The 521,078-nt window shown below is 40.1% G+C and overlaps 5 protein-coding genes, 1 long non-coding RNA gene and 1 pseudogene across 10 annotated transcripts; 3 read left to right on the plus strand and 4 right to left on the minus strand.

The window, feature by feature from the left end:
- Positions 1–48,153: 48,153 nt before the first annotated feature.
- DCUN1D1 (defective in cullin neddylation 1 domain containing 1) lies at positions 48,154–80,129 on the minus strand. The gene is made up of 7 exons (XM_080811942.1): positions 80,015–80,129; positions 67,693–67,909; positions 65,780–65,948; positions 62,712–62,842; positions 51,989–52,071; positions 51,646–51,742; positions 48,154–50,319 (listed from the first exon to the last, which is right to left on the minus strand). Exons 1-7 carry the CDS (start codon positions 80,015–80,017, stop codon positions 50,240–50,242), a joined length of 780 nt encoding a protein of 259 aa, XP_080668068.1. The 5' UTR covers positions 80,018–80,129; the 3' UTR covers positions 48,154–50,239.
- Positions 56,225–57,221, plus strand: LOC308348085 (L-lactate dehydrogenase B chain-like; annotated as a pseudogene). Its single transcript has one exon. The product of its transcript is annotated as an L-lactate dehydrogenase B chain-like (transcript).
- Positions 80,130–105,718: 25,589 nt separating the features above from the next.
- Positions 105,719–165,580, minus strand: MCCC1 (methylcrotonyl-CoA carboxylase subunit 1). Its single transcript, XM_080799670.1, has 19 exons — positions 165,346–165,580; positions 161,762–161,808; positions 160,361–160,497; positions 156,669–156,764; positions 148,052–148,173; positions 147,480–147,627; positions 147,272–147,393; positions 140,902–141,013; positions 139,045–139,126; positions 131,439–131,566; positions 128,034–128,217; positions 125,599–125,708; positions 122,112–122,328; positions 120,340–120,426; positions 113,896–113,945; positions 110,826–110,963; positions 109,377–109,484; positions 107,709–107,780; positions 105,719–106,772 (listed from the first exon to the last, which is right to left on the minus strand). The coding sequence occupies exons 1-19, from the start codon at positions 165,432–165,434 to the stop codon at positions 106,644–106,646; spliced, it is 2,178 nt and encodes a 725-aa protein (XP_080655796.1). The 5' UTR covers positions 165,435–165,580; the 3' UTR covers positions 105,719–106,643.
- Positions 165,581–172,027: 6,447 nt separating this feature from the next.
- On the minus strand, positions 172,028–205,780 carry LAMP3 (lysosomal associated membrane protein 3). Of its 3 annotated transcripts, XM_080799681.1 has the most exons (7): positions 205,569–205,685; positions 198,127–198,872; positions 197,224–197,352; positions 187,433–187,490; positions 183,974–184,144; positions 181,980–182,146; positions 172,348–172,895 (listed from the first exon to the last, which is right to left on the minus strand). In XM_080799681.1, the coding sequence occupies exons 1-6, from the start codon at positions 205,615–205,617 to the stop codon at positions 182,007–182,009; spliced, it is 1,293 nt and encodes a 430-aa protein (XP_080655807.1). In that variant the 5' UTR covers positions 205,618–205,685; the 3' UTR covers positions 172,348–172,895; positions 181,980–182,006. The 3 variants fall into 3 exon arrangements, with proteins under 3 accessions (XP_080655808.1, XP_080655807.1, XP_080655806.1); XM_080799682.1 differs by lacking the exon at positions 181,980–182,146 and having other exon boundaries at positions 172,028–172,895; positions 205,569–205,780; XM_080799680.1 differs by lacking the exon at positions 172,348–172,895 and having other exon boundaries at positions 180,851–182,146; positions 205,569–205,780.
- Positions 205,781–221,227: 15,447 nt separating this feature from the next.
- On the minus strand, positions 221,228–475,150 carry MCF2L2 (MCF.2 cell line derived transforming sequence-like 2; the record flags this gene model as incomplete). Its single annotated transcript, XM_080804372.1, has 28 exons — positions 221,228–221,347; positions 221,743–221,831; positions 224,674–224,718; positions 253,690–253,768; positions 253,941–254,033; positions 254,965–255,180; positions 270,439–270,564; positions 273,191–273,262; positions 277,318–277,410; positions 278,092–278,184; positions 282,378–282,447; positions 283,622–283,737; positions 284,678–284,744; positions 321,735–321,820; positions 336,045–336,124; positions 341,318–341,495; positions 348,518–348,709; positions 351,115–351,306; positions 359,497–359,616; positions 360,103–360,217; positions 360,789–360,913; positions 368,250–368,399; positions 371,623–371,739; positions 392,968–393,087; positions 395,741–395,831; positions 431,469–431,583; positions 440,622–440,705; positions 475,075–475,150. 28 exons carry the CDS (start codon positions 475,148–475,150, stop codon positions 221,228–221,230), a joined length of 3,120 nt encoding a protein of 1,039 aa, XP_080660498.1.
- On the plus strand, positions 300,340–319,695 carry B3GNT5 (UDP-GlcNAc:betaGal beta-1,3-N-acetylglucosaminyltransferase 5). The gene is made up of 3 exons (XM_080820452.1): positions 300,340–300,697; positions 304,902–305,008; positions 315,795–319,695. Exon 3 carries the CDS (start codon positions 316,104–316,106, stop codon positions 317,247–317,249), a length of 1,146 nt encoding a protein of 381 aa, XP_080676578.1. The 5' UTR covers positions 300,340–300,697; positions 304,902–305,008; positions 315,795–316,103; the 3' UTR covers positions 317,250–319,695.
- A 10,411-nt stretch (positions 475,151–485,561) lies between the features above and the next one.
- Positions 485,562–497,339, plus strand: LOC308347497. Of its 2 annotated transcripts, XR_013967250.1 has the most exons (5): positions 485,568–485,732; positions 492,856–493,023; positions 493,651–493,747; positions 493,990–494,114; positions 496,726–497,339. It is a non-coding gene; the product is annotated as an uncharacterized lncRNA (long non-coding RNA). The 2 variants fall into 2 exon arrangements; XR_013967249.1 differs by lacking the exon at positions 493,651–493,747 and having other exon boundaries at positions 485,562–485,732.
- The last annotated feature ends 23,739 nt before the right edge of the window (positions 497,340–521,078 follow it).

Below are 521,078 nucleotides of genomic sequence, written 5' to 3' on the forward strand. Positions count from 1 at the left end.
GTGTTTATTTGCCATTAACCAAATTGACTACTGACACTAGAGAAGGACCACAAAACCATCAAGCAGTCTCTGACCAACTGCAGCAGAGGAGGTCAGCCAGTCTATATATGGTGCTGAAAGTGGGACTGATGTAATTGTCTGCATTGACTATTTAAAGTTATTTAAGAACTTTATGTCAAAAAAAAGTAGATGGCATGTACTATATGCTCATCCTACTCTGTTGAAACCTTTTTTTAAAGGAAAGTTATAAGAAAAGAGCTTTCTTCAGTTTATTTAAGAAAGTAACTATTGTCTATAAGCTTTAGGTAGTTTTCTAGTGCTAATACTCATATTTTAAAACTTCTTATTTAGCCAGTAATCACCAAAAAAGTCCCCTTCGCATATTTCTTTAAAATTCTTCGGAAAGTAAGATGTTGGGAATTAACTCTTAAACCTGCCAAAACCAGAGTAAGATGCTACGTGTGTTTTTACTAATTGATGGTCTCAAATCTATTTGCCTCACTTTCTTACCTTTATCTACCTAGTCTGAAGGCTGTAGCCCTGAGGATAGTAGCAAGCACCAAGATGGTTTTTGAAATTGCCCATCAGCTGCTTTAAAAGATAACTCAGTACCCTGCTTCAGCTTTAGCAAGCAGTAGGTTCACCTTAGGAGGATTATAGGATGGGCCAGGAGAACTACAGCTACCAGGCTTGCCATGGAGTTGAGAAGAAAGAAGGGGAGAATTTACAGTTTGAATCTCTCTTAACTACCTTCCTCCTTGGGTCTCAATCTCCATGATGTCCACAGGTTTCCCAGACCTAATCCAAACTCTGGCACTGTCCTGAGTAGGAGATTAAACTGAGGCAAATCAATGCATCTGGAAATTCCTTTACTCAGACCAGGCCGTTTCTGCTGTAAGACTGTGAATTGTGGAATTGGGCTTGTGTGGGAAGCTTGAGACTCCTATCTGATAGGCAGAAGTCAAAGCCACTAAAAAAATTTACAGTTAATACCAAAAACATTTTAAATATGCTACTCTGAGAAGTTATTGGGGTCAGGGAAACAGGGAAAATCATCTATGCTTGTGTTTTCCTGTAAAGATCACGTTGAAGTAGGATATAAGGAGGTATTCATAAAACAAACACACCAAAGAGTTATGTAAAACATGTTTTATTAATTTTGGTCCCGCTTCTGAGACATTTTTATTTCTATCTTGAAATGAGTCACCTATTTTCATAAAAATAGAACATTATTAAAGTGCTGTTTATGTGAGAACACTTGAATGATTTTCCTACAAAAAAAAAATAGATCACAACTAATGATATGTTTGTAGTAATGGTGATAGATTTTTATGGGGAATTAGTAGCTGGAAATACTGTAGCAACACTTGGTTTAAAATCGAGGACCTCAGACACTGTGGCTGTCTAATAAAATCCTTTAAAATTTCTCTGCATTGTCAGTAAGTGTAGTTACTTATTGTATAGCTCTCGGTAATTTTTTAAAGTTTATGAAATTATATTTATTGAATAAAAATTTTCCTACAAAATTAAAAGTGTTTTTTTTTTCATTTTTCATTCTTTAAGCATTTTGAGCCTCTCTTGTCACAGCTGCTTGTCTTGTTAGCTGCTTGTCACAGCTAACACTGCCAAAAACTTTTTTGATGAAATTTTATTACATTTACCCTCCATATGGTACAGGAATGCTATTACGCCATTCACTGACTCCAGTGTCAAAAATCTGTAAGTTTTTGGTTTACCCGGATTTTATAGATCAGTACAGCTCGTGAAAAGGGGCCTGATAGAAATGTCCCAGCTGTACAGACCAACATACTTCAACTCATCACTCATGAAAAACCAGCCAATATGAACTTGGAAATGAAAATATGTGCTTTTTAAAAAATACTGCTGATATAATGTCTATTTACATATAAAATATTCTGACCTCCTAATGACAATTATTTTTCCTTATGCTTCCTCGGTTGCCATTTAAAGCACACAAAACTGTTTAATATATGTTTATTATAAGGTAAGCTATTACATTTGCCCAAGTGTTATATATGCAAAGAGTGACAATGTATGATATATATATATTTTTTATTTCTGAAATGAAATCATATCCTGGTATATAAATAATACCCAGGCATCTGTTTTTATTTAAAAAGTAGCTGAGGGTTTGGACTATCTTTAGGGTAACTTCAAATCTTTAACTTCTATGATACAATGTGAGGAGTAATGTTCTTTGAATTAGAAATTTGGGACAAAAAATAAAGCTTTATGAGCAGCATTTCACCAGAAAATTTAGTGAATTCAGAAACAATTGAAGTTTTATTTTAAAGAGCTGACTCAAGGACAAACCTGTTGTAAACGGAGATAAGTAAACATGTCTCTGTGAACAACTCTTTGGAAGTGGTAGATAGCCCTCTGATAAATCAGGGGTAATGGTTTGTCTTCAAGTAAAATTTGTGGACAGTTGAATGCATAGATTTTAGAATTCTTTCATTTTTGACAAATCTATACATCTGTGTGATACTTACCTAATCCAGATAGAGAACTTAACACCATTTCAGAAAGTTCCCTTTAGCCACTTTCCAATGAATATATTTCTCCCTTTCTCCCTTGCAACCATTTTTCTATTTTTTATTGTCATAGAGTAGTTTTACCTGTTCTTGAATTTCATATAAGTAGAATTATACATGTTCACTTCTACATCTGGCTTCATTGCTCAAAATGACTGAGATACCTCAACATTGTTGAGGAATATATACTTGGTTTCTTTTGCTGCTCAGTAGTGTTGATTTCATGAACATCATACAATTTACCCATTCTCTTATTTATGGACCTTTGAGTTATTTACAGTTTGGTGTGATTATAAATAAAGTTATGAGCATTCTTTCTGAACATGTTTTCATTTCTCTTTTAAGATAACTGGAATTTCTGGGTCTCAAGTTCGGTTTATGTTCAATTTCATAAGAACCTGCTGAAAAGTTTTCCAAAGTTATTGTATATGCCATTTTATGTGCATTTGTATGCAGTTAAGAGAGTTCCAGTTCTATTATATCTGTAGTGTGATAACTACTGATGATTAACTCCTTTTCAAAATATGCTTATTGGCAGTTTCTTGTTTTGGGGTTTTTGTCTGAAATGCCTGTTCAAGTCTGACCATTTTTTCATTAGACTGCTTGTCTCGTTACAGAATGGCTGGAATCCTTTTTATAAGAATAAGTCCTTTGCCAGGTGACTGTATTGCTCACATTTACCCACCAGTCTGTAGCTTGCCTGTATACAGTTGACCCCTGAAAAACATGGGTTTGAACTGCATGAATCAACCATGTGGATATTTCACAGTACTATAAATGTATTTTCTATTAAAGTTTTCTTAACATTGTAAGAATACAATATATGTATACAAAATATGTGTTAATCTACTTTATGTTCTCAGTAAAGCTGTCCAATCCAACAGTCTGTTAATAGTTAAGTTTTGGGAAGTCAAGAGTTAGAAGTGGATATTCAAGTGCATCGGAGGTCAGTGCCCTTGACCCCTGTGGTGTTCATGGGGTATTTTCGTAATGGTGACTTTGGGTTGCAGAAGAAGTGTTGTATTTTGATGAAGTCTTTTTTTTTTTCTTTTTATGGTTATATGTTTTTTGTGTCTTGTCTAAAATACACTTGTCAAACACAAAGTAATGAAAATATTTTCCTCTGTTTTCTTCTGAAAACATTACAGTTTTCACTTTAGTTTTTATGTCTATGATCCATCTCCAGTTCACTTATATGTAGGATAGAAGCAAGGATTAAGGATCTTCCTTCCTCCTAACCCCCATAAGGCTGTGTTTGGTTTAGCTCCATTTGTTGATAATATTCTGTTTCCATTGAATTCATTGGGAGTCTCTTTTTAAAATTAACTGACTGTAGGGGTACTTGGGTGGCTCAGTTGGTTACCCTAAGGTCATGGTCTCAGGGTTGTGAGACTGAGCCCTCTGTGGGGTTCTGCGCTTAGCACCGAGTCTGCTTGAAATTCTTTCCTTCCCCCTCCCTCTGTACCCCTCCCCCTGCTCCTGCTCTCACTCTCTCTCTCTCTCTCTAAAATAAAATCTTTAAAATTAACTGACTATAAACATGGATCTATTTTGGGGCTCTCTGACCTATTCATTTGTTCTTGTACCAATAACACAATATCTTGATTACTAGAGGGTTTTTTTTTTTTTTAAGATTTTATTTATTTAGAGAGGGAGAGATAGAGCATGAGCAGGGTGAAGGGGCAGGGGGAGAGAGAAATGTAGAGACTCCCCACTGAGCAGGAAGTCCAACCAGGGCTCTATCCCCAGATGCTGGGATTATGACCTGAGCCCAGAAAAAGCAGACGTTACCTGACTAAGCCACTCAGGTGCCCCTTGATTACTATAATTTTATACTGAAATTTGAAATCAGGTAATCAAAGTTCTCCAACTTTGTTGTCAAGATTATTATGGCTATCCCAGGTCTTTTAATCTCCATGTAAATTTTGAAATCAGCTGAGGATCATTTCTAAAACAAAAAATCATATGATTTTGATTTGGATAGTTCAATTTGGAAACAAGTGACATCTTAACAATATTGAGCCTTCTCATCCATAAACATGTATCTCTGCATTTGTTTTCGGTCATCCCTAATTTAACTCAGGAATGTTTTATAGTCTTCAGTGTTGACATCTGGCAAACCTCTGTTAAACTAAAATTTGTTTTTTGATGCTATGGTAAGTGGAATTGTTCTTTCATTTATTTTCAAATTACTCATTACTAGAATATAGAAATGCAATTAATTTTTGTACTTTTGACTCTAACCTAAAACCTTGCTCTCAATTCATTCAATTCTAGATTTTTTTAATTTTGTGCAGAATCTTTTCAGTTTTCACAAAAACAGTCATGTCATTTGAAAATAGTGACAGTTTCGGGACACCTGGGTGGCTCAGTGAGTTAAGCCTCTGCCTTCAGCTCAGGTAATGGTCTCAGGGTCCTGGGATCAAGCCCCACATCGGGCTCTCTGCTCAGCAGAGAGCCTGCTTCCCCCTCTCTCTCTGCCTGCCTCTCTGCCTACTTGTGATCTCTGTCTGTCAAATAAATAAAAAATATTAAAAGAAAAAAAAAAGACAAGAAAATAGCGACAGTTTCAGTGTTTTTTTCCAATCTTCATGCTCTTTGTCTCTTGTTATTGCCTTATTGCTCTGGCTAGAACTTCCCTGGGGAATGTTAATTAAATAGATGTGATTGGAACTGTGAATAGGTGTTGAATTTTGAAAATGCTTTTTCTCCATTTATCAAGTGATCATATTTGTTTCTTTGTTAGTTCAGTATTATGGTAAATTACCTCAGTTTATTTCCAAATGTAAAGCTAACTTTATATCCCTAAAATAAATTTCAGTTTGTTATAAAATGTTATTCTTTTATATATTACTGTTTGGTATAGTAATATTGTGTTAGGAACTTTTGCATCTGTGCTTATGAAGGATATAGGGTCTGTAATTTCATTTTCTTTATAATGTCTTTATCAGGTTTTAGTATTAGGGTTATGCTGGCCTCATAAAACAATTTAGGGAGTATTCCTCCCTCCCCTCTTTTTTGAAAAGAGTTTATGTAAGGTTAATATTATTTCTTTTAATATTTTGAATTACCATTGAAGTCATGTGGGCCTAGAATTTTTTATTTATGGGAATATTTTTTAGTAGTTGTTACTTTTTATTGATGCTGCAACAGATTACCACAGATTTAATAGCTTTAAACAATACAGATTTATTATCCTAAATTCTGTAGGTTAGAAGTCTGACACAAGTCTCGCTGGAATAAAATTAAGATGTGAGAGCAGGACCATATTTGTCTTCTGAGGCTTACAGATTTTTTTTGTATGGTTGACACAGTACATTAGTTTCAGGTGTACAACTTAGTGATTTGATCAGTTTATACATTATACTATGTTCACAAGTGTAGCTACCATCTGTCCCATTACATCATATTCCTTATGCTGTGACTTTCATTCCCATAACTTATTCATTCCATACTTGGAAACCTGTTTTTCCCACTCCCCTTTACCCATTTTGCCCAAACCTCCCACACCCTTCCCTTCTGGCATCCATCAGTTGTTCATATTTATGGCCTGATTGTGCTGTTTATTTATTCCTTTTTCTTTAGTAGATTCCATGTATGGAGTAGAATCACATGGTATTTATCTTTCTCAGTCTGACTTACTTCACTTGGTATAATACCCTCTGGGTCCATCCATGTTGTCTCAAACAGCACTATCTCCTCTTCTATTTTTTTTTCTCTCTTCCCCTATGATCCTCTGTTTTGTTTCTTAAATTCCATATATAAGTGAGATCATATAATAATTGCCTTTCTCTGGTTGACTTATTTTGCTTAGAATAATACCCTCTAGTTACAACCAGGTCATTACAAATGGCAAGATTTCACTTTTTTCTGTCCATCCATCTATTGATGGACACTTATGTTGCTTCCATTTCTTGGCTATTGTAAATAATGTTGCAATAAACATAAGGTGCTTATTTTAAATTAGTTTTTCTTTAATTAGTGTTTTTGTTTTCTTTGGGAAGTACTCAGTAGTGGAATTATTGGATCATATATTTTTAATTTTGGAGGGAACCTCCATACTGTTTTCCACAGTGGATACACCAATTTTCATTTCCACCAACAATGCACAAGGGTTCCTTTTTCTCCCACATCCTTGCCAACACCTGTTATTTCCTGTCTTTATTTTAGCGGTTCTAACTAGTGTAAGGTAATCTTACACTTACACAAAAAACTGTAGTTTTTTGTTTGTTTCAAGTTGTTATTTAACTTGCAGTTAACATATTAGCATAATATTGGTTTCAGGAGTGGAATCTGGAATCTTCATCACAATCTTCATAGAATGCCCAGTGCTCATCACAACAAGGGCCCTCCTTAATGCACCATCACCCACTTAGGACATCCTCCCACCCGACTTCCCTCCCGCAACCCTCAGTGTGTTTTCTATGGTTAAGAGTCTGTTTTATGGTTTGTCTTCCTCACACACACACCCCCTTTTTTCTTTCCCCTATGTTCCTCTGTGTTGTTTCTTAAATCCCACATATGAGTGAAACCATGTGGTATGTGCTTTTTTCTGACTGACTTGTTTGGCATAGCATGCTACCCTCTAGCTTCATCCATGTCATTGCAAAGAGCAAGACTTCATTCATTTCTATGTCTGAGTACTATTCCATTGTATATATAGACATATCTTCTCCATCTATTCATCAGTAGGTGAGCATTTGGGCTCTTTCTATAATTTGGCTATTGTGGATAATGCTGCTATAAACATTGGAAGGCATGTGTCCCTTAGAATCAGTATTTTTGTGTCCTTCGGGTAAATCCCTAGTAATGTAATTGCTGAGTCATAGGGTAGCTCTGTTGTTAACTTTTTGAGGAAGCTCCATACTGTGTTCCACAGCGGCTGCACCAGTTTGCATTCCCTCCAACAGTGTAAGAGGGCTCCCCTTTCTCCACAGCCTCGCCAACATCTGCTGTTTCCTGGGTTGTTAATTTTACCCATTCTGACAGGTGTGAGGCGACATCTCATTGTAGTTCTGATTTGTATTTCCCTGGTGATGAGTGGTGCCGGGCATCTTTTCATGTGTCTGCTAGCCATCTGTATGTATGTCTTCTTTGGAAAAATGACTGTTTCTGTCTTCTGCCCATTTCTTAACTGGACTGTTTGGTTTTTGAAGGGTGTTGAGTTTGCTGATTTCTTTATAGATTTTGGATACCAGTCCTTTCTCAGACAGGTCATCTGCAAATATCTTCTCTCACTCCAAAGGTTGCCTTTTCGTTGCGTTAATTGTTTCCTTCACTGTGCAGAAGGTTTTATCTTGATGAAGTTCCAATAGTTCATTTTTGGGTTTGTTTCCCTTGCCTCCAGGGATGTATCTAGTAAGAAGTGCTATGGCCAATGTCAAACAGTTTCTGCCCGTGTTCTCTCTGACTCTGATGGTTTCCCGTCTCACATTTAGGTCTTTACATCCATTTTGAATTTATTTTTGTGTGTGGTGTAAGAAGGTGGTCCAGTTCCATTCTTCTGCATGTAGCTGTCCAGGTTTCCCAACATCATTTGTTGAAGAGACTGTCTTTTTTCCATTGGATATTCTTTCTGGCTTTGTCAAAGATCAGTTGACCATATAGTCGTGGGTTCCTTTCTGGGTTTTCTACTCTGTTCCATTGATCTGTGTGTCTGTTTTTGTGCCAGTACCATACTGTCTTGATGACTACAGCTTTGTAATATAGCTTGCAGTCTGGAATTGTGATGCCTCCAGCCTTGCTTTTCTTTTTCAAAATTGCTTTGGCTGTTTGGAGTCTGTCGTGGTTCCATACAAATTTTGCTTGTTCTAGGTGTGTGAAAAATGCTGGTGGTACTTTGATAGGGATTGCATTAGTTGTGGAGATTGCTTTGGGTAATGTCGACATTTTAACAGTGTCTTTTAATCCATGGCATGGAATATCTTTCCATTTGGGTCATCTTCAGTTCCCTTCACAAGTGTTCTATAGTTTTCAGAGTACAGGTCTTTTACCTCTTTGGCTAGGTTCATCCCTAAGTATCTTATGGTTTTGGGTGCTATTGTAAATGGGAGTGATTCCCTGATTTCTCTTTCTGTTGCTTCATTTTTGGAGTATAGAAATACATTGATTTTTTATCTTGCAACTTTACTGAATTTGTGTATCAGTTCTAGTAATTTTTTGGTGGAATCTTTTGTGTTTTCTAGGTAGAATATCATGCCATCTGTGAGTAGTGAAAGTTTGACTTCTTCTTTGCCAGTTGGATGCCTTCTATTTTCTTTTGTTGTCTGATTGCTGAGGCTAGAACTTCCAGTAATATGTTGAATAACAATGGTGAGAGTGGACATCCCTGTCTTTTTCCTGACCATAGAGGAAAAGCTCTCAGTTTTTACCCATTGAGGATGATATTAGCGATGGGTCTTTCATATATAGCCTTTATGATATTGAAGTATGTCTCCTCTGTCCCTACTTTGTTGAGAACTTTTATCAAGAATGGATGCTATACTTTATCAAATGCTTTTTCTGTATCTATTGAGAGGGTATATGGTTCTTATTCTTTTATTCATGTGATGTATTATGTTGATTGATTTGCAAATTTTGAACCACTCTGCCCAGTAATAAATCCCACTTGATTGTGGTGAATGATCAGTGTTTTGTTGGATTTGACTTGTGAGTATTTCGCTGAGAATTTTTGCATCCATGTTCATCAGGGATATTGGTTTGTAATTCTCTTTTTTCATGGGGTCTTTGTCTGGTTTTGGAATCAAGGTAATGCTGGCCTCAGAATGAGTTTGGAAATTTTCCTTCCATTTCTATTTTTGGAACAGTTTCAGAAGAATCAGTATTAACTCTTCTTTAAATGTTTGGTAGAATTCCCCTGGGAAGCCATCTGGCCCTGGACTTTCATTTGTTGGGAGATTTTTGATTACTGATTCAAAATCTTTGCTGGTAATGGGTCTCTTCAAATCTTCTATTCCTCCTATTTCAGTTTTGATAGTAATTTATCCCTTTCTTCTAGATTGCCCAGTTTGCTGGCATATAATTTTTCATAATATTCTTATAATTTTTTTTGTATTTCTGTGGTGTTGGTTGTGATCTCTCCTATTTCATTCATGATTTTATTTATTTGGGTCTTCTTTCTTTTTGATACATCTGGCTAGAGGTTTATCAATTTTATTAATTCTTTCAAAGAACCAGCTCCTGTTTTCATTGATCCATTCTGTTTTTTTGTTAGGGTTGTTTCTGTATCATTTATTGCTGCTCTAATGGCTGCTCTAATTTCTTCTGGCTTTAGACTTTATTTGCTGTTCCTTTCCTAGCTCCTGAAGGTGTAAGTTTAAGTTGTGTATTTGAGACTTTTCTTGCTTCTTGAGGTAGGCATGTATTACCATGTACTTCCTTCTTATGTCTGCTTCTGCTGCATCCCAGAGGTTTTGGAGTGTTGTGTTTTCATTTTCATTTGCTTCCATGTATTTTTTAATTTATTCTTTGAATTCCTGGTTAGCCCACTCTTTGGTAGGATGTTCTTTAACCTCCATATATTTGTGGTCTTTCCGAAGTGTTTCTTATGGTTGACTTCAAGTTTCATAGCATTGTGGTCTGAAAACATCTGTTAAGTACATCCCGTCCAATGTGTCATTCAAAACCATTGTTTCCTTATTGATTTTCTGCTTAGATGATCTGCCCATTCCTGTAAGTAGGGTGTTAAGGTTCTCTATTACTGTAATCATTAAGTTTCTTTATGTTTGTTATTAACTGATTTATGTATTTGGGTGCTCCCTAGTTGGGGACATAAATACACAATTGTTAGATCTTCTTGTTGGATAGCCCTTTTATTATGACATTGTCCCCTTCTTTGTCTCTTTCTACAGTCGTTGGTTTAAAATTCAGTTTGTCTGATATAAGTATGGCCACTCCAGCTTTCTTTTGATGTCCATTAGCATAATAAATGGTTCTCCATCCCCTCACTTTCAATCTGCAGGTGTCTTTAAGTCTAAAATGGGTATCTTGGGCACCTGGGTGGCTCAGTTGGTTAAGCGACTGCCTTCGGCTCAGGTCATGATCCTGGAGTCCCAGGATCGAGTCCCACATCGGGCTCCCAGCTTGGCAGGGAGTCTGCTTCTCCCACTGACCTCTCTCCTCTCATGCTCTCTCTCTCTCTCATGCTCTCTCTCTCTCTCAAATAAATAAATAAAATCTTTAAAAAAAAAAAAAAAAGATTTTAAAATGGGTATCTTATAGGCAGCTCATAGATGGGTGTTTTTTTTCCTTAATCATTCTAATACCCTATGTCTTTTGTGGTTTTTTTTTTATATTTATTTATTTATTTGACAGACAGAGAACACAAGTAGGCAGAGAGGCAGGCAGAGAGAGAGACAGGAGAAAGCAGGCTCCCCACTGAGCAGAGAGCCCGACGCGGGGCTCGATCCCAGGACCCTGGGATCATGACCTGAGCCGAAGGCAGAGGCCTTAACCCACTGAACCACCCAGGCACCCCTCTTTTGTGGTTTTTTTAGGATTTTTTGTTTATTTGAGAGAGAGATACAGAGAGGGAGGGAACACAAGGATGGGGAGTGGGAGAGGGAGAAGCAGGCTTCCCCGCTGAGCAGGGAGCCTGAGGTGGGCCTTGAGGTGGGCCTTGATCCCAGGACTCTGGAATCATGACCTGAGTTAAAATATAGACACGTAATGACTGAGCCACCCAGGCACCCCCCTATGTCTTTTGATCGGAACATTTAGTCTGCTTACATTCAGGGTGATTCTTGATAACGTCAGTGTTTATAGAACATTACATTCAACACCTGTAGAATACACAGTCTGTAGCTGGTACATTCTAAACATTCTATCGTGTACTTGGTGTGGTTCTGATTGGGACTGCACTGAATGTGTACATCAATTTGAGAGGAACTGACATCTTGACAATATTTATTATTCCTATTAATAAACATGGAATATGTCTCCAACCTATTTTTTCTTTGGTTTTGTTCATTAGAGTTTTATAGTTTCCTCATTCAGATCTTGTACGTATTTTGATAGATTTATACCTAAGTACTTCATTTCTGCTAATGTAAATGGTTTTGTGTTTTTAATTTCAAAATCCACTTGTTCATTGCTGGTAAGTAAGAAAGTAATTGACTTTTGTATATTAACCTTGTATCCTGCAAGTTTACTATAATCACTTATTAATTCCAGGGTTTTTTTTGTTTGATTCTTTGGATTTTCTTCATAAACAATAATGTCATCTGTGAACAAAGAGATTTTTATTTCTTTCTTCTCTTAATGCTTTAGCTGGAACCTCAGTAAAATGTTGAAAGTGGTGGTGAGGGGGACAGCTTTGTCTTCTACATGATCTTAGTGGGAAAACTTTCATTTCTTACCATTAAGTATGTTAGCTTTAGGTTTTTTGTAGATATTCCTTATCCAGTTGAGGAAGTTCCCCTCTATTCCTAGTTTACTGAGAGTTTTTACCGTGAATGGCTGTTGGATTTTGTCAAATGCTTTTTCTGCATCTGTTCAAAAGATCATGTGATTTTTCTTCTTTAGCCTGATGATATAATGGATTATGTTAAAACCAAAAGGAAAAAAAAATGGAAAATTATTAAGATATGACTGACATGTAGCACTGTATAAGTTTAAGGTATATAGCATAATGATTTAACTTCATTAATTGATTTTCAAATATTGATTTAGCTTTGATTCCTGGGATAAATATATTTGATTTACCCATTTTTTAACCACTTTTACAAACATCTTATTTGAATAAATTTGACATGTAACATTGTGTAAGTTTAAGGTGATACATTTATTTATATCTATTGTAATATAACTGCCACTGTAACAATATCACATTATATAATTATAGTATAATATTGTTCATATTCATTATACTGTGCATTAGGTCTCTATAGCTTATTTACTACTCATTTCAATTTTGTTCCCTTAAATACCATCAATCTTATCCCCATTTGTTTATTTTTGCTTTTGTTGCTTGTGTTTTTGGTGTGATTTCCAAAAAATCATTGCCAAGACCAGTATCGATGAGCTGCTTCCTTACATTTTCTTCTAGGAATTTTATGGTATCAGCTATGTTTAAGTCTTTGATTCATTTTAAGTTAACTTTTTTAAGATTTTATATATTTATTTAACAGAGATTACAAGTAGGTGGGGGGTGAGGGGAAGCAGGCTCTCTGCTGAGCAGAGCCCAATGTGGGGCTCGATCCAGGACCCTGGGACCATGACCTGAGCCTGATACCCTTAAAAATTTAGGATTGTTTCTTTTATTTCTATGAAGACTGCCTTTGATATTTTAATGGGAATTGCATTGAATCTGTAGATGACTTTGGGTAGAATAGACATTTTAACAATTCTGATCCCCGCACATGGAAACCTGTCCATTTGTTTGTGTCTTATTCCATTTCTTTCAGCAAAGTTTTGTAGTTTTCATTGTACAGATTTTTTACTTCCTTGGTTATTCTTAAGTATTTTATTGTTTTTGATGCCATGTGAATAAGATTGCTTTCTTTATTTCTTTTTCAGATGCTTCATCAATAGTTCAAAGGAATGCAACTGATTTCTATATGTTGATTTTGTATCCTGCCATTTTACTAAAATCATTGATTAATTCCAACAGTTTTTGGACTAAATTTTCGGGATTTTCTATATATAAGACCATATCAGCAAACAGTGACAATTTTATGGCTTTTTTATTTGGGTGTCTTTTCTTTTTTGTCTTGACTAATTGCTCTAGCTAGTACTTCAGTACTACATTGAATAGGAGTGATAAGAGTGGGCATCTTTGTCTTGTTCCTGATCCTAGAGGAAACACTTTTGATTTTTCTCCATTGAGTATATGTTAGCAGTAGTTTTGTTGTACATAATCTTTATTATGATGAGATAAGTTCTTTCTATACCCAATCTGCTATGAGTTTTCAATCATGAAAGTTATATTTTGTCAGATGCTTCTTCTGTACATATTGAGCATGTGATTTTTATCTTTCATTTTATATATGTGATACATTATATTTATTGATTTGCATATCTTGGACCATCCTTGCATCCCTAGAATAAATTCCACTCAGTCATGGTGTATATAATCCTTTTAATATGTTCTTCAATTTGGTTTTCTAATATTTGGTGAGAATTTTTGCATCTATATTCATCAGGGATTTGGTCTGGTTTTGGTATCAATATAATGCTGGCATTGTGGAATGAGTTTGAAAGGTTTCCCTCCTCCTCAATATTTTGGAAAAGTTCAAAAAGCATTGGTGTTATTTCTTTAAATGTTTTGTAGAATTCTCTAGTGAAGGCATCTGGTCCTGGAGTTTTCTGATTATAGATCCAATCTCTCTACTATTGGTCTGTTTGGTTTTTTTATTTCTTCCTGATTCAGTCTTGCTAGGCTGTATGTTTGTAGAACTATATCAGTTTCTTTGAGATTATGTAATTTGCTGGCATACAATTGTTCATGGTAATCTCATGATCCTTTGTATTTTTATAGCCCTAGATGTATTATCTCCTCTTTCATTTCTAATTTTGAGTCTTCTTTCTCTTTCTTAGTCTAGTAACAGTTTGTCAATTATTTATCTTTTCAAAGTACCAGCTCTTAGTTGCACTGATCCTTTTCCTTGTTTTTCTGGTCTTTCATTTATTGTAACCATCTCTCAAAACAAGGTACTACTTAAAATATAACCCATGAGAAATTGTACTAGCCCAGCAAGGATGCTTGAATGTTACCTTAAGAAAAACATGCATTAGCAACAGGTCTCTGGGGGAGAAGATGATTAATGTCTTGGAAGCAGAGCGGCCGGGATGCCTGGCCCGGCTCTGGGTGGAAAGCTGCCTGCTTCCATTTTTTGATGTTATCTCCCCTGCCTGGGAGACAGCCTACCGTTAATCAGTTAATCAAGATAATCCCCTTAAATGTGCTTGCTCAACTATAAATTCTATACTGCTTGACTGTATATATCCTACTCTCCTTGCTTATCTGTAAGATTTGTAATTGATGTATAATGCATATTCCTTCTTGTTTATCTACAAGGCATATGGTTAATGTATAACCCTCTTCTGCTCCTCTCTTAGTTGTTATCTTGTATCTAATAAATACGGGACTGAGGAGTTGTTTGGGGCGACAGTCTTTTCTACTGCCGACCCCCGTTCCCATTCTCTTGCAGCTGACTTGTTTGTGCCTCAGTCTTCTCCTGTGCGCCCTCGGGAAGCAGCAATTTATTTCTACTCTGATCTTTATTATTTCGTTCCTTCTGTTAACTTTGAACTTAATTTGTTCCTTTTGTAGTTCCTTGAGGTGTAAAGTTATGTTAAGATCTTTCTAATTCCTTAATATACATGTTTATTGCTCTGAAATTTTAGAATTATTTTTATTGTACTCCATATTTGATATGTTTTATTTCTATTTTCATATGTTTATAGTTTTTTTTTAAGATTTTATTTATTTACTTGACAGACAGAGATCACAAGGAGGCAGAGAGGCAGGCAGAGAGGGGGGAAGCAGGCTCCCTGCCGAGCAGAGAGCCTGATGCGGGGCTCGATCCTTGGACCCTGGGATCATGACCTGAGCCGAAGGCAGAGGCTTAACCCACTGAGCCACCCAGGTGCCCCTGTTTAGTTATAGTTTTTTACCTCTTTTCTCTTCTTTTTTAGTAGGCTCCATATCCAGTGTGGGGCTCGAACTCACTACTCTGAGATCAAGAGGCACATACACCACCAACTGGGCCAGCCAGGTGCCCCTTACTTCCCTTTTGATTACTTCTTTGACTCATTGACTATTTAGAAGTGTGTTGTTTAGTTTGTATATATTTGTAGATCTCACTTTTCTTAATTTCTAGTTTTATACCATTGTGGTCAGAAAAGATAGTTACTATGGTTTCAATCTTCTTAAATTTGTTAAGAAATGTTTTGTGTCCTGTCTAACCTGGAGAATATTCCATGTGCACTTGAGAAGAATGCATTCTGCTGCTGTTGGGTGTAATGTTATGTATGTATTTGTTAAGTCCATTTGTTTTAATATGTGGTTCAATTCTAACATTCTTATTGATTTTGTCTGCTTAATCTATCCATTGCTGATAGTGGGGTATTGAAGTCCCCTACCATTATTGTAATGTTATGTATTTCCTCTCTTAAGATCTGTTAGTATTTGCCCAATATATTTTGGTGCTTGGGTGTTGGGAATGTGTATATGTATGATTGTTATATCTTCTTGATATATTGATATATATCTTCTTGATATGTATTGACCCCTTTATCATTATCTAATGACTTTGTTTTTTGTTACCCTTTTTTGCCGGAAGCCTATTTTGTCAAATATAAGTAAGAGTATGCCCAGGTTCCTTTGGTTTCCATTTGCTTGGATTATCATCTTCATTTTGAGCCTGTGTGTTGTTTTAGAACTAAAATGAGTCTCCATTAGACAACATACAGTTGAGTCTTTTTTTTTTTAATCTGTCCAGCCACTCTGTTTTGATTGGTGAGTTCAATCCATTTACATTTAGGGCGATTATTGGTTGGTAAGGATTTACTTCTGCCATTTTATCTTTTGCCTTCTGGTTATTTCTCCATTTTTTCCCCCTTGTTTCTACCTTTGTTAAGTTTGTGGCTTTTTATGGTAATTTTCTCAGATTCCTTTTTTTTTTTTTTTTTGTATTTCTGCTCTAGAATTTTGCTTTGTGGTTATCATAAGGCTTACATACAACTTACCATAGCCCTTTTTCAGCTGATAGCAATTTATGTTCATTTGCCTTTTTCACCCTTTATTCCCAGTTTAGTAATGATATTTTAAATGTTCTTTTCCTTTTACCTTTGTGTTATAATTGTTTAATATACTATTCTAAAAAAGGACTATGGCTTTCTATCACCTTAATCGGCATTTTGTGTACTTCCTTCATTTCCCCTTGAAAAGCTCCCCTCAACATTTAAGACAGGTCTAGTCATTGTGAGCCCCATCAGCTTTTGTTTAGCTGCAAAAGCCTTTATTTCTCCTTCAGATTTGAAGGATAACTCACCAGGTAGAGTCTTCTTGGCTGGAAGTTTTTATTTTTTGGTACTTTGAATATATCATTTTACTCTCACCTGGCCTGTAGAGTTTCTGCTGAGAGATCTGTTGATAGCCCAGTGGGTTCCTTTGTAGGTTACTGTCTTTATCCCCCTCCCTTCTTTTAAAATACTTTATCATGGACTTTTGACAGTTTTAACTTAACGTGTCTTAAAGGTCTTTTTGCGTTGAGATAAGGTGTCCTGTTAGCTTCATGGGCTTGCATATCCAGTTCCATCCCTAGGTTTGAAAAAGTCTCAGGTATTATTTCTTTAAATATGATCTCTGCTCCTGTTTTCCTCTTTTCTTCTTATGGTGTACCATTAACCTTGCGTTGGCTCTCCTAATGCAGTTTGAAAGTTTTCCTAGGGTTTCTTCATTTAAAAAAAAAAAATCTTTCTCTTCCATCCGAAACATTTCTATATTCCTATCTTTGAGTTCACTTATTCTCTTTTCCAACTGATCTCCTCTATTTCTAATGCTTTCTAATGCATTCTTCATCTCATGTATTGAGTTCTTTAGCTCCAGGATTTGATTTTTGTTTTTAGAATTTCAGTCTCTTTGGTAAAGTACTCCTGTTCATTAATTTTATTCCTGAGATAATTATACTGCCCCCTGAAATTTCTTGTATGTTATTGAATTTCTTGATAATGGCTATTTTGAAGCCTTTATCAGATCACAGTATTCCATGTCTTTGGGTTCAGTTGCTGAAAAAATGTCATTTTCTTTTTATGATACCATATTTTTGTGATTTTTCATGGTGTTTGATGAAGAGTGCTCTATTACCACATCTGAAGTAGCACAAACACCATTCATATTTAGGTAAGCCTTTGTTTATTTTGGTTATAACCGCTCAATAGTTCTGCAATTAGGAGCCTTTCTTTTGTTTTCCACAAGGTGGCATGATAGCACAAGTTTTCAGTTTCTTTTACCAGCGCTGACTTGTTGCTAAGGTTGGGAGCATTTGAAAAAAGAAAGAGAGAGAGAGAACGAACGAAAGAAAGAAAGAAAAGGAAAGGGAGGGAAGAAAGAAGGAAAGGAAGGAAGGAAGGAAGGAAGGAAGGAAGGGTGGGTGGGTGGGTGGGTGGCAACAGCGTCAGGGAAGGTAGGAGGTGTGTGTTTGATGTTTGTGGCTTTGGGTGTACCCATAGCCCCTGGACGTTCTCAGAGGTTCACAGGCAGTCTTCTTGCCATAATCTCAGGGCAGACAGCAGAAATGCATTCCTTCAGTTCTCTTTACATTCTTCCTTTTCTCTACCCATCCGAGTCACTGTAAGCTGTCCTCAGAGCAACAGGTTTCTCTAGCTGCCCCATGTGTGGCCAAGTAGACCCCCACTCACCATTTCCACCCTCCACATCCACTGCCAGAAAGGTTGTGCTGGTCTGCTGCTGCCTACCACTCCCTGGATCCTCAGCCTCCTCTGAGGTGCACAGGCTCATGGATCTTTTAGGTGTGTCCCTTTTTTTTGTATGCAGAGGCCCTTTTTGGGGGGGTTATGGATGTGTGATTAGTTGTAAATTGGAGGGAAAAAAAAAAGACACATGCTGCTATGACACTGACATCACTCCTGATTTGCTAAAATTTTGATTTTTACATATAAGTTCATAACAAATATTCTGTAGTTTTTTGTTTTTGTCTTTCTGTGTCTTTGGTATGGTATTTGGGTAATGCTAGGTTCATAGTATGAGTTAGGAAGTATTCTGTCTGCTTCCATTCTCTGAAAGACATTGTAGAAAATTTGTATAATTTCTTCCTTAAATGTTCGTTAGAATTCAGTCACCTGGACCTATTGCTTTCTGTTTGGGAAGGTTATTGCTTAATCCCATTTCTTTTATGCATATAGGTCTGTTCAACTCTCTCTTGTATGAGTTTTGGCATATTGTGTCTTTTGTGGAATTGGTCCATTCATAAAGTCTATCAAATTTGTGGGCATATAATTGTTGATAATATTTCTTTATTATCCTTTTAATGTTCTTGGAAACTATAGTGATATATCCTCTTTCATTTCTGATATTAGTAATTTGTGTCCCCCTTTTTTCCCCCATTTAGTTAGCCAGGCTAGAAGCTTACCATTTTCATTGAACTTTTCAAAGAACCAAATTTTGGCATCATTGGTTTTCTCTATTGATTTCCTGTTTTTAATTTCATTGATTTCTCCTCTAATTCTTATTATTCCTTTTCTTCTGTTTACTTTGGATTTCGTTGTTCTTTTTCTAGTTTCCTAAAGTGGAAACTTAGATTATTGATTTAATTTTTTTTAATATTTTATTATTTATTCATGAGAGAGAGAGAGAGAGAAGCAGGCTCCCCATGGAGCAGGGAACCCGATGAGGGACTCACTCGCAAATCCCTGACCAAAGCTAAAGGCAGACACACAACAGATTGAGCCACCCGGGTACTCCGGATTATTGATTTTAGATATTTCTTTTCTAACATGCATTTAATGCTATAAATTTCCTTCTAAGCATCTTTTGCTGCATCTCACAAATTTGGCAAGTTGTTTTTCATTTAGCTCAAAATATTTTAAAATTTCTCTTGAGATTTCTTAAGCCATGTGTTATTTAGAAGTGTTGTTTAATCTCTGTGTATTTTAGGATTTTCCAGTTATCTGTTATTGATTTCTATATATATTGTGGTCCAAGAGCAGACTTGCATGTTCTTTATTTTTAAAAAATTTGTTAAGGTGCATTTTAGGGCCCAGAATGTGGTCTATCTTAGTGAATGAGCTAAGAGAGCTTGAGAAGAATTTGTATTCTGCTGTTGTTGGATAAAGCAGTCCATGTATGTCCAACTACATTCAGTTGATTGATGGTGTCGTTTAGTTCAATTATATCCTTACTGTTTTTCAACCCGCTGGATCTGTCTGTTTGATAGATTCATCTGTTTCTTTTTGCATCAATACTCTGTTATTAGATTGTTATATCTTCTTGGAGAATTGACCCCTTTGTCATTATGTAATGTCCTTATAGCTGATAACTTTCCTTGCTTTGAAGTCTGTTCCTTTTGAAAATTAGATAGCTACTCGTGTTTTCTTTTGATTAGAATGATATATTTTTCTCTATCTCTATCCATTTGCTCTTATTCTATATGTGTCCTTATATTTAAGGTGGATTTTTTTTTTTTTTTAACATTTATTTGACCGAAACACAGAGAGGGAACACAAGCTGAGAGAGTGGAAGAGAGAGAGAAGCAGGCTTCCCGCCAAGCAGGGAGCCCGGTGTGGGGCTCGATGCAGGACTCGATGCAAGGCTCAATCCCGGGACTCTGGGATCATGACCTGAGCCAAAGGCAGATGCTTAATGACTGAGCCACCCAGGCGCCTCTTAAGGTGGGTTTCTTGAACACAACATATAGTTAGGTCTTGTTTTTTGATCCACTTGGACAATCTTTTTTTTTTAAAGATTTTATTTATTTATTTGAGAGAGAGATCATCAGACAGTCTCTTAATTGGTATATTAAGACAGATATGCAGAGTGATTATTGATAGAATTGTATTATCTGTCATATTTGTTACTGTTTTCTATTTGTTGCACTTGTTCTTTTTTCCTATTTTTGTCTTCCATTCTTTCTCTGGTTTTGTGTTTTAATTGAGCATTTTCTCTAATTCCATTTGCTCTCCTCCCTTACATATTGGCTATATTTCTTTTACAAATTTGTTTTTTTAAGGGGCATCCTAGAATTTGCAATACACATTTGCAGTTAATCCAAGTCAACTTTCAAATAGCACTTCACAGGTAGTGTGAAGACCTTAGAATAACACAAAATCCTTTCTCCAGTCCCTTATGTCATTGCTGTCAGTCATTGCACTTATGTGTGTTTATATATAGCATACATAATCAAAGACATTGTTGGAATTTTGAATGAACTGTTATCTGTTAGATCAATTAAGAATAAAAGTTTTATTTTACCTTTACTTATTCCTTCTTCCTTGTTCTTCCTTACTTTATTTAGTTCTGAGTTTCTGACCTGTATTATTTTCCTTCTCTCTAAAGAAAAAAATTTAACTTTTTGCAAGGCAGGTCTACTGGCAACAAATTCTATTAATTTGTGTTTGTCTGAAAAAGTCCCCCTTCACTTTTAAAGGATAGTTTTGCAGAGTATAGAATTCCAGGTTGGTTACTTTTTCCTCTCGACACTAAACAGTTCATTTTCTGCTTGTTTACATGGTTTCTGAGCAGTTGGGTATAATCTTTATCTTTGGTCCTCTGTAGGTAAGATGTTATTCCCTTTGGCTTCTTTCAGATTTTATCTTTGATTTTCTATAATTTGAAAATTATATACCTAGGCATAGTTTTCTTTTGGCATTTTTCTTCTTTGGTATTCTGAGTTTCCTGAATCTGTGATGTGTTGTCTGACATTGATTTGGGGGAAACTCTTAGTCATTATTGTTTCAAATTTCTCTTCTTTTGGCATTCCAATTACACATATGTCATACCTCTTGCAGTTGTCCCACAGTCCTAGGATATTATTTTTTGTTTTGTTTTGCTTTTTAGTCTTTGTTCTCTTTATTTTTGAGTTGTCTGTTGATATGTCCTCTGGCTCAGAGATTCTTTCCTCAGCTGTATCTAGTCTAATACACTGACCAAAAGCATTCTCCATTTCCATTAGTGTTTTTTAACTCTAGAATTTCTTTTTTCTCTTCTAGGATCTCTCTCTGCTTCTGTTGCCTACATTTTCTTGCATGCTCTCTATCCATTAGAGCCCTTACCCTATTGATTATAGTTTAAAATTCCCAGTCTGATAATTCTAATACCCCTGCCATGTCTGGTTCTGATGGATGCTCTCTCTTCAAATTGTGTATTTTTTGCCTTTTAGTATGGCTTGTAATTTTTTGATAGCTGGAAATGATGTACTGACAAAAGAAACTGCTGTAAATAAGCATTTAGTAATGTGGCAGAAGGAGAAGTATTCTATAGTCTGATTATGTCTCAGTCTTCCAGTGAACCTCTATCACAAAACTATCAACTTTACAAGTGTTTCTCAGTAGCCCCCTATCTGCTTAGGTAAGGTAGGATGGCTAGAGTGAGTTAGAGTTGGGTATGTCTCTTCCTCCGTGACAGGTTCTGGTTAACTGGTTTCCTTTGAGGGTAGGCCTTCTTAAAAACAGAGTACTCTGGCATATTTCAAAGTTGTTCCATCCACCCCACTCCCAGCACACACATACCAGTTACTGGAAGCACAAAGGAGTTTTCCTCTTTTATTTACTGTGGGAACCTATCCAAGCTCCTGAAGGTAAATCTCACAATGTTTATGGATCCCCATTATGACTGGGTTCCTTGGAGTTTAATTCTCAGATTTGTCTATGCTGAACCTCCAGCAATTTGCCAATCACAGTTCAGGTTTTCTTACTTCAGCACTAATTCCTGTGTTGGCTTCTGCTCCTGCATTTTTGCTTTCAATCTGTTCAATTTTTTACTTGTTGATAGGATGCAGTGGTGACTTCTACGCTCTTTAAATAAATGTGGAACTAGAAACAAACTCTACAGTGCACTTGAAACACTCACCAAGAAAGATCAAATGCTGGGTTTTTATATATTCCCAAGGATTGAAATCATACAGAGGATGTTCCCTGACTATAAAAGAATTATAACAGGTTAAAAAAAAAAATCATTGACAAAGCTTAATTTAAATTTAAAGCATAATTAGCATAAAAATTAAAACTTACAGGGGCACCTGGGTGGCTCAGTGGGTTAGGCCTCTGCCTTCGGCTCAGGTCATGATCCCAGCGTCCTGGGATCAAGCCCCATATCAGGCTCTCTGCTCGCTCAGCGGGAAGCCTGCGTCTCCCTCTCCCACTCCCCCTGCTTGTATTCCCTCTCTCACTGTGTCTCTCTCTGTCAAATAAATAAAATCTTTAAGAAAAAAAACAACTTACAAAGCTAGTATGAAGGTTAAAAGACAAAAATAGTAAAAATGGATACACGAAAATTTACAAAAATTGACATCAAAAAGAGAACATGGTGGAAAAAGAGTAAAAATGTAGAGCTTTAATAATGTATTCGGGGTGCCTGATGGCTCAGTTGGTTAGGTGCCTACCTTCCCCTTGGGTCACGATCTCAGGGTCCTGGGATAGAGCCCCACGTTGGGCTCCCTGTTCTGCCAGGGGTCTACTTCTCCCTCTGCCCCTCCCCCTGCTTGTGCTCTCTCTCAAGTAAAATCTTTTTAAAAAGTACTTAAAGAGGGGCACCTGGGTGGCTCAGTGGGTTAAGCCTCTGCCTTCAGCTCAGGTCATGATCTCAGGGTCCTGGGATCGGGCCCCACATCAGGCTTTCTGCTCAGCAGGGAGCCTACTTCCCCCTCCCTCTCTGCCTACCTTTCTGCTTACTTGTGATCTCTGTCAAATAAATAAAATCTTTTTTAAAAAGTACTTAAAGAATGTATTCAAACTTAAGTTGTTATATGTAAGCCTTACAGTAACCACAAAACAAAAACCTATAGCAGATAAAAGAGAAAGGAATCTAAGTATACTACATACACACAAAATCATCAAATCACAAATGAGTGCAAGAAAAGAACAAAGTAACTACAAACAGCCAGGAAACAATTCACAAAATGACCATAAGGACATTATCAATAATTACTTTTAATGTAATTGGGCTAAATTTCCCAATCAAAAGATACAGTAGCTAAATGGATTTTAAAAAAACAAGGTCTATCTATATATGGCCCATAAGAAACTCACTTCAGATATAAGAACACACACAGACTGAAAGTGAAGGGACAGAAAAAACTATTCCATGCAAATGGAAACCAACTGAAAGCCAGAGTAGCTACACTTACTATATTAGACAAAATAAACTTTAAGACAAAGACTAATAAAAAAGAGCATTACAGGGCGCCTGAGTGGCTCAGTTGATTAAGCAACTGCCTTCGGCTCAGGTCATGATCCTGGAGTCCCGGGATCGAGTCCCATATCAGGCTCCCAGCTCCATGGGGAGTCTGTTTCTCCCACTGACCTCTCTCCTCTCATGCTCTCTCTCTCTCATTCTCTCTCTCTCTCTCTCTCTCTCAAATAAATAGATAAAATCTTAAAAAAAAAAGAGCATTACATAATGATAAAGGGGCCAATCCAATATGAGGATATAACATTTGTAAATATTTATAAATATGCACCCAATATAGGTACACTCAAATATATAAAGCAAATATTAACAGATTTAAAGGGAGCAATTTACAGTAGTACAATAATAGGGGACTTAAAACCCCACTTTCATCAATGGATAGATCATCTAGACAAAACCAATAAGGATGGGGTGCCTGGGTGGCTCAGTGGGTTAAAGCCACTGCCTTCGGCTCAGGTCATGATCCCAGCGTCCTGGGATCAAGCCCCGCATCAGGCTCTCTGCTCAGCAGGGAGCCTGCTTCCTCCCTTCTCTCTCTGCCTACTTGTGATCTGTCAAATAAATAAATAAAATCTTAAAAAAAAAAAATAGGAAACATTGGCTGTAAGTTACACATTAGAGATATACAGGACATTTCATCCAAAAGCAACAGAATACATATATTTTTTAAGTGCACATGGAACATTCTCCAGGATGGATCATGTTAGGCCACAAAACAGGTCTTAATAAATTTAAAATTGAAATCATATGGAGCAACTTTTTCAACCAGAATGGTATAAAACTAAAAATCAATTACAAAAAGATAACTAGGAAAATCAAAAATATGTGGAGATTAGACAACATGCTACTGAAGAACCAAAGGGTCAAAGAAATTGAGAAATCAAAAGTACCTTGAGATGGATGGAAATGGAAATACAACATAACCAAACTTTGGGAGGGAGCAAAACCAGCTGTAAGATGTAAGTTCATAGTGATAATTAACTATGTTAAGAAACAAGAAGAATTTCAAACAAGAAATCCAACTTAACACCTCCAGTAGAAAAAGAAGAAAAGAAATGAAGCCCCAATTTAGTTGAAGAAATGAAATAAAGATCAGAGAAGTAAGTGAAACAGACTAAGTAGTAGAAAAGATAAAAGAACAAAGAAAATAAGAGCAGCTTCTATGAAAAGATAAAATTGACAAAACTTTAGCTAGACTAAAAAAAATAAACCTTCAAAATCAGAAATGAAAGATATTACAGTTGATGATAAAACAAATACAAAGGATAAGATACTCTGAACAATTAAATGCCAACAAATTGGACAACCTAGAAGAAATAGGTAAATTCCTTGAAACATACAACCTACCAAGACTGAATCAAGAAGAAATAGAAAATCTAAACAGACCATCTATGGGTACTGATATTGAATCAGTAATCAAATATCTACCAACAAACAAAAAGTACAAGACCAGACAGCTTCACTGGTGAATTCTGCCAAACATTTAAAGAAGAATTAATACTAATCCCTCTCAAACTCTTCCAAAAAATATAAGAGGAGGAATACTCCCAAACTATTTTTATAAGGCCAGCATTACCCTGATACAAAAACCAGACAAGGACACCAGAGGAAAAATTAAGGCCAATATCCTTGATGAAAGTAGATGCAAAAATCCTTAACAAAATGTTATCAAATTAAATTCAAGAATATATTAAAAGCACCACACACCATGATCAAGTAGAATTTATTCCACAAATGCAAAGATAGTTCAACATTCAGAAATTAAACATGATACACCACACTAACAAAATAAAGGATAAAAATCATATCAATAGATATAGAAAAAATATTTGACAAAATTCAACATCTTTTTAAAATAAAAACTCTCAAAAAGTGGGTATAGAGGGAATGTACCTCAACATAATACAGGCCATATATGACAAGCCCACAGCTAATATCATATGCAATACTGAAATTCTGGAAGCTTTTCCTCTAAAATCAGGAAAAAGTCAAGGATGTCCACACTCACCATTTCTATTCAATAGAGTATTAGAAGTCCTCATTATAACAGGCACAAAAAAGAAAAGCCATCCAAGTCAGAAAAAAGAAGTAAAATAACTATCTGCAGATAACATATTATATATATAAAGTCCCAAAGACTCCACCCAAAAACTCTTACAACTAATATATTCAGTAAAGTTGCAGGATACAAAATCAATGTAAAAAAATCTGTTGTACTCCTATAAACTAATAACAAATCAAAAGAAAAAGGGAAATTAAGAAAACGATCCCATTTACAACTGCTTCAGAAAGAATAAAATATCTAGAAGTAAATTTAGCCATGAAAGTGAAAGACTGAAAACTATTACATTGATGAAAGAAACTGAAGACACAAATACATGGAAAGATATTCCATATTCATGGATTAGAAGAATTAATATTGTTAAAATGCCCATACTACCTAAAGCAATCTACAGTTTCAATGCAATCACTATCCAAATTCCAATGACATTTTAAATTCAATTAACATATAGTGTCTTGTTCATTTCAGAGGTAGAGTTCAGTGATTCATCAGTTGTATATAACACCCAGTGCTCATCACATCATGTGCCTCCTTAATGCCCGTCACCCAGTTACCCCATCTCTCCACCCCCTCCCCCGCCCCTCCAGCAACCCTATTTCTTTCCTGTGGCTAAGAATTTTTTATGGTTTGTCTCCCTCTCTGACTCCATCTTGCTTTATTTTACCTTCCCCTCTGTTTTGTTTCTTAAATTCATATGAGTGAAATAATATAATTGTCTTTCTCTGATTATTTTGCTTAGCATAATACCCTCTAGTTCCACCCAACCAAATTCCAATGACATTTTTCACAGAAGTAGAATAATCCTCAAATTTGTATGGAACCCACATAAGACCCTGAATAACAAAAGCAATCTTGACAAAGAAAAAAGCTAGAGGAATCACACAACCTGACTTAAAGGTATATTACAAAGCTATAGTAATCAAAACAGTATGGTACAAATGGGACATATTAGAGCACCCAGAAATAAACCCATGCATATATATGGTCAATTCATTTACAACAAAGGAGCCAAGAACATACAGTGGCGGAAGGACAGTCTCTAATGATGTTGGGAAACCTGAACCACTATCTTACACCATACACAAAATTAACCCAAAATGGATAAAATTCTTGAGTGTAAAACCTGAAATCACTATAAACCTCCTAGAAGGAAAAAAAGGAAGTTCCCTGACATCAGTTTTAGCACTGAATGTTTGAATTTGACCCCAAAACCAAAGGCAACAAAAGCAAAAATAAACAATGGGACTACATCAAACTAAAAAGCTTCTGCACAGCCAAGAAAATGAACAAAATGAAATCAACAAAATGAAAAAGTAACTTACTGAATGGGGAGAAAATATGTGCAAATCATATATATGATAAAGGGTTAATATCCAAAATAAACAAGGAACTCCTACAACTCAACAGCAAAGCAAACAATGTGATTAAAAAGGGGGCAGAGAATCTGAGTAGACATTTTTCCAAAGACACACACGGCCAACAGACACATTAAAAGATGCTCAGTATCGGGGCACCTGGGTGGCTCAGTGGGTTGGGCCTCTGCCTTCGGCTCAGGTCATGATCTCAGCGTCCTGGGATCGAGCCCCGCATCGGGCTCTCTGCTCAGCAGGGAGCCTGCTTCTCCCTCTCTCTCTGCCTGCTGCTCTGCCTACTTGTGATTCTATCTCTCTCTCTGTCAAATAAATAAAATTAAATTAAAAAAAAAAGATGCTCAGTATCACTATCAGGAAATGCAAGTCAAAACCACAATGAGGTGTCACTTCACATGTGTTAGAATGGCTTCTCTCAAAAAGACAAGAAATAACAAATGTTGGTAAGGATGTGTAGGAAAGGGAATGCTTGTGCCTTGTTGGTGAAAATATAAATTGGTGCAGCTACTGTGGAAAACAGTATACAGGTCCCTCAAAAAAATTAAAAACAGAACTACCGAACGATTAGGCAGTCACCTCAAGGTATCTATCAGATGAAAACAAAAACACTGACTTCTGGGGATGATGGCTGAGGAGGAGGACCCTAGGCTCACCTTGTCCCACAGATACAACTACATAACATTCCCGTCAGTGTAAATAACCCAGGAAATGGCTGGAAGACTGGCAGAACAAACTCTTCAAGCTACATATAGAGAAGAAGTCCCATGAAAGAGGGTAGGAAGAGCAGAGGTGAGGTTGGGAGCTAAAAGGACCTATGGGACTATCAGCAGGAGGGAGGGATGCTACGGGCTGGAAAAGGGGAGTGAAAAGGATTTACACCAGGAGACCCACATAGGAAAGATGAATCGTCATAACATCTGGGTTTGAAAACTAGAGAGGCTCGATTTCGTAAGTTCTTACAATCAGTGGGACTTAAAACCTGGAACTTTAAAAACCAGCGCCCTTGGCTCTAAGAAAGCTGGGAAGGCAGGAGGGAACTGGGTCCCTGCCCTTAAAGAGACAGCACAACAGCCTTGCAGAGGTGTGGCATAGAAGCAGCAGTTTGAAAAATGCCTGGAGTATACTGGAAGGAGATTTGTTTACTAATTTCAAAGCACGGCTAGAGGGGCAGGTCTCATTGGGAGACTTCTCCAGAACAAAGGAGCTGGCAGGCACCATTCCTGCCCACCTCCCTAGCCAGCATTAACACATAGCCACCTTGAGAACCAAGCAGTGCCAACACTCCCTACGGAACTTGCTAACCGTACACCCCATCCCACTCTCTTGTGGAAACGCCTCTTCCAGACTGGCCTCTGCTCCAGATCTCCTCCCACAGCGGACCCACACAAAGCTTGCTAACGCCGCCACACATCCCACCCCGGACACTTCTGATCTGCTTCCTCTAACGGGCTCTTGTCTGGAGCCCATCCACAGCAGTGCCACAAATATGCAAGCAGTCCTGATGGGGCCAGTACCACTCCAAAGTGACTCCTGCCCCAGAGAGTGGGAAAGATAACCACACACAACAATCAGACTGTGGCCCCAGCAGAGCACTGAAGGCAGACAGCTGGTCTGACTGCAAGGTCCGCCCACCAACAAAAGCTTCTCAGAGGACAAAACAGGGAGCGTGCCTTGTAGTTCATTGCTACTTCCATCTCTGACAAATGCCTGGTCTGACTCAAGAGAAGCCCATGGTGGCCCCAGACTGGCCCACTAACAGAGAAACCAAATCCTGCCCTCAACAGGCAAAGAGAGTCACTGCAGAAACCAGACCAAAGGAAAAAGTGGCTAAGCCACAACAAACTGGACAACCTAGAAGAAATGGGTAAATTCCTACAAACACACAATCTTGCCAAACAGAACCAGAAAGAAATAGAAAATCTGAACAGTTTATAAGTAACACATTTGAATTGGTAATTTTTAAAAACTACCAAAAAAAAAAAAAAAAGCCCAGAAGCACATGGATTCATAGGGGAGTTCTACCAGATGCTTAAAGAAGAGTTAGTACCTATTCTCCTCACGCCATTCCAAAAAATGCAAGAGGAAGGAAAGCTTCAAATACATCCTACCAGGCCAGCATTACCCTTATACCAAAACCAGACAAAGGTACCACAAAAAAGAACTACAGGCCAATATCCCTGAGAACATAGATGCAAAAATCAACAAAATATTAGCAAATTGAATCCAACAATATATTAAAAAGATCATTCACCATGATCACGTGGGATTTATTCTGGGGATACAAAGATGGTTCAATATTCACAAATCAATCACCATACTCCACATCAACAAATGAAGGATAAAATCATATGACCATCTCAATAGATACAGAAAGAGCATTTGACAAGATTCAACAGCCATTCATGATAAAAAACCTCACCAAAGTGGGGTCAGAGGGAACATACCTCAACATAATAAAGACCATAAGAAAAACCCACAGCTACCATCATATTCAATGGTTAAAAGCTGAGAGCTTTCCCTGGAAGGTCAGGAGCAAGACAAAGATGTGTGCACTCTTACCCCTTTTCTTCAACATTGTACTGAAAGTTCTAGCCACAGCAATTAGACAAGCAGAAACAAGAGACATCCATATTGGTAAAGAAGAAGTTAAATTGTCACTATTCAGACAACATAACACTATACACAGAAAATCCTAAGGACTCTCCCAAAAAACTACTACAAATAATAAATTCAGTGAGGTGATAGGATACAAAATTAATACCCAGAAATTGGTAGTATTTTCATATACTATTAATGTAGCAGAAACAGAAATTTCAAAAAATACCGTTTACAATTGCACAAAAAAGATTAAAATATCTAAGAATAAACTTAAAGAGGTGAAAGACCTGCACTCAAAAAACTATAGAACACCTGTGAAAGGAATAGAAGATGACCCAAATGGAAAGATATTCCATGCCATGGATTAAAAGACACTGTTAAAATGTCGACATTACCCAAAGCAATCTCCACAACTAATGCAATCCCTATCAAAGTACCACCAGCATTTTTCACACACCTAGAACAAGCAAAATTTGTATGGAACCACGACAGACTCCAAACAGCCAAAGCAATTTTGAAAAAGAAAAGCAAGGCTGGAGGCATCACAATTCCAGACTGCAAGCTATATTACAAAGCTGTAGTCATCAAGACAGTATGGTACTGGCACAAAAACAGACACACAGATCAATGGAACAGAGTAGAAAACCCAGAAAGGAACCCACGACTATATGGTCAACTGATCTTTGACAAAGCCAGAAAGAATATCCAATGGAAAAAAGACAGTCTCTTCAACAAATGATGTTGGGAAACCTGGACAGCTACATGCAGAAGAATGGAACTGGACCACCTTCTTACACCACACACAAAAATAAATTCAAAATGGATGTAAAGACCTAAATGTGAGACGGGAAACCATCAGAGTCAGAGAGAACACGGGCAGAAACTGTTTGACATTGGCCATAGCACTTCTTACTAGATACATCCCTGGAGGCAAGGGAAACAAACCCAAAAATGAACTATTGGAACTTCATCAAGATAAAACCTTCTGCACAGTGAAGGAAACAATTAACGCAACGAAAAGGCAACCTTTGGAGTGAGAGAAGATATTTGCAGATGACCTGTCTGAGAAAGGACTGGTATCCAAAATCTATAAAGAAATCAGCAAACTCAACACCCTTCAAAAACCAAACAGTCCAGTTAAGAAATGGGCAGAAGACAGAAACAGTCATTTTTCCAAAGAAGACATACATACAGATGGCTAGCAGACACATGAAAAGATGCCCGGCACCACTCATCACCAGGGAAATACAAATCAGAACTACAATGAGATGTCGCCTCACACCTGTCAGAATGGGTAAAATTAACAACCCAGGAAACAGCAGATGTTGGCGAGGCTGTGGAGAAAGGGGAGCCCTCTTACACTGTTGGAGGGAATGCAAACTGGTGCAGCCGCTGTGGAACACAGTATGGAGCTTCCTCAAAAAGTTAACAACAGAGCTACCCTATGACTCAGCAATTACATTACTAGGGATTTACCCGAAGGACACAAAAATACTGATTCTAAGGGACACATGCCTTCCAATGTTTATAGCAGCATTATCCACAATAGCCAAATTATAGAAAGAGCCCAAATGCTCACCTACTGATGAATAGATGGAGAAGATATGTCTATATATACAATGGAATAGTACTCAGACATAGAAATGAATGAAGTCTTGCTCTTTGCAATGACATGGATGAAGCTAGAGGGTAGCATGCTATGCCAAACAAGTCAGTCAGAAAAAAGCACATACCACATGGTTTCACTCATATGTGGGATTTAAGAAACAACACAGAGGAACATAGGGGAAAGAAAAAAGGGGGTGTGTGTGTGAGGAAGACAAACCATAAAACAGACTCTTAACCATAGAAAACACACTGAGGGTTGCGGGAGGGAAGTCGGGTGGGAGGATGTCCTAAGTGGGTGATGGTGCATTAAGGAGGGCCCTTGTTGTGATGAGCACTGGGCGTTCTATGAAGATTGTGATGAAGATTCCAGATTCCACTCCTGAAACCAATATTATGCTAATATGTTAACTGCAAGTTAAATAACAACTTGAAACATTAAAAAATTGATTTTGTTGATTAACAGTGATTTTCAGTTCTGTATTTATACTAGCTTTTTGTTATTGTTTTGGTGGTTTTATTTTTGTAATTTGTTTTTGGTTAATTCTACCAGTTACTGAATGATGAATGATAAGATCTCCAACTGTAATTGTGGATTTGTACATTTCTTTCTGTCAATTTTTGCTTCATACATTTTGAAGCTCTGTTATTAGGGCCGTACACATTTAGGATTGTTATGTTTTGGTGAATTATTCCTTTTATCCTAATGAAATGTCCTTTTTAAACTTTATTATTTAGTGATATTAATATAGCCACACAATTTTTCTTATGCTTATTCTTTACATGGTACATCTTTTTCTATCCTTTTAACCCATTTGTGTCTATTTAAAGCATGACTCTCATACAACAGCATTTACTTGGGTCTTGCTTTTTATCTACTCCAACATTCTCTCTCAGTTCGATGGTTAGCCCATTGATGTTCACTATGATTACTGTTATATTTGTCTTTAAACTTTCCATCTTGCTCTTTATTTTCTATTTATTCCAACTCTACTTTCTTATTCTTTTTCTACCTTCGTTTGGATTTATTAATTTTTAGCATTCAGTCTCCTCTTTTGGCTTCTTGGTTATACCTCTATTTTCAGAGGTTACTCCTAGAATTTAAATGCATCATCCTTACTATGAACCAGTATTTTGATTTACTATACCCCTCCATCTATGCTATAAGAATTTTACAACAATATAATTCCATTTACCCCTCTTATAATCCTTTTTACTATTGTCATATATATTAACTTTTACATTCTATAAGCCCAACAAAACATATTTTGCTTTTGAATAGTCAATTGAAGAAATTAATATTTTAAGAATCCTTTTATATTTATCCACATTTATCATTTCCAACAGTCTTCATTTTTTTCAGATTTATACTTTTCAAAAAGACTAACAAATGTCACTAGACTGTGATTTTTACATGGTTCCTTTTCTAATACTTTAAATTTCCTATTAGTAAAAATGAACAATTAGGGGCGCCTGGGTGGCTCAGTGGGTTAAGCCGCTGCCTTCGGCTCAGGTCATGATCTCAGGGTCCTGGGATCGAGTCCCGCATCGGGCTCTCTGCTCAGCAGGGAGCCTGCTTCCCTCTCTCCCTCTCTTTCTGCCTGCCTCTCTGTCTACTGTGATCTCTCTCTGTCAAATAAATAAATAAAATCTTTAAAAAAAAAAAATGAACAATTAATTGTGGTGGCATAAGACAGATAATTAAGGCCCTTAATGATGAATCACCAGATTCTACTCCTAAAACCAGTATTATGCTAATATGTTAACTGCAAGTTAAATAACAACTTGAAACAAACAAAAAACTGTTCCAATTAAAAACTGCTTTCCTGGGGCGCCTGGGTGGCTCAGTGGGTTAAAGCCTTTGCCTTCGGCTCAGGTCATGATCCCAGGGTCCTGGGATCGAGCCCTGCATCGGTCTCTCTGCTCCGTGGAGAGCCTGCTTTCTCCTCTCTCTCTGCCTGCCTCTCTGCCTACTTGTGATCTCTGTCAAATAAATAAATAAAATCTTTAAAAAAAAAAAAACTGCTTTCCTTCTCTCCCCTGACATACAATCCATCATTACATTCTTTGATCCCACCTTTAAAGTATAGTCTTACTCTGCCCACCTCTCTTCTACCATTGTCACCAGTTCAAACCAGCATCACCTCTAGTCTAGATGCCAATCTCTTTTCTACCTGGGAACTACTCTGTCCTTTTTAATTTTTACTTAAGTATTCTCAACACCCAATGTGGGGCTTGAACTCATGACCCTAAGGTCAAGAGTTGCACATTCTAGGGGAGCCAGCCAGGCCACCCCAAAGTCATCTTTTAAAAGCAAAATTCAAATATTTTGCTTATTTTAAAAATCCCAAAAGGTATCCCAATGCACTTAGAAATTCAGATTAAAAAAAATTTTTCAGATTTCTTGGTTCACAAAACCATAATCTATGATGTGGCCCCTGCCTGCCCCTGTTATTTGATCTCGTGCCACTCTCTCTCTCTCACCCACTGACCTGCCACCTCACTGCCTTCCCTTCTGTTCCTCAAACTTACCAAATCCATTCATTCCTCAGGGATTTTATAGTCCTGTTCTCTCTGCGTGGAATGTTCTCTGCTAGGTCTTCATGTGGCTGGGTCCTTTTCTTCTGGAGCTCCAACTCTGCTGAACCAATTCAGAATCTCTAGAAGTAGGACTAGGTGATTACATTAAAAATAAGTAAGCTAAAATATAACTCAAATACACCGAATTTTGTGAACAAGTGAGCTAAGCATTCTTTTCTTCATGTCTGTAGGCAAGTTACAGATTTGTTAATAAATCTGGAAATACAAAGTGTCTGAGTATCCAAAGTTTTGTTTCCCTTAGAAAAATTTCTTTCACATTCAGCATGCGTAGTGGTTATATAAGGCCATATTGCTGCAACAGACACCCAGCAACAATAAAGAGGATTCAAGAGAAGAGGTATAACATTTTGTGATTACAGTCTATGGAGACTTCCAGTCAGCAACTAGCCCTGTTCCATGAAGTCATTCAGGGACTTGCATTTTTCATCCTGATGATCTGCCATTCTAGGGCACTGTCCCCACCTGCATGGGTGGAGTTGAGCTGACATGGGTTCTAACTGACAGGAAGAGAATATGTGGAAAAATAACGATGGTTAAGGCACTAATCCAGAACTAAGACACATCAAATCTGATTGTTCTATGGTAATAACTTAGTCATATAACTACCACTTAACTATAGGCAGAAACCAAGCAATATCCCAGGCAGGTAACCATGTACCAACTACAAGAAACTATGGAAGTAGAGAAGAGCCAGTTTGGAGGGATTTTGTCAGCATTTGTGGAACTAGGTTTTATTCAACACTTCAGGTTACTCAATTACATCTGTTCCACCAGAGAATGAGCCAACAAATTGGAGACAGTCTGTTGCATGTGCCTTACATGAAGGCATTATGGAATCAGGGATTATTGATAGAGAAGGAACCCTTATTTGACAGATGTAAAAACAGATTCAGTTGAAACACCTTTATTCTCAAGTTCACAATGATCAGTAATGGAATCAGGGCCGTATCTATTTTTCTGATACTTGCCAGAATGTAACCATGGAAAAACAACCATTCCCAAGAGTTGCCACCTCTGCTAAGCTAATATCCAGATGTACACATTAAATAACTGTTCATTTATATAACCACCTCTAAAGCTACTTATGGGCAATAGTTGAAATCATCCCATGATATCTCTATTCCATATATCAGAAGCAATGTGTTCTCACTATGTTGAATTCATAAAAATCCTAATGATAAGGAGTAAATCCATCCATATCTTTAGAGTACTGAGTACTTTAGTAATCCAAAAATGGAAATGATTTATAAAATGCAATATGAAATAGTTACTTTGCAGTAGAGTTCCAGTTCTTCCAGAATTTTTAAGACTTCTCATTCATGTGTTGATTTTAAGGTAGAAATCAGGTTCTACAAACTGGAAAACTGTAATAATGTTTAAAGACTTTGGAATTAAGCCCAGGTTCAGATCTTGGTTCTGCCATTTAACAGCTAGTTATAAGTTACTTAACCTCTTGGAGCCTCCTCTTTCTTCTTGTAAAATGGAAGAAAGAACACCTGCACTTCAGAGTGTTATGAAGGTTGGGCAATATAGTGTCAGGAAAGCATTCAGCACAGTATGAAGCTTAGTGAGTGCTCAAAAAATGGAGGCAAAACACAAAAGGGGAGGGGCACTTCAGCAAAAATCTACATTTTTAATGCTGGGTATGTTTTTCAAAATCTCAACACTAATTCTCTTTTTATGTGAAAATAACTACCAATGTTATTCATTCATCAGGCATGTAACGACTCCAAATTTCTAGAGTCTGGGAAGCCAAAGATAACCATAGTCTCCGGGCAATTTTACCTGAGAATATCTTAGGCACTCTTGTTTGATCTACCTATCATAAGAGAACTTCACAGCTACCTTGCATATCTCCAAGATATTAGATCTTCCTGGAATTACTGCACTGCCTTTCCCCCTCAGACTGAGTGGGGCAGCTTCAGATCAGATTTTCATAATAGAAAGTTATGAATGAAAAGTCATTTTGATTAAGGTTACTTTACAAATGACTATTACCTCTGAAATTAAAAATACACTGTATGTTAATTGGTTGAATTTAAATTTTTTTAAAAATGACTATCTAAAAACTCACCTACTTTCCCATCTGTAGGGAGCAGCGGGAAGAAGGTGCCCTGCAACTTCAGAATGAGGCCAAACTGCAGTCGATTCTCACTCACAGTAGTTATGTTCTAAAGTTGTTGCAATTATTGAACAATTGCTCCTAGAGAAAACAGGGTGAGGGTCCTACAAACCTCTGGTCACATTTTCATCAACTAATCAATACATAATACACAACACAATACATACATACATACATACACAATACATACATACAATACATAACACAATACATTGTGTTTCTTTTTTTTTTTAAAGCTTTTATTTATTTGACAGACAGAGACCACAAGTAGGCAGAGAGGCAGGCAGAGAGAGAGAGGGAGGAAGCAGGCTCCCTGCTGAGCAGAGAGCCCGATGCGGGGCTCGATCCCAGGACCCTGAGATCATGACCCGAGCTGAAGGCAGAGACTTTAACCCACTGAGCCACCCAGGTGCCCCGTGTTTCTCTTTAAAGACACTTTAATATATGTTGTGTGTGTGTGTGTGTGTGTTTAAATGCAAGCTCTACGTCCAATCTAGGGCTTGAACTCACAACCCCGAGATAAGGGTTGCATGCTGTACTAAGCCAGCCAGGCAGCCCAATTTTTATTTTTAATGTAGATTGTTGACTCATTAACATTGAACTCACACCCAAGGGAATGATAACTCATGCCTGAACGCAGTTTGGCTAACGCATGTATTTTCTCCGTTTGGCACATCACAGCCCTTCTGCGCTAGGAGCACTAGGTAGCACTTCAGCATGACATCTGTGGCCATTTTAAACAGCAAAATCATCCCCTGAGAAAGCAAAAAATGTACAAAACATAGCACTATATATATCGAGAAAAGGACACTTGTTTACAGTATGAGAGCTAAAACATGAAAGCAGAGCATCACCTTGTTTGACCTCAACTAGGAATGCGCACAACAGGCAACGCCAAATTCTTGCCACTCTGGACATGGCTGCAAATGACGGCCTCACTACTACTGCAAGTACTGATTTGCGGGGGTTACAAATATGTAGTGAGTAGGCAAATTTACAAATAAAGAACCCACAGACAGTAAGAACAATTATATATTTTCTCCTTAATCAATACCATTTTCAAATCTAAAGTCAACTATCTTTCATTGCTAGGGCCTTCATCTACCACAAGAACTGAAGAAACTTAGAGGGTTCTTGAATTTCTTTTAAAGATTTAGTGTATATTCACCATGTGTGAAACACTGTATGTGCATGTGCCAAGGATTCAGAGTCAAATAAGCCATGGTCCTTTTTATCAATATTGCCTTCATGGTCTAATCAGAGACACACGAGTAGTCTCAGTGTGAGACTACTGTAAGAAGAATAAATACAGAGAAAGTGTACAGGAGCACAGAAGAAAACCATCTAAATCAGACTGAGGCATCAGGGAAAGCCTCCCAGGGTGAGGACACTCAAACTGTGTTATTTTAAAAATTAATATGAATCATTTAAAGGAAAAGGTATAGAAAGGGGAAACTGCACACTGGGGAAAGAACATGAAAGGCCTCCAAGATGCAAAACCCAACTACACAAATGGCACACATGGGCTGAGAGGCCAGCAGAGAGTAGTGTGCAGAGGGTGTTGGATGTTGAGTTGAACAGTCAGAATTTTATCTTGCTTACTCTAGGACAACTCACCAGCAAATCCCTCTCCTATAGCAACTAACTTTCTGCCTGGTGCATCTTTCTCATTAACATTTTGTTTTTCCTCCCATCTTTACAAATCTACTCTTCCTCTTCCAGCTACCATACTGTTTCTTTACTCCTCATTGCTACAGAACTACTTGAAAGTTATCTGTACTCCATATCCTAACTCCTCTTCTCCAGTTTTCTCTTGAACTGACTCCAATCAGGCATTCTCCTTCCATTACTCTACTGAAGCTATTCATCAAGGTCAAGAATGGCTTTCATGTTGCTAAATCCAATATCCAATTTGCAATCCTTATTTTTCTTGAGCTATCTGTAGTCTTTGACAGTTTATCACTCCTTCCTTAGAATAATCTCTTCACTTGGCTCCTACACCACGTTTCTTTCCTCCGACATCACTGGTACCTCATCCGTTTTCTTTGCTATTTCCTCCACTCTCACCCGATTTTTTTTTTTTTTTTTTAGATTTTTTTGAGAGTGTGTGCACATGGTGGGGGAGGGGCAGTGGGAGGGGGAGAGAATCTCAGACTCCCTGATGAGTGAGGAGCCAAACACAGGGCTCAACCTCACAACCCTGAAATCCTGACCTGAGCCGAAATCAAGAGTCAGTCACTTAACCGACCTACGCAGGCACCCCTCACCTGATCTCTTAATATTGGAGTGCCTCAGGACTCAGTCCTTTAACTTTTCTGTCCACTTTCATTCTTGGTGATCTCATCTACCTACTCAGAATTTCACTGGCTCATATAGGCATCATAATCATGTACCCTGAACCGAGCTCCTGATCTTTTCCTACAGAGCCTGTTTCTCCCATATCTTCTAAGTCTTTTTTTTTTTTTCTTCTTCTTCTTCTTCTAAGTCTTAATAGCAATTCCATCCTTCCAGTTTCTCAGGCCAAAAACCTTAGAACAATCTTTGAGTTCTTTCTTGCTACACAGTGACAACCTCTCCTCTTCTATGACATCACTCCTTCCCTCACTTACACCTCGTTCCTCAGAAAATCCAGGTAGGTCTACCTTTAAAATATATCCAGAATTCAGTTTTTTGAACAGGCCCACTGTTATCACCCTGTCCTAAGTCACCATCATCTCTCATCAGGGTAATTGCATTAACTTCTTAGTTGACATATTAATTATCTATTCCTGTGTAACAAATTATCCCAAACTTTAGCATCTTAAAACAACAGGCACTACCCACATTTTTTGTGGATCCAGAATCTGAGTGCAGAGTCAATGTGGGTACCTCACATTTAAGGTCCCTGACAAAGCCGAGGTCAAGCTGTTAGTCAGAACTGCAGTCCCATCTGAAAGTTCAGCTGAGAGAGGATCAACTTCCAAGCTTATTGATGCAGTTGTTGGCAAGATTTATTTCTCCTTGGGTTGTTGGGCCAAGAGCCTTGGGTCCTCACTGGCTGTTGGCCAGAGGCCGCTTTTAGTTTCTTGCCACATGGGTCTCTCTTAAAGGCAGGTCACAAAAGGTAGCTGGCTCCCAACAGTGAGCAAGTGAGAGAGTAAGAAAGAACATCCAAGATGGAGACCATAACCTAATCTCAGAAATGATAACCCATCACTTTACCATACCCTATTCATTAGAAGCAAATCACTAGGTCCAGCCCACACCCAAGTGGAAGGGATTACACATGGGTGTGAATCTCATGGGGCAGGGATCCTTGGGGATGTTTTAGAGGCTGCCCACTACAAATGGTCTATTGCTTTCCACCTTATCCCTCCCACACACAGTCTTTTCCCAACACACCAGCTAAGGCACTTTTGTTAAATCTCAAAGACTGACTTAATATATTACTCTGCTCAAACCCTCCAATGACTTCCCACCTCACTGTTAAAGGCACAGAACTAACAATGGCCCACACATGGTTTGCTACCTGTTATCTTTTGTAAAGATTTTATTTTTTAGGGCACCTAGGTGGCTCAGTCAGTTAAGCATCTGCCTTCAGCTCAAGTCATGATCCCAGAGTCCTGGGATCAAGTTCCGAATTGGGCTCCTTGCTCGGCAGGAAGCCTGCTTCTCTCTCCCCCTTTGCCTGCTGCTCCCCCTGCTTGTGCTCTGTCAAATAAATCTTTAAAAACATTTTTTTAACATAATTTCTACACCCAACATGGGGATCAAACTTAAAACCCCAAGATAAAGAACTGCATGATCTACTGACCAAGCCAGTCAGGCACCCCACTACTGTTATCTTTGATCTCATTTCCTGTTACTCTCCTCACTCCCTCCTCTCCAGCCTGCTAGCCTCCTTGATGTTCCTCAAATGTGCTGCCAACTTAGTCTTTATCATTGATATTTGTAATGACTGAAAGCTTTCATTGAATATATGCATGACTTATGACTTCATTTCTAAGGTATTCAGTTATCTCAGTGAAGTTCTCCCTGATTACCCTATTTAAAATCGCACATTCCACTGTCCCCTTCCCTTTTCCCCCCTCCACAGCACTTCTATTTATCACTGTATTTTATACTAGAATGTAAGCTCCATGAGGACAATTATTTTTCTTCTGTTCACTGATGTATTCTTAGGATAATGTCTGACACATTAAGGGATTAAAGACAATTACTTGACTTGAATGAGTGAATAAATTATGAAAGCTCTGAAGAGTCACTAAAAGATCATAATTAAGCCTCTTAGATAAGTCATGCTGATAATAGCAAGAATAAGTGATTGGAAAAAAAATATAAAAAATATAAAAAATAAAAGTATATAGGAAGCCTTAGGAACTTTGGCAATCCGGTGATGAAAATTTAAAAGACAGTGACACTGGGAATCAAGAACATCATATAGACACAAAACTTATAAATGCTCCAAAACTGTTCTACAAATTCTACACAACCATCAAAATCCCAGCTGCATTTTCTTGCAGAAATTGACAAGCTGATGTTAATATTTGTATGGAAATGCAAAGGACCCAAAATACCAAAAAAAAATTTTTTTTAAAGATTTTATTTATTTGTCAGAGATCACAAGTAGGCAGAGAGAGAGAGGAAGGGAAGCAGGCTCCCTGCTGAGCAGAGAGCCCGATGTGGGGCTCGATCCCAGGACCCTGGGATCATGACCTGAGCCAAAGGCAGAGGCTTTAACCCACTGAGCCACCCAGATGCCCCACCAAAAAATTTTTTTGAAAAACAAATTGTAAGAGTCCTGCTTCCTAATTTCAAAACTTAACTACAAAGTTACAGGAATTAAGATATGTGGTTCTGTCATAAGGAAGGGCATACAGACTGATAGGCATTAAGAATCCAGAAATACACCCATACATTTATGGGTAATTGGTTTTCAACAAGGGTGCTAAGACCATTCAATGGGGAAACAAAGGATAGTCTTTTCAACACGTGGTAAGGGAACAGCTGGATATTCACAGGCAAAAGAATTAATTTGCCCCCCTATTTTATGCAATATACAAAAATTAACTCAAAATAGGGCAAAGACAAAGATAAGAACTAAAACCATAAAACTTTTACAGGAAAACATAAGTGTAAATTTTTTGACATTGGATTAGGCAATGGTTTCTTAGATTTGATATCTAAAATGCGAGCAACCAAAGAAAAACATAAATTGGATTTTATTAAACTTTTGTGCCACCAAAGTAAAAAAAGAGGATCCACAGAATAGAAAATATATGTAGAGGGGCACCTGGGTGGCTAAGTCGGTTAAGCATCTGCCTTTGGTTCAGGTCATGATCTCAGGGTCTTAGGATCAAGCCCCGCATTGGGCTCCCTGCTTACCAGAGAGTCTGCTTCTCCTTCTCCCTCTGCCCCTCCCCCTGCTTATGCACTCACTCGCTCTCTCTCCCCCCAAAAAAACCCAAGAAAAATATTTGTAGATCATATATCTGGTAAAGATCTAGTATTCTGAATATATAAAGAACACTTACATGTCAATAATAAGTAACTCAATATAAAAATGGGCATATAACCTAACCAAATTAAATACTGAAGAAACAAAAACTGAGCAGACCAATAACTAGTGAGAAAACTGAATCTGTAATCAAAACCTCCCAACACAGAAAAGCCCAGTACCAGATGGCTTCACTGAAGAATTCCACCAAACATTTAAAGAATAATCCTCCTCAAACTTCCCAAAAATTGTAGAAAAGGAATCCTTCCAAACTCTTTCTGGGAGGCCAGCAATGCCAATACTAAAGCCAGACAAGGAAATACAAGGCAGCTACAGACCAATATCCTTGAAGAATATTGATACAGAAGTCCTCAACAAAATATTAGCAAACCAAATTCAACAGCACATCAAGGAATTATACACCACAAGTGGGAGTCAGTCCTGGAATGCAAGAATGGTTCAACAAACGAAACTCGGTGATTCTAATACGCCACATTAACTGAATTAAAAACAAAGCCACATGCAAAAAAGCAACTGACAAGACTCAACACCCTTTCCTGATTTAAAATGAACAAAAAAACTTTAACACACAAGAAATAGAAGCAAACTATCTCAACATAATAAACACCCTACATGAAAAACCCACAGCTAACATTAAATACAATGGTGAAAGATGTTAAAACTTTTCCTCTAAGAAAAGGAACAAGACAAAGATGCCTACAGCTCTTTTTAAAAGAGCAAATATTAACAGACTTAGAGGGAGAAATGGGTAGCAATATAATAATAGCAGGGAACTTCAATATCCCACTTTCATCAATGGATAGATCATCCAGGCGGGAAATCAATAAGGAAACATTGGACTTAACATGTTAGACCAGATGGTTAATATCCTGAATATCAAAAGAACACCTGTAACTCAACAAGAAAATCAAATAACCCAATTCAAAAATGGGCAAAGAACTTGAACAGACATTTCTCCAAAGATATACAAATGGCCAACAAGTATACAAAAAGATGTTCAACATCATTGATCGTCAGAGAAATGCAAAACAAAATCATAGATATCGCCTCACACCCATTAGGATGGCTAGTATTAAAAAAAAAAGGATGTGGAGAAATTGGAATCCTTGTGCATTGTCGGTAAGATTGTAAAATGGTATAATTGCTATGGAAAACAGTGGGGGGGTGCCTGCAAAAAATTAAAAACAAAACTACCATATGCTCCAGCAATCCCACTTCTGTATATATATCCTAAAGAATTGAAAGTAGGGTCTCAAAGAGATATGTATACACTTAATTGTATAGCAGCATTATTCACAATAGCCAAATGTTCATTGACAAAAATGTTGTATATACCTACAATGAAATATTCAGCTAAAAACAAAAGAATCCCTGTCATATGCTACAACACAGATGATACTTGAAGACATTATACTAAGTGAAGTAAGCCAATCACAAGACAAATACTGTGACTCCCTTATAGGAGGCATCTAAAATAATCAAATTCATAGACACGCAAAGTAGGTGTTTTCTAGGGGATGGAGTGTGAGTATGTATTTTCAATTCTCTTATATTCTTAGAAGTGGAGTTGCTGGATCATATGCTGTTTAACTTTTTGAGTTAACAGCCTGTGTTCCAAACCAGAAGCACGGCTTTACATTCCCACCAACGTACATTCCCACCCTTTACATTCCAGTTTGTCTACATCTTCATCAATGTTTGCTATTGTCTTTGTGATCAAAACAATCCTAGTAGGTGTGAAGTCCTTGTGGTTTTGATTTGCATTTCCCTAATGACTAATAATGTTGAACATCAGTTCATGTGTGCAATGGCCATTTGTGTATCTTTTTTGGAGAAATGTCTATTCAGATTCTTTGCTCATTTGCAAAACGGGTTGTCTTTTTGTTAAATCGTAAGAGGTTTTTATATATTCTGGATATAAGACCCATTATAATTTTAAATTAAGGAAACATCTGTTGATTTTTTATAGCTTTTTGGACCACTCTTCATTAACTTTCAAAATATTTTCAAGTTAGAATACATTCTTTAAGCACATGAAATTTCACCTTAAACATAAATTGCATATTTAAAAATTTAAAGCAACCACTGCTTGTTCAAACTTATGTACTCCAAGCCAAGGAGTTGGGGTGTACAGGAACCCACAGGTGAAAAGATTTAGAGATAAGTGCAATGTATGGACCTTATTTGAATTCTGACTTGAACTGGAAAAAAATTATAATAATGACTGGAAAATTACTAAGAAATTGTTGATATTTAAGTGTGTTATATTTAAGCATCCTTATCTTTTCAATATAAATACTGAAACACAAATGGAATTATCTGCTCTGTGGTACTTGCTTCAAAATAAATCAGGGTTGCAAAGATGGGTGGTCATAAATTGACCATGATGACCATGATGAAATTGACCATGAAATTATACTATTATACTTTCGTCTTTGTCTGAAATTTTCCATTAAAAATTTAAAAAGCACTACTCCAATGTCCACTATGTGTAAGAGCACGAGTAGCTGGCGGCAACTAAACAATACCAGCTAAATTTTTACAAATTTAAGAAATTCCCAGTTATCTTAAAGCAAAAGAGCTCTGGGAAACTTAAGAGAGACTGTGACATAGATGTGCAGTGCGAGGTCTGCACAATGTTTTAAATATTACCACCAGTCACAGGCAGCTTTATCAACTATGATCCACACAATAGCACCAAGTACCAGCCACGAGCACTACTCACCTACACACTTCCTCTCCTCAGCAGAGTCCTAAGGGACCAGCACACTCGCACTGGAAGGCGGTAACTTTTCTCGCTGGCTACAGAAAATACTACCTTTAACTAACTACATATCTATAGTAAGTAATTTTATAGTGATCCCTCAGACCATCTTATACTCACCCAAACTGCAAATCCAATCTATGGATACACGGGTTAGGATTGCAAGGCATAATTTGCACACTTAAAATACATACTCACCAGAATGACTATAATAAAAAAAGACAAGTATTCACAAGGATGTGAAGAAACTGCAATGCTTATGCATTGTGACAGGAATATTTTTTAAATAGTACAGCCACTCTGGAAAAGAGTTTAGCAGTTTTTTTAGAAAATTAAACAAAAACTTCCCAGCCAACCCAACAATTTCATTCTTAGGGATCTACCTAAGAGAAATGAAAACATACGTCCACATAAAGGCAAATATGTGAATGTTCACAGCATCGTTATTCATAATACCCCAAAAATATGAACAATCCAAATATTCATCAACTGGTAAATAAACAAAACGTAGTACAGCCATACACTGGAAGATTATGCAGCAATTAAATTAACGAAGTACAGGCATAGGCTAGAACATGAGAGAACCTCAAAAACATCATGCCAAGAAGCTGGCCACAAAAGACTTCAAATTGTGTGACTCCATGCATGTGTAATTTCCAGATAGGGAAAATTTATGAAACAGAGGAAAGTGCTGCCTGGGGCTGGGGGTAAGAGAGGGAATCAACTGCAAAGGACCACGAGGGGAACTTTTATGGGCTGATGGAAATGTTTTAAAACTGGATTGTGAGGATGGTTGCACAAGTCTATAAATTCACTACAACCATCAAATTGTATATTTACAATGGGTGAATTTTATCATGTGTAAGTTATACCTCAATAAAGTTTTGTTTGTTTGTTTAAAAGTACCATCACACCGAAGTCTTAGGAATGACTGCTTTAAAGCTCTGGCTGACAGCCTATTCTTTTAATTTCAATAGAATGACTTTAAACATATTCTCAGGATTAAAAATATTAGCATCTGCTTGAAACCTAAACATGCTATTTTTAAAGGATTCCAAGTACATACATCTCTAAACTTTACTGATCAACTACTACTCTTTTAGCTACATCATGTTAATTGTGAGACAAATCATTATCTACAGCCTACGCCAGCATTTTCTCTTAGCCACTTTTTCCCCTGAATGTATGCCCGACACTATTCCTTTTGGTAAAAATCTTGTTTGGTATTGCCCCAGTTTCCCATTAAATACAAAGTTTTCTTAGAGTATTTCATAACTTGAACTAGAATTTTAAGTAAATACTTATATTGAACATGCTTCTAAATATATACATTCTAAATACAAAATATCATCCTCTTTTTGTTTTGTTTCATCATTAAGCCATTCACGTATTGCCTCCGGCAAGTTTCAGACTTCATTGTTTCAAATCAAGCTTTGCTTTCACTATGGTTCAAAATTCTTCACTTTAAAATCATTTGATGGATTCTTCTTTCAAAGCAGTTGCGGTCTTCTATGGTCAGAACTGCTTTAATTTTGGTCTAACTCCATCTCTTTCCATTTCACTGAAAAATCGGCCAAAGTGGTTATGTTCCCGCTTAAACCAGACATTAAAAAAAAAAAAAAAATTAACCAAGCATTTTTCCCAAACCAAATTTCAAACAAAATGCCATTAATCTGTAAGAGATAAAGTAGATAGCTATGGATAAAGTGGACGAAGAGGCACCCTGGCTCCATGACCCAACCTCACAGAATATAGCAGACTCAAGGGATGGTTTAAAAACCAATGCTCTACGTTAGAAGTCAAATTTCAGCACAGCACAAATACAAAAAGATTAAACTCAAAATATTTAAGCACTACTCATATGAAAAACTTGCATATACTTAAATTAAAAATTGACTTTTTGGGACCTCAATTTTAAAAACAGATAATTCTAAAATAATCCCCAAAATAATGTCTTTGAAACTCCATAAATACATTATTTTTTAGGAATCCCATCTACTACAAAGACTGTGTACCTTTTATCATAATTTCCTTATTTATGACAGATTTTAAAAGTAGATTAAGTAAAGAAAAGCCAAAAGCCACAGTAAAACAGAACATTGAGCCGAGTAGAAAGTGGTTAAATAAACAAGTTGGTTAGCAGGAAATGCCAATTACCCAACAGGCAGTACAGGAAAGTAAGATGGCAAGAATGCTCTGGTAAAACCATTTATGTATCTGTATTATGAACTAAAAAAAACAAAAAAACCCCCACAGCACTATCTGCCTCCAGAATCAGATACAAATCAAGCAAATATTCAACCAAAATGGCAACAAATAGTAAGGATAAACCTGGAAAAGGGGATTTGTATTGATAAGAATTTTCAAGTTTATATTAACTACAAAATATAAACCCCTTCCCCTCAGAAATCAAAGGTATAGATACCATGACATATAACTTCACATTTCTATAAAATAAAAATAGAAATTATTGCTATATGACTGTAAAAATGGAGGCAAGTAAAGAGTTTAGAAATATACTCGTTTATAATCAATGAAATGATGAGCCATAATTTGAACCCTAATTATCACATTATGTAAAAATCACAATTCAGGTATTGTGTCCTCAGTTATTAAGATATATGTTAAATAGTTCACATTTTAAAAACATTTTATCATTACATAATCAAATTTGATAAAATTTTATCAAAACATCTATGTATTCAATATAAATTATACTGTTAAAAAGTTTTATAAAGTAACATTTAAAGAAAACTGCTGAGGTGCCAAATAATTATTTTCTATTAAATATACAACTTAACATTTAGAACTACATAAATTAATTCTTGCTAAAAGTTGATTCAGGTTTACAAAGGCATACTTTGTGAACTATAGTAAATTTCCCCAGCACCACTTTCCTTTTCCATTCCAATATTCTTTCATTAGGTTTAACTTTCTTCTGTCATTCATATGTAAAAGTTACAGGTTTACAATACGTAGTCTTCATAGTAACATGTTTTTTAAAAATCTAAGCAAAGTGCACATTAAACTAGCTGTAACTACCCAAATTCCTTATCATCAAATAAAAAATAGATGAACACTTCATTCACTTAAATCTTTCTGAGGAAAAAAAAATAGTATAGCCTTGCTTAAATAAGAATTCCCCAGTAAGGATATTATATAAAAGATTTCCCATGTTATTTACTTTCTCTCATTAAAACTTTTTAAAAGTCTAATGAAGAACACACACTTATAATGCCATATTACACAACTACAGTACTGTTAATTAAATAAAGCAGCCCAGTATAGTTGTAAACATTTTAGAAATGTAGTAAACAAGACTTGGCATGTCTTTTCTTCCCAAAACTTGCCATTACAATGCTCTTTCCATGAATTATTATTCTTCCTGGAAAAGTTTAAGGTATATTTTAGTCTTTAAAATATTACACTGAAATAATATGTGAAAAGATTTAGTCATGGCAATTTCACTGAAGCTTTTATTGCCTCTGTTGGTAATATGACAGGGATTGTAAGAAGCACAATTGAACTTACAGAGATATGCAGATGATAGTCACTAAAGATAATCTTGATCTCAAGTATTTTTTATGTGGGCACTTCTAATTTTATACACTTTACTATTTAAAAAGCATTACATTTTAAAATGTGTACCTGTTTTGACATTTGGCAAAAAGGAAACTGTACCTGTGGTTCAATTTGAAACAAAGAATCAGCCTGGGTAGTTTACCGAAATGAAGACTGAAACACTTAATGAATTAAAGCATTTCAAGTTGTGTGTGTTTGCACATGTGTGTGTATCTTTCAACCTCTCTCTCTGTCAAACTCTCCCACAGACACATTCACACACATACATGGCCATATGTATAAGCAATTTTTTAGTACAAAATATTCCCTGTAACCAGACATTTATCCTCAAAATAATCACACCACATTAAACCAGTCTTCTCTTTTCAGCCCTAGTAATAGTACTGTTTAATTCTAAGATGCCATCATAGAGTGAACAACCTTAACTTTTATGCTACATAATTATATTCAAAGCTTTATGTATTTTTTGTTTATAATTACACAGTAATTATAAATGTTTAGTACCAAAATGATGACAAACACTATTTTGTTGAAAAAGGTCTTGCATTTAAAAGGAAAAGTCTGTAAACCCAAGGCACTAAGCCATGAACCAATATCAGACTTCTAAGAAAAACCATTTATATTGAGGGAAGAAAAAAAAAAGCTAATGGGATCTCATTTTAAAACACAGCATACTCGAATTAATCAATCCGAAAACAATACCATAACTCAAAATCTTCAAGGCAAAAAAAACAAAATAGTACATATATATATATATCTTTTTAAATTTTTCATAATTGAAGTTCCTCTTTATATTTACAAATATGAAATCAGGAAATACTGAAAGCAGCAGGATTCTTCTCTTTTTCTTTTTCCTTTTTTAAAATAACCAATTCCAGTAACCCGAACAGAAGTTTTCAAAATATTCTTTTGGTAGAATTATATTCTTGAGTTAAAGTTATGATTGGAATATTAATATAGTATCTATGGGGAAAGCTCCATTTCAGAAACTGTGTAAATAAAAAGTAGTTGTAAGATGTCATTGTTTCTTAAAATCATTTCCACATCTACATAAAACGTACTGCTATTCTGAAGTACATTCCTTTGATAATTTTAACATTGGTATCTTAAGAGAGTTGCCTGGATATACCAAGCAAAACCTATTCCTGCTAAAAACCAAAGCCATTCAATATATGAAGTTTTACATTTTTTTTTTTTTACTTGCCTTACAAAAATGTTTAAGAAAGTAAGAAACCCTTCACATGTCAGGAAGTGAACAGAGAAATGAGGCATTTTCAGCATGAAAGCAGTTCATGAGTCTTGTAATGAAAAAAATACATACAAGATAGAATTCTGCTTTGATGTGAAAACTGAGCTAATGCGAACGAAACAAAAGAAGTGAAGAAACTAAATAATTTACAAGAATAAAAACCAGATTGGTATTTTGCATCAAGTACATGCTTGCTTGAAAATTTTTGCTCCTGAAGTAAGTATTTGGCAACCACAGTGATTAGCAGTTAAAGCAATTTCAACAAAATAAGAAGTCATCAAAAATGGACTATTTGTCTGAAAGCAGTACCTATAAGGATTGAACTTCATGGCTCATCATGACCATTTTCAAAATTTAATTCCTACTATCTTCTTATAAATTAAGAGAATTTCATTTGTGTTCCATAGTGTGCTGACAAAAACAAACAAAAAAAAAACCCAAAACAAAACAAAAATAAACCCTCATGCCTAAATTTAGAATATTGTATTGTGTAGCAATCTAAAACATTCAAAACAAATTAAATAGTTTAACTTATTCGACAGGCATATGAGCATTTCAAAATCATAATGAAATCCAATTATGTAGTGCATAATGTAGACAGGAGTAGAATCTAACATTATGCAGACATTTCCTAAATAAAAGTTCCCTGTAAGACAACTATATATAAACATGGGTAAGGTAAGTGCAGACTAGTTCTGTGGAACCTTTGAAATCGAGGGTCTGAAACACAATAAATTTTTCAGGTAGGCACACCAAGTTATCCTAAGAATTTCTCACGTTGGTTATTTTGACATCAGTTACTCTACTCACATCAACAATACATGTGATTTGCCAGGAAAAAAAAAAAATCCCCCCAAACCAAACACCATTCCAGATCTGGTACACTTAAATATATCACTCTTATTGGAAGTGCTATCAGCATAGTCTTTGCAACTAGCCCAAAGCATATATTTAAGAAGTTTTTATAAATTTTTTGTGATGTTCATATGTTTAATTCTTATGCCAAACTGTTTTCTGATGAAGACAGCATTGTGCTTTATGCAAGAATGGAAACCTCAAAATAATCACCATAAAGCTTCTAAGACTTATGGGAGAATAAACTAGGATGGTCCACAGATATAAGATGAAATCCACAATGTTGGAATTATAAATGTTTAGAGCGGCCCAGACTAGAAGACAAGCCCAAACCACCATTAGAAGAATGAAATACGATATGGTCCAAGATGTATCCTTAAAGTTTTGACACAACCCTCAGTCTGAATTGTGAGGATTGATCTTCAGTTCAGTCCAGCCAGCAGAAATTGACTGTGCAATTTTCCGTTGTATTTATTGTACAGACTATGTACATTCTAGAAGGTTCCTTTAGTGCTACACTGTTGTACTTTTTGTCCCAGCAATTTGAGGGCGTGCAAATTCCACAAAGTCATCAATAAGAACAGGCCATGCTCCTGGGAGGGGGAGGGGGAGTATGGGAACAAAGAAAGGAAGAAAAGCAGAAATAAAACATTTTAGAGAATCCTTTACTTCTTAAAATACCTTCGCCGTAACAGTTAGAGTATATCATTACAAATATTCCCACTGACAAGTCTTCCAAAATTCTGACTTTTTAGAGTTTCTACCTAAAATATTCCTGTATTCTCTCTGCTCTATTATTCTAAAACTTGATAATCACCTGAATAATAAATAATAACTCTTCTGGTAATCAATTAACAATATCATGGTTTTCTGAAGGCCACTGAACTGGCAGCTTAAATGGCCAGGCTATAGTGGCATGCCGTCAGCACTGAGAGCATAGGTAGGAGGAAAAAAGTTTCCAGGCATTTTGTGGCAAACTTACAACAGAAATCAACAGCAAGTATCAAACTCTATCTTACTTCATAATAATAAATTACTAAAAGATTTTGAATAGCATATATGCATGCCTCTAAACATCCACATGCGAACCTCCGAATCAGGAAGTTCTCCAGTTTTGTATTAAGGCCTTACAGAAAGCACAATTATCATCAGTCATACCCAGAATTAGGTATTTCTCACTTGTTACTGAAGACTGTACATCATATGAAAACAAAGAGGAAAAAAAATCATCTCTGATTAGATTAAATAGTTCCAGGACACTTTTAAGGAAGCCAAGGGCATTGGAGATTTTCCAAAGAGAACCTCTATCTATTCAACAATCTCAAAAATGCATCATATCCTGCTAATTCTCAAGGGAGGCTAGGTAAGAATGTGTGAAGAAATCAATGTAAACCACTGCCACTTCTCAAAAAATAAAAGCACAGGTCCCCATAGCGGATGGTAATATCATCTTTTTACATACATGAAAAAATATCAGAAAAGAATCCAACTGATGATCATTTATTGAATGCCAATAGTACTACAGTAGGCAGCTGAAGTACATTTCAAATTTAACAAAGTCACTAACCTTGAGTTTACAGTCAAGTTCACAGACAAGACAAACAGGTAACAATAAAAACACAAAATACAAAAGTATATTAAGACAAGTAGTATAAGTAAACTGAAAACCTAAAACATGGATGGAAACTACTCATGCCTTTCTGGAAGACAGGATGACTGAGGTGGTATTTAAAGAAACAGAACAACATAGACTAGTAAAGAGGACAAAAGCATTTTACACATTCAAAACAACACAAATAAAAGGTCAGAGGACAGAAATCCAACTCCACGAAAAGCAGTAGTAGATAAGAAGTTCAAAAGTATGCAATAAAGTAAAACAAAAACAAAACCAAAATTAGTAAGGCAAAAACATTCATTACCTTCTTCATCATAATTAGACATGTCATCTGCAATCATTGTACTGAAGTCTAAAAGAAGATTCCAAGTATCTTTTGGTATGGATCGTTTATGATGTTCCTATTTTTTAAAAATAAGCAAAAAACATCCAAATCACCAAAGACAGTTTCAAGATATCAGCCCAAATGATGCAAAATTCAAGAATGCAAAATAACTTGTGTAATGAAATTCTGGTAATCAAATTTCTCATTCTACGTCCACTACACACTCTGAAATGAGTTAGTCATGCTTTAAAAAATGTTAATTTATCTTCAAAGAAAGTAAAAATGTACAGAAAAGATGGAGCTGCAGAAAACATGAACTTACCAACAAAAATTTATTCCATAAGTCTAAGAATTTAAATCTTCCATTAAGCACTAAATTCCAGTAGGCAATGGCCATTTCTAGATCTGTAATATTAAAAATAAATTATGTATTTCAAATTCCATGAATATTTATCCCTAAAAAAAAAAAGGTAAGACCAAAGATAGCCCCTTAAAAAAATTAAAAAAATAAAAAAATAAAAAAGTTTTTTCCTGACTACTTACTCATAAAATTTTGAAATAGAGATAAGACCAAGGTTTGTATTCTGACTCCCTCACTAACGAACAGTCCCTTTAGGGCAGGGAGAATACCACTTACCTCATAGGGGGGTTCTGAAGCCTAAACTGCATAATGCAGAGAAGCATACTTGACCGAGATAAGTAGTAAAGATAAGTATTAAAATGTACATCACTGTTTCTCAAGTTCAGCAACTCTGACATTTGGGATCCAGTAATTTTTTGTTGTCTGCCCCCAGTTGAGACCCACTAATGTACAACTGCAGATTGTAATGCAAACGACTGCTTTCCACAATGACTGAACCTGACTTCAGAGACCACTAAGAATACTGATTTAAAAAATTAAAATTCATCAACTAAGATTTGCTTTTGGAAAAGTTTTGAAGATGATATAAATGGCTACTTAACTGGGTTTGGAGCAGAGTGAAACCATACCACTACATGACAAAGTACAATACCTGTCATGACAGAAAGAACTATGACCTCTTTCAAGGAACTAAAAATCTGTTAAGAAAGTATCAAGCTTTTATGAGTAAATTTACATCTCCAGGTCAGGAAAAATTATATCCCAAGTAACATAAAAGTCCTTTCAGATATGATCTCCGAACCACTCCTAAAGAATCCTGAGACCAGGAAAGAGGCCAAAAAGGCTCACATCCTACCTCAAAGAACAATATATAGGCCATAAGAAAAAAATCCCCTTCTGCACTGGAACTTCAGTTCTTCAAGGATAGGAACCGGATATCTCCAAATGAGCAGACCGAAACACACAGCATGCATTCAGAAACCACTGAATCAATGAACTTCCTACAGTTCCATGTGGAAATACACTACTTACCTTCAAATCCATTATTATGTCTTCCTTCAAACTCAGTGGAAAAGGTGTCACTTTTTCTCTTACCCAAAGATAAGCCCCTAACACCAAGCCAATACCATCCTTCAGGAATCTTACCTATTGGTTAATTTTCCTCTCTCCCTATCAACTTTGCCCTGTCTTCTGGCTTTTCCCCCTTCATAAAGAAATATGCTCAGGTTATAGAACTTACCTTTAAAAAAAAAAAACTTTCTTAGATCTCTCATCCCCTTAACTAGCTAACTAGCTACCTCTTTCTCCTTTGCTTCACAGATAATCTTAAAACAGCACATGAAGTCTTCTACTTTTATACATAATGTGCTCCTGAAATCAAATCTAAAAGTCAAATTCGGATCCCCAGGTTTTAAGAAAACTAGAAATATGATGCTAACTCCTAATTGTAATACCTTTATAATCTTTGCAGCCTTTAAGGCTCTACAGCCAATATTCCTCTAAGGTTCTTCAATTTTGTTCTTTTCTTTAACAATTAAACATACTAACTGTGTGGCTCAAGTGCAGCACAAAGGCTGTCATTTGCATGTTAATGATTTTCTTCTTCCTTTCAAATGCATGAAATGTATAACTAAGCTTATTGCTAGTGCTAGCATTTTTTCCCCTTTTCAACTAATTTTCACATAATAAGGATAAGAAACAACAGAGATATTCAAATAACTACAAACCAGGAGACACCTATAAATGCCCATTTGTCAGCTGATATATGAAAGAAAAGAATCTGACAAGGGCAGAAGTGTATGTGAATGATGTTTGAAGGTTTAGGTTGTTCAAGAAGAGAATTTTTTTTTGTAATCTACATTCATTGCCCCATTTCCTCACCTCCCACACACTCTTTAATTCTATAAACTAGCGTGTACCTCTGTCACTCTACTGAAAGTAATCTCTACCTATTAAACTTTTTTTATGTCCTTATTTTTGTTGCCAAATAAACACTCTGACGTCCTTAATTTACCTGGCTCTCTGTCATATTGGACAAAACTGAATACACCTTCTACATGGAACTGTCATTCAGCTTTAACTGACAGCACTCTATTACTTTCCTCTGTCCTCTCTGGCTTTCTCTTTTATTGGCTCCCCTTCCTCCATTCTTCCATTCGATGTTGGTGTTCTGTAATACTGTATGTCAGCAATAACCATTTCTACCCTCCGCAGATTTTTCAAACCCTTACACCTTTTCCCACGTCATATGCTCAAATGTCTTCAACAACTCCTAAATATGAATCCTATATCTCTATGTTCTAGATTCACGTATCAAATTGCCTAAGGACATCTTCAACTGGGTATCCATAAACAGCTCAAATTCAACAGAGCTCAAACTGGACTCATTATCCTCCTCTACAGACCTGCTATTCCTTCTCTCAGCGTCCTCACCGTAGAGTGTTTCTCAATGAAACACAATGTCACATTGTGAAGAACTGCCCTATACACTGTATGACATTCAGCACCCTCCTAATGCCAGAGGAAACCCTCAGTCATTATGACAACCAAAAAACACATGCATACATTTCCAAATGTTCCCTAAAGGTGTTCAGAATTGATAGAGAAACTCCTTTTTTCCTCATCACACACTTTCAGTTGAAGCACTTTCATTTTAGCTTCTAAGTATGTTTTTAAAAAATCTCTTCTCCATCCCTACTACAGGACCAATGCTAGGGTCCTCTTCCAGCTAAATCACTGCAAGAGCCTATAACAAATCACATTTCCTTTAGTTCTGACTCCACTCCTTTTAAAGAACCACAATGCTTTCACATGAACCTTTCAGGCATATATACTGTCACCTCCATGTTAAAATTCTTCAATGATTAAAACAATGAGATACCACTACACACCTTTTAAAACGGCCAAAATCCAAAACACTGACAACAACAAATGCTGGCGAGGATGTGAATCAACAGGAACTCTCATTCATTGCTAGTGGGAATGCAAAACAGTACAGCTACTTTGGAAGACAGTTTGGCAGTTTCAAAACTAAACATACTCTTACCATATGATTCAGCAATTGCAATCCTTGGTATTTACCCAAATGAACTCAAAACTTATGTCCATGTAAAAACCTGCACATGAATGTTTTTAGCAGCTTTATTCATAATGGCCAAAACTTTGAAGCAACCAAAATGTCCTTTAGTAGACAGATCATAAAAACTGTGGTATAACCAGACAAAGGAATATTATTCAGTGTTAAAAGAAAATGAGCTATAAAGCCATGAAAAGATATGCAGGAAAACAAATGCATATTAATATTACTAAGTGAAAGAAGCCAGTCAGAAAAGGCTAACTCTGAAAAAGGAAAACTATGGAGACAGTAAAAAAAATCAGCAGTCGCCAGGGGTTGGGAGGGAGGAAAGGATGAATAGGCAAAGCAGAGGACTTTAAGGGCAGTGAAAATTCTCTGTAGGATGCTATAATGATAGATAACATGTTGTTATTTGTGTGTCCAAGCCCACAGAATATACACCGAGTGAACCCTAATGTAAACCTGAACTCTGGGTGATAATGATGCATCAGTACACCTATATTGTACACCCAACTCTAAGAAATAGTACTACTTTCGTGAGGGATGCTGACAGTGGAAGGAACTATGTATGTGTGGGGGCAGAGGGTACATGGAAAATCTCTGTATCTTCTGCTCAATTTTGCTGTAAACCTAAAATAGCTCAAAAAAAATGTCTATTTTGTACACCCAACTCTAAGAAATAGTACTACTTTCGTGAGGGATGCTGACAGTGGAAGGAACTATGTATGTGTGGGGGCAGAGGGTACATGGAAAATCTCTGTATCTTCTGCTCAATTTTGCTGTAAACCTAAAATAGCTCAAAAAAAATGTCTACTAAATTTTTTTTTAATCTCCAATAATTTTCCTATTGCCTTCAGATAAAATCTACACTTCTAGTTAAATGAACTTATTTGTAGTTCCTCAAAGCTGCTAGGTCTCTCACCTCTGAACAACTGAACTTGCTAATCACTCCACAAAAGAGATGGCTTCTATTTTTTTTTTTTTTACCTCAAAAACATATACTCCTTCTTTGCAGCTCAAAAATTAATCATCTTCTCTTGCAGATCCTGCACTGGAGGAGACGCACGCAGCTAACATTGTCTTCCTTGCTCGACTCTTACAGCCAGTTCTCTCTGGGTACAATGGCAACTCTTAAGGAATAACCTGCTTGCACCAGTTGCAGAAGAAGAGGCAACCATTCCCAAACAAGATCACTGTAGTGGGTGTTAGACAAGTTGGTATGGCATGTGCCATCAGCATTCTAGGAAAGTATCTAGCTGATCGACTTGCCCGTGTGGATGTTTTGGAAGATAAACTCAAAGGAGAAATGATGGATCTGCAACATAGGAGCTCATTTCTTCAGACATCTAAAATTGTGGCAGATAAAGATTGCTCTGTGACTCTGTGATTGCCAATTCTAAGACTGTGGTGGTGACTGCAGGAGTCCACCAACAATGGAGAGAGCTGGCTCAATCTTCAAATTCATTATTCCACAGGTAGTCAAGTACAGTCCTGACTGTATCATAATTGTTGTTTCCAACCGAGAGGATATTCTCAAACATGTTACCTGGAAACTAAGTGGACCATGCAAGCACTCTGTCATTAGAAGTAGGGATAATCTGAATTCTGCTAGATTTTGCTATCCTGTGGCTGAAAAACTTGGCATTCATCCCAGCAGCTGCCATGGATGGATTCTGGGAGAATATGGTGACTCAAGGGTTGTGGGTGTGGACACAAGGTTGTGTGGAATGGACTGAATGTGGCAGACGTTTCTCTTCAGGAACTGAATCCAGAAATGGGAACAATGACAGTGAAAATTAGAACGAAGTGCCTAAGACGGTGGTTGAAAGTGCCTATGGAGTCATCAAGCTAAAAGGATATACCAACTGGGCTATTGGATTAAGTGTGGCTGATCTCACTGAATCCATGTTGAAAAATCTGTGCAGGATTCATCCAGAGTAAACTGTGGTAAGAGGATATGACACTGAGAATGAAGTCTTCCTGAGCTTTCCATGTATCCTGAGCGCTCAGGGCTTAACCAGTGTGATCAACCAGAAGCTGAAGGATGGTGAGGTTGCCCAGCTCAAAAAAAGTGTGGATAGCTTGTGGAACATCCAGAAAGACCTAAAAGATCTCTGACTTCTGGCTTCTAGGCTGCTGTGATTAACTTATGAGCCTTTAGTTTTTCATCCATATACATGATCACAGTGTGCTTTTATTTTCCTAAATATGTGAATCTGGGCTCACAGAATCAAAGCCCATGCTTGGTTTAATGCTTGCAATATGAGCCCTTGAACAAATAAAATTAACCACTGTTGTGTGAAAAAAAAATTAATCATCTTTGTGAAGACTTTGTAAACTCACTCAGACAAACTTAAGATGCTCCTGACTCTATGCTCAGAGAGTAAAGAGTCAATAAATATTTTTGAATGAAAAAAGTATACTCTAAAAGATTTAATAACTTATAATTAAGACCTGAAATGCAGGGGTGCCTGGCTGGCTCAGCTAGTTAAGTGTCCAACTTAGTTTCAGCTCAGGTCATGATCTCAGGGTTCTGAGATCGAGTCCCACATTGGGCTCCACATGCAGTAAGGAGTCTGCTTGAAGTTCTCTCCCTCTTCCCCCTTCCACGCCCCCCACCCTAGCTCACTTATGTTATGTGTGCATGCATGCCCTCTCTTTCTCCTTCCCTCCCTCTTTCCCTCAAATAAATAAATAAAATTTTTTAAAAAAAGAACTGAAATGCGTAAGACTGTACAGAGATAAAACAGCAATTGCCTTTTAGCAATTCAGAAAAACTGCCCTTTAGATAGAAATGTCTGCATGACAGAGAGAAGAGCCTAGCTAGAGAGAAGTGGTTTGAAATAGTATTTTAGCCTCTTAAATTCCAACTCTACCACTAGTTAAGGAAACTTGGGTAAGTGAATTCGCCTCTCTATAATTCTGTTTAAAATAAATTTAACAGTACCTACCCTCACAGGGTTGCTGTAAGGATTAAATGAGTTAATAGACATAAGACATTCAGAACAGTGCCTGGTAAATAATAAATGAGTCCTTACTATCACTATTATTTATATTTAATAATTTTTAAAATTATTATTAGAGATTCTGAAGCAGTACTGGAAAACAGAGTAAATTCAACAAGAAGGTAACAAGTGGCAACAATGGTTGGAGGAAAAAGAGGAAAAAGAGACAAGCACAAGCAAATAACAAAATTGCCTAAAACTGATACCTGCAGAATGAATTTTTAAGCCCTTATAGTAAAATTAAAAATCTGAGGTAATCCCAGTGTCAAACAAAATCAACAAGGCAACGTGGGATTTCATAAAAGGTGATAAACTGAGTGCTGAATGAACATGGAAATGAATTGAGACTGGATCCAAATACTGTCCCTAAGGGAAACAAAATGTTGCCAACTCACTAGGGAAGATGGAATGGTGATTAACAATCCTATTCACAATGTCTTCATTTACTTAGAAATATCCACAGTTAGCACAATGTAATATTTAAAAAAAAAAAAAAAAAAGAAAGAACAGGGAGCCAGAAAATCTGAGACTGAATCCCAGTTCTACCAACTCTAAAGTTAAATTACCTTAGTAGGTCAACCTCTCTATCCATGAATTTCTCCATCTTTACGACAAAGGGGATGATAGGTTTTTTACACAGCTCAAAGGGTTGTCAGAAGAACCAAATGGGATTACACAGATGAAAATATACCTTAAAAACACTCTATAAAATTATTTCTAAATATTAAATGTCTAACAAATAATCTTAAAATTTTTTTGGAAGATTTTATTTATTTATTTGACAGAGAGAGATCACAAGTAGGCAGAGAGGCAGGCAGAGAGAGAGGAGGAAGCAGGCTCCCTTGCGAGCAGAGAGCCCAATGTGGGGCTTGATCCCAGGATCCTGGAATCATGACCTGAGCCAAAGGTAAAGGCTTTAACCCACTGAGCCACCCAGGTGCCCCAATCTTAAAGTTTTTTTAAATCAACTGCACAGGTAAAGATTCTAGCTGAACCACAGTTCACAAGAAAATAACCTACAATCTTTAGTCTGATAAAAGTTGAGGATGGTCCTAAAAATGGCATGGTTGTTAAAGAACAAACGTAATTTTTGACCAAACAGAATGAACAGTCTCACAAAAAAATAACAGACTCATGGCGTTCTACATTAAACAGCCTCCTTCTGGAGTATTATGTTCAGCTTTAAGAGCTCTATTTTGAGAGAATCTGAGAAACTGGAAATGTGCCTGGTAGGGGACAGTAACAAGAATAACAAAGGTCTTCTCAAATGAAGAACAGTTAAAATAATTGGGATGCTGACCTGGAAAAAAAAAAAAGAAGGGGGTAAGTGACAGCAATCTTTAGATGGTCAGACTTCCTCTGTGCTCTGCTGAGGGTGGAGGACAAATAAGGGCAATGGTAGAAGTTAGCAAGACAAAGATGTTCATTTCATAAGAACTGTGTGATAAGAAGTAGGAGTATTCTGTGACAAGAACCGACCACTTCCTAAAACAACGTGTGTCCAATCCCTGGATGTTCCAAAGTAAAAACTACATAAGCATCAGCTATGGATGCTACTTTGCACAAGTTAGACAACTTATGAAATCTTTTTCAAATTTAAGATTCAGAAGACTATCAGAAATGCCAGATGCCTGAAGCAGACAGTGAGAGTGGAAGCACCCCATCCTGGTGTCAAAGGAAATCAAGTAATAAAAAATGGGAAAATATGGAAAACACCAGCTCTCATTATAACTAGCAGAGCTATTTATAAATAAACCACAGTGCTGTCACTGTCACTCTGCCAGTTTGTTTTGGGCCTCACCTCCTCTCCTATGATCTTCTAATTCTTCTCTGCCAAATACTGTAATTTAAGAGCCCTGTGAGCCCTCAGAAAGGCTGTCAAGAAAACGGTTTTCTTTTTAATTAAGTTCTTCAACCAAGCAAGTCATTACATTTCCTGATACTCAACACCAATGCAAAACAAAAGGAGAAACTAGGATTTGTATTCCTATTATGTTTTTTCCCTTTTTAAATTAAAAAAATTTTTTAGTTTCAGTCTTACAGAAAAACTGAGAAGAAAGTACAGACAGTTCCCATATACCTCCCCACCTCACCCCCCCCCCCGTTTCCACTATTTTTAACACCTTGCTTTAGTGTGGTATATTTCTTACAACTGATGAGCCAATATGGATGTACTATTACTAACTCAAGTCCATATTTTACATTAGGGCTCACTCTGGGCTATACAGTCTATGGGTTTTTTTTTTTTAATAATTTTAAAATTGTGGTTAAATATAACAAAATGTATCATCTTAACCATTTTTAATTGTGCAGTTCACTTAGTATTAGGTTCATTCACACTATTGTGCAACCAATTTCTAGAACTCTTTTTTCATCCTGTAAAACAGAAACTCTACATCCATCAAAAATACTACAATTTTCTTAAGTTCAGTACTCTACATTAGATAGTAAAATTTTTAAATCTAATTCTGTACCATCTTTTTTGCAGTTTTCCCTATAATCCAAAATTCCAATGTAATATATCCAATATCTAAAATTTTAATTTTGCTTTATTTTCACCACATATAATAAAAACTAAAATTCAATATCAAAACTATATATTAATCCCAAAATATCATTAGTTTTGTGCTCCAATAAAGGAAAGGGATATAACTAAAGAAATAGATTCAACCCATTTAAATCAACATTTTATATTCATAACATTTTATTTAATCTTACCAAAATATTGTGCTACATTTCTAAACACAACAAAAATAGTTACTGCAGTGTATACATACAAATTCAAAAATTTTAATCAGTTTTTACTTGTGGGAAGTAAGGAGGAAACTAGGAAAAAAGAGCCCAGTTAACTGATGGCCACAAATAGTAGAGAAACTAACCCAACATATCATCCATCCCAGCTTATTTTTGCCTGCAAAATGAGGAATTTTACTGCAAGAAGAAAATCCAAACTAAACTGAATAATCAGTTGGAAAGGAGGCTTCACTATTTGTAATTCTGCTTTACAGATATGTTGTCTATCTTCAATCAATTCAATCACATTCAGTCACTCATTAGGCCAAATTTCCAAAACAAATGTACACCTATCTCTTCCTCACTGGCTTTCACGCACTTCCTTGGTCTAATCCCTATTCACATAATCCTTTTCTCAATGCATTTTCCCTTCTAATTTAAAATATAAAGAAGGATTAGTACAAGAGGCCCCTATTAGTCTCTCTAACTACTATCTTCAAAATCAAAAACAAACTCACTGGGTAAGTTATTTAACCTTCCTGTAGGCATATGAAGGTTTCCTCATCTGCAAAATCAGGATAGAAAAATGGCCAGCACTCTATTACTATGTATACGGCACACAGCAGGTGACAAATTATTGAATGAAAAAATGAGTAACTCATAGAACTGTTAAACATGAAATGAAGCAGTTTATGTACTTAGCACACTGCCAGGCACACAGTAAACAGAAGATACTGATACCATCAAAATCTTCAGTGTATCCCTACTGCCCACAAATCCTAATTTAAACTTTTTCTGCCCTGTTTTTATTTTTATTATTATTTTTTTAATTTTTATTTTTTTTTCTGCCCTGTTTTTAAAAGAAGACTGTGGTTGTCAAGCCTTACAACGTCTCACCAACTTCATCTTCAAATAAGCAATCCCACTAAAATCACATTAATGTTTTCTCTCTCCTACAAAGAAGCCAAGCTTATCTCTGACATTTCAGATAGTCATTCATAACCATCTTCTCGAGCACCTTTTATCTTTCCTTATAGAGTTAAATACCACATCCTTTAGTTCATATCCCATCTTGCCCAGGAAGCATTTCCCGACCATTCCTGCTTTTACTCATTACTCCTTTTATCTAAAACCCTCACACACGTTTATTATTGTGTATTACCCGCTATCGTCAAATCTTTCTAGGTAAACTGTAAAATGACATTGTAGCTTTTACTTTCATATCCCTTAGCCATCCCCAAAGCAAGTGTATGGATATTACATACAGCACAAACTGACTGATCTAAATTGTTAAGAGTGGTGATTATAGATAGGATTTCTGCATAAGATTATACTCGATAATCTTCATTTTTATTCTTTCTTACAGCTTCCAAACAAATCATAAACAAAAAGAATAGATTTCTTTAGCATTCTATGACTCAGAAATCTTACGGTGCTATTTCTACAGATCCACAGTGAAATAATTTATGGTCCTATGAGCCTATAATATCTTCTAGATAATAAATGTTATTTTATATATATACACATACATATACACAAATATATATACACATAAATATACACAAGTAAATAAATGTATACATGTATGCCAGTGAAATTTTAACAACTATTTATTTTCTATATTACAGTTCTTAAAAAAAAAAAAAAATCAGTGGTTCAGATATGGTATCCAGGGTAAACTTATTATCTAACATGCATGGTATTTTCTGATTAATTAAAAGTTCATTGTTTCTTATTGTTTTTCAGTAACTGGTATTTTCATGATGACTTAATGCTCAAAACACAAAACTTTCTATTACAAAACAAAAGTGACACTGTCAACGTATTTTAATATATTTGAAGCACCAAATATAATTTAAAAAATTCTTACCTAATCCTTTTTGTCCTGGATTCTTTGCAAAATTAAAAGTAAACTGGTAAAAATCCTTAAATCGTCCTGGCTCTTTCAGTTCTTGTTCCATCTTGGGTATCTGGGCCTTTAGTTTTTCTATGCTGTCACATCTACATTATAAAATTAAGGTTTATAAAAGATAAACTTTTTCACTATAAAGGACTAACATATTCCTATGGTAGCTTTTATTTATTTCATAGAACTTTTTTAAAAAATCAGTTGAAATTTTACCTTTTTACATTACATAAACAAGTATGGGGTTGGCTGGAGGAAGTAAAGTTCTGGAGCGATTGTCAAAATTACCATTTTTAAAAGAAATGCAGTATTACTTTTAATTATGTAATTCACTGGACTATCAACGTGCCCAAATTATAGAAGTCAGCTACAGTGAATAGAATGTATAGTAATCACCATAACAATCACCAGTTTAAACAGTAGTAGATACTCCTTACCTGGTAACAAGTCACATGTCTAGCTCTCTAAATGAAAGCACAGTGTCTCTTCCTTAGATGAGGAAGCATTCTCCTTGAAAAGGTGTTGTTATACAAACTATAATAATAAATATCAGATGAACCCCCATCATCTCCAACTGCTTATCTCAAATCAGTATTAAGCTTTTTCTACATTTGCAAAGCATTCAACTCCAATTCAAGGAACTGAAAAGGTCTATGTACCCATCTTTTTCCACATAATAGCCTGAAGGCAGAAATCCTTTATCTTTTTTTTTCTTAAGATTTTATTTATTTATTGGGGCGCCTGGGTGGCTCAGTGAGTTAAAGCCTCTGCCTTGGGCTCAGGTCATGATCCCAGGGTCCTGGGATCAAGCCCTGCATCCATCCGGCTCTCTGCTCAGCAGGGAGCCTGCTTCCTCCTCTCTCTGTCTCTCTGCCTACCTGTGATCTGTGTCCGTCAAAGAAATAAATATATAAATATTTATATAATTATATAATTATATATTATATATAATTATATATTATATATAAATATATAAATATTTATATATTTATATAAATATTTATATTATTATATTATATTATATGTAAATATTTATATATAATATTTATATAAATATTTATAAATATATATAATTTATATAAATATTTATATTATTATATTATATTATATATAAATATTTATGTAGATATTTATATAAATATTTATTTCTCTGTAATATCTCACAGAGAGAGAGAGAGAGCGCGCGCGCACACGAGTGAGCGAGCAGGAACACAAGCAGGGGGAGTGGGAGAGGGAGAAGCAGGCTTCCCGCCAAGCAGGGAGCCCAGTGTGGGGCTCAAGCCCACAACCCTGGGATAATCCGAGATGAAAGCAGCCACTTAACGACTGAGCCACCCAGGTGCCCCAGAAATTCTTTTTATAGATTCTACAAACCATCATTGCATTTTTCCTTCTAATCATTTCTGCTTTTATTTCTCTTCTGTGTTCTTCATAACACCTTCTAGCTCATTAGTCTGTAGATTAAAATTTTGATTTGGAAGTTCATTACATTTTATATGAATTCAATTTCAAATGAAAAATAAGTAAGTTCTAGTGGAAACTGTCCTAGTACAGAAAATTCTAACAAGATCAGGACAGGTCAGGTATGGGAGGCAGAACACAGTGTCTAGGCCAGTTATTAATTTATTGCTCCTCAACTTTAAGCCTACCCTTCTTTGCCCTACTTTGTGACTATTTGCAGTCAACTACCAACTGTCAGGCTTTGTTTTTCTGACCAGTTAGCTCACTATTAGGTTCTACCAATAGAGGGCGACCAGTGGCTGGAAGAGGAAGAAGGAACTTTTTCTCTCCTAGTCTGTTTTCCGCAAAGAGCAAAGGGTTTCTGTGTGCCGGGAGCTCCCAGCAGTGTTCAGCAATGGTGGCAACTCACATGGCCCGGCCACAAGTGGACTGCAGCCAGTTTTTCTCGACTAGAGTGGCAGGCAAAGCAAGCACCACAGGCCTGGTGTTCCTGCAGCAGCCACACCCTCTCCTCGGAACTCTTCAATCTCAGCCTTGCAGGGATTTCTTTCCTTTGTAGTTTCCTTCTTTGCTCACTTCCCACCCCGTTAAGGGTGATGGTGGCTTCCTGCATCTGCCACTTCTGTTACACCTTAGAATTTTCTTTTACCTCTTTTACACAGTACTTTTTAATTTTTCCCTGTTTAAATTACTGACATAGTTTTTGTGTCTCTTCTGGACCCTGGCTGATTATAATGTTCCTAGGCTCGAGAATCAGAATGCCTGGGTTCAAATTCTGGCTCTAATCCTACCTAATTCCATAATTTCTCTTCCTCTACTCTAAAATGGGTAAACATTACTTCTCTCAGTAAAAGTTGTTGTGTAAGTGAAATACTTATTTACTTTTACTCAGTAAAAGTTGTTGTGTAAGTGAAATACTTATTTACTTAGCATAGTTCCTGAAATAAAAATGAATGTTCAACAAATGTTAGTAGCTATTATTACTCATCATCTACTGAACACAGAAGAGGGCAGCAACCCATTACCGCTCCATATACTGAATACTTTTTCATATTCTCATTTACTATGGACAATTAGATACCATAGTTAAAATCTCTACCCATGACTTTTTAATTTATTTATCCCAAGACATTTAGCTAATCAGCTGTTCAAGGTATAAGTGGAACAAAAAGCAATTAGTAACTTCTAAGATTTTACATTCTAGGAGTTTGTTTACAAATTCAGAGTTCACAACCTCACAATGAGAAATAAATTATAGCTTGCTCATTTCACTTATCCATGTTAAATATTAAAGCACAGTAATTTATTTTAATATAATGAACCTTCCTTAGAAACAAATGATAAAAGCGTAAGGCAAATGGGATAGGCTAAACTACACAGAAACCTTGACAAACCCAGGAAACTATACAACATGGGAAGAAGCTAGCAAACTACCCCATTTCTATTTATACCAATGTTTGTAGGCTGGTAAATTTAAAAACTGATATTTACAAATTCATAACACAATTCAGTTCCACAGTTAATTCTCATAGTAATGTACCTATAATTTCCTGTAGTGATTATAGACTCACCCTAACTCTGTCATTCCGTCCATGAACTCTTGTTTGGAGAACTCGCACTGTGTAGCTGCTCTGAACTTCCATGCAATGATCAACACACTGATGCTGGCGGGATCGAGTGCCAGGTCATCACAGAATTGCTGTATACCATCTATTCCAATTTTATTTTCATCTTGAGGATCTTTAAAAATAACAGTGCAATATTAAATTAGTGCCATACTTTATTATGCTATGCTTAAAACTGACAAAGTAATGCTCTATATTCCATTTTTTAAATGTTCATAATGGGTCAGAGATATGAAATGGTAATACTCTAACATATTTTCCCACTATAATTTTTTTAAAAATTGTTTTTACTAACATATAATGTATTATTTGCCCCCGGGGTACAGATCTGTGAATCATCAGGTTTACACATGTCACAGCACTCACCAAAGCACATACCCTCCCCAATGTCCATAACCCAACCATCCTCTCCCTACCCCTCCACCCCAGCAACCCTCAGTTTGTTTTTTGAGATTAGGAGTCTCTTATGGTCTCCCTCACGATCTCTTCTTGATTAATTTTTCCTTCCCTACCCCCACAACCCCGCCCTGCCTCTCAAATTCCTCATATCAGAGAGATCTTATGATAATTATCTTTCTCTGATTGACTTATTTCACTCAGCATAATACCCTCTAGTTCCATCCACATCGTTGCAAATGGCAAGATTTCATTTCTTTTGATGGTTGCATAGTGTTCCATTGTATATATATACCACATCTTTATCCATTCATCTGTTGATGGACATCTAGGTTCTTTCCATAGTTTGGCTATCGTGGACATTGCTATATAAACATTTGGGTGCACATGCCCCTTCGGATCACTACATTTGTATGTTTAGGGTAAATACCCAGTTCCCACTATAATATTTAAAGCCATTTTGTCCCTGAAATGGCATTCTTGAGATGAACAGGAAGATTGGGGGGCGGGGGGAGGTGGGCACTTGATTTTCAAGTTTTATTTATTCGTGTGAAAAATGTCCCATACTCGTACACACTCAGAAAATCAGATATTCCTATACCAAAAAAAGGATTTTTTTCTGAACATATGTATAGAATTTCTTGTTTTCTTACAGCAAAGTTCATTTTATAAAGGCAATCATTTCTTAATATCAGAAAAACTATAAACTCTGCAATTCAATCCCAATCTCAACAATATAAACATCTGCTGTTCAAATTAAAGAAAAAACCCAACTATCAATATATTTACTGATCAGATGGCAAAAATTTAAAGTAATGACAAATACAAGAAGAAAGAACCACTCATACAATGCACTGTTGTAGGTGATTTGCTAGTATCTCTAAAAATAAAAAACGTGTGTATCTTTTGGCTTCTGGGCATAAGTTAAGCATAAAATGTAATCCCACTTTAGGAAAATTTTTGAAAGAAAGTATGTATATTTCTGCATAAACATAAAAGATATGGAAGGATCCAGACCAGACTATCAAATATTGGTTCCCTCAGGAGAATAAAGAGGGAGAAGCTATCTACTTCTTCTTTATTCATCTGTTATATGTTGTTTAACTTCTTTAAAGTACTATTTCCTAATTCTTTAAAGGCTGTTAAAATTATTTCTTAAAATTGGTTCAGCAGAATTTTATGAAAATAAGGGGGAAAATCCAGGCCCCCAGTGACTATTCTGAAACTGGATCTTGGGGGAGAAAAGGGGGTGGGGAGGATAAGGGAGAAAGAAATAAAGAGGCTAAGAAGAAATTTTAGTGGAAAGAGGGAAAGAATTTCTCTCAGATCTCTTGAAGTAATTCTAAGATCTACAGAGCTCTGTTGGACACATTCACCCAATTTATGTTCTATGTATGCCTGATTTCTCATAAGCATGTAACTGGAAAACCTGGTTCAAAATATTTAAAGTCACAAGCACTCACCTTTGTATCTATTGTATAGTTGTTCTAACTTCTTCCTGTCCAATGATCCTTTTACACTCTCTCGTATATAAAGTTCAGGATTTTGGAAAAAATTGTCTGTTGCAACATCTAACTTCCAGTCATTTTGAGACAAACAACTTACTGCTGTTTTTTCACTAGATTGTGTGAAGATCATAAACTGACGAACTTTATCCTTCTGCGATGATTTCAACTTGTTCTATTGAAACCAAAAAATAAATTGAAACTCTACATAAAATCAGATGACTATATCTACATGGCTAACTAATCACTCTTAGCAATACTTTTTCCTCATAAAATATTAAAATATTTCAAGTCAAGCCTTATTTTTGATCTATTAACCAGATAGACAATTTTTTAATGTAAAGCACAAAGTTTGGTATTATTTTACAGAAGAAATTAAAAGACGAAGGAAATTCAACCACCCTGCACTTCTCTTAAAAGTGGATCCTGAGCGCATATATAAAGGTTCTAGAAAGGGAAATACAGATATTCTCAAAACCTTGACCAACCACAAAGCTCTATAGGGATGCATAAGGGGTGGTGGTGAAGAAGTGACATTATCTAGCCAGCCAGAGTCAATGACGCCAGAGAACAATGAAATTAACAGGTATTACTTGCAGTCTTAAAACCCTTTATAAAGGATATAGGGTACAATTCTCCCAACCCCACCCCTTGTTTTCTTGCTACTTTTATCAAATGTGAAAAAGAAATATGAGCACCCTACATTTCTCCTAATGGTGTTCAGAAACCAAGATAATTATCAGAAGAATTTCCCCATATTTGCATTCAAATAGAAAGCAGTGCAAATATGAACAAATACCCTGGATCCTTCCAACAAAGGTAATTTTAACAGATTTCTTCTTTCTTTCCCCTGAAAGAATCACCTCTTTCCCTTGGCCCAAGCCTAGCAGAGGCTCTCCCCAAACAGGCTCTCTGCTGTAATAACCTCTTCTTATTTGCCTTATGCTGACATGGATTCCTTTCTCATCTGACCTGAACCCCGTGCAAAATTAAGAAGGGCAAATAGGCCCTTTACTCTCCCAATATCAAGGACCATGTTTCTCCCCATCCTTCCACCCAAACTGATCTCCTGTGCAATTTTAACCTCCCCATTATTATTCTTCCCCCTACCAAGTCCTATCACCATCTCTCAGCAAAGTACGTGAGTTCTTGCTGAGCTGCTACTTCAAGGGGGAAAAAAGCACATAAGTAAGGCACACATTAATAGACAGAGTTCCGGGACACCTGGGTGGCTCAGTTGGTTAAGCAGCTGCCTTCGGCTCAGGTCATGATCCCGGCGTCCTGGGATCGAGTCCCACATCGGGCTCCTTGCTCGGCAAGGAGCCTGCTTCTCCCTCTCCCTCTGCCTGCCACTCTGTCTACTTGTGCTCACTCTCGCTCCTCTCTCTGACAAATAAATTAAAAATTAAAAAAAAAAATTTATAAAAAAAAATAAAAAAAAAAATAGACAGAGTTCCATGGATTAAGCAACACATCTGAGAATCCCAGCCTCTTTGATCTAGCCCAAACTGACAGATCACAAACCTCAATCCCGATTGTACAGATGAGAAAAGACCCAGAAAGTTAAGGAATTTGTTCAAAAATCACCCAGGTTATTATTAGTAGAAATGGGACAGGAAGAGAAAGATCTCATTAATCTGAGTCTTCGTAAACTTTCCACAAACCACACTACGTACTGTACACAGTTAAAAGCCTTTTGAGATTTTCAAGAAAAAGACTGCCAAAAATATAAATATTTCCACCTTACTGCAGAATAAAAATAAGAACATGCAAAATCAAATATGAAAACTAACCCTATCTCTTACAATATGAAAAATGTTTATGCCCTAGAGTCTGATTTGTCAGCCACACTCCTCTCTCTGTAAATATGCTATTGTTTAGGATAACAGATTAAAATCTCAACCTCCGTTCTCCATTAAAATAAAGAAACTACAAATTCACAAACCTCGTGCTACCTCACTAATAACTCTATCACCTCTGGAAACCAGATAACTCATACCACATTACACAACACATCTCTCAGACGTCTAGGATTCTTCCCTTTTGAAAAGTATCTTCTCATATGAATCACAATGAAATCAAATGCCAAGGAAGATACCCACCTTATTTTAATATACTGTTTAACTGAAAGGAAGCCACTTTGATTTCAATTTGTATTATGAAATATTATTTTTAAAATTAGTATACCTTTTTCCCTTGAGAGAGATAGTATACTGATACACATTTTAATTTTTCTTTGAAGAACAGAGAAGTATCTGATGGTCACTATGATCACCAGTGACCACTGTATAAGGCTGTAAAAGTGTTGGGAGATTAATCTGAAGTATACCAACTACAGGCTACATCCTGGAAATTACTTTTTTAATTAAGCCTGAATTAACTTCTTTGTATTAACTTCTTCCCATTCCCCTAAAGTTGGAGACAGAAAAACAATCAGCATTATTTGGAGTTTCACCATTTAATATTAAATCCAGTGCTCTGTTCCCTGAAACTTGAATCATTTTTGCTGAAAAGAGGAAGGAAAAATATAGCTTAAGTCACTTATGCAAGCCAAAAGAACAGTTCAGTCTATAATGACTTCTTGTCACAGTGCCAGATATAAGAAAACTGGGGAACAAAGATAAAAAATCATCCTACCCACACAAATTAGTAACAAAATTATACAAATGAATAATTTAACTCTATTATCTTATTTGAAAAAAAGTACATGTAATAAATAATGTCTTTGTATATATAAATTAAACTTTTAACTGGTTAAAATTTCCAGTATATAGGGCAATATCAATATATTTTAAGGAAAGGGCTGTAGCTACCCCACTTCCAACACCATAAAGGTTAATGAGTGAAACCTGGCACAGAACTGATAGGATGGGTTTCTGCTAGGCCAAGAAGTAATAAGCAATCCCATTCTTGAAGTCTGGTAAGTGCCCTCCCCTTTTTGTACTTATAATGCACTCTTACCATTTTTCTGTCAGCTCTCTGTCCCTAGAATCAATCTTAGCCATGTGCTCCCCTACTAGGGAGGATGCACTCAATTCCATAGTCTCAAAGTCTGTCCTAGAATAAAGCTGGAATGTACTACATAACAGTTTGTCCCTTCCCCAAGTTCTCTAGGAGACCTCTAACACTCCCACCCTCTTTTCCCAGGCTACATGGCGACATCAGGCAAGGTTTTCTGATTTTAAGAGCATAGCATTAAAGGTTTAAATTTCTATCAACTTAAGGAAGAGAAAAACGGTATCTAGCCAGCAAAAAATTATTTACAGGGGATGAGAGGGTGGATAGAAAACTAAAGTACAAGACAAAAACAGATGGATTTTCTCTATTTCTACTACAAACGCAGTGGGGATCTTCCTGAGAGCAAAAACATGTAACAACTACAATGATTCAGCACGCAAATAAGTATATGTCATTTACTTTGATTTTTTTAGTTTGTTCCTTTTAAATAAATCTTATTTAAATCAATCATTAAATAAATCATTAAATAAGATAATACAATCTTCAGTACTCAAACGTGCTATCAAATTTTCAAGGAAATTCGGTATTGAAATATGCAAAATGTATAAAATACAGAATATACTCTGGTTATTTTTAATTCTAGGAAAAAAGGGAGGGAACAAGAGGTAAGGGGAAAGAGGAAGAATAGGAGAGTGAGAGGAAGGGAAAAAAGGAGAGAAGTGTTATCTTTTGTAACATAAAGCTAATTAAAATTGTATGCGGTCACCAAAGTTAGAGATACTATTATAATTTTGGACAGTAAAAAACACTTATTTGTTCATCTGTCCAAAATAAAAAATCCAGTTAACAACATGTACTGTTCAATGCATAAGTCTAACATGTCTGCAACTTTTTTTCAGTCAAGAAATTCATGAATCACATTTAAAATAATAGTTTAAGGGGCTCCTGGGCGGCTTAGTCAGTTAAGCGTCGGCCTTTGGCTCAAATCATGATAAGGGTCCTGGGATTGGCTCCCAGCATCAGAGCCCAGCATCTCCCTCCCTGCTCAGTGGGGAGTCTGCTTCTCCCTCTGCCCCTCCCCCCACCAGTCCTTTCTCTCTCACTTTCTCTCTTTTTAAAAATTATAAAAAAGTAAAATAGTTTACCTGGGGAAAAAATGATTTGGATATAGCCAAGTATCATATAGCCAAGTACATTTTACCACTGAACCTATAAAGTCTGTGTGATAGAAGAACGGGGACTTAGAAAGGCTTGGGATGCCTGTGTGGCTCAGTTGGTTGGGTGTCTGCCTTGGGCTCTGGTCATGATCAGGGGGTCCTAGGATACAGTCCTGCATTTGGCTCCTTGCTCAGGCGGGAGCCTGTGTCTCCCCCTTCCTTTGCCTGCTGCTCCCCGTTTGTGTTTTCTGACAAATAAAATCTTAAAAAAAAAAAAAAAAAAGAACAGGGACTTAGACTCTATAATAATGATCATAATGTTAAGAAATTCCTTTTAAGTATTTCCTTCCAGAAAAATAATGAACATGGAAAATTATTTCCTAGTCAACTAAGTCCTAATAATTCCAAAATGGAAATAATTTTAAAGGGCATTTTGAAATGCAAAAAAATTGCATTTTTAAAACAAAAAATTAAAGATACATTATTTCTATTATTCTGAATTTTCATCTTCTCACCCTTAAGTTTCAAATACAGTGTGAACACAAAAAAAAAGAGAGAGAGAGAGAGATACTAAGGTCTTTACACTTTTAAAGGAATTAATTTTCTAACTTAATTCTAGTTCTCTCAGGATTTGATGAATCTAGTTCACAAAAGGCGTTTTAAAAATCAAAATACTGTAGCAATCACCCATAATACTCACTAAATGCTCTGTATATTGAATCTCCTGTGTTTACCATATGATTAACAGTTTAACTTTACCTGAAACTTAGAAGAGCTAGTTTAAGTCCAGAAAAATCACACTTTCCGTATATGATACATAGTATTCAGCAGCTATAACCAAATGTTACCAATATCCCAAGCCACTCATCCATAAAAGAGGTAGGATTACTGGTCTGAAGTCAAAGTGGGAAGAAAAATCAATTCAACTAATGAGACTACCGACTCCTAGAGAAGACTTTCACCTAAGGGCAAAGTTCTGCAGGAAAGCCAGACTAAGAATCTAGGTAGAAGTTAGAAATCCTCTTCTCTTCTACCTGTACAGAGAGGTAGTATATGATTAGTGTAGACTCTCAACCAGACTGGCAGGATTTTAATCCCACCTATGCCTCTTAATTGCTGTGTGACTTTGGGAAAATTACTTAATCTCTGTGTGCTTCAATTTCCTCATCCATAAACAGGGTGTGAGATTACACGAATTAATTCAGGTTAAACTCTTACTTAGAACTGTACCTAGCACACCGTAATGCCTCCTTTCAAGTTCATGAAGGAAAGAATACTCCAGAGGGAAAAAAAAATTATGCAAATGATAGAATAATCATAACCAGAAAACTAGCAGCTAACATTTGAGCTCCTACTGTGTGCCAGCACTACACTAGATATTTAATTATTAACAATCATGCAAGGTGGTTATCACTGATTCCACTTTACCAATGAGAAAACCAAGCCTCAGAGCTCAATTTATCTAAAGATAGACTCATACAAAAAGTAGCAGAGTTAGGAAAGAAACCCTGGTGCCTGGCTTCAGGGCATGCAGTCTTTCCATTTATTCCATATTGTCATCAAGTGAAAGAGAAAACAGAAAGGGCAAAAGTGCAACCACTGCCTAATTATGTGTGAACTGGAGGGAGGAGGGGAATTGTGAGGAATATTTCTTCACCTATTTTTACAGAAAAGTTAAGTGATCAATTGACTTTTCCCCAATCTCATGTAAACAATCTGCATTCTGACTAATAACTGCCCATTAAGCATTCCCTCACAACCTAAATAAAAGGCTAATTTAGGGATGGAACTTCCTTTTTAGGGTTTTTGGGAAGAAGAGGAGGGGAGAGGAGGGAGATGGGTCATTTTTTAAGAAAAGTAATTCAACAGGAAGAAAAGTGTGTTTATTGTCATGTCATCGTCTATTTTTAGAGCTGTCCACAATCTATATCTTTAAATGTAGACATGGAAAACTGTAGGGTACTGAAAGTCAGTATTTCCTTCTCCAGTGAGAAGGCTTGAAACCCAGAGAAAATACTAACACGTGTAGGTTATGCCCCCCAAAATATAAACATGTACAATTTCAAATATTAAGCAAAACAAAAACACTCAGTATTATTTTAAATTATAATCTGCAGGTTAGAATAATTATTTATGGTTAGGCCTGTGCCTCTTACCATTCTTCCATAAACTTCCCGTACTTTCAATGACCAACTCTTCTTTAAGATGTGTTGTACTAACACTAAATTGAATGTGCAATTATACTATACAATTATTGTAGTCAATGATGTTTTATATAATAGCAATTCATCTGAAAAAAAATATTACAGAAAGTATACTTGTAAGATTCAAACTGGTTTTGTATGTTTCTCAGTTTTGTTTGGTTCAGTATGATTTTCCTCATAGGTTTTAAAAAAGTATCCCGGGGGCGGGGGTGGGGGGTGGGGCGCCTGGGTGGCTCAGTGGGTTAAAGCCTCTGCCTCCAGCTTGGGTCGTGATCTCGGGGTCCTGGGATCAAGCCCCACATCGGGCTCTCTGCTCGGTGGGGAGCCTGCTTCCCCTCTGTCTCTGCCTGCTGTTCTGCCTACTTCTGATCTCTCTGTGTCAAATAAATACATAAAATCTTTAAAAAAAAAAAAAAAAAAAAAAGCATCCCAGGGTACCTGGTTGGCTCAATCAGTAGAGCAGGAGACTCTTGACCTCAGGGTTGTGAGTTCAAGTCCCACGGTGGGTATGGTGCCTACTTAAAATTTTTTATAAAGTGTTTTTAATATATTTTAAAAAGTACTCTGTTGACAGAAATTTAAAGGATTTTCTTCTCCTCACCCTAAGAATTACTAGATATCCAAAAGATGACTTCCGCTGTAAATAGAATATAATGTTTTGATTTCAGCAAGACTGTTCCATTAAAAAGTTATTTTTACTAAATCCTGATTATCTATAATAGAACAGAAATAACCTCCTTAAAATACTTGTGTTACCCATCATATTTCAATTGGCTCCCCCAAACTAATTTTTGAACTTCTAACAAGCAGTCAAGGTAGCTAATTTAAACTTGCTTCTCCTCTCCATAAACATCTTCTCTAAAGAAATCTAGAATTAACAAAAAGATTACTCAGGTGAAAACAAAACAAAAAGAATTAAATGAGACTTTAAGAGTTTCATAGTTAAATAACTTATAATGATGACTAATATTCAAGAGTCATGTGATATTTATTTCATAAATAAATGATCCTTGAAAAATGAAATCTCCTAACTCTAAGATCTGGTATCTATTCAAATCCTAATTCCAAAAATTTTAGAATCCTATGAATAATTAAATAAGCACTCTAAATGTTTACTGAAATGAAAATATCCTAATATAACAAAGATATGGGCCATGAACTTCAGCAATTTATCTCTGTTGCTGAACACAACGTTGTGTGGAAGGATTCACAAGTGTAATGCAAAAGAATTCTTTAGAGAAGAACTCTTTAAAAGTAAATCTCTCTTAAAATTTTACAATGCAAACAAGCAGCCTAATCACCATTCGTGATTAGGTACTAATTATATAAAAGGGATTCAACAAAGTGATGAAAAATGCTTTAGTGGCATTTTTCTCTTCTGTTTTTGCTTTTTCTTAGGTGGGGTATGTACACCTAAAATGACTAGGTAAACTAGTAAACTAGCAGGTTATTCAAGAGCTTATTTGTGTCCACAAAGCAACTGATCCTGTTTGGAACTATTTCTCTTCATCAAATGTCATGGTTCATACTATCATAACTTGAACAACACACGCTGAAATTCAAAAAGGAGGTTTCTTACAGATTTTCATTATGCTTGACCCAACCTGTAAGACCATAATGGAAACAGCAACTTGACTCAATGAGCTCGGCTGTTTTTAAGCTTAAAACAAAACAAACCACCACCACCAGGAGAGTTCATTTTACTTTCAACTTTTTTACTGTATGTACGGAGAGAGTTTAAAGTTTTTCAGTTACTTAAATGTTTACATCAGATCATTTCATTTGATACAGAAACAACTAGGTCACTAGGAAATATGATAACAAAGAAACAAGAGTGAAACTAATAAAAAATTCCACACCTATACTGAAAGAGCACTTGCTGGGTTTTAAAAAAAAAAGGGGGGGGGGAGATGGGGACGTAGATAAAGTGTGCTAATCAGAGACCAGGCTTCTAAGTCATGCTCTGCCACATACTAGCTCTTTAACCCTGGTCAAATCATTTAGAACTGCTAAATCCCCATTTCCAGAAATATGTTAAAAGGACGTAGCAATACCCATGTCAAGACTGAAGATTAATAGCAGTTGTAAATTGCCTGACTAGCAGACATGTATGTTCTCAATAAATGTTAATGTCCTTCTTTCTCTTCAGAGGCCCAACTTTCTGCATATAGCTATTAAACTACGTACAAACTACTAGAACATTTTCAAAAGCAATACATGGAAGAGGTTTTGTTGTTTTTATTAATTAGCACGGTTAGGTAAACTCAATGGTCAACTAGTTTTTAATGAATACTAGAAAGTCATCTTAAACAGAATTGAAAACCCTATACACAGAAGCTGCAAGGTAAAGAAAATTATACTAACGGTTTTGTTGTTTTTAAAAACTGCTTTAAAAAATGACTGCCTACAGAGGCACCTGGGTGGCTCAGTGGGTTAAGCCTCTGCCTTCGGCTCAGGTTGTGGTCTCAGGGTCCTGGGATGGAGCCCTGCATCGGGCTCTCTGCTCGCCAGAGACTCTGCTTTTCCCCCACCTACCCCCACCTGCCTCTGCCTACTTGCGCTCTCTCTGTCAAATAAATAATCTTTTAAAAAAAATTATTGCCTATAATATTGTAACTGGACGCTACAGGAGAACAGAAATAGTCTATCATACCACTCAGAATCCTTCAGTGGCTTCCCATTTCTCTTGAAGTAAAAACCCAGTATCCTTACAATGCCCACTCATACCCACCCATCTCTACTCCTTACCACTCAGATCTCATCGGCTCTAATGCCCAAAAACCCCTTGCCGCCATACACCATACACAGTGCTCCAGCCACACTGGTCTTACCACATTTCTGCATGGCTTAATGCTTCATCTCCTGGTCTGCTCAAAATTCACCTCATCACTGATGCAGACACCATTTTGCAAACCCACTACCACTGTGTCCCCACCCTTCCCCCAATACCCCTCCTTAACACTGTTTTCTCCCACAGCAGTTAATACCTTCTAACATAGTATAAGAAAAATATATACTATGTTTATTTGTGTCTCCCTACTAAAATGTAGTCCTCACAAGAGGAGGGATTTTCATTTTTTCTGTAAAACACAAAAAATACACACATACACACAACACATTCCCAATGCCCAGAACAATGCTTGACACAAAGTGTTTAATAAATAATTGCTGAAATGAATTAAGGCCCTCCTTTAATTTACTTGTGGATATGCAAAAGAATATGAAATAAGTTCTAAAGAGACAAACAGGACTACCTTCATTTGGACTTAGAAACTGTATTTGCTGAAGGTACAATCTTAAATTTCTAAGTCCACATTTTTAAAAAAGCCATTAAAGCATTATAATTAACATCATTAGTCATCCATTTGAAATTTGTTATTTAACATATTCATTAGTAACACACGGGTTTTCCTCTTATACAAATACTGTAATTTAATATCAAATCCAATTTTCAACAATTTCTCTAGATTCCATCTGAGTTAAGATAATAATACCACAAATACTGGCAGAAATAGTAAACCAGGAGAAAAAGTTTCAGTTCTGCAACAGTTTTGCAAATTTGAACCTCAAAACCTCCTTGATCCTCAATTTCTTCTTCTGTAAAAGGGAAGAGGAATAAAACAGATGATCTCTGGAACCATTTCTGGTCTAAAAATCCTACGCCATGAATATAAAAATTTAGTAGGTTACCTGGTACACACTCTTTACACTAGATGAAATTAAGAGTCAAAATTTTTATCTGAATAGAACTTTAGAAATCATCAAACTCGATCCTGTCATCTTACAAATAACAACCCAGAAATGTTGAATACTTTTTAAAAGATTTTCAGGAATAACAGAATATTGTCTAGTTTTGAAGTTATTTTTGGTCCATGTATGTGTCAGGTAGGGCTAACTGAACATTTTTTTATACAAAATATTTCAGATATCCTATCATTTAAGCTACCCTGGAATTAACAATAACATGTCTTCTAGAAATAGGCTGAGTTACACATACTGAGAAATACCAGCCCAAAAATTTTGTCAAGAAACAAATTTATGATAAGAAACTTAACTAGAAAAATCTATGGCCTAACTTCTATTAGAGTGCATGGTGACTGAGTTTCTAAACTAACAAGAGCATACCAAGACAATTCTAGTGACATGATCTGAGTTCAGCCACCGTAAGTGTTTTAAATTAGTGATATGTTGCCACTACGGGTATCATTAGATGAGTTATGGCTAAGTTCCAAAACTAGCTAATGTAATATTAACAAAAGGACAGAAGCTTACAAGCTCCAATCCAAGCTGAACTCTTGCATGAACCACATGAATCCTGAATTCCTGAGCAGGAGATGAGCATTATCAAGAGCCAGTTAGAGGATGCTTCTGATTTACAGACTATTATGAACAGAGCACATTTCAGTGCTCTCACAGAGTGTTTACCAGGGAATTACATTTCATTACTTCAAACTTCCTACTTAACTACATGCCAAGAGCCTAAAAAAACTCCAGGAGTAGTGTCTATGACCCTCAAAATACTTTAAAATTTAGAAAATGTTTAGATGCCCTCGTAGATCTTTGAACACTGCAATGTCAATCGAAACATTAACCTGTACTTTATGGCAAGTTTTCTTACAAATACAAATAGCAAATTTTCATGAAACTTACCATGGAATGTATGACAAACCAAACCACATATCCATACATGACACCGAAATTCTGCCAAGTTAGAGCTGGAGCTAGGTAAGTGTTATTCAGCAGAAATAAGCCCAACTACAAACAGAGATACTGGGGCATTCCCTTAACACACACACACACACACACACACACATATATATATACCGTTCTCAAAGAAGCCTTTATGTTCCCCATGAGCAAAAGGACAACAATATCATTTTTACTGTCTATTCATACAGTAACCTGCATGGAATTCAACTCATGCTCAAACTATAATGCAAACATCACTTCTGGAAAAAAGAGAACCCAAGAGAGTAAGGTACAAGTTTACCAAAATGTAAACAGATAACTTGACTACCACTTTTTCAAGCTACTAAGAAGACTGTTGTTTTTTGGGGGGGGTCCCCCAAAAGAAAAAGAAGAGGGGAAAACTTGACAAACTGTTTTTTAAAAATCACAAATGGTCTTTAACTGGCATAATAAAGCAATTACTCCTCCCATTCCAAGCAAATTAAACATGTGCTCAAAAGGTAGCAAGTCTGTTTCTCCTAATTTTATTAAAATGAGAACAGGTTGCACTTCCGTACTCCCTGCCCCCCCCCCAGTCCCCCAAGCTCAGCGGTTTCCCATGTTCTGAGCGGAGAGGCGACTATAACCTCCACCAACTGGCCAGTTAAACTCTCATTTTCCAAAAGCATGGGACGCATCAAGAGGTGATGGAGAAAGGAAAAGGGCTAATACCCCACCCCAAGCGAAACAGCCTGGAGACTTGAGGGGTGTTGGAACCGGAGCGGAGGAGGGAAAGGAGCACCGGGAAAGTCTTTCCTTCTCGCCTGCGGGGCGGAGGGGGAAGCCCCGGCTCCGGGGCGGGGGGAGGCTCCTCACCCGGAACCCCGGACCCCGGTTCCCGGCCAGACACAATGGAGCCGGCGAGGGGGCCCGGCAGGGGCAGGGCCGTTGCCCCATCCCCTCCCCCCGCCCCAACGCCTCCTCCCCCCGCGCCGGGTCCGGCGAGGGGCACCGGGGGCCGCGCCCCGCGCCCCAAACTCCCCGGGGCTCCCGACTAGGCCCAGCTCCGCTCCGCCTCCTCGGCTCTCGCGTAGCGGCGGCGCCCGGGCGGGAAGGGGTGAAGGAGGAAGGGAGAGGAGAGAAGGAGAGCCCCGCCGGGGAGCGGACGGAGGCCGCGGGCCGAGGCTCGGGGCGGCGGGGTCGCCACGGGGCGGAGGGCGGCGGGGCGGGGGTGCGCAGCTGCGCCGGCCCCCAGCCGGCGGGGCGGGCGGGCGGGCGGCCGCAGTGCCTCACCATGTTGGTGTCCTCCAGGCCTCTCCCCTCCTCCTCCGGCTCCGCAGCGAATGGACGGCGGCGGCGGCGGCGGCTCCTCTCACGGGCTTGCCGGGCTCCCGCTCATGCGCAGTGCGGGGCGGCCCCAGCGCGGCCCGAGGAGGCAGCCCCGGGCCTCGGGGAGGCGGAGGGACTGGGGCGGGCGTCCGGCACCCCGCGTGGGGCTTCCCCTGGGCGCGGGGTCCCCCAGGGCGGGGGGCGCGGGCGGGGGAGGGGGGGGCGACGCACGCCCTCCGCGCGCTGACATCCTCCCGTCGCGCCGGTTGGTCTCCGGCGGGGTGGGGGGCCGGGGGACACCCACCTCCGCTTCCTACGCGCTCCTTCCGCCGGAGGACGGTGCCGGCTGTGTCTACACGGTTTCGAGGAGGGGACGAGTGGTGGCCAATAACCTGAGCAGCCGAGGGAGATTGGAAGGGATAGGACCGAGGCGCTAGATCCATTCCAAGCCACCCCTCCCCATCAATACCATTAAAAAAAAAAAAAGTGAAAACACCTCCACCCTGTGTTTCCTTCTTGGCCTCCAGGTGCAATATCTGGACTGCATCAGGTCCCCTGTGTGGACATACCAGAGGAGACCTAGTCTAGCCACGTGGGATCCATAATGTCCTTTAGCGTGGCACAGGTTCTTCCCAGACCTAAGTGTCCACTGGGAGACCAGTGTGGTCGTGGAGTTCTTGGCCAGGAGTCCTGAGGGGTCAAGGCCCAGCGCATCCAAAAATTGCAGTATCAACACCTACTATTTGCTCTAAATATCCCCTCAGGTCAAGTCAACCTTACTAGGATAAGTTTTGGGAAGTACTGTGGAATTTCTTTTTATTTTTTATTTTTTATTTTTTTTTTTTGGCTGATGGTTGACGTCACGCCAGGTGCACCGTACAGGCTTGATCTATTCTTGGTTCTAAGTCCGGTGAGGCTGAGGATACCAGGATTCTGAGCTAGGGTTCAGTTGGACAGGAATGTGCTTACAGGGAGTTCAAAACAGTTTGGAGTACGGTCCCTATCCTTAAGAAATTGATTAACCAGTTGGAGAGATGAGACACGTACATACACGAAGGAATTAAGAAAACAGGTAATGAAGCAAACCTAATCAGAAAAATCACATCTAAGACTGAGCAAAGAGTTTGGATGTGTTCCAGAACAGAACCAACTTGAATCAATCTCTTAACCACTATCCTCACCAACACCTTTTTCCCTCCAACACGGGCATACGCTACCAGATCAACCCTGTATCTTCGGGGCTTTGAAGTTTTTATCAAAGCCACAGAACTTCTCTGGCAACTCCCCAGGGCCACTTAACACTTTCTGGAGCCAGCCATTTATCAGGAATTCCCAGACCTCTACTAAGACAGATCTCTGGCCACCACAGCCCCTTGCTAGGTTCTGGGTAAACAGCTCCTTGAGGGCAGGACAGATCTGCTTTGTGCAGCCAGCCTGAAGCTGGCCCACATCCCTGGAGGTTCTCCAGGAATTCCCCTAGAGTTGACCTGAAATATGAACTAACATCTAGGGTCTTAATGAAAAGGATTCACTGTATCTCTTTCTCCACAGTGTTGTATTTAACCAAGGTAGTAACTCACAGGTTTTCTTAAGCTCTTTTTCTAATTGCCAGATCCAAAGTACATTCCTCAGTTCTCATTCTACTTGACCTCTCTCCTGCATTTTAACACTTCCTCCTTAAATTTCCTCTCCATCATTTTCCATGATTCCACTTTCTTCTACATTTTCCTCCTTCTTCTATGAATACTCTCCTTTGCTGGCTCAGCTTTCTTTGGCTCTGAAATGGTCCTGAACCATCCCTGAATCTCCTGTATACAACCTGCACCGTGTTACACTCACATTCCCACAATGTCAGCTGCTACCTTGATCTTGAGGAATACTGAATCTTGACTTTCAGCTCCTGAGTGGCAGGCCTAAACACTAATTTGGTCCCATCACCATCACAGGCCCATCAATTTTGACAAATCCCAAACCTTATCCCAAGCCTACTTTTCCTCCAGTCTTTTTACCACATCACCCAAACCAGAAGTCCAAGAGTCATGCACAATTCCTTTTACCTCAACCCCTTAATCTAATCGGTCACCAGGTCTTACAAATTTTAACTTTGACTCTCCACCCTACCCTCCATCCCCCAGCGAGCTTTGATCATATCTCTTCTCATCAGTAACCTCCTAACTAATCTGGCCTTTACTAATTCCCCATTGTTCCAGACTTATCTTTCTATAATACAAACCCAAATTTGTTCCTTAAAATTCTCTACAGGCCCCATAAACATGAGCCTCATGGGTGTGGCATATGAGGCTCTCTCGCCATTATCTGTCCACCAACCTTGTCATTTCCCCCCACCTTCCACACAAATACACCTCAAATTTCAATTTTGATAAGCCAAGCCTGCAGTACTCATTTATGTCTCCTTGCTTTCTCTCCTCCTGCTATCCCTGGTATTGAAGCTAATACTGTTTGAGAGCTTTCCATGTGCCATGCACTATTCTGAGCCCATGGCACACACTAACTTACAAAATCCTCACTTCAGCCCTGTGAACTGTGCCCAGCGATTATGCCCATTCTACAGAGGAGGAAACAGAAGCACAGAAAAGTTAAATAACATGCTTAAGTTTCCTTGGCTGGTAAGCCGTAGATCTGGGATTTTTAAACCCATGTAGTCTGGCTACAGACAGTTCTTTTAACCACCTCACTATATTTCCAACCAAGACCTCATACTCAGTTCAAAGACCATCTTCTCTGCGGTCATCTCCTGACCTCATTCATTCCCGGATTCCAGCAGTTAGGCATTGTTTTTCTTTCTGCACTTGTGACACTTCGTATATACTTCTATTACACTTAGGACATCGTGACATCACAGGATAATCATGGCCTGCATGACACCTCCCCTGCCAGACTGTGTACTCCTCCAGGTCAGAGACCCAGCTGCACACATCTTGGAGTTTTCAGTGTCAAAACAAGTATCTGACATACATGACATAGAATGTGCTGCATGATAATAGATGGGAGATATCTGATGTCTGCCAATTTGCCTTAAGACTATGCCTATGTTTGTTATTGTAAAGGAATGTCTGTCCTCTTTGGCAGATGTATGTTACACCATATGGTCAGATGGTAAATGTAGTAGCAACTGTACCCATTACAGCGCTTACAAGCTACAGAACTGAATGTGAAATGGAGAATTATCACTCAGTCATCGTTATCGAGAGAAACATATTTGTTAAAATAGTCCCGATTATTTTTGAAATGGAAAAGTCCTAAAGATAAAGCACAAATTACAATATGTGATCAACTGAGGAATATTCCTTACCATGTTCATGATACTTTTTTGTCATGAGGTTTCAGATATTTAAGTTAAGACTTTGAGTTTTTTTTTTTTAAGAGCAGAATTTGCAAAGATTATTTCCTAAGTGACAATCTCAACACAAAATAAGAAATAAGGTGGAACCATTCAGCCGAAATCCACTATTCTCATTCCCTCTGTATCTATAGACACACACATCTCTATATATAACATGTGTGTGTGTGTATATACACACAGAGAAAGTACATGCATACATATATATATTCACTGTGCATTATAGCTACATAGACACATTAATATAGAGTATTTATAGATAGTGTAACTTTTCAAGATAAAACATGCAACTATTTGAAAATGCATATTGCCTCGGATGCTTAAAAATTCATGTCAAGATAAATATAATCACTGATAAAATTGTTACAGTTCTGTTTAAAGAAACATGTGAAACCAAGGATTCCATACTTTTAAAATCTGTCTTGTAGCAAAGGGAAAGAGCAAAAGTAATCTGAAGAGACAGATTGCTAACATTTCGGGTAGTTCATCTAGCTAAAATTAAGCCTGCAGGGAAACCATGTATACATAGTTACAGTTCAAAGGCACTAGTCTGGGATCCACAGCCACCACCCTCCCACACTTCACTTGGGTGGACTTGATTTTGTCCAACATTTACAAAATGTGCTTATTGAATTCAAGCCCGCCTAGTTATAAATACATAGGAGTAAATGAGACTGACCAATGCAACCTATTTTAGTTTGAGTAAAACATGGCATTTCAGTCTTGTTGATCCAGAATGATAATATTTTAAAGGGTGAAGCAGACAGGACGAGGCCTCAGAGGCAGGGACAGGCCCTAGTGCAGTTGCAAAGAATCTAATGTGAGAGCCAGAGCCCCAAATTAATGCCTAACTCACCAGGGCAGGGGAAGAAATGGAAGCCTTTTGGCTCTCCTTTCCCTAGTAAGAATGAACAGTGTAACCTGAAGAAATGAATGACTGCCTGGGACCCTTTCCCCCACATTCTGAACTATTTGAATAGGAATCCTTAATCAGGACAAAAGGATAAACCTTAAGGAATCCTTAGAAAAATGAGCACCATTGTCCTCTTCACACAAAAGAGCAAACAGAAGGGTCTCCTCTAAACAGGAAAAGGGAGTATTCACCAGAACCAGTCTGTCACCTCAAGGTACATGTGGATCTGTTGATTTTAGCTGCTCCACACTCATGGTAGAGGAATGGACTTGCAGTAACAGCTGAGACTGGAGGGCCAGCAATGGGAAACCATCTAAGACCATCACTGATGATGTCACAATGTCCCATTGTCTCCAGGTGTCAATCCTGGACCTCCCCGCCCAGTCCCGTTTGGCCTCTCCCACATGAGACTTCAGCTCAGCCTACGTGTCTGTCTTAGACAGCTCTGGTCAGTTGCAGAGAGTAAATTCATTGAAATTGTGAAGGCTGAAATAGTTCTACAGGTAGTACTGTTGATAGCCCTCTAGAATCCAGAGTGTTCGTCCCTGGATACTTTGGGTATCTTCACTAAGGCATTTGCCACTGATGATGACAGAGAAAATGCCAGTATTAAATCAACAACACCTTGCTTTCCTGTCTTTATTCAGCGCATAGTGCAGAAGGCATGCAGATTTCTCTGGGACTGGGTATTCTCAATTACAAAATGAGAAGATTGGGTTGAATTGTGGTAAGGTCCAATCAAACCCAGAGTTTGTTTGATTCCTTCCTGGTAGACAATTAGGAGCTGTCCTCAAAGATCAGGAAAGTAGAGCTTGTCTCATTCATTCGCTCATCCATTCATTTCTAAGTGTATGAAGTACCTAGACTAGCACTGTATGGCAAATATAATACATGCTACGAATGTGAGGCACATAGGAAATTTTAAATTTTCTAGTACTGACATTTAGAAGACTGGAAAGAAACAGGCTTACCCTGTTTCATTTTTAATATTTAACCTAAGAGATCCAAAATATCAACACGTACTCAACCTAAGATATTACTGAGATAGTTTACATTCTTTCTTTCAGAGCAAGTCTTGAAAATCTGATCTGTATTTTATACTTAAAGTACATCTTAATTTGGACTAGTCACATTTCAAGTGTTCTGTTGCCACATATGGTAATGACTACTACATTGGCCAGCACAGGTCCAGACAGTGTCTTGCCTGGAAATAGATAACAAGTGGGAGAAATAAGTACTCTTACTTCCAGGAAATAAATGAAAACCAAATAAATTGGTTATATCTATATATAACCAAGAGTAGGACAAAACTATTTAGAATTGGGGAAGCTAAGGTGGTTCAACTAGAAAAAAAATTGGGGTCAGATTAGCTTACAGCCCTAAGAAAGAGAAAAAAATGATAAAAATTACGAAGAAGCTCCTAATGTAAGGTTATCATTTTGAAAGCAAATCTACAGAAAGAAGCAGTCAGTGAAGGAATCTGCAAGTGAAGCCCAAATGGGTTAATATGTTGAGAGGACTCTTCAGGACATTTGGGAGAGGAGATGATTGGGCCAAGATCTTCAGAGAGAAAATGCGTGATGTGGCCACCCTCAGACAACTGGAAGGAAAATATTGTGGTTGCATATCACCACTTTGAAACAAAACAATGAATTTTAGAGAATTTGAAGCGGTCCCCTGATTTTATTGACAACCTGACCTGAAAGAGGGGTGTGGGGGATGAGGGTTGAGTGGGGAGGAAGCACGGTGGCCCAGGGTCAGGCCTGGTGGGTGAGCGCTGGTGACAGCACAATTGGCAGATCAGGTCTGGCTGGAAGAAACAGGCAGTGGGAGGGGTCAGGAGAGAGGAAGGGATTATTTTCATTCCTGACCTATAGGATCCAGCCCCACGGAGTAACAACAGAGCTGCGAAATGTATAAGCGAACACCTCACTCAGGCTGGGCACAGATGACAATCACACCCTGGGTGAAGTGTCTGGCTCAGAGCCCAAGTTCTTAGTCCAGTCTCCCAGGCCCAGGGGTTTGGTTGATGTTTCAGCTGAGAAAAGTCTTAAAATTTGATTCCAATCCTTCTGACGATTTCTCAAAAGAAGTAATGAATAGTCTTAAGTCCCTCATGAAGTCACTGTAGTTAGAATGTTTTTCATGCAGTGTTACCTCTACATGATTTAAAAGTCAGATCCCTTGTTATTATTTTTACATGTGCTTTAACTTTATATACCTTACAAACTGAAGAGCGGCATCAGCTTTGTAATGTCGGAAACTGGCCTACGGGTTCCCTGAGAGAGCCATGGACTAAGACAACCGTGTTCTCATTTGGCTATCTCCAGATGACTGGGCAAATCACAGCTCTCTTCTTGGAGACTCAACTCCACTGACTGGCAAGTCTGGGTTAGATAAATTCCTGATTTCCTTCCAACTTTAAATCTGAGCTTTCCTCAAAAGTCTAGGAGGCATAATTGTTCTCACTAGGTCATTATTTCGATGTTCGTTGACTACCTGCACATCAGCCACAGTATGAGGTACTAGACATACAAAGAAAGAACCAAACAGTCCTGGCATCCCTGCCCACCCACCCCAGGAACCCAGGTTCAGATGATGTGGAAACTCTGGGGGAGGGTGAGAAAAGGGTCTCTGAGACGCTTACAGGTACTGCATCCAAGAAGCCCAGCAGGACTCTGGGCAGGGCGGGGGTGGGGGACAGTGGCTGTGTGTAGCAGGAGAGGGTGGGCTTCAATTACCTAGATCTGCACTGGAACCAGACTCTACCATTTTATTATAAAGGTGATGCTGGCGGGGAGCCTGGGTCACTCACTCAGTTAAGCAGCTGCCTTTGGCTTGGGTCATGATACCCAGATCCTGGGATCCAGCCCCACTTCGGGCTCTCTGTGGGGAGACTGCTTCTCCTCTCCTCCCCGCTTGTGATCTCTGTCACTATCTCAGTCTCTCTTTCTCAAATAAATAAATAAATAAAATCTTTTAAAAAGGTGATGTTGGCATATTTCTTTTTTTTTTTTTAAATATTTTTAAAATTTATTTGCAGGAGAGAGAGATCACAAGTAGGCAGAGAGGCAGGCAGAGAGACAGGGGGAAGCAGGCTCCCCACTGAGCAGAGAGCCTGATGCGGGGCTCGATCCCAGGACCCTGAGATCATGACCTGAGCCGAAGGTAGAGTCTTAACCCACTGAGCCACCCAGGCGCCCCAAAGTTGGCATATTTCTTAATATGAGCCCCAGTTTCTTCATCTATAAAATACCTATACCTCCAAGTATTGTGTGGAGAATAACTGAGACAGCATAGGTAATGCTGTGGTGGGCACCTGCTCAATCTAGAAGAGGTAACACATGAGTGACCTTCTAAAGAATGAATAGCAGTGAGTCTCAGGCTGAGGTGACTTGGTTTATTTCAAGAAGAAAGGTGTTTAAAGTGATGTGGGGGGGGGAGCAGTTCTTTCCTATTATGTTTGGATGCCTCTTTAATCAAAAGGTACCCTCAAGTAGAGTATTGTGATTGTTCTTTATGTTTCACACACTGAAAAATAACCCAAATCAACCATGATCATAACAAATATTAAAGTTACATGAAGAGGGAAACACTGGCTAGATAGTCGATTCCTTCCAAACACTGTATCAACATAAAGATTCTTCTAACACTTGATATGGCTTTGGCATCTAGAAACACTTTGGGGGCGCCTGGGTGGCTCAGTCTGTTAGGCATCGGACTTCAGCTCAGGTCATGATCTCAGGGTCCTAGGATCGAGCCCTGTGTCGGGCTCCCCACTCAGCAGGGAGTCTGCTTGTCCTTGTCCTTCTCCCTCTCCTTCTGTCCCTCCCCCACTGTGCTCTGTCTCTCTCTCAATAAATGAAATCTTAAAAAAAAAAAAAAAAGGCACTTTGATCAACAGAGCAAGTTTGACCGGTTATATATATAATTATCACATTTCTTCCCCATAGCTTAAGGGTCTATGATAAGAAGTTACAACAATGGTAAATGACTACTCAAGAAACATTTTTCTATCCCTCTACACTCCAGAAGAGAAAAAGAAGGTGGCAGCTTTCTCTTCTGTCTGTGATCAGTTGGGAATTTTGACTTTGAGGTACTTAGGTCCTGGCATGCCATCTGTCTCTGCCCCTGTCTGTAATCAGCAGACAGATAGTGTGAAGAGAGGACCCTGCATGGGTTCTCAGATGAAACATCTATTAAATTTTGGTGATCAAACCAGTAGATAAGATCTAGTTTCTGTTTTAAAAATAACTTATAAAACTTGTTTCTCAAAAGGAAAAAGAAACAAATAAATGCAAGAATTACAATAATGCAAATTCTATTTACCTGTCTATAGAAGCAAGACAAATGTCAATCCCATGAAGTCAGTATTCTCCTGATGTGAAACCACAAAGAACAACAACAACAACAACAAAAAACCCTCACAAAACTACAGACTTAATACATAAATACAAAAACCCTCTAAAAAATATTAGCAAACCAAATTCAATGATGTATGAAAGAATTATATACCATGACCATGCGCACAGGAATGCAAGGTTGGTTTAATAGTTGAAAAGCAGTTAATGTAACATACTATATTAATAGGATTAAGACAAAAACAATACAATCAGGGACACCTGGGTGGCTCAATCATTAAGGGTCTGCCTTCACCTCAGGTCATGATCCCAGGGTCCTGGGATTGTGTTTCGCATCACACTCCTTGCTCAGTGGGGAGCCTGCTTCTCCCTCTGCCTGCTCCACCTGCTTGTGTTTTTTTCTCTCTCTGACAAATAAATAAATAAAATCTTTAAAAAGAAAAAAAGAAAAGTGATGGGAAAAAAAAAGGATTAAAAAAAAAACCCAATACAACCATCTCAATAGATGCAGAAAAACCATTTAACAAAACCTAACTCCATTCATGGTAAAAATGCTCAACAAACTAGGAATAAAAGGGAAGTTCCTTACCTGATAAAGAGCATCTACAAAAAACCGCAAAACAAACCAAACAAACCTAGTGTTATCATACTTGATTGTGAAAGACTGACTACTTCTCCCTATAATGGAAATAAGGTGAAGATACTTACTCTTTCCACCTCTAATCAACCTTGAACTGAGGTTCTAACCAGTTCAATAAGAAAAAAATGTTTAAGGTATCCAGATTAGAAAAAAGAAGTAAAACTATCTTTATTCTCAGATGATATTGTCCTATACATAGGAAACTCTAAGGAGTTCCCCAGCCCCTGCCCAAAGCAGCTAGAACAAAAAAATGAATTCAGCAAGGCCACTGGATACAAGATCAATATTTTAAAAATCAATAGTATTACTATATACTAGCAACAAACAATCTAAAATTAAGAAAACAATGTCACTCACAACAGGATCAAAAAATAATAATTGGGAATAAATTTAACAAAAGAAGTGAAAGATTTGTACACTGAAAATTATAAAACATCGCTGAGAGAAATTAAAGATCTAAATAAGTGAGAAATGTCCCGTGTTCATGGATTCAAAGACTCATGATTGATAGGGTGGCAAATCTCCCCTAAATAGTTGTATAGATTCAGTGCAATCCCTATCAAAACCCCAGTAGGCTTTGTAGAAGTTGATGAGTTGATCCCAAAATTTATATGGAAATTCAACATCATTGGTCATTGGGAAAATGCAAAGTAAAACCACAAGATAGCACTACACATCCACAAGAATGGCTATAATTAAAAAGATGGACCTTCCCAAGTTTGGATGAACATGTAGAGAAACCTGATCCTCATGCCCTGCTGATGGAAATGTATAATGGAAACCGGGGCAATATTTTGGCAATTTCTTACAAGTTAAAGTTACCATTTACCCAGCAATTGCACTATTAGATGTTTATCCAGAAGACAGGTACAAAAGTATTTACAGCAGTATTATATATAATAGGAAAAAACTGGAAAATATTCAAATGTTTATCAGTAGTGAATGGATAAAGCAAATGTGGAATATCCATACAACAGAATACTATTCAGTAATAAAAACGTGATTCTGTTTGGTGCTGCTTCTTCCTGTCTTCTTACAAATTGGAGTCTCCCTAGGTTAAAAGTAAGCTGAGACAGTGATGTACTGGCTTCCAGCAGGATTCTTAGTGAGAAAAATTCCCCAAACACAAAAAGGATTTTCAATTGCTATTGTTGGGTATCGTAAAACATGACAAACATCCACTGATCTTCTCTCTTTAGGACCACAAACTTCTAGGGTCACAAACTTGGGACTTTGACCCAGGCCACTGAAATTTTTAATGTTGAAGAAAATGGATGGACAAATGCACCAATGTCAAGGGCGGGCAGTGCTTTGTATGTAGTTCCGCTCTCTTCACCAAACATACAAAAGCAAGCTTTGTGCACTGGCCATAGCAGTGAAATTTCTAGGCATAGTTTTGCCACTTCCCTTTCTACTCCATCCTCCTGAATCCCCTTGCTACTACTCACCAGAGTTCCGAGCTTCCTAGTCAGGCCCTCCAATCTGTCCTGCTCACCACTTCGTTGTCCTTAAGGTCAACTTCACTGTTGGTCCTCTGGCTCAGAAAATTCCAATGGCTACTTATGTTGATACCATCTTAATTCTTTAGCTTAATTTTTAGAAGTTCCATACTCTGGATACACTTTGTGTTGGTGTGGAAAGCATCTGGTCTATATTTCCCTGAATTCCCTTTCTTATATGTTTTCTATTAGGGTGGGCCATAAGGGAGATTCTTGGAGATTTGGAGGGCAGAAGGGAAGTGGCCATTTTGTGGCTCACACACAATTTGCTGACGTGCTGATTCACCTCATTGGCGTGAAGCAGCAACTAAGCTTGCAGCTTCTCTTTGTCCTGGATTCTCCCTTCAGCTTCTCCAACTCCTGAGCCAGGTCTTTGTGTTCAGCTCTGTGACCTAGGGTCCTCCCTTCTGCAGAATAGCCTGGATGCCAAGGTCAGAGGTCACAAGAACTGACGCAGCTTTCAGTCCATCCTCATGAAATCCCACCTCATGCTTGTGACTTCCAGCCTTCTCCTGATCTCCCTTACTTTTAACATCCAACATCCATTCCTGACTTCCTGGATGGTGGCCTTCAAGTTCCAACGTTAGACATGGAGACAAAGGCTCAGAGAGCCTGCTTAACCAGCTCACACTGGTAATTACAATTACCAATTCCGTAGATAGACAAACAAGACAGATCTCTTGATGGTACTGCTTCTCTGTCAGCAACACCCTTGTCCCCTTCTCCCTATCTTTACCCTCCACAGGCTTCCTCTTCTTTCAATATCCAGTTCCTTCATCATGCTCCTCAGTCCCTATGGCTAGGAGTGACAACCCCCTACACACACACACACACACACACACACACACACACACACACACACACACCTGTTCAAGTCCAAGCAGGCTGTTTGAAATCTCTAGAGCTCTTGGCTCATTTTGCCTCTCAGCTTAGGTATTTCTGCCCATGTCCTTTTTCCTCTACTGATGACTAGACTTCACGTCTTCCAAAGAAGGGACCATGTGTCCTACATTTGTAGGTCTCCTAAAGTATTGTCTACTGCGCTACCACTCTGCCCAATGAACTGAATTGAACCAGGCTGAACACTCAAGGCGGAGAAGAGATGGTCAGTAGGGACATAAAGAGCTTCCAAATAAGCCCCTTGTTTTACCACCTGCCTGCCTGATGAGCCCATGTCCACGTGTCAGCCTCAAGATGCCTCTCCTCCCTGGCAATGGCCAGGGACATTGGTTTTACAGCAAGAAAACACAGAAGGAAAAGAATGTAAGAAAGTATATACCCAAAAGATTATTTACTAGTTCACACAATTTTATGTGTAGTAATGCCTATCAATGAGAAAGGGGAAAATCATCTTTAAGAAAACCTATTATTATTTTTTTTGCTACCAAGGCTCTTTTATAGGAGCTCTGAATGATATAATTTAATGAGTAGAGCTATTACCTCAACTACATTTTGCAAAGGTGGTAATATAGATCACAAACCATTTTCACTATGTAAAAAAAGTCTAACAGAAATGGCTTAGCTAAAGAAAAAAATAAAAGCTTTCACCTGCTAACAAATTGGAATTCTTTCCTTTTCGCTGGGGCCATTTTAGTTCAGGTTGATAATACATATTTTTCCAAGCTCGTTATGAACTACATGTGTTCTTTGATTACTTTGAAAAAATGGAGAAGTTACTTGATGACCTGTTAATATATGTTTTTTGTTAGGGGAAAAAAATTGTTTTAATGCCAAAAGTCCCTGTTTATGGAAATAATTAAAAAGAATCTAAAAGGCAAAGAGGTTGGGAACCATTAAACTGGTTATTTAAATTAGAATAGATTTTAGGCCTATAAATCTAAAATAAAAATGGTGGCACAAGATTTTCTATTTAATAACAGTGACTTGGGTAATTACAGTGATATAATTCAATGAGTTAAGGGGGAAGGGCTTCAACAAAGAGTGAATACAACAAAAGAAATGGTTTCTGAGAGTATCTCAGGTTTATACTATCCGTTTCAATTTTAATTCAAAACAATTCAAATCGAAAGGAAAATGAATCTCTTTTACCTGACTTGAAAAGCTGCAAAAAGTTAAGTTTTTATCTTGTAATTTTCCATTTGCTTTACTGGAAGATTTTCTATTTGGCTTTTTTGTGTGTTAGTTATATACTCTATTGATTAATTCAACCCAATGCCAAGGAAGCAGGAATTGAGATGCTGGCAGATGTTGTTGCTTCGAACAGATAGAATATATAAGAGAAGAGCCAACCGGTTTCCACATTGCGGTTTCAATTAGAGCTTAGAATGAATAAAGTCATCTAAGAGAATTCAGAATTCCACCGGCCCTGAGGAAATTCATAAGCTGAATCATTTCTATTTTATTCCCAAATAAACATAGATCTGAAAGTTCAAGCAGGGGTCAAAGGAAGCACGATTTCTCACTAACCAAGCTTCTTGGTCAACATCTCCCTTCCAGGTAGGGACCTCAAAGTAATGCAGGGCAGACACTGCGAGCTGACCAGGCTCATGGTGAGAGTTGGGGAGAGGCCCCAGGAGGAAAGGCCAGGCAGGCAGGCTGGGTAGGATATGAAGGTTGAGAGAGTACCATGTGCTGTTGGTGGATCATTGAGGCTCCAATCATAATTAGTGCTTTGATTTCATAGCCCAAGGAGAGCTAAATATGGTGTAGTAATTTATAAAATTTTTCAAATATATACAAAAGTAGACTAAATCCCCCAAATGTACCCATCCCCCAAATTCAACAGTTATCAACTCAAGGCCAACCTTGTCCCAACCATTCCCATGGCCCGCATAATTCTGATGCAAATCTCAGATATAATTCATTTTATTCTAATTCATTTCCATCTCTCTAAAAAAGGGGATTTTAGAAAAAAAAAATAGACCACCATTAACTCACCTAAAAAAGTCACCCCATCATTCCTTAAAATCTTCAACTGTCTGGTTTGTGTTTACATTCCTTGGAGTTTCATATATATATATATATATATATATATATATATATATATATATATGAACATAAACTTTACTTAGAAGGTTAATTGACTCACGTTTATGTTCCTTATTGCTTAAAATATAAGCTGCTTGAGCAGAAGGATTGTGTTTTGTTTATGCCTGTCTTTGAGTGTTTTGCCCATACTTATGCCCAGATTTCATAGACAAGGTAATTAAGTGTATAATAAAAAGCTTTTTATGACTCTTCACGCAATTACATTCACAAATCAGAAAAAAAAAAAATCACCACACTACTTGTCCAGATTTTTGATACAGAAAAGAGAAACAATATAGATGCTCAATTTCTTCAATTAAGTTGGAATGAAATGTCATCTAGAGCATAATCAGGCAATTGCAAATCTTCAACATTTGGCTACTAAAAATCTTTCTTGATAGCTATCATAGTTTCTGACAACCTGAGAAATGGATTCTCCAGAGAGGGACCTACCCTGCCAGTTTGGGCAGAACATCCACGGTGACCAACGGAATGTAGAAGAACATCCCTAATAGGAGAAAAATGTGTTCTATGAATTTTAATGCAATAAAATTGAAGTCCTGTCTTGGATTCAATCAAGGTGAACAATTTTGAATATCTCTGTGCAAGGATGTTCCCTTTCGTATCATCTCCCCACCTTTTTCCTTCTCTCACTTCCACTTTAATTCTGGTTCTTTTTCAGAGTGCGCAAATGAAATACATGCATTTATTAGAAAAAGAAAATTGAGGGATACGTATCCTGAGGCATATGACTGTAATATGAAAAGAAAGTGATGTACATCAAAATGTTAAGTGCTGCATTATTTTATAATAGCAAAAATTAAAAATAATCTGAATGTCTAAGATTAGAAGCATAGTTCTACAAATTATATTCTATCCATTAACTGGGAATAGCTAAGGAATAATTACGCAGTTTTTAAAACTGGAATTATGAAAACCATGTACCAACATAGAAAATGCTTATGATGTGTTAGGTACAGACAATCAGGATTGAAATTTTATAGACACTATGAATTTTTTAAAATATTTATTTATTTGTAGAGTGAGAACTAGATCGGAGGGGGTGGGCGGCAGGGAATAGAGGAAGAGAATCTCAGGCAGACTCTGCACCAAGCACAGCCCAACGCAGGGCTCGGATCTCACAACCCTGAGATCATGACCTAAGCCGAAACCAAAAATCGGACACTTAACCAACTGACCCACCCAGTCACCCACTGGACACTATGACTTTAACTATGTAAGAAGTGTACCTATAAATAAAAGATTGAAGGAAATAATTATAGTGGTTATGTTAGTGTGTGGAATTACACATGATTTTAAAATATTATTCATCTGGCCTTTAGAATATGTTAAATAAATACTAATTTCTTTTTTGTGTTCCTTCTACCTAACATTTTAAAAAATTGTATGATTGTAGATTAAAAAATTTTAAAGCTATAAATAATAGAACTTTGGTTAATGGTATTAATTTAAATCTTTGCTTTTTAAAGCCTGTATCCAGCTTATATATAAAATAATATATTTTTATATTTTTAGTTTTATATATAAAATAGTAAAAAAATAAGATTAACCTTTTAAAATGATGAAATAAAATAATTATTTTTTTAAGTAAGATCTACACCCAATGCGGGACTTAAACCCATCACCCCAAGATTAAGAGTCACATACTCCACTGACTGATCCAGCCAGGTACCCCTATTTTATTTCTTTCATTAAATTTTACTTAGGGGCACCTGGGTGGCTCAGTCAGTTAAGCATCTGACTCTTGATTTCAGCTCTCATCATGATTTCAGGGTCATGAGGTTGAGCCCCTGGGTGTGGAGCCTGCTCAAGATTCTCTCTCACCCTCCACTGCCACCCCCCCACCCCCACCCAACCATGGTGCATGTATGAGCTCTCTCTCTCTCTTTCTTTCTCAAAAAAAAAAAAAAATTCTTTTACTTCTCCTTCTACTTAAATAGCAAATACTATAATGTATTTTTTAAAAGATTTTATTTATTTATTTATTTTTGACAAAGAATGAGGGAGAGTGTGAGCAAGGGGAGCAGCAGGCACAGGGAAAGGGAGAAGGGAGCCTGAAGGGGGCTCTATCCCAGACCCTGGGATCCTGACCTGAGCAGAAGGCAGACGTTTGACTGACTAAGCCACCCAGATGCCCTACTATAATGTATTTAATAACAAAATACCTAGCAGGGACCCTTACACATTTAGGCCCTTGATATATAGTGGCTGAATAGATTTGAAGGTATTCATTTACTTGTGCGTTCATTCAACAAATGTTTATTGAAGAACTAGTTTACCCAATGAAATGTGTACTTTTGCTGACTTAGAAAAGGGCCAAATATTTCTTCAAGTTATGAAAGATACATAAAACTATAAAAAATGTAAGTGAACAGCTTAACAAATCATAAAATAAACCCCCCTGGTATCCACCTTCCCATGCAGGTCAAGAAATAGAACATCACCAGAACCCAGAACACCAACCCTTCCAGTCCCCTCCTAACCCCTGCCTGCATCCCAGTGGTCACCAGGACAGGACAGAGGCAGATGTGTGGGGACACCGATGCCCCAGGGCCCGAGCTTGTGTGGGCCCTTCGAAGCCAGAGGGCATTTGCTCTTTGTAAAATCTGCGAGGGTAAACATTTCCCACATTTGGTTAAGATTTCTTTGTACTTTCGTAAGTAACTTTGTATTCATGATTTCACATATTTTTCTTAAATAGGGTCCCTCCAAATTGTACAAGCCTCAGGACTCATGGAATCTGGATCTGGCCCGAGGCAGAGCTGTCCTGACTCTTAGATATTCTTTCTTCCAGATGGATCACACAAGGTGACACGGTCCATTTTCCAATTACAAATGTTCCACATGTTTCTATGAGCTCAAACCTGTGGCTGCTCCAGGAGCTGCTTAGAGGAAAGAATTGATGGGCTTTTCCCGGGAGCGTGATAAAAGGTTTGGGCTTGGGTTTCCCAGCCAGGACTGCCAGAGCCGGCTCTCTTCTCCAGGAGCCAGGCCAGCGAATCAACGGCCTCCCTGGCCAGTCCTTCCAACGTGCAGCCGCTAACAGAAGCCTCGCTGGTTAGGCACACAGAACAGTGACAACAAGTCTGAGTAGTTTGCCAACGTTTAAAAATCACAAGATTCCACGTGAAAAGTTGGTTTTCTGGCTTCTTGTAAGCAGTCAGAAAAGGTGACTCCTCTGAGCCCCCGTCCCCGCCTGGCCTGGCGCCTGCTTGGGGGAGCAGAGGCACAGCTGCTTTCTGAAGCCAGACCTCCCCCGTGAAACCCCGCCACTTTGCTTTAACCTCTTCTCTCTGAGCGTCTGGTCCCTTTACACATTTGCGGACCCTGCTCTGGCCAAGGAATAAGTCCCCTCTCCCCCAATACTCTAAGATGAGTTTTGTGCCAATATTTCCCAAACACTTGACAAAGGTGCTAATAAGGGATCATCCCAAATAGAGTGAAACTATCTGAAGGCAGACAAAGTGAATCAAATCAGAAATGTGCGCAGTTCATCTCCAATGAAATAACCTCCCAATCAGCAGCAGTAAGCAGCAGCGAAGCAGACCTATAGATAGGTGGTTCTTGAATTTTAGTATGCATCAACATCTCACCTGCAGGCCTTGTTAAAACAAATTGCTGGGTCACTCCCCAGTGTTTGATTCATTATGTGTAGACTGGGAATTGGCACTTCTAGGAGGTTCTGTGGTGCTGCCCAGGCTGCTGGCCCAGGAGCACCTTTTTGAAAAGCACCACTGCCTCTTACTCAAAATGCCGTCTGTCCCCTGGCCAGAGGCCTGGGGAGCTTGTTAGGAACGCAGAATCTAGGACCCTCTCCAGACCAATGGCATCAGGAACAGGGGATTGTAGGAACATTACATTTTGAGATACATTGAACTAAATGTTCCCAAGCCCTCCTGGTAAAAATCACCTGGGCGTTTGTTAAATATACAGAATGCCAGGCCTTTCCTTTAGAAATTCTATTCAGAAATCTTTTTTTGGTCAAGCACTCCAGGTGATTCCTATCATGAGGAAAGTTCAGGAAAAATAGGTTAACGGTGGTGTTAATAAATCTAAAGAAAGAATAGGCTAATAAAATGGGGGCAAGTAGATGAAACATGGGAAAGTAGGAAATCCCAGGAAAGCAAAGTGGTAGCAGGATTTCAACCATTTGGGGCTCCTTACCCCTGTATGCATTCCTTTTGTGGGAATCAAATTGTTAGATCCTATACCAGGCACCAAACTCCTCTTATCTGGGTCCCTGTCCATCAAGAACCTTGGTCATTATGATTGGCTTCCCTGTGCTTTTCACACCAGGAGAAACACACACAGTCAAATCAACAGGACTATCCGAATTGGAGTGATAGGTGCGTCTCTCAATGTGAATTAAGAATTCATCATTAAGGTGTTGATATATTTTTCTGTGGGTTCTATTAGTGTCTCTAAGAGATTAAACCACTTTTAATAACAAAATCTCATTTCTGGGCATGTGTGCATGTTATTTGAATTGAACTGTTTTGTCCACAAAGTTGTCTTATGTGGATTCCACTGTGTAGTTTTTAACTTTTTTATGCATTCATTTAAGTCAGATTTTTGGGGAAAGAATTGAATTAGCAAATAAAAAGTCTGCAAAATATATAAGAAATAAAATACTTAAAGCAGAGTTGGTGGGGAAATTGTCTTTTAAAAAAAATATTTAGTCTAGTTGACACATATTAGTTTTAGGCACAGTGATTGGACACCTTCATATATTATGTTGTGCTCACCTCAAGTGTAGCTACCATCTGTCACCATACAGTGCTACTACAATATCACTGACTCTATTCCCTATGCTGTACCTGTCATTCCTGTGACTCATTCACCCAAAACTAGATCTCCTACTCCCCTTCACCCATTTTGCTCCCCCACCTCCTGCAATCATCCATTTCTTCTCTGTGGATGTTGTCTTTATTTTTATTTTTATTTAAGCAGGCTCTAGGGCCCAGTGTGGGGCTTGAACTCAGGACCCTGAGATCAAGACCTGAGATGAGATCAAGAGTCGTCCACCCAACTGACTGAGCCACCCAGGTGCCCCTGGAAGTGGTCTTTAAATTAACAAAGTTTTTCAGTTTTCGTAATGAAATAATGGCCTTGATGAGTCATATATTTTCTCTTAATCTGTCTCCACAATTCTCCACAGGAAGGGCAAAATTTTACCCTTCCGCTTAAAAGACCTGAACTGTCACTGAATCTAAGTTTTTCCAAATTTCAGGTATATCCAAAGTCCTTTAGTGAAGTAAAAATCTCTGAAAGTTAGATCACATTGCCTACTCCCCCGTCTACCCCCAATTCTACAGTTTTTGTCTGGCAAATTAATAAATTCCTTTTCAATGTTGAGACACGGTATTTCTCTTAAGGTTTCAAGAGAATGATCTTACTCTGGAAATAAGACCACCAGACGATCAGTTTGTCTGGAGGGTATTTTTGTTTTGTTTTATTAAGTAGGCTCCATGCTGGGCCCAAACTTGCAACCCTGAGATCAAGACCTCAGCCGAAATCAAGCCGGACACCCAACTGAGCCACCCCGGAGTCTCTGGAGGGTGTTTTTTTTTCTTTTTTTTTAATTTCTTTTCAGCGTAACAGAATTCATTGTTTTTGCACCACACCCAGTGCTCCATGCAATACGTGCCCTCCCTAATACACACCACCAGGCTCACCCAACCTCCCACCCCCCGCCCCTTCAAAACCCTCAGGTTGTTTTTCAGACTCCATAGTCTCTCATGGTTCACCTCCCCTTCGAATTTCCCTCAACTCCCTTCTCCTCTCCATCTCCCTATGTCTTCCATGTTATTTGTTATGCTCCACAAATAAGTGAAACCATATGATAATTGACTCTCTCTGCTTGACTTATTTCACTCAGCATAATCTCTTCCAGTCCCGTCCATGTTGCTACAAAAGTTGGGTATTCATCCTTTCTGATGGAGGCATAATACTCCATAGTGTATATGGACCACATCTTCCTTATCCATTCATCCGTGGAAGGGCATCTTGGTTCTTTCCACAGTTTGGCGACCGTGGCCATTGCTGCTATAAACATTGGGGTACAGATGGCCCTTCTTTTCACTCCATCTGTATCTTTGGGGTAAACACCCAGTAGTGCAATTGCAGGGTCATAGGGAAGCTCTATTTTTAATTTCCTGAGGAATCTCCACACTGTTCTCCAAAGTGGCTGCACCAACTTGCATTCCCACCAACAGTGTAAGAGGGTTCCCCTTTCTCCACATCCTCTCCAACACACGTTGTTTCCTGTCTTGCTAATTTTGGCCATTCTAACTGGTGTAAGGTGGTATCTCAATGTGGTTTTGATTTGAATCTCCCTGATGGCTAGTGATGATGAACATTTTTTCATGTGTCTGGTAGCCATTTGTATGTCTTCATTGGAGAAGTGTCTGTTCATGTCTTCTGCCCATTTTTTTGATATGATTATCTGTTTTGTGTGTGTTGAGTTTGAGAAGTTCTTTATAGATCTAGAGGGTGTTTTAACATTAAACCCCATTCTGAACAAAACGGTTTTAACTTCCAGTTCCAATTCCACCTTAAGTTTTACTGACTTTTTAAGTAGGATGGTCTGGCAAGTAAGTAGCTTACCTGCGATTCTCTGGCCAAACAAGCATGGGGGCCAAAGATACAGATACATGATACCACTAAGTTCTCCAGGTGGAGATCTAAGAGAGTGAGGAGATATTCAGCCAAGGAGGGAACTGTTTTCAGAAAATGGTAAGTTCTGGATGAGTAAAATTGCCTTTCCCCCTCCCTTGCTAATTCAGAAGGCAGCATTATACATAGAAAACAGGGAATTTTGGAATGAAAAATCCCGGTTTCAGTTTTAGTCCCAACTACTACGAGAAGCTATGAGAAGTAGGATTGTGTGGAAATCTCTCTCATAGTCTCAATTCCCTCAAATTTCCATGAGGACAGTATTGGTGATTCCTCGCTTGGTGATAAAATATCAGCACATCATAAAATGCTTTATAAATGTGAGTTGTTACTGCGGGCACAGTAACACTAACCTCAAACGTTTAAGTGTTTTTAGCTTGATTTTTCAATATTTCGTTATTAGTCTCTGACCAAGGAATTTGCTTCTAGGAATTAATCCTAACAGAATTGCATATGTGCAAAATGAAATATTGTCAAGGTCTTCACTGCATTTGGGGGGGGGTGGGTCATAGCAAGGCTTTGAAAACAACCTAAATGTCCACCAGTGAGGGTCTGGTTGAATAAGTTATGTCCATTTAGTGGAACAAGTGGAATCCCATGCAGCTGTGAAACAGAATAAGGAAACTCCCGGTATGTTGTTATGGAAGGATCTCTAAGACACATGGTTAAATAAAAAAAGCAAAGCGCAGAACTTGACATTTATTGTCAAAGGTTGGAAATTAGATAATAGAGTTGTATTTGGTTTTGAGCACATAGACACTGGAAGGACACACAGGAAACAAATACAAGCAACTACATGTTGCCAGGGGCGAGGAGGCCGTGGGTAGAAGGGAGATTTTCACTGCAGGCCTTTTAGTATACATTTTTAGATTTTGAACCATGAGCACGTATCACCTATTCACAAATTAAATATTTATGGGAGAAGAGACCAATGGTATTTACATGGCCAAGGAAAGAAAGACCTGTGACTCATCTTGCACATAGACCCTCAGTAGCTGTTTGGTGTATTGGATTACTGTGGAATGACCAGGGGTTCAGGTGTGCGATGGGCCTGGCCTACAGAGGAAAAAGGAAGGTTGAGGACAAGCATTGCCCATGGCGGATGAGGCAGCCTGCTTAGCATGGCCCATCCAAAATGGGAGGTCTCAGTGGGGCCAGGTGAACAATGGAAGAACAAACTTAGGTGGGATGCCAGTCCGAATGACGACTAACATGACACATGACTTCAGGAATGGGAACAAAACCACAGGGCTTTCAGGACGTAGGTGGTAAGGATAAAGGAGTAAGAATAACCAAGAAGAGGGAGAGAAGCCCCAAGTTATCTTTTGTTGTTGTTCTTAGTGGTTTTAGGTGGTTTTTGTTTTGTTTTGCTTTTGTTTTTTTGGCGGGGGTGGGGGGAGGATGGATGTGGAATGAGGACTTATTTCTAATCTAAACAAAGCATTTAGCATCAAGCTAATGCAGAGTGGTCTGTATAGAGAATGACTTTGGCCATCTTAGCGGGGAGGGAGTTACATCAGGGCTGTGACTTGGAGGTTTAAGGGGCGAGTGTTCCCTGTACGTGACACCCACTGCAGGAGACTGAGCCAGTTAGAGGCACCAGGGCATTCTGATTCCCATGACCCAGCATGTGGGAGACAAATGTCAAGAGTGACAGGGTAATCTTTGGTATCAGCTCTGATCGCTAACAATCCAGGGACCCCCTGGTGCAGAAGGAATGGTGTCCTCAGGGTTATTCACAGGAGCTGGGGGCGGATGGCAAGACTGCTCCCACCCTGCATGCGACTTTGAGAGCCGTGGAGCATGGGCAGAGCCTCCTGGGATGCTGTATACGTCTGGTGGCGTAGAACCACTCCCCCAAAGCCACAGCTCCCTGGGGCCAGCGTTCAGGGAGCAATGTGTCAGTAGCGGGAAAGCACTAATGACCCAAGGCTCCCTGATCTGGGCACAGAGCAGAGCACTTGGGGACATCCACCTCCTTCCCTCTCACCACACAGTTAAATCACGTTTTCCTCTTTCTGGGTATCTTGAAGGTTGGTGTGAATATCCAGGAGTGCTTTTAGAAATCCTCTGATGAAAGGTACGACAGAAGTGCAAGGTCTTACTATCAACACTATAAAGTATCTTAACATGACAGAAGTGTTGTGTGTAGACAGAACATAGATGCACATTTCAATTTCTAATATTCCTCAGAGAACTATTTGAGGGTTAAGAACGGTAAGTGCAAAAAAAAAGAATGGTAAGTGCAAAGGTGAGAAAAGAAGACAGTCATGGGGAAAAAACAGAGAAGGAGTTCAGCTCACGGAAGAGAACTCCCTACTCGATTGCACCCCATGGGAGCTGTGACACCCACTCACATGGACCCTGAAGCCAAACAAGGAAGGTCCCCCCTCACAGTGCCATCTACATCCATGTGACAACTGGAAGATGGAGCAAGTCCAGCCCATCCTTCGTGCAAGAAGCAAGCTGCTTCTGGGAATGCTGCTGTCCCATCAGCACGCAGGCTCTAGGACATGCTAGCCTAGCAACCCACGTCGCAGAGGGAGGGGACTACAGAGCCTACCCCAGACGTTGCGGCAATCTGCCTGCGGTTGACAAGAGCCTGGGCGACTCTGGAGCAGGCTGGAGATGAGGGGAGGAATGAAGAGGGGCGACAGAGTGATGCATGTCCAGGTGGGGTTGCTCACCACCCCAGCACCTGGGAATTTTGCTGGCAAGAGTAAACAGCTGAGCTGAATTTAGAGTGGTTCCTTAATTGCTCTAACTGCATTTAAAAATTAATAACTATCAGTTGTGAATAAATGATGTTCCAGGCACAGTGCTAAAAGCAACCTATACATTTTCTCATTTAATCTCCCAAACAACCCTGTGATGTAGTGTTGACACCCACCATTTACAAATGATGCTCAGAGTGTAAGTGACTTTACCCAGGACACTCCAGTGAGTGGCAAGGCGAGGGTCTAAATGCCAGAATTTTAACTCCTATGGCTGTTTTCACTACAATGTTTTGTGGCCTCGCCAATTATTAAAAAGCAACCATCAGGGCTCTCAACTTTTGTTTTCTTCATTATTCTAGATGTGAACACAATGTATCCAGAATGCTTTTGTCAGAGCTAAGGGAGCAAACTGCTTTCTTCTAATCATACAGCTCAGGTTTTGACCCATGCTTGCAAATGGAGGTTACCCAAAAGAAAAGCTACGTGTGTGTCGTGGACAGGTGTACCGAGTTCTGTCTTCTCCGCCTGAGCCATCCATATTTGGTGGCTCTTTTGGACTTAGACTCACTGTCTCTGGTCTCACTCCACCTTCCAGTCTGTACTCCAGACTGTGGACAGAAACAACTTTGAAAAACGTTGTTTGAAAACCTCCAGGGCTCCCAACTGCCTCCAGAATCAAGTGCTTTCCCTGCTGGGCAGCCACTTCCCCAAGCCCCTCTCTGCTGCACCCGTGACCCAACCCAAGCTGGATGGCTCTGTGCCCCGAACGCCGTGTGCACTTTCACGCCTTACTGTTATTATTAGCCCTTGCCAGTCCCTCTCCCTGCGGCGGCCTTATCTTACCTTCTTTCTCTGCTGGCAAATGGCTGTACTCCAAAGCCCAGGTCGGATGTCACCGCCTCTCCCTCAGCCTCCCAGCCCCTTTAAAGTAGAAGTGATTACGCCACTCACCTGACCCCCACCATGGCACCCAGTGCACAGGTTTATCATACTATCAGTTAGAGGACATTCTTCTACATAGCTGGATCCTGTTTTCTGTTACTTAGGGCGGAAGCAAAAACCATTTCTTGCCATTTTGGTTTCCAGAGGTCCTGGTCTACGGCGGGACCGTAGACCTGTCTTTAGAAGGAACAGATGCAGTCACATGTAATCAGGAACCCTACTCTCACAGCACCACAGTTGGCGATGCTCTCAAAGGATTCCACGAATATGTGGGTAATTGGGCTGGCAGGCTTGAAATTCCTCCTATGCATGCTATTACCTATGACCAAGAGAGTCAAGTAACAAGGAAATTGAGAGCTCGATCTTGTTCCATGAAAGAGATGAAAGGGAGAAAATAGCAACCCCAAATTCCCACCAGGACACCTTTGCTTTTCCCTATGTAGACAGTTTTGCTTGGATCCGGGCAAAGCCTCTGTTGCTAAAAATAGATTTAAAAAGCTGTGTTTGAGATGGCCTTGTCCTTTATGACCCCATGCCTAAATATCTGTAAGAACTTCCTAACTGGTTTTCTAGGCTCTAGTCTTTTCCTCCTCTGACCACATGCATATTGCTGCCCGATGAAATTTTAAAAAATATTATTTGAATTATGAAAAGTTTCTATGTGATGTTATGAAACATAATTGCATGATAAATATAACCAACCAACCGTTCAGCCCTGGAACATTACCAGTACCTTGCATCTATCTCTATAGGCCTCACCTGTCTCAACCACTGGCCTGATTAATGCCCGAAGCTTATCCCTGTCTCTAAATTTATGATCCCAAAACCCATGCCTTGATGTTCTTAGCCTGTTTATTTTGTTGTTAGATAGTATTCCGCTGTGTGCGGAGTTATTTATCCCTTCCCCTGCCAACCAACCTCGATTGTTTCCAGTGTTATGGGTAATGTGGCTATGAACATTCTTGGTGCACAAGCACGTTTGTGCATTTCTAGAAGTTAGGTCATAGGGAATGCAAATGTTTAACCTTGTGAAATAATGTCAAAGTTTCTTAAAGGGGCTCTACTAGCCAAATTTTCTACAAATCACTGTTTTCCCTGCTAAGAAACAATTCAATGTAACTGCTACTTGCAAGGTAAAAATCCAAAAGGGCTCTTCCTTGCCAGTTAGTTTGGCCCCAAACTAAATTCCACACATCTTCTTTTATAGGCCCCAAGTACCCTCTATTTCAGTTGGGCACATCTGTTTTTGGATGTGGAACCCACCTTACTCATTTTTTTTTTAACTTATTTACAAGAGAGAGAGAGAGCACAAAAGCATGGGGAGCGGCATAGGGAGAGGGAGAAGCAGGCTCCCCGCTGAGAAGGGAGATTAATAGAGCTCGATTCCAGGACCCTGAGCTCGTAATCTGAGCCAAAGGCAGCCACTTAACCAGCTGAGCCACCCAGGCACCCCATTCCCCAGGCACCCCATTCATTTTCTTCCTTTCTTTAGAGCAGGAGAGAGGGGGTAGGGGCAAAAGGAGAGGGAGAGTGAGAATTTTTTAATTTTTTAAAGATTTTATTTATCTGACACACATACACACAGAGGAGGAGCAGCAAAGGGAGAGTGAGAAGCAGGGTCCCCACCAAGCAGGGAGCCAGATGTAGAGCTCGATCCCAGGACCCTGAGATCATGAACTGAACTGAAGGTGGACGTTTAACTGACTGAGCCACCCAGGTGCCCTGAGAATTTTTTTTTTTTTTTTTTTAGAGAGAGTGCACATGCACAAGTTGGGGGAGGGGCAGAGGAGGGGGAGAGAACAGACTGAGCTGAGTGCGAGCCAGATGCAGAGCCCGATCTCATGACGCTGAGATCATGACTTGAGCTGAAATCAAGAGTCAGACACCAAACCAACTGAGCCACCCAGGCACCCAGGAGAATCTGAAGCAGGCTCCACACTCAGCGTGGAGCCAGATGTGAGGCTTGAACTCACAAGCCTGAGATAACGACTTCAGCAGAAATCAAGAGTCCAACACATACCTGACTGAACCACCCAGGTGCCCCAGGAAAATTATGTTCAACTCAATCATGTTTTCAGACTTGCTTCTGTCTCTGAAATATGTCTATTTTCATCATGATTTTAGATGGGAAATAATTTAAACCACCTTTCTTCCTCCAGTCCTTCTCTTTTGATCAAACTGCTACTTGCCTTCCTAAAGGACATTACAGTGTATAATATTTGAGGCAGAAACAAACGATAATAGCTTCTAATAAAGTATAATTTGGTTTATTAGTATGAAATATTTTGAGATAATTTATTGTATTGGTGACCCAAGTACATGATTCTCAAAGATAAAAATGTGTTTTAGCTTAATAATAATCATTTAGTAAAACTGCTGCTTATTAGACTCCGAGAAAAGCAGGAAGGCACTTTCTCTTTTTGGCGTAGATAATATACTGAAGATACTGCTTAACAGGGCATTTCTTTGATGGAGTTTATTTTGCTTTTCTTTGGTCAGATGCCTCTTCCTCAAACTCGATTAAAGAAGCGTGTCTGTTGGCCTGAGAACCTTCTTTGTAGAACACGGTCTTGATCGTGCCATCCTTTGGAGCCTTTATGGTGTGCTGCAGGGACACAAGACAGGACAGTGACTGTAATACCAACGAAGACTGAGCACGTAGCAAGGAAAGAGAGATGAAAAGTAAAAAAGCCGGTTGTTTTGAAGTTTTTCCAGCTTTTAGATACCACAGCACCCAGAGAAAGTAACATTTTTAAAAAAATTTTAAAATAAACATATAACGTATTATTAGCCCCAGGGGTACAGGTCTGTGAATCGCCAGGTTTACACACTTGACAGCACTCACCATAGCACATACCCTCCACAATACCCATAACCCCAGAGAAAGCAACATTTTTATGGTGTGCTTTGGGGTTGTGAGGAGTCACTATTCTGACGCACCTGTATGACACTCAAGGTCACTGACCGGGATGCTCTGGCCTACCTGGTATTTTGCCACAAGCTTCACCGCAGAGTCTCACTTGAGAAGCTGTTAAATAAAACTATCAGTCCCTGGGCCCCAGTGCAGGAGATCCCAATTCAGCCATTCTGGGGAAGTAGTTTTGAAAAGCTCTCCCCATCAGGTGACTGTAATATATGGCCAGGCTGAGAACTACTGGCCTACAATTTCCAACCATCTACAAAGCTCAACAGCTCATCTAGTTTGACCAAGGTTTTCACCCCAATACTGATGCTTGGCATCCCAAGTTTGGCCTTAGAAAATACCAACAGCTTAACAATCAGCTGGGGTACTGCCTGAATTTAAGCTACAGATAATTTCTTTAATTTCAGTATCAGAACTGACAAATGGTGTTTCACAAAATTAAAATGAAAACCTATTTAAAAGAAGGGTGGTTTAGTTTTATGTCCTGCAGTTAATGGTTCATCAACCCATGGCTCTTACTATTTAAAATGGTACTAACTTATAAAATAAGGCAAAAAAGCCAATTAGGTCTGAAGGTTCCCAAAGTTTAATTGGCAAGTGAACTTGTGATTTCATTACCTCCATTTTCATGGCAATCATAACCATTAGAGAATCTCCAGCTTTTACTTTGTCTCCAGCTTTCACAAATATCTAGAAATTAAGAGTGACAGGTTAATACTGAAAAAGACAAGAGGTCCCTCATGATCTACAGAGTTGGCGTAAGGATGCATACAATGGAAATACGGATCTATGTGGTTGTCTCATCTGCCAAAGACAGAGGTGCTGGGGCAAATCAGAGACCTACTCGTCAATCTGGCATTGCTGGCCCTCATGTCTTTGGGGAGCACTGTTTAGCTCCTCACCTCCATCCTCAAACCATCTAGTTTTCCTGGAATTGGATGAATATGCTTTATATATCTTGAGATCCTTTTCTGTTTTCACATATGTACAGACAAGCTATACCACCAAGGAAGAACCAATATACTTCAATATTATAGGCATTGGAGGATCATGCCTGGTTTTCTACATTTTATAGGTGGTCTAGGATAGTGCTCCAAGCTTTGAGGCCCCTATGAGTAAATGAGTAAATTTTCATGTGAAAGAATTAAACTTATTGGCAACCATGGGAAAAAATCTCTATTTTCCTTTGTACATGTATAAATGAACTCATATCCCATGTCTCACTGTCTTCTTTTGGTTAACATGGTGACGAAGCAGTTTCTGGAAACATCACACAGTGGAGTTAGGTTCTAGAGTCAATGTATAGAACCCCAAGTGTGAAAAATAAGAAACACCTCTGAAAGCCCTCAAGTCACCCAACACTGGATGATGCTGTAATAGTGCTTGGTGGAATCCATGGTCTAGGGGGCAGCTATGGGGAAAATCTTTTCCCCACAGGTGTGCAAAGATGCCACATTATGGAATGTCCATGGGAATGGAGGCTGAGTGATCCAAGTCTCTGAGCTTATACTCCCTCTGGGGCAAACATCTGTAGAGGGGAATGGTGGGTGCAATCATTTTCACTACTTAAATGGTTATTTTCTTTTTCTTCTTTTTGGGTACCAAGAATATAGAGTTGAGTTTTTATGACTTAGATGCATTTACAGGGACTCTACTATATTCAAGTGTGTAACAAGAAGACTACCGATACATTTGAAGGATGATACATTTGAAGTTATTTCAGTATGGATTTTAACTCTGAATACATATAGCATTCAACACCAAAGCTCGTTGTTCACCAGTACCAGCCTTTCAAATTTTATTTTAACATACATGCAGTTAGGTACATTAGAAAAAATGTTATTTCATGATAAATTGTTTGCTGTTAACATTAAAAAACAGCCCTTTGGATAATGCTTGATGAATGATCCATTTTAATCATAAAAAGACAAATTTAGATTATTTGTACTTTGATGGAAATTGCCACTTTCAAAGATAACAGTATCATAAATTAGGTAAATGGGTATTTTCACTGAAGACTGAACAGAGAACTTGAATCTATCATAGTGTCTTGTTTTCTCTTTTTTAAAGATTTTATTTTTAAGTCATCTCTGCACAAAACATGGTGCTTGAATTTACAACTCCGAGACACATAACTTTTATCGACTGAGGAAACCAGGTGCCCCCGTCTCTTGTTTTCCGGAGTAGGGTGTTTCCCAATCGGAAAGATTTGGAGAGGGAAAAATGATGTATATGCCATTTACCAGGCCTTACTGAACATCCGTCTACACACGTTCACGAGATTACCTTTTCAATGGTACCCGTCATAGGAGCTATGGCTCCTTCCTGAGTTCCATCTGAGCTCACTGAAGACAAGTATTTGGGGACTGGAATGCCAATCTGAGTACTTCCTTCCTATAAAGAGAAAACAAACTAGAAATGAAATCAAGATCAAACCACTGCAGTTTTATTAATATACCTAAGATAATGACTATTTTCAAACTATTTGTTAACTATTAGTCATCTTTAATACGAGGGTTCTAATCTAGCTTGGTGACCTTAAGCAAATTATTAACCCCCTCTCAGTCTTGGTTTCCCATTATATAAAGGAAATGGCATCATGCCTCACAGGGAATTAAAGGATTTAATGTATTTAACTGTTTATAAAAAGATAGCCACCGTCTGTAAGTCATTTTGGGCAGCATCCCCACTTTAAGTGCTTGGTCAAAGCCAGGAACTGTTCTTAACTGCCATATATATATATATATATATATATATATATTCATTGATCATCACAGGAAGCTTATGAGGTAGGTAGGTACTGTTATTTTTCCTGTTTAGAGATGGGAGAACTGAAGCCATAGAGTTTAACTAGCCCTAGCTCACACAGCTATTCCAAGGTAAAGCCAGGATTTGAACCAAAGCAGCTTCACGTTCCAGAACTCCTACTCATCACCACTCCACCATACTGCCTCCACCACCATATTGTTATAGCAGAGTAACTGTGGAAAGGAATGCCTGATCATGTGAGATCATCCTTGACTCTGTATATGGTAAGTAGTCTAACTACTGGAATACTAAAGGCATCTGATCACAAAGGAGTATGATCTGTAAGCAGGTTCTCAAATGTGAGAAGACTCTGAAGAGGCCACAGTGTATTTGATAATACATTTTCTTTTCTGCCCATGTAGAAACTATGGGCTCATCAGGGAGCAGCCTCCTAAATGGGACCAATAAGACAGGAGACATGCTCTGATCCAAACCTGTGCCACGTCTGCCTCAGTCACCAACCATCCTTTGATTGCCAAGACATCACCATTAACCCCCACTACTTCCCTAATGCTCACCTTCCCCACAAGGAATATTAGGCCCACAGACTCTTTCCTCAACGGTCACCTCCTCCCAAATGCCCAGAATTCCAAGTGCCAGGAGGATGGTGGTTGGGAAAGTATTCAGGCACCAAATGCCTGACAAAATACTGCAGTGAGACACTCTCTGACAAGTAGGGTGTCAGGACTTGTTTTAGAATTAAAGGAAGAAAATGGATATGTGTCTATCAGTGAGGAGCTGTGTGGATAAAAGAACCAGGGAGGGCAGGAATGTGGCAAAGAAACAGGGTGGAGAGGGGGACACAGAGGAAAGGTCATGGCAGTGATGGAAGGAAGCAGGGTCTTCCTAATGTTTCAGTGGGGTGCCTCTGGTCAAGCAATGTTCTCTCAGACCTCAACAGTGTTATTATAAAAAAAGAGATGTTACCATGGAAAATAGGTAAATAGTATTTTCCAGGATAATTAGCTTAGTTTTACTAGCAACTCCATTAACAGAACATTTCAGGTAAGTGCAGTCTCCCTCAGTACAAAGATCACCAAGGACTTGGAAAGTTTCATCTTCAATCTGAAAAAAAAAAAAAAAAAAAAAAAATCCTTAAAATAAATAAACAACCCTATAGAATTAATAAAATCAGAATCAATTCTTTACTATTAATAGTTTCAAAACGTAACAGGTAAAATATATTTTTTTTAAAAAGCCATGTAGGAACTTAAGACTCATAAACAAAGTACTCTGAATAGAAACAACATATGATAATTAAAAGAAAAAAAAACAGATAACTTATCTATAGCACTGTTAATGCTACAGATAAATGTTAAGAATAACGATAAAAACAAGAAATAGAAATACAAATCAAATTAAGCAAGATTATTAAAATTCAGTTGACTATATTACACATTAGAATTCATATCTGAGTACCTGAAGTCAAATTTGGCTTTACTATGCCAATGTTAGTAAAGAAAAAAGCCAGAACCACCTAATTAGATGGTATGTCTTTTCTCTCTCCAATATGTAGCTAAAATTTATGGGTTTCAGTTTTGAGTTTAAGAAGATAAATTAGCTGGAGACTGGCCACAGTTTTCTCACTATAAGAGAAAATGCCAAAGAACAGATTTCACACTTGATCTTTCAGGGAAGCTGACAAAGGGATACGAAACCTTTCTGTTTTAAAAAATGTTTTCTCACATACACACCCAAGAAAAAAAAATTCCTTTACACACAGGAAATCCATTTAAATCTTCTCTATGTTTCATTTCAATTCCCATGGGGTTACTGTCAAAGTCCCATGGCTTTTTCTTTTCAATATTCTTTTCAAATATATTATATATTATATTCTTTTCAAATATATTATAGAGGCTGAGGTGAACCAGGTTACACTGTAGTATTTATACGCCGGTTCTCATCTATCCTAAGTTAAATATGACATTTACTGGGCTTTGTAACCTACTAAAACAGCCATTTGAATGTTTGTGAAATTCTCAGGACATAAAGGTTAGATCGGGAACAGTTTTGTTTAAAGGTTTACACAAGCTCATTCTAAATTTGTGAATATAGTTCAAAGAGCAGATTAGAACAAATCTGTAGTTGACTTTACCAAGGGAATAAGAAGGGGCCCCCAAACCAGAGGGACCAATATGAATTACAACCCTCATAGACTTCCCAGCTTTTCTGAATCTCAGTGAAATGAAAATGGTATCTTATGGCACTGGCAGATCTGCAGCATATCCTTAATCAATCCTTTTTGTAGGACTTAAAGTCTCTTGGCTCATATTAAAAGTGATTTATTCTGCTCTATGAATTTGTACCTTACTATATAGGAATTTGGTTGAGTTCTCACATTATTGTTGTTATTTTTTTAAATCCCTTGCAGCATTTTATTTTGTCAGTGTAAGGACTTCCTTTAATTGAGGACTACCATGAACACTTTGATAGGGATTCTCAAAGTATGACCTGCAGATCCCCTGGAGTCCCCAAACCACTTCATAATAATACTAATGTTACTTGCCTTTTTTAACCCTCATTCTCTCATGAATATACACTGGGATTTTCTAGAGACTGCAGGACATGTGATAATGTTACCCTGACAGCTAATGGAACATGTGCTTGTGTAATCTTAGGTTTTAAATTTTCTCAATTTATCCTACAACTCAACAACAACAACAACAAAAAAACCCAACCTGAGTTAAAAAAGAGGCAAAGGACTTGAATAGACATTTCTCCAAAGAAGATACACAAATGGCCAATTAGCATATGAAAAGATGCTCAACATCATTATTCATTATGGAAATGCAAATCAAAACCACAGTGAGATAACACTTCATACCCATTAGGATGGCTATTATGAAGAAGAAAAAAAGAAACAGAAAATCAATGTTGGCGAGGATGCAGAGAAAAGGGAACCCTTGTGCACTGTTGGTAGGAACATGAAATGGTGCAGCCACTGTGGAAAACAATTCCTCAAAAAATTAAAAATAGAACATGACCATATGATCCAGCAATTCTATTTATGAGTATATGCCCAAAAGGACTGAGAACAGGTTCTCACAGAGGTATTTGTCCCCCACGTACGTAGCACCATTATTCACAATCGGCAAAAGGTGGAAGCAACCCAAGTCTCCATCAAGAGATGAATGAATAAACAAAAGTGTGGTATAGAGAGGCAATGCAATATCACTCCACAGATGAACACTGAACATATGCTATAACACAGAAGAACCTTGAAGACATGCTAAGTGAAACAGCCAGTCGCAAAAGGACAAATATTGAATGATTTCATTTATATGAGGTACTTAAAGTAGTCAAATTCATAGACCCAGAAAAGTAGGATGGTGCTTGACAGGGGCTGGAAGGACAGGGAGGTGGAAAAGGGCAAGTGGAGTGTTATTGTTTAATGGGTACAAAGTGTCAATTCTGCAAGAGAAAAGAGGAGAGGGGTGGTGGTGATGCTTGTAAAACAATGTCTTTTCACTCCATAATGTTTAATATGATAAATTTAACATATAATTTTAAAAATATACATTAAAAAGAATAGTAAGAAATAAAAGTGTGTTTGGTTTAACTTTCTAAATGGTAAATATTAATACATGTAATTAACACAAAAGCTCCTTGGAGAGTCTTAATAATTTTGAAGGGCGTACACGGATTTTGAGACCAAAAAGTTTGAGAATGGCTGCTTTAGATGTAAATACATGCACATACTTTAGAGACTTGTCAGGAGTCTGATTCAAAGCTATTATTACTATTTATTTTTTCACAAGTTTTCATTCTTAAGGGAACCACAGCCAAATTGAGGAGACAATCAGAACTGGAGAAGGGGTAATTTCCCCAAATTGGTCTGAAATAAAAGCACATGGCATCCTCCAACTATAGTCATATTGGTCACTGGCTTAGGAGAAACCAGAGTGTAAAAAAAACAAAAACAAAAAACAAAACCCTTCTCTGTATGAGAGAGATCAGATTTAGCTCTAAACTGTAGAACAAAACCAGTAAGACTTACCCGCATGCTATACGACCCATCATGGTTATATGTTACAGCTATGGCTACATCTTTATGGAAAAGGGGAGAAAATTGAAGAAAAATTAGAAGACAATCATTTATTCAGTAACTGACATTCTACAAATCTCTTTCAGACTTCAAGATAACCACCTGTTAGGGATGTTAACACCTTTTAACTCTCGGACAATAAGGATTAAAGAAAAAAAATCTATAGGCAGGTTCCAATAAAGGTGAATTTCAAAGGTTTCTTAAAAACAAACAAACAAACAACAAAACATGGAGTTTTACCAGTCTCTTAACTATAGAAAATAAACTGGTGGTTACCAGAGGGGAGGCGGGTGGTGCGGGGATGGGGGGAAGGGGGGAATCACCTGAAACAGGTGATTGGAATTAAGAGTGCACTTATCATGATTAGCACTGAGTAATGTATAGAATTGATGAATTACTCTACTGTATACCTGAAGCTAATATAACACTGTATGTTAACTACACTGGAATTCAAATTTTTTAAAAAATGGAGTTTTAGCTCTTCTAATGTTGTAGGATATTTTAGATGTTTTTCCTTCAACAAGAAAAGTTGCAGTGTTAAAGCAGGAAATGCAATGGATTGGAAGAGAGTAATTCTGGTTTAAGACCCAAATCTGCCATCTGTGGCATGATCACTTCTGTGATCTTGACTAAATCATTTCAAATCTCAGAGTCCTGATTTCCTGGTCCATTCTGACCCATTAAATGGGTATGAGACTGTAACAATGATTTACTAAATGTGAAAGTGCTTTGCAAACTGTAACAGAGGATACAAATATAATATGTAATATATTTCATAGTATTATGTGAACACAGAATTGGTTAAGGATTTTCCTAGGAGATGGGGTTGGGGGTGGGTGGGTGGAGAAGACCTTTCTAGGAGATGGAAATCAAAAGTTTTGCAGCCAAGAAAATGCAGACCAAAGTCATTTCATCGACTCCTGATACTTTAACCACCATTTTGATGCTGCCAGCTCAAATCTATTTCCAGCCCTGACCTTCCTTCTCCAGAACTCTGATTAGTCATTCCCAGCTGGATGCTCTATCGCACCTTAAAGTGAATATGGAGGGCCCAATAAATCATCTCCCCGCTCTTCCTGCCTTCCCTCCCACCCTGTGAGCTCCAGGACTGGCACTACTACTTACTTTCCTTGTCATCCAGGTTGAAAACCTGTCATTCTTACTTTCTCCTTTGCTTTCCACATTTGATAGTCACTACAAAGTTGCCAGATTCTTCCCTATCTGTCCTACTCATGTCTTCCTCTCATTCCCCACTCAAACCGGAGTCAGGGGGAAGGCAGGCCTTGGTAACACTGAGGTCTTCTTGGGACTTCCTGCTTCCTGTCTCAGCCCTCCCAGCTGATGCTTCCTAATGTGTCTCCACGATATTCAGAATACTTGTGCTGGTATTGAAGGCCCTGAACTCTCAGTCTTACTTCCCACTCCTCTTCTATAGGGTCCTATATTACAACCAAATGGGAAAATGGGCGAATTAATGTTCTCCATATGTGCCTCCAGTCTTCCCCCTGCTGTGCTTCTTTGCTCATGCTCCCCTTCAACACGCTGTCAGTCCCCAGCCATACCAAACTGAAACCTCGCCCCGCAGTCATGTCATGCTCAGTCATGGTCCCTGGGAGAAGTCTGTCTAGCTGGAATGAATTTACTCTCCTCCGAACATTTCAATAAATATTTGCATATAAAACACCATTATGATTCTTTCCTCATCCAGTTTTATGACAGAATGATTTTTCTCTTTATCAGCTGTTTTTTAAAAGAGTACAAAAATAAAACTTCACAAAAGTCAAATACTGAAGTATATAAAGTAAAAAGGGAAAGTCCTCTCATTGCCTATTGTAACTACTGTTAAACTCTCTAATGTGAGTCCTTTCAGAATGCACAAACTTATATTTTTCTTTTATAAAAATAGTATATTCTTTAACATATTGTTCTGAAACCAACTTAAAAATTTTTATTTTTCCAACTTTTTTTTATTAACATGTGACATATATTTCTACTTTGTCTTTCAATAGTAGCAAGGGGGTAGTTTTTTCATGATGATGAGGAGGATGACAGCTAATGTTTACTGACTGCTTCCTATATGCTGCACAACGAGCTTTCTATTGTCTCATTTAATATCCACAACAACCCAAGGAAGAAGTAATTATTACTATCATTCCTATTTATGGCTGAGGACCTTGACCTTGACGCTTAGAGAGAGTATGTGTCTTGCCCAAGGGTCACAGACAACAGAGGAATCAGGATCACACTCATAACAGCCTAACTCCAAGGCCTGCATTATGTTTATTTTATTTTATTTTTTCAAAGATTTAGTTATTTATTTTAGAGACAGAGATAGAGCACAGTGGAACAGAGGGAGAGGGAGTCCCAAGCAGACCCTGTGCTGACTGTGAAGTCCAATGTGGGGTTCGATCCCATGACCCTTAGGGGCCTCAGGGCCTCAGCCCAAACCAAGAGTCGGATGCCTAACCAACACACCCCCAGGTTTCCCTAGGGTCTGCATTATTAACCACCACACCACCTATCTTCCCAACATACCCACTTCTCCTTTCTTTGCTACGTGGTGAATTCCTAAAGAGACAAAAGTAGGGACAAAGACATATTTTTTTCCTCTTCTTCACATTACTCAAAACATCTGTTTTTTTGAAAACTTTGTAATGAACATATGAGTAAATGAAACTTCTCCAACCTATACCTTGCCAATATCTTTCAACCCTTCTTAAGAGAAAATGCACCAATTAAACATTAGGGTTTTTTTCAATTTATGAAATATGAAATGTATTCAGATGACATGAATGCCAACAGAATCACAGTAAACACATTGCCAGGAAAATGAAATTCTTTAAAAAAATTTCTTAAAAATTTGTATTATAGTTGGTATATAATATTAAATTAGTTTCTTGTATACAACACAGTAAATTCAGCAATTATATACATTATGAAATGCTTACCCTGATGTGTATTATATTATTGACTATATTCCCTATGCTGTACTTTTCATTCCTAGGACTTACTTGTTGCATAACTAGAAGTTTGTACCTCTTAGTCCCCTTCACCATTTCATCCACTGCCTCCCCCTCCTTCTGCAACCACTAGTCTGTTTTGTGTTTGTTTCTTCATTGTTTGTTTGTTCACTTGTTTTGTTTTGTAGAATCCACACATAAGTGAAATTATATGATATTTGTCTTTCTCTGGCTTATTTCACTCATTTCACTGTCTAAGTCCATCTATGTTGTCACAAATGGCAAGATTTCATTCTTTCTTAAGGCTGAGTTGTATTCCATTGTGTATATATGCCACATCTTCTTTATCCATTCATCTATCGATAACCCACAGCTAACATCAGACTCAATGATAAAAAGCTGAAAGTTTTCCCACTGAGGTCAGGAAGAAGACAAGGATGTCCACTCTCACCACTTTTATTCAACATAGTACTGGAAGTCCTAGCCAGAGCAATCAGACAAGAAAATAAATAAATAAAAGGCACTCAATTGATAAAGAAGAAGTAATTATCTATTTCTAGATAATATGATACTATACAAAGAAAATCCTAAAGACTCTACCAAAAAAACTATTAGATCTAATAAATGAATTCAGTAAAGTTGCAGGATATGTAAACCAACATACAAAAATCTGTTGCATTTCTATTCACTATTAATGAAATAGCAGAAAGGGAAATAAAGAAAAAAATCCCATTTACATTTGCACCAAAGAGAATAAATTCTTTTATATGTTATGGGGTAACTGAATTTGTTCCTCCCTCCCCTAGTTATCTCTAGATCTCCACAAGAGAATGTTAAATATCCTCTTCTCTATTTTTAAAATTAATTAATTTTCTGTAATTAATCTATAATCCATATATATCTATAGAGAATATAATCTATATAATCTATAAATAATCATATTCTTTGCCCAATGTGGGGCTTGAACTCATGACCCTGGGATCAAGTTGCCTGCTCAACTGACTGAACCAGCCAGGCACCCCATCCTCTTACATACTTAATAAGGTATGGAAGTGTAGCATGGTGCAGTGTTAAGTTAGCACATATACCCTGGAGTGTGGGTTTGAATTCTGGCTCCACCAATTACTTCTGGAATGACTTTAAGAAAATTATTAATCTCTCTAAGTTGGTTCCCCATTTATAAAGTTGACACTAAAAATAACACCAATTTCATTGGCCTGTTCTGAAAATGGTAATTATTCATGGAAAGCACTTAATATCTGGCATATACAAAACACTCAATAAATCTTAGCTATTATTCTTATTCTTATTATTGAGGGCAGGGCAGGGTTTTGTGAAGCATGGTCACTAGCAACAAAGTAGGAATATTCTTCAAGCCTTAAGTATTTAAAATACTTGATCATTTGCACTGAGATCATTAAGAGTTGGTTCTACTTTAGATTCATAATTGCTTCTTGGCCCTTATGACTTCCTGTTTGGTGTATGCACTCATTCAATCATGGCTACTGTTACTTAGCATTTATCAGAGACCCATTGGAACATTTCTGAAAGCTGTTACATTCAGGCCTGGGTCATTGCTGAAAAAGACCACCAAAAGGATGTAGTGAACAGCAACCATGCTGGTTTTCAATCATGTATTCATTCTCTAATTAAAAATTTTAAAAATTTCCAAGAAATGCACCATAGTTCAAAACACTGCTAAGTGCCTTGGTAAAGATCCATACCAAATAACGCAGCTGGCTCATTTGAATTTTAATCACATATGCAATTTTTCTGTTTATTTAGGTTGAAGAGGCCACTGAAACTTTATTGCTACTGATACTTATATTCGGTATATAGGAGTCTAGAGTAAGATCACCCCTGATTTTGGAGGCGTTGTTTTTTAGAATGAAATGAATAAACACACCAGCATAAAATGGATAGGTTAACCATTTGTAGACCGCTACTCTATCAGGGATGTTTGCAAACATTTTTTTTCCATGTATGCAACACACTGAAGGTAATGACCATCTAGGTTCAGGATTAAAAAGATCTCAAGAGCTGTAACCCAATCAACTTCTGTGAAAAAGGAATTTGCTAAAAACCAAACAGATGTCTACAGAGAGTTGAGATAAAGAAGATCTTACTCTGTCTGGGAAGGAGGGTACTGCCATGAGCCAGCAGGAGGATTCTCTTCCACCTGGTAGGCACGTTTTTTTGTAATGGCGCCTTCACAGTTCAATGAAACCTCACATTCAAGGTTATGCAGCCCTCCCAGCTCTGACTCTGCACCAATGTCACTTCCCATGCAAACCGTCCTGCTGCAGAAGGGATACTGCTATCAAGGGACTCTGATCCCTCTAATACACTGTTCCAGCCACAAATATATAAGAAATTTTAAATTTTTGATGTCAGACTCTCCTGGCTTCAATTATAATAAATCAGTCCCACCCTCAACCTACTCAAATTAGCTTACAGTCAAAAATCAATTTTCCACTGGAAAAGTATAAACAGCATAGGAGTCAAGATCAGAAAGGCTGGATGTCAATGTCACTAACCTTCAATAAGTTACTTCACCTTCTCTACCTCAGTTTCATCAGCTGTACATGGGAATGGCAGGGATTAACCCTCATTCAATTATAGTGAAGACAGATTTTTTTTTTTAAGATTTTACTTATTTATTTGAGGGAGAGACAGAGAGAAAGAGAGCAAGAGAGCAAGAGTGGTGGGAAGGGGCAGAGGTATAGGGAGATACAGACTCCCTGCTGAGCAGAAAGCCAAACAGACACTGGGCTCGAGTCCAGGATCCTGGGATCATGACCTGAGCTGAAGGTGGACGTTTAACTGACTGAACCACCCAGGTGCCCCTATTCTGGTGAATATAAAAATTTACATGTGATCGGGCACTTAATAAATCATAGCTCCTTAATAACCCACTTCGACCTAAAACACTGCCTGACTGGTGGGTAATCCTTCTCCCTAGAGTAGTTTTGGATACTGTTCTTCTTATTTATTTATTTATTTATTTATTGTTCTTTTTTGTTGTTGTTGTTCTTCTTATTTAAAAACAGCACATTCTTGCTGAAAAAAAACTGCAAGGCAAAGGAAGTATAAAGTGGCCTGTGCAGGGTTGAGGTGGGGAACACCAACCACCTCAAATCCCGCTACCCAATGGTCACCTAACATCTTGGAATATTTCATTTTAGTCATTTTGCTAGGTATATTTTATGACATGTTTTTCAAATAATTACAAAATACAGAAAAAGGGAAAAAGAAGAAAGATACCACTAACTGTACCACCTGAGCCCATCAATCCTGGTATTCCTACCAATGGTTAGACTAGAAGAGCTTCAAAAATGTAACTGACCGCTCTGTGACTGGGGTGGGTCCTTTTATTCCAGGTGAATATGAGCTATTTCTCTGAAGCACATTCCTCTTTTAATAAAACATTACTTACTGTTTTTACCATCCCTCAGAGTTATGTTTCTCGTGTAAGAGATATTCAGTCTTCTTCCACTGCTGGATGCAAAAGGTGAGTACTGATCTAGAAAAAAATAAAAATTCAGCAAGAAATTTACAAACAACAGGCCTGACTTTATACTTTACAAAAGAAAATGTAAAACACCAGCCCTACGCTGGTAGCTCAAATGTGTCCTCTTTGTCCTTATTGCTTTAAATTTAAATTAGACACTTTCATTTACATCTCACGAAATGTCATGTGAAAAATTCCAGCTTCTCTGAAAAATCAGAGTGTGTGCAGCTGAAACGTTCTTCCTCTGGGGGCGTAAGCATCCCAGCGGTCTCCACTTCTTGGGTAAATGCATTCCAGGTCACCAAAATCTCCACCACTCACTACTTCTCTCTCGCCTCGCCTCTTTCTGCGTCACTCGTCCCTCCCACAGGCTTGTGTGTTCATCCTCTGTTGGACGATATCCAGGAGTTACAGCACAGCTGAACTGAAGCAATTTCTTCTGAGGCTCAAATGTGTGCTGGTTATAAATTGTAAAGAGGAAGGAGAGTAAGAAGACACTTGATTCTGGGGTGTCTGGGTGGGTGGCTGGTTGAGTGCCTGCCTTTGGCTCAGGTCATGATCCTGGAGACCCGGGATCGAGTCTGGTGTTTGTCTCTCTGCTCAGTGGGGAGCCTATTTCTCCCCCTGCACCTTCTCCCTCTCATGCTTGTTCTCTCTCTCTGTCTCTCAAATAAATAAATATAATCTTGAAAAAAAAAAGGACACTCGATTCTAACAATGCTATGTTCAGGCTTAGGAACAACTGAGTGGGCATATTTAGAGGCATTTCATGTAAAAGGACAAAATGAGTAGTTATATATTTTAAGATTTCAATATAACTTTCTTGAATGAATCTAGAAATTAAAGATCCTAATAATAAAATCCTATAATAATCCTAAAAATAATGAAGAGATAAATGGATTATTATTTTTTTTCTTATTGGCTCCAAAGATAGGAGTTAGCTTGAAGTAAATATTCTGAAGCAAGTTGGGAGGGTTCAGATTTTGCTCAATTTAGAGGGAAGAACTTTTAAATGAAGAGCTGACTGAAACCATAATAGGCTAATGAGTTCTTGTTACAAACTTCTAGCTTCCTGAGGTGTTAGGAAGAGGTTGAGCAACAACGCAGTGGGGGTGCTGAGGCAGAGATGTGTGCGTGAAGCAACTGGCAATCTCCGCCACAGTCCTTCCCATGCTCAGATCCTCTGATTCGAGGAAGTACCGAGGTCTCTGGTTTGCCAGAAACTGGAGCACGAAATAGGAAAGGAAAGGAGGAAATAACACAATGATAAATCTCAGGTAACCCAAGAGAATCTGAGTCTCCAGTGCTCTGTCTTTGGTCCCTAGGACCAAGGAAGTTGCCACAGTACAGAAAATACAAGAAAGTAGGTCCTCGAAAGGAGCGGCAAATTAAAAAAGCTTTGGAAGGAGTCAGCACAGGGTGTAGGAAGGAACTAGCATTTGGTTGAAAAAAGATCCATCTCAACACTGTTAGGCAAGTAGTTAAGTTATATTTAATGGGTTAAAAAGTCTTTAGGGGCATATGCATGATATTTGAATCCACTCTACTTCACATGAAAACCACACTGGCAGAAGACACTGTCAATCACCGAGAAAAGAAAAGGGACACAAGAGTGGCATAAAGGAAGAAAAGCACCTCCAGAAAAGCACCTTATTCACAGACTTAACAAGCAGAGGAAAGGGAAAAGCATTCCGTACCTTGTGACTGAATGTTGAAAATATCAGACACAGCTTTCTCCTTGAGGATGAGACCCAGAGCTGCCTGGCATAAAAACTCCTTAGCTGTGGTCTTCCTGCTGGGAAACAGTTCTTTGTGGTGCTGAGCGATGAAATCTGTGTGCACGTTCCCAGCCTCAAACTCTGGGTGGCCGGACAGGTTGAGGAGGAAGTCAATGTTGGTGTGCAGTCCGACAATCTAGGAAGAGAATAAAGCCCACATCCCCAGTGAGTGGGGAAAACAACACATTCAGAAAATCATTTCTATGGCATCTGCTCTTTGTATGAAGTATTTTCTACAATGGACAACTCTCAAGGAAAATAGAAAACCTACTAAGGTGCCACACGGTGGCAGTAGGACAACTTGTAGGAAAAACAAAACAAAACAAAAAACCCCACTTCACCATCACTATCTATCTCGACTTAACATTTAAAACTGTATTGTATGATACATTTTAAAATGTAGTAGACTACATTTTACTCTTTATGATAAAGAGGAAATAGGAAATGATGTTAGGGTAGGTAGTGTGGAGACATTTAATTGACTCATGCTAGGAAAGTGATAAATGTTAAGAAACTTAAATGAGATTTATTTGCACGATAATGAAGACATCCCACTCAGAATACTCCCACACAACAGGAAGATTAGAAACTGAGGATAGGATTGCTACACTGAAGAGGGGATAGGATTAAATGACCTCAAAGAAACTTCCAACACTAAAATCCAAACTTTGCACACTGGTATAAAAACGAAAAGGCATAAAATGAACCCACATATGCCCAATAAATGAGATCAAAGGTAAAACCAGCTATCTGGGCCTTGGGTTCATTCATTCATTCATTCAATCGTTCATTTAACAGCCATTTACTGAGCACCGTTAGGTGCCAGGCCCTGATCCAGGTACTGGGGACACAATGAGGAATGAAACCTCACAGAGCTTATATTCTAGGGACAGATAACATACAATATCTATAAACAAGTATCTAATATGATATCAGGCTATATGAAGAAAAATAAGGCTGGTTAAGGGGACAGAGAAGAGCAAAGGGCCTTATTTTAAATGTGGTGACCTGGTTTCAAGCTACACTACAGAGCTGTAGTAATAAAAACATTATGGTACTGGCACAAAAATAGACACAAAGATCAATGGAACAGATCTGACAGCCCAGAAATAAACCCATGCTTATATGGTCAATTAATCTATGACAAAGGAGGCAAGAACATACAATGGGAAAGGACCATCTTTTCAATAACCGGGGTGGGGAAAACAGGACAGCTACATGCAAAAGAATGAAACTAGACCATGTTCTCACACCATACACAAAAAATAAACTCAAAATGGATTACAGACCTAAATGTGAGACCTGAAACAATAAAATTCCTAAAAGAAAACATAGGCAGTGATCTCTTGGCTGTCAACTTAAGCAAAAATATTTATGGATATGTCTCCTCAGGCAAGGGAAACAAAAGCAAAAATAAACTACTGGGACTACACCAAACTAAAAAGCTTTTGCACAGGGGAAGAAACCATCAACAAAATGAAAAGGTAATGGGAGAAGAATGGGAGAAGATAGTTGGAAATGATATATCCTGATAAGGGACTAATATCCAAAATATATAAAGAACTTCTACAACTCAACACCAAAACACCTAATAATCCAATTGGAAAGTGGGCAGAGGAACTAAACAGACATTTTTTTTTTCCTCCAAAAAAGATATACAAATGACTAAAAGACACATGAAAAGATGCTCACCATCACTCATCATCAGGGAAACGCAAATCAAAACCACAATGAGATATCACCTCATACCACTCAGAATGGCTAATATCAAAAAGACAAAAATAACAAGTGTTGGTAAGGACATGGAGAAAAGGGAATCCTTGTGCCCTGTTGGCAGGAAGGTAAATGGGTACAGCTTCTGTGGAAAATAGTATGAAAGTTCTCCCCAAAATTAAAAATATAAATACCATATGATCCAGTAATTCCATTGCTGGCTATTTCCCCAAAATGAAATGAAAACACTAATTAGAAAAGATATATGTACCCCTATGTTTACTGCAACATGATTTCCAATAGTCGAGATATGGAAGCAACCTCAGACCATCCATAGATGAAGGATAAAGAAGATGTGGTGTATACACATAATGGCATACTATTCAGCCGTAAGAAAGAATGAAATCTTGCCATCTGTAACATGGATGGACCTAGAGGGTATTACACTAAGTGAAATAAGTCAGACAAAGATGAGTATCAGATGATTTCACTTACATGTGCAATCTAAAACACAAAGCAAACACACAACAGAAATAGACTCATAAATAGAGAACTGGTGGTTGCCGGAGGGGAAGGTGATGAGGGGATAAGTTAAGCAGTTGAATGGGATCTAGAGGTACAAATTTCCAGTTATAAAATACATAAGTCACAGGAATAAAAACAGCATATGGAATGTAGTCACTAATACTGTAATCACTTTGGTGACAGATGGTAGCTACACTTATTGTGGTGAGTCTTGTATAGAATTGAATCACTCTGTTGTACACCTGAACTAATATAATATTATATATCAACTATACTTCAATTAAAAAAAAATGAATGGGCCTGGGTGGCTCAGTTGGTTAAATGATTCTTGGTTTCAGCTCTGGTCATGATCTCAGGGTCGTAGGATTAAGCGCTGCATTGGGGCTCTGTGCTCAATGTGAGTCTACTGGGGATTCTTTCTCTTCCTTTCTCTCTGCCCTTCCCCCCACTTACGCATGCATGCGCACACCCTCTCTCTCTCAATAAATAAATAAAATCTTCAAAAAAAAATGGAGAAGCCTGGGAAGGATTCTGAAGTGAGCAGGAGCTGAGGATGGTGAGGAGGGAGGCCTATGATTATGTGTGGAAAGAACATTCTGGAAGACAGAATAGGAACACATGGGTTCCAAGGAATGGCAAGGAGACCTGTGTGGCTGGAGCCACAGAGATGAGAAGTTTGGTCAAATTAATGCCATATAACACTTTGGATGTCACGGGTTAATAAATCCTTTTATGAAGCTACATCGGTGTGGTCTGGGGCTTACTACACCAAGGAAACTAACGTGCTACAAAAAAGCAACAAACTCTGTCAAATGGATAAAAATGAACACAATTATTTTCCTTTGGGGAAAATAAAACCAGACTGCAGGCCACACTTGTGCAGCTGGCCTTATCTAACAGGATGAATATGAATTTAATATCAGATGTCACTGAAGTATAACACTGACATTAACAGTTTTAGCCCTGCAATTTTTCTTTTCTAGCTGAATCAAGAAGTCATTAAACTCTATTCTGACCCATGGGAATGTGAAATCAGTTTGTTCCTGCCATCTGGGTAACTGGTAGAAATAAGCTGACAAGGACAAAGGCTGCCCAATTGTGAGAGACATCCTTGGCTGTGGAAAGACACAGATCATCGGGGTCCCCAACATGACCCCAGGGCACTCACATTGTACTGACGAAGGCTGTACCTCAGTTTCGTCAAGGCTGCCTGGCGATCTGCACCCCATACAACCAGCTTCGCAATCATGGGGTCATAATGCACTGAAACTTCATCTCCTGAAATTGAAAAACCACAGTAACCACTCAAAGTCAAATCTCAAAGTGATAAAATATGACATGCAAGACATTCTGCTGGGGCTTTATGCTCATTTCACACTTAATCTTCAGGTGTTCTTGCATGATAGATATCGTTACCACTGTTTTATTCATGAGGAACTGAGGCTCGCAGGGGTTTAAAAACTTACCACAAGTCTTAGGAGATGATGGCTACCCAAGGGCACCAGTCCCGAAAAGAGTGATCGAATAACACACATGGTGGCTTTCCCCATCCTATCTTCTTCTGAACCTTCTCTTCCCTTCTCATTTTGGAAGTCAGTTCAAACTGCCTTCACCCTCTCCTGTAACAATCACTTCTGCCCTTAGCATTCCCTTCCCGCCACCCTTCAGCTTCCTCATCAGAAAAATACGGATCATAATCCTACTATCCTAGAGGGTTCTTGGAGGATTGACAATAAAAGGCCAAATGCCATACCTGGCAGAACCAATAAACAAATAGCAGCTATCATTGCTACAACAGAGTCTTAGAGAACAAGAATCCTAATAATGCAGCCCCATAGGTTCAGGGCCATGCACATGAAGACCCAGTCGTAATCCAGCCTGTGCCCCTCAAGCTGCTAACTGGAATAGTTAAAAAAAAAAACAAAACAAAACCTGAACCATGCACATCTCATGGTTCAAGGTTAAAAATGGTCCAAGTCAAAAGGATGTGGTATGTTATAAAGAATACTGTTCTAGGATCTTTGTGTGATTTTTGGCAGCTCACTTGACCCCTCTGAACCCCAAGGTCTCCATCTATAAAATCAAGGTGTTAGATTATACTCCCACATCCATCATCCCCCCACCTACCCACCCCACCACTCACCAACACATACAGAACACTTCTAGGCCCAGGCCTGAGCAAGGTGCTGCAAATATAACATGGAAGAAACTTACAATATAATGGGAAAGCTAGACAGGAAGTAAAAGCTTACTGTAAAAGAACATAAGGAAAGTGCCTGAGGAATACACAAGGGGCTCAGGGAAACGAAGAAGAGGAAGGTTGGGGAAGCTTCTTGGAGTAGACGACCCTCCCCATGCAGAGACATGAATCTGGGAGTCCTTCTTGGAATTACACCTCTGTTATCCTTTGAGCACCTTTGTTAAATTACATTGCAAGTTCAGCTTGCCCTGCAGATTCTTTCTTTTCCATTGCAATTGTTCTCTTTTCTCTCTAAAGTATTTTGCTGTTAAGTTCAAAAAAATGTACTGACAGTATACTAAGTCTTGCTGTGGTTTAGCCAGAGCTCTCAAAATTCTTCCAATTTGTCCTCAAGATGTCCTGACTCCTCATTCTGGCTTTCAAGACACTGTGTGACCTGCTCTCCACCTGTACCCCTAGCTACACCATCCTGCACCCTTTCCTCCAGCCACATGTTTTCTTACAGTTCCTCCACCACACCTGGAGTCAAGCTCTCCTTTCTTCACTGTTCTGTGTGCTGCTCAATCTGCCTACTCAGATCCACTCATAGTTCCTCTTCAAAATGTGTCCTGGCTGTACTGGCCTAATACAACCTCCAATCCTGAGAACTGCTCTTCATCACTCACCATCCGAGTAACTTCTCTGGCAACTAGAGTCAAGGTGGTAGGAGCTCAGGGCATGGACTCTGGAGCCAGAGAGACCGGGTCTGAATCTTGGCTCCAACAGGGACCTTGGGCAAATCACCTAACTTCTCTCTGCCCCAGTTTCCTCATCTGGAAAATGGGGGTGATAACAATACCTACTCACAGGGTAGTTCTCATGGTTAAAGCAGCCCATGTAAAAAAGTCACCTGGAATAGTGTACACAGTACACAGTAAATGTTAAATAACTGCTATGACCATCATTGTGAATCATATGCTGACTATGAGAGCTCTTGTGCAGTTATTGTTTTATTTCTATTTCTTTGATTATTGTTTAGCTTGCACTGAGTTTATATATTAATTCTATATATTAATTCTCCAGCTTGACTTTAAGTCCCTTGAAGGCAGAAGGCATTGGGCATAGTGGGGATCAGAGCCTTAAATCACTTTTAGAACTAGGCAGAGTAGAAATAGAAATGTGTGCTATTTAGGTTTGAAGAAGTACTGCTACATTTCAACAAAGGGCGTATTGTTTAAAAACACTAGCTATTTTTTTAATAACTATTGCAGAAAGCAAAATAAAGATTAATGAGAAATCAATTAAGTCTTTTATTCTAAAACATACTAGACATTTCCATAAGACACAGGGAAAAGATGCTGTCCGGAAATAATAACGCACCAAAAATTCAAAAAGACCGAGACTTTTCATTTATTTCACTTTACCTTGTCTCACTCCAGTTTCAATCCTAGTGCAAAGGTCTGCCTGAGGGGTGGAGAGATGCACTAATGGCCCAGCCCCCGGCATGAAGTTATTGTCAGGATCTTCTGCATATATTCTAGCTTCAAAGGAATGGCCCTGCAGAGTTATTTCTTCCTGGCTCAAAGGAATCTTCTCTCCTGCTGCAATCTGGTAAAAGAAGATGTGCTTCTATGAAAATCCCCTTAATAGCACCTATGAGACTTGGGAAGTTGATGGTCTTGCCTTTTTCCATGGAAAATGTACATTTGGGCTTTATAATGAAGCCAAATAAAAATTATTATTTTATCCACCTCCCCGAGTGTGGGGCAAAAACAAAAATAGGTTAAAAAACAGATGCAGCTTGGAAATAATGTATTAATTACAAGGGATTTCTAGAGTTTTTAAGTAGAAAAAACAGGTGAACTGATGACTAAATTATAAAGATCAATGTTTTTTCAATGTAATCACGTTAAAATTTCTTACTGGCAAGATAATCTGTTTTCATTTAAAACGTCAGTGCTCAGTTACTGAACCAATCTTTTTTTATAGTTAATTATTAATTGGTGTTTAGGACCACGCTTACAGCTATGGCAAAAGTATGGCATTTGTCATCTTTGTTAACCTTTTTTTTTTTTTTTAAGTTTATTTATTTAAGTAATCTCTACACTCAATGTGGGGCTCAAACTCACCACCCTGAAATCAAGAGTCACACGCCCTACCCACTGAGCCAGCCAGGCGCCCCCATCTTTGTCATCTTCATCACCAAGTGAGTGATAAAGCAAAACAGAAAGGGGAACACGATGGTTTTTTAATTTTATTATGTTAAACGCATATTGTGTGATACCAGATTATAAACAGAATTACCAACATTGCTTATCACTACTATAATTATGCTGACTGTTATGTACTAATACAACAACTCTCTCTCTTCAACTAGTATAATTTGGAAAAGGCTATTGGAGGATATGCTGTCACTTTCTCTACTCTCTCCTTAAGTTGTCCTTTAAGATGAGAAAAGGACAAACTGAGAAAGCAAAAGATAGAGGGGAAGAAATGAAGTAATTTAGCACCACTTGGAATTAAGCAGGAAAGCATGAAACAGAGGCAAAGATTTCATCTCTTTAAGTCTGTAGGTAGGAAAAATCAGGAACTACAGGAGTTAAGAATGAAAGGAAAATGGAGTACACTGAATGCCTTTTTGACACGGTCTTTCAAACCACAGATTCTGCAGCCCTATTGCCTGGGTTCCAATGCTGTTTTTATACTTTGTTCTGGGCTTGTTTCTTAATCTCTTGAAGCTTCAGAGGAAAGTACACATGGTAAGCACTATACAAGTGTTAGCTATTGTCATTTCATTCTTATCCTTTATGATGAAATACTTTTTAATGTTTTAATAAAGAATTCTATTTGTCTTATACAAACAAGGAGAAGAATGACCATGTGTCCGTATTTCACGATGTGATCTTATTTCTAACTATATAGCCCCATTTCAATTTGGCTTATCTTTGCTTATTTTCCTCTCAGGTTGGCTTCTATCTGGGTTCAGAAGAAACATGCCCCAACCAAGCCTCTGGATCTTTGGAAATCTGTGTCATGTTAGTTCGCTCAGGCTTAGACACTGACTCTTTCAAACTCCTGGACCTTGGCTATTTTCCCCAGCTTCCGTGGACAAGGTTACCCACCTGTGTCTGCAGCCCAGATGCTGACATCACTGCAGCCTCATTCTAGGGAGTCCTTGCCTCCAGAGGCTGGTCCCGGAGTTTGAACTCTTAACTCACTAAATGGCAAGACCCCTTGTTTTACCTCTGCCTGGAAGGTGGACTCCAAAGTGCCTTGAATGCTGTAACTGAGGTCTGGTGGTATCCATCAGTTCTAGAATCCCTCCCCTGATAAGAAAAGCCTGCGTCTCTTTTTAAAGGGCCTTCAAAGCTCTTGCAATTTCTTGAGAGGCAAAAATAAAAAGTCTGCTGGTTCCCCTTATTTCCAAAAGCTTTCTCTTCCTTTCCTTAGAAGCCTTTTATCCATCATGATTTCAAAATTGTAGACTCCTGGGGCACTGGAGTGGCATAGTCAGTTAAACGTCTGACTCTTGGTTTCAGCTCAAGTCGAGATCTCAGGGTGGTGAGATTGAGCTCTGCTTTGGGCTCTGCACTCAGTGCAGTCTGCCTGACTCTCCCTTTCCCTCCGCCCCTCCCACCACCTCTAAAAATCAATCAATCAATCAATCAATCAATCTAAAACAACCAAAAAAAAAAAATCTGGATTCTCTCAATTACTGCTTCAGAAAAAAAAAAAAATCCCCCTTTCCTTGAATTCTGGAAACAGAACCACTCTTTCCAAAACTTTCTAAATCTGCTATAATTTTTCCCTCACTTACTAACACTAGCCTGATGTGCCTGGTTTTCATTAGCTCCCAAGGATATAGAGGTCCCAAAGAATTTTATGGCTCAATTAAAACCACCAATCATCCCCAAGGAACCAGCAAAAGGAACATCATATTATTGTCCATAGATGTTCTGAAAAGACAAAATTATCAAAATAATCAAGACTTTAACATCACAACCATGCAAAAAAAAATTAGATTCAAATATATAAAGAACCAAGAATCCTACAGAGATCAAAAGTACTTATAGCGCTTAAATATTTTTTTGTATTAAAAAAGGCTGTAAAATCAAATGTTTTCAATAATGAGAGTAAAACAGACTAAGTTATTATTCTTATTTGAAGGAATATGCTTTGTGGAACTCTAGTTCAAACTGGCCAGTGTTTCTTGGAAACTATTTATAACAAAGGAATAATTATAGACTTACACTATTGTAACATACAGTAGACATATCATAGCAATGTCAAAAATGTTATAAAAATTTCTAAGCACTTATTCTGAGTGGGCTATAGTCATCCTACCAACAACAGTGTGCAAGTCAGCATTCGCATGTGGCTCACTCTATTTGTCTAGATCATTACCTTGATCTTGGTCGTTATCTTCATTTCCAGCTCTTCCTTAGTTCATTTCACTGGGGCTAGTATCTGTCCTGCCTCTAAAATCAAATGATGGCCCAGGCCAGAATACTGTGGCCTCAGGCAGAGCACAAGGCTTTGGTGTTAAGATAACGTGGTCCCAAGAAAGCCTCGGGGGCAGCAGCTCACCTGCCCGTTGCCTTAGGCTGCCCCATGCCGAAGAGATACGATGGTGACAGGTTAGAAATCTGAGTCCATAAAGTAACAATAACGTCACAGCAACAAATGAAATATCATCTTTAACTTCCCATTTCCCTGTCCTCATGACAACCTCCAAGAATTGAACCCTTGTCCAAAGTGACACCATCTTTTAAGAGGCTAGCAGGTAACATATTCTCAAGACTTATCTTTAACAGAAAAAACATTCCCACCCTAAGCTGCCACTCCACCAAGTCAGTTCCTGTGATCATCTCAGTAACAGGATGTTCCACTTGCAGCCTTGTATTCATTTCCATGAAGTAGAAATTGTGCTTTGAGTCCATAATAAACTCCACAGTTCCTAAAAGATAAAATACAACGGTCACATTTCAATAGCATATAATCAGTAGAAATCAAAACCTTCTATGATGTATCACATCAACTTTTTATTAATGTATTTTTTAAATTTTATTTTATTTAAAATCAGTTAATTAGCACAGAGTGTATTGCTAGTTTCAGAGGCAGAGTTCAGTGACTTATCAGTTGCATATAACACCCAAGGCTCATTATATCACATGCCCTCCCCAATGTCCATCACCCAGTTACCCCTACCCCACACCCTGCTCCACTCCAGCAACCCTCAGTTTCCTATAGTTAAGAGTCTCTTATGGTTTGTCTCGCAAAACCAGAAAGAGAAACGAATCACATCAACTTTTAATGCTGCCTTCATTCAATGGTAAACAAATGGTAAACATTATGCATTTCATGAAGAAAATATCTTACATTTTGTAGCAGCAAATGAACCTTAATAAAAAATAGGGAGCCACACATGAAATCTAGCAACAAAAAGTATGTTTGTGGTTTTCAGCAAAGGGTAAGCCCAAGTTCCGAGTAATGTCCACTGCTGCAGCAGCGAGAACATGGTTGAACCATGTGTTACGGCTTTGGTGCGCCGGGATCCCTAGAGGCTCACACTGTGACATCCCATCTCACTCTCACCTGGTAGAAAAAAATATAATAGTATTTTTGCCTCCTGATTGTGGGCTTTGGAGGTTTCCTTTAAAAGTCCTTTTGCTGGTGATCCAGTGGAAGATTGCTTAGCAACAAAAGCTACATCTTTCCCAACCTTATTAAGGTGTAATTTCATATAATAAAATTTACCCATTTTAAGTGTAGGGAAGTGTGTTAAGTTTCAATCGCAATTGAATACAGTCATAGAACCACCACCACCACCACCATGAAAATGCAAAACATTTCCATTATCCAAAATGTTCCCTTGTTCCTCTTTGTAGTCAGTCCCTTCCCTGGGTCACTGGCTCCAGGCAACCATAGTTTTTTCCTAGTGTCATATAAATGAAATCATATACTACGTAGTTTTTTGTGTTTGAGGTTTTTTCACTTAGCTGAAAGTTAGTTCCATATAATTTAAGACAGTTTCTCAAACTGTGGGTCATAACCCATTAGCGCCTTGTAAAAATTTAGTCAAGACTTCCACTTTCTGGTCCATAAGAAGCTAAGAAGTCACCATTCTAACCTGACAGGAGTAAAAAGCCAAATAAACTGAAAAATCAACAATCTTTCTCAGATCCGTCAGAGTTATAAAGTCGTGGGGCAAACTCCTGCCCCCAAAATTGGAGAGACAGGCAAATACAGAGATTCAAAACTTACTGGAACAGAAACTCATGAACAAAACTTCTAAGGGAACAAGTACCAAAGGAAGAAAAACTGGGCTGTAACTGACAAGTTGCTGGATGCTCAGTGTGGACAACTCTGCAAGTTACAACCTCCAAGGGCAGCCCCCTGTACTTTTGTGTTTTACCTGCAGAAGCTCTATCAGGTCCTCACAGTGAATATTGGAGAAAAATCCCCTTGAGCCTCTCACAGCAGAAAGGGAAAACGAATCATCTGAAGTACACCAGAGTTCTGTTCTGACCAAGATTTGTCCGTAAGAGAACTATTTTACTAGAGCCTAAACTATGGGTTTTTCATCAGAGCCCAATGAACAGACGTGGAGGAAGGGAAATACACAACTCCAGCCATCCTGCCCTCATAAGTGACTAAATCAAAACAAGTAAGCAAAAACAAAAACAAACAAACAAACAAAAAACCCCAAACTGAGACACACTGGTGAAATTCAGGGCCCAAGCTCACCAAAACACTTAAGACATAATCCTAGGAATACAGAACACCTCTCCTTCCCCACACCTAACCACCACATTCTAAAGACCTGTTCACCACAGTTCTTTTTACCTGGTACCTCAGGTTGGGCTATCAAGAAATATATTACAAGGCACAGTAAGAGGCAAAAAACATAGTTTAAAGAGACTGAAAAAGCATCAGAACCTGACTCAGAAATGACAGAAATATTGGAATAATCAGACCAAGAACTTTTTTTAAATATATATATATTTTTAATTTATTTGTCAGAAAGAGGGAGAGAGGACAGCAGAGAGAGCAGCAGGCAGAGGGACAGGCAGGTTCCCCACTGGGCAAGGAGCCTGATGTGGGACTCGATCCCAGGACCCTGGGATCATGACCTGAGCTGAAGGCAGATGCTTAACCAACTGAGCCACCCAGGCACCCCCAGACCAAGAACTTAAAAACATTCTGATTAGTATAGTAATAGGTTTAATGGGAAAAGTAGACACATGCAAGAATCCACATAGATAAGATTCCTTGGAAATTCAAGGAATCAAAAAGAAATGCTAGAAATCAAAACACGGTAACAGAAATGAAGAATGCCTTTGGTGGGCTCATCAGTAGACTGGACACAGCTAAGAAAAGAATCTCTGAGCTTGAGAATATGACAACAGAAACTTCCAAAACTAAAAGTGAAGACAAAAAAGACTGAAAAAAACAAAACAGACTATCCAAGAACTGTGGACAACTAGACAAGGTATAACATATACATATATGGGAATACCAAAAAAATAAAAGAGAAAGGACCAGAAACAATATCTGCAGCAATAACGACAAAGAATTTTCTCAAATTAATGTCGAGACATTGAGCCACATACCTCTGGAAGGTCAGAGAACACTAAGCAGGATAAATGTCAAAAAAACCCCAAAACGCTATACCTAGGCATATCATTTCCAAAGTACAGAAAACAAAAATGAATGAATGAATGAATGAATGAATCCTGAAAGAATCTGAGGCTGAGGGGAAACACCTCATTTATAAAGGAGAAAAGATAAGAATTACATATGACTTCTCTTCAGAAACCATGCAAGCAAGAAGAGTAGAGTGTTATTTAAAGTCTTGAGTGAAAAAAAAAATCACCTTGGTATTCTGTTACCTTGTGGAGTTATCCTTCCGAATGAAAGAGAAATAGGGACTGTTTCAGATAAATAAAAATTGAGAAAATTTATTAGCAGCAGATCTATCTCACAAGAAAATAGGTCGATATTCCAAAAAGACAAAAACCTTAATGTGTATGCACCTAAGAAGAGAGTGTCAAAATACATGGAATTAAAAACTGAGACCTGCAAATAGATGAATCCACTAATACAGCTGGAGATTTTAACACCACTCAATCAGAAATGGACAAATCTAGCAGGCAGAAAAATAAGGACATAGTTGAACTCAATAGCACCACCAATAAATCGGATATAATCGATGTCTAGAGACTACTTTATCCAACAATATAGCACACTGCATATTCTCAAACTCACATGAACATTCAACAAGACAGACCACATTCAGGGTCACAGAAAAAACGTAAACAAATTTAAAGGAATAGATATACAATGTTTGCTCTGAAGACCATAATTAAATTAAAAATCAATTGAACTAGAAATCAGTACTAGAAAGACAGCTAGGAAAAAAGTCCCCAAATACTTGGAGATTAAATAACACAGTACCAAGTAACACATGGACCAAAGAAGAAATCCCAAGTGAATTTTAAAAATATTTTAAACTAAATGAAAATAGAAATACAACTTTTCAAAAATTGTGAGATGTACTGAAAGCAGTGCTTAGGGGTAAATTTATCACTGAATCCATATATTTGGAGAGAAGAAAGATCTAAAATTAAGCTTCCATTTTAGGAAATTAGAAAAAGAAGAGCAAATTAATTCTAAAGTAAGCAAGAGAAAAGAAATAATAGAGTAGAAATCTATGAAATTGAAAATAGAAAATCTATAGAGAAGACCAATAAAACCAGAAGTCAGTTCTTAGACAAGATCAATAACATATATAAGCTTCTAGCCACGTTGTTTAAGAAAAGAAAAGAGAGAGGAGACAAATTATTAATATCAGAAATGAAAGAAGGGAAATTACTATAGGTCTTACGGTTGTTAATAGGATGTTAAAAGTATTTTATGAACAACTTTATGCCCATAAATTTGATAACTTAGATGAAACAGACCAATTCCTTGAAAGACACTATCTGTCACTTAAGAAAAAAAATCACTCTGAAATAATCTGAACAGGCCTCTATCTACTAAGGAATTTGAAATAATCATTAATAACCTCCCAAGCCTCTAAAATAGACCCAGATTGGTTCACTGGTGATTCTACCAAACACTGAAGGTAGAATTTATACCAATTTTCTATAATCTCTTCCAGAACATAGAAGACAGAATACTTCCTAACTCATTTTATGAGACCAGCATTACCTTACTACCAAAACAAGAGAAAGATTTTACAATATCTCTTATGAACATGGATGCAATTCCTCAACAAGATATTAGCAAATCAAATCCAATAATGTACCAAAATAAGAATACACCATGACCAAATAGGATTTATCTAAGGTATGCAAGGCTGGTCCAACATTTGAAAATCAATTAATGTAATCCATAACATCAACAAGCTAAAGCAGAATCAAATGATTGTATCAATAGATGCAGAAAAAGCATTGGATGAAATCCAATACCTAATTATAATAAAAACTCTCAATAAACTACTAACAGAGAGGAACTTCCTAATTTCATAAAGAAGATTTACAAGAACCCACAGCTAACATTATATTTAATGGTGAGAAACTAGAAGATTTCCTACTAAGAAGAGAAATAAGGGAAGGATGTCCATTTTCACCACTCCTTTTCAACATCACAATGAAAGTTCTAGTAATGCAATTAAAAAAGGAAATAAAAGGTATGTGGATTGAGAAGAAAGAAATGACACTGTCTCATCACAGATGATTTGTCTATGTAGAAAAATCCAAAAGAATTGACAAACTCCTGGAACTAAACAGTGATCATTAACAAGCAGGATATAAGGTTAATATAAAAAGTGAATTGTTTTACTACATACCAATGATGAACAAGTAGTATTTGAAATTAAAAACACAATACCATCTACACAAACACCCCCAAAATGAAATAGGTATAAATCTAACAAAGTATGTGTAAGATCTATATGAGAAAATTATAAAACTCTGATGAAAGAAGCCAAGGAAGAACAAAATGGTTAGATAGTCCACATTCATGGAAAGGAAGACTTAACCTTGTTTAGATGTCAGTTCTCCCCACTTGTACAGAGATAACATAATCCCAATTAAAATTCCAGCAAGTTATTTTGTGAATATCAAAAAACTGATTTTTAGTGTTTTACAGGGAGAGGCAAAAGACCCAGAATAGCTAATTCAATATTGAAGGAGAATAACAAAAGTTGGAGGACCGACACTGAGTTCAAGATTTACTATAAAGCTACAGTATTCAAAATAATGAAGTACTGGGGAAAGAACAAACAGAACAGTGGAACAGAACTGGCAGCTCAGAAATCGACCTATATAAATACAGTCAACTGATCTTTGACAAAGGAGCAAAGGCAATACAATGGAGCAAAGACAGTCTTTCAAAAAAATGGTGCTGGAATGGTGTTATTGTATATGTCTTACATACCAAAAAATGAATCTAGACACAGATCTTATGCTCTCAAAAATTAACTTAAAATGGACCATAGAGCTAAATTGGGAACACAAAACTATAAAATTCCTAGAAGATAGTAGGAGAAAACCTAGATGACCTTGGGTGACACCTTTTTAGGTACAACAGCAAAGGCATGATTCATTAAAGAAATAACTGATGAGCCAGGCTTCATTAAAATTAAAAACCTCCGCTCTGCAAAAGATAATGTCAAGAGGATGAGAAGACAAACCACAGACTGGGAGAAAATACTTGCTAATGACACCTCTGATGACGAACTACTATCCAAAATTTATTAAGGATTCATAAAACTCAGTAACAAGAAAACTAACAAACCAATTTAAAAAATGGGCAAAACACCTAAACAGAGCTTACTAAAGAAGAAACACAGATGGCAAGCAGGCATATGAGAAGATGATCCAGTCATGTTATTAGGGAAATGCAAATTTAAATGAGATACAACTACATACCTATTAGAATAGAACACTGATAATACCAAATGCTAGTTCAGATGTGGAGCAACAGGAACTCTCCTACATTGTTGGTAAGGATGTAAAATGGTACAGCCACTCTGGAAGAAAGTTTGGCAGTTTCATACAACACTAAACATATTCTTACCATACAAACCAGTGATTAAACTTCTTGATGTTTACCTAAATAAACTGAAACTATGCCCACATAGAACTCTGCACACAGGTTCTTATAATAGTTTTATTTATAATTGCCAAACTTAGAAAGCAACCAAGATATCCTTCAGTAGGTGAGAGGATAAATCATGGTGCATCCGACAATGGAATATTATTCAACACTAAATAGAACTGATCGACCCATGAAAAGACATGGAGGAAACTTAAATGCATATTATTAAGTGATAAAAGCCAATCTTAAAAGGCTACAAACTATTATGCTTAGTGAAATAAGCCAATCAGAGAAAGACAATTATCATATGATCTCCCTGATACGAGGAAGTTGAGAGGCAACATGGGGGGTTTGAGGGGGTAGGAAAGGAATAAATGAAACAAGATGGGATCGGGAGGGAGACAAACCATAAGAGACTCTTAATCTCACAAAACAAACTGAGGGTTGGTTGCTGGGGGGAGGGAGGTAGGGAGAGGGTGGTTGGGTTATGGACACTGGGGAAGGTATGTACTATGGTGACTGCTATGAAGTATGTAAACCTGGCAATTCACAGACCTATACCCCTGGGGCTCATAATACATTATATGTTAAAAAAAAAAAAAGGCTACAAACTGTATGATTCCAACTATATGACATTCTGGAAAAGGCAGAACTATGGAGGCAACAGAAAGGTCAGAGACTGTTAGGAGTTAAAGATAGGAAGGGATAAAGAGCAGAGCACAGAGGCTATTTAGGGCATTGAAAATAATCTGTGCGATACTACAAAGGTGGATACACATCATTACACATTTTTCCAAATGTATACTGTACAACAATGTCATAGAACGCACAATATCAAGAGTGAACCCTAATGTAAATTATGGATTCTGGGTGATAATGATGTGTCACTGTAGGTTTGTTGACTGTAACAAATGAACCCCTCTGGTGTGGATGCTGACACTTGGGGAGGCTGTGCAAGGGTGGAGGTGGGGAATATGGCAACTCTCTGCTCAATTTAGCTGTGAACCAATTAAAGTTTACTAATTTTAAAAGAGGCAAAAGAAAGCATTTTAGTGATTTTATTTTAAAATGGGATAGAAAATATCAAATAGCATTACTCATAATTAAGATAAGTACTGTTTAGTGAATTTTTTTCCAACTATACATGTATACAGATATAAATACATATGTATACATACTTATGTGTACATACGGGGTCTCAATGTAAAATGTATTTCTTAATGTGGGTATAATTTGTTTGAAAGACAATGATTTAAAAGTTTCTTTTGCCTTCTGAACATCAATAAATGATTATTTCTTCTTGTCTATTCAAAGTAAATCTTAGCATACCTGCTCCAACATAATTTACAGCTTTAGCAGCTCTGACTGCAGCTTCTCCAAGCTTTTTTCTTATTTCAGGTTTAATACCAGGCTATGAAAAAATATTTAAGATAAATTTCCATTAGTTCTTTGCCCTACTAGAAATTTCCATTAAGATCCAATATTGCATTTCTAAGTATCAAACATTACATTAAAGAGTTAATATGGATAAATAGCTAATGCTATATATTTCATCAAGAAATACATCCTATACCACAGTGAACAGCTCCATACCAAAGTATAATCGTTCTGTTAGTAATTTCTATGAACTGTAGATATTATTCAGCATAATGATATATCAATCTCCTTTGTACCTACATAAGAACTTTCATGACTATATATCCAATTACACATATCAATATGAAAACACTGAATGATCATCATATTATTTAAAGATGGTAGAGCAATCTGGGCCATGTGACCAATAATTATCTTGGAATAATGGTAAACCTTAAGAGTCCATAGAAAGAAATGTAGGTTAAAAAGTAGGCAAAGGTTTTAACATTTTAAAACAGTGCTCTACAGCCACATACTTAAGTAATCACTACTTGAAAATAAGGCTTTACTGAAATTATTGTTGACATTTACTTTGAGTGATATAATATAGTCTGCAACAGAAATTAAAATTTGAATACAGTATGAGAGTAACAAACTGATTAACCAGAAACCTCAGATCCCTGACCTTTTACAAGTACTGAAAAAAAGAAAAAACAAAAACCATGTAGAAAACCGTGGACAAGAAAGCCTACGGCAGTAGTAGGCTCAAAGAAATGTAAATCCAAAAAGGGGTAGGAGTAGGCCTTCTAGGCATAGGCCTTGACCCAGAGGACAACCGAAACCAATCAAGAGACAGATCCAAAGAGATGTAACAATTAATTCCAAGGGGGAAAAGTTGCCAAATAAGAGCAAATCTCCCTCCTCTACAATAAATCTCTATGGCGGGAAGATGACTAATATATTTTAGGGACACCTCAAGCAGAAGTTAAAATAAAAGAAACTTAAAAAAAAAAAATCAGTGAACCAGGCCAACCCATTCCTCAAACATTCCCATTAAATTTTAAAATCTATATGGAATTATTACACAATTGCTCCCTATAAGTCAGATTCAGATCTTCCTCAACTTACAGTGGGGTTGTACCCAGATAAACCCAATTAAGTTAAAAATATCGGAAGTTGGAAATTCACTTAAATACACGTAACCTATCAAACATCCTAACTAAGCTTAGTCTACTTTAAGTGTGCTCAGAACACTCACAGTGGCCTACAGTTGGGCAGAATCATCTAACACAACAGCTATTCCGTAATAAAAAGCTGAACATCTCATGTGATTTGTTGAATACCGAGTACAGAGGGTGTACGAACGGGTACAGGTAAGAACGATTTTGTTTACCTTCCTGACTATGTGGCTGACTGGCACACTGTTGCTGCCCAGGAGAGTATCATACCACATATAGAGCCCAGGAAAAGATCAAATTCAAAATTTAAGGTACTTCTATTAAATGTGTATGACTTTTGCACCACTGTAAAGTCAAAATATTCTAAGTTGAACCATGGTGAAGTCAGGGACAGTCTGTACTTGGATCAGAGTAGATTTTCCTAGATACCATCCAGAAGGATCATGGCCCTCAGTGTGGTAGCCTGGGAATTTCAACCCCCTTCTCATTCCCAAGGCTTCAGTGGTGCCTCATCTTTATACAACCCCTGGGAAGCAGTTATTCAGTAGGACTCTAGAGGAGACACTATCTTCACCGATTTCTGATGTGAAAATCAGAGGGATTGAGGTTTACGTTATAGAGAAGCTTGCAAATTTCTTTACAAGGTCCTTACCCCTGGGGCTTCCTCAATGATCTTCTGATGCCTCCTCTGTACACTACAGTCTCTTTCAAACAAGTACACAGCATTGCCATGGTAGTCACCAAACACCTGGACTTCTACATGCCTATTTAAAAACCCAATGAGAAAGTTTCCACTTGTAGAATGAACATTCTAGAAAAAAAATTACATACATGAAATGACTAGGAAATAAGAAAACATAAGAGACTATATTTACAACCTCAGAGTAGATGCAAGTCACAAGTACAAACTGTCAAGGAAAACTTACAAATTATAGTCACATTTCATATATTCTCAAAAAACCAAAGATAACTTTTTTATGATCAGGTTATTTTTATTTCATTTTTTATTATTTTTAAAAAGATTTATTCATCTATTTTACAGATAGAGAGCAAGCAGAGGGAGAGGCAGAGGGAGAGAGGGAATCCTGAAGCATACTCTCCACTGAGCACAGAGCCTGATACAGGGCTCGATCCCAATACCCTGAGATCATGACCTGAGCTGAAATCAACAGTCAGCTGCTTAACTGACTGAGTCACCCAGGCACCCTATAATTAGGGGATTTTTAAAAATCAACTCTCATGGTCAGATTTTATAAACTTAGGCAGACTAAAAGTTATAATGGCTCATCCATAAGAAGGTTAAGGAATAAATCAGTATGGATCATGAATTTTTTAAAAATATTACTCATGTGGGGCACCTGGGTGGCTCAGTGGATTAGACCTCTGCCTTCAGCTCAGGTCATGATCTCAGGGTCCTGGGATCAAGTCCCGCATTGGGCTTTCCGCTCAGCAGGGAGCCTGCTTCCCTCTCTCTCTCTGCCTGCCTCTCTGCCTACTTGTGATCTCTCTCTGTCAAATAAATAAATAAAATCTTTTAAAAAAATATTACTAATGTTATTATAAAAACAAAAAAGGCACTTTAATGTTGAATCTAAAATAGTAAAATTATGAGAAATCATATTAAGAGTAAATGCACAGAACACTTAAGAAAATGAGGGTACACAGACCATTTGGTGAACATGAAAGCATTCTTCTCAGTAGGTTTATTCTGATAGGTTCACTGTGTAGTTTACCTCACATATTCATCACCATGATGGAGAAATGAATGACCAGCAAATGTTTTCTCTGTTGATTTTTTAAAATAAAAATTGTCAGAAAGAAATAATGATAAAAGAAAAACCAAGAAGGGTCTTGTAAATGTACTGTTACAGCACAATAGCTCATTTCTGTTCCTTTTTGTTCACCTCATGAAGCCACTTTATTAAACCACTTGAAAAATTTAGTTTCTTGATATACCATTTCTACTGAATGTTCAATTTTAACATTTTCCAACCTGTCCAACACATGCTCTTGACAAAATAATAGGAACTGATTTCTTTCTTTTGGATCTGCCTGTTTGAGTTTTCCTCCTCTTTTCATTTATCTTTAAGCTATTATCACCAAACACTTTCTTGCTATTACTTCTCTGGACAAACTGTTGTCTGTGAGATCAACTGAAAAGAGAAAAATGAGAGATTTTATCTTAGTCTCATTTAGTCCTTCTTGAATGCTCTTCCTTTCTTTAGGGAGATCCAAATTTCTGACCTGTATCATTTTCCTTCTCTATTAAGAACTTGTTATCATTTCTTAGAAGTCAAGTCTGTGGTAACAATGTCCCTCAACTTTTGTTTGTCTGAGGAAGTCTGTTTCTCCCTCCGATTTGAAGGATAATTTCACTGGACACAGAGTTCTGTTTTTTTTTTTTTCTCCTTTCAATGCTTTATAAATATTTCACTCCCCCCTATTCTTTCTTAAGCCTGATATATTTCTTACCTTGTTTCTCTATAGGTAAGACATCCTTATCCCCATGTTTTCCCCAAGATTTTCTATTTGTCTTTGGTTTCCTAGAAATTTGAATATGATTCAAAAGATGTTTTGATATTTATCCTGTTTGGTATCCTGAGAGGTTCCTAGCTCTGTGGTTGGTGTTTGTCATTAATTTCAGAACATTTTTGGCCATTATTACCTCAAATATTTCTCCTGCTCCTTTCTTTCTTCTAGTAGTATTCAAATAACACATAGGCTATACCTTTTAAAACTGTCCCACAGAGCCTGGATATTAACACTTGTTTTCATTCTTATTTCTCTTTGCATTTCAGTTTGGGAAATTTCCATTGACCTATGTTCTAGGTCACGGATTCTTTCCTCAGCTGTGTCCAGTCTACTGAGGAGCCCACCAATTGCATTCTGCATTTCTGTTACATTGTTTTTGATTCCTAGCACTTTCTTTTGACTTTTCTCTTCAAGCGTCCATCTCTCTGCTTACATTTCCCAAAGGGTCTTGCTTGTTGTCCCCTCACTCCATTAGAGCCCTTCACACATTAATCAGTTAAACAACTCTGTATATGGTAATTCCAAAATCTGTGGTTCTGATGTTTGCTTTGTCTCTTTATACTGTGATTTTTCTTGCCTAAATTTTGGCATGCCTTGTCATTTCTTTTGGTAAAAGCTGGACATGAGGTATCACTTTACAGTAACTAAGATAAATACAGACATTTACTGTAAAGTTTAATGTGGATCTAGCCAGGACGCTGGGTTTAATGTCTGCAGTAGCTGTAGGTACCAGAGGCTTGTTTCCTCTAGTGTCCTTGTTTTGTTTTGCTTTGTTTCTCCTGTTGTCTTTGACTAGGAGCTCTTCTTAAAGAGTCTGTCTTAACAGTTCTTTCACTTGAAATCCTATTATTATACTAGGTCCCTGGTGACGTGGTAGAAGGGTGCAGGGGAGGGAACGCAGACTATGATCTAGTGATTAAATCTCGGTGTTTTAGTGGGCTCATATCCCTGTGTGCTTCCAGTTTCTGTGTTCATGAGCACCATCTGTTTGTATGTATGTGTATATATATTTTTTAAAGATTTTATTTGACAGAGAGAGCGCACAAGCAGGGGAAGCAGGAGAGGGAGATATTTATTTTTAAAGTAAGCTGTACAACCAGTGTGAAGCTTAAATTCACGACCCTGACATCAACAGTTACATGCTCCACTGACTGAGCCAGTGAGGTGCCCCCAGAAGTGTTTCTTAGCATTTTTTCTCTCATTACATGAAACAGGAAAGCTAGAGGGGGTTAGAGTTGGCTAACTAACCTTCCCACAGAACAGCAAAGTTTCCCTTGAAGAGCTGACCTTTGTTAGAGAGAACAGACCACTCCGGGCCTATCTCAGATGGTTACTTTTCTCCTCCCTCTTCCCCAGAATGGGAGGGAATTTTTCCTGGATTTTCACTGTGAGAACCTGGTGGTGTTCTTGAAGGGAAAACATGAAAATCGGGGGTTCCCCAACATTGGACCTTGAGGGGTTTCTCACTATCACGCTAGTCCACACCCAGACTCCAGGAATTTATCATAATCCCTGCAGAAGTGTCCCTATCAATTTATGGCTTTCTGTGGCTTCTGCTCAGGGCAAGTGGCTCTTGGCTATGATTCACTGTATTCACGTGCTGTCTGGATTTCAGGGTGGTGGTTTGCCCTGCGGTCCCCACTCTCTCATAGGTCTAAAATTCACTGACTTTCATTTTGTTCAGAATTGCACTTGCTTTTTGGATGTGAGTAACAACTTCCAACCTCTTTATATGTTGGAACTAAACGGGTTGTTTTTCAAATTCCAATTGTAAAATTTTACCACTCCCTTATCTGTTAGCTGCTCCAGGGAAGGAGTCCGGAGAGCAGGGACTCCAGGTTCTGAAAGGAACACATACCAGGGCCACAACACAGCTCTTTTCTGAGTTCTCAGAAGTTGGACACACTTGTTCCTATGGCGGCTTACAAGGGAAACTTTTTGAGGATCTGTGTTCTGTTCTGATTTCTGTAGTGATCTTTTGCTTTTGTTATTTTCCTTTTTCTGACTGATCCTTTTTCTGTGCTGCTTTATCTAATTTAGAGATTCTGCAGCAGACTGTCTGAGAACCAGGAGGTGCACCAAACCCCAGCTGTTCCAGTTCAGCCATTGCTGGGATCTGGCCACATGGACAGATACAGCTGGAGTCTACCAAGAATGCCTTGATATTTTCCAAGAGTTCGATAGTTTTTATTTTCCTATTTGCATTTTTAACCATCTAGAATACATATTGAATGTGAACTGAGAAAGGAACCTGATTTCCTTTTTTATCCTCTGAAACAGTACATTTTGAAGACTGTTTCTATCCCAGCCTTTCAGGTAAGCTAAACAGTTCTGAGCAGATTTACAAAACATCTTGATATGTACTTTTCTGAGTTATAAGCACCACCTTGACAATCTTCTGGTACTCCATTAACTCAACAGGTAATTACTTAGCAACATACAAAATAGTGTAATTATCATGATATTAAAATATTATTACTAGAAAATGCAGAATAAATATATACAGAAATGCTATTACTTGTATTAAGAGAATGAGATTATGAGTGACTTTTTCCATCTTCTGTATTTTCCATGTCTGTAATGTATATTACTTCTATATTTCAAAAAATACTATTATTGATGCTTGTCATGAAGAAAGTAGCATGCCAGCTGATACACACGGAAAATTAAAAAGAAAGGTACTATCAGGTCCTTGATTCCCAGGAGCTTTCCAGCTATTGGATGAAAAATTACAATGTGAGGTAATATTCAGCTAACATTGCACATGTAAAGAATTTACATCTTTAGAGAACATTGTAGGCATTGAGTTATGGTCACTGAAATAGCTAGCTGACATCTCCAGGATAATTCTAACTCAGAAGCATGCCAATCTGGATAGTCAGCCTATTCTTTTTTGAAACATGTTATGGAAGGGAGCCCTCAATTTCCCTTAGAACTTCTTCCATTTTTGCCTTACTTCCCACTAACAGGTGGCAGACTTTTTAACTGTTAACATTTAAATGAACTTAACTTACCATGCTGCGTGTGGGGACAGTTCAAAGTTTTGTAGCACTTGAAACAAAAACAATTTGGGGGCTGTCCTTAAGAAGAATATAAAATTAGGTATAGGATCTTAGAAGAGGCTCACACAAGGGAAGGGCCTGAAGCTTTAGTATATTATCATCATCAAGGTAAAACCCTCTCTGCTCATTGTTCCCAAGTGAATTACTCTTTATGAAGCCAGCTGATTTACTCTCTCTATATATATATACACACACACATATATATATATATATATGTGTGTGTGTATATACACATATATATGTATATATACACATATATATGTGTGTGTGTGTGTTAATACATAATTACCACAAAATCTATGAAACAAGAAGCTTTTATAGTCAGTATCTTATTTTAAGCAATACATAGGAAAATAAAGTTTCAGAAAATAAAAAAATTGGAAATTCACATGGTATTTGTTACAGGAGTACCTAGAGAAGCAGTTTAGTACAGTGGCTTAGAGTATGAATTCTGAATTCAAATCCCAGCTTCATCACTTCCCAGCTGGGAGATCTGAAGCAAGTCGTTAACAACCACTCTGCTCTTCAGGGTCTTCACATGCAAAACAGGAATACGGCCTACCTACAGGATTGTTGCAGGAATTAAATTAGGATTAGGACAGCAAAATTATTGGGTGTATGTAAAATGCTTAGAATGTGGCAAATGGTAATTGTGATATATGGGTGAGATGTTAGTATTATTTGTTAACATATCACTACCGGCCCAAATTAGGTATCTATTCCCATTCTCTGAGCATCTCACCTGATGCTTATAGAGTTCTGTAAGAAAAACTAAGTTTTTTACAAGAATTCTTTTATTTTGAAAAAAATCCCTAAGTTCCATCAACAAGAAACGGATTAGGGATGCCTGGGTGGCTCAGTTGGTTAAGTGTCCACCTTTGGCTCAGGTCACGATCCCAGGGTCCTGGGGATGGAATCCCACATCGGGTTCCTTGTTCGGTGGGGAGTCTGCTTCTCCCTCTCCCACTCCCCCTGCTTGTGCTCGCTTGCTCTCTCTGTCAAATAAATAAGTAAAATCTCAAAAAAGAAAAAAAAAAAAAGAAATGCATTGACTAAATTAAGAGTATGTCAATATCATGGAACCATTAATCCCAATAAAAAGAATACAGTAGACCTATATTTACTGACATGGAAAGATGGCTATGGTATCATATTAGCATATGATATTATGTAAGATTGTACTCACTGTACTTTTGTATGTATTTTACATTCTGTGCGTATATGTATAAATCTTTCTATTTGATTAGAAAATGCTTGGAGGAAAGCACACCATATATACTAAGTGGTTACATCGGGGGTGGGATTGGGGAACTTAATGTACTTATGTACTAGTAGAACTTTATATTTTATATGATTTTTTATAGTTTGCATACATTTCTTTTCTAATTTAATTTTAAAAAATGGAGTTGGAAAAAAAACTGAACTCACCTTGGAGTGTCTACAAACTTCTCAATCAGCATCGCATCATCATTGAAAGACTTCTTAGCTTCTCTCCGTGCTGAATCTAACTGTTCTTGAAATTCTTCTTCGGATCTGACGATCCTCATGCCCTAAGACAGCAAGACAGTATGACTACAACCTAAATAAAACCAAGAAGACTAGCCTGAAGTGAAAACACGAGCATGCACAATCTTACTTTCCCTCCTCCACCACGGACAGCTTTAATCATGACAGGATAACCGATTCTCCCCGCGTGCTCCCTCAGGCACTGGTCTGACTGGTCCTCGCCATGATAACCTTCCACAACAGGCACTCCGGCAGCAGCCATTATGGATTTGGATGTGCTTTCGAATAAGAAAGGTGAGACGCCCCATTTCTATGCGTTATTTCATACAAGAGAAACACAAAACAGTCCCATCGACAAATACAACAGAACTTTTTAAAAATAAAACATTCCCAGGTAAAGGAAAGACTATAGTCTGAGACAACAATTAACACAAATATTAAAATATTAGTTTTTCTGTGATAACTACGAATCTAGTGCTTCATGTGATAGTTCATCCCACCTTGTTCTTAATCCCTAAAACTAATTCATATATTGATTAGAAACCCTAATTAGATAAACATTTTCTGTAACTCACTGGAGTGGCAGTTGAACAGCTTACGCCCATGACAACCAAAGGTTCTAACTGCCGTGTCTGTTAGAGGTTAAACAAACCATTTCAGTAGACCGTCCTCTGGTTATATTTAAAAAGTAGAAGTGAATACCTCTTTATACCCATGTCTTTAATTGCAGATGAAGGAGGACCTATAAAAAGAATTCCTTCTTGTTTACACAGTTCGGCAAATTCTGTGTTTTCGGAAAGAAAACCATATCCTGGATGGATAGCCTAGAAGTGAAAATGAAAGGACAAACTTACTAGCACTCCACTGGCATGCTGTGTGAGGCAGGAGATGGCATTTTCCTCTGGGGAAGCCTCTCCCGACATTGGTGGTAAGTACACTATGGGTTCTATCAAAATCTGTTTCCAAGAGGTATCTGAAACATTCTTACTGAAGTTCCAAAGCCTGGCCTGAACTGGAAAAATCTATACTTCTTTTTATTGTGGTAATATACACACAACATAAGGTTTACCGTTTTAACCGCTTTTAGGTGTATGGTTCAGTGTCATTAAAGTACCTTCTCAATGCTGTGCAACTATTACCACCATCCATTTCCAGAATGTTGTCCCCATCCCAAACAGAGACTCTGTACCCATTAAATATCAATTCCACATTTCCTGATAACCGCTATCTTAATTTCTGTCTCTATGAATACCCCATCTAGGAACCTAATATAAATGGAATTGTATGACATTTGTCTTTCTGTGTCTAGTTTATTTCACTTAGTATTATGTTTTCAAGGTTCTTCCATGTTGTAGCATGTATCAGAATTTCATTCCTTTTCATGGCTGAATAATGGACCACTGTGTATATTCTACATTTTGTTTTTTTGCTTATCCATTCATGCATTGATCGTTTCTACCTTCCGCTTTTGTGAATAACACTGCTATGAGCATTGGTGTACAAGCACCTGTTTGAGTCCCTGCTTTAAATTCTTTTAGGTATATATCTATACGTGAAGCTGTTGGATCATACAGAAGAACCTAAAATAATACTCTATTAGGGTAGAGTGTCAATGAGTATTTGCAAACATGAGTAAAGGGCTCCACAGTAGCAGAGGGGAGGGCTGTTTACTCTGCCTCCATATAAAGCTGGCTTAGAACTGAAACCATGATACCCCAAACCTGAAAGGAACATGTTAGCACAATAATACCTCATTTATCTTCAGTTCACTATCTGCCAATATCACCTTTCCAGAAAAAAAGCTAAGAAGCAAACAAAAAGTCCTATGTTAGAGTCTACGTATACTTAGTGAAAGAGGATCCCCTCATATGTTAACCTAGTCACTTGCAACTTACTCAGAGTTTTAAGAAATTTATTTGTCTGGCTTTCTAGCCCACAGAAGAGGAAAATTAATACCTGAGGGACAGTAAGATTTCCAAGAACAAACACACTCACAGCAAAAAGGGAGGATACAGAGGAAAGCAAAAGCACAACAGTATAACATGATTTAGTGAGGGATAAAGCAACTTTCTCTCCAACCTCAACAGCCCCGATGGCATTTCTGTTCTTCTAAATTAATAAGACTATATAATAATTATAACCAAGAGAATATAGAAAGGAAAAAGTTCAGCCAATACTATTTCAAAACAAACATATTGAAAGAATAGTTCTGTTTCAGGGGCACCGGGTGGCTCAGCTGGTTGAGCGACCAACTCTTAATTTCAGCTCAGGTCATGATCTCAGGGTTTTAAGGCCCCATGTTGGGTTCACGCTCAGTGTAGAGTCTGCTTGAGATGCTCTCTTCTTGTCTCCCTCTGCCCCTCCCCTGGCTTGTGCATGTGCTTTCTCAATCTCTCTCTCTTTAAAATAAACAAAAACCCCAATAAATAAATTCTTAAAAAAAAAAAAAAACCCAAAGAATAGTTGTTTCAAAATTAAAGGAGTATGCTTCAGACGTTTGGGAAACTCATGAACAGAATACCTACATTTTAGTGAGAACAAAAAATAAAATGCAAGATAATCACATTTTGATATCAGTTTGATCAGTTTGATTTTTTTAACCAAAGTTCAATTTTAGTAATTTTATATGAAATGTCAAATATTATTTATGTGAAGCAAAGTGAAACAGATCTACATCCTAGTCTTCCCAATGTCTTAACACCCTTTCTTTTTTTACTTATAGTACATAACATTCACTCATTTATAGTTTGATTAACTTAGCAAATTTATACAACTGTGCAACTATTACTATAATCCAGTTGTAGAATACCTCTGTCACTTGAATACGTTCCTCTGTGCCCCTATGCATAATTGATTAATCCTTGCTCCCAGAACCAGGCAATTCTGACCTGCTTTTGGTCTCTTATAATTTTGCCTTTTTTAGAAATCTCATATAAATGGGACGACATAGTACAGAATCTGATGTGTCCAGTTTCTTTAACTTAGCATGATGTTTTATGGCTCATCCTTATCGTGTGCATGGGTAGTTCATTTTTTATAGATCTTTATTTGTTGATGCACTAAATGGATAGCCCACATTTTATTTATCCATTTATTTGGATTTTTTTTCCAGTTTTGGACTATTATGAATAATGCTGTTATGAACACTCATGTACAAATAACATCTGTGAACATATTTTTCATTTCTCTTGGGTAAATACCCAGGAGTGCAACTGTTAGGTCAAATATGGTAAGTATATATTTAACTTTTTAAAACCGGCCAGTTTTCTAAAGTGGTTGATGATAATGATCTAAAGATCATTACCATAATCTAAGATATTGAGTAAGATCTAATAACGTAACTTTTCATTACCCCCAAAACAAACTCCATGCCTATTAGCGGTTATTGTCCATTCCCTACATATCCCTAGCCCTAGACAACCACTAATTTACTCTGTTTCTGTAGATTTGCCTATTTTGGACATTCCATATAAATAGAATTATACAATCCATACAGTCTTCAGTGACTGGCTTCCTTCTTCCACTGAACACAGTATTTTCAAAGTTCATCCACTTTTTAGCATGTATCAGCACCTCTTTCCTTTTTATTGCTTATTTTAGGTTTATCTTTTTGTATATAAATATCTATTGTTCCAGCATAATTTGTTGAAAGGACTATCTTTCCCACTGAATTACTTCAGCTCTTTTGTTCAAAAATTAATTGACCATGTATGTGCAAGTTTATTTTGGGACTTTCTATTCTGTTGCACTGACATATGTATTTTTCCTTCTGATACCATACTGTCTTGGTTACTGTAGGTTTATTGTGAGTTTTGAAATCCAAGAATCTAAACCCTACAAATTTATTGTCTTTTCAAAAAAATTTTTTAAAGATATTCTTTTTAAGTAATCTCTGCACCCAACATGGACCTTGAACTTACAACCCCAAGATCAACAGTTGCATGCTCTACTTACTGAGCCAGCCAGGTACCCCTCAAAATCGTTTTAACTGTATACTAGACCTTTGGGGTATTTTAGGACCAGCTTGTCAATATTTACCAAAAAAAAGCCTATTGGGATTTTGATCAAGATTCCCTTAAATCTACAGATCAATTTGGAAAGAACTGCCATCTTAATACTATTGATTATTCCAATGATATATGTATCCATTTACTTAGAACTTCTTTAATTCCCCTCAGCAATGTGTTATAGTTTTCATGCATAGATCTTAGAACTTACTTCTTTTCATGCATAGATCATAGAACTCACTTAGAACTTCTTTAATTCCTCTCAGCAATGTGTTATAGTTTTTATGCATAGATCTTAAAACTGGTTTTTCTAAAGTTAGTGCTAAGTATTTGATTTTTACTGATGTTATTTTGAATACTACTGTTTCCTTAACTGCATTTTCAAAGTGTTGCTAGCATCCCTTCTTTTGAACAGATAGTTAATTCAATGGAACTGTGATGAACCAGATAAATACCCTCCCTTCAAACCTAAAAAGAAAATCACTATCTTCTTGCAAAGATAAAAATAAAAAAAAAAAAGAAAGAAAGAAAAAGAAAAGTCCAACCACACATTACAGGAATGACCTCAAGAAGTTTTAATTAATTTATCTTAGGAAGAACAATTTAGTATATCCAGATCACAGTATTTCTTGAGCATCTGAATATATTAAAACGGAAAAATCAGTAATGCTACTGTTAGCTGGGGGCTAATTCTCCAGCCACTGGGCATGTATTTAGCAGCCAATTTATCCTGGGCTCCCAGGATTGTAAGCCCCTGTTTAGATCCTTCATTCCATAACACTCATGTGCCTTTAACAGTAAAGATAAAAACGGTCATCTTCTACCCTTAAATCTCTGCCAAAATAATTTATTCCATGCTTTTAGTTTGTAACCCTTCTGCTGCACTTTCCAAGCATATGTACAGATCCAAAGTTGTTGGCTCTGCCTTCAAGCAGAAACGAGAAGTGTCCTTCCTTTGGTGGAGAGAACAAGTCATACTCTTTAAATTCTTACTACCAAGAATTTCCTATCCACAGCTGATACTTAAAACATATGGGTTTCCTTTTGGTCAACTACACAGATGATCAGCATTTAAATAACCTGCAATATTCATTAAAGTTACTTATCAATGATCTTGAAATGCCTGTAATAAAGTTATTCATTCCTAGTGGTACAGTAAAAGAAACGGGAGCACTTCATAAAACATTAATGCTCAGGAACTAATCCTGTCAACTGAGGGGGTAAGTTGTTTTTTTTTTTTTAAACCCTCCACTAAAGAGGAATACACATACAGAAAAGTGCATGTCATAAGTAGACAGCTTTTATAAACACAGTCTTTACTAACTGAATACACCTGTGTAACCAGCACTCAGCTCAAGAAACAAAATATCACTAGTATTCCACAAGACCCCTATGAGCTCTCTTCCAATAACTAACTATAGGGCCCTCCCCCAAAGCACTATGGCAACATTCTCTTTAAATTGGCTGCTCAGGTGATCCTAATCTTCAGCCAGCCCTCACTACTTGATCTTTCCCATGCAGAGAAGGTCTGAGACAAATGACAATCAGGAAAACTAGAGAACCATTACATTTTCTAGATTCTTTCAAGTTAGCCATGTCACCAGGCAAATCACAAGAAATGTAGCTCACGTGCAAATGTTACTCTAGCATCTGTGAAAACGCCTATGCCAAAATGGCTACATTAACAATTCTACATTCTGGGCAACCTTTCAAAATCACTAGACAAATGTTATTCAAAGTCCTATATCAAAAAGATCAGCAAGTTTCTTCTTCAAAGTTAAAGCAAGGTTTACTCCCCTAATTGACAAGTAACCTTTTATTAGAGAACCTCAATGATTGTAACCCACCATATTTCCTTCTGAATCGGGATTCCATCAAGAACTGAAGCAGGATTCTTTGGCTTAAGTTTTCTGACTTAATTCCAACCCCTATACCAAATAATAGTCCTATATTACTGATTTTTCTGATGTTATTCTTTGTTTTACAAACATTACAGGTAATGTTTACAAGCCATCTTGAATCTTGAATATCCAAAGTATGTGAAAGTTATTTCTTCTTTCTTCATTGTGTATTAGTATAGCATCTAAATAATACTAGCCCAGAGAGATACAGAGTTAATAAATGCCCCAGAATTAGCAATATCATTCACTTGCTACAGGGTTGTTATTTAAACTGAAAAACGGTCTCAGCAAACTATCATTAAAAAGGGAGATTTCAGGAGCGCCTGCGTTGCACAGTCAATTAAGCATCTGACTCTTGGTTTCGGCTCAAGTCGTGATCTCAGGGTCATGAGGTTGAGCCCTGGTCAGGCTTGCACTTGGTGTGGAGTTTGCTTAAGATTCTCTCTCTCCCTCTGGACCCCTCCACCGCTTCTCTCTCTCTCTCTCTCTCTAAAAAAAATTTTTTTTAAAAGGGAGATTTTCACCTCTAAGGAAAAACTGATTAGAGCACAAACAATGATAAAATAAGGAAGCTGGCTGGCCTATGAGAAACTTTTTTTTTTTTTTTTTTAATTTTAGTTATTTATTTGAGAGAGCGAGAAAAAAAAACCATGAATGGGGGGAGGGGCAGAGAGAGAAGCAGGCTCCCCACTGAGTAGGGAGCCAGACATGGGGCTTGATCCCAGAACTCTGGGATCATGACCTGAACCGAAGGCAGGCAGCTGAGTCACCCAGGAGCCCCTACCCTACAAGAAATTATTTTTAATTAATTGAGATTTCTGATTAAATAATGTCTTCCTTTTTACCAAAATACAGGGCAACAAAGGTCTACCGCTCAGCATGGTCTAACACAGGGCTGTAAGTCAGGAGACTCTTGTTTAATCCTCTCTTTCAATATTAAATTCTAAGTTCAAGGTACCTGGGGATCTTAATAAAAATGCAAATTATGCATAAAAATGTAAATCACAGTGGTTTGGGGTGAGGCTTAAGAATCTGCATTTCTGGGGCACCCTGGGTAGCTCAGTGGGCTAAGCCTCTGCCTTCCGCTCAGGTCATGATTTCAGAGTCCTAGGATAGAGCCCCACATCAGGCTCTCTGCTCGGCAGGGAGTCTGCTTCCCTCCCTCTCTCTGCCTAATTGTGATCTCTCTCTGTCAAATAAATAAATAAAATCTTTTTTTTTTTTTAAAGATTTATTTATTTATTTATTTGACAGAGAGAGATCACAAGTAGGCAGATAGGCAGGCAAAGAGAGAGAGAGAGGGAAGCAGGCTCCCTGCTGAGCAGAGAGCCCGATATGGGACTCGATCCCAGGACCCTGAGATCATGACCTGAGCCGAAGGCAGCGGCTTAACCCACTGAGCCACCCAGGCGCCCCTAAAATCTTTTTTTTTTTTTTAAAGAAAAAATAAAAAGAATCTGCATTTCTGCTGAGCTCCCAAACAATGCCACAGACCATGCTCTGATTGGCGAGATTGTATGATTTGGATTATTGTGTAACCTTCTGTGCATGAGATTTGACATCTGTAAAATGAAGGTAATAATACTCTCTCCTAAAAACAACAAAAAAAGAAATATGTAATGGAATTTCAATGTTCCTGACTGGATTGTGAATGACAGCCCCTCACTGCCTTTACTCCATCCACACTGAATACTACTGTTCCTTGAACACCAAGTTTGTTTTCAGCATCTCAGAGTCTTGGCAATAGCATTTGCCCGAATCTCGCTCTTCAAATTCTTCATATGGCAGGCTCCTCGTCAGTCAAGGTCTTGGTTCAACTGTCACCTCTTTGGAAAGGCCTCCACTGACCAGCCAGTTTTAGAGTATCTCCTAACCCATCTTTACCCCCTTAATCTGCTTTACTTTTCTCCACCACTTATAACATTTTTAATTATATTATTTCTTTACCCGGTTAAGTATTTAGCATCTGCCCCACCTACAAGTGTGGCTTCACAGGGTCGGAACTACGTGTCTTACTCACTGCTGCATCCATGCTTAGAAGCTGGCAGAAAACAGCAGACCAAGGAATGCTTGCTGAGAATAAAGCCATGGAGGAGAAGGGGGAACAGAGTACTTCAGGCAGGTGAATACATGCAAATGCTCAGAAGAAGAAATAAGTATGTGTCTAATAAAGGAGATGGAGAAAATTTCATGGTAGTGATAATAAAAGAACTGGTGATGAGAAAAACATTTTGACAAATATCGGACACCCTTAAATGCTAGGCTAACAAGTTTGAACTCTAATCTGTCACCACTGAAGATTTACTCACTAGGGGACACGATGAGAAAGGGTGAGGTTATTAAAAAAAAAGAGCAGGGAATAATAATGAAACTAGTATTTAAGAAACACTTGTCTATCGGGCTCTCTGCTCAGCAGGGAGCCTGCTTCCTCCCTTCTCTCTCTCTGCCTGCCTCTCTGCCTACCTGTGATCTGCCTGTCAAATAAATAAATAAAATCTTAAAAAAAAAAAAGAAAAGAAACTTGTCTAAATAGTATGGAGAATTCACTGGATAGGTAATGAACTTAGGAGGGAAAACAGCTGAGAATCAGAAACCTAGAGGGAAAATCATAAGGTCCGATTGTGTGATAAAAAAAGAACTACTTCTGGGACACCTGGGTAGCTCAGTAGGTTAAGCATCTGTCTTTGGCTCAGGTCATGATCCCAGGGTCCTGGGATAGAGTGCCGCCTCGGACTCCTTGCTCAGCGGGGCGCCTGTTTCTCCCTCTGCCTGCCGCTCCCCCTGATTATATGCGCCCTCTCTTCCTCTCCCCGACAAATAAATAAATAAATATATTAATTCTTTAAAAAAAAGAGAACTACTTCTCTCTCTCTCTCTCTTTTTCTTTTTTAATAAAGAGAACTACTTCTGAAGAAATTTCAAACAAAGACCCTACACAATTGGTTCCTGTTTTATGTTGATGTAGTAATACTGGAGTTTTGAACCTGGGAGACTGGAAAACTTGGGAGTGGAGCCTAGAATGGGACTGGGAAGCCAAGAGAGAAACAGATTTCTTTCTTGATTACATTTCTTCTTGAAAGTTATAGCACCATCTACTTCCCACAAAGGACCTGATGTTCCTAAGCTCTGGTTTTAATGGTAGAAGGACAGAATTCCCTTTCAACTTTAATTTGTAATTTAAACTCTTCCTCTACCTGTTTTTCAAAAGATCTAAAGTGCACAGGCTTCAGTGAGAAGGTGGAGTGACTGAGGAATAAGGACATGTCTAGTACACAACAACCCAATAATCAAATGTAAAAATCTTGGGAATAGCTAAAAACAAAGAATGCGTTCTGAAAATGGTTAAGTAATTTTGTGCAAATTGTATAAAACTTACTCCTTTTCCATTGTAAATCTCGTCACGACTCTTACCTGGGCAGCAGAGGTCTTGGCCACGTGAATGATTTTCTCCATGGAAAGGTAGCTCTGCTGCGAGGGAGCAGGGCCGATGGAATATGCTTCATCTGCCTGCGTAAGAAATATTACATGCTTGAAAGATCTCACAGCTAGCACACACTCGTAAACGATGGAACTGCTTCAGGGTCATTTGAGCGGTATAAATAAAAAGACTGGCTCCCCAAGAACAATGCAAGAATTAAGAAACAGAAGGACCAACTCATGCCTGCTATTAAAATAAGCCTGTTTTGGAATCTTCTGCATGAAGAGGCTGCCCAAGCTTGATTTTTGTGTATAAAGCAAGCACTGTGAGGCAAAATGTCTTTAGGATAGAAAGCAAGAGGCATTAATCATAGTCTCATCATTAACAGTAATAATCTTAAATGTATCTAATGCCGAAAGTATACATTTTGATGAGATAAAATATGAAGGCTGTATTCAGCAAGAAATAAAATTATGAAGTTTACTAAAGTTTGTATAACTATTCAGGTATGATGATAATGCTCTATCTATACATTTGTGAACTATGTTATACTGTCCTTTAAAACTTCCACATAATCATGGCAGCCTTGAAGCAGACTGGATAGAAAAAACATCCCTCATTCCTTCAAAGATTTATTGAATACCTACTACATGCTGTGCTTTGAGGTGGGAGCTACCTACACAACAGTAAATAAATGTCCCTGCCTGGAGGGAGAGACAGACATCAAACATACATCCACAGGCTTAGTGACAACTGTGATAAAGGCCATGAAAGCAAAACAAAGGGCATGATGCAGATGAAGGGGAAGATGGATCAGGCCTGAGGGCACTCAGGGAAAGGCTGGGAGGGAAGATCAGGGGCTCCTCCAGGAGGACCAGGACTTGGTCAGGCAAATGTGGAGGATGTGGAGCTGGGAACGGGAATGGAGAAGGGGGCCAGCCTCCCCCACCCAGAAAGCAACATATATGGACATCCTGAGTAGGGAAGAAACTTGGCCCATCTGAGGAACTGAGAGAGGCTTGTGTGGCTGGAGACCAGTGAGCCAGGAGTCAACGTCCAGAGATGGGGCTGGACAGACCAGGGAGCACAGGTTTCAGGGGACCTCCTGGGAGGCTAAGCTTTGGATTTTCTCCCAAGGGAACATATAATGAAGTTTCCTGGGTATTGTTTTTTGTTTTTAAAACTTAATTCCAGGGGTGCCTGGGTGGCTCAGTGGGTTAAAGCCTCTGCTTTCAGCTCAGGTCATGATCCTAGGGTCCTGGGATGGAGCCCCACATCAGGCTCTCTGCTTAGCAGGGAGCCTGCTTCCCCCTCTCTCTCTGCCTGCCTCTCTGCCTACTTGCGATCTCTATCTGTCAAATAAATAAATAAAATCTTTAAAAAATAAAAAAATAAATAAAACTTAATTCCAGGGGTGCCTGGGTGGCTCAGTGGGTTAAGCCTCTGTCTTCGGCTCAGGTCATGATCTCAGGGTCCTGGGATCGAGCCCCGCATCAGGCTCTCTGCTCAGCAGGGAGCCTGCTTCCCCTCCCTCTCTGCCTGCCTCTCTGCCTACCTGTGATCTCTGTCTGTCAAATAAATAAATAAAATCTTTAAAAAAAATAAAAAATAAAAATAAAACGTAATTCCACAAAAACACAAATCCATTCTTATTCTAAAGAACATGAACCATGATACAAAGGCAAAGGAGCCTTTTGGCACTGCCCCTCCCCCTCACTGCAAACCTCTTCCAGACAGAAATACTATCATCAATTTGGGACATATTCTTCCACATCCATATTCTTATTTATTTGTATATATTTACATAAGCACATACAGTTTTAGTTTTTATTTTTATACAAATAGGATCAAACTTCTGTAATTGCTTTTTTCATTAACAGTATGTCTTGGGAGCTCTCATCTTGCTAGGGCCCATATGTCTACCTCATTTTTTATGACAATCACATAATGTTCCACAGGATGGAGGTCCCACAGTTCATTTAATTATGTACCTCTGAACAGACACTTAGGTCATAAAGGCAAAAAGCTTGATGCTGGCAGCGTGCCCATACATGCCTTATTTGCACGTATGTGCAAGCATGTCTCTAGACTGAGATCTAGAGGAACGTTTGCAGGGCTGGGTTTAAGGGTATGATGGTTTTATAGCTCCTGGCTAATCATCCCTTGAAATGGTATCACCAACATACATTTCCATCAACATATTAATTCTTCACCACATTATAACCAACAATACTATTCGTCTTTTAAATTCGTGCTAATCCAGTAGATGATGAAAATGTTTAAGCCATTTAAAGCAGAGGAGCACCATGAGAAAATCTGCTTTTAGGCTAATGGCAGTGTAGAACATACCACAGAAGCGGTCATGATGCAAGTAGGGAGACCACTTAAGAGGCTGTGGCAAAGGTGCTCGTGGCTCTGACTTAAGGCGCCAGGGGTAGAGGGCAGAAAGAAGTGGAAAGAAGTGTTTGGGAAACAGAACAAACAACACCAGGTGACTGCCTCGATGGGGAAGGGGAAGGATGTAGAGTGGTGGGAAGACAGAAGATGTCCAAAAACTCCTGGATCTCGGGCACTATGGCTGCTGTGGGCAACCGAGTTACCATCTGCTGGGTTAGGGAAGTCTGCAGGAAAAGCAGCTTCACTAAAGAACAAAGTCATGAGTTCAATCTCAGGCACATTAGTTTGGGAGCTGTGACACAACCACATGGAGATGTCAAGTGGGCAGCTGGATGGACCTGTACCACATTCAAAAGAGAATCTGGGCTAGAAACAGAAACAGAAATTTGGAAGGGCTTAGTAAAGCCCTAGGAGCAGACAAAATGATCTAGAGTGAGTTCATTGAGAAAAGAAGCTGGAAGGTGCTTGAAAAGGTAAGAGGAGGATTCCAAAGCATAGGAAGACAACCAGCCTTAGACGGGACAACGACAGACGCAGACGCAGACGCAGCGAACAGAGTAAGTGCATTTCTTCTTCCTCTGTGAATCAAGATCATCAGTTGAGAATAGGTGGGTAGAGGGAGAGTCAGAGGCTGGAATGGAGTACAGCAGGCTTGAGTTGGTCACTCCAAGGAATGAGGGAGAAAAGTGGCCAGAGAGCCCACAGGCCTGCCATGCAATGCTGAAAGCCCAGGGGCGGCTGGTTGCCACGAATTTCTGTTGCTGCTTGATCTTGCCACAGGCATAAGGAAGACCAAGGGTTGAATTCATCCAAGGCTGGTTCTGGCTGGTGAATAACTGTGAGTAACAAATGGTAACACACGGGGGAGTAGGATCCTTTTAGTTATAATCTTATAGTTAAGCCTGCACTCAGAAACATTAAGTGTCTTGTCGAAGATCCATTGGCCAGTAAACAGTAGCTGCTAAGACTGGAACCTGGATCCTTCTTGCACATCGGGGATCTGGATACGTGCCCATCAAAGTAAGATCTGTGGCCACATTATGTGAACTGTCTTTACCAACCCTTGATGAGATAAGACTTTGCCTATAAGTCAACTACACAACCAAACACACTGTTTAGTTCAACTAGTGTTATGTTTGAAAAATGTTCCCAATTAGGGATGATTGAACTTTCCCCCTTATGCCCTGTTAACACAGCAAACATAAACTATTAACATAAAGAAGTAAAATACCAACCCAATAAAAAAGCCAATCACTTACAAAATTTGACTTTGTTTTTAACCACATACCATGTCAACATGCATGGAATTCCTGTCGGCATCACTGTACACAGCCACGGACTGTATACCCATTTTTTTGGCTGTTCGTATCACCCTGCAGGCAATTTCTCCTCTGTTTGCAATGAGGAGCTTGGCAATGTTTCGTCCTGTTTAAAACACCATGAAAATCTTACTGGAGAGCAAAAAATGAGAAAGCAAAATAAACATTCTGTGATATTAACCAGCTGATGAACATCTGTTTGGGTAACATCAACACAGTGGAGCCTCAAATAACCATTTTAACTGACATCAATTGTGTCTTTTTATCCTCTTCACTGAAATTCAAGGTGCCCTCATTAACATCAACTCTTATATTACTCAGCTTTTTCAGCTTTAAAATGAAAAAGATGCTTTGATATGATAAGGTCAAATCATAATAGCCCCAAATCCCCAACATAGTTAATAGTAATTAATCTTTCCTAAGTACCTTAGGAAAGGCCTCAGGACCTTTGCTAAAGACTCAATCTGGACTTAAGTGCTCACAATAAGCCTATGGAGTAGATACTATTATTATTGCATCAATTTTAAAGATAAAGAAATTACAACTCAAAGAGATATTATTTTCCCGGAAAAATACAGCTAAAAGAAATAGTAGACCCGGGATTTGAACCCAGGTTAGCGTCACTCCAGATTCTGAACTCTCAGTCACTCTGCTCTATGGCCTCTAGCCCCTGTACACACACAGGGATGCGTGGTTCTCTTGCAATATAAATGCAAGTGAGGACCATGCCAGGACATTGGTACCAGTGCCATGATTATGAACATAATGTTATTGTATTAATATGTAAAATGCATTTCCATCATCACACACAAAATAAATGTTCCCTGGCAGTTTATGAAAGTTATCTTTCTCAAAAAATACGGTTATAGAACTTAAAACAAGGTCATTCTGTGGGTATCTACAGAGCCTGAGCTGTCACAGGAGCTGCTGGGATGATGTATGCATGTGTGTGTTGTGGGGAGGAAGCTGCATCCAATCAACCAGGAGTTACAATTACATATGTTTCAGAGGTGGAATTCCATGTAACGTTTTATTTGGAAAAACATTTTGCTACTTAACAGAGCTGTTGTAAAGCACTGATTTAGACCATCATAGTTATGCCTTTGCAATTCACTGCACTAAAGATGATGAGAGAGGCAGAAATAACAATATACATTTAAATGTTCTCAATTATTTCTGTATGTATTTCAGACTCAACAACAGAGATCTGACATAAAAAGAGGTGGAAACCATGACTCAATACTTACTAAGAAAATGATTGTGAAAATCCCAAACTTCAAAAGTATAGGGAGAACTAATTCTACATACACAAATTAAGGAATTTAACATTTCACAATCTGACGCCAAGCCAAGTAGAGCAGAGACTGTACCTGTAGTCGTTGCATACTTCATGGTTCTCTGCTTCCAAGTCCATCTCCTAGCAAAAGAATCCAAATGGAATTGTAATTCAACAGGATACACAGATCAGTTGTTTCAAAAGAATCAAAATTGTTTAAAACTTGAAACCAGAGTTCAGATATGATCTAAATTAAGCCTGAAGCCCACAAAGTGACTTAGTAAGACTTTCTTGTGGGAAGACAATCCCTCCAGAAACCGGAAATTACAGTTCTGGCTGTTTTCCCTGGCACCGTGTGTCCTTGAATGGATCACCTAACCTGCTCGTTCCAGAGGCTGGCGTATGGCCACAGAGTCACCAACAATGAGAAAGTCAAGGTACTTCAAGAACATCCAGTTCAGCTTTTTCAAACTCTTCTGACTAGAACGCAAAGTAACAACTATATTTGACTTCACAAGCTGGTACGCACACCAAAGATTAGTTTCATGACAGAAGATTTTCCTGTGTTTTGATACTCTCTGTTCTATTCCAGTTTATTAAATAAAATACGCTGGTCAAACTACAGCTTGAAAAATACCGATCTACGTTAACGCCTGGTAAGACAGGTTTGAACAATTAAGCCCAGAGAAGTAAAGAGAAGGAGCTGATCAAAGGCAGCAGAAAGAATGCTGGTTATGGGGCTGTGAGACCCCCCCACCAACTAGCTGCTGGTGATCCCAGGCAAGACTCTTTACATCAGTGCTTCTCCAGCCTTTTTTCATTATGGCCCCCCTAATGCAAAACTATGAAAACTAAGATTTTGTAGGAGGGGTTGGCCTTGGAGGGTATGGTAACTACGGTTATATCTAAAGTTTTTTTCCCTCTCTCAAGACCCAATTTTCACTTTACAATTCAAATTTCAGTGTCCTCACAGAAGAAGACTTCTCAGTTTTCAAAGAATACAATTTAAGCTCAGTCTTCATGTTAATAAGAAATGGAGAACCAGGGAGGCTAAATGACTTGTTTGAGTGGTTTTTTTTAAAGATTTTATTTATTTATTTGACAGAGAGAGATCACAAGTAGGCAGAGAGGCAGGCAGAGAGAGGGTGGGGGAAGCAGGCTCCCTGCTGAGCAGAGAGCCCGATGTGGGGCTCGATCCCAGGACCCTGAGATCATGACCTGAGCTGAAGGCAGCAGCTTAACCCACTGAGCCACCCAGGCACCCCTGTTTGAGGTTTCTTAATTAGGTAGAAGTTCATTAAGGTCTAAAGCAATTTTTAAGTTCCATGATACCTACTGATACAGTAGTTACTTTAATCAAAGAGCTGACAGAAAGCAGGCCACAATCTCTTTGGGAACAAAAGAGTATAATGCCTATCAGTTGTCAGCTAAAAGAAATACACTGGGAAAACAACAAATTGCAGAAGGAATTCCACCTCCGTCTTTTCCACCCAGATCTGGAAGATGTGGCAAAACTATGGTCATAAACAACTAACCATTTTAGATCATTTACAAAGCACGTGATAAAAAGCATAATGTATGTTAGATACTATTCAACTATGTATGTGTAGCATGTATATGCTCTGTCTATAACTAGGCAACTGAACAGAACTAGCATTTCACTGGGGCAGAGGTGCAAGAGGTGGGATTGTTACAGTGGGTCTGGCAGTCATTGGCCTCTGATGGACACTCAATCAGCTACTGACATCCATCCAGGGCTGGTGGGAAGACCCACAGCTATGGCACTTGAGTTCCACAAGAAGGCTTCCTCAGGAGGCTCTTGCTTTCCCACATCTTCCCAATTCCACTAACCTCACTCTCTTGATCTTTAAGGAGAAATAGCGTTTTTCCTTATCTTTAAAAGGCACCTTCTAGTTCACAGCATCTTCCCATCACATTCTTCAGATAGGTTTTTTTTTTTCAACTAAGATTCAAGGCCTGTCCTGCACAGTTGTATCTATAAAACGCTTCTTGATAAATCCAGCTTAAGACTCTGATCAAGGCCACTGCTGAATTAAAGTTTTCTTCTGCTATTCTAGTCAAGACAATCACATGCACACACACCATTTAACATAATCCTCCATCCCATTGATGTTTTGATTGATCTATTCCATTTCTCACCATTATCTAAGCTCAACTTAAAACAATGGCTTACAAAACAAAATTAAGAAGTTCCTTCCATGAGATAATTCCACCCTACTTGAAGATAACTTCTAAATCAGTTTATTCTCATTTCTAAAATTCCACCATCAGATTTCTTTTCTCTGAGTTACTAGAGAATCATGACCTACAAGACATGTAACCACCCTTTATAATGATAAGATTTGTAATTCCTTATGCTATTAAGAACACTAACATTTTCCAGGAAAACAGTTCTATACACAGTAGGGAAGAGAGAGAAAATGGGTCTGCATAATATCCTGAAGAGCCCTGGAAACCTAAGAAAAGAAAAATGAGGAGAAAGAGAAAAGCACTGCTTTCACCACCTGTCTTACTTTACTCTGGGGCTTGTCCCACAGTTAAGCAACTGAAATCTAAATACCTCTACCTTAACATGCAGAAAATAAAAGTGAGCAAAAAACTTGACCCAAATGGGGGTCTGCAAAGGCTGCACTTATGGATTCATCTGTACCAGACTGTCTGAATCCTTTCCATGCATTAATTCATTAATTCACACAATCCTAGCTACCAATATTATCTCCTTTAGGAACAGTATCATCACCTCCTCCTAGGTAAGTAAACTGAAGCACGGAGACGTTAAGTAACTTGCCCAAGGTTGCTCATAGCTAGTGAGCAGCAAAGTTGAGATTCCCTGGCTTCTGACTGCAGTCTGAGCGCCCTTCAGCACCAAGCAACGCCGTCTTTCCGGAATGGAGAAGGAGGTGAGGAGGATGAAGGAGCAAAGCAAGATAGAGAAGCCTGCTTGCTACCTGGGAACCTGAGGGTGTCTTCACTACCAAAGTTACTGTCATTGAAGCTTACAGCTCACAATTTGACACTGATCTGGAGTCACGTTAGTTAACTTGCCTCCAAGACCTTTTGACAAAACAGCCTCTCGGCCCTCTGGAAGATAAATTTGCTTTTGTTAACTTGAACATTCCAACAATGAGAAAAAACTCCGTGTCTCTGAACCGGACACCTGGCCGAGGATAGCTGAACCCAAAACCGCTTGAGGGCGTCCTGGCTCCATTTCTTACCACTTGTGTAAACTCGGGCAAGTCGCTGACCCCTCTGGGGCTCACCCACACCGGGATTACCAACACACCCATACGGCGCACGCAGGGAAAGCACCGCGTTAACCGCAGCAGCTGTGCTGCGTCGCGCTCGCCGCCGTAGTGAGCGGAGCGTGGATGTGGCCGACCCAGCTCCACCCCTCCCCCACGCCTCAAAAATGGAAAAACAAGAGGCAGACGGCTGCGGGGTGGATTTGGGGAAAGGGAGGAACAGGAAGGGGCGGGGGTGAAGACATCTCCCTCCCGATGCCAAGACTAAAAGCGCAACACCCCGAAAGGGGCTGAGGTTGTCCCTCCGTCTCCACCCTCAGTCCCCGCGCGCCTCTCGCAGCGTGCAGGAGTCCATTAACCACCACGCCTGCCCGGGCGCCAGACACAGACCCATCGCTCCTCCACCTCACGTTACCTAGACGGCAGCAGCAGGCCCGGGACTCGCAGCCACCGGTTCCTCTCCGCCGCTAGCAGCAGCACCGACACCGCAGAGGCTGCGGCCATGCCCCCACAGCCCAGTACTCCTCCGACTCTTTGGTACACTGGCTGCTTCGCACTCGCCGTAGAACGTTTCCCCACCGCTCCGCAAGCCTATTGTCCTCTACGGGCCACCGTCCAGGTCTGAGTCAGGCTCTAGGCCTCTCTAGCGTGGAGGGGGCGTCTCCATTAAAACCAATCAAAGAGCAGAGCAGGACATCGGGGGCGACGATTGGCTGATCGGCCACGAACCCGCGGGGGTGTGGTCCCTGCCTCCGCGGGTCCCTTTGGGTGTGGCGCCTACAAAACGCGGGGTCCCGCCCTCACCTTCCTTGGCACCCCTGGGTCCTGCGTTGCTATTTCTTCTATTGGTCCGCTGGGTTTCTTCGTTCTCTTCGCGCTTTAAGGAGAGCCCGCTTCTTGACCTTTTTCAACGCCGTGAGAAGGTGGTGGAGGCGGAGTCCTGGGGGAAAAGTCAAATGGGAAGAAGAGCAAAACACATAATTTTTCTAGTATTCTCGAGAAAGGAAAAAAACAAAAAACAAAAACCCTGAAGTAAATAACTAAAATAAAATTCAAAAACTTAAAATTACCCGAGTTTTTAATTTTTTTAAAAAATTTTATTTGCTTATTTGACAGACAGAGATCACAAGTAGGCAGAGAGGCAGGCAGAGAGGCAGGCAGAGAGAGAGGAGAAAGCAGGCTCTCCACGGAGCAGAGAGCCTGACGCGGGGCTCGATCCCAGCACCCTGGGATCATGACCTGAGCCAAAGGCAGAGGTTTTAACCCACTGAGCCACCCAGGCACCCCTACCCGAGTTTTTTAAAAAGTGTTTTAGTTCAGGGGCGCCTAGGTGGCTCAATGGGTTAAGCCTCTGACTCTTGATTTTGGCTCAGGTGCAGAGATGGAGCCCAGGGTGGGGCTCTTTCCTCAGTCGGAAGTTTGCTTGAAATTCTCTCTCTTCCTTTCCCCCCACCCCTCCTGTCGTTCAGGAGCGCTCTCCCTTTAAAATAATAATAGTAAATAAAAATAAGGAAGTGTTTTAGTGCACTATTGGGAAATAGAGGAAGTCAAAACCGAAATTGCAGAATATCTAGAAAATAAAAACACTACATACAAATGCTTATTTGAACATAGTTAAAGCAGGGCTTGTAAGCAAATTCATTGTGGAAATAAAATAATCATCCAATTCAAGGGTTAAAAAACACAAAAATAGACACAAGGAAAGCGAATAAAGAAATTAGTAACAAAAGAGAAGAAATTAATGAATTAAGCAAACATATTAAAGAATAAATCCAGAGGTTCAGAAAAGAAATTAATAATGTAGTTAACTAATTTAATAAAAGTAAATGGAGAAAAATGCACACTTGGCATGATTAAAAAAAATAAGTGGGAAAAAGTCATAGATACAGAAAACAAATTATAGATTTGCAGGAGACTAATTTTGCTCAACTTTAAGCAAATAAATTTGAAAACTTGGATGATGTTACAAGAAATGATTCAGTAGTCTATAATTGATTAATTAATCTTATTAATAGTTTAAAAGAAAAGATCTTATGTTCATAGATGCTTAACAGGTCATTAGTAAAATTCAACATACATTCTAGATTTTAAGACTCACTAATTCAAGAAGTGGTATTGGTACAAGTGGCTAGCTCTTTGGGGAATAAAGTTGAATCCTTACTTCTCATACCTAAAATCAGGATAAGTTCTAAAAGAATAAGAGATTAATATAAAAGATGGAAGCATAAAAGAGCCTAGAAAACACCATGGGAGATCTTAAAAGAGGGAAGGTTTTTCTAAGTGGAACACAATACTCAAACTATAAATGAAAATTAATCAAATTCAGTTTTTTAAAATCTGCACAGCAAAACATACATAGGAAAAAACAAACAGTAAACTGGGAATAATTTATAACTCTTATCACAAAAAAGCACTACTTTCCTTAATAAATAAATATCTTCCACAAATCAATAAGAAAAAAAGAACTGTAATGCAAGAGAAAATTGGGGACTGGTTTCAGATTGCACCTGGGAAGCTTCCAGGAGGGCTACAAACCAACAGGTTGATATGTAAAATATATAAAGAATTAATACAACTCAATGGCAAAAAATAGGGATTCCTGGGTGGCTCAGTCAGTTAAGTGTTTGCTGTCGGCTCAGGTCATAATCCCACAGTCCTGGGATCAAGTCCCACATGGAGCTTCATGCTCAGCCGGGAGCCTTCTTCTCCCTCTACCTGCTGTTCTCCTTGCTTGTGTTCTCTATCTCTCCTTCTCTCCGACAAATAAATAAATGAAATCTTTACAAAAAAATAAAATGAAGTGATGAGTGCTCTTCACTAATTGTAAAAAATTAGCAAAAAACAAATAACCCAACTTAAAATGATCAAAGGACCAGAATAGACATTTTTCCAGAGAAGATATACAAATAGCAAATAGCTATGTGAAAAGGTGCTCAGTATCATTAACCATCAGGGAAATATAAATCAAAACCACAAGGAGATGTCACTTCATACCACTTGGGGTGGCAAGTTTTCTGTAAAAGGGAAGATAGTAAATATTTTAAGTTTTGTGGACCGGTTTCTGTTACAACTATTCAACTCTGCTGTTGTAAAGCAGCCGTAGACAATACATAAACACGTGGGCATGGCTGTACTCCACAAAACTTTATTTACCAAAGCGGGTGGCCAAACAATGAACTGTAATTTACTGACCTCTGTCCTATTACCATTTTAAGATTGACTTCATTACTTAGTGGACTTGACAGAAGTCAGCTCAACCTGGGCAATTCTGGGTATGTGGTAACAGTGTCTTAAAGTCAAGTGTTCCAGGACCCAGTAACATGCCACAAGCTGTATGTCAAAGGGCATCTATTCTTCTGCAGCAAATGGCATGGCCTCCAGAGTACTCAGGGCCTGTGTTATGATTCTCCCACTGGAGTTTGCCAAAAATTCCATACTGTATGTTTCCCCACCACTGATACCTCCAACATGAGATTTGCCTGATCGTACAGCTCAAGCAGCAGAGCTGATTGCACTAAAGCCTAGAGTTGTTGTCCTGCCCTCTCCTGCTCTGGCCCCACTAAAAACTGATAGCTTTCTATGTCACTTGGTAAATGGGCCAGAGGATTTTTCCTAGATGTGTAATGTTGTCTCCAGACCCTAAAAAGACCTATCTGGTTCTATGGTTTCTTCCTCCTCCTCTTCTTCTTCTTCTTCTTCTTCTTCTTCTTCTTCTTCTTCTTCTTCTTCTTTAAGATTTTTATTTATCTATCTGACAGAGAGAGATCACAAGTAGGCAGAGAGGCAGGCAGAGAGAGAGGGGGAATCAGGCTCCCTGCTGAGCAGAGAGCCCGATGCAGGACTTGATCCCAGGACCCTGAGATCATGACCTGAGCCAAAGGCAGAGGCTTAACCCACTGAGCCACCCAGGCACCCTATGGTTTCTTCTTCATGGGAAGGATGCAAGATGCAAAATATTTGTGTTTTATTTTGGGGGGGATATCTGGCATGCCTCTGACCCCCTGAGTCCCTAAAAACTTCAAAGAATTAGTCAGTCCCTACCTAAATCTTCATAGGGTTTGTCTCTTACTTCCTGTAATACACATGTCTTCCCCAGGCCTCCAACATAAGAATGGCTCTGTGCTTGTCCTGTCAAATTAGCATAATGTCATCAAAGTAACTGGTCAGTGTGATGTCTTTTTTTTTAAATAAGTTTTTATTTTTATTTTTATTTTTTAAAGATTTTATTTATTTACTTGACAGAGATCACAAGTAGGCAGAGAGGTAGGCAGAGAGAGATGGGGAATCAGGCTCCCTGCTGAGCAGAGAGCCCAATGCAGGGCTCGATCCCAGGACCCTGGGATCATGACCTGAGCCAAAGGCAGAGGCTTTAACCCACTGAGCCACCCAGACACTCCTCAGTGTGATGTCTTGTGGGATATCTGTGTGGTCCAGATCCCTTTGGATTATATTATGCAAAGAGTTAACAAATTCTTGAGGCAAAGCCGTGATTTAACATTGTAGACCAATGAGCCAACAATCAGGCCTGGTGAACAGGCAAGTCTGCCTGAATAGCAGCTGGTCAATAGACTGTTAGCATCAGAGGTTGAGGAGCTGTTCTCCCGGGGGAGGTGCTCTACTTGGGGCAGAGTTGGCAGCAGACTGGATAGGGTCCTACCATCATTACCCTTTGTATAGTTTTCTATTAAGCCACTTTTCTTTGTGTACACACTGGAATTTATTAACCTGAATTGCCCCCAAAAAGTAAACCAGTAATTCAACCTTGACAATAGACCTGGAGTAGCCAGCAACCAAGATGGCCCCAACTGATTTCCACCTCTCCTGGTCTTCACTCCCATAACATACCAGAGATGGTTGGTGTGAATTCAACACAAGTGATGGTATGTAACTTTTGTGAATAGGTGGCCAGTCTCTCTCTCTTGAACCACTCACCTGGGGAAAGTCAGCTGTTATGTTGTGAGCATTCCTGTAGATATGCCACGTGATGGGAACTCGGAAGCAGAGCCTTCAGCCCCAGTTGAACTTTCAGATGACAGCTTAACTGTAAGAGAACTGTTGAGAGAACCTGAACCAGAACCACCCAGCTAAGCTGCTCCAGGATTTCTGACCCTCAGAACCTGTGTGAGATAATAAATGTGTGTTCTTTTAGTCTGCTAAGTTTGGGGTTACCTTGTTCCATAGCTATACAGGACTAATACAGTTAATATAAGACTTCTTCTTTATCTCAGCCCCTACCAGAGTGTCTGGCATTTAGTAAGGCCTTAATTGATGTTGGTTGAATGAATGAATAAATGAATGGATAAACGGTGGCAGCAGTCAGTATACCAGTAATCTAGTCAGTTAGTCTGGTCTAAAAGTTGAGAGATTTAATTTATAAGTTTAATGTGGTTTCCTTCTCAAAAATTCGAATTCTCTCAATTAGGTCTTCCTAGTTAGTAGTAAAGTGGTGGTAGAGAATAGAACAAAATGAGTTATAGAAAGATGACTTACTGTATTGATTAAAGCAAGAACCTCCACTACGATAGTAAACAAAAATCCAATTATAAGACAGGAGTGACATAAATTCACCTCCAAAATAAAGGTGGTTTTTTTGTTGTTGTTGTTTTTAAAGATTTTATTTATTTATTTGACAGACAGAGATCACAAGTAGGCAGAGAGGCAGGCAGAGAGAGAGGAGGAAGCAGGCTTCCCACTGAGCAGAGAGCCCGATGTGGGGCTCGATCCCAGGGTCTTGGGATCATGACCTGAGCCGAAGGCAGAGGCTTTAACCCACTGAGCCACCCAGGCGCCCCCAAAATAAAGTTTTTATTATAAAAACTTCTAATACAATTCAATACTCTATTAAGACTAAACCGAGAATCTTGCCAACCCTATTGACTCATAAGAGAACAAGTCAAGAAAGTCAACATGTCCTCTAGGGTGACCTGAATTATTCCTTTCCTAAAGAATGCTAGGGTTGGGACACCTGGGTGGCTCAGTTGGTTAAGCAGCTGCCTTCGGCTCAGGTCATGATCCCAGGACCCTGGGATCGAGTCCCACATCAGGCTCTCTGCTCAGTGGGAAGCCTGCTTCTTCCTCTCTCTCTGCCTGCCTCTCTGCCTACTTGTGATCTCTGTCTGTCAAATAAATAAATAAAATCTCCTTGCTCGGCAGGGAGCCTGCTTCTCTCTCTGTCTCTGCCTGCTACTCTGTCTGCCTGTGCTCGCTCTCGCTCTCTCTGACAAATAAATAAATAAATAAATCTTAAAAAAAAAAAAAAAGAATGCTAGGGTTATGTGATCTTTTCTGTTAGTAGACTTAGCTCCTTCCTTTAGTTGTAAAAACAAGCAGGAATTCAATTCTTGGCAGGTTGCTCTACTGAATAAAGTGAATTAGAATAGAAAATGTGGCTCTAACAGTGCAGAAGAAGGAAGTTACCACAAGAGGGGGATCTACAGTCAAGAAAGAAAAGGTGGTTGGTGGTTAGATTTCTCTATTTTCAAAGGAATAAAAAAATGACTTAAGAAGTGTCCTCCATTCCTTTATCTTTAGAGCCACAGTGGCACAATCTTATACAAATAAGAAACCCGTGTTTTTCAGAGTCCCCTAGTCCCCTTTCAAGGAGGTAGAGAACTTTGTTGAAGATCAGCTATTTCATTACCTATCAAGTCCTCATTTTGTGACTCCTAATCTCTCATGACTCTGGAGAAATTAATTTTCTCTGTGAAAAAGGAGCATGTGCTGGTGTGAGGCTTCAGGCAGCAGCCAGTGTCAATGGCGTAGTGAAAAGTCCAGAGATTTTACCACAGACCAGCTGGCACTCAAATTCTGCGTCTGCCACTTGAGAGCTGGGTGACATGGAGGGGATTAATTCCCTAAGTTTGAGTTTACTCATCTATGAGTTGTGAGAATTAAATGGGCTGTATCTAAACTTAGCCTAGTGTCTGGCATAGATGAGTTAAAAACTTAAGGGCTATTGTTTCTGGCTTATTAGTGATTTCTGTTGCCCATAGCCACCGAGTTCTGAGTCTCTAGTGATTCTGAAGGAGGAGTCATCAAGATTATAAGTTGATTTGTTCTTCTTGTTGGTTTCACATCAAACGTAGACAACCTGTGATATGGTAGTTTTTTTCATGATTTTTTAAAAGATTTTATTTATTTATTTGTCAGAGAGAGAGAGAGAGAGCGAGAGCGAGCACAGGCAGAGAGAGTGGCAGGCAGAGACAGAAAGAGAAGCAGGCTCCCTGCCAAGCAAGGAGCCCGATGTGGGACTCGATCCCAGGATGCCGGGATCATGACCTGAGCCAAAGGCAGCCGCTTAACCAACTGAGCCACCCAGGCGTCCCTGATTTTTAAAAAATTAATGTGGAAAGGAGGCAAGCAGGTCATCGGATATATGTATATCATATAAAACATGGAGAGTAAAAGCACTAGATGTCCATTTCATAGGTAAAGTCGAGACTTTTTTTTTAATGGGAAAGATGAAGGATAAAATATAATCCCCAATGTGCACAGGTAGCTTTAATTACAATTGACATTTTAGTTTATAATTTGGAAGCATATACCACTTTGCATACATTATGTTAATTTAACATATCTCAAATGTTGACTTAGGAATGGTTAAAATATTTTGCAGGAAGTTGGAAAATACTCTGAAACAACTCACTAGATCTTTCAGAAATTGATTTGCTGCTTGAACTTCAATCAGAAATGACTTGGGGTTTGTGAAAGATGGTGGTTTACATCGTTGGAAGCACTAATTCTAAGGAAATATGCTGGAAATATCCCCAATATCCTGGAACCGATGAAAGAATTCTCTAAGCGCCATTACATTCTTTCCCCCGGGCACCAATTAGATTCTCTGGTATCCAGATGATTCGCGTCTTAGGCGGATTCCATAGACAATCAAACCCACAGCGCAGAGACCAAGCACAATGGCCCCAATCACAGGAAGCACAATTGTGTAGTCAGACGAACACTCGTCCACTAAGAGAGAGAGAGAAAAAAAATACAAGATAGCAGGTAAGGTTCAGTGAGGACAGACCAGAAAGTGGGCTAGAGTAGGAAGGATATGAACTTTAGAGTCAAATCCTAATCTGACTTTTTTTTTTTTAATTTAAATATAGTTGACACACAACCGGGCTTGACTTTTAATTCCACCACTAACTGTGTGAACTGGGATGAGTTATTGAACCTTGCAATTTCCTCATTCATAATATATACATATAAATAATATATATATACTGTATACTATATATTGTATATATTTGCATATACTGTATACAAATATATATATTATATATACAAATATATATACAAATAATATATAAAATTGTTGAAGGATTAAATAAGACACATTTATCTTCTCAGCAATTATTCAATATTTAATAATCGTTAGACCCATTTTCTTCCAGGTGTGCTCTCTGCAAAGTAGAATGTGTTTACATAAAAGAGACTCATGTTAGATTACACATGATCTCTTGAAAACGTGTGATGTTTATCCATGTTCTCAAAAATGTAAAACATTTTTGCTACACTTAACGTTCTTTTTATTGCGTTTAATGAGCTAAAAACATTAGACAACAGACCTAAATATTCATAAGAATTTAAAAATGAGAGTTTGTAAATTTGTCAAAACTTTTTTCTTTATTTCATTGGAGAGTGCTTATTCAGTTCATTTAAAATGTAATCAGTCTCCCACTGGAGAAAGATGGAGAGCCCCGAGGAAAAGAGGGAATGTCATTGAACACACGCAAGTAGAAAACTATATCTATATCTTATTCAAGGATGGATAAGAGCCAGTAGATGAATGGATAAAAAAGATGTGGTATGCACACACAATGGAATATTATGCAGCCACGAAAGGGTGAAATCTTGCTATTTGCAACAACATGGATGGACCTGGAGGGTATTATGCTCAGTGAAACAAGTCAGACTGAGAAAGACAAGTACCATATGATTTCCATTCATATGTGGAATCTAGAAAAACAAAACAAATGAATAAACAAACAAAGCAAAATCAGACTTATAAATACAGAGAACAAACTGTTGGTTGCCAGAGGGAAAGAGGCTGAGGGGATGGGCAGAGTAGGTGAAGGGGAATGGGAGATACAGGTTTCAATTATGGCATGAATGAGTCACAGGAATGAAAGGCACAGCATAGGGGATAGAGTCAATACTATTGTAATGGCATGCATGGTGACAGACAGTAGCTACACTTGTGAGCATAGCATAACCCATAGAGAAGTTGAATCACTATGTTGTACACCTGAAACTACTATAACACTGTGCGTCAAAAAAGAAAAATCTCCAGTATATGTTAAGGTGGGAAAAGCAATGCATGGAAAAATGAATATAGTACTACAATGCTTTGTGTAAATAAAGAAGAAATGAAGATATATTTGCTTGCATTTACCTAAAGAAAACTTGGAAGGATAAGAATGCATGATAAACTAATAAAAGTAATTGCTTATGGGTGGCTAAGGGGAGAATAGGATGGAAGAATAAGGTGGGGCAAGGATTTGTAAGGTAAAACTTCCTATGGTCTTCGTTTTAAACCACATGCAAAGAAAATTTTTAGTCAAAATTTCAAATATTAGAATAATATCTTAGAAGAAAAAGAAAGGGACAGATAGAGAATATATCCATGAGATCCTTGCATGAACCAATATCAAAACGAATCAAGGATCAATTCTCACCTGAGGTCAGAGAAAAAAGAATCAGAAGGGACCAGGGGAGAGTGAATGATAGAGATTCCAGGAAACAACGAATCTCTACAAGACAGGAACTGTGCTTGTCCTACACTTTTGACATGGCAGTGGAAATATTTACATAATTATAATAATATATACCTTATTAATTTAGCAAAAAACAATGATATAACCATAAAAGTAATGGTGTAAGAGTATGAAATCCTTATCTGCCATAATAAGTAGTTTAAAGCTAATAAATTAAGAAATAAGAAAGCTTTTTAACATTTTTAAAAAGAATTACCAAAGTAGTTACAATAAGAAATTATTATAATTAGTTAAAGGTACTTTGTCTCTTAGAGAAAGGACAGGGAAATGTTGCTTTTCATAAGCCCTTTTAGAGTACACAATTTTGTTATATATGTATTTCTATATATGTATCTAAATTCAAAGATTTATTTATTTTAGAGAGAGAAAGAGCAGGCACACATGAGGTGGGGGAAGGGCAAAGGGAGAGAGAATCTCAAGCCAACTTCCTGCTGAGTGCAGAGCCCCACAACAGGGCTCGATTCCCAGGCCCTGAGATTATGATCTGAGCCAAAATCAGGAGTTAGACACTTAACTGACTGAGACACCCAGGCAACCCTGTTACATATATATACATATATATGTATTTCTTAGATAGAAAAGAACATTGACAAATTAAGAAGTTAATTTGATTAAAATGATTTGGAAAAAAATACAAAAAAATGTAGAACACATACCCTAAAATAATTCCACCACTAGGAACTTATACTAACAATATATTCATGTGAATATACAAAGACATGTTACAATAATCTCATTTTATGAGAACAAAGTGGATAATCTAGATATCCATCCAAAATTTAAAATGTCATATCCATACAATACAATATAATGTAGCCACACAAAGAATGGGGTAGATCTAAGTGTGCTGACAGAGAGGTCCTCTAAGATCTGCAGAGGGTTGCATGAATACAAACAAATGCGCCCATGCACCTGAAGTGAAAAGATAAGCAAGATACTGGGGAAGGGCTAGGATGAGAGTAGAGAGAGCAACTTTATTTTTTTTAAGATTTTATTTCGGAGCTCCTGGGTGGCTCAGTAGGTTAAGAGTCTGCCTTTGGCTCAGGTCATGAACTCAGGGTCCTGGGATTGAGCCCCACATCCAGCTCCCCACTCAGTGGCGACTCTGCTTCTCTCTCCCTTTGTGCCTTTTCTCCCTGGCTCTTGTGTGCTCTCTCTCCCTCTCAAATAAATAAATAAAATCTTATTTTTTTAAAAAGATATTACTTATTTATTTGAGAGGGAGAGAGAGTATGAGCAGGGTCAAGGAGCAGAGGGAAAAGGAGAAGCAGACTCCCCACTGAGCAGGGAGCTCAATGTAGGACTTGATCCCAGGACCCGGGGATCATGACCTGAGCCAAAGGTAGATGTTTAATGGACTGAGCTACCCAGGCACCCCGAGAGCAACTTTTACTCTCCATATAGTTTTATACTATTTAATGTCACATTGCTGAAGTGTTTTTAAAATTCAGAAAAGTACACAAAGAAAATAATTATCTGATCACCGCAGTCCTTCCACTTGAATGAATCACTGCAAACCTTTGAAGGCATTTGCTTCCTCTGTACATATCTGAGTGTGTGTGTGCGTGCTGTATGCTTAAAGAAACATCATTCTGTTTTTTTTTTAATGGTATTTTCTTTTTATAAATAATTGAGATGATTTACGAAAGCTCAAAAAAAAGTAAAAACTGTAGGAGAGGAAGAAATTTCTTCTTTCCTCCAAGATTCTTCCAGTTGGTTTAAGAATTACAGATTAATAGGAGAAAAAAACCCTTAATTTTATTATGTGTGCACAGAGGGCCAATAATGAAACTGACACCCAAAGAAATGACCAAGGCAGGCAGTTTTGATACATTTTAGACAAAGAGATAATATACTTGTGAGGAATTGACAGGATAAAGAAAACAGATGTTTGGAAGGTTCAATTAGTAAGGAATTCTAAGTGGAATTTGGGCTGAGACGGTAAATTAGTAAAAAGTAACAGGGTTTGTTTCTATAGCTTTTGTGGCTTTCAAGTTCTTTTCTCAGGCGGTAAGAATATCTTTTTATTTCTTAGTACAGGGATGGTAGCTTTCACATGGGACATTAATTTTCTGCTTTCAGGGTGACAGAGGAGGATCTATGGATGTCCTTGTTTCCCAAGTAGCTTCAATTCAAAATAATCAATATGCCTTTGTGGAACATTTTGGGCAACCCTCCCCCGAACCCCTGACAAAACCAATCACCTGAAAACCATCCACCCAGAAATTATCCTTGCTAAAACATGAACCAATATAACTTCAGACATCTTTCTCTACACCTACAAGGATGGATGGGTAGAAAAATAAGTACAAGTACTTGTATTAACATAGGATCATGCAAGTGCTATTTTACCAAAATTGTTGATTTTCATTTAATTTGATTTCATAGAAGAAAAAAAAGCTAAAACAAAACTGGGACAGTTACTAAACTTCAAATTAATGTATTTTTGTTTCAGAAAGTATTGTTTCATAAAAGATCCCTTTAAGGTTCAAAGAAGAGATTATAAATACACACTAAAGGATTATGAAATGAATTAAGAGGGTTATGAAATAAATGACAGGACATTATATGTTTTCTAAATCCTGTGTTTCCAATTTAGACATTATCTATTGATAGTGTTTTGAAAGATGAGCACAGGCAGATTCCCTTCTCTCTCTCTTCCTCCCAATTCAAACTTTGAATAGATATATTATTTTTTCAATCATTGTCTGAGTTTACATTATTTCAATTCTATTTGATAACTGTCATTCCTATGGTTAAAAAATTTGTTTCAAATATATAACACATTCACAATTCAAAGTCAAAATACTACAAAATGCTGTACATTGAGAAGTTCCACTTTCACCCTTTCCCATCTCAGTTCCCCCTGCCGTAACCATTTGGCTTTAAAAAAATTTTTTTTTTAATTTATTTGACAGAGATCACAAGTAGGCAGAGAGAGGGGTGGGGAGGCAGGCTCCCTGCTGAGCAGAGAGCCTGATGCGGGGCTCCATCCCAGGACCCTGGGATTATGACCTGAGCTGAAGGCAGAGGCTTTAACCACTGAGCTACCCAGGCACCCCAACCATTTCCAATCTCTCAGATATAAGCAAAAATCAAAGTATATTTTTTCCTCCCTTCCTCTCTCTTTTTTAAGATTTTTATTTACTCCTTTGATGGAGAGACAGAGAGAGAGGGAACACAAGCAGGGGAAGTAGAAGGAGAAGCAGGCTTCCTGCAGATCAGGGAGACCAATGTGGGTCTCCTGTGGGTCCCAGGAATCATGACCTGAGCTGAAGGCAGATGCTTAACAACTGTGCCATCCAGGCACCCCCCCCTCCTTTTCTCACTATTATTGTACATTATGCTTTTTTTCATTTAACAATACATTTTGAAGATTTTTATTTATTTTTTGGGGGGGAGAGAGAGAGTACAAGTGGAGGAAGGGGCAGAGGGGGAGGAAGAGGGAGAGGGAGAGAGAATCTTGAACAGACAGACTCTGCACTGAGGGCAGATGCCCAATTTGTTCACTTGTAGGAGTGTAATCTCCTGTTCACCTCACTCTGTCATTATAACCATCACCATTACCCATTTCCAGAATATTTTTCATTTTGCAAAACTTAAGCTCTATAGCCATATTTTGATCTAATGTAAGTCTTATGTTATTTTGCTGCAGTAATTTTGCATAGTGGTCATAGAGCTTGTTTTCATCTTGCATATTCCTTTTTTTTTTTAAGATTTTTTAATTTTTAAGAAATCTCTACAACCAACATGGGACTCGAACTTACAAACTCCATATCAAGAGTTGCCAGCTCCACTGACTGACCAGCCAGGCAGTCTTTTTCGGCTCATCCTTGAGCATCTCATCCAGGACATTGCATTACCTTTAATATCATTTGGGTAAATTAGGGCTTTTCTTCCCACTGTGTCTGAGATCAGTTAATGTTTCCCATTGGGCTAACTATTTGGAGTCTATCTTCTTTTCTGTACCTTGGGACTTAGCCACATCCTGGGGATAACCGGTGATCTGGGGTTGGCTCCCCAGTTCACCTCCATCAGTCTTTGTGTTTACTCTGCCTCCTCTTCCCAGTAGCCATTTTCACTACTCCTAGATGAGAAGAGATGAAATAACCAGTCTTTTTCTCTCCAGTTTTAGGAATGGTAATTAAGTGTTCAAGTGATTTTTTTCTCTCATCATATGGCTTCCTGGTGAGTGTACTGGGGGGAACAGGTGCCCAGAGCCCAGCTCTGCTGTCCTCTCAACTGTTCTTCTGAATCTTTTTTCTTTTTTGTTCACCAGTTTTAAAAGTTTATTGCTTTAGATTATATCTTGACTGCCACTGATGATTTTAAACACCCCCCCCCAATCTATTTGATAATAAGGAAGGGAATTCTGTGAGGGAAATTCTAGTCACGATTTTAGCTCTGCTTTTTCTTTTCATATATTTCTGTAATAAAATCTTTAAACCATCTACATGTATTTCTTTTGTTTCCACTTTTTCTTAAAAATTAAGAATCAGTACTGTAGAATAAATTATAACCATTTTAAACAGTTTATGAGGCAAAAGCAAAATTCAGGCACACATTTATACACATTTGTTAAGCAATGTCTTGTCTGTTTTGTAATTCATGTGTAATTCTTTAATCACCACGTATTCATGAAAACCTAAAAACAATAAAAATTCTCAACAACACAATAATTAAGTAAATTATTATAGAATGTTGATAGCGTATTCATAGCAGCTGTAATAATGACACTTTGCACCTTTAATAGCACAGAGAAATGCTTATGATGCACACGTAACAAAGGATTCCAAATTGTGTACTCTGTATGCTCCAGTTTATAAAACAATATTCATGCGAGGGAAACACATCAAAATTAACAATGTTTAGGTTATTTCTAGCTGGGCGTTCCTGAAGGTTTCTATTATCCCTAGGTGGGTTGTACTAGGAAGGGTGAATTCAGGATTCTCTACCCTCCGCATAAGAGAAAAATGGAGTTGAAACCCTCAGGACCGGCAAGCAGCAGGTGTGCTAAAGGTAAGAGGCAAGCACAGCCCGCTGGAAAGGCCCACACCGCTAGGGCTTCGGTCGGGCTGGCGGTGGTGGTGGGGGGGGAGGAATCCCAGAAAGCGACCAGCAGCGCTCTGCAGTAAGCCTGGGACCCCTGGAACTACAGCCGTGAGAGTAGGATTTCGGGGGGGGGGGCAGCACCAGAGGAACCCAGGGGCGGGGGAGGCCACTTGTCGCAGTTGCAATCTGGGACCCTCCCCAGAAATCACTACAGAAAGTGGGCAGAACTGCGGGGCAGGAACGCATTGGGGTGTATTTACTAATCTTCCAAATGAAACCTTTGCTCTTTTTTGCTTACTAGAATGTTAATTCATTGATAACAGGACTCCAAGCAGCAGCTGTCACCCCAAAGAACTCACTGAAGATGGTAGAAAGGAAAACTGAATTTATGTGAACTGCCTTATCCCTCTCTTCTTAATTTTAACTCCACGTCCCTTCCCATGGACATTTCCACACACTCGAAGAGTAACCTTCCTTTAGTCATTCTACAGGCTGGTCAGTGGCACGGTGAATAAGCAACTCGTGCTCCTGGTATAGAAGCTCTTGTGCACACTTGAGACAGAGCTGGAAAGGGGAGTGGGGAGCCTGGTATTTGTGGATGGCTGCTGGAGGGACCTGTTGGAGGTCCTGCTGGAGATGGAGAGGGCATCTCTCCAAAAGCAAGCCCTTCCTGGCAACCTTGAGTCACCCTGGGAAACAGCAGGTCCTCGCACAGCCCAGATTTTCCGCAACACCTCCTGTTGTAAGGAGGAAACAGGAATGTCCTAACACTCCAAACGTCCTAGGGGCTCTTAAAGCTCTCTTGAAGCTGCTGTGTGCCCTCCCTACTCCCTCACTTCTGAGAAAGTGAAGAGAGCTAAAATCCTTCCAGGGAAAGCCAGAACATGCTCTAGATAGGCAGAGATTATGGAGCTGTTGCCAAGGTTCATAAATTTCCTGTTAAAAACAATGAATGGCACCTCTGGCAAATAAAGAAAAAGAAGAACACTTCTGTTAGTAAAAGCAATTAAAAACACCCAGAAGCCCATTTCTCTCCCTTTTTTTGGAAATAAAAACCTCAATTCTCCTATTTACTTTTTTTTTTTTTTTTTTAATGTAGGCTCTGTGTTCAACAGGGAGCCCAAGGCCAGGCTTGAACTCAGGACCCTGAGATCAAGATCTGAGGGGAGATCTAGAGTCACAGGCTCAACAGACTGAGCAACCCAAGTGCCTCCTCAATTCTCCTCTTTAAACAATGTAATAGAAAATCATGAATAACATTCCAAGCCATATTTGATAGAATTTTTCCTCCACGTATCAATCTCTCCCAATCAGGAATCTCATGGCTTATGATTTTTTTTTTTTTTTGTAAATGTTTGCTTAAGAGGAAAGTGGGTAATACTCTGGGATAGATCTACCTATTCTGTTTGCAATTCCTGATTGTTTCGATGCTTGCCTACATCCCCTCCCCACAATGGCCCAAATTAACAAATTTGCAAGGATAGACTAACGATCAAAGAAAAACAGAGACAAAGCAGAAAAAAAAAATGTGAAGGAGACAGACAATAAATGAAAGTGAAGAAATTGGAGAACTAAAATTTATGGAGCCTCTTTTGTTTGCCAAGATCTGTGGTGGGTGCTTTACATTTAAAAAAAAAAATTTTTTTTAAATGAAAGGTTGGGAAGTTATCTATTTTTTTTACTAGTATTACATTATAATAGCATATAATGTCTTTTAAAAAAACAGTAGTCTATTAACACAATTCTATAATTCAAGTAAACCAGGAATTGGGCAAAATCCGGGAGTTTAAAATCATTTTAGAATCTATTTTGCAATGAATATTTTATAACTATAATTTTTTAAAAACTGGATATTGAGACTCTTAAAAATGTGTAAGAAAAATCAGTGCAGTTTGAAAATGTCTTTCTTATCATTCTCCCTTTAGGTATTTGCTTTCTCCTTCTCCCAAGCACCTTCTTCATGTCCCTGCCTCTTGTCCCTAATTCTCGAAGCCAGCCCTGTATTATCAGGTGTGGAGGGTGGAATTCAAGCCCATATGGCACAGCCTCCCTGTGCCAACAGGAGAAAGTGGATGGAGGCTACCTTTCAGGTAGCCTTTCAATGGCCCCGCAGCGGAAAACCAGGTTTCCTAATCAGATTGGGAGGGTGGGATAGGCAAATAGAAAAATTGATCCCTTCACTTCAGGCTGAATATGAAGTCAGAATACCCAAGGCCTTAACCTTGCGCATTTTGAAGAAGGTAGGGCTTTACATGCGTTCATATCCTCTACTGGGCCTCTTGTTGGCCATGAAACATGCTGTTAGCAAAACGACAAGCAGTACTGCGATACTCAGGCCCACGGCCACAGGGTTTTCTCTCCTGTTTCTGTCAGTGAAGCATTCATCCGCTGCAATTGAAGTCAGAGTAACAGGTGTTATAGGCTGGCGGCAATGCTGGGAAGTGATACTGCCCCTGCCTGCCTCAGTCATGCAGAGAAGGAAACCCAGGGGGAAAGGCGGAGCTTCTGGGCTTCCCACCACCTACCTCAGACATGGATAGGTGAAAACGAGGAGGGAAAAGTCAATGTGATGATCGGAAGTGTGCAGTGGTTGTGATCACTTAAATTGCAGATACCCTGTCCCCACACCCAGGAAATTATGATTCAGTGCATTGGAGGTGGGGCCCAGGTGATTCTCTTGCCGTTAGGAGGCAGATCCAACTTTGGGAAACGTCAGTTTGGTCCAGAGAGTCAGGATCAGACCTGTAACCCTGGGGAAGTTCTGAGGCCAAGTTTTCCCACCTCTGGCAACAGAGACCTGCCCCAAATTGCATGGCCAAAGTTTTCTATCCAGACTCTGCTTCTTAAAGGTTGCTGGTGGACAGCCTGGGGCTCCAGGTACTGGAGAAACCTTTTATAGGCTCTGGGATTTTAGCTCTCTAAAATGGGTTGAGAATGTGGGAGGTTGAGAATTATATGAAAGGGGGAGGAAGGGCAGGAAAAAATGAAAAGATAAATTTTCTATATCTCCTTGGGGGCACTGCTAGGAGAGGGCAAGTGTATGTTGCTGAAAGGTTTTATTTCTCACCTCTGCCACTATACGATTTCCCACCTGCTCACTTCCTGTTTCACAGAGGTTTGGAGGGGGAGGAAGAGCAAGTGTGTACCTTATTTTTTAAGACCACATGATGAATTACAGAGGCTTTTCAAACCTTCATCATGAATTTGTAAGTTTCCCCAAATTGGAAGTTTTGAGACGAGATGACAAAGTGCGGGCCACACCTACTAAGAAATTTTAATATTTTTATCTTAGCACTGTGGTGAAGGTCCAAAACGGTGGCAGAGGTTTGAAGACTCCAGACAAAACCTACAGAAATCAGGGGATCCGAGGCCAGCAACACTTTAATCCTTCCTCTGCTCAATGCCTCCCAGCAAGTGTATCAGAAGGTTTTTGTCAACACCTTCACATTTATAATGGAACACTAAGAGAATTTGGATTCACATTCCAGAAATTTAATTTGCAGCTAAACTTTTAACTAAATCTATTTATGAAAATTGAGAGGTACTCATAATGTTCTTAGTTATTATGAGAGGAATATTTTAGAAACTGAAATTCAATTCCTGGACATATGTAGCAATCCTGTAACCCATTTTCCCAGAAGGGAAAAAAAAAAGGCTTTTTCAGAAAGTCACCTTCGTCTGTCCCTGGCCTTCTGCCTAGGACCTGCTTCTCTCTGTGGTGGTTAGAACTCAAAGCAGAAGTTGCATAGAAACTAACACCAACTATAAGGAAGCTCTAGCCAGGGGAATTAAGCTCATAATTTAGAAGAGGGGGCCTAACATTATTATTGCAACTTTCTTTTTTCCCTCTGCAAGTGGGAAAAAAAATCTATTCTGAAATCTTGAATTTTAGATATTACTACTATTCAGGATCTTTAAAGTCTCCAAATACACCTGAGGAGTCAGAATACATCATGCAACAAGAGTGTATCCTGCTGTTGGAGACTGGTGGACATGAACATGGTAGTGTCCAATTTTGAGGCTGGTATTGACTCAAAGGAATGGCAGGAGGGAAAGTTAGAGAAACTTGGCCCTAAGAGCTTCGTGTAACCATACTGTTTTAGGAAGCTCATGTGATTCTTGTCCCTTTGGACAGTTAGACACACAGAAAACAACTTGAAACTACCCTTGGGTCTCCGAAGTTTTTGTTTGCGACATGATGAAGACTTGACTTACCATTTCCAAAGTGGTCATCTTCGAAATCAAAGGCTTGATATTGGACATTCATTGTTTTCAGTTGAAGGTGGGTTGACAACTGGATGCTCTGTTCACTCACACATTTGAAGGAATGCCCAACCACAGTCTCAAACATCACCACAGAACTTTTCATTCCTTGGTAAATTTTCTCTGAAAACACAAGAATGAAATATGGACACTTGGTGGCATATATCCATTGAGTGTCACCTGTTACCAGGGGTCCATGTGCAGTTCAATGGCCTTCATTGAGATGTGGCTCTCAGGCGTTCTGCCTTGTCTTCATGAATTCCCACTCTAGTGCTCTTTGGGGACTTTTTTCTGGTATTATGTAGTATGTAGGGCAAACTCACATAAATTAGAATGTGATAACATTGAAATGAGAACATTTAGGAAATTTTTCTTCAGTTGTCTTGAATCATTGGGGGCAGAGTTGGTGGGGACTATTGTCAGTGCTTAGGGACTACAGAGAAGTGCCCACAAAAACCTCAGAAATAAGAGAAGTAAGATTGCTCTCTGTGACAGTCACATGAACCCTTAGTGAATCAGAACAGACATGTGCAGTCACCAAGTGGAGCATCTGCATGTTACCAGACTGTATTAATAGAGCAAAAGGACAGACTGATCCCATCATTTGGAGGGGTGTTATATCCAGCCATAGGGACACAGAGAAGGGGGAGGCCCATCTCTGTCTACCTGAGTGCTGCTGGGGAGAGAAAGATCTGCTCCGGGACTGGAGCTGTTTCAGGACAGGTACACCCTTTTCAAGGAAGCATATGCTTCAAGGCAAGTGGGGTTAAACATTTTAATCATACAATTAACTCCATTTGCTCTAATGCTACATTCATCCTACACCCTTCTGATTATACTTTGGCTTCTTAAATGGGAGAAAGTTCACTGGCCAGAGGACCCAACTGTCTAGTCCCCTTGGCAATTACCATAAGAAATAGTTGCATGATAAACACACACATTTGCATTTTGATTTTATATATCAGTTTCATGACCTTGGTTTAAATGTCTCCTTGAAGAGATGTAGGGAGTGCTTGCTGACAATTCTCACGATTGAGGACCGGACTATGGACCTTCATGAATTTATCAAAGTTGTGCCTGAAAGGAATACCCATGGGCTATTAATGAGGGGGCTTGAAAGTCTCCCTCCTTTCCTGCCTCTGTGGGTGTGTTTGCCCGTGTCTAAGGTAGCCTTCCACATTAAGGGTCTCCTTGCTATGTGCCAGGAATAACCACACAAGTACTCCGCAGACACTGTCCTGCTTAATTCTTTGTTTCCTTTCCTTTTCTTTTCTTCTCTTTTCTTTTTGAGAGCACACAAGAAGGGGAAGGCACAGAGGGAAAAACAAACTCCCTGCTGAGCAGGTAGCCCAATGTGGGGCTCGATCCCAGGACCCCAGGATCATGACCTGAGCTGAAGGCAGACGCTTAACCGACTGAGCCACCCAGGCACCCTTGTCCTGTTTAATTCTCATATAATCTTTTGAGATCGGTTCTACTGTCTCCATTTTATAGACAAGGAAATGGAGAGTCAGAGAACTGAAAATATTTATTTGCCTAAGAGCCTACAGCTAGTAAGTGGTATTTGGACTCAAGCAGTCTCACTCTGGAGCCTGCTATCTTCACCACTACACTACTGTGTCTCCTGCCCATCACTGTACTATTTACTGTAGACTCTCGCATATGTACATTCAAATGCCCTACATGATGCCCTGAATTATCCATGGACACGGCTATATCATGTGTTATATCCCAGGGTAGTTTACTTCGATCACTCCCACTAACATTACAACAGTCATTACCACTGTAATTACAACTGACAACTGTTATGATACCACCACCGCCACCGCTGACGTGCAAATTATCATCATCGTGACTCCTACAGTTCCTCCTGCATCTGTTGAGCCTGGATTTGGGGGACCTAGAATGGTTTCATCCCCTTTCTCAGTGTCTAACTCAGCCTCTGGTCTCAGTTTCCCTTTCCCTGCCTCTTAAGACATTATTACCCGACTCCTGGCTAAAATTCATCCATACCTTGTGATAACATTAGCTAATTTATGTTAGCATGCACAATATTTATTCCCCAGCCTCTGTGAGTACACTTGTCTTAAGCGAGGTACTATATATGAAAGTGAATTCTCAACTGTGACATCTTACTTTTAACCAATAATCATGGATAATATCCTCTTGAACAATATCAATAAAATATGTTATATTTTAAATAGACATTTCTCAACATTTTCATTTCTTGGCAAGTTTCTTTAGCGTAGGTTCCTTAATAAGATAAGCTTAAGCCCATCATAAGATAGAATTTTAAAAAGGAGAAAACAGACATGAAAACTCTTTGTACAGTAAGTGACACAGAGGAGGTGCCCAGCAATGGTTTGTTATCAAACTCTGGACTTTCCAGAGAAACATTTGAGTCGCCTAAGAAATTTCCCCCACTGGACAGGGAGCATTACTTTCCTGGATGGGAACCTTAACAGAGTTCTCTCAACTGGCCCCACTGTGGAGCATTCTCGATATAGCAACCAAACGGAATCTTCATCAGTGTAAATCTGATATACCATTTCCCTACATCAAACCCTCCACTTACATCCTTTCACACTTTAAACTCAAATCCAAAGTCCTCAGCTCGCCTCACACAGAAGCCCTACATGCTCTGGCCCGGATGTCCGTCAGACCGGCTCTGTTGCTCTGCTCGCTCTCTTGGGGACATGTGACATTTGCCGCTCCCTGAACCCATGCACAAGCTGGCTTCTAAGGGCTTGTGCATCTGTGGCTCCTGCCACCTGAAAAAACCTTCCCCAGGCCCAGATGCCCCCAAATGGGGATATCTCTCTGCTCAAGCCTCACCTCTTCAGAGAGGCCTTCCTCCCCTGAGAGCTTCCCAAAGGCCCTACCTAAAAATATCTTTCCAGTCCTCTGCACCCCACCCCAACCTGCTTGTGTTTGCTCACAGGACTTAATACTACTTAACTGTCTCTTATAATTTAATGTGCCTGTTTGTGGTCCCCTCCCCACTTCTAGAATGTAAGCTCCATGACAACAGGGACCATATGTTTGGCTAATATGCATTTCTACTGCCTCATACAGGGCTTGGCACCTAGCTGGCACTAACCACATTTTTGTAGAATGAATGCATGATTCCAAGAGTACTGAAGAAACCGCACCATCACTAGCAAATCTGCCCCAGAGTCACTCAACTCTTTCGAGTTGCTGATAACGATCTCTGACGTAATGTAGTCCAGCCTCCTTCACAGGCAGCTGAGCAAACGGAAGCATACAAAGATGCATGGCCTTCTCCTGGTTACTTTCTCCGTTGGTTTCTCCAAAGCAGCATCAAAGATGAGCAAATTCAATGGGCTGAAAAATGAACTAACCCGAGGCACAGTGTCACTGCTGGTGGAGTGGCCTTCTCTAACGGCTTACCTGGGTTTGCGACTGTCAAATAGGCTCTCACTTCACTGATGTAATACGAGTTTTCATCCTGTAAAACAGCAGTGTGTTAACCTTTGGGCACTCTGTCTTTACGTTTATGATCCTGGTTTATAAACTGTTCAGGCAGGATTCCAACTATTCAGTCCTCGATATGGGGATTTGGGGGTCTGTGGGTACAGAACCATAATTGTATTGGAAGCCTCAAAAAAGTAAATATACCACACAACAAATAAATAATAAGTAATGGCGTACTCCTGGTCCCAAATTTCTCTACTGCATACTTGTTGCTAGAGCCTGAAATTCAAATTCCTCCAGTCTAGAGTCCCTTCAGTTAGACCAAGTTTCTTCCTGTTAAAATGCATATACGTCTGGAAGGTGGAAAGCTTGGAGGGGTAAACATTAAGCTTTTACTAGTAATGAATATCTTAGGGTAGATATTCAAAAGGAGACCACTCATCTTTTTTCTTAAAGGCATAAAGAACTTCAGCATTTAACGATGTATTTATTTATTTTAGAGAGAGAGAACAGAGGGGAGGGGCAGAGGGAGAAAGGGAGAGAGAGTCCCAAGCAGACTCCATGCTTAGCACAGAGCCTGAGGCGGGGCTCGATCTCATGACCCTGAGATCAACTGGAGTTGAAAACAAGAGTCTGTTGCTTTACTGACTGAGCCACTGAGGTGTCCTGAGACCATTCATCTTTAAGGCTACCATAGGTGGACTTCATGGGGCTCATAAACTCTCATAAACAGTGTGTGCAAAATTTTTCATGCAATTTATCAATTGCTTTAAACAAATTAAAGGGTTCATATCTCCGATATGGTTAGATGGGGCCACCATGAGGGATTCTGAAAATAAATGGTTTACTCTGAGATATCTGGATATTCTGTAAAAGAGGACCCCAGGAGGTTGTGTTCAGAAATATAAAGCAGTGTTCTACATTTTATTCAAGGATTGTCCTTTCGGAAAAACAAAACAAACCATTACAAAACAGCCCTATAACCTTCTAAGAGATGAAGGGTATGAAATATTAAGGGGAACTGAAATGAGATATGGAAGGGTAAGTTGAAAAAGGAGGTTTCAGGTTTTTTTAAAGTAGGCAATTTAGTTCTTATTTGTAAACATTCATTAGAAAACTATCCACAAGGGTGCCAGGGTGGCTCAGTTAGTTAAGCGACTGCCTTCAGCTCAGGTCATGATCCTGGAGTCCCAGGATAGAATCCTGCATGAGGCTACCTGCTCAGCAGGGAGTCTGCTTCTCCCTCTGACCCTCCCCCCATCATGCTCTCTCTCTCTCATTCTCTCTCCTCTCAAATACATAAATAAAATCTCTAAAAAAGAAAGAAAGAAAGAAACTATCCACAAGTAAGAGGTGAAGAAATGGTAGAGCAATGAAAATCAGAATCTGAAATTGAATTACCTTTAGAAGTTCTAGGTCTAGTCATAGAGAAATTTAACAGGCATAATCTTGACTACATTCAGTCCATTTGTGTATTATTTGTAGATGAAATGATGAAGCGTTCTAAAAATACAAGCTGTTTTGGTAAGGTAACTGCTACTGGTACACTGAAGTCTAGAGCCTGTAATTCGTTGAATAGCACCTACCATATATTGGCTTCTTACCTTGTGCCAGGCACTGGAGCAGACACTTCTCTGCCATGTCTTATTTAATCCTCACAGCAACTCTGAGAAGAAATAGAGGCTCACTGACTTGCCCCAAATCCCAGCCCTAATAGGTGTCAGGGGAAGATGTGACCCCAAGCTCCTTGTCTCCATGTCTAGCATTTAATTTCTCTTATATCCTCTCCAAACCAGGCATTGCTCTAGGTCCTGGAAGAAGAATAAGACCTGGCTCCTTCCTTCGAGGTACTTAATCTTGGTTCTCAAAGGTAAGGTGAACAATGTGCTTGGCCCATCCATTTCTTCTAGAGAGAACATCTGTGAGCCAGGCCCCTCTTTGGTCACTTTCACAAACCATTTATTCAGGTTATTCTTTATTTGGGGTCCTTTTCAGCATATAAGAGACCTGTACTTCAGGGCCCACGTCACTGATACAAGACCCTGCCCTATCCTAAGAGCAGAGAGGATCCACTGATAGGATTTAAGCAGGACAGTGACATGAGTGTGACTTTCTTTTTTGAAATTGCGTGGGTTGCAGCGTGAGATTGCTTTAAGGAGCAGCAGGAGAACAGTGATAAGACCAGCTCCGAGCTTCATAGGGGACCTCCTGGAATCTTCCCCTTTTTGTGGCATCTCCTTGATCTATCCTCACATAAGGAAAGGCTTTGTGTTTCTACAAAGGCTTCACAGTTTACTAAGGGCATGCTGTCACCTAGATTGCCTCCTTTTATCCTCACAACACCCCCCTGGGACAGAACAAATATTATCAGCCCATTTTGCAGCTGAGAACAGAGGCTCAGACCAGTTAACCATCTACCTCTAATTCACATTGTTTGTAGGTGACACAAAGCAAAATCTGGTCTATAGGATCCTGCCCTATATTTTCTTCCATAGGATGTGTGGGTATGGACAAAAAATTCGTTGTGCAAGAACTCTCTTTCCCATTTCCTGAAATGCAGTTGTCCGTATTTAACCATCTATCAGAAATAGGACCAGCTACAAAATTTATGGGGCCTGCTATAAAACCAAAATGTAGGATTTCTTGCTCAAAAATCATTGAAGAATTTCAAGAAGTGATACCATGCTTAAACTACACATGGGCTCAGCTGACTGCTCAAGCCACATGCTCATGAATCCAGCCCTGACAGGAAGGGCCATTCCTGCTCCCCAAGAACTGGTACCATATAGGGCTAATGCCAAAAGTGAGGCCTTCCAAAGCAGATGGCTGAGTGCTCACATTCACTGTGACTTCACCTTTCTTAAGATTTTTAAAATTTATTTATTTGTGAGAGAGAGGAGGAGAGAATGAGCAGGGAGAGTGGCAGAAGGAAAGGAAGAAGCAGACTCCCCAGTGAGCTGGGAGCCTGATGCAGGGCTCCATCCCAGGACCACAGGATCATGACCTAAGCTGAAGGCAGACAACTCACCAACTGAGCCACCCAGGCACCCCACTGTGAGTTCACCTTAATGATGCGACAGGACAGAGTCCAGAGCCCATATCCAGGTTTCCTTCTATTAGCCAAATGCTTCCTGGGCCTGTGCTTATGTCCATGGTTAAGATAAAGGAAAAACATTTATTAGGTGAACTCATGTAAATAAAAGCACAGACAGATGTTTACTTCTGTTGAGATTCCAAATTTTGTAAAATTTATGCTACTGGTACCAAGTGAGTCTTATCTAGACAATTGTGCCCACTTTTTCTGTAAAGTTCTAGAATAGAAATAGAAATAAGAGAATAGAAATAAAATTGTCTTTTTCTTTTTAAGTAATCTCTGCATCCAATGTGGGGCTTGAACTCACAACCCTGAGATCAAGAGTAACACACTCCAAGGACTGAGCCAGCCAGAAACTGCGAAATTGTCTTTTATTTAAACTAGAGCAAAGCATTTCTTTTTCGACTCAGAAGTTCAGAATTTGGCATAATTTGAATGGTAGTAGGGCTGAAGTTTATTCTATAAAAGGGGTTGGCAAGTTTGTTTATGTAAAGAGCCAGATGGTAAATATTTTAGGCTTCCTGGCTCTGTGTAGTTGACACTCAATTCTGCCATTGTAGCACAGAAGTAGCCACAGACCAACACGTATACAAGCAAGTGTGGCCATGTTCCAGGAAGCTTCATTTATGGACACCGAAATTTGAAATTCATATGATTTCCATGTGCCACGCAATATTCTCCACCCTCAGCAGCCATTTTAAAAAGTAAAAGTCATTCTTAGGCTGCAAACTGTACATTTTTTGGAAGCAGACTGAACTTGGTCTGGGGGCCACAGCTTGTCAACTCCTGGTCCCCACCATCAGTGAAAAACAAAGTTGCAGTTCATTTTTCAGTTGGTTAAAACAAAAGCAAAAATGAACTGTGGGGACTTCATCAAGATAAAAAGGGTTCGCACAGCAAAGGAAATAGATAACAAAACTAAAAGGCAACCTACGGAATGGAAGAAGATATTTGCAAATGACATATCTGATAAGGGGCTAGTATCTAAAATCTGTAAAGAACTTAACAAACTCGGGGCGCCTGGGTGGCTCAGTGGGTTGGGCCTCTGCCTTCAGCTCGGGTCATGATCTCAGGGTCCTGGGATCGAGCCCTGCATCGGGCTCTCTGCTCAGCAGGGAGCCTGCTTCCCCCTCTCTCTCTGTCTACCTCTCTGCCTATTTGTGATCTCTCTCTCTGTCAGATAAATAAATAAAATCTTAAAAAAAAAAGAAACAAAACACATGGATGTAGGAGAAGAAAAGGAAAAATAAAATAAGAGGAAGAAGAGGGAGGCAAACTATAAAACATGCTGAGCTCTAGGAAACAAACTGCCGGTTGCTGGAGGGTAGGTGGGGGCAGGGGTTGGGGTAACTGGGTGATAGGCATCAAGGAGGGCACTTAATGTAATGAGCACTGGGTGTTATATGCAACTGATGAATTGCTAAGTCTTCACTCAAATTTCAACCAGTGTTATTGACAATGGTGACAAGAAATTAGATTGCCCCTTCCCAGTAAACCTCTCTCATTGAGCTCAAATGATTCTTTCTTGTCTATTTCTTAGAGCTCAGATCTACCACAAAGGGAAAGAGAGAGCAAGCAAATTAAGCTTCAACAGCCCTACTCATCAAAGAAACACAGCAAAACCTCAGCTCTGGAGACGGGAGACAGTTGGGCACAGAGGAAGGATCCTCAAGCAGATGTCACACTTAACCCAAAGCACAAGGGAATTTACACGCTACACATTATGTAGTTTATAGTATCTGTTTTCTCCTTTGATGCCCACACAGTGATTCTCTGCCAGATTTTTTTTTTTTTTTTTTTTGCATTTGGGGTTCAGGTTGGAGAGTGACAAAGATAAACCATGTCAGATTCTTGAAAACAAAGTGAAAATCCTTTGTGCATCTGTCAGGATTGCCAAAAGGGGCTAAGGACTCCTAAGAGCGAACTGTGGTACTTCAGCTCTTACAGTGTGTCCATGGGAATGGACCACTGGCACATGTCCCAGCTCACCACTCAACTGATGGAAGGATGACACAGGGTTCCTCATCTCCAGTATCTAAGAGCTCAGCAGTATCTCATCAGAGGGCCCCTAATTCCCCAAGGGACCTAAACATCCTCCTTAGCAAAGGACTAGGTCCAGAGCAAACCAGTCAATCAACCTATCCCAGGAGGCATATCAATGACCTTGAGGCCCAGGGTCCTCTCCCTGAGGTCAGCAAAATGCACTGTGGGAGTTTCATAGTCACCGATGTTCAGGATGTGGATTTTTGTCTTCAACATCAATCAGGCCTTTTTTGCTCAGCATTGTTGCGACTATGTCAAGAAACCTTTGCTCTGTATAGAGCAAGGGAAAGCCAAAGAGGCTGTCTCTTTGGAGCTGCCGATCTACTTTTTGGCAGCTTGGCCAAGAGTCCCTGTGAAATTCAGATTCATTCCTTTATTGATTCATTTCTTCATCAAACGATTTGCTAAAGATATACTTATGTACAAAGTCAGAGCTTGGAACTGTGAGTAAATCACAAACATGCCTTCAAGACAGCAAAATGTGCAATGAGTGCATTAATGGAGTTTGGGGAACAATCAATGGAGGGTCCAGAAACCAAAGGAAGAACGCCTCCCAGTTTTACCTGGGATGGAGGTGGGGGGTGGGGCAGCGGGGGAGACTTCACAGGGTAAAGATCTATGAGCCATCTTAAAGCATGAGTGCAAAAGGGGCTGAGGGGTCGGAGGGGCATTCCAGACAGAGGGGAAGCATAGGGGAAAACAGGGCATGAAATAATACAGCATACTGGGGAAGCTTTAAATAGTACACAGGGTGTTCACATTTGAACCCTGAGAACAGTTCTCTGGAGTCTCTAAGTTAAGAGGGCTCCAAATACCCCTGCAAGGCTCTGGGTAAACACCAGGGCGGTGGGCAGCATTAGCTTTCCAGACCTTGGCTGGCCAAAATGCTGCCTGGCTGGGTGTCCCTCCCTCTGCCCCCAGCCCTCCCACTGATTTCTCCCATGTTCCATCCCCAGGTCAGGGATGGAAACCTCACTGAGATGTCCTGACAGCCAGGTGGATGAGAAAAGGGTAGTGTTGAGCTGGAAAAAATAAACTCTACACTAAGTTACTGAAAGATGTTTTGAAACAAACTATTCTAACAGGAAGGACATTGTGGGGCGTGGGGGAAGGGAGGTCTATTTATCTTGCACCTGGAGAGGCAGAACAACTTTCAGTTTGTGACCTTAATTAAATGAGACACTGACATGGGAAGGTTTTCAGTTCTTTAAAAAATGAAATGAGAGGAATGAGAAAAAAAACCCACCACTCCTAACCCGGCTAGGGGCCTGATACCACGCTCTGCATAGCCGCGTACACTAGCCTGTTTCACCTTCACAGCAGCCTAACAAAACAGGTGGTGGTTGGCCTCATCTCACAGAGGAGGAAACAGGCTCAGAAAGAGAGCTAGCGACTTGTCCGTGGTCACATAGAAATGACATGGATAATTTAAGTCTTGACTGAACAACATCAAGAGACAGTTCGGGAGGCAGACTTCTTTACATTTCTGTCATTGGCAGTATTTCAAGTAAAAAAATTACATATTATTGTCCATGCTTTGAAACCTGGAACTATTGCCTATATTTCTTTTATTTTTTCTCATAATGTCTGGTTCAGTGTTCAAGACACAATAGGTGCTCAGTAAATTCCTATTAGTGATTTGTTAATTCAGGCTTGTTCACCAGCATCCATTTACCATTCTCCAACTTGGTTCTCATTTATAACATTTATGATGTCGTAACTAACATAAACTATTTTCCAAGACTCTTTTTTTCTCTGAAGTGGTCGTTCTTAACCAGGGGTGATTTTCCCCCAGGGGACATCTGGCAATGTCTGGAGACATTTGGGGTTGTCACAAATGGGGCTGGCTGTTGTTACTTGCATCTAGTAAGTAGGAGGCCAGGGATACTGTTCAGTATCCCATGAGGCACAAAATATCACAGACTTATCTGGAGCCAATCATTAATACTGTTGCTGCCGAGAAGCACTGGTCTAGATGGTAGCAACATTTTGAAAAGTGGCTGACAGAATTGCTAAGGCCATTTCTCCTGTGGAAGAAACTAGATGGCTTTCCTGCCTAAATGCATTTCACATAGATCACCTATTACGGCAGAATGTCCACAGGCCAAATCTGGCTTACAACTATGTTCTGTTTGGCTAGCTTTGTTCAAGTTTTCCAAAAAATGTGTTGCCAATATTTAAAGATAAAAAGATCTGGATTTCTGCCTTGTCTTGAACAGTCAGAAGATCTGACAACACTGGTTTCTGGTGACCAACTGAGAGAGATGATATGTAAAATATTTAACAATTGACATAATAGGGCAGCAGCCGCTCAGAATGTATACCCAGCCATCTAGAATGGATGTCCACCATAAAAGACAGTGACAGCCCCCAGGGAGTGATGTCTGCCCAACCACTGGCATCCCTGGGACTCCCTACCCCTCCCTTGTGTCTCCTCACTTCTGAGGCTCACCTCCGTCATCTCAATCCTCCAATGTTTTTCTTAGGCAGACTTAAAGGGAAGGTGAAGTCGTCATCAAAAGTGGGGAGAAAAAAATGACTGCCTGTTTCAAGGAAAAAAATTACTGGCCTACTTCTCTCTTTCAATTCTATACTTAGCCCCTGTGATCTTTGAACTTGTGGTCACTATTTTAGCTTAAACAAGTTCTCTTTTAAAATGTGGAAATACTCCTGAAGGACTAAGGCTGGTGGGAACTTTGGATTTCTATAATCTTCCTTGCTTTCCTCTTGCAATAGAGCTAAGATCAGCTGCTTGAGGAATTGGTGCAGGGAATGAAATGAATAAGGTGAATTTGGTTGGCGGGACTCAGGCAAAGCAGCTATTACAAACTTGGGGCATGGATAGTGGCTCTCCTTGCTCCTTCCAGAAGGTGAGTGGAGGGAGGAAAACCCTGCTGGTCCTTCTAGCTCCATCTCCGAACTCATTTCCTGCCTGTACCTCTGGAGGCACAGAGACTTCCAGAAAGGCAGGGTCTCAACCCTTAGGTGGAGTTTGATCAAACAGAATCCAGTCTGAAGGCATGGGAAAGGCAGGCAGAGAGGGAATCAGGAGACAGAGGAAAGGAACAAAAAGAGACATTGAAAGGTGTCAAAGAAACTCCTGGTTGCAGACCTGCCTAAGGCAGTGGGCACAGCGTGCTACAGACAAATGCTGGGCTTTGATGCCTTCCTTCAGACAGTGGCTCATCCAGGCAGTAGTCTGGGTGGAATCAAGCCCTGAACTAAAGCACAGATGCTTGTACCTATACCCTCTGCCCTTTTGCTGAAGCGACTTTAAAAGAATTCCTGACCCTTCGGTAGGTTTAACCTCAGTTGTCCCGAAGTAGAGCACACATTCTTCTCAGAATGTTCTTCTGGTGTGAGAGAATACATTTTTCCCACTTGATACTGAAAGGAAACCCCTGACTTCTCCAGTGCACCTCTACCTTAAGGAGAACCATATGCACAAGGAGGATAAAGTCTTTGACACCAAATTAAGAACGTCAACACCCTTTGTTGAACATTGTTATGCGCCAAGCACCTTGCAAGGCAATTTACATATACGACTTCTGACCCTCGGGTCCCACTAAGGAGGAGTAATTATTTCCATTTTATAGATGAGAAAACATGCCCCAAGTAGTCCAAGATCATGTGGCTAATCAATGTTATGGCTGAGAGCCTATCTTGACTTGTTTCATGCCAATGTCTAAGCTCATTCCTCTCCAAGCTCTGGTACCCAAGACCCCTCTAAATTCAGGGGTCACATTCAACAGATAGGAAGGAGAACCACACCAAGTCCCAGCTGTAAGTGCCCTCTCAGCACCACCTCTCCATCTCTTACCTGGCCTATCTAAATGATACTTTGGGAGAATACGGGACAAGTCTCTTCTTTGAGAGTGGGATGACCAACATTGTATCACCAAGACATTCACCCACTTGAGTCATTGTAATAAGAGCTACTGGTCTTGAACAGCTACTTTCCAACTACTGAATAATGCTCTTTACAGAGGTGATCTTTAATTCCCTTCCCCCGTTTCTCAAGTGTTCAAATAAAGCTCAGACATGTTAAGTTCCCTGCCTGATGTCACAAGGAGAACAAATGACAGAGTCAAATTTCAGCCAAGATTCTCTGACCTCATGTCCATAGTCTTTCCACCCCACTCTGTGGTCCACCCCTTTTGTAATATGGTCTGGAAAATCCAGTGCCTGGTTAGTCCCTGAATCTTGCCTGCTGCAGTTGGAAAGAACCCATCATGACATTTGATTTTGGTCTGAGAATAATCCTGTTTCTGTGTGCTCACTGGGAATTTCAGTGGGTCTGATGATCTGTTTAACTTCCTCCTTTGGGTGGTTTGCAAAGGGCACCTGTGGCTGGGTTCCCCAAGGCCAAGTCTCCCCTAAGAGGCACTGAAGCCCTTCTTGGGCTGCACGGAGGAGGCTGAAGGGGTTAGGAGGCAAACATAAGATGTCGACACTTCCCTCCTCTCCATCTCCATGCCCCTCATTCTTATCAGGGAATATCTCAAAAGGCTCTGAGATCTATTTCCTTTGGAACTTAAAGTGAAGTGTGGGGTTGCACCACTGGGCCCCAGGGTGAGGGAAAGGGAAAGCGATGCTAGAGCCTGTTAGTATGAAGGAGCTCAGCCCTCACCTTTGTAAATGTGAAATTCACAAACCCGCCCTGGAAATTCAAGAGAAGGTTCGATTTTCGGGAGCCACAGTTCCCAGAGGCTTGCGTTGCGTTGGGGTCAATGTTGAAGTATCTCTGAGGCGAAAAAACCTAAACCAGATAAAATAGATCAGATCAATGAGATTTCAAGGAAAACTTTAGCTTGGGAACCAGAAGCACAGCTAGTTAGTGAGCCTGAAACTCAAGTCTAGTGAGAGTTCACTTGAAAACTTCCAAGTTTCCAGAAAATCTCTCTCATTTCCAAACTGCTATGTTCAAAAGATTTTTCAAAGAAGGAGTTCTCCCACAGAAAGCATTCCTTGAGAGTTCATTTATAGCCAGTCTGTTCCTGATACACTGCATGGAATTTAATTTTTGTTAAATTAAACACATTACAAGGTAAGTGTGTTACTAGAGTTTTACAAGGAAAGATCTTGTTGTCTAATGTACTTCTGTTTCAAATGAAAACCTGAATATGGAAGTTTCATGAAACCTGTGCCAAAAAAAAAGAGAGAAAGTATTATTTTTATGGTGATTCCCTTCATAGGAGAGTTGCTGAGGCTTGAGGTCAACAGGAGGGGCAGGGCCAGGCTGGGGTCAATGCAGAACACACTCCAACACCCTGCCCACGTTGGCTAAAAGTGAGAGGTGTGCATGGTTACGATGTTGGTGTGTGCCCTCCACTAGCCAGTTGCCACCAGTTTCTATTCTTATACACATTCTAAAACAGATTCATCTTTTCATGGAGCATCTTGGAGAAAGAGGAGCTTGTAGCTATTTATTTCATCCAAAGACACAAGATGCAGGGCGAATGTCTATTCTTAGCCAGATACCCTCCCTCACACTTTTTGAAGGCAGTGTTACAGTCCTATGGCCCCAACTTACCGACTCTGTGTCTTGAACCGTTAGCTCTATCCCCATCTCGGCTTTGATACAGAGCCTGCTTCCATTTAGAACTTCGTACATTCCAGTCTTGGCTGACGAAGGCCGAGGTGCAAGAGTGGGCCCGGAAGTCGTGGCAGCAGGTGAGGCCGTGTGGGTGGTATTGTGTGCAGCTGTGGTTGGGCTTGGGGCATGACTGGGTTGAGCAGACTGGTGACTGGTTGTGCTGTTATGCAGTGGGGTGGACAAGGTTGCTGGAAGGGCGGTCTGGTTCCTGGGTTGGGTGGTTTTCCTAGTTGTGTGGCTGACAGTCGTTGGGCTTGTTCCTGTCGTATGGGCCGATGGAAGGAAGGTGGTTGGAGGTGAACCTGGGGCTGCACTGGGACCAATTGTAGCCTCAGTGACAGAAGCTGCTGTGTGCGAGTTATTGGGTGTGGCCAAGGTTGTGACTAGGGTGTGGGTTGTCGGGCTGGTAGTTAGGGTGCTGTTTGTAGTTAGCAAGGATGTTGTTACTAGAGTTTTTACTGTTGTGTGTGTGGTTGGGAGCTCAGAGCTGGAGGTTGGGGCAGCTCTGTGAGAGGTGGTGTGACCATCCATTGATCTGGCTGCTAAAGTTTGGCTAGGGATGTGGTGAGTTAGTTGCAGGAAAGGCTTTGCTGTGGCCTCTGCTGTTGCTGCTGTTGTCAGTAGATAGTCCCCGGTTTCTGGAAACACTTGTGCTGTTATTTGACTGCCATAATGCAAAATCACTGCAAATTAGGAAACAAAATTGTTACCACCTTATGAATTCACATTGGTGAGTCCTTCCACCATCCCCATTTTAATGTTTCTTCACTACAAATTAAGATGCATTTATTTATTTACTTTTCTCTTTGAGATAGTGACTTTATTACACACACACTCAGAAATGTGATTCCTGGATCACATGGTAGTTCTACTTCTAATTCTTCTGAAAATAAATATGATTTATTTTATCATTTCCAAACACGCTCATTTACTTTTAATGAGAAATGTGCATATGTTTAGATTTGGGTGAAATTTATAAGGATATAACAATGAAGTGAAGATCACCAAAGATTCTACCATGAAGCCACAACTTACAAGTCTGGGTTGCACCCATGTTTTTTACAGGGTTGTGACCATACTACAGATATTCTTCAATGTCCAGCCCCTTTGTCTGTATGGGGTGTGGTACTAACACTGTAAAGTGGTCATGCTTAGCTAGATATCTAAGTGCGGATAGCCCTTCATTCCCCATCTTCCCTGTGAATCCAGACAGTTCTGGAAGGAGAGTGTTCCTGGGTGGGGTGCTGCTGTGATGCTCTAATAGAGCTGGACAGCATGAATGGTGGTAATAAAGACTTACACAGAGATGTGTAGTTTGCATACAACCACACAATCCCAGGTTTGAAAGGGGTCTTGATTGATCATCTAGTCCAAACCCTAATCTGATGTGTAAATTGTACCTATGAATATTTGCCATGTGTTCATCCAATCAATGCATAATTACCTCAAATGATGGGAGATTTGTTTCCCTTCCATTTTGTATTTTGCTGTGAGTGTTTGTAAAGATAGACCCATTCTTGTCATTTCTTTACTTCACCCTTTGAATGGCCCAGGCTTTCTCAAGTAGGAAAGAAAGAAGGACAGCCCACCAGATGCTGTCCTTCGTAGTTTGGCTTAGATGTCAGTCTTCAGAGAGTCCTGACATCCTTATATAAATAGTTCCCCACCCTACAATTCCCTCATCACAGTGTTATATTCATTGCCTGCACTGCACTAATCACAACTGGTAATTATATAAGGGGATGGTACTAACATATTTAATAGTAGGCCCGATCACCCAGTGTGTACCAGCAGAATAATAGCCCTGATTATATGTTTATTTATTGGTTTATTTATTGACTGTGCATCTCTCCCACTAGATTAAAAGCAACCTCAAGGTGGAGATTGTGTATTCTTTTCACCACCAGTACTTATGCAGAGAAAGTGTTCAGTGCATATGAATAGGATGAATAGATAACTGGATAGGTAAATTAGGATAATAGCATTGTAGACCGTCTAGGATTATTGTTAAGGCTCAAACAAATGGGTTTAAATGACGTCATCCTATGGGGCGCCTGGGTGGCTCAGTGCGTTAAAGCCTCTGCCTTCAGCTCAGGTCATGATCTCAGGGTCCTGGGATCGAGCCCCGTATCGGGCTCTCTGCTCATCAGGGAGCCTGCTTCCCCCTCTCCCTCTGCCTGCCTCGCTGCTTACTTGTGATCTCTGTCTGTCAAATAAATACATAAAATCTTTAAATAAATAAATAAATAAATAAATAAATGAAGTTGTCCTAGACCATCAAGAATACCTACAACATGTGTTATTGTCACAGGTTCTCTACTGGGACCTTCCTTAGGGGTGGAAGGCCTCTGGCTCTTTTTCACCCAGAGTAGTTCTTCCCTTGCCTCCTCCCAAGCACAGAGTAAATCAGAAAACTGAGCAAAATGCAGATGATGTGCCTTGAGAATTTAGGATCAGGCACACTGAGAGATGGTTCTGTCTCTTCAGTGCTGTGGTTTCATCGTATTTGCCCATAGTATTTACATTCACTGCAGCTGGAGCTCCCCGGTGCTGGCCAGTGACTTGGGAAAACATGGCTAAAAGGGAAAGGCAATCACTCTATGCTGGTGTTTGGAGTTCTGAAGTTCATACACAATCAAAATCATCCATAAACTCCTTTACTGTCTCCCTCTTTCATTCATTACATTTCTAAGTGGTTATTTTTCCTATAGTAATAGCAGTAAAGCATCTAAGTTATTGGACACTTACTACATGACAGGACTTAGGTCAAGGGTCATCTTTCACCAACTCCTCTCAAAAACCCTCTGTTTGTTCAATCTTTATCAACCTTTCAGATGAGGGAATTCATGTTTAGAAAAGTCCCATCGACTTGACCATAATCCCACAACTAGTGTATTCTGGAGGTAAGACACCTAGTAAATCTTGGAGGTGAGACTTGAGCCCCTATCTGAACCAAAGCCTGGCCTTGGATTTGGGATAGGTGGAAGTGGTGTTCATCACTGGGAAGAATGGTGAGAGAAGAGACAAAAGCAGAGAAGCAAAGAGTAGGGTGCCTCTCCAGCGACACCATAGCGCCAGACCCTCATAATGGTCGTCTTTGATAAGCCTTTCAAAAGCTTACATGATACAATCGTGATTATTTTCCAGAAGAAAAGTTCATATTTCAAGCCCATTATAATGCTTATGAATTATTTCTGCACAGCTGGCTTGAAAAATGAGAAAGACAAAAGCACCAATTTAAATTGCCTTGAATAACCTTTAAGAAAGGCTTATTAATGACACTAAGTTATGTGAGACTATTTACTAAATGGGGGTTTTTTTGTATCTAAAAATGTTCATTTGGATAATTTGTATGATACTTGAGGTTTTTTATGGACTGTAGGTTTTCTTTGTAAGCCTTCATAAAATCACTATATGTGGAAACTTTATGCCTGCATTGTAGAGCTTGGAGCAAGATCTTTCCTTTCAAGATTATTATGAAGGTTGACAGTCGTGGAAGATTTATTTTTACAATTCATTTGGGCTAAACCTGAGTTGCTGGTTCCTCAGTCATGACCTCAACAGAAACCCTAGTAAGTTTATACTATCACTATGGAGAAAGAGAATTCACTCCCAGATGTACTCTCGAGGAATATCTTAGAGTGATTAGCAAAGATTGCTGTAGAGAACTCTGGGAGACTGGAAAGCACTTGCCTTTTGTTCTTTTGGGAGGATCATTAGATCCTTCATAAAAACCTCACTGTCCATGTTTTATGCTTATGAGCTAAAGCACACCTTTCTCAACTGAGTAGAATATCCTCACTGAGTAGCACACCCTTTAAAAGGGGGAGCCTTTCTCATAATGTAATTAAAAGTCCCCTCTCAGTAGTGATAAATGAACTCAAACAAGGGAGGAAAAGCACACTGGTCGTTCATGAATGCACAGCCTCCCAAACAGAACAAGATGACTCATGGCACCCGTCAAGATATACTTGGTGTGCAGGAAGTATTTATGGGGTGGCTGGATGTGATGGCAGTCATGGTGTCTTGACATCGTGTGTGGCTTTGCAGTAGGCAGAAGCCTGGGCCAGCAGGTGGCTGGACCGAAAGTGTCAAGAGTGTGTTACAGATTGAACCAGAGTGTGTTCCCAGAGAGAACTGGGAAATATTGTTCTAATAGTCCTCTCCTTCCCCTCTGCAGCTTCTCTTCTCTCCTTCCCACTTCCCTGTAGAAGAGTGGGGTGTAAAAGATGGGCAGGTAATTAGATGGAAAACTGAAATGAGTAAGTATGCTGCTCATTATTATGCATTCTTGAAAGTTCACATGTTAGGTAGTTAATAGAAATAATGCTCTGAAAAATACTCTGTTTTATAAAGTCTATGTATATGAACACACATATATGACCAATCTTCATCAGAATTGGGTCACAGTTCTTAAACAGGACCTTTGACTCAGTAAAGGCTTAGTTAAGTCACTGGTCTGTCTGAGACCCACAAAGAGGGCAGTGGGCAGAAGCAAGGGTAGGGCATAGTTCAGAATCTGTCTCAACCCTTCCTCTTCAAAAGAACACAGCCCTGGAGTTCATACGCTGATTTGTCAAGCCCACACCCCAAATCCCCTAGTATCTTCTCTCCAGGATTCAGGAGACTTAGGAAATAAGTACCCCAAAACCTAGATCCAATGCTTGGATTCCTCTAGATGATAAGCTGCAGGAAGAGGTGCTAGAAGGTTTGGATTCCCTTACAACCCATAGAAGGAGCTGAGAGATGACTCATCATCCCAGTCCTGGGAAAGTCAGTGACCATGCAAGGGCTTTTTCTCTAGGTACTTCCCAGAAGGCTGGTACTTCCCAGATAGCCTCTGTTCAGTGTTCCTGTCACACCCAATTCAGCAGATATGTAGGAGCTTCTTCTGAGCCAGGCTCCATGCCAGACACTGGGTCTTTGTTTTCAGGGGCTCAAAACCTTGTGAGGCAGACTCATAAGTGCACCCCATTCCTCAGTGTGACAAGCGTTATTACAGAAGGAGGCCCTGAGTGCTATAAGGTGGGGTGGGAATCCAACACTAAGACAAATTCTTTAGGCAGATAAGAAAGTAAGTGGTATCCCAGGCAGGAGGAAAAGTATGTGCAAAGATACTGGGTCTTCAGAGCCTGGTAGGTCTGGAGAACAGCAAGGGGGTATGCATGATGGGAATATAAGGAAGAGGGAGATGTCTGCAGTTAGGAACAGAGTTGGGAAGTAAATGGAGCCCCATGACCACACCTAGGGGCAGGGAACTGAATTTTAGCCCCTAAATACTTTCTCCTCCCCAGGGAGCGAAGGCAGCCCCAGCTGGGTGCAGCAGGAAGACTGTTTCTGGATGTGAGAGGCAGCAGGGGTGGGCCCTTAGTAAGATTCTGTTTACAGTTTCACAATTTAACCTTCAATCTTTTAGCAAAAAGATATAAATCTTACCTCTGTTACTTTCTGTGGGACTTGAGATTCAAAGAGAACACTTATATAGAAGTAGCTCCGGTCCTGTGGCACAAACTGCTGGCTAACTACTCCCAAATCCAGCCTCCCCTTTTTCCTTAGTAACAGAACCACAAATTCAAGCCGAGCACTTGCTGCCTGAAATAAAGAATGCTACCTCCATGATTCCTTTCCAGCTGGGTGGGAATGTGTAACTGCATTTGAGCCAAAGCAGTAGAAGTGGTGGGGTTACGTGGGCCTTCTGGGAATGCTGCTGGAAGGGGGGGTCCATCACCTATGTACCCTCTCTATTGCCTTTATGTTTTCCTTTTCAAACCAGCCTACAACTGGTATGTGGTGGCTGGAGTTCCAGCAGACATTTAGAACCATGACAAGACCTTGCAAATGGGAGTCCCACACCGGACAGAGGACCCACACTAGTGAGCTCCTGCACTGGACCTGTTATGGATTCTTCTGGACTTGTTTTCACATGAAAGAGAAACACACACTTATTTTGCTTATTTTGCTCTTATTTGTCTATGAGGAGCAGCTAAATCTAAATGGAACTGATACAAATTTAAATCCCCTCATTTTGTGGGGGAAATAGACCAGGGCAGCAAAGTGAGTGGATAAAGACTACAGAGCTAGTTTACCTAGAATCTATGCCTCTCCTACGAAAATGTCCAACGGTTTTTGCTCATCTCCAATTTAACAAGTATGTCTTGAATTTATGCGTGCAGGGTCCTGAAACCAGGCTTCCTGGATGCAAATCTCAGGGCTGCCACTTGCTAGTTGAGTGACCACGAGGCATTCCTTATCCTGCCTCAGTACCCTCATCCAGAAAATGGGGGCCCTTCACACACTTTTCTCACTTGGTTCACCCTGGAGAATCCGCAGCTCAGAGAGGAGAGGGCAGTACAGGTGTTTCCTCTCCGCCTCCCCGGGAATTTATTGAGCACGCACTGCATTTCTGAATCTGCTAGTCATCTGCTCACAGGTCACAGAGGCTGACTGCTAGACTGTGATCTTTTGCTTTTTTATTAGCTTAGGTTTTGCCTTTTGCCTCTAGAAGAATGTGAAACTCTATTTCTGAAAATGCGGCAGAAGTAAAACAGCCAGGATGAGGACACTGCCCTGACCCTTCACCCAACTTTCCTGACGATTCATGCCACAATCAAGTGCCTCTGCTTCCCTCCGGTGGAGCATGTTAGTGGGGCCACGGGTTTCCCTCACATGTTCAACTCAGCGCTTCTAGAAGGAATTGTGAACTAACCAGCAACTAGGTAACAGCACACAGGAGGACTCAATGTCCTAGAGAGAAAACCCTCTTTGTGAAAGCAGGCAGTGGGCACATAAAATAACCACCAAAAGCCCAGTTTCCCAGACAGCTTCTCTGACCTGAAGTATAATAGTAATTTTTTTTTTTTTAAGTCTTGACTGCTTGGCTTACACCTCTCTGAAATGGCACAATTTGCCAGACCGCATCTCATTCATCTTCACAGTTCACTGTTTATATAATGTAAACACAGCACTTCCGTTTGAGAAAAACAGGAAAAGCAAGGTATAATGTGTTTAGCAAGAGCCCCATTTCTAAACTCTGGCTCAGTTCTCCATCTCTTAAATCTAAGCAATTTCCAAAACTCTCCCTGATAAGGTGCTCAGAAGCCATTTGGGAACCAGGTTTAGTGTCACTGTTTTCTGGAGTTGACACCTCCTCTGCATGACTCACGGAAAACAAGTCCAAACTGTGAAAGCCCTTGGGAAAAACATGAAAGTGGACTCCACACATTTAAGGTAATAAGGAGATCTTCCCAAGCCAAATACCTAGAGTAGCTGAAGCCATACAGCTATCTCTAGCCTGTCTGGTCCCTGGCACTAGAACGCATTTGAATCGAACAGGACCAAAGGTAGGAGGGCCACCACAGAAAACCACAGGTATCACTCACCAGCCAGGGACACGAAGAGCACCACCACTGCAGAGAGCTGCCAGGGCATAGCTGGGGAGCCAGAGATAACCGCTCCTCACAAGGGGCTGGCTCTGCTGCTGCTCCGCGGCCTCACTCAGCACCTCTCCCTCTTCTGAGTAGCACGAGCTTAATTCCAGGGCAGGCTCCAGAACAAAGAAGATACCTCTCTTCACTCCTCATTCACTTGCGGTGGAGAAACCAACGTCACTTTCATTATGACAAGTAGCTGAAAGGCCCTCTCAAGGGGTGGGCTGAGTGGGGAGGGAAACCAGAAGTGGCCCTTGTGTGAAAGCAGCCACTTTCATCTCTGCCTTTAGTGTTGATGAGGGGTAGGCAATACCCAGCCCCCTACTCCAGCCGAGGCGAAGGGCATCTGAGACCATTTCTGCACAAGAGATGGAGGATCTGTGGCAGTGCCAGCTTCCTTTTCTCAGAAGATGGGTCTCCATTTTTCTCTAAGATCTTGAGTACATTTCTTCTCAGCCGGGAGAAAAACAGCCCCTCAGTCATGAAGGTGAGCAGATGTCTGAAAACTCAGTGGTGAGAACACTGTTTCTGTGTATATTCATGAAAAGTCTGAGGTAACTGCTTTATGCCCATGGCCACCTCACCTTGTGGAGACCATAAGGAGTCCAAGCTTAGGAGTCAGGGAGAGCTGGGTTTGAATGTGGCCACCAGTTGTATGGCCTTGGGTAATGCCTCTGACCCTCAGTTTCTTCTGCCGTATAATAGGGATGATACTGCCTACTCCCAAGTTGTTTACCTGGAACACACACAAAAAAATACTCAATATTTTGGAAAAGCAATCTTTCCGTGTCATCTCTCCTTCCTCTACTAATCAGACAGAACAATGATGGTCTATCTCTTAGGACTGTGAGTCCCAGTGAGGAATACACATTTAGGAAGTATATTAGGATTATCTTCTGATTACTAGGTTTAGGGCTTTCAGCTTAGTCTCAAATAATTTCCTGAAAAACAACTTTGGTTACAATGATTTGATCATATTATGTTGCTCTAACCACTCTAATCAAGCAAATTTGCCAGAGTAGTGTGTTTCCAAATTGGATCTTTATGGTGGAAGGTGAAAATTAATGTATGTCAGTTGATCTAATTTTTGCAACTACCTGCCTAATATTCTGGTCTTTGAGTCAATTTATTCTACAGACAATAATTAGGCAGATACTATATGCCAGGCATTCTTCTTACTCCATTTAAGTCCTATAGCCACCCTATGTGGGCACTGTTATCATTGCTGTCTCATTTCACCAATGGGGAAACTGAGATCTGAGAGGTTAGGTGACCTGCCCAAAGTCACTTAGGTAATATATGAAAAAATTGGTTTGTGAATCCAGTTTGGCTTGAGAGTCTAGGATTTTAAGCATCATGTTGTACTAAGTGTTCTAAACTAGAATATAATATAAATTTTCAAGTTGCTCGATACCTAGATGAGAAACAATACTTATTAATATAGGATAATAGCCAGAGTGACTGATCAGTTGTTTGTTGCTTAGAGCTACACTAAATGAGAGAAGGAATAGTCAGAGGTGACTTGGTTGTTGTTGGACCTCGGAGAGACTTTGAAGTTTGTAGGGGATGTGGCTAGTTGGAGAATAGTAATAATACTATTTCTAATAGTAGTAATAGTAGTAGTAGTAGTAATAGTAGTAGTAGTAATAGTAGTAAAAGTATTTCCATATAAGGAATCTCTACTATGTGCCTAGCACTGTGTAATACATATGGTACTCTTCAAGGTGGATTTTTTTTTTTTTTTAAGTAGACTCCAATGCAGGGCTTGAACTCATAACCGTGAGGTCAAGACTTGAGCTGAGTTGGACACTTAACCAACTGAGCCATCCAGGAGCTCCTCAAGGCAGATTTTTTAAAAAAGATTTTATTTATTTATTTGACAGACAGAGATCACAAGTAGGAAGAGAGGCAGGCAGAGAGGGGGTGGGGGAAGCAAGCTCCCTACTGAGCAGAGAACCCAATGCAGGGCTCACTCCCAGGACCCAGGGACCATGACCCCAGCCGAAGGCAGAGGCTTTAACCCACTGAGCCACCCAGACACCCCTCAAGGCAGATTTTTTTTAAATTCCAATTTTATTGATGTGGAAACTGAACCACCCAGCATCATTCAATAGGCTAAGATTGGCATCATGACCTACTTAGCCCTGAAGTCTGTGCCCTTTCTCCTAGCACCCAGAGAGCAAAATCTCTTGAGTGGTTGTAGCCCTGACTGGAGGATACTGGAGAAAAAGTGGGGAATATGGCTGAAAGGTCAAGTTGGTGTCATTTTGGAAAAGCCAAAAACCCAGACTGAGGAGTTCAGCCTCAACCCTAGAGGACATGGGGTCACTGAAAGTTGTACATGGAAGCAGCAGTTAGCCTGATACATAGTAAGGGCTCTGCGGCTTTAGGGAAGAAGGCTCAACCATTGATTCAGTCAACATTTACTGGAGGGTGTCTGAAACCAGTCTCCTGAGTAGGTCAGAGGATCAGAGTTTTGGAGTTGTTTATCAGGACTCCTGCCTTTGACTAGAGGAGAGATGCCCCAGCTGGGTGTTTCAGAAGCTACTGGAAACTCTAAGCATTGTGTCAGCTATATTCCATAAATTTTGGTATGTTATAATTTCATTTTAATTCATCCCCAATTATTTGTAATTTCCAATGTGATTTCTTCTTTGACCTATTATTAGGGTTATTTAAGAGTTTGATTTTAATTTCCACATATCTGTGAATCCCCCAAATTTCCTTCTATTATTGATTTCTAGTTTCATTCCATTAGGATTGGAGAACCTACTTATGATTTCAATTCCTTCATATTTATTGAGGCAACAAGTTAATATGTTATGGCTTAACATACAATCTATCCTGAAGAATGTTGTTTGAGCATTTGAGGCAAATGTGTATTCTGCTTTTGTTGAATGTGGAGCATTCTATAGTTGTCTGTTAGTTCTAGTTAGTCTATAGTGTTTGAGACTATTTCCTGTTTGGTTTTTTTGTCTAATTGTTTTATCCATTGAAAGTAAGGTTTTAAAAATTCCAATTACTATTGTTGTATTGTCTATTTCTTCCTTCAGTTCTGTCCATGTTTGCTTAATGTTTTGGGGGGCTCTGCTGCTAGACTTCTCTGTGTTAATGACTTTTATATATTCTTGATAGAATGACACTTTTGTAATTAGAAAATGTTCTTTGTCTTGTAACAATTTTTGCTTTAAAATTTACTTTTCTAATATTACTATGAGTACTCCAGTTCTCATTTGGTTACTTTGTATATGGTATATCATTTTCTATCTTTTTGTTTTCAATCTATTTGAGTCTTGAAGTGTAAATCTGAAGTGTGTCTTTGTAGATAGCGTATAGTGGGATCATGTTTTTTCACTCATTCTGCCAGTACCTGCACCTTAATTGGTGTGTTTAATCCATTTACATTTAATGTTATTCGGGTATTTTATATTCTTCCATTTTTCTATTGTTTTATTAATTCTTGCAAGAGAGAAGTTGAAATATTGGACTATAATTATGGATTATTTATTCTCTTTGTAGTTCTGTTTTTGCTTTGTGTATTCTGAAGCTCTGTTATTGATGTGTAAACAGTTAGGATTGCTATATCCTCTTGATGGATTAGCTATTTTATCATTTTTTAATGATCTTCTTTATTTTGGTCATATTTTTTATTCTGAGACCTGCTTTATGTAACATAATGATTCTGGCTTTTTTTTTTTTTTTTGGATTAGTGTTAGCATGGTGTATCTTTTTCCATTCTTTTACTTTTAATCTATTTGTGTCTTTAAACTGAGGCATATTAAAAATTTTGTATATTTGAGGGGCGCCTGGGTGGCTCACTGGTTTAAGCCTCTGCCTTTGGCTCAGGTCATGATCTCAGGGGTCCTGGGATCGAGCCTGCATCAGGTTCTCTGCTCAACAGGGAGCCTGCTTCTCCTTCTCTCTCTGCCTGCCTCTCTGCCTACTTGTGATCTCTTTCTCTCTGTCAAATAAATAAATAAAATATTTTAAAAAAATTTTTGTATATTTGAGCAAAAATCGATTCAAATAGGGCAGTGCCAAACCAGAAGTGATTAGGAGCACTCCACTGTCAGGTGCTAGTGGAAAGACTTTCATAGAGAAGAGGTGGAAGCGAAGCAAGAAAAATTTTCAAGTAGCTATAGCCTAAGTGGTTGCATTCTTTGAGAAAAGCTAGCTGGCTGTTTGTGATTGGTTGTACTTAGGTTTCAGTTTCCTAACCTTGAGGCATTATAGGCATGGGTTTTGGTTTGCTTGCCTAAGCTACTAAGGCATTAAAACCGCCTCAGTCTGATGGCCTTCTTGTTTAGTTAATCTAAAAATACTTAAAGTGGGTTTCTTAAAGCAGGCCACAAGGGTGGTCTTTTTTTTTTTTTAAATATCCATTTGACAATCTCTCCTTTTTAATTGAGGTGTTTAGACCATATTATAGGTTATGTTTATATCTACCAACTTGACAATTATTTTCTATTTTTCCTACCTGTTCTTGGTTTCATTTCTCCTCTTTCTCTACCAACTCCTGGATTAATTGCATTTTTAAAATTCCATTTCATCTCATTTGTTGGCTTATTTGTTATAACTCTGCATGTTATTTTAGTGCTTGCTTTAGAGTTTACAGGATGTAACTTTAAGGTGTCACAATGTACCTTCAAATGATTCAATAACACACCACACCTTACAACAGTATACTTCAATTTCTTCCCTCTTGGCATCAGTTCTATTGTTGTCATACATTTTAATTCCCTGTTTATTATACATTCCACAACATACTGTTATTATTTTTTCTTAATCAGTCAGTTATCTTTTTAGAGATATAAATAACGCACCTACTCACGTGATGATGATTTCTTGCAGTTTTCATTCCTCTGTGTAGATCCTCAGTTTCTTTTTTTTTTTAATTTCTTTTCAGCGTAACAGTTTCATTGTTTTTGCACCACACCCAGTGCTCCATGCAATACATGCCCTCCTTAATATCCCCCACCTGGTTCCCCCAACCTCCCACCCCCCGCCCCTTCAAAACCCTCAGGTTGTTTTTCAGACTCCATAGTCTCTCATGGTTCACCTCCCCTTCGAATTTCCCTCAACTCCCTTCTCCTCTCCATCTCCCTATGTCCTCCATGTTATTTGTTATGCTCCACAAATAAGTGAAACCATATGATAATTGACTCTCTCTGCTTGACTTATTTCACTCAGCATAATCTCTTCCAGTCCTGTCCATGTTGCTACAAAAGTTGGGTATTCATCCTTTCTGATGGAGGCATAATACTCCATAGTGTATATGGACCACATCTTCCTTATCTATTCATCCGTGGAAGGGCATCTTGGTTCTTTCCACAGTTTGGCGACCATGGCCATTGCTGCTATAAACATTGGGGTACATATGGCCCTTCTTTTCACTACAGGATACAAAGTCAATGTACAGAAATCAGTGGCTTTCTTTTTTTTTTTAAGATTTTATTTATTTATTGGACAGAGAAAGATAGATCACAAGTAGGCAGAGAGGCAGTTAGAGGGAGAGAAGGAAGCAGGCTCCCCGCTGAGCAGAGAGCCGGATTCGGGGCTCGATCCCAGGACCCTGAGATCATGACCTGAGCCGAAGGCAGAGGCTTAACCTACTGAGCCACCCAGGCACCCCAGAAATCAGTGGCTTTCTTATACACTAACAAGGAAAATACAGAAAGGGAAATTAGAGAATCGATTCCATTTACTATAGCACCAAGAACCATAAGATACCTGGGAATAAACCTAACCAAAGAGGTAAAGGATCTGTACTTGAGGAATTACAGAACACTCATGAAAGAAATTGAAGAAGACACAAAAAGATGGAAGACCATTCCATGCTCATGGATCGGAAGAATAAACATTGTTAAAATGTCTATACTGCCTAGCGCAATCTATACTTTTAATGCCATTCCGATCAAAATTCCACCAGTATTTTACAAAGAGCTGGAGCAAATAATCCTAAAAATTGTATGGAATCAGAAGAGACCCCGAATTGCTAAGGAAATGTTGAAAAACAAAAATAAAACTGGCGGCATCACGTTACCTGATTTCAAGCTTTACTACAAAGCTGTGATCACCAAGACAACATGGTACTGGCATAAAAACAGACACATAGACCAGTAGAACAGAGTAGAGAGCCCAGATATGGACCCTCAACTCTATGGTCAAATAATCTTTGACAAAGCAGGAAATAATATACAGTGGAAAAAAGACAGTCTCTTCAATAAATGGTGCTGGGAAAATTGGACAGCTATATGTAGAAGAATGAAACTCGACCATTCTCTTACACCGTACACAAAGATAAACTCGAAATGGATAAAAGACCTCAACATGAGACAGGAATCCATCAGAATCCTAGAGGAGAACATAGGCAGTAACCTCTCTGATATCAGCCACAGCAACTTCTTTCAAGATATGTCTCCAAAGGCAAAGGGAAAATGAACTTTTGGGACTTCATCAAGATCAATAGTTTCTGCACAGCAAAGGAAACAGTCAACAAAACAAAGAGGCAGCCCACGGAATGGGAGAAGATATTTGCAAATGACGGTACAGACAAAAGGTTGATATCCAGGATCTATAAAGAACTTCTCAAACTCAACACACACAAAACAGATAATCATATAAAAAAAAATGGGCAGAAGATATGAACAGACACTTCTCCAATGAAGACATACAAATGGCTATCAGACACATGAAAAAATGTTCATCATCACTAGCCATTAGGGAGATTCAAATTAAAACCACATTGAGATACCACCTTACACCAGTTAGAATGGCCAAAATTAGCAAGACAGGAAACAACGTGTGTTGGAGAGGATGTGGAGAAAGGGGAACCCTCTTACACTGTTGGTGGGAATGCAAGTTGGTGCAGCCACATTGGAGAACAGTGTGGAGATTCCTCAGGAAATTAAAAATAGAGATCCTTGGTTTCTTGTTGCTATAGTTACACACTTCCAACTCCTCAAGTGTTACCTGTGTTTAAGGTATGGATTTGTTTGCCCAAATGTTTTCCTCAGTGTCTTCTCCACCTGCAGTTTAGGTCTTCCCTGGTGTCTGTCAGACAGCCTCTCAGCCCACTGTTGCTTGTTGGTCAATGTTTGTCAGTTGGCCTGGGGCTGAGGGTGAGTGTTCAGTTCTCACTGAGCCTCAGTCAAACAGGCATTATGTCCCCAGGTCTTGGGGTGAGAGTTTATGCGTGGTCTTCTAAGTACATCCTCCCCCAGCAGCTCTGGGCCTGACACATATTCCTGCCTCTCCCACAGGATCAGATTTGGTTTTTATTCTGTTGTCTTTCCTGAGCTGCTGTTGGATTTGCCAGCCCCTAAAAGTGTAAGTTTATTGCCCCTTCTCTGGCACTGAGTTCTGCTTTTGTTCTGTAGGAAAGATAGGGTAAGAGGATCTGAGCATAGTTTCATGCCTTTCCTGCAGCAACTGATATTCTTCTCTCCTGGTCTGTGACAAGAAGGTTGCTTTCTTAGGACTTCTGCTAATCATTTTTGTGAGTGTGTAGTGAGGCTATTGCAGAAAAATCTATAAGCGGATGCAAATTTCCATGATACCTGTGGCCCCCAAGGTTTCTATTTTCTCTTGCCAACTCATAGTAGGTCTTTGTTTCAGGTAAACAAGTGCTGGAGTCCCATCTCCCATTGAAGGTGTCTTTTCTTAGATTTCAGGTTACATAGTCACCCTATGAGCTGAGCTCTTTCATGGGTCCAAGAAAAGTGAATTTGCGTATTTTCCAGATTTTTTTTATCTTGTAAGTATGAGGATGGTGCTCTTTCTAGTTTCCTACATCTCAGGCAGAAGACATTATTTTAAACAACTGCATAGAGTTCAGTTGTATGCCAATATAATACTTTATTAACCAGCTTTTTATTATGTAATATACTTATCTATCGTTGTCTAGCAAACTACTCTAAAACTTAGCAGTTTAAAACAACATCTGTTATTTCATGGTCTTCTAGTAATGACTTCCAGAGCAGCTTAGCTGGGTTCTTCTGGCTCTGGGTTTCTCATGAAGTTTTAGTCAAGACATCAGCTGGATCTAAAGCTATCTAAAGGCTTGACTAGGGCTGGAGACCTATTCCAAGGAAGCTCATTCCCATGGCTATTGGCAGGAGGCTTCAGCTCCTGCTCCATCGGTCTTTCCATAGAGCTGTTTCACTGTCCTCTCAATATGGTAGCTTGCTTCTTCCATGGGGAGTAATCCAAGAGAGAGAATGAGGAAGAAGCCAAAATGCTTTTTATAACCCAGTCTTAGAAGTCAGTTACCATCACTTATATCACCTTCTCTTTATTAGGGCCACAAATACAGCCCACACTCAAAGGGAAGATAATTTGACTCTGCTCTTTGAAGAGAGAAGTATCAATTTGGGGGTAAATTTTAACACTATCACAGACAGGGTATTCCCCATCTCACATTACTTGTTTTCCTATTAAAAGTAATGTTAAGGGGCACCTGGATGACACAGTCCATTGAGGGTCCAACTCTTGATTTCAGCTCAGGTCTGATCTCAGGGTCATGAGATTGAGCCCCACACTGGGCTCTGTGTTCAGCACTGAGTCTGCTTGTGTTTTTCTCTCTCCCCCTCCTTCTGCCTCTCCTCATTGTGCACTCTAAAATAAATAAAATAAATTTTTTAAAAAAGAGTAATGTTAAAATGAACATCTGTATCCCTTGTTCATTTGTATGGATATAACATTAAAATAAATTCCTAGAATTGGAATTGCTAGATCAAATCATATACATATTTTAAAATGTTGAAAGCTATTATAAATTGTCTTCTATTATAAATTAGTAACTTAGTACTAATTTATACTTTTACCATCAGTCTATGAGGGTGCTGGCTTTCTTGTATCTTCTCCAACACTGAGTTAATTATCAAAGTTTTAAATGTTGGACAGTTTGGTAATGAAAACTGAATATCATTGTTTTGCTTCTTTTCATATATTTGTTGAATTTTTAATTAATTTTCCTGTGTATATTCATGTCCTTTGCCCATTTTCCTGTTGTTCTTATTGATTTGTAAATCTCTTTATATATCAAGGAAAATCAGTCTTTTACCATATGTTCTGAAAATGTATGTTTTGAGTTTCTTTTTTTTTTTAAGATTTTATTTTTATTTATTTGACAGAGAGGTCACAAGTAGGCAGAGAGGCAGGCAAAGAGAGAGGGGGAAGCAGGCTCCTTGCTCAGCAGAGAGTCCGATGTGGGGCTCGATCCCAAGACCCTCGGATCATGACCTGAGCTGAAGGCAGAGGTTTAAACCACTGAGACACTCAGGCGCCCCGTTTTAAGTTCCTAATTGTTCCTTTTTTCTATATATGTTTTTGACTCTTACACAGCCTCTATTGTCCGGATTTTCTTTTGTACCTTCTGGTTTTCATTTTTGCTGGGAAAGGTTTTACTCTATTCAAAATTTTTTAAAATGTTTTGATTTTCATGATTTCTTTAAGTCACATAATAGAACAATATGAATAATTTCAAGGGTCGAGGTGAAACTTATCGCTTCCCCCACCCCCATATTTGCTATCTAGTGGTCCCAGTACCACTTTCACACATAATTCATCTTTTTTGTTTAGAACTAATTTGAAATGCCTTTTTCATGCTTTAAATTCTGAGATGAACTTGAGTCCATTTCAAGATTCTCTACTCTGTTCTTCTTATGTTTATTTCCATAGTATGTATTCTCTGGTACATTAAAATATTATATAAATCTACAATTTTTCTATTTTATAGCCATATTTGAGGGGCTGCTGGGTGGCTCAGATGGTTAAGCATCACTCTTCAGTTCAGGTCATGATCTCAGGGTCCTGGGATCGAGCCCCACATCAGGCTCCCTGCTGAGCCTAAAGGAGCCTGCTTCTCCCTCTGCCTTTCCCCCTGCTTCTGCTCTCTCTCTCTCTCTCAAATGAATAAAATCTTTTTTTTTTAAAAAGCCATATTTGAAAGCTTATTCATACTTAAAAAATAATACCAGATTACAGGTGCAATTGACACACATTTTATAGAGAATTGGTGAAGCTATGTTTTCTATCCTCATCTGACAGTAAACCTGGAACTCTAGAGGCACTTGAAACATGTTGACTGAGCAAGGAAATGTTAATGCAGTAATCCTGGCCTAGGAGTTATAAGACTGGATTCTAGTCCCTGCTTTGCTTCAGGCTCACTGGTGACAGTGACACTTAAGTGTCAAAGCTGTAGTTGAGAACTAGGTTTCCAACCCCTCTCGTAGCTTGGTGTGGCCATGCAAGAAGGCTTTCACTAAAGAAATATAAGAAAATATACCGTGTGACATTTGTAGGCTAGGTCTTAAAATGTTGCAGTCTTCCAAGTTCTTTCTCCTTCCTGCAAGCTCCAAGTTGGGCATCCCTGAGACATGCTTTTGACTATGTAGACAAGGACAAAGTTCTAGAAGAGGGTGGAAAAACCAGAACTTGGGACACCCAATGACTGTATAGAGCAGAGCAGGCTGCATACACAATCCAGGCTGTCTCATGAGACATAACTATTCTTTAATGCACTATATGGATAGATCTCTGCTACAGCAGCCTTCCCCTTACTAATATACAAGGAAAGTTATATTCCACAAAGAAAAGGATTCTGTGGTCAAACAGGTCTGGGAAATTATGAGTTTAACAAAAATATACAGACTTCCTTCATCAAAGAGTTCTCAAATCCTTTAATTCACTAACTGAGATCAACAAAATGAGAAATAAAAAACATAGTATTTAAAACATATATTTAAACTTTTTTTTCAACATGGGATTAAGTCATTGAACTCTTACACTCTTCTGCCTATTTTGCAAAATATGCTCTGGGAAATGCTGATTTAGAGGATATCTATCTTGTCTGATTATTTCAGAAGGCATGGCTGGTGTTCAGTGTGGACTCAGACAGCTTTCACAGATCCAGGGCTGGTTTCAGCTGGGTCACCTTCCTGTGGGGCTACAGCATGCCCAGTCCTCAGCAGCATGTTGAAATGAGTCCCTTTAGTGAGCAACAGGCAACTCTAGCAAGCTATGGATGACTTGAACAACTGGCTAGAAGATTGTATCTGGTTTTGAATTCTTTTCCGTTTACTCAAATAGAAAGAAGATGTAAGTTTCTTTATTATTTACCCTTTATTATTATTTCTGTTGTTTCTCTGAGAGGACACCTATAAGCAGAGCAAAAGTGTGGGGGTTAGCCAAAGGAGCCAGAGTGGAAGGTGAGAGTGGGCTACCACAGAGCACCTGGGAGCATCATCAGCAATGATGACTGGTCCTGACATGGTTCCTCTGGTCGTCCACTGTGATGCAAGTTTTGGGGAGAGGCCCCTCAGGTGAGGCCCAGGGGTTTGAGCACTTTGCACTCTGCCAGTACCACCAAGTGTGGCTGGTTTCGTAAATTCAGAAAATGACTGATGTCCAAAGGACTGAGAAAGCTTTGGGCCATTCCTATAGCGGGCACACGGCTAGTCAATGGTCAAGTGTTGAAGAGGATCCAAGTGATGTGTTTTCTGATAATTCTGATAGAATCCAGAGAGTCTCCTGTCCAGCTCCGGGTCTTAAATATTCTCTTTGAGAAACGTATATGGTGATTGATAAGACGACCAGAGAGCCAAAGCAGAGAAGTGTGCTGAGAAACATACTCAAGACTGACTGAAAGAGTGTGTTCTATAAAAAAGTGTGAAAATATGCCATCATAGGTTGGGAAGGACTCTATTTTCTTTAGACTGGGTAGACCTGTCCAGTGCTCTTCATGCAACAAAGGGCCCTGTGTGCTTTTAAAAATCCCAATCTGTTAATTCACAGGCTTGGGCTTGTTGTAAAGCAGGTTCCCCCCTTTGGGAAGGCATCCCCACAAACTTTCAAGGGGTGTTGCTTGCAGTTGTAGTTTATGACTGGTTCACCAAGAGCTTAGTTCCCATCATGCTGGTCAGTGGAACTTCCCTAGAAGACCCCACAGGGGGCTCTCCTCTGTTCCTGTCTGCCTCCTCTGCAGCTGGCCTCACTGGCACCTCACAGCTGGCTAGTCTCAACCCTCCTCCTTCCCCACAGATGTTTAAGAAGCAGGAATCAAAAGATAGAGGATGGAGGGACTCACCTCCAAGCGTAAGTGGGGAGGAGTGAATGGACCAAGGATAAAGCCAGAAATGAGCTGAAATTTTCCAGAAATGACTAGTCAGAGAACCTGCTAGGCTGTGATTGGAACAGTAAGACCAGGAAGAGCATTGACTCTTGAGGTTGCTTCTTACTCTCTTGCAGATTGGCTGTGAGGACCAAATGAGGTTCTATCTGTCAAGCACCGGGGCCAGCCCTAACGTTAGGGCCTTTCTGAACCCAGTGGCCTAGCGGCCTCTGTCAATGCATCCTCCCTGCCATGCATCGCTCCTCCACGCCTCTGTGTCTGTGCACGACCAGGATGTTCTTCTCCTTCTCCACCTGGAGAAAACGCCTGCTCCAGGAGACCCAGTCCTGAAGTCAGATCATCCCTGACTACATCAGGAAGTCAGTAGCAGGGTTCCATGCCCCCATGTTATTTGTCACACTGTGTTGTGATGATGTTTCCACATCTGTCTCCCCCAACTGTACTGAGAGCTTCTCACTCATCTTCATGCCTTCCTGGTCTCTCCTGATGCCAGTACCTTCCAGAGGACAGGGGTGCTCAGGAAATAGGTACTGAACAAACAAACAAACAAATAAATGTTCTATGGCCAAAATGGAAAACAATGCAAGTAGGAGGAAATAAGATTTCCTATGGGTTTGGAAACAACTTTATTTTTGTGTTCAAACAATCAATATTGTAGTCTACAAATATGAAACACACTCCATCGAGAAAGATATTTTGTTGTTAGGAAAGGGGCACAAGAGGATAGCTCCACAACATAACTTCCTGAAAAATTTCAAAGAACACTCTGTTGGACAATTTTGCTGAAGAACCTCTCCCTGATGGTCTGTGCCTTAGTCTCTGCCCTTTTTTGGCCATGTAGTCAAAGGGCTTCTTTATGAACAAAGTGAGATACTTATTTTTGTGTTCTTGAATTCTGAAGTGATTTTCTCGAGTCACATGGGAGACAGTCCTCAGATGTTTAAGAAGTTCCCACTCCATTCCAGAAACAAATCAGGGAACCAAAAACTTAGCCAGATCCCACGTCCAGTGAAAAGTTAAAATCAAATCACGCTAACAATTTCAAAACTAACTAAATCCAAAACTAGCTTTTAAAGTAAACAACTCTAGAGGTCGGGGTGCTGGTTATTAGCCTTGATTTCTTAGCCTTCAGCCCACCCTTCTAATCACTGCTTTGTGGGCTGGGGCCACTCACCTCTTTTGCCAGCTGTTCCCTGTGAAGCCAGGCCAATAGAGCAGACTGACCAGAGGACAGAAGGGGGGAGAGGGACCTCTGTGCACCTGAGTTCCTGTCAGCATCAGCCTTGCAACTGGTCTGCACTCTGAGAGGAATATCTGGTTTCAGTTACCACCCCCCACCCGCCCCACCAGCCCCACCCGCTTCAAAGACACCAGCACCAGCTGGCAGCTCCCAGACTAACCTCCAGCTCCTGGGACACCTGTCCTATGGGGCAGCACTTCCTCCTCAGAGGACTAACCCCAGCTATGCAAGGCCACCTCCAATTTCTTCCCTTTGCTCCCTCAGCCCTTGGGCTGGTAGCTGCTTCTTGCAGTTAACATCTCCATGGTATCACATTATCACTTTTTCCCTCTTAAACTCTCCAATAGCTGGATAACAATTCTTTATACTAAATTCTTTCTGTTAAACTAACTGATGTCGTGTCTCTCTTTTGTTTGGATCCCCTAGACAAAGTAATTCTAATATTAAATAATTCTGAAAATGAAAGAAGTAAAAATACAGAACAGAAAAAAATTTTAAGTGGCAAAGATATAACTGAAAAGTAATAATTGAGAATAAATAACTGAAAATAACTCAAAACTAATATCTCAAAACTCTGAAAATAAAAATTCAGGAAATATAATGTTCAAAAATGCAACAATTGAAAATAATTTAAAACCAAATAACTAAAAGATAATTAATAAATGAATATAAAAATAAACCCCACTCTAAAATAACTAAAAATAACTGTGACCATAAATAATGAAAACTAACAAGAGAAAAAACTCTAAAATAACTAAAAACACTTTTTTTCTGAAAATAATTCAAAAATAATTTTAAAACTTCCAGTGAGGGGCGCCTGCGTGGCTGAGTCATTACGCGTCTGCCCTCGGCTCAGGTTATGATCCCAGGGTCCCATGTCAGGCTCCCTGCTTAGCATAGGGTTGGCTTCTCCCTTTCCCTCTGCCACTCCCCCTGCTTGTGATCTCTCTCTGTCAAATAAATAAATAAAATTTTTTTAAAAAAAGAACTTGCAGTGAATTTTTAGTAGCTAAATAAGTAACAAAATATTTGTAAACAAGTAACTTTAAAGCTATAAAATGAAATAACTAGAAAACTAAAAGTAGAGGTTAACTAAAAATTAACTAATATAACGAAAAATTTTTAAAAACCTGAAAATAACTGAAACTAATTTTAAAACCAATAAATCTAAAACAAAATACCTCAGACATTAACTTGGAACCAACCCTCTCTGAAAGGATACAATCTGGAACAAAGTAACACAAACACCACAGAAACGTTCTTGTGGGGATTCAGGGAGAAGAGTACGGGGCTGCCCCTATAGAGTTTCAGCTCCTCCAAGGCTCCGGGAGGAGATTCTCAACGGATCTCCCCACTCCCGCCCCGGGAAAAAATTGGCAACGTCTGAAGGCATTTTTGATTGTCATAATTTGGGTGAACGGGTGGGAGAGGGCTGTTACTGGCATCTTGCGGGAAGAGGCCAAGGATGCTGTGAAATATCCTACAATGCGTAAGACTGCCCTCCCCTTCCCGACATAGAATTCCCCAGCCCCCAAAGTCTGAGTGCAACGTTGAGAAACCTTGGGCAGAGCGGTCCAGGACTGGGCTTCGCTAACTTCTGCAGACGCGCGTAGAGCGGGGTTCGCGGGGGGGGGGGTCTCCAGCGCTCGCGCAGGCGCGTGAACAGCCTCGAGGCAGTCCGGCCTCTGCACCGAGTCCCCGCGCAGGCGCGCGTGGAACGAGCCCGGGAGGTTGCGGGTCTCTCTGCCCACAGCCGGGAGGTTTGCGCAGGCGCGTGGGGAGCAGCTCCCAGGTTCTCCGCGGCTGGTACCTGGAGGGTGGGCTCCCCCCGCAAGCCGTGGACCCGTCCTTAGTCTTCTGGAAGGTGGTCCTGCTCTTCCCCCGCGCCAGGGTGACAGATTCGGAGGGTCCGAGGCCCCTTGGCTGCTTTTTGTGTAAGGGTGGGCCGGGCCGCCGCAGCCTGTGAGCGGAACGAAGGCGGCCTGGGGGCCTCGGCCGAGCGGGGAGCCGCGGGGGTCTGGTGCCAGTGTCAGTTCTCTGGGGAGAGGGTCCTCAGGCATCCGTCCCTCGCCCGCACTGCTTGTGCCCGTAAGCTAGTTGTCTCCCCACCCCCCACCCCACCCCCCGCAGGGTCGAGCAAGCCAGTGGACCCTGGCTTAGTTTTGTTTGTTGTCCTGAAATTCCAACAAGAGTCAGGGGAGCAATGGCTAACCAGTTCGCTTACTGTTCTTTCCTCTTTCACACCCGCATGTCCTCATCGCCACCTTCTTTTTTCCCCCGGATGCTTTCTCCCGTTTCCGGGACAGATTTGGAGGAACACGTTTCATAATTGTCGTCCAACTGGAAAAGTCCGGATAGCTGTAAGGGAGGGCACAGTGGTACACACTCAGAGTTGGCAATGGCGGGGAGTGCCCGAGCCCGGGCCAGGTGCAAGCAGTAATTCCCGGGGGCAGGTTGGAGCCCACCAGGTTGGAGCCCATCCCACGGGGCCACGCAAGATTCCGGCAGGAGCCCCATATTTATGATGAGAAACTAGTGCATTGCTAAGGAGACGAGGCCATGCTAGTCTGGGAGGGTCTGAGGCACTTTGCAGATTCAGTGACCTCAGCTTCCCGAGTTAGGCCTGGTCCTTGTGGGTGAGAATTATGAAAAGGGGGAGAGAGAGGAAACAGGGAGAGGAAGAGGCAGGAAGGAGAAGCTGATGGATAGGAATGAGGGAGAAAAATGAAAGAGGTAAGAAAAACATAAATTACACTCAGAGCACTGTTCTCCTTTTCCATTTCTTCTGCACCTTCAGGCTCCTCAGAGGTTTCCATGGAGATGAACTCTCTGCGGGAGCAGCCTTGGAGAAAGGGAAGAATTTGGCCTGCTGTGTGGGGGAGGGGATGGCCAGATGTTCCAGGCAGTTCCTGTCCCCAAGAACCCATTCTCCCCCATCTCTAACTCCCAATCTCCCAGGACCTGGACTGCCTCACCTTGGGGGTGGAGGTAGAGGTCTGTGATCTCCAGTTTCCCTCTCCCTGCTCAAAATTCTGTGAGTGTGTGTGACTAAGAAGGCATGTCTACATGGTGCTCATAGTCCTACTCCTTGTCCTCCAAGAAAACGGTCATTGTCTTTTTGTGCTTGACGACCTTCCTGCCCTCCACCCTTCTTCCCTCTCTTCTTTTCCCCTTGCCCCCTTTTCTCTCCCCTGATTACTGCCCATTTCCCATTTCCGTGGTAACTTCTGTCACTGCTGTCCCCATGGGAATTCAGAGAAGCAAGTACATCCTGCCTCTCTCTCCAATGAATTGATTCATTAATGGGCCAGTCATGTCACCGTGCACCTGTCATGTCCCTGGGGCTGCTAGACACTGAGGGGAACAGCAACCCCCCAAACACTGACTCTTTTTGCCTGCTGGGGTGCCAGTCGGTCAAAAGTTAAGCTTCACATAATCCTGTAAGAGCTTTAGCTCCATTTCACAGATGAGAAACTGAGATGAGGGAGGAATAATCATTTGGCCAAGTTCTGTTGACTGAGTGCCTGAGCGGCAGCTGAGTAATCCATCCTGCAGGAATCTGAGTGCAGGACCAAGTTTCTGCTCAGGTGACAATTCAAGGGCAGAGATTGGGGTGAGGTCTTGAAGGGCATTAGCAGGGCATGGGGAGTGGGGCAGCTTTGACCTGCTGCCCAGAGACTTCCCAAGCTGCATTCGGGGCCGAGAGCTCTCCCCAGAGCAGCCAGGCAGCCCCTTCCTGAAGGCCTCCAGGGACCCCACCTGATGCTGGAGGATTGTAAGGCAGCTGGACACAGTGCTCTCAGACTGCAGCAAACCTGGTTTGATTTCTAGTCCCAGGACATGCTAGGGTGAGGGGTTGAGGGTAGAGGAGAAACTGGCTCAGGGATCTGCCTCCCACTGCCCTCCCCCAGACAGGATTCTGGGGCATCCATAGTAACACCCAGAGACATCTCTCGAGGGCAGTCATCCAACCCAGACCCCCTTACACCAGGGAGCAGACAGGGAGGATGAGGAATGGCAGTCTTGCTGAAAGGCTATAAGGGAGGACACTGGAGACATTGCCCTGGACCACCCTCTCCCCAACCCCCTGTCTGAACGGAAAGACGATGTCTCCAGGGTCCATGGCCTCAGTGCCCCAGACAAAGCGGGGGGGGGGGGACCCCAGAGCCACCTGCTGGGAGGACAGAGTGGGGCCTGGTCTGAGGCCTCAGGCAACCATGGAGCACTCAGGGCCTGGGGGCAGCAGGACTAGGGGGGGTGATGGTGCAGCTTAGACACCTGAGAGCCAGTTCCAGCCACTCTGCAGTAGGTGACACCTGGGGTAAAATGACGACCAGGCACTGGTGGCGGGTTTCCCCTCTCCCGTGGGCCCAGCCAGAGGAAAGGGGACCCTCAACCTGGCACAGGGCTGCCACAGGGGACCTCTCACACATTTGGCCACAGGTTGACTGCATCATTTCAAGGTCACCTGGGCCTTTTCCTGCCTTCAGGAAGGATCTGACTGAGCCTGGAAAGAAATGATCTTCCCAGTTCTTCATGACCCAGATGCCACCTCCTGGCTGGGGACTGTCAGCACACAAGGCCTCCTTCATTCCTGGTACCATGGGTGAGGGTGGGGGAGGCCTGGAGTCCCCCAGGTCCCCCAGTTTATTCTAAACCAAAGTTGTCTACACTCCTTAGAAGCAGCTCCAGAGAGATGCCCATTTTCCATCCAACATAGTGGACACACATAACACGTCTCTGAAGTGAAAACAAGTTTATGGAACAATATTCCCCTTACAGGTATGATATTCTGATCTGATCTAGTCTATTCTATTCTACTATTGTATTTTACTCCATTGTGTTCTATTCTATTCTATCCCATCCTATTCTGGGAGACAGAGGAGGAGAGGGGCTGTGGAGGTGATAGGCTCCCCCACAATCACCTCGTAAGACTCTTCAAGACAGAATTTCTTCTGACACAAACAGCAGCTGCTCTGGGCAAGCCCTCCTGTGTCTCCCCCGTGGGTCCCGGACTCTTGGCAGCAGAGACTATATCCTATTCTCCCAGTACCCACCCCCCTTCCCCCAGCTCCTGGGAAAGACTCAGCATTCTCAGAACCAGCACACCTTGAAGAAGGTCCATCTATTAAAGCCGGAAGTGCAGGGGACAAAAGCGCAGCTCCCAGTCTGAGTTTTGCTACATCTCGGTCATTTGCATATTGAAGCACTTCCTCCTGGATTCACTGGCCCTGGGCTCTCAGGGGCCTTAGGGACTAAGTCTTAGTTCCTATAAAGGTGACAGCACTCAAGGGACCCCAGAATCTTGGGCTCAGAATCTGACAGATCCTATGAGTGAGTAAATGAAAGGCCCATTGTCCAGTGGTAGGAGCAGAGACTTTGGAGTCAGTGAGACCTGAGGGTAGTTCTGACTTTGTCGCTCATTTACTAGCTGTGTGGTCCTGGGTAAGTCACTTGGTCTCTCTGAGCATCTGTTTTCTTGTCTATAACAATAGGGATAGTAATATCCATTGCAGCTTTGATATCAAGATTAAGAAAAGGGCTTATAAAGTAAAATGTCTGGTACACCTTAGGAATTTAATCAATAACACCTGTTATTATTATGGTTCATGGTGATGACAATAATACTAAAGAGAAGGTTTCAGAACAGCTGTGGGTACTTCAAGTATGCTATTATTACTCACCTTTTGAGGAGATTTGTTTGCCGTTGTCTTCACCCTCATCAATATCTGGAGGTGAAAACAAATTATAAAAGTAATAATCGGCTTTGAAAGGAAACAGAACGTGTGCAAGTGCACACACACACACGAAAAACAAAACCAAACACATGGGTCCTCGAAAAACAGTCAATTTGATTACAGCAAAATTTTAAGTGATAGTTGCATTCTTGGAAAATGAGCAGAAGGCTCTGGTACCAGTCGAGGGCTAGTGGTGCATTGAGAAGGTACACTCTGAGTCTCTGGGGGCACTCCAAGTCCATGTACCAGAATAAGCATGAAGAATGTTGGTGGAGAAGGATAAGAAGAATGGGCAAGTTGGGCTGTGAAAATTCATGCTAGTAAGGTCTGGTGTGTATTCTCTTTTCCTTCAGTGGATGATCTTTCCAGCATATATCACATAACTCCTAAGTGGTTTTGGGAATTTAATTTTAGCACTTAGTGTTTAGAATTCTGAAATTTTATGTTGGTTTAAAAATTGAATGAAATTTATTGACATGTGAACCTATTAGTGAGTTTTTATCCTCATCAATATACACGTTTTGGGTAAATTAACCTTTGAAGATAAAATCATGCCTTTCCTTTGCTGTCCACTAGATGGCATAATGGGACCACTGTAGAGTCCACTTGTTCCAGGGCTGCTCCTTACCCTGCCGATTTCAAATGGGCAAACTATTTTTATTTTCCTTTCAAACTGGATTTTTCACTATTTCCTAGAATTATGCAAAACCTTAAAAAAGATTTTTTTTTTTTAGAGGATGCACTCCCACATGCTCGAGCAAACAGGGTGAGGGGCAGAGAGAGAGGAAGAGAATCTCAAGGAAACCCCACGCTGAGCATGGAGCCCTAACCAGGGTTTGATGTTATGACGCTGAGATCCTGACCTGATAGGAAATCATGAGTCTGACACTTAACCAACTGAACCACCCAGGTGCCCCAATCATGCAAAAAATTTTAAGGCCACCTCTATCACATTTTGACTTGAGGGACAGTGGAGTGGAGACCTGGTTTAAAATCATGGACAAGCCTTTCCTTTCCTTCCCTGGAGGAACGAATGTGGTTAACAAGTTGTTAATGATAATATGCAAACAGCCATCTAGGCACTAGTCTGAAAGCTTCATCTCATTTAATTCTCACAGTAAGACTATTCAGTATCACCTGCATTTTATCAAATAAATGATGAAAAGAACTTAAGCACAAGAAAGTGACATAATTCATCCAAAAACCCAGAGCTGGGTTTGAGCTGTGAGCTCTTCACCACTATGCTGTGCTGTTAAGGACGGTCCTTCTCTGCCTTCTGGGAGTTAACTAATGGGGTCACCTTATGCCTAATGCACCCCAGCAGCTCTCTGCAGCCCACACGACAGGAGAGATCTCCAGGTTGTTGCCACAGGTACTATGCTGGATTAGGATCATTTGCTTGGTGGCCTGGGGTGTAAATGTGGACATCAGAGCTGATCTATATCTAAAGTGTCCATTTCCTTGGCAAACTTGCCTTTGGCCAAAAAGAAGGAATCCCTCCTAAGCATTCAATTAATAACTTTCAGATTGCACACATTCTCACGGCATCTTTTATTTATTTATTTATTTAGTGTGTTTTCTGTTGTCAAAATCCTTGCCAGCTTCTAGGGCAGTCTGAGCTTATTGTCTTGGATGTTCAGAGCTGCTAGGAGCTGAGGTCAAAGAAACTGCAGAACTGGGAAACCACCTCCAAGCTCAGCAATGAGCTGCCATCATATGTTTTGAGTTGGAACAGGCCCACAGGTGGGTGGTAGGACAAGCTGATGTAGTTAGCTGGAGTCAGTCAGAGCTTGTCCATTTTACCAGAAATGTAATAGAAATTTTTCAAGAAGACTAAAATATGAAGACCCCTAACCTGTTCATGTAGTATGGCTCCAATTTTTTTAAAATATGCACTTCTTTTTTTTTTGAAAGATTTTATTTATTTATTTGACAGACAGATCACAAGTAGGCAGAGAGGCAGGCAGAGAGAGAAGGGAGGAAGCAGGCTCCCTGCTGAGCAGAGAGCCGGATGCGGGGCTCGATCCCAGGACGCTGGGATCATGACCGGAGCCGAAGGCAGCGGCTTTAACCCACTGAGCCACCCAGGCGCCCCCAAAATATGCACTTCTATAGATGAAAAGTTTGGGGTAAAATATTTACAGTGATTATTTCCAGTAATGTCTGATTCACACTTTTATTTGTCCTTTTCTTCATTACATACTAAATTTTTTATAATCCGCATATATATTTTTTATAATCAGAAAATGAAGCTTAAAGTACTGAAAATTTATTGGTCAGGTATCTAAAATAACCCACAATCTCACCAGAGAAGACTGTTTGCCAGACCATATTTTCTTTATCATAAGACTACATGAAATCATTCTGAATAACAACAAAATAACAAAATAATAAAAGTAACCAAGTCTAGGTCTAAAAGGAAATCCCCCCCAGATCAGCAAACAACCCTTATGTGCTACACTAAATGGCCCACAGATACTAAAGCAGCCTCCCCCCACCTCCAAGACCCTGAGGGCCTAGACGAGGGACCCACATTCAGGCCTGCATGTAGGTCTGTGGCTAAGGATTAGTAGACAGTCTCGACTTCTGTTACCTTTGTGGCACAGTGGTCATTCTCATTTTACGTATCTTTCAACAGCCAGGGTTTTGAAAACCAGGGATGCAACTAAATTCAGAATTCAAAGTTTTCAGTGCAATTCTGGCTAGTAAAATACTATTAGCTTCACTCCTTCATGTTAACCAATAGCACCAGAAAGAGCATACTCCTCTGTTCTGTGAGGGTCCCATCTTGAAACTGCTTCGGTTCTTAGGAGAGCTCCCAGCTCAGTGCCTTCTTCCCCTGTCCAGGCCTTACCCCTACCACCATGAGGAGTCCCCCCACTCTGTCCTCATGCCAGAAGCCATGCAGGCAAAGAAAGCAGTTGCCACACGGGAGGAAGTAATTGCTCCTACTCATCATGAGGAGGTCAGGCTGTTACCTAACAGTGTCAGAGAGGAATGTGCCTGATACTCAGGTGATCCACTGGGACATCCCCCAATACCTCCACACCCAGCTGTCACTGTAAATGGGCGAGTAAAGAACGACAGCTAGACAAGAGTCTGGGACAGCCACTGTGCACACCACCGGCAGAAGATGAGAAGGCGGGGTACCTAGAACGAGTGGGAGGAGATGGTGGTAACAGTACAACCTAAAGACCAGCCGCCACAGCAGGTGGCATAGACTCAAGTTCAGCAGGACTCTTACTGTGTCCCCGGTGCAAACTCCCCCTTGGCAACCAAGACCTCTAGACTCACTGAGACCAGCGTTGCAGGGATGGGGAAGACAAATGCCCTATGCAAGTCCCTAGAGAGTGGTAATGAATAAGGTCACAACTCATTCAATCTCTTGCCTCCCAGATTCATAAATTCTGCTTACTGAGGGCACAGTGCCATAGCATGGCCATGGGTTTAAGGTATATACTGCACCCTGAAGATCAGCACCCCAACCCCACAGTGTCATGTCTAAACTGTTGTACATCCTCGCTTCCATGCCTCTTATCGGGCTGGCAGCTTCTAAATGGGGTGGTGTGTGGAAGGACTGTAGGTCAGTCCTGCGGTCGTATTTCTACAACTGAGTCTCTCCATTAGAGCAAATTTGTGTGGTTGATCAGATGCTGCATGAGTCCTCGAACAGTGACGCATGGAGACACTGTGAGCAGGTAAGGCACACAGGTCAACCCTGCTCAGAGTGAATTATTGTACTTTCCAGCCTAGAGGGGGTCTGATGACATCGACCATTCTCCAGGGATAGTATACACCTGGGAGCTCAGCGTCCATCTGAGCTGGTCAGGTAGAAATTCAGCAGTGGCTGTTGGTCTTGACAACAGGAAGGCCATGCTGCTTGGCCCATGCATAGCTTCCCACTCTGCTGTGAAGCAGTCTCTCTGAGCTCACTGTGCAGGTACTGGGGTACCAAGGAGAAAGCCAGCTGACACCTGCTGGTCAAGTCATCCGGTCAGTTTAGTTGTTTGGCACCTTTTCTGCAATGGATGGTCTTTGATGGGCATGAACACAGTATGAAGATCCTCACATTTTGAGCTTGAGTCTGTAGGTCTCTGTGCTTCTTCCCCAGTCAGATCATGTTATAATTAAATGCTAATTATTATTCTGGAAGGATGGTGGGGAAACATCTTAAGAAGGGCAAGCATTGTCTTGCATGTCTCATTTGAGGATTCTGCGTACTCTTTGGGGGGAGAAGGATCTTTCTCCCAACACGGAGGTGGTGGGACACTTATGCCAGCCCATAAGCAGGGGGTTTAGGGCCTAGACCCAGATGTCCTCATCTCAAGCATTACAGTCCCACATCTTCCCTATCAGGGCATGACCTGCCTGCTCTTCTGCTAGCACTAGGAGCCCCAAATGATCAGGCAGCAGATTTGCCTAGGCTGAGAATTCATCCTCTCACACACTGCCATGCTGTAGAAGATGAGAGGCTGAACGTTGGCAAGGAAGCCCTCCGATTCTCAGATGGGGCTTTAAATTGGTGATAAATCTGAGGTCACTCTTTTCTTCACTCTCTTCAGTGCATCCATGGTACTTAGCAATAGCCTCCCAGTTCTATGCTCCTGGTACTTAATAGTCTCCCCAAACTTCTCAAATGTAGAGACATTACACCAACTGGTACATCCCTGTCCCCCTGTATCTGACCCCAGGTGTCACCACAGGTGAAGATCTTAGTCACTGAACCTCTACCACAAACCAGGGCCCAGGGCTTTCCACACTCTATCTAACCAGAGCAATGGAATCCTCATTGCCACCTGGCCAGCAAGTGACCTAATAACACCAGAATCCCATCCTTATAGGACCTTTCCTAGTTCTGCCTTGTGTCAGGTTTCCCAGAAGCAGGTTGCACAAGTGAGGGGTGGAGAAAGGGCTTTCAGAGGAAACCTGTAAGAGCACTGAGGACAGAAGACAGGGCAGGGAAAAGCGGGCTCTGCTTAAGTCTGGCGCCAGCCCGATCTCCTGGCAAACCCTGGACCATAGATGGCACCCCGAATCAGTCAGCCATTGGCTGGCTGGCCGGCCATAAGTCGTCCTTGAAGGAGGCCATAACTTCTCAGGCATTTTTCTGGCTGGACAGCTCTGGTCAGCTCTGGTTGGCAATCCTCCGAAGGGCACAACTGAGAGCTGCTAGCAGCTAACCTCACAGCAACTGGGCAGTGGGTGTCTTCAGGTCCTATGACACTACAGTGTGTGGATTTTTTTTTATTAAAGAATGAATAGATTTTATTTTTAGAGAAGTTTGAGGTTTACAGAAAAATTGAGCAGAAAAGGCAGAGTATTCCCAATCACCCCTCTCCACCGGCTCCCTACACAGTATCTCCTATTTTTAACATCTTGCATTTGTGTGGTACGTTCATTACAATTAGTGAACCAGCACCAATGCATTATTATTAACTAAAGCCCACAGTTTACATTAGGGTTTACTCTTTGTGTTGGACAGTTCTACGTGTTCTGACAAATGAACAATGTCATGCTCCATGATTATGATTTCATACATAAGTTTCATTGCCCTAAAAATCCCTTGTGTGCAGCCTGCTCATGTCCTCTCCCCCATATCCCTGGTAACCACGGATCTTTTTACTGTCTCTATAGTTTTGTCTCCTCCAGAGTGTCAAACAGTTGGAATCATGCAGTATGTATTTTCAGAAGGGATTCTTTTGCTTAACAATTTGCCACTTCTGTTTCTTCATGTCTTTTTGTGGCTTGATGGCTCATTTCTTTTTATTCCTGGATAATATTCCATTGTATGGATATATTGTACTTTGCAATTCATTTGGTTAAATACCAAGGCGTATGATTGCTGGTCTGTATGGTAAAACCATTTTTAGTTTTTGTCAGAAACTGTCAAAACTATACCATTTTGCATGGCCACCAGCAGCCGTGAATGAGAGTTCCTGCTGCCTCCTATCATCACCAGCATTTGGTGTTGTTAGTGTACTATAGACTACTTTTCACACTGTAACTCTTGAGTTCTGCTTCCTGTTTGGGGGTCTTTTTTGCTTTGTTTTGTTTTGAGTTTTCTGCCAATCTTCTGAAGAACTGACTGGTTTTTATGAAACTAATTCATGAAAAAGTCATCAAAGTTCACATGAACATCGTGGTTATTTCCTTGTATCTTCCTGACTTCTGAAATCAGCCTGCTCTCCTAGCACGATCACACATAGACACACATAAATGTAAACTGTCTACAGCCAAGTCTACACTAAGACACACTTAACTAAATGTTATCCATTCTTCTCTCATCTCACACCTTTGAGTCTGATCAGTTCGAATTAGCAGGGTAGAGAAGGAAAAGAAGAAAGGCACCTGGACAAACCACATCCTTATGCTTTAGGTGAAGCCTCAAATGGCTCACATCTCTAAATTTACAGATATGCCACTGTGTTAACCAATGTATGCCAATATTGGTCTTCAAGCAAGGGGTCTTTTAAAAATCTCTTTAAGAGATTCTTGGCACATGAGAAAAGGAGTTAAAGGTTTCAAGAACAAAATATACTCTAGATAAGGTTGATAGGCTCAATCTTCTAATAGTCTACAGTCCTTGAAATATAGTCCTTGAAAATCTGAAGAGTTGCCTGTTAAATAAATAACCTGGAATGGAATTATCAATATACATTTTACTCATCTGTAGGGCCCCACGTGAAAGGAGAGTCCGGTATCAGGGGTCTTCCTTCATTTTGAGCTTTTCAAAATAGAAAAGGAAGTCAGGATGTGACTTGATTAGAGACAGTATTGGGGGATAAAGCCAATTATTTAGGAGATGAAAATCTGATTTTCTCTATTCTTAAAAAAGTTTTTTTATTTTTTTACAAGCCATTACAAGATACCCATGGAAAACAAAACAAAAAAATTTCACACCTCGCAGAGATTCTGCTATATCCCATAGAAGGATAGACCTTATCATCCAAAGCAAATTTAGGGACTATATTATATTCTATGAACCCTCACCAGCCAAGATTTTTCTCAGACTTTATTTTTCCTGGTCTGTATTTCTCAAATACAAAACTTTAGAGCACACATATATACCCTAACTGGAAATCACTGCTTTATTTTTATTTATTTATTTGGGGGAGGGGAGAGGCAGAGGGAGAAAGAGAATCCCAAGCAGACTTCACACCCAGCATGGAGCACAACGCGGGATTAAATCTCATAACACTGAGATCATGACCTGAGCCGAAATCAAGAGTTAGACACTTAACCGACTGAGCTACCCAGGTGCTCTGACAATCACTGCTTTATTTAAATAGTATTGCCATTCATATTTGTTGACCAAGACTGCATATCCGATTACTTATTATGTGACCATTTTCCTGTTAATTTGTGATTTCATGTTCATTAACATCCAAGGGTCTAGAAGTCTGACCAAGAAACATAATATTAGTTAGCTTTGGCCCTGAGTGGGGGTGTGGGATCTGTGTATGTTTCTTCAATGACTTGTGTACTTTGTAGACACTCAATAAATGTGTTAACTAAAATTCCTTCCAGAGGCCTTTACTAAATAAATTGTAGGCCTGAATAAATACCTCATGTCCCATCAAATTAATCACATAATAGTCCAAAACCAAAATCTCAAATACTAAATTCCCAAGACTTTGATTATGGGCAGTGGTAAAAGCATAAAGTAGAAGGTCTTTTGGAAAAGGTTATCTACATAGCCAGGGAAAGATAAGATGATGACAAAAGCAGCACATTCAGAACCCCATAAATGATAATCTATTCTGTCATTAAGATATAAAGTATAAAAAGCTTCCACACTTGTTTTTCTTTGTGATCCCATACCAAATTTTGGCCACCAGAAAACTGATCCACAGAGAGGTCAGGGCTGAAGTCTCATGGGGAACCACCTGGGTCAAATGCTCCTAACTTTCCATGGAAAGCTTGGAGAGGAGGTGAAATCCATAAATCTTGGACAGAGCAAGAAATAAAGTTGCCATGAGCTGGTGTCTTTATTCCCAAGCAGAGACATTCTGGCAATGCTCTTATCCCTACTTTCCTTAAGAGGACAGCTTTTCCAAAGAGGTAGTCACTTTCAATGTGGAACATTTACCCTTCATTTTACTCTGGGCCTAATTAGATCTACACAGATGAACAGCAAAAAAACTAAACGATATCTTTCTTCTTGCTCACATACTTAAGGAAAGGCTGAGACTCAGGCATGTCTTTTTCAGCTTCTTTCACCCATTATGCCCCACTCTCCCACTGGATCCTACCTCTAATCCCATATATGCTGGGGACTGGGTCTTCCTTACTGCTGGTAGCTCTTTCCATATTTTCAATGCAGTGTACAAATTCCACTCCAATGTCTTTGCTTTACAGAAATATACATGAACACTGAACCACAGGAAAGAATGGCACATGCATTCCTCCCTATACCAGCTGGAGTGGTGCTGCTCACGTAGGTTCTCCTAAAGTCTCAAGGACCTGCATATCCTCCTCCTCCACTTTAGTCTAAGTCTTGGCCCAGCTCTGTGCATGACATTCAACAAGGGACTGTTCAACGGACACCACTTGCTGGATTATACAGTTAACATCTAACTGGATGCAAGTCTTTTTTTTTTTTTCTTAAGGTTTTATTTTTAAGTAATCTGTACAGCCAGTGTGGGGCTTCAACTCACAACCCTGAGGTCAAGAATTCCTTGTTTTACCAGCTGAGCCAGCCAGGCGCCCCTGGCTATAAGTCTTAAAGTGGGAGAGGTGAGGAGGAGGAATCCCCTTTCATCCTCTCATAAGCTGCCTCATTGGCTCACTATAGCTCCCTCCTTCCCTCTTCTCTGTCCTGAAATGCCAACTATTAATAGTAACTCTTTTGGATTAGACTAGCTCAACAAATAAACACTTGTGAGGCGCTGGAGGTCTGAATGAGATGTGTCCTGAGCTAAACCTCATCACCCCTGACTCTGCTTGCAGAGGAGTTTGCCAGCCTGACATGATTATTCAATGAGTTCTTTTATTTGTTTATTCACTAAACATTTACTGAGCACCTATGAGTGCCAGGCCCTTGTATATTATGAGGCCCAAGGGAAGCTAAAACTACTAAGACGACCTTCATGCTCTAGAGGAATTCATGGTCTAGTGGGGAGAAAAACTTAAACACATCATAAAATTGGGGCGCCTGGGTGGCTCAGTGGGTTGGGGCCTCTGCCTTCGGCTCGGGTCATGGTCCCGGGGTGTTGGGATCGAGCCCCACATCGGGCTCTCTGCTCGGCGGGGAGCCTGCTTCCTCCTCTCTCTCTGCCTGCCTCTCTGCCTGCCTGTGATCTCTGTCTGTCAGGTAAATAAATAAAATCTTTAAAAAAATGTTAAAAAAAAAACACATCATAAAATTATAATACAGCCTGTTGGATGCGGTGATAGAGTACTCTGTGAGAGTGTGGGGAATGTCCAGAATGTACAAAGTTACTATGTTCAGCAATCCCAAGGGTTAAAGGTGGTACAGGAAGGGACTGGGAGGATAACTGGATATGTGTCAGAGCTCTGTAAAATGCTAGACAGATATAAGGTCCTGATAGTCCCAATCCTGAAACCTCCCTCCCCCATAGCCTGATGCTTCCAAGTCTATGTTCTGTCTGGGAAGTCTCTTCTCCTCTCAGGGATCAGCCCAAGGCCCTGCTCTGGTCTGCTGCTGAAAAGCTGTATGCGATGGACCCCCTGTTTGGCAGTCTGTAAAAGGAAGGTGCTAGACAATGTCTCTGGGCCTGTCTTTGAGTTCAGTAGGGCTTTTTTTTTTTTTTTTTTTAATCTACATGCTAAGGTCTGGTTCTGCTTATTTTTTGTACTTTTCATTCCAGTGACTTATTTATTTTCTAACTGGAAGTCTGTACCTCTTAATCCCCTTGACCTCTTTTCCTCATTCCCCACCACCCACACCATGGCAACCACTAGTTTGTTCTCTATAGATCTAAATATAATATAATCAGTTATTTCTTTTTTGTTATTATTGAGTGGTTGGTTGGTTTTTGAGTCCATATGTAAGTGAAATAATATAATATTGGTCTTTCTTTGACTTATTTCGCTCAGCATAATATGCTCTAGGTCCATCCCATGCTGTTGCAAATGGCCAGACTTCATTCTTTTTTAGAGCTGAGTCATATTCCACTGTGTACATATATCACAACTTCTTTATTCACTCATCTATCTATGGACACTTGGGTTGCTTTCATAACTTGGCTATTGTAAATAATGCTACATTAAATATAAGGATGCATATATCTTTTTGAATTAGCGTTTTCATTTTCTTTGGGTAAATACCCAGAAGTAGAATTATTGGATAGTATGGCACTTTTATGCTTAGTTTTTTGAGGAATCTCTGTACCGTTTTCCATAATGGCTGCACCAATTAACATCCCCACTGTACCCAAGGATTCCCTTTTCTCCACTTTCTCAGCAACATTTGTTATCTCTTGTCTTTTTGATACTCGCCATTCTGACTGGTGTGAGGTGGTATCTCATTGTGGTACTGACTTGCCATTTCCCTGATAATCAGTGATGTTGAGCATCTTTTCAAGTGTCTGTTGGCCATCTGCGTGTCTTTTTTGGGAAACAGTCTATTCAAATCCTTTGTTCATTTTTTAATCAGATTGAGGTTTTTTTGGCATTGAGTTGTATGAGTTCTTTATATATTTTGATAGTTATGCCTTATTGAATATATCATTTACAAATGTTTTCTCCATTCAGTAGGCTGACTTTTTTTGTTTGCTGGTGGCTTCCTTTGCTGTGTAGAAGCTTTTTAGTTTGATGTAGTCCCAGTAGTTTATATTTTTGCTCTTGCTTCCTTTGCCTGGGGAGACTTACCCAGGAAAACATTGCTAAGGCTGATTTCCAAGAGATTACTGCCAATGTTTCCTTTTAGGCATTTTGTGGTTTTGAGCCTTACACTTAGGTCTTTAATCCATTTTGAATTTATTATTGTGTACAGTATAAGAAAGTGGTCCAGTTTCATTCTTTTGTATATAGCTGTCCAGTTTTCCCAACAACATTTATGGAAGATACTGTTTTTTCCCCATTATGTAATCTTGCCTCCTTTGTTACAGATTATTTAACCATATTAGCATGGGTTTATTTCTGGGCTGTCAATTGTGTTCCACTGATCTTTGTGTCTATTTTGTGCCAGTACCATATTGTTTTGATTATTATAGGTTTGTAGTAAATCTTGAAATCTGGGATTGTGATAGTTTCAACTTTGTTCTTCTTTCCCAATATAGTTTTCACTATTTGGGGGTCTTTTGTGGTTCTAAACAAATTTTACAATTATTTGTTATAGTTCTGTGAAAAATACTATTGGTATTTTGATAGGAATTACATTAAATCTATACATTGCTTTGGGTGGATATTTAAACAATATTTTTCTTCAAAAACATGAGCTTCATATATTTTTCCATTTATTTGTGTCATCTCTGATTTCTTTCATCAATGTCTTATAGTAAAGTACGGGTCTTTCATCTCTGGTTAAATTTATTCCTAGATATTGTACTCTTTTTGATACAATTGTAAATGGGATTGTTTTCTTAATTTCTCTTTCTGCTATTTCTTTAGTAGTGTATAGAAACACAACAGATTTCTGTATGTTGATGTATCCTGCAACTTTACAGAACTCATTTATTACTTCTAATAGTTCTTTTTGGGGTGGGGTCTTTGGAGATTCTTATACATAGTATCATGTTATCTGGAAATAGTGAAAATTTTACTTCTTGCCTGCCAATCTGAATGCTTTTTATTTCTTTTTCTTGCCCGATGGCAAAGACCTCCAATATTAAGTTGATTAAAAGTGGTGAGAATGGATAGCCTTGGTTTTTTCCTGATCTTAGAGGAAAAGCTCTGTTTTTCACTGTTGAGTATAAGGTTAACTGTGGGTTTTTCATATATGGCCTTTATTATGTTGAAGTATGTTTCCTCTAAATCTACTTTGTTGAGAGATTTTTTTTATCATAAATGGATGTTGAATATTGTCAAATGTTTTTTCTGCATCTGTTGAGATGACTGTATGATGTTTATCCTTCATTTTGTTAACATGATGTATCACATTGATTGATTTGCACAAATCCATCTTTGTATCCCTGGAATAAATCCCACTTGATTGTGGTGAGAGACCCTTTTAATGTATTTTTTTTTTTTTAAAGATTTCATTAATCTATTTGACAGACAGAGATCACAAGTAGCCAGAGAGGCAGGCAGAGAGAGAGGAGGAAGCAGGCCCTCCAAGGAGCAGAGAGCCCGATGCGGGGCTCGATCCCAGGACCCTGGGACCATGACCTGAGCCGAAGGCAGAGGCTTTAACCCACTGAGCCACCCAGGCGCCCGAGACCCTTTTAATGTATTTTTGAATTCAGTTTGCTAATATTTTGTTGAGGATTTTTCAGCTGTGTTCATCAGGGATATTGGTTTATAATTTTCTCTCAATTTTTTTTTATAGTATCTTTGGTTTTGGTATCAGGATAATGCTGGCCTCATAGCATGAATTTGGAAGCATTCCTTCCTCTTCCATTTTTTTGGAATAGTTTGAGAAGACTAGGTATTAACTCTTTTTTAAATGTTTTGTAGAAACATTTGTGGAGCTGTCTGGTCCTGGACTTTTGTTTGTTGGGAGGGTTTTTTTTATTATTATGGATTCAATTTTGTTACTAGTAATTACTCTGTCATATTTTCTATTTCTTCCTGATTCAGTCTTGGAAAATGGTATGTTTCTAGGAATTAATCCAATTCTTCTAGGTTGTCCAATTTGTTGGCATATAATTTTTCATAGTAATCTCTTATAATCCTTTGTATTTTTCTCGTGTCAGTTGTAACTGCCCTTTCATTTCTGATTTTATTGGAGCCCTCTCTCTTTTTCTCTTGATGAGCTCAGTTAAATGTTTATCAGTTTTGTTTAGCTTTTCAAAGAGCCAACTCTTAGTTTCATTGATCCATTCTATTTTTTTTTTTTTTTTTAGTCTCTATTCCATTTATTTCCACTCTGATCTATATTACCTCCTTCTTTCTACTAACTTTAGGTTTTGTTTTATCTTTCTGGTTCCTTGTTTTTAAAGATTTTATTTATTCATTTAGAGAGAGAACAAATGAATGCACCAGTAGGGGCAGAAGCAGAAGGGGAAGGAAAGGGACAAGCAAGCTCTGTGTGGAGCATGGAGCACCACACAGAGCTCAATCTTACACCACTGAGATCATGACCTGAGCTGAAACCAAGAGTTGCTTAACCAACTGAGCCACCCAGGTGCCCTCTAGTTCCTTTATGTGTGAGGTTAAATTGTTTATTTGAGATTTGCTTTTCTTTCTTGAGGTACCTCTGTGTCACTTAAAAGAGCTTTAGCTGTGTTACAAAGATTTTTAACTATAGCGTTTCCATCTTCATTTGTCTGCAGGTATTTTTTTTCATTTTCACATTGATTTCTTCATGACCCACTTGTTTAGAAACATGGTATTTATCTTCCATGTTTTTGTGTTTCTTCTAGTTTTTTCCTGTAACTGATTTTAAAAGATTTTTATTTATTTATTTTTTATTTTTTTTTGAGAGAGGAAGAGTTCATGCACATAGGCATGAGCAGGGAATTGGGGGAGGGCCAGAATGAGAGTCTTAAGCAGGTTCCACACCCATGATGGAGCCCAATGTGGGGCTTGGTCTCATGACCCCGAGATCATCACCTGAGCCAAAACCAAGTGTTGGACACTTAACTAACTGAGCCACCCAGGCACCCAATTTTTGTCTTTCTTAAATAATCTCTATACCCCACATGGGGCTTGAACTTACAATCCTGCAATTAAGAGTTGCATGCTCTACTGACTAGCTAGCCAGGTGTCCCTCCTGTAACTGGCTTTTTTGGTGGGGGGCAGAGGGAGAGGAGAGAGAGAATCTTAGGGCTCAATCTTACAACCCTCAGATCATAACCTGAGCTGAGATCAAGAGTCGAATGCTTAACTGACTGAGCCACCCAGACACTCCTTGATTTTTAATTTCATATTGTTGTGGTTGGAAAAGATGCTTGATATGATTTAAATCTTCTTACATTTATTGAGACTTGTTTTTGGCCTATCATGGGATCTGTTCTGGGGAATATTCCATGTAGGGTTCTGCTTCTTATCTAGATTTTACATTCCTGTCACAACATAGGGAGCACAGTGCTAGGACTTGAGAAGAGCTTGAGAATGTATTTCTGAATTGTTAACTAAATAAATGCCATGTCCTCATAACAAACACATATTATTTTTGAGTGGGTTAGAGCAGGGCAACATGATTCAGTTAAAATCTAACTTGTCAATTAAGCACAATTTTGTTAAGATGTCTTTTCTTACCAAGTTGATCTATAGATTTTACACAGTACCAAGCAACATCTCGGCAAGATTTTTTGTAGAAATGGGAAAGCTGATTCTAAAATTCATACAGAAAGATAAAGGATATAGAATAGTCAAAACAACTTTAGAAAAGAAAAACAGAAGATGAAGGTGGAGTAGGAGGACCCTAGGCTCACCTCATCCCACAAACACAACTAGATAACTGTGAAATCATCCTAAATACACCAGAAATTGACCTAAAGACTGACGGAACAAACTCTACAACTAAAGGGAGAGAAAAAGCCACATGAAGGAAGGTAGCAAGTGCAGAGATGTGGTTTAGGGGAGAAACAGATCACAGCTGCTGCAAAGAGAAGGAAGTCATGATCACAGAGAAGTGTGAGAGCGAGAGGAGCACACAGAGGAATGCACAAGCAGAATATTTCCCCATAGACACTGGCTTGGAAAATGAGAAGGGCTGGATTTTCATGAGTTCTTGCAAGCAGCAGGGCTGAAAGCCTGGAATTGTAAAGGTCAGTGGGCTTGGCTGGGATAGGGCCAGGAGAGCACTGAGCTGCTCCTGGAGAGAAGGCAGGCAAACAACCCCAGACCATACAGTGTGGCAACAGTCATCTGAACAGTGCCTGAGGCATGCAGTGGAGAGATTATTTGCTCTTCTTAGAGTGTGTCCCTGAGAGGCAGTATTTGTGGAGATGCCTCTCTGGGGACAAAGGAGATAGCTTGTATCATTGCCCTCCCCTGACCCTCAGCATAAACACAGAACCACCTGCAGGAAGTAATTCCAACACTTGCTGCCTAACTAGCTTACACCAAGCCCCAACCCTTGCACTCCAGGGGATCTACTCTTCTCAGGCACACTTGCCTCAGTCCTAGCTTGGTGGCCCCCTCTCCCAGAAGACCAGTATAAACTCTTGCCCACACCACATCTCCCACTCAGAGAGTTTTGCAGGACCTCAGTTCTGTTGGAGGTGGTGACAGGTCTCATTTCACAAGCAGACCAGAGCACACTTAGTTAACACCTGCCACATTCAGGTCAGGGACCAAACACAACTCACAGCAGGCAAGGAGAACCTCTGCAGATGACTGGCTTTAAGGATAGAGTAGCCAGAACACAATAGCAGAGTGCATGCAGCACACACTGAAGATACCACCTGGAGCACCAGGCCCAGGGCACTACATGACCTCCTCTTTATAAGGCCATTATTTTTAGGAGCAGAAGATATAACTGGCTTTTCTAACATAGAGAAGAAGACAGTAACCTAGACAAAATGCCAAGATGGAAGAATTCATCCCAAATGAAAGAACAAGATAACTCCATGGCCAGAGATCTAAGCAAAACAGATATAAGTAATGTGCCTGATAGAAAATTTAAAGAAATGATCATTAGGATACTCACTAGGCTTGAGAAAAGAACAGAAGGCATCAGTGAAACCCTTACCACAGAGGTAAAAGAGCTAAAAAAGAATCAATCAGAAATGAAGAGAGCAATAAATGAGATTAGAAACATGCTTGATGCAATGAAAGCAGGCTGAAAGAAGCAGAGAAATGAACTAATGACCTAGAAGACAAAATAATGGAAAGGAAGGAAGATGAACAAATGAGAAGGAAAAAATATGCAAACTGAGAATAGACTTAGGGAACTTGGTGACTCCATCAAATGTAATAACATTCATATTACAGGAGTCGCAGGAGAAGAAAGGAGACAGAAAACTTATTTGAAGAAATAATAGCTGGGGCACCTGGGTGGCTCAGTGGGTTAAGGCCTCTGCTTTCGGCTCGGGTCATGATCCCAGGGTCCTGGGATCGAGCCCCGCATCGGGCTCTCTGCTCAGCGGGGAGCCTGCTTCCTCCTCTCTCTCTCTCTGCCTGTTTCTCTGCCTACTTGTGATCTCCCTCTGTCAAATAAATAAATAAAATCTTAAAAAAAAAAAAAGAAATAATAGCTGAAAACTAACCTAATCTGGGGAAGGAAAGAGACATCCAGAGTGAGGAGACACAGAGAACTCCCATTAAAATCAACAAAAGCAGTCCAACATCAATACATATGGTAATTATATTTGCAAAATATAGTGATAAAGGAAAAATCATAAAAGCAGCAAATGAATTCATTAATTTATAAAGGAAAACCCATAAGGCTAACTGGAGATTTTTCAACAGAAACTTGGCAAGCCAGGAGGGAGTGGCATGATATATTCAAAGAACTAAATGGGAAAAATCTGCAACCAAGAATATTCTATCCAGCAAGGCTATCATTCATAATAGAAGGAGAGATAAAGAGTTTCCCAGACAAACAAAAACTAAAGGAGCTTGTGACCACTAAACCAGTCCTGAAAGAAATATTAAAAGGGACTCTTTGAGTGGAAAGGAGAGAACAAAAATGACAATAGAAAGCCAGGAAACACAAAATCAGTAAAAAAATGAATTTTTCTGTAAAGATCAGTCAAGGAACTCACAAAAAAGGAAATAAAAGATAATAACTATGCTTAAAACATGGGGAGGAGAGGAGAAAAGAATGGGTTCAAATTTGAACAACCATCAACTTAATATAGACTGCTATTTTCAGAAGAAGTTATATACAAACCTAATGGTCACCATATATCAAAAAATACTGATAAACATGCAAAGAATAAAGAGAAATAAGTCCAAATATATCACTAAAGAAAATCAGCAAAACATGAAAGAGAGAAAAGTATTCAAGGATCAGAGAAAATCTTCAGAAACAACCACAGAACAAGTAATCCAATGGCAATAAATACATATCAATCGTTACTGTGAATGTAAATGGACTAAATGCTCCAATCAAAAGACATAGGGTATCAGAATGGATTAAAAAAAAAAAAAAACAAGCCCCATGTTGTGTTGCCTACAAGAGACTCATTTTAGACCTAAAGACACATGTAGATTGAAGGTGAGGGTTTGGAAAACACATATCGTGCAAATGGATGTAAAAAGAAATCTGGAGTAGCATACTTATACTGGACAAACGTAGTTTGTTTTTTAAGTAGGCTCTATGCCAGTGTGGAACCCAATGCAGGACTTGAACTCACGACCCTGAGATCAAGATCTGAGCTGAGATCAAGAGTCAGATGCTTAACTGACTGAGACACCTGGGTGCCCTAGACAAACTGGACTTTAAAACAAAGGCTCTAACAAGAGACAAAGCGGGGCACTACATAATAATAAAGAGGACAATCCTACAAGAAGATAAAACAATTACAAATATTTATACACCCAACATTGGAGCACCCAAATATATAAAACAATTTATAACATAAAGGAAATAATCAATAATAATACAATGATAGTAGGAGATATTAACACTCCACTTACATCAACGGACAGATCATTTAACCAGAAAATTAAGAAGTAAACAATGGCTTTGAATGACACACCAGACCAGTGGACTTAACAGATATATTTCATCCTAAAACAGCAGACTATACATTCTTTCCAAGTGCACATAGAACATTCTCCAGAATATATCACATATTAGGTCACAAACAGGCCTCAACAAATACAAAAAGATTGAAGTCATACCATACAACTTTTCTGACCACAATGCTATGAACCTAGAAGTCAACCACAAGAAAAAATCTGGAAAGACCACAAACACATGCAGGTTAAACAACATACTACTAACCAATGAACAAGTCTACCAGGAAATCAAAGAAGAAATTAAAAAATGAATGGAGACAAATGAAAATGAAAACACAACAGTCCAACACCTTTGGGATACACCAAAACCAGTCCAAGAGGGAAGTACATAACAATACTGGCCTACCTCAAGAAGCAATAAAAATCTCAAGTAAACAACCTAATCTTATACCTAAAGGAGCTATAAAAAGAACAATAAATGGAGCATACAGCCAGCAGAAGGAAGGAAATAATAAATATTAGAGCAGAAATAAATGGTATAGAAACAAAAATAAATGAACAAATCAATGAAACCAGGAGCTGGTTCTTTAAAAATTAATAAAATTGATAAACCTCTAGCCAGAGTTATTAAAAAGAGAAAGGACCCAAATAAATAAAATCACAAATGAAAGAGGAAAAATAACAACCAATACAAATACTGAATACAAACAACTATAAGAGAATATTATGGAAAATTATATGCCAACAAACTGGACTACCTACAAGAAATGGATAAATTTCTAGAAACATATAAATTACCAAAACTGAAACAAGAAGAAACAGAAAACTTGAATAGACCAATAACCATCAAAGAAATTGAATCAGTAATAAAAAAAACTCCTAACAAAGAAAAGTCCAGGACCAGATAGGTTCACAGCTATCTGTAGAATTCTCCAAACATTTAAAGAAGAGTTAATACAGATTCTTCTCAAACTATTCCAAAAAATAAAAGAGGAAGGAAAGCTTCCCAATTCATCCTTTGAGGCCAGCATTACCCTGACACCAAAACCAGATAAAGATACCACACACACACATAAAAGAGAACTACAGACCAATATCTCTGATGAACATAGATGCAAAAATCCTCAACAAAATATTAGCAAACCAAATCTAACAATACATTAAAAGAATCATTCACCATGATAAAGTGGAATTTATTTCTAGGTTGCAGGATTCCTGGTTTCAGTATTCACAAATCAATCAACATGATACATCACCTTAATTTAAAAAAAAAAGCATAAGAACCATATGATCATTCTATTAAATACAGAAAAAGCATTTGACAAAGTACACATCCATTCATGACAAAAACCTTCAACAAAGCAGGGATAGAGGGAACATACCTCAACATAATGAAGGCCATATATGGAAAAACCCACAGTTAGTATCATCCTAAATAAGGAAAACCTGAGAGCTTTCCTTCTACAGTCAGGACCAAGACAAGGATGTCTACTCTCACCACTTTTATTCAAACTAATACTGGAAGACCTAGTCACAGCAAGCAGACAACAAAAAGAAATAAAAGGGATCCAAATAGGATAGCCAGGGAAGAAGTCGAACTTTTACTGTTTACAAATGATATGATATTATATATAGAAAACCTAAAGACTCCACCAAAAAAAATGCTAGAAACTAAAATGAATTTGGTAAAGTCACAGAATACAAAATCAAACTATGGAAATCTGTTGTATTTCTTTTTTTCCCTTCTTTTCTCTCTCTTTTTTAAAAATTTAAATTCAATTTAAACACAACACATAGTACATTATTAGTTTCAAATGTAGTGTTCAGCATTTCATCAGTTGCATATAACACCCAGCGCGCATCACAACACGTGCCCTCCTTAATGCCCATCACCTAGTAACCCCTTCCCCCAACCCACCTCCCTTTCATCAACCCTCAGTTTGTTTCCCATAATTAAGAGTCTCTTACCGTTTGTCTCCCTCTCTGATTCCTTTCCATTCAGTTTTCCCTCCCTTCACTTATGGTCCTCTGCACTGTTTCTTACATTCTACTTATGAGTGAAACCATATGATAATCGTCTTTCTCCAACTGACTTACTTCATTTAACATAATACCCTCCAATTCCATCTACATCAATGCAAATGGTAAGTATTCATCCTTTCTGATAGCTGAGTGATATTCTATTGTATATATACACCACATCTTCTTTATCCATTCATCTGTTGAAGGACATCTCGGCTCCTTCCACAGTTTGGTTATTGTGGACATAAACACTGGGGTGCAGGTGCCCTTCACTTCAACACACCTGTATCTTTGAGGTAAATACCTAGTAACGCAATTGCTGAATTGTAAGGTAGCTCTATTTTTAACTTCTTGAAGAAACCTCCATACCATTTTCCAGAGTGGCTGTACCAGCTTGCATTCCCACCAACAATGTAGGAGGGTTCCCCTTTCTCCACATCCTCACCAAGATTTGTTGTTTCCTGTCTTCTTAATTTTAGCCATTCTGACTGGTGTAAGGTGGTATCTCATTGTGGTTTTTTGGTTTGTATTTCGCTGATGAGAAGTGATGTGGAGCATTTTTTTCAGTCAGCCATATGTCTCCTTTGGAGAAATGTCTGTTCATGTCTTCTGCCTATTTCTTGACTGGATTATTTGCTTTTTGGGTGTTGAGTTTGATAAGTTCTTCATATTTCTTCATATTACTAGCCCTTTATCTGATAATACATTTGCAAATATCTTTTCCTATTCTATAGTTTGCCTTCTGACTGTCTCCTTTGCTGTGCAGAAGCTTTTTATCTTGATGAAGTCCCAACAGTTTATTTTTGTTTTTGTTTACTTTGCCTTTGGAGACATGTCTAGCAAGAAGTTGCTGCATGGCATTTCTATACACCAATAATGAAGCAGCAGAAAGAGAAATCAAGGAATCATTATTATTTATAATTGCACCAAAACCAAAGCTGTAGTAATCAAAACAGAAGTTCCTGGCACAAAACTAGACACATAGATCAATAGAACAAAATAGAAGCCCAGAAATGAACACACAAATATACTGTCATTTAATCTTTGACAAACCAGGTAAGAATATCCAATGAGAAAGACTGTCTCTTCAACAAATGGTGCTGGAAAAACTGGAACTGGACAGCAGCATGCAAAAGAATGAATCTTGAACACTTATATTATTCACAAAAATAAACTCAAAATGGATTAAGGACTTAAATGTGAGACCTGGAACCATAAAAATCCTAGAAGAGAGCACAGGCAGTAACTTCTATGACATCAGCTACAACAACTTCTTTCTACATCTGTTCCCTGAGGCAAGGGAAACAAAAGCAAAAATAAACTATTGCAACATCAAAATAAAAAGCTTGTGCACAGTAAAGGAAACAACCAACAAAACTAACAGGCAACTTAAGAAATGGGAGAAGATATTTGTAAATGACATATCTGATAAAGGGTTAGTATCTAAAATAGATAAAGAACTTATAAAACTGAATACCCCCAAAAAAAATCCAATTAAAAAATGGGCAGAAGACATGAATAGACATTTTTTCCAAAGAAGACATACAGATCTCCAACAAGCACATGAAACAATGCTCAACATCACACATTATCAGAGCAATGCAAATCAAAACTACAGTGAGATATCATCTCAGAGCTGTCAGAATAGCTCAAATCAACAACACAAGAAACAGCAGGTGTTGGTGAGGACGTGGAGAAAGGGAAACCTTCTTGCACTGTTGGTGGGAAGGCAAACTGGTGCAGTCATTCTGGAAAACAATATGGAGGTTCCTCAGAAAATTAAAGATAGAACTACCCTACAACTCACAAATTACACTACTAGCTATTTTCCCAGATGATACAAAAATATAGATTGGAAGGGGTATATGCACCCCGAGGTTTAGAGCAGCATTATCAACAATAGCCAAACTATATAGAGAGCACAAATGTCCATCAACTGATGAATGGATAAAAAGGAGGTAGTATGTATGTATACACACACACACACACACACACACACACACACACACTGGAATATTACTCAGCCATAAAAAAGAACATGATCTTGCCATTTGCAAGGACATGGATGGAGCTGGAGGGAAATGAGGGAAATAAGTTCATCAGAGAAAGACAAATATAACTTGTCATGCAATTTCACTCATATATGGAATTTCACTCATATGTGGGATTTAAGAAATAAAAGAATGAGCAAAGGCGGGGGGGGGGGGGCAAACCAATAAACAGACTCTTAACTACAGAGAATGAAGTGATGGTTGCCAGAGGGAAAGTAGGGAAAAATGGGTTAAATAGGTGATGAGGATTAAGGAAGGCACTTGTGATGACCACCAGCTGTCGCACGTAAGTGTTGAGTCACTAGACTGTAACACCTGAAACTAATATTACACTATATGCTAACTAAATGGAATTTAAATAATTTTTTAAAAGGTAGAGCAAAGTTAAAGGATTGGATTTTAAGGCTTATTATAAATCTACAGTAATCAAGATAGTAAAGATGTCAGGATAGACAAATAGATCAATGGGACAGAATAGAGCATCCAGAAATGGATTCACTTATAAAATAGTCAGCCGGCGAAATGGTAATGGAATAACTGGACAGCAATAAACAAAAAACTGAACTTTGATCCACATTTCACACTATTTACCAAAACAAACAAAAATCTCAAAATGGATTAGAGACCTAACTCTAAAACTACAGAGATAATCTTTGTGACCTTAGATAAAGATTTCTTAGGCACAAACCAAAAATATGATCCATAAATTTTTTTAAAACTTGAATTTCATCAAAATTAAAATCTTCTGTTCTTCAAAAGATACTCTTAAAAAAATTTAAGTAATCTCCATGTCCAACATGGGCTTTGAACTCACCAATCCTGAAAGACCCTAAAACTGAGCCAACCAGGCACCTCCAGTAGATACTCTTAAGACTATGAAAAGACAAGCCACACACCAAAAGAAAATATTTGCAAAACATAATCTAATAAAGGATCTATATCTATGGTATATAAAAATAAACCTCTCCACACTTAAGAATAAGAAAACAATGAACAAAAGATTTGAATGGACACTTCATCGAAAAAAGATATATGGATAGCAAAGAAGCACATGAAAAGATACTTAACCATTAGTCACTAGGAAAAAGAAAACTAAAACCTCAATAACATGCTATTCAACACCTATTATAAGGCTGGCTTAAAATTAAAAGACTGACAACAGCAAGTTTTGGTGAGGAATGTGGAGCCAGTGAAACTCTCCCACACTACTCTGGGAATAAATAATTTGGAAAATAGTAACTTCTTAAAAAGGTAAATATGTACCTGCCATATGGCCTAACCATTACACTCTTAGGTGTTTACCCAAAAGAAACAAAAATGCATGTCCACAAGAACAACTCATACTTGAACATTAATAGCAGCATTATTCAAAATAGCCCAAGAAAGTGGAAATATTCATTCACAGGTAAATGAATAAAGAAATTGGGTTATATCCAAACAATGGAATACCACACTTCACTTAAAAGGGATGTACTATTGTTACACACTCCAACAGGAATGAATCTCCAAATAATTACGCTGAGTGAGAGAAACCAGACCAAACAAAGTACATGCTGTGAGTCTCTGTATGGAATCATAAAAAAAATCAAACTAATCTATAGTAACAGAAAGAAGATCAGTGACCACCTGGGAAGCAATGGGGGATAAGGGAAGGGCAGGAGAAAAGTAATACAAAGGGGCATTTGGAAACTTTTGGGGGTGATAGAAGTGTTCATTGTCTTGATTGTGGTGATGCTTTCACAGGTGTGTACACGTGTCAAAACTTATTAAGTTGCATACTTTAAATATGTGCACTTTACTATGTTAATTATACCTCAATACAGTTGTTTTAAAAATAATAGTTTGAGGCACCTGGGTGGCTTAGTTGGTTAAGCATCCGAATCTTGGTTTGGCTCAGGTCATGATCTCAGGGTCCTGGAATTGAGCTCTGCCTTGGGCTCCATGCCCAGTGCAGAGTCTGCTTGTCCCTTTCCTTCTGCTCCTCCTCCTGCTCTCTCTCTGTCTTTCAAACAAATAAATAAAATCTTCTAAGAAATAGTTTAAGGCCTCTGCCCAGAAACTTTATTAAGATAAAATGCATATCTCAAGGCATTAACCCTAGCTACCCTAATTCCACAGTTCTAGGGTAGGACCCAGATATCTACAAGCCCTGCAAGTAATTCTAATGCAGGCTATCTTTAAAACATCTTTTGCAAAACTATGGTAAAGATTTCTAGAACAATCTTGTGACTAGAATGTTGCTTCGGGGGAAAAGAAGTAACTTTTTCTGCTGGAGCTGTTACATCTTCCTGTCCTATGCCTCCAGAGCATTCATACTCAATTACCTTAATGTGTATTTAGCACAGTATTAAGAGTAAATCATAGTGTTTCCCCATCTTACCTTTATATAAATTAAAATAAACTATACAATGTAGTTATTATTTCTTGGCAAAGGCCAATAGTTTAAATAATGAACTTACATCACTCAGTTGTTGTGACAGAAAACTGATGTGGTGGTTTTCCAGTCACAATTCTTAGTTTATCTTTTTCCTCATCTCATCATGCATACCCACCCTTCTATCTTCCTGTCCAACTAATAGAGAAGACACAGAAAGAATGCGAAATGGTTGCATTCCTGATAAGCCTCTGAGGACAAAGTTTATCTTTTCATATTTACACAATTTTCCTTACCAAACACACAAATCATTGTCAGTATAAATGATAGGAGATCAATTTTCCACATAAGACTAGCATTTCTTAGCCCTCACATTACCTGAAGGAAATATCTGAACTCAACTGATGCAGCTTGTGGATTTTCCTACCAACTATCCCTACTGCTATGAGGATCAACTGAAAAAACAAATGTGAAAGGGCAACACCTACTCAAAGATGATTCTTAATTAATAAAACTATACAGCAAGTGATACCTGTGAAAATAGCATAGAAAAAAAAACCTTCAAAAAATTCTCTCCTCCATGAAAACAGAAAAAACTGGCAAAAGTAGTCAGAAACAATATTTTCAGAACACTAGAAATTAAGCAAAGGCTTACAGCAACAAGGAGAACACTTATTCAAGAGAAATGGCTGAATCTTGGTATGAACAGTGAGCTTTGTGGTGTTTTAGCTGCCCTGTTCCCAACCTACCCCCTCCTTCTTGATGGTAGCTTTAGAAATCAACAGCCTGCAGTCACGGTGAAAATTAGCAATCTGGCAGCCATAGGAGGGGGCAGAACAGGGTTAAATTTTGTTCAAAGTCTCATTCCCAGAGAACTAGCATTATCTGACTTGTTTGGGGGTTCCTTGGAACACTCTACTTACAAGGCTGTCTTTATTAGACCTATTCATAGCTAGCACAGTGTGAAAAGCCTTCTCTCCTGGGGCATTTGTAGAAAATTACTAGAGGTAATTGTTTAACTTCTTGGCTGCCTGAGGCACTGGATAACGGCTGAGGCAAAAATAGGCTAATCAAAAGTTAAAAGGAAAAACTTGGGAATGAGAGGTCCATAGTGGCTTTGAAAAGCTCCCAAATATTTCTGAGAATCTGGAAGACCATGTATAAATGCCCAAGTCTGTGTGCATTTTCAGGACAAATCTAAGAAGGCCTTATGCTCTCATCTCTAGTGGGGAGAAAGCTTGGGGCTCTGAACAAACAGGAAGTGAAGGCTAAGGTGGAATTGTCACCTGCTTGGCTGTGTGTTGAAGGTGTGTTGAAAGTGCACCCCAATATCGACACAAGCTCCTGGCAAAGACTGGAAAAATTACCAAACAAACAATAAAAACAACAAACAATACCAACAAAAACCACTGGAGATGGAGGATACTTGGATTTCTAAAATTGCCACATCATGTTATTAAATGTCCAATTTGGGGGCACCTGGGTGGCTCAGTCGTTAAGTGTCTGCCTTCAGCTCAGGTCATGATCCCAGGGTCCTGGGATCAATACCCCATCAGGCTTCCTGATCAGTGGGAAGCCTGCTTCTCCCTCTCCCACTCCCCCTGCTTCCTCCCTCTTTTGCTGTGTCACTCTCTGTCAAATAAATAAATAAAATCTTTAAAAAAATAAATAAATGTCCAGTCTTTAACAGAAAAATTATACGCCATGTAAAGAAACAAGAAAGCATGACCCATACATAGAAAAAAGAAACTCTCATCATTTTGAGAAAATAGAAATTATATTTGAAAGGGCCAAGAGAAATTCTGGCTTGAAAAGTATAATAATTGAAATGAAAAATTCACTAGAGTGGCCCAAAAGCAAACTTGAACAGGCAGAAGAGAGTCAGGGAACTTAGATATAGGTCAATTGAAACTATCCAGTTTGAGGAAGAGAAAGAAAAAGAATGAAATAGAATTTTCATAGCCATAAAGACCTGTAGGACTCCATTGCATATAATATAGACAGAATGGGAATCCCAGAAGACAGAAACAAAGGGGCTAAAAGAATACTTAAAGAAATAATGGTTGAAGACTTCCTAAATTGGATGAAAACCACTAATCTCCATATCCAAATGATCTATCTACAAACTCCAAGAAATATAAATTCAAAGAGGGTTACATCTAGACATATCAAACTATCAAAACATAAAGAACCTGAAAGCAGCAAGAGAAAAGCAACTTGTCACATGCAAGACATTTAAAAAAAATTTATCTCTGATCTTTACATACATATATATATTTTTTAAAGATTTTATTTATTTATTTGACAGAAAGATAGCACAAGTAGGCAGAGCAGCAGGCAGAAGGAGAAGGAGGAGCAGGCTCTCCACGGAGCAGGGAGCCTGATGTGGGACTTGATCCCAGGATCCTGGGATCATGACCTGAGCCTAAGGCAGAGGCTTAACCAACTGAGCCCCCTGTATATGTATTTTTTAGAGGGAGCACACACATGCACTGGGGTAAGGGCAGAGCAGAGGGAGAGAGAGAATCCCAAGCAGGCTCCATGCACAGCATGGAGCCCAATGCAAGATTGATATCATGACCCTGAAATCATGACCTGAGCTGAAATCAAGAGTCGGACACTTAACCAACTTAGCGACCCAGGTGCCCCAAGACATTTTCAATAAGACTAATAGTTGATTTCTTATCAGAAACTATGGAAGCTACAAAACAGAACATGACATGACATATTCAAAATGCTTAAAGAAAATGACTGTCAACCAAGAATTCTATATCTATAGCCAACTGATTTTCAACAAGGGTGCTGTCTTAGTTTGGGCTGCTGTAACAAATTACCACAGACTGGACAGCTTATATACAACAGAAATTTATTTCTCACAGTTCTGGAGGCTTGGAAGTCTGAGATCCTGTGCCAGCATGGTTGAATTCTGGCGAGGATCCTCTTCTGGGTTGTAGATTGGTGACTTCTCATTATATCCTCATCACAGCAGAGAGCAGACAGAGGAAGTAAGTTCTCTCATGGCACTTATAAAGGCATTAATCCTATTCATGACGGCTGAACTATTCTTATAACTTCATCTACTCCTAATTACTTCCCAAAGTCTTCACTTTCTCATACCATTGGGTATTACCATTGGGTAAAGTTCTAACAAATGAATTTTAGGGGAACACAAACATAGTTATGCCACTTGAGTCCATAACAAGTGCCAAGACCATCCAATGGAGAATAGAATAGTCTTTTTAACAAATGGTTCAGGGACAGCAGGATGTATACATATATATGGAAAAATAAACTTAGATTCGTAATTCACGTCTTATATAAAAATTAACTCAAAATGGATCCAGGAGTTAAAACTAAATTTTTAAAGAAGAGCACAGGTGTAAATCTTGGGTTAGGCAATGGTTTCTTAGATATGACACCAATACACAAGCAACCAAAGAAAAAACAGATAAATTAGACTTCATCAAAGTTAAAAACTTTTGTACTTCAAAAGACATCACCAAGAAAATGAAAAGACATCCCACAGAATGGGAAAAAATATTTGTTAATCATATATTTGATGAATCGAATACCCAGAATATATAAATAAGTTTTTACAACAACCATAAAAAGACGAATAATCTAATTTAAAAAATGGGCAAAGAAGTTGTATAGATGTCTCTTCAAAGGAAATATACAAATGGCCAATAAGCACAAGAAAAGATGCTCAATATCACCAGCATTAGGGAAATGCAAATCAAAACCACAATGAGCTACCACTTCACACCTACTGGGGTGGTAAGAAGAAGAAGAAGGAGAAAGAGAAAAAGAGGAAGACAATCACAAGTGTTAGTGAGAGAGGGGAGAAGATGGAACACTTATACACTGCGGGTACAAAGAAGAAATGGTGCTAGTATTTATAAAACAATTCAGAAGTTCCTCAGAAAATTAACATAGATTGACTATGGCCCAGCATTGATTTATTATTTATATACATACATACTCTTTCAGAGGTTCGCACAAAAACTTGTACACAAGTTCCCTCAGCAGCATTATTCATAGTATCTAAAAAATGGAGACCACCCAAATATCCATCAACTTATGAATAGATAAATAAAAATGCTATATCCATACAAATTTCAACCATGGGAAGGAATGAAGTACTGAGACATGCCACAACACCAATGAACGCTGAAAAAATTATGCCAAGTGAAACAGGACAGAAAGTGTAATTTTTTATACGATCCCATTTATGTAAAATGCCCAGAATAAGAAAATCCACACAGATAGAAAGTAGATTAGTGGTTGCCAGGGGCAGAGGGGAGAAGGGAGAAGATGGGGAATGACTGCTAATGGGTACCGGGTTTTTTTGCCGGGGAGAGTGATGAAAATGTTCTGGTGATGGCTGCACAACCCTGTGAATAGACTAACACCCATGGAATTGCACACTTTAAGAGTGTGCATTTTATGGTATGTTAATTATATCTCAGCTTTAAAAAAAAAAAAAAGCAGTACAGCTTCTGAAAGCAGTATTGGTCATTTAAAGCAGTATTGGCCATTTAAATCCTCATTCACATAATCTTGGGTAGCTTTGTGACTTGGGGTTGAGAAAGTTGATCTTGGCAATTAGCTGAAAGGCACACATCCACACACAACCACAAAAAAACCCACACACAATGTAAAACAAGTACAGGTGCTTCCAGGTACCATGAAAATTGGGCCCACAGTTCTTTTCCTGGCCAGCCATTGCCTTCAACAATATCCCCAGTGTGCAGACCCACCACAAAGTTGAAATCAGTATAAGTCCCCAGGCTAAATTTAGCAAGGTAACCTTACCTTTAATACTGTTTTGTTGTTCCATCAGTAATTTACTTATTTCTGAAAACCAACAATCTCTGATTTCTTTTGAAGCTGCCTGCAAGTGGTAGATAAGAAGATACAATGAATATCAGATCACCTGGAGCATTAACTGGACAGGGTTTTTATTCTCTGGGTGACCTCTGGAATATTGAGATAGGAAACACTTGCCAAGTCATGGGAACACAGGAAAGAGTAGCAGACACTTATGGGGAAGACGTGAACTTTACCTGCAGGATGTATTTCTCCGGTCCATTTTGGTGAGCAATTTCAAACTTTCGGCTGCTCCCCCTGCCAAGCTGGCGAATTGACAGTGTCACCAACTATTGTATGGAAAGAAGAAAAATTGCTGTACTACCATTTTCTCATTTTAAAATTGTCCCTGTCAGCCACTCTGTTTCTTTCTACCCTTGATAGCTCTCTTCTTCCGTCTTCTTTCCACGTGTTTTGTTGCCCTCTGTTAATGGCCCCGGGGAGCATAAAGCATAAGCATAGTGTGACAGTGTCCTCTGTCCTTTCTTTTTCAGGAGACAACACAGACTGCATCTTTTTTATATGACAGGCTGGTGCCCTCAACCTTTAAGCAAAGAGATCATCTCTCCTTTAACACCTAAGTATTTCAAGAATCTGTGCATAATAGTAACTGAATTAGTATCCATTAAGAAACATAAATAACAAAAGCTACCATGAATAATTAACAACTTTAATCACAAGAGCACAAATATGTGTGTATGTGTTTGCATGTATGCACATGCGTGTGGTGTGGGGGTGGGGATGGGGTAGTCACATCACCAGGTATAAAATATTTCCTACACAGGCTAGAGATGATGCTTGGTATGGACATGGGTTCCTAGACCTCCAGAGTCTTTGTCAATGTTTGTATGCAAAGATGTGTGGTTTAGAAGGACAAGTCGGAGACGAAATCCAGTCCATGCTCTAATCATCAAATCTTTCACCCCTCTGCCTAGAGGGTACTTTCTTAATTTGTTTGTCAGGACAGGCTACCATATGGTCCCTGTTCTCCATCTAGCACAAAGGCAGCTTTATTCCAGCCCTGGCCCTGTCCAGTGACTGATGACAAGTTCTGACGTTTGAGTTAGAAAGGCCTGGGTGTGGAGTCTAGTTCTGTTGTGTGGCATTTGGCAAGTTAACCTCTCCTCTCTAGGCTTCAATTTTCTTATCTGTAAAATAAAGATAGCGATTTTCCCCTCCATAGGGTCATGCTGCTTCTCCAATGTAACAGGATCCCTTTACCTTCATAGATTTCTTAAAGCTGTAATGAGGAGTGAGACCCTGGTCACTGGGCTCCATTCGAATCTTACAGAACACGATTCCCCTTTCAAATAGATAGATTTGCCTCTGGCTGGGCTTAAATCGAATAAAATCCTTCATTTTATAACGATCCTTGTGAACTGTCCAGACGTTGAAAGAGCCATGCATCAACAGCTTGCCCAGTTTCTTGATATCATCCTTTGGGGAAGATAGACATACATGAAAAGAAGCTGTTACATTACTTGACAGGGAAAGAAATCTTGAGGGTCTGCTTTCAAATTCTAAAGTATGCTTATTTGAAGTTGATAGTTTAAAAAGTGCCAAACAGGTTCATCTGTCACTAAATCAAAGCTATAATTTTGTGAGCTTCACTGAGCATGGCACCATCCAGTTATGTAGATCTGTGTAAGGTAATAAACATAAAGCATGTTAGAAATTCTTGAACTAAAGATACTGGTATTCTGATATTTTGGCCTTTGTAATTAATCTTAGCTAGCAAAATTCTATTTCCACTTCTTTGTTTTTGATACATGACAGTCTACTTTAAAAGGTGAAGAAATTGGGTGCCTGGGTGGCTCAATTGGTTGAGCGACTGCTTTCGGCTCAGGTCATGATCTCGGACTTCCAGGATCGAGTCCCGCATCGAGCTCCCAGCTCCTCAGGGAAGTCTGCTTCTCCCTCTGACCTTCTCCTCTCTCAAGCTCTCTCTCACTCATTCTCTCTCAAATAAATAAATAAAATCTTTTAAAAAAATAAAAAAAAAATAAAAGCGCAAGAAATTAACATTTAAGTATGTCCAGGAGAGACAGAATTTTTGCTGTATTATGGACCTTTTCCATAATCATCCATGTGCTCCCTCTGCATCCCAACATCTGCTCTGGGTATGACCACCTGAGAACATGAGATCTGTTCTGAAATTTGTTATGAAAAGCTTCATATAACCTAATCTTCATAACACTGTAATGAAAATAATAATGAGGGGCGCCTGGGTGGCTCAGTGGATTAAAGCCTCTGCCTTCGGCTCAGGTCATGATCCCAGAGTCCTGGGATCGAGCCCCGCATTGGGCTCTCTGCTCGGCAGGGAGCCTGCTTCCTCCTCTCTCTCTGCCTGCCTCTCTGCCTACTTGTGTCTGTCAAATATATAAATAAAATCTTTAAAAAAAAAAAGAAAGAAAGAAAATAATAATGACATTCAACTTTGCATTTCTCAGAGTAAGTGGAGAGTGCAAAGATAATCCCAAATGCCAAAATTTTTTAGAAAATTTATTTGGCTTCAGGGTGCATTTTATGCCTATCCCTCCACCAGCAAACCCATCTTTCTCATATGTCTGGTTAAAAGTCCAAATGAGTGACCCTGCCTTCTCCAAGTTCTCTCCAAAGGGTAGTAGAGTGACATGAACTAAGAACGTTGTATTTTATCTGGCATTTTTTAAACATTAGATCACTTGAAGCAGATAATCAAGAATTTATTTCCCTGAAGGAAAATGCCAAAAGGAGAAAAGTATGTGAACAGGACCAGGACAGAGAAATTTCCCTGAGTTATGTCTAGCTGAGATCCCTACAATTTCTGAGTTAATACTACAAGTATGTACATTATTTCTAATTGGACATTTTTATAATTTATTGTTTATATTGAACAAACTGTGAATATTGTTTTAAAGATAATTTACTGCACTTCTGAAATTCTAAAATAAAAACTTCAAGAGCATAAACTCGATTTATTTCTATGGTGCTTGTGGCATATTTTCTGTGCTGTTTTTGTCTTCATGCTTTGTAAAAGTTACATGTGTGAACTGTGGTGAATGAACCCCTCCGTGAGGAATAAAGAGTCCCCAGCCATAAGAACTGCTCTCCTAAAAGTATGATACTGCTGGTTTGTTTGCACAGGCTCAGTTTGACCATGCTCTGAGACACACGGGCAATGGGGTCAGGAGGAACCTTGAGAAGTTTTACCACTTTATCCACATCCTTCCAGGAGCCACTCTATCCTTCAGTGATTGTATTCTCTTTTAAACCCATTCAATTTCTACTAGATAGACATAAATAATGCAGGAAATACATTTTTGTCAAGTTGACTGGCAAAACTTGGTGTTTAATATTTGCCACATGAACTATAACCAGTAGTTTCTATTTTATTTTTTAAAAAGATTTATTTATTTATTTGAGAGAGAGAGAGAGAGAGAATGAGTGAGAAAGGCAGAGGGAGAGAAAATCTCAATCAGACTCGGCTCTGAGCACAGAGCCCAACACGGGGCTTGATCCCACGACCCTGAGATCATGACCTGAGTCCATAGCTTCACCAATTGTGTAGTTTGTATTTTAAATGTACTTATATTCCACCTCATTTCAAAAATTTGATCTATATGATAAAAATATATACATTATAGGCAGACAGAAAATAACCAATTACTTAGGGTGAAAAAAGATTTTAAAAAATGAGATGAAGAGGTTATACATAAAAGCCATATAATAAAGACATATAAACCTACTGCAGACCAGGCTAGGACTTTCTAGTGGGCAATATAGAAGGAAACACAGAGAGTCGTATTATACATTATGTCCAAAGACATGCCTAAACCAGTTGTTCAGAAAATGCACAGCTATTCCTATTAATAAGATACAAGAGAAATTTCTCTCATGGGTCTTGGTTCTCATAAAGAGTCACCAAGTCAAATACTGAGCCCATCCTCAACCACATCCCAGAATAGATAAACAGATGGATTTTAGGTAAAGCTGTTTCTGACAACACATTTGGTGAATTTGGAGGCATCACTTCAAATCACAGCTGTTAAAAGCAATTCTAAAAGAAGCCAGAATAGAGAGCCCAGAAATGGATCCTTAACTCTATGGTCAACTAATCTTTGACAAAGCAGGAAAGAACATCCAATGAGAAAAATATAGTCTCTTTAACAAACGGTGTTGGGAAAATTAGCCACATGCAGAAGAATGAAACTGTCCCATTTCCGTATACCATACACAAAAACAGACTCAAAATGGATGGAAGATCTAAATGTGAGACAGGAATCCATCAAAATCCTAGAGGAGAACACAGGGAGGAAATTCTGTGACTTCTTGCTAGCCATGTCTCCAAAGGCAAGAGAAACAAAGGCAAAAATGAACTATTGGGACTCCAAAAGCTTTTGCACAGCAAAGGAAACAGTCAACAAAACCAAAAGACAAGCTACAGAATGGGAGAAGATATTTGCAAATGTCTTATCAGATAAAGGGCTAATACTCAAAATCTATAAAGAACTTACAAAACTCAACCCCCAAAGAACAAATAATCCAACCAAGAAATGGGCAGAAGACATGAACAACAGATATTTTTCCAAAGAAAACATACAAATGGCCAACAGACACATGAAAAAAATGTAAATATCACTTGGCCTGAGGGAAATACAAACCAAAACCACAATGAGATACCACCTCACACCAGTCAGAATGGCTAAAATGAACAAGTCAGGAAATGACAGATGTTGGGAAGGATGCAGAGAAAGGGCAACTTTCTTATGCTGTGGGTGGGAATGCAAGGTGTTGCAGACACTCCAAAAAACAGTATAGAGGTTCCTCAAAAAGTTGAAAATAGAGCTACCCTATGACCTAACAATTGCACTACTAGGTACTTACCCCAAAGATACAACTGTAGTGCCCCAAAGGGGCATGTGCACCCCAGTATTTATAGCAGCAATGTCTACTATGGAAACAAACTATGGAAACAGACCAGATGTCCAATGACAGATGAATGGATAAGAAGATATGGTATATAAATACAGTGGAATAGGGGGAGGAGTCAATATGGCGGAGAAGTAGCAGGCTGAGACAACATCGGGTAGCATGAGATCAGCTAGATAGCTTATCTAACCATTGTGAACACCTACAAATCCAACGGGAAATCGAAGAGAAGAAGAGCAACAATTCTAGAAACAGAAAATCGATCACTTTCTGAAAGGTAGGACCTGCGGAGAAGTGAATCCAAAGCAACGGGAAGATAGACCCCGGGGGGAGGGGCCAGCTCCCGGCAAGCAGCGGAGCAACGGAGCACAAAATCAGGACTTTTAAAAGTCTGCTCCACTGGGAGACATCGCTCCAGAGGCTAAACCGGGGGGAAACCCAGGCGGGGTCAGCATAACCCCAGGTCCCACGGGGTCACAGAGTGTCTGAGTGCCACAGAGCTCACAGGTATTAGAGCGGGGAAGCCGGCTACAGCGACAAAGCTGAGGAGTGAGCTCTCAGTCCGGGGTTACCTGTGCCGGTCGCACACTGGGTGGGCTCGGAGTGCGGCCGGAGGCCACGGAGACAGAAGCGACCAGGCGCTTTTCTCCAGGTTCCAGCAATTGACTGCTTTCCTCAAGGCGCGACCGCAGGCCAGGGAGGCGGGGCGGTTGGGCGCTTTTCTCTGAAGGCGCGCTGAGGAGCGGAACCCCAAGCTCTAGGCTCCTCCGGGACGAGAGATTGGGAGGCCGCCATCTTCATTCCCGTCCTCCGGAACTCTACAGAAAGCACTCAGGGAACAAAAGCTCCCGAAAGCAAACCCGAGCGGATTACTTAGCCCGGCCCCTGGCAAGGGCGGTGCAATTCCGCCTGCGGCAAAGACACTTGAGAATCACTATAACAGGCCCCTCCCCCAGAAGATCAACAAGAAACCCATCCAAAACCAACTTCACTCACCAAGAACAGCAGAATTCCACAGCAGGAGAAAGCAAATCTTATCTGGACAAAATGACAAGGCGGAAAAACTCACCTCAAAAAAAAGAACAAGAGGCAGTACCGGAGGCTGGAGACCTAATCAATACAGATCTAGAGTTCAGAATGACAATTCTTAAGGTTCTAGCCGGGCTCGAAAAAGGCATAGAAGATATTAGAGAAACCCTCTCCGGAGAGATAAAAGCCCTTTCTGGAGAAATAAAAGAACTAAAATCGAACCAAGTTGAAATCAAAAAAGCTATTAATGAGGTGCAATCAAAAATGGAAGCTCTCACTGCTAGGATAAATGAGGCAGAAGAAAGAATTAGTGACATAGAAGACCAAATGACAGAGAATAAAGAAGCTGAGCAAAAGAGAGACAAACAAATACTGGACCACGAGGAGAGAATTCGAGAGATAAGCGACACCATAAGACGACACAATATGAGAATAATTGGGATTCCAGAAGAAGAAGAAAGAGAGAGGGGAGCAGAAGGTATATTGGAGACAATTATTGGAGAGAATTTCCCTAATATGGCAAAGGGAACAAACATCAAAATCCAGGAGATGCTAAGAACGCCCCTCAAAATCAATAAAAATAGGTCCACACCTCGTCACCTGATAGTAAAATTTACAAGTCTTAGTGACAAAGAGAAAGTCCTGAAAGCAGCCTGGGAAAAGAAGTCTGTAACATACAAGGGTAAAAACATTAGATTGGCAGCAGACCTATCCACAGAGACCTGGCAGGCCAGAAAGAACTGGTATGATATATTCAGAGCACTAAACGAGAAAAACATGCAGCCAAGAATACTCTATCCGGCTAGGCTATCATTGAAAATAGAAGGAGAGATAAAGAGCTTCCAGGACAAACAAAAGCTGAAAGAATTTGCAAACACCAAACCAGCTCTACAGGAAATATTGAAAGGGGTCCTCTAAGCAATGAGAGACCCTAAAAGTAGTAGATCAGAAAGAAACAGAGACAATATACAGTAACAGTCACCTTACAGGCAATACAATGGCACTAAATTCATATCTCTCAATAGTTACCCTGAATGTTAACGGGCTCAATGCCCCAATCAAAAGACACAGGGTATCAGAATGGATAAAAAAACAAAACCCATCAATATGCTGCCTACAAGAAACTCATTTTAGACCCGAAGACACCTCCAGATTTCAAGTGAGGGGGTGGAAAACAATGTACCATGCTAATGGACATCAGAAGAAAGCTGGGGTGGCAATCCTTATATCAGATCAATTAGATTTTAAGCCAAAGACTATAATAAGAGATGAGGAAGGACACTATATCATACTCAAAGGGTCTGTCCAACAAGAAGACCTAACCATCGTAAATATCTATGCCCCTAACACGGGAGCAGCCAACTATATAAACCAATTAATAACAAAATCAAAGAAATACATTGACAGTAATACAATAATAGCAGGGGACTTTAACACTCCCCTCACTGAAATGGACAGATCATCTAAGCAAAAGATCAACAAGGAAATAAAGGCCTTAAATGACACACTGGACCAGATGGACATCACAGATATCTTCAGAACATTCCATCCCAAAGCAACAGAATATACATTCTTCTCTAGTGCACATGGAACATTCTTCAGAATAGACCACATCCTGGGTCATAAATCAGGTCTCAATCAGTACCAAAAGATTGAGATCATTCCCTGCATATTTTCAGACCACAATGCTCTGAAGCTAGAACTCAATCACAAGAGGCAATTTGGAAAGAACGCAAATACATGGAGACTAAACAGCATCCTTCTAAAAAATGAATGGGTCAACCAGGAAATTAAAGAAGAATTGAAAAAATTCATGGAAACAAATGATAATGAAAACACAATGGTTCAAAATCTGTGGGACACAACAAAGGCAGTCCTGAGAGGAAAATATATAGTGGTGCAAGCCTTTCTCAAGAAACAAGAAAGGTCTCAAATACACAACCTAACCCTACACCTAAAGGAGCTGGAGAGAGAACAACAAAGAAAGCCTAAACCCAGCAGGAGAAGAGAAATCATAAAGATCAGAGCAGAAATCAATGAAATAGAAACTAAAAAAACAATAGAACAAATCAACAAAACTAAGAGCTGGTTCTTTGAAAGAATTAATAAGATTGACAAACCCCTGGCAAGACTTATCAAAAAGAAAAGAGAAAGGACCCAAATTAATAAAATCATGAATGAAAGAGGAGAGCTCACAACCAACACCAAAGAAATACAAACAATTATAAGAACATACTACAAGCAACTCTATGCAACAAATTTGACAATCTGGAAGAAATGGATACATTTCTAGAGACATATAAACTACCACAACTGAACCAGGAAGAAATAGATAACCTGAACAGACCCATAACCAGTAAGGAGATTGAAAGAGTCATCAAAAAATCTCCAAACAAACAAAAGTCCAGGACCAGACGGCTTCCCAGGGGAATTCTACCAAACATTTAAAGAAGAATTAATTCCTATTCTCCTGAAACTGTTCCAAAAAATAGAAATGGAAGGAAAACTTCCAAACTCATTCTATGAGGCCAGCATCACCTTGATCCCAAAACCAGACAAGGATCCCACCAAAAAAGAGAATTACAGACCAATATCCCTGATGAACACAGATGCGAAAATTCTCACCAAAATACTGGCCAATAGGATCCAACAGTACATTAAAAAGATTATTCACCACGACCAAGTGGGATTTATTCCAGGGCTGCAAGGTTGGTTCAACATCCGCAAATCCATCAATGTGATACAATACATTAATAAAAGAAAGAGTAAGAACCATATGATACTCTCAATAGATGCCAAAAAAGCATTTGACAAAGTGCAACATCCCTTCCTGATTAAAACTCTTCAAAGTGTAGGGATAAAAGGCACATACCTCAATATTATCAAAGCCATCTATGAAAAACCCACCGCAAATATCATTCTCAATGGAGAAAAACTGAAAGCTTTTCCGCTAAGGTCAGGAACACGGCAGGGATGTCCGTTATCACCACTGCTGTTCAACATAGTACTAGAAGTCCTAGCCTCAGCAATCAGACAACAAAAAGAAATTAAAGGTATCCAAATTGGCAAAGAAGAAGTCAAACTATCACTCTTTGCAGATGATATGATACTATATGTGGAAAACCCAAAAGCCTCCACTCCAAAACTGCTAGAACTTATACAGGAATTCAGTAAAGTGTCAGGATATAAAGTCAATGCACAGAAATCAGTCGCATTTCTTTACACTAACAACAAGACAGAAGAAAGAGAAATTGAGGAGTCAGTCCCATTTACAATCGCACCCAAAACCATAAGATACCTAGGAATAAATCTAACCAAAGAGGCAAAGAATCTATACTCAGAAAACTATAAAGTCCTCATGAAAGAAATTGAGGAAGACACAAAGAAATGGAAAAATATTCCATGCTCATGGATTGAAAGAACAAATATTGTGAAAATGTCTATTCTACCTAAAGCAATCTACACATTTAATGCAATCCCTATCAAAATCCCATCCACTTTTTTTAAAGAAATAGAACAAATAATCCTAAAATTCATATGGAACCAGAAAAGACCTCGAATAGCCAGAGGAATATTGAAAAAGAAAGCCAAAGTCGGTGGCATCACAATTCCAGACATCAAGCTCTATTACAAAGCTGTCATCATCAAGACAGTATGGTACTGGCACAAAAACAGACATATTGATCAATGGAAGAGAATAGAGAGCCCAGAAATACACCCTCAACTCTATGGTCAACTAATGTTCGACAAAGCAGGAAAGAATATCCAATGGAAAAAAGACAGCCTCTTCAACAAATGGTGCTGGGAAAATTGGACAGCCACATGCAGAAAAATGAAATTGGACCATTTCCTTACACCACACACGAAAATAGACTTAAAATGGATGAAGGACCTCAATGTGAGAAAGGAATCTATCAAAATCCTTGAGGAGAACGCAGGCAGCAACCTCTTTGACCTCAACTGCAGCAACTTCTTCCTAGGAACATCGCCAAAGGCAACAGAAGCAAGGGCAAACATGAACTATTGGGATTTCATCAAGATCAAAAGCTTTTGCACAGCAAAGGAAACAGTTAACAAAACCAAAAGACAACTGACAGAATGGGAGAAGATATTTGCAAACGACATATCAGATAAAGGGCTAGTATCCAAAATCTATAAAGAGCTTATCAAACTCAATACCCAAAGAACAAATAATCCAGTCAAGAAATGGGCAGAGGACATGAACAGACATTTCTGCAAAGAAGACATCCAGATGGCCAACAGACACATGAAAAAATGCTCCACATCACTTGGCATCAGGGAAATACAAATCAAAACCACAATGAGATACCACCTCACACCAGTCAGAATGGCTAAAATTAACAAGTCAAGAAATGACAGATGCTGGTGAGGATGCGGAGAGAGGGGAACCCTTCTACACTGCTGGTGGGAATGCAAGCTGGTGCAACCACTCTGGAAAACAGTGTGGAGGTTCCTCAAAAAACTGAAAATAGAGCTACCCTATGACCCAGCGATTGCACTACTGGGTATATATCCTAAAGATACAAACGTGGTGCTCCGAAGGGGCACGTGCACCCGAATGTTTATAGCAGCAATGTCCACAATAGCCAAACTGTGGAAAGAGCCTAGATGTCCATCAACAGATGAATGGATAAAGAAGAGGTGGTATATATACACAATGGAATACTATGCAGCCATCAAAAGACATGAAATCTTGCCATTTGCGACGACGTGGATGGAACTAGAGGGTATCATGCTTAGCGAAATAAGTCAATCGGAGAAAGACAACTATCATATGATCTCTTTGATATGAGGAAGTGGAGATGCAAGGCGGGGGGGGGCTTTGGGGGGAGGTAGGAAAAGAAAAAATGAAAAGATGGGATTGGGAGGGAGACAAACCATAAAAGACTCAATCTCAAGAAACAGACTGAGGGTTGCGGGGGGGAGGGGGGACGGGAGAGGGTGGTGGGGAAATGGACATTGGGGAGGGTATGTGCTATGATGAGTGCTGTGAAATGTGTAAACCTGGCGATTCACAGACCTGTACCCCTGGGGATAAAAATACATTATATGTTTATAAAATTAAAAAAAATTAAAAAATTAAAAAAAAATAAATACAGTGGAATACTACTCAGCCATCAAAAAGGTGAAATCTTGCTATTTGCAATGACATGGATGGAACTAGAGGGTATTATGCTAAGGGAAAGATGTCAACCAGAGAAAGACAATTATCACATGATTTCACTCATATGTGGAATTTGAGACACAAAATAGATGATCATAGGGGAAGGGAGGGAAAAATAAAACAAGATGAAATCAGAGAGGGAGACAAACCATAAGAAACTCTTAACCATAGGAAACAAACTGAGGGTTGCTGAGGGGGAGGAGGGCTGGGGAGGGAATGTGATGTAATGAGCACTGGGTACTATCACTGAACTTTACTTCTGATACTAAAAATACACTACATGTTAACTAACTGAATTTAAATTTAAAAAGGAGGACTGATTAAATAAATAAATAAATAAAATTTAAAATAAAATTAGTAGAGACATAAAATATAGGCATCTCATTATCTTTTATTGATAAAGGTTGTCTAAAATTTTTTAAAAAGTAAAAATAAATAAATGAAGCCAGAATGATGGGGGAGGGGGAACAAGTCCCAGCGTGCACTCTCTAATGACCTGTGGAGGGCTGGTAAGGTTAGTTAAGGTGTCTTCCAAGACCATGGGCTGCAGAGGAACCTGCCCTGTCTGTAGTCCTGCAAAAGAGGCAACCTTAGGCAGTGACGTTGCCATTATCACCTCTGCTCTCTCCTCCTCCTCCCTCTAGCAGCCATAACTGTTTGCACCTCAGTAGTGTCAGTTGACCAATGGATATGAATCCAGAAAGGGGCCAGCCCCTGACCGTAGAGGCCAACCTGATCCCTGTCGGAACTGAGGCAGTAAGTAGCAGGAGTTGTAGTTGTGAGATGCTTTATAAGAGGGCAAGAGGTGGAATAAACAATAAGGCAGTAGAGCAACAAAGAAAGTGAGTCACCAGAAGACCAGAAACTATGAGGAAGAGGAAAAGACACCGATAGAAGGAAAGAACCGGACAGCAGGTGGTAAGAGGAGAAGACAGCAGGTGTGTGGATATACCTGGCGCATACGGGCAGAGCACACAGGTAAGAATCCCCACTCTCTCCCAAGTCAAGATCCTAGAACTGCTATGGGTCCTGGAATTGTCCCATTCCTACCTCCATGAGCCTGGCTCTTCCCAAGGCTCTATGGTCACCCATTCTAGTAAGCCCATCATCACTAAAGGTCACGGGAGGGAACTGCTGGGTCTTTTGAATCCAGCTGAAAAAGAAGGGTTGCATGTGATGGGATTGGATATCTCAATACTCAAGCCCCATCTTGCAATGGCTGAAGTTGCGTGCCCCAGGCAGTGTTGCTGAAGGGCAGGTGCATGCACATTGCCACCAGCCAGGATGCGTGGAGGCAACCCCACCTCCCAAGGGAAAGGGCAGAGGGAGTGGAGTTCCTCTGAGCAAGACCAAAGATAACCTATGGTCATCTTTTCAACCATATGTATCCTTTCTTTCCAATCAGACTGCAGTTGGTCCCAAGACCAGGAACCACATGCATGACTCTTGTAGATATATGTCCCCCAGACACATAATATTTATTCATTTACTGGCTTGAGTGCCTGAGGAGACATGAGGCTAAAATCTCAGCCCTGTGAGGAAATTTATTCAGTGATGCCCCAGTACTAGGTTGAATAGTGACTCCAAAAAAACTCATGTCCACCTGGGACCTCAGAATGTGATCTTATCTGCAAATAAGGTCTTTGCAAATGTAATGAGCTAGAATGAAGTCCTACTGGATTAGGGTGGGCATTAATCCAAAGACTGGTGTCCTCATGAGAATAGAAAATAGACAGAGAGAGAGAGAGAGAGAGAGAGAGAGAGAGAAGCCAGTCATGAAGACAGGCAGAAGCTGGAGTCATATAGCGGTAAGCCAAGGAACGCCAGGCACTGCTGGCGAAGTCAGGAGAGAAGCCAGGAGAGAAGCAAGGAAGGATTCTCTCCTGGAGGCTTCAGAGAATGCAAAGGCCTGATAACACCTTGATTTTGGACTTTTAGCCTCCAGAACTGTGGAGCTTTATTATGGAAGCTTTAGGAAAAGAATATGTCCACAATCGTTTTTTTTCCACCAGTGATGGCCATTACTTGTGTGTGTTGAATCTAATGGATATGAACTCAGAGATACAACACCACTGGGTGTTGGCTACTCCAAACAGATAAGCAAGTGAAAAGTCAGACGGACTCCTCCGTATGGGAAATGATGGCAAAATAAACTAGTACATGTTACCACTTTTCATGTGTGGAATTTTGTAGTTAAGAGCTCTGGTGTAAGAATTTCAAACGTGACTACATCAGCCAAATGAAGGATCTGGCTGAGCGTGTCTGGGGAAGCTGGCCTCCAGAAAGAGGCCACATTTGGATGCCCAGGTTTTCATTCGTGGTGGTGACAACAATGGGGCAGAGCTGTATGCTTCTCGCACGGAGGAGGAAGAAACATCTGGGTAAGTGAATCAGCACAAAGTCAGTCCAGAAACAAAAAGTAGAAGCTGTAGGACAGAGAAACCTATGACTATAATCACTAGAAGTAAAAGGGCTCCTTCCTTTCCAATCTGATCAAGTATCCAAATGAGTCAGCCTAGGGGCCCTTTATTCAGCCTCTCCCAGGTGCCCGGCACAGTGCTGGGTGCTTTTATTATGACTTAATCGTCATTTACTCCTCACAGCCACTCTTGACATAGGTGCCTGGAGCAGGGAAGGATGCACAGGCGATCCCACAGAGTCGTTAAGGTTATTTACTTCGCCTTCCCTCCACAGCCAACATTCTGCTCAGGGAAGTGAGGAATGAAATCAGAAATAAAATACATGGGCTTAGTCCATAAAACTTGAGATAAAAATACTTCATTTATTAAATGACATAAATTTGTTCCATAAAATAAAAATATTTAATTCAGCCTTTACCATTCAACTTTGGACCTTGTTCCTGACAAGTCAGGATTTAAAAGGACCCTATACATATTTCAATTTTATGTGTTAGATTGAATGGAAGGGAAACTAACTTCCTTTCTTTCTTTCCTTTCTTCCTTCTTTCTTTTTCAAATGGAGGGAGGTAAATGACATCTCGGTGCTCCACAAAACAAAAAAGCTTTAAAGTTCCTGTGATTGAATTAAATGGAAAACTAACCAAGTGTACACAACAGGAATAAAATGTAAATATCAGGGAGGGATTTTTTTTCTAGTTGTTTTAATTATGCATTCACCCATTCAGGTTCAATGTCTTTTCTTCTCAAACCCAGGTCAATATTGGATGTCAAGTAGAGAAACTAACAGTTAAGTTCTGGTTTCATCCACACACTCAGCATGTGATTTTCAGCCCCTTGTGATAAAGTTCTACAAAGTTGAGTCAAAGAATCTTTCGATCATTGGATGTGAGTTAGGAGCAACTGAGCTGTTAGTAGACTCTAAACAAAAGTAGTGAAGAATGCATTCAGAGAATGAATGGCACCCTGGACAAGGAGAGGAGACGTCCAAGAAGTGGTCAAAGCTGATGCACAATGTGTTCTTGGGGGAGTTAACTCAAATTTCTGTGGATCTACTCATGAATCAGAAAGGGAAAATTTCACTGCCTGCTCTTCCATAATTCAGTAGGATTATACAAAACTGTCAGGGTAAAGTAGCTAATGTACTAGATGTAAAGCAAGTTAAAATTTTAGTGAAAAAAAAAACAACAACAACAAATAGAGTTTATGTCAAAGGGGCAATTCCAAGGACATAGGGGAGAAAAAGTTCTTTGCATTTGATGTAAAGAGTCTCTACAATTCAATAAGCTGGTTCATCTCATTTGTATGCAAGCTGGCTTGGAATGAAATTAGAGTAGATTGCTATTTACTCACGTTTTACTAATTATTTTCTCATAACTTCCTCCTCCTCTGATACTTACACTCAGAATAATAACTGGGAGTTTCCTGCCCTGTGAATGGTTTCCGGGACACTCATTTGATTCAGGGAAATGGATCTCTAATAGGGGTCGCTGAGGCATGTTAAAGATAAAAAGAGCAGAAAGATGTCCCAAAATGATTAAACAAATGGCTCCCTTGAGTTTCCTTAAATGAAGAAGGAAAAAATTATTACCAAGAAAATGATCCCCTCCCACACATACCCAGCAGTTCATGAATACCCTCCTGAATCATGCATCAGTAGTAAGCCGAGAGCACTCTTGAGTCCCAGGGGACAGGAGCAGCATTACCACCTGGATGGCAATGGGGCTGCTTCTGAGCTGCTGGCCAGAAAAATGCCAGGAGGGAGGGAAATAAAAAGATCACAGGGTTTTTTGTTTGTTTGTTTGTTTGCTTGCTTGTTTCTTTTTTGTCCCTAATTAATTTGCATGGTTTGACTTACGACCAGGAAAGGAAAGAAACGTCATTTCTTTGCCCAGACCTCAATGAACAGTATGTTAAAACCAGGTAAAAATTAAAACGAAAAAGAGAGAAGGAAAAGTATCTGTCTGAAATTTAATCCTCAAAATGCTTCACTCCTGTGTGGTATACAGAATAGCCTTCCAAAGAGGTCTACATCCTAACCTCTGGAATCTGAGAATATGTCAGGTTACATGACAAATGGGTATTAAGGTTGCAGATGGAATTAGGGTTGTTCATCAGATGACTTCGAGATAGGGAGATACCGTGGATATGAATGGGTAGGTCCAATGTAATCACAGAGTCCTCAAAAGTGGAAGAGAAGCAGAAGAGAAGATCAGAATGATGTGAGTCAAGAAGAATGCTGATAATGGAAGGAGAAACCATGAGCAAGAGAATGTGTGTGGCCTTGGTAAGCTGGACAAGGCAAGTAAACAGATTCTGTCCTAGAGCCTCCCCAAAGGAAAGCAGACACCTTGATTTTATCCTGGTGAGACTGTGTTGTACTTCTGACCTATGGAACTATAATATAATACATTTGTGCTGCTCTAAGCCACCAAGGTTGTGGTAATTCGTTATGACAAAGATGAAAAGTTAATCCACCTGAGTCAAGATCTAGAGCACCTCCCAGTGAAAACCAGCTAAATAATAATGATGTCCCAGTCCCAAGGAGCTCATATGGTTCAGAAAATGGCCTGCCTAGAATTCTTGGGACTGACTCCCTCAGGGTTTACCCTCATGCCTGGCTTGAGAGGGCTCAACTCCCCAGCACTGCCTCTTCTGGTATTTTTCTTCAACCATTTGGATTACTGAATGTATAATATATCCTTGTCAGTCCTCTTCTGAGATCTGCGACATAAAAATGGAGTTAGACTTTCACCTAGGACCCATTTTCAAAGGACTTTGCATAGAGAAAATCTGAGGCAGGAAGGAGCATCTTTTTAGTTTTTTAATAGTGCCATGAGTCAGAGAATAAATTACTCCTTCAGTAACTTCCCCTGCCCATCCATGTTCTGGCCTCTGAGTTCCTGGTTGTTCCAGAGTGTGGGTCAGTCTCAACATTCAGGACCCCAAGGAGTACAACCCAAGACTCCTGAAAATACTGAGAGGCTGCTTGGATTCCCACAGCACAGATTTATTGCACAATTTTGGCTACTTCCTCAGAGTCAGATTCCTTTACCACAGGTCACGTCTCTACCTTTGCCACAGCATCTCCTATCTTTGTAATATTGTGCCTGTCTTTTGCTGAACTGTTTCCACACTTGCTATGGCCCATACCGGACATCCAGTGACTGCTGCCAGGTCCACGGCCAACTCACAGGACTTGATCAAATCTTCCAACATGGCCAAAGCTTGCTGTAGTTCGGCTGAGAATGTGGAATCCTTGGTCCTCTTTGGCCCATTCTGTGGAAACCAAATGCCTTGTTGGAAATCCAAAGGTAAACCATCTAACCGAGTGAACCGGGGAAACAGGACAGAAAAAAGGAGCCAGGGATCCAGCCAGGACAGAGACAGGGAGGGTAGGTACATGGATCTCTTGCCCTGTTTCCAAAGAATGGTGGCTAAAGATACTTGCTGGTTTACATATATGATATACACACACACAAAATCGTCGACCACACTTTCTGTACGTTGCACTCATGAAGAATGAAGTTCATAAAGTCATGGACATTATAGTCCTGCTGTGTAAGAAACATACTGACCTTTAAAGCATGAAAAACCCAGAGCCTTTAAATAAGCTGCTCTTCTTTTTCACACCCCTAACCCTGGAGCTACTGAAAAGTAATATCTGAGTATCGTATTCTTGTACGTAATGTGAAAGTCCTATTCCTACGGGTGAAATTATACTTAAAACCATCCCAGAGAAGGATATTTGCAATCTCCTACAGAGGCAGAGACTGAGCTGCCATGTGGAGGTTTACTCATGACTAACGTGTAAATGCCATATGTAACTGTGCCTCAGAACAACATACTGCTTAAAATGTAACCCATGAGAAATTGTATCAGCCACCAAGCGTGCTTAGCTCTAGCCTTCGGGCAACAGGCCTCTGGGGAAGAGGACGATATATGCCCTCGAAGCCGAGCCGCGGGGAACGCCTGGCTGGCTCAGGATGTTCCAGTGGCTTTTTTCTGTTCTCTCCCCTACTCCAGAGACCACCTGTGGCTAATTAGATGAGCCCTCTGAATGTGCTTGCTCAATTATAAACTTTATACTGCTCGACCAGATATATTTTGCCTTTCTTCTTATCTTCAAGACTCATGGTCAATGTCCATCCGACTCCAGATTCTTTGTTGGTTGTGACCTGCTTTCCAAAAATATGAGACTGGGGAGTTGTTCGGGGTGACAGTCTTTTCTACTGCCGACCCGGGCTCCCTTTCTCTTGCAGCTGACTTGCTTGTGCCTCGTTCTCCCCCCCCCCCCCCGCCACCATGCCCCGTCAGGGAGTGGCAGCCACAACTGTTGCATTTGCCACGTTGAACCCCCACACCCCGCCCTAGCTCTGCCCTCCCTCCCTCTTCTCCTTCCCTAGTCTTTCTCACAGTCTATCACCATTAAAGACACTAAAGAGATAAGCCAACACGGTCTGCATCTCCCAACCAGGAAGACTCAGAACTGAGTGCAAACACTGTAACTGCTAATTTAAGAGACCAATGTTCCAATTATTACTACGGAGACACTTAGGACATAATAGGGATGATTGTTTCAGTGGGAAAGTCTTCTGCTTACAATTCCAGTATTTTATTCCCCTGCTACCTACATAGTGTATTCATCTGTCCTATGCCAAATACCAACAAAAAATTTTTGGTTTCTTCCTTTTTTTTTTTTTCTTTAACACATCAATTCCTATAGCAAAGAGCAGACAGATCTTTGTTGTCCCCACCCCCACCCCCAGTACCGCCTCTTTTTGTCCTCTACAGTGCCCTGTACACAAAGGTTTGTGTGTTCTCTGAACCTTGCCTAAGCGCTGGGGATTAGCTTCTTTGGATCAGAGATATGAGTGACAGGGCCCACGAATGGGGCAGAACACGCTGCCTCCACTCAACAATCTGCCATGGGTTCTCTCTTACCTTCTCACTCATATAAACATGCTCCAGGTGCTGGGAGAAGACAGCAGACTCTCAACTGAGTTTTTTGTAACATCATTAATAAAGGATTACGTTCGTACATCAGGGGTCTTCCTCTTTACCCAACACTTAAAACTCAGTTTCCTTTTAGAGACTCAACTGTTCCCATTCCCTCTCCTTCCGCTAACCGCCTCCCACAAAAGTAGGAGGCAGCTCCTTTAACACTGTGTAACGCAGGGCTCAGGAACATCCTTACAAACATTAAGCTAACTCAGCCGAGCTCCCCTTGCTCCAGGCTATAAAATTATTACCTGTGTCTTGAGCTTCTCTTAATTTCAAGGAGTCCCTGCCATATACACTGAGCAGAGAAGGCATGCAAATGACTGTTCCTTATGTTTTTGTTGTTGTTGTTAAAACCAGAATATCCTACAGAAAATTTAAAAGAAACCCCACTCCTAAGTCACAGATTTCTTCCCACTATGGTATGGTCACCATTTCTTCCGAAGGAACCTTGGCTGTGTTAGGATTCACACCCACAAACACACTTAGAGGCGAGCAGGGTATAATGTATGCAAATTAGATATACTAAGAAGTACAAACAAGTAAATATAAATCATACATAATCCTACTCTGCAGGAAAACCACAGCAGAGATGTTATCATATTTACTTACAGTTTTATGTATGCATTTTACAGATTCACTTAATTTTGTATTCCTGTTAAAACATTTTTATGTGGAGGAAAGAAAATATATTACTGATTATCCTGTTACAAAACCTCACTTTGAAATTGCCTTTCATTTTTTTGTTTTTTCGGTGACTATAAATTATAGGATACATGCTATTTTAGAAGATTTAAATTATAAAGATCATAAATAAGAAAAAGAAAATTGCCATAAATTTGCCCACCCAGACACAAACACCATTAACAGTTAGTTATATAAAACAATATTTAATATACAGTACCTTAGCCAAACCTTCTTCTTGGTCACCTGGGTCTATCCCCAAATCCTCTGGAGACTCAAAATCCAGCAGACCCTGCATTAACCCAAAAGCTTTGTTGGAAATCAAAAAGTAGAATGCCAACGAAAACTACTGTGCAATCTTCAGCCAACGCTAAATTAACTGAGGGTGTACATAAATTTGTATATCGTAAGGAAGAGGGAAAGAATGGCACAGAGTTCTTTCCAAAACAGAATCATACTGGTCACACTGTTTTGTAGTCTGTTTTTTTTCACCCAACAATATATCATGAACATTTTCCCAAGCACATGCTTTTTAATTGTAGCAGTGTTGCATCCTGTAGATAAATCATAATTTATTAATCCCCCCCTTCTGTTAAACATTTAGGTTCAATAATTTTTTATAATAAAGATCTTTGTGCTCTTTTTCCCCTAAGGATAAGTTTCTAGAAGTGAAATTGTCAACGTTAAAAATTCTTTTTTTTTTTTTTAAGATTTTATTTATTTATTTGGGGAGGGTGGTGGAGAAGCAGAGGGAGAGGGACAAGCAGACTGTGCTGACCACAGAGCCCAGTGTGAGGATTGATCTCAAGACCCTGAGATCATGACCTGAGCTGAAATCAAAAGTTCAAGACTTAACCCACTGAGCCACACAGACACCCCAATGTTAAAAGTTCTGATCCATACTTCCAAGTTCTTCACAGAAGGACTATGTTCCCACCAGTAATATATGTCAGTTTGTTTCACGAGCCCCCACCCTACATGGAATATTAACATTTAATCAAATAGTTTTGCCAATTCAATCAACAGAGAAATCCTATCTGTTGTTGTAAGTTGCATTTCTCAGATAACTGGTGAAGTAGAACTTTCAAAAAAATGTTTGCTATTAACATTTATTCTTTTGTAACCTGCCTATGTCCTCTGTTCATTTTTTTATTATTTTCTTTTTATTTCAGCTTTGAGGTAAAATTGGCATATAAAATTGTTAGGTATTCAAAATATATATGATGATGATTTGATATACGTACATATTGTAAAAGGATTTCTTCCATCTAGTTAATTAACACATCATTACCTCATATATTTATCTTTTTTTTTTGGCAAGAACATTTAAATCCTACTCTTAGCAAATTTCAATTACATAATACACTGTTACCAACAATCACCATGTTTTACATCAGATCCTCACACCTTACTCATCTTATAAACTCAAAGTTTATATCCTTTTACCAACCTCTCCCTATTAGTTCTTTTTTCTAATAGTAGTCTATTTGATTTTTTTAAAAGAAGAAAAATTTAAAAAAAAAAAGAAGAAAAAAAAATCACTCCTATGACTTGAGTTGCATTACACAGGAAATCAGAATAACCACCTATTCTAGAACAACCTTCTTTTAATAAGCAAAATTTATTGTAAACAAATAATGCATCATTTTCCACATCACTTCTTAAAATCCAGGTAAGAAAAATTCTCTACATTAAATTTGATAGTTTGGGGACACCTTTGGCTCAGGTCATGTTAAGTGTATGCCTTCTGCACAGGTCATGATCCCAGAGTCCTGGGATTGAGCCCAGCATCAGGCTCCCTGCACAGTGGGGAGCCTGCTTCTCCCTCTGCCCAATGCTCCCCCTGCTTGTGCTCTCTCTCTTTCAAATAAATAAATAAATTAAATGTTTTAATAAATAAATAAATAAATTTGATAGTTTTCATAAATCACTTAGCCTCTTTGACATAAATCATGACCTCAATAAAAGTAAACTATTGTTGTCTCTAAATGCATTTATTTCCACTATGATCTTTGTGGTTTTTTCTAATATATGCTAATAATAATATATTGTTTAATCAGCTTGTCCTGACTCATCGGACATTATGTACATTATGTATTCAAAAAACTCTGTCACAACTGTTAATTTTCACAATATCTCAGAAAAGATATTAAGCATTTCATAGGTATCATTTTTGGTTTTGTTTTCGTTTTAAATTAACAACTTCTATGGGCTCATTATTAAGCATGCTGACCATCTGTTCCATATCTTGGTAATATTATATTTCACCCAATTTTTCATGTGTCTGTTTTTAATGGCATAGTCTATCATTCCCTTCCCTTTCTTTTGTACTTGGAAAAAGCCTTCTCACACCAGGATTCCACAATCCTTTCGAAGCCATGAGGCCATCAGTCAGACATGCATGCTCCCAAAGAAGCTGATGGTAGGCGCTGCGGAATGAGCTCTGTCCCTCAGGGTGGAGAACACTACAAAGTTCTTCCTTTCTTCACAGGCATGCCAGTGGTTTGGGACCTGTTTTTCCAGCATGCAGCAAGCGTAGCTATGGGAAAAACTGGTTTGCCTTGAAGAGCCTCCCATGGTTTCACACAGATCCCCAAGGAATATTTTATAGTGATTCTGTCTTGTTTCCTCAGTGAGATGAAACTAACAAAATTCTCTAATTACTTTTAATCAGGTTTTATCTCGTTTATGCTCCCAAAAAGCATACCAGGAAAGGACTAGTACTATCTTCACTTTACAAGTGAGGAAGCTGAGGCAGAGAGAGGTTAAGTAATTTGCCCCAGTTCATGGCGCCAGGAAGCATGAGAGCTGGATCCCCGCCCTGCACGGCTGACTCCTCAGTCTGGGTTTCTAATTACTGCGCCCTGTAGCCCTCTGTGTGTGGTTCAGAAGTTCGCTCTTGAGGCAACATCCCTTCTGTGGGAAAACTCGGGCACTTCAGTACCCGGCGGACCCAGTCCAAGGGGGTGAAGACCCCCACTCATCCCGCTCCTTCTTCACCGGACCCCATGGTAGGACTCGGACAGCTCGTATGACAGGAAAGATGGGTTGGTCAGAGGAGTGTGAGGCTCTACATGAGCGTTGCATGGAAGCACACCCACAGAGGCCACTCGTGCAGGCAAGCAGTGGGGGTCAACCCCATTCCCACATGCTGTGGCTTCTCTATGTATAAAACAGCCATGTATTTCAGGAAGCTTCCTGGGGGTCAGCGCTGAGCCAGCTCTCTGTGGGCATTACTCACGGGCTCCTCACAGCAATTGTCCGGAGGAGGTTCTAATATCCCCCCTCACACATGAGAAAAACCAAGGCCTAAGAGGTCCAGGAATGCCACACCTGGTGACGGCAGGGCGGGTCCAGCTGAGGCTGGGACTGCTGAGGCAAAGCCGAAAGGGGCAACTTCTTCTGAGGGCAGAATGTTAGGCAATGAGCCTAACCTCCCTGAGCCTCTGTTTCTTCACACTCCAGAACCTTTCCTGTGCGTCCAATTGTGGGGATTAAATAAAAAATACATACGGGAAGGTACCCAGTAAACAGCAGGTGCTTGTGTTTTGTTTTGTTTTATTTTGTTTTGTTTTGTTTTGTTTCGAGAGATAATAGCCACTGGGCAAGAGCGGCTTATAAAAGTTAATTCAAAAACACAAGCTGGAGAAGTGGCCCAAAACTTTCCCTCAGCTCACATATGGGGAGGCAGCCTGACAGAGCCTCCTCTCCTGTTTGGGGTGTCTGGGAATGCTCTCCTGCAGGTGTGCTGTTGGCAGAAAGACAAAGAACCACGAAGGGGTTCAGCAGAGCAAAATTCACTCTGTGATGTTTCTCTTGAGAAAGATCTTAATCGAGGGATGAGGTAAATGTTGCAAAAGGAGAAAAAACTCCAGTTTTGCCTTCTCCTTTCCATTGTTTTAATGCACAGAAAATTGTGACTTTGGGGAATATCATACCTCTTTTTGGAATTTCCTCGCCTCATCTGTAAAATGGAGCAGGTGATACATTACCTGTAGATACCTTACATGAGAGAAGAGGCTCCGGCTGCCTCCCCACCCTCTCAGCTGCCAGCAGTGAGGTGGCGTACCCCTTGCTCCCCAGGACCTCTCCTGCCCCAAACCAGTCTCCTTAGAGATTCATGCCTAGGGCTGCCTGTTGGACTAGCCAGGTTCCCAGATCCCTTTCAACTCTGATTCTTTGGTCTTTCTCCTCACTGAGGTACGCTGCTTTAGACTTGGAGGACAGAAAACACCTGAAGGAGAGACGTTATCCTCCCCTTTGGAAGACGAAGTCACAAATCTACATGTCTATGGAAAGGAGCATCATAGCATACACATGTTTTCCCAGCACAGGCATCGACTTTACCTTCAACAGCATCTGGTATTTTATAAGTCTCTGGCTTGGTCCTCTGAGATACTTAAAAAGAGGGAGTTCATGATCCAGTTGGCGCTGGCATACCTTTAAAAGCCAAACAGAAACAATGTAAAGCAAAATCAGCAACACACAGAAAGAACAAAGAGGCAGCATTTCAATACAAGAAATGAAACAGACTCTGGTGGGGGGTGGGGGGGAGGTACAGCTGTATCTACCAGCTTGGTATGTTACTGAGTCATTGGGTGCCTTAGGAACAGTGTGCCAAATGAAAGAAAAGGGAAAGAGGATGGCTCAGCTAGTAACTCTTGATGCAGGACCATTTATTTCTTTTAGAAAACCAGTCCACTAGAAGACAGTGGGGCACTTTCAATCCTGAAAAAGAGGCAGCCTGTGTTTGAGTTGGGGGTGGAGGTGTCTATTCAGGTCATTTTGAGTCTAGAAGTTACGGGATGACTTACTAACATCATTCCAAGGAGACCCAGAGTGTGGCATTTTGGACTTAATTCCTCTTAAAATTCCCTATCCTAGAGTCCTAGAGGACTCTGGTTTGCTCACCAGGCTACAGCTGCTCCTCACGGGCACATCCACAGAGACCCAGGGTCGCATCAAAACTTCTAACGTGTAATTTCAAAATAGGAGAGACTTTTCATAAACATAAACTCAAAAGCCAGATTCCCCTGCCTTGTGATTTCTTTAAAGACCTGACACACATAAAGATTGTCCAGGGAAAACCATGGGTGGGAGACTCTGTGATCTCAACATTACCCCAAAGAAGGTGCAGTCTTGACATTCTTGCCAGATTGCCCTCGCTCGGGGAAGGTTTTTATGGTATTTAAAATATATCTGCAGATCTTCTTTCTGAGTGGAAAAAGAATTGGAACAAATTAATCAGGTAGCATTTTTCAGTAAGTGGACAGGATGATACCATTTATTCTTCAGATATTGAACAAGCCTGAATATTTGCACAGTGTGAGGAACTGCATGATAACCTCATTTTGGGGTGACTGTGTGATGGAAAGGTAAACAGAGGGTTCTAAACAACCTAAAGCACTAAACACAGAACAGATACGAACAGAGTGCTGTGGGAACAACTGCAAGATTCTGGTAAATTCATAAACAGGAGCAGGGTTTTTAAAAAAAATTTTTTTTAATTTGATTTTATTTTTTCAGTGTTCCAAGATTCATTGTTTATGCACCACATAAGAGCACGTTTTAATCTTCATCTTTCCTTCTCTGGTCTTTATCCACAATAGCTTTGCAGTAAGGGACAAAATGGACAGGAAATGTGCTGGTGGATGATAACCCCTCCTTTCTCTCTCCCTGTCTTTGTATTTTGATCATCATGATGCCAACCCCAGGGAAAAAAACCCCAAGAGACAACTAAAAGATAGAAACATCCCAAAAGGAAAATGTGGCAGCTTGGAGAAAGCTCTAAGTCCTTTGGGCCACCCCCAAAGCAGCAGGCTCTGCCTCATACATCACCTTCCTCCTAAGACACTAGGCTGCAAGACAGGAAACATTATGACTATCTCAGAGCTGGAGATCAAGACAGATTCCAGGTGCTGTGTGACCTATTTCTCATTGCATCAAACACCATGAGAGGTAGGCACATACCCACCGATACCCCAGAAAGGTTACTCCCAGCCTATGGTGTCAGCTTGCCGGCTTCATCCACTCCATCCCTCACACCTGGACCACAGCAGGTGTGCTGGTCACAGAGCCTGTACTGCCCTATGGAGAAGCCCATGGGGCTGCAACCTGGTGAATTTCTGTGTCCCTATCTTTCTCAGGCCAACTCTTGATGGCCTTCATGCAGACATTGGTTATTGTTTTCTTCATAGCTTCAACTATGTCTATTTCTTTCCATTTCTGCATGTGGAAGGAAGGGAGATGACCCTTGAGAAATGTTGTTCAGACAGGTTAAGGAACTAGAATAATAACTCAGAGCCTAACAATATGTTCATTATTTATTCATTCAAGAACTGTCTCCTGTGTGCCTTTGATGTGCCAGGCACTGTGCTAAAAATATTTGTTAAACTCAATGACTTCCATAGCAGAGCAGCCTACACATAGGGAACACTCCTGCCATACCGAAGGCCAGGCTTATACAATACTACAAATTGATTAAGGCATCTCATCCACATTGGGTCTGTCAGAGCACAAAAACATCAACCTTTAGCTCCTGAAAGAATTTAAGGTTTCACCACTTTCAACACTAACCACCAGAAGATTATATAAAAGTTGGAGGAGACATTGGAGCTCCAGCTGTCCACCCAGTGAAACAATCAGCCCCCTTTCCCCAAACTTCCCCAGCAACAGAGGCACCTGGTTCTCTCGGTGGATGCCAAGCTAAAACGTGTGCTCCTGAAATCCTCACCCCTTGGTACTGTGTCTATGCTTTGAGCAATGCAGAACACATAGGCCGTCAAGCACCAAAACACAACCGTTGACCTGAACTTGCTCTTCAATCCAAAATTCCTTAAGGAAAGGATATACACTAACCAGCAGCATACGAAAGTGCCCAGGTATCCTCACCAGCTTATAGAATAAATCAGGAGGCTAAAAAAATTGCTACCAAAAACTCCTATTCACACACAATCGTTTATGCATTAGGATGGGTGGGCTCTGGTGGTGGATGGTCCAGGTTCAATTCCTAGCTTTGTCAGTTCCAAACCAGATGGCCCAAGTTCGGTTACTTAACCTCCTTATACTTCAGTTTTCTCATATATTAAGTGGATTCACGACAGCAGTCAACTATGACTACTGTGAGATTAAATGAGATGATGTATAGAAACTTCTCAACAAATGCCCAATACGTACAGAGTACCCAATACATTGTAGTTATTGACAAAGCATTTTTTACTTTGTAGAACCCTTGTGTATACACTATTTTATTAGATTTCCACAATGACTTTACATATTGGTATTATTAAACCTAATGTATGGAGGAGGGAAGTGAGACTCCAGGGGTTTAAGTGACTTAACATGAGGTCATGCAGATAGCAAGTGGCTCAACTTAGACAAGAAGATACATTTCCTGAGTCCCACCCAGTGCTCTTTCCATTTTGCCTTGTCGTATCTCAGAGCTAATGGAACTCAAGGTAAACTATTGACAAATATTATTCTGCATAGAGCTTGGGCTCTAGGGTAGAATCTTCCTGGATTCTGCAGAGTATAAATTCTGATGAAAACATTTGGCCAGAGCAATATTTCAAAACTCATTTTCATGATTAATGGAATTCTGCAAATATTATTGAGAAAAGGTCAACAGTTGTAGTAAATAATGGGTGAGGGAGCCACCTCGTTATCTAAAAAATAACACAGCAGCAGCCAATTCCCTCAAGGAGCCTGAAAGATTAGCTGATCATGGTTTTTAATTACTCCATCTGTCCCGGGCTAATGACTTTATGATTGAAAAGAACTTATTACCTGTACTATGTCTCCAACATCATAGATCATATGGGATTATATGCAGAGTTTATATGCAGGTCTGGATTAATGATTTCTTGGGTTTCTCCCAACATGGGGGACTATAGAAGGCTTTGCAAAATGTTAGGTGAGGAATTCTTCTAGGAAAAGATGTTTTGTCAGCAATTCCCTGACAATTGCCTTATACTTGAACAATTTTTTTAATCATTTCCATTTTTCCCAACAGGAATTCAGTCCTTTTCTCATCCAACAATTTAAATAAGCCTTTGCAATAATGACTTAAGCAACTGTAAAATAATCCTAAGCCCTGAAACTAAATTTCACATTGGTGGTTTGATGAGTGCAAAATTACAAAATACTATAAAACACGAATAATGCTATAAAAGTAATTCAAAAAGGAAATTAATCAGATTAAATACAACATAGTGTTCAGTGTACCTTGAATTCTGGCACTTGACCAAAAAAACCTATGATGAGGCTGTGGTAGAAAACCCACACAGAGCCGTGGAAGAGGCCTTCCAAGCTGGCAAGAGCTCTGAGGGTTGAAGGCTCTGTTTTTCCCATTATGTCAAATGCCTTGAAGCCTGGGGGTTTGTGTTTGCTTGCTCTCAGTTTATCACACATACTGCTCTTAGACTTATCAGTCATAATTTGGGCTGTTTAAAATTTTTAAATTGTTTGATCTGTTGTCTCAGGCTCACAAAAAGGAAATAAAGGAAGATAATAAAATGAAGGGCTAGTTGAGAGAGAGGGGAGAAATGCAAAAGATGGAAAGTTCAGGGCACAAGGATCCTCTGCATAGTCCTCCCAAGAAAAGAAAGTGGTGGGGAGTGGCGCCAGGTAATACACATCTCTGGGCCAGCTCGGTAGGCCCAATCAGCTCTTCACTGCCCAAAGCAGGGGTGCAAAGAGGGCAAGAGGGAAGAGGTCTGTGCATGAGGAAGGGGAAGTAGTCAGAGATGCTGGTATAGGGCAGGAAATAATAAATTGGGTACTAAGCATAAGAGGGACCAAACACACTGAACTCTACCTCTGAAGCTAATAATACACTATATGTTAATTAATTGATTTAAATAAAATTTAAGAAAATAAACTTTGGAATATGCTCCAAAGTTATTTTTTCATTAAGAATACGAGATAAATAATTCCAAACTAAAAAGTTTAAAAAAAAAAAAAGAGGGATCACAGGCTTAACATATTCTGCCCATCCTCTCCCCTGTAAAAAAATAAAATGGAGGAAAAGACATTTTCAGAGACTTTTAGTTTAGCATCAGTACTTCTCTTGAGAGTGTTAATACAACTTTAGTGAGGAATCTAAGCCTGCCGTGTGATTCTTTTTTTTTTTTTTCCTGCTGTGTGATTCTTATTCAAAAACAGTTAGCTTAGTCATTCAGAGGAGGATCATGTTTTGGGGGGGGGCAGTCCTCCATGTCCCTGGGCTTTGCTGAGCCCAAGCTTATAAGTGGCTCCTATCTGTCCTATGAGCCTAGTCAAACTGGACTCATCTCATGTGTAACATTTCAGACCACTGGTGCTCCCATTTGCCCTTACCCCTTACACAGAAAAATAAGGGCTAACGTTAATCACATAGTTATTTTGACTTACTGGGAGCACAGACTTACTCTCTTGAGAAAACAACGTGCCAGAAGTTCAGGGTTTTCGGTGCACTTTTCCAATTCTTTTAGAAAAGTCCTAGGGAAGGAAAAGTATAATCACGTTTTGATTTTTTACATGTATGTGGTTAAAACACATAAGGTGGTGTGCTTTTTTTTTTAAAGTAAAATCACATAAGATTTTAAGTGCTTAGGAAAATGCTGTTTTCCAGGATTTATTGTTCTTGACTCATCTTCAAAATACCGATTTGAAAGAAAAAAAAAAATGTTCTGTGACATTACTAGGATTCCTTGAAGCCAATCACAGCTTGTCCTGATAATTCTAGGCACTAGCTATGGACAGACAAACTGCAGTGATCCTCCCTGATACATGAGAATCACATGAATAAGAATGGTTGTTGGCTGCTTCTACTGCTAATATCACTGAGGGCTTGAGGCAAGCCAGGCATAAGCTAAGTACTTCATAAACAATATCTCATTTAATCCTCCACCAAACCTAGTAAGGTAGGGTTTCATAAATGTGAAACCCAAGGCGTAATAGAGGTTAAATAATTTTCCAAGGAAGGTAGCAGAAATGAGATTTCCATTTCAGTTGTGTGTCTGACCAATGGACAGGAGTCGGCATTGGGAAACAACTGTGGGTCAATTCACCAAGCAGTCTCTTTCCAATCAATTACATGTGTGATTTGGGGTTATCGTATTGAGTAAAGGGAAGAAACGAGCTATAGGTTCATCTGTGAAATGAAAGGCTTGGAAGATGATCTCCAAAGTCCCTTCCTTCTCTAATTCTCTAGAACTCAACATCCAAGCAGCCCTGGGCTAAAAGGACAACTTGTCTGACCAGTTAGTGTTTTCCAAGACCCTAGCTCCCAGCACAACTCGATGATAGCAGGTATGTGGACATGTGTCTTGGTCATCTTTGTATTCCCAACGCTGAGCACAGTGCCTGACACAGAACATGTCCTCAATAAAGGCGGACACATGAATAGTTAAATAAGCAAAAAAACACACAAAAAATATAACATTAATGCCTTACACCTGGTACATCCTCCATTGATGTCTTTTCCCTTCTCCTTCAGAGATCTGTGGCACTTCTCCCCTCCTTCTCACCCTATTCCATCCCAATCAAGTCCACTGAGTCTGGACTACTTGTTTAAGCAACATATACACATGTTCATTTCCAAATCCCATCAGCCTGATTTCCATTTTTCTTTTACTTTCCATTTTTCCTGGTAGTTTGAATTATCATATACCTGTTGTGAAATTCATAAAGTTCCCTAATATTCCCAAAGAGAAACTCCTTGTTATTCTGAAGAACATCTGGAATCAGATGCTTCAGCCAAATAAAATCCATTGGAGTGATATAGCCCTGCAAAGGAGGAAACAAGGTAGGTTTTACAGATAGGAACATTTAAGAGATGATCTAAATCAGCTACTCCAGGGACCAAAACTTTAATATTTGGAAAATACGGCACACTTATTTCCTGAAAGTCATTTCATCAAATGCTTTCTTTTGATATGACTCCCTTCATGTGTCCATCTTTAGAAGAAGATGGTTAAATTTAAATGGCAATGATAATAAAATGGCATTTTATAGAAAGAATAAGCATATTTTTTAAATGTTTATGTTATACAAGTCAAGTGTGAAAGTAAAAACCTTATCCATCATGTTACAACCAAATGCAATTACTATTGTTTTATTATATTTTCTTCATGACTTTTTAAAAAGCATATTTTATACTGTTTTTAACTTAATCTTATAAGCATTTTTCAGTGTTGCTACATATTATTCAAAATAATTATTTTGTAGCAGTTGAACAATATTTCATTCAGCATGAACATCAAACTTTATTAACATCCCCTTTTTATTAGGGATTTTATTTCCTTCTGATATTTTGTTATAAAAATTCTATTATAATTTTGTACAGATCATTTATTTCTCAAGATTATTTCCTTAGGAAAATTTCAAATTTTCAATCTCAAGGAAAATATCCTACTCGAAACAATTCTCCCTTATTACATGATCAAAAGCATTCAAATGATTACTTCCATTGTTGGCAACCATAGGGTGAACTTATTGGGCCCTGCTAAAATCAGTATGAATTGATACAATCCTTTGGAAGTTATTTGGTTACACGGATCAATAGTCATAAGAATGTTCTTATTCCTATTGGAAAGATACTTGTGATATTATAAGAGCTGAACTCTTGGAAATTCTAGAGACATATGGCAACTATTTTAAGTCTTCGTGCAAAAGAACTTCTCTAATTTGAATACATGCTTAATGTCAACTATCACAGTCTACTTACATCAATTATGCTCTTAATCTCCTTTATATAAATCTCTTCCGTCTCAAGCAAGTCATGTATGATGCGCCTGAATCACAGCAGCAGGTGGGAATATGAAAGAGAAAGAGGCAGAGGGGTCCTTAGAGTTCTTTTACAATAATGCTCATCGATGCAGTTCCCCTTAGTGGCCTACCTACTTAGGTTGTGGTCAGTTCATTCTGTTCTACTGAACACCCAAGGCCAATAGCTCACAAAAGCATACTCTGATCACACTGGCATAAGGAGAAACAATAAGGTTAGGGACTCAGAATCTATTTATATAGCCAGTGAATGACCTGTCCTCTGGTGGGTCACCGTGTAAGGGGTCAAGAAGGCAGAGATTGTGGAGTCGGAAATGCCAGATTTGGATGTTTGGTCAGGAAGGCCCGCCTGACCCCTCCATTGTACGTGTGGTTTCTGGGAATTTCTCTGCAGCTTTCTGCTGTCTCATTGCTCATATCAAGATCTTTGACCCGCATGGCTAGACTTTGTTGTGCATGAGGTTAAGTGGATTCCAGTCATGCTCCCTTTCTCTAGCATCTAGTGTTTCAGTAGGATTGGTTTCCTCAGCCAACACACATGACCTCTGTCTGCTTCCCTTGAGGAAGACAGGTGAGGGCTGTGGTGGGCAGAATGCTATGATGACACTCCCCTGCCCCCAATTCCTGACCTCTTGTATACATACACCTTTTCCCAGTTAATTAACTGACCATTAATTTGGGTGCTGCTGTGGAGGGTCTTTGCCAATCTGTTTTGTTCCAAATCAGTGGACCTTAAGATAGGTAGAGTACCTGGTTGGGCTTTCCCAGTCTTATGAACTCATCAGACCTGGGTCTGGAAGTCAGAAAGATTGTAAGCATGAGAAAAATTTAAGACAAGGGAAGCTGTCCTTGGCTGGTTCTGGAGATGGAAGAGGCTATGTGGCAAGGAACACAGGGTGCCTCTAGATGCTGAGAGTGGCCCCCAGCTAACAACCAGGAAGGAAACCAGGACTTAAGCTCCCAGGCCTTGAGCAAGGAACTGAATTCTGCCACAACCACATCAACTTAGAAGAGAAAACTGAGCACAACTGACCAACTTTATTTTCACTCTGTGGGACCTGAGCAAAAAGCCACTCGTGCTGTGCATGGACCCCCTTTGCAGGAAATTGTAAGCTGTTAAGTTAGTGGTCATATTTTTGCAGTAGTAGAAAAGTAATAGAAAGAGTGAGGCCAGTCCCCTCACCTATCTCCAGATAGACTGTTTTCTTTCTCTTCTCAGACATTTTTTCTTTTGGGCTTTCTTTTAGGTTTCTAAGTGAGTTAGTGTTTGTACTGGTGATGCTGTGTAGAATACATACATTTATGGATTCCTGTGAACTGTTGATAGGTTACCTATTAAAAAGTAGCCTAACCCAGTAATTTCTCTGACATTGGCCATAGTAACATTTTTCTAAATATGTCTTCTGAGGGAAGGGGAATAAAAGTAAAAATAAACTTTTGGGACTATTGGGACTATATTAAAATAAGAAGCTTCTGCACAGTAAAGGACCAACAACGAATAAAACCAGAAGACAACCTATGGAATGGGAGAAGATATTTGCAAAAGACATACTAATAAAGGGTTAGTATCCAAAATGCATAAAGAATTTATACAACTCAACACCAAAAAAATTACAAATAATCTAATTAAAAATGGGCAGAAGACATGAACAGACATTTCTCCAAAGAAGACACAGATGACCAACAGACTCATGAAAAGATGTTCAATGTCACTCATCATCAGGGATCTACAAATCAAAATTACAATGAGGTATCACCTCACACCCATCACAATGGCTAAAATCCAAAAGAGAAGAAACAACAGGTGTTAGTGAAGATGTGAAGAAAAAAGAACCCTTGTGCACTGTTGGCAGCAATGTCAACTGGTGCAGCCACTGGGAGAAATAGTATGGAGGTTCCTCAAAAAGTTAAAAGTAGAATTCTAATAATTCCACTACTTAGGTATTTATCCGAAGAACACAAAAACACTAATTCAAAAAGATATATGCATGCATATGTTTATTGCAGCATTATTTACAGTTGCCAAATTATGGAAGCAGTACTAGTATCCATCAACAGACGAATGGATAAAGAAGAGGTGGTATAGATCTACAGTGCAATAATTCTCAGTCATAAAATGAAATCTTGCCATTTGCAACAACATGGATGGATCTAGAGAGTATAAAGTTAAGGGAAATAAGTCAGTCGCAGAAAGATAAATACCATGTGATTTCACTCATAGGTAGAATTTAAGAAACAAAACAAATGAACAAAGGGAAAAAAAGAGACAAACCAAAAACAGACTCTTAACTATAGAGAACAAACTGATGGTTATCAGAGGGGAGGCAGGTGGGAAGATGAGTGAAACAGATGAAGGGGATTAAGAGTGCACTCATCATGATGAACACTGAGTAATGTGTAGAATTGTTGAATCACTAGATTGTACACCTGAAACTAATATAACACGGTATGTTAACTACATTGGAATTAAAGTAAAAATAAATAAATGAAAATTAAAAAGCTGAACTAGAAAAAAATAAGAAAAATACATGAATAAATGGTAGTCTATCCTAACAAAGGGTTTCTTTTTCTCTCATAAAATGGATATGACAAGGGACAAATAATCAAAGGGCGTAATACAGGAAATTCACACAAAAATAAAAATGACTATTTGTCTTATGAAAAAAATGCTCAATGCATGCTAATCCAATAAGGGCATAATAAAAAAAAGTAACAATTTTCAACTACTAGAATGGCAGAAATTTCAAACCTCAACAGAAGACCAATAGATAAGAATGTGGAAACACTCTCAGATAATATTGGTAGAAATGTAACTACGTGCAAGGTAACTTGGAAATATCTCATCAAAATTTAAAACACGTGCACCTTGGTTCAATAATTTCATTTCTAAGAATGTTCACTATCTGTAATTATTTGAACTTCAGCAACATGGGGTGCCTGGCATAGCTCAGTCAGATAAGCATCTGCCTTTGACTCAGGTCATGATCCCAGGTTTCTGAGATCAGCCTGCTTCTCTCTCTCTCTCTGCCCCTCTGCCCAGCTCATTCTCTCTCCCCCCCCAAAATAAATAAATCTTTAAAAAAAGACAAACACCAACATGAAGAACAGTTTACATAGTATGACTATGTAAAAATGAGTATGTGTGCATATATATGTAAAATTGTGTACACTCAGAAAATTCATGCAAAGAAACTTAAGACACTGTTAACAGTGATTGCTTTTGGAGAGTTGTACTGAAGGCTAGAAAGCAGGGAAGGAGAATTTTTACATTTTACTCTATGCTCTTCTACAGTCTTTGGTTAAGAAAACTTCACCAAGTTTTATAATTTAAAAAATTATAATTTAAAAAATGGTTTATATGACATTTTAAAATAAATGTTACAGGAGTTATAATATATAATATATATATTATAATATATATAATATATAATATATAATTTATAATATATAAACCCTATTAGGTTTATATATTATAAATATATATTTATATATAAGTTTATATATAAATATAAGTTGTTTATATTATAAACAACTTAGATATTTTCTAGCTCAACAATTATTTTTTCTTAAAATAACAATTTTTGTGTCTATTTTTTCTTTTTTTAAATTAGTTTCAGAGGTAGAGTTCAGTGATTCATCGGTTGCATATAACACCCAGTGCTCATTGCATCACATGCCCTCCTTAATGCCCATCATCCAATTATCCATTCCCCCCCCCCATCCACCTCCCATTCAGCAACCCTCAGTTTATTTCCTAGAATTCAATGTCTCTAGGGAGGTTTGCCTCCCTCTCTATTTTCATCTTATTTTATTTTTCTTTCCCTTCCCCTATTATGTTCATCTGTTTTGTTTCTTAAATTCCACATATCAGTGAGATCATATGATAATTGTATTTCTCTGGCTGACAACTTCACTTAGCATAATACCCTCTAGTTCCATCCACATCATTGCAAATGGCAAGATTTCAGTCTTTCTGATGGCTGAGTAATATTCCATTGTATATATACATATCTTCTTCATCCATTCATCTGTCAATGGACATCTGGCCTCTTTCCATATTTTGGCTATTGTGGACATTGCTGCTATAAATATTGGGGTGCATGTGGCCCTTTGAATCACTATGTTTGTATCCTTTGGGTAAATACCTAGTAGTGTCATTGCTGGGTCGCAGGGTAGCTCTATTTTTTAACTTTTTGAGGAACCTCCATACTGATTTCCAGAGTGGCTGCACCAGCTTGCATTCCCACCAACAATGTAGGAGGGTTCCCCTTTCTCTGCATCCTCACCAACATCTGTTGTTTCATGAGCTGTTCATTTTAGCCATTCTGACCAGTGTGAGATGGTATCTCATTGTGATCTTGATTTACATTTCCCTGATGCCTAGGGGAGCATTTCTTCATGTGTCTGTTGGCCATTTGTGTATCTTCTTTATGCCTATTTATAAGCGCTTATTATAAGACAAGACTGATAAAAGATAGTCACTGACAGAGGATACAATTTCAAGAAGTATACAGACTATCAAATAGCTACTTTAAAATCACATTTAGCTACAAAGTCACTAAGAGGTTCTGCTTTTTATAATCATCCCAAAATGACAACAGTTACTGTCAGAAGGAAATAGGGGCCTCAATTCCAATCTATTTCTATGAGCTGTGGCATCAAGTAGGACCATAGCCACAGTTAAGTATTCATAGAAAACCAGAGTACAGCCAGCCTCTTCAGCCCTTATGAAGCACTGGGCTTAAGCAACTTGGAGAATCTGTTTAAGGACCTATTGGCAATTACATGAAGTCAGAGGACAGAAATAACTATGTGGTGGGTAGAAATCAATTTTAGTACCCAACAGTTACATAAGAACTTAGAGAATCTTAAGAGTTTTTAAGAATCTGACACAAGAAAATATTCACAACACAGAAGGAAAAAAAAATTCTTCATCAGGTCATGTCCCAGTTTATAGTTTGGAAACTGTCTAGAGATCTCATCCAACCACTTCATTTTACTCGTTCAAGCGCAATGGGTACAACTCCAATGATAAGTAGTCCCCTGTACACCCATCCGCCCAGATTTCAGTTCAGATTCTTTTTTTTAAATAGCCTTCACACCACTATTAAGCCATTCTTTTCACTTTCTCTCCTTAGCTTTTTTTAAAAAAAATATTATTAAATGGGAGAAAATCTATGATTCTGATGATTGCCTGCTTTATTATTCCAAAGCACATGACTTTGTAGAAAAGGCTATCAAGGACTTAACATCTCCAATCATCTAGTATATATAATGTACATGAAGAGCAGAAAATATGAAAAGTACTTAAATAATGTAAAAACCTTTGAACACCTAGAGCAATTTATGTCCTGATGGATATCTCCAGAGGTAGAGCACTGTAATTAGGGCACCAAATGGAGTTGACCATGCCAGAAAAGTCTGCAGTAATGAACTCTGCACTAGTGTACATTCCGTTGCTTTGCTTTACATTTAAAAGTGGATCTCCCCCTACCTCCTGATCCTGAGGTCATTAAGGAGGAAATGAAAGGGTAATGTTTTAAGGAACTGTTTCTTCTCTGAAGCCGGTATTTCAAGGCACCATAAAAACAGAGCTTTAGATATCTGGTTGCATTCTATATGACATCTCATGTTTTTTTCAGATGACACCATAACCAAGGGGCAAGAACTGAACTTCATTTAAAAACTGAATGCAAGGGCATCTTGGTGGCTCAGCTGGTTGGGCAACTGCCTTCAGCTCAGGTCATGATTCCGGAGTCATGGGATCGAGTCCCACATCAGGCTCCCAGCTTCATGGGGAGTCTGCTTCTTCCTCTGACCTCCCTTCTCATGCTCTCTCACTCTGTCTCTCTCTCAAATAAATAAATTAAATTTTAAAAAAATGAATGCAGGATGCCTGGGTCAGTTAAGCATCTGCCTTCAGCTCAGTTCATGATCCCCAGATCCTGGGATCAAGCCCCACCTCAGGCTCCCTGCTCAGCAGGGAGTCTGCTTCTCCCTCTCCCTCTGCCCCTCACTACCCCCGGCCCGCTCCTGCTCTTTCTCTCTCTCTGTTCTCTCTCTCAAATAAAAAAATATTTAAAAAAAAATAAAAAATAAAAGCTGAATGCAACCCTATTTTGTAAGTAAGATCATTAATGTACATACATGTTAGGATTTCCTGATGTTTCTTCTTTGTCCATGCATCCTAATCCCTTCCTTCTTCCCTCCCCATTTCCTAGCTCTCTAATAGAAGAAAGAGTATCCTTTTGGAAACCAGCCTGTCTGAAGTATATTTTTATTTTTGCTCATTTAATTGTCAACACAATTTGCCATCAAGAGTTTTTATATACTTCTGGTATGAGAGATCACAGCATACACACCAGAAAGTATTATAGATTTTTCCTTTTTAACAATTAGTTTTCATCTAAAATCCTTTTTGCCAAGTTGAAAGGACTGCTCTTATGCTTCTCAAACTCTAGCACATCTGACATAACGGATACTCACCTTCTTAAGCCTTTGTCTCCCTTTTTCTCTTTATTATTCAACTTCCATTCACCACCCACCTCTCTGTTTCTTCCCTGTTCCCTCTTTGCCTCCTCTTCCTCCTCCTATTGCTGCTCCCACAGCTCTGAGATCAGGTTTCAACTTCCTCTTTCCTCTTCTTTCATGCTATTGACCCTCCCACACCATGATCTTCCTCCCAGACCTTTGGGTATACTCAAGCCCACACTTGTCAGCTGGGTGCCTCCCAGATGCCTCAATCACCTTGGGTTGAACCAGAACTCATTAGACAGAAGTAGGCACCATTTCCTCGGTCCCTAAAGCACAGTTGTCATTTCAAACTCCTCCCTACCATTACTGCTTATTTAACCTATCTGGAGCCAAGCCTCATTATTTCATTTCTCAACATGCCTCTTGGAGTCACCTTTTATTCACCACTTCTGATGTGGCCAAGAGAAAGCAAGCTTTCCCCTCCTCTCATCTTGAATACCTTGGTGCACTCCTGACAGCTCCCCTGGCCTCTGAGGGCTCCCTCCGACCAATCTATTTTGCAGACCACTCGTCTATGCCTTTCCTAAAGCTCCATTTCCATCATGCCATCATTCTCCCTCTTCAGAAACTTAAAGTAGTTTCCAATTGCCCACAATCGCCAAAGTTCCTTCCAGGATTTCAAGACTCTCCATTCGTGTGATAAGAATCTACTTGGGGATCTTGTTCTAAAAGTAGATCTGGACCGAGAGATCCAGAATGGGGAATAACATGTGGGTGTCACAGGTAGACTCTGTCATTCGCACAAGCACCCCAGACAACCTATTGCAGACATTCTGCTGTTCGAACAAGTAACACTGATCTGACCCCATTCCTTTAGCCACCTCCTTCCCTCCCCTCTGCTTTTACTTTCTTAAACCTGTGTTATTATTTTACACTCCCTTTCAAATTCTAATCATTCTTGAAAACTCAGTTCCAAGTCTCCCTTTTCCATGAAAACTCTAACAGCTTTGAATGGAATTGGTACCATAGTCTTGTCCTTACTTCCCAGGCAAAAACCATTAGATCCATTTACCAAACATTTATTGGTTATAGGCACCATTATAGCCACTTGGGCTCAAGAAACACACCATAATACTAGGCCCTAGTTTGCAGTCCAGTGGCAGAGGCAAGAAAATCAATACAGTGTGATAAGGTAGTGGCCGTCAGAGGAGTTAGGTGCAGAAAAGGGGCTGAAATTCAGCCAAGGGTAACAGGAAACACTGACAATTTTGCATTGAGTGAAGTTTAAGCTGAGTTTAAAAAAGAAAGGAAGCAAGGGGGACATCTAAAAGAAGGATGTCTCAGGCTGAGGGGAACAGTAGAAGGAGAAAACGAAGCGAGACACGTATGCTCTACCAGTACTCATAAATTCTTTGGTGGTGCTGAGCCAACAGTCTCATAGGTTCAAAAAAAAGCTAAAAGCAAATATAACCTTCAAGACCATTCAATTCATCCTTATTTTGCAGATGAAAAAATAAGAGGTCGAGAGCCTCAAAGTGACTTGCCAAATATCATTCCCTTTGGCAAAGCCAATGTTCTTCACACTGTTCCGTTGCCCCTCTCTGCCTGTGTTTGGAATACATCCAAAGTCCTATCTCCTGATTACTAAATAAAACACAAATTAAAATGAAACTAGTATGATATTGTGAAAATACTGGGTTTCAGGGCATTAGGTTTTCAAGTCTATTTCCACCTCCAATATACAGGGTGACCCTGAGCAAGTCACTTTCTTTCCCAGGGTGCTCATTTCTTTATGTGTCAAAAGGCCAAATTAGATAAGCCTGAGTATCTGTGCTGGCTCTCAGTGAACATTTCCTAAATATATTACCATTTCTAATAAAATGTATGATGTGGTCTTTGGTCTAATCACAACTTGCTCTTCATTTCTCACAAGACTTTCTATTCATCACATCCTCAATGAACTAAACAGCTAATGTGTAACTGAAGAGGGCACCTGGACGGCAAAGAGAGGGGAGTCAGTGTGGGCTGGAGATGTCCCGGAGCAGGGGAAATCTGAACCAACCTCTGGAAGAGGTGAGGGCTTGGCCAGGAAGGCAGTAGGGTGTTCCAAGAAGAAGGAAACACAAACAGGGTGTGGGACTTCTGGCCACACAGGGGCCTGGTAGGAACCATGCTGCTGGGGGCTAGATGGGGAGCCAGGGAGGCAGGGGGGACCCCGGATGGAGGAGATGCTCGTCCTGCCAGGCTACAGCATAGACCTGATGCAGGAGCCCAGGGGAAGGGGCAGGAGATGCTTTGGCCAGAAGGGCAGGCCACTGTCCAGGAGCCGGTTTCCTTAAGAACAGAACAGGCCCTGCAGGCTCGGACTTAAGAAAAGATGTTCTTGGTTCAACATCCTTCTTCTGTTTCGATTAGGTGTTCTATAATGACCCAATCAATTCTCAGAACTGTAAATGGTAACAACGTGAACAGCACAGACTCAAACAATGATCTTGTTGAAACCAATGGTATTTTAAGCATTAAGAAAAGGTCTGATGAACAGAAACACTTCCCTGGCTCCTGGAAGGCTCACAGTTGAGACTTTTGCTGTTGCCCATGTGCCATCTGTTCCCTCTCCTCTTCTTTTGTTTCTCAGGTTCTGTATTTCGTCTTATGTCAGTTGGATCTGACTTCATTCATTACTCTGACACGTTTAGAGTAAACTACCTCAAATTCTTTTTGGAAGAGGATGGGGCATAAATAAATTATGATTAAAGTTTATCTGGATGGATGCTTGTTCCTCAATATCGTGGAATAAATAATGACAAAGTAATTCTACTGATACCACACTTTTTAAAAGAGGGATTGATTATAAACCGAATCTCATGAATCCTAACTCAAGTTAACCATCCTGCATCTGAATAGATTTTTAGGGGTTATAAAGTTTTTTTTTCAATTACAAAATATATATAATATCAAATTTACCATTTAAACAAGTTGTAAGTATATTATTCAGTAGCTCTAAGTACTTTCACAATGTTGTGCAGCTATCACCAGAACTTCTCAGTCATCCCAAACTGAAACTCTGTTTCCATTAAACACTAGCTCTCCATTCCTCTCTCACTCCCCCCAGTCCATGGTCACTTCTGTTCCACTTTCTGTCTCTAAGAGCTGGCCAATTCTAGGCACCTCGTTTACATGGAATCATCCAACGTCTGTCCGTTTGTGTCTGGCTTTCTTCACTAAGCACGGTGTTTCCAAATTCATCCGTGTTTTAGCATGTGCCATACTTTCATTTCTGTTTAAGGATGAATATCTTTAGTTGTTTGCATATATTACATTTTGCTTATCCTTCTGTTGATGCATACTTAGGTTCCTTTCACCTGCAGCTCTTGTGAATAATGCTGCTATGAACATTGGTGTGCAAGTCTCTTTAGTCTCCGCTTTCAATTCTTTGAGGTATATGCCCAGAAGTAGAAACACTGGATCATACAATAATTCTATTTTCAACTTTTTGAAAAACCACCACACTGTTTTCCACAGTGACTATACCACTTGACATTCCCACCAGCGATGCACCAGGCTTCTAATATCTCCACATCCTTGTCAGCTCTTGCCATTTTCCCATTTTTTAAAAAATGATAGCCTGCCCAGTGGATATGAAGTAGAGTTGTTTTCTTAATGTGTGTATTTCTTTAATTCATTCAACACCTGAAAAAGAGCTCCTCCAGGGCATATACCCTGCTTCATTTATCCTTGCCCACCTGCCTTATAAGTAGGTAAATTCTCAATAAATGTTCATCGAATGGATGAACAATAGAGTTAAGGAACAGACACCAATTCTGTGAGCAAGAGTAAGTACTAATTGTAATTCTTATTTCGCAGAAGAGGAAATTGGGACTCAGAGCATTACGTGACTTGATTGAGGTCAAACTGCTGGCAAGGTGCTGCCACGGAGGTCAAGTCCAGGCCCTCTAGCTCTACAGCTGACAGGGGAACTGACGTGCCCAGGCTGAAGTTCAGTCCACTACAATAGGACCCACTATTCTGACTCTGTAGCATGGCTCCGTAAGCGACAGGGCCCACACAGTGAGGACACAGGTAAGCAGGTTAGAGAAAAAGGGCTGGCTCAGGCCATTATCTCTTTATGCGTAAGCTTCAAGGGATCTGCCTCAAATCTCAGAGCCGCGGTGCACAGGCATATCGGCAATCCAACTTAAGACATCCTGATAGAGACTTCTGGTACGCCAAGGAGATTCCTGGACTATTGCTGATAGGAAAACCATTATTACTTCAGTTCATGGGAAAGGGCAGTGCTGGTACTAACTCCAACAGGAATATCCAAGTAACCTAATAATTTTTGGCAAAGAAAAAAATTTGAGACTGCGAATAGGCTTCCACTTCATACAAACAAAGAGAAATCTATTGCAAAAAAGAGATTCCAAAGGGAAAATACATATGTATAAAATAAATTTAAAAAGATCAAAAAACATTGAGAAAAGACGCACTGCTTTTTCCACCGTATGTACCTCTTTTGCAGACCCATTCTTATCTGTATCTACTCAGCAGATATTCCATTATTCTATTAACCCCTTTCCTCCCAAGAGGGTTTATTGTTTATTTATCTGATATGATAAAAAAAACACACCTCTCAGAGATATTGCTCTCTTTTTCCAGTATTCCTTAGCCCTGTACCTGCAGAATCAAATAGGTGTTGATATTGGGCTTTACGACCTCATACCATCAGACCAACCAAGACTGATTCATGAAATGTATGTTGTTTCAGCTTATAGGATGTGTCAAGGACTTTAGAGCTGGCCTTTTGGAAGTGCTGTTATAAGAAAAATCTCAGTATAACAAAACTGTTTCTAACTCTTAATTAATGGTCCACTTATTTTAAGTAATACTCAATAAAAATCCCAGGCAGGCTTATAACTGTCCTTTAGAATTGGTTTGAGTAGGATTTGAGCCACAAATACTCCACAATGAGCACTTAGTAATTATTAACTATTAAGAAGAGGGACACATAGGGACGTCTGGGTGGCTCAGTTGGTTGAGCCGAGGCCTTGGGCTCAGGTCATGATCCTAGGGTCCTGGGAACGAGTCCTGCATTGGGCTCCTTGCTCAGCGGGGAGCCTGCCACTGCCTGCTTGTGTGTACTCTCTCCCTCCCTGACAAATAAATGAACAAGTAAAATCTTTTAAAAAAAAAAAGAGGGACACAGAGAATGATATTCTATCAGCACAACCAAACTTAATTTTAAGTACAACGTTTCTAACACAAATTACTGCCTCTGGGCCAGGCATGTAGCCCCTGCACCACAGCCAGTAACTATTTTCTGAACATTCCCATGCTCTGTATTGTCTTCTTCTCTGTCCCAGCCCATCCCAGGACCGAGTCATTCTATTCAGTTTGGAGAGATCTGCAATGCTGGGGCAATTACCAGACAACACTCCAGATTGTCCCTACACAAATGTTACTCATTCACTCCATCTGGATATGCTGTCCTGAGTCATAGGTGGAGTGAGAGGCAGCCCTTGGCCTTCCGCAGAACCCCACAGGCCCGGGATGGGGGCCGGGGTGGGGGTGTGCCGGTAAAGCGTATGCCAGATCTGCAGGTGGGGAGGGGAGAAGAAATGCTGAGCGAGCCCTCATAGGGGAGTGGTACCAAGTTCACTGTCCCTGGGGCTGTCTGAGCACTGGCAGCATGGAGGGGAAACCCACGCCAGCCTCCCTTCCACTCACCGCCTCCCCAGTGGGGCTCCCCCCATCAGCTCTGATGGGCCCAGGAGGATCCCAGCAAACAAGGCCTGGCTCCAAGACTGTCCCCACCCCTGTGGGGCCCCCAATGAGGGTAGGATGAACATATCAGAGAAGCTTTGTATGTTGATGTGGAAGGAGCTGACCATTGGGGGGCCGGGGCTCCCCAGGGCAGATGAGAAGAGAAAGGAACAAGGTGGTTTCTGAGAATGGCCTGCGGGTGAGGGCCTCTGTGTGCCCTCAGTCCCCTTCAGTTTCCTGTTCTGGGCAGACTGACAATGGTTTCACCCAAGCACTGAGGTCCTGGAATTGAGGGAGGGTGCCGAAGGGTGCCAAACCACAGGAGCAGAGGCGAGAGCTGTGGGAAAGGGGCTGGTGTGCCTCCAGTGCCTGCTTTGGGGCCTTGATGGCTTTAGGAGAGAAGTACACAGGGACCTTTGTTCTGGGGGCGAAGCTTCTTGGAATGGAAATTTGAACATCTGACGAATGAAAATTCAACTTGACTAGCAGTTAATCCGCACTTACTCTGTGCAAGGCATGGCAGGAGGTTCTTCAAGGGAACTGGAGGTGTGTGGGATGGGATGTCTGCCCTTGAGAGGACTCAGGACACTCAAGAGCAGGGAACACAGATCTGCAATTTCACAGTGACAAAAGGCCACCGACTGTTACCGACATGTCACTTGTTGGGCTGGGTCCACTGGTGAGAAGGAGGATGATTCTGGTCTTTGGGGCCTGTGAGTCCCATCCCTTCACGGGCTCACTAGCACGCATTTGAATAGTCCATTTCACACGTGCTTGGCTTAAGACTGATGTGACACATTTGAGTGGAGACACTGGAGTTTGGAGCCCAGAATCTAGACTAGAAATAGAAATCAGGCACTAATGGTGATGGATGGGATCACCAAGGAGCAAGTGTAGACAGGAAAGAAGCCCAGAAGGATATGTGTGGGGTGGGAGGGGCTGGCGGGTGGGGAGGGAGGAGGGTGCAACCAAGGAGGGGCTGCATTATTTTCATGGGTGATGCTGTAGTAATGGAAACTACGTTCGAAGATGCAGAAAGAAACAAGCAGGTCCTTTTAGATTGTGGACGGAGGCAACATGAAGACCCCCTCTGCTGGCTTCTCACGTGAGAGGGGCTTTCGGCAGCCTGGGGTGGGCACGAGGACAACGGCCATCCATGCAGCGCATGCGGGCCCTACCCACGCTCAGTACTCCACATACGTGATGGCTTTTATATTTGGTCCTCACTGGTCCCATCTGGGCAGGAATTACCATGAGGTGCTCAGAAGTCAGGTCCCTTGCCCAGATCCCCGGTCGGCAGGGAGTGAGGTCAGGACACCACCCCATCTCTCCAGCAGCCCAAGCCTTGCAGGAACCTGGCTGGTTTGGGAACCCGTGGCCTGTGGGGTGTCTGAATTCACAGAACAGTGTCTGTACAAGGTATGTGAGGGAATTTCTTATCTAAGAGAGTCCAGAAGGTGCAAATTGAAGTTAAATGAGTCAAGCCTGGCACCGTGTCGGTATGCTTCAGCTATGTTAGCCATTAAGCCAGTCAGTTATCAAATCCATTGCTGCTTTCATGATTTCAGTCAACAGTCCTCTCTTCTTCAGGTCTCTTTTGCTTCTACCACTGCCCAGGTTCTTTTGGAGGTAGTTGAAATTCTTCTCTGCCCGTAACTCATGATAATGCCCTGATGCCCTCCTCTCTGGCCCTCTCTCCTACATCTGCTTCCCCTCTGCTCTATCTCTGCCTTGTCTGGTCCCTTCTCAATCTAACATGCCGATTGTAATTCTTCTCATTTTTCAAGTTTACCATTTTGATGGTACAGTACTTTTTCCAGTACTTTCCATAGTTCTCTAGTGTTCTGTGAAGCACATTTCTGAGAGAGAGAGAGAGATTTAAAGTCATTTATAAATCTAATTGCAGTGGTCTCTGTTCATAAGCAGTTACTGTGGACACCGAGGACCGGGACAGGGTCCTTCTCCGTGCTGTCAAATCAGCATCACTAGTATCACCTAATTTTATTTCCAACTAGTTTTAGGATGTTCATATATTCTCTCCCAATAAAAGAAACATGAGTACTCTGTTCTATACCATCAAGTCTATCATCCTCTTCCTCTCCCTGTGGGGTGGGATAGGGAACCAGCCTGCAGAAAGGAAATGCTCCCAGATGGGCAAAGGGCCTGTCAGGCTGCTGCCCCCTTCCCTGCATGGTGTGTTGGTGGGGGTGGGTGGAGTGTGAAACCAGAGCAGGCATTCTGGTTCACTCTGCTCGGTCCCTTCTCCCATCTACATCCTCTCCCCTCCCCCGACCGCAAGCCCTACATCCTCTTACCAACCTCCTGACTCACTTTTGAAATCATTTCTCTGTCTGCCGTGTCTATGTGTAAATAGAATGATGTAAATGAATGATTTTATGTTTTACTTCTATATGTTTTTCAATATTTGGGTCAGTTTGTATTTCTTGCAGGTACAGTCCTATGTGTTCTTGCAGGTGGAACACAGGTGCTGACATCTGTGTATGTGGATCTGGTTCCAAATGACCTGAAGGGAATATAATGGTAATTGAGCATTTGCACATAAATAGAACATATACATATGACAGCTGGGGGGGTACTATATGTGGAACCATGATCAAGTGTTTTATTTTATACAGATAAAGAAGGGAGGTGATGCACTGTACAAACAGTGTATCAGCTTACGTATGGGTCACTGTCAGTGACTCCCTTACAAAACACATTATGTTAATATTTCTGTATGTGGTCTGACATGCATATGGCACTATGATCTCTTACCAATGCTGACCATGCTCTATAGGTAACATATGAAAAGAATTGCATGGTTGAAAGTATGGTGAAGCGTTTAAAGAGAGCTATTACAAAACTTCCTAAAAATCGAGTTTGAAATAACAAATACAATGTTGTGTTTACAGTTTCAAACTCTGATTCAGTAATCTACTTTTAACCTATTACCTGTCTTACTGCCTTTATGACAAGAAACCCAAAGTTTTTTTATCTTACTAAAGTATTTGGGTTAATGTTTGGGTTTTCTGTCATGTTCTGAAATATGTACAATTACAAAATAATTCAAAATATTACTTGTTAAATGATAATGTTTGTTCTATTAGGAGAAGGCTAGAACATTTGGGGCACAAGAAACCAAATCCATAAAGCATTTATTTACAATCTCTTTCTTTATTAGAAATTTATATTCTCCTGATTTTGTCCAGTTACGTGCATGAAGTATTTTGAAAAAGGGGAAACAACTCAAAGGGGCCCTTTTTGCGGATTCTGGCTCACAGTCGATCATCAAAGTTAACAATCTCAATTAACTGAAGACGCGGTAGGGTGGGTACTTCCTGGAGTCGTCAAACACCAACAAGAACGGGAGGGGCGGGACCCATCACCTTCAGCAACCGGCCGAGTTGGCGGCGGAGGCGCGGGCCACGTTCGACTTTGGCAGTGAACACCAAAAGGTGCAGGAAAGTGCACTGGCCGTGCCGCAGGGCAGGCTCCCGGCTGCCGCACCCCCACCCTCCGCCGGGAGCCCCTGATTGGGTCCTCCCCAATCGCCGGCTCCAGCCCGCCCCCGCCCGGGGAAGGTAGCCGAGTTCAGCGCTGACTGCCCAGTCCTGGCCCAATATTTAAAGCGGGCAAGTTTAGTTCTTGAGACCACCGACTTTTGCTCCGACGCCAGGAAGACAGCCGACCTCTGACTTAGGAATTTAAAGAGCTGGGCTTGGACTTGGTGAGTTTTGCTTTAAGTTGTCTTCTAATTGGGGCTAGGCTTGAAGGTAAAATCATTGGGGGGGGGGTGATCCCTCCCCAATTGTATTTTTAAAAAGAACCGCTGTGGGGAAGCTTAGTTTGATGTAAATTAGGGTTTTCTTCTGTTGTGACTTAGGCCCCAGAAGCTCATGGCATAAGTGGCGTGACAAGAGATCTTTTTAAAAGACTAGCCTGCCCTTAGAACTCTTGGCTCTAAGAATGAAAATCAGATGATCAGAGAACTGCAGCTCAGTCAAAACTTACCCACCGTCTGTGCATAACTGTTGTGTGTTCTGAACGAACGGATCATTAGTCTAACAAATTCTACTTCCTAATGAAAAGTGTCTGCAGACCAGTTTCATATGGAATTCATATGTGTGATCAATCGTAACGATTAAAAAAAATGCTCTGCAGCCCACCGCACCCTAACAGGGGCCGAGGGCCCTCGTGGATGGAAATGTTGTCTTCCCTTCCGGATCACTAAATGGGGGAAGTTCTGGCACGCTTGCAGGGGACAAGCCTCAGCTCCGCGGATGGTTGGTTCTTTGTGCCGGGGACGGGAGACCGGCTCCCGTGGTCCGCAGAGAGGGCTCCGGGCCGCCCAGCCTCTGCCCCGCCCCTGCCCCGAGCTGCGGCCCCACTGCGCCGCGCCTCCTCACCGGAGCAGCTCTCGGGCTACGGGAAGGGAGACTCGGACTCTCCTTTAGCTTTCTTTGGATCCGGAGAGGTCTCCGAAGGGCGGACAGGGGAAGAAAGGAGAAGGGAGCCGCGAGGAGGTGAAGGCACGCCTGCTCGCATGGGTGGCTCCAGGACTTAAGGTTGGAATGCGCGCCGGGGCCAGGGCGCACGGCTGGAGCAGACACCCGGGCCTCGGCCCTCTGCTCTGGCCGGGACCGCGAGCGGCCCAGACTCGGGAGGCCCTAACCGCCACGGGGCAGGGTTGCCCGCCGCCCGCCAGCGCGGCGGGTAAAGGGAGGGCGCGTTCCCTCTCCGGAGCGTCTTTGTTCGCTCTGGCTGGCGGGCGCGGGCGCCCGGCAGCCGACACCCCGGGCCGAGTGCCGCCCGAGTGCGGCAGGTAGGTTGGGGCCCTGGAGCTCCAGTTGGGGTTAAGTTTTCTGGGGCCCAGCGGGTTCCTCGTCCCCCGGGGAGCTCCGGCGTGGCGGATACCGGGACGCAGCGCGGGGATACCGAGGCGGGCCAGAGCGCGGGAGCCCGCGGGCGAACACCGCGCCCTGTGGTTCCCGGATTCCGGATGGGATCCCCAATCGTGCTACCATCCCTGCGCTGCAGGGGTGAATTCGGGTAGAAAGCCTGCGTCAGGCTGGAAATTAGGAAGCCGCCAGACTGGGGAAACTTTTGGCGAGTTACCGACTAGGGAAATGGAGACAAGGAAGTGGGCAGGCAGAGGAAACTGGGAAAGGAGACCTCTTGTTACCGGTAGGTCTTGGCCACTCTATTTTAACTGCCGAATTTTATTTTGTAACCTGAAGTGACAGCCGGTTGCTTACTCAGATACAATATAGGTCAAAGTAGTAACTTTGCATCCGATTCTAACCACACAGCCTATATTTTTTCTTATCCAGTGTTGGTTTTCATAGGTTATGGGTCATGTTAAAGGGACACCGATGTTGTAACTGCACAGTGTCTGCTGGTGGCTTGTAGCTCTTATTTAGGGTAATTCTCTGATGAAAGTACATCAGTTAGAATTGGATTTGTTCCTCTGTGTCTTTATTTTGGGAACTTTGCCTGGTCCCTATGGGGGAAGGGAGAGGGATGTGAGAAACTGAAATTGACCCAGAAAAGGATGCTCAAAGATAGTTGTGTTCAGTGGTAGCGCAGAAGAGATCCCCTCTTGAACTTTCTGAAAGGGAAATTGGTGATTAGCAGCTGAAAAATTAGGTTGAGAAATTAAGTTTCTCAAAAGAAACTTAATGGTGGATTTTGTATCTTGTCACATGGGAGGGAGGACTGCTTTATTTGTTCAACTCTTTTTTAATTATTTTAAAGCAAGATAAACGCGATACCTGAAAGGTTTAAGTTAGACACTCCATATGACCCTACTGTCTCCTGCTCCTTCTCTCCGCCCCTTCCCCTGCTCCTACGAGCCCCCTCCATGTATTGAGCACTGGGAGGCTAAAGCTGAGGCTGACTCCCTCTAACTCACCTCAGTTCCCCTGGGGCTCACCCCCAACACCTTCTGATGGGGATGAGTGTTATGACAGGAAGATTTCAGGCTAAAGCTCAGAGAAGCTGTTTCCGAGGAAGTGAGAAATGAAGGGTGGTTAGGAAGCATCGGTGTTATTACACACAAATGACTTGCCCAAACAGAAAAGTCCCCCAAAACCTCAGAATGTAGAGAATAATTTTCAAAATAAACTGCAGGCTCTAGCAAGTAAAAACGTCACATTATATTTCCTTAAAATGGAGATCAAATTCCCCTTTTATAAAAGATTGATTCAAATAAAAAGATTGTAGGAAAGTGAAATAACTTTCTAATTCTTAAATATAGAACAGCTTGAATAATAACTCTTGGGTTTTGAAATGGGTCATCTTTTAAAATGGGTCACTTTGGCTGGAATCATTGCACTTGGTGACTTTCAAATAGGAAGTAGAGTTCTTTCTCAGGACCAACTACCCCATAATCTACATAACAGAATATTAGGATGTTATAAGAAAGAAACAGGGAGAAATTCAGGAGGAAGTGGTCTCTTTTTGAAGTAACATTGTATCCTATCTTTTTGGAATTTTGTACATGCTCAACTGAATTGCCCTAAGCTTTGCATTTTATAGCACATTAAACCTTTTTTGGAATATTTCCATAGCCATTATTTTATTCCATTCTTAGAATAATCTTGTTAGGAGCTGCATATATTGTGTTTATGTTCCGGAAATTAAGGCACAGCAAATTATTATAAGAGCTCTTCCATTTGCCAGCAAAGATTTAGCCAGAACGATGCAAATCCAGGATATTTTTCTTTTTCTTTTTTTAAGAGTTTATTTATTTGACAGACAGAGATCACAACAAGTAGGCAGAGAGGCAAGCGTTGACAGAGAGGGGGAAGCAGCTCCTTGCTGAGCAGAGAGCCCGATGTAGAGCTCTATCCCAGGACCTTGAGACCATGCCCCAGCCGAAGGCACAGGCTTAACCCACCGAGCCACTCAGGAGTCCCCCAAGATATTTTTCTTATATTATGCGTTTATTATATATATATATATATATTTATATATATATATATATATATATATAGGAGGTATAAGAATCTTCATACTGAAAGGCAAGAAACTTGATCAGGTGAAATGTAAACTTAGAATAAACAAAAGTGATTTTTTACTTTTCAATGCTGGAAGTTTAGAGACGGGCTTTTATCTATAACTTATTTTTTAAACTTTGTTTATATTCTGTAGTGAAGGCTTTGATCCTGGAAGACGATTTTCTACAGAAAGGAATGTTCTACCATGTCTGCAGGCAATAAGCCCCTAAAAGTCCAAGCTCAAAATACTATCACACAGCTTAGATCCACCTAAAATTTCATATTTTATCTCTTTATTCCTTTTCCTACAATTTTTTCTGCAACTTTTTGATAGTGCTCTAGGCAGAGCAAGTTAAAAAGCTTACTCAGCTTGGGTTTCCTCCATAATTTACAGGGCCTTATAATTTTTTGGCTGTGTCATCTTTGTAGAAATTCTTTTTTTTAAGTGCTTGTGGGAGCCATATTGTTCTTTCCTGTCAAAGATGATGGAAAGGCATGTTCAGCCAATTAGTAATGATACTACTGTTCTCAGTCTCACCAGTATTGGGATGTGTTAAGTGTCCCTTAGCAATCAGATCAGTATTTCTAAAAACTTATATCTAATAAGTATTTTTTGAGAAGAATATTAGTGTATAGTTTATCATTTTGAAAGGTGATTAACCCCTAAAGAACATTAGCTACTCACTAATGGTATTGACATGGTACAGATGTATGAACAATTTCTAGAGAGAGGAAATTAGCATAGATTGAACACCTGATTTGGACGACAATTTGTCAAATAAATGGTCCCAAATGATCCTCAGAGAAGACTGTGGCACATTGTTTAGAGCAAAGTCAAACTCAGGTGACCAGTAAATGGAAGCAACGGAATATGTCTACTTTTGTTCATGTTCTAAAACTCCTTTGGTTTTTCTACCCACGTGTCTCGATCAGGTCCCGATTCCAGATTGCACCAGAACACCTGCTTACTCCACTAGGGGGTTCTACACTGGAAACATCTCAGAAGCCTTCCCTGCATCCTGCCTGTGGCCTACTACACAGTATGTGGTAAATTCATATTTGTTGAATTAATTAAATGTAGGCATTACCTACTTTGGGGGCAGTTCCACCTAATGCCTGCAACAGGTAGATATTTAAATAAATGTTACTAATCTATTATAATAAATGTTGATTGAGACTGGAATGTTAAATACATCTTATATTTACACCATTATTTTTTGTATTCTGTAAACTCTCAGTCAAATGTTATTTCCAAATACAATAGAATAGGACATATGAACTGCCATTGGACAAGAAGCCTGTATGTCTAGCTCATATAATAGGTTTATACCAGGTTATGGTATCACCCTATTTTTTTTTAAGATTTTATTTATTTTTATTTAGAGAGGGAGCACATGTGCAGCAAGCAGTGGGGGAGGAGCAAAGAGAGAGGAAGAATCTCAAGCAAACTCCACGCTGAGCATGGAAGCCCACTGCAGGGCTCTGTCTCATGACCCTGAGATCATGACCTAAGCCAAAATCAAGAGTCACAAGCTTAACTGACAGAGCCACCCAGGTGCCCCGTTACCTTATTTTTAAATCACTATTTTTCATATCATAATAGTACCTCAGATGTGCCTTTCATATCATCCAATACTTATCCATCAAATAGTTGCTTGAAACATCCTCTCTGAGTCCTATACTTTTTACTCTCCTCTCCCTCCCTCCTCACTTCTTGACCCCCTTCTGCCCTTACATCCCCCAGTCTTCTTTGTGGAGGAAAGAGTTTCTGTACCCAAAGGACACAGACTCACGTCGCTTTTGCCTATTCTCTTATGCTACCGGGACCAAGAAAAAGAAGGAGGGAAAATTGAGGCAGAAGGTTAAAGAAAGGGTGGGTTACAAAGAGAGTGAGAACAAGCTCTGACAAAAGGCAGGGGATAGTAAAATGTAAGTGACTCCAGACTTCAGGGGAGCAGATTCTTTGCCTTGGTGGGTGCTTCTCTTGGCCCTGCCCCTCTCACTTCCCTGTCCTCCCATCTGCATGGACGCTGTAGGAAAAGCGGCTGGCCAGTGCCAGGGAGGAAGGCAGGTGCGGAGCTCAGGGAAGGACCTGGAACCCATCAGCTGCTTCTGAGCTTCCGCAGATTCTGGAATTTTGGAGGTTACGTGGTCAGCCCCGTGTCCAGGTGCCTCAGTTTCTCCTGCAACACAGGGAGCGCTTTCTCCCTCTTAGGTTGCTGTGAGGCTTAAAGAGTCTCTATAGAACTTAAAGCACTCAGAACAGAGCCCAGAGCACTGTAAACACTGTTAGGCTAGCAACTGTTGCTAGAGTGGGCAAAAGGAGAAATTTGTTTCTTAACTAGGCAAGAACAAAACTGACAAGAATTGTATTTAAAAGAGCAAGTGGCCCTGTCCACACAAACAACTATGCCTCAGGAATCAGTACAGAAGGCCAAGCTTAGAGAAGCAAGTGTTTGATCTCCCTGAGACCTACTTTGTATTTCTGCTTTTTTGTTTGTTTCAAACTCTGTTACCGGGAATTTTCAGTCACTTTTAATGTAACTCCTCTGAAATATAATAATACTCTATAGTCCCTCGCCACCAGTTTCCTTAGTGCTTGTCTTTACTTAGGGCCTGCCTTTACTTGTTTGCTCATTTGGTATTTCCTTGTCTTTTTTTTTTTTTTTCCTATAACCGGCAAACAGAAATCTACACCCGTGTTTAACTTATAAAGAAACGTATAATTTAGGTTACATAGACGGGGAACTTGTTACTAGATTCACACTGTGGGTTTTATAACTAATTTTCCCCTCTGTCCCACATCCATGCTTGCTACAAGTTGTAATTTAGAGTCTTTGGGTAACACTGAATCCAGAACTAACTCTGTATTGTTTCTGGATAGATAACAACTCTAGATGGTTTCTGATCTCTGCCAATGGCTTCAGCTAAATTTTTATAGCTAAAGTCACAGCCACAAAAACACCTAAAGACCCCAACTGGGTAGAATTTTTCCTTTTTTACAGGCTTTGTATTGGAAACACTCAAATATGGATTAAAGAATAAATACCAACTGAGGGAATATTTAATTTTTCACACTGAAGATGTAAGTTGTAAATTCAAATTTTGGGTTGTTACCTTCCCTTTTGAGCAAACGGAATAGGTAGTTTGTACTAAATGGTACCCAGCTGTGTTACTCATCACCAATGACTATAATGAATTTAACTAAGAAAAAATGTAGGAGAACAAATTACAGCATTTACCATAAATTTAGGGCTAAACCTGATTTCCTTTAACATGGCAGCTGGGCTCTTGAGGATTGGTCCTAGCTCTCTTTAGGGGGAATAGATGATTAGAACAAGCCAGGAAAATAATGCTTGGAATGAAGAGCAAAATGCCACCTAAGGATAGACAGAAATGTCATATTTCTTTCCTTTGAGTTATGCCTGGACAGGAACCAAAACTGTCTCATATGGGACTATAAGTAATACAACTTTAAATATCAAGGGTTGAAGTACTCTGGCTTTTTTTTAACTGATGTACTGAAGGAGCATCCTTAGTTTATAATTATACTTTTATGACCTTTCAGTTTTGTGCCCTAAATGAGTGCCTCCCCTGCCTCTCCCTGAAAGTGTGCTCTACCGAGGGGAATGGAGAGGGTTGGCCAGCCTGGGGATCCAGGAAGAGGGGGCCCACGTGGGGATGAGAGAAGGGACAATGCATGTGATGTCTTCTCCTTTTTCTGTGGGCAGGAGGGGAAGCCACAGCTAAGAGTGAGGGGCACAGACAGAGGGAGAAGATTGAGCATGGCTGATGAGGGGACAAGAGAGAGAGAGAAGGTCCAGGACAAGTGAAGGCTCCTCACACAGCACTGAGCCCTCTGCCCACAGCTCGATATCACCATCTGTAGTAACACAGTCGTCTGGGGGGTTATGCCTCCCCTGCAGCCTGAAGGCAGGAAGGACCCGAGATCTGGTGTCATTGGGGTGGAAGAGCTGGAACCAAGGAGAGGAGGATAAAGGTACCAGATGATTCTGCATCTGAGACAGGCAGGTGGGGAAGAAGGAAGGTCAGGAGATTGCCTGGTGGGGTGGGAGTGTTAGGGAGCAGGTAAGGGGTGGGCAGAGGATTCTGGGGGATTATTTAAGAGGCTGTGGTTGAAGAGCGATCAGACCAGAGAGTGTGCACTGGAATTTGAATTTTCAAAGGAAATGCAGTTGTAGGTGAAGCTGCCTAATTGACTTTCTTGCCAATAAGTTGAGTGTGTGGGAGGTATGTGAACAAAATGGTATATCCTTCATAACATAAGGGCTCCTTAGACTTGAGTGTTGCAGGTCTACTAAGTAAGAATCGGAAATACGGTTTCTCTAAGAGGAGATGTTGGTGATCTATTACAACAATGGCCAGAAACAATGGTCAAGAAACAGACGGTTGGAAGCAAAAATGGATACATTTTGAATTCAAACCCATGGGCTTTTTCTAGTTCCCGTTCCTCAGCCTTCAGGTCTCAGATTCAGTGTTGTTCCTCCTGGAAGTTGCCTCTCCTGCTCCACCTACCCCTGTCTCTCCCCTCCTGACTCCCAGCACAGACCCCACTCTTTGCCCCAGGGCTCTCCTCCTGCTCAGAGCACCATCAGGGGCCTTAATCTCTCCTGCCCTCCGACTGTCACCCTCTACCCTTCTTTACCCCATCTTAACTTTCTATGAACTAGCCCTTGTTAGAATAGTTCCTTTTTAGGGGCGCCTGAGTGGCTCAGATGGTTAAGCATCTGCCTTGGGCTTAGGTCATGATCTCCAGGTCCTGGGATGGAGCCCTGAGCCCGGCATCTGGTTCCCTGCTCAGTGAGGAGTCCCTCTGACCCTCCCCCTACTTGTGCTCTCTCTGCCTTTCTCTGAAAAAAAAAAAAGAAAGAAAGAAAGAAAGTAGTTCCTTTTTAGAAGAAATAATGATCTGAAGTTTTACAGAATTTGTACAGTATTCTCTTTCATTTGTCAAAAGATATTACCTAGTCCTTGAATTCAAACCTGCGCAAATAAATTGAGATGCCACATAAATATACGCATGCACGCATGGGCACATCAAGTAGAACACACACATGCACACAGGCGCAGAAAGTGAAATACACATGCATTCATGTGCACATAAAGTAAAATCAGATGCTTCCTTTTCTTTGCCTCCTCCCACTCCTCCTTCCCTGAGTTTCCTTCCTCGGGGCCCCTCTGCTCCTCTCTGGTCCTCCCAGCAGCCACCTTCCTTATGCTCAGAGCACTGCCCCCTCTGCAGTCCTGCTGCCTCCTCCAGTCTCACCTGACCGCCCCCCCCTCCCGGACTGCCCCACCCGCTGTCTCTCTCACACCTCCGCTCAACACCAGCCCAAACCCAGACACACTGTCCTCACTCCTAACTCAGGAAACCAGCTGCCCCTCCCGTGTGGCTAATGCTGGAAGCCAGATGTCCCCCTCCTCCTTTCCTCCCATCCCAGGCCACTTAGCAGGGAGCGCTGGGTTTGTTTTCCTCCAAAGGGTCTTCCTTACCCCTGACTTCCCTCCTCACTTCCGCCACCCTAGACCAGGCTTCCTCACCTCATTCTGCTTCAGTGTGAGGCCCCAAGGGAGCTGGGGGACCCATCTCCAGGCATCCCCCATCCATCCCGCGTGCCACCACCAGGTTAGTTCCTTTCATATGATGCTTAGTGCATGCATATTGACAAGGCAGTTATCGTTCAAACAAAAACTGAAACTTTTGTGACTTCTTGCTGCCCTCGGCACATGCTGACTCCTCTGCCTCATTTTCAAGGTTCCCCATAAGCGGGCCCCAATCTCTCTGCTTTCAAATACATGCTTGTATCTCAAATATTTGTGATGTTGTTATTTTTTTTTTCCTTTCTTGCCTGAAACAGATTGCTTCTTTTCTTGTAACCATCTAAATCCTGTTCATCCTCAGGTCCTCCTATCCTGCTGTCACTGATCTCTACTACCAGGGACTTGTCTTTTTTGCCTAGAGTTGGTATTGCCTAAATTAGTGCTGTGATGCTATCTGCAATTTACTGTGATCTGCTGCTTTTTGTCCTTGGAACTGAGTTTTCAAATGGGCATCATGAGTCTTGTCTCAACTAGACTGTAGATGCTTTCAGAGAGGAGACTATGAAATCCTACTGCATGACTCCCACCACGCCAAACTGGCATAATGATTCCTTAGCAAATACTCACTTACTTGTCGGATTTGTTGAAAGGTTGAACACTGAGGTTGTTTGACTTGAACTTAAAGTGTAGGCCTCACTATCATGATTAAAACTTCAACATTTTCATCAGGTTTTGTATAGTATTTCAGGATCCACTAAAGTAGACTCAACATAGAAATGGGTTACCAGCAAGAACAAAGTAGAAAAAAAAAAAAATCAGGGGTCATTTAGGGTAACTTGTAGTCCCTAGTTGTTTCTGGAAGTTTAAAGAGTTCTCTTGTGAAGAAATATTCTTGAGTAACTGTGGCGCACAGCTCCCAGACTGAAAAGCATTTGGGGTAGGGTCAGCCACCTTCTTTTCTGATGTTCCTATTCTTTATTCTTCTGGCTACTTCTGTTATGAAAGAGAATACCAAGAGAATCTGCTCCTTCTTTTCAGTCCAAATAGAAGCAAACCCAAGTTATAGTCCAAATATTTTCATACAGGTCTCGCTCAGTGGAGGAATGGGTTACATCCCAGTAAACCCACTGTAAGTTGAAAATACTGGAAGTCAAAAAAACATTTATACACCTAACCTACCAAAGAGCATAGCTTAGCCTAGCCTACCTTAAATGTGCTCAGAACATTTATATTAGCCTACAGTGGGGCAAAAGCATCTAACACCAAGTGTATTAGATACGAAAATGCTGAATAGCTCATGTAATTGAATACTGTAGTGAAAGTGAGAAAGAGAATGGCTGTAAGTGTAGTGCTTGTTTACCCTCATGATTGCCTAGCTGACTGGGAGCTGCAGCTCACCGCTGCTGCCCAGCACCACCAGAGACTATCATACGGCATATCACTGGCCTGGGAAAAGATCAAAATTCCCAATTTGAAGTATGGTTTCTACTGAGTGCATGTTGCTTTCACACCATCATAAAATACACAAATCGTAAGTCGGGGACTGTCTGTATTTGCCTCTGAGCAGTTCTTTGTCCTGTTCTCCCCTATGGTCTTTCCTGTTTCCTCTTCCCAGCAAGACTCTGAAGTCATCTGTAATTTTTCCATCCCCTAGATAACAATACATTGACATTCACCCCCAATCTGCAGATGAAGTCATGAACTCAGAGTGCAGGGAGGGTGGTTGAGTTGCACAGAGAACCTGGCCCCCAAAGGGGTGGCCCTGGGGCTTGCAGCCTGGGGCCTGGTCCCTGCACTGCGCACTGTGCACACAAAGGAAGCTGCAGGCACAGCATTCTGGTGGGCTGGTTCCCGAGCTCACAGGCATTATCTGGCTCCTCTGTTGCCTGGCAGGCCCAGCATTTTCTTTCCAGCTCCGGCAGGCCTGTGGGTTTCTCTGCGGTGGCCTCCCCTCCCTTTGGAACCGGAAGCTAGAAGATGTGTTTGCGACAAGCCCGAAGGCTCTGTGTGAAGTGGAAGAGGGGAGTCCATGGAGTGTGCATGGTGCCCACCGGCAAAGCCAGGGCTGGCGGGCAACGCTGTTTGGTTCTGATTCGTGAATTTAGACCATGGAAGGGCCTTTTGCTTCTGGTCGGGCAATGCTGCCTAGGGACTATGTTCGATTTGGAGGAGTCTGGGGGTTCTTTTGTTATAAAAGTGAAGCTGGGTACTGCCAAAGAGTAGTTCACCTTTCCTAATTGCCCCTGACTGATCTGACTGATCATCAGATCAGTCCCATCAGTGGGCTTTGGTTATGACTGGTATAAATCACAGCTAAACAATTCAAGCTGCTGAGGTGGGAGGAATCTTGTTTTAGAATTGCACGTGCTGTTCTGAACCTAACTAAGTAGTGTGGGTTGTTGGCTTTGCAACAGGTTCTTTGTCATTTTTTTCAGAAACTGTTTTGACTCTTTGAGATCAATGGGAAACAGTTGAAGAAATATAGGGAAATAAGGTAAATACACATAAATCAGGGGTGGGGAGCAGGGGGATAAATGCATGTTCTGGGCTGGCTGCTAGAATGCATGCTAGCAGCAGAACACACCAACCAAAGGAGTAATAGGCCCCATTCATTGGAGAGATACTAGGGCCTCTGTGAGTCAAGTGTTTATGTGGGTGTTGGAGGAGTCAGGCCTGTGGGCTGATTGTCTAGCAAGAAGCTCAGACTTGTAAACAACTGGGAATAGGTGCAAAGCGAGCTGACATTGCAACATTATGAGTGCAGCTGCTCAGAAATGAGAAGCTGGTTTTGCCTGTAGTTCCAAAGGTTACTCTTTGTGTCTTGCCCAGGGTCTGTTGGAATAGAAACTGCAGATTAGTCTCAACTGATAATTTTCTTAGAATTCTTAAACAGTTAGGGGATCTTAAAATCTGCCCTTAAGAATTCTCTGCTGCTTTACATTAAGCGTCCAGTTCCAGAGGCAGAAGGGGATATCCGCCCTCACAGGGGGACCTTTATCTAAGTGAGCACTACTAAGACCAAGAGGAGGTATCCCCTCCCCCCGGAATGAAAGTGATTCTGCGAAGTTTAGGCAGATGCCACCATCAGAAACTGATGTTTCCCACTCTTTTCCATTCTACTCGAGAGGATTGGGTCCACCAAGACCAGCCAAACCAAGAGGGGAAATTACTAATTCTGATCTATCCCTTGCTCTTTTGATGGTGAAGCACACACACACAAAATACATTTTACATTACAACCTGAAGCCACATATACATAAAACTGAAAGTTTCACAAAATGATACTTAAACTACTTTCAGTGCATTTATGCTGTTCTCTATTTTGTTCTTTCTTTTCCTTTTCCTTTTTAAAATACTGGTTGTGACTTCCTCAGAGGCACTAGCAAGTTTTAAAATCTATACCCTATGAGATAAGATGATTATCTCTGGACAAAGTCTCCATGAGGGTTGGCTCTGATCTCCCATACTCCTTGGACTTCTGCATGCCTGGTCTTTGCTGTTATCAGCCCAACATGGAGTAACTTTGGCAGATAGGTAACACAGCTATATGTAAAGGGCCAGAAGCTGGGAAGGAATTCCCACAGCCAAGGTTAGCCCAGCAGAGCAGGGTGCTCTCAGTGTATGCAGTTGGTTTCATAGCATGGCCGAAGGGCGGGGGGACTTGAGGTTGAGATCTTTGAGCACAAATGCAGAGCTTTTTTCCTGGGGCTTGTGATGTGGGCTCAGCTAACCAGCCAGCCCGGACTGAGTGGAGCTTGAGTGGTCTTTTCCCTGTCAATCTGAAGCTCAGGAGACTGATATGTTAACCCTGAGGGGAGAGAGTACTTCTCCAGGCAAAAGGATGTATCTTACTTCGGATAAGCCATGGGGGACAGAGTACTTGAGGACAGGAGGTGCTGTCTCCTAGTCATGAAAGAAAGGGGAGGACAAGTGACTGACTGGGCCTCCTGACCCCAGTTCTTCCCAAGTGACCAGCTGTTTGAGTGAAGGATGTCTCCACCCCCACCATGGTTCTTTGTACCAACATTCAGAGAATGCCTACCAGGTCAGACACTGACCTGCATGCTGAGGGCAGGGTGTCTACGACATCGTGCCCTAGTCACAGAGTTCACAGTGTAATTGGCAGAGACAGTTAAATTTAAAAAGTCAGTCTGGGAAGATGGGTGCAAGAATGTGCTGTGGTAATACAGGAAACCTCATCTTTGGTGGTAGTGCTGGAGGGTGTCCTCAATTCTGACTTCCCAGAAAAGGATGCCTGTGAAGATTATAGCATACTACTTATTAGCAAAGGGAGCAGGGCTCAGCAGGCCACAGGACTGCTGGTACAAAGGCCGCCACGTGTGAACTAGCAAGCATGGCTGAGCTTCCAGCCAGCACTCTGGTACTGACACCTGTTAGAGAGAGCGTCTGAAGGGGGTGAAGGAGCTCAGTTAGTTTCATGGTTAGATCTGAGTTTTATTTTTATTTATTATTTTTTTACGATTTTTATTTATTTATTTGACAGAGAGACAAAGAGACTGCGAGAGAGGGCACACAGGCAGGGGGAGTGGGAGAGGGAGAAGCAGGCTTCCCGCCAAGCAGGGAGCCCCATGCGGGGGCTTGATCCCAGGACCCTGGGATTATGACCTGAGCCGAAGGCAGACGCTTAAAGACTGAGCCACCCAGGCACCCCAGATCTGAGTTCTAGAAAGGTCACTCTAGGGTAGAGGATGGGTCGGTCAGGAATCGTTTTGGCTGCTGCACTCGTCTGGGTGAGAGGTGATGATAATAGGAAGAGGTGAAGAGAGATTTAGAAGAAGCAATTCACAGGATTAAGTAACTGGCTATGGAATGGAGGAAAAGGAGGACTTCCAGATTTCTGGCATGAACTGCATGAACTGCAGTCAGACACAAAGAAAGAGAAAATGGCAACAGCACGTGTTAGGGGAGAAGACTGTAGAAGGGGTGAGAAATGGCACTGGAGTGTCCCTGTGTGCAAGGTAATTATTTATCTATCTCCCTCTATCTATATTTCTGTGTATATTCCCATTTAACTTGCATAAGGACTGAGTTAAATGGGGTCATCCCGGGGTTTTTCAGATTGCTGCATTAGGTGCACGCCGCAGGGCAGCGGGAGAGCCAGCGCTGGTGTTCACATTGCTAGATTACAAAGATGGTGCTCTTTGGCTATAACCCTGTGCCTTCCTGGTCTGAATGTACTAAATTTGAGATGCCTGTTGAGTTTCCAAATGAAAAAGGAGGAAGAGGACTATATAGATGTGGGGCTCACAAAGTCATTTTGGTTTGAGAGAGTTTGGGCTGTGCTTTTGAAAATGTATCTTGACTCCCTGATTTACAAACCTTGATTTTTTAAAAGAAAATCTTATTCTTATTCCTGTCTTGTCTGGGGCAAGATTTAATGAATTTTAACTGTTATGAACTTTCTTTTCATCATTCACCTATTTTGCCTTGAACTATATACAGGCATAATCTTGGAGACACAGCAGGTTTGGTTCCAGACCAATCACAATAAGGCAAATATCATGATAAAGCACGTCAAATGAATTTTTTGATCTCCCAGCACATATAAAAGTTGTTTTTACACTATATTGTGATCTGTGAAGTGTGTCTAAAAAAATGTACATACCTTAATTAAAAAATACTTTATTGCTAAAAAATGCTAACCATCATCCAGGCTTTTACCAAGTCACAGTCACCTGATCACAGATCACCGTTACAAATATAATAACAAAAACATCTGAAATACTATGAGAATTACCGAAACAGGACACAGAGACATGAGGAGAGCAAATGCTTTTGGAAAAATGGCAACCCCTTGCTTGACGCAGGGTTGCCACAAACCTTCAACTTGTAAGAAAGGCGTTGTGCCCTAAAACGAGGGGTCCCTGCTGCTCCTTTCATCCTGGCTGCACTGCCGATCAGTATATTCCTGGACACACCCATGTGAGATTGTGAACTTCAAGTGTATAGGCTCATAGCCACTTGGGAGGCTTTTTATTTTTTAAGGTTGAGATGAGGAAAGGGCCTCCGTATGCTGAAGGGGAGGACAGTAGGGAGTGAATGGTTCTTTCCCTTTCCCTAGCATCCCCCTGCCCCCGCCAAGAAATACACATCTGTATGCCCCTGCTAAACACGAGCTACCTCATCACCTTCTATCCACATCTGGCACGTTACATTTCATTTTGAAGAACGAAAAGTTGTTTCTTCCTTTTTGGTCACTCTCACCCATTCACTTGGCATCTTTTCTCTTCCTGACTCTAACAGGTGGCACTTTACTGTCACAGAAGGAAGCCCATGGACTAGCTACACGAGGCCCGTCACCTAACTCAGTGAAGGATGCCGGTGTGGAAACACTCTGACGGGCCAGTGTCCTCCTCCTTCTGCGCGTTCCACTCTTTTGCAATCTCAGAAAAAATGATATGAAAAGACAATATTTTGTGACAGGAGAAGCTCCTACTTTTCTAATGACGGATGTGTATTAAGATGGACATCTGTTCTACACGATACCAAGTTCTACGGTCTCGAAGGAGCAAGCACCCATTTAAAACCAACCCGAAGTAAAAACGGAGCTGCATGGATGTCAGAATGTTTGTGAGTGGCAGAAGAGTAAAAAAATGGCAGTTTGTTCAGTTATTTGCCACTTGTTTTATACTAAGCCTCATGTTTTTTTGGGGACCCATCGATAATCACATTGTGAGCCATATGAAGTCCTATTCTTACAGATACCTCATAAATAGCTATGACTTTGTGAATGATAGCCTGTCTCTTAAGCATAGTGTGGATGGGGCGACTCGCTACCAGTACCTGATTAACCATGAGGAGAAATGTCAGGCACAAGACATCCTCCTGTTACTGTTTGTAAAAACTGCTCCCGAAAACTACGATCGACGTTCCGCAATTAGAAAAACGTGGGGCAATGAGAAGTACGTTCAGTCTCAACTTAATGCCAACATCAAAACTCTGTTTGCTTTAGGGACACCAGCTAACCCACTGACGAGAGAAGAACTGCAGAGAAAACTGGTCTGGGAAGATCAAGTGTACAGCGATCTAATCCAGCAAGACTTTGCTGATTCTTTCTATAATCTTACTATTAAATTACTTCTGCAGTTCAGTTGGGCAAACAGCTTTTGTCCTCATGCCAAATTCCTTATGACAGCTGATGATGACATATTTATTCATATGCCAAATCTTATCGAATACCTTCAAAGTTTAGAAAAAATTGGTGTTCAGGACTTTTGGATTGGTCGGGTTCATCGTGGAGCTCCTCCTGTGAGAGACAAACGCAGCAAATACTATGTCCCTTATGAAATGTACCAGTGGCCAGCTTACCCTGACTATACTGCTGGAGCTGCCTATGTGATCTCTGGCGATGTAGCCGCCAAAGTCTACGAGGCATCACAGACACTTAACTCTAGTCTTTACATAGATGATGTGTTCATGGGCCTCTGTGCCAATAAAATGGGGATAGTACCACAACACCATGTGTTTTTCTCCGGGGAAGGGAAAACTCCTTATCATCCCTGCATCTACGATAAAATGATGACATCTCATGGACACGTACAAGACCTTCAGGACCTCTGGAGGGATGCCACAGACCCCAAAGTCAAAACAATTTCAAAAGGGTTTTTTGGTCAAATATACTGCAGGATAATTAAGATAGTTCTCCTCTGCAGACTGACCTCTATTAACACGTATCCTTGTAGGGCCGCCTTTGTCTAATGGTACTTGAATATTGTATGTTTTCACTGTCACTGAGCCAAACCTAGGTGGAAAAACTTTATGTATTTGTTGATACCTTAAGTAAAATGAGTATGAAAAAATGAAGAAATATTTTGAAAACCCAGTCTATCAGAATGTTTCTTTGATTCTAGAAGCTATTCAGTGTAACTTATCTACTTCATGGCCCAAATTCATTTCAAGGAATTTATATTTAGAAAAGGTTTATGGAGACAAAACTAAAGGGAAATTCAAGTTCTCACTCGATGCCACGTGTATATTTGAGACATAGAGAAGTTATTAAGGTGCCTTGGTGTTAGATTAAGTGCTTTTGGAAAATACTAAGTGAATGTAAAGTACAACATTTCAAAGAAATGAGTATGTTGTCAGACCAGGTTTACAAATTAGTTTTTACTGGCGAGCACGTGACTGGGGGAGATGAGAGCAGCAAAGGATTGGCATAGGAGAAAGTACTTGAACCTGAAAAGAAAGTTCCTGTTCTTCAGAGGGGACTTAGAAAAATGTACACAATTTCTTTAGAAACAGCCAAATCAATTATTGTCACATCCCTGTAGCTCACTTACCTAGATAGTATTAGAATCATTTAAAATATATTTATATCTTTTTTCAAAGTGTAATGTGAAACTTGAGCTGTCATTCGCTCTGCCCTAACTGGTACGTCATGTGAATTTTTTGATTATTAGAAATGACACAAAACATGGGCAGTTCGTTGCTCACAAGGTCTTTCTCTAGGGAGAAATCATTGTTCATTCAAATCAGCCAATTTTAATGAATTTTTCAGCTGGTTTTTAAATATTCAATATCAGCCTGTTTTTAAGGTAGTTATTTGAATGTAGTTTGCAGAGAGGAATATAATAATGGAGAGGACTTCAAAAAGAAAGAACATTAAATGCCTCTTTTCTCCTTTTCTGTAATTTATAAAATAAAATTCTTAGTGTGTAAATTATTGTGACGATGACGAAAATTAGCCTACCCCTCCCCAACAACATCTCCTAAACCACAGTACTTTGTCAGATTCTAAAATCCAGAGTATTCAACATCAAATCAAAGCTATCCTACCTTAAAAAAAAAATCAGTTCTTTCATCAAAATGATTATCAGAGGTGTCATCAATTTTGAAATACTTCACACTTGAAAGCAGAACAAAGTGATAGAAATGTCACCAGAATGAGGTTTAAAATATTTGTGAAGCTTCCTATTCAAAGAGATGTGGCTGAGCTCTAAAAGAGTAAGTTGCGTTCATCTTACAGGGCATGATAGAAATGTGGTCATGATGCAAAACCTCCCCTCACTACAGAAAGAACTAGGTGATGTCTATTGTCACAGGGATTATATGACGTCCAAAATGGTGACTTCAGCAAAAGCAGTTGAACTGATTGTAAAACCTCTGTCTCTGCAGAGGTGACTGTTAGGGAAAACTAAGATGTCTCATTTCATTAGATGAGGTCTGAAACATGCAGAACATAAAACTGAAAGAACTGGCAAACAACTGGAGGATGATACATACTGTAATTTTTTGCAGATAGCTTTTTAATGTTTACAGGAATTTTTTGTTAATTTTTTTTTTCTATTTTGAAAATTGAGGCTTGTTTACATTGATTGCTCAGATTAATTTAGGATTTTTAACTAATGTCCAAACTACGGTGTCAACCATTCTGGGCTTGTAGTGACTTTCAGAGTAGGTTCAATGTTTTTAGATCATGACAGTTTCAATTTTCTGACCAATTTTAAGACCTGTAGATAACAAAATCACATTTTGACAAAGCTGGTTTACAATTAATTTTTATTAGTTGATTCTTTAATAACCTTTTGCCTTTTGGCCATACATACCCTGTATATCTATACTTGTAACTGTTTAAATTTTCCATTGGTTGAAAACATAAGTGTCTCTCTGGCCATTGAGATGATCTTGTTTACAGCAATACTTTCGTGAAAAAATTATTTATTTGCAAAAGAGCTCCCCTCAACTGTGTTCATCTTTTAATTTTTGCTTAGAATAGAATGGAACAGATTTAAATTTAAAGGAAATATGAAGGCACTTCCTTTTTTAATAAGAAGGAAATTGCTAGATGCTTCCTTCATCCGATTTAAAGTACTGAGAAGAATATTTGTAAATAAAAGGATTCCAGCCTTTTAAAAAAAGAAGGAAAAAATTTTTTTGGTGCTCTAATGCAGGGCTGTCTCAAAAATCGTCAACAAAGGGATACTGAACTATCAGCGTGGATGGTCACTTGAGTTAGACGATGGTTGTACACAGTGTTAATGCTAAAAACTTTTTACCTCTTGGTTGGTTTGCATCTTTTTTCCATATTATTAATTTTATACCAGTATGTTAAATATTTATATTATTTTGAATTTTGGTCTTGTATGGCAAAATAATTAGTGAGTTTTAAAAAATAATTCTGTGATTTCCAATAAAGAACTTGAAAATTGTCAGATGTGTATTTGCACAAACTTTTTAAACTCCTGTATGTGAACCCCATTTGTTTATATAATCAACTTGTTCTGTTTAATGTCAGGGAGGTCTGTAGGCCACAGCCTTAATCCTGTTGCTGTTCAGACCTGCTGCTGTGCCCAGGACAGAGGATTATCATGCCCTCTCTCATGGAACCACCTAAAATGCTTCTTTAGTTTGTTAAATGACGTATGCTAGAATGTCTAAGTTCGGGGAAGTCTTTTCTAATCAATTGTTCAGGAAAGAGATGAAAGCCTGCAGCGATGGGGCCATCAAACACCATTGGAAAGGGTTACATTTTCCTTTTATTTGCTATCATTAGGTGTCGGAAAGTAGATTCACATTAACTCTAGTCTTTGAAAGTCAGGAACGTTCTTAGGCCTCCTTCTGTCCGAGTGCTGCTTCTGTATATTTGTACATAGTATGTTCTCCTCTGCTTTTTACCCGATTCCTGCTCAGTTCTTAGCCTAAGATATGGTGTGATTCAATCTATATGTTTTTAAAACTTGGAAGCATGCGATTTTTTTGCTTGTAGATATTCTTTTGTTCCAGACCTCAAAGGCTCCTTACTGTTTTGAGCATCAAATCTAATCTCTTCAAGTTGGTCCCCAAGGCCTTATGGAATCTTTCTTTCCTTCTTGATTTCCCATAGCAGTATTTTTCCCACCGCCACTATCATCAGTCACGAATCTTATTCATGACCACACCTTGTGTAAGTTAACCAATGGAACATCATTTCCCCCGGACCTTTTGAAGTCTTGAAAATCCAACCCTAACTGTGCTCTTCCATTAAGCATCTCTTCCTCCCAAAATACATACTTAATCACATATATTATTGTGCTACTGACTAATTGTTTCATGTGTTTTTTCCTAGCTAAAATACAAGTTCTGAAGGTAGGGACTATGCACAGTGCTATCACAGGGGGCTTAAAGTAGTCTCCCCGCCCCCCCAGGCAGTTAGCATCTGACTCTTGATTTTGGCTCAGGTCATGATCTCAGGGTCATGAGTTCTGAGCCGCAAGTTGGGCTCTGTTCTGCACGTGGAGTCTGCTTAGGATTCTCCCTCTCCTACTGTCCCTTTCTCCCTTCCCTGCTCACACACTCTCTCTCTCTTAAAAAAAAAAAAAAAAAGATACACTATCACTTAAGGACAACAACAGAACACAGTGCCAAGTGGTGCTTTTCTGGGACAACCCAAATAAAGACAATTTCAGATATGCTGATGTGGGCCATTTACTGTAACTGAGAGATAACATTTTAGTTGGTAAGAGCCCACACCTTCCCTTGAGTACACCTTAAAGTGAAAGAGTATAAAGTAGTCTAATGAAACTAATATGGGCTTTAATCAAATGGCAAGTTCCTGAAGACTTTGGTTCATTTATTTTACAGGCATATTTTGAGGGCTTGCCAAAAGCTAAGTATTATCATAGTCCCTGGGCACAAGAGTGGCTCATAAATCAGTAAGTTAAATGGCGTAGATACAAGTAGTGTGATGATTGCTAGAATAGAACAAATGATGTAGATTCTGAGTATAAAGAAGCTTTTTTTTTTTTAAATGAATTTCCTCTATGCTTTTGGTGTTTACCACACTAATTTAGGCTTTCTGAATGGCAGAGCAGTCGCATGCAAATACCTTCCTGTGGTCTGAAAATAGCATTGAATTTGAATCACTTGTGTCTTTGGGGAACCTATTCCTTTTAAATGCTTTTAAACCAATAATTCAATCTATCAACATTAGTTTACATTTACTGTTTTGTTTTTTCTTGATAATTCATTTTTTAAAAATACTGAGTATACTTGGAACTTGGTTTCTAAGTCATGTGCAGCTCTTGCTTTTGCTTTTATGAAATCTGAGTTTGTTCTCAGGTACATAAATGAAGGTTAGTATGCAGAATAAACATGTGATTTTACCTGGGGAAAATGAGTGATGAGATTTAAAACAGAGGATACGCTCCCCTCTCCCTACCATCTCAAGGGGTTAAAATGATTCCTGCCCAGGATCTGCAATCTTACCTGGTGGGGGAGAGATTTTCAGGACTGTCAAGCTGCTCTGGCTTAGGGTTCTCCCCATCGTGACTGCTTTCCAGTATTTCTTCATTCTGAAGTGAAAGAAATTTTGGTAAGACCGTCTATTTTATTTGGGGGCTGTATATTTTTCTTTTCCCCAATTTATTTGTTTTGTTCATTTTTGTTTTCAGTGTTCTGGATGAGCACGACGCCCAGTCCCTCATCTTTCTTTTTCTTTCTTGGATTTTTCCCAGCCCCTCTGCAGATCCATTACAGTTTGCCCTTCAAGCTTCCTTTAGAAACATCAAAAACTCTTTCTCAAAAGCAGATAACATTTTTCCTTAATAGTGAACAGCTATTAATATTGTACTCCCCCTTCCCAGTTGACTCACAGTAAGGATTCAGAGTTTGAGCTAAGGGGAAACAGTGAAGAGATCATTTGACTCAATAGTTCCTTTCTTTCCCCTCTGGGGGTAAGAAATGAACATCTGGAGAAATTGCAACCTACCCAAGGCCAAAGAGTTAAAGACAGAGATGAAATAAACCCAGAGTCCACTCTCACAGGCTAGTAATCACAAGTCCATTCTAGTGTACCATGTCCTGGGATAGCTGGTACCTTACGCTGTATAGATTGGCCCCTGGTACAGGCTTGAAGCTGGGGGTCGGAAGCCTGGCTCACTACCGGCCAGCTCTGAGACCCTGGGCAAGTTCACTGAACCTTTCTACCTCAATTTCCTCCCCTAGTACATGGACCGCATGGCACTATCTACCACACAGGGCTGGGGCTCTTTTTCAGAATATTAGGCATTTAATTATCAGAAAGAGGCAAAACTACTCATTTTACTTTCAAGAAAGTACAGTTTTAATAAGGAAGTGAATTTATATAAACTTGATAGCAACAAAAAAATCTTAAAGATATTGACTAATAATGAACAAGTAGATAATTAGCCAGCTTTTGAATTCTTCCTGCCTGCCAGGTTCTGTTTAAATGAGTCCTTTCATGCTGTCACAAAATGAAGTATAGATTTTGACTGGACCCTCTAGCAGAAGTATTGTTTAAGGAAATATAGTGAGTAGATATATAGATTCTCTATAAACTAGAGCTGAAAGTTGGAGGATGAGCTTTCCCCAGACTAAGGAACAGATGAGAAGTCTCCTTGTAAAACATCTCAGCTAGGCTCTCAGCTGGTTGTTGACAATGCAAGAAGAGAGGCCTCTCGGGCACCTGGGTGGCTCAGTGGGTTAAAGCCTCTGTCTTCGGCTCAGGTCATGATCCCAGGATCCTGGGATCGATCGAGCCCCTCATCGATCGAGCCCCGCAGCGGTCTCTCTGCTCAGCAGGGAGTCTGCCACCACCCTGCTCCACTGCCTGCCTCTCTGCCTACTTGTGATCTCTGTCAAATAAATATATAAAATCTTTTAAAAAAGGGGGGGGGGGCGCCTGGGTGGCTCAGTGAGTTAAAGCCTCTGTCTTCGGCTCAGGTCATGATTCCAGGGTCCTGGGATCGAGCCCCACATCGGGCTCACTGCTCAGGAGGGAGCCTGCTTCCTCCTCTCTCTCTGCCTGCCTCTCTGGCGACTTGTGATCTCTGTCTGTCAAATAAATAAATAAAATCTTTAAAAAAAAAAAAAAAAAGAAGAGAGGCCTCTCACTGGATTAACAGAAAGTAGTCAAGGTAAGGTGGTTTTTGTCATTCACAATGCCAAGCACAGAAACAGCAATTCAAAAATGTTCAACAAATGAAAGAAAATCGGGGATCACTGATCTTTTTCACTAATGTCCTCCCAAATCTGGCATATCCAGAAAGCAGGCTAACAAATAAAGGACTGTTTGGGATACCAGTTTTGCATTCAGCTCTAAAATATACAGGTAATCTTCAATTCTAAGTTCCTATCTGTTTCTTTTAAAATAGGATATCATTTCACTAGACATCTAAATTGTTAGTATCCACTATTACATATATTTGACCAGATACTCGTAGATATTTCTCATTTCAGTCAATATACAGAAGTAAATATCAGTCCCCAGATTCAAATCAATCTGGTTATTTTCACCACACCACCAGAACTCTTTCTTCACATTTTCTCTATAATGTGGAACTGATTACTACGGCTGTTAATGCTACATCACATCCTTCTCTAGTTCCTCCCTGTGATGTCACTATGCCTGTGACGTCACACCTGCTGGACTTTGAGCTCTAGCTTTATTTGTCTTTGGGTCCCTAACACGTAATACAGGACCTTTGTAAGGAGTAACCACTATTTCTAACCAAACTTCCTCTCACCATAAAACTTACTACTGCTTATAAAATGAACTGTGCTCTTTCCAACTCTTCTGTTGGTCTATAGTAAGTGTGGTATATTGTACAGTCTTTTATTTCATGACAATCTTAAGGACAGAAAAATAACAATGACTCAAGGTGTATAGGTATGGACTGTCATCTTTTACACTGAATGATGATGTCCTAATTTATAGATTTTGTTGTGCATGAGACATGGGCTTGCTGAAATGCCGGGGCATGGACTTGGTGCCAACCCATATTCCTAGGACCACGAGTCAAATGGTTGATGTCAGGGTAGAAAAAGAATCCTCTGTTGATCAAGTTTGATGGAATATAACCCTGCTGCCACTGAGAATGTGATGGGAAGGATCCACAGCAGATCTGGGTGCTGCTTTAATAACTACTGTATACCAATATTTCGCTAAGGTTTAGACAAATTAGTTGGGTTCTAGTGCAGTAGCTTTCAAAGTCTGACCATGGCCCACAAGAAAAACATCAAAACATACATACACACATATTGGGATTTATAATAAATATGTATTTGATCTTGTCCTCTATCTGGTACAGATCTCCTAAGACTTGTAATTTCCTAAGTGATAAGAGCCATGAAGTTTTCTTTTGTTATTCATAACAAACCCCTTTCAACCCCACCAGAGTTTGTTAATAAGGTAGTTTGTGGGGGCTGGTTGCCAGGGGAAGCAAGCACATGATTCTAATTCGAGGGTGGGAACTTTCAGCTCCCTTGACCAACACCCTTTCGGGACCAGGGGAAGGGGGCTGAAGACTGAATTCAACTACTAATGGCCAATGGTTTAACCTGTCATGCCTATGTAATGAAGCCTCCAAAACACCCAAAAACGGAGCCTCTGGGCTGGTGAACACATAGAGATGGGGAGTAGGTGGCTTGCTCAGAGAGCACAGAAGCTCCATGTCCCTATACCTTGCCCTATGCATCTCTTCCATCTGGCTGTTCCTGAATTACATCCTTTTGAGATTAAACTGGTAATCTAGTAAGTAAAATGTTTCTCTGAGTTCTCTGAGCCACTCTAGCAAATTAATCAAACCCGAGGAGGGTATAATGGGAAACTGATCTATAGCAGGTTGGTCAAAAGCACCAGGGACAACTTGGACTTTTCAAATGGCGTCTGAAGGGGGTGGAGAGCAATCTTACAGGACTGAGGCCTTAACTTGTGGGAAGTGATTCTTTTTTTTTTAATTAATTTATTTTTTAAATTAATTAATTTATTTTAATAAACATATAATGTATTTTTATCCCCAGGGGTACAGTCTGTGAATCGCCAGGTTTACACATTTCACAGCACTCATCATAGCACATACCCTCACCAATGTCCATATCCCCACCACCCTCTCCCGTCCCCCTTCCCCCCAGCAATCCTCAGTCTGTTTTTTGAGATTGGGTCTTTTATGGTTTGTCTCCCTCCCAATCCCATCTTCTTTCATTTTTTCTTTTCCTACTCCCCCAACCCCCCCCGCCTTGCATCTCCACTTCCTCATATCAAAGAGATCATATGATAGTTGTCTTTCTCCGATTGACTTATTTCACTAAGCATGATACCCTCTAGTTCCATCCACGTCATCGCAAATGGCAAGATTTCATGTCTTTTGATGGCTGCATAGTATTCCATTGTGTATATATACCACATCTTCTTTATCCATTCATCTGTTGATGGACATCTAGGTTATTTCCACAGTTTGGCTATTGTGGACATTGCTGCTATAAACATTCGGGTGCACGTGCCCCTTCGGAGCACCACGTTTGTATCTTTAGGATATATACCCAGTAGTGCAATCGCTGGGTCATAGGGTAGCTCTATTTTCAGTTTTTTGAGGAACCTCCACACTGTTTTCCAGAGTGGTTGCACCAGCTTGCATTCCCACCAACAATGTAGGAGGGTGTGGGAAGTGATTCTATCTCTAGGTAGACAGTGCCAGAATTTAGTTAATTGCTTGGTTGTGTTGTAAACACACACGCGCGTGCACGCACGCACACACACACACACACACACACACACCAGACATACGTATAGCTGATGTGACATACTCTATTTTTAAATTAGGCCATCCTTGTTGCATTCTGCTCTTCTTTATTTTTCAATGCTTGTGAACCCACTAAATTGAGTTCACGGTCACCATTGCCACCTGAACTTTGAAAATCTCTTAGAGAGTGAAAAAAACACAGATTCTTCAAGTGAGATGTACATGTAGGTGGGAATCTCTGGCTTACTTTTTATTTAAAAGTGACCTTGGGCAAGACTTCTTTGCACTTTAGGTCTCTCTGTAAAAGAGGACTTACTGTATCTATATCAGAGGAGTGTTGTGGTGATTTGAGGTAAGGAATTCAAGTACTTGGTACAAAGAAGCCTTGATAAATGGTATTTGAGGTTGGCTCTTTAATATCTTCTTTGTGGGGATTAAAATGGGTAATGTCTGTAAAGCACCCAGGGACACTGACCTGCAGTAATTGCTGGGCAGTTCCTACCTGCTCCTGTGTAATAGAGACCCCGTATTTCTCACTAGCTGGGAGGTGCTGCCCAAGTCACATAAGCTCCCTGGGCATCTATTTTCTTCTGTATAAAATGACGGAGATGTGTGAATTGGTGATGAAACACCCCTCTGCTTATAATATCAAATACCAACATAGATACTATTGCTTCTGATTTTGAGATGAAAGCTAAATTGTAGCCACGTTACTTTGGGGGAAAACTTTAAACTAAGCTTCCTCAAAGGTCTAGAAGGAAGACCATATTTAAATAAATGCTTGCTTTTTTCAAATATTGGGTCTTCTGTTCCTTTTATTTTGAATAATGAACCAAGAAAATTGACCACAGAGCAACCAACCAATTGCTGCTATGCTTTTTGTTAGAGATTCCTTATAGAATTATAGAATAATGCTTTTTGATTTTTTAAAGATTTTATTTATCTGTTTGAGAGAGAGAGAGAGAAAGAGCACGAGTGTGTAGGGGGAGGGGTAGAGGGGGCCGGAGCGGGACAAGCGGACTCCACGCTGAGCATAGAGCCTGCCGTGGGATTTGATCCCACGACCTTGAGATCATGACCTGAGCCAAAACCAAGAGTTGGATTCTTAACCAACTGAGCCACCTAGGTGCCCCTAAAATGATGCCTTTTTAAAGCAGAGCAACAAGTTCCTGTGGAACTTGTTTCCTGTGGAAACAGCAACAAGTTCCTGTTTCCCTTCAGTCAACCCTGACTTAGAGTTGTCCCTAGGGTATCTCAAAGAGTGGGTTTTTCTCAGCCAGCTTGTGATTTAAAAGGGAATTGATCCAAAAATCACCTCACTGGAGGGCTAATCAAGTGGAAAAGCCCCTCCCCATTTATGTTTATTTTATTCTCAAGAAAAAGGGGTGGCTATAAAGGCAAGCAGCTGTCAACTGCTCTAGGCCTAACATCACTCCCCATACCCCCATTTCTACCCCAGTCTCTCCTGAGTTTCGAAATGACATCAATCGACATACAGGTCCTCTAGCAACAAACACATAACCTATCTGCTTTGGTTACGTTTTCTCAACAAACATGCAACCTAAGTGTTTTGTTTCCCCCATATTTTGAAGAAGGTTGTGTTTCAAAATTGAGAGAACAGGCTAATTTCTTGGCTTGAAAGGAATTTTGTTTAAAAATTTTATTTCAGGGTCGCCGGGGTGGCTTAGTCAGTTGAGTGACCAACTCTTGGTTTCAGCTCAGGTCATGATCTCAGGTCATGAGATCAAGCCCCGCATTGGGCTACATGCTCAGTGGGGAGTCTGCTTGAGATTTTCTCTCCCTCTCCCTCTGCCCCTGCCTCTGCTCCACCGTGTGCATGCTTTCTCTCTCTCTCTCTCTCTCTGGAGAATATCTTTTTTTTTCTTTTTTTGAGAATATCTTTTTAAAAGTATCAATCAACTTTTAAAAAATACCAACTTTTTATTTATTTTTTTAAGATTTTTTTTTAATTTATTTGCCAGAGAGAGAGAGTACACACAAGCAGGCAGAGAGGCAGGCAGAGGCAGCGAGAGAAGCAGGCTCCCCACTGAGCAAGGAACCCTATGCGGGACTCGATCCCAGGACCCTGGGATCATGACCTGAGCCGAAGGCAGCGGCCCAACCAACTGAGCCACCCAGGCATCCCAAAAAATACCGACTTTTTAAAAAGTATCAGTAGCTGGGGGCACTCACTCAAGTTTCCAACTCCTGGCTTGGGCTCAGGTCATGATCTCATGGGTGGTGGGATTGAGCCCTGGTTGGACTCTGCATTCAGCATATAGTCTGCTTGAGATTCTCTCCCTCTGCACCCTCTGCCCCTGCCACCTCTTGCATGCATGCACATGCGCTAAAATAAATAAATGAATAAATCTTTTAAAAAAGAAAGTGTCAATAACTGATTTTTGATTGATTATTAAGGTTTTGGGGTTTTGTTTTTTGTTTTTGTCCCCAAAGGAGAGATAGCAACATTTGAACTGAATCAAATTAGATTTTCCCTACAGTTAAATTATTACACTTTATGATTTTAGGGATGCTTGGAAAGCAATTTCAGTTCCAACTCTTTTAAAGTGATGGTACCTGATAAATCAAGGTGAAAGTATTATTTATTGTTTTATCACATTTCTCTAAAAAAGAAGCTACTAGACCTTATTGTGAGAAAAAGTAAGGTAGATAAAGGCTGAACCATCCTCTTCATTTCCATATAAAGAGTGACCATTGCAAGAAGTATTTATGGTTAAGCATTTTACAAAATTATAAATTAATCTTAAAAATCAGAGAAGGTGAAGAGTAGGACAAGTAAGAATTACTGAAAAATTACACAATGGTGGGGTGTAGGGAGGATAATGGGGGAAAAGGAAAAAGAAAACTCTCCAAAGGCCACTCAACCTCCAGCCTCAGTCCAGTCCAAGGTGGTCTCAGAGATAGTCCCAGAGTGAAAAGCATCAGCCCTGGGAAGGGATGGCTCTGCCTTTTCCTCTCCATTGCTAGAACTTCTGGGGGAAGGGGGGAAACCTTTCCTTTGTTGCTTTTTTGTTTTTGTTTTCTCTTTTTTTGAGATCCAGGGAGTTCCGATGTGGAGAATAGGAAGAACTTTTGAAAAACAGGACCACTTAGAGACTCTACCGTGGGAACAGATAGCCAGCTGGCTAGTCTGTCCTGTTTGTACCATCTCACTGGCCCTTCCCAGCACATCTTTTCTTATTCTTCATTGCCACTGCCAGAAGAAGCCACTGCCTTTGGATAATAGGGCAGTCTTTTTTTTTTTCTTTTTAATGACAAGTATTTCCAGAAGGGTTAAGGAGCTGTCAGTCACTCATCATTCATGCACTGCTATGAATTAGCTCATTCAGATATTCTCCTACCTCTACACCAGATCAGTTGTATTGTGTAGGCACTTCCAAGAGGGAGGGGAGAGGAGAGGAAGGTTTTAGCACATATTAGAGCCTTTTGGAGGAGAAGGGCAGGCTTGAGAAGACAGGCATGAGCAGTCCTGAGGCTTTGTGAGAATGAAAAATGAACAGAGAAAGATAGGGGAATGGGTCCCAAATGCAAACTTTTCCTATTTAAAAAATTTTCCAGGGTCTCTTTTATCTAAGATCTTGAATTTCCCAGCCATTAGTAATTAGTTCAATGATTTTACTGGTTAAATTGGTTTTTAAAGACTGGACTAACACTCGAAAACAATGTTTATAATATTTTGTTTATGAGAAAAGTGTCTTTTAAAAAATGCAACATTGTTTTGACAATGATTTACAATGCTGTAGTTCTGTTTAAAGTATCAGAAATTGAGATACATATTGCAAGATACCTTTCTCCCACTCCCAAATCAAGAAATGTGGCCAAGGACATTGAAGTTTCCTATATATCTGGAATTCTCTCAAGCTATTTGATTTCATGTGGTTTTAATCTCAATGTATAAATGTCAATGTAACATTATTTTTGTGTGTCTATAAATCTTTTTTTTTTAAAGATTTTATTTATTTGTCAGAGAGATTGAGCACAGGCAGAGAGAGAGGCAGGCAGAGGCAGAGGGAGAAGCAGGCTCCCTGCTGAGCAAGGAGCCCGACTCGGGACTCGATCCCAGGACTCTGGGATCACGACCTGAGCCAAAGGCAGCTGCCTAACGAACTGAGCCACCCAGGCTTCCCGTGTGTCTATAAATCTTAACTCGTAAATAAAATCACAAGTTTGAAAGGTATTTTTTTAGACCAATCTTTGATCCCTAACCTATTTCACAAGTAATTTCCACATAACCTCAAGGTCAGCTAGCTTATTCTCTTTGGTATGTGTGTTGGAGGAGAAAGCTACAGCTCATAGGAAGAGAAGGTGTGGGTTGCTGTTACAGACATACGAAACCCTACAAATGTTGGACTCAAATTTTTAAGTCCTCACTTTCTACTGTTTTTTTCTGAGTGCTCTATATTAGCAAACAAATTCATCCAATTAGAAATCCATGATGGAAACCTCAAGGTATCTTCAGTATCTTCTCTCCCTCTCTATTAAATCAGTCCCCTTTCTTCTCTGCCTTGATCTACTCCTCATTCATCACACTTTCTGAGACAGTCTAGTGTGTTCGAGGCACTGGGGAGGATTTCTGGATTAACTGGTATAAGCTCTGCCCATCTCCCTTTTTCTGTCATCAGGAGGCTCTTAACACTGGAGTTACACCTAGACTGTGACACCTGCTGGCAGCTGGTCCATCTACCTGCCTTCTTCTAGTCTACTCTCCATTGCCATACCAGAGTCATCTTTCTAATACATAGGTGTCCTTCCTGGCAACATCTTCTAACCAAAGCCTTCAGCAACCTGTTCTGGTCTACCTCTCGGGCTTTCTCGAACCATTCCCAGAATAGCCTATACCCCTTCAGATTTTTGATACTTTATATTCTTCCCCATCATGACTGCCTTTCTCTGTCTTATCCAACTTTCAAAGTTGTATTTATTTTTCAAAGCTAAGTTCAAATGCCACCTCCTTTATAAAAATATCCCCAATATTGTTGTTATGAACTGTTCCCTCTTCTGCCTTCTAACATGTTATATTCCTTTTAGCAAAGGTATGTCATTCTCCTCTACATTATAAATTATTTGAAATATATAGTTTCCCTCATGAAACTTGTAAGTTTCCTGAGTTCAGGCCCCATGTTAGAATTGCTTCCATATGACCCATAGCAATTGCTTTAATATATAGTAAATGGAGCAGAATACAACACCCAGATAGGACCAATGAAATATTTTAGTCAACAGTGGTCTTAACTGTTATTCTGTCCTTTTTCATATAGCTCCCTCAATGAAAGTACATTCTCATAGATTAATATAATCACACACTTACTTCACTAAGTTCTGGACTGTATTAGCCTAAGAGATCTATATCCACCTTAATGAGCTCTCTTCATCCCAAGTCTTTATGACATATGAATATAGCCTCTAGGCAAGTGTGGCCCAAAATGTAATCCTTATACCACCTGCATTCTAGTTACCAAATTAAAAATATTGAATTCAAAAGTTAAAAATTCAGATTCCTGGACCATACTCTAGCCCTCATGAATCTGAGGGTAGATTTTGAGAATCTGCATTATTAATAATAAGCTTCTCAGGGCTACAATCCATAGGAAACCTTGATAATCTCCATTCTAGAAATTCCTCAGAAAGCTTAGTTGGGGGCTGCCTCAAAGACTTTGTGGATTCTCTCAATGACCAGACTTCAAGCATCACAGAGGGTGAACCTTGAAATGCGCTTACAGTTTATATAGTTCACCTGTTGAGAATCAGAGGTAAATGAAAGCTCTGGGGATTCAAAGGAGTGAGAAAGCAAGGAACTGAATTTGGACCTGATCTGCTATCATTTGGCAAAACAGTACATATTCAAGATCAGGAGAAGCTATTCAATTTAAGACCCGGGCCTGACCGCCCTTCAGCCACTGTTCGTCTTTTACACAGAACATCTTATCTATAAACATGGGATTAAATGGGAAACTAAAACTACAAAGAACCTGCTGTATGTGAAGCATCATGCTAGGTGCTCCCCACATATTTCTCATGTTTTAAATATTTTATTTGGATTTGTTAACATTATCATTATGTTAACATTTGTTAACATTATCATTATTATTGAAGTCATGTAGTTCTCATTTAATCAGTCACCTGTGGGGTGGCTTTATCCCCATTTTGCAGAAGAGGAATTTAGAGTATGAGATTAAGTAAACTGGTAGTTAGATTAAGTAACTAATAGGTTATAGGTAAATAGATTAAGTTAGATAGATAAGTAAACTGTTAGATTAAATAAACTACGAGTTTCAAATCCCGGTTCCACCATTTACTAGTTGTGTGGCCCTTAGGGAAGCTCACTTAACTTCTCAGGGTCTCAACAGCATCACGGATAAAACAAGGGAAACATCAGCTTCCTCATCTTCTTCCTCAAGGTATTGAGGATTTGGGGTGAAATCAGGTACATACAGCATGCAGCACAATGTCTGGGCCTCGCCAGTGTTAGCAAGCTCTCCCTCACCTTCTCATTCTCTAACTTACAGAATTGGCTTTTTTTTTTTCCTTTAATTTTTATGAAGGAGGCTGTTTGCTTGCAAGCCTAAAAAGGCCTCTGCTATGCTAAGCCACACTAACAGGTGCCCAGCAACAGTTTGTTGGTGCTCACAGCCAGTAGCTCGGCCTTTATCCTGAGGGTTCACATTCATGAAAAAGGAATTTTCATCAGCGTCTGGCCTCTTTCCAGCTCTGAAGAAGCTGTGATGCGAACAGCCTGGGAAAGCAGCCCTTGTGAGTCATGCTTCCAGGTTCCAGCTTCCAGCTGGTGATGTAAAGGACCCGAATCAGCCACATCACCACTGCCAGCAACCACCACAAATCTCCTTCACGGCTGGGCTTCCCCAGACTGCGTAGGGGAGTCTAGCGCAGGGGTGCACAGCTGCCAGACGGCCCCGTTTGTCAGGTTGAGTGTGCATCCCTTCCAACAAGAAAAGCCAGGAGTACCCCACCTGAGAAGACGGAACGCCTTTTTTGGAAATGAGTTCTCTGATGACGATAAAATCACAGCTTGATTTGGTTGTATGGAATGACTATTAGTGAGTCTAGGGGCAATCACAAGTGGCTTTGGTTTATTTCTCTCTCTCTCTCTCTTTTTTTTTGGTCTGTGAGCATTTACCCAAGGAAAGCAAGGTGTGGCATTTACCACAGTATTATGATCTGCGTTGTGCTTTCATTTTGTCTTTACAGTCTGTGTCAAAGGTCAAGGATGTCTGATTGTCCCCAGAGTCAGAGGTTATGCATTTTGGTCCTCTGTCCTGGACAGTGGCCACAAAACACAAGCAGCAATGATTGTTCTTGATGTTAGCCAACCTCCTTGCCCCTCCTTTTAATAAACCATGAATCACACAGACATAAATAGAAACCTTTTTTCTAACCTACTTTTTTTTTTTTTAACCAGTTTTCTTACATGTTTTGGAATGACGATTTCCCTGGTTATACTACCTACCTTGTCAAATGCTGATGGCATTTATTGGTCCTGAATTGATTTTTAAGTCTAGGATTTGGGGATTAATTCATAAACCCTCTTCCTTCCTACTCATGGTCATTCATGACTATATGGATTCTGCTCACACTTCTCATAGCCTTGGTGTTTAGAAGTAGAAGTCTGACCAGCCTCTGTTTGCCAAATTGAGGAAGTCTGGCAGACAATTCCTACTCTGCTTCCTCCACTGCCTTGACTGTTAACATAATGTTGTTGCAGGAAAAGCCCTTCATTAAATACACAAATGAGGTAACGATAAGGAAAAAAAACAACAAAAGCCCAGGACAATTTTAACAAGGGCTTGCACTGGCTTACCAATAACTATGCTATTGGTGATAAGCCTAACTATGAGGCAGCCAGCATCCTAGAAGGATGGGCTTAGAATCTGAATTAAATAAGCAGCACGGGCAAAAGGAAGAAACCAAAAATTCTAATGGTCAGAGCTTCTTGGATTCTACCTAACATTTTCCAACTCTATAGGCCTCTGGTTCTTCCCCTGCCCTAGTTCCTGCATTGTCCATTTTTACCAACATATAAAACCAAAGTAAATAATAAATGTAGCTTATGGAAACCTTTCATCTTAAATACCCTAAGGTCTTCCCTGAGAAAAGGTGCTTTACGCTTACTGACTGTATTTCCCCTTTTTTTTCAACAAATAAAACAACAGCACTCATATTTATTGTTCACACTTATTGAAATAACTCACTCAATTTTGGATTCTTTTATATGAGAACCTCCATGTACACGCAAACCCTCTGGCATCTTTGTTAATTGTGTAGGCCTTAAATACGTTGTCTAAAGATGAGGCAAAGAAAGTCACAGAGCAGGGAGGTAAGTTCAAATCACACTGTGGGTTAATAACAACAGCATGTAAGTTCAGGGGCTGGACCTGAGCTTTGGCACACTTGACCCAGCTCTCACCTTCAGAGATGAGATTCTTGGAAGCCCAGGGTACAGAGATGGTAGGGTGGTGCTCAGTTTTGAAGGTGATCAGGGTTAAGCCCTTTTTATGTCACGCAATAATTCCACAAACTTCATGGATGTCAAGTCTGGCGAAGCTTCATTACATTTGCCCATTTCAAAAAACTGCTCGTTAACTCTTTAAAACGGCTGATCACGGCTGTGTGAAACTGCAGAGTGTTACCTAACTCTGGATGACATGGTAAAGCAATTTCTCCCACAGCAGGGGATTCTGAAACACTACAGCAATGTTCTCATCTGCCTAAACAGAGGGAAGATTGCAGCTTGTTAAGAAAAGTCTGCTGGGAACTCCACTTCCCACCTTGTTTATGTCTCAAGGAAGAAAAGTCGGAGACCCCCTTTCTGCCTGACTCCATCATGGGCGGTGGAATATCTGTAGGATCCTCTATTCAGACCACAAGGCACAGATGCTGAGTCCAAACTGCTGCTCAAGTGCGTGTAACCCAGGGTCCACTGGCGTCTGCCTTCAGAACCATTTCGTCATTCAGATACTCACCTTTTAGGGAGGCAGGAGGAAAGGAATCCCTTCTAGGGTTGCTTTTACGGCAACACATTTTTTATTTGGGCACTTAAATATAATGTTACTTTACAATTATATGGTGTTTGGCACTTTTCAAATTTCCATTTGGGGCCCAAAATTAGTTTCAGGTAATAGCTATTGTTATCCCCGTTTTTACAGATGAGAAACAGAGGCTTAAAGTGGCTTCTGTGGCTTCCAGGCAGGTGTGCCTGATTTCAAAGTTTTTGCTTTCTTTTTTTTAACTTTGATTTTGAAATAATTATGGATTCCCACAAGGCTGCAAAGAAACATACAAGGAAGTCTCATGTACTCTTCCCCTACTTCCTCTAATATTAGTATCTTACACAACTAGAGTATAGTACTAAAAGCAAGAAAATGATGTTCACACAATCTACAGAGTTTATTCAGAGTTCACCGGTGGTGCATGCACGCGAGTGTGTGTGGCTCTATGCAATTCAGCCATGGTTTTTTGCACATAAACCACACACTGTCCTGCCAATTTTATTTTATTTTATTTATTTTTTTTAAAGATTTTATTTATTTGACAGACAGATCACAAGCAGGCAGAGAGGCAGGCAGAGAGAGGGGGGGAAGCAGGCTCCCTGCCGAGCAGAGAGCCCGACTCGGGGCTTGATCCCAGGACCCTGGGATCATGACCCGAGCCGAAGGCAGAGGCTTAACCCACTGAGCCACCCAGGCGCCCTGTCCTACCAATTTTAAATATGAGTCAGAGTATAGGAATGCACAAAATGACTTTTTTCTCAATAACATAGTATCTACCAACAATTACATCCATGACCAGTTTTTCTAGTTGCAATTAAGAAGAAGGAAAATGAAGAAATCCTATAAACCTCAGCTCTTAAGAACACTAGTCTGTGCTACATGCCGTTATGGCCACGTTGCCTGGAGGTGTGATAGGTATGGGATAGGGGAATTTCATTTATTGGTAATTATGGCAGCAATATTCTCTTATGTCAGAAATCTCAAATCATAAAAGAAAAAGGTGATCTTACCTTGACTTCAAATTTAGTCTTGTCATCTTCCTTTTCCAATGTTCCTGTATAAGTTTCCTCAGATGTCCTCTGAAGAGGAGCTAGAGAAAGAAAACATGCCATTATTGGCAACTCAGCTTAAAAATACCCCAGAGCGTGTAGCCTGGCTTGGATGAGCAGCTGGACTGGGTTGGACCAACTGAATAACAAAGCTTAATTGAGCTACTGTGATGATTTCCGAGGTGGGAGATGAAATTGGAGGTGAAGGAGAGATGCAGAAAAGAAATAGCCTTTGACTCCAGGCATTTAACATTTGATCCAAAGAGATAAAAAATCACACACAACACCACATGAAGCATTAAACTACAACAAATCAGTAAACATAATGTGGTAAAAATGAGAAAATTTCCATCATTCCCATTTTCAAGTCTCAGTGAAAAGGTCACTTTCTTTAGGAAGTCTCCCTTCACATTCAACTTCATGGATTCTTTTATGCACCGCTGCTTTAGCATTTATCTTTGTACTGTATGAAATGCAGTTGATGTTGCTCTTGGATTAGAAGACCAGATCAATTCTAGAGACCACATTTATTGAATATATCCTTTTTATTATACAAGTAGCTAATTTGTGCTTACCATAGACAATTTTAAAAAATACTAAAATCTTACCACTTACACATAATCATTTCCTTACAATCTTCTTTAATAAAGTGTTCTCTCTCCCTGTCTGTATACACACACACACACATACACACACACACACACGCAACCCCCCCAACCCACACTCACATAATCATACTATGATTATATAAGAGGATGTCTATGCCTGCCCCAGCCAGAAACTGTTGCTAATTTAACAGTTGGATTCCAAAACTGATGGAACCCCATTTATTAGTGGATGAGACAACTATACGAAGAATTAGTTAGCTGAGTCAGGATGGAACTGGGCTCTCTTGCTCTTGCTCTCTCCTCTCTGGCACTCTGTCATTTTCCCCTCCTTTCCACAGAGCTCTTGGGACACCTGGGAGATATCTTTTCTTCAGGCCTCCAAGGCCATTTGGCAGTAAGAATGGGACTTGGGGAGGAGAAGCCCTGATTAGGCCTTGAGACTTTCTAACCTAGCATTACCAGAGGGCTGCACTGGGGATGATGGATGCAAGGCTAAAAAGTAAGTAGTACTTTGAGTTCTTGTCACTGTCAACACCCTTGTGAATATAGTTTCCTTGGAAAATTCATAGCATACCTGTGAACGACCTAAGAATTTGAGCATCTCTAGGTCCCATGGCCAAAATGCCATCTACCTAATGCCCCCAACATAGCACCCTGATTCTTAGAGTGGCCTCCAGAAATTCCTCCCAACCCTCAGGTTCTCTGAGTCCACTGGAATCTGCTTGGGCTTTCTATGGACTTTTTCATCGATATTATTGAAATCTGTAGTGAAGTGTACTGTTTGCTGCCCCTGGTTATATGATCACTGAAGCTACTTCATAACAATCAACAATCCTTTGGGCTCCTCACTCTCTGCAGGATCCCTGTAAACTGAGCAATTCCAGGCATACTAACTAGATGCTAGGAGTGCATACATTATAGCTGGCAACACCCATGACTGAGAAGCACCACCCTGCCCACTGTAAGTGCAGTAATGAAGTTCAAGGCTGGGGCGAGCAGCCACACGGCCAGCATTCAAGTCTTGCTCCTCCATGTAAAAGACACATATTCTCGGAGGAATCTCTGTGCCTTAGCTTCTTCATCTGTAAAGTGTGGAATAATGAGAAAGCCTACAGTACAGGGTTGTTATAATGGCTTAATGAATTAACGTGTGAAAAGTGTTTAGATCATGGTAAATAGTATATTTTAGCTATTATTATAGCCACAAAAGAATTTTTTCGCATTCCTTATAAACTTTAGAGAGGTTAAATGTTGTACCCAAGGCCCCCAGCTAACAAGAGTCAGAGCCAAGATTCCAGCTCCCTCACGTTCCTTACACTGTGAAATATAATGGTTTCTCTTGGAACAGACTCTGTTACTAAGGAACTGGATAAATGTGTTTGAAAATCCTGTTAGTGACTTGCCTGAATCCATACTCAGTGGTTAGTATCCAAAACAAAAGTGCAGAATTGTTCTGCAAAACGAGCAAGATGTCTGGCCAAAGTCAATGATACTCATTCAGACATGACAAAGATCTGTTTATGCTAGAAGGGTCATTGTCCATTATAAGATCTTGTAAAAAAAGAAATGAGAAACAAGCTATCATTCCTGCTTTATTTACTTGTAACAAACATATATCCCTTAAAACAATGACAGTGGAAACATCATAGAAGTGAACATAATTTTGTTTTGGGAACGAGCCCTAAATGAAAATTAAGGAAAACCAAGTCCTATTTCTAGCCATCCAAAAAGATGTCTCTATGTGTGTGAATATCTATTTGTATTTGTCAGTAGGATGTGTGCATAAGTGCATTGAGTGTGCATAGTTGTGTGCATTGAGTGTGTGTGTGTGTGCACACAAAAATGCAAGAAAAAATGCACTACACTGTTATCAAGGCTTGCTTCTAAAAATTGCAATATGTGATGGGAGATAGGGGACTGTAAATCAAAGAAAATGGAGAATTACCAAGACCCCATAATTTACAGATAAATAAAAGCCAAAAGAATTCATTGTCATCAGATTTGCACAAGAAATGCATAGGAAATTCTTCAGCCTGAGAAGAATGACACAGTGGTAATTCAGATCTATTATTAGGAATATAAAGAACCCTGGAAATGACTGAAAAAGAGAGTAGATGTAAAAGATGATATATAAAATATAAGACTATACATAAGCATATATCTGAGAAAAACAATGCAAACAGGTATGGTAAAAAGCCAATAAAAGAATTAAAAGAGAACACTAAAAAAAAAAAAAATTGCTAACCCAAAAGAAGGCAGGAAAGGAGGAACAGAGGGGAAAAATGAGAAAATAAACAAATAACAAAATTATTACTCTAAATCCAACTATATCAATAATTGTATTGTATGTAAATGGAGTAAATACTCCAATCAGAAACAGAATATGTTAAAAAGTCAAGATCCAATTGGGGTGCTTGGGTGGCTCAGTTAAGCATCTGCTCTCTACTTGGTCATGATCTCAGGGTCCTAGGATTGGGCCCTGAGCCCTGCAAGGGGCTCGCTTCTCAGTGGGGAGCCTGCTTCTCCCTCTCCCCATCTCCACCTGTGCACTCTTTTGTGTGTGCTCTCTCTCTCAAATAAAATCTTTTTAAAAAAATAGAGCCAAGACCCAATTATATGCTGCTTACAAGAGATACACTTTGAAAACAAATACAAAAATGGAAAAAATATATTATCCAAACACTAAACACAAGAAAGCTGGCATGCTGTGTTAATATCAGACAAAATAGACATCAGGACAAGGAGTATTACTAAAGATCAGGAGGGAAGGAGAGATGTTTCCTAATTGGAAGAGGGCCAGACTATCTGGAAGACATAACAATTATGAACATGTATATTCTTTTTTTTTTTTAAGATTTTATTTATTCATTTGACAGACAGAGATCACAAGTAGGCAGAGAAGCAAGCAGAGAGAGAGGAGGAAGCAGGCTCCCTGAGGAGCAGAGAACCCGATGCGGGGCTCGATCCCAGGACCCTGGGATCATGACCTGAGCCGAAGGCAGAGGCTTAACCCACTGAGGAGCCACCCAGGAGCCCCTGAACATGTATATTCTTAATAACAGAGTTTCAAATAACAGAGTAACAAATAACATATATAAGGTATCCAAGAGTAGTTTATCCCAGGAATGTACAATTGTTTTAACATTTGAAAATAAATCATTGTAATCAACCATTTTAACAAATAAAAGAGAAAAACTATATAATCATTTCAATAGATGCACCAAAAAGAGCATCTGAAAAAGTCAACAGTGATTCATGATGAAAACTCTGATCAAACTAGGAAGAGAAAGGAACTTCCTCAATCTGATAAAAGGCCTCTGTGAAAAACTTACTGTTAACATCATACTTTAAGGTAAAAAAGGAACTCTCTGTCTTAACATGGGGAAAAGGCACGGATGTCTGCTCTCACCACTTCTATTCAACATTGTATCAGATGTCTTAGCCATTATAATAAGGTGAGAGAGGAAAAAGCATAAAGATTGAAACAGAAGAAGAAAAATGTCCCTATTGACAGATGGCCTGATTATATTTTATACAGATATATATCCCTATTGATAGTTAAATATGGTAAATTCCATTTACTATACAGTTAAACAAACAAACAAACAAACATGAAATGCCTAAGACCTTAACACTCAAACCTATTATACTGCCAAATACCATATGATTTCACTTGTATGTGAAATTTAGGAAACAAAACAAATGAAGAAAGGGGGAAAAAAGAGAGAGAGAGGCAAACCAAGAAACAGACTCAACTATAGAGAACAAACTGATGGTTACCAGAGGGGAGGTAGACAGGGCACGGGTTAAACTGGTGATGGGGATTAAGGTGTGCACTTGTGATCAGCATGGGGTGATGTATGGAAGTGTTGAATCACTATATTGCACACTTGAAACTGATATTACACTGTACGTTGACTAACTGAAACTTAAATAAAAACTTTAAAAAAAGAGCAAACCAAGACCAAAACAAAAAACTTCTATACTGCCAAGTGAAATTATACAACGCCTAAATAAATGGAGAGTTATAACATTTATGAATTCTAAGACTCAATACTGGCATGATAGTAGTTCTCCCCAAATTGATCTATAAATCAGTGCAACCTCAAGCAGAATCTCAGCAGAAACTGAAATGTGATTCTGAATTTTATATGGAAATGAAAAGGACCTAAAAAGCCAAAATAATCTTGAAAAAGAACAAAGCTGGAAGACTTACACTACCTTATCTCAAGACTTACTATTAAGCTCTCATAATCAAGACCAAGCAGGACTGGTGTAAGGACTTTTCTATTGTTTTTATCTTTACAAAGAACCAACTTTACCAATGGACTGATAATAGAATCTTGTGAGCATTTTAAAGGTCTTTAATGGAGTCTATCTCATGCTGATGTTATTTGCACGTTTATATTATTCCTCTTCTAGACTGTGAGTGTCTCCTTGTACACAGGCACTCCGTTTTCTCTCTCTAAAGTCTTCAATGCCTGTACGATTCCACACTGTAGTTTATTTTAAATAATATTTGTCAAAACAACAACCATTATGCATCTTAAACAAGCATAATTCCAACCCTCATGAGTATTGATGAAACATAAGGGCACAAAGCTTCCTCTCCCCCAAATAACCTACCCAAGATGCAGGGCTGGCTGGTTTTCGGCGACACCCATTTTGGGGACGACTCAGGGTGGGGGGCCACGGGTTGCACTGGGCGAGTCTGTCTGGCTGCCAGTTTCATCAGACTCATTTGCCTCTTGTGAAATATTTCCTGCACATCGCTCAGCTTCTGCAGGACTTCCTGGGCTCTGGCCTGCAGGAACAAAAGCAAATCATGACCAGGTCTCTCTGTACTCAGCCTGATGACATGAAGATTTCCTTTTCTCCCTTCTTCCCCCTCCCCCAAACTCACTTCCTTCAGGTGACCCTTCCATCCACACACAAGTCATGGCACAGCTCAGCCTGCACCAGAATTGTGATTCTGCAAGTCTGCATCTCTCATCTGATGGACAATGATCATATCCTTTTCACTACTGTATCTCCATGCCTAGGACACTGCCTAGCACAGAGTAGTGCTCAGTAAATATAAATGGAACAGATAAATGTTCACAAAGCCATGTCCATTAGTAGAAGAGGATGCCACAGACCATGACTAAAGGACATTGCGCCACTTTATAAAACAGGAGGGTTTCAAAGGAAGAGGTGTGTACCCTGAATAAATGTAGGCCCCTGATGCAGAAAAGAGTTTACGTGTTCTGGGGGGAAACAGCTGGATACATACTGAGGCAGGATCAAGGGAACCCCAAATACTCAAAAGAGAAACATTTAAATTTTATTCTGTGGGACCCCTTCTCTATACCTGAGTTGTAAAGAAGTAAACTGAAAAAATACCAAGGGAAAGATGAAACTCACTGACATTCCCGCAATTGACTATGTTCTAAAGCAAAGGTTCAAGAGAATAAGAAACAAGGCCCGGAAGTCTTCGAGCTTCACCAAGGCCTAAATTCACCTGAATACATTTTTTCTGGCCTTGCTTCCAGCATGACATCCATCTACCTCTGGTGGGTGAAAGGCAGTGGGTAGTGTTTTTTTTGTCATGCCAAGTCGGATGGATGTCAGACATCTCACATCTAATATCTGCCTCCTGGATGATTTTAGCCACCAAGGAAAGGACCCCAAATTAGAAGAGCTCAACCACCACAAGCCACACAGGGTGCTCTGAGGATGCCTCATTCCAAAAGTACAGGCTTAGCACATATTCAGGGAGGTTGCCACATTTCACAACTAGTAAAGTAAATGCGTCTTTTTTTATGCTGGCCATCTTCTGGAAAAAGCCAAGAGCCAAGAGCCCTGAGGGAGGACTACCCAGTCAGCTATGGAACAACCATTTCCCTTCAGCCTGAGGGTCCTGTCAAGGCTGATCCCTCCTCCAACATCTAGTACTGTCCTCAGTCCTTGTAGAGTCTGAGTACAGACCTGAATGGTCTGACACGGCAACCACTAGCCACATGACGCTACTGAGCCCCCCAAATGCAGCTGGTCTGAACTGAGCTGTGCCATCAGTGTAAAACACACACTGGATTTTGAGGACTTAGAATGAAAAAAGAATGTAAAATATTTCATTAGTAACTTCTGATATTGATTATATATTGAAACAATATTTTGGATTTTGGTTAAATAAAACATCATTAAAACTGATTTCGCGTGATTTTTTTTTCACTTTTTTCAACTTTTCCAGACCAAACCTTAAGAAATTTTAAGTCACATATACAGCGGGTGTTACATTTCTATTGAACAGTGTTGGTCTGGATTAGGGGTTAGCAAAATTTTTCTGTAAAGGACCAAAGAGTAAATATATCAGAATTTGCAGACCATCTGGTCTCTGTTGCAACTACTGACCTCTTTGTAGCATTAAAGCAGTCACAGACAACATACACTACATAAATGGATGAGTGTGGTTGTGTTCTGATAAAACTTTGTAAAAGTAGGTGGCAAGCAGTTTTCACGCACAGGCTGTAGTTTGCAGACCCCTAATCTAGATTAAGGTGGGCCTTATGTTTAAAAGGTCTGATATGAGGAATTTGAGAGATAGGGCGGGGCGTGGTGGGGGTAGAGAGGGAAAAAATGAAACAAGATGGGATCAGGAGGGAGACAAACCATAAGAGACTCTTAGTCTCACAAAACAAACTGAGGGCTGCTGGGGGGTGTGGGGGTAAGGATAGGGTGGCTGGGTTTTTGGCATTGGGGACAGTGTGTGCTATGGTGAGTGCTGTGAAAAGTGTTAGCCTGATGATTCACAGACCTGTACCCCTGGGGCAAATAATACATTATATGTTAATTTAAAAAATGCTAAGGTGGCAAAAAAATTTTTTTTTAAGAAAAAAAAAGGTCTCTTTAAGGAATGTGCCTCTGGCTTCAGGAAGCTCACCTGTACAGTGGACTAGAGGTTCTGACAATACAGCTACAAGTCCAGATCCCAAAAAGAAACCAAATCTCCTATGTTAGGATTAAGCAATGTCAGTTTGTGTTTCTGGGGTGATGGTGATGAGACTTGGTGGCTAGCCCAGTGATAAGCTAGAACACTGAGTCACGGGTGTTAACTGCTACACAAATGTCAAGAAATCTGACTGAAAGAACGACTGTCAAATTAGTGGTATATGGTATACAGCCCTGATGTGAAATCAGTGCCACATGCTGGAGCCCCCTGGCCCACCATCTGGATTTAACAGGATTTGAATCACCTTTGCCCTTCTGTATCTCTCCCCTAAAATCCCAGGGTAAACCCTGGAAATGGCGAGGTGGTCAGAAAAAAACGCTAAATCCCTAAACTCAGATGAGGGAAAGGATTGGGACAAAATTAACAACTGCATCCCCTCCTTTCCTCTTTCGTCTTTTTACTTGCAAATCCATTCTCCATACCATAATCAGAATTCTCTTTCCCGGAAATAAATCTAATCATATAACTTCCTTGTTTAAATGACCTGCTAGGATAATGTCCAGACTCCTCATGAAACACTGGACCCTTCATTAACTACACTGATTTCCCTCCAGTCTAACCTCCACGAGTCCCCACCCCTCACTCCAGCCTCCAGCTGTGGCAGTTACAGGAACGTTCTTGTTTCCAGTCTTTCTGCTTTTGCATCTCCTGTTCCATCTGCTGAGGTTCCCTCCCTCTGCTTTGTGTCCCTTGAAAACTCCTACCCAATCTTCCAGGCCAAATTTAGGCATCTTCTCCTATGAACACCCTGACTTCCCCAGGCTGAGCTGACCTTTGCATCCCCTATGTGCTCCACTGTCCCTTTCACTCCATATGTTCTTGGACCAACGGGCACTTAACTGGGGATGTGCTTGTCTTCCACTGAACTGCCACCACCTTCATTATAGGTGAATGAAGTGAATGTTTAAAGAATTGAATTTTGCTATTTGTTACTGCGATTGTTTCGTTTTTTAGACTGGGTGGTGAAAGTGAACAACGGAGGAAAATCAAAACAGCACTAAGAGGGTGGTGGAGTAGCAATGTATTGTAGAAAAGCACCTGAAGAGCCTCAGACAGACTGGGGGGTGGGAGGGGGGGTGGGAGGGGCTGCTACAAGCATAATCGTTTAATTGTAGATGCAGTTTTGGTAATCACCATGCCTTAATTGTAACAGATTCAATTATTTACACATAGACTATCACTGTTTTAGAAATAAATTTTGTTTTTTCAAACAGTTTTAGAATTCCAGAAAAAAATACAAAATAGTACAGAGAGTTCCCATATAGACCATCCAGTTTCCCCTATCTTAACAGTTTACATTAGTATGGTATATTTCTTACAATTAATAAAATAGTATTGATGTTATTTTTATTATTAAAATAAATAATTATTATTATTCAATAAAGTCCATACTTTAGTTAGATTTCCTCAATTTTACCTAAGTACTTTTTCCCCCAGGGTCCCATCCAGGATACTATATTACATGTAGTTGTCATGACTTCTTAGATTCCTCTTGGCTGTGGCAGTTTCTCAGCTTTTTCTGGTTTTTGATTACCTTGACTATCTTGAGGAGTATTGGTCAGATATTTTGTAGTATGTCCCTCAGTTGGGATTTATCTGATGTTTTTCTCATGATTAGACTGGAGTTATGGGTTTGGGGGGCAAGACCATGGAAGTAAAGTGACATGTTCATCACATTACATCAAGGGTACCTCAAATCTGCATGATAACACTGTTTTGATGTTCACCTTGATCACCTAGTTGAGGTCGTGTATATAAAGTAACTTTACCATAAAGTCACTTTTTGTTTCTCCCTCCCTGTACTGTATTCTTCGAAAGGAAGTCACTATACATAGCCCACATTTAAGGGTTGGGAAATTATACTCTACTGCCTTGAGGGCAAAGTATCTATACAAATAATTTAGAATTCTTCTACATGGGAAATTAGTTTCTTCTGCCCCATTTATTTATTTCGTCATTTATTTATATCAGAATGGTTTCATGGATATGTATTTTATACTTTGGGTTGGAATCCAATACTACTTTATTAATTTTATTGCTCAAATTGTTCTAACATTGGCCATGGGGAGTTCTTTTCAGTTGTCGCCTATGTCCCATCACTGTGGTTTGTTGTTTTGTTTTTAGTAGTTCCTTCTGGCACTACAAGATGCTCTAGGATCATCTTGTATATTCCCCGCCCCAGCCCTAGAATCAGCCATTTCTCAAAGGAGCTCAGGAGTCTTCTACTAAAGAATGGTATTAGAAACAAAGATCTCAGGGCTAGGTGGGCTCATTGACACTAGGGGTCTCATTGCTTGTAGGCTATATCAATTGTCAAAGTAAAAAGATACATGTGTCTGTACCATATCTACACATACATATATTTAGGAATATTTCTATATGTATAGAGTACCAGTTTTGACAACAAAGTCATTACTTCTCAGTGGACACAACTTTCTCTGACACAACAGGATCTTTAAGTCTTATAACCTAAAATTTTATTCCAAACTAAAAGAAGAAAAGATGGGCTTGGGAGATATTTTGATCCACTTGATTTAAAAAGGATTTAAAAAAAATATTTCTCCTATAATCCTCTCCTTCCTCCATGTTTCTGCTTATTTTCCAGAGATGGTTGATTAAGTTTACTCATTTCCTGGTAGGTGGTATGGCCAGGCAGTTTGAAGTTGGCCAGAACAGCAGCTGTAGCCACATCTACCCAAGGCCACAGCCCTTACTATCACCTCTCACAGTCACAGCTACAGTGCTTCCTGGGGTCTCCTTTGCCCTTTATGCAGATGGCTGGTAACTGCTTCTTGTTTCTTGCTAACCCCAGGGACCTTCACCATCCCTACTGAGTTCCCTAAACTCTGCCCGTATCTTGGTAAAAGTGCCTACCTCAAACTTCCTTAAATACCCTTGAGTATATAGAACCCTGAAAGTATGTGAATCAGATTCTGTGACTCAAAAGAGATCGGTGACTCAAAAGAAATAAAGACGACCCTATGGGATAGATACATACAAGGTGATGTGAATCTCGGAGGAAGGTGTGCTCTCCATAACTCTGCTGACTTCATAAAAGAGAGGTTGTCTCAAAATGCAAACCCAATCAAGTTTTCACTTGCTTAAACCCTTCAGTGGCTTCCCACTGCTCTTAGAATAAAGACTGAACTCCTTAATATGGCCCACAAAGCCTTGCCTCATCTGCCCCTCTCTTACCTCACCCCCAAACACCCTTCCTTTGCTCTCGTACTCCAGCTACCTTGGCCTTTGGGTTCTGCATTTGTGCCAGTTTCCCTCCAGCCCTGTGTCCTCTGTACATGCTGTTACTTCTGGTCTGGAAAGGCTCCCCCATTATCTCTACTCAGTCTCCAGGCCTTGGCTCTAGGGATCCCCAGTCAAGGTCAAGTTCTTTTATCACATGTCCAGCAGGATCCTAAATCTCTCCTCCAGAGCACTTATCTCAGCTAGTAACACATTCTTGTGTTTTGTGTTTGACATTTATTTATTTTAAAACTGAGTGGTTTTGTTTTTGTCTTTAAAGATTCTTTTTTATTTGACAGAGAGAGAGCACAAGTAGGCAGAGCAGCAGGGAGAGGGAAAAGCAGGCTCTCTGATGAGCAGGCAGGACCCCGGGATCATGACCTGAGCCGAAGTCAGCCACTTAATAGACTGAGCCACCCAGGTGCCCTGTGTTTGACATTTTATTAATGTCAGTCTCTCCCACTAAGTTGTATCAGGGACGGAACCATGTCTATTTCTTCTCATTGCTATGTCCTCAGCACAGTGCATGATACATCAGAGATGCTCATGAGTATCTGGAGAGAAATGAATGACTGAAGGTGATATTTGGGTCAGACCATGAAGGGTCAGATTTCCAGGAAGCACAGAGTCTAGGATGCTACCTGAGATTCAGGAACTGGTAAACCTGCTCAGTACGTCCTACCTGGACTTTCTTTTTTTTTTTTTTCTTTAATTTTATTATATTATGTTTGTCACCATACAATACATCATTAGTTTTTGATGTAGTGTTCCAAGATTCATCGTTTACATATAACACTCAGTGCTCCATGCAATATGTGCCCTCCTTAATACCCATCCCTGGGCTCACCCATCCCCTCATCCCCTCCCCTCTAAAACCCTCGGTTTGTTTCTCAGAGTCCACAGTCTCTCATGATTTATCTCCCCCTCCGACTTCCTCCCCTTTACCTTCCCTTTCCTTCTCCTAATGTCTTCCATGTTATTCCTTATGTTCCACAAGTAAATGAAACCATATGATAATTGATTTTCTCTGCTTGACTTATTTCACTCACCATACTCTCCTCCAATCCCATCCGTGTTGATGCAAAAGTTGGGCATTCATCCTTTCTGATGGAGGCATAATATTCCATTGTACATACGGACCACATCTTCTTTATCCATTCCTCTGTTAAAGGGCATCTCAACTCTTTCCACAGTTTAGCTATTGTGGACATTGCTGCTATGAACATTGGGGTACATATGTCCCCTCGGATCACTACATCTGTATCTTTGGGGTAAATACCCAGTAGTGCAATTTGCCAGGTCACAAGGTAGCTCTATTTTTAATTTTTTGAGGAATCTCCACACTGTTTTCCAAAGTGGATACACCAACTAACATTTCCACCAACAGTATAAGACAGCTCCCCTTTCTCCACATCCTCTCCAAAATTTGTTGTTTCTTGTCTTGTTGATTTTGGCCATTCTAACTGGTGTAAGGTGGTATCTCAATGTGGTTTTGATTTGAATTTCCCTGATGGCTAATGACGATGAACAAGACTTTCTTAAGCAACAGGCAGTGCTTCCTTTCTAACCACAAGATTAAAATAACCCAGACACATTACCTTGACATCAATGGTGAGTATCAACTCAAACTGGTTGTAAAACTCCATGTGGCTGGGCAACTGGTACTCCTTCGCTGTACTCAGGAATGCTTCAATGTCGTTCAAGGCAACGTCAACCCCCTCTCGTGATTGGCACTTGTCTACAGCTTGGGAAGCCAAAAGGTAGATTCCTGCTTCACACCACTGGCTGACCTTTCAAAAGAAATACAGTGCCCCATGCAGTCAGCTTGTCCACAGCTCAGAACACCTGAACTTGTCTGTGGTACAGAAGGATCCTGAGACAATGGAAAATTGTTGTGGGACAGCATAAAGTTCATAGGTCTAACCACTGTTAACACAGCTGTAAGGTGGACAAACCCAAACTAATTTTACATCTGTCCATTTCTTGGAAGAGTCATCCAGTCAGTAAAAAGACTTGTATAAACATTCTCCTCTTTTCTACTGACAGTAATTGCTACATCACCAAAAGAAAAGAGTTAGGTATTCCTAAATTTGGTCTAACCATTGAGGAATGCAACCAATGACTTTTCGGGTTTGCCTTCTAGGCTACTCATCTTGCATCCTAACTGGTTATAAGGGCATAGGATGACCAATGAGGCATTAGACCTGGCCCCTACATGTCTTCCCAGGGGAGGAAATGACCCCCTTAACAAAAACACTACTTTCCGCTGTTCACATTTTCATTTACTGGCATTTGTCTGTCTCTGGGAAGCATCAAAGCATGCAAAACTTTGTAACTCAGGACAGCAATACTCAAACTTTCCAGATTGCTGGGATGAAATCAGATAGGTGACGAATTCTAAAAATTCAATTTTTAAAAGACTTAAACAGAAAGACAGGGGTCCTTGTGCTGCCTGAATATTTACGTGGAAAAAAGTTGCCAGCGCAAGTATGTCTGCATTTCCATTTATCATGTGACCTGAAGAGCTACACAAAAATAACTATACAGGGGGGAAAGAGCAAAAGGGAGCACTCCAAAGTAGTTAGCGTTAAGTGGGAAAATCATAGGCAACTTTTATTTGTCTTTATTTTTTCCTTTAAATTACTTACACTGAATGTGGACTACTTTTAGAATAACAAAGCATAGTAAAGGTATTTAAAAATTAATGATTATCCCTACGTGGTGATGAGGCAGGGAATGGCACATGTAGGTATCCCTAGTAACTTCTTCCATCCTCCTTCGTACATTTTTGGATTTTCAAAATAATGTAAATCATGCTTTGATATATACACTCTATGATTTTAGATATGTGCTCTGTATGCATGACATATGTACGCTTTGATATATTTCTCTTGAAACAACATGCCTAGATCTGTAGAAAACATTAAGTTGTGTTCTTCTGCAGTCACAGTGGATACCTACTCTCCCAGACACACACATACACACACACACCCAAACATATATACCAGCACTAGGCTATCATCTCTGGAGCGGAAATGGAGTGAGGAAAACAGCAGCTGATCCTGCGGAATTCAGCACACAGAGCAGGTTGTGGACCAGGCCCTTCTGAGGCACTTGCTTCTGGAACAGTTGTATTTCATTGACATTACAATCCCTTTGGCATCAGGATGACATAAATAGCCTGGGTGTGTGCCTCCAGCCATCACAGAGAAACAGCTATGGGAATGGAGCACGCTGACTCATGGCCATGAGTTACATGCTGCCTACAAACAGCTGACAGGGAAGGCTCCAGAAGCCACTGCCCCTGCTGACCAGGCAACTGCCCCAGAGATCACCACTGAAGGGCACCAGGGGCTACGCCCCTTCTCTGTGAGCCCTCTGCACAGAATGCTGCTGTCTAGTCTAGAGAGTCTGGGGTTTGGAATACAGCAGTCCTGACTTCAAATATGCATCCCCTATTTTTACCCCAGGTGTGGTCATGGGCAATCACGTATCCCACAGTCTCTCGTGCCATCCCTGTACCACCTGCACCAGAAACACCTGGAAATTTGATGAAAATACTGATTCTTGGGCATCATCCTTGACTATTGAATCTGAGTCTCTAGAATGGCACATTAGAGAATCTGCAATTATAGCAAACTGGTTCTCATGTATTAAATGTGGCGAACCACTGGTTTAACCAAGCTATCAGTTTCTGCCTCTACCAAATAATACCATTCATACTCTTCTCATAGGTTGTCTTGAGGATTGAATAGATGACCTAATTATGTTTCTGGCAGGAACATAGTAGGTACTCAATAAATGGTAGGAGTGTATAATGGTCATTATTACTTAAGCTTTTCCAAATGGATTGATTTGATACCTATATATAATGAGAAGCACTTTGTAAATATAGTGCTTGGTTCTCTGCCCAAAGGGAATCATGGGGCCAAGCCAAAACTCTAAGTCTAGGTCCACATAGAGGAGAATGAACATTTGTTCATTCTAATGGGATATGGTGGGATGGTGGGGACACTTTTGACTTCTAATACTTCTATGACCTAGAATCTGCACAGTTTTTAATGCCTCTCAAGCACTATTTAACATGAAGTATTTATCCTCTCAGTAATTCTGTAGGGTAGGGAAGATGAGTATGATTAAGACTCTTGCATAGAAAATTTAGCAAACATCATGGTCATGGCTTTGCTGGGCTCACCTTGTCCAGCTGTCTATGCAACTCCAAGGACTTTTCTAAAATGTCATATTTTTTCTTATTTTCATTGATGAAGTCGTCACAGAGGTGCCTGAGCTCTACACATCTGGGTCTGATGGAGTCCACTGCATAGTGGTGGCTTTGGATGAGCTGGTCCCCAATTATTGAAAGCAGCTGGGCCTTTTCCAAGGTATCCTGTGAAATGAGCATCCACAGCCAAGTATCAGAAGCCAGGTCACGGTGAGGGTGATATTTACCTACCGTGTGCTCCAAACCTGGAGGAAGCCTAGGAGATGTCAGGTCTTAGGGTGAGAGTCTTGGCTCCGGAACCTGGGGAAGCTCTGTCGCAGTTCAAGGTCTCCAGAAGTCTAGCCTAGTCAAGGGTCAACTACACTCTGAAAAGCAAGCCAATCATTCAAATTTCTGTTGAGTTCTCAGCCAGACACTGAGGATATAGCATTAACAAGCTATGATTTTTATAGTTGGTTATACTGACCAGAACTGGAGACTCTGAATTCCCCTGTCAATTAAATGGAAAAGTAAAAGTATCAGACATGGGGCCCTGAGGGGAGAGAGGACTCAGCTGAATTTGGGAAGCTAGTAAAGATCTGGTTTGGACAACTCTGTGGGGGATCCTGAGACTTAAGAAATATGTTTATCTAAACCCCTTCCTGCAACACACAGGATCTAGGATCCCAGTCTTCTTTGACTTCAGCCTCCCAGCAACCATACCTCCTACCCCTCTCTGCATGGCTTACTTTGTTCTAATCCCACGTGCCATGTTTTATTTGTTTTGTTTTGTTTTTAAGAGAGGGAGAGAGAATCCTAAGCAGGCTCCACATTAGGACAGAGCCTAATGTGGGGTTCAATCTCACAACCCTGAGATCATGACCTGAGCTGAAGTCAAGCACTGGACACTTAACCAACTGAGCCACCCAGGTGCCCCCACGTTTATCTATTTTTAATTCATTCATCACATACTACTGAGGACCCTCCATGTTGCTTGGGGCCTGGTAGTAATCAAGGAAGCAAAAATCCCTGCCCTCATGGAGCTTACATGTTAATAGCAGATATAACCATGCCTCAGAACAACATTTGTGCCTCATTCTTCTCCTGAGTGCCGTCAGGAAGCAGCAAGGAGACATGGGCAATGAATAATTAGATATGTAGATTATATAATATCCTAGTTAGTGATGCATGTTGTGGAGAAAAGCCAGACATGGAAAGGAGGGTAGGGAGTGCTGGTGGAGGAGTGGCTGTTTTAAGTAGGATGGGTGAGAGAGGGGCTTACTGACAGAGTGCCGTCCACAATGTCCACTGGGGAGGGTATGTGTTGTAATGAGCACTGGGTGTTATATAAGACTGAAGAATTACAGACCTGTACCCCTGAAACAAATAATGCACTATATGTTAATTAATTGAATTTAAATTTTTTAGAAAACGGAAAAAAGAAAAAAAAGATTTGTAGTTGAACTTGAAAGCTTAAGGAAAAACTAGACTTTATTGTTACTTCAATAAATTGAATATTTATTAAAAGAAAAGAAAAGAGCCATCCAAGCAATACAGAAACGTTAATAGGCATGAGACTGCTGTCTTTGAAAGGCCTGTTTGCAAGGTTAGCCCTTGGGTGCCCTCTAGGAATGTCAGGAGGGTACCTATCATCCCCTGATAAGAATGGCTCACCATGCCTTAATGGTTCGTGCAAACAATATGGTTTACACTAAATCCCTACTTTCTTTCTGGGAATATGGAATTCTGGTACATGGCAGGTAGAGGTTACCTACATGACCAGTCCCCAGTAAAAACTGGGCACTGAGCTTTCCCGATAGACAACACTTCACCATGGTGTCATAACCCTTTGGGAGGTTGGAATCCAGGGGCGTCAGGATCCTATAGGACTCCACTGGGAGAGAAATCTTGGAATCTTGTACCTGGTTCCCAACAGACTTTGCCCCATGCATTTTCCTGTGCTGATTTTGCTTGGTATCTTTTCACTGTAATAAATCATAACCATGTGAGTATAATTACATGCTGAGTCCTATGAGGCCCCCTAGCAAACCTTCAAACCTGAGTGTGGGCCTGGGAACCCCTGACACAGAAGCCAAGGCCTAAAGTGACAGACAAAGTATGCAGTTCTTGGCTGAGAGGTAGGGGCGTGTTTGCCATGTACAGGTAGCAGGAGGAGGCCACTGTGGCTGGAACAGAGGATGCAAGCAGGAAAGGAGAAGACATAATCAGGAGAAAGAGGGAGACTGGATGGGGAACGCCCTGGTGCCATTCTGAGCACTTCAGCTTTTCTTCCGTGTGTTGTGGGAAGCCCTGGAGGCTCTGAGGGGTGGGTCTCATTCACATTTTTCGAAGATTTGCTCCTGCTATAATGTTGAGAAAGACAGAGAAGAGGCAAAGCAGCTGTTGGCTACTGCACTAATCCAGGTAGGAGGTAAAAGGATGGCAACCAAACTAGCTCCTGCATCAGGGCACCTCCCTGGGATGCTTCACCCAAGGTCCTTCAGGTAAATTCTTGGCTCGCCTCCTCACAAGGCTATCCCTGACTACTATGTCTAAGTCACTCCCAGCAACGCACCCACCCAGGCCCAGTCTCTCCCTTGTTTCATTTTTTTTTTTTTAAACAGCACTTACCTCTACCTGAACTTATCTTCTTTGTTTACTTTTTTTTTTTTTTTTTGAGATTTTATTCATTTGAGAGAGAGAGAGTAAGAGAGAGCACGAGAGGGGAGAAGGTCAGAGAGAGAAGTAGACTCGCCTCGGAGCTGGGAGCCTGATGTGGGACTCAGTCCTGGGACTCTAGGATCATGACCTGAGCAGAAGGCGGTGGCTTAACCAACTGAGCCACCCAGGAGTCCTTCTTTTTTTTTTTTTTTTAAAGATTTTATTTTTACTTTCACTTAGTAAACCTCCACCCACTCTTCCTCCTCTTCTGACTCCTACCAATAAACAAGCTCCATGAAAGCACTTAGAAGTACCTCATAAATATTTGATCAATAAAACAAATTAACCAGGGAACTAGAAGACGCAGTAACATACTTGGCTGGAATTGTGTGAAACAGCATTGACCTGTGAGTGAACGCAGATAACTCCCGTGTTTCCAAAGGGCTCCAGGCGCTGAGAGGCCATGTGCACCCTTGCTGAGCATGGTGAGCATCCCAGTCAGACACACTGCCCTGGTTTAACTTCTTACAGTAATACAAGGACATCCCTCTCTCAACCACACCAGTTTATTTTGATGCCCCTCCTCTGTGCTCCCATACCACTCTGTACCCTTTCTTGATCAAAGCAGGTACTTCTGCTATGATCACTGATCTATCGCCTGTACTACGCCACAGACCCTTGTGAGCATGCACCAGCTGTTATTCAACTTAAGACATCCATGGTACAAATTAGTTACTTAAGAATGAATGATTGTTGTGCAAAACAAAAGTGAGTAATGATATAGGAATAAAGTGACACAAGTCAAGCAGTGGCTATTTTAAAAGAACTCAGGGATAAAAACTCAGGGTGCTTGAGTATTTGAGTACTGGTACTTTGCCCAGCAAAGGCCAGATGCACTGGTTGCCGTCCCTGAGAAAAGGCCAGAATGCTAATTCTTTAGGCAGTAATTTTTAACTATTTTCCTCACTGCTGTGTCCTCATAACATAGAACAGGACTTGGCATAGTAGGAAATCAACAAATATTGCAAAATGAATGAAGAATGGATGAGATGCTGTTACTAGAACTGCTCGGCCACTTGCAGGTTGAACCTAAGGAACGTTCCGTAGCACAGAATTTGCCCCACTAGCTCTGTGATGTTAATGACAGCAGCTACGATTCACTGAGAGCTTTCTATATGCCAGGCACCATTGTGAATGCTTAAACTGACTGTTTCTTTCACTCCTTGCAACAAACCCTTTGACTTAGGCCCCGTTTAACAAAAGAGAAGTAGAGGCAAAATGGCCCAAAGTGACCCAGGTAGGAAAGAGAAGAGCCAGGCTTCAAAGTCAGGCAGTTTGGCTCCAGAATCTGGTTCTGACCAACCTGAGAAAAACATCAGCATTTGTTCTGCCTAAGCTTAAGCCTGCCTGATTCTAGTCAAATATAGAAGCATGAAAACTTGGCAAGGAAGTCTGTTGAATTTTTTTTAAAAAATCCAGCTGTGAATTTACTAAGAACAACACAAGTCTTCTGGGCCCAGGGAACTTCCCCACAGATTATTTCCCAAGTAATTTGTGGTGATGACAGCCTGCCCTTGGCTTGGCATGCAGCATCTCACCCTTCAGAACTGTTCTTAAAGCCCTGAGATGTTGGAGGAGAGATGAGCAGTAACTCAGGAGCCACACTGGATGGCTGGAAGAGCACTCAGCTGAAATGAATGGGGACTGATAAGAGCTTCCAGCTTCTGACCACCTACTACGCTCCAGTCCTGATGAAGCCTTGACCTCATTCATCTTCCCAAGGAGTAGGGAATGGTTATTCTCAGTTTTACAGATGAAGAGATGTGTTCAGAAAGGCTAAGAGACTTGACTAAGGGCACACAGCTGGTAGTCTAAGAGCGGAGATTTGAATCCAGTTCTGTCTGCCTCCAAAGCCCATGTCTTGCCACCTTCTAGCCCCCTTGGCCTCCTTGCATGTGCTATAAACGACGGCTGTATAGTCATGACTATCACATCCTTCAGGCACCTGCAAAGAACTTTACTGTAAAACCTCCAAATCATAGCTTGTTTCCTAGCCTATGTAGCTGCTACTAAAGAAAATCAGATGACAAAATCGCCAAAATCAAAAAGAAATAATGAGAAAGCAATGGCTGAAATCTGGTGCTCTGATCACAAGCCGGGCTGGCATCTTTCAGGTGCTGAAAATTCCAGAAGGCTGGATAGTCAAGTTGCAACACGTAATTCAGAGATCATTAGTGTAATAACAGTTTTTCCCCCCAGAATCTACTGTTATGACAGATGAAAGAGAAAAGTGTCTACTGTGAAAGAAAATGATGAGAAAGGGTGATGTTCTATGTCAGGGAACCCAGAATGAACTCACAGATAATGGCATAGGAATTAAATGTACATGTGTGGTCAGATGAAACAAGAAAGGCAGAAAGCTCATGGTTGTGGAAACAGAGCATACACATGGGAGTTCATTATACTAGCTGATCTACTTTAGCGTGTGTCTGAAAATTTCCATTAAAAAAAAAAAGTCATGCCCCTCCAGCTAGATTATTACATCCCTCGGAAGTTAATGATCTGAGTTCTAAGCCTTCCTAGATGTGTACTGTAACTGCTGGCCCCTGGCCTTCTGGGGAGAGGTCAAGACTAAAATAATGTTGATTTCCCTGCTTGGTCCTTGTCAGCTCTCTGCTGACCCATCACCAAGGTCCCCGGCATGCCTTATAGCCAAAACCCTACAGTAAATTCTGCCTTAAAAAGAATAAGAGTGGGGACTGAAATCACCATTGTTTCTCAGAGTTAGAAGTGAACATTCAAAAGATTTAAATCAGGGGCACTTGGGGGCTCAGTGGGTTGATCGTCCAACTCCTGCATTTCAGGTCATGATCGTGGGGTTGTGGGATCAAGTCCAAGGTGGGGTCCACACTAGGCATGGAGCCTGCTTGAGATTCTCTCTCCCTCTCTTATTAAAAAAAAAAAAAAGATTGCTGAACCATCAAACCAGAAAAAGATAAAAGAACAGGCTCAATTAGCATGCAGCAGATGTCTGGTTAGTGAGTTGGCTCAGAGGTTACCCATGAGGATGACATCATTGTACAGAATAAGGAAGTTGGCAACAATCCAGATATCAGTGAGTGGCTCTGCTCGGGGGGAAGCTGACCCCTGAGCGCTGAGTGAAGGACAAACCCGAGCAGGTTTCGGTGGACTCTAGACAGGTATCACCTTGCTCCTTTAACACTTTATAGGACAAATGGAAAGATTAGCCAAGCCTTTAAAATTATCTGAAGAAACACTGCCTTTTAGACATCTGAGAGAAGACATGTTAAAAAGGTCCTGGTTTTGATAGGATAGTTTTGTTTGGTTCATCTGAAGGCAGAGAAGTAGGTCTACTGCATCCTTTAGAAAATAAGTAAAATAACAGGGTAAGCAAGGCACAGAATAGGTAAAACTAATATACCCGGGCTCTGCAGGTCATGTGCTGTGAGTCAGTCTACCTGGTTCTGATACTTTGCCCCTGAGAGACCAATCATGGGTGTACAAAGCATACCTACGTCCCATGACCACAGGCTTCTCCCCTAGCTCTGGTCAGCAATCTTTAATGTATCCAAGATCTCAAGTCCAAGAAGAGGGGCAGAAGAGAGAAAGTGGATGCAGATCAGCCACACTATTTATTATTTTTTTAAAGATTGATTTATTTATTTGAGAGAAAGAGAGATAGGACACATGTGCAAGGGGGAAGAGGGGCAGAAGGAGAGGAAGAGAATCTCAAGCAGACCTTGCGCTGAGTGCAGACCCCAACATGGGGCTGGATCTTGGATCATGGCTGGATCATGACCTGAGCTAAAACCAAGAGCTGGACACTTAACTGACTGAGCCACCCAGGTGCCCCTCGCCACACTATTTAAAACCCAACCCATACCCTCCAATAGGTTCCACTGAAAATAAAATCTAGTCCTCACCACCATAACTCCCACCTTATACCCCCCTGGCTCACTATGTTCCAGACACATTCCCTGAACTCACAAACCTTGGTCTTGCCTCCAACATTTTATGCTTGAGGCTTCTCTGCCTTGTACGCTATTCCCCTAAATCTTTGCATGGCTATACAGAGCTCATATCAAAAGTCACCTTCTCAGAGAGACCTTTCCTGACAACCTGAGCAAAAGTAACACCCCTAGTCACTCTCTTATATCCTGTTATTTTCTTCATACCATTTGTCACTATCTGATATTAATACTTATTCGATTGCTTTTTACTCATCTCTCTCTGCAGTGGAACGTAAACTCTATGAGAGCAGGGTCTTGACTGTCTGGTTTGCCACCACATTCACAGAACCTAGGACAAGGAGTACCTGGTGATGAATGAAAGCCTCCTGGCAGGTCAGTAGCTACTTTCATTCATATATATGCCATGACCATATTTTTCAAACCCAAAATATAAGGACTGGGCTTGATGAGGCTTTTTTCCCCCAAGTATATGAATGTATGCAAGTGAAAATACATAGTATCTACACTTAATAAGGAATTCTCTTGAAAAAAAAAAAACTAAAATTACAAAAAATCGGGTCTTAGAAAATCTGAGACACCAGATATATGAAATTTGTTTTTTTTTTCATTGTTTGATAAATGTTTCTGATTACTCAAGCCTACAGTACTAAAATGTTTAGTTGTCAAATGATCACTGGTAATAGAAGGAGTGCTCATAGAGGAGGATGGGATTCTTGAGTGAGAGTCTGGGTACACAGGTGGGTTCATGTGTTCACACACATGGAGAAGCACCTCCAGTTCAGAATCTATAACTGATACCTCCTAGGGTCAGAGGGAACCTGGTTTACGTTTGTTACTTGTCCTTTGGGGAGGAAAAGGTGTGTCTCAGTTAACTATAATGTACATGTCAATCACCTGGGGATCTTATTAAAATTCAGATTCTAATTCTGAAGGGAGCCTGAGATTCCATATTTCTAACAAGTTCTCACTCAGGTGACATCTATGCACTGGTCAGAGGATCACACTTGGAGAAGCAAATCTCTAATACTATAAAATTACCATATGGGAAGCATGCATTTAGATAAGCTCAGAGAGGAAGTGCTTAATCATCAAGGACTGGGTGCCCAAAAGACAAAAAGATAGAGACTCTAATTTGAGAAGAGCAAAAAGGAACTTCTCTAGAAAGAGAGGACTCGGCTTTCTTAAGTCGTAATAACTCAAATTCATAAGGACTTAAAATAGAATCACTACCACCTGCTGACTTGTGTGCAGATCCGGGAAACTGTCTAATACTGGTATGAGAATTGTGCAACACATATTCTTTTACAAGTTTGATATTGACAACTCTTGGAGTATGAAAAAGGAGAAAGCTTTGCCAATTCTGCGTAGCAGCAGAACTAATGTGGACCCATTGCCCACTCTGTACTGTTCTGCTTATTATGAACCCAGCTGGTATTTTTTCTGGTTTCTCCTTTACACGTTTCCCCTCCTTACCACTGGCTCCCACCCCCACATCCTGCTGGTAGATAACGTGTCTTTTGTGACCTTTCCTCCTGCTGCTTTTGTGTGGGCGGACAAGTCAACCGGAACTCTCACCCCACCTGGGGTGGCGGTAGGGACTGAAAAGGCAGGATTTGGGCATTCCTGTGTCCTTCAGCCACCTTCCAACAATAATGAATGGACATGAGCTGTCACTGTACACAGAGACTTCCTTCCCAGTCCGTAAAAACAGCAAAAAACAAACCTGGCCTTTTCCTTCCAGGTTTTTGTGTTCCTTAAGAAGTTGCTCCACGCATATCACACTGTCGCCAATGTCCGTAAACTCCGCTTGTTCTGCCAGCAAACTGTCCAGGGCAAGCTTAACCTGTAAGACACATTAGAACATCCAAAAAGAAGCCCTGAGGCCCTCTCTGGAGGTATAGGTTCTACATACTCAAAGAAAATGTGAAAATCCAAAAAGGATTCAAGATTTTTGTGTATCTACACATTCTTTTTTTTTTTTAAATAGCTTATAAGCTTTTAGATTAAGCTCAGGGCAGGGGTTGAGAGGAATATGATGCTAAGACAGATAGAGATGACAGAGTAAAGCTACATTCACAGATTATCAATCAAAAAGGAAGATAAACCAGACATGAAATAGCATGTATGCCAACAGAAAAATGGGGGTTCTAGAACATTGCTACCCCACTGAAAAAGGGAGAAGAGAATGATCAACGAGGAAGCAAGGATATAAGGAGGGGGCTGGATTAGGGAGAAGAGGGACACTCAATATCCAGAGTTCAAGGGAGAAGGGAGCACCAGAAGTCACCAAACCATGAAAGGGAGCTCTGTTCAACAAGGCAGTAACAACCTCATAAAAATTGCGCTCAAAGTGTTGTAGCTGTAGGCATTGGTTAAGCTTCAAGTGATGCTCAGACCAAAACTGATTAAAGGCTCTTTCTGTCTCGTCCAACTGAAGTAATAACCTATCAAGAAAGAGAAAGTAACATGTGGTTAGTATTCACTTCCACAGGAGTCCACATAGGCTTCTGTAGATAACCCCTATGTTTCTAGTTAGTGTTATGAACTATGGGAATCTCCTTTTTATGCAAGTCTCTGTCACCTCTGACCTCTCACAGTTCAGCAGGAAATGGAAAATTTTTCCATTTTTCAATTAGGACACCCTCAGAACTAGTCAGAAACTTCACTTCGGAGGGAGCTGCTATGCTTTGAAATGTGCCTCCAGGTAACCTTACCTTTATGCCTTTTGTTTTCTAACTGAGATGACAGGTGTGTAAAGCACAGCACCCAACCAAACCGCTATTTAGAAATGAAGATAAATACGTACTACCATCTCCCCTGATCCTGGGATGAGAGCAAAGCACAAAAGGAGGGAATAGCATTCTCATAAAAACATCTTTGTCAGAGGGTACCATCTTTTTGCCTTTGTTGTCACAGATATTATTCTTTCTTGCCAAGAGCCAGGAGTAGCTGTGCAAGTTGTTCTCGGTCATTTCAGATCATCGAGTTCTACATATTCCCCCCTCTCTCACTCACCGTTCCATGGTAGTCACATTCTCTAGTTCACTGGGATTGAGTTTGCTGGTGGGACTTTTGGTTGCTGGTTCTTGAATACATGACAGTAATGTGGTCCCTTGCTTTCCAAGTAATTTCAGCTCATCCTAGAGAAAGGAAAACATAATTTGTCTCAGAAGAAATGAACAAAAGCAAATTCTTGGTACATTGGTGGTGAGGAGAATGGCAGACCAGGTGTATCTTTCATACAGGAAATTAAATGCTAAAGAAGTCAAGCTGCAGCTTTCAAAAATTAACTAACTCATTTATTTTTTTTTAATTCTAGTATAGTTAACAAAAAGTGTTATATTAGTTTCAAGTGTACAACCCAGTGGCTCAACGGTTCTACTATATTACTCAGTGATCATGATGATAAATGTACTCTTGATCCCCATCACCTGTTTCTCCCATCCCTCACCCACCTCCCCTGAGGTAACCATCTCTTCTGGGAAGTTAAGAGTCTGTTTTTTGGTTTGTCTCTTTTTTTCTTTGTTTTGTTTCTTAAATTCCACACGTAAATGAAATCATATGGTATCTGTCTTTCTCTGACTGACTTATTTCTCTTAGCAGGATACCCTCTAGACCCATCCATCATAAATATACACCACATCTTCTTTATCTATTCATCTATCAAAGGACACTTGGGCTGATTCCATAATTTGGCTATTGTAAATAGTGCTGCAGTAAACATAGGGGTGCATATATCTTTTCATATTAGTGTTTTGTCTTCTTTGGGTAAATGTCCAAAAATGGTATTATTAGATCAAATGATTATTAACTTATTTTTCACAGGAATACATATATATACATACATATGATACAAAATCCAAAATATACAAAAGGGTATATATTAGAAAAAGTTAAGTCTTTTGTCCCCTGCCCATCCATTTTTCCCCTCCAACATAACAACTGTTAAATTTTATATTTCAAACTGCTGTTATATATTTAAAGCAAAAGCAATAAATCAATCATTTTAATTACTTGTTTATGTTAATTACTTAATCATTAATAATTTTAAATTTATTAATAAATAAATAAAATCAGGTTCTAATCCAAGGCAGTGACCAGAAACAAGATAATGACAGATACTGAATAATAAGTGCAGAAACTGGCATGTACTAACAATGTAAGAGTTGCTAGTTGACCAGGAAAAAAACTTCATCTGGTCTCAACTGACATCTGCCTCTCCTTCTATCTGCCCACAAAGTGTGGCTTTATTCAGTTATGGAAGTTTGGTGGAGATGGTCCACAACTTCAGCTTGACATGTAAAGAGTCATACTTCAAGGCAACTCTATTCTGCTTCTTTTACATGGGATGTGGGGCTTTGCAACTGGAGAAGATGTCAGGTTATCTCCTGCCAAATCCACGGGCTCAAATCCTCTGATTACACGGCACAAGTCATCTCTCAATGCTCTGAGGGTGAACCACAAAAGAAGCCATGGGGGTGGAGCCAAGCAGGGAACTCTGCTCCGAGGAGTTAGGGGTCTGATGCGTGGTCACACAGGATGCTGGTTAGTATGTCCTGAGCATTAGGATTAGGCCCATGGTTATAAAACAATATCCTCTATGCACATGAACCCTGAATCTCCCCTCCAGGCCTGGCCACCTCCAGCCTTCACCCATATGGAGCTCGTTCCCCATGGGAGGAGTTTTAAGTCTCTCCATCCTGTTCACCCATAATTCCTGGCCTGCTCGCCCTCACACCTTTGCTCCTTATCTCCCATCTCTCTCCAGTAGTCATCCCCTTGCAGGCTTCTGCTGTCCACGTCCAGCCTCAAACTTGTCCCCGGATTTGGTTGATGATAAATGTGACTTCTCTGATCTGGCCCAAGTTCTTTGGACACCACCTGTGGCTCTGTCCGCTCTAGGTAATGCCCCGCAGTCAGACTCTTGGCTTGTACTCCTGCCTGGGAACTGAACAGATCCCTTCTTTTCCACTCTCAGATATCAACCCTCATTTCTTATCTGTCCAATGCTCATTAAATATTTGTAGATTGGATAAATTAATAATAGTCTAAAAGAAATTAAGTTGCAGATGAACAAGGACAAATAGGATATGAGGGGGGAAAGGGTGAAACTGTCAGTAGCAAGTACTCTTACCTTGCATTCTTCCTACCTTCTAAAACGGTCTTGGCTTTTCTCAACTCAGTTTCTTAGATGTCCTTGAGATTTCTAACATTCCCACAGGACTCTGGCGTTTCCATTACTAGATTTTATATATACAGTGTGTGTATGATATAGAGTGGAAAGGAAGAGTAGAAGGGCCAGTGAAGCAGGAAAGTATTGCTAGGGCAGAGAAGACCTTTAGAAGGGGAAGAGAGATATACCCAAAGAACTGCAGAGTGTGAGGAAATGTGTGAGAGAGGGAAGGTGGGTTTGAGTAAGTGGTGTCATTCACTGCATGTCCCTTCGCACTATCAAAAAACACAAGGAAAAATAATGACTGGTTATTGCTTTGGGACTAGGCCATATGTGGTCAGGTTCAGCAGGGTTATAAAAAAATCTGCCATAGATACATGGGGAAAGATTGAGGAACTATGGTATTGGAAAGTGAAAAGATAAGTTACCCAGGCCTAAACTGGAGTTTGCCCTTGTCCATTGTAGTAACAATTCAGAATATTTAAGAACTGTTTAGAGCAGGCACTGACCAATCAGCACAGATGTCAGATGCAATGCCCAAGCAGTCCTGAGGCCAACTTCAGTCCACGTGTTAACCCCTTTAGTGGCCAGAATCCCGAGGAGGTCTCATGGGTCCTAGGAAATGGGCCAGGGAAGTAAAGTCAAACACTCAGTGGGGCACCTGGGTTGCTCAGTTGGTTGGGCGACTGCCTTCAGCTCAGGTCAGGATCCCAGAATTCCGGGATTGAGTCCTACATTGGGCTCCCAGCTCAGCAGGGAGTCTACTTCTCCCTCTGACCCTCTCCTTCTCATGCTCTCTCTCTCACTCTCTAATAAATAAATAAAATCTTTTTTAAAAGTTGGCCACTCAAGGAACATAAATATTTAACAACTGGTATGGCTGTCTCAGTGTGTACTCATCATTACAGTTCCATTATAATAGAAACAAGCCACTGGATCTGAAGAACCAATTAATAGGGAAAGCAGACTGCTTCAGGCTCAAAAGAATTTAAATTTTCTGGGGGGAATTCTTTCCTATGACGATGGTAAGCATGAATCTATACATTCATTCATTCATTTACTGAAAAGACATTTATAAAGCACAACTATCCATGCCAGGTGCTGTGTTCATCTGTGTCATGGGCTAGAGGTGGAGGTGGGGTGGGAAGTTAAAGGATGAATCAGAACCCAGAGATTATATGAATGACTAATGTTTTAGACTCCTCACTTCACTTTTATTACTTAACTCCATTTCTGTGACTATAAGTTAGCTCTATGTGCTTCTGTGTATAATGCTGACTAATGAATTCTAGAATCTAGCCTTTAAAACTCAAGTCTTCATAACTGAGAAAAAAGAAATATCTAAAAGAAATGAAACACCCCTTTCCTCAGCAGCTACTGAGAGAAACCTTCTTGAGGTATAAAATGAGTGCAAAAAGCTAATTTGTTAAGGTGTCAACACTGCAAGCATTCCTAAGTATACCAAGTTTGTCTCCCTGTGCAAAATTAAGACCTCTGTGTCTATCCATTCCAAACTTATATTTCCCAAAAGTAGAGTTCTAACAAAATGGTCTCTGAAAACTCCTAAGATTATAAAATTATTTCTATGGCCTACAAAAAGTCACTTAAAATTCTGATTATCTTCCTGATTATTTGTAGCCTTGGAAATACCAATAGAACTGTCATCTCTAAATACAAAATTGAATAAATTCTGAGTGGAACAAATACTGAATACTAAACGGTATTGATACATGTTTTTGTTTTTTTTTTTGTTTTTTTAAAGATTTTATTCATTTATTTGACAGAGAGAGACACACACAGAGAGAGGGAACACAAGCAGGGGAAGTGGGAGAGGGAGAAGCAGGCTTCTTGTGGAGGAGGAAGTCCAATGTGGGGCTCGATCCAGAACCCTGGGATCAGGACCTGAGCAGAAGGCAGACGCTCAGCTGAGTGAGCCACCCAGGTGCCCTAGTATTCATATTTGTAAAGGAGTATTTTATCACATAGTCAAAATGAGAGAAAGGCCTTTAGCTCTGTTAGATTTCTTATTTCAATAACAACAAAATATGAGAGGCTTACGAACACATGGTAAACGAACACATGGTAAAGTGTCTCAGTTGACTTAAGCATCTGAGAGCCAAAGACCAAGACTCTGGGGTTTCTGGCCTAAGTAAGAGTGGCAAAGAGGTGAGAAACCCTTCCTTTGAGATTCAAGAGGGAGACTGCACCTGCCTCTGTAAACTGCTCCCAAAACCAGCTCAGAATTAGACAATGGGAAGAGCTGTTTTGCTAAGAAAGAAGGTTGGGAGGGCCATCATAAACAGTAAGAAAAGCAGATCTCTATAGGCTTCATGGTTATTTTATTGTTGTGTTAGGCCCAAAGGTCTTTTTCTTTTTTAAAAAATTGAGATATAGTTCATATAGTACCATAAAATTCACCTTTTTAATCCATACGATTTCAGGACATTTTTATCACCATCAAAAAGAAACCCCATACCTACTATCCGTCATTCTCCATTTCTCCCTCTTGCCAGCCCCTGGTAACCACACATCTACCTACTTACTCTTCAGATTTACCTACCTGGACATTCCGTGTGAGTGGAATCACACAATATGTGGCTTTTTGAGTCTGTTTCTTTCACTCTGCATAATTATTCCAAAGTTGAGACATATTACACCATGTATCAGTCAATACTTCCTTTCTATGGCTGAGTAACATTCCATTGTATAGATATACCACATTTATCCATTCATCAGCTGGTGGACATGTGGGTTGTTTCCACTTTTTGGATGTTATGAATAATGCTGCTACAAACATTAATGTGTAACTTTTTTTTTTTTTTTTTTTAATTTTATTTATTTGACAGACAGAGATCACAAGTAGGCAGAGAGGCAGGCAGAGGGAGAGGAGGAAGCAGGCTCCCCGCTGAGCAGAGAGCCCCATATGGGACTCGATCCCAGGACCCTGGGATCATGACCTGAGCCGAAGGCAGAGGCTTTAACCCACTGAGCCACCCAGGCGCCCCTAATGTGTAACTTTTTATATGAAGCATATGATTTCAGATCTCTTGTGCATACACATAGAAGTAGAATTTCTGGGTCATATGGTAACTCTATGTTTAACTTTTTGAGGACCTACCAGACAGTAAATGAGGGTTCCAATTTCCTCACATCCTCACAAAACTTGTTATTGTTTGTCTTTCCGATTAGAGCCACTTTCGTGGATATATCACTGTGGTTTTGAGTGGCATCTGCCTAATGACTAATAATGTTGTATGTGTTTTCATGTGCTTAATAATCATATATATTTATCTTCTGTGAAGATATGTCTGTTTGAATCCTTTGCCCATTTTTCAATTGGGTTATTTGTCTTTTTACAAAGGTTGAGTTGTAAGAGTTGTTTATATATTCTGGATACTAGACCCTTATCAGATACATGATGTGTAGATATTTTCTCCAGTTCTGTAGGTTGTCTTTTCACTTTCTTGATAGTGTCCTTTGAAGCACAAAAGTTCTTAACTTTGGTGATTTCCAGTTTATTTATTTTCTCTAGGTGTTTGTTCTTTTGACATTATATCTAAGGAACCATTGCCTGATGTAAGGTCATGAAAAGTTACAACTGTATTTTTTCCTAAAAGTTTTAGGATTTACATTTAAAGTCCCTTGATAAATTTTGGTTTATTTTTATATGGGATGTGAGATAAGCATCCAATTTCCTTCTTTGCCATGTGGTTATACAGTGGTCACATGGCCTGAAGAGCTTAAGCAGGGTTTTGTTCCCACAGAGAGAAAATACCCTTCATCGTTTTGGGGTATTTAATTATTTAACTGTCAGCACTCAGGCTACAGGAGTTCAGGGACTGGCTTCTAGGAAAATATATAGAAGTCCGTGGGAGTTTCTGTGAATTTCCCCCTTGTGCAGACAGGGTCTTACTGGCAGCCGGGTGTATGCCGCCATATTGTTTGTAAACCAAGAGACGGCCTATAGCTTGTTAAAGTTATCTTTCCTCAGGAAATGGAAGTTCTTCATGGAGAAAAATCCAACATGCAGAAGAGTCTGGGACACCTGCATGCACCTGTTCTGAAGATGTGCTCTAAGTCTCCATCCAAGTGTAAAAACAAGTGTAAAAAACACATGGGAACAAGATGGGTTTCCTAAGTTGTGTGTATTTTTCAAGCTCGTCAGAGATATTTCGTGGGAAAATTTCTAGGATGCTTTCAGGTTTTCCCAGTGTCAAACCAGATCTTTTAACTATGCAGACCAGGTCTTTTAACTATGCAGAGTAATGTAGAAAGTACATTTTAAACTCCTTTTGGATATCGAGCTCCTTAAAAAGATAATTTAACAGTGCTCCCTGGCACATGGAAGAATTAATTTGCCTTAACTACTAGACTCTGAAGACTCCCCTAATTCAGCTCTGTGTTCTTTGAGTTTACTTTTTTTTTTTCATTTGTTTTCCTGGCATGTAGGGGTAGGTCGTCAATAAATGTTGCTTAAGTGAACAAATCAACCACATAGCAAAGCATTTTTGTAAATCTAGGCCCACAGATAAAAGAGGTCAGCTCTTACCAAACTCCGGGCAGCAAGAATACATGTAATGCTAAGATGTATCCACCTTCAAATACTGTTTGCTGCCCTATGGAGTTCTGGTCTCCTGTGAAATAATGGATACGGTCCGTTTGGGCTTCTGGAGGCAGGAAAGAGCTGATGTCCATCCTGTAAGCCCCAGGAAGACTTTGCTTTACTGCATGATCTGAAAGAATCTGCCAGCCTCCATTCATAGCACGTTCTGACGTGCTTTTATGAAGTTAATAGGTGCCTCTCCTTAAACCCAGTTCAGAGCACTTTCCATGTCTCAAATTATTCTCCAAATAAAAAGATATATCCCTGAGAAAGTGAAGAAACATGTCAGCTTATTAGTTTGCCCCAAACTTCACAACAGCCTCAGGAAAGCTTCTGTCTCAAAAGCCAGCTCCAACCCTCCTCCCCTCACTGCAGTTTTAACCATTATATCTTGCTCTGTGAGCAGATCATAGGAGTGCAGTCCTTGAAACAATGTTCAAACACCTCTCCTATAAGCACAAAGGTAGACTGAGTCTCCCTTTATGTGGCAGCTTCTCAAAGGTTTTAATTATAATCCTCCTATATTTACCAACCAGTCTCAAGAGGTTTTTTCTTTATTCCCACACTGCCTATCTAGAAGGTTTAAAATGATCAGTCACTGCCAAGTCATTGGCAAAGGTGGAAAATGGGAGCTTAACTTCTAATTCTTCTCCTGGCTCTCTCCAAGAGGCTGACCCATGAGAGGCCACTGACTACTCACATGCAGCTTGTCCCGCCGCCTTGTGTGGGACATAAGGAGGTCTTCAGCAGACAGCACACTGCTGGGCAGCTCTTTTGTGGCGAGGCAGGCCCCAAACATCTGGAGCATCTCGGCAGTGGTCTTCAAAGACATGGCAAAATTTTCGATGGCCTGGAAGGTCAGACAATCATAACAGTCAGGAGAGCTTAACATTCACCATGATACTCTCTGAATAGAAGGATAATCGAACTAGCTACAATCTGAGTACCTGCACTGGGCAATGCATTGTACCTGATGCTATACATTTGTTTATCATCTCAAGAATCCAGAATGGAAGGTAATTTTTTTAAAGATTTTATTTATTTGTTTGACAGAGAGAGATCACAAGCAGGCAGAGAGGCAGGCAGAGGGGGGTGGGAAGCAGGCTCCCCACTGAGCAGAGAGCCCGACTCGGGGCTCAATCCCAGGACCCTGAGATCATGATCCAAGCCGAAGGCAGAGGCTTAACCCACTGAGCCACCTGGACGCCCCAGAGTGGAAGGTATTTTATCTCCATTTTACAGTAGAGGGAACTGAAGTTCCAACAGGTCAAGTGAATTGCCCAAGATCATATTATTTGGACCATAAGGAAGGAAAGAAGGCAGGATTCAAACAATGTCACCAAGTTTGGGAAGCAAGTTTGACCCCAAGGGAGAAGATGGACATAATGATCTGACATCCAGAAAGTACACTGTTACCCAAAAAAAGGCTTATATATATTGTATATACATGATATGGCTTGTATCTTTATAGTTTTAATTGTATGTGTGTATATATAAAATGTATACATAAAACATACAAAAGGCATATAAAGATATATCTGATGTTTCAATATAGTTGTATTTTTTAAAGTTCACTATTATATGATTAATACATGCACAAATACAAACCATGGATACAAACTAGGCCTGGGGTGGGAAGGTGTGTGCACATGTCTGCTCATGCCATGTCTTTAAATAATCTGTGTTCGTGGTTTCAATCTTCTTTACCTCTCTAAGTTCTCAGAGAACTAGTCTTGTCTTTGATGTCAATGTGCATTCATTTTTTTTTCTTTATTCATTTGCTGCAAATTTGTGTTATTTCAAAAAAGATCTGAGACAATTTGAAAAACAATAACATAATAAGACTAAGGGTTGGTGGAGAAGCAATTGGGAGTTGGGGGGGGGGATGGGTGAGCCTGGTAGTGGGTATTAAGTAGGGCACCTCTTGCATGGAGCACCAGGTGTGGTGCATAAACAATAAATCTTGGAACACTGAAAAAATAAAACAAAATTTAAAAAAAAACAAACAAAGCTGCTATATTAACCAACAAACAAACAAAACAAAACAAAACAAAAAAACAACAACAAAACAAAACAAAAAAGCTATAGAGATTCTTTTCCACTAGACAGTTGTATTGAGCTGCTTTGTCCTACCTACTATGCTGGAAAACTTGGAGACCAAAGGCACACACATCTTGGTCACATTTGTGTTTTCAACACCTAACACTGAGCTAGGCACAGAGAAAGTGATCAATAAAACTTTGCAAATGAATGAAAAAAAAAACCCAAAAACGGAGAGCTAGCTAGGCCAAATAAGGCTGGCAGGATAGTAAATTCTTCTGATTATTAAAGTAATGTAATAAAATCCTAGGAAGTGAAGAAATAAAGCTTGGAAGCACTCCAGTTCCGTTTTCATAGGTTTAATGAAATTGCAACACAGGACAACCCTGACCACTTATTTGTGTGTGATATTCTACATACACTTCCCTCCACCTCTTTTCTATTTAGACCTAGTGAGGATAATATGTTTGTGAAGAACTTCACCATTTCTTTTTTCATTCTCAAAAATTCTCTTGGAGTCACTGTCATTGAGGTAAAACTGATGAGAAGTTTAAAGGGTTCGTGCCCAGGTTGTGGGTCTTCCTCTAGGTTTTGGGAAGGGTCGTGTCTTCCTTGGAATTACATAGTGCCCAAAGAAGTGATGGAAAGATTAGTATCTGTAGCTTTGAAATAAATGTACTGTGTTGCTAGAAATCTATTTTTGTTTAGTTCTTAAATTTCCTTTTAAAAAAATCACAAAGCTTTACACTTTAAAGAGAATAAATTCTCCTACCTAATTAAATGTCATTCAGGTGGGGGCGCCTGGGTGGCTCAGTGGGTTAAGCCGCTGCCTTCGGCTCAGGTCATGATCTCAGGGTCCTGGGATCGAGTCCCACATCAGGCTCTCTGCTCAGCAGGGAGCCTGCTTCCCTCTCTCTCTCTCTGCCTGCCTCTCTGCCTACTTGTGATCTCTCTCTGTCAAATAAATAAATAAAATCTTTAAAAAAAAAAAATGTCATTCAGGTGTTTATTGGTAAATGTTAAGCAACATGGTTCCAAAGTGCCCGGATACAGAGAGAGGAGGCTGACACCACAACCTGTCACTTGGGGGGGTGAAGGGAGCTTCTGACTCAGCTCAGAAAACCTAGTCATTTTGAGCATTTGGGGGCTATCTATGAGAGTGGGAAAGGGGAATGGCAGCTTTATACAGAGACACTCATTATTTGAGTTTCAATCCCACTTTTTCCTCCATAATACTGACCCTTTAGTTTAGCATAGTAACCATTACTGTGAGTGAATCAAGTAAAACACTTTATGTCAGGTGCTTTTACACACATTACATCATTCTGTCTCACATCAAACTCTCAGACAGCTTCTGTCAGTCTGAGATTTCTCATCATTGGCACTATCGACATTTGAGCCAGACAATTCTTTGTTGTGGGGGGCTGTCTCATGCATGAGATGCTTCGCAGCATCCCTGTCTCCTACCCACCACGAGGTGCCAATAACACTGCTCTTCCCAAGTTCTGACTATAAAAAAAATCTGTCTAAAACTGCCCCTAGCTGAAAACCACTGCTAGTTCCATTTTAACAGGAGAAAACACGCTGAAAGAGGTTTAACAACCGAGCAAAGGTCAGACAATAAGTAATGGTGACAATATTCAAATGAAGCTCCTTCTGACTCGGTGGGTTTTATCTTTCCGTACATTAGGATCATCTGGGGAGTTTTGTGGAATGCTAATGTCTGAGACACAACCCTGATCAAGCAAATTAGTTTCTCTGAGGTATAGCAGGGTGCTGGTGTGTTGAAAACTCCTCAGGTGCATTCTAAGTCAAGTCTCCCTAAAACCCCATGCTAGATGATGAGGTGAGGCAAAGGGAGATAGTAGGACAAGCCACAGCTTCTTCCCTTCTGCCCCATTTCTCCCCCACCTGTGGCTTAGAAAATCTAATCATCCCAGTGGGCAATGACCACCCACCAGTTGATCTTTAACTGCCCTGTCTTCTGGAAAACAAGGAGAGAAAATGTAAATGGCACATAAGTTGGTACTCACAGTTCGATGATTTATCCACTGACTGTGGCGGTATTCCAAAGTTCCCCCTAAGTCCTCTGTCAGTTGGCTTTTGTCAATGTAGCCATGAAGGTCAGACACAGAGTTTAACATAACAATCTATAGAGGAAAAAAATCAATATATTCCTCACAGATAATTGAAGAGTAGTTTATCTAGGTTCTATTATTATTTAAACAGCATTTGAACTTTGCCTAATCAGGAATTCATGTACAAGCAGTTACTATATCCAGCAGAGAAATGTTTTATATTCCCTTTACATTTTCCCCCCTTAAGCGAGGAGTACCAAAGGTTGTACAGTCTGTGACAAAATGGTGACCTGGTTCAGGGGACTCCGTTCTAAGCTACCCAGAAGTTGGGTCCTACTTTAGGTGGATTTTTGTCACAAGTTACCAAGCTTAAGTATACTCTTCAGCTACCAAAATCAAGTGTTATATTGAGACCTAAAAATCTGCAATGAGAAGCCCAGTAAGGGGTAGGCTGGTGAATATCAAAATAAAATTAGAATATGGGCACATACTGAGGAGTGTGTGTTAAAAAGATTTACTACACTGATGCCTCCCATGAGGAAGGTTGATATACCCCAATTTATCCTGCATGGAGGAGATCTGGAGGTAATAGGGAGTGGATTTTTATGAATTAACAATCTGGTTGATGAACAAACCCATGCTGATGAACGAATGCCCACACACCTAGAGGGAGCAGACACATTCCAAATTGTCCCTTTCTGCTCCTCTGCAGTGGCTCTGACCAGGTTGTGATCCAAGCTCTATTTCAGGGATTATATCACACCCCCTACTCACTCCTAAAGAGAAACAAGGACCTCTCACTCCTACTTCTGAAACATGCCCCCAGTAAGCTTTAACTTATGATTTCATATTTCTTCACTTCTTGTTGATTATTTTGAAAACTGACTCTTTATCAGAAGACATAAGAACATAGGCTCTCTGGGGTGCCTGGCTGGGTCAGTTGGTGAAGCATGCAACTCTTGATTTCTGGATTGTGAGCCTGAGCCCCACATGTGGTGTGGAGATTACTTAATAAAATCTATTTTTTTTTTAAAATAGGGGCTTTCTTCTATTATTATATAGTCTTAGTCAAGTGATATATCCACTTTGGAATAGAAGGAATGTAAATTAGGGCCCAAAGTCTATAGGTGAAAAACAAAATTGATATACTCATTCAACAAATAAGGTATTGAATTTCTAATAAATGCCAGGCTCTGAGGGACAACACAGTCAGCACAACAGTCAACAGTCCCTGCCTCAAGGAACTCAGGTTTTGTGGGATTTGGTTACTATGTATCACTGTTAACCTTATCAGGTCCCTGCCTTTCTCCCTCACTTCTGAAAAGGAGTTTGGGAATTTATTTAATTAACTAATTAATTAATTACATTTTAAGCTCTATGCCCAATGTGGGGTCCAAACCCACAACCCTGAGATCAAGAGTCGCATGCTCCACCAACTGAGCCAGCCAGGCAAGCCAGGAGTCTGCAAATTTTTAAAAATTACATTTATAACATGAGAAAAAGTGGAAAGAACCCAAACCTGAATCCATTTTTGCCTTTCCCTCCCCAAAATTTTAAACCACTAAAAATTTTAAACCGCTAAAAATCAAAAAGATTTTTAGGCTTTCTAAAATTAGAAATTAATAGGACACAAAACAAGAAGTTGCCAATACATTTTGCTTCTTGAAATATTAATTGTTATGGTAACACTTGGAGTTTTGTTTTTGGTGTTTTTTTTTTGGAAATACCAATGTGGAACATCTTATTAAGCAGAAGTAACTTTGCCACACAGCCTGGAGTTTTAAAAAACATATCCTGGGGCACCTGGGTGGCTCAGTATGTGAAGTGTCTGCCTTTGGCTCAGGTCATGATCCCAGGGTCCTGGGATCAAGCCCTGCATCAGGCTCCCTGCCTAGCAGAGATCCCGCTTCTCCCGCTCCTTCTGCTACTCCCCTTGCTTGTGCTCTCTCTTTCTCTGTCAAATTAATTAACTAATTAATTAATAAAAATAATTTTAAAAATAAAATAAAAAATATATCCTGCCAGGTTGCACATCTTCTGTTCTACCTAACTGAACAGCAGAGGGAGGCATGTGTTCCATGCTTGCTGGGACTCTGCCTACTCATCTTTAGCTATAAAGGACTAAAAGAAATTTTAAATCGGAAGAAAAAATGAAAATTAAAAATAAAAGGAAGATATTAGGGGTGCCTGGGTGATTCAGTTGGTTAAGTAACCGCCTTCAGATCGGGTCATGATCCTGGGGTTGCACACATCAGGCTCGCTGCTTGGCAGGGTGTATGCTTCTCCCTCTGGCCTCTCCCATCTCATGCTCTCTCTCTCTCTCAAATAAATAAAATCTTTTTTTTTTACTTATTTTTTAAATTAATTTATTTATTTTAATAAACATATAATGTATTTTTATCCCCAGGGGTATAGGTCTGTGAATCACCAGGTTTACACATTTCACAGCACTCATCATAGTACATACCCTCCCCAATGTCCATATCCCCACCACGCTCTCCCGTCCACCCTCTCCCCAGCAACCCTCTAAAATCTTTTTTTTTTAAAGGAATATATTAGAGGATTTAGTACTGTTAAATATTGATCAAAGCAAGCCCAATTAAAATCCCAGAAGACTTTCTGTAGAAAGTCTCAAGCTAACTCTAAAAGCTATATGGACATGCAAAATAGGTAGAATAGACAAAACAATTTTGAAAATGAATAAAGTTTCAAGACTTACAAACGATAGTAGTTAAGAGTTTGGTAACAGCAAAGGACAGCCAAATCGATTAATGGAATAGAATAGAAAGTCCTGAAATAGACTCACACAAATATGGCCAAGTGATTTTTTTAACTCTTTATTTTAAAGTAATTATAGTGGTTATAGTAATTTTGAAATAATTATATAAGTACAGATCCACAGGAAGTTGCAAAGATAGTACAGAGAGGTCCCATGTATCCTTCACCCAGTCCCTGCCCTCTATGCTTGCATCTTACATAATTATAGTACAAAATCAAAGGCAGGAACTTGATATTGATGTAATGTGTATGTTTAGTTCTACAGCATTTTCACATCCATAGATTTGTGTAACCACCAGAACAATTAAGATGCAGAACTAACTGTTTCATCACTATAAAAGTCTCCCTTGTGTTATCTTTTATTTTTTTTTAAGAGTTTTCTATTTATCTGAGAGAAACAGAGAGAGAGACAGCATGAGAAGGGGGAGAGACAGAGAGAGAGGGAGAGGCAGACTCCCTGCCAAGCTGGGAGCCTGATGTGGGGCTCAATCCCAGGACCTGGAGATTACGACCTGAGCTGAAGGCAGATGCCCAACTATCTGAGCCACTGAGGCACCCCTTGTGCTATCCTTTATGAGCACACCTCACCCCCCAGTCACCTTTGAACCCTGGCAAACACGAACCTGACTTTTGACAGAGGTGCAAAAAGTCATTTCCATGGAGAAATAATTCCATTTTCAATGAACAGTGCTAAAACAACTAGACATCCATATGCCAAAAAAGGAACCTTAATTTTTATCTCATACAAAAATTAACTCAAAATGCATCAGAGATCTAAATCTAAGACATAAAACTTGGAGAAGAAAACATAAAGGAAAAATAAGGAGAAAATCTTTGGGTTAGGAGAGTTCTGAGATATAAAACATAGAAGAAGAATTGATAAACTGGACTTCATCCAAATAAAAAGCATTTGCTCTTCAAAAGACATAGGAGGGTGAAAAGACAACCCATAGACCAGGAGAAAATATTTGCAAATCACATATCTGACAATGGATCCATATCTACTCTCAAAACTTAACAGTAAAAAAACCCATATAATTAAAAATGGGCAAAGAGGACTTCTGAAAAAAATGGTGAAGTAGGCCACACAGAAAGAAGTAGGAGGGGCAGAGAGGCAGTTGGGAGCCAAACTCCCGGGAGACTTAACCACAAACAGTAGGGACACCACAAGCATGGAGAAGGGTGAGGAGCAGACCCCATACCAGGCACCTGGGGCACAGGGAACCTGCAGTGGGAAGATAAGTCCTAAAACATTTGGCTTTGAAAACCAGTGGGGCTTAACTTTGTGACTTTTTACAATCAGTAGGACTTAACTCCAGGCACTTTAAAAATCAGCAGGCTTAGCTCTGGTAAAGACAGAGGGGGAAAGGAAACTGAGTTCCAGTCCTTAAAGAGCCAACACAACAAACAACCTAGCCAAGGTACAGTACAGAAGTAGCAATCTGAAAGCACCAAGAGTATATGGAAAGAAGACTTACTTACTAATCTCAGAACCTGCACTGGAGGGGCAGGAATCTTTAGGTGACTTCTCCTAGAACAAAGTCCTAGCAAGTGACATCACCCCCCAAACCCACGCCAGCCTAGATAGCCAGACACCTGTGGAAACCAGTTCAAACACTCTCCCATACCTTGCTAATACCACAGACCCCACTCCTGCATTCTCCTGAAGAGCCACCTCATCCACCCCACCCCACTCCACAGGGGTCCCTCCAAAATGGCTCCTGCCAAGACACATCCTGCAAGCAACCCCCAGCAGGGACCAGTGCTACTCCAAAGTAACTCCTGCCCTGGGAAGAGAGGAAGATTAACTACACGCATCAGTGTGACCACAGTCCCAGCAGCTGGGACTGGAGACATCTGGTCTAACTGCCAGCCCCACAACACCAATAAGGCTTTCAGGGGTCAGCATGAGAGAGCACCCTGCAGTTTAGTACCACCGCAGCCCTAGTAGATGAGCTGAGGGCAGGCATCTAATCTGACTGCTGCCATCACCCAACTATAAGCTCACAGTGACCCCAGACCAGCCCTTTAACATCACAGGGAATAAACTGTCATGTGCAACCACAACAGGCAAAGTTGGCCATTGCAGCCAACTGAACTGAAGGCAAATGAGGCTCAGCCACAACAGTGGGACACACACAAGCCACAAAGGAGATACCCCTAAAGCATCTGGTTCAGGTAAATGGGGGCATTGTGGTACAGGGCACTACAAGACCTCTTCTTCATAAGGCTACTACCTTCAAGAGCAGGAGACAAAGCTGATTTTCCTAACACAAAGAAACAGACACAGAGAGTTAGAAAAAATAAGAAGACAGAAGTATGTCCCGAACGAAAGAAAAGGACAAAAACCACATTAAAGGGACGCCTGGGTGGCTCAGTTGGTTAAGCGGCTGCCTTCAGCTCAGGTCATGATCCCAGCGTCCTGGGATCGAGTCCCACATCGGGCTCCTTGCTCAGCAGGGAGCCTGCTTCTCCCTCTGCCTCTGCCTGCCTCTCTGTCTGCCTGTGGTCACTCTCTCTGACAAATAAATAAATAAAAAATCTTAAAAAAAAAAAAAAACACCACATTAAAAAAGTTAAATGGGGGGGTGCTTAGGTCCAGTTAAGTGTCCAACTCTTGATTTCAGCTTGGTCATGATCTCAGGGTCCTGGGATCAAACCCCACATCAGGCTTCATGCTCAGTGGGGAGTCTGCCTGAGGATTCTCTCCCTCTCATTCTCCCTCCACCCCTACCCTGCTCACGTGCATGTGTACAAGTTCTCTCTTTCTCTCTCTAAGATAAATAAATAAGTCTTAAAGAAAATACTTAAATGAAAGAGGTAACTAATATGCCTAATAAAGAACTCAAAATAATGGTCAAAAAGATATTTGCTGGACTTGAGAAAAGAGTGGAGGATCTCACTAAGACCTTCAACAAAGAGATAGAAAATATTAAAAAGAACCAATCAGAGATGAAAAAGTCAGTAGCTGAAATTAAAAATACACTAGAGGGTATCAATAGCAAATCAGAGAAGACAGAAGAACAGATCAGTGATTTGAAATATGGAGTAATAAAAATCAACCAAGCTCTCTGATCTGGGTAGCCAGACCCAAGGAGGGATGGCGAGAAGCAAACAAGTTAAATGGCAAAAGGAAAAAGAATAATAAAAGCTGAGAATGGATTATGGAAACTCAGTGACATCATCAAGCATAATATTAGCATTATAGGGATGCCAGAAAGAGAAAAGAGAGAAAAGGAGATAGAAAATTTATTTGAAGAAATAACAGCTAAAAACTCCCCAAATCTGAGGAAGGGAATAGGAATCCAGATCTAAGAGGCACAGGGAGCCCCCAAAAAATCAAACCAAGGACATCTATGCCAAGACACACAGTAATTAAAATGAAAAAACAATGATAGAGAAAGGAATGAGAAAGGAAAACAGTAACATAAAAGGGAAACTCCAGAAGGCTATAGGCTGGTTTTTCAGCAGAAACCATCCAGGCCAGAAGAGAGTGGCATGATCTATACAAAGTGCTGAAAGAAAAAAAAAACAAAAACTATAAACAAGAACACTCTATCCAGCAAGATTACCATTCAGAATAGAAGGAAAGATAAAGAATTTCCCAGACAAACAAAAGTTAAAGGAATTCATCACCAATAAACCAGCTTTACAAGAAACATTGAAAGGAATTCATTGAGTCAAAAGAAAAGGCTATAATAGGAGTAAGACAATTATGAATGAAAAAAAATTCACAAGTAAATGCAGACACAATAAAAGTCGTAGATGAGCGGCATCTGGCTGGCTCAGCTGGAAGAGCATTCAGCTCTAGTCTCGGAGTCAAGGGTTTGAGCCCCACGTTGGGTGTAGAGATTACTTAAATAAATTTTTTAAAAAGTAGTAGATGAATCACTCACAAAACCATTAGGTAGGCTAAAGGACAAAAGCAGTAAAATAAATTATATATACAGAAATCAGTAAAGGGATTCACAGAATAACAGAATGTTAAGTATGACATCATGTACAAAAAACATGGAGGGTGGAGAAGTAAAAATTTAGTGCTCTTAGAATGGGTTCAAACTCAAATGATGAAAAACTTAATATAGACTTCTCTATGCATCACATGTTACACATGGACCTAATGGTAACCACACAAACACACACACACAAAAGTTTGTAATAGCCACACAAAAAATAAAGAAAAGGAATCCAAGCGAATCAATAAAGAAAGTCATCAAACCACAAGGGAAGACAGCAAGAAAAGAAGAAAGGAGCAGATAGGAACAACAAAACAACTGTAAAACATAACAAAATGGCAGTGAGTATGTATTTATCAATAATTACTTTGAATATACTTTGAATCAAAAGACATAGGGTGATTGAATGGATAAAAGAGCAAAACCCATCTATATGCTGCCTACAGGAGACTCATTTCAGACCTAAAAATATATGCAGATAATGGAAGAACATTTACCATGCAAATGAAAAGAAAATGAGGATACCAATATTTATATCATACAAAATCAACTTTAAGACAGACTATAACTTGAGAAAAAGAAGGACTCTACATAATGATAAAGGGTATAATCCAACAAGAGGCTACAACAATTGTAAATATTTATGCACCCAACACGGAAGCACCTAAATATATGAAATAACTATAAACAGACATGAAGGTAGAAATCAATAGTAATACAGTAATAGTAGAGATATTAACACCCCACTTACATTAATGGATATGTCATCCAGACAGAAAATGGACAAAGAAACAGTGGCTTTGAATGACACATTTGACCAGATGGAGTTAACAAATATATTCAGAATGTTCCGCCCTAAAACAGCAGAATACATTCTTCTCAAATGCATATAGAACACTCTCCAGAATAGATCACGCTAGCCACAAAACAAGTCTCAATAAATTCAAAAAGGCTGAAATCATATCATGCATCTTTTCTGACCATAATAGTATGAAACTAGAAATCAACAAGAAAAATTTGGAAAAGAAAATTTGGAAGAGGAAATTTGGAAAGAACACAAATACATGCAGCCTAAATAACATGCTACTCAACACTGAATGGGTCAACCAAGAAACCAAAGAAGAAATAAAAAAATACACATGGAGACAAATGAAAATGAAAATACAACAGTCCAGATTTTTGGGGTGAAGTACAAGCCGTTCCAAAAGAGAAGATTATAACGATTCAGGCTTACCTCAAGAAGCCAGAAAAGTCTTGGGTCACCTGGGTGGCTCAGTCATTAAGCATCTGCCTTTGGCTCAGGTCATGATCCTAGGGTCCTGGGATTGAGTCCAACATCTGGCTCCCTGCTCAGCAGGAAACCTGCCTCTCCCACTCCCCCTGCTTGTATTCCCTCTCTTGCTATCTGTCTGTCTGTCTTTCTGTCTCTCTCTGTCAAATAAATAAATAAATAAAATCTTTTAAAAAAATTTTTTTAAAAGCAAGAAAATTCTCAAACAAACCTAATCTTATACTAAAGGAGCTAGAAAAAGAAAAAGAGGAACAAACAAAGCCAGAGAGAGTAAAAGAAAGGAAATAATGACAAGAGTGGAAGAAATGAAATGGAGATAGCTTTGTAATAAGGCTTGAAGTTCGGATTTGTGATGCCACCAGCTTTGGTTTTCTTTTTCAACATTCCTTTGGCTGGTCATTGTCTTTTTCTGGTTCCATACAAATTTTAGGATTATTTGTTCCAGCTCTGTGAAAAACGTTGATGGCATTTGATAGGGATTGCTTTGAATGTGTAGATTGCTCTGGTTAGCACAGAAATTTTAACAATATCTGTTCTTTCAATCCATGAGCATGAAATGTTTTTCTGTTTCTTTGTATCTTCCTCAACTTCCTTCATAAGTGTTCTATAGTTTTCAATTTCCCTTACCTCTTTGGTTAGGATTATTCCTAAGTATCATATGGTTTTTGGTGCAATTGTAAATACAATAGATTCCTTAATTTCTCTTTCTGCCATTGATTTCTGTGCATTGATTTTATATCCTGTCACTTTTTTGAATTCCTGTATGAGATCTAGCAATTTGGGGTGGAGTCTTTTGGGTTTTCCACAAGTATCATGTCAATCTGCAAAGAGTGAGTTTGACTTCTTCTTTGCCAATTTGGATGCCTTTTATTTCTTTTTGTTGTCTGATTGCTGAAGCTAGGACTTCTAGTACTGTGTCCAAGCTATATTACAAAGTTGTAATACATCAAGACAGTGTGGTACTAACACAAAAACAGACATGTAGATCAATGGAACAGAATAGAGAACACAGAAATGGACCCTCAACTCTATGGTCAACTAATCTTTGATAAAGCAGGAAAGAATATCCAGTGGGAAAATATAGTCTCTCCAATAAATGGTGTTGGGAAAATTGGACAGCCACATGCAGAAGAATGAAACTGGGCCACTTTCTTACACCATATACAAAAACCTTGATGGGACTGGAAGAGATCATGCTGAGTGAAATAAGTCAAGAAGAGAAAGTCAATTATCATATGGTCTCAATTACTTGTGGAACATAAGGAATAACATGGAGGACATTAGGAGAAGGAAAGGAAAAGTGAAGGGGGGGAAATCAGAGGGGGAGAGGAATCATGAGAGACTATGGACTCCAGAGAAACAATCTGAGGGTTTTAGAGAGGAGGGGAGGTGGTGGGATGGGTGAGCCTGGTGGTGGATATTAAGGAGGACGTGTATTGCTTGGAACACTGGGTGTTATATATAAACAGTGAATCTTGGAGCACATCAAAAACTAATGATGTACTATATGGTGACTAACATAAGACAATAAAATAAATAAATGAATAAATAAAACTTAAAATGGATGAAAGACCTAAATGTGAAACAGGAATCCATCAAATTCCTAGAGGAGAACACAGGCAGAAACCTCCTTGACCTTGGCTGTAGCAACTTCTTACTAGACAGGTTATAAGAGGCAAGGGAAACAAAGGCAAAAGTGAACTATTGGGACTTATCGAGATAAATACCTTCTGAACGATGAAAGAAACAATCAACAAAACTAAAAGGCACCCTAAGGAATGGAAGAAGATATTTGCAAATGGTATATCAGATAAAGGGTTAGTATCCAAAATCTACAAAGAGCTTATCAACTCAACATCCAAAAAACAAATAATCCAGTCAAGAAATGGGCAGAGGACATGAATAGACACTTTTTCAAAGACATCCAGGTGGCTAACAGACACATGAGATGATGCTCAGCACCACTCATCATCAAGGAAATACAAATCAAAACCACGATGAGATACCACCACACACCTGTGAGAATGGCTAAAATTAACAACACAAGAAACAGGCATTGGCAAAGATGTAGAACAAGGAGAACCCTCTTGTACCATTGGTGGGAATGCAAACTGGTCCACCCAGTGTGGAGTTTCCTCAGAAAGTTAAAAATAGAACTACCCTATAACCCAGCAATTGCACTACTAGATATCTGCCCAAAGGACACAAAAATACAGATTTTTTTTAAATTTTAATAAACATATAATGTATTTTTATCCCCAGGGGTACAGGTCTGTGAATCGCCAGGTTTACACATTTCACAGTACTCATCATAGCCCATACCCTCCCCAATGTCCATTTCCCCACCACCCTCTCCCGTCCCCCCTCCCCCCCGCAACCCTCAGTCTGTTTCTTGAGATTGAGTCTTTTATGGTTTGTCTCCCTCCCAATCCCATCTTTTCATTTTTTCTTTTCCTATCTCCCCCCAACCCCCCCGCATTGCATCTCCTCTTCCTCATATCAAAGAGATCATATGATAGTTGTCTTTCTCCGATTGACTAATTTCGCTAAGCATGATACCCTCTAGTTCCATCCACGTCATCACAAATGGCAAGATTTCATGTCTTTTGATGGCTGCACAGTATTCCATTGTGTATATATACCACATCTTCTTTATCCATTCATCTGTTGATGGACATCTAGGCTCTTTCCACAGTTTGGCTATTGTGGACATTGCTGCTATAAACATCCGGGTGCATGTGCCCCTTCGGAGCACCACGTTTGTATCTTTAGGATATATACCCAGTAGTGCAATTGCTGGGTCATAGGGTAGCTCTATTTTCAGTTTTTTGAGGAACCTCCACACTGTTTTCCAGAGTGGTTGCACCAGCTTGCATTCCCACCAGCAATGTAGAAGGGTTCCCCTCTCTCTGCATCCTCACCAGCATCTGTCATTTCTTGACTTGTTAATTTTAGCCATTCTGACTGGTGTGAGGTGGTATCTCATTGTGGTTTTGATTTGTATTTCCCTGATGCCGAGTGATGTGGAGCATTTTTTCATGTGCCTGTTGGCCATCTGGATGTCTTCTTTGCAGAAATGTCTGTTCATGTCCTCTGCCCATTTCTTGACTGGATTATTTGATCTTTGGGTATTGAGTTTGATAAGCTCTTTATAGATTTTGGATACTAGCCCTTTATCTGATATGTCGTTTGCAAATATCTTCTCCCATTCTGTCAGTTGTCTTTTGGTTTTGTTAACTGTTTCCTTTGCTGTGCAAAAGCTTTTGATCTTGATGAAATCCCAATAGTTCATGTTTGCCCTTGCTTCTGTTGCCTTTGGCGATGTTCCTAGGAAGAAGTTGCTGCAGTTGAGGTCAAAGAGGTTGCTGCCTGTGTTCTCCTCAAGGATTTTGATAGATTCCTTTCTCACATTGAGGTCCTTCATCCATTTTAAGTCTATTTTCGTGTGTGGTGTAAGGAAATAGTCCAATTTCATTTTTCTGCATGTGGCTGTCCAATTTTCCCAGCACCATTTGTTGAAGAGGCTGTCTTTTTTCCATTGGATATTCTTTCCTGCTTTGTCGAAGATTAGTTGACCATAGAGTTGAGGGTCTATTTCTGGGCTCTCTATTCTCTTCCATTGATCAATATGTCTGTTTTTGTGCCAGTACCATACTGTCTTGATGATGACAGCTTTGTAATAGAGCTTGAAGTCTGGAATTGTGATGCCACCGACTTTGGCTTTCTTTTTCAATATTCCTTTGGCTATTCAAGGTCTTTTCTGGTTTCACATGAATTTTAGGATTATTTGTTCTATTTCTTTAAAAAAAGTGGATGGGATTTTGATAGGGATTGCATTAAATGTGTAGATTGCTTTAGGTAGAATAGACATTTTCACAATATTTGTTCTTTCAATCCATGAGCATGGAATATTTTTCCATTTCTTTGTGTCTTCCTCAATTTCTTTCATGAGGACTTTATAGTTTTCTGAGTATAGATTCTTTGCCTCTTTGGTTAGATTTATTCCTAGGTATCTTATGGTTTTGGGTGCGATTGTAAATGGGACTGACTCCTCAATTTCTCTTTCTTCTGTCTTGTTGTTAGTGTGAAGAAATGCGACTGATTTCTGTGCATTGACTTTATATCCTGATCCTGACACTTTACTGAATTCCTGTATAAGTTCTAGCAGTTTTGGAGTGGAGGCTTTTGGGTTTTCCACATATAGTATCATATCATCTGCAAAGAGTGATAGTTTGAATTCTTCTTTGCCGATTTGGATGCCTTTAATTTCTTTTTGTTGTCTGATTGCTGAGGCTAGGACTTCTAGTACTATGTTGAATAGCAGTGGTGATAACGGACATCCCTGCCGTGTTCCTGACCTTAGCGGAAAAGCTTTCAGTTTTTCTCCATTGAGAATGATATTTGCGGTGGGTTTTTCATAGATGGCTTTGATAATATTGAGGTATGTGCCTTTTATCCCTACACTTTGAAGAGTTTTAATCAGGAAGGGATGTTGCACTTTGTCAAATGCTTTTTTGGCATCTATTGAGAGTATCATATCGTTCTTACTCTTTCTTTTATTAATGTATTGTATCACACTGATGGATTTGTGGATGTTGAACCAACCTTGCAGCCCTGGAATAAATCCCACTTGGTCGTGGTGAATAATCTTTTTAATGTACTGTTGGATCCTACTGGCCAGTATTTTGGTGAGAATTTTCGCATCTGTGTTCATCAGGGATATTGGTCTGTAATTCTCTTTTTTGGTGGGGTCCTTGTCTGGTTTTGGGATCAAGGTGATGCTGGCCTCATAGAATGAGTTTGGAAGTTTTCCTTCCATTTCTATTTTTTGGAACAGTTTCAGGAGAATAGGAATTAATTCTTCTTTAAATGTTTGGTAGAATTTCCCTGGGAAGCCGTCTGGTCCTGGACTTTTGTTTGTTTGGAGATTTTTGATGACTGTTTCAATCTCCTTACTGGTTATGGGTCTGTTCAGGTTATCTATTTCTTCCTGGTTCAGTTGTGGTAGTTTATATGTCTCTAGAAATGTATCCATTTCTTCCAGATTGTCAAATTTGTTGGCGTAGAGTTGCTTGTAGTATGTTCTTATAATTGTTTGTATTTCTTTGGTGTTGGTTGTGATCTCTCCTCTTTCATTCATGATTTTATTTATTTGGGTCCTTTCTCTTTTCTTTTTGATGAGTCTGGCCAGGGGTTTGTCAATCTTATTAATTCTTTCAAAGAACCAGCTCCCAGTTTTGTTGACTTGTTCTATTGTTTTTTTTAGTTTCTATTTCATTGATTTCTGCTCTGATCTTTATGATTTCTCTTCTCCTGCTGGATTTAGGCTTTCTTTGTTGTTCTCTCTCCAGCTCCTTTAGGTGTAGGGTTAGGTTGTGTATTTGAGACCTTTCTTGTTTCTTGAGAAAGGCTTGCACCACTATATATTTTCCTCTCAGGACTGCCTTTGTTGTGTCCCACAGATTTTGAACCGTTGTGTTTTCATTATCATTTGTTACCATGATTGTTTTCAATTCTTTAATTTCCTGGTTGACCCATTCATTTTTTAGAAGGATGCTGTTTAGTCTCCATGTATTTGTGTTCTTTCCAAATTGCCTCTTGTGATTGAGTTCTAGCTTCAGAGCATTGTGGTCTGAAAATATGCAGGGAATGATCTCAATCTTTTGGTACCGATTGAGACCTGATTTATGACCCAGGATGTGGTCTATTCTGGAGAATGTTCCATGTGCACTAGAGAAGAATGTATATTCTGTTGCTTTGGGATGGAATGTTCTGAAGATATCTGTGATGTCCATCTGGTCCAGTGTGTCATTTAAGGCCTTTATTTCCTTGTTGATCTTTTGCTTAGATGATCTGTCCATTTCAGTGAGGGGAGTGTTAACGTCCCCTGCTATTATTGTATTACTATCGATGTATTTCTTTGATTTTGTTATTAATTGGTTTATATAGTTGGCTGCTCCCATGTTAGGGGCATAGATATTTACGATGGTTAGGTCTTCTTGTTGGACAGACCCTTTGAGTATGATATAGTGTCCTTCCTCATCTCTTATTATAGTCTTTGGCTTAAAATCTAATTGATCTGATATAAGGATTGCCACCCCAGCTTTCTTCTGATGTCCATTAGCATGGTACATTGTTTTCCACCCCCTCACTTGAAATCTGGAGGTGTCTTCGGGTCTAAAATGAGTTTCTTGTAGGCAGCATATTGATGGGTTTTGGTTTTTTATCCATTCTGATACCCTGTGTCTTTTGATTGGGGCATTGAGCCCGTTAACATTCAGGGTAACTATTGAGAGATATGAATTTAGTGCCATTGTATTGCCTGTAAGGTGACTGTTACTGTATATTGTCTCTGTTTCTTTCTGATCTACTCCTTTTAGGGTCTCTCTTTGCTTAGAGGACCCCTTTCAATATTTCCTGTAGAGCTGGTTTGGTGTTTGCAAATTCTTTCAGCTTTTGTTTCTCCTGGAAGCTCTTTATCTCTCCTTCTATTTTCAATGATAGCCTAGCCGGATAGAGTATTCTTGGCTGCATGTTTTTCTCATTTAGTGCTCTGAATATATCATGCCAGTTCTTTCTGGCCTGCCAGGTCTCTGTGGATAGGTCCGCTGCCAATCTAATGTTTTTACCCGTGTATGTTACAGACTTCTTTTCCCGGGCTGCTTTCAGGATTTTCTCTTTGTCACTAAGACTTGTAAATTTTACTATCAGGTGACGAGGTGTGGACCTATTTTTATTGATTTTGAGGGGCGTTCTTAGCATCTCCTGGATTTTGATGTTTGTTCCCTTTGCCATATTAGGGAAATTCTCTCCAATAATTGTCTCCAATATACCTTCTGCTCCCCTCTCTCTTTCTTCTTCTTCTGGAATCCCAATTATTCTCATGTTGTGTCGTCTTATGGTGTCGCTTATCTCTCGAATTCTCTCCTCGTGGTCCAGTATTTGTTTGTCTCTCTTTTGCTCAGCTTCTTTATTCTCTGTCATTTGGTCTTCTATGTCACTAATTCTTTCTTCTGCCTCATTTATCCTAGCAGTGATAGCTTCCATTTTTGATTGCACCTCATTAATAGCTTTTTTGATTTCAACTTGGTTTGATTTTAGTTCTTTTATTTCTCCAGAAAAGGCTTTTATCTCTCCGGAGAGGGTTTCTCTAATATCTTCTATGCCTTTTTCAAGCCTGGCTAGAACCTTGAGAATTGTCATTCTGAATTCTAGATCTGTCATGTTACCAATGTTCGTATTGATTAGGTCTCCAGACTCCGGTACTGCCTCTTGTTCTTTTTTTTGAGGTGAGTTTTTCCGCCTTGTCATTTTGTCCAGATAAGATTTGCTTTCTCCTGCTGTGGAATTCCGCTGTTCTTGTTGAGTGAAGTTGGTTTTGGATGGGTTTCTTGTTGATCTTCTGGGGGAGGGGCCTGTTGTAGTGATTCTCAAGTGTCTTTGCCGCAGGCGGAATTGCACCGCCCTTGCCAGGGGCCGGGCTAAGTAATCTGCTCGGGTTTGCTTTCAGGAGCTTTTGTTCCCTGAGTGCTTTCCGTAGAGTTCTGAAGGACGGGAATGAAGATGGTGGCCTCCCAATCTCTCGGCCCGGAGGAGCCTAGAGCTTGGGGTTCCGCTCCTCAGTGCGCCTTCAGAGAAAAGCGCCCAACCGCCCCGCCTCCCTGGCCCGCGGTTGCGCCTTGAGGAAAGCAGTCAATTGCTGGAACCTGGAGAAAAGCGCCTGGTCGCTTCCGTCTCCGTGGCCTCTGGCCGCGCTCCGAGCCCACCCAGGCTGCGACCGGCACAAGGTAACCCCGGACTGAGAGCTCACTCCTCAGCTTTGTCGCTGTAGCCGGCTTCCCCGCTCTAATACCTGCGAGCTCTGCAGCACTCAGACACTCCCAGTCCTTCTGTGACCCCGCAGGACCTGGGGTTATGCTGACCCCGCCTGGGTTTCCCCCCGGTTTAGCCTCTGGAGCGATGTCTCTCAGTGGAGCAGACTTTTAAAAGTCCTGATTTTGTGCTCCGTTGCTCCGCCGCTTGCCGGGAGCCGGCCCCTCCCCCCGGGGTCTATCTTCCTGTTGCTTTGGATTCATTTCTCCGTAGGTCCTACCTTTCAGAAAGTGATCGATTTTCTGTTTCTAGAATTGTTGCTCTTCTTCTCTTCAATTTCCCATTGGATTTGTAGGTGTTCACAATGGTTAGATAAGCTATCTAGCTGATCTCCTGCTACCTGATGTCATCTCAGCCTGCTACTTCTCCGCCATCTTGACTCCTCTCCAAAAATACAGATTTGAAGGGCTACATGCACCCCGATGTTTATAGCAGCATTATCAACAATAGCCAAACTATGGAGAGAGCCCAAATGTCCATCGACTGATGAATAAATAAAGATGTGGTATCCACATATAATAGAATATTATTGAGCTGAATAATGAATGAATGAAATCTTGCCTTTTGCAATGACATGGATGGAGCTAGAGTGTATTATGCTAAGTGAAATAAGCCAGTCAGAGAAAGACAAATATTGTATGATCTCACTCATGTGTGGAATTTAAGAAAGAAAACAGATGAACATGTGGGAAGGGGGGCAGAAGAAAGGGAGAGAGGGAAATAAACCATAAGAAACTCTTAACAAAAGAACAAACAGGGTTGATGGAGGGAGGGTGGTGAGGGGATGGGACAGGATGGGTGAAGGATGGGTGAAGGGTATCATTTTTGTGATGAGCCCTGGCTATTTTATGTAAGTGATGGATCACTGAATTCTACCCTAGAAATCAATATTGCACTGTATGTTAACTAAGTAACATTTAAATTTTAAAAAATTAAAGATTAAAAGAAAATAAAAACAAAGTATGGAAGACAAACCAACAGCTTGGACTGTCATTTAAAAGGCTAAATGTATTTTGAAGTCTAGTTCCATCAAGTTTGGTAACATTACACTGAATTCTGTGGTGCATCAGAATAGTGAGAATGTGATCATCTTCCACAGGTGAAATGGTAGTTGACAAGGTAAATGTTTAGCATTTAAAAATACCCTACTAAATAAGCCTTTAGTTTCGGTGACAGAGAGCTTTTTAAAAAGTTGATTTTAAGTTTACAATTGAAAATATGATGGACAAGGTATCAACATTCATTACCACATACAGAAGTAACTAAAAACATGGTATCAACACAAAGTAGATGGTCCTTTTCTCTTTAGTATAGATGCACCACATGAAAAGCAAGGCATAAATCACATATGTATCTGTATACATATTATCTCTTGGAGAGGTGTGTTTTATACATAACCAGAGAAACATGTATTTGACATTTGGTCAAATGCTTAGTGCTAACTCCAAACCTTTTTGAGTGACACAAAACAATTTTCTTTATCTCTGAAGGGGAACAAGCTTATGAGGATTACAAAAAGTTCATTCATTTCTTGTAAGTCATCCCTTTCCCAGTGTTGTTACTCAGTTCAGGAAAACAGAATAAGAAACTCATGGCTTACATTTTCTCTTAAACTCTCAGTTATTTTGAAAAAGGTATTTAAAATAGAATAGGAAATACATTTTCTGTCTGGTTAACACCCAAAATATAGGGAAGAAGTATTTTAGGAAATTTGAGTATAATATAAAATGAAACCAAAAGAGGGAAAATAAGAGTGGGAAAAGAAACAGAAAAATCCCTTATCTGAGATACAGTCAGTTTTCATTGAGATGGATTAAATATTTTCTCAGAGCAATTTCAATTAAAGTGAGGTTTTTCATTTTGAACAGTTAATATGTGTATGTGATAATAAATTCAAACAGAAAGAGTTAAGCTAAATTGAAAATAGTCTTCCTCTCACCCCTACCCCCAGACCTCCAGTTCTACATCCAAGAGGCAACCACTTCAACCAGGTTTTTGATGTTTTACACAGTCTTCCCAAGGTGCGCTATTATATACAATCACATACAAGCCACTTCTATTTTATTCAAATGGGAATATATTATCCATATTAATTTCCCTTTGCTTTTATCCCCACTTAAAAATACATCCTAGAAGACCTAAAAGAGTTTTTTTAATGACCTACTATGTAACTTTCTTTTTACTGAAAGTATCTTGCTTTCATGATGGATGTTTTCTGGGTTTTGCCAGATTTTTTAATATTAAAGATTAAATTACTTTTTTAAAAACATGCAAGTAGTGTAAAGTTTCCCACACAAGGGATCACTGATGATGACCTACAATTTAAAGTGCCATTGTGAACTCTATGATTTTTAGGATAAATAAATACATTTAGAGAGAAAGAGACATACATATATGTCTAATGATGATAGACAAATAAGGGAGAAGGGAAAGCTCTAGCTTACAGTAGAGTACCAACTTCTGATTAGTGTATGTTCAGAGTATTATAGTTGGGAAATCATTATTTTGCAATCAATTTAATAAAGATAATTCCAGGTAAGAATTACCAATAGGTATTAAATATAGAGAGGAATGTTTTGAGGAGCAGGGTATTTGTGTGATCTTAAAATGTTTCTCCAAAGATTCTGTATTAGTTGTAATGGAAACGTTTGAGAAACTGGACAACACCTTAACTAGGGGACCAAAATTAACATTATCAATTGGGGGGGCAGATGAAAACTGTGTTTTCCACATATGATACCCTAAGAAGGACATGACATCACTTAAGCAGTATTCTAACTAGGAATGCATTATCCGAATCAAATCCCGAGAAATCATCACGTGACCCCCAAATAAGGTAAGTTTTGTTCTTAAAGGACTGTATTCTTCAAAAATGCTAATGTCATAGAAGACAAAGACAGACTGTGGAAATATTTCAGATTAAAGGAAACTAAAGAGACCTGACAACTATGTGTACTGTTTGATCCTAAACTAGATCCTATATATACAAATACACGTATACATATTCTATATATGTATAATATATATATCTTTATATTTAAACCTATCTATATATACTATGAATAGAGAAATAAATGTATATATTTATATTGTATAATATTAGATAGAGAAAGAGAGGTTATCTATCTATAGAGAGGAGCAAATAATAAGTAAATAATAAAGCAAATGGGGATAAAATGTTAACAATAGGTGAATGAATCTGGGTAAAGAGCATAGAATGTTCTTTGTATTAATCTTATTCTTGAAATTTTTCTGAGTTTATTTCTAACTAAACAAAAAATGAAACAAAAATATATATTAGAAACTTTTCTATTCACTATCGATTCATCTTACCTATTTTTTCCTTTTTTATGTTTTTTCTTTTTCAATTGAGATGTAATTTACATCAATCAAATGCACAGATTTTAAGGTGATAGTTCAATTAGTTCTGACAACTGTATACACACATGTAACACCATCCAATCAAGATACACATTTCCCTAGAAAATTCCCTTATACCTACTTCCAATCAATCTCCACTCCACCTCCCCTCTAACAGCAGCCATCATTGTGATTTTCTAGGTTAGTTTTGTCTCTTCTTAAATGTTATGTAAGAAGAATCATATAACATACACTCTTTAGTGGTTAATTTCCTTCTTTCAGAAGAATATTATGGAGAGTGTCCATGTTAAAATAATCAATACTTCACTCTTTTTTATTGCTTGTTCTTCCATTATGTGACTATGCCACATTTCTTTTTCTTTTTTTTTAATTTTTTTATTTTAATAAACATATAATGTATTTTTATCCCCAGGGGTACAGGTCTGTGAATCGTCAGGTTTACACATTTCACAGCACTTATCATAGCCCATACCCTCCCCAATGTCCATTTCCCCACCACCCTCTCCCGTCCCCCCTCCCCCCCGCAACCCTCAGTCTGTTTCTTGAGATTGAGTCTTTTATGGTTTGTCTCCCTCCCAATCCCATCTTTTCATTTTTTCTTTTCCTACCTCCCCCCAACCCCCCCCCGCATTGCATCTCCACTTCCTCATATCAAAGAGATCATATGATAGTTGTCTTTCTCCGATTGACTTATTTCGCTAAGCATGATACCCTCTAGTTCCATCCACGTCGTCGCAAATGGCAAGATTTCATGTCTTTTGATGGCTGCATAGTATTCCATTGTGTATATATACCACCTCTTCTTTATCCATTCATCTGTTGATGGACATCTAGGCTCTTTCCACAGTTTGGCTATTGTGGACATTGCTGCTATAAACATCCGGGTGCATGTGCCCCTTCGGAGCACCACGTTTGTGTCTTTAGGATATATACCCAGGAGTGCAATTGCTGGGTCGTAGGGTAGCTCTATTTTCAGTTTTTTGAGGAACCTCCACACTGTTTTCCAGAGTGGTTGCACCAGCTTTATGCCACATTTCTTTATCCATTCACATGTTTATGGACATTTATGTTTGTAAGGGTCTTTTTGTGGACATGTGTTTTCATTTCTTTTGGTTGGGTCATTGGTTAGGTGTATAACTGTCACTGCTTTTCCTGTGGTTTTATAATGCCTTATCACTTTTGCTGTCTACAAAGTATTTCGTTGATTGTGTAGACCATTTTTTTTTAAATTATGGTATTTCCAATCATTTATTCTTATAAACGATTTGGTAATTAATATCATTATATATGCAGACTTAAGTGCATGTGTGAGAATATCTGTAGAATAACTTTTATAGGAAGTCAATGAGTGTAAATCCTTTAATTTTTGATAAATGCCACCAATTAGTCCTTCATATTGGTCACTACCAACTTCATTTCAGTCAACAAAGTATGAAAGTGCCTGTTTCCCCCCACATCTCTGCCAAAGTTATCAGTAAAATATTTACTCTTGTCATTTTAATTTATTTTTGTTTTATGAGTATATCACATATTGGTTGTACTTTTACTCTACAGTTGCCTATATTTATTTTAGATACTTATTTTCTTTTACCCATACTATTAAAATAACTCTCCCTCTTTCAATCACTTCTACAGTCTTGGACACTACCTTCAGATTATATAACTGCAATACCACTTTACCCAAGTTATTCCCCAACTGAAATACCTTCACTGGATCCCCACTGCCTACTGAATAAAATCCAGAACTCTTATTCTTACAATGAAAACCTATTCCATGTTTTCTACTTTTTTTCTTCCAAACAATTGTTCTATATATAGTCCAACAAGAATGGGGCCTCCCCGTGGACCTCACATAAAGTATGTCCTTCCTGCCTCCATGTCCTTACACATGCTGTTCACTCTATACAGAATGCCTCTCCTCTCTCTGCCTATAGAGTCCTACCTCCCTTAGAAACTCAGCTCAAATGCCATCTTCTCCACAGGCCCTGACCAAATGCAGACAAGATGAAAAGTCATGCTTACCGGCACTTTCATTTTAAATTCTTCTCGATAATATTTAATGCCAATGTCAGTGAATGTCCTCTGGATAAAGCGAGATGGACGAAGGATGAAAATGAGCTGCAAGTTTCCTGGAAATGCTACCTGGAAGGATCATGGAAAGTTTCAGGGCAAATGTCACATCCATTGGTCTCCTCTTGCCCAAGATCACAGACAGGAAAGTTTAAGGAGACAACACAGATGTCAAAGAATTAGAGTATATATCACAGGATTTCAGAGCTAAAAGACATACTGTTTGAAAAAACCAAACCCATCCTTAAAAATCAAAACAAATCAAAAAACAAAAAAAAATTTTCTGATTATAAAAGTATTTCATACTTCTTACAGAAAAAATTGGAAATAAAAGTATATATTAGAAAAAGAAAACCACCAAAACTACCCATGATCTCATAGCCATTTTTAATATTCCAATCTAATTATTTACAGGCTATTTTCTCAGCTGAAATATCTTTTTTTTTTAAATTTCTTTTCAGCGTAACAGTATTCATTGTTTTTTCACCACACCCAGTGCTCCATGCAATCCGTGCCCTCCCTAATACCCACCACCTGGTTCCCCCAACCTCCCACTCCCTGCCCCTTCAAAACCCTCGGGTTGTTTTTCAGAGTCCATAGTCTCTCATGGTTCACCTCCCCTTCTGATTTCTCTCAGCTGAAATATCTTTATCAGGGTTAAATTCACACTGTAGAAATATTTTGTAACATGCTTTTCCCCCTTAATATTATACCATGAGTTTTATTTCTATTATTTAAAAATTCTTTGGAAATATTATCTTTCATGGGTGCACAATTTACTTAACCAATCCCTTATTGCTAATGATTTAGACTTTTTCATACTTTTATGTATCTTAATCCACATTTTGGAACACTTTCTTTGGATAGTTTCCCAAAAGAATAACTGAGTCAAAGACTTAGTATTTTAATGATTCCTGATGCATGTTATTGCCAAGTTGCTTTCAGGAAGAATTGCCTTCATCTGGAGGCAAGTTCCTGAGAAATGATATAACTCAGATTCATATAACAACTTAATGGCACAACGGGGACTCCAAGCCTCCCATTGCTCATGGCTTTCTCTCCTTCTAGTGGTTCCCAAAAAGCAACCTCCTAAAGTGCTTGTTAAAAAGTAATCTGGTCTTCATCGGGCTCTCTGCTCAGCAGGGAGCCTGCTTCCTCCTCTCTCTCTCTGCCTGCCTCTCTGCCTATTTGTAATCTGTGTCTGTCAAATAAATAAATAAAATCTTTTTAAAAAATATTAAAAAGTAATCTGGTCTTTAGCTTGGAATATTCTGATTCACTAGAACAGGGATGAAGTTCACATATTTTTTCGACAAGCACCTGAAGAGATTCTGATTGGAAGCCAGGTTTTGGGATCCCTGTGCTACAGTGTCTTTTACTCACAAAGTGATAATGTAATTCTTGAACAAATTAGATTATTCAAATATTGTCAATGGATCCTGGAAAACCAGAACTCTCTTGAGGCCAGTCCTCTAAAATATTCATGGGCACTGTCAAGTGTCTAAAGCCTCAGGCCATCAACCACCATTGTATTTTTCCCAAAAACTAAAATTTTCTCAAAAATTTTAGCCAAAACTAAACCAAAGGAACAAAACAATCCATACACAAAGGGGAGTCTTCCTTTCCCCGGATGTTTGAAATGCAAGCTCCTAAACAGAAGCAGCTTGCATTTTGTTACGTCATGGTAGGACAAATAGGCTGAGACACTATTTGTATTTCCGGTTGAGGCTCTAGGTCTGAGACTCCATATATGTGCATGTTTACATGTGTGACTACCTTTGTAAGTAGGCATGAATAAGGCTTCTAAAGTCCATCTCCCATCCCAGCCTCCACAAACACATCACCCTACCATTTCCCATCCTCTTCAGCCTTCTCAACTATCCTAGGAAGCCTGTGCTTTGGTGGAAATGCTGGCATGGCTGCCCTGAGGTGTCTCTCCCTGCACATGTGGTTGAGTTCCCTGTCCCCACAGAGAGAAAGGATACATCTACTTGCTGAAAGGCAACAAACAGGGATCAAAATATGACTAAATAGATGGGAAAGGAAATTCATCCAAGGTTGTACAATCTCATACCAAAAGCAAGCACATATTATATTTTGTCTGTTTTTTCCAGTATCTTTCAGTATGTGGAAAACTAATTTGAATACCAAAATGAAGACTGGCTTACATTGGGTGACTGCCTCCACCAAAGAATCTCTAAGACAAGGATTTGGGTATAGAGTTTATTGAGGAAGTGATCCCAGGAAACACAGAGGAGTCGGGGAGAGTGAGAAAGTGATAACAAGAAAGCCAGTGTAACAAGACGGGGTACTGCTGGGGGCAAGAAGGGTTGGGACTCTCTGAGATACTGTGTGGTACATATCTCAGAATTGTCCCACTGAGGGGTTTGGAGGCTGGGGCATTTATCCATCAACTCCCATAACTCAGTCGTTTGTCACTCCTGGGGCATTAACTTCCCAGCACTCCCTATCCACCCCACCTCCCCCCAGTGACCAGAGAGGTCAATAAGGTAGATTCAGGAAGATTTTGATGGGCTCAGGAATTGTCCGCCATGACAGGCAGGTGGCAGAGGGGACATGGATGTGACACAACAGCCTCTGCTACAAAGACTTTCCCAAAATTTGGCATAAAACAATTGCCTTTTCCCTGTGAATTTGATAGGAAATAGTTGAACAGACAATTTAAATTACTTCTTATAATAACAGCACAAAAATGAATATTTACGGCTATTCGTGTCAATGATGCTTTTATGGAGCTCCACTTGTCCCTTCGCCGGTCAATAACAATGATGAATCCGATGCTGGCAGCCTCCACACTGCAAAAAATGATGGTTGGTATCAGAGACCAGGTGAGACACATGGGTTCTGGGCAGCTCCCTCACCAGGATACTCTACAGCCTCTGGTACCCTGGGCTCATGCGTAAATATGCCATGTGGCACAAGGGAAAACCTGGTCTGACTTCCCTGACTAAAGAATCAAATTCCTCTCCTCATCTCAGCCCAGTAGCCTTAACAAAACAGAAATATTTGGTGTCTCAAACCCTCTCGAGGCTCTGTTTATGGCTGGCAAGTGTCCAAAACACCCAAGGAGCAGACTCAGAGGAAAATGCACATGTCAGGTAGGCATCATATGTGTCAGTATATGCAAAGGAATGCAAGGTTGAGCTCCGCCATCCTTCCACTCCCCAAACTGACATTCATGGAGCTATCAATATGTTTCCATAGGAGTGAATTCTAGAGGTGTTCAGAAATACCACATGTTTATGGGAATTACAACCCCCTTCCAATGCCCAACTATAAACAGCCAGCAAATTATATGCACAAGAAGATAGTATTTTCATCAAGAATGAAAGGAAGCTGTTTTACTCCCTTCCAAGTCCTCACAAAATTCTTTTAAACTAAAGTTCCCAAAATGAAAACATTTTTCTTCTTTCTCTCTTTGGGAGGAACTATGATATACAGGAAAGAGCAAAGGCTTTGGATTTTAGTGGCTCAGATCCTAGAGCTGCCACTTAATAGCACTGTGACCTGGGGAAGTCACCCACCCTCTCTAAAGCTCAGTTTTCTCACCCATAAAATGAAAACAATACCACCAAAAATGAAATCCTTAAAAGCATAAATTCTGAAGCCAGATTGCCTAGGTATGAAACATTAATTCCACCATTTATATAGTGTGTATGGGGGCAGGAGGTGGAATTACTTAACCTCTACAGTTTCTAAGAGTCCCCATTTGTTAAGTAGGAACAAAAATAGTACCTATCTATATGGTTGATGTGAGGATTAAGTGAGTATGAATAAGAAATACATAAGAGGCTCAAAACAATGCCTGGCACTTGGTACATATACACTGTATATATACTAATATTATGATTATTTCATATGTCCTTGTCATGGCAATGAAAAGAGATCAAGTACATGAAAAGTAGATGGCCTCTAGTAAACTTTTAATAACTCTTTAATATTAGGCAAAAGATAAGCTTTACCATAATGAGTGCCTGCCTGTATGGGAGTAAGGCAGAAGATCTAAGATCTAAGCAAACATTGAAAAAACACAAGTAGTTGATCTGAAGTAGGTATTATTGGACCAAGCCATTATTACAGTTCCACAATGACCCAGGTTCTGTCACTGGGAACACTTTCCGGGCCACAGTACAAGGTGGGGGGGTGGTCTCACTGGGTAAAAGAGGCAGAGACTGGGGATTATAGAAGCAAAAGTTGCCAGAACTTGAGGAGGGTGACTGTGAAGAAGGAACAGGGAGGGAGCCCCAGAAGTTTTCATGGAAGTTCTCTTTTAATGCTGCCAATGCCCACGCCCCACTATTTCAGGCAGGAGTCCACAAGGCTGACAGAGAATAGCAACTACACATGTGAAAACTGATGAAAAGTTATAAAGTTTGTGTAGTTCTGGGGAAAGAAAGACAGTAGGCATTGGGCCCACCCAGAATAGACAGACTTTGATGAGCACCCTGGGCCTTCAGGTGAAACTCTAGAAAGACAATACTCTAGGATAAATGAAACATCATAGGAATTGCCACAGGATTAAGGCTATACTCTAGAAATAAGGACCAAGCAGAAATAGACTTGCCCTAAGAAAACCTAAAAAGCAAGCTTCAAAAAGATCAAGGTGATCTACCAGTAATTTAATTTCCCACCAGATCAAACTCAATACGTTTTGTAAGCAAATAAGTCTCTATAACATATAATCTACAATATCCAGCATAAAATAAAAAATTAATAGAAATGCAAAACAAGAAGAAAACAATAAATAAGAGATGAAATAGCCAATAACTATAGACTCAAAGATAATCCTGGTTTTTGGCAGAAAAAACTTTAAAGTAATTATGATCAATATGTTAAAAGAAAAAGAGGAAAGGGTAGACAAAATAGATTAAAAGATACATTATTTAAGCAGAGAATTAGAAACTATAATAAAGAATCAAATGAAATCAAAGAATCAAATGAACCTCCTAGAATTACAAAACACCAATATCTGAAATTAAGAACTCAGTGGATTTAACAGGAGACTGAACATAGCGGAAGACAAGATATGTGAAATTGAAAACATATGACTTGAAAATATTAAAAGTGAAACACAGAGAAATAGAAAGGATAGAATGTTAGAGATATGGGCCATGAATAGAGTCCCAGAAGGAGAGAAGAGAGAGTATGTTACAGAAATAATATTTTAAAAAGTAACAATGAAGAATTTTCCATATCTGCTCAAAGACATCAATTCACATTCAAGCAACTCTTCTAATACCAAGCAGGATAAATACAAAGAAAACTTCATCTAGACATATCAGAGCCAAATGGCTCAAAATTAAAGATAATGAGAAACCTTTAAAAGCAACCAATGGGGGGGCACCTGGGTGGTTCAGTAGGCTAAAGTCTCTGCCTTCGGCTCCAGTCATGATCTTAGGGTCCTGGGATCGAGCCCCACGTCGGGCTCTCTGCTTAGCGGGGAGCCTGCTTCCTCCTCTCTCTCTGCCTGCCTCTCTGCCTGCTTGTGATCTCTGTCCGTCAAATAAATAAATAAATAAATAAATAAATAAATAAAACCTTAAAAAAAAAAGCAACCAATGGGAAAAAAGACACATTACCTCCAGAAGATTAACGTTTAAAACAAAACAAAACAAAAAACAATCACTGACTTTTTAACAGAAACTATGGGAGCTACAATCCAATGGAATGTTATCTTTCAAGGAGTAACCTGAAAAAAGGGACCCATTTAGCATTATATACCAAATGAAAATTCATTTTAAAAAATTAAGGTGAGGGATGCCTGGGTGGCTCAGTTGGTTAAGCGACTGTCTTTGGCTCAGGTCATGATCCCAGAGTCTTGGGATCAAGCCCCACATCTGGCTCCCTGCTCAGCAGGGAGTCTGCTTCTCCCTCTTCTGGTCCCCTTGCTTGTGCTCTCTCTCATTCTCTCTCTCTGTGTCAAATAAATAAATAAAATCTTTTTTTAAAAATGAAGGTGAAATAAAGGTGTTTCCAGACAATTAAGCTGAGAGAATTTATTGCCAGTAGACATTCACTTCAAGAAATATTAAAGGATGTTCTCCAGGCCGAATAAAGTTGGAAGCATGAAAGGGGAAGAAAAATTAACAGCCTTAAAAGGAGATTCGGTGCTGATTAGGAAGACTTTTATTCTTACATTGACAAAAAAAAAAAAAAAAAAAAACTATTAGAGAGTATCATATAAGTGAAATAAGTCAGTCAGAGAAAGACAAATACCATGTGATTTTACTCATATGTGGAATTTAAGAAAACAAAACAAAGGAGTAAAGGGAAAAAAAGAGAGATGCAAACCAGGAAACTGACTCAACCACAGAGAACAAGCTGATGGTTATCAGAAGGGAGGGGGTGGGGGGTATGTGAGAAATAAGTGATAAGGATTAAGGAGTGCACTTGTGATAAACACTGATGGTTGAAAGTATGGAATCATTATATTGTACATTTGAAACTAATTTTACACTGCATGTTAACTAACTGAATTTGAGTAAGAAAAAAAAAAAAAACCTTCAGGGTAACTGGCTGGGCTGCACAATGAGTGCTGACCCCTCTCCAGCTCAGTTAGTTTTCTTTATTGCCCAAAACACTGACAGTGACACTGAAGTTTGCTGACATCTAATGAGATGCAGTGTGAGATTAAGGTGCCCATAAAGCAGCTGGTGCAGCAACAACAACAACAAACTGGTTAAGTTAAAAACCCATATTTGGGGTGTCTGGGTGGCTCAGTGGGTTAAGCCTCTGCCTTCGGCTCAGGTCATGATCTCAGGGTCCTGAGATCAAGGCCCGCATCAGGCCCTCTGCTCAGCAGGGAGCCTGCTTCCCCCTCTCTCTCTGCCTGCCTCTCTACCTATTTGTGATGTCTCTCTCTCTGTCAAATAAATAAATAAAATCTTTAAAAAAAACATATTTGTCCTTAAAAGACATTAGGGAACACTGAAAATAAAGAAAGCTAAATAAACAAATTCCAGAGAGGGTTAAGAGTCAAGAGTTTCTTCCATAGGCAGCAACTACTACTAGAAGAGGCTTTCATTTGAAGTGGTGGTTGCTTATTCTGGTAATAGGCTAAGGAATGTCCATCCATGAAAGGAAATAATGCTACACAGTAACCTGAATCTGCAAAAAGAATGAAGGGTACCGTAAACATTGCATATACGGATAAATATTATCAACTGTGTTTTTTATTTCACAAAAAGACTACTGAATATTAAAAGCGAAAACAGGGGGCCCGGGTGGCTCAGTTGGTTAAGCATCTGCCTTCGGCTCAGGATCCCACGTTCCTGGGATTGAGCCCTGCGTACAGCTCCCTGCTCAGTGGAGAGCTGCTTCTCCTTCTCTGCCTGCTGCTCCCCTGCTTGTGCTCACTCTCTCGGTGTCAGATAAATAAATAAAATCTTTTTTTAAAAAGTGAAAACAATAAATATTAAATACATTATATGTGCAAAATATATATGCATATATTAAATACATGTTATATAGTATTACACACTATAACACTATAGAAACCATTGCTTAAAATCCAATAGAGGAAATTAAATGGAATGCTGAAAATATCTGAAAAATTCAAAAGAGAGCAAGGGCTATAGACTGAATGTATCCTTCCAAAATTTGTATGTTGAAGTTCTAATTCAAAATGCAACTGTAATTACAGAAAGGGCCTGAAAGGATGTGATAAAGATTAAATAAGGTGTAAGGGTGGGGTCCTAATTTGATAGGATTAGTGCCCTTCTAAGAAGAGGAAGAGACAGCAGAGCTTTTTTTTTTTTTAAGATTTTATTTATTTGAGAGGGAGAGAATGAAAGAGAGAGAGAGCATGAGAAGGGGGAGAGTCAGAGGGAGACGCAGACTCCCTGAACAGCAGGGAGCCCGATGTGGGACTCGATCCCAGGACTTCAGGATCATGACGTGACCTGAAGGTAGTCATCCAACTAACTGAGCCATCCAGGCGCCCCAAAGCAGAGCTCTTGCTCTGCCATGTGAAAACAGAGGAAGAATACAGCCATCGGCAGCCAGGAAGACAGCCTTCGCTAGAAACAGAATCAGCCACAATCCTGATCTTAGACTGCTAGCCTCCAGAATTCTGAGAAAATAACTTATTTTCCTAAAGATTGATTGATTGATTGATTGATTGATTTGAAATAGTGAGCATGCAAGCACATGTGGGGGAGGGGCAGAGGGAGAGAGAAACTCAAGCAGACTCCCCACTGAGTGTAGAGCCCAAGTAGGGGCTTGATCTCATGACCCTGAAATCAGGACCTGAGCCAAAATCAAGAATCAATAACTGTGCCATCCAGGCACCTGGTGGGAAAATAAATTTTGTTGTTTCAGCCATCCAGTGTGTGGGGGTTTGTTATGGCAGCAAGAGCAGACTAACATGGCAGGAAAGGAGGAAAAAAAGAATGAGTCACAAATGGTACAAACAACAAGATGGTAGATTTAAACCCAACCAATTTCAGTGATCACATTAGATGGAAATGGTCTATACTTCTCCATTTAAAAGGCAATAGTGTTAGAATGAAAATACTGATTACAAGAGCCAGTGATTATGCTTTAAACATGAACTGGAATAGAAAGAAAAAGGATGGTAAAAGGTATACTCTGCAATCACTAATCATAAGAAAGCCAGTGTGGCTATATTAACATTAGAAAAAGTAGTATTCAGCCCAAGAAGTATTGGCAGAGACATGTGATTCACAAAGATAAAAGGGTCAGTTCATCAAGAAGATATAACAATCCTAAAGGTCTACATACGCAGCAACATTGTTTCAAAATGCATTCATCAAAAACTAATAGAACTAGGGTGCTTGGGCGGCTCAGTCAGCTAAGCTTCTGCCTTCGGCTCAGGTCATGATCCTAGAGTCCTGGGATTGAGTTCCACATTGGGCTTCCTTCTCAGCAGGGAGTCTGTTTCTCTCTCTGCCCTTCTCCCCTACTCATTCTCTCTCTCTCTCTCAAAAAGAAATTTTTAAAACCTTAAAAAAAACTGATAGAACTAAAAGAAAAATAGATAAATCCACAAAATTAGAGACTTCTCTCCTAGTAACTAAAAACCAGTAAGGACATAGACTTGACTTTGAAGAACCCGACATCCAACAACTACAGAACACCCATTTTTTTTTTTTTCAAATATACATAGGACATTTATAAAATAGTCCACTATCCTTGGTCATAAAGCTAGTGTCAAAAATTTTAAATGACTGCAATCATTCAGGGTGTTTGATCACTGTGGAATTAAAATGGGGCTCTATCAATAGTCTTTTGCTTTCTGTTTCATTTACCTTTTTTCTTTTACAATTTCCTTCCTTTTCTTTTCTTTGGATTTAATTGCAAGTCTCTTATTTAACTTCTTAAAGTGGAAGATCAGATCATTGATTTTTAAACCTTCCTCTCTTCTAATAAAAGTATTTACAGCTAAAGCTATATACCACTTAAATTTTGATATACTGTTTTGTTGTTACTCAGTTTTTAAATGTTCTAATTTCCTTTGTGATTTATTCTTTGGTCCATAGATTATTTAGAGATGGTTGCTCAACTTCCAAATAATTTGCAACTTTTCTAATCAGTGGTGATAAAAGTGAGATTTTTCTTGGGGGAGGGAGGTAAAGAAGTGAAGAGGTAAGGCTGTAGACATTAATGGGAAAGAAGCAGAAAGGAACCTTCATAGGAATATTTCACACCCTGATTTTGCTGGTTGTTACACAGTATATAACCAGGCAAATAATCATTGAGCTATACAGTAGAGATTTATATACTTTGTTACATGTAAAGTATAACTCAGTTTTAAAAACCAAGGAATTAGTTAATTCAGGTTGTGAAAAAGGAAAAATACTACAAAATTTAAGAACAAATATCCGTCCTTATCAAGTTCCCAACATGTGTCCAGCACTGATGAAATGACCAAAACTGTTCTGCAGTAGGGCAAAAACAAACTGATGTTAGTAACAAAGAAAATAATTTTAGATAATGACAGCCACTGTACATTGAGTGCCTATTATTTGTCAGGCACATTTCTTTTTTCATTTTACTTACCTTATACAATAAACATTGCTATCACCACTTTACAGAAGGGGAAACAAAGGTTGCTAGAAATAAAATAACTTGCCTGATATTACACTAGCAACACTGGATTTTAAACGCTGTGTTCTCTGATACCAATGTTCATGCTCAACCCTGTTCTGCTGCCCCCTTTCAATTTTTTCTCACAGATGATATGCTTGCATCCTGTGGAAGTTTTATTTTGTCTATTTTTCTGTCAGTAGTGTTTTTCTTTTCTTTTCTTTTTTCTTTGAACCAAATAATCATTGAGGAAAAAATGTTCTAAGGGGACATCTGAGGCTCTTAAGCCTTTCCCAGCTCCACCTGGGAGCTGGGAAAGGCTCAGCAAATACATACAGCACATAAACACAGGCTGTTCTTTGATCTACGAAATAAGCAGCTGATGCCTGAACGGCCTCCCCAGCCAAATTGAGGGCAAATGCTCCTCACAACAATCTCTCCCTAGCTCCATGCAGATGAAGTCAGATGTATCTGGTCAGAAGCCAGAGCATCTGGTCAAACAGGGTGGGATCTCCTGGGAAAATACCTGTGTACATAAAGGGCTATGTTTCCTGACACAGCTGTGTACAGACCTCAGTTCAGAAAAGAGAGATAATAAATCATGACAATGATTTTGAATACAGTCAAATTCATATAGTTTATCTTGGTATGGAAAGGTAAATATTTTAAACGACATGGAGTAATATCAACTACTGTGGGATTATTGAGGTTTTCTTTCTACTCTATCCGGTTCAACACAAGTGTGAAAACCTCAACTAAACCAAATGCACAAGAAATGGGGTTTCTGGACAGTATATTTCTTTAACCAACACTTGGTTATTTTAATCCCTATTGTTCTTTTTAACATTAAGGTCCTATGATGTGCTAGATACCCACGTAAATGCTATTTAATATAATCCTTACAACCACTCTCATAACCATGTTGCTGATAACAATTGTGCTTTATAGATGAGGAAACTAATCCTCAAAAATGTTTAAAAAGTAATTGTGACTTGCCCAAAATCATACACCATGTGCACAGTTAAAGTTCAAAGTCTTCAGACTCTGAAACCAATGTTCATGCCACAAAATTCATACCCTCTTGGTATGGAAAATGTTTTAACACTGTATTTCTTCATTTTCCAATCTTAGCATCTCCTCTGTAACAAATATGACTGAATTTTTAATTAGTCAAATGTGGCATTTTAAATATGACTAAGTATAAATGTAGAAGTATACATGATAAAGGTAAATGCGGTGTGACCCCAAAATGCTGAGGCAGTTTTGTGCTGTATGTGGTATTTGTTTCTTTAACTAAACTCTTATGTTAAATATTTTCCTATGATTTGCCTTTTTCAGTAAGCTAGGTATGAAAAATATTTTAATTAACTGAAATTTACCTCATTGCCATAAGAACTGAGTCAAATATAGGGTGACCATCCATCCCAGTTTGTCCAGGACTTAACAGTTTCCTGGGACACAGGACTTTCAGTGCTAAAACATGAACAGTCTCAGAAAAACCAAGACAACTTGGTAACCCCAACTCAAATGCCTAATTCCAAGCATATGACTGTTCTCTGGCATACTGCTTATGGGGCTTTTTATTGGAGAAAATCAAACTACTTTTTAGTACCATTTATATCTGTTGACAGTTACTCTGTGATCTTTAATAGTTTTAGGACTTCTCTTTTGAATGGCAGTCCTCAAAGCTGTTCCTAATATAGGAGGTAGAATGATTAACCTATTTATTTATTTTAAAGATTTTATTTATTTATTTGACAGACAGGGATTTGACAGAGCGAGACACAGCAAAATAGGGAACACAAGCAGGGGGAGTAGGAAAGGGAGTAGGAGGCTTCCCGCCAAGCAGGGAGCCCAATGTGGGGCTTGATCCCAGGACCCTGGCATCACCACCTGAGCCGAAGGCAGACGCTTAACAACTGAGCCACCCAGGTACCCCATTTTTTTAAAAGATTTTATTTAAGAATGATTAACCTATTTTTTAAAAAACATTATTCTAATTCAGAAGTAGGGAATTCATAATTCTTTTAGTCTTACAGCATTCTCTTGGCATCTTCATCTGTAAAATGGCTGGCTGACACAAGCTCATCTCAAGTACTTCTTCCAACTTTAACATTCTATGACTCTAATTCTGTATAAAGACTTCAAGTCCTTGGGACCATGGATGTACAAATTCAGGGGGTAATTTTTAGAGTTTGGAAGAGATTATGAGATAATCCAAAATTAAGAATGGAACACATAGGGGACAATTTAGTTTGATCTCTGGAATATCTCAGAATCTTTATCATGTCTTCCCTCTCTCCTCAAACCTGGAAACTTCACCTTACCTCAACTTTTGCTATATTCTTTCATGCTTCATCAAGAGTAGAAACTTGCTTCCCATTTTCTCTGTAGGAAAATAAAGGCCCTTCTTTAAAATGGACTAGAAAAGATGCAGAGGATGCTAGAGTAGGAGGACCCTAATCTCACTTTGTCTCACAGATACAACTAGACAACACCCACATCAATCTGACAGAGAATTTAAAGTAGTGGTTTTAAAGTTACTCACTGGACTTAAGAGTGGAGGACCTCAGCGAGATACTTAACAAAGAGAAAACATTAAAAAGAATCAATGAAAAATGAAAAATTCAATACTTGAAATTAAAAATACACCGGATGGAATAAATAATAGATCAGAAGAAGCAGAAGAACAGATCAGCCAACTGGAGGACAGAGGAATGGAAAGCAATCAAGCTGGACAGGTGAGAAGAAAAAAAATTTTTAAATAAAAATAGACTTAAGGAACTTGACAACATCATCAAGCATAATAACATCTGCATTACAGGGACCCCAGAAGAAGAAAGGGAAAAGGGGACAGAAAATTTATTTGAAGAAATAATAGCTGAAAACTCCCCAAATCTGTGGAAGAAAACAGAAATCCAGATCTAATAGGCACAGAGAGCCCCCAACAAAATCAACTCAAGGAAGTCCATATCCAGACATACAGTAATTAAAATAGCAAAACATAGTGATAAAGAGACAATTTTAAGAGCAGCAAGAGAAAAGAAAACAGTTAGATACAAGGAAAACCCCATAAGGCTATCAGCTGATTTTTCAGCAGAAACAGCAGGCCAGAAGGGAGTGGCATGATATATTCCAAGTCCTGAAAGAAAAACACCTGCATCCAAGAACACTTTATCCAGAAAGGCTATCATTCAAAACAGAAGGAAAGATAAAGAGTTTCCCAGATGAACAAAAGTCAAAGGAATCCATCACCACTAAACCAGCCCTATAAGATTTGTTAAAGGGGAAGCTTTGAATGGAAAGGAAAGATTCTAAGTAGGAATAAGATAAGTAGGAAGCATAAAAGCAGTAAAATTTAGTGTATCTATAAAAAATCCATCAAGGGATTCACAAAATAAAAGAATATAAAGTATGACACCTTATACCTAAAACATAGGGGAGGGGGAGGAGGAAAGAAAGGGTTCAAATTTAAGTGATCATCAACTTAATATAGACTGTTATATGCAGAAGATGTTATATGCAAACCTAACAGTAACCACAAATCAAAAACCATAAATAAAGATAAAGGAATCCACATATATTACTAAAGAAAGCCACCAAACTGTGAGGGAAGAGAGCAAGAAAAGAAAGGAATGGAGAAGAACTATAAAAATAACCACAAAACAAGAAACAAAATGTAAATAAGTACACATCTATCAATAATTATTTTGAACATAAATAGACTAAATGCTCCAATCAAAAGACATAGGTGACTGAACGGATAAAAAAGCAAGACCCATCTATATGCTGCCTATAAAAGACTCTTTCATACCTAATGACACATGTAGATTGAAAAGTGAAGACATGGAAAAGTATTTATCATTCAAATAGAATTGAAAAGAAATTGCCACTGGGGTACCAATACTTGTATCAGACAAAATAGACTTTAAAACAAAGACTATAATAAGAGACAAAGAAGGACACTATATAATCATAAAGGAAATAATCCAACAAGAAGACATGATTATTACAAATATTTACACACTCAACATGGGAGCACCCAAATACATAAAGCAGCTAATAACAAACATAAAAGAAATAATCAATATGAATACAATAATAGTAGGGGATTTTAATTATCTCATTTGCATCAATGGATAGATCATATACAAAAAATCAACAAGGAAACATAGTTTTGAATGACATATAGGACCAGATGAATTTAACAGATAAATTCAGGACATTCCATCCTAAAACAGCTGAATTCACATTCTTTTCAAATGCACATGGTACCTTTCCCAGAATAGATCACATATAGGCCACAAAACAAATCTCAACAAATTAAAAAAGACTGAAGTCATGCCACACATATTTTCTGACCAAGAAGCTATGAAACTAAAAATCAACTACAAGAAGGATCTGGAAAAAGAAAAGGCTCAAATACATGGAGGTTAAATAACATGCTACCAAACAATGAATGGGTCAACCAAGAAATCAAACAGGAAATCAAAAAGTACATGGAGACAAATGAAAATGAAAATACAATGGTCCAAAAACTTTGGGATGCAGCAAAAGTGGTTCCAAGAGGAAAGTTTATAGCAATATAGGCCTACCTCAAGAAGCAAGAATAATCTCAAACAACAAAACCTTTCACCTAAAGGACCTAGAAAATGAACAAACAAAACCCAAAACCAACAGAGAAAAAGGAGATAATAAAGATTAGAGCAGAAATAAATGAAATAGAAACAAAAAAAAAAGTACAAATCAATGAAACCAGGAGTTGTTTCTTTGAAAAGAACAACAGGGGCACCTGCATGGCACAGTTGGTTGAGCTTCCAACTTGGTTTCAGCTCCAGCCATGATCTCAGGGTTGTGAGATCAAGCCTCATGTTGCACTCTGCGCTCAACATTGGAGTCTGCTTAAAAAAGACTCTCTCCCCCTCTGCCCCTTCCCCCTCCTGTTCTTGCTTTCACTCTCTCTCTGAAATAAATAAGTCTTAAAAAAAAAAAAGTCAACCAAATTGATCACCTTTAGCCAGGTTCATCAAAAAAGAAAAAACAGAAGAGAGAGAGGACTCAAATAAACAAAATCAGAAATGAAAAAGGAGAAATAAGAACCAACACCACAGAAATACAAAGAATTATAAGAGAGTCTTATGAAAAATTATATGTCCAAAAATTGGACAATCTAAAGGAAGTGGATATTCTTGGAAACATATAACCTCCCACAATTGAATCAGGAAGAAATAGAAAATTTGAGCAGACTGATTGCCATCAATTAAATTGCATCAGAATCAAAAAACCAAACAAGAGTCCAGGACCAGATGGTTTCACAGTTCAAATCCACAAAATATTTCAAGAGTTAATAGCTATTCCAAAAATTTGAGGAGGAAGGAAACTTCCAAATTCATTCTATGAGGTCAGCATTACCTTGATACAAAAACCAGATAAAGATTCTACAACAAAAGAGAACTCCAGGCCAATATTTCCAATGAACAGAGATACAAAATTCCTCAACAAAATACTAGCAAACTAAATCCAACAATATATTAAAAAAATCATTTACCTTGATCAAATGGGATTTATTCCTGGGATGCAAGCATGATATTAAAACCATAAGATCACTTAAATAGATGTAGAAAAAGCATTTAACAAAATACAACATCCATTCATGATAAAAACTCTTAACAAAGTGATTTTAGAAGGAACATATCTCAACATAATAAGGCCATATATGAAAAATCCACAGCTAACAACATACTTAATAGGGAAAAACTGACAGCTTTTCCTCTAAGATCAGGAAAAAGGTGAGGATGTCCACTCTCACTACTTTTATTCAACACAGTACTAGAAGTCCTAGCCACAGCAATCAGACAAGAAAAAGAAATAAGAGGCATCCAAATCTGTAAAGAAAAAGTAAAACTTCCACTATTTGCAGATGCCATGATACTATATACAGAAAACCCAAAAGTCACCACCAAAAAACTACTAGAACTGATCAATGAATTCAATAAAGTCATAGGATACAAAATCAATACACAAAATCTGTTGCATTTTTATACACTAATAATGAAGTAGAAGAACAAGAAATTAAGAAAACAATCCCATTTACAAATGCACCATAAATAATTAAATGCCTAGGAACAGACTTAACCAAGAATGTGAAAGCCTGTACTCTGAAAACTATAAAACACTGATGAAAGAAACTGAAGGTGACACAAACAAATGGGAAGATATTCCATGCTCATGAATTGGAAGAACCAGTACCGATAAAATGACCATACTACCCAAAACAATCCATGCATTTAATGCAGTCTCTATCAAAATACCAATAACATTTTTCACAGAACTAGAACAAATAACCCTAAAATTTGTATGGAACTGCAAAACACCCTGAATAGTTAGAGAAATCTTGAGAAAGAAGAACAGAGCTAGAGGTATCACAATCCCAGATTTCAAGATAAAACTACAAAGCTATAGTAATCAAATCAGTATGGTACTGCCACAAAAATAGACACATAGATCAACAGAACAGAATAGAGTCCAGAAATAAACCCACAATTATATAGTCAATCAATCTATGACAAAGGAGGCAAGAATATACAATGGGAAAAAGTCTCTTCAAAAAATGGTGCTGGGAAAACTGGACAGCTACATGCAAAAGAATGAAACTGGAACCCTGTCTTATGCCATACACAAAAGTAAACTCAAAATGGATGAAAGACCTAAATGTGAGACCTGAACCCATAAAATTCCTAGAAGAAAACATAGGCAGTACTTTCTTTCACATTGGCCATAGAAACCTTTTTCTAGAAATGTGTCCTGAGGCAAGGGAAACAAAAGCAAAATTAAATTATTGGGACTACATCAAAATAAAAAACTTGCACAGCAAAGGAAACTATCAACAAAACTAAAAGACAGCCTACAGAGTGGGAGGAGATATCTGCAAATGATACAGCCAGTAAGTGGTTAATACCCCAAATATATAAAGAACTTACACACCTTAACACCAAAAAACCCCCACAAATAATCCAATTTTAAAATAGGCAGAAAACATGAACAGAAACTCCTCCAAAGAAGACATACAGATGGCAAACAGACATATGAAAAGATACTCAATATCATTCATCATCAGGGAAATGCAAATCAAAACTGCAATGAGATAGCACCTCACACCTGTAACAATGGCTAACATCAAAAACACAAGAAACAACAAGTGTTGGTGAGGATGTAGAGAAAAAGGAACCATTAGGCACTGCTGGTGGAAATGAAAACCGGTACAGCCACTGTGGAAAACAGTATGGAGGTTCCTCAGTAAATTAAAAATAGAATTACCATGTAACCTAGTAAGTCCACTACTATTTACCCAAAGTATATGAAAACACTAACTCGAAAAGATATATGCATGCCTATGTTTATCGCAGTATTATTTACAAAAGCCAAATTATGGAAGCAACTCAAGCGTCCATCAACAGATAAATGAATAAAGAGGAGGTGATATATATATTCAGTGGAATATTACTCAGCCTTAAAAAAGAATGAAATCTTGCCATTTGCATCAACATAGATGGACTTAGAGGGTATAAAGTTAAATACCATATGATTTCACTCATATGTGGAATTTAAGAAACAAAACAAATGAAGAAAAAAAAGAGACAACCCAAAAAACAGACCCTTAACTATAAGAATAATCTGATGGTTACCAGAGGGGAGGTGGGTGGAGGGGTAAAATACGTCAAGGGGATTAAGAGTACACTTATCCTGATGAGCCCTGATAAAGTATGGAATTGTTGAACTACTATATTGTACACCTGAAAATAATAAAATATAACACTGTATGTTAAATATACTGGAATTAAAATTTTTAAATAAATGAATAAATGAATAAAAATAAAATAAAATGGACTAGAGGCTGTCACACTAGTACTCTCTTGATGATAATGGTAATTCCCTGCCCAAATCAATGAGAGAGCCAGATGTGCTAGTGCTGCACAGGAAAGCCAGCAAACAGCAGTGCACGTGGAACATGAAAAGCTCTTGGATGAGAGAAGGAGGGAGAATCTATAGAGCAACAAATGGCAATATACCCACTCTACCTTCTTTTTTGGATTCTAATTCAAAGTTAAAAGAAAAAAAAAGATATTTTGAGAAAGACAAAAAAATGACTAAATTATTTGGTGATATTAAGGTATATTTCATGATGTTTTGTGATGTGATGGTGGTATTATGTTTTAAAGAGTCTTTTAGAAATGCATACTGAGGGGTTCCTGGGTGGCTTAATCAGTTAAGCATCCAACTCTTGATTTCAGCTCAGGTAATGATCTCAGGACCCCTGAACTGGGTTCTAAGATAGAGCGTGCTTAAGATTCTCTCTCTCTTTCTCTTTCACCCTCTGTCCCTCCCCAGTCTCTTTCTCTAAAAAAGAAAAAAACATTTTTTAATTAAGAAAAATTTGTTTTAATTTAAAAAGAAATGCATACTGAAACACAGATGAAGCGATAATTATATCTGCTTCAAGATAATGGAGGAAGGGAATATGGATAGAGATCCGGAAGAAACACAACTCTTCAGGCATTGACAATCATTGCAGCTTAATGACAGAAACTTAGATTTTTAGATAGAAACTTCAATTTTTCTATAATTTATAGCAAATTTTTACTTTCTTTTTTTTTTTTTAAGGTTTTTTATTTATTTATTTGACAGACAGAGATTACAAGTAGGCAAGAGAGGCAGGCAGGGAGAGAGAGGAGGAAGCAGGCTCTCCGCGGAGCGGAAAGCCTGATGTGGGGCTCGATCCCAGGACCCTGGGATCATGACCTGAGCCGAAAGCAGAGGCTTTAACCCACTGAGCCACCCAGGCGCCCCTAATTTATAGCAAATTTTTAAAAATTTATTTTAAAAACCCAAAAGCTCTTGGGTTATTTCTGAATTTAAAAAAATCTAGAATTCTAGAAGGCTGAAACTTTAAGAATCAGCTCTACTGATTCATTGAATAGCCAACAGTTTAAGGACATTTCCTCTCTCTAGTAGTAAGAAACACGATCAATGACTTCATTGAGTTCTTTAACAATGAAGAAATCCCTTTGCACATCCCTGCAAGATGCATCCAGCTCTATCAGATGCATCCAATTATAGGGCACTCACTGTCTCTAAGCCAACCAAATTCTCTGCCAGGTTGCTCACAGAAAGTGGTGGCTTTTCTCTACATTCAAATATTCCTTCCTATATAGCTTCCTTTTTTTTTTAAGATTTTATTTTTTTATTTGAAAGAGAGAAAGTACAAACAGGGGCAGAAGCAAAGGGGAAGGAAGAGGGAGGGGCAGAACCTCAAGCAGACTCTGCACTGAGTACAGAGCCTAACACAGAGTTTGATCTCAACACCCCAAGATCATGGCTGAGCCAAAACCAAAAGTCAGATGCCCAATGGACTGTGCTACCCAGGCACCCCCTTCCTATATAGCTTCCATATTTCAAATTCCATTCCCTCCACCACCCTTTTTTTAATGGAATAAGAAGCAGGTATGTTAACAACCAATAATAAAGTCTCCGTAAGCCTGAAAATACACTGTGAATGAGTAAATAGATGAACAAACTACATTACTGGGTTTGTCTACTGTACATCATGATATAAGATAAAACACACTTGTTTAAAGTATTTGCATAAAATTCTCTTAGGTAGTCTGATGGACTGCACCTCCACAGAAACACTCAGCCACAACTTTCCTTAAATAATATTCATTTCTAGAATATACATTAAATATTTGAAAATGAAAAAACTGGGATATTCTGTGCAGGAAGCAAAAATAGATAATGTCACTAGAAAAGAATGAGATCTTTTTGGGATTGCAGATATGAGTGAATTCCTTTTCCTAATAATCCTGAATATAGAGGGGGGAAAAAAACCTTAAGAGCTTCTTCCTCTGACTCTAGGACAGTCTCAGTCTTGAAGGAGATGAGGTCAGAGAGCAGGACAGGCAGAGTAATTAATTAGTGTCATGTATAACAATATATCTCATACTTGAATGTCCTCACCAATCACCTGAGAATCTTAATATGCCCATTCTGACTCAAAAATTCTGGGGTAATGCCCCAGGTTCTGCTTTCTAATCAGCTTCTAGGTTATGTCCATTATATAGGCCAACCTTGGACTTGTTTGGAGGTTGTGAATAGAGAGCAGCTGGTTGTTCTGCAGCCTTGAGAGCACCTTCCTTGACAAATTATGAAAAACGAATTCTATTGTTTATAAACCACTCAGTCCATAGTACTTTGTTATAGCATCCTAAACTAAGATAATGCCAGTATCTAAAAATTTATACAAGAGTTTACAAAAAAGGACATGGCTAATGACAAAATTAGCAATTTGAAGTTGAAAGTTTATAAAAAATGATAAAGACAGGAACTTCTAGATATTGAGCAAAATCTGAATCTTTACACATCTTCTAAAAGTTATACAGATCAACAAAAAGAATAAACAGAGCCACACAAATTTAATGCATTGAGCATATCTAGAAGACAGAGAACACTACAAACTTCAAGTTACTTGTAAATAGATTTTTTAAAAAACAGACACCAATTTCCAGCAGAACTACTTCTTGAGCTTCTGCTACATGTCTTTGCAGAGAGCTAGAGTATAATAGTTAATTTTATATGTCAACTGGACTGGATCACAGGATGTCCAAATATTTGGTTAAACATTATTTCTAGGTGCACCCATGAGGGTGTTTCCAGAAAAGGTTAGCATTTGAATTGGTAAAGTAAGCCAACTGCCCTCCCTGTTGTGAGTGGACATCATCCAATCCATTGAGGGCCTATATAGAACAAAAATGTGGAATAAGGGAGGATTCTCTCTCTCCCTGACTATTGAGCTGGAACACTGATCTCCTATACTCAGTGCTCCAGACCTTCAGACTTGGACTGGAATCTACAACATTGGCTTTCTGGCTTTCAGGCCTCTGAATTACATGTCTGGCTTTCCTGGGCTTTCATTATACAGAGCGGAGATTGTAGGACTTCTCAGTCTCCATAATCACATGAGTCAACATCTTATAGTAAATCTCTTTACATATATATCAGGGATCTCCAGAGAAAAGAACCAATAAGGTATATTCAGATATATAAATGAGGAGATTTATTATAGGAACTGGCTCACACAGTTACAGAGGCCAAGAAGTTTCACAATCTGCCAAATGCAAGTTAGAGAACCAGGAAAGGTGGAGATGTCACTCAGTCCGAGTCCAAGGCTGGAGAATGAAGGGACAAATGTTCTAAATCCTGATCTAAGTTCAAAAGCCCAAAACCCAGGGGGCGCCTGGGTGGCTCAGTGGGTCAAAGCCTCTGCCTTCAGCTCAGGTCATGATCCTAGAGTCCTAGTGATCGAGCCCCACATGGGGCTCTCTGCTCCGCGGGGAGCCTGCTTCCCTTCCTCTCTCTCTGCCTGCCTCTCCGCCTACTTGCGATCTCTCTGTGTCAAACAAATAAATAAAATCTTTTAATTAAAAAAAAAAAAAGCCCAAAACCCAGAAGAACCAATGTTCAAGGGCAAGAGAAGATGAATGTCTCGGCTCAAGGAGAGAAAGACTCACCTCTCCTCTGCCTTTCTGTTCAATTTGGGCACTCAAAAGATTATATTATGCCCATCCACACTGGGGGGGGCAATCTGCTCTACTTAGTTCATGAATCCAAATGTTACTCTCTTCAAGAAACACCTTCAAAGATATATCCAGGAATAATATTTTACCAGCTGTCTGGGCATCCCTCAGTCCAGTCAAAGAGACACATAAAATTAGCCATCATATATATTTGTATCTATATCTATATCTATATATCCTATTAGTTCTTCCTCTGATTAATACATAGGGAGTATCAAGATATGAGGGGATTGATATGAAACAACTCCCAGGGGGAAAAAAGCACACCCTAATTACAAAGGTACTAAAAAGAAAGTCCTGGTACATTAGGGTACTTAACTAAAGAAGGACTCAAAGAGGCAGTCTTAGAAAGGCAAATCTGGGAGAGAAATGGAAATGAAAAAAGAGGTATACCTGTTGGTAAAGGCAAAAAGAATCAAGAGGTAAAATTTAGCCCCCTACAAGACCAAAAAAAAAAAAAGGACACAAACCCCTTCTCTTGACCACCTGCCACAAATTTTTTTAGGCCATTGATAAAAAGAAACTATATATGGACATACTAACAAAAGATGGTATTCTTGTACTAGAAATCCTGTAAACTACTCCAAACCACCAAACCTGTTCACTAAATGCAAAGTTGTGAGCAGTATTCATCTATAGAAAAGTACTGTAAATGGGGGAAAACATAAGAATAAAAACTTTTTCAGCTTCAAGATAATGAGAAGATAAGCCACAAATTATAAGAAAATACTTGCAAAAGAACATATGTGATAAAGAACTGTTATCCAAAATACACAAAGAACTCTTAAAACTCAACAATAAAAAAAAAACACCCCAATTAAAAACCAGGCAAAAAATGAAAATAGACACCTTACCAAAAAAGATATACAGATAGAAAATAAGCATATGAAAAGATGTTTAACAATGTATGTCATTAAGGAATTGCAAATTAGGGGCACCTGGGTGGCTCAGTCTGTTAAGTGTCTGCCTTTAGCTCAGGTTATGATCCCAGGGTCCTGGGATAGAGCCTGATGGGGAGTCTCTTTGTCCTTCTCCCTCTGTCCCCCCACCCCCACTTGTGTTCTCACTCTCTCTCTCAAATAAATAAAATCTTTTTTTAAAGGAATTGCAAATTAAAACAACAATGAAATACCACTACACGCTTATTAGAATGGCCAAAATTCAAAACACAGACACCACTAAATGCCAACAAAGATGTGGAGCAACGGAACTCTCATTTATTACCGGTAGGTATTCAAAATGGCACAGCCACTTTAGAAAACAGTTTGGCAGTTTCTTATAAAACTCAATATATTTGTACCATATTATCCAGCAAGTGTGTTCTTTGGTATTTACCTAAATGAGTTGAAAACTTATGTCCATATAAAAACTCACACATGGGTGTTTACAGTAGCTTTATTGTTAACTGCCAAAACTGGAAGCAACTAAGATATCCTTTAGCAGGTGAATATTCATTCAAAGATCAATGAAGCCATGAAAAGACATGGAGTAACTTAAATGTATAGTATTAAGTGAAAGAAGTCAATCTGAGAAGGCTACATACCATATAATCCCAACTATATAACATTCTGGAAAAAAGAATTACAGAGATAGTAAAAATCAGTGGTTGCCAAGGGTTGGGGGTGGTGGAATGGGAAGGAAGAATAGGTGGACTACAGAGGACTTTACAGCAGTGAGACTATTCTGTAGGATACTACAGAGGCAGATACATGTCGTTATACATTTGTCTAAACCCATAGCATGTACAACGCTATGAGTGAACCCTAATAATAAACTAATACATACTTTAAATAGAAACTATGGACTTGGAGCAACAATGGCATGTCAATGTAGGTTCATTAATTGTGACAAATATACCATTTTGGTGTGGGATGTTAATAGGGAAGTTGACTGAGGGTAAGGGGGGAAGGAAATGGGAAATCTCTGCAATTTCTGTTCGATTTTGCTGTGAACTTAAAACTGCTCTAAAAATAAAATCTAATAAAAAATTTTTAGATGATGAAAATTCCTCCAAAAAATTAGTTACTAAACAAAAAACAAACAAACATACAAAAACCTATAACGTACCTCTTCAAACTGAATTACGTGTCTACAAACAAACATTTGTGGGTATGGAGGGGCACCTTAAATAAGAAACTCAAAAACCAAGAACAAAAATGGATTTTTTTTTTTTTAAACAAGACAAAACCAGAGAGGGAGACAAACCATAAGAGACTCTTAATCTCAGGAAACAAACTGAGGGTTGCTGAAGGGGAAGGGGGTAGGAGGGATGAGGTAGCTGGGGAATGGACATCGAGGAGAGTTATATGCTAAGGTGAGTGCTGTGAATTCTGTAAGACTGATGAATCACTGATCTGTGCCCCTGAAACAAATAATACATTATATGTTTGTTAAATTTAAAAGTGTCTAAAAAAAAGAAAAAGAAAGTGCATCAAATAGAAAAAAATGGGTATTTTTTACTATATAAAGAGAAGAAGAAATAAAATAAGAGCTGACTGAAGTCAGAAAAAGAAAAAGAAAGGATAAAACCATTTAAGAAATGGAGTCTAAAATATAAGAAACCTAAAGGATAACACATTTAAGCAAAAGTTTAATAAGGGGCAGTGTATAACATAAAACAAACAGGCAAAGAAAGTGGTTGAAATGGAAACCAGACAAAAAGGAATCAGCATACTTACAACTAGAGTCTCTGAAGACTAAAAGTAAAACAAAGGAACAGAGATAATATCCACAAGCATAACCCAAAACTTTCCAAAAATAAAATATGACCTGAATCTATATAAACCTGAAAGGACCTAGCAAGACCCAAGAAAACTGATCTGAAACAATCAACTCTGGGACTCAGCTCAGTAAAATGATTAGGCTTTAAGGATAAAATAAAAATTCTCAGCATTTCCAGGAAAAAGATTAAATAATTTACCAGGCCAAGAGAAACAGACAGGCACCATACTTCTCAAAAACAACATATAAATCATGGGAAGAATGAGACAGTATTCTAGAACAATTTATGAACAAAAAGTATGAACCAAGAATTTTATATCCTGACAAGCTGGTTTTCAAGTAATAAGGCAATAGAAAAACAGTTATACAAAAACTCAAGGGAATTCTATTCCTGTGAGCCCCCTTTTTGAAGAATCTAGGAAAGAATGACTTCCATTGAATCAAAAGATAACTTGGGGAAACTTCAGCAAAAAGATTAATTCAATATATTTAATGGTGGGTCTAATGTTAGATGTGGTGGAAGAGTAATATATAGAAATAAGGCAAGTTAAAAGATGGTAAGAAAAAGGAGAGGGGAAGAGAAAAGAATAAAATACCAAATAAATACTGTTGTGCAGGCAGCAGATTGAAATCAAGGATATTACTGAAAACTGAAAAACAGATAAAAAAAAAGTTTATATTTAAAAACAGACACTAAGAACATTAAAAAAGACATAAACACTAGCACAAAAATCACAAATCTTCCTAAATACCAAAAGAAGTTAAAAGTAAAAAAAAGCAAAGAAAACCTATCACTAGAGAAATACAATAAATATAATACATTTAGTAGTTATAAAATAATGACAAAATTAAGACCGAATATATCAATCATATCAGTATACATAAATGGGCTTAATTCACCTACTATAAGAAAAAGATTTTCAATTTGACTCATGAAGTTAAGACCCAACTATAAACTGTATCTAAGAAAAAGATCTAGAACAAAGTCAGGAAGGCTAAAAATAAAGGAATTGGCAAAAGTATACTAGGCTGGGATGCCTGAGTGTCTCAGTTGGTTAGGCATTCGACTCTTGGTTTCAACTCAGGTCATGATCTCAGGGTCGTGAGATCAAGCCTCAGGTGGGGCTCCATACTCAGGCTGGAGTCTACTTGAGATTCTCTCTTTCCCTCTGTCCCTCCTGCTTGTGTGCGCTCTCTCTCGCTCTCTCTAAAATAATAAATAAATAAATCTTTTCTTAAAAAAGCATACTAGGGGGACGCCTGGGTGGCTCAGTTGGTCAGACGACTGCCTTCGGCTCAGGTCATGATCCCAGAGTCCCGGGATCGAGTCCTGCATCGGGCTCCCAGCTCCATGGGGAGTCTGCTTCTCCCTCTGACCTTCTCCTCACTCATGCTCTCTCTCACTGTCTCTCTCTCAAATAAATAAATAAAATCTTTAAAAAAAAAAAAAAGCATACTAGGTAAATGGAAACAAAAGCAAGGGGTTTCAGTCTTGACATCAAAACAGAATTCAAGCCATAAAGCATTAAATAATCAGGAACACTTTTTAATGCTGAAAGTCACAGTTCACAATGAAGATAAAATAAGTATAAATAACTATGCTCCTAATATCCTAATATCCAGCTTTTTAAGGCAGAAACTACAGGAGATATGAGGAGACAATAATACATTTTACATAGGAGGTTTTAATACACCAGTTACAGCACAAGACTGAACAAATAGACAACATGTCAATAAGGTTATAGAAGACCTAACCAACATAATCAGTAAGGAAAAACTAATGAATATGTGTTGAACTTTACATCCTGATAATAGAGGATTTATCTTCTTCTCAAGCACATGTGAAACATCCACACAAAGAAAAGGAAAAAAAACTGAAAATTTTAAAACCTTCTAATAAACAACTCTTCAGGAGGAGGAAATATAAAACACAATTACATAATTTCTAAAATATAGTGATAACAAAATACTACATATTATCATCTATGGAATACATTTAAAGCAGTGATCAGAGAAAATTCATAACCTTAAACATTCTATATCAATAAAATGAAAGAATGAAAATATATTTATTTTTGAACTCAAAAATGAGAAAAAAATAAAGGAAAACCAAAAGAAAGCACAAGGGAAAACATATTAAAGATATGGGACGCCTGGGTGGCTCAGTGGGTTAAGCGGCTGCCTTTGGCTCAGGTCATGATCCCAGTGTCCTGGGATCAGAGTCCCACATCGGGCTCCCTGCACAGCGGGGAGCCTGCTTCTCCCTCTGTCTCTGCCTGTCGCTCTGCCTGCCTGTGTGCTCTCTGACAAATAAATAAAAATTTAAAAAATTTTTAAAAAAAGATAAAGGCATAAAGACTAGAGAAAAGGAATGCAATAGACCTAATTAATAAATGAGAATCCCATTTTTTAATTAGCAAGATAAAGCCACTTAGCTAACTTAATCAAGGGGGGAAAAAAGGACAAAGCACTGGTATACAAAGTAAGAAATAACAAAAGGAAAATAACCACCAAAACACAGGAAACCTTAAATTTCCAAGAAACTACTTTTGCATACCTCTATGCAAATAAACTCAGAAACAAAGACATGAATAATTTCCTAGGAAAATCTAATTTAACAAAATTGATGTCATTAGAAATATAAAGTTTAAACAGACCAATTTCCATGGAGGAAACAGAGAAAGTTATCAAGGCTCAGATTCACCAAGGAATTTCAGAGGGGAACTCAAATTATCAATGACCATAAAGTCCCAATGCCACACATACACCAAAAAAAAAAAAAAAAAGAGCTTAAAAACTGAAAGAAAACTTCAAAATACTAGATATTGACATTGCTGACTAACAAAGATGATAGGAAAATAAAATTACCAGTTAACAGATATAATAGTAGAGAGATCTCATTCACAATAGCAACAAATGATAAAATATTTAGGAATAAACTTAAGAATAAATCTACAAAACTATGTCAGGAAAATTGTAAACACTCCTGAAAGACACAAAAGTAAATTTTAACAAAATGGAAAGACTTTTCCTCTTTTTTTTTTAAGATTTTATTTATTTATTTGACAGAGATCACAAGTAGGCAGAGAGAGAGGAGGAAGCAGGCTCCCTGCTGAGCAGAGAGCCCGATGTCCGGCTTGATCCCAGGACTCTGGGATCATGACCTGAGCCGAAGGCAGAGGCTTAACCCACTGAGCCACCCAGGTGCCCCAAGACTTTTCCTCTTTTTGATGAGATTATTTTAATACCATAAATATGTCACTTTTTCCTAAATTAATTTATAAATTTAACAAAGTCCCAACGAAAAGACCAACAAGCTTTTTTTTTTAACGGAGCTAGATGCATATAAAGAACACAAGAAAGAACAGTTAGAAAAACATGAAAAAAGCAAATAAAGCCCAAGGGGCCAGGAGGGGAAAAGGAATTAATCCTACCAGATATTAAACATCCTCTATATGTAAAGTAGTGTGTTATTCACTTATGAATAGAAAGACCAATTAACTCTCAAATTACTGAGGCAAAAACTCTCAAATTACTCTTAAAATTTAGTGGTGGTAGGATAACTGAATAGCCATTTGGAAAAAGATGAGCCTCTATCATCACCCCAACTGCATCAGAACTACCTGTAGACAATGAAATTATGCTGTATTACAAGAAAGCATGGGTGAATTCCCCCTATAACCTAGGTATAGGAAAGTTTTCTGACAATGATTCAAAATCCATATGCAATAAAGGAAACATCGATACATTTGATGACATAAAAATTCTACACGGCAAAAAACATTCCAGGCTAAGTGCAAGGACAATAAAAAGGTGATAGAAAATATATGCAACATAGATCACGGATAAAGAGCTAATATTCCTAACCCATAAAGAAGTCTTAAAAATGAAGAGGAAGATAGAGATTAAAAAAACCTTGATGGAAAAAAGATTAAAGGCATGAACAGACAATTCAGACATATATTTAAAATAAGAAGGGGAGGTGCCTGGATGGCTGAGGTGGTGGAAAGGGGGCTCTTTATCTCCAGGTTGTGGGTTCCAGCCTCACGTTGGGCACAAAGATTTCTTAAAAAAAAAAAAGTGAAGTGATAAAGAATGGAAAATATGAGAGAAAAGTTAAAGACACAGAAGAAGGATTCAGAAGATACAGTATCCCTCTAATTTGAGTTGTTGAAGCAGCAGAAAACAGAATTGGAAGGAAAAAAATTTTTTAATTAAAAATAAATTTAAGGGGCGCATGGGTATCTCAGTTGGTTAAGTGGCTGCCTTTGGCTCAGGTCAACATTCCAGGGTCCTGGGATAGAGCTGCTCAGCTCAGAGCCCTGCTCAGCAGAGAGCCTGATTCTCTCTCTCCCTCTGCCTGCCGTTCTGCTTACTTGTGCTCTCTCTATCTCTCTGTCAAATAAATAAATAAAATCTTTGAAAAACAAAGGAAAAGGGGTGCCTGGGTGGCTCAGTAGGTTAAAAAATAAAAGAAGGAAGAAAGGGAAGGAGGGAGGGAGGGAGGAAGGAAGGTAAGAAAACACAGAAAAGGGGTGCCTGGGTGGCTCAGTCGTTAAGCATTTGCCTTCAGCTCAGGTCATGACCCCAGGTTCTTGGGATCGAACTCCGCATTGGGCTCCCTGCTCTGCAGGAAGCCTGCTTGTGTTCCCTCTCTCACTGTCTCTCTCTTTCTCTCATTCTGTGAAAGAAGGAAAGAAAGAAAGAAAGAAAGAAAGAAAGAAAGAAAGAAAGAGAGAGAGAAAAGAAAACACAGAAAAAAATTTCTAATCCTAAAACAGACTCGAATCTCCCATTCAAAGGCCCAGTAGAATGAAAGAAAAAGTTTGAAATCAAACCTGCAATACAGAAAGAAAAAGCCTCCTATGAAAATAAAGAAACAGCTTACCTATGAAGAAATGAGACTCGGATGTCAGAAAGAACAGCCTTGTTATCGGTAACACTGGCTGCCAGAAATCAATGCATCAAGGGAAGCCAGGGTGGCTCAGTCCGTTGCATGACCAACTCCTGGTTTCTGCTCAGGTCATGATGTCAGGGCTATGGGATGAAGTCCCATGTACCAGCTCCACGCTCACCACCAAGTCTCCTTGAATTTCTCTGCCTCTCCTGCCCCTCCCCTGGCTCCTCCTCCTTCTGTCTTAAATAAATAAATAAACCTTTTTAAAAAGCAACTATTTGCTTTCTATTAAAAAAAAAAAAAAAATCAAGGGGCACCTGGGTGGCTCTGTCAGTTAAGCGTCTGTCTTTGTCTCAGGTCATAATCCCAGGGTCCTGGGTTGGAGCCCCGCATCTGGCTCGCTGCTCAGCAGGGAGTCTGCTTCTCCCTCTGCCTCTCACCCCACTCATGCTGTCTCTCTTTCTCTCTCTCTCAAAAAAAATAGATTTTTTAAATCTTTTTTAAAAAATCAATGCATAAATGTTATTTTACATAAAAAATTCCATATTTAGGCAAACTGCCAATCAAGTGTGAAGACAAAATGCAGTCTTTTCTGACATTTAAGATCTTTTTTTTTTTTAAAGATTTTTTATTTGACTGAGAGAGAACACAAGCAGAGCAGAGGGAGAGGGAGAAGCAGAATCCCTGCTGAACAGGAAGCCCAACACGGTGCTCCAATCCCCGGACCCTGGCTGGAATCATGACCTGAGCTGAAGGCAGACACAGAATCAACTGAGGCACCCAGGCACCCATGACATTCAAGATCTTGTAAGATTCACTTATTATACACCTTTTCTGAAAAAGAAACAGGTGTTTTCCAGTGAAAATGAAATCACCATGTTGTACACCTGAAACTAATATAACATTGTGTGTCACCCATACTTCAGTTAAAAAGCAACCCCAGGTTAACATCTAGCAGCAGGTTCAGACAGCAGCCACCCTGAGTTATGAGGGTAACCTGGAGGGCCTCAAAGAAAAAACAAATCTTCAAGAAAAAAAAAATATATGTATTACATAAGTTCTATGATAAAGAATCTACAAAATAGTAATAATGCAATAGAGATATATGCTACTCCATAAATAAGAAAAAAAGAAAACCGGGATGTCTAGGTGGATCTGCCTGCTTCTCCCTCTCCCACTCTCTCTGCTTGTTTCCCTGTCTCACTGTGTCTCTCTCTGTCAAATGAATAAAATCTTAAAAAAAAAAAAAAAAGAAGGGGCGCCTGGGTGGCTCAGTGGGTTAAAGCCTCTGCCTTCGGCTCAGGTCATGATCCCAGGGTCCTGGGATTGAGCCCCGCATCGGGCTCTCTGCTCAGCAGGGAGCCTGCTTCCTCCTCTCTCTCTGCCTGCCTTTCTGCCTACTTGTGATCCCTCTCTGTCAAATAAATAAATAAAATCTTTGGGGGGAAAAAAAAAGTGCAATCCTCAGACCAGCAGCGGCAGCAGCATCTCCTGGGAACTTATTAGAAATGAAAACTATTTGGCTTCACCCAAACCTACTGAATCAGAAACTCTGGCGTGGGGCCAGCAATCTGTGTTTTAACAAGTCCCCCAAAAGATTCTGACGCATGCTAATGTCTGAGAACAATCAACAGGGACCAACAAATTGCAGTCCGTGTGCCGAATCCACTCCACACCCTCCATTTTGTAAATGAAGTTTTATTGTAACACAGTCACATTCATCGGTTTATGTATTATCTATATTTTCGAGCAACAACAGAGTTCAATAGTTGAGGTGGAGATCATATGGCCTGCAAAGCCTAAAATATTTACTCTCTGATCTTTTCCAGGAAAAGTTTGATAACCTTCAACCTAGAATATTCTGACTGATAGAATACTGATTGCACATCATTACTAAACTGCATTCAATGCTTATCACCCCAGTGAAGTTATAAAGATTATTCAATCACAAAGGTATTTGTGCTAATAATGTCTAGAGTCCTTTAATAAGGTATTATGGACTGACTGAATCCTCCTACCCATTCTTAGGATCCCTTAAATCAGTAAGTAATAGGGGGCGCCTGGGTGGCTCAGTCATTAAGCCTTGGGCTCAGGTCATGATCCCAGAGCCCTGAGATCGAGCCCTGAGATCGAGCCCTGGGTTCAAGCCCTGCATAGGGCTTCCTGCTCAGCAGGAAGCCTACTTCTCCCTCTCCCACTCCCCCTGCTTGTGTTTCCTCTCTCACTATGTCTCTCTCTGTCAAATAAATAAGTAAAATCTTTAAAAAAAAAAAAAAGTAAGTAATATACAGTAAACAACCATGTAGTAATTAGTTAATCAATAAATGGTGTAATAAAATAAACAGCAAAAGTCAACATCCTCTGTGGCTCACAGAGTCTTAGGAAACGTTGTTGACCACATAATGACTGGTGGAGAGCATGATGAGTTGATTTTTAAAAAACAACATTCACATTTTAAAGTCAATACAGCACCCAATATCTTCTCCAATTTCATCTCAATTCTTCATATCACCCAATCACCAAAACAACCCACATCATATAAGAAATAGGAGATGAGGCTGCTTGTTTCAGGTTATGGCAATTATCTTCTTTATAATTAACAATACTGCTGAATAAAACCAAATTCCAGATATTTACAACCATTAGCACCCATAAATTCAGGCAAGGGGCTGTGCTTTGAATGTCTAAACAAACCTAAATTGAACATAATCAGAAAAGGCAAAGTGTGCTCCCATCTGAACTGGACAGGTGACACAAAGCAGGATAGTAAAGATATTCTAAAGCAAATGAACAAAGAAAAGCCATTATGCACACACTAGGTCATCCTACTGGTGAGAAGTGCTGTCAGACTCCTAGCTCTTACACAGAGAAGGACAGGAATCTAGCCTATTAAATTGTTTTTTCTGCCCTCCAGAAGAGTTCATTCAAATTCTCTTAGCATGTAAGACTTTCTTAGCAGGGTCACCATATATTCATAACAAATCCATGGGGCACTCTCTAATTTCAAGCCTTAGCTGGGTGTTTAAGGTCTGGCCTCTCAAGGCATCCCTCTTGAGGGCTAAAGCAAATCCACCCACCTTGGGCAAAGCAGCAGGCCAACAAAACTCCCCATCCTGGACCTCTATCCTTAGAAATCAAGCGAATGATTCCATCTCCCTGAATCTGGGGAGCAATTCCACGGCCCAGTCCAGGAAGTAACGGACCTCACTCTTGCCACTCAATCAAAGCAGCACTTTTCCAATTAATGCCATTCAAGCCACTTAAAAACAGGGCTTTCCTATAGCCTTCATAACAGTAAGAAACCCAGACCAAATTTACGTCTGTGGCAGGACTGGTTTCTAAAACTGACAAATTGTTATAATATCATTCAGCTTTTTAATACAAAGAAGCAACTCTCATTATAATTTGCAAAGCAAATAGTCACAAAAGTAGAAATGCCAGATAACGTTTTACCAGACAGCATATCATAAATGAGGGTATGACTCTTCTCAAAGACTTTATGGGAGGAAAATGGACATAGGAGAATTCATCAAATGTAAACAGGCCTCTCAACAGATTAATTATAGAAAAGACCCTTTAACAGCTTTTTTTTTTAAATTTTTATTTATTTATTTGACAGACAGAGATCACAAGTAGGCAGAGAGGCAGGCAGAGAGAGAGGAAGGGAAGCAGGCTTTCCGCTGAGCAGAGAGCCCGATGCGGGGCTCGATCCCAGGACCCTGGGACCATGACCTGAGCTGAAGGCAGAGGCTTTAACCCACTGAGCCACCCAGGTGCCCCAGAAAAGACCCTTTAGAAACAGTAAATAATCAGGGGTGCCTGGGATGGAGTCCCGCATCGGGCTCTCTGCTCAGCAGGGAGCCTGCTTCCCCTCTTTCTCTATCTGTCTCTCAGCCTACTGGTGATCTCTCTCGTTCTGTCAAATAAATAAATAAATAAAATCTTTTAAAAAAAAACAGTAAATATCATAAAATTACCACTGTTATGAAATACAACTCTTGTACCATCTAATAAAAGTACTTTCCCCAATCCCTTTCAAATAATGAACTTGAAACTGTAAGTAAAACAAAGGAACTGAATAGAGTAATTCAGTAATAAAATACATGCTTAAGGTATACAAATAATTGATTTTGAGAAAAACAACTGTGATCTAAAAATAGCTAAGCATCTCAGTTGTTTAGAATGCTTTACCAATGCCTTTTCTTTTTTTAAATTTTTAAATTTTTTTATTAACATATAATGTATTATTAGCCCCAGGGGTACAGGTCTGTGAATCGCCAGGTTTACACACTTTACAGCACTCACCATAGCACATACCCTCCCCAATGTCCATAACCCCACCACCCTCTCCCTATCTCCCTCCCCCTGGCAACCCTCAATTTGTTTTGTGAGATTAAGAGTCTCTTATACCAACACCTTTTCAAAGGCGTTGTCTACAATCGGTAGCCACAGGAGACATGTTTTAAGCAACAGTATCTTACATAAAATCTCTGAGAAACTGACTCCTAGGATTATCCTGTACTTGTTATAAGACAGATTTTGAAAACCCTTAGTAGTATAGACACATAGCAGGTGGTAACTGAGAGGCTAAAGTGGGCCCTCACTTGTTACTGGAAACAAAACGGCAAGGCGGCAGTGATACAACCATATATATTTTAATACCATGAGATCCATGTGGGAAGATTTCTAACTCAAGATTTACATACTACATTTAATTCACAAAGAAATCGCAGAGTCAGGGAAGCTCAGGAAATAGAATTTTTGGCTTATGTTGCATTTAAAGAGAAGAACTACAGAACTGTGAAAACAGAAGTAAAAGATTTGGGTAGTCTTCCCTCTGTCTCTCAGCTTCCCCACATGCCCCACCACTACATCTTATCCAAAAGTTGAGCCTGATTCCACATTTCCTTCCTTACACCTCACAGTCCTCTTCTCTCTCCCTGTCAGCCCTAGCGCAGTGAGTCTTACCCTTGGAGGCACACTGGGATCGGATCACCTGTGGAACTTTCAGCCCTACAGAAGCCTAAGTTCCACCCAAAAAATTTTCTGATTTAATTAGTCTGATTTCTGGTCTAGCCATCAGGTGTTTTTTTTTTTTTTCTTAACTCCCAAAGTGATCCTGGAGTGCCTGGGTGGCTGAGTTGGTTAGGTGGCTGACTGTTGGTTTCAGCTCAGGTCATGATCTCGGGGTCGCAGGATTGAGCCCCATGTTGGTCTTCATGCTCAGTGCAGAGTCTGCTTGAGATTCTTTCTCCTTCTCTCTACCCCTCATTTGCACATGTGCTTGCGTGCATGCTCTCTCTCTCAAATAAATAAGAGGCTCCTGTGTGGCTCAGTCAGTTAAGCATCTGACTTCAGTTTAGATCACGATCTCAGGGTCCTGGGATCGAGCCTGGGATAGAGCTTGCATCAAACTTCCTACTTAGCAGGGAGTCTGTCCCTCTCACTCTCTCCCTCTGGCCTTCCTCCCAACCCCATGTGCTTTCTCTCTTTCTCAAATAAATAAATAAAATCTTTGTAAAAATTTTTTTAAATTTTTAAATAAATGAAATCTTGGCAAAAAAACAAAAAACAAAAAACAAAAAACCTCCCCAAAACTCCCTCAATGTGCAGCTAGGATGGAAAGCACTGTCCTAGCATACTTTTGGTAAGAAGAGCCAGGCAAAGTAGCAAAATAAAACAAGATGAGAAAATCAAAACCAAAATGAGGGCTCAATTCCACATGCCCAGATAAGCAGTGAGACCTATGAATACGATTCCTAAAGCCAACCGCCATCATCAGTTTCTCACTCTCCCCCTCCCTGACCCTGAACAGCCCCTTTCTGTCTATCCCTTTCTACCCAGTCCTCCTGCTATCAAGCTAGCTCACTCCCCTTCACTTTGCACCTGTCCCGGTATAGAAACCCCTCATCAGCCTCCCTATGTCCTTTTCTGGCTCTGTCTGATCTACACTGCACACCACCACCAAATTGATCTGGTTGTCATTCTCCTCCTCGAAACCTCCAACAGCCTCTTCCTGCTATGTCTAAACTCCTTAACTTGGTAGAGGAGAGGCCACCACCAAGGCCTTGCCCAGTCTGTTTCCAGATGTCTTTCCAGCTCTCATTTCTCACTACTAGCTGAAAAGGAGCCTCACTCTGTTCTGATCAACCTGCATGGTCTATAATTCCCCAAACATACTCTATTTAAAACTTCAAAATTCAGGGGCCTTTGGAAATAGAAGCCAAATGTTTTGCCCCAGATCACACAGCTAGTGAGCAGTAGACTGTGGATTTCATTCCAGATTGGGGCTGTGTCCAAAGCTATTAAACACCACCATATTCTCTCTCTGTGGAATGTCGCCTTCCATACCTATCTGTGGAAATCTTACCTATCTTTCAAGCCTATTCGTTCCTAAAGCTTTCCTTGTCTTTCCTGTCTGCAGTGACTTTTCTCTTTTCTGATCTTCTTTAGCACTTTACTTGCTTATTTCACAAAATATCATGACAACGGACTCCCGAGATGAGCTTCTCAAGGTTCAAGATACTGTGTTATGGCCTCATTGGTCCTTTATAACACCTAACAGCACCATCCACACTGTCAACAGGCAGCAAAGGTCTGGTGAAGAATGAACTGTCATGGGAAGCTTTCTGTACTCACCCAACCCAGCCACAGTGAGAGGTGAATTTCAGGCACAGAGGTATCCTTTCCCTTACCCTGGGTATCCTGCCATCCTCCTCTTCACGTGCATCAATTCTTCCTTATTCTGTGTCATGAGCCCTCTGCCAACTGCCTATAAAACATTTTGCAACCTGGGAAGGGCTCTGTTGCCTGGTAACCACTGTAAGATTTAGAAAGATGCATATGGTGGTAAGTAGGAATTGCAGAAGAAACAAGGGTACTTTCATTCTTTGGAACCTGAAATGGAAGCTGGACAGTAAGGTTTAGGTCAAATTCCTGTTTGGGGCTTTCTTACCCATTGTCTCTGTTTTATGTTGAAAGAAATAGGGGTGGGGCAGCAAGTGGGGTATGAGCAAATGTCAGGAAGAAGAAAGGGGAATAACTGGTCAGACAGCTATTGCTTCTCAAGAAACAAACAGCATTCTAGGAAAGGGGGAAACTTCTATTTACAAGAAATTATATAAGGAACATAGAGCAGAAAAAAGACACCAGACCAAAACATTAGTCCCTGATTTTGTCTTCTCTTCTCTTCTACATATGGGAGATACAGGTCCTGCACTCAACGCTTCTCTCTACACTGGTTCAGATGGCACTCCCTGTATGCTCCTCAGTGTGACTCAGAAAATGCTGCAAGTACAAGATGAAAACCACCCATTTTGTTTAGCATATGACTGCATCTGGGGATCGGTAAAATTAGATGGTGAGTTTAAAAAGAAACATAGTGAGAATGCGGGGACCATGTCTACCTGTTGCCCACCTCCCTGCTTACCCCCTTCCTTTGCTGCTCACCATGGAAGGAGAGGTTGCTAAACTGATGGGTCATTGTTTTAGAATGCAACTGAGCCAAAGAGGTAGACGACAAAGTTCAACTCCCTATAAACCAGGGAGGTAAAGGAAGGAGGACTGGATTTCCCCCTCTCTTCTGTCAGCAGCCTCCTTCTAACTCTATAACAAATACTCATTGATTGAAATGAATTGATCAGAACTGGAAATTCCACCAACAGTACTTCTGGAGAACCTATTATGTGCTGGGTACTGTGCTAGGATTACAGATAAAACAGAAACAAAACAAAACAAAATAAGCACTGGTCCCTACTCGACTTGTTCAGCCTAACGGGAAAGGCAAAAATAATTTCCATATACTGTGGTATTATATAAGAGGTAAGTTCAGGAGTCTATGCAAATTAAGCGTCTGTGAGAGCAGAAGTGAGGGAAGGAGCCCTTGAAGAAATAAGATAGATTGAGGACTGATGAATGCCTAGAATTTAGCCAGATCAAGAAGGGTAGGAAAGGTGCTCAGTAGAGAGAACCACTCGAGCACAGCCCAGAGACACAAAGCATCCGTCCTTCAAACCAATAAAACGCTAAATCCTCACGTGTCTGTGTAATACATACCATATTCAGGGATCAAAGGAAGAAAGGAAGTGAATTTAAGCACTAAACTTTGAAGAAGTACCTTAAAAAAAAAAATCCATAGCCTCCTCTGAAGAAATAAGAATGGTAACAAGCAAACACAAAAACCAAAAAAAATCTTTTAGAGTGGGTTTGGTTAAAGCGAACAACTCAACTGCCTGATCTCCATAGGTGGGATGAAACACCAGTGGCCTTTCAATCACAAAGCTGGTGTTGACCTTGAAATCATATGAGGCAGACAGAAGGCAAGCTAAAGAGCACACACATGGCCCAACGTCACAGCAGATGGGTAAGAGAGACTGTCACAAGCACTATAACCCCATGGAGGGCAGGGCCTTTCCTGGCTGGAAAGTGGACACAGCACTAAGATTTGGGTCTTGACCCCACTCCCGGCTCGAGCTCTGTCTGTGAAATGGTTGTCTCCAATACAAACTCTGTTCCACACTCCATCCCTTGGAGGCCTAGGTATTTACTCACTTCACTGGACAAAGGTATGAGCCCCAGGTTAGAGAGAGTGGAAACAGCAGACACCAAAAACATCTTTGTCAAGATCTCGGCTATAAGGACAGCCTTTATTCCCAGGTTTTGTTTCCTTGCTCTCTGCCTTAGTTTCTTCATCTGAATAGGACAGGTATAAAATCTGCCCTTAAATTCCTTATTTAGGAGAGATAAACTAAATTAACTCCTAAAATGGCTTGACCTCCTTGAACAATGACCATGTGTCCCAGAAGACAGGCCCCAGGAAGATAGAATCACCTTAATCCAGAGCACTGAACCTGAAGGCACAAAGTCAGTATTAGCTACTCAAAGTTTCATTCACTCAAATGTTTATTAAGTACCTCCTATGTGCACACCAGAGTCAGAATGGACACTCATTTATCACTGTTTTCTAGACTCTTCCGCCATCCCTTGTCTGTGATGGATAAATAAGAGAAATTGGCCAAGCTACATACTAGTGTGGGCCATGCTCAGGGAAGATTCCATCTCAACCCAGCCCTGCCACATGGGAAATTCAGAATGAAGCCAGTGACTGGGAAGGTAGCAAACTGCCATGTTCAGCTCACCTGGGGATGCTGGTCAGGTAGGTCATGACATTCAGGAAGTCTTCCTCTGGGAGGTGTTTGAACCCCACAAACTCTGGAAAAGTGATGATTGGGGCACCGTCTTTCCCTCGGCCTCCTACAACAAAAATGGGTGGTCAAGATGTTAACAAAATGTCTTCATGTCGCATCCTGCAGGTAAGGGACTTTGACTAATATCAAGCTGGGAGACAGATACTGGTCTCCCCCTTTTCTCTCTGTATTATCTCAGACTAGAATGTGAGGAGGTTGACATGGAACTATTTTGAAAAAGTCTCTTCTCCTTCATGCTTGTTCAAGTGATGTGAGAATTCAACCCTTAAATCCTTTGAAGATAGTACTGTGTAAAAGGTAGTATTAATTTAATTACTTTAGCATAGGAAGAACAGTAAATAATGCCAATGTGAATATATAATATTGTTCTTCATTTCTGTAGTCAGTAAATATCAAAGCTAAAAGAGCATGGTGGTTAAGAGAATTCATTCTAAAATCAGGCAGCCCAGGAGTGCCTGCCTTCAGCTCAGGTCACGATCCCAGGCTCCTGGGATCAAGCCCTACATCGGGCTCCCTGTTTAGCGGGGAGTCTGCTTCCCCTCCCTCACTACTGCTCCCCCAGCTCGTGCTCTCTCTCTCAAATAAATAAATTTTTAAAAATAAAAATAAAAAAATAAAATCAGTCAGCCTGGTTCAAATCCTGGTTTGCTACTTGATTTCTACATGATTTTATGCAAGATACTCAATCTAAACAGGAGTTTCCGTCTATATATCTCTCATAGGAATAATACTTGTACCTACCTCAAAAGGTAATGTGAGGATTAAGTGAGAACATATATGGAAAGCAAGGAAGTACAGTGCTTACTACATGTAAGTGCTCAATAAACAGTGACCATTAGTACGGTTATTATTATTACAAGGAGGAAATTATCAATGCCCTTCAATAGCTTACCAACAGGGATAGAATACACCACGGTGAAAATAGAAATGTAAAATTAATATTTAAATATTTAATCTATCAGAACAGAGGTCACTAGATTAAATGAAACAGATTCCCTTTCCTCATCTCCCTGCAGCGAGGTGCAGTTATATGACTGAGTCCTAGCTCCGTGGTTCCCAAACTGTGTCCCACGTACCCAGACAACCAGGGTGAACTCGCAAAAGCACCATGAATATTTTAAATCTTTGAGGGAAACAGCAATAGTTGGCATCTATAGGACACGATGTGTGCTACCAGCTTGAGATAGTTCACAATTCCAACATTAAATTGCACTATATTCTTTGGAAAGTCACTGCATCTTTGTGAAGTTATGTTTTTGGTGGCTGTTTAGATAAGGAGCAAGTACAGTATGAAAGGCAATGTAGGGGGAGCCTGGGTGGCTCAGATGGTTGGGCGACTAACTACCTTTGGCTCACATCATGATCCTGGAGTCCCAGGATCAAGTCCCACATCCGGCTCCTGGCTCCATTGGTAGTCTGCTTCTCCCTCTGACCTTCTCCCCTCTCATGCTCTCTCTCACTCTCTCTCTCTCAAATAAATGAATAAAATCTTTAAAAAAGGAAGGAAGGAAGGAAAGTAATGTAGGACAGGAAATGAGGATAGTGATGTCCAGTTCCATTCCAAAGCTTGAGATTATTGTAGTTACCTAAGAATGCAACTTAAACATTACTTTTTCTTTCAACTTAGGTGTTTGTTTTTCCAAACAGCTACTAAGTCCTAAGGATACATAGGGTTACTAAGTTGTTTTAACTATTAGGTATTGCAGTTGGCCAAAATACTAAGATAGGCTGAGATAGCTATCTGAGACTGAAAAACTAAGGCCCCAAGAATGGCAAAAGCTACAGAACCTATGTTTTAGTCAGTGAGGTAAGAGATGAGTTGCTGGGAGAACCTTCTGGGTTGTGCCCATGGAGGAAAACTACTTTAAGAAAAATAAAATCTCCCAAGTGAGGCCAATTACAAATGACAGCATGCATTACACATCTAATGAAAGAGGTAGGCAGGGTGTGGCTTAATGAGAACTGTGTGATTAATGAGGGTGTGGCATCAGTGAAGAAATTACAGAAAAGAAGACTCAGAGAAGCAAGGGCGGGCCATGCACCGTCAATGCCTTCCTAAGGAGAGGACCATCTTCCTAAGGAGATGGTCCACCATCACAGGAATCTAGGCTGTGCCAACAGTGTATTTGATGACACCACCACTCAGATTATCCAATCAACTCTGCTGCTCTGAATCCATACCTGATAAGCACCTTCTGCTTAGACTCCAACTTTCCCTATAAATTTGTTTCCAGGACAAAAATGTGCTGTCAGGCAAACATGAGTGTTTGTATCACATAAAGAGTAAGAGAGCCTTGTGGTTTTCTATACCAGTCTCTTCTAGGTACTGTTTATGTGGGGTGAGGCTCTCAGAGACCAATCACTATGGAATGAAACTGTGTGATACTTGTCTGGATGACTAGCCATTCTTCTCTGGGAAGTACTTCTTTATTAATTCTACATGTTTATTTTAAAATTTTTAAAAAGTTTCCTGCAGATTAGATACTTGTCAAACTTTGACATGGTGATTAAGTTGCCTCATTGTGTTGACTGAGAACAACTTAAATCAGGATACTATCAGCTTTCACCTCATATTCTTCCTCTTTGCAGTTTTATACCCATAGGAAGTTTTAGATAAATGCAAATTAAGAGAATTTACATCTCTAGTAAGGCTAAAATTAGATGCATTATAACACTGTACTAATTGCATAACCAATATTTGCCAAGAAAATGGCTAAAATATTTCAAAGACTCAGAACACCCTAAAATATTTATTAAGATAGGATTATACTATTTAATGATTTTTTTTTAAATTTTTTATTTATTTGACAGAGAGAGAGAGATCACAAGTAGGGAGAGAGGCAGGCAGAGAGAGAGAGAGGAGGAAGCAGGCTCCCCGCTAAGCAGAGACCCAATGCGGGACTTGATCTCAGGACCCCGAGATCATGACCCGAGCCGAAGGCAGAGGCTCAACCCACTGAGCCACCCAGGCGCCCCACTATTTAATGATTTTGTCTTTTATTGTTAATTATAAATTAAAGCTCTTCACACCTAAGTAGAGAAAGATAGGTGGAGTGTTCTTAATATCTTGGTTAATACCAATACTGAACACCAGAGAGACCCAAAGTTAACTGGGGACACCACCTGCTGTTGAAAATTAACCTGAAGGGACAGAAGCCCCAAGGAGACAAAGCTAAGCCTCAATACAGTCACTGACAACCCACAGCAAGGCATTCGGTGCCACCTTGTGAGAAAACATGGAAATGCAAAGGGATGAAAGTGTGCCAAAAAAAAGTCCTATTCAAGGGAAATAAAACCAAACCACTTGGAAGTTAAGTAAAGTGGTGACTCAAATAAATTTTAGTATTCCTGGTATAATTTTTACCTGTTCACTTAAATGGAAGAGGACTAGGTTCACTGCAGAAAACAGCAGTAAGTTCTTGGGATACATAAGAGTACTCCCATGAGGGTCTGGGTATTGGCTGGCACGAACTTTTGTCCTATAGAGAATTTAGAACATTAGGAAATCCTATAGGAAGATGGTGAAGACCAGCAATGAAAGAAAGAGAGAGGTAGTTAACTGTTATTTGCCTCCCAAAATCCATCTTTCTTCTCTCTCCCCCCAAAAACTGATTTTAGCTGGGAAAATGGTAATACCACTTCCTGGGAGAGACATTAGAAATATCAGGGCCTGGGATACCAAATAATCTATTCTAAATAATAAAGAATTGTCCTACACCCTGTGTGATTCCTGAATATCTTAACAGAAACTCAATATAAGTGAGAAATCCAATTACAGTGATCAGATCCTATAAATTCTGTTTTATACATAATAATAAAGGTTTTTTTTTAAGTTTTCCATTGACATATATAACATGGTATTAGCTTAAGGTATACATACAATGATTTAATATATGTATATATTATAAAATGATCACCACAATAAGTTTAATTAATATCTATCACCTAACAAATCACCTTACAAACTCTTCAGATCTAATCTCTTAGCAATTTTCAAATATACATTTGGTACTGTTAACTGTAGTCACCACGTTGTACATTACATTTCCCAGAATGTATTTATCTTATAACTTGGAAGTCTATACTTTTGACCACTTTCCTCCATTTCCCCCCCACACCCTGCCTTTAGCCACCAATCTTTATCTCTGTTTCTATGAGCTCAGTTTTTCTTAGATTCCACATACAAGTAAGATGGTAAAGTATCTCCCTTTCCTTGCCTGACCTGTTTCACTTAGCATAATGCCTTCAAGGTCCACCGATGGTGTCACAAATCAAAAATTATTTTTAAATGGTTTAAATATATACTGAATTTTTCAGAATTGTAACTACCCTATAAACTGAAGGAAGATAATACTGTGTTCAGAATTTATCAACTCTGTTCAGAACTATGTCAACAATTGTTTACTCTTTCAGAAAATCACTACAGTAAGGCCACTGAGGGGGTCTGATCACCCACACCACACCCCAGCATTTGCAGCTATCACATTCATGGTGACTCCGAACACCTATTTTATTACTTTTTCTAGTACAGCAAGAACTACATATTGAAATACATATTTTTTTTTACTACTCTTACTTTCCTTCTATTTCTCCTGTGCTATTCTCCTTTTCATTTTCTTTTTTTTTTCAGTATGTGCGTAAATAGGGGATAGCTATTCACCCACCATGAGCACACAACTGAACTAAATTGGCTAGCTTCCCATGACATTAAGTGTATCCATATAACTGATCCAGGTTCAAGTCAATGGTATGCAGTGTGTGCTGCTGCTGAGCTGAAGCTTCTAAGAAGAGGTATGCTGTCTTCTCCCTGTCTGCTTCCCGGATACAGATAATAAGATGGCCACAAAGTGGATAATAGTAACATGAGCCATAAAGTGAAAGGAACCTTCATGTGTGAGGAACATGGAGAAAAGTCATCTGCTGACCATGAGGAACATGGAGAAAAGTCATCTGCTGACCATGAACATACATGCCGGAGTGCTCCAAGCCAAATAACTAAATTCCTGTTGTGTTTGTCTATTTGGAGTCTATTTGGTATAGCGGCTCAGCCCACCCTAACTAATACAGGTGATGGTATCCTAAATTCCAACTCAAGATAGTGTGGGGGGGCAATGCAAATCATTTGTTATAAAAAGAAGATTTCAGTCCAACCTGGTTGAGAACCATTTCCGTAGTCTACACCACTCGATACAATAGCCACTAGACAAACGTGGCTATGGAGCACTTGCGATATAATCAGTCCAAATTGAGATGTGCTACAAGTGTGAAATACAAACTGGATTTCCAAGACAGTGTGTGGAAAAATGTAAAGTCCCTCAACAATAATTTTTAATAGAGATGATGTGTTGGAGTAATATTTTAGATACGCTGAGTTAAATAAAAATGCTATTAAAATTAATTTCACATATTCCTCCTTGCTTTTTTTAATATGGTTACTACAAAATGTAAAATTTTGTGGGTCAAAACATATGTGGGTTATGGTTTATTTCTATTAAGCAGTACTGCTCTCTATACCTTGTTGCATCGGTTCTCATTTCCTGGATGCCAAGTTACTAACTCTATCTCTGATTTCGGCAGAAGTTCTGACTCTGGGTAGTTCCTTGATTTGACATTCTCCATTGCTTCAGTGAGAATTTCCCACTTGCTGGGGGGGAAACACTGTGGGCTCCACAAGCCTAAGAGTATTTTACACCTTCATTATTAATTACTTCTAAAAGGTTATATGATGGTGGGGGGGGAACTTAAAGACAATGATTCCAAGGGGGGGAAACAACTATTAAGTGGCTAATTTACAACCAACCCTCTCTCACCTGACCACCTTCTACTGTAGCCATTTCAAAGCTAAATATTTGTCTCTTCTGACCCCCTTGCTGGCAGATATGGCTGCACAACACAGTTCCAGGATGACACATAAGCAGAAGTCTACCAAGAGCTTCTGGGAAAGTTCTTGCTCTCCTGGCCCAAAGAACAGAAGAAGCCAGCATTGCTTCTTTACCTTCTTCCTCCTTTGGACACAGACTTTATATCTGGAGCTGCAGCTGCCGTACTGACATTAAGACTTCAGAAACAAGAGAAACATCGAGAGAATCGCAAAGATGCACCCTTAATGTCTTTGAGCCACTGATCTAATACAAGGAATTTCCACTTTTGGACCTCTTGTTATGTGGCTTAGAAAACAAAGAAACAAGTCCTACAAGCTAAGTCCTCTTACAGCCAGATACTATGCAAGGCATTTTCCTTAAAACAACCCACTTTGTCAATGAGAAACCTGAGGTTCACAGTGACATACTAATCATGTTGGAATGTGAACCCAGAGTTGTCTGAGCCCAAAGCCTGGAGTGTTTCCACCACACTAACCTGCTTATATCTTCTTATTTCCTAGCTAAGCCCTAAATTTAGAAATATCCCAAGAGGCCCTGACCAGTTCTATCAGTCCACTATCAGTTCTACCAGTCACTATCCAGTTCCTGCAGTGGCCCCTGCCCACGGACTTGACCATCCAGAGGACTCCAACCATCTGGCCACAAATCTGGGTCACCCATCTCTCCCGCCAGCCATGGGAGCACACTCAGAGCACAGCAGGCCAGGCAGCTGGGGCCTCACAGAGAAAAAGGCTCCCTGCTGTCCTTCCCAGCATTCCTGGTTGACGGGGCCTCTGGCTCTTTCCAGAGCTCAGTGGAATCTATAGAAAAGTCTGTAGCTGGAGTACCCTCACCCTACTTGCCTGAATCAGGAAACAGAAAATGGCCATGACCCAGACCAGATGCCATACCTGGGCTGCCTCAGTGATGGGAAAAGACCTAAGCATGGAGATTTCTGTTTTACAACCACAAAGACATAGGCACCCACAACGGCCTCCTTACTGACTTTCATGCCACTTCAGGTAAGGACGAAAAGCAGGTCTAGGAATTCCAAGAACATGCTGACTCAAAGAACCCCAGGGCTACTGATTTTCTTTAAGACTTGCTGCATTGCAAAGGCTACAACTGCTAATCCATGCTCCTCTCTCATAAGAAGGGCAAACTTGAGGCCACAAGATGACAAGAGAAGCTCAAAAAATGAAAGGCTGTCTCTGCCACGGTCAAAGTGACTCTCCTAATGCAGAGGTGTCCCCTTTGGTCCAGTGTGTTTTTCTATAGTTCTATGCTCTCCATTAAAGACTGACAATTATCTCTATTGCTGACTTAGTTGTGGCATTATACACCAATTCAACTATGAGCATGGCTTTGGTTCCTTATACAAATTATATCATGCCAGAAAAAAAAATACTTTTTGTACTATAATCCAAAAATAAACATTTTTATGGGATTAAAATATATCAGGAAAAAAAGTCATTTAGTTGGTAATTGCAATGTTAAGCATTTTTCATGCACTATGTCTTTGATCCTCAAAATTATGATGATCCCACCCATTCATTACACAAATGAGGAAAGTGGGGCTTAGAAAACTGAGTTGCCCAAGGACATGCAGCTGGCCAACAGCAGAACCTAAGTCCATATCTAGGGCTGTCTGACATCCATTTCTTTATTGCCTCTGAGAAATAAGAATAGAGAGAAGCACCTCAGTAATATTCCAAAAAGGTAACTTTGGATCCTTTAATGCATGAATTAATCAGTCACTGGACTCCTTCCCCAGATGAGCCATTATATATGTCAGAATCCTGTGCTGAGACATTCAACTTTTGGTGTAAGGATACAGAAATCCGCTCCACCTCACTCATCATCCATTCCAGACCCTGACATGTGTGAGTCTTGCAGCCTTCTGTGGCATAAGACCCCAGCAGCAGTTGTCAGAAACCCAAAGAGCAATCCCCATCCTCCCTTTTGTTTTGCAGAATCCCAGCCTCCCCAAGAGAAGCTATGCACATTCAGGAGGCTGGTTAGCATCCCCACCAGGACCATGACTACAGTGCCTAGGCTGGGGATATGAGGAGCAGTCCTCACAAGACAGACCAAGAGGACTCGGATAATTTTGAACTGAGCTCCTATTATGTTATAGTTTCTGTTCCAAGCAATACAGGCAGAAATTTTAAAATGAGGACTTTGTACTTAAAGAACCTTCAGTGACTATAGGAGCGGCGATCAGTGTAGAGGAAAGACCAGAGAATTCCCCAGAATGTCTAGATTGTATAAGATGCATCCACGCACGATACAACTCTGGAATGGGGAAAAGTATGCCAATAACAGAGATTGCATTTCCCTCAAACTCAGTAAGATAAGGACTTGGAAGCAGATTAAATATGATTTAGAGAAAAGAAAGAAATCTGTCTTTTTTAATATCCCATGTTGTAGGGTTAAATTAATATCAATTTCATATTCTTCGTGATGGAACTAAGGCAGCTTTGTTGCTTTTTTCTAATCTAGAAGATGAAGAGAGTAACTTAACCTCCTTATTCCTCTGTGACGTGTGCTAAAGACAATCTCACACCACGCTTCTAACACAGGTCTAACTGTAATTTAGGGTTTGGTATGTACCTCCAGTTTCAGTAATCAAAGTCATGTCATCATTTGCTAAGTGAATAAGAAAGAAGAGTGTTCTAGTAATGACAACTTCTCAGGGTTGTACCTAGGCTCAGAAGATTCCAAGCCTTTTATGAACATTAGCCTCTCTTTATTCCCAAATGCTCAATGGAAATCAATGCATTAAAATTAGGTCCATAAAAGCTAAGAATAAAAGACAAATTTCTCAGAGATCAAATAACCTCACCAATGCTCAAGAACCCTTAAAACCAAACTCTCTTAAGGTTAGATCTTAGAAAAACCTCCAACAAGAAAGTAGGAAAAACATCATGATGGCAGCTGATATCAGTAGTTATTTCCTTTTCCTTCCTCAAAATCTTTTTAGCTCCCTTCTTCACAACCTCAAAGAAATGCATTCCCTTAAGGCAGATCAATTTGCACCCAACAGCAATAGGAATGACAACTATGAGATCCGACCCTCCTCCGTCTGTTCGTTGTAACTCTGGGAGAGGCTGAAGGGGCAACTAAGACTTGGGTCCACTGTTCATTAAGGTCCAAGAGCCTGGGCGCTTCTCTACAAGATCTCTGCAGCAAAATCTAAAATACACATTAATTTGCACCTTACCTGAGAGAATGGCAAACTGTCTGTGAAGTTGTTCAATTATATCCACTGCCACCAACGGCCTGATTTCCTGCTGCATAATTTCATCTGCACAAATGAAATACAAATTAGTTTAAATTTGTGTAAATCACAAAGAGAATTTAGAAGAAGGGGGCTTAAGAAAGGGAAGCTTCACTACTAGGGAAATCTGGGACTTATCTAGGTATGATTACAGGCACTTATTCTCTTGAGAATGCTACTCCCGAGATGCAGGAATGGATCTGGGTTTTGTGTGGTTATACCCATGAGCACAGGAACACATTCCTAGAGCCTCTCCCAAGGCTTTAGGAGGGTCAATGCAAGGAAGGGGCCCTGAAGCTTAAGCTTCAGCAGCCTCACAATATAGCTGTTCGGAGGATCTCATTGCCAAAGCAGGTACTCAGGGACCTGCCTACATTTAGGTCTGCAGGACATCTTAAACGCAAACAATCTATGTCCCCAGTGTTCATCTCAAGCTGGGTCATAACATCTATCTGACATTTATGAAGGTTCTTTGCTTTTTGTTTCCTTCCCTCCCTCATTCCTTCCTTTATGCCTCCCTCCTTAATTACTTTTCTTCTCCTTCCAGAATACTTCTAGGGAACTCTTCCCACTGCCAAGCATGTTTAAGGAGACCTTTCTCCATTTTGTTAATTAAAGATACTCCATACTGAATAAAAAGTTATAGGCTTCCAAAAATTCAAATCTTTCAAGCACAAACCTACAAATGTCCTCTAACCCTAAGAGTGATTTGTAAGCCTTATGATTTGCAATCTATCCATCTGGGGGAAGGGAATTAGAGAGGAGAGAAGACTGAATGGAAATTGTTAGCCTGGGCTGGAAAGAGGAAGACATTTCACACTCTCACTGCCTAAGATATGATTACCCTCACTTAACTACTTCCCAGAGAATCTCAAAAAAATAAACTGGCTCTTGTTTCTATAGCAGTTAAACAGGATTAAGGCAGAGCCACATAGTCTTGTACACTGATGCTAAACAGAAATCTCCCATTGATTCGGCCTGGAGTCAGGGTAATGGTATGATACTGTGACGCTGACCAGTCAGAAGATTGTATTGTGGAAGCTCCTCCCAGAACCTTGTTTTCCACTTAGCAGCTTTAGTGTGAAAGTTAAACAAAGTGATATATATGGGGATATACACAGTAAATGCTCAGTAAATACTAGTTATATCCCTTTGTCTGGAAAGGACTTTCCCATATTTGTTTTCTGAAAGTTTTCTTTTTAAGATTTTATTTATTTATGTATTTATTTATTTATTTATTTATTTAAGAGAGAGAGAAGAGAGCGCGAGCAAGCGAGAGCGTGCACATGAGCGGGGGATGAAACGGGGGGGGGGGAATCTCAGGGAGGGAAAAATATCTCAAGCAGACTCCCACTGAGTGCAGAGCTGACTGGCACTTGATCTTAGGACCCTGAGACCATGACCTGAGCCAAACCAAGAGTGGGATGCTTAACCGAGTGAGCCACCCAGGCGCTCCCAGAAAGTCTTGTAAGGGCTGGGGCAAGTGCCAGTTTAAATGCTGAGACCCTTCTTAGGTGCCTGGGTGGCTCAGTCAGTTAAATGTCTGCCGTCAGACATGATCATGATCCCAGGGTCCTGGGATCAAGTCCTACAGTGGGCTCCCAGATCCACACAGAGCCTGCTTCTCCCTCTGCCTCCCTCTCTCTCTCTCTCTCTCTCTCTCTCTCTCACACACACACACACATAAATAAAATAAAATAAAATAAAATAAAATAAAATAAAATAAAATAAAATAGATATGCTGAGAGCCTTCTCAGTGAATTCTACCACTTTCTCTGGAGGAAAGCAGGTAAACCCAGTCAGAGCTCGTTCCTTCATCCCTCCTTTCTCTTTTCCATCTTCCTCTTTCCATCCTGAATTCACTAAAAATTCACTAAACCCCCGTTTCACTGTTAATTATAGTGGGTACAATATTAACACTGTAGTTATATTTGGCAAAGGGGGAGGGTCTTCTTGGTTTTATACACAAACTAAAGTTTTTAACAGTAAAATGATATTAAGTCTGAGATCTGCTTAAGAATGCTCAAGAGTTCCCTCTCCCCAGCCAAAAATGTATGGGGCAGGGGGAGGAGGGGATGAAATCAGATTGACAAATATGGATAACTGTTAAAGCTTGTTGATGGGTCCATGGGATTTCATTATATAATTCTTTTGCATATATTTCAAATTTTTCATAATAAAATATAAATTTAAACATAGGGAATTTAAGCAGGAACAGGAGTTACATAATTGAAGAGTTTTCCAGAATATAATCTCCCAGTAGTCTGAGAAAATGGTATACTCAAAAATAGAGCTGGATTGCTGTATTTTCATACCTGAGAGAGCATATTTAAGAGATAATGACCCAAAGAAAAACCAAGATCATAAGATGCAATTTACTGTTATTGTACCTCAATATTTGAGGTATGTTTTAGATATTTCAAATAGGTAAGATATGAAAATGGACAACAGAAGTGAATTAAGCCAACCATCCCCCAATCCATCTCATTTTTTAAGTGAAGAAATGGAGACCCAGAGAGATTCTGACCTTGCCTGTGGTCATGTAATTTAAGCATGGCCTCAAGGTCAGCCTGGGATCACCCAACTCTAAGGACAAACCTTGGTTTTCCATGATAGGAGTTCCCAGACCCTTGGTCTTCAGCAGCACTAGCCTCTACCACGATTGAGAGGGTAACTAGTGTCTCTCATCATGGGAGTCTGCGGAGGTTTGCCCAGCCTTCCAACAGAGAAAGGTTACCAAATGGGTAACAGGTTACCCAATGAACAGGACTAAGATGTATAATTTGTTTTTCAAAAATAGAAATGCACTGGTTTGCCTTTACTGAGGAAGCTTGGCCCCTAACCAGGGAGTGAAGGGGCTGTCCTTGAAGATATCCCAACAAAGAAAACTCATGACCCCACCTGGCCAGCCATAACAGATCATGCGGGCTTCTTAGACTCAATGCTGACCCAGAGCAAGGAAATGATCTCAGACACACCAAGCTTTTAGTGATGCCTGACATTTTTGGCCCTGTTGGAAGAGGTTCGGCCCCAACTCGGTTCAGCCCCAAACAGGCCACATTCCTACTGTGACCAAAAGAGACACAAAGACCAGCCCTACTGCTGGTAAGCCTTGCTATCCACTCATGTCTAGATGGAGTAAGGAAGGGAGGGCAGGGGCCCTTTGGTGTAAAGGAGCACCCTTCTCTGCAGTGGGAAAGAACCCAGACAGCCCTGCATGGGAAAGGCCATTTCTGCCAACTCCTAGCTGGACAACCAGAGCAAGAACACTCTGAGCTTCAGCGTCCTCCATTGCGGAATCGCTTTGCCTTCTCCAGAAACAGCTGGGCAGTGATGACCAGTGATGACCCACCGAAGTGGTGGTGCCTGCTACACTCTGCTTGGGCCCTGGGTCCTATGTGGAGGCTTGCTGCTTGCTGCTTGCTATTTTTGGTGCGCATGGATTAGGAAGAAGCTTGTCTATTTCAACCCACACAAGGCCAGGGGAAGTGATAATTCAATTTCAACACAATCTGTATCTTGGGCAAAGTTACAAATAGCTCGGGAGAAAACCTGTCCCTTTTCTATCCCTGATAAGTATACAGGTGAGTGACTGTATGCTACCCTGGACCCGGAGTTTCAGAGATGCAAAAGGCATTGAAGGGTATAACACAGCCTCCTCGGAGATGGATTAATAGCCTCACACAATCCATGGAAACTCAAGTTGGGAAGGCAGCAAATGCCCTGCACTGTCCACCACCCAGTCTGAGAGAGTGGTGCAGGCTCTGGGGCAGGATGGCAATGATGGCAGCCATCCTCACAACAGAGAGCAGGGAACTGCTGATAACAGCTATTTGCAATCTGCCTGCTGCAACTGGTCAGGAGTAAAGGGCAGCAAAACCCTTAGCCTTCCACTCTGGCTGTTCTGAAATTTCAGTCACATTGGGATTTGAAAGGTTCCAGTATGGTCTGAAGAAAAAAAGAACCAAATTGCTAAGTAAGTAAATTAGGGAAATAAACTTTGGTCTGGACCGAAGAGGGAAGGCAGCCCCAAGTTTGACAGACCCTGCCACATTTCTACTTTGCCAAGGGAATGTGGTGAACAGGAAAAATGGAAGAGTTTGCCACCTAACTGGACTAGGAAAGGGCCCAAGATCCCCGGTCCCAGCCTCTGTTAGTAACACTAAGGAGCTCCAGCTGTGAGCCAGCCCTGACCGTGCTACCTCACAGATTAACTCATTTAATGAGTTGGATAATGACAGTAAAGGAATGCACCCCTGCACTAAAATGAACCTCTTCTGACCCACCCCGCCCTCTTATCCCCTCAAGTAGACCACACTTGACTGCCAGGAAAACACGTATGGACTAGAAGCTTGAGAAATCAGTTGCCGGGCTGGTACGCAAAGCTACCTCATGGAGACATGCTGTTTCACTTCTCTTTTTTTATTGGCCGGGTCAGGAATAACACAAACCCATTTTTCCTTCTTTTACTGGCCCCTGTGCTATTGCAATGCTTTCCTGAACCATAAGATAGCACTAAGTCTTGTCCACAAATTTAATGATGAATAAAAAGCAATAGAAAAGCAGGTGGAAGAATTTTTTTTGAAGAAGAAATTCAGAATTTTAAAAGCAAGAACACTGAAAAATGACCAACTTCTTATTAGTCAAATAATGCCATTAAAACAGCAATAGAATATCTCATTCACCCATAAAATAACTGAGATTCTAATATCCAATGCTGGAATCTTGTTGGAAAACCAGAACATGTACATAATCTTGGTGAGTGAAGCTGGTAGAGCCCTTTTAGAAAGTAGTTTCACAGTATTTTATCCAGTGATTACTGTGTGGCTACATACCAAACCCTTTGTATGCAGTATCTCATTTAATCCTCAAAACAATGCTAGGGGCAATATTGAACTAGATTTGCAGTAGCTCATCCAAGGTTAAGTAGAGTCAGAATTTGAATCTATCTCATTCTGAACTCCAAAGCCCAACATCTTAACCATTACAATACACAGCTTCAACACACAGTCATTAAAATCTTCATAATCCTTCATCCTATATATGGAAATTTATGTCAACAAAATAGTAAAATAAAAACTTTATACATAAAAAGATAGACTGGAATATTATTAGTAAGAGTGAAAAAATGAGGGATGCCTGGGTGGCTCAGTCAGTTAAACAGCTGCCTTCTGCTCAGGTCATGATCTCAAGGTCCTAGAATTGAGTCCCACATTGGGCTCTCTGCTCAGCAGGGAGTCTGCTTCTCCCTCTCCCTCTGTGGGTGCTCTCTCTCTCTCTCTCTCTTTATAAATAAAATCTTTTCTATAAAAAAGAGTGAAAAAAATGAAAGCAAATATTATATGATTATGAAAACCATCTCCATAGAAAAAGATTTAAGATATATCAAGGACATAAAAACTATACGTGATTGTAGACAAGTTAAAAGAGAAAGAAGAAAACATGCGGTGTATTTGTGCATATGTGTACAGGCATACGAGAAAAGAACACTTGAAATAGTTGTGTTAGAGTAATGGAATCATATTGTGGTTACCCTCTTCAGCTTACATAGAGAAAAGTATGTTCTGGTAGCCTTTATTTTTCATGCTAATAGGATTTTATTGAAGTATAATTTACATGCAGTACAATGCACAGATCTTAAGAGTACAGTTTGATGAATTCTGATAAATATATACACTCAAGTAACCATCAGATAGGTCAAGATATGGGACATTCCCATCACCCCCAAATTTCCTTGTGACCCCTGGTCCAGGCCCCAAACTTTCAAGAGCACCACAGCTCACCGCTCTTCCGCCCATAAAAATATGTGTGCTAAAGACCACACGGGTGCCTTTGTCACTTGCAATCCGGTATTCCGGGCTAACAGAGCATACTGCTGCCCCATACATCTACTCTCTTAACACCACTGGAGCCCCAGGGAAGGACTTCGTCACATCTCTTGATCTATATCTTCAAAAGAAAAGGCGACTGCTTTCCAATGCTACGCTGGTTTGTGGGCTGTGCCACGGCTGACATCAGGGACAGACACTGCTTCTGAGCGCGGGGAGGACTGGAGCCGCAGAAGTGCTTGGTAAGAAAAGAGACAAATTAATTATCACGTCAAATCCTTCCTCTCACATGGCATGAATGCTGTAGATTCTCATCTAATGAAATTTCAGGCCAAGCACTACCAAGCATCAACCTTCTTTCTTCCTTCCAAAATGTGAATTCCTTGAACACAATTACAACACTTAGATCACATTGACTTCAGGTCACTGCTCTCAAAAGAGTTCAAATTATGTGAAAATCTCAATCATAACAACAGTGCTTTTGCTGACATGAAAAATCTTGCTAGCAAGAAAAAAATATATGTATTTCATGGATTAATTAATGACTTACAGATTACAGATCCCTTTACTATGCACCCAAATTTCACAGGTCCATCAACACAACACTCAGACACATTCAATAATTCAGTTTTCTCATCCTTGCTATTTTCTGACTTTTACTCAGATAAAAACCACTGCTTTATACATGTTTTAATTTTGTTCCTATGACAGTATGTTTGTAAGGTAGGTAGGAAGATAAAACATATTTTATTTAACTGTGGCATGTGGGCCTCCATTCGTTCCCTTGTCCCAGGCTCTGCAGTACCTGTTTAAAACTGCTTTGAGAACTGGTAAGATACTACTAAGCATAGCATTTCTGCTAATACTTACCTAAATTCCATTTCACCTTTCTTTCCTTTGCAGAGTGGATACATTTTTTTAAAGCTCCTTAATTTCTGCTGACATTTCATATTGTACCCTTGTATAAGCCAAGCACTGCAGAGGTGGACATTTCTATGCAATGAGTTTCCTTAGCAACAGTGGCTGGAGAGGACATTCCCCTGTAGCCCTTCATAACTCCAGGACAGATGAAACTGAGCTCTGCGGCCTGGGGTATTCTGCATAAAAAGCAATCAAGGCCCTGCAGGAAACTGAGAAAATCTATGAAACTACTTAATCCCTCCTTCCCATAAGGCTTCCTTTTAGAACACTGGATTTCAAATGCCCCACCTGCATTTTAATCAATACCTCGCCCTGAGCAGTGCTTCTGAAATTATAATGGATATATAAATGACATGGGTTTTCAAATGCTGATTCTGATTTAGTAGGCCTAGGGTGGGGCATTTTAACAAGTTCTCCTGGTGCTGCTGATCCAACAGAAAACCAGCACAACTATTCTTGGTCCTGAGACTATTCTTGGTCCTTTCCTGTTGCTTATGAAAATACAGCTCAGGGAAGGAAAAAAAAATTTTTATTTGGGTTGTTTGCTGTCTGCTTCTTTTATCATTTAGTAAAAATAATCATCTCTGTGTGTTCAAAGTATTCTTAAAACAGAGGCCTAGATGGTGTAAACGTTTCCTTCTGTGCTGACTGTGAGGTCAGCGGCCTGAGAAACAAAATCCTGGCCTGAGAACCTGCTTACCTCTCCTTCCTACACATATCCACCTCAAGCCTGCCACACTGCTGGGCGGGGGAGGGGCTCCCTCATGCCTATGCCCTCTCATTCTTGGCCCATTCAGACCAAGTTTAAGGTCTGGAAGCAGTGCCTTGGGCAAAACAATATAATATGGTATACGATGAAGAGATGAGAAGACCTGATATGAGTAAAAATCATTTAATGTTGCACCCTTCCAAAAGTTTCTACACTTTTCTAAAGCTCTTAAGAGAAAAAAAAAAAAATCTTCACACAAAAGAATCAAAATGGTAGGATTTTAGATGTTTTAGCAATATGATGGATAAACAATTTTATTTTTGTTTAAGAAAAAGTCCTGGAAGCTCTAGCAAACATTCCTTCCTTCCTCTCTTAATTGATTGATTGATTCATTCATTCATTCATTCATTCGTTCAGGTATGGAAACAGAACGAAAAGAACTGGACTTGTATCTGAGCTCTGCCACTAACCAGCCCCTCTATCATCAGGGTCTCCCTCTGTAAAACGGGAATGAATAATAGTTCATCTCCTTGGAGGGCCCTTGTGAGGATTAATACTACCATTTATTGAACACTTACTGCCTACTGGGCACTGAACTACATGCTTTATGTACATTATCCAACTTACTTAATTTAAAACCATGTGAAAGCAGTTTATATTTAAGAGATTCAACAGAAGCTAGTTAAATTGATCATTCAGTCCTTTGAGCTATGATCTCAAGGATACTACAATGGATTTCTCACAAACACCCATGTTATTGTCATGCATTGTTGGTTTGCACTGAAATTCTGCTCATAAACTCCCCTTAGCTGACCTTTCTCTTTCACTATGAAACAAGTCTGATAGAAATTATTTTGTGTTCAGAAGGACTCAGGAGCAAAACAGAGATTACAGTCAGGTCAAAATATAAATAAGCATGTATTATATGACAAAAGTGGCATTTCACATGGGGCCAGAGGGCAATTATTCAACAAGTAGTGTTGGGTCAATCCGCTGGTCACTAAAGGACATCAAGTACAGTGATTAACAGCATCACCTCTGGTACCACAATGCCTAGGTTCAAATCTTAACTCTGCCACTTACAGCAGACTAATCTTGAGCAAGTTGCTTGACGTCCCTGTACCTTAATTTCTTGATCTGAAAATGGAGGAAATTATAACACACCCACCTGATCTAATCATTGTAAGAATTGAGTTAATATAGCTAGAAAACTTAAGAAAAATTCCTGATATATGGCAGGTGCTATGTAAGGTTATTTTATTATTGTCAAAATGTTTAAGTGTATCCATATTTTCACTTCTTGCCAAAAGGACAAACTCCAGCCAGATTTAATAATGAAACCATAATAATACTAAAAGAAAATGTAGGAAAAGATTTTTATGATACCGGAGTCAGAACAGCCTTTCAAAGTATGGCAGAAATACCAGTAAGAAAAGACTGATAAAGTTAATTTAAAAATCACTTTGGCAGGGCAAACATACCTTGAACAAAGTCAAAAAATAGCAACAAATTAGAAAATGTACTGCATGTATAGTTGATAAAGGGCTTATCTTCCTAGAATATAAAGAACAGGCTGGATAGAGCCTCCCTAAAAGATAAGACCATGTCCTAATCCTAGTACCTGTGAACACTGCCTTGTGTGGAAAGAGGGTCCTTGCAGACATGACTAAGTTAAGGCTCTTGAGAGGCAGAGTCTACTTGGAATCATCTGGGTGGGCCCAGAATGCAATCATATATATTCTCAGATTCTCCACACTCAGCAGAGAGTCTGTTGGAGATTCTCTCTCTGACCCTGCCCCCCAAAACAAATTTTTGAAAAAGAGAGAAAGGGAAACAGAGGAGAAGACCATGTGAAGAGGGAGGCTGAGACTAGAATGTTGCAGTCACAAGCCAACAAAGGCCTAGAGCCACCAGAGCCCAAAAAAGCCGAGGAAATAAATTTCCCCTGTAGCCTCCAGAGACCTTGATTTTGGACCTCTGGCCTCCAAATCTATGGGAAAATAAATTTCTGCTGTTTTAAGCCACCAGATCTGTGGTCAGTTTAACAACCACATGAAACAAACACAAACTAAGATGAGACAATTCCTGGAATAAATACAGCCAGTGAATGAATGTCAGATTGCAGTCATATCAAAAAGGCCTTTTAGACACTCCCAAAACCTACGTTAAGATACTCTGACTGTCATAGTTGTCTTGAGTCACAAACAGAATAAAATGATTGACAGCTAGAGCATATAGGCAAACGTTTTATAACCTTTTACAGTGGGGGGAAGAAGAAAAGCAACAACATGTACATAATGCTGTGAGTTTAGAATTCAGAAATTCTTCATAAGCTTTCAAATTACTTCCTCTCCTTACTACCAACAAAACTGTAAAGCTCTTGTGATTCAACTTTAATAAAAATCAGGGCAATAATTTACACGTGAATTCAAGCCCTGTAGGATCTGTGCGCATGCACAGGTGAGCGTCTGTGGTTTTAAGAATGGAAAGTAAAATCGGATTAACAGGGGCGCCTGGGTGGCTCAGTCATTAAATGTTGGCCTTTGGCTCAGGTCGTGATCCCAGGGTCCTGGGATCAGGCCCCACATCAGGCTCCCTGCTCAGCAGGAAGACTGCTTCTTCCTCTCCCACTTCCCCTGTTCATGTTCCGTCTCTTGCTGTGTCTCTGTCAAATAAATAAAATCTTTTTTAAAAATCCGATTAACAAGTTGTTCTTTCTTAAGTAGCAAATACATGGTACTCCTTGCCTTTGATAAGATAGCATATGTATATATGCCTATATAAGTATATGATGTATACTATAAACATGAATTCAGAAACTATACTGTAATAATGATAAAGCATACTTCTCTATTCAGTAATTCCCCTCTTCAGGTTCCAAATATAAGTAAAGAGGAATAAAGAGAGACAAAGACAGTTGTTTAATCACTTTTCCTACTCTGTGATCCAAGGGGAATGAATGTATTGTAAACATTTTCAAGGCAAAAAAAAAAAAAAAAAGAGGAGGGGGGATGGGATAATATCTAAAAGCCCATCCATAAAAAAGTAGTTTTAGAAACGAGGAGTCTCTTCAGCTCTTAAAGTATGTGTCTTACCGGCTTCCAAACACAAATAAGGCACATTCAGAAATGCTGTTCCTTCTCAGCCAGCCTGCTGAAGGGAACTGTTTTTCTTTTTTCTACTCTTAAACCACCAGTCTGTTATTAGTTCTTATATTTAAAAATGAAGTCTTAGCATTTCAGATTTAACACTTTTTTCAGATTTAACATTTTTCTTCAGGAACATGAGCTTCTTATCTGGATTCTTATTTTCATTTTATGAAAGCAATATATGTTTGTTATTTTTAAAAATAAAAAAAAACAGCAAAAATAAGAAAAATCTAGAAAAATAAGAAAAAATAAGAAAAATCTACAATATTGTTAATAGCTGATTAATGCTTTTTGAAAAGCCCTTTTATTTCAGCTCAGGTCATGATCCCAGGGTCCTGGGATTGAGCCCCACATCAGGCTCCCTGCTCAGCAGAGAGCCTGCCTCTCTCTCTCCCTCTGCTTGCTGCTCTACTTGTGCTCTCTTTGTCTCTCTCTGTCAAATAAATAAAATTGTTAAAAAAATAAAATAAAAATAAAAAGCCCTTTTAAACTCCTCAATAAACCTGAAATAGTACTGTAAGTAAATTCTTTTAACATAAATTTTGTTAGTTAAGGCATTATTCCACTGAGAATGAAATATACATAAAAGAAAGGCATCATTGCTCTCACAGTACCTTGTTCTGCCATATATTCTAGCCTGGTGCAACTTCCCAGGAAATGGTGGTATGCCCTCATCTCTGCCTCTGTGATCCGCACCGAGGTGTAAGGTAAGTATCTGGGGTCTTGCTGCCCACACTTCTTACACCAGGAAGCCATTGGATCACAGGAAATGGTGCCACCTTGTTCTCTCTTCATTCCTCTCAGCACTGCACTCGAATAAACGTGTTTAATCCTTTCTCCTGACTAATCTCACTGAGGTTCATTCAAGGTCATTTCACTGCTGAGAGTTTATCTTTGGATTGGTGAGTGCTCACAGGATTACAGGCCCAATAGTTACTGGACTTTCTTATTTGGAAACAAAGGGAAAGAGAAGGATGAAGATGTGGGGTAGAGAGAGAAATCCTAGAGTCAATGAGAATCAGAATTTTTTTTCTTTTTTAGCGGAATCACAACATGAGACATACATCATGCCAGTAGGTGTTTAAAATAAAATAATAGACAGGGATAAACTTTTTAAAGGATGCTCTTAAGAAAATTTATTCCAGGCCACAATCCTCCCCTCCCTCTCTTCCAACCTCTGCAGGCTGCAGAGGAATAAAATCCAGAGACTTAACACTGCAGCCAATAGAAGTTACTATCTAGGCAGACATCATGTGTTGGCACAGCAAAAGGTCAATGTTCAAGTCCTAAAGGAATGTAGAGTGTTTCCTGAACTACTTCTAAAGACCAGGTACAAGTACAATATGATTCTAAAATAAAGGATGTTCTTTGTCTGTCATAATCTGATGGAAAGCTCCTGCCCTTACTACCATTTGGGGAAAAGCAAGCTCACCGTTCAGAACTGTGCCATGACGGAATGTGGTATACTCAGAGGGAGGCTGATTTTCATAATGATATTTTATCTTGGTTTTTTGTGATTAATGCTTTTGTTTAGTAATGTCATGCTCCAAGATTTAAAGAAAGGGCAAAATATGGAATATCCAACAAGTAATAAGTGTTTGAATATAAACTTCTAATTTTTATTTGTATGTTTCAAGCTAAAATTTGAGTAATGCTTGCAACTGGCCAAGGAAAAATTGCAAACACTTTTTTACAAATAAATAAATATTTATTTTTAAGCAGAAGGTAAAATTCATATATATTGAGTACTCAGATCTGAAGTGTATATTTTAATGACTTTTGACAAGTGGATACATCCATGTAACGCATACTCCTTTCAAGATATAGAATGTTTCCATCTACAGAAAGTAACTTCATGCCCTTTCCCAGTCCACCTTAGTTCCTAACCCCCAGGCAACCACTGAAGTGATTTTTCTTTTATTTCTTTTAAATATTTTATTTATTTATTAGAGAGAGAGAGAAGATGCAAGTGGGAGGAGGGACAAAGGTGAAGCAGGCTCCCCACTGAATAGGAGCCCAATGCAGGACTCCATCCTAGGATGCTGGGATCATGGCCTGAACTGAAGGCAGACACTTAACCAACTGAGTCACCTAAGAGCACTGAAGTGATTTTTCAATAGAGACTAGTTTTGCCTTTTTAAAAACTTTATGTACAGGACAGGAAACAAGTGTTTGTGAGGATGTGGAGAAAGGGGAACCCTCTTACACTGTTGGTGGGAATGCAAGCTGGTACAGCCTCTCTGGAGAACAGTATGGAGGTTCCTCAAGAAGTTAAAAATAGAGCTACTCTACAATACAGTAATTGTACTACTAGGTATCTACCCCAAAGACACAAATGTAGTGATCTGAAGGGGCAACTGCACCTCAATGTTTATAGTAGCAACGTTCACAGTAGCCAAACTGTGGAAAGAGCCAAGATGTCCATCAACAGATGAATGGATAAAGAAGACATGATATGGGTGTATGTATGTATGCGTGCACACACACACACAATGGAATATTACTCAGCCATCAGAAAGGATGAATACTTAACCATTTATATTGACGCTGATGGAATTGGAGGGTATTATGCTGAGCGAAATAAGTCAATCAGAGAAAGACAACTATCATATGGTTTCACTCATATGCAGAACATAAGAAACACGGAGAGGACCTTAGGGAAGGGAGGGAAAACAGAATGGGAAGTCATCAGGGAGGAATAAAAATCATGAGAGACTCTCAACTATAGGAAACAAATTGAGGGCTGTTGGATGGGAGATGGGTTGGGGAATGGGATAATTGGATGATGGGCATTAAGGAGGGCAGGTGACAGGATGAGCACTGGATGTTATATGAAACTGATAAATTATTGAACACTACATTTGAAATTAATGATGTATTATAAGTTGGCTAACTGAGCTTAAATTTTTAAAAAACGTCATATAATGTAATCATACAGAACATACTCTTCTGTCTAGCTTCTTTATCTTAGAATAATGCTTTTAGGATTCATCCATGTTGTATCAAAAGTTCATTTATTTTTATTGTTGAGTTGTATCCCATCATACGGAAGGTCACAGTTTGTCCATTCTCCTGCTGATAGACACCCAGGTGTGTTGTTTTTTTTTTTCAATTTGGGCTGTTATGAATAAAGTTGCTATGAACATTCATGTAAAGTTCTCTGCATGGACACATGTTTGCATTTCTCTTGGATAAACACCTACTAGTGGTATTGCACAGTCAAAGGAAAGGTGTACATTTAATTCGTAAGAAACTGCCGAATGTTTTCCCAAATTGGTTATACCAGGAAGACTTTAAGATTAGAGGCTGCTCCAGGAAAGAACCTAGATGTCCATCAACAGATGAAGGGATAAAGAAGATGAGGTATATACATACAATGGAATACTATGCAGCCATCAAAAGAAATGAAATCTTGCCATTTGCGACGACGTGGATGGAACTAGAGGGTATCATGCTTAGCGAAATTAGTCAATCGGAGAAAGACAACTACCATATGATCTCCCTAATATGAGGAAGTGGAGATGTGACGTGGGGGCTTTGGGGGGTAGGAAAAGAATAAATGAAACAAGATGGGATCGGGAGGGAGACAAACCATAAGAGACTCTTAATCTCACTAAACAAACTGAGGGTTGCCAGGGGGAGCGGGGTAGGGAGAGGGTGGTGGGGTTATGGATATCGGGGGGGGGGTATGTGCTATGGTGAGTGCTGTGAAGTGTGTAAACCTGGCGAATCACAGACCTGTACCCCTTGGGCTAATAATACATTATATGTTTATTAAAAAATTTAAAAATTATTAAAAAAAAATTAGAGTCTGCTCTGTTTAGCCATCCTCAGAGCCAATCCCTTATTAGTGTTAACTGCAGATGAAGTACTTTAAGAAAATACCTGACAATTAAGAGGAAGAAATTTAATATAATTTGAGATGCTAAAACTTAAAAGAGCTCTTTTTTTCTCTACCATTAGGTATTGTGAACATGCTATCTCCAGTTAAAGCCAAGTCTGAAAGTCCTGATACAGGACAGTAAACAAGGCAATTTTAAACAGTGGTTTGTGATATATAGCCGAATTTCCTTCCAAAACACTTGTACCACTTTTCATTTTCACCAACAATATGGAAAGTGCCTGATTCCCCATATGGAAGCTCTTTTTCCTACTAAACATGAACTTCTTTACCCATTCATGTAGATATGAACAGCCATGAATGCTTGGCTGGCATCACAACACCTACAAACATAAGAGGTATCTTTGTCAAACATGTAAATCCATAATGGCAGTGGGCATACAATTGCACACACTCAGCAATGACCATAATTATATTTTTGCAGCTTAAGCACCTCTAGGGAGAGGGCAGACAGTACAATCTTGGAAAATTTCTTTATAACATTTGAATCTCTATTACATGAACAAATTGTACAGCCCTTACAAGTCCTGTATTCCGTGCACTGACCTTTACCATTTGACCAAGATCAAATATCTGATAAAGGACTATATTTGCTTTGTGTTGAACAAGAGGATCTGAAATAACTGGACACTAGGTAACTCTCCTTGGAAAAGAGCTGATTATTTTAGTAGTAAAGGCAATGGAAGATGAATGTTCTTATTCATTCATTTCATCCAGCCTCCCTGCAAGAAAAAAAAAGCTTTTTTAGCATTTCTAGATTCACACATATTTAAAATAAAATTGTTTTGTATCTGAGCAGCAGATACAAAATGAATTGAAGCCACCCACTTGTCCCTACCTATCAGTGCAAAAGGAGAATACGTAGCCACCTATAAGCTCCAAAAGGATCTGAATTATCCATACCATGAAAGCATCAGGGCTGTCATCTCACCAGAACTAAGACCAAAGTAATATTAAAGGGAGGGATATTTTTTCCTTATATGAACTAGACTTTGTTTTCTTTTTTTTTCTTTTTAAGTCAACACTCAAATGTCCTGATGTATTTGCTGAGATTAAACTGACTTTCTCCCAGAGTTGGCCAGCGGGGCAGAGGGAGTAACAGGACTCTTGGCGGTGGAGCTCTCAGGGCCACCACACTCCATCGTTGACCAAGGAGCTGCAAGGGCTGCAGACCATCTCATCTTCCTGGTCTTCCCCTTTCCTAGAGGAGCAGAGACACCTCGCTCCCTCTGAGTCAGGGAAAGGGGGCTGCCACATCCAGTCACATACATGTGGAGGAACCCCTAGAGGAAGCATGCTGAACAGATACATGGTTCCCACTCGGGAGTGGGACTGAAGTTACAGGGGACAAGGAGACTTTGACTTACAACTTTCCACCCTTCTGTATTATTTGCAATTTATATGAAAAAGCAAGGACTACTTTCATGAGTAAACTTAACATACACTAACAAAGATTTTTAAAAATTATTTTGTCTGGGTTACTCCATATACCTAGATTTCCAACATGCCCCTGGATACTATTTTTAGAGCACTGCCTTTATAAACTTTTATAAATTTACTGACCCCTATGGCAAAATGTCCATGTTTGTTGGAGTTGAGTGATGAGTAAGGTTTGAAAGACTATTCTGTTTCTGTGATTTATTTATTTAGAGAGAGAGAGAGAGAAACAGAGTGCAAGACTGAGAGGGGTGGTGCGCTGGAAGAGGGAGAAGGAGAGAATCTTAAGCAGGCTCCACTCTCAGCAGTACAGAGCCACTATGGGGTTTGACCTCACAGACCCTGAGATCATGACCTGAGCTGAAATCAAGAGTCTGATGCCTAACCTAACCAACTGAGCCACCTTTTGTGGTGTCTTAAAAGTTCGTAATTAAGGAGTACCTGCGTGGCTCAGTTGGTTAAGTGTCCAACTCTTGGTCTCAGCTCAGGTCATGCTCTCAGGGTCGTGGATCCGAGCTCCACATTAGGCTCCATGCTCAGTGCAGAGTCTGCTTGTCCCTCTCCTCCCCTCTCTGCCCCTCCCCCCACTAAGATAATAATTTTTTTTAAAAAAATGATAAAAAAGGGAATTTCTCCTAGAAGATAAAGATTATTATGTAGCACTAATAATCTAAATTATGCAGAACTGATACAAAAATAAATAGAAGAATATAAACAGGAAGACCCAGAAATAGATTATACATTCTAAAATAACTTAGGTAGAAAAGGAGGCATTACGAATTAATGAAGGAATATTTAATAAATGCTACTGAAAAAAATTTAGTTTCCCACCACATCAGAAATACACTTAGAGGGCGCCTGGGTGGCTCAGTGGGTTAAAGCCTCTGCCTTCGGCTGAGGTCATGATCCCAGGGTCCTGGGATCGAGCCCCACATCGGGCTCTCTGCTCGGCAGGGAGCCTGCTTCCTCCTCTCTCTCTGCCTGCCTCTCTGCCTACTTGTGATCTGTGTCTGTCAAATAAATAAATAAAATCTTAAAAAAAAAAAAAAGAAATACACTTAGAGATTTAAAAACAAAAGTAAAAAATAAATAAAGCCATTAAAAATATTAAAATAAAACTCATGATTATTTACTCATTCTTTATGTGAGGTAGGATATAAAAGCAATAGAAGAAATCATAAAATAAAAGATTTATAGGTATAATTACATAAAACCTTAAACCCTTTATATGTTAAAAGTCATCAAAAACAAAATTATAAAATAAAACTAAACTGGAAAATAAAAAACAACTGCTACAAACTTGACCAAGGCTTAATATATTTAACACTGAAAAAAAACTTACACAAAAATATCTTAACCCACAAAAACACACAGGCAAGTCACAGAGCAAAAATTCAAATAGCAAATAATAAACTTGATAAAAATTATTCTAGTTCACTAGAAGTTTTAAAATTCTGTTAAAATGACTACTATGCCACTTTTATCTACCAAACAAACAAAAATTCAAATAATATCACCAAGAGGGGCTAACAACATTGCAGCTATTGTGCCATGCACTTAACATGCATCACTTCAAAATCCTGTAAGACTAGTTCTCTCATTACCGCATGTGCCATATGAGGAAACAGAGGAGCACAAATGCTGATAAGGTGATCCGGTAAAATCAAGAATACCCACACTCTGTTGATGTGTCCCTAAAATGGTATAAATTTCCCAGAAGGTAATTTGACCAAAATGCATTTTAAAAGTTATATTCATACTTTTTGATCCAATGATTACATTTGCTAGAAATGTATCCTCAAAAAACAGTCTGGAGGTGCCTGGGTGGCTCAGTTAGTTAAGCGTCTGCCTTCAGCTCAGGTCATGAACCCAGAGCCCTGGGATCGAGTCTTTCATCGGCTCCTTGCTCAGTGGGGAGCCTGCTTCTCCCACTCCCACTGACCCTCCTTCCTGCTCATGGTCTCTCTCACGCTCTCGCTCTCTCTCAAATAAATAAAATCTTAAAAAAAAAAAAAAAGCAAACTGGAATGTGTGAGATATGTGCAAAGATTTCTGAACAAAAATGCTCCTTGAGTTTTTGCAAAAATAACCCTGACAAACTGGAAACAACCTATCCAACCAACACCAGGGTGATATTTAAATAAATCATAGTTTAACCATGTAGTGAAAAATTCTAAATCTATTTAAATATTATTTATGGAAATGTTTTATAACAAGGAATTGCTCATTCTATAATTTGGCTTAATTTACAGTATAGTGTTAAAAAGCAGAACAGAATTCACATCATTACATATATAATATGCATGGTACACATAAAGAGAGATCATATCATTTTAACTCTAAAAATGCCAAAGGGAAAAACCTAGAAGAACATATACTCAAAGGATAACTGTGGTTGTAACTAGGAGATGAAATTATGGACTTTCTTCTTTGTACTTTTTGTCCTTTCCAAATACTAAGCAATGAGCATCCATTTTTTTCCTGTGTTTTTCTGTTTGGTAATGTTTTTTAAAATCTGTTCTTGTGGAACCTGGGTGGCTCAGTTGGTTAAGTATCTGCCTTCAGCTCAGGTCATGATCCCAGGTTCCTGGGATCGAGTTCTGCATGGGGCTCCCTGCTTAGTAGGGAGCCTACTTCTCCCTCTGCCTGCCGCTCCCCCTGCTCATGCGTTGCCACCCCCCATCAAATAAATAAATAATCTTTTAAAAAATAAAATAAAATTTGTTCTTAAACTGATATACAGTATAATTCACTCCTCTTGACATAGAGTTCTGAGTTTTGACAAATGCATGGAGTCATTTAACCTTTGCCACAATCAGGTAGGGAATAGTTCCATCATTCCCTTATAGTCACACCACCTCCTTGCCCTTTTAACCCTGGGCAACCACTCCATTTTAATAGTTTTACCTTTTCCAAATACCATATAATATGGCATTTAGTATGTACCTTTTGAGTCTCATGTCTTTCCTTAGCATAATGTATTTCAGATTTATTCATGTGGTGCATATCAGTAACTTCTTTTTATTGTTGAATATTCCATTGTACAGATGTGCCACAAATTGTTTACCCATTCCCCAGATGAGAGACATTTGGGTTGTTTCCAGCTTTTAGTGATTAAGAATCAAGCTGCTATAAGCGTTTCCATAAAGATTCTTGTTTTCTAAGCAGCCATACCATTCATTTTACACTCCCACCAACATACTGTGTGGGAGATCCGGACACTTCTCATCATCACATGACTTGGTATTGCCATTTTTTTAACCACTCTAATGGGTGTGCAACTTCCCTGATGACTACTGATGTTGAGCATATTTTCCAATGCTTATTTTCATCTGTGTATCCTCTTTGAGAAAGTATCCATTCAATTTTTTTTTATCCATTTTTAAGTTGGGTTTTTGATTTTCATTTATTGTTGACTTTGAGAATTCTTTACATATTCTGGATAGAAGTCTTTTGTCAGATGTATGACTCACAAATTCTTTTCCCCAGGGAGTAATGTTTTCATTCTCTTAACAGTGTTTTTTGCAGAGGAAATATTTTTAATTTTGATTAAGTCCAATTAGGTTTTACATTTTGGTACATGATCCATTTTTTAAAAATATATTATTATTTATTTTGAGAGAGAGGGAGAGGGCATAGGAGAGGGAGAGAGAGACAATCCCAAGTAGGCTTCCCCCTGAGCTGAAGCCTGACCCCAAAGCCAAAGCCAGGATCCGTCTTATGACCCTGAGACCGTTACCTGAGCAGAAAATAAGAGGCAGTGCTTAACTGACCACGCCACTCAGGTGCCCTGGTACATGATCCACTTCGAGTTAACTGGTATGTATGGGGTGAAGTATAGGTCAAGGTTCTTTTTTTGCACCCAGATGTCTAAATGTTCCAGCACCTTTTGTTGAAATTGCCTTTACACTTTACTCCACTGAATTGCCTCATATCTTTGTCTAAAATCAATTGACCATATTTGGAAATATTTCTGGATTCTTTATTCTGTTCCATTTTGTCTATCCTTTCACCAATACCCCACTATCTTGATTACCTTGCTTTATAGTAAGTCTTGGAATTAAGTAATGTGAGTCTTCCAACTTTTTTTTTCTGAAAGATTTTGACTATTATAATGATTTTTGCCTACTATAGTACCTTTCATTGATTATAAATTTTAGAATCTGTAGTTGATTTCTACAAAAAACAAACTTGATAAACTTGGGACTGGAGTCATGTTTAATTTATAGATCAATTTGGGGAGGATTGACATCTTAAAATTGACTCTTCCAAACCTTAAACACAGACCATGTATTATTTTTATAAACCATTTTTAAAGCTTTTATGAAAGTCACATAATGTTCATTCCTCTCTCATTTCTTCCATTTCTTCCAATTCTTTTTTAGGTTATACCACAAAGCCATAGGAAATGATGAACATGATCTTTCTCTTTAAAATCTGGTTTGGTTTTCCCAAGGCGCAGAAGGAGAAAATGCTCATGCCACACCTGAAGGGCAGAGCAAGTGTGAATAGTGGAATTTTCCTTCTCATCTCTGCACCATTTGTCAAGGTCTAAATCCCATTTTACAGCCTCAGGGATTTTTTTCCTCCTTTGTAAGCAAAGCTTCTTTTGGTTGCTGGAGGGATAAATACTGTAATGGAAACAAATCGAAAGAAAAGTAGAGGGATGTGGGTAGGGGAATTTAGGAGGGCCATCTTTCTAGTCCAATCCTGTACCAGAGCTTTCTCACCAGTGAGGGAGCAAGAAAGAGGAAAGTGAAGGGAGCGATGGGGAGGGAAGAAGCCAGTGAAAAGGTGACTGCAAGGACCAGTGAAACCCCCAGGAGCTGGGGGGCCAGAGGACATTTTAAAAAGTTATGTTCTGGCCGCCTGTATGGCTCAGTTGGTTGGGCAACTGCTTTCGGCTCGAGTCGTGATTCTGGAGTCCTGGGATCAAGTCCTGAATAGGGCTCCGTGCTCAGCAGGGAGTCTGCTTCTCCCTCTGACCCTCCCCCCCTCATGCTCTCTCTCTCTCTCTCTCATTCTCTCTCTCTCAAACAAATAAAGAAAATCTTTTGAAAAAATAAAATAAAAATTGATGTCTCAGGGTGCCTGTGTGGCTCAGTCATTAAGCATCTGTCTTCAGCTGGGGTCATGATCACAGGGTCCTGGAATAGAGCCCTGCCTCCAGTTCCTTGCTCAGCAGGAAGCTTGCTTCTCCCTCTCCCACTCCCCCACTTGTGTTCTCTTTCTCACATCTCTCTCTCTGTCAAATAATAAATAAAACCTTAAAAAATAAAATTAAATAAAAAATAAAAACTGATATTTCCAGCTCCATTTCAAAGTGTCTGTGGATGGAACTAGAAGGGAACTGAGTGAAATAAGTCAAGCAGAAAAAGACAATTATCATATGGTTTCACTTATTTGTGGAACATAAGAAATAGCATGGAGGACATTAGGAGAAGGAAGGGAAAAATGAAGGGGGGGGAATCAGAGGGGGAGACAAACTATGAGAGACTATGGACTTCAGGGAAAAACTGAGCGTTTTGGGGTGGGAGTATGGGTTAGCCCAGTGATGGGTATTAAGGAGGGCATGTATGGCTTGGAGCACTGGGTATTATATGCAAACAATGAATCATGGAATACTAGATCAAAAATGACTGATGTACTGTATGGTGACTAACATATGAAATGAATGGAATGGAATGAAATGGAATGGAATGGGCAAGAGAAAAAACAAAACCAAAAAAACATAATGTCTGTGTTTCCTGACCATAAATGTCTCCTCTCCCATCTTCAAAAAATTCTCCTGAACCCTCTCACCTTCTGTGTACATGACTTTTGAAATATTGAGGAAGAACTGAGTTTCACACCTAAATCAACCAGATGCAAAAGCAAAAGAGCTAATGTGGAAGGAAAAGAAGCAGGGAGGCTGGAAGACCACAAGAAGAGAAGCACAACGAGAAAAGGGAGGAACTAGGCAATGATGGCTGTCTCTGCCCAAAATTTTCCTCCTGGAGCTTACAGCTTAACATCTGCCTCCTCCATAGACTGTAAGGTCCAAGAGGACACCTTTCATTCCTGCAGTCCCTGGGGAGCTGCAGTGGGGCTGCAGCAGGGCAGGTCACAGGGGTCACAGTTACTCCTTCACACCTTGTCCCTAGCACCTGCCCTCATGCCCAGCCCTGGAGGCCTCCATAAATGTGGTTAGTCTCAAATTGGGTCTTACATAAGGAGACAAGGAAGGAAGGACCTCTTTCAGAAGGACTGAATTAATTCTAGCCTCCTTGGGTACAGAAAGAGAAAAGGGCTAAAATGAATTTAGACTGATCTGATAACAGATAAAAAAAAAAAAACAAATAAAAAGACACACAAACCAAAACCTCAGCTGAACATGATCTGGGCTCAGACACCTGGACAAAGAAATCCAGAGGTAACTCTCATAGGCTGGGCAAGCCCAACGTGCTCTAACAGGTGGGGCACCTGTCGTTTGTCCACCTGCGTATACTTTGTGCTTAACTCTCCCTCATAGTAAAGTCCTTTAGACACAGGGGCTCTTCTGTACTAAATAAAAGCACCTGCACGTGCTGTTACCTTGCCATTGTAACTAGGAGTTATAACTTTACTGGACTGTTTTTCCCTAAGGTTCTGGTGGTTAGCACCGGAAGTACATGCAGACAGCACTCCTCAAAACTTCTTCCTTCACAAAGGCTTATTCCTGTCAAAGTGTTAAACATTTATTACTTTTGCTTACTTAAAGACTATAGAGTAAATCTTCACATTTTTTTAAAGATTTTATTTATTTATTTGACACAGAGAGAGAGATCACAAGTAGGCAGAGAGGCAGGCAGAGAGAGAGGGGAAACAGGCTCCCTGCTGAGCAGAGAGCCCGATGCGGGGCTCCAGCCCAGGACTCTGAGACCATAACCTGAGCCGAAGGCAGAGGCTTAACCCACTGAGCCACCCAGGCACCCCATATCTTCACATTCTTAATGGTAGTTTTCTTTGGAAGAAAGTGACTATTAATAAACGAACATTTCAAGTGATGGGTAAAATACTTACACTCAGGGGACTAATGCTTTTAGCTTCCATTAGGTTTTCCAAGAGATTTTTAAAACTCACTAATAACATATCTATGCTTTATTGGTTTATATGCTCTTCTGTAATGAGAAATTAAACCAAGGCCTTGAAGCCAGCCAAACCTGACTTTTAATTCCACTCAGTTTGACCATGGACAAGTTTCTTAATCTACTTAACCCTCAAATTTCTCCTCCATTAAAAAAGGACTGTACTTCTGACTAAATTTAATGAAATCAATAGTGTAGACAAAGCACAATATGTGACATTAAAATAAATGGTGGCGATGATACCACCACTTTTTTAAAGATTTATTTATTTGTTTATTTGACACAGAGAGAGCACACGCACAAGAGCAGGGAGCCTCATGCGGGTTATGACCTGAACCGAGAGCAGATGCTCAGCCGACTGAGCCACCCAGGCACCTGACGACATCATTTTTAATATACTTCCATATCCTCTAGCCTCTACAACTTCTCTCCCCCAGAAAAAGGATCTATATTCAGAAGGAAAGAAAGTGAGATACCATATATAGATCTACCTTCCAGCTTGAGGTCATTCCTTCTTTCAAGGTAAAGTTTAAAGCTTCTCAGTTGTCCAGCAAGTTCTATGCAGAGAATGGACTAAACAGGATACCCAGCACAGGAAGACCAGCACAGTTAACCAAAAGCAGCCATTCCCTTACCCCACCCAATTAGAAAGCTTTCCCCTCTCTACCAGCCTAAATCTTCTCCTTCCTTCCAATCAAGCTCAAGTCATAAATCTAGTATACAGCTTTCTTGAATCACGGAAGTTCACAACTTCAGCCTGCAAACAGCTCACAGACTGTAAGCCTGCCACAGGGCCTTGCTCATGGTTGGCACTCTCCAAAAATCTGTTCACTGACCAGTTGGTTTCTTGATGGAGTTGTGGTGCCTAAGTACCTAGGTGGCCACACAAAGGCAGTGGGCCTTGGAATACAGCCTAAAGAAAGAAGCAGTACAGTGCACACAGGGAATGGTTTCTATTTTGCCCAGGGCTAGCCCTTAAAACTGTCCAAATATTTCATACTCTTACTGATTCTAAAGGTTGAAAGTGCCTTCCAAGTTACCACACTTGTTCTGAGAGGTGAGTGCACAGTTTAAAGCCCTCTTCTCTGAGGACTTCCTCCCCATTCTAAGACCAAACCAATTTCTGAACCCACAGCTGATACGATCAGAAATGCCTAAGTTTCCTCTGAGCTGGGCCAACCAGGCTCTCCAGAAAGAGACTGTGTACAGAGAGATCCAGAGACTGAGAATCAGTTAGTGATTTCTCTAGACCTGGAAGGGGATCTGGCTGGAGTGGCCATGTGGAGTCCATACTCACTGATAAAGGAACAGAGGGCTAGTCTGCAGAGAGAAGCAGAAGAATGTTACAGACACCACAGAGAAGCAGAGACCAGACTAGGTAACACCAGGGAGAGATGCCCAGCCACCTCAGTTCTCGACCGTACATCTTGCTGATGAGGCCCATGGAGTGTCCTGTTCTGAGGTTCCCATATTCCACAGCCTGGAGAGTATGGAACACTTGAGTAATAGTGCTCAGGAGCTCAAATTCTGGAGCCAAATCTGTCTGAGTTCAAAGCCTGGCCTTGCCACCACTACCAGAGTGCTACAAAACAAACTATTTTGTCCTTTGCTAATCTGAATTGAATATACACATCTTTAGTAACATCAGTGTGTTAAATTCCAAAATCTCTAAAGCTTATTATAATCATTATTGCCTGTGAGTAAGAAATAAGTGCTTGAATTCAGTAAGTCTATGATAATGAGACAGTCTTGCTTTTTAGATTCATTAAAATCAATCAATTCCTACCTTTTAAAATAAGCAGAAAGAGAACCTACACCCATTTGGGAAGAGCTAGTCCATGATGCCAGACTAGGCTCAGAGGCTCTCTGGCTGGGTCATACTCACTAACATCTAGAGGGAAACAGACATGACAACAGCCTTACCCTTCAGGAAAAATCCCAAGAGAAGCAAGACAATTTCCATTTTTTTTTAATTTTTTTTTTTAAGATTTTATTTATTTGCCAGAGAGAGAGAGAGAGAGAGAGAACACACAAGCAGGCAGAGAGGCAGGCAGAGGCAGCGAGAGAAGCAGGCTCCCTGCCGAGCAAGGAACCCGATGCGCGACTTGATCCCAGGACCCTGGGATCATGACCCGAGCCAAAGGCAGCGGCTTAACCAACTGAGCCACCCAGGCGTCCCAGGACCATTTCCATTTTGATCCTCAATGATTTCAACTATCCTGGCAGAGATTTTTACATTAGCTACATTAATTATTAATTCAGCAGAAATTTCAGACTACTTGAAGCCTTTTTTAAAAATAAGAAACACAGATGGGCCTATATAGCACAAATGTAGGCCCCTGGCCAAGGCAGGCCAAGGGAGGCCGTGTTAGGGGGCCAGGCATCCGATAACTGTGCCTAACACCCATGATTCCTGGACACGAGAGATCCCTGTGCTTAGCTAGTTCCTCGATAATAGATGGGAGGAAGCATTTTCATCCAGCTGAGCACTCTTAAAAGTGAACTGCAGTTTTTTTTTAACATTCAAGATCCTCACCACCTGGGAAAACAAAAAGAAAAAATTTTGAGACCCAATTTACTAATATAGTTTGCAAAGTTCCTAGTAGCTTGCCTGTAACAACACTGTGATGAAAGGAGGCTATGTGAATGAAGCACATTTTCCCTGTGAAATATACACAAGGTGAAAAGCCAAGGAGACATTCCGCTTTCCCCCTGGAACTCAGAATGTTGGAAAAGAGTGCTCACTCTCACCCTAACAACAAGAAAAAGCCAGATAAACTACAAAATTATAACCTGTCCAGAACCTATATAAACAAATAAAAAGAAATCACCTAAAAGATTTAAACGAATTGTGGAAGTTTTAAGTATGGGCTTACATGAGCCGGGATGCAAGGGGAGCTCCCAGCTACCTGCAGGCTCTTTTCGCTAGAGTGGTTACAGGCTGGGAGTCTGGAGAGAGCCTCTGTTGGGGTGGGTGTTGGGGGGCAGACCAGGAGGAGAGGAGATGCCCAGGAAAGCTCATTTCTCTCTGTGGAAAAAGCCTTCAGATGCGGGAGGTGTGGGAGGGGGGTTGGCAGCCCACCCTTTAGTTGGACTCTAGGGTACAGATGAAGACCCACTGCAGCTTGAAGAAGATTAAAAAAAAACAAACAAAAATCCCTACTTCTGGGGGAGGCATAGAAAACTCTCCCAAAGAATATCTGCCCAAAAAATCTGGTTCAAATTATTTTAAAGCCCTTGCAGACACAGCCCAGCTCCAGTGCGTCATGAGACTTCGTTCCGTCCCTACAGTGGTGACAGAACGTGGAGCAGCAGCCCCTTGCTACATGATGGCTTCACCATCTCCAAAGCACACTGCACGGGAGCAGGCTCTTCAGGGGCTTTGCCTTTCTCTCCAGCATCTCTGGACAGCCCCAGCTCACCCCAAAGCAAGAAGCAAGGACAGGGGCTGATCCTCAGGAGGAGGACACACGCTTCCACCCTCACTCTAGGCTGCCGTTCACAATTGCTGCCGCGGCCACAGTGAAGGCCCGGAGTCCAGAGGCCTTCTCGGAACCTCTGCCACCGCTGCCTCCCTTCCTCGGCCGTGCTGGCCCCACTGCTTCATCCTGCAGGCATCCTTTTTTCAACCTGTGCCCTGCAGAGCAAGCTTGCACCACTCAGGCTGCAGTTTCTAGTGAGTACTAGGGGCCTACGGGTAGAGTACTCCTCTTGAGTAGAGTAGAAGGGCAATAAAACACTCCTTCTCATGCTTCTCCTGCTAGTCCATAATGCAAACAATTGAAGTCATTCTATACTCATGGAGTCTCTTTCGCTACAGTCCTCAAAGAATTTCTGTTTAACCACTTTCACTATATAGGATCATTCCAACTTGTAAAATAAAGAGGGACTGATGAAAGTATCACCCTAGGGGGGCCTGGGTGGCTCAGTGGGTTAAAGCCTCTGCCTTCGGCTCAGGTCATGATCCCAAGGTCCTGGGATGGAGCCCCGCATCGCATCGGGCTCTCTGCTCGGCAGGGGGCCTGCTTCCTCCTCTCTCTCTGCCTGCCTCTCTGCCTACTCGTGATCTCTGTCAAATAAATAAATAAATAAATCTTTAAAAAAAGAAAAAAGTATCACCCTACATTAGAGAGGAGGAAATTCAGGGAATAATGACATCTTTTCCATGCAATTAACATGTGATTCTTGACCTCCTATAATGGGTTTAATTTAGCCTACCAGGCCATAAAGCAATCTTAGTTGGGATTTCTACCCTTAAGTAAGACATGCCTATGTTATTACATAAGACTTGAGAACATGTCCAACCAACAACTAAAATATGTTCCAAGACAGTACTTGGAACAAAAAGGAAAAATCCAAGCTAGACTGTAATCAAATGCTCAAAAACACGTATGAGAGGGATACCAACTATTATAGGCATTCAGAAAAGACAAGGAGGCTGGTCTGGCCTGGCCCATCCCGCGAAGGGCTCCTGGGGAGGCCAGGCTTGAGGGAAGCCCTGGAGATTCAGACAGGCAGGCAGAGTACTGCTGGTAAGAGTAATCACAAATGGTGGGGTGCCTGGGTGGTGCAGTGGGTTAAAGCCTCTGCCTTCGACTCAGGTCATGATCCCAGGGTCCTGGGATCGAGCCCTGAGATCAAGCCCCGTATCAGCCTCTCTGCTCAGCAGGGAGCCTGCTTCCCCCTCTCTCTCTGCCTGCCTCTCTGCCTACTTGTGATCTCTGTCTGTCAAATAAATAAATAAAATCTTTAAAAAAAAAAAAAAGAGTAATCACAAATGGGACCTAGACAGAAGAAAGGGAGACCAAGGGAGGCTAGCAGGTGGGTGGACCTAAACGAGGATGCTTTCCAATCACTCAAATAGAACAAACAAAAGAAAGAGCTTTTTCATGAACAGTACCAGGTACGGAGCTAAACCTCAGGATATACAGATGACTCAGACATCTCCCTGCCCTCGGGGAGCAGACAATGGGATGGCAAGGCAGAAATCCTTCCCCAATACCAAATTAACATAAAAACCCACCTTTTTAAAAAATTACTTTCAAGTAGCAGTAAGAATTTCTGCCTTGATATAATAGAGTATAGACTTTGAAATCAGATCTGACAGATCCTGATTCTCTATCTCTTAGTAACACGATGGCTTTAAGCAAATTACTGAACTTGTTTTTTAATTTGCAGTTTTGACATCTTCAAAATGAGTGTAATAACGCCCACTTTCCAGAGCTGTAAAGATACAGAGACATATGTGGAAACTAACACTCAATAAATTTGGCCAATATTTCTAAACAGTTAAAGTTGAAACACTTCTTCTTGGACCTTCTAGTTTCTTGCTTGAAATCTGTGCCTTTGGTTAGGTTGTTAACTCCACAGGTTTTTTCAAGGCCAGACCATGTAGAATCCTGCTCTGGAAGCCAGCAGTGAACTGGAGGACTAAAGCTTTAGTAGTGCAACTGTTGAAAGCAGATCAGACTCCCTGGCTAATAAGCTCAGTCACAACCTGCAAACTCTCCAGAAATAGAAGCCATCATGATGTGAGAGGTCCTCTCCAAGACTAGGAGGAAGAACACTTGCTGGCAGCAATACTCCCCTCTCCTGTGCTTTTATAACCTGCTACCACCAGTGGGAAGACATTAAGGGTGTCTCAAGGGCCAAGAGTCAGCAACACTCAGGTAACTGGGTTCTGCTTCTGAGTTTTGCTTTTGGCACTACAAAGGAGAAAGCAGAGAGGTGGCCCCAGGTAGTGAGAACATACTTTTCTCTAAAGCAACATGTCAGGATTAGCCTTCAGCCCTCTAGAACAGCCTTCCACAAGAAGGTGGGTGCCAAGAGGAAGAGAACACTGATGGTGCCTATGATGTACTAGGACAAAAAACAAAATAGATATGCTGTCCTTGTATGTAAAGCCATTCTCATTACCTCTGCTTCTCAAGTTTCTCCCTCCAACAGGAACTAGGCATTCACAAGGCACTATTTACACATTCATCTTCTACCAATCCTGTGAGATGGGGATTATCTGCATTTTACATATGAGGGAACCAAGACTTGGAGGGAAAGTAATGGGCTAAAGCTGTTTGCTGGCAAAGACTGTGCAGTCTTAGTTCACATCTGGAAAGGCAGGAATCATCATTGACATTCTCCACATTAGAAAAGATGGTCACCTCCAGAATCAATATTGTCTAGACACTGATTCTAAGAAATCCTAATTTAATAAATGACCATTTTCTATAACATGGATAGTTATTATTATCATGACAACATTTTAGTTAATATGTGCTTGGTACCCTTCACCAAGATCTGGCATTTCAGATCATAAACACAATGGCATCCATTCAGTCTTTAGATTGCCACTATGTATCTGAGTAAATCCTATGCCTGACACAGGTTACCAAAAAAATGAAATTCCACTCTTCTTCCTACCATCCCAATATGAACAACTCAAAGGCATAAGTCACAATATACATCACCAATGCTCGGTGGAGCAATGAGGTAGCTAGTCTCCAAGGTGGCAACTGTGGCAGCAGAAAAACTCCTTCAAACCATGCCCCCACCCCCAAGATATCTGCATCCTATGCCCAGACACTATGTAGGTCAGGTTACATGGCAAAGAGAATTAAAGTTGCAGATGGAATGAAGGCTGCTAATCCGCTGACCTTAAAATAAGGAAGGCCAGGGTAATCACAGGAGTCCTTAAAAGTGGAAGGCAAAGACAAAAGAGAAAACAATGGAGATGGAGACACAAGAAAGACTAGCCAGATGTTGCTGGCTTTGGAGCAAGATGGAGGAAAGGAGCCACAAGCCTAGGAATGCAGGCAGCTTCTAAAAGCTAGGAAAGGCAAGAAAAAGGATTCTCCCACAGCACCTTCAGAAAAGAATGCTGCCCTGGCTGACACCTTGATTTCAGCCTGATGAGACCTGTGTCAATGTCTGAGTTTATTACAGAACTATAATAAAAATAATTTGTGCTGTTTTAAGCCATTAAGTTTGGGGTGATTTATCATAGCACCCATAGAAAATGGATACAGCAACTAACACTTCCACCCCTCATGGTGGGGCATGGCGATCCTGCCATAAGAGTAAGAAATTGTGCCCCCTCCCCTTGAATTTGGGCTGAGCCTGGGACCACTCCAACAAAAAGAACTTGGAAGTGACTTCACAGAACTTCAAGCCCAGTGATCAAGAAGTCCTGGCAGCTTTTGCTTCATCCCCATCAGAGACCTGAGCTTCGAGGTAAGAAGTCTAGACTACCCTACTGGAGAATGGCCACATGGAGAGGACCTGGAAGATGAGATGCCACCTTGGAAAAAGAGACCATATGAGGGAACACCAAGACGCCATCCACATAGCCCCAGCTACTGCCCCAGTTGCCATCTGATTACAAACGCTTGGGGGCATCAGTTTATCAGGTATTTTGTAAATCACAAAAAGGTATGAAATTTTGTCAAATAACTCTTCGGTCACTATTGAGATGATTATGTAGTTTTTGTTCTTTATTCCACTGATAAGGTGTACTACATCAATTGATTTTCAGATGTTAAACCAGCCTTGTGTTCCTGGGATAAACCATATATGGTCATGGTGTATAATCCTTTTGATATGTTGCTGGATTTGGTGCTAGTATTTTGTTGAAGCTTTTTGTATCTACATTCATAAGAGATACTGGCCTATAGTTTTCTGTTCTTGTAATGTCTTTGTATGATTTTGGTATTAGGGTAATATTTGCCTGATAAAATGAGAAGTGCTCCCTCCTCTTCTATTGTTGAGAAGGGTTGTGAATAACTGGTATTTATTCTTCTTTAAATGTTCAGTAGAATTTTCCAGTGAAGCCATCTGGTGCTTTACTCTTTTTTTGATACTGAAATTCTGTAAATGAACCAATGTGATTCTATAGTCTAGAAAAAAGGGAAAAGGGTATTCCTACTGTGTGGTACATGGGTTAAACACGTCTGGACACTTTTCACATATGAGCTGCATATTTTTTGCGGGTATCCAACAAACTAACATAATTCAAAGGAGGTCCCCACAGTGAATGACATCATATGAAGAACATTTAAGGGGCTTAAAGTTTACTTTAAAATGGGATTTAGGAGGCAAGAGTTATCTACAAACACTTCAGAATTGCCCTTAAAAATTAAAAAAAAAAAAAAAAAAAAACCTGCCTGGCATTACTCAATACTCAAGGTCCATCCCAAGGCAAAACAAATCATTCATTTATTCAACAAACACTTATTCTGCATTTCCTTAGAGGGAGGCTGTGTTAGGTAACAACAGATTGGTAACATAAAGTCTATGAGCAGAGATAAGACAAGCACACAAAAACCAACCAACCATAATAACACAAGGGAGATAATGAGAGGTGTTATGAGAGTAGAACAAAATCTACTTTGGAATTCAGAGGCAGGAGTCTTTATTTCCCACTGGCAGGATCAGAGATACCTGGAGAAGGAAGCATTGAGTTGGGCTTGAAAGGTGTTTACTATTTTTGTGTGGAGAAATAAATTAAGGGGTCATTCCAGGTGGAGAGAAAGCAGACACAAAAATTTAGAGGTGGAAACAGTCAGACAATATAGTGGAACAAAGCTAAAGAAAGAAGGTAAAGAGTAAAGAAGAGTAAAAGAAAGTAAAAGAAGTAAAAGGAAAGTAAAAGAAGAATAAAGAAACATACACGTAAAAATATTTTATTGGGGGATAAAACCAGAAGAGTGCCGAATAAAGTACAAAGAGCTCATACTCCAAGCTACAGAGAATGACAATGTAGAGGTATCATTAAAGGTTTTAGGGGGGTGCCTGGGTGGCTCAGTTGAGCATCTGCTCCATCTCCTGGATGGGGCTCCCTCTTCCTCTTCCCCTCCCCCTGCTCATACTGTCTCTCCCTCTCTCAAATAAACAAGGGTTTTAGAAAAAAAAATGCTGTGTGTTTATTCCTGGTATAAGCTGGAGGCAAACAAAGGAGAGGCAGAAGGCTTAGACAATGGTTAGTCAGGAGGAATGAAGTCCTGAAGCGGGTCACAGGAAGGTCACAGTGGGAATGGACATTAGGAGAGAGACCCATGAGATATTTCAGAAACTGAATCAACAAATTCCAGACCTGAATTGTCAAATCTAAGAGACTATGAGAGCAGAGCAGAGGAAGAACTGGCTGGGGGCACAGAGGTGGCAGAGTGAATATGGAAGCACAGTGTTATCACCCAGATGAGTGTTTAGTATAGAATGAGGGCAATGTTCTCACCACAGTCTTGCTCCCAGCACTTCTCAACCCTCTCCCAACTCATCACACCACTCAGGCTGCTCACCAAGAAAATGCCTGAAAAGAACAGTCAAACACTGAGCAAATCCATTCTCGCAGATGCTAGGTTACTCAGTGAGACTGGTTACTCAGTGAGACTCTCCACGAAGGTAAAGGCAGGCTGCCTCCTCAATCAGATCCCCAGACAGACATCTGAACAGTTGCCTTCTGGTCCTGAGCCCACCACTCATTACCTCTGAAACCTTAAAAGATGAACTTTCTAAGTCTCGATTTTTTCATTTGTAACATAGGGATGATAACCTATTTCACAAGTTTGTGAGATTACAGGAGGATATGGAACACTGCGAGACACACAAATGCCAGAGGTCATAAGAAGCTCTCTGAGAGAGAAACTACAACAAACTCATGTCTGTATCCTTCATGGAGCTCTAGAAAAAGAGGGAGCAAGACAGGCAAGAAAATACCAGAGCCGGGGCCCCAGAGGCAGCCTGGCGTTAATCAAGGAATACTGCCTACTAGATTTTTGAGAAGATCCCACATCCAGAGAAATAAGTGGGCCCTTAATCATCTACATCTACCTCCTCCCTTAACAGATGGGAAGTTTCATGCTGAGAGAGGCCCAGTGATCTGTCCAAGATCTTTAGTGGCATATGGGAATATGAAAAATAACACATTACAGTTTAGATGGTGCTTTTACCCATATCAGCTTACAAACAGGCTTCGAACTGGGTGGGAAAGAATTCTTAAGATTCTCATTTTTAGCCTGAGGTTGAATGACTTGTCCAGGAAGGATTCAAATCCAGACAGTCATACCCCCCAGTTCACGGCTCTTTCCCTGCACGGCAACTTCATGCACGCACAATTTCAAGCAAAATCATTTCAGCATTCAATATATTTCAAACTCCAAATTCTGTTTGTTTCATCCTGCCTCCAGCAACATTTCACATTCAGCCTTCCCTGGTAGGATTCTAACGACCTTCTGTCTTAAAGAAAAACCAGTTCAGCAGCCACGCTGGCACCAGAAACATTTTTTTAAATGAATCATCAAAACTGGGTCTTTCCAGATAAATCATCTTCACAAAGTATATCCCCAGATGTGTATCATTCAAGATGTATATCATTATTGCACTAAATACATTGGACTAGGGTGCTCAAAGAGCAACGAAACCCATTAATTGAAGCAATATATAACATATAAATACTAAGAACGCAGTTTTACCAAATGGGCAGAACACTGAAGTAAAGACTTCCAGAGTTTAAAACTAATTTGCATTATGGAAGGATCTCAACATTAAGGGACCAACATTGAAAATTATGCCGATAATTCTAGTGATCTGCATCCAAAGAATCTCTACCTGAATGTGTTTTTATGTGGGGAGGTGCAGGGAAGGGGTGGGGGAAGAAAATGGTAAGAAGCAATCAACGTACCACTGTCTCAATGCCCTCTTTACTGAACAGGGCCTGTCCTCCCACCACAACCCTTATTCCAGGAGCAAGGCATGCATGTTCTGCTGCCCTGTTTTAACTCAACGGAAGAGAATTAACATGGCTCAGTCTCCTAAAGGCTGCACTGGCTTGTCATCCGGGGGCCACCACGAGTGCGCGGACACCTCCAGGAGGTAGTTTCAACGCGCGCGGGCGCCAGGCTGCGTATCCTCTACCGTAACCTGCGTTTCACTACGCAGGCTTGTGGACAAGCCTCCGCGGTTGGCAGTAGTTTCTGGAAAGCACCGGCACTCGCTCAAGTTCCCTCTCCTTTCTCGTTATCTTGTAAACGGTGACACAACTCCCCACCCCCGCCGGGTCAGCGCGGGTAACGGATCCTAACAGCCCAGCAGCCCTCAGGGGACCAGGCACCTGCATGGTGAAGGCACCGGCCCCCCGCCGGCCCCGGCCCCGCCGGGCGTGGAGAACCCCAGGGATGCCTGGCACTGGCCGCCCCCCGCAGCAGCGAGGCCGAGACGCCCGGCCCGCACCCCACCGCCTTCCCACGCAGGGCGCTGCCGGGAGGCTGCGGGCGAGCGCGGGGAGGAGACCCGCCCCAGAGACTACGCCCCCACCTCCATTAATAAAACGCAAGGGGGAAAGAAGCTCCATTTACCGACATGAGTGATCACTGTGGCCAGTCGCCGGCTGAGCTCCTGGGGGGCCATTTCTTCCTGTAAGCAAAACCGCATTTCACCGAAAAGCCACTCAGTACGTAAACAAAACAAAGCAACACGTAAGTGTTCCTGCGGCTGTCATGGATGGTGTTTCAAAGACATCTCCTCCCGAGGATGCGCTGCCCTCACGCTCTTCCTCGCTCTCTTCAGGCACGAAACGAGTCACTCCCAGCCCAGGCCAACTTTGCTGGGCCGCTCGGCCAGCCACGCCCTTCAGGGGATTGTCTCAAAGACTAAAATCCAGCAGCTTTCCCAACGTAATGTCTGGCTTTCGGAGAGAGGGAAATGGTAGTTGTGGACGTAAGAAAAGCAAGTCGCCCCAAATCCCGCTGTAACTGCGCGTCGGGCTGCCCCGGCCGAAGGAGCGCCCCGCTCTCTGGATTTGCGGTCCGGGTGGGTCGGGTCTTCGGCGCCGCCTTCCGGTGGGGTGAGGAAGAAGGATGCTCCGCCGGCATGCGGAGGGAGCGCGGAGCCTGCGCGCACCGGGCGGAGGAGCCGGAGGAGCCGGAGGAGCCGAGGCGCGAAGAAGCGGAGGAAGGGAGGGCGGAGGCGGCCTGAGGTCCCAGCTCCTCCGCGCCGGCCGCCTCACGCCCCGCGGCGCGCCCAGCGCTCCCGCTCCTCGCCCACCGCTCCCCGCCTCCGGCAGCGCGCACGCGCCCGAGCGCCGTCTGTTGCCAGGTGGAGTGCTGCGCCCTTGGCCCTGCGCGGAGCCCGCGGGAGTGGGTCCCCTCAGGACCCGTCCTCGCAGCTTTTGGTGAGAGGAGACGGCGATTTAGGCGCTCTTGCTAGTACCGGGGTTCTGAGCACCTGCCTCGGCTCCCCTCCTTGCTTGCCAGGTGCCTGCAGAGTGGCCGTAGCGAGGAGGGGGTGACAGGGAGAGGCGTAGCCATTCCGCCGGGGCGGCTGCTCGCACGGCCGCCCCTACCCCAGGGCTTGTCTCACACGGTAATCGGCTTGCGCTGGACGCACTTGCCCTCGGAGCCGGGAGCGCGGGCTGTGCGCGGACAGGACTGGGCACGCATGTGCGCACACCCATCTCCACCGTGTGGGCCTTTTCCTTTGTGCAGCTACTCCAGGGCGCCACCGCTCCGTCTGCCACGATCAGGCGCGCCGAGGCTCCATCCTAACAAGGCTCAGGCACAGACCCCACGCGGGGCTCTCCTCCCTGTCAGCCCCGGGAGCGTCTTCTCTGGGCCGCTCTCCCGCAGCAGTCGACGTCCTGCAGCTTCCTCAGATGGCTCTAGATACTACCTGATGGGCAGCGAAAGACTAACCCCGTTCCGCAGAACTCCACAGCCAAAGCCTAAGCAAATGCGAATCGGGTCAGGTTGTTCCTCAACCCATTCTACAACGGGGGACCCTGAGGATCTGGTCGCAAGAATGCCAAGACCATCACAACTTCTTCTTCTTCTTTTTTCCCTCAGATTTAAGGCTTTTTGTATTGTATTGTATTGTATTGTATTGTATTGTATTGTATTGTATTGTATTGTATTTATTTGACAGCGAGAGCACAAGGAGGCAGAGAGGCAGGCAGAGAGAGGAAGAAGCAGGCTCCCCGCTGAGCAGAGAGTCCGATGCAGGGCTCGATCCCAGGACTCTGAGATCATGACCTGAGCCGAAGGCAGAGGCTTTAACCCATTGAGCCACCCAGGCGCCCCCATTACAACTTCTAAGCCAATGCCAGGAAGCTCAGCTTTCCTCTTTGACATGTAAAAAGCCAGACCCCAAACACTCCGGATCTAATTTCAAATAGTGGCCAGTCATCCCAGGGGTGTGAGGACATTTTTAAATGCTTTCTGTAACAATTGTGAGCTATGGTTAAGAGATGTTACTCCACAAAGAACTTGAGTTTCACGTGGAAAATTACTCTCTCCTCTGAGGTGCGGTTTCTGCACTCTGCCTGCCCAAGTAGAGAAACCATTTTCATAGCAACCACTTGAAGATTCAGGAAAGGGTTAAAGACACAAAGAAGTAAGACAGCCCTGGATTGCGTTTGCATGGTGGTTTCTCTGCCTGTTCGAGTCACAGGTATTTTTGAGGAACCAAAGAAGTGTTTCTTGACGATCGTAGTCAGAACCCCAGTGCCAAGAGTCAATTGTGAATTTCCCTCACTAGAAACAAGCACATTGCTAAGGAGGCAGGTGATGTGCAGCATTCTGGCCTTTCTGGATCCGGTGACCTCAGGCTTCCTGGGCAGGCCCTTATGTGTGAAAATTATGAAAAGGAGGGAGAGTGGGAAGAGGGAAAGAAAAGGAGGCAGAGGAAACTGATAAATAGGAATGAGATAGAAAAGAAACTGCACTCAGAGTCCTGATCTTCTTTCCCACATCTGCACCTTCACAATCTTCAAAGGTTTCCATGGAGATGAATTGGCTGAATTTATGACAAGATGTAGCAGGCAGTGCCTGTCCTCAGAAACCAATTCTGTCCCTCAACTCTAACATGTGCTCTTCCAGGGCCCCAACTGCTTTATGTGGGCTATGAGGAGGTGGGTCTGTGGTCTCCAAGTTCCCTTTTCCAGTACTGAAATCCGGACATTGTAACTAAGAAGATATGACCGCTTAGTGTGCAATAACCCATACCTCGACTTTTCCCCAAGAAAACCAATAGTCATGGTCTCCATTGCTCTTGTGAATATGGACATTCTTATTGTCTTCTCTTCTTCCTCTCCATCCTCCTCCTTTTTGTGCCTCATTTTCTCCTTCCTAATTATGATCTATTTCCTATGTCCGACAAATCACATTGCTCCAATAGCTGGCAAAATCAAGGAACAAGCCAGAATAGTCTGCCTCCTTCTCCAGCGAATCACTAAGCAATCAGTCACATCCGTTGCACATCTTTTATATGCCCAGGGTTGTGATAGGTAGTGTCAAGTATAGCAACAGCCACCACCTTATAGTAAGTGACTACTGTGCCTGGTGCAATGGTAGGCATTTCACAGATGTCATTTAAGCCTCACAACCACCCTTTAAGGGCTTTAGTCTCATTTTACGATGTTGCTAGTACAAAGACGAGACTGTGTATTACTAGTCTTATGAATCTAGACATTTCTCCGCCTTCAAGTAAAGATTTGCCTAAGCTTGGAAAGAGAAACCACCTCCAAGCACTGCCAAGGTAGATTTCATCTCTGTTGGTGAACATTCAGCACAATGAAGAGAAAGAAAGGACCCACTTTGGGTGACACAGATGAGGGTGAGGGATGCCTAGGCATCACGGGTTCACCCAGTTGAGTCTAAATACGTGGTTTTCAAAGTAACAGAATCACCTAAAATACAGTTGGTTTGCTTTTAATACGACTTCCTGGCCCCAACCTCCAGAGATCTGACTCAATAATATGGAATGGAACCCAAGAATTTGCATTTTGAACAAGTCCCCAGGAAAACAGATATTGCTGGTCCTTGAACTACATTTTGAGCATCACTGGCCTAGAGCAGGGTTCTTCAAATTTCTTAGACTGCAAATCACAGTATGATATAAATTTTACCTCAAGACACAGTAGACATACATACACATAGTCAAAACAAAAGTTGTATGAACAATTTCTTTTCCTTCTTTTTACTACACATGAAGCCCTGAAATACTTTCTATTCAATTTCATTTTTAAAAAACAATGACCCAGGGTGCCTGGGTGGCTCAGTTGGTTAGACATCCGCCATCAGCTCAGGTCATGATCCTGGGGTCCTGGGATCAAGCCCAGCATTGGGCTCCCTGCTCAGCGGGAAATCTACTTCTTCTTCTCCCTCTGCTGCTCCCCCCTGCAACTTGTTCTGTGTGTGTGCGTGTGTGCGTGTGTGTGTGTCAAATGAATAAATTTTAAAAATTTTTTTAAATTAAATTAAAATTTTTAAATGGCCCAAATTGGGGAAATTTGCATTTGGAAAGTAGGGTATTTAGTTATGTAAGAAAATGTCCTTATTCTTTTAGAAATATATGCTGAAGTTTTTAGGGATGAAATATCACTGTCTGTAATTTAAGCTACCTTAGCAGGGGGAATAAATGAGATAAATATAGGAAATATTTAAAATATTTTAAAATATTTTAAAATATTTTAAATATTTTAATATTTTAAATTATTTTAAATATTTTAAAATATTTATATAAATATAAAAATAGGAAATGTTCATAATTATTAAATCAAGGTGGTATATGGGTTGTTTAAATATTCTATTTTTATGCATGTTTAAATCTTTTTCATAATAAAAAGTTTTTTAGAATGATTGTTTGGACCTACTCAGTTGCTTGTATGACCTGTAAGGAGCTGCTGCCAGCAGTTTGAAAAGCTCTGTGCGAGGGCAGAGCAGAGGAAAACAGAAGAGGGAGAGAAATGGTAGAGATAAGGGAAGGAAGGTAGGGAGAAGGTGACAGGAGATGGAGGATAAGGGAGGTAAAAGTGCACTCTGGGAGGGGGGAGGGGTACCACAAATGCCTCAAGATAATGCCCCTCTAAAGGGCCTCATCCTCCACATCCCACTCTATCTTCACTGTCTTTCTGCATTGGACCCTGGGCTACTTGGCAAGGAAAATACCTTATTCACTTCTGTTAACTGGACCAAGCCCAGAATTAGAGAACATACATCAGTCAAAGCTTCTCATTTCACAGAGGCCTTGGAACTGCCTCAAGGTTGCAATGTTGCCTCTTTCCCCCAGTGCTGCCGAGTAGGATAACCCTCTCTGTGCCGGGAGTCCGGCTGTTCTCATGTGTAAGACCACATTCCTGTCTAAAGAGTCACACCATGGGGCATCTAGTGCACAGCTGACTGGATAGGTGAACACAAGAATGTGAAAAAGCCACCTGGACTCACACCATCCTGACAATCATTCCACTGTCACCTTGCATCTCCTGAAAACAGCTACCCCTGGCACAGGGGAGCGTGTGAGCATGCAAGTGCGTGTACTAGGAGGGGGACAGCACACCTGCCTGTACCTCTGTACTTTCACTCTCCTCCCCCATATATGTCCTCTCTCATATTTAATCTATGGTCAAAATAATATATTTTCTTTGCAGAACACATTAGCAAAGTACAAAAAACTGAAAAGAAGAGGTAGGAAAAAGAGAATTGATCATAATTCCATCACCTGTAGGCAAAACCACTTGGAATTTAATTTTTTAATTATTTTTATTAACATATAATGTATTATTTGCCCCAGGGGTACAGATCTGTGAATCATCAGGCTTACGCATTTCACAGCACTCACCATAGCCCATACTCTCCCCAATGTCCATAACCCAGCCACCGTCTCACTACCCCCTCCCCCCATCAACCCTCAGTTTGTTTTGTGAGGTAAAGAGTCTCTTATGGTCTGTCTCCCTCCTGATCCCATCTTGTTTCATTTTTTCCTTCCCTACTTCCCACAACCCCCTGCCCTGCCTCTCAAATTCCTCATATCAGAGAGATCATATGATAGTTGTCTTTCTCTGAATGACTTATTTTGCTTAGCGTAATACCCTCTAGTTCCATCCATGTCATTGCAAATGGCAAGATTTCATTTCTTTTGATGGGTGCATAGTATTCCGTTGTATATATATATACCACATCTTCTTTATCCATTCATCTGTTGATGGACATCTAGGTTCTTCCATAGTTTGGCTATTGTGGACATTGCTGCTATGAACATTTGGGTACATGTGCCCTTCGGATCACTACATTTGTATCTCTAGGGTAAATACCCAGTAGTGCAATTGCTGGATCGTAGGGTAGCTCTATTTTCAACTTTTTGAGGAACCTCCATACTGTTTTCCAGAGTGGCTAAATACCCAGTAATGCGATTGCTCTATTTTCAACTTTTTGAGAAACCTCCCTACTGTTTTCCAGAGTGGCTGCACCAGCTTGCATTCCCACCAAAAAGGGCTCCCCTTTTTCCGCATTCTCCACTTGGAATTTTAAAGTGTATTTGATGTATTATTTTCATTAATAGACTTTTTATTAGGGCATTTTTAGGTTTGCAAAAAATTGAGCAGAAAATACTAAAAATACCCATAAACCCACTCTCTTGAAACAGTTTCTCATATTATTAACATCCTTTATTTGTGTGGCATGTGTATTACAATTGATGAACCAATATGGATACATTATTAGCTAAAGTCTATACATTAAGGTTCACTCTTTGTACTGTACTATTCTATGGGTTTTGACTAATGGGTAATGTCTTGTATGTATCCACCATTACAATTATACAGAACAGTTTCACTGCTTTAAAAATCTTCTATGCTCCACTGTGGGGGGGGGGGTCATCCTCCCTTCCCCTCAAATTTGGAGCAACCACTAATCTTTTTACTGCCTCCATAGTTTCACTTCTTCCAGAATGTCATATAGTTGGAATCATACAGTATGTAGCCTTCTCAGACTGGATTCCCTCACTCACCAATATGTATTTAAGTTTTTTCTGTGTCTTTTTATGGCTTGTTAACTTGTTTCTTTTTATCACAGAATAATATTCCTTATATTCTGTTGTATAGCGGTATCTGTTTATCCATTCCCCTACTGAAGAACATCTAGGTTGTTTCCAGTTGGGGGCAATTATGAATAAAACCGCTGTAAACATTGTACACAGGTTGTTATGTGGGTTTAAAAAATTTTTTTTAAAGATTTCATTTATTTATTTGACAGACATAGATCACAAGTAGGCAGAGAGGCAGGCAGAGAGGCAGAGGGGGAAGCAAGCTCCCTGCTGAGCAGAGAACCCGATGTGGGGCTCAATCCCAGGACCCTGGGATCATGACCTGAGCTGAAAGCAGAGGCTTTATGTGGGTTTAAAATTTTTAAATCATTTGGGCAAATACCTATAAAAGCAATTGCTCGATTGTGTGGTAAGACTATGTTTACCTTTGTAAGAAACTACAAACTGTCTTATAAAACCATTAACATACCCACCAACAGTGACTGAGAGTTCTTGTTGGTCCACATCCAAACTAGAATTTGGTGTTGTCAGGATTTTGGATTTTGGCCATTCTAACAGGTATTAGTGTTATCTCATAGCAGTTTAAATTTGCAACCACCTGATGATATATGACAGTAAGCAACTTTTTGCATGCTTATCAGTATATCTTCTTTGGTGAGGTATCTGCCCACTTCCTGTTCTTTTTTTATTGTTTAGGGGTTTTTTTTTGAATATTTTATTTATTTATTTGACAGAGAGAGAGAGAGAGAGCACAAGTAGGCAGAGAGGCAGGCAGAGAGAGAGAGGAGGAAGCAGGCTCCCTGCTAAGCAGAGAGCCCAATTCGGGGCTTGATCCAGGACCCTGAGATCATGACCTGAACTGAAGGAAGAGGTTTAATCCACTGAGCCACCCAGGTGTCCCTTATTGTTGAGTTTTGGGGTTTTTTTTAAGATTTTATTTATTTATTTGACAGACAGAGATCACAAGCAGGCAGAGAGGCAGAGAGAGGAGGAAGCAGGCTCCCCACTGAGCAGAAAGCCCGATGCGGGGCTCGATCCCAGGACCCTGGGATCATGACCCCAGCAGAAGGCAGAGGCTTTAACCCACTGAGCCACCCAGGCGCCCCTTATTGTTGAGTTTTAATAGTACTTTGTATATTTTGGACAGAAGCCCTTTATCAGATACATGTTTTGCAGATATTGTTCCCAAGTCTCTGGCCTGTCTTTTCATTCTCTACACACTGTCTTTTGCAGAGCAGAAGTTTTTTATTTTAATGAAGAATAATTTATCAATTTTTTTCTTTCATACATTTAATGTTATATCTAAAAGTCATTAGCAAACCCAAGGTCACCTGTATTTTCTCTTACATTTTCTTCTAGAAGCTCTATAGTTTTGTGTTTTATATTTAGGTCTAGTCCATTTTTAGACAATATCTGTAAAAAATGTAAGGTTAGTGTCTAGATTCATTTTATCACATTAGATTCCTAGCTTTTCCAGCACTACTTGTTGAAAAGACTGTCTTTTTTCCATTGAATTTCCATTGCTCTTTGTCAAAAATCAGTTGACTATACCTGTGTGGGAGTATATCAAGGCATTTTATTCTGTTCAACTGATCTATTTGTCTATTCTTTCACCAACATCCTGCCATCTTGATTACTGGATAAAAATGTCTCCAGTTGGGGCAGATGGGTGGCTCAGTCAGTTAAGCATCTACCTTCAGCTTAGGTCATGATCCTGGAGTCCTGGCATCAAGCCCTGTGTTGAGCAGGAAGCCTGCTTCTCCCTCTTTCTCTGCCCTTCCCCACTGCTTATGCTTGCTTGCTTTCTGTCTTGTGTGTTCTCTCTCTCTCTCAAATAAATAAATAAAATCTTTTTTAAAAGACTGTGGTCACTGTGTATATGTACGTATCAGATATATGTGTGTTTTATTAAATTTTGCTATTAGTATTATACTCACCTCATAAATAGAATTTGGAAGGTTTCCTTATTTCTGTGCTCAGGATAGAATCAATAGCAACCAATTCATCTGTTCCTTAATGTTTCTCAGTAGAATTTTCCTATGAAATAATATAGTCCTGGTGATTTTGTGGATGGAGTTGTGGGAAAATACAGTTTTCTGACAACATCTATTTATTCTATGGTAACCAGCCTATATAGAATTTCTATCTTTTCTGGGATATTTTGATAAATTATATTTTCTCAAAATTTCATCTGTTTCATCTAGGTTTTCAAATGTATTACATAGAGGTGAGTAATGTGATCCCATATAATTCTATTAATTTTTTGCTTCTGTAATTATTTCTCCTTATTTTTATTTTTATTGTACTTCTTCTGTCTAGCCAACTGTCTTTTATATTGTTATTTTTTCATATCTTATATCTATGAGTATTCCCATTTCTATTTTCTAATTTATGAATTTCTTCTTTTATCCTTCCAAACAACAACCCACCGCATGGGTGCTTATAGCGGTTATAGTCATAATTGCCAAAACTGGAAGCAACCGATATGCCCTTCAGCAGGTGAATGAATAAGTAAACTGTGGTACATCAAGACAATGGAATATTATATAGCACTAGAAAGAAATGAGTTACCAAGCCATGAAAAGACACGGAGGAAACTTAAATGCATATTGCTATGTGAAAGAAGTAATCTGAAAGAAGTGATTACTTACTGAAAACGTAAACAGCTACTGTGTAATTCCAACTACATGACATTCTGGAAAAGGCAAAACTACCAACACATTTTAAAAGATCAGTGGGGGTGCCTGGGTGGCTTGGCCGGTTAAGTGCCGGCCTTCGGCTCAGGTCATGATCCCAGAGTCCTAGGATCGAGTCCCAAGTCGGGCTCCCTGCTCAGAGGGGAGCCTTCTGCTTCTCTTCCCATGCTCCTCCCCCCCTGCTCATGCTCTTTGCCTCTCTCTCTCTCTCTGTGTCAAATAAATAAATAAAATCTTAAAAAAAAAAAAAAATCAGTGGTTGCCAGGGGTTTGGGGGAGAGAGGAATGAATAGGCAGAGCACAGAGGATTTTTAGGGCAGTACAACTACTCTTTATGGTATTACAATTGTGGACATATATCATTAAAAATTCATCTGAACTCATAAAAGTACACCAAGAATGAATTCAAACAAATACAGTCTTTCAGTGATAATGATGTGTCAGTGTAGGTTCATCTGTTGTAGCAAATTTATCACTCTGGTGGGAGATGTTGATAATGGGGAAGGCTGAGCATGGGTGGGGGCGGGGGGGTGGGTACATGGGAAACCTCAGTATCTTCTGCTCAATTTTGCTATGAACCTAAAACTGCTGTGAAAACGTCTACAGACTTGCAACTAGAAAATGAAAAAGTTCTGTAGATCTAATGCCCAACATAGTGACTATAGTTAACAACACTGTTTTATACACCTCAAAGCTGCTGAGAGACTAGATCTTAAATATTCTCACTATGCACAAAAATAATTATGTGACTTGATAGAGGTGTTAGCTAACGTTATGGTGATATATTGCAATATATAAATGCGTCAAAGCAACCCATTGTACACTTTAAACAATGCGATATGTCATTTATATCCCAATTTTTAAAAAGCAAGTCTATTTAAAAATTGTGTAATTTCTGTTTTGAGATGATTAGGAGGAATTTCTTAATATATGTTTTTTACATTCTTGAAAACATAAAATTTTGTATTCTTCTTAGCCCACATCCCTTTATATTCTGACAGTTCTCTTCCCTTCTTCCCCTCAGAGCCTCTAAAAATTAAAAATCATGGAGGGTTCCTCGCCCTAGAGCCCGCGACAGAGAAAGAAGCCCACGGACCGCAGGTGGACACATCTATCCGACCCCAAGGGCCTAATGAGTCTGAGGACGGATCCCACATCTCCAAGCAGGCGGACAACCTGAAGGGCGGGGAAAACCGACTGACCAATCACCATCACTGAAGCCCTGCTCTGTTCTTTGATTGGCTTTAATGGTGACGCCCCCTTCCGAAGTCCTTGCTCGGATTGGTCTATTCCTTGCTTCTGACCTGGATGGTGGCCAGAGGAGGACAAGAGACTTCCAGACAGAATGGAGGAACGATTTGGGTGACATCTGAGACGCAGTCGCACATCAACAAGCAGCCGGGCTCCGGGGACGTGGCGGCGGCCTCTGTGGTGTCGGTGCTGCTGATGGCGACTGAGAGGAGCCGGTGGCAGCGCCTCCCGAGCCCGCTGCTGCGGCGGAGGTAACGGTCGCGCCCTGGGGCGGGGGATGTTTGGCCTTGCCAGCGCCCGGGGGGTTGGGGGGGGCGGGGAGGGGGACCAGAGGAAAGAATCCGCGAGACCCGGGGTTCTGCTTTCAGTCCCACCCCGAAGGGTAATCTTTCAGATTACTTCTTTCACGTAGCAATATGCATTTGAGTTTCCTCCAGCCTTCCTTCTCTCCCGCCTCCCTACGTTCACCCGTCAGCCCGCTGCCTGCCTCAGTTTCTCTACTGGGGCACGGGGGAGATGGAGGGCGGTGGAGCTGGGCTTGCCATTCTCCATGCTCCACTCGCCGTAGAGTTACCAGATTTGGCAATAAAAATACCAGAGGAGGGGGACGCGGCTGGCTCAGTCGTTAAGCGTCTGCCTTTTGCTCAGGTCCCGGCCCGGGTCTGAGGGTGGAGCTCCCGGTGGGGCTCCCTTCTAGGCGGGGAGTCTGCTTCTCCCTATGCCCTTCCCCCTGCTCAAGCTCTCTCTGTCTCTCTCAATAAATAAATAAGATCTTTTTAAAAAAAAAATACAAGATGGTAGTTAAACTTAAAATTTCAGATAAACAATTATTTTTGAGTATAAATATATCCTCAATATAAAGACAAATTTAAATATAAAACATTATTTATATGTTATTTGTCTGAAATCGAACTGGGTGTGTTGTTTTTTATCTGGCAACCCCAGACTAGAATAACACTTGTACACCTCCTAAGCATTTACAGCCTAGTTCTACAGCAGAACCTATGTGGGGAGTGTTGTTTGTAATCCATGTTCTGATGAAACCCGAAGAGACTTGTCCAAGGTTATGCAACTAGTGGGTGATGAGGCCAGGACACCTTAAAAACCCATTTCAGTTCAGCTGTTCTTCATCAGGAGAAGACTCCTGGGGAGTTCTTATTGTTGGAATAAACCGGGTTAACAAAAGCAAACTTACCTCTCAGAGGGCTGGAGAGTTAGTTCTCCTCTGTAACACTTACTTTATATTTTAGGGAAGAAATAACTGTATAACACTGTCAAGGAGTACAGCTCTGTAATGATGAAAGTGTATTTTATAATTAATAAACAGTGTCATATCATTTGGCTCTGATGTCAGCATACAATGTTATATTCATATGTATTGCAGGAGATCCACACATCACTATAAAGGTAGGGATTAAGGCAGTATATCCTACAGAGGCTAAGGGCTCAAATTCTGGAATGAAACACACCTGGGTTCAAAGCCAAGTTCCCCCACTTTGATGGCAGTAGGCAAGTTACATAATCTCTCTGGGTCTCAGTTTCCTCTTCTTTAAAATAAAGATGATAATAATTATATCCACTTCATAGGATTGTCAAGTGCCTGGAACATCAAAAGTAATTATTTTAGCTATTATTAGCTATTACATTTGACCTTTAGTAAGTGTGAATCTTTGGCATACCAAATTATTCTACAATTAATTTTTAATTTATAAACTTTTATTTTAAGTTTAAAAAGCCAAGCAATTAAAAATATTATGGATATCTGAATTTCAGTGAAAAGAAATGTACTGTTCAATAATGGTTAAAACAAGTATTTTTTATTGTAATATACCAATTTTACCAAATGAAATATCCATAAGCTGGGCTAATAAAATATTTATTTATCAGTCTCATTCATTTTCCCCATGCATAATTTTTTGTATTGTTTTTATTTGCATTGTGTTTTAAACAGAAGAAACTAAAACACCATGGGAAAGAAAATAACTATAAGGTGACAGGTAAAACTAGAAAACAGGCTTATTGTCAGTGTTTGCTTATAGTAAGGTAGACATAATATGCTTTAAAAACCAGAACTCAAGCCTTGTAGAATTTTATATTTTTTGCATATTGTTTTATTTCCTTAGTGTTTACAGTATTAAAATAGGTTACTTTCAGCCGCATCTGGGTAACTCAGTCGGTTAAGATCTGACTCTTGATTTCTGCTCAAGTTGTGATCTCAGGGTTGTGAGATCGAGCCCTGAGTAGGGCTTTGCTGCTGGGCCCTGCCTAAGATTCTCTTTCCTTCTCCCTCTGATCCTCCTCTCTCTCCCTCCATATACCTGCGCTCGCTCGCTCTCATTCGCGGGCTCGCTCGCTCTCTCTCTAAAACAAAACAAAACTGTTTACTTGCAGACTATTTGCTAAAATTCCTCTTGGGAATTTTTCGCAATTTTTCTGCATAAAACAAAACTTTTCCACCCTGTATGGAGGAATGTGGAATTATGAAGATTGAAGTTTTACTCTTAGCGACTACTCTTTATTATTACCCAAGTGATTGTAAACAAGTCACTTATCATATCTGATCCTTAATTATTTGTAAAATCATAACAAAAACCTGATTCTGGCCCCCCCAAGGTTTGTAAGTGCTGTCAGTTATTACTAGCTATTTGTCTACCAAAGAAAACTGCAACCATGAATGAATCCAACTACTTGGCTTCTTTGTGCCTGCATCGAGCTTCTAGAAGAGCTGGAGAAACTTGTGCGCTGAGAAGGCTTGGTACTAAAAGAAATTTGTGGTAGGCAACTTCACCTGAGCATTGAGCACCTCATTCTTTCAATGTATGCAACTGCTGTATCAGATTCTCTTCAGTCTTTTCAAACAACTGACATTCCTTACAAGCCATTCTCAGGAAGTGATCTCAATGTTACCGAGGAAAGAGAATACCTGAGTTCTGAGGTTCCTCCCAGCAAACATTAGTGTTTCCATCCCCCTACCAAGGTCGTCCATGTCATATCAAGGTTCAGTTTGGAGTCCCATAGTCCCATAGTAGTTTAATAGAGCACAGGCTCTAAAGCATTTTTCCTAAAAATGCTATTCTCCCATTCATTGAGGACTGTGTTGTGCTTCCTCGCTGCACAACGCACTGGGCTAGATTGTGGGCTGCACATCACACTGGCTTCCTACTCCACCTGTTAGGCCAGGCAGAGTTTAAGGCTGGAAATCACACACACATCATTCAGCAACACAATGATCAATTTTCCCTCTGATGGCTTCAGCTGGAGAAATTTTCTGCTGGGAAGCTCCTCCTCAAAGAGGAAGGTGGGACCACTGAGTTCAAAATTCAGACGTGACATAAGGTATAGAATGCTTTTTTATTTCCTCGATTATCACGTTTTTGTGAAACCTCATTTAAACCTGCTCTTCTTTCTTAGACAGCATTTTCTGCAGGTATGTTTTATTACCAGGTAGAGCTTTGCACTCATAAAGGTTAAATATACCTTAACCACTCCCCTAATGTTATAGAAATGGGTCTCTCACTGATGATCACACACTAGATCTTCCTACACCTTGTGCTGGTCCCTTCTGGTGTATTTTGCTCACTCCTCCTCATGTAGCTGTGTCTTCTGTATCTGCAGCCACTTCCTTGGACACTGGAGCTAGAGATAGAGTCGTGCTCCAGCAGACCCTGGGTGGCTGGCTCGTGGTTTCTCCTTCTAAATCACACCCTGGAGGCTCAGATGCCCTTGAGTTCCCATGATTTATTGTTGAGTTGTTTCATCTTCTCTTTACCATCCTATGACAGAAGTGTTGGTTTACCTAGAGACAAGCACCCCATAGAATCATGGGTCTGAGCATAGGAAGGACCATGACAGGTACTCATCCTGGCTGCTGCATACATGTGTTGGCCTCCCGCCCCCAACAAACACCCTACTTAGCATCCTCACTAAATTGTGGCCCAACCTCTTTCTAACACTTCAGGAAGCTGAAAATCCATCACCTCCTGAAACTACCTTAGTACAGTTTCAGTCAGCCATTAGAACGTTCTTCCCTCTAAATGGAGTAAAAACATGTGCTTTCCCAAATAGCCCTCATTATTTTTCCCCAGGTTAATTTTGATCTTCAGAGCACGAGAAAAAAGAATCTCATCTAGTCATCCCTTTAGTATTTAAAATTTTTAATTTCCAGGGATGCCTGGGTGGCTCAGTTGGTTGGGCTGCTACCTTCGGCTCGGGTCATGATCCTGGGGCCCTGGGATCGAGTCCCGCATCGGGTTCCTTGCTCGGCAGGGAGCCTGCTTCCTCCTCTCTCTCTGCCTGCCTCTCTGCCTGCTTGTGTGTACTCTCTCTCTCTGACAAATAAATAAAATCTTTAAAAAAAATTTTTTTTTAATTTCCAGATTCATTTAACTAATTCTCATTGAGTGTTTTTTTTTATTTGTCATCTTTCATCTTATAGTAAATGAAAACACAACTGCATATTTCTCACAAGAGATTCTTGGGCTTGAACAAACTTTTTCACTTTACCTTCCTCTTTTTAAAATTAGTAATTGGCACAGATAGGAGCTCCAGATTAAATTACTTAAATTTAGCAGAGCTAGAACTCCTGGATACATCAAAGACCTCACATACAAATGTCTGCAGGGGGCTGGCCCAGTGACATAAGTGAGTAAAAAAGCCAGTTTTGTAAGAAAAATAAGGACAGGTAGAGATCCAGTGATGTGCAGTGTATATGCCCATCTAAAGTGGGCAGCCACTCGTTAGTTGCCACCAAAGGATAAGGAACAAGATTACAATCTGTTTTTTTCAAGTGAAGGTGGAAATTTGGATTTGCACTGAAATTTCCTCAGAAAACATCTAATTCAGATTTAAAACACTGTGCAAAACAAAGAAAACAAAGGAGCTGCCAGTTTACAACCTCTGTTGTTTCTCTTCTGTAAATTTTGTTAGTAGGCTCGATATTCAGATTTTGAATTTTTAATAACTTAATTTGAAATGATTTTGGACTTACAGAAAAGCTACAAAACTGGACAAGGAATTCCAATATTCTTTACCTAGATTTCTCAAGTGTTACTATTTGTAACACATTTATTTTATTCTCTGTATATAAACACAACTGCGTATATATATATACACACACATATATATATATGCTTTTTCTGAAGCACTTGGCAGTAAGTTACTGACATTAAGCCCCTTTACCTTTATTATTTCAGTGTGTGTTACCTAGAAAAAAGGGCATTGTCTTAAATCATAACACAATTATCAAAATCAAAAAATAATAGATGTAATATTGTGTAATCTATAGACTTTATTCAGATTTCATCAGTTGTCCAACTCATAAATGTCTTACCAAAAAAAGAGAAGAAAGATGGTTTGTTTACTGGTCTAAAATCTCATATAGCATCATATGTTGAATTTAGTTGTTACGTCTCTTTGGCCTCCTGCATTCTTGAACAGCTCCTCAGTCTTTGTCTCCATGATTTTGTAGGTTAGGTGATGAAGTAATTTTTGGTACTCACAAGTATATCCATTATAGAGATCTCTGCGTATACTAAAAATACATGAGCAGTGGATGGTGCCAATCACTGAGAATGGAGGCCAGTTTTTTTTTTTTTTTTTTTTTATTTATTTTTTTTTTTTTAAAGATTATTTATTATTTATTTGACACACAGAGAGAGATCACAAGTAGGCAGAGAGGCAGGCAGAGAGAGAGGAGGAAGCAGGCTTCCTGCCAAGCAGAGAGCCCGATGCGGGGCTCGATCCCAGGATCCCGAGATCATGACCTGGGCCGAAGGCAGAGGCTCAACCCGCTGAGCCACCCAGGCGCCCCGAGGCCAGTTTTTTAAATAGAATATCCCTTCATTGTGGGTTTGTTGGGTTTTTCCCCCCCAACACTTCTCACAAATAGACTCAGGCTATCCATTTGGGAAAGAAATACCACAGAAGTGATGTTGTGTTCATCTCAGTGCACTGTATCAGGAGGCTGGGCAAGCTGCACTCTCAAGCGTGTTGCCCTGAAGGTGGCTCAATCCCATAGAAGAACTCTGAGATCAGTGTAGTCAATCCTTGGGCTCGTCCTTCCCAGAGGGTCAGCCCTTGTGTATTAACATCTGTACCCTCTGGCATTGCTTCATGGCTGCCTGCCAGGGCAACGTAAATCCTCAGAGGCTTCAGGTTTTTGTTTTTTGTTTGTTTTGTTTGTTTTTTAAAGATTTTATTTATTTACTTGACAGACAAAGATCACAAGTAGGCAGAGAGGCAGGCAGAGGGAGAGGAAGAAACAGGCTTCCCGCGGAGCAGAGAGCCGTATGTGGAGCTCAATCCCAGGACCCTGGGATCATGACCTGAGCCGAAGGCAGAGGCTTTAACCCACTGAGCCACCCAGGCGCCCCCAAGGCTTCAGGTTTTACAAAAGTGAAGAACAGCTTAAGATTTGGTGTGAAGTGGTGGTCCATTCAGAACCTTCTTTTTAATTATTGTCCATATGCAAGCATAGAGTTTTTGTTTCAAATTAAGCAGGAACTAGGTTTGAAGGGCTCTATCTCACCAGACTGAGATTCTAAAGCTTTCTTTTCTTCAGGGTAGACAGAATCCTTGCCCTTTGTGTTATTGTTAAGTCTAAATGCAATTTTGCAGCATGAAAACTGCAATGATCTGTTATTAGTTGGGAATCTTTGTAGTCTGTGATATGTCTGTGGCATGCTGTCTGTTTTCAACATTCACTGCTATTAGCTGTGGAATAAAGCTTTTCTTAACAAAGTGTAGGCTTTATGAAGATCGAGGTTGTATGTCATAGTTTCCTATTGGAAAAATTTCGTTTTTGGTTTTGGTGGTTTTTTAAAAATTAACATATGATGTGTTATTTGTTTCAGGGGTACAGATCTGTGATTCATCAGTCTTATATAATACCCAGTGCTCATTACAACACATGCCCTTCCCAGTGTCCATCACCCAGTTACCCCACCCCCCGACCCCTTTAGTCTTAAAGTAAGTGATAATCAGTGAACACGTAACAGAACAATTTGCCTACTTATAGGCAAAAACAGAACTTGTTTCCCTACTTACATATCCTGCACATAGAAAAATAATGCAGGAAATGTGTGTCTGGGTTCTTTGTTTCTCTAACTGGTATCTCGAGGAACTGAGGATCCCAAGTTTGTAAAGGCACAAAAGTCTAATTAAAAATGAGATACTGAAAGGGATTTTATCATGAAGCAGTTTGATAATTCTGTGTTGTAAGCTTAGAAGAGACTCTCTGTTTACCTGCTTAAAAGCTGTTCGCGAACCAGAATCTGAAACTAAATGTGAGCCGTTCAGCATTTAACTATGTGCCTCAGAAATTGCTCGCTAGAACTTGTTTTTCTACAACATAATAATTTAAGCTTTGACTTTTAGATCCAAATGGCAATCCTGGCACTTGACTACTGTGTGGAAACAACTTGTCATGCCTGCATTGTGGAAACGGTGTTCAAAATGAAACGCACAACATAGAAGCTGAAATAGCACTTACGGTTGTTGGTATTTCAGGGAGAACACCCAATACATTAAATACAAGATATCTTTGTAAGTATCACCGTATTTTTCTGAGGGCATTTTTAAACTAGTGATATTTGCGGTATGGGAAGTAAAATAATTAGCCTACCTATTTAAGCAGTTGCCATGGGTGAATACCTTGACATGAAACTAGGACTTTCCTTTAATAAACTTTATATTTTAGAACAGTTTTAGGTTCACAGAAAAAATCGAGAAGATAGTTTGGAAAGTTTCCATATACCTTGTCACCAGTTTCCCATATTATTAACATCTTACATTAATATGATACATTTGTTAAAATTAACGAACCAACTGACCTTGATACAGTATTGTGAACTGAAGTCCAGAATTTACTCTGATTTCCTTAGTTTTTACCCAAGACATTAGGTATTTTTCTGTTCCAGGATCCCACCCAGGATACCCCATTACATTTAATTGTCTTGTCTCCTTAAGCTCCTCTTGTCTGTGACAGTTTCTTAAATTTTTCCTGTTTTTGATGACCTTGACAGTTTGGGGGAGTCAGATACCAGTCAAATATTTAGTAGGATATCCTTGTATTGGAATTTGATTTTTTTCTCAAGATTAGACTGGGGTTATAGGTTTTTGGGGGGAAGAACCCAGAGGTAAAGTGTCATTTTTCATCTCATTATATTAAAGATTACTACTGTTGATGTTGAAGCAGATAAAAATGCTGAGTCCGGGCATTAACGGTCAAATCCACAAGACTTACCAGAAAGTAAATACAAGTATTCAGGTGGGCACATGATTTGTCTCTTGCTGGCAGGTTGGGTTACTTGTTACAATATAGCTGTAAAGTGCTATATTGTCCTTGCCCCTGCTGAAAGCAACTGTTTCCTACAATCTCTGTCTAGCTCAATTCTATAGTAAGACAGGGACGCTTGGTCTCAAACATTATTCCTTCATTATTATTATGATAACTGTTATATCTGCTTAATTGATATGTCAACATAATTAGCCATCTCTATTTTTTTTAAGGTTGGGTTGCTTTCTGCCTTAATGTCAATCAATATGTTGGAAGTTATCAAGAAATTCAAATTCTGATGAAGAAGGAAGAATTGACCCATGAAATTGTCAACATTTCATAATATTTTTGAAAAGGGGTAATGTTTTTCTAATTGATATACATAAAAATTATAGCCAGAATTTGTTTTACCTTCTTACTTAAGCTCTCTACTAAAATTGCAGAAACTAGTATCATGTCTTTGTATTTGTAATAAAACCAGCAGAGTAAGCACAAGAAAAAAAGTAACTATACCAGATAGTAGAAAAACTGAAATGAACGTCTCTCTTAAGTCTGGCATACTTTGTTTTAAGATTTGGGATGAGAATATCTGTATTTAGGCAGAATTAATAGAATGAATTTCTAACTGGTCCCTTCCAATGAAAGGATGAGAGTTAGAAATAAAATGGTTTTTTATTCCGACTCTGATAGGAATTATCATTTTCCTCTCTGAAATACTGGAGGGAAGAAAATTGTGTCCTCCCTGTGTCAAATGACAGACCGCACATGCTGTTCTTTTTCAGAGCATGGCGCAAAGGGTAGCCTGGTTTCTGAGAAAATGCATGCTAGGAATTTCAGTATCTGATGTGATAAGAGTAGTTCCTCCCTAGTATGGGTAGTTAAGGCACTGTTAACGTCTAACCATTTCCTTAATAAATTGGTGCAGGATCTAGTTACAATGTAGCTGTAAAGTGCTGCCTTGTCTTTGCCCCCTGCTCAAATTAAAACTGTTACCTTTCTAGCCCTGTCTGCTGTGGTACTTAGCGGCCAGGGATGCATGGTCTCAGACATGTTTACCAAGTTAAACACTGACTTGATGAATGACTATTGAGAATTAAGACTTGTTAATATTTTGCGGGTGGTGACAGAAAGAAAGAGACATTATCAAGAAGGAATTCAGATAAGGGACAAGCCACATTTTGATTACTACCAACTTACTGGTATTTCAGTTCTTTATTTAATTGTATTTATCTACTGCAGTTGGTTTTGAGGGGAAGATTTTTAACAGTCTTGGTCAGCTCTAGCTGTGTGGGGGAATGAAGACTACACTCCACAGTGAGGTGTATGATTTATATGTGGTTCATTACTCTTTTATGGCCTGGAAGATGGGCAGTACTTGCTTTTTAAATCAGAACTTGAATGTCTACTATCATAATCTTGGGCTCTTGATTTTTATGAACAACTAGTATCTATGGTTATAAATTATGACCTGCCCACTACTTGTGAAAACTATATTCTCAGCTGACTATTTGTCATCTTCATTGAGTATTTGCTTTTATTCCAGTGAAATTAATTTATATATTGTGTGATTTTGTTAGCCAGACAACTTTTAAAATCACGTATGTGAATGAGGAAAATAATCTTATCACCCAGTAACGTGATAAGATGTATTTAAATTCTACTTGGGTAGATTTATGGTTGATGAGAACACTGTAGGAAAACAAATGTGAAAAGTAGCCTAGACGTTGGGTTTTGTACAGTTGATATTCAAAGGATAAATCAATAATGCTGTTAGATCTGGTTGCCTTCTCTTACACATAAGTCTTTTGTTGTTGTTGTTGTCCTGGTATTCATATCCCATGCTTTCTTGATGATTCTTCTATAATTAGGATTTTGTTAGCATTTACTGGTAGAAATTTACATCGACTCTGGCTTAAATACAGTGGTTTTATTACTAAATAAATTGAATTATGTCTTGCTACTGAGGTGAGAAGAACTTTGTTTCAAGAAATATAGGAGGCAGTGTTCCGAAATGGTATTGATTTGATTTAGGACATGGTTTCATGAGTGAAACAGCATATTGTTTGGATAGAGTGAGTCAGTATTTCCATATTTGTTTTTCTCTTGTCCCGTTTATTGGATCTTTTAAATTGCTCCAGCCAAGACATTTTTGATTGGCCATATTATCTGTTTTAGTAGAGAACTGCGGTGGTAAATATATACCAGCCATTTGTGTTACATGTATGAGGTAAACTGAGCAGAAAACTGTGATAAATATAGGTTACCATAACAGATTTTTGGGGCTTCCTTATACACACACACACACACACTGTAAAAAATTTTAAGTCCTAGACCATGTCTATCCAATAGAACTTTCTGCAGTGATAGAAATATTGCACATCTGTGCTGCCCAGCAAAGAAGTGACAAACCACCATGTGGCTACTAAAATGTGGTTAATGCAACTGATTAAATGTGGTTTCTGTTTTATTTAATTTTAATTTCAATACCCACATGTAGCTAGTGGCTGTTGTTTTGGACAACATAGTCCAAACAATAGCCAACATTCCAGAGTTTATATTTGCAGTTGGTAGTTCCAAAATTGTGTCAAAATGAATTATGTAATTGTTCTTTTTGTTTAGTCCCTGTGTTTGCATCTGTTCCAGGCCAACAACTGCTCTTGGGTGGCCCTCTTGGGCACCGGCTTTAATTTCACTACCACAAACACAATACTGCCATCTGCTTTATAAATAACAATACTTAAGATGCCTGATAGAATCTGATTTTGCAGCCAAAGGAATCCTTTTGCACTATCTACAAAAGAAACCTGTTCTTTTTCTCTAGATACTGCAATTAGCATCTAGTTAGAAGCACTTTACGTATAATCCTGGCAAATAAACAGCCACTGATGGTTACAAGTAGCTCATACTGTTAGTAGTCCATATTGTGTTTGATGAGCAATATTCTGATTGATAATTTTTCTTTTGTTCAGAATTGGCAGTGGAGGTTGATTTGGGAGAAAAGCTGTGGCCATAAACATTGAAGAAGACAAGCAGATTCTTTGTGACAATGAGACTTGCTACAGTACCACAGTGGAGGAAATGCCAATGAATGTGGCTCACAGCACTCGCTCTTGTGGACTAGGTGATAACAATGTGCATTGTGCTTTTTTCTTTGGGGATATTTGAAGCTTGTCTCAAACCTCATAACGGATCAGAAATACAGATTTTGATAGTAATGCTACTCTTACTCATGAGCTCATATGAGGAAGGTCATTGGGTTTATCTTCTTTAGAATTCGAATAATGGACTTGGATATTAAAGGTGGGATTGTAAAAATCATTCTTAGAAGTTTATTTCCTAGTTCTGTAAAAATGGTTATCCTGAGCGTTCTCTGTCATCTAATACTATATTTGTGGCCTGGACAATATGTGCTGTAGAAAAGAAACCAATTCTATTAAGCTAGTGTATCTGCTTTTATTGTGTAGTCATTAGACTGAATAGAACAAACTTGAAAACAAACTTGATTTTTTTAAAAGTATTTGAATTCTTTTTGTTTGGTATTGTGTTTTTATTTCGTAAAACATTATATTAGTGGTAAGTGTGCACTGGAGCCCTTTTTTCTTTTTTTAAGATTTTATTTATTTATTTATTTATTTGAGAGAGAGAGAGAGCATGAATGGGGGCAGGGGCAGAGGGAGAGAGAGAAGCAAATTCCCCACGGAGTGCAGACCTATGAGGGACCCAGTCCCAGAACCTAAGATCATGACATGAACTCAAGTCAGATACTCAACTGTCGCTGCCGGCGCGACAACACGACCAGGGTCGAGAGGGTAAGAGGATGGTGAAATGAAGACGAGACGCAAAGAGATGGGGACAGGAGGGGCAAGGTGGATGATGTCCAAGCAATGCCAACTTTATTCAGAACAGCAAATCATTATATAGCTAGCAGAAACAAAGAAAAGGGATTAACTATTTCTGGCATGCACATGAAACCTGTCAGGCTTTCTCTTATCTATATACCTATACATGTTGCAGTCCCTCTGGTTTATGTCCAATAGGCCTTGACTATAGATAAACTAACTAAGCTAGCTTCAAAGTAACCATAAGGAGTGATTAATGACCCGTCAAGGACAGCACAAGCCCACTATGAATTAATGACCAAGTCTGGTCAGTCTGTTCCAGATAAGCTAATGAGGGCGTCACGTAAGCGAGTTTCGGGTCCCATTGCTCAAGCTCTTTCTCAAGCGCTACTCAGTTTTTCGCCTATAGGGTTGTTAACCCTTTTAGGCTTTTAGCAGGCGCAAGTCCGAGCCCGGTTTGGTCAACTCACTCGAGCTAGTTTGTGGCTGCCCACACTCAACAGACTGAGCCACCCAAGCACCCTGCACTGGAGCCTTTTGCTAAGCACCAACAACAGTCATATCCTGGGGATGAACCCCAGAAAATTTGCCATATTACATATTGAATACTCAATATACTGTAATAAGGAATATTTTTCTTTAAAGTGGTTTGGTCCTTATTCCTTAAAGAATTATACTTTTTGCCACAATTCCACATTTTCCAAGGAAGAAGATAAAACGGCATTCTGTGATAAAATATTATTCTAGTTACAAAACTACACTGAATGGATACAACCCATGTGTCTTTTCATAAAAAGTTGTAATAGTTCCAAGTTAGCTGCTGTTTGGCCATGGCCCGAAGACTAGTCGGTCAATTACAAATGTTCGTCAGCAACATCTGCTAAGCATTATCTGCTTCGTTGACAAAGAAGTATTAGGCTGTAAGATTTCTCCTTCTGGTGTGGCAAACATGCCCTGGTATATACAAAGTAGCTACTTAACAGCAAGATTTTCAATGTTAATAAATTAATCAGTAAAGTTCTTTTTCCTGGAACAATAACATAGAGTTGCTCTAATAGGTCCTATTGGGGAAGAATTGACACTGAATATGATCCTTGTTTCTTCTTACTCACAAACTACTTACTGAGCAATCTTTATGTTGACCACAGTTCATAACTGGTCAAAAGAACCACTGACAGGCAGTGACCATTCCACCAGCTGTTTGGATTGGTATCACAGAGAAAGGACTATGGTGGTGAATTTCTAGGTGAAAACAGCCCCCACCCTTGCTTGCCACTTTCATAAAACCACTGTTGTGACAAGTAAGGCAAATACTTGAATCCTTGGAGGTATCAGATCAATTAAAAGTCACATCACTGTCTTCAGTAAGTAAATGTACAAAAGGAAATCCTAAATAAGGAGAGGCAAGGGATGACATTTACCCTGATGGTCACTCCCTATGAAGAATAGAAGGCAGGGGGAGAGAATGACATAAAGATGAGGCAAAAACAAACAGACATAACTTGCATTTGGAAAAGGTATGACTACAAAATGTACTAGAAGGCCTTCCTTTCTCTGTCTCATAATGTGGATTTTATTCAGGATACAGTCATCCATTATCTCCAGCCAAGGACACTTGATTACTTCCTTAAACTCAGTACCACAAGGCACCACTTCCCCTTCCACACTCCCTCCATTCCAGGGCCTCACTCCCACTCTTCCTCCTCTGTACCTGGCCCTCTGCTGTCCTCTTCACTGCCTTTTGGCTTATGCTCTTCTAAGCATCAGACTGTCTGCTCCCTGGATGTTTTCGGTCCCACAGCTCTGAAACTTCCATATGTTCAAGACCAAACTTTCCGTCTTGTTCCAGGGTACTTATCCCATGACCTTAAACTTCCTTCTCTTATCTAGACTTTGGCAATGATCACCAAATTTGTTTCCCTGCCCTTGGTCTTGCTTTATCCAATCCAGTTACCACTCAGCCCCCAGGATGATCTCATAAAAATATAAGTTTTTCAGTGGATTTCCTTTCACCTCAGGATAAATTCTAAAGTACAAGGCTCCCCTGCTTTTGGTATCATATCTAAAACATTATCACCAAACCTAGGGTCATCTAGATTTTCTCCTATGTTATCTTCTTGGAGTTTTATACTTTTGTGTTTTACATTTAGGTCTATGGCTCATTGTGAGTTCATTTTAATGAAGGGTTTAAGGTCTGTATTTTTTTTTCCATGTGATGGCCAATTGTTCCAGCACATTTGTTGAAAAGACTTATTTTTTCTCTATTATATTGCCTTTGCTCCTTTGTTAAGATCAGATGAATATAGTTGACTATGTTTATGTGGGTCTTCTAGATTCTTGTAAGGGAAACTACTTTTTTCTCCTCCACTTTCAAAACTCTACTCTCATAACGTTTCCTTCTGACACTTCTGGTCATCAAATATTGGGGTTTTTCCCAACTCTGCAACACCAACTGGGTTTCCTAAAATTTAACTCAATCCAGACACCGTCTAACCTAGAGATAAAATCAGATCCCACAGGTTAAGGGTTTGATCCCATAATACTGCCCCACACCCACACATTTCAGATGCCAAATGTAAATCCAGTTTATTTATGCTTCTGACCAACTGGCTATAAATTAAAAATTCCCATGACACCCCCTCCCCACACACACACTTCTTGGGTTTGATTAATACACTAGAGTGGCTCACAGAACTTGGAAAAACATTTTACTTACCAGGTTACCAGCTTAAGACAATATAGGTCAGGAACAGCCATATGGAAGCAAGGCATAGAGCAAGGTGTGAGGGAGGGGACACTCTTCCAGCCCATCCATGCATTCACTAACACAGTAGCTCTCTGAATCCTGTCGTTTGGGATTTTCATGTGGGCTTCGTTATGTAGGCATGATTGATTAAATCTTTGGTCACTGGTGACTAATTCAACCTCTAGGTCAGAAGGTGGGGTTTAAAGTTCTAACCCTGTAATCACAGGGTTTGTTCCCCTGGCAACCAGCCCCCATCTTTAGGGGCTTTCCAAAAATCATCTCATGAATATAAACTCTGGTAGAGTTGAAAGGGCTTATTATGAATAACAAGAGACACGTTTTCACCTTTATCCTCTGGAGCTATTTCAGGAACTGGGAACAAAACAATAGTATAACAAAAGATGTCCCTATGACTGTATTTTAGGAAATTATAAGGGTTTGGGGAGCTATGTGCCAGGAAGAGTGGAAGACAAATATATATTTTTTATTATAAATCATAGTATCACAGGGGTGCCCGGGTGGCTCATTCGGTTACAAATCCAACTCTTGATTTCGGCTCAGGTCATGACCTCAGGGTTGTGAGATCAAGCCCCCATTTGGGCTCTGTGCTGGTTATGGAGCTTCCTTGTGATTCTGTCTCTCCCTCTCCCCGCTCCCTGATCAAACTCTCTCTCTAAAACAAAAAATAAAATAAAATAAAACACTAAATCACAATATCACAGTTCTCTATTCTGTTCATTGATCGATTCATCTGTTCTTTTACCAATGTGACACCATCTTGATTACCGTAGCTTTACAGCATGTCTTTTTTTTTTTTTAAAGATTTTATTTAATTATTTGACAGACAGAGATCACAAGTAGGCAGAGAGGCAGGCAGAGAGAGGGGGAAGCAGGCTTCCTGCCAAGCAGAGAGCCCTATGCGGGGCTCGATTCCAGGACCCTGAGATCACTACCTGAGCCAAAGGCAGAGGCTTTAACCCACTGAGCCACCCAGGTGCCCCTAAGTTAAGACTTTTTAAAAGAGCATTTTTTGTTCACAGTAAAATTGAGGGGAAGGTGGAGATTTCCCATATACCCCCTACTTCCCTCATTATCACCTTTCTTCACTAGAGTATCACAATTGATGGAAATACCTGGTTGACGGCTTCTCCTGTCCTCATTTCAGTCTCTTCTATAAGGGCACTTATTTTATTCATGAAGACTCACCCTCATAACCTAATCACTTCCCAAAAGTCCAGTTTACCAATTGCATCCCACTGGGCATTACGATTTCAACACACTAATTTGAGGGTGAGGGTGGGGGGGTTGGGACATAAACATTCAAACCATAGCAATGCCCATCCTGTATTATTTTCTGTCTATTGGGCAGAATGTACCCTTTCGGTAATTACATTTCTTTCTTTTTTGTTTTTTTTTTGAAGTTTTTATTTAAATTCCAGTTAGTTAGCATACAGTGTTACATTAGTTCCAAGTGTACAATATGGTGATTCAACACTTCCATACAACACCCGGTGCTCATCATGACAAGTGCACCCTTTAATCCCCATCACCCATTCAACCCATCTTCCCACCCACTCCCCTCTGGTAACCATCATTAGTTCTCTATAACTAGGGATCTGTTTCTTGATTTGTCTCTCTCTCCTTTTTTCCCTTTGCTTGTTTGTTTTGTTTCTTAAATTCTACATATGACTGAAATCATATAGTATTTGTCTTTCTTTGGCTTATTTCACTTAGCATTATACTCTCTAGCTCCATCCCTGTCATTGCAAATTGCAAGACTGCATTCTTTTTTATGGCTGAATAATATTCCTGTGTGTGTGTGTGTGTGTGTGTGTGTGTAATATAATAATATTATATATATATATGTGTGTGTGTGTGTGTATATATATATATATATATATATATATATATATCTCACCTCTTCTTTATCCATTCATCAGTTGATGGACATTAGGGCTGCTTCCATATCTTGGCTATTATAAATAATGCTGCTGTAAACATTGGGCTCCCCATCTATCCCTTTGAATTAGTGTTCTTGTATTCTTTGGGTAAATAACCAGTAATATGATTGCTGGATAATAAGGTAGTTCTTTTTTTAAGTTTTTGAGGAACCTCGTACTGTTTTCCAGAGTGGCTGCCCCAGTTTGCATCCCCACCGACAGTATAAGAAGGTTGCCCTTTCTCCACATCCTCACCAACACCTGCTGTTTCTTGTGTTGTTGATTTTAGTCATTCTGACAGCTGTGAGGTGATATCTCATTGTAGTTTTGATTTGCATGTCCCTGATGGTAAGTGATGATGAACATTTTTTCACATGTCTTGACCGTCTGCTTCACTTCCTTGGAGAAATGTGTGTTTATGTGTTCTGCCCATTTTTTAATTGGATTTGATTTTGGGGTGTTGAGTTTTATAAGTTCTTTATAGATTTTAGATACTAACTAAACCTTTATCAGATATGTCATTTGCAATTATCTTCTCCCAGTCTGTAGCTTGCCTTTTAGTTTTATTGATTGTTTCCTATCCTATGCAGAAGCTTTTTATGAAGTCCCAATAGTTTATTTTGCTTTTGTTTCCCTTGCCTCGGGGGACATATCTAGTAAAAAGTTGCTTCGGCTGATGTCAAAGAGGTTATTGCCTGTGTTCTCCTCTAGGATTTTGAAGGATTCCTATCTCACATTTAGGTCTTTCATCCATTTTGAATTTATCTTTGTGTACGGTATAAGAAAGTGGTCCAGTTCCATTCTTCTGCATGTTGCTGTCCAGTTTTCCCAACACCATTTGTTGAAGAGACTGTCTTTTTTCCCTTGGATATTCTTCCCCGCCTTGTCAGAGATTAGTTGACCATAGAGCTAAGGGTCCATTTCTGGGCTCTCTATCCTGTTCCATTGATTTTTGTGCCAGTACCATTACACCCTTGTAATATAACTTGAAATCTGGAATTGTGATGCCTCCAGTTTTGCTTTTCTTTTTCAAAATTACTATTCAGGATCTTTTGTGGTTCCCTACAAATTTTAGGATTGTTTGTTCTAGTTCTGTAAAAAATGCTATTGATACTTTGATAGAGAGTGCATTAAATGTGTAGGTTGCTTTGGGTAATATGGGCATTTTAACAATATTTGTTCTTCCAATCCATGAGAATGGACTGTCTTTTCATTTCTTTGTGTCATCTTCAATTTCTTTCATCAGAAAGAGAAACTAATCAAATAATCCCATTTAAAGTTGCACCAAAAATAATAAGATACGTAGGAATAAACCTAGCCAAAGTGAAAGGTCTATACTCTGATAATTATAAAACAATGATGGTTGTTAAATTTCTCAATCCAACTGTATGTATTCTTCCATCTTTCATTAAAATAAAATAGCCAGGGGCACCTGGGTTAAACATTTGCCTTTGGCTCAGGTCATGATCTCAGGGTCCTGGGATGGAGCCGTGTGTGTGTGTGTGTGTGTGTGTGTGTGTGTGTGTGTGTGACTACTCCCTGCTCAGTGGGGAGCCCTTTTCTCCTCTCCCTCTGCCCCTCCCCAGTGCTCAAGTGTGCTCTCTCTCTCTCTCAAATGAATTTTTAAAGACCTTTAAAAAAATAACGTAAAAAAATGGAACAGTCACTTAGCCTTCTTTTCAAGTAATGTCTGTGTCATGCTGGCTTTGGTATGGTCATTGTTCTCATTTTCATTATCTGAACTCTTAGCAAATATTGTCACAATATTCACAGCGTTAAAATTAAGCTAGCACCCTACACACCCAAAGCACAGCCAGGCCACGGGCCCAGTCAAAGACAGACACACAGAGGCTGCATACTTCAGTTGCTCCACTTGGAGTCCTACACAAATGGATAATGGGTTATTGTGAACTGCAAATCATGACTGCCAACATCAGCAACCTCAGCTCTGGAAGACATAATCTAAGCCATATCCATTTGACACTAAAAATAGTGTTACTCTGGCCACTCAGGGGCTGCTGTCTGGACTTAACATTGTCCCCACTCTTTGGCACACCTTATCTAGAGCTGGGATTTTTCGTGTATGAGGGCAGGAGTTTTCCTAGAATGCAGGACTTTCTATGCTGACTCAACAGTCCTGTGCAAATAGGAACAGCTTGTCATAAAAGCAGAAAAAGTTAGGGGTCCCAGAAAAAAAAGTGGAAACACAGCTTTCCTGACACAGGAGAAGTCATTTTAGGCCCCCAGCTATCTCCCATGATCGCATGGGCCCTGCTGGCCCAAGCACACTTCGGGCAGAACTTCCTAGGAGCCATCAGATTTACAGAGAACACAAAAAACTCAACTGGTAAGATTTTAAGGGAACCAAGGGAATTCAAAAGCTAACAGGCTACCCTACCAGGAAATAGCCCAACCACATCAGAGACCACAGATCAGTGGTAAAAACTCCCAATGATATTTCAAAAGTAAGCAAGGCTGTGGATTCCTTACCCAAAATAAAAAGCTCAAAACCCCACCAGTTTTTACCAGCTCTCGCAGCCTGGCCTTAACCCCTTTTCCTAGTCCGACAGTTACCTCTGCCTCATTATCATGTTAAAATCTCTGCCTGAGGAGGATCCCAAGTTTCATAGCAGACCATTACACACATGTGGAGGCATGTTTTCTAAGTACACTTGTGCAGCCTTGCAGACGATGAGAAAGCTCTCCTTTCTGAATATTCATCCTAAACCCTAAATAAAAGGAACCCATTCTCACCGTTGCTCAGGGAGTCATGGTTTTGGAAGTTACTCCCTGCCATCTCCTTATTTGCTGGAAATAAAGTTTCCTTTGTGTGACCACTCCTCCCCCGCCCAGCCCAGGTGTAGTCTCTATCTGTAACTCACCAAGGAGCAAACTCAACTGTTAGTTCAGTTGCAGTCACCCTCCTCAGGTCAGTGTAGTCAGGAAGTTTTAAAACTCAAATCCACCCCCCTCCCCCATCCTCAGGAGCTTGAATAGTTTAGCTGCCATTTACATAAACTAGAACTGAACCCCACTGATAGGACCCATCTGATGAGGAGAATGATGTGGGAAACAAGGGCAGAAGAGAAAATTGTTAAATTTCCTTACTACCTCGAGCCCACTGACAAGTCCTTGAAGCAGGCATAGTGACATTCCTCCAGGGATTCAACTGCCTCAATGTTAATACTTGGTGAAGGGTAAAAGGCAATCCTAGCCTGAGCAGTCCCCTTCCCCCAGGATCCTGTAAGTCTACTTTAGCATATAAAAATTCCTCTAGAAATTTCCTTTATCTCTAAACCCCCCAAGATAGGTGTTGGCAATCACCCTCCAAACATATGACCCACCAATATACATCTGAAGGGTCTCTTGACTAAGGTTTTATTGGACAGTAATAAATGGTCTTTTCCCAACAATAGCTAGCCCTCCCAAGGTCCCGGAAACCTTGCTTCCAAAATTCCTTAGAGACTTCCGCTATCCCTAACCCTCTCCTAACCTGAGGGTATATAATGCGCCACTCCTCATGACCCCCGTGCAGCTCTTTCTACCCACAGGTCCCGTCCCCGTGCTTTAATAAAATCACCTTTTTTGCACCAAAGACATCTCAAGAATTCTTTCTTGGCCATCGGCTTCGAACCCTAATGTCTTTCCTACATTAGGGAAGACTAGGAAAGGTGAACCCTTTCTTGGGACCCAGCTCTGTAACCGAACCAACGTGACTTTGTTCTTTGGTGAGCTGAAGGGTACCAGGTTGAGCTGTGGCACAAAGAAAACTTCATTTGCAGCAAATAAGAAAATCATGAAGAATAGCATCCAAAGCCATGACTCCCTGAACAAGGGTGGATGAGTGCCTTTTATTTAGAGTTAAGATGGATATTTAGGTAGGGACGCCTTGTCACCTTAGGTAGAGGTGGGCCTGAGGTCACACACAAAACACACCTATGCATACGCTGTATGTTATGTAAATGAAGCTTGTGCTCCTCCTTGGGTAGAGATTTTAATATTATAATGAAATAAAGGTAGTTATTGGTCATTCTAGAGGTCACTCCATCATCCATCTATGCAGGCACAAGTCAGGGGTTAAGCTCAAACTGGTTGGGGTGGTCTGGCCTCACTGGGGGTGTTGTCAGAGCAGTCACTACCCCTGGAGGGCAATTTCCCTTTCCATTTGCGCTGTTAAGAGATTAGCTAGAAGGAAGAGCTTAAGGATAAAGGTGGGACAAAGGTTGGTGAGTGCAAGCAGGCAGGCAGTAAAGGTCAGGTCTTGGGATCTAGCTGGTGACAGCTTCTCTTTTATAACAAAAGAACCCCCAAACTCCTCCAAATCAAACACAGTCCCCAGGCGGCATTGCCCAACCAAAAGCAAAAGGCCCTTCCATGGTCTAAATTCATGAATCAGAACCAAACAGCGATGCCCGCCAGCCCTGGCTTTGCCAGTGGGCATCACACACTCTCCATGGATCCCCTCTTCTGCTTTATCAGGGTGAGGAGGGGACCACAGAGAAACCCACAGGCCTGCCCAAGCTGGAGAGAAAAAGCTGGGCCTGCCAGGCAACAGAGGAGCCAGATAATGCCTGTGAGCTCAGGAACCAGCCCACCAGAATGCTGTGCCTGCAGCTTCCTTTGTGTGCACAGTGCGCAGTGCAGGGACCAGGCCCCAGGCTGCAAGCCCCAGGGCCACCCCCGCTGGGGGCCAGGTTGGCTGTGCAACCTTGGTCACCCTCCCTGCACTCTGAGTTCGTGACTTCATCTGCAGACTGGGGGTGAACATCAATGTATTGTTATCTAGGGGATGGAAAAATTACAGATGACTTCAGAGTCTTGCTGGCAAGAGGAAACAGGAAAGACCATAGGAGAGAACAGGACAAAGAACAGTTTAGAGGAAATATGCAAGTATTTGGAATATAACTTGAGTACATGTTTGCCCTAGCGAGAGATTTATGTCCTTTTTTCTTTTTTTTTCAATAGGCAAGAGTAGTCAAAGGGATAAAGAAGAAAAGAGGAGAGCAAAGGAATAGTGAAAAGCAGGGGGCAGGCCCCACCCCAGTCTGGGAGCTGTGCTTCCCAACTATTCAAAAAACACTTCTCAAGACAGTTTTTCAATGGTTTCTGGACTGAGCTGGTTTACTACGGTCACCTCTCATTCATTCCACCTCACCCGGTCTGGTAACTCATTTCTTTGTTGAGTCTACTTTTTTATCTTAAAATACATGCAAAACCAACCGTATTCACTGAAAGTGTAATGAAGGTAATGAGGCCTGCATTTTGATTGACATTAAACCACCACAGTTTCCAGGATTTCAGTTCCTCCTGTATTAGAGTGCTTTCTATGTACGTGCTCACAATAGTGTCTCACAAATAGTGTCTTCCACCTCGGTGCTGTCCCTGGGAGCAGAGATCTGCAGGGCTTGGATGAGTCACGGGATTTCAGAAGAGCCGGAGGATCAGCGGGATCTAGGTGGTCTCAGGAGGAGGTGGGATCATTTTTTCCAGTGTCAAAGATGAAGTGAGACCTTAGTTAAAGCAGTGGAAACAGATTTTATCCAGTAAATATGGTCAGTAGAGGAAAGAGCTGACCCATTCCAATTTGTGCAGAGCTGACGGTTTTCATATTCTTTTAATTTTTTTAATGTATTTATTTTAGAAAGAGAGTGCAAGTGGGGGGAGGGATAGAGGGAGAGAATGAGAATCCTTAAGCAGACTCCTGAGGCTCCGATCCCATGACCCCGGGATCGTGACCTGAGCCAAAACCAACAGCCAGCTGCTCAACCCACAGCGCCACCCAGGGCCCCCCGACTGGTGTTTTTAAAGGAAGGTGGAGAGAGTAGGGAGGGGGGCATGAATGGGAGGCCCAAGCAGAGGCAGGGAAATGAAAACTATCACAAAGTGGGTGTGCGTGGGTCAGTGTGATGATGATTAGCCCAGCTGCATCTGCTGGCTGGCAGTCACGAAGTTAGGATCCTGTTCTCCCACAGGGACCAGCACATAGAGGTCCTGTCCTTCTTGATGACTGCATTTCAGAGGAAAGGCTTTCAGGTCCTTGAGAAAGACACTCCTGCATTGTAGGAGATAACATACACATCTCAAAGGAACAGAGGAGAAATTCACAGTTGTAAGCTTATTTTAGTAAAAGCTCCAAGAAAGAGGCCAGTCAGGGATCTATCTTCAGATCCTGGTTGGAACAAACAATACATTCCTTGAGTTTTTTCAGATGGGAACTCAAAAGGGGGCTGGCTCAACACAAGGATGCAGGGTTGGGCTTCCAGAACCTATGCTAGGGTTAAGTCTTAGCGCGAGGGTTTGGACAGGGTCATTATGTGCTGAGCGTTCACTGCAGTTCTCACAGGAAAAGCCAGGAAAGAATTGCAGAATGGCAAATATTTGAGATACAAGCATGTATTTGAAAGCAGGGAGATCGGGGCCCACTTATAGGGAAACCAGAAAATGAGGCAGAGGAGTCAGCATGTGCCGAGGGCAGCAAGAAGTCACAAAAGTTTCAGTTTTTGTTTGAACGATAACTGCCTTGTCAATATGCATGCACTAAGCATCTTATGAAGGGACTAACCTGGTGGTGGCACGCAGGATGGATGGGGGATGCCTGGAGATGGGTCCCCCAGCTCCCTGGGGGCCTCACACTGAAGCAGAATGAGGTGAGGAAGCCTGGTCTAGGGTGGCGGAAGTGAGGAGGGAAGTCAGGAGTAAGGAAGACCCTTTGGAGGAAAACAAACCCAGCGCTCCCTGCTGAGTGGCCTGGGATGGGAGGAAAGGAGGAGGGGGACATCTGGCTTCCAGCATTAGCCACACGGGAGGGGCAGCTGGTTTCCTGAGTTAGGAGTGAGGACAGCCTGTCTGGGTTTGGGCTGGTGTTGAGTGGAGGTGTGAGAGAGACAGCGGGTGGGGCAGTCCGGGAGGGAGGGGCGGTCAGGTGAGACTGGAGGAGGCAGCAGGACTGCAGAGGGGGCAGTGCTCTGAGCATAAGGAAGGTGGCTGCTGGGAGGACCAGAGAGGAGCAGAGGGGCCCCGAGGAAGGAAACTCAGGGAAGGAGGAGTGGGAGGAGGCAAAGAAAAGGAAGCATCTGATTTTACTTTATGTGCACATGAATGCATGTGTATTTCACTTTCCACGCCTGTGTGCATGTGTGTGTTCTACTTGATGTGCCCATGCGTGCATGCGTATATTTATGTGGCATCTCAATTTATTTGCGCAGGTTTGAATTCAAGGACTAGGTAATATCTTTTGACAAATGAAAGAGAATACTGTACAAATTCTGTAAAACTTCAGATCGTTATTTCTTCTAAAAAGGAATCTTTCTTTCTTTCTTTCCTTCTTTCTTTCTTTCTTTCTTTTTCAGAGAAAGGCAGAGAGAGCACAAGTAGGGGGAGGGTCAGAGGGACTCCTCACTGAGCAGGGAACCAGATGCCGGGCTCAGGGCTCCATCCCAGGACCTGGAGATCATGACCTAAGCCCAAGGCAGATGCTTAACCACCTGAGCCACTCAGGCACCCCTAAAAAGGAACTATTCTAACAAGGGCTAGTTCATAGAAAGGTAAGATAGGGTAAAGAAGGGTAGAGGGTGACAGTCGGAGGGCAGGAGAGATTAAGGCCCCTGATGGTGCTCTGAGCAGGAGGAGAGCCCTGGGGCAAAGAGTGGGGTCTGTGCTGGGAGTCAGGAGGGGAGAGACAGGGGGTGGGTGGAGCAGGGGAGGCAACTTCCAGGAGGAACAACACTGAATCTGAGAACTGAAGGCTGAGGAACAGAACTAGAGAAAGCCCATGGGTTTGAATTCAAAATGTATCCGTTTTTGCTTCCAACCGTCTGTTTCTTGACCATTGTTTCTGGCCATTGTTGTAATAGATCACCAACATCTATTCTTATGAGAAACTGTATTTCCGAATCTTACTTAGTAGACCTGCAACACTCAAGTCTAAGGAGCCCTTACGTTATGAAGGGTATACCATTTTGTTCACATACGCTCCCACACACTCAACTTATTGGCAAGAAAGTCATTTAGATGGCTTCACCTACAACTGCATTTCCTTTGAAAATTCAAATTCCAGTGCACACTCTCTGGTCTGATCGCTCTTCAACCACAGCCTCTTAAATAATCCCCCAGAATCCTCTGCCCACCCCATACCTGCTCCCTAACACTCCCACCCCACCAGGCAATCTCCTGACCTTCCTTCTTCCCCACCTGCCTGTCTCAGATGCAGAATCATCGAGCACCTTTGCCTTCCTCTCCCTAGTTCATGCTCTTCCACCCCAACAGAGGGCTCAGTGCTGTGTGAGGAGGCTTCACTTGTCCCAGACCTTCTCTCTCTCCTTGTCGCTTCATCAGCCATGCTCAATCTTCTCCCTCTGTCTGTGCTCCTCACTCTTATCCGTGGCTTCCCCTCCTGCCCACAGAAAAAAGAGAAGACATCACATGCATTGTCCCTTCTCACCCCCACGTGGGCCCCCTCTTCCCTGATCCCCAAGCTGGCCAACCCTCTCCATCCCCTTGGTAAAGCACAGTGATGGTCCTGAAGAGGCAGGGGAGGCACTCATTTAGGGCACAAAACTTAAGGGGGCACCAAAGAGCACAGTAATCAAAATAAATAGTATTTTAATGCAATACTTTTTAAAAATCAAAATTAATGCACAAAATCCATGACGAACTAAATTTCAAAACTTTGAGTAGAGATCGGATCCAACCCTGCACTTACTCAGTCCTGCCTCACTCCCCTCACCCTGACCCTGTCCTGCTGGCTGTAGTTCCCTGGGGCTAAATATTGCTAACAGGAAAATCATTTGGATCCTACATCATATATAGATTATGGAAACAAAGTCTCACCAATGAATATTTACACTTTGTATCCACAGCCTACATTTTCACTTTTAAAAAAACAAAGTCTTTTTTTTAAGATTTTATTTAGTTATTTGACAGAGAGAGACACAGTGAGAGAGGGAACACAAGCGGCGGCGTGGTGGGGGGCGGGGAGTGAGAGAGGGAAAAGCAGGCTTCCCGCTGAGCAGGGAGCCTGATGCGGGGCTGGATCCCAAGACCCCGCGATCATGCCCTGAGCCGAAGGCAGGCGCTTAACAACCAGTCGCTCCTAAAAAATAACTTTTTGTGGAACCCACAAACGGATTCCAAGAACGAGTGGAGGCCTGCAATTTGAAGAATCCACCAATAGAGGGCACCAAAGCTCTCTCCTACAGTAAAGAGCTCATTGTCATCCCTCCTGCACATTGCCAAAACAAAACCCAACCCCAAAGTTCTACAAACTTTGTAATGTAATGTAATGTAATGTAATCCAAAGGGAAGACTAGAGGAATAGAATTAGGAGGTACTATCAGAAAAAAACAATTCAGGGTCACCTGTGTGACTAAACATTGGACTCTTGGTCTCATCTCAGGTCTTGATCATGAGTTCAAGCCCCAAGTTAGTCTCTGCATTGGGCATGGAACCTACTTAAAACAAAAACAAAGTCAATTACTCATTCCATTGTGACTCCAGGTTCCTCTTTGGGGAAATAAAGCATTATAATAAAATCTGCCCTCTTAAATGTCCCTATATCCCCTCTATGGAAATGCACTCAAATTTTAGTATGAATAGTTTCATATGAATTAGGAAATGGGACTCGTGTTCTTGATGTGGGAAACAAAGGCAGGAGAAAAATGATTACATTTCTTTACTACTTACAGCCCACTGACAAGTCCTTGAAACAGGCAGAGTGACCTTCCTCCAGGAGCTCAGCTGCCTGGATGTTAATACTTTGCTAAGGGCAAAGGCAGTCTTGGCCAGACCCCCAGGATCCTGTAAGCCTCCTTTAACATATAAAAATTCCTTTGGAAACTTCTTTTATCTCTACCCCCCCCCCCAGGTACATGTTAGCAAACATCCCCCAAGCATATGACCCACCCATATACACCTGAAGAGTCCCATGACTGAGCTTTCACTCAACGATAATAAATGAGTTTTTCCTAACAATAGCTAGTCCCCTCAGGATTCTGGAATCCTTGTTTCCAAAATACTTAGGAAGCTTGGGCTATCCCTAACCCCCTTGCAATCTGAAAGTATATAATGGGCCACTCCTCATGACCCCAGTGCTGCTCGTTCTGCCCACGGGTCCTGTCACGTGCTTTAATAAAACCATCTTTTTGCACCAAAAACATCTCAAGAATTATTTCTTATCTGTGGATCTGTGTTCCCTGCTCTTGAGTGTCCTGAGTCCTCTCAAGGGCAGACACCCCATCCCACACACCTCCAGTTCCCTTGAAGAACCTCCTGCCATGCCTTGCACAGAGTAAGAGCGGATTAACTGCTGGTCAAGTTGAATTTTTGCTGAACACTTCCCTCATTCGTCAGATGTTCAAATTTCCATTCCAAGAAGCTTTGCCCCCAGAACGAAGGTCCCTGTGCACTTCTCCCCTGAAGCCACCAAGGCCCCAAAGCACGCACTGGAGGCACACAGCCCTTTTCCCATAGCTCTCACCTCTGCCCCTGTGGTTTGGTACCCTTCGGCACCCTCCCTCAATTCCAGGACCTCAGTGCTTGGGTGAAACCATTGTCATTCTGCCCAGAACAGGAAACTGAAGGGGACTGAGGGCACACAGAGGCCCTCACCCGCAGGCCATTCTCAGAAATCACCTTGTTCCTTTCTGTTCTCATCTGCCCTGGGGAGCCCCACGCCCCCAATGGTCAGCTCCTTCCACATCAACATACAAGGCTTCTCTGATGTGTTCATCTTACCCTCATTGGGTGGGGACAGTCTTGGAGCCAGGCCTTGTTTGCTGGGATCCTCTTTGGCCCAGCAGAGCTGATGGGGGGAGCCCCACTGGGGAGGAAGTGAGTGGAAGGGAGGCTGGCGTGGGATTCCCCTCCATGCTGCCAGTGCTCAGACAGCCCCCGGACAGTGAACTTGGTACCACTCCCCTACAAGGGCTCTCTCAGCATTTCTTCTCTCCTCCCCACCTGCAGATCTGGCATAGGCTTCACCACCCCCCACCCCTGCCCTGAGCCTGTGGGGTTCTGCGCAAGAGGCCACCTCTCACTCCATCTCCTACTCAGGATGGCATATCTAAACAGAGTGAATGAGTGACATTTGTGTAGGGACAATCTGGAGTGTTGTCTGGTGATCGCTTATAGTTTAGAAGACAGCCTGCCCCAGTCCTGCAGAGCTCTACAAACTAAGCACAATGACTGGGTCCTGGGATGGGCTGGGACGGAGGAGAAGATAGTACAGAGCATGGGAATGTTCAGAAAATAGTTATTGGCTATGGTGCAGGGACTACATGCCTGGCCCAGAGGCAGTCATTTGAGTTAGAAACATTGTACTTAAGGGCGCCTGGGTGGCTCAGTGGGTAAAGCCTCTGCCTTTGGCTCGGGTCATGATCGGGTCATGATCTCAGGGTCTTGGGATCGAGCCTGCATTGGGCTCTCTGCTGGGCGGGGAACCTGCTTCCCTCTCTCTGCCTGCCTCACTGCCTACTTGTGATCTCTGCCAAATAAATAAATAAATAACAATCATTAAAAAAAAAAAAAAGAAAGAAAGAAACACTGTACTTTAAGTTTGGTTGTGCTGATAGAATATGGTTCTCTGTGTCCCTATTCTTAATAGTTAATAATTACTAAGTGCTCATTGTGGAGTATTTGTGGTTCAAATCCTGCTCAAACCAATTCTGAAATTGAAACTGAAAAGCAGTTTTAAGTCTGTCTGGAACTTACAGTGGATATTTTAGAAAGTGGACTGTTGGTTGAGTATTTTTTCCACATCGAGATATTCTTATACTAACACTTCTTAAAAACCAATAGCTTAAGTCCTTGATACACACAAGTGACCTGAATCTGTATGATTTTTCTAGTCTTGGTTGGTCAAATGGTCTAAATCACAAGGACAACATCTTACTGAGGCTGCAGACTTAGAGCAAAGGAGTGTTAGAAACAGTGGACAGTCTCCCATAGAATTACATCTGCATCACAGTCGATACATTTGTTGGGGAGGAAGGCCCTCCTCTGCCATATGGTCCTTCTTGCTTAGAATTAACTTGACACGAGACAGATTGACAGGAAGAAATCCAATTTAATCCCATATGTACAGGGAATCCAGACAGACAAGGGATTCCAAAAACAATGAGGCCACAGGAAGTTTACTGGAGCTACGGAGAGGTGGAGGGTCTGAGGACACAGAAGGGAGAAAGCTTATTAGCAAGAAAGCGGAAAGAAATGTTTGGAAAAACCAGGTTGCCCTGTTACGCAGATAGGATCCGTAAGTAGAGAGTCTCCGTTAATAGCTCCCTTCCTGTTGCAGGCTCTGCTTTCCAACTTAAATTTAGGCAGTTATGGGGGAGGCAGGCAGCTTTTCCTGCATCTGCTGAGTATTTATTGCTTTTAACTCAAAATAATCCTTATGCCAAAGTGACCCGTGTTGGAGCAGCCTGCCCTTAGCCCCTCCCCATTTTTCCTGGGAGTAAACGGATGGATTAGTAGAATAATAGACTTCCTTCTGGTTCCGTAAAGATGAGAATGGGTATAGAAAAGGCAGCAGGCCCTTCTGAACATTTCTGGAATATTCACCCATGAGAATTTTTGTACTAACTCCACTTCTGCTTCTGCGTAACCCAGCTGAGAGCACGTTGATCATTTCAGCATGTTTTTCTTCACTGAAGATCAGCGACTTGGATAATCTGCTGGGAATTACTGGCAGCACAAGTCTCTCCCGAGTGTTGAAGCAACGATGGTTTTCCCAGCAGTTCCCATCTGCACAATTCCAGGAATCTCCATGGTGTAAGGGGAACCTCTCTCTCAGTGTCCTGCTATGTTTGGACGGTAGGTGAGTTGCACACTCTGACGCTGAGGTTTTAAAGGCCAGGTTCCTTAAAACCCAGGCACAAACAGGTGAGGGCTTGATGCAGTCTCCTGTCTGGGTCCTTGCTGCGCAGACCTTGTCCCAGAGCTCTGCTGCGGGGCCAGAAACTGGCTCCCCTCTTGTCCTTGACTTGTCATTTTCCCTAATGTTCTCTCTTGTTAGAACATGGAGGGTTAAAGCCTCTGCCTTCGGCTCAGGTCATGATCCCAGGGTTCTGGGATCGAGCCCCACATCAGGCTCTCTGCTCTGCTGGGAGCCTGCTTCCTCCCCCTTCTCTGCCTACTTGTGATCTCTGTCAAATAAATAAATAAAAATCCTAAAAAAAAAAAAAAAAAGAACATGGAGTTGACCTCTTTTTTTTTTTTTTTAATTTTAATTCCACTACAGTCAACATACAGTGTTATGTTAGTTTCAGGTGCACAATACTGGCATTGACCTTTCAGCCTTCAGTTTAACCTCAGCTGAGTCATTTCAGGAGCATGAGTTGTAATTTCAGAAGTCTGCCAGCAAATGCTTCAAACCTGGCTCTCACGGGTTGGGGGAAGGGCGCTGACTTGAGGTATTTTCTGATTTCCTGGGTGTAAGTACTCCCGCCAAGGCCAAGTTCAAGCTATCCACGCGAAGTCATTTGGTAGTAGGGGAGCTGGAAAGAGAAATGTGCCATTGGCTCTCCTGAGACGGTCCTCCCGCTCCCCGTCCTTTCCTCTCTGGTGATGCAAGAGTGATGATGAGAACATGTTCTTGCTCATACAATGATTTCTGACTTGATTCAATCAGGTTGGAAGAGCTCACTGTTGAGATTGTGGCTCAAATAAAATAACGCACATCAAGGAAAATACCTACTTTTTAAAAAAGATTTTATTTATTTGTCAGAGAAAGAGAGCACAAAGCAGTGGGAACAGCAACCAGAGAGGGAAAAGCAGACTCCCCACTGAGTAGGGAGCCCCATGCCGACCTATATCCCAGGACCTCAGGATCATGACCCGAGCCAGGGGCAGCTACTCAACCGACTGAGCCACACAGTTGTCCACATTTTTGATCCTTAAAATGCTATACAAATGTAAATTAACTTGAACTAGGTTTAATAACAAGGGTTTACCAAGGACTTCTGGTCTTTTATCCAAAAGGGTTCTATCTGCAAAGAGCTATTTTGTAATTATTAGTATAATGAGATAACGAAGAAAATAGATCTAGAGAAACTTTAATAATTTATTTATATCCTACCCACTTCCAAAAAAGCATTTGAAGTAGTTTGGTATGTAAAAAAATTAGAAACATAGGACCAAGTCCAACCAACACAGTGACAGTCAGACACAAAAGGAGAAAGGAAGGAACCAATGAGAGAAGGACCAAGTGAGCAACACTATCACCTGTGAGCCTCCTGAAACCAGGGAAGAGTTTCTATTCATCAGATTCTTCCTTAATGCTTGAAATACCATTGGTTTCAACAGAATCATTGTTCGAGTCTGTGCTGTTCACGTTGTTACCATTTACAGTTCTGAGAATTGATTGGGTCATTACAGAACACCTAATCGAAACAGAAGAAGGATGTAGAACCAAGAACATCTTAAGTCCGAGCCTGCAGGGCCTGTTTTGTGCTTAAGGAAACCGGCTCCTGGACAGTGGCCTGTCCTTCTGGCTAAAGCATCTCCTGCCCCTTCCCCTGGGCTCCTGCATTGAGTCTATGCTGTAGCCTGGCAAGACAAGGATCTCCTCCATCCAGGGTCCCCCCTGCCTCCCTGGCTCCCCATCCAGCCCCCAGCAGCATGGTTCCTGCCAGGCCCCCGTGTGGTCCAAAGTCCCACACCCTGCTCATGTTTCCTTCTTCTTGGAACACCCTACTGCCTTCCTGGCCAAGCCCTCACCCCTTCCAGAGGTTGGTTCAGATTTCCCCTGCTCCAGGACATCTCCAGCCCACACTGACTCCCCTCTCCTTGCCGTCCAGGCGCACTCTTCAGTTACACATTAGCTATTTAGTTCATTGAGGATGTGATGAATAGAAAGCCTTAGAAGCTTTGTGTCATTGCTTGCAGAAGGAAATGAAAAGCCAGGTGTGATTACACCAAAGGCCACATGGTAAAATATTTTAGAAATAGATATACAGGGATCCCTGGGTGGCTCAGTTGTTAGGCATCTGCCTTCGGCCCAGGTCATGATCCCAGGGTCCTGTGATGGCGCCCTGAGTCAGGCTCCCTGCTCCCTGAGAGCCTGCTTCTCCCTTGGCCTGCTCTCTCTACCTTGTGCTCTTTCTCTCTCTCTGACAAATAAGTAATCTTTAAAAAAGAAAGAAATAGAAATACATTTATAGAATAGTCTTAGAGTGGGAAGGAATATTAGCAACGATCTAGCCCAGCTCATTTACACATAAAGAACCCGAGATCTGAGACAAGAAGTGACTGGCTGGAGGTTCTCCTGATTCGGTGGTCTACTGAATCTTGGTATTTTATAGCACTAGTTTCATTTTGTGTTTCATTTAGTAGCCAGCAAATAGGATTTTAAATATTCACCAATACAGGCCCCAAACATCATGATTTAGGGAAAAAAAATAGTGAAGTCAGTGAGAGCCAGGACATCTCAATTTCCATTCTAACTTTCCAAAGCCTTAGACCTGTAACAAATCACTTCATGGCTCTGGGCCTTTATTGTTTCATCTGTGGAAGGAGGGGATGAGTTGGATGGCCTTCTATCTGCTTCTGTCTACTTCTATCATTCTATTAACCTACCATAGTTGGCCCAGCCCCACCACGGAACTCCCAGCAGAGCGGATGTCTCCTGCCTCTGCTCCCTCCTCCACTCTGTGCCCTGGACACACCTCCCCCTCTTAATCCCCTCCCTTGCTTTTTTCAAAACTCTGTTCAAACTGCACAACTTAACATTGCCAGGGTCTTCCCCCTACCCCTCACTAAGTTAGATGTCCCTCCAGCTAATGTAAAATCTTGTGTAAATATCACTATCACCTTCTTGCTCTATAGTATCATAATTTTCTCTTATCTTACCTAGTAGGAAAAGAACTTACCAAAAAGGCTGGGAGTGTGTCTGGTTGGTTGTTCTATCTTAAGTAGCCATGATTATGCGTGGCTTATAGCAGGAGTCAAAAAATATTGGGTCTAAAATACTATTTTAGACCAGGAAACAAGATCAAGCCTGTGGTACTACTGATTGTGGCTGAATTTGTTAAAGAGGCAGCTTGACTGAAGGCTGGGATGGAAACCGAACATTCGAGCATGGTTAGAATATGAGAGATGTGGAAAACGGTGACAGAACACCGGCCTAAGTCAGGGGTCAGCAAACCTTTTCTGTAAAGGGGCTTGTAGTAAATATTTTAGGCTTTGCAGGCCATAAGGTCTTATCACAATAGCACAAAACAGCAGAAGATAACAGAAACAAACAGGCATGGCCATGTTCCAGTAAAATGTGATGCATAAATAAACTGACTTTGGACATTGACATTTGAATTTCATATAATTTTCATATGTCACAAAATATTCTTCTAGCTTTTTTCAATTATTTAAAAATATATGGGGTGCCTGGCTGGCTCAACTGGTAAAGCATGTGACTCTTGATCTCAGGGTTGTGAGTTCAAGCCCCACACTGGGTGTAGTGATTATTTATTATATATATATATAATTTTATAATATACAATGTTATATATTATATAATATAATTATATATAAAAATATAATTTTATATATATATAATTTTTAGCTTGGGGGCTATACAAACACAGGGAGTAGGTATGTGGGATAAAAGTGTTATATCAATGTTTTTTTATAAAATCAATACTGCACTGTGATTATTCTAAGGAAATACACACTGAGGTATTTAGCAAAGGGCCCTGAGGAATGCAACTATGCTACAGAACATAGTAATTAGAAGCCCAGACTGTTGAGGTTTTTTTTCTCATACTTTAGAAAGGGTCATGGGATCCTAGTGTGGGGGATTCTTTCTAGGACTAAAACAGGGAGCAATAATAATACAATACACTATAGAAAATTAAAAGACAAACGAAAAACTGAGGAAAATATTTGCATTATATATGACAAGAGGTTAGTAGCCTCAAAGCCTAATGAGCCCTTGCAGATTAATAAATAAAAAATAAACAAAGGCAGTTCACAAAAGAAGTAGGAATGAATAATAAATATGAAAATATGCTTAACCTCTTCAGGTATCAAAGAAATTCAAGTTATAACAATGAGATAGAACGGCTTTGTTTATTCAGTAAATAAGTTTTATTGTTAAGTGATAATACCCTACCTAGACCAAGGTGAGAATTTGATCTTGCTCTAAGGACTCTTGGAAATATGCAACAAAACCCTTACTGCATGCAGATAGCTTTAGAAAGCAAGTCCACCTCTATTGAATATTTTGAAATAATGCCCAAAGATGCTTATGATTATTAAAATAGTAAATATTGGGGCGCCTGGGTGGCTCAGGTCATGATCTCAGGGTCCTGGGATCGAGCCCCGCATCAGGCTCTCTGCTCAGCGGGAGCCTGCTTCCTCCTCTCTCTCTCTCTCTGCCTGCCTCTCTGCCTACTTGTGATCTCTGTCAAATAAATAAATAAAATCTTTAAAAAATAATAATAAATAAATAAATAAAATAGTAAATATTTACAAACATCTGAATGTTCACCAGTGGAAGAGGCTAAATCAATTACAGTTTTATTTTGGGGATGAAATATTCCACAACTACTAAAAAACATGTGTTAGAAGAATTATGATACCATGACAGGAACGGATCATGATACGTTGTTGTGTGGGGGGAAAGCAGGCTGCAAAGTAATATTTACAATGTGATTCTACATATGTGGGGAATCCTCTGCGTTGCACATGCTATGAGCCCTCACCCTTTTACTCAGGAGCAACAGAGGAATTTACCCACGTTCTCAGTTTAGCCCCGGCTAGAGAGTGTTAGCCCAGGAGACTTACTTGCCATTCTACCTGTTGATTTTCACTGAGGTGCTGGGGTAAATGCAGGGTCTCTTGATTCTGCTGAAGGTTTGAAGTTAGACCCAGGTGATATAGAAGGAGGTTTGGCTAAGTCACTGGATTTCAGATATTAATGTTTATATATAACTATTAATGGTACTTGACTATACATGAGATTTATGGCAATTTGAGTTTCCTTGTTTATGCTCTTTGTTGTCTAAAGTATGTATTCTACAATAACTATATATTCTACAATTTATTATAAAAATTAAACTTTAAAAGTAATGTTAAAGTGAAGATTTCTAGTGGAGTAAGAAATAGTATTTTCTTCCAGATAAAAATATTGAATGAGAGGGACATCTGGGTAGTTCAGTCAGTTAAATGTCTACCTTCAGCTCAGGTCATGATCCCAGGGTCCTGGGATCAAGCCCCATATCAGGCTTCCTGCTCATTGGGGAGTCTGCTTCTCCCTCTGCCTGCCACGCCCCCTGCTTGTCCTCTCTCCCTCTCTCTCTCTGACAAATAAATAAATAAAATCTTTTTAAAAATATCTATTTAATGAGAAATCAAATTAAGCTAAGAAAAAATTATGTATGTGTAAATGTATATATAAAAAAACCAAGGTAAGTATGCCAAAAATCTCTAGTGTGGTCACCCCATTAGGATTATTAATGATTCATACTTCTTCTTTATACTTTATGCTAAATATAATCTTCAGACATAAATGCACACATATTTGTGTACATGTATTATTAAATAAATAAAGCATTTAATATTAGTATTACATTTATTATTATGGATTAGTATTATATTTATTATTATGTGCACATTGTATATGTATTATGCATATATATTTATAATATATAACAATGCATTATATTTGATATAATATGTAACCTATTATTATATCAAATATATATTACATACTATACATTATATGTAATATAACTTATTTATTATGATAATATATACATACATTTTTATTAGAATATATGTTGTTGGTTTTTTTTAGAATATATATA

This window comes from Martes martes (assembly GCF_963455335.1).
Source record: "Martes martes genome assembly, chromosome: 1".
NCBI lineage: Eukaryota > Metazoa > Chordata > Mammalia > Carnivora > Mustelidae > Martes > Martes martes.

What these genes read in the sequence shown, in the direction of transcription:
- DCUN1D1 (XM_080811942.1), bottom strand. An exon ending in GACGGAATGACAGAGTTAGG is followed by an intron (nt 62,843 to 65,779) that starts GTGAGTCTATAA and finishes TTTATAATGTAG; the next exon opens with ATGTGACAGCATAGAAAAAC. An exon ending in TATGGAATAAATTTTTGTTG is followed by an intron (nt 51,743 to 51,988) that starts GTAAGTTCATGT and finishes TTTAAAAAATAG; the next exon opens with GAACATCATAAACGATCCAT.
- MCCC1 (XM_080799670.1), bottom strand. Translation starts at nt 165,434, where the DNA reads ATGGCCGCAGCCTCTGCGGTGTCGGTGCTGCTGCTAGCGGCGGAGAGG. An exon ending in AAAGACATGGGTATAAAGAG is followed by an intron (nt 147,628 to 148,051) that starts GTATTCACTTCT and finishes CTTATTCGAAAG; the next exon opens with CACATCCAAATCCATAATGG. An exon ending in AAGTTTGTAGACACTCCAAG is followed by an intron (nt 141,014 to 147,271) that starts GTGAGTTCAGTT and finishes GTTTTTAAATAG; the next exon opens with GCATGTAGAAGTCCAGGTGT.
- LAMP3 (XM_080799681.1), bottom strand. Translation starts at nt 205,617, where the DNA reads ATGCCCTGGCAGCTCTCTGCAGTGGTGGTGCTCTTCGTGTCCCTGGCT. An exon ending in GCTCTTCGTGTCCCTGGCTG is followed by an intron (nt 198,873 to 205,568) that starts GTGAGTGATACC and finishes CCTAATTTGCAG; the next exon opens with TGATTTTGCATTATGGCAGT. An exon ending in TGAATTTCACATTTACAAAG is followed by an intron (nt 187,491 to 197,223) that starts GTGAGGGCTGAG and finishes GCTGTTTTACAG; the next exon opens with GATGAAAACTCGTATTACAT.
- B3GNT5 (XM_080820452.1), top strand. Translation starts at nt 316,104, where the DNA reads ATGGATGTCAGAATGTTTGTGAGTGGCAGAAGAGTAAAAAAATGGCAG.